General features: G+C 42.3%; 4 protein-coding genes across 12 annotated transcripts; 2 read left to right on the top strand and 2 right to left on the bottom strand.

Moving 5' to 3' along the window:
• Positions 1 to 43624: 43624 nt before the first annotated feature.
• On the bottom strand, positions 43625 to 178923 carry SOBP (sine oculis binding protein homolog). 2 transcript variants are annotated; one of them, XM_054022534.1, is made up of 7 exons: positions 178420 to 178922; positions 168601 to 168739; positions 166450 to 166635; positions 153142 to 153293; positions 108058 to 108153; positions 60413 to 62367; positions 43625 to 43713 (listed from the first exon to the last, which is right to left on the bottom strand). In XM_054022534.1, the coding sequence occupies exons 1-6, from the start codon at positions 178513 to 178515 to the stop codon at positions 60415 to 60417; spliced, it is 2622 nt and encodes an 873-aa protein (XP_053878509.1). In that variant the 5' UTR covers positions 178516 to 178922; the 3' UTR covers positions 43625 to 43713; positions 60413 to 60414. The 2 variants fall into 2 exon arrangements, with proteins under 2 accessions (XP_053878509.1, XP_053878510.1); XM_054022535.1 differs by lacking the exon at positions 108058 to 108153 and having other exon boundaries at positions 178420 to 178923.
• Positions 178924 to 201980: 23057 nt separating this feature from the next.
• On the top strand, positions 201981 to 366767 carry PDSS2 (decaprenyl diphosphate synthase subunit 2). 2 transcript variants are annotated; one of them, XM_054023858.1, is made up of 8 exons: positions 201981 to 202687; positions 277708 to 277842; positions 300446 to 300644; positions 329829 to 329903; positions 340126 to 340299; positions 341224 to 341355; positions 350183 to 350218; positions 365601 to 366767. In XM_054023858.1, exons 1-8 carry the CDS (start codon positions 202386 to 202388, stop codon positions 365757 to 365759), a joined length of 1212 nt encoding a protein of 403 aa, XP_053879833.1. In that variant the 5' UTR covers positions 201981 to 202385; the 3' UTR covers positions 365760 to 366767. The 2 variants fall into 2 exon arrangements, with proteins under 2 accessions (XP_053879833.1, XP_053879834.1); XM_054023859.1 differs by lacking the exon at positions 329829 to 329903.
• A 14983-nt stretch (positions 366768 to 381750) lies between these two features.
• On the top strand, positions 381751 to 404660 carry BEND3 (BEN domain containing 3). Of its 6 annotated transcripts, none has more exons than XM_054023939.1 (5): positions 381751 to 382062; positions 393488 to 393547; positions 394232 to 394530; positions 395004 to 395227; positions 399668 to 404660. In XM_054023939.1, exons 3-5 carry the CDS (start codon positions 394497 to 394499, stop codon positions 401918 to 401920), a joined length of 2511 nt encoding a protein of 836 aa, XP_053879914.1. In that variant the 5' UTR covers positions 381751 to 382062; positions 393488 to 393547; positions 394232 to 394496; the 3' UTR covers positions 401921 to 404660. The 6 variants fall into 6 exon arrangements, with proteins under 6 accessions (XP_053879914.1, XP_053879913.1, XP_053879911.1 ...); XM_054023940.1 differs by lacking the exon at positions 381751 to 382062 and having other exon boundaries at positions 392973 to 393547; positions 394232 to 394314; positions 394486 to 394530; XM_054023938.1 differs by lacking the exon at positions 393488 to 393547.
• Positions 404661 to 415531: 10871 nt separating this feature from the next.
• Positions 415532 to 425208, bottom strand: MTRES1 (mitochondrial transcription rescue factor 1). Of its 2 annotated transcripts, none has more exons than XM_054023153.1 (4): positions 425038 to 425208; positions 422049 to 422496; positions 421098 to 421170; positions 415532 to 417032 (listed from the first exon to the last, which is right to left on the bottom strand). In XM_054023153.1, exons 2-4 carry the CDS (start codon positions 422486 to 422488, stop codon positions 416856 to 416858), a joined length of 690 nt encoding a protein of 229 aa, XP_053879128.1. In that variant the 5' UTR covers positions 422489 to 422496; positions 425038 to 425208; the 3' UTR covers positions 415532 to 416855. The 2 variants fall into 2 exon arrangements, with proteins under 2 accessions (XP_053879128.1, XP_053879127.1); XM_054023152.1 differs by lacking the exon at positions 425038 to 425208 and adding an exon at positions 424703 to 424925.
• Positions 425209 to 542808: the final 117600 nt, after the last annotated feature.

Genomic DNA, 542808 nt, shown 5'->3' on the forward strand with positions numbered 1-542808 from the left:
AAAATGAGATTTATCAAAAGGATACCTCCACCAGTTCAGCTTAAACAGCATTCCCTTTAAATGAGTATCCAGATTTTTTAGCAACTCTTTGAGATAGGGCTGTGTGATAGCCAGGCTCAACCTGTCTCAGAGAATGGATTCCTGAACCTCTACATGGCAGTGATAAGACGGTACCATCCAATTCTGTTCATGTAGAATAAAATGTTACCAAAAATGTCTTGCAGAATAAAACTCATTTTTATGTGCAACATTAGAATAAACCTGCTACAAAAAGGTACAAATTCAGGGCCTGTTCCTGAAAACACATATGAATGTGAATAACTTTAATCCCCTGAGTAGTTTAATAGAACTCACTGGGGTTATTCACATGAGTCAAGTTACTTAGGTGCTTATATGTTTGCAGCATCAGATCCGCAAATGACTGACCAGTTTTCAACAAGTCCTGTATGCACACTGGAATGCCTTTGAAATGAACACCTGAATAAATGTGTTGAATGAAATTCCTATAATACTAAGTATAAAATATACTAATATCTAAACATACTGACTATTAGAACTTTAAACTGAGCTACTTTGCTTTATGTCCAGGTTGCACAGAATGAAAATCTGCTCAGCCAGATGTGTGCTAGGGACATAAATGTGTTATACAGTTCATTGTTCACCGTTGCATTTTTGAAAGTTGAGTCTTTTACTTACAATAATGCTACTTATTTGACCCGCTTTTAAAGTCAGCTCAAAAGAGTGTAAAGACCTTGATATATCTGTAATGTCATGCTCAGCAAATCCTAGGACAATCTAGTTTTCTTACATGTTCTTCAGTGTAGCCCATCTTTCTTATTTAAAAAAAAAAAACAACTCTCAGATTTTAGTTCCTTCCATCCAAAAACTCACTTCACTGTAATATAGCTAACTCCAAACGAGAGCAGGTGAAAAATTTTCCAGTGGAATGTTTTTTTCCCATTGCAAAATGCCGTTTCCTCAAAATCTAAACTTTCCATGGGAACCTGCTGATTTTGAGAAAATTTTGTTTTGGAAACCTCCCTGAAACAAACATTTCACCATTATTGAAACACTTCACTTTTGACATTCTTGGGAGGGAACATTTTTGGGTTTTTGTTCTCAAAACAACTTTGTCATTTGAAAATGTATTTAATTGTATATTATATAGAAAGTCAAATTTGAATGAAATGTTTCGATTGACCCAAACAATTTTTTTTTAATTTCATTTTGCATAAAATCTCTAAATTTCAAATACTGGAGTTTCCCACAGAACAGAAGTTCTGGTTCCTCACAGCTCTACTCCTAACATACTTTCTTTCCTCTCCCTTTCCCTCTTTTAGCCATTAAAATTGAATAGCAATCAGAAGCCTGAGACAATACTAACAACATATATAAATTAGTTAGCAACAATGATATTTTTACATCCAATGTGCTGGAAGAATTTTCATACACCGTTGTATGAATCTTGTATATACAGTCAGTGGTGCTATTTCTTTTATATTAAACTTTTAAATATGACAGACTGTTGAAGTCAGGATGTTTAATGTTTTGTCCTTGGTGTTTTGTTTTCATTGATTGTATTGCATAGAAGTACAACATATAGCAAAAAAACCCTCCTTTTTGTGTGTTTTGAAATTAAAGGCAATTAGGGGGAAAGCATTATTGTAGCAATATTGCAATTATAACTAATTTTTCCCCTCACAAGTCTTGTAAAAGATGGTAGTTAAATAGCTCTGCTATGTAAAACCGGTCAGGCCACTTCCTCTGAACAAGCACTAAAGAGTCAGAATATACATGCAATTCATTTCCAAATTAGATGCCTTTTTAGATATTGTTGGTACAAATTACTTTGCTTCTTGTTCCGTTCATGGCTTTCACTTCAGACTGTAGCCAATCCCGTTCTATTTTTGAACCATTCTGAGAGGTGTAGGCATGTATGTATCCTCAAAAGCAATTATGTGGGTCTGTTTTCTACTTTTAAAGAATCATAGCTGGATCAAATGACATTTGCTACAAGAAATTTCAACATGTTATGAGTATTCCCTTTTGTAAACAAATGTAGGCATAGTCTAAGAATTTTGGGGAAAGCTGCGAGTGAGTTTTTTAGCTGTAATTAAAACAGCCTATCCCCCAAATGTACCTACTACTGACCTTTTTTAAAATGTCTGACCAATTCGACCTATTCTGTTGACACAGCTCATTCATTTTTCCTTCTCACTGACCACTGCTGCTGTCATGGCATCTTCTCCCTCACTGACAAATGCCTCTCTCCAGAGCAAGGGTTAGGTTAGCTCCATAAATTGCCCCATGGCAATCCAGTGCTGTCAGCCTCCACTTGAGCTGAGCCTGCTTTTGAACCTGGGACCCTCTTATGTGGCAGCAAGGGGAGCTGCTACCTCTGCAGAACTACCAGTCTCACTCAGCATGATCAATGCATAAAGATACTCTTGAAACAGGCTATGGCAAAAGCATTGCTGAGAGCCATATACTGCCCACAAACCATACACTGAATTCCCATGGGAGTGAGCTGTCTTAAAAAGACGCTGTCGTATGTTTTTTAAAAAGGGGGAACGACATGGGGGGAAAAAAACAAATAGACCATTAGTAGTAGTAAAAGATCGGGAAAATACTGACTGGACTTTTGACTTAGAAAGACTGTTTGCAGTAACAAGCGCAATAGTCCAGCTCAGTTAGCACCACTAACAAATGGGAGGTTGAAAATAGCTTGAGAAAAGAGATTATGGGCTTTAAATTGAAAGATTTGAGTGGCAGGGCCTGATTCTCATTTGTAAAGTACTCTCGGGCATAACCTGCTATAAACCCCCTTTGTGCAGCTAGAACAATGTAAATTGGTTGTAAATGAGAATTGTTTCCCCCACCCTCGCCCCATAACCATGCTTGTATCTTTAGTTGTTCTGATCGGAAAGACAGAGATGTACCTGCCAGTGGTCGAGCAGCAATATTTGCATTGAAGTAGAAGGGGGGATGTCATTTCCCTCTCTAGACTGGGATACACAATCTCTGTCGGGGGGAAGGTTGATCCTTAGTTCACAAAGATATGTCTGGAGAGGAATTTGATTTGGCCTTTGGAATGCTCCTGCTCAGATGCAAAGGGGGGGAGCAGTGAGTGGAGAGGCAGTGAGATTAACTGCAGAGCAAGTGCCCTAGCAACCCCCAGTAGGTGGTGGAGCTACGGCAGGTCATCCCTGCAGCCCAGCTGGATGTGTGAGGATTCAGACGGGCTGCCAAATGGGTGAGAGGGATATCAGAGGTGTGGGTGCAAGCCAAATGGGTGACACCCGGCAGCCCTGTTCTCTGCTCACACTACTTCTGATCACAAGCCCACTCATGTCATTAGAAAAGAATCCCAATGGGCTTTACTCTGGCCCTAAATCAGGTGGGAGTCTATTCAAGTCCATAGTTATACTGGTGTGAAACTAGTGGAACAGAGACGAGACTCATGCCTCTAGTGTTCCAGTCCAGAGGATCACTGTGTATTGTTTGTAAGCCACAGTGAAGTGTTCAGTTCTGTACACTGAGTCTGTTTCTAGACATGGGGTTTTCTCTGTTTTCTCCAATCTCCCCTTTGGAGTTAAGGTTATGAGAACGCTCTGTTGGCACATGCTTCTTCTGTATCAAAGGACTTGGGACTATTAGGAAAATAACTCACAATAAACCTTTTGAGGGAAAAGTGGAGGAGAATTGTGTCCTTTTCCAAAAGCAAACCTTAGTGCAAGAGTTCCAGAATGCAGCACACGAACACAAAACGTGTCACACTTTTTATAATATTGCAGTAGGTCACACAGGGTTGCAGAAATGGGAAAATCCATACCCACAAAATACGGTTCTAAATCTGTACAGCTTTGCCAGAAAATGCTAGCAAATCACAGCGGACACTTCCTTTGAGTGCATGCAATAGTTACATGCTGCTTCCTAATCCACACTCCCTTCATGGACAATTGGAAATGGTTTCTCTTGGAAATCTAAAATTGTACTTGAAAAAGAATCACTTTTATTCATTGCCATGAGTTCAATATTATGGAAACATGTCTGCTAACCATTTGCTTTGTGTAATTTGTACTAATGCTAATAAGAAACAGCTGTGATGCTTCCTGTTGTAAATTCTTTTGTGGTTGCAGTGGTATTATCACATATATTTCCCCAACGTGATAGACTCTAGTAAGATAGAGCTCTTATTGTGACACTACGCAGCTTGAGCAAATTCCATCCACTCAAAATTAGAACTATGAAAAACTTAATTTAGAGGATGTGTCTCTTTGTTCCCAGTCTCTGAACTACCAGGTGCTTGGCTCTGAACGGCTGGGTGAGTTCACATGATGCATTGGAGATAAGTCACTGCGTGTGTAGTGTTTTCAACAGGACTGGATTCAGCATAAGTGTAAGTGGCGGGTTAGGTTACTTGCAGTTTAAGCAATGGGCTTTCAGTCTGAGGTTAAGCAGTAGAGGAAGACAGTTTATTTTAAAAAGAAATGTTCTAGTAAAATATGTTGGCACTTTAAGACTCAGACTGAAACACAGACGACTTTTCTCAGCGGCAGTCCCAAGTAAAATGTTTCCCTTATCCATGACTAAATAAAGAATCTTGATCCTACTGAGGCCAGTGTAAGTTTCACTATTGACTTCAGTGAGACCAGAGCTTGGCCCAGAAACAGGGCTAGCTTCAGCCAAGTTCTAAAGTAAGCAGAACCTAACAAGGCCTATTTCATCCTCCCTTGATCTACTAAGAAATAACAAAAACCCACCAGCCTATTCCAGCCCCTCTCCCATACAACTCCTTTCCTGCTGGTTTATATACTCTGCTGCCCAGGGAATCATTTCCAGTTGCTAAGGAAGCCTATTAGTATATTCCAATAGAGAGCTTTGCTAATCCACCCATTTTTGTCAGCAAAGTGCAGGTTGGGTGGCAATGTGAGAGGGGGAGGTATTAACCCCTTGCCTACCAGAATCTGTGTAGGAGCCTTTCAGCCCCGTGCCGGAAGGAAACGTTCCATAAGGCTGTTACGTGCACATGGATGTTTGATGAGTTCTCAGTTTTGAAAGGCAAATTAAATTCTACATACAGAGCTTTTAAATATGGAACCAAGCAAAATCTCCCATTGATTTATACATAACTCCACTGGGAGTTTTCCCAGCATAAGCACTCTGGGATCAGATCCTTAGTGGAATTTAAAAACAAAACTGTTTAAAACCAATCTAAGTGGCCCATTACATTCAGCCACTTTAATAGTAATGGCACTCGATAGTGCTTCAAATGCATCAGTCTCTTGGATGGTGTCATACTAAAATAATAAAGCCAGATGGGACAATAGGAAAGAGTCCACCTGCTATTGAAGAGTCTTTCTCTTCTTGGCTTCTGGAGAGCTGCCAAGAACAGTGCTTGAGACTGGTCAGGAGAAAGATGACGGGCATGTGTGTGGCTTAGCTAGGCTGGCCTGGTTATGTAGGCAGGCGGTGAAGTGAGTAAAATAAAAGCAGGGCTCAGAAGCTGAGAAGAGCAGGTTTCAAAGAGGAGGAAGTTCTGAGTTTTCCTGCGGCCCCCTTTTCGTCTGTGGCCTACTTCCAGGCGTGTATAGAATCTTTCCTGAATGTATCAGAGTTTCTTTATAACTCAGAGTTTTCATTGTTATTGTTAAGGGCAGAGATCTTTTAAGGTGCCCTTCTCTTTTAAAGATAAAAATACAGGCCGCAAGTTCCTCATTATAAGTACTTTATAAAAGAACAGGAATCCGTAAAGGGCTGCAGACAAAGGGAAATAATAGTAAGGACATTTTAGAATGTAATTGCTATGCAACTGTCACCGTCTTTGCACTCAGAAGTAAGGCAGGGTGAGAGAGAGAACTTCTGAACTTTGGTGAATCTAAATCAGCAAAAGACTGATGTTTAATTGTATTCCTTACTTTGATGGTTGCCTGATGCGTAATGTGTTTTCTGACCCTGCGTATTTGCTGTAATGGCAGTGTTGAGAATTGATCAGCACACCTGAGTTTCAGTGGAACAAAATGATTGTGGCCTGGTCTACACTGGGGGGGAGTGTCGATGTAAGATATTCAACTTCAGCTACAGGAATACAGGAATACCGTAGCTGAAGTCGACATATCTTATTCCAACTTACCTCCCGTCCTCACGGCGCGGGATCGACGGCCACGGCTCCCCCGTCGACTCTGCTACCACCGCTCGCTCTGGTGGAGTTCTGGAGTCGACGGGGAGCACGTTCGGGGATCGACATATCGCGTGTTAATGGGACGCGATATATCCATTCCCGATAAATCGATCGCTACGTGCCGATAAGGAGGGTAGTCTGGACGTACCCTATCTGTCAAATCTAATCTCTCTTCTCCATGGCATTTCTAATGTGCTGTAGTACCTCGGAGTGTCCTTACAAACTTGATCCCAGTTTGTGTTGTACTTAAGGAAGAAGCACTCTTCTTTTCTTATGGTACAGTAATTCAAAGAGTTCAAAGAGCAGATGCTACTGGATGCTGTACGCCAGATTCTCAGCTGGTATATATTGGCATCACTCCATTGACTTCGTTGGAATTACACTGATTTACACCAGCTGAGGTTCTGGCTCTGTACATTACCTGTACAGTAGAACCTCAGAGTTATGAACACCTCGGGAATAGAGGCTGTTCATCTGAAATGTCCGTAACTCTGAACAAAACATTATGGTTGTTCTTTCAAAAGTTACAACTGAACACTGACTTCATACAGCTTTACTGTGCAGAAGGAAAATGCTGCTTTTAACCATCTTAATTTAAACGAAACAAGCACAGAAACAGTTTCCTTATCTTGTCAAATCTTTTTTTTTTTAAGTATCAGGGGGTAGCCGTGTTAGTCTGTATCTACAAAAACAACGAGGAGTCTGGTGGCACCTTAAAGACTAACAGATTTATTTGGGCATAAGCTTTCGTGGGTAAAAACCTCACTTCTGCATCTGAAGAAGTGAGGTTTTTACCCACGAAAGCTTAGGCCCAAATAAATTTGTTAGTCTTTAAGGTGCCACAAGACTCCTTGTTGTCTTTTTTTTTAACTTTCCCTTTATTTTTTTTAGTAGTTTACATTTAACACAGTGCTGTGCTGTATCTGCCTCTCTTTTTTTGTTTTGTTTTGTTTTTTAGTCTCTGCTGTTGCCTGATTGCATACTTCTGGTTCCAAATGAGGTGTGTGGCTGACTGGTCAATTCGTAACTCTGGTGGTCGTAACTCTGTGGTTCTACTGTAAAATGTGACTGGCAGAAGTTAGGAATCTAGAGTCTGTGACGGGGAGCCTGTGTGCATTTTTTACACCACAGAGCAGAAAATCAAGATCCAAACCATTAGTGCACTATTCCTCTATCACACAAAACCCACTGCCTATGATTCATCTATGCACTTTGCAATCCTAGAAGTGAAGGGCAGAAAAGAGCTATTGGCTCATCCAGTCCATGTCCCTGTAAGAAGCCAGACCGGATTCCAATCTCTCAGTTCCACTGCTGTAAATTCAGTGGAGTTACTCCACATTTACACCAGTGTAACTGAGAGCAGAACCTGACCCTCCACCCCTTGGTGCTAATGAGGTTCAAACCCAGGATCTCTTGTTTACTAGAGAGGTGTGTTAGCCAGCTATTATTATTAACAACAGTAATAATTTCTATTACAGTAGCATTTAGAGATTTGAGAGTCCATTATGTTAGGCCCTGTCCATAAACATACTAAGAGACTGTCCCTGCTCTGAAGTGTTTACAACCTAATTAGACCAGATAGGCAAAGGTCAGGAGAAAGGCAAGTGTGCTTATTCTTCCTCCCTTGTTGCACATGGGGAATGGAAGCACAGAAAGAAAGTGACCTGTCTAAGGTCACACAGGAAGCCTGTGGCTGAAGCTGGCTGAAAAACATGGAAAAACTTTCATGAAAAGTTTTTGAAAATATTTTTGTGACATTTTTTTAAATCAAAAATTTGAATCTTTGAAAAGCATTCGCCATTCTGTGAGCTGGCCAAAACGGTATCACCATTTTCAATTAGAATTTCATGAAGCTTGAACTTTGGCAGAGCCAGGAATTTGTAGGTCTCCCGAAGCCTAGGCTAGACCACAAAACAATCCTCCATCTCATTAGTCTGCCCTTTCTCCTTATGTTGTCCACATCTAACCTGCTCCTCACACAAGCATCTCTTGCATCTTCCTTAGTCCTTCTCTTATTCTTCCTCTGCCCCCTCCTTCCCTACCATCCTATCTCTTTCTTTACTCATTCCTTTCAGCATCTCCCTTCTCTTTTCCCTTCCTCAGCATCTCTCGCTTGACCTCTCTTCCTCTTTCCCTCCAGTTCTAGCTCACTACAATCCCCCTTCCTCTGCTTTCCCCTTCCCATCCTTCTTCCCGCAGCAACCTCTCTTTCTTCCTTACCCACCCCTACCATCTTCCTGCCTCTCCGTACTATCTCTCCTGACTGCTTTTTGTCTATCCCGCCCCTTCCCTTTTCTCTGCTTTTCTCTTCTCCTTTTTCAGACACTTTTCTCCTTCCACTCCTTTCAGGAAAGAGAACACAAAGTGGACTCATTTGTTCACAGAAGATTCTAGTACAAGTTTTCTTCTGACTAAGGTTACCACCTGCTGATATTTTTGGATTGGAATCTCTTTTTTCCCCCTAACCTCCTCATTATCTTGTCTGCAAAATGTTCCTCTGCTTTAATGTGCCAGCATCAAAGGGACTTTCTGAGGGAGCTTTTCAGGTGTCTAGTTAATTATTATTTGCAATCTATACCTCATTAAAAGTCTCAGCAAATTTACACATGGTGAACACAAGTTTTTTCTCCAACTTCGGTCTGTCTCTGCTGCCTGCTAACATTCTCTTTTGCCTGGACTTTTAAGTTAAAGTTGTTTAAATGCTTATTAATTTCTAGGCTACCATTACAAAATATAGAAAAATAGATCACATCATACATTGTTCTTTGGAAATCATAGGGATGAATCAGGTATGGATCGAGATCTGTTCTCATGACTACACTGGGTCCCACAGTGTTTATTGTTTCCTTTATAGTATGTGAGGGCCAGCACATAGGCGTCCACTACTAAGCAAGATCAGCCCCCTGACTGATGTAGCATTAGGCAGGCGCAGACATCCTCACACACAAAGCCAACCAGTTTGCCCCCACAAAATCTAAAGAGATTCCAACTTCCCTCCGGTTTGGGTCTGACAGTTGGCAGCTCCCAATGCCAGCAGTGGGGGATAAGGAGACAGGCAGGCAAGACATAGCCATTGGACAGGAGAAAGGGGAGAACTAGCCCCAGCAATCAGGCCAGTGGTATGCCGTGACATCTTTAGTAAGACATGTAATTCTACACTTGCATGCAAGGCGTGACCATGCACTTACAGTGCGGCCCGCCTCCCACTGCTTGGAGGACGTCATTTTGTTCACAAAATGGCATCCTCCGTGCACATTTGGGGGCTGGACAGAATTGTCCCAGGGGTATAGCTGGTCAGGAAGTCATAGTCATGGTTTTCATAGCATACAATGCATGTGTTGCCAACATGGACGGCACACCACTGATTCAGGGTGCTAGTGGTGTGAAAGGGAGAGCGAGAAGTCAAGAGTAGAGACTGTGTTCAATAGCACTTAAAGTATCCTGTAAATATCAATCTTGTTACTTTCATTACAATATTTGCACGGTCCTCATGTCATCCTGAAACGTGCAGACAGATTTGAACTCAGTTACACCAGTGTGAATTCAGAGTGACTCCTTGGCACGTCCCCAGCTTTATCCTGGTGTTACTGAAATCAGAATTTGGCTCTGTATCTCTTGTTTCAAGCAGTGGGAGGGACATGTGCAGGAGAGTTTTTATCCAGTTGTGGAAGGTGGCAGTCCTACACCACACCTCAAAATAGCACAAATCCTGCTTACACTTTTTAATATTGCACTTAGTTAGGGTTACCAGATAACAACTGTGAAAAATCGGGACCGGGGTGGGGTGGGGAAATAATAGGCGCCTACATAAGAAAAAGTCCCCAAAACCGGGACTGTCCCTTTAAAAATGAGACATCTGGTCATCCTACACTTAGTTCCCTTCCAAATCCCCAGCATTAGATCCCACAGCCTATGAAGTGTGGATTATTTTATGTATGAGGGGAGGGGTTTAGTTACTAATTGGGCTCAAAGTGCGTTAGCTTTGATTTTTAATGTGCTGTAATTTGATAACTAAGCCTCAGATACTGCAATGACTGGATAAGAAGGGTTGCTTTCATCACATTTTGCAGATATTTTACAATCTCAGACTGTTTTAAAAATATAGTATATATTAACCTTGACCTCATCAAACCGTGAATTGCATCTTCCCCTTCTCCTTACTCTAGATCCCTAGAAATAGCTATTTTGCAAGGGACTTTACATATCAAGTGAGTTTGTGGATACTTTTCTTATATTTTTCATGTTTGTACAGTATCCAGTGGAAAACTGAATCGAAGACAGTGAAATCCTATTCAAATTCTCAGACTCAGGCTGTCTTCAATTCAGTTTCCCCCAATTTGTTATCATCTAAACAATTTACTACCGATAAATAAAAAACCACTGCATCACAGATTATTAAGAGCAAATACTTGAGTTACTGGTCTGGGTCAAAACCCATCAAAATCAATGGAGCCTTTCCATTGACTTCCAGGGGCTTTCATTCAGGCCCCATGTATCTGGTCTCTAAATGGATAAATTAGCTCAGATAAATTAACTTACCAGGACTCTTCAATAGCAATTTGTATATTGCAAAATAGCTTGTAAATAAATGAGATTTCCTTTTTATTAGAAATGTGTTATTATGGTGCAATTATGGGATTGAATGATGGTGACCGAAATATTAGGTCTTGTGACTAAATGTAAGGTGTGTACATAAGCCTCTTTCATTTTGAAACTCTTTGACTCAAGAGCCCTGATTACTTTCATGTTTCTGCTTCATTATTCCACCCTCATACTGCCATATTGGGCTGACCAGGCTTGCTAGCAGCCTACCTGTGAAAAGTGGCTTGGTGCATTTCCCCAGCAGGATTGTTTCAATATAAAACTATTATCACAGCATACAGTGCAGCCCGATGGCAATGGCTTGATTCAAACCTTTCCTCATCTTGCTAAGAAAGCCCCAGGATCAACCTCTTTCCCAGTGCATCATCCACCAGTAGCTGTAGATTCTATTCCCTTTCGTGCTCTTATTGGCTTTTTTGCATCACGGGCCAGTTTACCAGGATGTCTGATTCACGCATTGGCTTTTAAAACTTTCAAAACTTGATTCTTCTCTCACATTGGTATAAATTGGGAGCAACTCCATTGACTGGAGAGGGGAATCGGACTCACATTTTTCTTGTTTGGCCTTGGCACCGGGTTTTTTCCTTCAATGAGAAAAAAATCATCATGGTCTGGGAGTTCGTTAAGGCCCTGATTCAGCAAAATACTTAAGCACAGGCTTAAGATCCATTGACTTTAATGGGACTAAGGCATGTGCTGAGAATTCAATCCCTGTTTAAAGTGCTTTGCTGAATCTGGGCCGAAGCTATGCAGTTTCTGACTCTGTGAAGCCTGATCATATGGAATAGGTAAACCTTTCATGTACGTGGGGTTTATTCTGCAGCTCTTTTTGTTCAGTCAGTGCAATATTTTAGCATTACTTTATTTTTGAAATATTTTCTGGGGATTCCCAATAAATTTGTGGGTTACAAAGACAGTTTAGAGGCCTGTGATTTTTAAAAAAGTTTATTTTACTATGATTATTATTATTAATAATAATAATTAATCATGCAAGTGCTCTCCTATTTCAGACCAGTCATACTTATTAAAGATGACTCATAGGGTATATTGTTAATTATGCCAGTGTTATAGTATGGTACTAACATCAGGGAAAAGACATCTTTTTCACATTTCTGCTTCTTGGAAATGCGATGCCGCCCCTTTAACACTTTAATGTTTTCTCAGATGGCAAAATCTCCCAAACATTCATGTTGAACAATAATCATTTCATACAAGTGACCACTGTATTATATGAAATAGTTTTGTATTCATTTAGCGAATATGCATACAACAGAGACCTAGCGGTAAAGACAAATGTAGAACTTATACAATGGGTGAGAATAATTAAGAGATAAGAAGCCGGGAGTTCTAGGAATGGCATGAGTATGACAAAAAACATATTAGTATTATTGGCCTCAGAATTAAAGAGATTTGGCTTCAGCTTATATGCTGTGTGCGCACATATATGTATAATAGATGCAAACCCACGCCCCTGGATATGTATACATACACACATCAAACAAAACAAAGACTTTCAATTTAGTATGTTCTGTATGGGTGGGTCTAATGTATTCATTCTTACTATGTACAGTGTTTTCATACATTTATTATCATGTAACAAACATTGTGTCAAACTGTGCTGTTTTATTTCTTCATATCAATTTTTTAAATTATTTGTAACTTATTCCTTCAAGTGGATTCTCTTTAGTCACTATTAGAGGCATGTTTTAATGTATAGTTGTATACTGACTATTCTGTGTGCTGTATTCTGCTGTTTGCATCTTAATTAAGCTGGTTATTACTGGCCTTAATGTTTTACAGTTGTATAAAAACTAAATTTGTCTGGGTTTCACTATTTGATGCAGTATGTTTAAGATGCAGTATATTGGAGGACCCGCTGTGATTAAACAGACAGGTCCCAAACTTTCAAATTTATGTTTCATGAGAAATGCCAGGACTTTCTTTTACTATTGCAAAATTATTTCTGTATTTTTAATAAAGAATTGCATTTACTTGGTTCTATGTATGTTTTATCTAATAAACTGTATTTTTTAAGTAACTGCCTGATCTCAATAATATATCTTTATGCCTGCATGTATACACACTCACACAGCATTTTTACTAGCACAACGCAGCTGGCTTGAAAAAGTCCTTGTGGTATTACACACTCCATGAGCCTGCAGCGCTGTTAATGGTAGAATTACCACCTAGCCTGTCCTGTGCAGAGCTAGTCTCATATTTTTAGTCTCACTCCTTTGGTACACAAGCAAGGGATGGATACTGTGGTGTCAGCCTATTGATAAATCTCCACTGCAGCACATTAGCATCAATGATTAGTTGCAGGAAAGGCAGTTTCTCCAGGTTCTGCACTGAATCAGGGGTGTTGAAGCCACTACACACATTGTCAGATTCCTAACGCGCTAGGCTGTAGTTATAGGGCTAAATTGTGGTGTCAATTAAGCCAGGGTAAATCTGGAATAACACCACTGAAGACATAACTCCAGTGAAGGTAGACGTGCCAGTCTCAAGGCAGACATGCCATTCAGCCCCTGCCCACCTAACTGACTAAGGACTAGAGTAATCTAGCAATGCATTAATAAAGGGCCTGATGAAGCTCCAAAAACCTAGTCAATTGCCTTAAGAAATGCTGTCCCTAGAAAATTAGCAATGGTTACACTGTTGCATATTATGGCACCTGGCTGCCTCCACTATATCCATGCATTAAATAAACCATCGCCTCTTCTTTCTCCCTCGTATTTCCACCTCTATAATGCTACCAACCCATAGGCATGTTGTTACTTCCATGGCAGTCAATTTGCCATTGACTTCAATGGAAGCAGGCACAGGCCCCCCCATGAATAATTCTCAGAACGGCTTCTATTTCACTATGTAATATGATGGGAATCATCAAAAAGTGTTACAACAACACAGATTCATGTTTATCAAAATACCTTGAATTCATATTTCTTCTGGCCTCTTTCTGGGGATCCTGAATTTAAAGTTGATTTTTTTTAAAACATATTTTTTTATTTTTCTGCTATTCTTTGCCATGGCCAGGCCAAGAGTAAAGCCCTATAAGATCCAGTCATCCTAGTTGCAGCTGCTTCGATGCTCTTCTTGTCCCAGCTGCCACTGATCAGCTGGCTGGGATGTGAATGGTTGCAGGGTGGTGAGTCGCTGCAGTGTGCAGAACACTACCCATATCTCAGTCAGGATGGCTGAGCAGGGCGTGTGGAGGTTATAGAAATGCTGAGCAGATAAGCTCCCTAGTCAAGGTCAGCACAAAAGGCCTCCTCCAAAGCCCACTGATGACAAGAGGAGTCTTTCCATCGACTCTGATGGAAGTTGGATTGGAGCCCAAATTCCCTGCCACTGCCAACCCTGGGCGGTAGCTCTGGGTCTGTGAATAAAGGCCTCCTGTCCCAGGGTTGTAGATCTGGCAACTTTCACACATACTAAGTTCACAGGCACTAAATGTTTTAGCGGAAGAAGAAAAGCTGCCTGGGATGCTAGTTGCGCCACATCAGAGATGGACCCACACTCAGCTACTATGGTGGAAAATGGAGTTCTGCCGTGTCTGAATAATGCCTGACACTACATGGGGTTCCTCCCCTGCCCTATTTCACTACAGCTAACCCAGCCCTACTCCTGCCCTGACACTGTAAAAACACTCTTAACATCCCGTGTGGTGGCTGCTCTGCTAGAAGTTTCTAACCCCATTTGGACCTAGTCAAATATCCGTTCTGGCTAAGTCTTGTACTTTCTGGGTGACCCTAGCCCACAGTGTGCAGCATTTTTCCTGCGCCAGCTGTGGGGAACCTGCCCCTCTCCCGAGACAGTGCTTTCACCATCGGTCGTTAAAGCTGATGGGCAGGGACACCACTAACAGTATATATGCAGTTGCAATCTGAAGTCATTGAGGGGCCGGATTTCTCAGAGGGAGGTGTGCAGCTTCTTACAGTGTCTGGTCTGTGTATCTATAAAATGCCCAGTCACTGTGAGCTGAGGGGGCTCAGGATAACACCTTGGCTGTACAAACACAGGACGCCATCTTCTTCAGAGTACTCGAAGTCTAGCTGCTAGAGCACAGGGTTGAGCCGCGAGATTGGAACAGTGCTTGGGGAAAAGGCTATGTCTTCTTATGAATTGCTATTTCTTCTGCAGTAGAGTCTAAGGACCCCAGTCAGGGATCAGGGCCACATTCTACTAGCCTTTCTACAGGCATATAACACAAAGACAATCCCTGCCTCAGAAAGATCACACTGTGGGATTTAGCCACCATGCAGCAGCTGAAAAAACAGTCAGGGCCTGGGTAACAGTAGAGGCATCTGCATTTCGATGTGCAATTCTATCTACTAGTTGCTATAATTATTGGGGGTGATTTTTTTTCCCTGTACAAGTTACTGGGAGTGAGAGTTTTATTGTAGGCAAAGCTGGTACACCACCTGTAGTTTTAGTTGCCTGACACTTCCCAGTATAAGGCTATGTCTACATTAGCACTTTTGTTGGTAATACTTATGTCGCGTAGGGGTGTGAAAAGCACACCCTGACCAACATAAGTTACACCTACAGAAGTGCCAGTGTGCACAGCAAGATGTTGGCAGGAGATGCTCTCCCACTGCCATAGCTACTGCTGCTTGTTGGGGGTGGTTTAATTATGCCAGCGGAAGCGCTCTCTCCCATCAGCATAGAGCGGCTACACGGGGGATCTTACAGTGGTGCAGTTGCATCGGTACAGCTGTGCCGCCGTAAGCTCTCTGGTGTAGACATAGCCTCAGATTCTATTTTCAGTTGCTTAACAGTTTGCAAAATTCCAGCTATTTAGGCTGAAATTTTCCATGTAAGAACATAGGATAAAAACAGCTATACAGTAACTCCTCACTTAAAGTCGTCCCGGTTAACGTTGTTTCGTTGTTACGTTGCTGATCAATTAGGGAAAATGCTCATTTAAAGTTGTGTAATGCTCCCTTCTAACATCGTTTGGCAGCCGCCTGCTTTGTCTACTTCTTGCAGGAAGAGCAGCCCGTTGCAGCTAGCTGGCAGGGGCTTGGAACCAGGGTGGACCGGCAGCCCCCATATCAGCTCCCCGCTCCCCTAAGTTCCCTGTGCAGCAGCCGCCCAGCAGGCTATCAATTGCAGCTGTCCCTTCCCCCACTGCCATGTGCTGCTCCTGCCCTCTGCCTTGGAGCTGCTCCCCGAGACTCCTGCTTTCTGTGCGGGGGGGGAGGGAAGGAAGAGGGGGGCTAATGTCAGGGTGTCCCCCTCTCCCCCTGCTACTGCACCCCGCTTACCCCATCTTCCATAGAGCAGGGGGAACACACTAGGGCTCAGGACGGAGGGAGCTTGCAGGAGCTGTGGTATCAGCAAGCCGATCTAATTAACAAGGCAGTGTACTTAAGGGAAATGTGCATATCTCCCTCCATTCCTGCTGCCTTGCACAGTGAGAGAGTTAACCCTTGAGGGCTCAGCCAATTGTTAGTTCATCATTTAGCAGTAAGGGAAATATCCCACCCTCTGACTCCTCCACCTCAACCAAGCTTCACAATCATTATCACTGTGTACCAGTATCAAATTGTTTGTTTAAAACTTATACTCTGTGTGTGTGTGTGTATATATATAGTCTTTTGTCTGGTGAAAAAAATTTCCCTGGAACCTAACCCCTTCATTGACATTAATTGGATTGGCTTAACATCATTTCGCTTAAAGTCGCATTTTTCAGAAACATGACTACACCGTTGAGTGAGGAGTTACTGTACTGAGTCAGACCAATGGGCCAGCTAGCCCAGGAGCCTATCTTCTGACAGTGACCAATGCCAGGGGCTTCTGAGGAAATGAACAGAACAGGTCATCATCGAATGAGCCATCCTCTGTTGTCAGGAGCGGCGCCAGGGTTTTTGCCGCCCTAGGCAGCAGCGCTCCTCCTCTGAGCATTCGGCGGCGGGGGTCCTTCCGCTCCGCATCTTTGGGGCACTTCGGTGGCGGGTCCCGGAGCGAGTGAAGGATCCGCAGCCAAATTTCCACCAAAGACCCAGAGCGGAAGGCCCTCCCACCGCCGAATGCTCAGAGGAGGAGCGCTGCTAGCAGTTGAGGTGTGAACACCAAGGGAGGAGAAACTGCTTTTGTAGTTGGCTAGCCAGTCACAGTCTTTGTTTAATCCTGATCTGATGGTGTCAAATTTGCAAATGAACTGGAGCTCAGCAGTTTCTCTTTGGAGTCTGGTCCTGAAGTTTTTTTGCTGTAAGATGGCTACCTATATCAGATATCAGGAATGGCAATATACAAAAACCTGTAGCAGAACACTTCAACCTCCCTGGCCACACACTAGTAGATGTAAAGGTAGCTGTAGTAGGTCCTAGCCGGGGCTCGACCCTTCCGGGCAGGGCGGGAGCCACACCGACTCACTACTGTGGGAACAAGCAGTCAGTTAGTCCCGAAACTCCGGCTCTTTGGTGCAGGGTTGGAGCAACCACAGTTAAAGCTCAGGCCCTTGACTGCAGGGGGCTGAGCGAGCAAGCAGTTCAGGAGCCCAGGCCCTGGATCAGGGTGGGGCAAACACAGTTAGCTCAGGCCCTTGTTTGCAGGGGCTGAGCGAGCAGACAGTTCAGAACCCAGGCCCTGGATCAGGGCAGGGCAAACACAGTTTAGCTCAGGCCCTTGTTTGCAGGGCTGCGAGCAAATAGTTCAGAAGCACAGGGTATGCCTAGGCTGCTGTAGCCGAGCGTTGGGTGAGGGGGAAGCCTGCCACCCGTGAGCGGAGGGTGGCAGGGGGGAACGCAGGCCCACCCACTCCACTGCGTTCCAGCCCGGGGCCCTAGCAGCGGTTGCTGCCACTGTTGGTCAGTGGGGTATCCAGACCGCAGCACACTGACATTGGCTCACACTCAGTTGCAGCCGGACCGGGGTCGGCTACCCCCGGGCTACTTCCGTGATCCCCCTCAGAGCCTACCTCGTTCGTCGCGCTGGGCTCGGGCCAGTCCATCTGCATGGGCTCCTCTCGGCCAGGGCTTGGTGGCAGGTCCGGTAGCTCTGCCGGGAAGTCAGGCCAACGGTCCTCGGGCGGCTCCTCTGGGTAACAGCAGGGGCGGAGGGGTTCGGGTGCAGTCTCGCCCTCCGGGTTGGTGGGATGGGGTTCCCAGGGGTTCTCCCAGTGGCAGGCGTGAACGGGCTCCGGCGGCTCCTCCTCGTAGCGGGCCCGGGGTAGCTCAGGCCAGCTAGGGTCCAGGCCTCGGTCTTCGACGGTCTCCTGGCCGGGAGCTCCCGGCCGCACGTCTGCTCCCTGTGGTGGCTGGCCGCCGACTGAGCTCTGGCGGCCGGCCTTTATACTTCCTGTCCCGCCCCTTGACTTCCGGGGGGCGGGGACAGGCGGTGGTGGTCCCACCCACTCTGGGGTCTGCACGTGGGCTCCCTCTTCTGGGCAGGAGGGGAGCCACACCGACTCACTACAGTAGCCATCTTACAGCAAAAAAAACTTCAGGACCAGACTCCAAAGAGAAACTGTTGAGCTCCAGTTCATTTGCAAATTTGACACCATCAGATCAGGATTAAACAAAGACTGTGAATGGCTTTCCAACTACAGAAGCTGTTTCTCCTCCCTTGGTGTTCACACCTCAACTGCTAGCAAAGCACCTCACCCTCCCTGATTGAACTAACCTCGTTATCTCCATGCTGATTTATATCTGCCTCTGGAGATTTCCATTACTTGCATCTGAAGAAGTGAGGTTCTTACCCATGAAAGCTTATGCTCCCAATACTTCTGTTAGTCTTAAAGGTGCCACAGGACCCTCTGTTGCTTTTTACAGATACAGACTAACACGGCTACCCCTCTGATTATTAAAGTTTGGCAGATAAATTTGCTGAACATTTCCTCTGTACCAAGCATGCTGCAGCCCAGGACTGAGCCGGACCCTCCCTCCTGGTGGCCTGGGACTGCTGTGGCAACAGGCACTTGAATTGAGTGAGACTGGCACACTCCTGTGCTCTCAGTGATCCCTTTGCCAGTACGCAGGCAGCATGGAGGATGAGAACAAGCAGCCTGGCTGAAATGCAAAGGGGTGATGAGCCAGGCTGGGCGTGGGTAGCAGGAAGAGATTGTAACAAGGAGCCTGGGGGAGGGGGTTAATAAAACTGGCACTGGCTGGATGGACAAGGAGACCAGAAGTTGAGAACTGGGAGAGGAAACTGGGACAGCTGGGGAGGGACTAGGATTGGAATCCAGAGTGTATTAAAAAAAAAAAAATAGGACCTGCAACCAGGCTTGAGAAGATTGTGCCAGGCTGGGAAGGGAACAGAGAGCCCAGGAGGGCAGGGAGTGTGTGAAGAGACTGGGTCTGGCTGGGCCAGGAAACTGGGAATTTGGTTAGAGAGAAGACTTGGACTCAGACAAGGAACCAAGAGGGGGAGATTGGGCCTAGCAGGGCAAGAAGACGGAAACTGGCATGAGGAGTCCAAGTGTGGAGAGTGGGGCAGGGACAAGGAGCTAGGGGTGGGACGACTGAGATGAGGAACTGCAGGGAGACAAGTCTGGCACAGAGACAGGCTGGACGGAAGGGAAAAAAGAAGTCAGGCTTGGGAGGGACACTGGTAGAAGGGTGTGTGACCCTTAGACCACCTTCCCATCCTGAACCTGGGCTGGAATGCCAAGATCTCTGAGTCTCATCGTTCCTCTGCTGTGAGCAAATGCTGTGAAACCTAATGGGAAAGGGTGAGGGTCTCATCCCTCTTTGGTACCTGGTCTCCACAGAGGATGAGAATTTACCACTGCTACCAGTTACTCCTTTAGCTGAAGTGGCGGAGGCCTGGGCTGTGGCTCTAATGGTAGGGTTACCATATCTCATAAATAAAAAAAGAGGACCCTCCATGGGCCCTGGCCCCGCCCATTTCCCCACCCCTAGCCCCGCCCCAACTCCACCCCTTCCCCCACCCTAACTCCGCCCCCTCCTCCCTTCCACTCCCAGGCAGGGGGAAAGGGCTGCCCCAGTGCTACCGGCTTCAGGGTTTGCCGGGCAGCCCCCAGATCCTGCGCCCCCAGCCGGCGCTTCCCCAGCGCAGCTGGAGCCCGGGAGGGGAAGCGCCCAGCCAGGGGCGCAGGGTCTGGAGGCTGCCCAGCAAACCGTGAAGCCAGTAGCGCTCGGGCTTTGGGCAGCCCCTATGCCTCCGGACCCTGCGCCCCCAGCCGGGCACATCCCCTCCTGGCCTCCGGCGGCGCAGGGTCCAGAGGCACAGGGGCTGCCCGAAGCTGGTAGCGCTCGGGCAGCCCGGCTCTTAAACAGAGCCGAAAAGGAGCAGAGTCTCCAGCCGCGGCGGCTCCGCTCCTCCCCGACTCTTCGGCTCTGTTAAGAGCCGGGCTGCCCGAGCGCTACCGGCTTCAGGCAGCCCCCATGCCTCCAGACCCTGCGCCCCCAGCCAGGCACTTCCCCTCCCGGGCTCCAGCGGCGCAGGGTCTGGAGGCACGGGGCTGCCCGAAGCCGGTAGCGCTGGGGCAGCCCGGCTCTTAAACAGAGCCGAAGAGTCGGGGAGGAGCAGAGCCGCCATTTTCCCGGACATGTTCGGCTTTTTGGCAATTCCCCCCGGACGGGGGTTTGACTGCCGAAAAGCCGGACATGTCCGGGAAAAAGAGGACGTATGGTAACCCTATCTAATGGTTCCAACCCATAGGGAACAGAATGCTGCTGTCACATGGCAGAATTTGGGGCAGGGGGTCAGTTTGCCTTTTTCAAACCATTGGAAATCACACACACACACCCATGTTTAAAAACACTCTTCAGGTTGCCAAGTCAAACACTCAGAAGTTAGGCAATGCCAGCATTATGGCTGCCTGTGCAGGAACAGAGGGGAGGGGCAAAAGTGACTTCAAGCCTTTTGTACTTACCTAATTCTCAGACCCGCCTGGCCAGCAAGGTAAATTAGAGCAACTTCAGAGCTACTCTAACACAAGCGCAGCTACAACAGCCCCCAAAGAGCTGCTCATGCAGCAAAGGACAGCTAGAACACAGCAGAGTGCCAGCGATATCCCCACCCCTCCGTCTGACATGCTCCCTTCTACCTGAGGCTGAAAGGGTGGCTGGTATAGATTCATTCCACCAGCTGCCCATTGTCCAGAGAGCCCCCTTACAAGGAGGGTATACCCTGATGTTGGCTCTGCTCCTTTCACAGACCTGCCTGAATCAGACCACAGGAGTTTGTTTCTGTTGGTCCTAACAATGCCCAGTAGCAGGCCTTTCCTTCTGATCACTGACTTCTATTTTGCATTCCTTTTTTTCTCAGTGACTTTTAAAACTAATATGCGCATTTTGCTCAAAAACAAATAAAACATCTTTATAAATACTATTACTGCTCTCCTTGAACATTTCCCCATGAAAGACTTGATGTCAGTCTGGTAGTTGCTCTTAACTAATTGTTAACCTATTAGTTGAGGCCATAAAAATTATTGAAAGGCCAAAGCTAAAGCTGTTTGAATGAGAAATATTTCTATACAATTCCCCCGAGATGAAATAAAAAAACTCCTGCCGGCAGAGTGGCTGCCAGTTTCAGACTAACAGGTTTGAAGATGATGTTTTGCTAACAGCAGTTAATCAGTAAATTCCCATTACTAATAAGGCCATCACTCTTGGCTGAAGCTACAAATTACATGTTATGTTTCTCAGTGCTGAAGAGAAAATGTTCTTTAAATGTTGCATCTGCATCTATAACATTTAGTACAAAACACTATCAGGAAAAACAAGAGGAAAATTGAAAGAGTATCATAGACATTCAGCATCAATTTGCTTTTCTGTCACTGAAATTACATGTCTTTTTGTTCAAGTATTTATTATTGGCTTAAAATGTGTATTTATGAAGGGAGAAAGCAAACACAGGGGGGTGGATTCTGATTTCACTAATGGTTTATATCCAGAGCAACTCCATTGAAGTCAGATTTAATCAGCTGTAATTGAAATCAGAATCTGGTCCAGTCACTAGCACAATATTTTTAAAAAGCTTACTGTACTTACTTAATATGATATGCTGGTTATGGGACAGCTTCTTCTCTCGGTTAAAGTAGTGTAAATCTGGAGTAATTATACTGAAATTACACAGTAATTCCAAATTTCCACTGGTCAGTACAGTCTTAGGCCTCAAATGTCCAAAAAGGAAGGGGGCAAGATTGACCCTTTAAAGAATTTTTAAAATTAATTGGTTAATTTCTGCTCTGTTGCATGGGAGTAAATCTGGAGTAACTTCCATTTACAATGGTTTAACTGAGATCAGAATCAGGGGCAATTACCGGGGTACGGAAGAAGGTGAGAACCAATAATTATAGGGTAGGAAGGAGTTGTCCAATGTGGAATGTTCTTGAACTATATTTCCGGCTTTAGCTGTTCAAATTCAGCTGCTACAATCAAAGCTCATCTTGTTTGGTTCTGAATGATTATTAGTGAGAGTCATCAGCCTTTTGTGTCTCATTTCTGCCAACCTCCGGGGGTTTAACTCTGCTCTCCTCTACACTCATTAGCACTGGTGTGAGTGAGAGCAGAGTTTTGTCCTCTGAAATATAAATTCCATATAGATAGTCACAAAACAAACAAAAACCTGTGGGCCTGCCTCAGAACTCGGTGAGGCTGGTTTAAATCTGGAGTAAATCATTTGGCATCACTGGAGTCCTGCAAGTGACCTGAGAATCAGGCCCCTATATGATTACATGCCTGTTTTTCCAGCCTGCATTCAGAGCACCCGAGCTTTTCTGCCTTAGACAGAGAAAGTGCTTTCCTATATCCATCAACTCCAGCCCCATTCTGGAATATATACAGAATGACTGACCCTTGTGGAAGGAAAGATGGTGTAATGGTGTACAGGCAGCAGACAGGAAATACTGTGCTTGGCTCCAAGGGAGGCTTACTCACCCAATGGGATAAAGCTGCAAGACAATAGTTGTTTGAAGGCGAAACATATATGACCCAGGAGAATACACAATATGGTCTATACGTTAAAGCCCCTCTGCTAGTGTCTCTAACTGGCTGAGAGAGAGCACAGAACAGGGTCACAATGAAGCTGCCCTTGTCAGTGATGCCGGAGCATCTTTAGAATTCCTGGCGCTGCGTTTTCTTGGCACTGACTAACCAACCAGAGACATTTTCAGTTAAGATTTTGACCTCATCGCCAGCTGATGATGTCTTGTGTTTTCTTCTTCCCCTTCTTTTCTGTTAACACCCTGGTATTTCTTAGTTTCCTGCTGGGTGGGACCTTGTATTTTTTGGCTGTGTTTTTCTTTATATGTTTTATGCAGAATTTTCCCCATTTTGGTTGCACCACTGTATGTTTCCTTCAGCCCAGTGAGCTTTTTTTAATTATTATTTTTCCTCCCATCCCCCTTAGAACAGCCATGTTCTTCTCTTACATCTTAACATTTTCCACCAGCAAATTTACATCCAAGGAAGATTTGTGAAAAACTCTGTCTGCATCGGTCTCCTGGAAACTGAGTATCAGCTGAAAGGTTTCTGTGTCAAACTGGGAAATTGTAAGAGACACAAAATCCGTGTTCCAGAGAGCAGATCTGAAAAGCTACAAATTCTTCTTCAGCTGTAGCTATGCCAAACGAAGGGAAGGAAAGGGAGCAGGTGAGCTGGAGTCAATGTTCTTCGGTCCTTTCCCCAGTGCTGCCAATCACTTACTCTATATCTCAGTTTACCCAGCTATAAAAGGGAGTTAATACTAGTTCTTGTCTACACTAGGGATTTTAGCCAGTGGGGCCCAGACACTGGTCTAGTTGCACCAGTCCTAACTCTAGCAGCTATAGACTTGAGATCAGGATAAGCTGAACTAGTGCAAACTTAAGTTTACAGTGACTTTGCCTATCTACACCAGGGCTTTGCACTAATGGCTGTAATTAGGGTAAATGCAGTGGGGGAGAAGGCCATAGTTTTGTCTTTCACGGGTGGGGTTGTGGAAATCAATTACTGTACGAGCTAGAGATGGGCCTGAACAAAACTCCTGAATCTGAACACTCCCAGTTCAGATTTGAACTCCGTAGCCAGGCGCTTGCTCTAAAAAGCCCACAACAGAATCCAGAAGCCAAGCACTCTCTCAGTTGAGATCTGGATCTAATTTCTCAGCTCGCTTGTCTCTTGCTTATATGGAGCATTGAGATCCACCAATTAAAGGTGCTTTACAAGTGTAAAATAGTATTAGATATTTTTAGTCGCATTCAGCCCCACGTCCAAGAAGAAATTTTGAACTGGATTCTAATTTATACCAGTAATGATGTATCTACATTGCTTGTGACCGTGGTATCTCATTGCTAAGGCCATTCACAATGCCATGTATATAGGGCCTTTCATCCACACATCCTCAAGTGTTACAAACTAAGGGCCAAATTCTGGTCCATTTCAGAATGCTCCTCAAAACACATGCACATTAAGGACCAGATCCTGTGAGTTTCACAGTGCGCTCAAGGCCCCTCTCTTCCCAGTGGATTTACACCTGTAATCCACATGGAGTTTGCCATTTGTTTGTGTCCCAGGGAGCCCTGTTAATACAGTTTCATTTGCAACAGTGACCAGGAAGAAAAAAAGAGTCCAAGAGCTTCTGATTGGAGCTCCGGTTTTGGCTCAAACTGCCAGACCAATGGGAGTCCTGCCTCTTCAGAAAGAAGCCAGTGGTGGCTGAGAAAAGTCACCAGAGACCTTCTGAAGAAATCAAAAGGGTCCGTTTCCCAGGAGAAAGATGAAATGGAATTTGGACCAGAGGTGTCAGATCATTGCCTGTAAATGCCAGTCACTGCTACTCACCCAGGGAACCCACAACCCCATATACTACTGGTGAGCCTGCAAAAAAGATGCCAGTTTAGCAACTAGAGCCTGAAGCCAGAGGTGAATGAGTTCCCTTATCAGGGCAGAGGGACTGCCTGATCCTGCCTGCCTCAGCACCCGAGGCTTTCTGGTAATATCCAATAACAATTTAATTAGATTAGTCTCCATAGCCTCATCTGTACCTAGAGACATTGTGGTTCCCAAGGGATCTCCAGCCTATGCTGTTTCGTGCTTCCTCTCTTTAATCCATCTATTTTTCATGCCCCGTCTCTGCAGCAACAGTTCACATTATCTACAAGCCAACTGTCACATGTGCCCTTCCAACCGAGTTCCTGTTTGCCACGGAGTAAGTAGTATAGTTAGCTAATGCCTGTGGGCGTGTTGGGAGTTAGCCCTTGTGCAAGAGGGATCCATTCATTGAGGTGTTGGTAGGATTGGAAATCCATTTGTTTCTCCAACCTTTTTCTACAATTATGCCAATCCTTTTCTCTTCTTGATTTTCAGTTTCCTGAGGGTGGCCTGTCCATCTCTGGTGTTTTCAGGGCCGGCGCAACCCATTAGGCGACCTAGGCAGTTGCCTAGGGCACTACAATTTGGGGGGCGGTGACTGCGGCGGTATTTTGGCGGCGGGACCTTCCGCTGCCTCTGTGGGGGGCAGCATTTCGGGGCGGGACCTTCCGTCACCTAGGGCAGCAGAAAAGCTGGCGGCGTGCCTGGGTGTTTTCACTAACTAAATTTGGGTGTTCATTGGTTCCTTGCGTTTGTGTAATGACCCCCACCATGGCTTATCAGCTGTGATTAAAGAAGAACCTACACAACCAAAAGGACATGGCCACTATCACTCTAGCTAAAGGAGCAACTACTACCTGTTAGCAATAGTAGACTCTTATCTTCCTTGAGGACCAACCACAAGATGGAAACATAAGACATCTAACCATTGTGTTACATAAGCAATGCCTCCATTACAGTAAATGGATTACTCTGAGTTTCCTTTAATATCTGCTGGACCTGTTAGTGAGGTCACTGGTTGTTCCTCTTGCACAGACTTCTGAAATACAGGTTTTAAAGGTGAACTGATTCACTGAAGAACCAACAGTAGATTCCAGATCACTGTATAGATACCCAGAACTGCCGCACAAATTTAGCACGGAACATTTTCAAATTAATGTCTGGGGCAATAGATTCTCCAGTTCAAGAAATAAACTAAATTAAACAGAAATAGAGTGATTTATTGCTGCGGCTTACTTAGCCACTGAATTCTCTGCTTGCATACTTATCAGGGCAATGAAGGCACCACACATTTGGCACTAATAAAAGCTCTATTAATGCTAATTAATTTTACATTGTAGATTTATTACAAAGAATTTAATGGTCTGCAGATATATTATGTAACCCTTCTGCCAGTCAGAGTTGGCAGCAACAAGGGCCGGGTTCAATATCTAGGGATTCCTTTTCAACAATACAGCACAAAACCGGCTCGAGCCCCCACCCAGTGACCTGGGACAATTACACACCACCCCTTGGGTGCCTCTAAGAGGCAATACTTCCCTTCCTGCAAGCATAGAGTCTGAGTGTAGCACAAACTTTTAGTAAAAGGAGGGGAGTAACTCAGCATTAATTTGGGAAAACACCGCAACTAGGTTCATAAACATAAACGCTGAGCAAAAGACCCACCCCCAAGTAAGTTGGGCAGTGTCCTTTTCCCCTCAGCTTCTTAGTCCAGCAACCCAAAAGTCCATTTAACGTGCCCATCCCCTCTCTGCACCCCTCTCACAGTTGCTGTCCTTGGTCAGTGCAGCCCCAGAGTCCAGAGGTTAATCTGCAGAGTTCACCTCCCACCCTGGGTCGAAGAGGGGGTAAGGAGGCACCTTACACACTCCGCTGCTTGGGCACTTGCTTGCCACCCCACCAACTGCTTGCTGCGCCCTTCTGCAGGGCTCTGCTTTGGCCCTCTCCACCAGCTACCCATTCACCATGATGTTTTCAGGGCCTACCACTTATCACAGCTCTCAGCAATTAGTGGGTGGGCGGGGAGGGGGGTCATCTTATCACTCATGCACACTGGACAGTCTCTTGCAACAGAGACATTGTCCCAAAGTAGGTCTAATACTTAGACCTATGTATCAGTGATTTCAGCTCTGCCTCAAGTAACAAGACTCTCAATTGAATCTAAATCAGCCCTTTTATTATACCACAGGGGGGGGGTCAAATGTGTTTAGGACCCTTAAACAGGACCCACAGCATCAGATCAATCAATCTACCCCCTCTCTTTTCACCCATTAAGCTTTGGAACCCATGTCCCCTGCCTAGCGAGTGCCATTTAGTTGAGGGTGAGTCCCTCCATTGGGATATGCCAGATACAGTTCTGCTGCCCTCAATTCACACAACAAGGATAACAATGCTTTATTACTCCTGCCCCAATAATAAGGAGACTGGGGATCCAGCACCAGCCACAAGTGATAATTTGGGCAAGTAATCCCATCTTGCTGAGTACCTCAGCAGGGTGGGTGTGCCCATGCAAATGAGATCAACTCCTGAAGTCCTTTTCCACAGCTCACCATTGGATATCAGGGGAGAGCTCATTCACACTCTACTTACAAATGCATTCTCATATTGTGAAAACAGTAAATAGAGAATCAGCAAGAGGGGTCCATGCCAAGCAGAGGGGCCCAGGCTGAGCAGAGGCAAAGGGAGTTGACGCAGGGTAGCAGGTTGAATGAAGGAGGTGGCGGAGTCAGTAAAGGCCCCCAGGCACAGTGGAGAAGGGGCAGGGAAGTGGTGAGGAGGCCCAGGCCCAGACCCAGTGGAGGAGTCAGTGAGAGGACTCCAGGCCATGCAAAGGAGGCAGAAAGAGCTGGCAAGAGTGGAGGAAGTGGAGGGAGCTGGCAAAGGGGGGACTGGTCCAGGCAAAGGGAGTTGGCTGATGGGAAGGAGTTGGCGGGGGAGCTGGGCTAAGCTGGGTTTAGGGAGTCAGCCAAGAGGGGTAGGCCAAGCAGAGGATGGGGAGAGCCCAAGGGAGGATTTGCTGAACCTCTTGAAATAATAACTAGCGAAAATGTTTGTGAGACACCAACAGACCCCGGCTATCGGTGGGTGAGGTCAAACCTGTGGCCTCTGGAACTTAATGCATGAGCCTCTACTGCATGAGCTAAAAGCCATCTGGCCCTTAGCTAAGGCTGTAGAGCAAACTCATTAATCTCTTAGTGGTCTTGGTGCCACTAGATGGGACAGAACACCACACCCAGGAGGTGTGTGGGTTACATTTGTCCAAAATACAAAATGTCAGGCTTTTTTTGAAGTTGTAAAAGCTCAGTTTACTTTTATTAAATTTTGTTTTCTTAAATTATCACCTTTCCTGGGGCTATGTGGTCTTACAAACAGCTGAACCTTTTTTTTCCCTCAAACTTTCCAAATAACCTTCATCATTAGGTAACGAGCAGGCCTGGAAAATTTCAGTCCTTTAGGTGAGACTTTTGAATAGTTATAAGCAACTGAAAACAGAGAGATATAATCTAAATAGAAACACTTTGGCAGCCTTTTTGATAGCCGTCAGTAACACTCCAGCTCTAACGAAAACTTTCCTGAAGTGACGCAGGGTTGGGCTCTTTAACCCAAGGAGGGTCTTCCATCTCTAATCTCAAGATAACAGCCAGCAATTCAGAAGGCCCTTTGGGGCTGCTCATTTCCAGTGTTTGGGGCATCTTGAACAGTCTCATGTTCCTGCTTCAGGCTCTTGTTCCGCAGCATTTTGACTGCACTCTGAAGCACTCTCATATCCTCCTTGGGTACTGTGATAGGTGCTTCATGTGCACAAGATATTTTCACTGTAGTTGTTGTTTTATTATGGTAGAAGCCCCAGCTGAGTTTGGGGACCCCTTGTATTGTTCTCTGTACAAACACAGAGTCAGAGTTAGTTTCTGCTGCATGGACTTCACAGGCTAAATAGACAAGAGGTGGGAGGGGAAATAGAAGCATGGAGAGCAGAAGTGATTTGCCCAAGGCCACAGCAGAGGCACATGAGAGGTTATTGTGCTCGTGTTCCACAAGAAACATGAGCTGGTCTTCCCTAATTCCCACCCAAAAAAACAGTTCTGGACGTATTCCCTGTTCTCTTATTCCACTCCCCCATCATGTCACTCTGGAACTTGACCCGCACCATAGCTAGCAAGGGGAGAATGCTGCACGCTGGACCTCAGGGCTTTCCGCTAGGGCCTTCCTGATCAAATACTTTTGACAAGGGGCTTTGGATTTGCTTTTTGATAGAGGCTCACAGTACATTAGGCAAGGTATGTGGTGCGTTTGTACATGTCTAGAGCCAAATTTTGCTCTCCGTTGCATTGCTAGAAATCCATCATAACTCCAGTGACTTGAAACTCAAAGAAGTTACTCTAGATTTCTATGGGCGCAACTGAGAACAGAATTTGGCCGAGATACGATTTATATTAGACATATTTCTAATAAAAATCTAGCTGTTGGATTACTATTAAATACTGAAAAATTAATAATTTTTGATATTTAAAAGTATCAAAGCAGTGCTCCATTGAGTATGGCAAGGCCAAACTGAATTTAGCCTCATTTTCAAAAGTGATAAAGGGCCAGATTTTGAAAGGTATTTAGGTGTCTAAAGCTGCAGCTAGGCAGCTAGTGGGATTTTCAAACTGCACCTAGGTGCCCAATTCCCAGTGATTTCAATCGCAGTTAGACACTGAGGTACATTTGAAAACCCCACTGAGCATCTAGCTGCATCTATAGGCACCTAAATACCCTTGTATAAAACTGGGCCTCAGTCATTAAAAATCACTGTCTGTCCAGACCATCAGGAATCCTTTCTATTTGGTTGTGCGTGTGTATTTTTTATGGCCTGAGTGTACACACCCCCACACACACCACACCACACACATGAACAGTGAATTCAGGACTGTGGAGTCTTGCACTAAAAGAGTACTGCAGTAGGTCTGGCCCAAGAAAGCAAGCCTTGCCTCACTTTAGGAGGCCTGATCATCATAACTAGTTCCACTGACGTCAATGAAACTACTTAACAAAGCGAGGGCCATTGTCAGGGTTTCAGGGCAACTGCACCTGTATTCCCCCTCCATGGTCCACTGCAGGAATGCCCAGTCAGGTCTCCAGCTGTCACCTGTCTATGGACATGGACCTTTGTCCCACTCCCTTTTCAGACTGCACACACCCCGTCCCACACTCCAATATCCCCAGCAAGCCAGTCTGCTTGAAGGCCCGCACCTATGCCTTGCTTTCTCTTCAAGGGCTATGAACAGAGTATTGATAGCAGTTACGAGTTACCACACAGCTCTTTCTAAGCAAGTGCCTCTATTCTAGTCTAGTCTAGTCTAGTCTAGTCTATTCTTTCTAAGCAAGTGCCTCTATTCTATTCTATTCTATTCTATTCTATTCTAAAGGAAAAAGCATTACAGAGAAGACATACAAAAAAACATCAACAAAACATATGCTAAACGCTTACAAGAGGCCACTCATCAGTCTTCTTTGGCCTGCTAGGTCCCCATTCTTTCCAACCCTTCCACAAGGATAGGGGCCCTTGGACAGAAGGGCCTGTTTGTTTGCTGGATCAGAAAGAAGGCCCCGAGTCAGTTTAAACCCAGACTTTTTAGCCCAAAAGCCCATTCTTTGTCTGTTGCCCTCTGAAAAACTGACTGAACCAAGCAAGCATCCCCCCAGGGTGGTGCCTCTCTGGAGGTGTTTACAACTGAAGAGATTCAGTTAATCACTCCCCACTACTTTTGTGTCCCGGTGGAGCTGCAATAACCCTCCCCCTGGAATTGCATACTATCCCTGATCCACAGTGATACATAAACTTAAACAGTATGGTCCCCAAAGATATTGCATGGGATTGTCCCAACTATGATTAAGGGTCTGTAGGAAGAAGGCTGTATTTGGGGCACATTTTTGACAGTAGATTTCATGTGCTGTCTACCATAAAGGTTATTAACTTTTCCAAGCTCAGGGGCCAAATTTGTTTCCTTTTTATTATTAAACCAGTGAGCTATATCAGGCATCATTTTTCTACAGTGTTCTCTGATACATTTACTGCCAACAGGTGAGTTATGATGGTTTTACTATCACACAAGGGAATAATTGTACCGCTACCATTCACTGTCATGTGCTGCCTATACTTCACTGATGAGTTACAAATATAAATGCATGGGACAGCAGAACGTCGACAGAATGCCAACAGTGACATAAAGGTCTATTACAGTATATTGTAAAGACTAAATCAAACTGGCCTTACTCACACAAGTAGTCCCATTGACTTCAATGGGGTTACTTTGGGACATAGGTATTGTTGCACCCGATGGGTCTATCTAGTCCTGTATTCTGTCTCTGCCAGTGCCAGTGGCAATTAGCAGATGCAAAGAATCCCCCTAATAGACAATTAAAGAATAACTCTTCTTAACCCCTGTCAGTTAGTGGGTGGCTTGTGCCTTAGAGCGTGAGGGGTTATATACTTATAACATAACTGTAAATCTTCTCATTAGCCATATAAAAGCCTAAATCTTTTTAAAATCCCACTGAGCTCTTGGCCCCAATATCTTCTGGCAATGAGTTCCACAGGTTAACTGTATAGTATGTTTAAAAACAAACTTTCATTAGGGTTTAATTTGTTGTCTCTCCGTTTCACAGTGCCCTCCTGTTGTGTTATGAGGGTGTAAATAGGAGTGTCCGATCTACCTTCTCTATACCATTCTACTTGAGACTTCTATTAAGTCCCTCTTCTTCATCTCCTCTGTAAACCCAACAGTCCCATTCTTCTCTGTCTGTCTTCAGATGGCAGTCTCTTCATGCCTCTAATCATTCTTGTTACCCATTTCTGTCTGCTACACTTGTGAGAGGAAGGCAAGGTTGTTTTGATGCCTAAATCACTTATGGCCAAACCCTACGAACACTTACTCACCTGGCAGTTCCTGCCTACAAATTAATATTGACGTATTGCTTCCTTGACTTAGACACATACCTGAGGAACCAGTGAGTCACTCAGTCATTTCCTGACTCCTACAAATAAAAAGAAATGTATTTAAAATGTGATATATTTTAGTCTAAATCTTCATCTGGTGTGTATCCTTGTAGCACCATCCAAATCTATGAAATGGTACTGATTTATGCCCGCTGAGAATCTGGGCCTATAGGGTGTGGTTTTCAAAAGTAATTTAATTACTTAGGAACACAAGCACCATCAATTTTTTTTCAATAGGACTTGTCCTCCTAAATCACTTGTGCACTTTGAAAAAACACCACACTTCATGTACAACACATGATAAGAAGCAGTTGTTACTGTTTTTAACTCCTACATTTCATTCATGTCCAGGATTTAAGAAGGGTTTATAAAAAGAAAACTACAATGATACAGTGTAAAAATAACCAGTGAAAAAAGTAGATGAGAAATAGAGTGAATACAACAGTATACAGATGATGTGGGGATAATGGGCATAAACAGTATGGAACATGGGTTTTTTATTAGGGTTTATTGAGGATGTTAGCCTTTCTGTTTGTCTGATTAGCTGCCTTTCCCCTGGGAAGGATACGTGTTATGCACCCCAGTTCAGATGGCCATTCAGCTATACCTATAAGGAAACAAAATCGTTGTAGAATGACCATCCACGTTTCTCTAGTGTTAATTCTTTAATCAGAATTGAGGTGAATGTGAGTAGGATAAATCATTCTTTTTACAAAATACGCAACGGTCCCTTTTTAACTTTTAACCTCCACAAGGCAGAACCACCAGTCCTGCAAATATACACAATACTCTTAGATCCAAATATTCCCCCGTGTGGATACTAAGCAAGGTATCCGCGAGGAGGAGTGGGCTCCAGGGGCTAACCCTTGCAGTGCAGCACCCGTTGCTGAAGGCAATGCAGTCCTTTCCCGGAGCTGGAGCCTTGCAAGCCCACTGCTGACACCGTGTGGCTAAGAGGCAACATTTCTGCCCTTTTCCTACCTAATTAGAACAGGCAATGAGACGCATCAGACGCTTTCAGGTTTATAAAGACAAAAGCCAGAACGCATTTAATTCAGAGCTAACTGCGGAAAGCTGGTTGATTCCTCGTGCATTCAATTTGTCTTCATGGACGGAGCCTTCACCACCAGATGAAAGATTCACGAAAGCTTATGCTCTAATAAATTTGTTAGTCTCTAAGGTGCCACAAGTACTCCTGTTCTTCTTTCAGCTGCCAAAGGCAGATTCACCGCAGCCCCGGAAGCGCGCTCAAGGAGCACCGCTTGGTGGCGCCCCAGTGCCAAAGGCTTTCTGCAGCTGCAGTCACAGTGGGGCACTTCACCAGGAATAATAACTGAACAAAATAAAGGCGTTTGCTTTATTTTTAAAAAGAAACCAGCAGTTAAACTCAAGCTGTGGTTCAGTTGTTTTCCAGTTGAAAGACAGAATTTGTTTTTTTAGACCAAGGTTTTTAAAGAGAAGGAAATCCATGTATGGGCACTGTAGCCCTGGCTAGTTATCCCAGCAATGGCCAGCATTTGTTCCTGGTGTTATACAGAGCGGGGTGGGAGAGATGAGGCTTTTCCTGGCTGTGATTTCAAGTGACATGCAAATACAAGGAGCTCTGTGAGAAATGAGGCGCTTGCGCTCAAGTGCAACGGAGAAGATCATTCACTGGTGAGCTGAGCGTATTTGTGTAGGGAGCTAGTCATTGATAAATCCCCCTTTGCTACTGTGTACTGTCCCTAGCTAGATTTTTTGTGCTTAAAAGGCCCCTTTATAAATACATTGCTCTGGGGGTTGTCAGGTCATGTAACAGTACAGTTGTGTTTAGACTGTGTTTTTTATCAAAGCTGCAAGTGTGGTCTTTACTAATGCCATTCTTTGTTTCTAAAGGCATCATGGGGTGCAGAACTGCCCTAAGGGAGCCACAAATAAGCCCAGTAAGCCCAGACGCAGTGAAACGAAAAGTCTCCATTTCCACATCTTAAATTATTTTAATTCATAAATGATATAAAGAAAAATCCATTCTGAAAACGAATGTTATCAGCTGTGACACTGATGGCCTATTTGGGGCCATACCGTGCACTTTAGTGTACACTGACCACTAATGTCTCCTCAGATCTTCTTTGAAAGAGATTTTCATGATACTTTAGGCCTATTACCAGAGGAATGACTGGGAATTGTGGAGATTGAAGAGATTTAAAGGTGTGTTAATCTTAACCCTGAAGAATCTCTGTCAGAGAAGATAACACAACACTGTTCTGCTTGTCAAGTGGAAACATAATATGTGCCATGAACAAGAAAGCTGCATTCTGTACTGGTCCCACCATCTTCAATTTCTCTGACTTTCCACAGCAGGCTGTAAATTGTTTACTAGAAATATGTCATAAATAAATAGAAGTATCTTCTCAGGGTTATAGGTGTCAGGGTTATAGGATCATTCTTTCTTCCCAGCCATTTAAATTGCAGGCACTCTTCCGGTTGTAGTAATGTTAGCAACCTTTCAGTCCCGCTGATCCAGCCGGCAATCAGTGGCAGAACATCCACATGGCATGCTGGCACATTTAGGGAACATAATGAACTCCGGTGACTGCCAGATTCAAAGGTGAACTTAGAAAGGGGCCTCATCTGATTGCACTCATGCAGTGTTTCATTAAAGGACTTTGCACACACCAGAATGATGGCGCATGGGCCCGCATGTTGGCTCTGCAGGCTAATTAGTCTCTCAGACCTTCTGCTCCTCTGGAAGCCCCAACACTGCTGGACAGGACAGTGCTTTGTGTTCCTTGTGTCAGGTGGCCAGGTTCCACATCTGTGGTGCTGGTATTTGGTTGGTCTGTAAGGCTCTCACTTGGCCTGTAAAACGCAAACATCTGCTGGGGTTATGGTCGGCTTGTTGGCTGATTTCAGCAGGGGTAGTGACCTGCTGTACTAGTCGATTAGTTCTGGAGGAGCAAATTGGATGCAGTGTGGAGGAGTTTGAGAGAGCAGGAAAATCATACAGCCAGTGAAAAACAAAACAAAACGAAATATATAAATAGGAAAATGCTGCACTGCGATACTGCAGTATGATCTGCTAGGTGAGACTAAATCCTGCTATGTCCATGCCATTGCACCTACTGTGTGGCATTCCCCAAACATTTCATTTCCTCGCTGGCTGGATATTATTTTCTAATATATGTTGATAATTGAGCAGGTTATTGTATCAATCAAATAAGAGAAACAAACACCCAAAATCACTTAAGAGGAAGTAAATTACTCAAGAGGAAAACATTTCTTACGCCTACGCCAATAATACTCTTAATGATTTAGTCAGGGAATAGTTTGTTTTAAGTGATATAAAATTAATTAATTCACTGTAATAGCGCTGATCACAATGAAGTGTTTTGCTATTAATGTGGATGTCATGTGTCTCTCCAGAGAGCTGTCACTGTAATTCAGCAGAGTGAAAAAGGAAATGTATACAATAAATTCTGCTCCCTGCTACCCCAGTGCGAAGCCAGAACAATTCCACTGACATCACTGTAGTTACTCTGGATTGACATTGATGTAAGTGAAAGCAGAATTTTACCCCAACACCCGACATTTTCATGTTCCTGCCACCTTTTAAAAATTCACTAACACTGACCCTGGTTTTCCTCTCTCTTACACCAATGTGAATCTGTTGAAGTCAATGGATTTACATCAAGACAGAGCAGAGTCTAGCCATTCATAAGCAAAATGTATATAGTTCTTCCCATGTCAGTTCTGTTTCAGTCCAATATTTTGGGTAAGCATTTGTAGATGAGAACTACCCCTTCCAGGATTCTGTATACACAATTAACATTTATATCCAGGACTACCAAGCAGTAGGTATACAGATATAAGTGACTCAGCATGACCCAGGAAAAGTAGTGTATTTTAGGCCCAATCGGGCTATCCCTTACAGGCAAAACTCTTATTTAAGTTAATGTAAATATTGCCTGAGTAAAAGCTGCCTGGTCTGTTAAATGTTTTTCTCAGCTGCTCAGTTCAATTAAATTAGTTCAAGAAATCAAAATGTGTTATAGGGAAATCCTGTATTTTACACAGTGATTTAAATATATATATATATATACACAAAAAGCCACTGCTGTTGTTCCTCACTCTCCTATAATTTCCCATGAGTGTAGACTGGAGGAGAACCAGCTGTCTTATCTTGATCATATTCCCAACCTTTTCAACAATAGCATTTTTGGATGTCACTCAATGGATTAAATTATAGAAAACATTTCATGAAATCGTCCACAAGATTTGCCTTTCTGAAAAATGTTGTGTCAAACTGGATTATGGTGCCAATCCACCCAGGTTCTCAGTGATCGCTTCTCCCACTAATACTGCCCAGGTCTCATGAAACTGAATGGCATTTGAGCGCCAACTCCCTTAGGCTCCTATGAAGATCCCAGCCTGAGCATCTGTTAATCAGCACCGCTTGTGGAAAAATTCTATGGAGTTTAATAAGGATAAAACCCAGGGAAGTTCTACAAAAATTACTCTGAAAGCTATAGAATTTAATGGAGAATGAAATCCTGTCTGTTGTTTCTTAGCCATCCTATAGAATTTGACAGCAGGGAGACAATTTTCTATTAAGTTCTATATGATGGCAAGGTTATCACCTTCTACTCAATTCTGTAGGACTTTGCTGTAAGGGATGACAAGTCTGAATGATAATATATGGCATCAGACATAAGGACAATTAGCTAATTTATAGTCAGTACTGCAAAAGCCACCAGCAGTAGGATAAAATAGTTCTCCATATGGTACTCTGAAGCTTCCAAAATTTACAGTTAAAAAAAAACAACAACTCTTGTAACAGAAATCTTTCTATTGTATAAAAAATAGGGGATGATAGCAATGAGGTTCGTAAGAACTTATTGGAGGGAACGACCCCTTTGATTGCTCTGTATAAATATATAGCATCGGTATACAGGATTACAAATATTAGATGCATCTTTATGCTAACAGAGCTCATGTTTTCAAGTACAAGAAAACTCTACAGTTACATTCTGTGGAGGCTTCAGGATAGAGTTTGCCAAATGGAAAAACATTTGGAGGTTTGGAAAAATCTTGCACATAAATTACCAAAGGCACGAAGCGCCTGAAAGATGGATGAAATCAGAAGCCAAGGAAAAGCAGTGTGCATGCCAAAGGGGAAAAAAAAGATGCAATGATTTCTTTTAATGACTCTCCTGCAAAATGGAGAGCAAGCTTCCAGGGCATGTCATATTCTCATAAAAGCAGCTTGCTTGGTGATGAGAAATACCTTGTCAGTGGTGAGACCAAGCCCCCATTTTTCATCCTTTCTGCACGTAGCTCTGCATTGATTATGTTAAGTGCTACCTACTGGTTAAAAACACAGAAACCTCATTGTCTCTGACTGTGGCAAAGGCCAGCTACACACTTGTTAATTTCCTGATTTATGACACCATATAGAAGGAATTGAAAGTGGGCATTTTTTTAAACTATTAAAACAGAGGCAGATCAGGAAGTTTGTGATAAAGAAAAGCCAGGTTCTTGTCTGACATGTAATCTCTCTTTTGGCTTTAAGTAAACCTGCTCTTTCAAGGCTGTGCCATCAACAGGGTCTGGCTCAAGTTTCACTACTAAATCTTAGTCAACAATCTCTAATCTGGACACTGGGCTCGGGATCCAGGCTCAGGTTGCAGTTGGAAGCAGACAACAGTGACAAGGGGGTGGAGGGGCCAGGGGAGGAAAAAGGCAACCTTTGTTTCACATCTGATTGTCCACGCAGGGCTGAACTGAGGTCCTGTGTCATTTTTTTGTCATCAACAAGATAAAAGTTTGCACCACTCTGGCCTTGAAATTGCCTCCTTGACACTTATATTAAGTACAGAAAATATATATGTCCAAGAATCAGGGACACAAGTTTGTGGTGCAGCTCAGATTTGGAGTTCTTTTCATCTTTCTGACATGCGATACCCTGCCATAAGCTGCCTGCAGTGAGGTTGCTATGCAGATATACAATTTCTGAAAAGTTACACCAGGAAAACTAAAACCTACTGCTGGATTAGCTTTTCACAAAGAAGCAGGATAAAATGTGTAGCCGATAAACTAAAAAGGTGAATTAAACTTTCATGAAAACAATCTCCCTAAAAAAGGATCAATAAGTATAAAAGTATCTTGTTGCATTCCTGGCCTTTGGTCTGATGGCTTAACCCAGCTACTGTATATAATAAAGGAGATACTTTGTGTTTCATGGCAGAAAGTGGGGGGATAGAGGGAAAAGAAAAGCCAACCAAATTTCAACTCTCTTTTTCGTCATTGTTGCTGCCTCATGATCATTTTATTTTGAAATATAAAGACTGGGATTAAAAAAAAATATTGTCCAGGGCATAGAGCCAAAAATATGCCAGCACTTTCCCTCCTCACCCCACCCCCAGCCTCCTTAGGCCAAAAGTCTTAACAAAAGCTGTTTTCTGTGTGGAAGATCTCTGGGTCCTCCTCTCTCTTTCCTAACCCCTAACACAGGAAATGATTTTATAATTCTCATTGTTAAGAAATTCAACTCCCCACCCCCGTTCTCTGGATGTCAACCTACAATCAGCCTGTGGCCCGTCTCCTTTCCTCTCTGACCCTTTTGTGTCAAGCTCCTCTACCTGACCCTGCTTGTAAATCTCTCTTTGGACCTCTCCACCAGCAAGTCAACTGGCAGGATTTCCCTAGGGCTGTGAGGCACTTCTGTTTTGCTCCTGGTGACTGCTCCAGCCACTCCCCAAATGCTCCGGCATCCTGAATGACCACTGAGTGGGTTCGTTTTTTCTCCTGGTGGAACATTCCATTATAGCGGAGACAGTTGTTCATTCCTTAAAAAGTACCTGTACACTAAAAAGAGCACTGTAGAGGGGGAGGAGAGGAGCACGAAATGATTTATAATCCATTAATACATACCACTGAGGTGTTTTTTCAAAGGCCCAGACTAATAATAACAATTAGTAGCTAATAATTCTTCACATTTTGCACTTACGGAGTACTATTAATTCTCAAAGGTGGGTGACATGTATAAGTCATTTATGCTACCTGAGCCTCACTTGCCGTCTTTAAGCAGTTAAAATCTTGCAGTGTCTTGGATGATTATTGCACTTAATTTGTATAAGGTCACACTCCTGATTGCGAAGTCATTTTTCATTCAGTGCTCAGACTGAAGACAATGAAGTTCTGTCGGCGGAGGCCAGGAAATTACAGATTGGGAAATTGAGGAACAAGGAAGTGATGTGACCTGACCAAGGTCACACAGCAAGTCAGTGACTGACCTGGTAATAAGCCCCAATTTTCCTGACTCCCGGTCCAGTGTTCTATCCAGTGGGCTGTACTGCCAAACTTTCAGGCCTGGCTACCACAGAGGGCATGATACCCCACTGCATTACTTCACTGACTTACTCCCATGTAAAACTGGAGTAAACACAGTGATGAATCAAGCCCAGAGACTGTCTATTGACTTTATTATCCATGCCAGATGCAAAATGCCTTCAGGCTCAGGAGTATGTCCTTATAACAAAGACTACAGCGATCACTCAAAGTTCTGCAGTATTTTGCTACTACAGTATCCTACAGCTCTTATGAATGGCAATATTTTAGACTATGCCTAGAGAATAATGGATATTATTATTTATTATTATTTAAATTTGATTTTAGTGTGTCCTCTTCTTCCAAGTCAAAGTTTCAGAAGTGCTCAGACTAACTTTGCATTTCTCTCACCCATGCCATGCACAAGCAGACACTGTTCTATCAATGAGGCACCAATGGCATGTCATATGTGTGTACTTGTTCTACCACACTTCAAAATACTCTACCAAGGGGCATCTTCCTTCTGCACAGATAAGACAGACTTGCAAGGCTAGAATCTCTTCTGGCTTACATCAGTATAACTCAAATCTATTGACTTTGAGGGAGTTGCTCCTGCCTTGCACCCAGTGCAATTAAGATCAGACTCAAGCCCTCAATAGATAGGGCTGTATGCTCGGTGCAGTGTCCGTGGACACACAGAATCCAAGTGTACAGTCGGGTTTGATCAGGATGCGATGGGGCCTAAAATAAAGTAATCTTCGGAGCAAATGCCACTGTCAGTTACACCTCTGTAAATCCAGAATCATTCCACTGAAACCAACATTTATCAGAGTAAATTAAAGCAGAATTTGGCCCTTCATTTGAACACAAATAAGAGTGTCATAACTGTTATTAAACGAAGCCTTGTGATTGTCTCAGTACATATTCTGAGCCCATTTTTAAAAGCAAGGCATCAAAGTTTGGGCCACCACTTCCATAGATGGGCACTCCAAATGGGCGAGTGTATTTGGGCGAGTGTTAATTTGGATGTCCAAGTAAGGCCTTGGGAATGAGATATCCTATTTAGATAATTATGTTGGTAAATTTGGCCCACAGTGACTATTTGAACAAAGCAAATTCATTTCAAACATTTAGCAAGGGAAAAACTACTGAAATACTTTCATGTGATAGGACATTTTACTTCACAAAAGTGGAGTAAATATTTTTAAAATTTTTATTTCATTCTGAATCTCCCCACAGTCAGTACAGGAGGTAATTAATTCAGGATGTTTACAGGGCTCTGTCCTGCCTTCTATGAGAGCAGGAACAGGCCTTTATTCAATGAGAGCCCATGAGAGCTGCTGTCTCACAAAAAACCTCTCGTTAACTTCAATGGCAGCATGAAGAAACGCAGGCCTGAGATACAGTTTGTTAGAGACCTATCTAAAGCTTCTTCTTTGAAGAGATTCTATGTATCTCAGAATTGGAAGAACTGGAATGACTTCTGTTATGGGTAGGAACCTACCTGTGCATCTCTTAGAGCATCTTGCCTTTCTTTGTTTGCCTTCTAGGTAATAAACTCAGAAAAAAACTGGCTTGGTCATTGTGGCTATATTGTGTGTAATAAATAATAATAATAGTGAGCGATCAAAATGGTGTGCTATTTTGCTGAGATCCCATTAATCACAAAGAAACAAATTTATCCCTTGGTAATTTCACTCATTTTGTTGGGTTCGTACCAGGAATGAATTTGGGCTAGAAAAAAAAAAAAAAAAAGTTTTCCTTTGCATGATGTATCATACCATTTGGTCTACAGTTAGTTGAAATTTCATGTGTATTCAGACACTTCTTCACTGGAGTACAGCTGTAGATGGCAAACAGTGAACCAACCAGACTACCTAAACTCTGGTTTAGAAATTGGGATGGTTTGATAAATATTATCTAGGCAAATTTTCACAAATCCAAAGTTTTTGTGTAGCCCACCTTCAAATTGTATTGCTTTCTGAACCTCTTGCTTACCTTATTTTTTTTTTTTTTTACTTATTTTATTTCTGGAAAAAATAATTACAGAGAAAAAGAGAGAGATTGTAATCTTGAAAACAAAAGGGTTTGCAGAAGGGTCAAAATGTGTGCTAACAATCCTGGACAACTAACAAAAGCAAAATCAATATACACAGCCATCCTGTCATCGCCAAGTTCAGATGATTAAATAATTAAAGATACATGAAGTTGCTTACTAGGGAGGCAAGCTTTGGAGTATAGTTCCTTCAGAGCTGGCATGCGCAGACTGCAGTACCTTGCTTTTTGTGCTTACCATGAAGCATAAATGAAATCATGCCTTCAAAAGCAACAGAGCTCGCCAGACATTTCAAAGTCCTCTAACAGTGAGGAACCGACATTCGTGAATCCAAAGGATAACACTTGAAAGGTGAACACCACTGTATGATATTATTCAGAGCCTAATACGTGGGAATGTGTGTAGATATTACAAGTCTTAGGTGAGAGTTCAGTGTGTGAAGATACTTCGAATTATGTCCTTACAGAAGATGGAAGAAATGAGTTGAAGCCTCAATCCTGCAGTGAAGGGCAATCAGGCTTCAACACTTGCACGGAGCTCCATTTAAGTCAATGAGGCTCTGCCCAGCATAATGGTCCAACCATATGGAGCTCTTTGCAAGATCAGGGCCTAACTCAACACTTTGAAGTGCTTTTCCCTTCCATGATCACTATGGAAACTGAGAAATCATGAGAGGAAATAGAGTGAACATAGATTCAGCTTCTGAGAACCATCTGTCTGTTGTCTCCAATGGTTGTTTCTTGGTTTATACCTAAATTGTAAGCTTTGGGGTCAGGGACTGACTTTTTGGTTTGTATTTGTACAGTGCCTAGCACAGTGAGTTACTGGCTCATGACTAGGGCTCCTCGGCTTGTACCACAATACAAGTAATAATAAAAATAACACTTGTCAGGGTGTTTTTGTTTTTTAGATTTCAGCTTGAATTTTTGCTTGATCTGTGATCAGTCAGGGAGAGAAAAGAACAACTTTATGTGCACAGAAAAAAATAATAATAAAACAACAGCACATTTAAGTGCATTTTTTTTCTTGGAGATTTATTTTCTTTTAATAAATCTGACACCAGTCAGGGAGAGAGAGAAGTGTTGTGAGCCCAGAAAGAAAGTGAGCACATTGAAAGTGCTTCGTGTTCTTGTTTTCTTGGAGATGTTTCTCTGGTAGCTCTTAGTAACTTCCGCTAGGCTCAGGAGCTCTTTTTTTTTTTTTTTTTTTAATATTTTTTAAAAAGCGAGCTCGCTCGCCCGGTGTGTTTTCCAAGCGTTCACAGCTCTAATAAATAAGGAGCACCTGTAAAACAGTAGCTTGACTTGTTAAGTGACTTTGTACAAAGGAAAATATAGAAATACAGTATATACATAGTGCTCATAGTGCACCATCGCTACAAGGCTCTGGTGTGATTGGCTTTGATACCCTGCTCCCAACTTCACTGAGACTAATAGGGACACTTCTTTTGCAAACTGCTTCTTGGTTCCTAACAGCAGCCTTATAGAAGAGGTGTACTCTGAACACTTGAGAGTGAACAATTGCTTTATTCAAGTTAGTAAACAGTTACACTGAATCACAAGGTGATTTGAATTTTTTTTTCTTTTTTGTATTTGTCAGAATGGGATACTCCACAACTGTCTTACCAATTCAGTGCCAGTATACATGCTCTAGTGTACTTTTGGACTCTTGGCTACAACTGTACAAGTGCACACAAGTAAATTCTACCCTGTTATCCTCCACCCACTGATTGAGGATCGAATTGCACATTTCTCTTAACCATGACAGGAGAAAGCAAACAGTGAAACAGAATCATGGGGGATCTTTCTCACTTTACCCCTTGTTTTCATTGGTTTGTCCATACAATTCTAATTATCATGAAAGGGCTATGCATATGGAGAGATTGTCTCACTGGCTTCCTGGATCACTGAAAACCATCAGGGTTGAAATTTCATCCAAGTCTTTCGTGACGCCCAGCAAATATTCCCCTCAGATTATTTTACACCTTGAGGGAATTTTGGTCTTTAGTTCAACACTCTTGCTCTGTTCCCAAATGGGGCGCTATTTAGGGGAATTTAAAGAGAAAGCTGAGAAGAATAAACATTTACTGAGTTCTCTTGGCATTCAGGCTCTGAAAAACCACAGTATAAACTATTCATGCTGCTTCTTACATCTGTCAAATCAAAAATTAAAAGCCATAAAAGTGTAACACTGAAAATATGGCATTAAAAAGGATAAAGGTGGCCTTTGTAAAAATAACAAGGAAAGTATATTAGCCAATAAAATATTCTAACTCTTCCTTTAAAAGTGCATCATGGGTAGGACAGAGATGACTCTGAAGTGTTGCTACTCCAGTAAAACCCCTTTACCCCATCAAAACGTGACTAGGTCCAAAACCATACAATGCAAATCACGATTCTTAGTGTAGCAGCAAAACCACAGCAGTTTTTGAAAAAAAAAAATCCATATCATTGTCCAGTCTCAAATATCTGAACCTTGAAGTCAGAGAAGGAAACCTACATTGGTCCAGGTGGTTTTTGAAACCAGAGGGAAAAATTCCCCAGCAAGAAACCAAGAGGAAAACATGTTCCTCCAAGGAGAAGAGGAGGTGGTAGTGGGAATGCGGAGCACATTGCGCAGGTCCATGATAGGCTGTCTTCTGGGCCAAAGGCACCTGTGGGACTGAGGCTTCCTCTGAGAGACTTAATGACAGGAAGCTGCTTTATTTGTTTGACTTTTAGCCAGACGGGGTGGTGAGCAGCCCAGCTGGCATCATTCGGTGAAGTGACATGGTTTGCTCTGCTCCCTTTCTCCATGCAAGGTACCCTGTCAGTGAGCATTCCTGTAAAACAGACAAGAGGAGCTGGTCAGAAAGAGTTGGGGATGATTCACTGCAGGGAATGTATGCACAAGCATGAGCTTGGGAACGCAGCTTAAAGCTGTGAGGGCAGCTTATGTAAGGACACCGGTTTCACTGCTTCATCCTCAGGTATGTCTGCCTGATACTACCAGGGCTGTGAGTATATGGTGAAGTCAGCAAAGCCTCCTTTGCAGCAAGATTGGTGGAAGCATATTAGAATATGGAGGAATTCTCCTTAAAATAAGCTAGGGAGAGATACAATCATAATTAATACTTTTTGCCTCCCTCCTTTTAGTCTAGCAGATCAAAAGTGAGTAATAATCTCTTGCCGTTATCCAGTGCTCTTCACCTATGGAGCTCAAAGTACTTTACAAAAGTATATGTATCATTATCTCCATTAAACAGATAGAAGGACTGAGCCACGGAGGATATTTGATTTGCCCAGGATCCCACAGTGCCAGGAATAGTGGTAGCATTGGGAAGACAGCACATATCTACTAACTCTCACTTGCTTGTTTTAACTGTCAGTAGAACCTCAGGGTTACAAACACTAGAGTTACGAACTGACCAGTCAACCACACACTTCATTTGGAACCAGAAGTACACAATTAGGCAGTAGCAGAAAAAAAAAGCAAATACAGCCCAGCACTGTGTTAAATGAAAACTAAAAAAAATAAAGGGAAATTTTAAAAAAAGATAAGGAAACTGTTTCTGTGCTTGTTTCATTTAAATTAAGATGATGAAAAGCAGCATTTTTCTTCTGCATAGTAAAGTTTCAAAGCTGTATTAAGTTAATGTTCAGCTATAAACTTTTGAAAGAACAACCATAATGTTTTGTTCAGAGTTATGAACAACCTCCATTCCTGTAACTATGAGGTTATACTGTATTACTGGTTGTCTCCCAGTAACTATCCCTCCTCCCCTTTTTTAAGCTATCACAATTTTAAAAAATTGGAGAACTGGACCCAGCAGTGATAGGTGAACAACTCACCCTGGACACCAGTGTTAGAGTTTGGTTGTTTATTCATGTAATTAGACTTACTGTGCACTTGTACTCTAAGCACATTAGAGGTTTTTAAAACACACACCTTAATAAAGAATATTAGAGCAAGTTTAACAAATTTGCACCATGCCCAGAAAACCTTCTCATCACAGCCCTGCCTCCATCATACCCTGCATGACAGACTTCTCGATGACCCCCCTCTCCCTCCTCACTCAGTCAGTCTTCCCAGAGGAGTGTCTGGCCATGTGTCGTAAAGATCAGCAACTCCAGGCTCTGGTGAACAGGCAGAAGAGAGGGCCAGAGCCCAGGCTCCTCACCTAGAATGCCCTTCTGCCAACCTCTTCAGTTATACTGTTATATAAACAGGGCTGACTCAAGCAAATGCATGGCCCCTTGCAAAGCCATGTGATTGCTCCCAGCTGAAAGCCCCAAGATGCAGTGTGACACTTTCTCTCCCCCACCTAACCCCACTCCATGCAAATGCCATGCCAGCTGAGGATGAAGTGGGTTCATTTCCATGAGAGTAGTGTGGAGACATGGAATGGGGAGCAGGCATTATATGCCGAAGTGCAGAACTAGTGTTTATGGAGGGAATTAGGGGAACAGTGGGTCAAGATTACATATCAAATGGAAGGGCAGGGAGCAGTTATGTATCCCAGCATTGCACAGGGAGACCTCCCGTTTCCCAAGGGGCTTCAGTTATCATCCAGAAATCTCTAGCTGCTGCTTATTCTCCCAACCATGTGGCATTTAAATGTGCATATTAAACCTCATCCTCGCTGCAGTGCCCCCATGACCTGGGCAGCTCTGCTGGCACCATTCTCTGTGCCAGCCCTGAATATACTTTATGGTTCTTCCACGCTTTGCCATGAGGACAACAGAAGTTCTGCATGGGACATGAGTACAGAGACATAGGGTATCAGACAAATTCACACTGCAGGTAAGGGAACAACAATGCAGACTGAGGAGGAAAATGTTGCCCAGTGCACAAACGTAGACTGATAATATGCTTCAGGATTTCCCTCTAAGGTTTTAGAGAATAATGGAGTCCAGGCCATAAGATGGTCTCTGTGTGCACCCAAAGCACAGGGACTGTTTTACAGAATTAAGAAAATACACATTAGCTTATTTACTTGTATAGTCTTTGAGATGAAGTTACAGGTAGGGAATAGGCATGCAGGAGAGGTAGAAGATAAAACTCCTTGCATAATACTGTAACCCACACTAGCAGAGTGAGGAGTTTGTTCCTTCTAGGGGCCAGTCCACATAAGAGGTTTATGGATCAACTTCTGCCTCTAATTAATGAAGCTACAGCCCTTTACCTCAAGCAGTAGAGGCTCATGCTTTGAGCACTGAAGGTCCTCCTGGGTTCATACCCTGCTGTCAGCCTAAGCAGAGTCAGTTACAATAGTGTTTGTGATCATCTTAGACACTTGAGCTGCGAGCTCTGTGATATAAAACGCTACACACCTATATATATAGCGAGAGGGTATAAAACACTAAAGGAAAACCATTTTTGCCATTCTTACTTTTTTCAGTCTTCAACTCCAACCGCAGCATCAAATTGTTCAGAAACAATATGGCGACTGAGAATTAAGCTTAGTCCCGGGTGATCATTGATGTGGGCTGGCGGAGCTTTCCATCTTTTAACACAGTACTTAATTCAACCAGGCAATGAACATGAAAGCTGTTGATGCGCCAGAAGACGCCTGGTTCATAAATGGCCCCAGAGCGAAGGCAAGCCCATAATTTTCTCAAGGAGGCTCTGCTGAGGTCATAAACCACAAGAGTGCAGCTGAAGCAGGCATGGGAGCATGTTCAGCCCTGTAAACACGCTGGGGTCATCTGTTATTTGTAATAGCTCGGTGCTTTTTAGCAACTCTTCAAGTAGTTCAAGCTTTACCATTAAAACCTTCCCCTTTGAACAGTGAGTGATTTATCTTCCCTCTCCATGAAATTACAGAAAAGGCACCACATCACTGCAGCCGGGGGAAGCATTTCTGCACACAGAGCTCTGACATTTTATTTCAGAGGGGACCCAAATTCAGGGAGAAAGTCAGCTGGGCTCAAATACAGAGTTCCTTACACAGTTCTTACCACGACAAACTCCCATTAACTTCAAAGGGATTTTTTTTTCATTCATGTCCTGCAAGCTCTGGGTCTTTTGTTAACATTGGGTCAGATATGCAGCCCCTGGCCTCCCACTCTCAGCAGTTGGAGCTGTAACCCGTACAGACCTTAAAAATCCAAACAGGCATGCCTGGGACTTACTCTGTGTGGCCGAGCAAGGGCTAGAGACAGTATTCTCGTAAGGGAACTGTGTTACTGAATTGTCATAAAGATACAATGGAGTTTGCCTGTAGATAATGCAATGGTCTCTGTCAACTAGGGTGACCAGATGTCCCGATTTTATAGGGACAGTCCCGATTTTGGGGGCTTTTTGTTATATAGGCACCTATTACCCCCACCCCCATCCCAATTTTTCACACTTGCTATCTGGTCACCCTACTGTCAACTTTATATTTAGGGAAGAACTTTCTGGGAGAAACTGGGAAAGAATAGGAGAAAGGATGCCAACTGCTAGCTATTGCTTCTCTGTGTAAGAACTGCACCTATTCTTAGAAAAGCCTTCAGTGAAATTGCACCAGGTTAAACTAGGTCTAACTCTGGATCCTCTTCTCTAACCTAATTTAGTTTATCCATTTAGTCTAGGGTATACTATTAAATTAGCCACTGGAGTTGGTAAATCCTGACTTCTGCCATCTGACAAGGCTATTAGCCTGATCCTTGTCAGGTGATTAGAGCCAGCAAATACAGCCGAGGCTTTTACTAGTACTCCTGTATGTCACAAGTCAACTAAATCATTGGCAAAAATGGAGCAAATGAAACCCACAGAGTCCCTCAGTCTGACTGGAACTTGGGAGTTAACAGGAGGCGAGGGTTGCAGTGCTTCCAAATTTACCAGAGAGCAAGTCCTATGGCAGAGCAATCGGAGAGAAATCCCACCCACAGGTGCCACAGGTAGCGGCCGAGCTAGCAGGTGAGACCATTGGCCACTCTTAACAGCACTCCTGGGCTTTACACCTTTCATACAGGAACGACAATCCAAGTATAAGGAGGAGAAATTCCTACCACACAAAAGAGGGAAAGGAAGAGCAGATAAAACCAGGAACACAACAGGTAAAGGAGAGGGAAGAAAAAAATAGAATCTTTTGCCAAAAAGTCACACATGTTGCTCTGTGAAAAGAAAAGAGGCTGGGGGCAGGTGCAGGATGATCAATAGCATCTTGCTCTGAGCCCCTCACCCCACCCAAAGAAAGGAGAGTGGGGATGGAGGCTCCTCTCTTTTCTACACTGAGTCAGGTCATGTGCTGAATAGCACCTCAAAGCTGAACAAGAATATGCTGCCATGGGAATTTTGTGGGCCTTTGGCATCTCTGAAAAGCAAGCTGAACATCCAAAAATGGAGGTACTCAAAATCTGGAGCAACTTTTGAAAATTTGTCTACCTAGCAATAGCACTTGTTACCCTTTTTTATTGCTTTGGTTTTTGCTCTGATCTGGTTCTAAGGAGCAGCTGTGACTACTGCAGCACAAAGACAGATAGGACCACACTGTATGGATGTTATAGACATGGCTCCCAGCTCCAGGTGAGGTAAGGGAACATAAGGAGAGAATAAATGGAATCTCTTCTCCCCCTTATATCCTACACACACGCAGCCCCAAGCACAATGGGACCTTCATAAATATTGAGCCCTGAATGCATATGTAGCTCTCCTTTAAAGCCAATGAGAACAGATTCACGTGTGTGCATTAGTGAGCAGAAATTGGCCCTGTGTTTGGTTCCATGGAGTGGGGGTTGGGTATGGTGTGACTGTCACCCCATAAAGTAAAGGGTCAGCTTTAGGTTATTATTTTTTAATTTGTTCCACATCCATGGGGCAGGGCATTTCTGCTCCCTATTTAGGACTGTGATTGAGTCCATTGGGCAGTCTGTGCCCTGGCAGGGAGCAATTATTTTTTAAACGTTAAACATTTTTAACATCAGCGATCAGCTTCTTGCCTGATCTTGCTGAAGTGCATTTCTTTTCACTTCTGCGCTCCCTCATGGTTTTGTGTTATTAAGATCAGGAGGGCAGACACACAGATTACAGCCAAGATTCATAGATTGCAAGGGCATATGCAATTATTGTGATCATCTAGACTGAACTCCTGTATAACACAGGCCTTCAAACTTCCCCAAAATAACTCCTAAAGCAGATCTTTTAGAAAAACACCCAATCCTGATTTTAAAATCATCAGTGATGGAGAATCCACCATGATACTTGATAAATTGTTCCAATGGTTAATTACTCTGAACGTTAAAGAATTACGGTCTTACTTCCTGTCTGAATTTGTCTAGTTCCAACTTCCAGACTGTAATCAAGTTACCTCTTAGCCCTCTCTTCGTTAAGCTAACTAGATGGAGCTCTTTGAGTCTATCGCCATAAGGCAGCTTTTTTAATCCTTTAATCACTCTTGTGGCTCTTCTCTGAACCCTCTCCAATTTACCAACATTCTTCTTGAATTCTGGTCACCAGAACTGAACACAGTATTCCAGCAGCAGCTGCACCAGTGCCAAATACAGAAGTAGAATGACTTCTCTACCCTACTCAAGATTCCCCTGTTTATGCATTCAAGGACCACATTTGCCCTGTTGACCACAGTGTCACATTGGGAGCTCATTTTCAGCTGAGTATCCACCAAGACCCCCAGATCTTTTTCACAGTCACTGTTTCCCAGGATGGAGTCCCCCACTGCGTAAGTATGGCCTACATTCTTTGTTGCTTGATTTATACATTTACATTTAGCCATATTAAAATGCATATTGCTTGCTTGCTCCCAACTTACCAAACGATCCAGATCGCTCTTTATCAGTGACCTGTTCTCTAAATTATTTACCATTCCTCCAATTTTTGTGTCATTTGCAAACTTTATTAGTGATGATTTTATTTTTTCTTCGAGGTCATAAATAAAAATGTTAAATGTCATAGGGCCAAGAACTGATCCCCACGGGACCTCACTGGAAACATACCTGTTCAGTGATGATTCCCAGTTTACAATTATATGTTGAGACCTATCATTTAGCCAGTTTTCAAACCAGTTACTGTGTGCCATGTTTGTTTATATCTTTCTAGTTTTTTAAAACAAAATGGCATGCAGTACCAAGTTAAATGCCCTACAGACGTCTATTATACATCTCTATCAACCAAACTTGTAATCTCATCAAACAAAGATAGCAAGTTAGTTTGACAGGATCTATTTTCCATAAACCCACGTTGACTGGCATTCATTATATTACCCTCCTTTAATTCTTTATTAATCGAGTCCCATATCAGCTGCTCCGTTACATTTCCTGGGATCAATGTCAGCCTCACAGGCCTGTAATTATCTAGGTCATTGTGTTTACCCTTTTTAAATATTGGCACAACATTAACTTCCAGTCTTCTGGAACTTCCCCAGAGTTCCAAGACTTACTGAAAATTAACATTAACGGTCCAGTGAACTCATCAGCCAGCTTTTTTTTACATTCTGGATGCAAGTTATCTAGACCTCCTGATTCAAAAATGTCTAATTTTAGTAGCTTCTGTTTAACATCCTTCTGAGATACTAGCAGAATGGAAAGTGTTATCATATGATATGAGTACATCATCTACTTTTCCCCAAATACAGAACAGAAATATTTATTGAACACTTCTGCCTTTTCTGCATTATTGATAATTCTATCATTTTCCCATGGACCAATATTATTGTTAGGATTCTTTTTTTCCCTAATATACTTAAAAAACTCCTTAATGTCCTTAACTCTGCTGGCGTTAGATTTCTTCTTGTGTCCCTTTGCTTCCCTTATTCAATTTTCTACGATTCCTAACTTCTGATTTATATTTACATTCATTACTACCTACTTCTATCAATGCCGATGAACTATGGCTAGTTCAAAAATGATTGTTGCTTATGTCTGATGTCCCTTCCTGTCCCCCGCCCCCTCCCCCGCCCTTACAGTTGTTGTTCATTCCTTGGTGCACTACTAGGGTAAAATTCATCCCATTCCCATGTCTCACTTAAATCCTTAAAACAGAGTTTCACAGTGTGTAGGGCCTTGAATAAGTTTTTTGTGCTGAGGCAAATCCACTCCACATAACAATTTGTGTTCCTACCCTCTCACATTAATAACCCTGTCTCCTACAAACAAGCAAAATCTTTTCCTCTTAGCCAGTTCTCATTTAATACATTTTTTGTGTAATTTCACACACATTTTAAAGTCTTTCAGATTTTAACACTCTGCAGATCATGATCAAAAGATTAATGAAGCTCCACAACATTTTCAGTTTTACTTTAAAAAAATCAGCATTTGTGGCCTCCCCACTCCCCATGGCACCATCTTCCACTGATATCACTGAAAAGGGGGCCCTCTGGTTTATACTCTGGTGACATTGAGGAACACATAAGCCAGTATGCATAAAAGCTAGGCCAGGGTATGAGCAGAGGAACTCTGCACTTCTAATCTCCGCTCTAAGACTGACTCATTCTGGGACTTACAGCAAATCACTTAACCTGTCTGGGCCAGGCTCTGTTCTTGTTTACACTGAGGTTGCTTGATGTCACAGCACTAAAGCAAGGCTGCCAAGAGTCACACTTCTATCGCAACCCTGCCACATTTGGCAGCAATGTGGAGCATTCCCCCAGCTCTGCTGAAACCTGATGGGTTGAGCAGGACTGGCCTGCTATTGCCGGTTTTGGCCTCCAGGAGCTGCTGTGGTGCCAGGGCTGAGCACGCTGACTCTCTGTCTCCCCTCAGGCTGTTTTCTCTGCTGGAGCCAAATGGAAAAGGAGCAATGAGGAGCAGCTGGCAGCAGCAGTGGGAAGAGGCAGCAGCAGGCAGAAGGTGAGGAGAAGGGGCTAGGGAGTGCCCCCAGCTGCCCCCCAGACATCCCCACTAAGCTCCCTCCCCAGGCACCCGCTAGCACACACCCATACACCCACGCTAGCTACATCTGCAAGTTTTGTGCACATAGCGCCCTGCCCCGTGCTCCGGGATGGGTGTGTTGACCGTAAACTGAAGTTTAGGGTCATATGTAAATTATTTGCAAATATGTTAGCTGCCTCTAGCTCATTTGCATAAAATATTATACATGGAGTGGCACAGAAGCTGGTAGCTGGGTGTGAAGTCAGTCAAGTCACAACAATGTAAATGAGATCAGAATCTGCCCCTCTGCTTCAGATTCCCTGTCTGTAAAATGGGGGCAATAATCCTGAGTTATGTGGCTGGGCTGTTGTGAGGGTTCCTTAGTTAATGCTTGACAAGTCCTGCGGAAGTGTTCCGGGTTTGTTGACTTGTTTACTGCTTCTGTACAAATGTTACCATTTCTGACTCCATTTACACAAATTATATGATCTTGGGTTATATTAAAAAATACATTTTAAAAAACGAATGTTTTGGATTTCTTAATATTAAAAACACAAATCAAAATGCAGCAGCCACAACAAAGACTTTTAGGTCCTGATCCTGCAAACTCTTGCCACCCTGAAGCCAATGTAAGGCCTACTTCCACAGGCATGTGTTTGAGGAATCAGCCCCATTGTAGTCAAGACCCTGAGGCTGCAACCAGGGGGCCCGATTCTGATCGCTCTCTGGTTTTATACTGACTTTAGTGGAGTTTTTCCTGATTTATACCAATGTAAGGGCCTGGTCCGTCTCCCACTAGTGTCGGTAAAGCTCTGATTCATTTCAGTCATGCAGGATCAAATCCTGAGAACAGAATTAGACATATTGAGTTTAATGGGTACAGGATAGAGTCTCAAAAAGTGGCCAAAAAGTCTTGCAGATTATGTTAGAGGAGGGGATAACAATCAAGAATGTATGGAGCAAATAACTTATAGCTGGAACATTTCACAGGTGCAGTGCCAGCGGCTTTAGAGTGCCCCTTGTGATTATTGGTAACAGTTTAAACTAGCAGTAATTGTTGCAGTTTGCCATTGTTTAAACTTTTCTACAAATATAGAGACAATATTTTTATTGCTGGTTCAGCAGTAATTGGTAAACTACTGCCGTATCATGCAAAATTTGCATCTTAATTGAACTCAGAAAGTTGGGGACAGCATTCAAGTCTGTAGTGATCTCATCATGTATCTCTTCTTCTATATCAGTATTCGGACATCGCTAGATTACAGAATTCCTGTGGGAAAGGGGGTTTTGGATAAAATACTTAAAAAGGGCAGCTCAAGTGGATCATAAAAGAGTATAAATATTTGAAGCATGAGCATGCAACAAATCATAATAATATAAAGATTTACAGTTAGCCACAAGGGCTCCAAATAAATAGCTGAAAATTGCTTTAAACATAGGTTTAAAATATCAATACGTTGTTGATGGGCTGCAGAACTTTGCAAAGAAATCTGAACCAGATAGTTGTTTCCTTCTACACCACCCAATTTCCACAACTTTAAAAAAAATGTGCTTCCATAGAGGATGATTATATTACACAGTTTGACTGTCCAAAACAAGGACTGGAAGATGAAATGCAGCGGGGGTGGGGGTGTTCTTCCAACAAATGCAGTTCAGCCACTTTGCGTCTAGATAATTTGTTGTTGTAGGTTGGCTCAAATTTAAGACAGTAACATTTTAGAAACACTTGGAAAACTAAGCCAGCTGCAGGAAGGATATTATTACAAATTGAGACACATGTTGTACAGGAATACCATTCTTTTCAAATACCAAAAGTATGTCTGGGGAAGCAAATCCATGCAAATGAGACCGAGATGGGGCCTACTCTTGTAAACTGCTGAGACCCTCAACTCTCACAGGAGGCAGTGGGAGCTGAGGGTGCTCAGCCTCTCGCAGGATGGGGTCCATAGATTTAATACGCTTTTTTTTTGGAAGCAAATGTTTTATATTTGCTGGCTCTGTACCGATTCCATGTTCACTTGATTTGTTCCTTTCATGGGATCAGCAAATACACTCCCAACCCCAAGCTCTTTTCACATGGGTATAACATAGTTCACTATCAAAAGAACACAAATGACCTGATGTACAATGAGGAGCACAACTGAGTAGCAAGGCTTGGATCCAGTAAAGCAGTTAAGAATGCGTTTAACTTTAATGCTTTGCTGGATGGGGCCTAACAATAGACAAGGAGAGTCACCTGGCAGTTTAGCTGTCAATGGGACTCTGTCACAATGAGTTCAACACCTTCCAGGTCAGGAATCTGGGAAGACATTATTGCTACTTCACATGAATCTTCTATCTGCTTTTTATGTGCATTTGCATTTTAAAATAGATTTTCCTAAATCCTAGTGCTCCTTGTTTAATTATGTTCATCTCTTGCCCAACTATTTCTTCTGGTTTTCAACCCAAGTTCAGGATTTTTGGGAGGCACTCCTAACAATAATGTGAGCTCTTAGGGCCAGCTCTCCCCATAGGTCAGGACTTTTGCATGGACATTTTCAATAGTTGTTTTAGTCTCTCCCCCTGCATATGAAGGCAATAATAACTTCGTAATTTCTGATGATGTTTCTGCAAGAGCCTTCAGTTGTTGTGGTAAAGATCCATAAATGTATTGCAGAACAGCTGCCTGTTCTGATTTCTGCATTTGAGCATGAGCTGTGATTTTTTCCAGACTTTCCCTGTGATACAGAAACCTTATATCCAAATAGTACAGGAGTAAATGACAAAATGAGGAGTTTGAGTCTCCTTTCATAACCATTTTACACTAGCTCCACGGAATGGAATTGATATAATTGATGTAAATGGGAGGATAATCAGGTCCTAAATGTCTCAAAATGTTTATTTCTTTGGGGCCTGATATCAGAATCATTTACGTGAGTAACCCCATTGCTTACAATCCATCTGGATAAGGCCTACTCACATGAGCAAGGGTTTGCAGGATCAAGTCATTGGTTTTCTCTTTCCTAAAAAGAGTATGGATTTTATTCTCTTTCCATGGGATGCTCACATTTCACATGTGGTGCATAGGGGTCATATCGGCTTAGTGCATGCTTTGGATGTGGTGTTTGTTTTGTTTTTTTAAAATAAGCTCCTTCTCACAAAAGTCACAGAGGACAATTACATCTGTAGCGGCCAAAGTAGTCTTTGGGGAAACCCCATTGAAGTCAGTGGTCCCAGTCATGAAATATTTGAAGATCACAAGTAGCCTTAAATCTCCATGGCCCAGAACCTCTGCCTGCATTAATTGTTCTAGCTCAGTGGTAGCAATGACAGTTTACACCAGCTGAGGAGCTGTAATTTGTATGAAAGGAGGTGCAGGTGCTTGGCACCTTTGGAAATCAGGTCATTTTTACATAGGTGGCTAGAGCATGGTTTTATGTTTGAAAATTGTGGTCTATGGCAGTAGATTCTGTGGAAGAGTAAAAGGACCAGATCCTCAGCTGGTATAAATCAGCACAAGTCCTTTGACTTCAATAGATCTATGCTGATCTACAACAACTGAGGGTCTGGACCGTGGTCTGCTACTTTACTCCCATGCAGGCTGAATTTAGTGCACTCAAAGTCTGACAATCTAAGGTCTGGTCTACCCTGGTGGGGGATTGACCTAAGATACGCTGCCCCATCGACTCCGCTTCTGCCTCTCGCTGCGGTGGAGTACAGGAGTCGACAGCGGAGCGATCGGGGATCGATTTATGGTGTCTACACTAGATGCAATAAATCGATCCCCGATAGATGTGGGATTGTACCCTAAGATGTGGGAACTGAAATCTAATACCAAGTACGTCACCACTTAGAGAATCATTTCTTTGGGAAACTCTCCTTTAATTTAATATATCTGAGTGCTATCTGCCATGGTGATTCACAAATGTAAGATCGCTGTAAGTATCAGGCATTTCTTGAGGGCTGAACTTCAATTCCAGGCAAACATGTACGTGTTTGTAATGTGAACAGTCTCCCCCAGAACGACTGGCAAAAGTCAGGTTCATAAGATGTCAGATATAGGAGTTATTTTTGGAACAGCTTTCGCCTGTGTTAAAAATATGGAGCCAGTTTCTAAACCGATGTAAATCACCATAGCTCCATTGAAACCAGTAGAGATACATCAGTTTACCCCAGCTGTGAATCTGGCCTATAGTGCTGTGTCAACAAAGATAACTAGCAGGAACCATGTAAATATATAAAATATGTTTTTGTTTAGACATGTAGGGCCCAATCCTATCATGGTCAGTGCATTGAGGGGAGAACAGGATGCTGGTAGCTACACAGAGATGCTACAGTGAGGGCGTCATAGAAAACTGTCAGACAGAAGAAAGGTTAATGATATGTTCTCTGCTTCAAGAATCCCAACTCCCACAGCAGGATTTCTTGTGCTGGGCCAGTGGGAGAGGAGGGGATTTCACAGTGGGATACATATGATTTCGGCCCTGAAAAGAAGCATTCTGCATCATGTGTGTCTTTATGACCACAGCATATGCACTAGCCAGCTGCAGGACTAAGCATATGTCCTACTCAGCAGACTGTGAGCCCATGGGGACATGGTGCATGGGCTAGTAGGCCTGCTCTTTGCCCTTCCTGTAGAGCTACAAAGCTAGTCTGCTTGCAGGGAGTAAGAAGCCCCCACCTCAGCTTCCTGCACCTATGCGCGCAAATGGTCTGTAGCATTTTAACTTGTTCACCTTAAAAACTACTTACACTGAAACTGTAGGGTTAAAATGATCCTGCCTGGATGTCCTATGTGCATGCGGCCAACACTAACACTGCTAATTTTAGAAAGCTCACGCCATTCAAACTGAAACAATTACACCCAGGAAGATATTCCTCTCACGAGCTGCATGCCTTTCTCGCACTGTGGAGCTGGCACTGAGGCTTTTTAGGTGGTTGCTTGAATTGCATCAAGCTAGACCAGCTTGACAGTCTACATCCTGATGGAGAGGCTAAACTTTAACATGGAGGATTATGTTGCTGATTAGCATTTCCAATAATCAAGTCATTGGTACATGATATAATCTAGAGTCTGGCTCCTTGCCCCAAAAGGTCGCACTTGCACTGGTTCCTTTTTACAGCCATCTATGTTGCTATTCCTTAGATTCCATCTGCCTGCCCAGAACTCCAGCATGGATGGATCTGGATCATTTCCCTCAATTCATACAATTTGATAGGAAACTAAATTCAGGAAAAGTTACATATTATGTCACATATGTTCAGATTTCCCAATTAGGGGAGCCAGAGGGAGAGAGAACTTTCAGGACTGTTTCTTCTAACAAGTTAATGAGATTCTGGGACCAGCATAATAATTAAACTGCCAGGGCCCAGGTCATCAAAAATGAGGGACCAAATCCTCCCCCGTGTAGCTTATTCCTGCACGGGGACCGGGAAGCTGAGTGTGTTGGTCTGTACGTGTGGAGTTTCCTCATCCCATTGCCAAGGGAGGGGGGTTTTATCTCTACCCTCACCATGGAACAGGTAGGGGGGTTGGGCAAAAGAGCTTGTGGCTAGGGTCATTAGCACAGAGACCATATGCCTCAGAATTGCCTTCTGTTCACACCCACAGACACCTATCAGAACAAAGCTCAAGAAGTTGGTTGCAAATATTTTCGGGGCCTATCCTCCTTTTAAATCCAACAGTGCTATTCAAGTTAAACATAGCCATGGAAGCAGCATCCGCCAGTCCTTTGGTAGCATGCCTTCTGGAGGAGCTGAATTGCCATGGCCACCCCCAGTCCCACTGTCATCTGTTGCTGAGGAGTCAGGATTCATAGTGAGGAGGAAGAATTAAGCTAAAGGTGATGGTATCAACAGTAACATATTCAGTGATTGCCCATGGGGCAAGGGGTTGGAGGCTGGGCAGCAATGTTTTGTATCTCCATGCTCAACCACTCTGTACCCACAGAACATCATCCCTGTGGAATGTTCACAGAGGGGCTTCTTGATGCTGGAGGCGGGGGTGGGAGGAATGAGACTGGGGATCTGCCATAGACCTGACATCACCCCACCTGGGATTGCTGTCTTTTTATTTGCAGTGGCAAAGGAGAGTTAGCCCCATTATTGGGTTCTATGTGAAGCAAAGTAATCAAATCATTTCAAGGGTTCATCTCAAACCAGTATCAGGTTTGTGTGGGTTACCACCCACTGGCATTTCACAGAGACCATGGCGTCATTTGGAGGGAGATGACTATTCACATCATTTTCTTCTATAGGGTATTTTCGGGCTATGCTCTTTCCTTGGAAATACATAAAGATTCTGCCTTTGCATTTCTTTTGTGCAACTTTTTTCTTTTAAGTCACAGGAGACCATTAACCATTTTCTGTGCTATTACACACAACTCTTAGAGGCACTGTAGACACCTGGGAACTGAAAACCTACCAGTAAAATATGTGACAAAAACAATCCATACCCTGAGACAAAGAAATACCAAACTATATCTACACATCTTTGTGAACAGAAAAATGATTACTCATTCTGTAATTGAATTGATAGTTTTCAATGCTAAACATGCTGATGTTTGATGAATTTAAGAAGTGGGGGAAACAACAACTGACTCATAAATCATCCTTTTTTTGTCTTTTGGGTGCTGTCTGTCTGAGCTCAGGTTGTCCAGTTTCTGTGTGTAATATTATATGCAAAGTTATGTCACATACAATAGTGTCAGCACCACAAACAAACATCTGAATGAAGCCAGAGCTTTCTGAGCTTAGAGTGTCTATTGTGGAAGGTGCAGTAGTCTGACTGATGTTAAACTAAAGTGAATTGAGCTCAGGTATAAACATGGCATAGACACTGTGGATTGGGGTAAATGGGATTAATGTAACAGGCATGGGTTAGTCTGATAATAATTAATAGGGAGATAGTCAAACAGCAGTGTTCCCTATAGATCAAAGCACTGTTCTGATATAAAGCATAGTTGTGTGTATGATTATAGTTTGGCTTGAACATTATTTACTATGATATGAGCTCTGAGCATAGCACAGCAGTGTTTGCAGCAAAGATCTTGATGCTTTAATAGCAAGGTAATATAATAGGCATACTGCAAGGTCCATTTGTTTTCCCTAGCTGTGAGGGACTGGAAGATCTTAAATATGTTTTCAGCTTCTGGGTTATTATATATGTTAATTATTGGTCTAAGAAACTTACAGGTGTAGTCTATTTAATAAGTGTATTTTTAAATGTCACTGTGTGCCTGGAGCATAGGATAGGGGTTCAATTTCACTGAACGAGTGTGGACATTAAAATAAGTAAATAAGTACTCTGTATGAGCAAAGAGAGAGCTCATTCTGTATTCAAGGGTGTAAGAGCAAGAACAGTAAATACAGTGGTCCCCATATAAAAAGTTAGCATTTATCACATCACAATGTCTGTGATTAAGCACTTATTCTCTATTATTAGCATAGAGGAATATTGCAGTATCCCAGATACCACAACATGTTAATTGTTAATGGATACTGAGCTGTTAATGGCAACTTCTGTGAGTCACTATTGCACTACAATGGACAGCACAAAATATGATTTACTGGAGGTTATGGAATACTCTACAGATTGTAATAAAATTTGGCATGTCACCAAGCCATATCCGGCAAATCATCAGTATTTGATTTCTGAATGGGTTCTTGTAACACCCACCACTCCTTTTTTTCTTAAAGAACCTCTCCAATCTCATGTATCTAAGGACATGCAATTACATTTGTGCACACACGGTTGAAGCAAGAATAGACATATATTAAAGTATTAATTTTATAAAGGTACTGTTTTGTCACCAAAACTCAGTGAATTGGGGGGTTGAAGGGAATGGGTTGCAGAACTTTTTTGCCTCTGGATTGCTGTTTCACCCCAGGGGGATGAAATTATTATTTATTATTTATATTGCAGTAAAGCCCTCTGGCCTCAGTCAGGGACCATAATAAAAAATATAAATTTGAAAAAAAAGTGCTAAAATGCTTTTAAAAGTGAGAGAGATGGACTGAGACAGGTGTCTGGGCTGTAAGGGAGCAGAGTTCCACATCCTAGAGCCCACCAGGACATAAACATCACTGCCTGTTAACCTGAGACAAGATGGCAAGATCCCTAACAGGAGATGGTGTCTAAGCACAGATACCCACTGGAGCAAATCTCAAGAAAGAACTCTTGACCATAGCCAGGGCCTACACTGCTTTTAACTCCAACAGTGCCAGCTTGAAGTCAGTGTGTTACTCTGAATGCAGGTTGGAGTAATATGATTGTGGTTAACCAAAACAATGAGTAATCATGCGCTGAACTAGCAGCAAGCAGTGGAGTTGGTCTGCTCTGCTGAGGGGAAATGACAATAATTAAACACTGTGGTCATGAGGACATGGCTTGCTGGTACCCAGTTGGGTTAAATATTTAAAACCAGATTGACTGCTCAGACCTAGAAGTTGTGATAGGCAGAGATCCACTAGTTCAGACATACACAACACAAGAACTTCACAGCCAGCACCACAACGGAATGTTCTGTGAGCACAAAGCTGAAGACACTGCCGATGGGTGGAGGATTGACAGATACAAAGATGATACAAGACAAAGACAATATTAAAAACATAAATAATATTTTCTCTTTTTTTGTTAATAAATTGGAATCTCTATCTTTGTTTACAAAAGCCATATCCATATGAGTTTGACTGATACCTGAAAACACTGATATTCATTCTATTCACACAGAAGGCAGTAGTGGTTACACAAACCTTTACTTATTCTGATTTCGAATTCGGAGACACCTCCTTTTCAATGGTGGCTCCAGATCCTCTGGCCCTGTGCTGAGTATTGGCGTTGAGATTATACACGGTGCTATAGCAGTCTTTTCTGCTGGTTTTGGCACAGGCTGGATCACACAACCTGTCTTGGGCAGCATCCGCAAAGCATATGCATGGTCCTCATCTGCAGGGTTGTTAAGGTTGGGGTCTTGCTTGTCTCCCCCAGTGAGGGGCTCTTCCCCAATCTTCTTGCCAACCTCTCCTTCTAGGTGGCAGTTTGATGCACAGTTGTTTTCCTTAACAGATTCCAACTCACTCACTGCTGGCTCTTCTTGCGGTTGAGGCTTTTTCTGCTCTGGGGATTGTTCTGAGTTCTTAGAACCCTCTGTGCTCTTTGTGCCATTCACAATGACATTACAAACTGCTGCACTAGTTTCTAGTCCTGAAGTGCCAGAGGCCAGTGAGACAGGACCGCAGTGAGCTGGGTCGCTGCAAGGTAACATTTTTGTTTCAATTGGGCTGCAATTGTCCCTGCAGTTGCTGCAGTTCCTTTTATCTGAGCTACTAAAAGCCAAATTTACAACACTGTTAGGTTCACGTTCAACTTTAACTTGAGCATGTAAAGCCCTGTGGATAACATTGTGTAGCCTAGACCTGTGCCCTACAGTTAGGTCTATCACACCATCCTGTGGACCCTGTAGTACACTGGAAAAACTAAATTTACTGTTCATTGGACTACTAGGTCTGACAGTCAAATCAACAACTTCATTTCTACTATGCTCCTGAACCACTTGAGCTTGATTTAAGGACTGGCCCGAACAGCTAGGTGACGAGTCGGAGGATTTAGAAGGCCCTTGCTTTGAATCTCTAGGGGATGTAGAATTATTTGTTGGCTTTGCCCCGGCTGCATCACTGGAGGTACTTGGAATGAAGTTTTCACCATTGCTGGAGAAGCCATTGGGGGGCTTGGAATCATTGATGTGAGGGATGGGAATGGGAATAGGGATAGGTACAGGCAAAGGAACAATGACAGGATATGGCACTAAGAGGGTTGGGGGTGGCACCAGTGGGGCAAGAGATGGCAATCCAAAGTTCATCATCTGTGGCATAGGCATAGGACCATTTGGCATCATGCTGACAGGGGGAAAGGGAAGGCTAGGTAAAGGAGCTCCTGGAGGGGGAGGCGGTAGTAACCCTGGGGGATTGCCAGGCATGGTAGGTGTTGTTGGGGGATGAATATGAGGTGATAACATTGGCCTGTGCATGGGGCTGGAGGTGGGACCCATATTTCTGGGACCACCTGGTGGCGGACCAATTCCAGGAATCATTGGATTGGACAAAGGGCTGTTAGGATTCGAGGCATGATGAGGCGGCCCTCGAATAAATGGTGGACGGATCTGCTGCATAATTTGCTGTTCCATGAATATGGGCAGAGGAACTGGCCCCCGGTTTGTCATCACCATGGGAGGACTTCGAGGTGGGACACCAATTGGAGGCACAATGCTAGCAGGTGGCTGAACAGAAACTGGTGGAATATTTGGATTCTCATTGATGGGAATAGGTTTGGGAACTGGCGTGGGGATTTTAGTGACAGAGCAGTTGGCAGTGTCAGATGGAGAGGCAGTGGTAGACGCTGATGGTCCAGGGCCTTGAATTTGGCCAGCTGCAGACACTGGGGATGGGGCCTTTCTCCGAGCATCTGCTAGCGGTATATTCCAAGAATCTGGAGTCAGCAGCTGTACCCCAGTGCCTTCTGCTTTATTTTCGATTGGAGGATGTAATGTGCTGCACAGTCCAGCTGGAAGATTGGCCTGTGTCTCTTTGTAGAAAATGTCCATTTTGTACTGATTGAGACATTTTGCACTGCAGAACTGAAGCCTTCGTTCCCCGTCCCCAAAATCCAGATACTCTTTTGTGTGTCTTATGTGCTTACACCAGTCACATACCTACAACACAGTAACAAAATCAAAACAGGTAAGAAAAGTGATCTTCTCTTTTTGATGTAATTTTAATAGTCATTTTTCAGTGCTTTCTAAATATCTGATTTATTTCTCTAACTGGGACAAATTAGAAACATTGTGTGAAAATTACATTTTTTTTTTAAATCAGAATATAACTGAACTAAATGTCCCAAACTTTTATGGCCCTCCTATTCTTAAATCTGTCTTATACAGTACATTAAATATTATATATACATACTGTGGAGGAGATCCTCAGCTGCTGTAAACTGGCATAGCTTCACTGACTTCTTAGACATAGCTTCTATGACAACTTAAACCAGCTGAAGATCTGCCTGTGTGTGTGTGTGTGTGCGCGCACGCATGCACGCGTATGTGGCTATGTACCTACATGGTACATAACCTACGTGTTCTTTGACATGTTGAGTTGCTACACAGTAAATAGAATCAAGAAACAATTTGAAAAGGATCCCAGAAAGTTCCACAAAAATGACTGCAAACAACGTCTGCTAAGCTACAGCACCTTGTAACATTTTACATTATTAACTGTGTTAGATAATAAGTTGGAAAGGGAGACGTATTTTAAATGGTATCAAAAAGCAAAAGCACCATACATCATTTGCTATGCATTCCAAATAGAAACTTGGAAATAGTCATGAAATCTGTATAAGGTTCAGATATTCCCAACTTGTGATGTTTCGACAAGCTGGAATTATTTTCTGAGCTGTTTGCCCACTCTTGTTCACTAGTCACTCTGTGTAAAACTTCTTGGCAGACGAAGTCTTATTTAGCAACTTTTCAAATACTATAGCAAAAAGTTAGTATTACGGGCTTTTTTTTTTCTTTTTTCCATTTTGTTCTTTTCTGCGCTATGACTGGTGTGGTGAAGGCATCGACAATTTTTTTTTTAAGTAAGGCTGTAGAACTAATTAAGCTGTGAAAGGCTTTCCCAATTGTAAACCACTAGACAATAAAGTTCAAAAAATAGTCACTCTAGGCTTCAGAATCCATTACTTCAGAGAAATTATTGTGATTTCATTAACACATTAATTTTGCAACACCAACAGCTCTCACAGATGGTGAAGACATGATCTACAATTCAAATATGACTCTTGTTTGCACAAATGCTTTTCCTTCATATGGCATTTTAAACAAGAATTAATATGAGTAATCTTGCCATAGCTATAAACAGATAAACAGATGTCAGATTTTTCAGTGCCTTACTTTTTGACAGAATTTTACATACACAAGCCCTCCCACCACTTTTTGTCATTTACTTGAGTTCTCAAAATATTCCATACACAGATATTTTAGCGCTCTCTATAATCAGTATGTTGAGCCTCTGACCATGTCAGAATACAGTACCATATTGGGTGTATTCTTACTTTTCCAAACAGCTTTTTTAAGATGACTGTCTTTACATATACAGTATATACATATAAAAGAAAAGAATATCACTGTGAAATGGCAGCTTTAAAAAGATAATTAATTTTAATAACTATTGGCCATATAAACAATTCAAAACAACATATGTCGGGCATTTGATTACTCATCTCATTTAACTCTCAGCTTTCTTTCAATATAAACAGTGGTGATATTTTAGAGTATTCATATATATATATATATATACACACATACACACACACATATATATATATACACTGTTTTACTATTTTTTAACTATGCAGCTATTTGGTTATCTCTTTTTGGTCACCATTTTTCTCTCTCTCTTTTTCTCCTGCACTCTCTCTCTCTCTCTCTCTCTCTCTCTTTTTATTCACTCATTAGGTTTTTATCCTGACTCAAAGATGTTAAAAGTATTAAACTAAATGATCCTTTGACTACTAAAACACCTCTGAAATCTGGAAATCAATAGGCCAGATTGTCAGCCGGTATAAACCAGTGTAGCTCTATAGAAGTCAAAAGTGTTACACTGATTTACACCACCTGAGAATCTGGCTGTATTTTGCCCTATTCACATTCCCACAGTGGATACCTGCAAAATGAGGTAAGTTTCTGAAGCGGGAAGAAAGTTGGGCACAAACCACAATTTCCCCCTAGCTCCAGAAATCCCTTGTACTGAATGGGGAGCTGTGGTTCCTGGGAAGGGGGTAGATAGCTGCTAAGAGAGAGCTGAGGGATGGACTCAACATAGGTCATTATCCCCATTTCCTCAGAGCAGCTGGGATTCCTAAAGTGTACTGATTCCTTCGCTGGGATGGGCATTCCTCACCCCCGAACAGGTGTAGCTGCCATGGAAAAGAATATAAAAGCTAAGGGAACCATAGTGTCAAATGGGCAAATGGGGACTGGGAAGTAGTGCCGAGCATTGGGGCCAAACCCTGTCCCTCAACAGGATGATCCGGTGAAACCCCACACGCTGAACCTGCGGCTTCTCTGGCCCTTTCACAGTTTTTCAGGAAGGAGAGAGGATTTGGCTCTGAGTCTGCACTTCAAGCTTTTCCTCAGTAACGCCTGCAGGATTTGGCCCAAGGTAATTTTTGATGTAGAGTTAGCCAAAATGGTATTCACATTCCATGTATAGAATTAGGTGTAAGGGAGTAAGGTGCCTCCTTAATCTCCTGGGCAGGCTACACTCCCCATGGGCTACAGCACGGGGAGGCACTACTCCCTCTCCTGCAGAGATAGGTGAGGAGAACATTGATTCTGTCTCTCCTTCCAGCACACTTCTCAGCAGAGTTGAGCTAATGCTAGGGTTACCATATTTAAAAAATAAAAAAAGAGGACACTCCATGGGGCCCTGGCCCCGCCCCTTTCCCACCCCGGCCCCTCCCCAACTCCGCCCCTTCCCCAAAGTCCCCGCTCTAACCCCCCCTCCTCCCTCCCAGCCACGCGAAAAGAGCTGCCCAAGCGCTACCGGCTTCGGGCAGCCCCCATGCCTCCAGACCCTGCACACCCGGCCGGGCACTTCCCCTCCCGGGCTCCGGCGGCTGCTGTGCTCCCTGAACTCCTGGTCTCTGTAAGTGCCGAGCTGCCCGAGCGCTACCAGCTTCGGGCAGCCCCCATGCCTCCGGACCCTGCGCCCCCGGAGCCCGGGAGGGGAAGTGCCCGGCTGACAGCTCAGGGTCCGGAGGCATGGGGGCTGCCCGAAGCCGGTAGCGCTCGGGCAGCTCGGCTCTTAAACAGAGCCAAAGAGTCAGGGGAGGAGCACAGCAGCCATGGGAGGGGAAGTGCCCGGCCGGCGGTATTTTTCCCGGATATGTTCGGCTTTTTGGCAATTCCTCCCGGACGGGGGTTTGATTACCAAAAAACCGGACATGTCCGGGAAAAACCGGACGTATGGTAACCCTACTAATGCAGAGGGGTTGTAATCTGCTACTGATCTAGATCAGCAATAGAATACTTCCTCCTCCACCCAATGGAGCAAAGGAGAAAACAGGACTCCATGTCACAACTCCCTCACTGGTCTGCTCCTAGGATGGTGTAGCTATGTGCTGTCCCTTATTCAGGGTACATTGTAAAGCAACAATCTACTCCTAAAGACTTCAAGACTGTAGGCAAAGAAATAATTGAGAAAAATAGGAAGGGGTAAAAAAAAGCTTTTTTATCTTTCTACTGAAGAGCTCAGTGACTTTAGCTAAACAGATTAAAAGAAAAAAAACAGCAGAAAACTCCTGGCATCTTTCTAATCATTTAATTTTATTGGTTATCAGTTGAAGAGTTCACTGAAATATGTCAGTGTTTTATTGCTGTATTGATTTGTTTGTCTCCAAAGGGTTCCTATGGCACCTGCAGCTAAACAAATATTTTCTTTTCTCTGCTAAAATATTTAAAAATCCTGCTTAGAAATTCTCTACTGATTTCTCCTGTTTTCAATCATTCACTGAGGTACAAGAAATGCTCAAACCAGTCTGCCTCACTCACACATTGATCACAGCCCGTTCAGTATATTTTATCATCAGATAAAAAATTAAAGGCACAAAAGTTAGATGCAATATTTCTGTTCCTGTGAACGTTCTAGATGGACCAATGTCTCATAATTATCTAACTGATTTTATGCAACATCCCAAAGTGTTTAGGTTAAGGTAACTGATACCTGCCTATCTGAAATACTTTGTGGGGGGGGGAGGAGTGTGTGTGACCTCTTGGTAAAATTACATCCTAGAATATCATGCTAAAAATGGAGAAAAACAATCCTTCAAAGGGGGGGAAATTACTGGAGGAGAAAAATGTCAATTAAGAATTAATGTATCAAGTCTGTTTTACAGGACTGATCATTTAAGATGAGGTCAATGAATTTATGATACCAATGGCTATATCACAGGGTAATAAAACAAAGCAATATCATTCATTTTACATCTAACTAATGACATGCTCAAAGTAATTACAGATTTCTTCTAAGAGCCAATGCTGATTACTTAAGATGTGATAGCTAGGTGAAACATATATATCTTTCAGTTCAATAAAATAACATTTTCCTATCTGTGAAATATACAGCAAGTGTCATTTTAACAAAAAGGAACTTGCATTATGGATTGATCCTCTATGATAATTTTTACAAGCTGCTTGAAATCTGTGTGCCCTCTTTTCATTTTCTTTTTTTATTGCATTATATTTTCCCTTTATTGTACAGTCAAGTGAGGAGTTAAACTGCTACAGAATGTTTTTTAACAGCTGTGTGTAAAATGCTGTAATCCTTATGCAGGCGAGTAGTCCCACAGTCCTCTGTGGGATTGCTCATGTGATTTAATGCTGCAGGATCAAGTTCTTATGGCCTGATTCAATGCCCAGGGAAGACAATGCAGACTCCCATTTACTTCAATGGGCTTTAGGTCAGTGCTAGCCTCTGCTTGCGATGAAATCAGTGGGAGTTTTGCCATTGATTTCAGTAGGGTCAGAAGCAGGGCCAGAATATTTTCTAAGTAGCTGCACAGTGTTCTACAGATATAAAATTCAGTTCATCATGCTAACATAAGGGAATGCAAAGCAAAATGCTAAAATGATTATATATGTAACCTTTCCCAACAAACCTCTACAAACAACCATTTCCAGGTGCATTTTCTATTTGCAAATTTCTAATAAAAAGGGATGTGGGGCCATCAAATTAGTGCCTAATGAATAATGTGTGATAATGAAAATTTTGGTGATGAACAGTCTGATCTTACAAGGTGCTCACTGCCTCTTGAGTGCCTTCATCTCCCTTTGAATATCCTTCCAGCATCAATCCCTAGATCCAACTAGAACATTTCATATCTCAAATGCCATAATATAAGACCTGAATGACAGAAAGATCAGAAACGAGATAAATGCATATCCCATTCGACTGTAACACAGCAACCCTCAGGAAGATTAAATTTACCTTACTGGGGCATGTCCAATTCTAAACAACAGACTGAACATTTCCTTTAGTACATTTAATGTATTTATATTTTAGTGGCAGGATGCCAATGTACTACTTATCAGCTCCAATGGCTTGATATCATTCACCCTTTTCCTGTGAAATGTGTGGCATTCTACACCACTAGACCACTCGGAAGACACTGCATCAGCAGAAATATTACTCTCTCTTGGTATGGGAACACCAAAAAAAAACAAAACAAAAAAAAAAAACCAAAAAAAAACCAGAGCTGTGGGATCCTATAACTCTTTCCATCTTGTATTTCTTCAGAACAGAAAGAAAGCTATTCATGTTGGCAGTCAAGCCTTTATTTTGATAGAAACATCCAAAGTGGAGTCCAAAATTTGCCATGAGGTTACCCACACAAGCACAATGTACACATTCTGCTGCTCTTAAACGGATATGCTTATAGCCCTGGGCCCAGAATAATTAATACTTTTTAATCATCTGTCAAATGCAGGAGTGAAGTTCATCCATTAGTGCAGCCCACCACTAACCTCTGGGCAATAACCTAGTATCAGACACTATTACATTAAGAAACACATTTGCTAAAACCTCTCTGTCTGTGGAGATATTTGCATCAGCCTAAGAGAAATCACACATTAGTAACACTCAAACAACACAGCCACAATTAAAAAGAGTATCCAGGCGTTATCCCATGCTTCCACAGTATTTTGCATCAATGGCAGCTCCATTGTAGAGCTTAGACAGACAGAAGACAGGGACCATAAGGGCAAAGATGATCTGCTTTTCTGCTTCTCCAAAACCAGACAATGAGGAACAAAACTTCCTTCCTTGGCCAGGGAAACACATATACTGATTTCAGTGTGTGATTGTCTAAGTAAGGCCCTCAGGATTGGGTCCTTATCAAACATTGCAATAGCAAAAGGCTGTAGCCTGTCAAAGTATTTTGGAATAAAATTACACATTTAACTACATTTACAGGTTACCTTGTGCTCCCCCTGTATCTATGTTGTATGCAGCTAGGATGAAATCCTGGCTCCACTGATGTCAACAGCAAAACTCCTGTTGATTTCAGTGAAGCCAGGATTTCACTCAGATTGTAAGCCTTTGGGGCACTGTATTTATGTTATATGTGTATAGTGCCTAGCACAAAATTAAATTAATGGAGATATCCTAGCTCCTAGAACTGGAAGGGACCTTGAGTCCAACCCCCTGCCTTCACTAGCAGGACCAAGTACTGATTTTACCCCAGATCTCTAAGTGGCCCCCTCAAGGATTGAACTCACAACCCTGGGTTTAGCAGGCCAATGCTCTAGCCACTGAGCTATCCCTCCCCCCAATCCATGACCATGGCTTCTAGGGAACTATTGCACTACAAATAATAAATAACAATAGTAACATTTAGAGCCCACTGCAGCAGGCTCTGTTGATCTCTATGATTCTGAAGCCACAGAATTGGCTACAGACTAGGCCAGCTGGGTAAGGTGCCTCTAGCACAGGGGCAGGCAAACTTTTTGGCCTGAGGGACACATCAGGTTTCCAAAATTGTATGGAGGGTTGGTTAGGGGAGGCTGTGCCTCCCCAAACAGCCAGGCGTGGCCCGGCCCCTGCCCCCTATCTGACCCCTCCTGCTTCTCACCCCCTGACGCCCCCCCCCCCCCCCCCGGGACTCCTGCCCCATCCACCCCCCTGCCATCCATCTAACCCCTCCTCTCATTCCTGACTGCACCCCCTCCGGGACCCTTGCCCCATCCAACTACCCCTGCTCCCTGTCCCCTGACTGCCCCCAGAACTCCCGCCCCTGACTGCCCCCCGCTGCCCCATCCAACCCCCCTCTCCTTCCTGACTACCCCCTGGGACCCCTGCCCCCATTCAACCCCCCTGTTCCCCGCCCTCTGACCGCCCGACCCTCTAGCCACACCCCCGCCCCCTGACCACCACCCCAAACTCCCCTGCCGTCTATACAACCCCCCCTGCTCCCTACCCCCTTACTGCACTGCCTGGTGCACCGGCGGCCAACGGCACTACAGCCCAGAGCACCAGGACAGGCAGCCGTGCCGCCCGGCTGGAGCCAGCCATGCCACGGTGCAGCACAGAGCACTGGGCCAGGCCCGGGCTGTGCAGCTGAGCTGTCGCCCAGAGCATTGCGCCGGTGGCGCAGTGAGCTGAGGCTGCGGGGGAACAGCAGGGGAGGGCCTGGGGGCTAGCCTCCCAGGCCAGGAGCTCAGGGGCCGGGCAGGAGGGTCCCATGGGCCAGATGTGGCCCACGGACAGTAGTTTGCCCACCTCTGCTCTAGCATCTCCACCCGGCCACACAAATCCTGTGTTGGTGCCTGATAATTTCATTCTGGTCAGGCACCATGTTATGCCCCTTGTCTGCCTTTTCCTTCCACTCACAGGAAGATTCTAGCTGTTTCCTTTGAACATGCCCCACTCTGCATAAGATTGTTTGAACTACGAGAAGTAACTACCCAAGCAGCTGGGCTTCTGACAGGAAGAACAAATCCTGAATTTTACAGGCCAGTTTTCCCCCTCTCATTAAGTTATTAAATAATCATCCTGGAAGCCTAACTTGCCAACACTGCTCCAGTTATATGTACCCTACAGATTTATTAAACCCCACTTGGCCCAATACCTCGCCCTCCCATTCCCACACATAGTTGCCTTTCCTTTAACCCAAATCAGGGCCCCAGCTCCTTCCCTCTACCTCCCCACACAAAGCTACCCTCAACTTTCCCAGAACATACAGAGAGAGGAAGCAGAGGCCTCCCTCACCCTTTCACATAGCCAGAAAGGCTACCACCCTCTCACGCACACCTTCCCAGCAACCAAAAGGGAGTCTGGGTGTACGTTTTTCAACCAGACCCCCAATTTTTGCATTCTGCCAATACTGGATCCTGCAGCAAACTAGAAAGTAGTAGGTGGCTTGAAATGCACAGAGAACTGTTCACATATAGAAGTGTCTAGTAAATATTCAAATGAGTCACAATCAGGACTGTTGCATATAATTCAATACACCTCCTTGTTTTTCAAATATTTTCCTATGCACAGAATAGCAAGTATACTGCAGAACCAACTGTGCTGAGAAATTGGGGAATCTTGCCACAGAAGTTAGGTACAGCATGCCAGAAAGTACAGAAGGCCAGTGGCCCTCTGGGCTCTGTATGGTGCCTTCACAGCAGGCTCTTGAGGAGACAAATTAGCCTCTCTGATGGACAACAAGCAGCCCTACTTGCTCAGGAGTTACGGAGCAATTGCAAAGAAAGTGCCATGCACAGCTCAAAAGGAGAAGCATGTGGGCCTGTGGGGTGTCTGTGTCTGTGCGTGCGCAGAATTCATGACCCCTGCAGATTTCTTTGCTTCCCCACAGAAAAATGACTTTCTGATAGGGAAGCAAAGGGAAGCTGCAAGAGCAGTCACAAACTGCAAGAGCACCCCTCCCTAGCTGTGCAGGTACATCTTTCAGGCACCCAAAGCAGCCGGCGGAGAGATAAATTACCAAAGGGCAGGGGACACTCCAGGCAGTGGCTCCTACCATGAGCTGGGATCAGCTGCTAGTCCTGTCTGGACTGGAGGCAGGAGAGCATGGGACTTCCTCTTCCCCTGCAAGGAGTGGCTGGGGCTGTGCCAGACCCACCCCCAGAAACCTCCCCCAGCTACAGGAAGCTCAGCATCCTCCCCTCCTTCCTGCCTCCATCACTCCTCAGCTGTGGGGGGAGGGGTCACTGAAAGGAGAGCTGCTCACCCATCCACCCAACCCCTGAGCTTCTGGACCTCCAATACCCATACACCCCTGCCAAGCCTCACCCCATACACCCAGAACCCCCCTAGTCCTCCATACCTGAACCCCACCCCACTGAACCTCAACCCCTGCATCTGGAGACCCCATGCACTCAGACCCCCTGCTTCCGGACCCCCACCCCTGCACCCAGACCACCCCCCACTGAGCTCCCTGCACTCAAACCCCCACCCTGATGTCCCACCCCCTGCACCACCGTGAGCCCCTACATCCAGACCCCCCCACCGCTGACCCGCAATTAGCTGCACCCAGACCGCCACCCCACCAAGCCCCACTTCCCCAGCACTCAGACCCCCCTGCTGAGACCCCCACACTCAGACCCCTCCACTGAGCCCCAACCACTTTTACCTGGAAGCCCCATCAGAGTCCAATTGCCCCTGCTGTGCATCCAGATCCCCCCACACTTAGACACCCACTGCACTCAGACTGTCCCACATAGAATCCTCTCACCCTACACCTGGATCCCCCCACACTTAGCCCCTCCACACCTGAGCCTGCCTGCCCCATACCTGGTGCGCCTGGTGCAGAGGAGCAGGACCCCACGGTGTTTTGGGGGCAGGCCCTAGTCTTGTGCTGTGTTAGGATCGGGTGCAGCCTCACCACTGAGTCTGTGTCCCCGAGGTGCGAGGTAGGGAGGCTGCAGGGTGAGCTCCCACCTTCATGCAGCCAGTGGCCTGTGCTCCCCACTGTCATGCTGACAAATAAAACTTGCAGAATTTTAAAATACAGTGCGCAGAATGTTTAATTTTTTGGTGCAGAATTTTTATTTTTTTGGCACAGAATGTCCTCAGGAGTAAGAATCTCTTCATTATGTGTGTGTGTGTACACACATAAGCAGCTAGCACAACAGGAGCCCAATGCCCTGATCACGCTCTATCAGACAGTATCACAATGCAAATAATAATAACTCTGAATTTTGTGCTGGCACTTCATCCGTGACCCTAGGCACCTCACTAGAGGATTCCAGTTTAAAGTTGCATTTGTGGAAGGAAAGCCTCGAGTCAAACTGGAAAGATGCCATTGAACTGTTCGTAAACAAACATGCAGCAGTTTGACTGACAGAAAGATCACTCCAGCACACTAGAATTTCCTTTCAGTGTTTTCTGAATCCGATGAAAAATGAATATTGAGCAGTACAAATTAGGGCACTGAAATATTTGTCAGTTGCTGTTTGTATAGTTTGCCCCGTATTGCTGAGGGACTGGAGCTTGTGAAGGTGTCTGAACAGGTGAGCTGGGTTGGAGTGATGCAGAGGAGCGGAAGAGGGGGTGAACATACTCAGCCCAGAGACAACGGCAAATAAAATGGAGGGAATAATAAAAAAAATCAGGATTTTTCCATACAGCTGACCTGTAATTCATAGATTTCTGTTTATTTTATGATGTTTTATTCTTTCTCAGTGAATTTAGTTATTATGAAAGGTGCTAGACTGACAACCCTGGACATTTAGGTCTCCTAGTCATTGATAGGATAGGTACAGTCTAGCCAGTGGCAGCTCAAGGCTTCCTTTCCATACCCTGCTGATATGTCTCAAACCTCAGCTAAAGGGAGCAACTCTAGGGGAGAGAGGGCCGTTCAGACTCTGTACCCCGCCAGCTTTTGGCTTCTCGGCTGAGGCTAACAAAGAAAGGTGGCAATTATGGTAGGGTGTGTGTGTGTCTGTATGCCTTCACTAGGAACCACACCGAGGCCACTAAGCTGGTGTGAACCGGCATAGCTTCAGTGGAGCTACGCTGATTTATGCCCACTGACAATCTAATCCATAATGTCTCTTTAATATAATGAAGTGGTTACATGTATTTGTGCACAGGTATATAACTAATGTTTTTAAAAGTATTTGCCTGCTGTAATGTTATTTCAGCTATTTTCCTACTGCTGTCTATTCAGTGACATGAATTACTTTTATTATAAGAATCTGAATGTGTGGCATATCTTCTCAATGTTGGTATGTAACCCAAGAACTCCCATTGTGTAACTAAGGCCCCGTGTACATTACAATTACTATCAATTCACAGAACCTGGTTTCAACTTGAGTGTAACCAAGCCCTCTGACTCAGCTGTAATTAAAGTGAGATATGGCCTGAAGTCCTGTCAATACTATGAGTTGAACAATTCTGGCAACAGGCATATTCTAAAGCAGTGCTTCAGCACAGTTCTCCATACTTGATCACCATTTTCCAACATGGTGATTGCAAGGGAGATTGTAACAGGGTTTCCCTATCCAATGTGGCTAGGGATATTTTTTAAATAACCATTTCAGCTGCAATACTGCTATAAAAGAATTCTAAAGCAGGTTCTAGCACACTTTAGGAATGTGGTTATAATACAGTTTGAAATCACATTAGGTGTGAATGTAAACATGTTATTACATTATTTATAACTTTGCATGAAACAGTTTACAAGATAGAGCATTGCAGTGGCCTGTATTTTAAAACTGTCCCGTGACAATTTTACAGTCTAGATACTACATTCTATACTACAAAGACATACATTTTAAAGAGGAAAAATATGAGGATTGATTTTTTTTCTTTTTCTTCATTTTATACGACTCCCATGTCCTGTTGGTGATGTGACTCTCGTCACTCTCTTCTCTTCAAATCTTTACCACAGTTTTCTGAGAGGGAAATACTGGGTCATTTAAATGTGAGACCCACTCTGTCTCCATTTTTCATTCTAATTGGGCAAAAGTCTATGCTACATGAAGCATAAGGAGAGAATAGAGCAATTTGGTAATTAATGGCTAATGATAAATTGATTTCATTTTTGAATGACTGCACTTGTCATTTGTGGTATTTAAAACATACTCTATTCAAAGCCCTTGTGTTTCTTTATTTGGGGGGGGAGGGCTCTTTTAATGTTTTCAGTCAAAAGCAATGAATGTAAGCTATGTGAATACCCAGTGGAAATCTAGATTGGTTCTTATTTCATCACAATGGCTGCATATCTGATTTTGTATATAAACAGCTGAGCTCTGTTTTTTTCCAACTCCAGTCTGAGGCTTTGAAACTGAAGTAAGAACTTTGGATCTGAAACCGCCGGTGAAGTTTACAGTATTTAAAAAGCAAGATTTCAGGGAAAATGAATGTAGTGTGTAGTGGCATTCACCAAGAAGAAAGCACCAGAAATCTTCCTATCTAAAATATTATAGAAAGCAATTAGTAATGTCATTTAAACCTTACTCTTTCATGTGAGGCTGATATACTTCTAGAAGAGAAAATATCCTAAAAAGAATAAAATAATAACTTGCTGAAGATGGAAAGGTAGCTCGGGGGAGGCTGGGGGAAGAAGGGGGCGGTTAAATACTGTCAACAGGACAACTTGGCAGGCAGAGTGATCAAGTGCTGGAATGATTTTGAACGTCTGTCTCCTGGACTGGAAGAGTTTAAGACAGTTGTACAAGTGCTGCTCTCAGGCTAGCTTGGCAGAGTGCATGCAGTTTACATCACTCTTCTTTGCCCCTTAGATGCTAATCCTTGAAACTGCACTGTGGACCAAAATGCACATCACAGGATTCAGCCCAAGTAACTGGTCTCCATGCTGGTTGGTTCGCCAGGATTTGAGGGGAAGGAATCCTCCCTCTGGGCTGTGGATGAACAGAGGAGCAACTCCGTAGCTTCTCCTGTAGTAGCCCCTATGTCTGTTGTACTTTTTTCCCCAAGGAGACTTGGCCAATGGGACTTATTTCTTACTTGTGAATCCATGGCCCTTCCCTATCCCCTGAGGGGCAGGCTATAGGCAAATCATGCAGAGCGCAGTTCTACAGCACAGAGGAGTTCAGAGCTCCTGTACTGGCATCCTTGCAGGGACTGGGTAGAATTTCCCCCTCTGAGAAACAGAACCTCCAGCCTATCCATCCAGCCACTTACACGCTCACTTTAAAACTTATTTTGGAAACACCCTAAAGAAATGATCATTCCATTGTCGGATCTGATGTGTTTGTAAGATGAGAGGCTAGAAAGACATATGGCATAAAGAGACTAGAGGGTGAGGGAGAGTCAGAGCTGCTAAAAAGGGGGTTCACTCTGATTAGCAGTTTTTGTGATTCAGACACTAGCCCACAAGGAACTAGATCAAGGGTAGATTTTTCAAAAGCACCTAAATGACTTAGGAGCCTAAATCCCACTGAAAGTTAATGAGACTGAGGCTCCTCCATCATTCAGGCACTTCTGAAAATCTTACCCTCCAGCCTTCAACTTAATTCATGTGGGTCAACTACAGTTTTGCCATTGACTTCAACGAAACCAGGGTCAAGACCTTTCATTCTGTGTGTTATTAAAGTTTCCTTTATCAAAACATTCATACTCACCATCATGAAATTTAGCAGGGAAAAACTAAGGGACTAGAAACAACAGTTAAATTACATAGGTGTAGTTCTCTGTGTTTCTGAACTACTGTAACAGCTTCCTAAAACTGGTGATTTTCCTTTCTGATCTGTAAGCCATTCGCACCACAAGGAGACCATTGTTTCCTCATGAAAACAGCATGAACTTTTGCCTCAAACTGCTGCTACTGCAGCCTTTCAAAATATCAAAAGTGAAGAACATTTTAAGCACCTTGAGAACATGACAAAAATTGTCGACTTTGAATACTCATGAAATAAAATGAAAGAAGGTCACAAAGTAACAGCTGGAAAAACATTTCTGGAGTCTATAAAGCACTCCTCCACCATGTGCAATGCCTTCAACTGCTCTGGTGCAGGCGTGGAAAGGCACGCTAAGAAAAATCCCCAGAAGGAGTGGAAACTCATTTCTTTATACAGGATGAAGTTCACAGAGATGTCCAGGCAAGGCTCTCTAACCACATATGTCTCTGCTGCTCTTCTGTAGGAGTCAGCATGGGTGGATGGCTGTGCAAGGGTACTTCTTCATTCCCTGGGCACTGAAAACATGGAGCTCCATATAAGCCCTGGTTTGGAGCAGCTGTTGGGGCCATCCACGGGGGAGGCAATTGATCTGAACTTATATGGCTCCAGCAGCCCCAAACTCCTCTAGAAAAGGCATGACAACTTAGCAGCTGCTATTCCAGATAATAGGATTGAATATCAGCTGCAGAAGGTCTGTATTGCAGCCCCAGAGTTGACCACCGGGTTGAGGGAATGGATTCTATATTTGCTATTCCTTGCAGAATTCTCTGCACCAAGACCCAGTAATCACGAAGGGGAAGTGAATTTCACCCTAAGATTAATTAGTGTTGAAAATGTATTAGATCATTTTGAGAACTGGGAACATTGCTAAAAATGGGGAAATTGAAAGGTAAAAGGGGAAGCAGCCAACTTACTAACTCCAAATTGTTTAATGAATGGCTGAGATCTCACCACAGGACAAACACTAAAACCTAACAGTTTTGTACTGTCAAATTTTTAGATAATATTAGAAAGCTGATAAAAGATTTTTATTCTGTAATTAATTTACTCCTTTAGTCAGCACCTGAATAAACATGTTCTCCCTCCTTTCAGTATAAAACTTTACTCTAGTCCTACAGCAGTATAACATTTTGAGATGGAAAAAACCCCATGTGGCTCATCTGTCTAGAATTTATATCTTGTAATATCTTTTTCTTCTATGTATTTTTCTCTAATATTTTCTTTTTTATTTCCAAGTGAATATAAAAATAACAATCCCTTCTCCAGTATGTTTCCAATATCCCATGAGATGGTTGACAGGAATATAAATGTAATAATGAGGTGGTTTGAGGGGCAGGTTAATGTTTTTTGCTCTCACATGATGCTTTTAGCCTTAGGCTTTGCTTCAGGCTAATACCACTTTGTCTGAGCCAAAATCACCAATGAACACCCATTAAATCAGTCAAACTTAAATGTACTATTTACTGAGTGTGGTGAATAACACTGTAATCTAAGTTTGAAATATTGTAGGTCCATAGAATAGTAAATGGAAATGTAAGTCGAGACCTTGATATATCTTTGTGATTTATCAGTAATGAAGAATTCTGGGCCTAATTCTCCCATCACTTGCACCAGGTTTATATTGGTGTAATTCTCATTGACTTCAGAGTAATTACTTCTGATTTATCCCAGTGCAAGTGAGAGGCTTGTGGACAGCAGACTCTGGGTGCTGTTAATTGTAATTCCACCTACACCTCTACCCCGATATAGCGCTGTCCTCTGGAGCCAAAAAATCTTACCGCGTTACAGGTGAAACCGCATTATATTGAACTTGCTTTGATCGGCCGGAGCACACAGCCCCGCCCCCCAGGAGCACTGCTTTACCACGTTATATCCGAATTCGTGTTATATCGGGTCGTGTTATATCGGGGTAGAGATGTATCTATTTAAGTCAGGGATCTTCAAACCTTATTAGTATTACTTAATATTTGTACTGCAGTAGTGCCTGGAGGCCAGGGCTAGGCATGGTACAAACAGACAACATTTTTATAGTGTGGACCACAACTCAAGAGAGTCTCGTAGTCTACCTCACCTTCACACCAGCACAGACCATGTCCCCTCCCATTCCAAGCATATAACAACTCTGGGGGGAATATATAATATATATGCATTTGTGGAAGATAAATACTGGGAAGTTATTTAATGTATTTTTAGTAAAGCTGGTTGAAAGTTGTTGACATTTTTCATGACCAAGCTTTGCTATTTTTCAACCTGCTAATAGAGTAATTCAGCTCTTTCCAAAATTAGACCATCAGGAGTATATACATTTTGAGAACTATTGAACTAGGTTCTTACAATGGTGCCCATCTCCATGTTGCCTTAGCACCAGCTACAAAGCATAAATAGAAAGCCTGCGCTCCAAGGCCCTCTTTAATTTTGAACAACAGGGACCTAATCCAAAGCCCATTCAAATCAATGGAAAGGCTTCCATTGGTTTGAACGGGTTTTGGATCAGGCCTCAGAATTGCCACAGTGCCTTGCATGATGGGGTGAAAAGTGGGAAATAATACACTTGTGTCCAATATTTTGAGGCTGCATATGTGTATGAAAGGATGTAAAGCAGAAAAATGGCTTTGACCAGCCCAGAGGAAGCATTCTGGATCTCTCCAGTTTCTCTTGCCTCTAAGCCCCAATCCAGACTGACTACCATCACAACCAGAGCTGTATGTATAGACTCATAGACTTTAAGAACCTCACCCACCCATCCCTGTAATAGATCCATAACCTCTGGCTGAGTTACTGAAGTCCTCAAATCATGGTTTAAAGATGTCAAGTTACAGAGAATTCACCATTTACACTAATTTAAACCTGCAAGTGACCCATGCTCCATGCTGCAGAGGAAGGTGAAAAAACCCAGGGTCTCTACCAATCTGACCCAGTAGAAAATTACTTCCCGACCCCAAATATGGCAATCGTATAGAGTCCCTCTAGCCCCTTCCCAGTCTCTTAGCATAAAATCAGCATTTGAGACAGACCTAGTCTATAAATGGACTATCCTCATGTTTGGACTCTTTTCCAAGTGAACAATTCATAATTAAGGCTAAAATTTAATCATGATTATTTTTAGTAAAATTCCTGGACAAGTCACAGGAAGAAAAAAAAAAAAATCACAGGCCCCGTGACCTGTCCATGACATATACCATAAATACTTGATTGAATCTTAGGGAGGACTGATAGGGGGGAAACCCCGGGGCCCGCTGAGAGAGAAGAGCCTTGGGGGCCTGCAAAACCTACTGCAGGGAGGGGGAACGCCCCAGGGGCCCATCGCACCCGTTGCCACCGGGAAGACCCGGGGGGCCCGCCGGCAGGGGTGGGAGAGCCCCAGGGGGGCCAGCGGCTGCTCTGGCCATAGATATGGGGAGGGGAAAGAAGGTAAATTCCAGGGCAGAGTATACATCTTCTCCCAACCTGCATACTCTCAAATTAGAAAGGGAAGTAGAAGAAAATAAGGAAAAAAGAAAAAGAAACCAAACCTCCGTGAAGTTCTCTGCGGTAGGGAGGATTTCCGACGTTTCCTAGCATGACTGGTATGGTTCCTAACTAAACCGATCACTAAAAAAATTCCCCTTTTCAATAAATGTACTGAATGTATGAAATAAGAAATTATGAAGGTGAAGGACTAAGAGTACAGTAGAGCCAACCATATTGTAGGTAAGTGTTTGTGCTTCCTTACAAACCTTTGCTAATGAACCTCTACTCTTTTTGGCAATACCCCTCTTAGTAGTCTGGGCTTCCTCTGAGCAGAATAAACATTGTGCCATGTATTGTGTGTCATGGTGACAAATGTCAACAGGGACTAGATTTATTTGTGACCTAACTGGCAGGTTGCACAGTGGACAGATTAGTCTATTAATGCCCTGCCCCACCCCGTGCCAATAGAAAACCTTCCTCTGAGCTCAAACATTTGCTGTCTTTGTAATTAAGTCCTCAGTTCTCAATTAATTTCAGGTAATGGAGAAATATGTATTTCTCTTTGGTAATTTACCCACCCATTTCCCATGCAGGTGTGGACAGGGAACTTATGATTCAAAATCTCTCTAGGCCTTTCAATTCAGACTAAAATACAGAGAAGTATTTCTTTTTCAGAAACTTGTTATTTATTTATCCCACTGTTTTAAGAAAGTTATAATCACTGGGTTGTATTAGACATACTGCTGTTTACATAATATCACATAAAGGGCCAAGATCTACTCTGGTTTATACCAGGGTAAATCAGGAATGACTACTGAGGTCAACGGAGTTACTCCAGATTTACACTAATGTAACTAAGAGCAGAATTTGGCTGAAAGCAGGGCATATTACACTACAAGGCAGTCAGACATGCAGTTTGGCAAAGAACACAGCCACAAAAAAACCCTTGGCTGTGCATTATGTTACCATACATGGCACACATTTCTTGTCGGTATGGATTACCTGCACGATAACACCATAGATTTCACCATGTCAATACATCATGGCAAAACACTGTTGTCTTTACAAGTTCACGTTGATAACTTCCTCTTAAAACTTAAGCACTGAAGTAGTTACTGTGGAAGCTTCACTTCAGTAAGGAACAAAATAACACATTTAAGCCCTGATCCTGCAACTGGATCTACTCAGGCTGACCCTTGTGAAGTTCCCTTGAAGTCAATAAAGCTCCACAGAGATGCAACGGTCTGCCTGCAAAGTTCTGACTGCAAGTCTGATGTTTTATTTTGTAACTGTGTTTTCCACAGGGTAGAACTTTAATGGAGCTATGCTGATTTAAACTAGTGGAGTATCTGGTCAGTGAGTCAAAGACCAATAGTTATTATATACAAAGACTTCTAATCAGATATTTGTCCCATACAACTAAAGAGCGACAAAATATTTTACTGACTGAAGAAGTCAAATCAGGGTCAAGTGATCATTCAGTAATTCACAGAAAGACAAGAAAGGATGATTCTGTAGTGAAACCATGGATGTGGGATTCAGTAGATCTAGGTTAAATTCCCCACTCTACAACAGAATTCTTGTGTGACTTTGGGCAAATTACTCAATCTCACTCTCTGCCTCAGTTTCCCATCTGTAAAATGTGAATAATAATTCCTTTGTCTTTTCTCAACTATTTAGGTTGCAAGCTCGTTGAAGCAGGGACTGGCTTTTACTATGTGTATGTACAAGGCCAGCACAGTCAGGCCTCAAGTTCAGTTGCTGCCTCAAACCACTATATAAATATTACAAAATATTATTATTGTCCCTCATTCCGTCTGTGTGACTGAACAGTCAGTGGGAGTTTCACCTGAGTATAGACTGCAGGATTTGGACCGCAATGCGTGTGTACACACAGAGACACATACAGACGCCTTGTTACATAACATATAACTCATGAAATCAGTAATTAGAGGATGCAATATAATAACTAATGTGGAAAAGGAAAAGTCATTTAAGGAAAGCATGTTTACCAGGGAACATGATTGAGGGTATTGACTGTACTTCACATCTAGATGGGAGATGGTTGGGGGGGGAGTGTGGAGGGCATGCTAGTTAACCTCAGGCATTTGTCCAAGCACCACGAGAGATCTGAGGGATGAGTTAGGGTTGAAATTCCATTATAGGTTTTAAATAATTAAATGCTACATGTTTGGAAGCTCATTTCTTCCTATTACTTTTTAAATAATTAATCTGTATTTACATCTATTGAACTTCATGGAGCTATACACATAACAAACTCGAATCAAGTTGAGAGAGGGAGCTTTTCCTGTCTGATGGCAGTTAGAATTTTTTTGTCATATACACTAACAGAAGCTTGACTATATTGAATCATTCAAATTATAGTTCAGGTAGATGCTGTAGATCACAGACACATGTGTAAGTAGTTTTCTATCATATTAATCAAGAGTCATTAAGCAAAACAATAAAATAAGCTGTAAATCCCAAAAGAAAAATTGTGCTTTTAAAATCTTAGAACTGCGAATAATGATAAAAATTAAAGTAAATGAAAAACCGCAGGGACAGATCTTGTTCTTCGCATTATTTTCAGTCTAATGTTACTACTTCCACTCAGCTTGTTGTTTCCTGATTCAGTTCATTACATTTTGAAAGTGAGCCAGCCAATCTGAATGGCACAGAAATACAGTAGAACCTCACAGTTATAAACACCTCGGGAATGGAGGTTGTTCGTAACTCTGAAATGTTGGTAACTCAGAACAAAACATTATGGCTGTTCTTTCAAAAGTTTACAACTGAACACTGACTTAATACAGCTTTAAACCTTTACGATGCAGAAGAAAAATGCTGCTTTCCCTTTTTTTTTTAGTACTTTACATTTAACACAGTACTGGACTGTGTTGGGGTTTTTTTTTTTCATAACTCTGGTGTTCATACCTCTGAGGTTCTACAGTATTTCCATTTAGAGTAGTTCTTCTGCTATGGGTACATTATTTATTTACCTGTACTTCCAGTTTCATCTGGAACTGAGTTTCAACTAAACTCCTGTTGAATTCCACATGTTTAAAAGCAAAACATGCAACTGCAATTTTTTATTCATAAAACTTCCTAAACTATAAAATGCTAAAACAGTCCCCTTAAAGTGCTATTGTGCTTTGAAAAGTGATTCTATGAGAATGGCATTAAGGTTACATATTTATTGTACATGTGATTTCCAGCTCAAATTAGCTCTATTTACCATATAAAAAGATACACGTACACATACAGGCACACTCTTTTGGCTGGCAGCCCCGTCAATTCAGTATGAAAGTCAACCTGAGTTCTTTCCTTCTCAAATCCCATTACTACTTCTAGAAATTCTGCTGGCCGAACTGTAGTCTCAGTTACACCCATACAGCACCATTGTTTTCAAATCAAGCTCTCAGTTACATCTATGCAGGTATATTGAAGTCTAATGGGTTGCATAGGTATAACTGAGGACTTAATTTGGCCTGTGGAAGCCTTAGTCCTGGTGATGACATATTAGGGGAGGGTGGGATAGAAACCAGCTTGACTTTCAGATCACTGGTTGACTTTGCAGTTAGCGGAAGAAAAACATCTTTGATCTGAGATGAAGTAAGTTTGTGTTGGAAACCACGGAAAAATGGTCAATAAGGAATCATGATGTCAATTTAGAGTCACATTTCAGGATAGAGCAGCACTTAAAATGTCTTATAATTTTCCTATTATTATTACTAAAAGAAACAACACACAAATCAGAGGATAAACTTCAGCTCTAACAATGACAACTTTCCCATTTGCTCCATTGAGCCGTACAGCTCTAATTCAGAGTCCTGAAGATAGAAACTAAACATCTCCAAACACTAGAAGGCAAACATTGCTGCACAAGGAGAGAGCATGAGGTCAGATTTCAGTGGAATACGGAATTCTATGTCAGGCATAGAGATCAAGGACTGACTAAATCAAAGCACAGGAAGAACTAACACTTTAGATGTCAGCTGTTTCAAGGATTATAGGCCCTACTGTTTCTGGAGTCAAGGTAATAATCAGAATGGTGTATATATTAGGCTCCTTGCAGAGATAGCCAAAAGTACATCCTTCTACTCAGATTCAGTTTTAGGATTTTATTTCCTTTTTGGACAAAGCTAACAGTGCAAAGTATTCACATTTTAAGGCTGTTTTAAGGATGAAAACCCATCTTAATAAAAAGAGTTGTATGATTCAAAGTGGTAAATTATATAGGAGCTATATACACAGTAGAAAGAGAGACAGGATTCTGTGATTTTCTATCAGGATATCTTTATGGCGGCTACATCCACTGACAGCTTCCTAAGTATGTCCCCCCCCCCCCACCTCCACCCCCACCCCTTCACGTTTTCACATAAATCCAGATTTGGGCATATTGCTTTATTGTGGAGACATCTTCTGTGTGCTGGATGGCTTATGCAAATTAAGCAAATGTCCTAGAAATTAATCTTGAAATACCTTGGGATAAAGAGCTTATTTCATGGTGCTAAAATAGTGTACGGCATTCTGTGATGGACTGTTTACAGTTTGGGAAAGCAGAAGAACATTCTAGATGTTCTCAAGCTGCATGATCCAATAGGATATTCCCCTGATACTGTATTTCTCAGACTTGAATGCAGAACTGACTGACTAGAATTTGGAAAAAAAACTAGGGGATTCCTACCTAAAACCTAAGCAAAACAACAATTCTGTGATAGGAAGAGAGGTGTGCCCTTTAGCTACTGTTACCCAAACATTCAGACCTCCATAGTTCATAGACTCATAGACTCATAGACTTTAAGGTCAGAAGGGACCATTATGATCATCTGGTCTGACCCCCTGCATGCTGCAGGCCATAAAACCGTCCCTACCCCTTCCCTGGACTCTGCTGTTGAAGTCCCCAATCCTGTTTTTAGTGACTTCAATCGGCAGAGACCCTCCTGCTAGAGATCCCTGCCCCATGCTGCGGAGGAAGGCGAAAAACCTCCAGAGGCTCAGCCAATCTGCCCTGGAGGAAAATTCCTTCCCGACCCCAAATGTGGCGATCAGTAAGACCCCGAGCATATAGGCAAGAGTCTCCAGCCCGACCCCGTTAGCCATTATACTATTTACCCACCATTGCTTGGCTTTCCTTGACTACTATGTTTTACCATTAAACCATTCCCTCCATAAACTTATCTAACTTTATCTTAAAACCAGACAGGTCCGTCGCCCCCACCGTTTCCCTCGGTAGGCCGTTCCAATATTTCACCCCTCTGACGGTCAGAAACCTTCGTCTAATTTCAAGTCTGAACTTCCCCACGGCCAGTTTGTATCCATTCGTTCTGGTATCCACGTTAGTACTAAGCTGGAATAATTCTTCTCCCTCCCTTGTATTAATCCCTCTAATATATTTAAAGATAGCAATCATATCCCCTCTCAGCCTTCGCTTTGTCAGACTAAACAACCCAAGCTCCTCTAGTCTCCTTTCGTACGACAGCTTTTCCATTCCTCTGATCATCCTAGTGGCCCTTCTCTGCACCCGTTCCAGTTTGAGTTCATTTTTTTTAAACATGGGAGACCAGAACTGCACACAGTACTCCAAATGAGGTCTCACCAGCGCCTTGTACAACGGAAGCAGGACCTCCTTATCCCTACTAGATATACCTCGCCTAATGCATCCCAAGACAGCATTGGCTTTTTTCACCGCCACGTCACAGTTTCAGTTTGCCAGCACATTTAACCACACTGAAATTTTCTTGACATAGTTTTTATTTTCATTTGTAGGTTTCCCCCACTTACAAAGAGATATTTATTGTATACATTATACATTTGCAGATATATACATGTATAATGTATACAAATATAGAAATAGGGCAGTCAAAGACTTACTGGCAATTAAGGTTAGAAGAGTGTTGTCTATTTGAATGCCTACGTTGGGCATTAGAAAACCAGTTTAAGAAAACTTGATAGTTTTGTGCAATACTGTACAGTTTAGTTGATTCCCCATCACAACTGATATTTTCCTTGTATTTCTAACCAAAATTCCCAAATGTATTTTGAAAATAAATGTCATGTCAATTGCTGTTTGCTAGTGATGTTCTAGATTTCTGAAGCATTTATTTATGAAGGACTGATCTGCACTCCTGACTCAGGGAATGCTCCATTGGAAGTACACTAGGTAAAACTCAGTAAATAGGATGGTAAACCTTGGTAAATATGTTTTTGTACTTAACTGACATTTAGAATATAATAATTAAATCTAAATTAAATTTGTGTGTGGGCACCTTCATTTGAAGCATTACAATAATTAAATGACATTAGCACTCTGAAGTATGTATCTCAGAACAGCAAAGAACTATTAGCATTACTTAGCAACAGTAAGGGCCTTAAAGGTCAATTTTACCTCTTTCTTTTATTTCTTTGTTACTGTTCCAAAAGGGGGAGGGGGAAGGAGAGAAAAATAGAGATAAATTACTAACTGGAGTAATTGGACTGCCTCATTACCTATTTAAGTACTTCCAAGGCACCATCACCATTGTCTGTTAAGGGCTGCATGTAATGAGCAGCTAGAAGAAGCCATTTGCAGTGCACAAGTTTTACTGATCCTATAAAACTCGGGAACTATGCTATATATTCTTGAGTGCCATCTACTGGCACCTTATCTCATAACTATTTATGTAGACCACTCCTGTAACAGTATAAGAGCACCACACACACTTTAATAAATCTGATTCTCTGCTGCACTGCATCTTGTACAACCATCTTAATGTTATACAGCAAAGTGGAGACAAGAAGAGTTAGCACCATGTGCTCAGCCAATTGGTGCAAAAGCCCTGTGCCAAGAGACTGCCACTCTGGTTTGGTATCATTTGATATACATACTTGCAACTATGTAAATCACTACAAAAGGGGCAAGGTCAGAGAAAATCAAGGTATGAGGAATTTATGATCACAATACTCATTTGAGGTAGAGATGGTACTGTTATCTCCATTTTACAGATGGGGAACTGAGACACAGGAAGATTAAGTGACTTGCTGGGGTCACACAGGATGTCTGCAGTAGGACTTGGACTTGAACTCAGACTCATTAATCCCAATCCAGTGACTCAACCACAAGCCCATCCTTCCTCTTCATTAGAAAGTTGGGTTATAGGTTCAGAGTCCCAGGCCACACAAGGCCTATCATTTTGGCTACATGCGTGGAATGACCTGTACATGGAGGCAGGGAAGCCTGCTTCGTAAGATGGATCAAGACCATCTTCAGCAGGAGTTATACATTTTACCCAGAGTTTTTGTAACACCTACCTAGAGCAATATAGTTAATAATAATAAATAATAATAATTAATAAATAGCTAACAAGTGAAGGAGCAAAAGAGTCAAGGAAACTTAAAAACAAAGAGAGAAAGGGCTGGAAGGCTCAGAGCATATGTAATGGCATCTACACATGGACCTGGGAGAGAGGAGGAGTTAAACTGAAAGAAAGGAGGGGAGATAATCGGGGGTGTGGGAGGGCTGGGGGAAGACAAATACAGAACCAGAGGAGAGATGTAGGGAGTAAAGTAGTGGGGAGGAAAAGAACCCAAAATGACAAAGAACAAAAATAATGAAAAATGGAATATCAAACTCACAAAACTATAAATGCTGATTGATTGAGATGTCACAGGGAACATCCTCACCACCTATGGATCACTGGTATTTCAGATCAATAAATTTCAGTTTCTATGTGAATTTTGGATTCAGGAGACTGTTTGTCTTATGTACAGCCAAGAAAATAAAAAGAGAACAAAGAGAAAAAAATAGGCAAAGGACAGGAAATGAACCAAATCCAGGTGATACGCAGCAATCATGTCCCTCAGGGTTGTCTCCCATCTTTATTCAGACCCGTTCATCACTTGTGGTAGAATAACTTTAGTAGCAGCTATTTCAGTAATGTCTAAAACTTTCCTGCCCTCTTTTTCAGAGCCCTAGCATTCAGATTCAACCCTCTAGACATTCACAAGCAATTATTTTCTAATGATGCTAGAAGCAGAGCTTCCAGTCTACAGCTTTAAAAGACCCTGTGTGCCAGTGCACTGCTGCTGACCTTTTCAAGACATATATATGAGAGACACGTAGATACAATAATTGGCCAAATTCATCCTTGGTGTATCTCCAATGAAGTCTGTGGAGTTACACCAGGGATGATTTTGATTTGTAATCAGCAGCCCAAATTGCAGGAATTTCATCTTTTTACATGTACTGGTTCACACTAAATTCAGTAGCTTGCTTGATACTCTCTTTACTTTGCCATTTAATATATTTTTATTTATGAGTATTTGAGTGTTATATTTCAGTGTGTATGCATTTAGCTGTGCCACTTGTTTCCTACTGGAGAAGTAATGTTGCGTACTAGCTGTTATTTTTACCTGGGCAGAATACCTCTCACATTTCCGTTGTGCAGTAACAGCCTACCACATAGAATAAGATTAAAACATTTGTGGCATTATAGGTAAACTAAATAGAAGGGAAATCCATCATCCTGCTTCAGTGTCACCGACAATCTGAAGGGATGAGGAATGAAGCTGATAGCTTCCACACTGCAAATAACCAAACAAACAGAAAGAGTTTGTTCGTTTCAATTTGAAAAGCTGATGTGTTTAAATATGAATATGTTGCTTATAGCCAAATTTTAGTGACAGCAGCCCCATGGCATCTATCACTGTTTGCACTTTTACTCTTGCTAAAAATAGACACATTGTCTCTGGATTCTTTCAGATTCCACATCTACAGGAAGTTTTTTCCCCCCATTCCTCTATACAGCCTTTGCAGTTCCCTCCCCTCCCCCCCCGGTGAATCACATTCAGGAAGATGCTAAACACCCAAGGCTTATACAATAACACAAAAACCTGAAATTACTTCGCTGTCTGTATCAGAGGTCTATGTGTGTCTCTCTCTCCTTTGTGATTACAATCGAGGTGGGACTGGGCACAGCTACAAAATGCTTCCCTATTTTCATTAAAGAACGAAGTGGGCTATAAGGTAGCAGGCAGAAGCAAGACTGTGGAGCAGTTTCCCCCAGACTAGGTCAAACAACTTGCTGCTACTCTTCATGTGGAGAAAATAAGCAATGTTTCACAATGTATTGCTGGCATGCTTTAGAACTCAGGTTTTGGCAGGGAGGTGCGGGAGGAGCTCCTGGGTCTTTTCCATTTTTTGCTTCTATTATATATAGAAGTACAGCCATACACAGATTTGATTGTTCTTAGAAAAAACATGTCTACCTCAAGCTCTAGTTGACCTGCCAGCAAAAATTGTGTCTAACCATAACAAGCAGCAAATCCCATTCAGCAAACAGCAGCCAGTCAGGGCACACATACTGCCAGTCCCAAACTCCTAACCCCTCAGGTCCCCAAGGGAAGGCTCTCCCCAAATGCCTTTTCATAAGTCTGAGCTGTGCAGCACTACCCGAACATCAGCAAGTTCAGACTGTTTTGGATCTGCCCTCTTACATCCCATCCTACCCTGAGAACTCCACTGACTTCTGCATAAGCACAGGTTTCCCCAAGTGGATCTCAGTGCAGGGATGGGGCCCTGTATACCAAGCGAGCTCCATCTCAAGTGCATCCACCGGTCCCAACTGTGGCAGCATGACATGGAGTGAGCAGTAGTCTGTCCAGCAAGTTCCAAAACCATTAAGGTTTTGTAGGTCACAATCATCAGCTTAACTCCATCCAGAAGCCATTAAGTAGCCAATGCAGATCCTAGATTATTAGCCAATCAAGCTACACTGGGGAAACTTAATAAAAACATTCCCACCAGTGCTAGCATTGTACCTGCACCAGTGGGAGCCCTAGTACAGACAAAGCTTTCACCGCCAGATCCATATTTTCCATTATGTTGATTAGATTTGCTTTCAGCAGGTTTAACTAAAACGGGAGTGGGGGTGGGAAGGGAATGCGTTTGGCCTTGTCTACACTTCAGCTCCCACCGGGGCTACCAATGATGGGTGAAAAGCAACAGTGGGAATATTTTTGTAAATTTCTTCAGTGTAGATCCAGCCTTGTGTCCATGTGCTCACAGTGAGACATTGCACTTCAGGTAAGCAAGCTGCTGCCGTCTTCACTAGCTTCAGCCTCAGAATGGATTGAAGTGCATTGCATTAGCCCAGGTGAGAGATGACAAAGGCTGTGCAAATCACAGTACCTGAGAGGAAAGGTCTCAGCCCAGCAGCGTATTATCGCCTAGGCCGAGAAGGCCTAGGCCTAGGGCGGCAAATTTGCAGGGGTGGCAAATTTGAGCACCCACGGAGAAGCTTCCCTCCCCTCCCCTCCCCGCCCCCTCTACTCCAGCTCACCTCCGCAAGTGCACCGCCGCGTCCTGTTTCTCTCCCCTCCCTCCCAGCGCTTGCACCGCGAAACAGCTGTTTCACAGGCAGGGCCGGCTCTGGCTTTTTGGCCGCTCCAAGCAAAAAAAAAAAACGGGGCGGCCAGAATGGCAAAGCAAAAAAACCCAAAACATGCGCGGGTGCAGGAGGACCGGCTCGGGGGGGGAGGGATGGAGGGAGCGGGAGGGAGAGAGAGAAGGGGGCGGTCAGGGCTACAGCAGGGGCGCTGCCACGTGGCCCCTCCCGCTGCGCCGTCTCCTGCCGCCTGCCGCGAGGGCTCCGCTCCAGTCGGCAGGGAGGGGAGGAAGAGGACTGCCCTGCAGGGCGCTCTGGTTCTCCGCGCCGCCACCCCTACAGGACGGCCGGAACGGAACAAAAAAAAAAAAAGTGGCCGTGCCGCCCTAGGATTGGGCAGAATGCCGCCTCGAACAATCTGCCGCCCCAAGCACCAGCTTGCTCAGCTGGTGCCTGGAGCCAGCCCTGTTTGCAGGGCAGGGAGGGAGTGGGGAGGAGGGGAAACACAGTGCGCTGGGGGAAGAGGCGGGGCTGGGGGAAGGATTTGGGGAAGGGATCCAATAGGACAGGGAGAGGGTGGGGACTTTGGGGAAGGGGTTGGAATGGGGGACAAAGACTATTTTTATAACAGACTTCAGAAAATATTAGAGATTTTCCCAGACAAAGACATCACCATCCTTATGGGATACTTTAATGCCAAAATTGGACCTGACAACACAGGATATGAACAAGTCATGGGGACCCACACTCTGGGAGAGATGAGTGAGAATGGAGAGAGATTTGTGGATCTGTGTGCACTTAACAACTTGGTCATAGGAGGTAGCATCTTTCCTCACAAGCGGATCCACAAGAGTACCTGGGTATCACCAGCAGGCACGATAGAAAACCAGATCGATCATGTCTGTATTAGCAAGAAGTTCAGAAGATCTTTGCGGGACGTTAGAGTTAGAAGAGGAGCAGACGTAGCATCCGACCATCACTTAGTGGTGGCCAGATTGAAGCTGAAGCTGAAGAAGAACTGGATAGACGCGTCAGATAGAAGAGTGAAGTACAACGTCAGCCTTTTGAAGGATTATAAGATCAAGGAAGATTTTGGACTGACGCTGAAGAATAAGTTTTCAGTACTACAGGATCAGTCTGAGGAAGAGGAAGACAGTGTATCCACCAGATGGCAGAAAGTGAGAGAGACACTTAGGTCAGCATGCCAGGAAGTGCTTGGAATTAAGAAATACCAGCAGAAAGAGTGGATCACAGCAGAGACCTTGACTAAGATAGAAGATAGAAAGAAGAAGAAGGCAGTAGTTAATAACAGCAGGACTAGAGCAGCAAAGGCTAAAGCGCAAAAAGAGTATGCTGAAGCCCATAGAGTAGTGAAGAGGAATATTAGGAAGGATAAGAGAGATTATGTGGATGGACTGGCAGCAGAAGCAGAGCAGGCAGCATACAATGGTAATATGAAACAGCTGTATGACATTACCAAGTGACTGTCTGGAAAGTTCAGCAAACCAGAGCGTCCCGTCAAAGACAAGCAGGGAAAGTCTATAACAGAAATAGAACAACGGATGAATAGATGGGCGGAGCACTTTGAGGATCTCCTGAATAGACCAGCACCACTAAATCCACCAGACATTGACCCAGCCAACGAAGACCTTCCAATCAATTGTGACAGACCAACCAGAGTTAAGATCAGAAAAGCCATCACTATGATGAAGAACAGGAAGGCGGCTGGACCTGACGATATTCCAGCAGAGGCCCTGAAAGTAGATCTGGATGCTTCAGTGGAAATGCTGTACCCCCTCTTTGAGAAGATATGGGAAGAAGAAGTGATTCCGGCAAACTGGAAAGAGGGATATCTTATTAAAATCCCCAAGAAAGGAGACCTCAGCAATTGTGCCAACTACAGAGGAATCACACTTCTGTCGGTGCCAGGGAAGGTCTTCAACCGAGTCCTCTTAGAGAGAATGAAGGATGCCGTCAATCCACAGCTACGAGATGAGCAGGCAGGTTTCCGGCAAAATAGATCATGCACAGACCAGATAGCAACGCTCCGCATCATAGTCGAGCAGTCTATGGAGTGGAACTCCTCATCGTACATCAACTTTGTTGACTACGAGAAAGCATTCGATAGCGTGGATCGAGAAACTCTTTGGAAGCTCCTTCGGCACTATGGCATCCCAGTAAAGGTGATCAACCTGATTAAGAACTTATATGATGGCATACACTGTAGAGTGATCCATGGAGGGCAGCTTACAAACAGCTTCCAGATGCGAACCAGAGTCAGACAAGGATGCTTGTTGTCACCATTTCTTTTTCTCCTTGTCATTGATTGGATTATGAAGACATCCACTTATGAGCGTAGGAACGGAATCCAGTGGACGTTGTGGACCCAGCTTGATGACCTGGACTTTGCCAACGACCTTGCACTCCTTTCGCATAGCAAACAGCAGATGCAAGAGAAGACCAATGTAGTGGCAGCCACGTCATCACAGGTTGGCCTCAACATCCACAAGGACAAGACCAAGATCCTCAAGATTAACTCCATCAGTAATGACCCAGTCACACTGAATGGAAGCCCTCTGGAAGAAGTGCAGTCCTTCACCTACCTGGGCAGCATCATCGACCAACAGGGTGGCACGGACGCAGACATCAAAGCAAGGATCAGTAAGGCAAGATCAGCTTTCTTATAGCTCAAGAACATCTGGAGCAACAGAGAGCTATCTTTGGTAACAAAGATTAGACTGTTCAACTCCAACATGAAATCAGTCTTATTGTACGGAGCTGAAACCTGGAGGACAACTAAAACAACCATCAGGAAGATCCAGACATTTATAAATAGTTGCCTTAGAAGGATTCTCCAGATCCGCTGGCCAGACACCATCAGCAACATCTGCCTCTTGGAGAGGACCCGTCAACTTCCAGCAGAGGAAGAAATTAGAAGAAGGTGGGGCTGAATAGGACACACACTACACAAGCAGCCAACTAACATCACTAGACAGGCTTTGCGGTGGAACCCCCAAGGCAAGCGGAAAAGAGGCTGTCCAAGAAACACCTGGCGACGTGACCTTCAGGCTGATAGCATAAAAATGAGCTATACCTGGAACCAGCTAGAGCAAATGGCCCAGGATAAAGGACTCTGGAGATCAGTGGTTGGCGGCCCATACCCTGATTGGGGTGACAGGCATGAGTGAGTGAGTATGGAATGGGGGCGGGGAAAGAGTGGAGTTGGGGTGCGGCCAGGGGCGGGCGGGGTGGCAATTATTTCAGGGCCTAGGGGCGGCAAAATCATTAATCTGCCACTGTCTCAGCCTCCTGGTCAGGTGCAGACCAAAAGATGCTAATTTGGTCACTGCCGGTATTAGATAGTTTAAAAGCAGTTCGGAATCAAAATAATAACTCCTCCCTCCCTCCCCCAGATGAGACCTCTGGTCACAAATGATGGCTCAACATCCTCAGACAAGTAGGAGAATTCAACATTAGCCAGATCCTCCGGTTGCTTCTCTTAACCCACCACAGTCATTTCAGTCTAATCCAGATTGTCTCAAACAGCTTGATCTCTTCCATACCCCAGCCTTGCAGTGAGACACTCAGCCCTACCTTGTGAGCAAGCGGAGATGGAAATATAAAAGATGGGCTTTCAGGACTGTCAAAACTGCATAAGAACTCACATGCATAAGGACTCACATGCATGTTGAACAAAAGAGGTGACAGCATACAACCCGATAGCACCAGATATGAGAGAACCCTTGTGAGAGGAAAGCATTTGCCCAACACAGCTTCTGGAATCTCTGAGAGAGGAAGAAATAAGATATGAGCACTATCAAACTGGCCACAGTTTCAAATCCCTTTAAAAAAAGTGTTCTTCCAGAAATGTGCATGCACCTGTCATGCACCGAGGACCTCATGATGGCACTCACACAAATCAGAAAACTGCATGTGCAAGTCACCTGTTTGCATATGCAACTCTGAGCAATTCCATCTACAAGTAAATATGGATTTTTCCACATGCACTTGGTGCATTGAAATTAGAAAATAAATATGGCCCCTGAAATATCTGGTATAACATGATTTATATAAAATATATTTCCATAGATTTATTGGCACATAATGAAACAACCAATGTAGGAAAAATTTAATGTTTCTCTGTATCTATTCTGTTTGTTAGTTTATGAATTTAGTTTGTAGCATCTCTCACTCCATATATCTTAGTGCTGGACCAGCTGTAATCAGATACATCAGTGCAGTGTTCTAACTATAAATTGCTGTGTTACATAGAAAACTATTAGGGGCACATTCTCGTTAACATTAAGTCCCTTTATACCATTTTGGTACACTGCATTAAGGCCTCTTTACACCACCGAAAGGCCCTTTTTTTGATGTCTTTAACAAATTAGAAAACTGTTATTTCAATCCAAAAGATCAAGCAAGGGTCAGTAATTGAGCAAGCACCAAATGCTTGTTTACTTAGCAGTCCTGGACCCAGATCGTTAGAAAAATGAAAATGTATCAGGTGTGTTAACCTCATGGTGAAACAAAAGTCTCTTAGAAAATGAAGATTATTTTTTCCCCTTGACTAAAGAAACATTAATTTCAGTGGCATGTACAGTGAGGTTATATAGGTACTGGGCACAAGTGGTCAGTTATTTTCCTGGCTGTCTAGAAAAAGTATGTTTATTCCTCATAATAAAAAGTAATAGTACAATAAAGTGTTTATTGATCAATTAGGAATCTGGCATGCAAAAGACTTATAGCCTCTTGCAGAGAGTACAGTTAGAAATTATTTTTTTCAGCAGCATCAAATGCCTCCCAATCCCACTCCCCATCATATACTCAAAAACAATACAATTTAAAAGCCCACTGACAGGTTGCTAAGGACCCATATTTAACTTGTTTTTCAAGTTATATATTATAGTAGGGAATGCAACATTTTTTCCACTTTAATTGATCTGTCAGGCAGAGATTTAAAAAACAAGCACAGAATTTAATTTAGGTCCTAAACATAAACAAAGCTGTGCATTGAGCAGGATTTGAGATTATAGCACGCATGCACAGCTTGGTCTATGTGTGGGATTTACATTAACTGCTTTGCTTGTTTTTGTTACTAGGCATTGCTTGGACAGTCACATTATTTTTAAATTCATGAAAGTGGAACAAGGAATATGTTTTCTACTGAAATGCATCACAATAATTCATAATACATGTACCTCTCCCCAAACACTTAGGCTGCAGTATAGCCTCAGACCAACAATTTAGAATACAAGAAAAATTAAATGAGTCATCCTTAGTGCTTACTGTATCTCAAGGATCTCAAAGCACTTTACAAAAGGGATCAGATATTATCCCTATTTTAAAGATGGGGAAATTGAAGAACAGAGCTTTAAAACCCAAGTCTGCAGGGTACTTACGCATATGCATAACTGTAAGCAGGGCCGGCTCCAGCGTTTTTGCTGCCCTAAGCGGCAAAAAAAAGCTGCGACCGCCGACACTTCATTCTGTTATGCTACCACCACCGCTTCTTTCTTCGGCGGCAATTTGGCGGCAGGTCCTTCACTCCGAGAGGGACTGAAGGACCCGCTGCCGAATTGCCGCTGAAGAGCCGGATGTGCCGCCCCTTTCCATAGGCCGCCCGAGGCACCTGCTTGCTGCGCTGGTGCCTGGAGCCGGCCCTGACTGTAAGCATCTGAATAGTCTCATTGTCTTCAGTGGGTTTACATTGCATGGTTAAAGTTAGGAACATGCCGAAATATGTTGCATAATCAGGACTTAAATGACTTGCTTGAGGTCATACAGTGATTGAGTGGCTGAGCTGGGAATAAAACCACAGGTGAAATCTGACCCTACTGAAGTCAATGGCAAAACTCCCACTGACTTCAATGGGGCCAGGATTTCATCCCAGGACTCAATTCCCAGTATCATTCTCTATCCACTGGACAATACTGCTCCCTTCAGTAAAGCTTTACCAAGTAAAACATGTCAAAGGAGTTGCCAGTGAAGAACAAGTTAATTTTTGGAATAAAAAGGTTTCAAGCTGTTTTATAAATGGGAGGGAGGCAGGTACTAGGAATTGCTGGTATCTGTTTTATTCATTTGCTTATTTATATCTTAGGATTAAACAACAAACTTTAAATGACTCAGAACCATCAAGGTGTGTATGATGTAACCACATGTTCCCATCATGATTACACCAGTGTGAATGAAAAAAATGTAAACATGGCCCATTCCCATTTTTAAACCACTTGGGCCAAATTCTGCTCTCATTTACTCATGTGCATCCTTGCTGAAGTCCACTGGAATGGATGGTGTAACTGAGGGCAGCATTTGACTCTTTGAGTCCCATAGGAATGTCACCATTATGGTACAGCTAACAGAGTGACAATTATGTGGTCCAAAGGACCCAGAAAACTGTGGTAATGGCCAGTATGTTGAAGACTTCGCTCAAGAGTGTGTGTGTGTGCGCTAGGTTGGCTCAAAGGGGTGTAGAGAATTCAGCATGGAAAGGACTCAGATTACTACTATGAATGAAAGAGACTCCATTTCCCAAGAAAGACTGCCTTGTTTATGCTGCATCATATATGCTGTTCCACGTTAATGTGCATGTACATCCATTTATGATCTAGCTATACTTTTCAGGATAGTTGTAGAATTGATCATTTATATATGGGAAAAGAGGGATTCTTTTTCCTTAAAAGAGATACACTCAAAGTCAGACAGTGTAAGACAACATTTATAAAAATGTTGACAGATATCTTACTGTGTTTGACTCATGTAGCCATCAAAAACTCACTTTCACAGAGCATTTTTGGACATCTTAGTTGGCTGAATCACCAATTTAGAATCTGTCAGACCTCATTATGTGGCTTAAGAGCCTCTTCTTGGTGCCATTTGTTATGCATTAATAAGAAATCATTAGTGAATGTGTCCTCTGGTACAACCAAAACCATTGTGCCATTACATAGTAAATTTTGTTCTTTCTAGCATTTAAAAAAAACCTCACAACAGCGACACAGCTTAGTTGCTATGCAAAGACTTAGAGCCACTGCATAAGGATCAGTTCCAGAGTTTGGTTTGATTTGAACCAAGCCAAGCAAATTATGCCTGGATGTGATTTGACAAGGTTTTCCTGCTTGCCTGTTTCTCTCATCTGGAAAAAGAGAGAGAGAGAGAGAGAGAGGCAAAGCAGAGTGTGTGCTCAATTTAGACTGGCCTGATTCCCCCAGCATTTTGTGTGATTCAGATCTATATTTACTGCCTTTCAGTATCATAAATAGAGCAGTTTGAGACACAGTGCTGTTACAAGGCTCTGTATCAAAAGGTGGATTTATTATGAATGCTGGTAGGGACCTTTTTTCCTCTCATTGACTAGATGTGACTCAAAAAGTTAATGGTAATTGCTCTCATCTTCATTTAGCAAAGAGAGAGTGGGGGAGAGGGAGAGAAATGGGAGCAATTTGCAGAGCTGAGAACAGGTCATTACAGGTGTGTTATATTAGTATATTCATGAGCCCCCAGGGACAGGCATGCTGAGATATCCAATAACTTTCTTAATGTGTAATTACACGTCATTGAGCTATAATTGATTAATTGAAAAGAGAATGTAGGCAGATGCTAGGCCAAGGCTTCTGCTGATCATTAAATGAATATGTCCTTGCTTCTTTTTAATAAGTTAAGTGAACTACTCAAAAGCAATTAAGTCAGAACTGAAATTCATTAAATTTTAAGTAATTATTGGTATTAACTTGTATAATAAAATGAAGGTCTTATGGAGTTTTTTTTTTCTTTCTAATGGAAATAAAAGAGTTCAGTATATCACAATTTGAAAAGAAAAAAGAAAGAAATTCCTGTATGGAAAGGGATCAACAGTGAAAAATACACTCCCTGCAGGTACTTTTTGGTACGCCTTAAAATATACAGGTATTTATTAGTACAACTAATCTACTAAACTGGGATCTCATTCCTGGAAATTCAGTCTACCATTGAGAGAGTACCAACAGTGCCTGGGTTGCAGGTTAGCTGTTCTTTCTGAAGGCTTCCAAAGATCCCTCTGGTTGTGTTTAAAAATACCCGTATTTTTCTGCTTTCTCTTAATTACTACCTAGTCCAACAACAAAAAGTGTAGAAATCCATGGGTCAACCTCATAATCGTTATGGGCCATATCCTAACTCCATTTTTACAAAAACGCGTACAGGATTCAATAGGACTTCCGTATACTGGGTGTTATCTCAAACCTATCTTTACAGGGCTTTCTGACTGGTATATATCCTTTACATGAGAGAGCCAGGGTAAAATTTTCAAAAGTGTCTAAGTGACTTGGGAGCTTAATTCCTGTTTTTAGAAGTGCTTAGGAGTCTAAATCCAAATGACTTTCAATGCATTTAGATTCCTAAGGGCTTAAACTCCCATGGGTATTTCAATACCTTTGAAGGCATGGGCCTTAAGTGCCTAGGTCTCTCTTGAAAATGGAATTAGGATACTAAATCATCTAGGGCCTGATTCTGCAAGACCTTATATACCTGCTTAATGTAACTACTAAAGTAATCCAGGCCTTAAGACAACATGAAAATATTATTGAAAATATTACCCACAATCTGGTCATAATGGAAATATTGATGGATATTATCTCACCATTTTATTGTACATACAGTAAAGCATATAATCATTTTTAACATGTTGTAGTTACCATTGAAAACAGGCTGAATTTCACTAACCTTGGTTATGACTAGGGCTGGTTTAAAAATGAAACATTAGCTTAATGAAACAATGTCCAATTTCAAAACTGAAGGGTTCAAAACACTCATTTTTTCATATGAATGTATTTGCCTGTTTTATTTTTATCAAAATATTATTGAAACGCTGGTCAGAATTTTTGCTTACCAAGAAAAGGATTTTCAATAAACACAAGATTTTGATAACTACTTTACTAACATTTCTGATAACTTTTCAATAAACTAATTTTAAAAAATAAAAAAGCCATCCTTTTGTTGAAATTTTACATTTTTAAAAAGCCATTTTTCAATTATAATGCTTTTTTTTTTTTTAAATTTCAACCAACTTTGGTTATAACTCTAGTAAAAAGATCCAAAAGGTAAAGAGAAAAGATAGGACTAGACAAACACAATGAAGCATATGGGTGAGGACTTGATGTATGTATCTTGAAGTTAGTTGAGTATTTTAGAAGTTACTCAGAAACAGATGGTTGATTCTCATTTATAATAAGAATTTTTACTGCTTCTGCTGGGGAGATAGGTGACAGAATTAGGGCTTGTAATAGATTTTGAATTTTTTCCAATTTTTTTAAATAAACTTTGCTCTTGATTTTTAAAAACGTAGTGATGATCAGTGGTAAAAACTTGGTAATATTCCTTCTATCCACAAATCAGCTTATGCTCAGAAAGTATCATCTCCCAAACAAAAGCAAGAGAGCATGCACCTCCTAAAATAGCATCCATGTCTACACCAAGTGCTAATCTGGAAGAATTCTGGGGTGATCTGGGAGCTACTTATAATATTTACTGGGAAGGATGTTGCAAAAGAGGGGAGGTATATTGCCCAGAGCTGAGTGGGTTTTATGTGTCCTAGACCTACACTGGCAGTTGTCATCCTCTCAAGTTTACCACAGTCACCTCTTTCCATCTTATCATACTTCTAGTCCCTCCTGTTCTGATTTTTTACAACCTTTCTCCTTTTTCCTTTCGCTGCTGACTTTGTGTTCCTTAACTTGGCTCACCATTCACTGGGCTAAATGTATAGCTTATGTCAGACTGCTAAGAGTACCAGCCTGCTTCTTGCTGGAATGTCTATCGCTAACTGTGGCATCTCTTTATTTCTTACTTGTTTGGGTCTGTTTTGTATTATATGTTACCAGAAACTCACAAAACAATATTACCCTCCAAAAGGGAAGAGCTGGAAAAACCCTCCAACCCTATCCCCTCTGCTATCGTTGTTCACCGACAGATGGCCAAGTTCCTCAAAAAGCAAAAATGGGGCATGGGGAGAATACTCTTGTTCTGAAAAGCTCTACAGAGGCTGAAATCTCTTCTAAAGCAATGTCAAATCGCTAATCAGCAGCAGCCCTATCAACAGCTACAGGAAAAAGTTCTCGGCAAAGACACTTATCCTCATTATTGTTCTCACATAGATAATCACATTCTGAGCACTTACATCAGAATAGAGAGGGAAAATCACTCACTCTTTTAATGCTGCAAATCAGAGCTATTCTCTAACCCACAGCATAAAAAGACATAGGCTTTTGGATCTCATTTCCACTAAAGTTACTATATTTGACTCTCTAAATAAATTTGCTATCCCTTCAGAATAGATTGTATTTTCTATAACTTTCACTGCTGGTCTCTAAGTATTACAGTGTCCTACAAATTAAACAGTGTTCTAAAACCCATTTTTTGGTTTTGCTACAGTGTTTAAATTATTTGTAAGCTCACGTATAGCAGGTTTTTGGTCACAAAAAGCAAAGCAAAGATATATATATCAGTCTTTCTCTACTCCTTATGGTACAGTTCCTCTCCTCCTGTCACACCCCACAGCCCAGTCCAAAGCCCATTTAAAGTTAATGGAAAGGCTCTCATTGATTTCATTAGAATCAGAAGCTTAGAGTTCTAAACTTGGTGTGGATGAGGCAAAAAACAAAGCAAATTTTAATAGCTACCAGACATAAGGAGGGTAAATATTATTATTGCCATTTTACAGATTGGGAAACTGAGGCATTGAGTACTAGTGCTACAACAAAAGGACCATTTTTCCACTTCACTATATAGTAGAAAATAATATAATAATAATAATAAAGGGCAGTGCCACATGTGTCAGTGGACATTTTTGTTCTAAAATTATCGGCTGTTCTAGTTGAGAGAGGTGTGAAGACAAACATATAGTATATCATTTCCTGGTGACAGCAGATCTAATGGTGATTGGCAGGTTGGGGTTCTTGATGTTGCTGTCCTTGTTCTTTATTTGACCATACTATTAACATTGTTAGCTTTCTGTTGTACTGTATCTGCTGAGTTAATGATCATATTTTGTGTCTACCTACATGTCTATCTAGGAAGTATACGGTTCGTCAGGGGGCCAGCAGATTGGCCACTCAGTGTTTCTACCTCTACCCATTTAATATGGTTATGGCTGTCAGCATTACAATTTCACTCTGTGTTGGAACTTTACCTAGAAAGAGTGTGTAGTCCCTTCTTCTAAATGTTTGCGCTTAACTCTGGTAGACTTGAAGGGTCATTAAGTGTGTGCAATGAGAACAGAATATATCCCACAAATTCAGCCTGGCAGCAATACCTTTTTTAAAAAAATGATTTAAAATTATTTTGCCTATTTTTTCAGACTTGAAAAGAAACAGAATGCAAGTTTTTGTGGGTTTTGCGGTGTTTTTTTAAAACATGCTCCTATGACTCAAGAACAATTTAGCGTTTGAAAATGAAATGTTGCAGGCTGTTAGACCTAAGCCCTTTTGTTATTTTAATCATAAAAAGGGTTAAAATTCACATGGCCAAGATTACTGAGGTTTTAAGAACAGCAACATCACATCTCTGTGGTAATTACTTTTCCTTGAGATTTTTGTTACAGAGCCATAACATGCAATGCTGACCACTCTGCATAGCCTGATCCAAAGCCTACTACAGTCAATGGGACATGCTTTCCATTGACTTCAGTGGGTTTTGGGTTTGGGTCTCTTTGCCCTAGCTAATCACAGCATATACTATGCTATTTTGCAGCTACTGAAAGATATGAATTGAATCAGTAGTTCTCACGAAAAGGGTGTTAACCCATTAGTGGACAGCAGGGGACTTGAAGAAATCTACTGATATCTGTGGGAAAACAACTGGAAGTTGGAGAGTTAGAAAAGCACTGCACTCTGGCAATTATAAAAGCTTTGGGCAAGATTGTGCCTGATCCCTGCACAGATGTACCACCCCACACCCGTGCACCTGAGAAGAAGCCTGGAACAATAAGACTCTGTGCTCTGTCAGCAAACGGTCTTGCTGCTCTTGGCTAGAATAGTACTTCCCCAATTCCCCAGGGGACAGGAAGACAGTGGGACTAGGGAACGGTGCAGAGAGAGCGGGGGAAGCCTTTGCAGTCTTTTCAAGGATGGTGCATCAACCCAGCTTCTTCTCACTCCCAGGAGCTCTGGGAGGCATTGTGTCTGCCTGAGGCACAGAGACTCCTGTGGCTTCCACTGAGACAGTGGAAATCTGTGCAGACCCCAACGTGAGGCTGTGCTTTAGTGGCATGATAGAACACTTCAACCACAAAAGCTGCTAGAAGTATAGTTAACTAAGATCACACAATCCTATTCAAGTTCCCTGGTAGCAGGCACTGTGTATAACTATTCCTTCCTGGGCAGGAATTGGAAGCTACTCTACCTCTCCCTCTGCTGGCTTGAACGTAAAAGTGAGAAGGAAAACCAAAGTGTTGGAAAAAGAAGTGGGAAAAGAAGGAAAAAGAGAACAAAATAGACGAAGAAAGAAAAAGAGATGGGCACAAACTAAGAAAAGAAAGAGAAGCAGGAGACAAAAATATCTCTTCTCCAAGCTAAATATCCCCCCATAATTGTTGCACTGAATATAATGTAGAATACAAGATATGTAAGTGCACTAACAAAATTTGCCTTTTGTTTATGCTGAAGTGACTATTGGGGCAGATTGGGTTTTTTGTTTGTTTGGTTGTTTTTTTGTTTTGTTTTTTGTGTGTTTTTGTTTTCAGGTTTTGTTTGTTTGTTTGTTTGTTTGCTTGCACGGGAATTTGTTCTGATAAACTTAAAAAAGCAAAGCAAAACAAAAAGCCACCAAGAACATCTCTTATAAGATAGACACTGAGTCAAATACCTGTAATTGTCAATCAGGTTAAACATAAGCGTGAATGTCAATAATTTTCATACTAATGAGGCCTCAAGAGATTTTTAGAAAACATGTTGTTGTTTTTTGTTTTGGTCAAAAACTCTGATACATAAAAAATGTTTTAAGAGTGTAATATTAAGGGTGCGATATTAACTAGCTATGGAAGGACATCCAAAGTTAAATTTGATTTCATCTTTAACTACTGCTGAATGCCACATTTTCTGATCTTGTATAAAATCAGTGCTGCAATATCAATGCCACAAATTAAGGCAGAGCATCAGCCATAGCTTTGGCTTTTGTTAGTGTTTGTCATAACCCTAACTATCTTTCATTCTAGGGTGAAATTTTTCATGTCTGATACTTAAATCTATTTTTATGTGTGTGGGTTTTTTTTTATAGTTTCCCTTTCCCCTTTTGCTAAAGATTAATGATATATGTGTGATCACTGATTTGCATGTGCAGAGTTTTGTGTAACAACTGATGGCAGGGTATGGTTTATTTTGTATTTAAATAAGGACTTTTGCCCAGCAAGCCTATCTTTTAACTAATTGTGCAGTAAAGTCATGAGGCAGAATTTATCATACCACAGCAATATAGTGCTATTCTAGTTACAATCCTTGGCGATGTATTTTTTATATAATTCTGTAGGTGCACATGGTTCTTACTTTGTCTCCCTAAAAAGTGATCTGGGAAAGCAGTCCAGCAATTCATTTCCTTAGCCCACCAAAATTATCACTTGCTCAGAAAGCAACATACTTTACTGACTAATCCTAAAACTGCACTGAATATTGTGGGTAGCAAGAGAGAACAAGAACAAACTGTTGTTTTTTATTTTCTATTTTTGTGGGAGGGGCATCCTGGTAGGGGCTCTCCTTTGCTCTGACTAACCTGGATATAAGCCTAGGACAGGGATGGGCAAACTTTTTGGCCCAAGGGCCACATCTGGGTATGGAAATTGTATGGCGGGCCATGCGTGCTCATGAAATTGGGGGTTGGATTGCGGGAGGGCTCCGGCTGGGGATGCAGGCTCTGGCGTGGGGCTGGGGATGAGGGTTTGGGGATGCAGGAGGGTCTCCAGGCTGGGACCGAGGGGTTCAGAGGATGGGCGGGGGATCAGGGCTGGAGCAGGGGCGCCAGAGGGGACCTGGGGGCCAGGCTCTGGCCAGCGCTTACCTCAAGCGGCTCCCAGAAACCGCAGCTGTCCCTCCTCTGGCTCCTATGCGGAGGTGCAGTCAGGCGGCTCTGCACGTTGCCCTGTCTGCAGGCGCCACCCCTGCAGCTCCCATTGGTTGCGGTTCCCGGCCAATGGGAGTTGCGGGGGGTGGCGCTTGGGGATGGGGCAGCATGCAGAGCCCCTTGGCTGCCCCTGCACATAGGAGCCGGAGTGGGGACATGCCGCTGCTTCTGGGAGCCATGCAGAGTGGGGCAAGACCCTGACCCAGCTCCATGGCTGGAGCGCCAGAGCGGGGAAAGCCTCCAACACTGCTTCTCGGTGAGAGCTCGAGGGCCTGATTAAAATGTCTGGAGTGCCGTATGTGGTCCCTGGGCTGTAGTTTGCCCACCCATTGCCTAGGAGGACTTGTACTTTCTCTAGGCAATGACTCAGGAATTTGGGCTGCTTAGAGGAGAAATTGTAGGCTTTTCACCAGTCCTTTCATTCTAGCACATCATTTTTCACTCTTTAATCCCATCTCTTTCCCAACATCCAGCACTAGCTGAATTGCATTGCTACTTGACAATCAGCGTCCAGGGGACTATACTCTGCCCTTTTCTCCTGGAAACAAAGAGATGTGCCTATATAAAAGCTCCCAGCTGCTGAGAAATTTAAGTCCTGATGCAGGGAACCCTGGCAGTGGATTGCGCTGCCAGCCAAGCCACCATGCTGGCCTTATTCTTTTAAAAAATATTTGCATTATGTAGTTCCCAAGATTTTATCAGGTATTGCTAACCTGGGGAAAACTTAATTTTCAAAATGACTAAAAGTTCACAAGGAAAATTCTATATCCTCATTGAGTTTAATATCTGTTTTTTGTGTGTGTGTTCTGCATTAACTGTGATGGCACATAGCATATTTTGGATTTAAAGTGGGAAATCAATACCATAAAGTAATCCCATAACTGCACGATGGGTTTTTATGCCAACCAAATATTTAATTGTCACGGTTTTCTTAATACACAGAGCTGCCATATGCACTCAGAGCTTTAATTTTTGTTAAATGATAATGTATTCTTCCTTCTACTTCCTATCTAGCTGTTTTGGTTTTTTTTTTTTAAATCGTTGAGTTATACCTAGCTAGCCCAAATATTTCTCTCTTAAGTAATGAAGAAATAAGCAAAGATGAAACCATGCAGTTTGCAATAACATAGGTTATTATTATACTCAGAAATCTATCCAGGTATTTAGGGGTTAAGTCTTTCAATGAGTGTCTGTGACCCAGGATATTAACATTCTAAGCATGTACTCTTGTTCTTGTGGGAGCGCACTAGCATACAGAACCCATCAGTGCTTGATCCCCTAGATCTATCCTGGCAGCACCCTTGGAGCAGAAGCATTTCCCAAACAGTAGGGACTGTACGTGCTGCAACAAACCATATTGGAAAATGGCAGATGAACCCTAAAGCTAAGAAAGCACTTTTGAGCCTGAGCTTCCAATTCCATCTGACAGGCTATTATAAAACTTACTCTAAACTGCACTAAGAAAACTCCAAGGATTTCTGGATTCTCAAAAGAATAAACAAGTTTCAATTTCTCTTTCATTTAAAGTCTTAACTCTTCATTGTTTTACAAAAAGCAAGAAACCAACATCTGCCTCTCACTGTTAATGACTGGTTATGCTTTTTCCATTGGGAAACAATGTTCCTGTCATTTTGTTTTTGTTTTTTTCCTTCTACTTTCTTTCTATTTTTTTGCTCTAGTCCAGCAGAAAATTGCCCACAATTATATAGAAATATTGACAAGCACTTCAGACAGAGACACTACCCTCCCTTAACTTTCAATATATTTGTTTTCAACTGCATTTTAACACAACATAGACTCAATGGAAATATATAAAAAAAATGACTGCCTGACTATAAAGCATTTAGCATCCTATCCGAGTCATAGTATCCACCATCTCCAAAGGCTAGTACCAACGTATTTTCAAAGAGAGGTACTATCCAAGTATATCTTTAATGATAGCAGAAGTGCATATTCATAATTTTTGTCCTCTTTCTTTCAATGCAGATTGACTCCAGGCAGCATCTCTGCCAATTCTTTTTTTCCAATAGCATCGGAAAAGTAAAACTATGACAAATTACTTTTATTACTTCCTTAAAAAAGAACTGAAACCTGTCCAAAAAACACACAGAGGACAAAATACTAGGTTGGATGACTCAGAGCTTTTGCTGAGTAGAACAAGAGTTATGTAATAGTACAATATTTTAAACATAGATCGATAGGGGGAAATGTAACTGTACATTAAAACAATGCTTGGAGTGGGCATTAGTTGCTCCATTCATCTATTTTAAAAGAAAAGCAAAGTTACATTTGGATTAATAACTGAATTATTTCATGGATCAGACTGTGTTAGTGTATTGTGTCAGACTCTATCCAGCATTCCTGGTACACTCAGAACTTCTGATGACTTCAGTAGGAGTTTTGCACATGCTGGGAATGCATGTGCAAAAGCATTAGTCTCCTCAGGCCTGAGGAGACTAATGCTCTTGTAATTGGCTGTGGTCATTAAGGAATGAAACTCTTTTTATTTAGTAAATATATAGTATTAGGGGAATAATTATAAATTGGCTCAATTTTCCTACTCTTTGGCCACTTAGGTCTTAACCTTGCTCCAGTCAATCAATAGGAACTTTGCAATTGATTTCAGTGGTAGCAAGATCAGTTCTTGAGGCCCAGATTCATGCCTGGTGTAACACCTTTTGTTCAAGTGGCATTCCATTATGGATGAATCTTGCCCTTTTGGGTAACACAAGTGGAACAAAGCAGCTGGAAAACATCTTAACCAGCTAGTGGAGATTTCCTTAGTAAAGGGTATCCTTGGGTGACACGTTGCTACCACTATGGCTCTAAACCAGTCCCTGTCCTGTCCCTGTTGTAGGGGGCATTCCCAGGGAATAGGGGCATGGCCAGTGTGTCTCTGTGTTTTGGCTATTCACAGTTATTGGAATGACCCTTTGGGGGGCTTTCACTGCTTTAGTTTATGCCGGATACTGGATGGATCCCAGGCTGATCCTAAGATTGGGGCAAAAACAAAGGTGATAGAAAGCCACCTTTATTGCCCATTTCCCCAGTCCTGTGCCAAGCACAGCTCAGCTGGACTGCAGAACCCAGCCTTTTGTTTTTAAACCACTGATATGAGAGTGAGATCCTGAGGACCAATTTCTGCACTTAGTTACATGAGTGTAACTGACTAACGTACTTGGGGGTTGCACATCTGGAACTGAGAGCATTCTCCAGCCCTATATCTTCTGTAGAGGGGATTTGCTGAGGCAGAGGAGTTGCAGCCAGTGTTCCCCCTCCCCTCTCTTTTATATACTTATAATTAGAAAAAAGTCTGTAAGTGCTTCAAAATAGAACTGAGTGTTCTCATTTTCCCCAACTATTTCCACTTAGCCAAATGAGGTATTTACTTACTGGGAAGAAAAGGAAATGTAGGGAAAAGTTCTATAAACTCATCAAAAGCTCCATTTTCAATGGCAATGTGTGAATCTCTTTTTAAATAAATGACAATTCATTCTCTGTTTACTTTAGGTAAAGAGAAAAATTCATTGTGGAGCACTCATTTTCGCAAGCTAATCGAGAATATTAGGTCCCAACAGATTCATTTAATAGAAATATTATAGGCATTCCTGCTTGTTTTTAACCTAGCCTAGTTGCAAATGCTAAAATGAACAGCAAATTAACCCTGCCTTGGAACAGAGATCCTTTCACAGCTGATATCATCTCTCTTACGCCTTGTAAACATTCCAGGCTCCTTGTCAGTACTTCGCTGGCTTTCACTCCTTCCCCACAAAAAAGAAGAGGGGGAAAGCGCCTGACTACATTTCACTAAAAAATAGAGGAATAGTTGAATTCTAAAGGGAGTACTGCGTGTCAGCTCTGCTGTGTTTCCTAGCAGAACAAAATATTACAATAGTGTCTGAGAACAATGTAGAGCTAAGATTGGGGCAGGAGGGCGGGGAGATGACTTTTACAGCTTGTGAGGCCGGTGGGGTTTTTTTTGTTTTGTTTTGTTTTGTTTTTTTCCTTGTGCTTTACTAGCCATTCCCTTCATGGCTCCTTATGAACTACCGTACAAGACAAGATAGTAAGACAAGGCCATTCAAGTTCTATAATCAGATATAAAAGATTTGCAAACAATTTGAGATGATAAAATTGTTCATTGATATCAGAACTAGCATTAGAACTCTAAACAGGAAAAAAAGCTGTAATATTTCATAACGTATGTAATCATGAACAAAAGCCTTTCAAAAAATTATTTTCACTGTGCTAAAGTAACAATCTAGACTTGTTGTAAGTATGTTATTCTTACAAGTAGTTCGCAGTTATTCTTGAAGGCAAGCCTTGGAGTTTCCTTAGCATAGTGCTGCTGGGGAAAATTTTCAGCATGTCCATCTTCATCTCTAGCCTGAAGGGAAATATAATGGCCTATTTAGGGACTTACAAATAATGGAAGAAAAAAATAGCTAAAAGCATAACAGCTCAGATCATTAAAACAAACGGGAATCCCAAAATACAACATTATTAAGAAATTTGTTTAAATACGCAGTACACCTTTTAGATATGAGAACTTGGGATGCTGATTGTTACATAGTTTAGGCTGAACATGCAAATTCACTGTGGTGTAATAATTAAAACAACAAGAGACAAACCCAAAATGAAATATTTGAGCTGGAAATTGTGAGCACTTAAGGGTTTCAATTTACTTCATTGCATTTTTCAGGATTACATTACATACGTACTTGTTTAAACTTTTTTTTTTTTTTTACATGCTTAAGCAATTCCTAGATAACGTACCTCTATTTTCATTTTAACAGCAAGGCCATTACAAATAGCTTTTCATACTCATAATTTACATGTAATGCTATTAGAGATAAGTGGATTCTCCCTTCATTTTTAAGTAAAGCTCCGAAAAGAGCAATCATCTAACAAGAACAATGATTCTTCAATCAAATGTGGTAAAATATTTAATTAAGAAGATGCATTAAAAGTTACTGGTTATTTTGATCTACACTGTCAATTAAGAAAGCTGAAGTTTAAATGGAGACATTAACAGAGCCCATTAGCAATATTGCTTGCATATAGTATTTTCCTTCTAATCTACAACATTTTCTGGTTTAGAGTTAAAGCAAAAGGGAGTAGTAGGTGAAAGGAGGAGTGTCAGCAACACACTCATTACACCATTCATTTGGGTGACACTTGCACTCTGTTCTGCTTTCATCTCATCTAATCCCTGACTGTTCACTCTTTCTCAGCCTCCTAAAATTCACAGCTGAGCTGTCTCCTTCACATATGGCTTGCATATAATTATGCATATTCCATTTTACACTGCATTAAAATGATGAGCTTCTGGCTCCATGCCAGCTTATTTAAATAGGCCCCCAGTGAACTAGGAAAAAAAAAAAAAGAGGAACACAGGAAAGCCATACAGTAAGCAGCAGGTAGCTCGGTCTACTGTCTCTTTAGATAAAACGTATGTCTGCTGCAAAAGGAACAGCTGAGAACTACCTGTTGTGATGTATGGATTGGGGAAGGGAGGAGGAGAGAGAAAAACAATGAACACACATCTGTGAAGCTATGACAGCACTTACATATTGTTCTTCCTTAATGTAGTGTGAGCTGTCCATTTTACTGTGTCATATTCAGAGCTCTGATAAATTTTTCTTTTTAGTGTTGGCATTTATGAAAGATATTTGCACCTTGTACAGACGCTCCCCAGGTTATGCAAGACCCGAGTTACGCAAAGCCACACTTACGGAAAAAGCTCCATAAGTTCCATAAGCTCTTTTTTTTTTTTTTTCCTGGCGTAATTGTTGGGTATGCGTTCCCAACGCAAAATTCGACTTACGCAAGGCATTCCGAAACAGAACGCCTTGCGTAAGTCGGGGAGAGTCTGTAAATTCTATAACTTGTTGCTTGTCTTCAAATAAGCTTCTGTCCCTCTTTGTGGAGGTGGAAGGTGTTTGGGGTGTGAAAGGGGAATGATAGGGTTAACAATATTGAAGTTTTTAAAAAGTATCTATATGTATCTATAGCTGATCCAAAGCCCACTGACTCCAATGGTTTCTGAATCAGGCCCCTAACTGTAACTGTGGTGTGGACACTAGCAGACTTCACTTCCCAGGGATGTTATCAATTTAAAATTCAGTCATCTGTCTGAAAATGTTTTACAAATAATATCTAAGATAACTATGGCATAACTATCATTTATATTACAAAATGAAGGGTAAAATAACTAGGTTTGTTTACTTTGTATATTTCACAGCACTTTTGTCTAATCTATTGATCAGTTTCCCCTTTTGTCTGTGAAGATCTCTCACACACCAGCTAAGGAGAAAGATTTTTTTTTTTTTTTTTAAGGAAAATATGATTGTAAAAGCACAAAAAACTGACAGGGGATTCAAGCAGGTGAAGTACCTGAAATTACTTTCAACTCATTTTTTTTAACTGACTAGATTTCTGTTCACTATGTCTCTTTTATCCCTGCACTTTAAGAATGAACTCTCCCACACACACCAAAAATTTATCCATCCTGCCATGTGAAACACTAAACATGTCCAGATTAGACTGTGTTGTGTACCCTGCCTTTTCACTTTTTGAACGCATGTGTTGTCCTTCCCTCTCCTTCTCCCTCCCCAGAGGAAGTAGGATTTAATTAAGGGCCTCTAGCAGGCCTTATGCTCAGACCATTCTTCCAAATAACCTCAAGTGCAGCTGGGAGACAAATATCTACACAAATGCCCCTCTCAGAGTGGAATTTGAGCTTGTCAGCTTTGTGTCCCAAAGCAGCAGTATAGGGCTACTGACTAAGTCACTAGCTTTCCACCCACTCTGTCAAAAAAGAAACCTTATGATACTCAAATGAGAGAGAGAGCGAGAGAGCGAGAGAGAGAGATCTGTCCGTACAAAGCAGGTATCATGTAAGGCTCTGAAGTGCTATCTGGCTTCCACTAAATACAAGTTACACTGTATCTAAAGATATTGCTTTGTAACAGCCTGTACATGACAGCGTACACATTCTAGCTTGTCAGTGACCGTCTGTAGACATGTACTGCTGCAATCTGTAAGTACAAACACCTTATAAAACTAAATAGAAATTTGTTTTTATAGTGTGTGTGTGTGTGTGTGTGTGTGTGTGAGAGAGAGAGAGAGAGAGAGAGAGAGAGAGAGAGAGAATATACAGTCAAATCCTATTTCACCCTGCCCACCTAACCAAAATTGCCACACAAGCTGATGGTAATGCACTGCCTCCCCTACTTATCCAAACTTTGTTTTATCCAATTTTGAATGTCTCTGACAACTTATTGGGCAAAATCTACATGTACTTATACTCACAACAGTTTAGCTACATGGTGATATAATTTATGATTGTAGTAACGGCCTTCTCTAAAGTAGGATAAAGCTTATAAGAAAAATGTACAAAAATCGCACAAGCTAACCCATAAAAGTCCAGTGCTATTTAGCTAAATATGCTTCAAATACCTGGTTGTTAAGGACAATAACAGCAAATATCTCAGTAACCCAGACTCATAGAATATTTGACTACTTGCATAGTCAAAACTTGCAGTCCAATTCCTGTTGTTTCAGTCAGTGTGGCTACAGATGCAAAAGACAACAGAGCTGCCATTTTCATTGTGAAGATTATCATTTCTACCAGAAGGACATGGAGCTCCCTCTTTTCTGCCCACAAAGTGTATCTTATGAAGAATACAGCAAAATTTGCAGGAAATCCACAGTTAGATGCTAATCCTTGAAATGTTATGATCCTCTGGATTTCTATTGTCCCAGCTAATCGGTTATTATTATGGTTCCTCTACTCACTTCAACCAGTAATGGTAAAAATAGTTCTCCACGTCCATTTATAGATATTCACTTCATAAATATATCAGTACACTAACTAACTAAATTGGGGCCTCGCCACAAGTCCTGAGTGAGGCACAGCCCCAGAAGCAGACCAGGGACCACAGTGGGGACTACAATCTGTAGAACATATTCCGTTATTTCTGCAATCATGGAATAAATGGACAAATACTGCAATCCCTATTTAGGGAAAACTCCCACCAATGCTTATGGGAGTTTTGCCTCAATAAGGCTGCCGGATTTTGCCCAAACCACAGAATGAGGCAATAAACCACATTTAATTTTTTTTTAACCTTTTGGCCTTCTCACCTGCACTCTGCCCATAAATCCATCTCAGCTGGTACTATTCCTAGTATTCCAAACCTCTCAGCACCTTTCAGACAGCCACTGTATATTTTTAAAAAGGCCACAAAATTGTTTAATAAATTCCCCTAAAAGTCAGATTAATGAAAAACAAAGGTTGCAAATCACACTTTCAATAGTCAGTCCTGGACTAGTTCACAGGTTTGTTTTCTTATGACTGCCCTAGGCTAGAAATAAAGGCCCTATTAAATAGTTCCCAAACTGCGGTCTGTGTGCCACCAGTGGTCCTCTTAGCAATTGCTGGTGGGCTGTGGAGAGCTCACTGGTCACATGATGCTAACTCCCCTTTTTTTCCAGCTGCTGAAATGAATTAAAAGACAGCTAAAAATACATTACTTTCCTAATGTTATTTTTCCATGTAAGCAACTGCTGCAGTTGCCACAGGAATGTTATTTGGTCGCCAAGGGGAGGAGAAGTAGTCCAGGAGACAATCCCTCTACTAGAGGTGACCGGCAAAGGAAAATAGAAATTGGGTCTGTGCCCCTTTTTAACTTCTTTATGATGCATTAGGAGGGGGGAGGTCAGAAAGGGTGCTGCTGATTTTCCACACATACCCTCTTTCTGCTTATTTTTTATATTAGAAACTCAGATGATGACATCAAGGGAATAGTAAACTCTTGGGAGACATGTCCACACCCGCCCCGCTCCCGTGATTGTGCCTGTGCAGCTGGAGAGAACCTACACACAATAGTTTGCTGTCCATTTGGCACAGCCTACTTTGATTTCACTGGCATGCATGGTAGCCAGGGGCAGCGCCAGGGACTCCACAGCTGGGGAGGGCTTTCTGATCATGTAGGAGCTCATGCAGAGGTGCCTTCAAGATTCAGTTCAGCTTTGCAGCTTGAGAGTCCAAGCAGATGGTACAGTTCAACACCTTGAAGTCCCCTATGGCACAACTTCAGTCTATCTCTTGGTAAAATTTGTTTAGTGTTTTGGGATCATTTGATAAATAGTGGTTTATAAACATCACTTCTTAGCAGAGATGGATCCAAATAAAAACCATGGGTGTAGTTTTTGGGGGGGAAGGCACTGTCTCCCCAAACTGCAAGTTTTGGGCAGGTGCAGAATTTCCGCCCCCCCGCCTCCCCCAGGCCCCCATGTGCAACCCCATTGGCCTGACTGGAGCTGCTCCCGCAAATACAGAACTCAAATGACGCCATCCTGTTTCTATAATAGCCAAAAGCAAATACCAAATCTGACCTCCCCAACACTTAGAAGAATCTGGGTTCAGAAATGGATTAAAAACCCCTAAGTTGGGGAGGTCTGGCGCATAATAGTTTTGGTGAGGATACAGGTTAAGGAGCCAGAGGTTTGGCGTGAGGTTATTATTAGTAAGAACCTGGAGAAGCACATCATTAAGAACTTTCCTTTCCATTATGTCAACATACAAAATACTGTCTGATTTTGAAAAATAAATAAAGGCCCTGTGTGTTAAACAGGCAGTTCTGCTGAGAAAAAAATGCTCCAGGAAAATATAATATTGTGTGACAAAGGAGACAGGGCTGTCCTGTGAAATAACAAGATAATAACTGTTTCTGAAGTAATCTCCTTCAGAGTGATCTCAGCTAGTAAGGAGCATAATGTTCACTTTCTGACACAGCTTGAGCACATTTGTTTTCTCTGTGCTTGAAAATCTAATAAACAGTTAATTTATTTTGTATGATCAATAAATACAGATGCCCCTGCAAGGGTTGTGGCTCATAATGGTATCATATTGTGTGTTGGATTTTTTTGAGTCACATTTTTCTGGTGTGACTATACCATCAGCCTATATTTAAAATGCAAGCTCTAAGCCCCATTGTAATGCAAGCAACATTATAACTGAATCAGGTAAGAAGTAGTAATAACAAATCACTCTAGTGTGCAATGAAATCATACCTTTCATCCCACTACACTTTAAAGAGCCAGTCAAGACCTTGACAATGAATGAAGGACTCAACCCTCTGGATTCATTACCTTTTTTTTTTTTAATGTCTGTTTCATATATGGTGTACATAAGCAATTAGACTCCACAGGTTTTTGACTCAGGATTTTCTTTTATAAATTATTTATAATACTGTACTCTAACAGAACCTTCCATCTGATGATCTAGAAGCACTTTATGAACATTAATGAACATCTTTAGTCTCACAACATGTCTGTAAAGCATGAAGTACTATTCAGCCAAGTCCTGAAAGGCATTGAGAACCTACTGCTCTGATGCTTAACCTGTCTTGAGTTTTGTCCCCTTCATCTCATTTTTATAGATGGGAAAACTGAAGCACTGAGAGGTTAAATAACTTGTGTTCACAAGCAAATCAAGGCAGAGCCAGGACTAGAACCCATACCTATATCCTACCAGTCCTCTGCTTAATCATGAAACTACCTTTGCGTTTTCAAATGAAAATCCTCTGTTAACAAAGTAAACCTAGAGAAACTTATTTTCCCTTTAAAATCCAGGCACATCCCATCTTTTTCCTTTCTCTACGGGATATTAAATAGGCAGTTTCTGTTGTTACTGACTTCTCTAGGGCTGTGCTAATCCTGTCCTGACAGTTCACGGTATACTGATATATGAGAAGTGTTCAGGTGTCTGACACAAAAGCTAATTTTTTCAAACCACACAAACCTTGACACATATCATAATTTTTTCATATCCAATGCAGAATCTTCAAAGAATAAATATTATGACAAATACATAACATCGGGAAAATTTGAAATAAACTTTGCTTATTACCCCTGTAACCATTTCTTGGTCAAGTCACAGCTGCATGAGACTTTAATAAACGAGAGGCTATTCTGCTGATCTGATCTCTGATTAACGATAGGCCCCATTGAGAGACGGTAATGGACTGTGCCTGACAGTTATTGCAGCATATTCACTGTCGGCCTAAAATACAGCTAGAACACAAATGATAATATACTACATACTTCGTAACAGATTCCATCTTTGTAATGACTAGCTAACTCCAATGTAGCCAAATGTTCCTAACAATCTCTCTCTCTCTCTCTCTCTCTCTCTTTGTGTTTCTTATTTATTTTAATTTATGAGATAAAAGCTTTCTTGAATTTATTTTGTGTGGTTCATTGTCAGGGAACTTGAGTATTCCTTTCAATTGATCCCATTAGTACAAGGATTCCAGAATACAGATAAGATGCTCATGTACAGAGAAAGCAAACATTTCCAATTAGCCTCCCAGAGAAAAGGGGGCGCGGGGACATAAAAACAACAATAAGGAAAAAAAATCCCTCAGATGTTGGTTATGGTTAGCTGAGGCCCATGAACGAAACAAATCACTGTCTCTAATAAATTTGTTTCAATATAACAGCTTCTCACAGGACTGTAAATATTGAACTAGCAACAAACAGTTTCTCTGATCGTGATGTCACATACAAGATTAATCAACTTGACTTGGAGCATATTTTTTATTTATTTTTTAGCAATCCTTAACTGGTTTAATGAACTCTTCTCCCCACTGGCTTTTATAGACTAGCCGTGATCAAGGTACCATTACTATAAACCCTCACCTCCTCCCTCACTGACAGCTCATCTTATTAGCCTCACAACAGTCAATATCAAATTAAGGGATGCCAAATTTGATCAATGGAGAAGATAACAATGAGCCTTAAAGACTCAGTGGCCTTTTTTAATTCCCGTTTTTTGTATTGTACAAACATTTACATGCTCTAAATAGGTCTGGAGAGGAAAAGAAAAGGCCAAATCTGGGTGGTAAAGCCCTTCCCTAAATCTGTTGTTCCTGCAGGCTACTACTTAATAAATGTTAAGCTCTGATTAATGCTATGTGTTTGTGTGTGAGGGAGATAGACAGGGAGAAGCATTTATTCTCTTCCGTATCTTCCATAGTCTTTCTTTCAAAGTATAACAATGTGAAGCTCTGTTTAAATAAGAATTAAACTTGTGACACAACTTTTGGGTGACATGCTACTTGGTCCATTAATACATTCAAATCTAGGGTCTATAACATTTAATAATAATTATAATGTTAAGATCTCCATGAAGGGATGAACATTCTGTGGGGGGGGAGGAACCTAACAGGCAGGGAGCTTAGTTGAAGGGATAGAGGGGGAAAGCTTCAGGACAATCTAAATTTCATCTCCCAGTCTTTCTGAAGATGATGAATAGCTGTAATAAAAGATGGGACAGTGGCAGTTATAAGCTGCAGAAAAGTAAAATCTGATTGGAGGTGAAGGACATTAATTACAATACCAGACAGCTGAACTGGAGGTGAAGGACACAGGTCATCATTATCAACACTTCCTTTGATTATGTACCTTTAGATCACAATTAGTTTTTGATCCCTTCACTCTGAGTTATATCTTTAAAGGCAATGAAGGTTGGTATAGCACAGGGGTGGGCAAATACAGCCTGGGGGGGCACATCTGGCCCTCCAGACGTTTTAATCCGGCCCTCGAGCTCCTGCTGGCGAGCGGGATCCAGGGCTTGCTCCGCTCCAGCACTCCAGCCAGGGAATGGGGTCAGGGGCTTGTCCAACTCCGCGTGGCTCCTGGAAGCAGCAGCATGTCCCCCCGCCAGCTCCTAAGTATAGGGGCAGCCAGGGGGCTTTGCACACTGCCCCCGCCCCAAGCGCCTGCAGAGCCGTCTGGCTGCCCCTCCACGTAGGAGCCAGAGGGGGGAGCTTCTGGGAGCTGCTTGAGGTAAGCACTGCCCAGAGCCTGCACCCCCACCCCCTCCCGTGTCCCAATCCCCTGCCCCAGCCATGATCTGCCTCCCACCCTCCGAGCCCCTTGGTCTCAGCCCAGAGCACCCTCCTACACGTCAAACCCCTCATCTCCAGCCCCACCACATAGCCTGCACCCCCAGCTGGAGCCCTCACCGCCCCCGCACCCCAACCCTCTGCCCCAGCCTGGAGCCTCCTCCCGCACCCTGAACTCCTCATTTCTGGCCCCACCCCAGAGCCCGCACCCCCAGCCGGAGCCCTCACCCCCTCCCGCACCCTAACCCCCAATTTTGCGAGCATTCATGGCCCATCATACAATTTCCATACCCAGAAGTGGCCCTCGGGCCAAAAAGTTTGCCCATCCCTGGTATAGTAGATATAAGGCAGCTTGTCTTTCCAACTTTCCCTATCTTCCTTAAAGTACTAGTTATTACCATGTGCTGCGTTCATGCTGACAAATAGGATGTAACTTAACATGTCCAGTGTCTTCCTAGAACTACAACAGCATTTAAAAGAGAACAGGATAAATTCATGGTGGTTAAGTCCATTAATGGCTATTAGCCAAGATGGATAAGGAATGGTGTCCCTAGCCTCTGTTTGTCAGAGGATGGAGATGGATGGCAGGAGAGAGATCACTTGATCATTGCCTGTTGGTCCACTCCCTCTGGGGCACCTGGCATTGGCCACTGTCGGTAGACAGGATACTGGGCTGGATGGACCTTTGGTCTGACCCGGTACAGCTGTTCTTACGTTCTTAACTATGCAGAAATTCAATTCTGAATCAACAAATGCTTTCTACTATCCTCTGCCACCACGTGCAATGCTGCAACACAATATTACCTGGAGGGGAAGAAAATATCGGGACACATGGGGGGCAGAGCTGGCAGAGCAAAAAAAAAAAAAAAGCCGAGTCCTGCCCCGGCTGAGCAAAAAAGTGCTGCCAGCGGATATCAGGACAAATGCATCCCAACCAAAGATCGGTCAGGACGCGGGACAGACAATGAAATATCGGGACATCTGGTCACCCTAGGTGCCAGCAACGTATACAAGGCCTAAAAAACCAAGGAGAGTGGCTATCCAGACTCATGAGAATGTGGATAGCAAACTGATCTTCTTAGACAGTGAGAGGTGACTGTGAACTTTATCCTTTGACTGTGTCATGGGATTTTCTTTTTATTGCACGTGAATTAACTTTGCCTGCCTGACTTTGAGTACTGAAATATATTGGGCAAGAGCTAATGTTTTCAATGCTGTGCGCTGGTATCACAGCAAAAGAAACCAACCAACCTTTACCACTTTAATTTCTCAAAGACATGCTTACAGATGGAAATGCTTTTACTGGACGAAAGGCACAACCTCAAACATATCTACTATCTCCTCTGTCTCCCTCCTTGACTTTTACTTGCCACCAATATCTGTTCCTTGAACTTTCCTCCTCCTCCATGTCCCCTACCTGCCTGACTAATGCACATTCCTTATCTGTGGCTGCACCAGACTCTAACATGTTCACAACTCTGCTGCCTGTCTCCACCTGTGTACAAATAAATGTGTCCACATCACTCCTGCCTCAGCCAGCACCTCAGTTCCTCATCCATCTCAAGGTCCATTTTGAAATGGCGCTCTCTGTTTTTAAAAGCCTCCAGGGGTTTGTTCCAGCCTATCACTCATCTGTATTTAGTGCCCGCCCAACCCCCTCTAGTTGTCTAACATCAGCTACCTTTCAGTCCTACACACTATTACCAGTGATGTAATAGCTTTGTCCTCTGCCGCTTCTGCTCTCTCCAGCTTCTCCCTCTTCAAATTTAATCTTACAACATACTTTCTTTCTCCTTAGCCTACACTTGTCATTGCCTCTCTCCCCTCCTCTCCTAATGCTTTAATTTATTCATTGAGTGGGGCAGGGCAGGTCTGGGACATCTGGAGCAATGGAAGACAGTTTTATGGTGCAAGGGTCTCTATAGGCCCATGGAAAGGAATCAACCTTGTCTTCTTCACCACAGGCCACGCAGCAGCAGAGAACTGTTTGGTGGCCACTAGTGAAGCCCTCACGCACCTCCAACTCCTGCTGTGCAGGGGAGAATGGCTGTGGGATCCAGGTAGCAGCTGGTCCACTGACCTCAATCCTATTCCCCAACTGAACCCTGCCTCACCGTCTAAAAACCTGTTATGTAGGATGTTGGGCTTCCCAATGTGCTGGAGTGCAAAGTCCTTTCATAGGTTCCTGAATCCTAATCCGGCCGTATTGCGCTATAGCTTTAAAGCCTGCGGTTCCTGTAGTTAGTGCAGAAAATACAGGAACTTTGTGTCTTACTTTAGGGTAGATGTGAAATGACATCTCTGTCTAAGGAGACTCCATAGAGACCTGTACAGAAATGTAGCCTTTCATCCTCTGTGCTCGGTACAACCTGTTTCCCATTATTTAGCTGACAAAGCATGTGACCATTATCTTTGGTTATGTTATGTATAAAAGTAGCAGGTTGCAAGGCTAATGGGAATTGAGTTCCTGTTGCTGTCACTGTACAAAAACAGAACAGCATCAAGCAAAGAATCAATTCTAAGTAAATCCTTTAAGCAAAATGCTACCCTTGAATGTTGTCTCTAGCTGATGTAACCAGCAGTATTTTCTATTCCACAGCTGACTCTACCAAAAGCTAGAGGCCTGTTCTCATTACTGGCTCCCATTCTGCATACCAGAGATACAGAACTGGAATGGGCCTCCTGGGTCACTGAGCCCCAGTCCCTTATCATATAACTCCGTCCATGGACTTATCAACCTCCATCTTACAGCTGGTTACATTGTTTCCCCCCACAACTCCTATTGGAAGGCTTCTCTGATAGTCAGAAATCTTCTTCTAATATTGTGGGTACAGGCTTTTTCAGAGAGGGGAATGGGTGTTGCTTCTTGTTGCTTTGGAGTACTTCTTAAAGACTGTGGCTAAAACTGCTGTAAAGTGAATAAAGCCTCTCTTTTCCCTCAGGGTAGCCATCAGTAATTCTATGGTTAGACAAAGATTGATCTAGCAAGATAATCACTGGGCTAGAGATAGATGTGCCGCCTGGACATCTGAAGGTTCCAGCTGACACTGAAATTGGCCCACATGTCCCTGTGCTAGCACTCACAGGACTGCTGGAGTGATATTAATATGGGCTGGTGGGAAAGGAGGGGTGTTATGGAATTTGTCTTCTTTTCCTCCTCAGAATGGGAGCTCTGGCAATAGAATTATAATCTAAATTAATTCCATCAAACCATGCAATTGACATTGTTAGTTTACTACTGACATCCTAGTGATCTTGTCTGTGCAAGGCAACTTTACTTTTTTTTTTTTTTTTTTTTTTTTCTGTCGGGAGGGAGAAGGAACAATTATTTGTCTCCCTTGCATTATTTCACATATTAATTGTTAGGAATATTATTCCCATTATCCTAATTATGACTATTTTCATCACTACACTCTGCCTAGAATTAAACCATTATTACACAGATCTCCATTGTTCCTCCTGGTTTAAAATGCTGATACTGAATCACTGGCTTTGGAGATGGTGGAAGTGGATTACATGTGAGGGAGAAGGTGAAAGACCTGATGGGACCACTGGCTGTGAAAAGGGGAATACAGGTGCCTCTCCAACTGAGATACCTCACAATCTGCAATGGCAAGAAATCTTATGCAGTGAATGCAAGACTTTAAAAATCTCAGACTCTGTAATCCTTTGAAAGCAGCAAGGGTTTCTTTTGAAGGTCTAGGTCACATGCCTGGCAATACCTCATATGGTGTGTCTCTTTTGCCATTTGTTTATTTGCTCCTGGCAGTTTTGGCAGTGAAGTATCAGAGTGAAATGCACACCACGCTATACATATGGTGGGAAGAATCTAGTGCATCAGTTGAATGCATACTGTACTGTATACACATTCTGTTTTATCTCTGAGCACAGCTGTGCTGTAAAGGCTTACAAAATGTGAAGCCTTCTGTGCAGCAAAAACATCGACTAGAGAAGCTGGCCTATAACTTATTAGGCTGCAACACAATCCAAAAAAAGCCAGAGTTAAAGCTGACAACTCTTGGCACTGTGATTAAAAAGTACAATGGCTTGAGCTAAAGAGCGGGTGTCAGCCTTAACTTTGTGTTTTGGGCTTTTGGTGGTTTGGGTCACAAATGTTAGATTATTTTGTGCCAAGAAAACAATCCACAGGCCCTGCACTTAGCTTCCAGTTAGAGATGTGCAAACAAATATGCAAATTATTTCCCAAGTGTCCAGCCTGAGTTGCCAGGCTGTGTGCACTGAGAGGGGTTTCAAGGAGCAAGTGGGGGATGGAATCTTCCCCACGAAGCCAAAAAGCAGCAATGGATCTATTCCATTCCTGTTACTGTAGCTCTGAAGCTCCCATGGCGCCTGCTACCCCGGCTCTGTAGGCTGAAATCAGTGGGAGCATTTAGTGGGAAACAATCCTGCACTGGCTGGACTGAGTAGATTTTTTCCATCTGTTATTTCTGTGAACTTCCAGCAAGAGCAATTTATTTTAGTTTGTTTAGCACATTATATTGATATTTAACAAATCTATTAACTTTTGTAAAATAGTCCTGGTTTCACAGCGTGGGAGTGATCTTAAAATACACGGCTCACTCATTGCTTCATATGTTCTAGGAAGGCTCGGTTGTTAAAGGGTTTTTGGAGGAGATGTGGGCTCTTACCCTCCAGGTGTCAATTCACAACACAGCTGTTTCTATTGTGAGAAAGCTCACTTAAACTTAGGGCTTGTCTACTCTACCATTTTTGTCAGTATAACTTCTCCAAACCTCCTTAGATGGCAGAAATTTTTTTGCATCAGCTAACTGGCTATCCTCACAAAGTCTCTTAGATACCATGGTGACCAGTGTGGTACAGATATACTCCATTCTATACGCTCTCCTTCTCTGCTCCCTCAGTTTTCTTCCCTCTGTTTTTAATTCCTTTTAGAGGGAGCTGTCCCTTCTCTAATTCTGATTCCAATTAAAACTAATTTCATTAGCTACAGTACCCGTCTTTTTTAATCACCTTAGTTCACTCCTAACTCTATCTTGTTGGCTTCTATGAAAGCATGAAGTCCATAATTGCAAACCTCTATCAGTCACAAGTTGTGACAAGTGGAATGAGTAAAATGTATACAATACTAGATCTAAAGAAAGGGGAATATGATAATGGAAGCAAATAAAAATTTACAGACTTCATGAAGATATATAATTTCTCTCTTTAACTGGCACACAGAAGAAGATGTAGAAGTAGGGGGTGGAGTTTTTGTTCCATTCTTACAGAGAATTGTTTGGGAAATGATTCAACTCTTAACAGTTTAAAACTGGTGTAGAGTTTCTTCAAGAGAGGGTGAAGCGTCCTAATTTAGATGGGGTTGATCAAATGCTCTAACAGTTCATGAAAGCCTAGATATTTTGAATTCTCTTTTTGAAAGCTCTGTTAAAGCCCAAAATGGATGAAAAATGTTTTAAGTGCTGCCTGCTGTAGCAGAATCCCTGTGGCAAGTATAAGAATGCCTAAGAACAAAGCTAAAAAGAGACTCTTTAAACCACACTTCTTGGATCTGCCTTGATCAGACCAGATGCCATCTTTTTCACTTCCTTGCTCATCTTCACACCCACCAGCTACCCAGCACAGATCTATTCTATTCATATTCCCACTACAAAGAAGGAGGCCTGAGATCTAGTCCTCTGCAGAAGTCAGAATTAAAATACTCACTGATACAACTGACAGGCTTGATGGATGAACAGAGAAAGATGAGCAACAGCTGGACTCTGCTGAGTCTAAAGTCACTTCCTGTGAGAAAGCCCATCAGGAGGATAAATCTTACATGCAATCCATGAAATTAAGAGTTTTTGCAAGACTGAGAGAAGGCTTGGAAACCAAGTAAAGCACATGTTCAAAATAATCAGGTTCCAGGTTTCCCCTCTAGAGCAGAAGGCACGGATCCTAGGGAGTTTGTCAGCAACACCATGTAGCAACTTTTGGTTACTAATGTGGAAAAACAACCAATATTTCTGGGTGGAGGCAACACCTTTAGAATTCCTATGAGGAGATCCATTAGAGATGATAAAAGGGTTGCTGCCTTTATAGTGGCTCTGACTGACAGGGAGAAGAGGGGCAGATATTTATAAGCTGTTACACAAAAATAAAGGAACAGAATGGTTTGTTAGCTATGCAAACAAAGCAGTGAGCAAAAGAGCCTCCAATCCAAAGAAACCAATACACAGAGGCAGTGGTTCTTTTTTAAAAAACAACCCAGCTTTCATATTTTAGAATGAAGTCTGCGCAGTGAAACTTCATGAGATGGCAAGGACAAAGGGGCGTGTCCTGCCCTCCAAAAGCAAAGCAGCAGACAACTGATTGGAACCATCAAAAGTCTCTCAGGAAGAAATTTTAAATGTTGACAAATGTTATAATGTCAGTATCTGAGATGAATCAGTTACAATAGCTAAGATTCTAAGTATATAATGTTTGAAAAATAGTCCTACATATACTGGCATAGGGCTACTCATATATACCTTCAGGCTCACCACTGACTGCCTATAAAGTGAAAGAACTTACTCTTACTCTACCTGTTGATTTTTTTAAAACCCTGAATGGAAAAGGACATGACTACATAAAGGTAGGTCAGACTAGATCAGTGGTTCCCAAACTTGTTCCGCTGCTTGTGCAGGGAAAGCCCCTGCCGGGCCGGGCCGGTTTGTTTATCTGCCGCATCCGCGGTTCGCTGCTCCAGGCCAATGGGAGCTGCTGGAAGCGGTGCGGGCCGAGGGACGTACTGGCCGCCACTTCCAGCAGGGGCTTTCCCTGCACAAGCGGTGGAACAAGTTTGGGAACCACTAGTCTAGATATTCATAATGGCTCAGTCTGGCCTTGAAAATCAATGAATAAGAGGTCTTTAATTAATCCCTGTACTGCTAGGTATTGTATGCTCTACTACTATCCATTTCATATGGGGTTCCATGATCACATCGTAGCCTGGTCAGTGGTGACCAAGGTTTAGCTGTGACTGCACTTAAGGTGTGGAACTCAGTCTCAATGGGCATTTGCCCCAGGCCATCACTCCCTCCTTTATTTTTTTCAAAGTGTATACAGTCTTCAGAGCTGTTTGATTTGTTGATCTGGTTCATCTATTACTGCAGCTGTATCCTAATAACATCTAGGATATTTCACAAGCTTTTAACTGAAGAGGATCACACAGGGTGTAAGTTAGCATAGAATATGAACTTATTTGTTTAAATGAATTTGATTATTGTCTTTCTAGTATTTATCTGATTTTGAGGGCCTAACTGCACTACTCAGCTAACTGGGTAAACAGTAAAAGATGAATGGAAAACTGGAATTCCCATCCTGTAGAAAATTCTGATGTTCTGACTTTTTTTTCATCCAGAATAGAGCTGAAAAGTTTGAAATACTGATTTCCCCGCCACCTCCCCTCCGAATGAAATTTCTGAAAAATTTCAATTTGGAAATGTCACATGATTCCCATGATGCTTCATGTGCCTCAGTCAAGAGGGGAGACTGTAGTGTATCATGGTATATGTAATCTGGCCAAGGAGCCCAGCCTATAGGGGAGGATGAGGGCATGAAACACCCAAACTACAACTCCTATGAGGTAATACAGCCTCACTGAAAAATGCAGGCTAGATTGAATTTACTTGAAATAAAACATTTCAGTTCAACAAACCAAAAATATTTTGATTTTTGGGTCAAAGCAACTTGAAACAGAATATTCTTTCAGGAAAATAAAAACATTTTGGCCATTTTCCTGCAAAAAACTACAATTTTACAGAAGCTTCAGGATCATGCCATTAGTGTCCTGCCAAACCAGAGCTTCTCAAAGTTTTTCACAGTGTGGATCGCATCTTTGAGAGTGTGTCTGTGGACTCCTTCTCCTCTCAATGGTGATCAATCATTCCTCTGGCAATGACAGCCACTGGTTACATGAAAGAAAAACAATTAGGAAAGTCCTTTAATGTATTTTTAGCCTCATTTAGTGCAATTTAACAGCTGGAAAGCAGAAGAAAGATTGTTTCACCTGAAATGCCTGCTCTGCAAACTACCAGCAAGTACACCCTGTACCATCAGTCATCTACAGGCAGGTCAAGAATCACTGCCTTAAATCACTTGATCAGTGCAGCGTCCCTGGTATCTGTCAACCTGTGGCTGTAGTCTGAAAAAAGATTCCGTAAAACTGACACTGTGGGTCTTGAATTCTCTTTTGATGGTTGCGGTATCAAACTTAATCTGTTTATAATTTTGGGGGGGGGTTGTTTGTTTGTTTTAATTCTTGTGCCAGCCCTGCAAACTCAGTCTGGGCTCTAAAACTCAAGCTGTGTACTTGCTGATTTTCATTGTTGCCAGACCAATAATAACTTTTCTGTAGTTTAAATTTTCTAACAATTCTGTTGATGATGCCTAAGGCAGGAAACAATCTAGCTCATTCTTCCATAGCTATGATGACTCTGCAGTAGTCACAGTAATAAAATGTGCTTTGGTCAGTAAAGTAAGTAAATATGACACACAGAAAGAAGATACCTTAAATAAGAAAATAAAGGTGGGTGAGGTAATATCTTTTATTGGATCAACTTCAGTTGGTGAAAGACATAAGCTTTCTCTAATATCTTGGGACCAAGACAGCTACAACAACACTGCAAGTAAGAAAGTGCCATTGTTACAGTCACTTCTCTGGATACAAATTCATTTTTAACAGAAGTAACTTGTCTCTTTTCTCCGTGGAGGAAAAGTACTGTGCTAAGATCAGCATCAGGAAGGGTACAGGATTAAAACTAGGGATAAGGGAGGGAGTATTTAGGAAGTTCAAAGGTACGTTAACTCTCAGAATATACTCGCTCTCCCAAAACAAAAACCTGCCATTCAGATCTTGAAATCTGAAACTCCTGGTATGAATTTGAGCTCTGTCAAACCAATCTGGTCTGCCATAACTCTAAAATGGAATTCTGTACAACTGCCGATGAAAACAGGTGGTGAGTGTCCAGTTCAAATTTGTAAGCAGTGGACCATTTTAAAATTCTCATCTTCCCACCCCCACATTTAAGAATTTCACTGTCAAAAGAAAATGGGAACCTAAGAAAAAATTAACACCTCCATTTTAATTAACATAGCTGAGGCGTACACAACATCTATAAATGTTTGTAAGAATATAATATAGTAAAGAAATATAAAAGTATTGTTTTAAACATGTAGTATTTGCTATTCTGCTACAAAAACATCAGAGCTGTAGCTTATAGAAATAACCTGCAAAATTGCAAAATATGACATCTGCGTCTTCTCTCACTTAGTTCACTTTTACAACAGTATAACTCTGACTTCATTGCAGTTACTCCCGATTTATACTAGTGTAGAAGTGAAGGATCAGGCACTCTCTCTTTTGAAGAACTGATTTATTTTACTAAACTCTATTTTTCTGAAATATCTAATTTATCTTGAAATCGCTGGTATAGTGTACTTAGGTGAAATCATTAAGAAACAAGCCAGTGAGACTAGCTAATGATTTATATTTGAAAGAGAGATGCTTTTTGCAGGTATTTCTTAAGCCCATGGTATACTAGCAGAAGCACTAGGAAATTATGCTGCACCACTCAAAGCATTCATTTCTATTCACAGAGTATTGGTGTTCTTATTTAAAGAAATAATCCTCACAAAACTGTAATAATTATTCAGTCCAAACAGCCCAAAGCAAATGACACAATCTTTAGACAGCTGTCAGGGCTCAATCTTCCAAAAGCTTTGATCTTAATGAAACTCATTAAGGAAAGAAATTAACAGAAAATATCATTATTTGTCTTGTTTCAGAAAGCTAAACAGAAACAAAGGGCTTTTTAACCTGACAAGTAATTTATCCAATCAAAACTCCCTTGTTTCAGGTTTCAGAGTGGTAGCCGTGTTAGTCTGTATCAGCAAAAAGAACAAGGAGTACTTGTGGCACCTTAGAGACTAGCACATTTATTTGGGCATAAGCTTTCATGGGCTAAAACCCACTTCATTGGATGCAACCAATAAAGTGGGTTTTAACCCACGAAAGCTTATGCCCAAATAAATGTGTTAGTCTCTAAAGTGCCACAAGTACTCCTCGTTCTTTTCCTTTGTTGCACTTAGTCTTGCCCACTGAGTAAATATGTCTAAGTTGTTGATGTTGCAGCTACACACAGTTTGGTGTATTGACATGGAAATATTAAGAGACTAATAAGGGGACTATCCTGTGTTAGAACAGCAGCACTGAGCAGCCTGTCTCCTAGCATCTGCACGCTGTGTGCTTCTACAAGCATGTGTAAGTGTTCAAGGTAATCAATATGCAACCTGTAAATATTCCAGGCTAATGAAAGATGAAGGGTAATAAACTCTCTAGAGAAGGGATCTTACAGATAGATCATGACAATTGTTGTTGTTTGTTTGTTTGTTCTGACACAGTCTCTAACAGAATAAAAAATACCCACACGTATCTTTTCAGATACATGCTAGGCATCTATGTTATCTCTGATTACCTGTCCAGAAACACACCAAGAAACATTTTACTGTGGTTATGAATCTGCGTGGAATTGACAGGAGCATGCTGTGATGTAAACTACTCAGAAAATGCAGAGATAAAACTGACATATCTCACTATACTATCTTCACTATGTTCCTTGCACTAAATAGATTGCTGCTTCTGACTGTTTGGTACATTTCAGATGGGCTGGTGCAGCTTTACTGCACCAAAACCCAGTTTGTCTACATGGGTGCTGGAATGACTGCAAAAGTGGGGGTGCAGGGAGAGGGAAGCAATAAGACATGATTAATATCTGCAGAATGAGGAAAATCAATCAATAATTAAAGCAACCAAAAGGGGCAAATGTGAGTGACATTGTGACCCATGCACCAGGTTGTAATCCCATTCCCCCATGACGGAGGGTCAGTCAGGCCAAATTTAATTGAGGGTCATTGCAACCTAGTTCATGCAGTCACAATGGCACTCAGATTTGGCCCAGCTGTCCCTCCGTCATGTCAGCAGGGAATGGGATCTGCTGTTAGGCTACCCAGCTCCAGTCAAGGGCCCAGGAGGACAGGCCTGGGCTCCCTGGGTCTCCTCCTGGTACCCCTGCCAAGTTTGTGTTCTCAAAGGGGGAGGCACAGTCTTGCCCCACCCCATCCTCCATCTCCAGCACCTATGTCTGTCTGTCTTGTCCTGTATTTGTTCAAGGTGGACACCGGGGGTGAAATCCTGGTCCTTTGAAGCCAGCAGCAAAACTCCTATTAACTTCAGCAGGGCCAGGATTTCAGCCCAGATGTTCCTTGGAAGGAGTGGCTAGGGAGGAGAGGAAGCAGCTAAAGGGAACAGAAGGTATGTTTAAGAGCCTCTGAGGGAATATACAGAAGGACCAGGAAAGGCATAGAAAAAGTTACAGATGGAGGAAGAAGGGTACTGGGATCCATTGACAGAATTTGCAGGCTGAAATTTCCACAGAAATCATTCTGTAATCCCCATATTTAGTTCTAAAACCAAGCAGACATGATTCATAGTTACATGAAAATGCTCGGTTCCGTTTATTCAAGAATTTGTTTTTATGCTAACGTTGATTTTAAGTGGTAGCTTGTAAATATGGCAAATAATTAAGTTAAAACAAAAAATTAAGGGTGATTAAATAATGAACATAAACTGCATTTGTGATTTCAAGTAGATTGTAATTTAAGTACCACTAACAATCTGTAAATGCAGAAGTTAGACCTATACCTATTATTAATAGTATTAAGCCCCTTGCCCTCCCAAATATAGAAATCAAACTATATCTATGCTAAAAACGTAACATTGTTTCCCGTTTGCATTTTAGTCATGCAGAATATGTAGAAAGCATTTTCACTTGTTTGTTTTGACCGTGGCCATTGGGGTCAGTAAAAGGAGCAACAGGAAAGGTGTCAGGATCTGGTAGGGAAGGTACAGAGGGAGGGAGGGAAGGTATGTGAGAAGGAGCAGTGTGAATATGCAGAATGTTGAGAGCTGTAGGTGCAGAGTGAGGAGCAAGGGAGATGGAAGTGAAGTGTAGGTGTAGGTGTAGAGTGAGGAGCAAGGCCTAATGGAAAACTGTTGAAAAAGTAAGAAGGGAATGTGGAGAGTGCAAGAGCCTTCATGCAAAGGAATTAAGCAGAATCAAGCCTAAAAAAAATCCATCCAAGTCAATAGGGTATATATGGCTTGTATCTAGAACAGTGGTTCTCAAAGTCGGTCTGCCGCTTGTTCAGGGCCCCTGGTGGGCTGGGCCAGTTTGTTTACCTGCCGCATCCGCAGGTTCGGCTGATCGCAGCTCCCACTGGCCGCGGTTCGCCGCTCCAGGCCAATGGGGGCTGCGGGCACATCCCTCAGCCCACGCCGCTTCCCGTAGCCCCTATTGGCCAGCAGCGGCGAACCGCGGCCAGTGGGAGCCACAATCGGCCGAACCTGCAGATGCGGCAGATAAACAAACTGGCCCGGCCCACCAGGGGCTTTCCTTGAACAAGCGGTGGACCGGCTTTGAGAACCACTGATCTAGAATATGGTTTTGGGAAATGGATTTTATCAAAGCTGTCTCAAGGTCAGAAAAAGCCATGTCTGTCTTAATTGGAATCAACCGTATCTTCTTTTTCCACCATCACAGCTCACTGGAAAATGCCCTCTACCTCTGAGTTGGACTGATCCCTCCTGACATTTATCACATACCGTATAGAGTTTCCAATCCAGAGTACAAACAGCACAGTCCTTGAAAACAACAAATACTCCAGACTCATGCCCAAAGCAGCAGGCCTGATTGTGATCTCAGCTGCGCCAACATAAATCAGAAGTAAGTCCATTAAAGTCATTGTAGAAAACTCAGTGAGAGTGAGCAGAATCAAGTCCCTATATACTAATGCTGCATGTGGGACAAACTAAGAAAGTCGGCTTTGCCTGTGCCACAGAAGCCTTTTGCTAACACTCCTATCGTATGTTAGTGGCTAGCTGAATTTCAATGAATTGGGGAAAGCTTTTGGTTTATGCTGTACCCAACTGTCTCTTGTACTCACATTTTCAGACTATATATTATGTCCTTTTGTCTAGAAAAGCCAGTGAGCAGCTAGATTAGAAATAAATAACATGAATCCTGTTGCTGTGTAGGGAAATGGATCAGATAACCCACGAGAGGCTCTTTCTACCCCAAATAATTGTATGAGAGCCACCAGATGAGATGCTTAGGAGTAGATGGAGACTCAATACGTATCTACTATAGGTCCATTGAGCAGTGACTTATTTGTAAGGAGGAAGCCAGGAAAATATCTCGCCTCTTTCATATACACGACCAGATCCCTGATTCTAAGCAACCGGTAACTTCTCTGTGGTTGGCACTATCACTCGATGAACACATTACATCATGCTATTTACTTCAGCTTGTAGACTGTTCGTGGCTCTCCTGCCTCACAAGAATTTCACAAGTAAATCAATAGTAAGCACCCTATTTTTTTTTATCCACTTCTACTTTTTTTGCAACCTTTGGCCCAATACTAATGTCTTTACTTTGGTTTCACTCAAACTTTAATCAGACAAACCTTGTATTAACTTCAGAGTCTGCCTGTTCAAGGTATGAATAAAATCTAAAGGCCCGTGTTTTAATGGTGTTGAATAAATATAACTCCCCTTAGTGTCAATGGAAGCTGTGGGTGCTCAGCAGCTCCATAAATCAGATCAGGAGTTAAGACTTCAGGATTTGGCCCCATGTTAGCTACTTCCAATGCTGCATTTGGCAAAAAATATTTCACCTAAATTCCTTTACTATCTGGCCTTGCTTACACTTATTCTCCTTTATTCTAATGTGTGACACCAACTCACATAATGTTGTAATATTTATTATCTATACTCTAAGAACGGCATGTACATCAAGTTCCCCTTCTCATCTTTTTTTCTTCTTTTAAGCAATACAAACTTAATTTAGCCACCTTTGCATGAATAGGTGTGGAATTCAATGGGCGTGAGGACTTCACCCAAGATCTTCAAATTCCAGCATCATTCTTATTACTCTGCTATTATTCCTGTATGCATTTCTAAAGTGTCCATCACAGTCGCATTTAGGTGCTCTTGCATAAATTTATTCCATTACAAAGAATGCCACTATGGGTAGGTCTGCACTGCACTAAACCCAGGTCTGTGATATGCAGGCTTGTGGACTCAGTGGGTATGCTACACTGCAATGTTTGAGACCAGCCTCAAGGCTAACTTCCCTTGCATCTACACTGCAATTGCACTGAGCCAGGGTCCCAGAACCTTGCAGGGTTGGAGGGTCCAAGCTTGAGTTAAGCCAGCACCCAGGGTCCGAGCCCTATTGCTTTGCAGTGTAGATGCAGCCTCGCTTGACTAGGGTCCTGGGAGTCAGCTGGAAGTATCCTGCAATTCCATGGGACAACTTCCTTAGCCCTCTCTATCCCAATAATCTGCAATTCACTCTACTGGAAATGGAAGCCACCTCCCCCTTTGCAAACAGCAGCAGCTCAGGTCAGTGTTAACCCATTTACTTCTGATCACTGATCTGCAAGCACACTGTGGGAGAGCCTCCTGGGTTTGCAATGGAGAGCAAACCGATCAAGCCTTTTGCAAACTGAACTGCTTCCTGGTAACGTGCTGGGTGGGCGATAAGGTTTTCCCACAGTGCACCATGGTCCTAGGGCTAGAGCAACCACATTGTGGGTGGGGCACTAGGGACTTATGATAATCTTGACTCGGGTCTGTGCATTGCAGTGTGGACGACGGAGCCCTAGGTTTAAGCACAGGTTAGAAAAGCCTTAACGTAGGGTTTAAATACAATGTAGACACTCAAGCCCAGCGTTCCCTAATTTGGGTCATCTGACTTGAATCCCACTAAACCTGGGTTTACATTGCAGTGTAGATATACCCAGTGTTTTCAAGCCCGTACTTGAGCATCTACATTGCACTGTAAACCTGCAAAATGACAGGGCTTGGATCCAAGTCACAGCAGAACTCGGGCTCTGACCAACCCCCTTAGCAGGGTCCTAGGCCCTCGGTCCTGAGTGCTTGCTTACCCAAGTCAGACTGATTGGTGTGTGGACTGAAGAGGGGATTGGTCTCAAACCAGAGTCACAGCCCAGACTTAGTGTGCAGTGTAGACAGACCCTATAAAACTCCATAGCTCTGCTACCTTTTCACCTTATAGCATATCAGGGTCAGACTCAAAGCGGAATTGGGGACCCCAGCGGTTCTTCAGGAAAAAGACAGAAAACTGTGCCAAGAGATACAACAAGAGGCTTTATGTACAGCTGAAATCATTCCCTCCCCTTTTATACTGGATATCGCAGGTCATCTCAGAATTCTGCATCACTTTGGCAGTGCTCAACTGCTGGCAATTACTATAGTTTCCAAACTTTGTTTTCAGCTGAGTTAGTTTTTTATGAGAAAGGTAGCATGGCATGAGCAAGTGGTCAGAACTTTAGATTTCTCTAATCTGAAACCATTGCTACTTTTAGTCATAACTGATGGGGCATCTTTGAGAATGTAGTATGCTAGTCAATTCTTTTAAGTTTAGGCACTTTAAATAAATAAGAAATGAGAGTAATCTTTCCCATCATCATTTGTATGACTAAACTTACTAGCCACTTTTTACTTTAACTTTTTTTTTTTTTTAATGTGCTATTGCATTTAAATTATTTGGGCCAGATTCTCCTAAAGGTTACTCTAGTTTTATGCTGATGTAACTCCATTGATTTTCTGTGGGATTACTTCCATTTTACATGGGTGTAATCTGGTGGAAACTCAGGTCCTTCAACCTTTCTATTTCTGCTAAGAAAAATAACTGGATCAAATATTATATGAGAGGGTGTCTATTGTACACTGTAATAGGTGCAGTACTTGAAAAATACAGGTGAAATCAAAACACACAACATATGGCCTCCTTTATGTCAATGTTAGCACATATGCTTGGTAATTCTAATGTGTCCCACTACTATAAAAGCAGGTGATGTTGGCCAGGAGGGAACAATTTCTGTAAAATCTCATAGCTACAGTATGTCTGCCAGAGCTTTGCTTCAATTCAAGGCAGGTTTGAGGATCTAGTGGAGGCTCACTTTGTCACAGCCTTTAGTGTGGTGGGCTGGGACTCCGTTACATGACTAGATTCTGTCTCATATTGGTGCATCAGCATTGCCAGATATGTGCATCCTTTCTGATGGCTAGCCAATCAGTTAAGCCTAAAGATGGTTGTGCATAGTGTTTTAGCAGTGTGGGGAACACTAATCCTGCTAGCTGTATTCCAAAATATTTCCAAATTCTGTAACAGTTGATTATTTATACATTAACCCTCAGTTTACATTTCTTCCAACTCATAACCATCCATTGTAGATATAATGTTGCTGCTACTTGCTCTATTAAGCACGAATTAATGTACTAGAGCCATGTAATTTATACATGCTATTTTGTTGAATCTATCTGAATAGAAATTGTATTGGAAAGGCACACCACTCTTTTACTCCATAGACAGAAACAGGTGTGTGTGTGTGTGTGTGTGTGTGTGTGTGTGTGTGTGTGTGTGTGTGTGTGTGTGTGTGTGTGTGTGTGTGTGTGTAATATAAAATATGTGACTCTGGTGCATTAATTTGTATTTAACAGAACAAGTGGCAACAACATTATATGCATGCCTTTGGTGCCATGGATCAAGGTAACTAGAGCAGTCACCAGCAAATCTTTGATGTGATTGAAATAGCACTGTTCTGTGTTTTATGAGATTGCAGGTAAAGCTGATTTGTGTGCATAGAGGAGAAGTATGACATTGGGTGTAATAGAAAAACCTTTGACTACATGGATATTTTGCGAATACCATTAAAAGGACATCCAAGAATCAAGGATAAAGAACTGATTTACGAAGTTAGGATCAGCTTGTGCATTTCTACCTTTTTAAAAATGACTGAGACGACTGAACTGCCACTCTTTACTGAGAGACAGTATTACACTGCAGGCAGCTTGTACCACTTAAACATGCCCAATTGCAATAACTATTATTTGGGAAATAAAGACACAACATATAGCCTTTTCACAGAATTTCAGAATTCTCAGGTCAAGTGCTAATACATACTACAGAGCTCTCTCTGGCAAGTATTATTAAAGCTGTCATTAAAGACCTCCAAAAGTCTTAACTATGCAACTGAAAATGTTTTCAAATCCTCTTATCCCAAACATAACAAATCCCACTGTTGTTAAATCTGATGTTTTGTGAATTTGATACTACATGGCTTACTAGCGGGGTGGGGGGGGGAGTGGAGAGTTTTGTGAAATAACACAGATCTACAGAAAGGGAAAATCAAGAGCACCTCTTGTCTTCATACTGTACAATTCCAGGATTAGAAGGCACAACAATAATGCTAACCAATTACAGCTCTGTCTAGGTCATGCGCTATCTGTAGCAGAAAGAAACAAGATGGCAGATACCCTGGGTTATTTTAATTAATTTAATCATGTGACTAATTGGTCTCTGCTGGGTTTCTGTGGTAACTGCTTCCTAAGTGCTGATGGGCAATTGTGTTAAATGTAGCTTGGAAACTGCACGTAGGGTGCAGTGCCGTCTAGAGAGCAAAGGGAATTGCACAGCTGTGCTTGGAAGGTGCTCCTGCTGAGGCCCTGATTATCTAAAAGCAGAATGTTTACAGCTGTACTGTCCTCTTTACTTCTTTGTAAATAAGTTTTTATATCAGCTTTTTAAAATAATATGCTTATAATGCAGAATATCTGGGGTCTTTCTTTCTCTTCTGTGTGTAAGCAGACTATATAAACATAGATAATATGCAAATACATATGCGCAGAGAGAATATATCACTAAAAACAGAGGTATAGCTGTATATAGCACTGTGTATTTAAAATGGAGAGTACTTTTATGTGCACAATATGAGACCCCAGAAACTAGAATGTCTTATTATTGGTGTCTATATTCTCAGGTAAACCCATGTGTGAACCCTGATGGAGAAAGCATCTTCACATCTATTTTTAACTGCTCCTATGTCTGTTGTAATATTGTCATGAATAATACTTCATCCACACAGATCACACTAGTTCTGCAGAATGATACAGAACATCGTATAAAGCTGGCAAACATGAAAATAACTTGTACAAGTCATTCCTTGCTTCTTGTGTTGAATTTTGTATCACCATGAATAAGATGTTGTCAGCCTACTGAGTCCAAACTTAAACTCACATCTACTCCTATGATTAATGTAACAATAAGAATGGAAAGATGATTCATAATAGCAACCTAAATTTGCATAATCTCAATTGCACATAAGAAATGACTGTTTAATGGGGCGGTGAGTTAAGCCATGTTAAGGACATAGACAGGAATCTGCTGAAAACCTTCATGGTATCTTGCAAGAAAATCTAGGCAAATGTACATAAGGTAAAATAATTACTTACTACAAACACAGAATTTTACAAAATTAATATTTGTCATACTGCACCCTAACTTTGGCATTGCAAATAATCAATTAGAGACTGTAATAAAGCATGGCATACAAGAGGTGGAAGTTTGGTAGCTACTTTGTGAAAGATGAAAGTGTTGCATTAAGTAAAACAGAAGAGAGATGCTGGAATGGTAGAGGAGGAAAGATGTGTCACATGGCTCCCCTTTGTGACTTATTTATTTAGGTCCTGGGGCAACTTGCAAGTAAGAGGCTACTCGATGTTGGTAAAAGTAGCAGAATCTGGCTTTTTTTTTTAAACTTAAATGAAGTTTAAATAAAATGTCTTATTTTCCTTTTGCTGTTGAAGCTGTGTTAGATGTAGATCACACAGTACACAAAAAATACCCTACCTCCTCCCCTTACCTATTAGACTTCACTGATGACATGAGTCTTTTGGTGAAATCCTGGTCCCATTGAAGCCAATGTGAGTTTTGCCATGGAATTCAGCAGGACCGGGATATCACCCTTTGATTTTACACTATAGCTAGTTATTGATACGCGAGTGTATATTTTGATCTGCAATTTAAATTTAGTTCCGTAAAATTAACTGTAAATGTTTCAAAGAAATATACCTAAAGCAAATACAATCAGAATTAGTTGATTTAGAAACCATATTATGCACAGTCTAAAAACACTGGTGCAATAACATTTTGTGAAGTTTATTTATGTGCACTGAATATTTTAATATTAAACAAATAGCTGAAATTCCTGATGCTATAACTTATAAACTGCACCATATTCTTTATTATAAAATGTTCGGCATAATGGAAGTGCCTGCACATTCCAGGGGCCTTAGACGTTACGTTTATGCTGAAATATCTAGGCACAATAAGATAAAGTGAGTTGAAGATGGTGCCTCCTCTTATAACAACATTTACTCAACTCAGTGCACCGAGTTCTTGTGAGCCATTTATCTATGATTAGAAGTTATATGAAATAGTGTCATTTAAGCAACAAAAATAAAATAAAAACAAACTTTCCACTGATGTTGTATCAGGTCTACTGGTCCTCCAGATCCAATGTAAAGTAAATGGAGCAATTACAATTCATATACTGGGCCAAAATCACAGGTGGCATAGGCAGGCACAACTCCATTGACTTGAAGAGTTATGTCTGCTTACGCCAGCTGTGATTTTGACCCACTGAATAGGACACTTCTGTTGACATTTGGATTATGTGCACAAAGTCCTTCATGCTTGCTATGCCATCAGTACAACCGTTCTGATTAGGAACGTAGGATTCACCATACTGATCAGACCATTTGTCCATCTTATCTGGCAAATTGCCTCTGACAGTGGCCAATAACTGATGTTTCAGAGGAAGGTGGAAAAATACCCCATAATCTATTCAATTGTAAAATGCATCTGGGGATGATCCTGGCAGGCAATAGCTCTGATGTACGGGATTTGGTTCCTGTTATTGTCTTAGCTAGCCTAGCTATAAATTACGTTAATGGTCATCAATATAGTCCACTTCTTTTAAAATCAACCTGACTACCTAATTTAGTGCCTAATCCAACTCTCATTCAAGTCAATGCAAATACTCCCATTTAATTCAGTGTCTTGTGGATCAGGCCTTTCACGACGACGTGTGGCCGTGAATTCCACAGGTTTACCTTACAGTCTGGTGAAGTACTATTTCCTTTTTGTTTGCCATATACTACCCCTTTAATTTTCACAGCAGCATTGAAGTCTGAGATAGAAAAGACCATATAGCCAATTTCCCTGCCAATGCAGATTTGTTCCCTAATCTACATTTTACTCATGTTTTGTCCATTCCAGTTTTAAACATTCCAAGTGCTGGGGCTTCCCTCATGACACTATATCACGTGCTAATAGATCTAATCCCAATAGCTCAAAATGGCAAAAGACGAGCTTCTCATCTTTTCTCTTAAACCCTCTCCTCCTCCTCCACTGATGCGGCCACCACCATCTTTGTCATTAACCAGCCTACCAACCCTGAGATCGTTTTTGACTCCTCCCTGTCTTTCACTTTGCAGATTCAGGCTGCCACCAAGTCTTGCTATTTCTTTCTCTACAATACCTATTAAAATAACCACCATCCCTTCCTCACGTTCCTATAGTTTAATGCTTCACCACACCCTAGTTATCTCCCGTTTAATTACAGCCACTTCCTCTCTGGCTGCCTCAATGTCTACTTTATTAGCTACTATCATCCCCAAGTTCAGCATCACTGTCCAGTTTTCTCCCTTTCACTGAATATCAGTTTCACTGTAGCTTTCCCTACATAGTATTAGCTTGCACTTTTCCAAGCTGAAGTTAATTTAGTTGCTTTCTGCCAACATTTATACTTTCTTGAGGGAATAATTCTGTATCCTCATTTGTGTTTGCAGCTCCTCCCAGTTTAGTATCATCTGCACATTTTATGAACATGCTGTCTTCTCCCTCTTGGAGACCATTAATGAAATATTAAATAAAACCAGACTTAACAGGTCTAAGGGCACATCCCTATCCATAACATGATGTGATGCTGTTCATCCTTACCCTTTGCTTACAGTCCGTGAGCCTGTTTTCAGTCTGCTTGACAGCGTTCATATCCAACCTGATTTGAATTAATCTCGGGGCCAGGTTTCATGGGATGCCATATTAAACGCTTTACTAAATTCCCAATATATTACACATCCTAATTTCCCTTAATCAGCTAACTTCATAATTCTATATATAAACAGAAATCATCGTAAAAAGAACAGGAGTACTTGTGGCACCTTAAGAAATCATCGTAGTCCAGCAAAACCTATGTGCTGCTTTGCTCGTGGAGCTGTTATCCCCTTTATGTGTGGTTTAACCTTCTTCCCCCCGCTTAACACTTGTCCATTATTTTATATGGGATGCAGGCGGGATTTATAATGGGCCCAGATCCAAGGTGCAGTGCAGCTGTTTTATGCTGATCCAATATAGGATACTGGCCCTGAAGCTGGTGCAACTGGCTACAGGAGGCTCACCATAGTCCATGGGACGCTCTAATGGTGTAAATCTAGAATAGTGTTCCTGGGCCATTCTGCTCCCTCAACTACAGTTGGCATGGGAGATGTGGGGGAGAGGTATTGCTAGGGTATTGGTTCACTGATTATCAATTAGCTGGTCACTTCCTACACCAAATTATTAATAAATATATTCAATAACATTGATTAGAATAGGTTCAGTACTCCCTGGGGTACCCCATTATGATCTTCTCTCTTCTTTGAGAAGCAGCATTGACTACAACTCTTTGTTTCCTGTTGCTTTTACTAATTTTGAAAATATGGCAAGACTTTGCTCTCACTTCATGGTTATTTTCCTTAATTGTCACGATGATGGTGATGATAACCTCTCTCATTTACATGTTACTGTTCATTCCCAAAAATATCAAAATACTTTACAGAGTAGATCTAGAAGTCTCACATGAGGGTCCCTAAATTAGAGATCTAAGTTTACATGTATGCAGATTGAGCACTGGCCTGGGACTCAGGAGACCTGGATTCTATTCCTGGTTCTGTCACTGGGCTGCTGTGTAACCTTAGGCAAGTCACATTAGCTTCTCTGTGCCTCAGTTTCCCCATATATAAAACAGAGGTAATGATACTGATCTCCTTTGTAAAGTGCTGTGAGCTCCACTGATGAAAAATGCTATAGAAGAGCTAGCTGATATTTTATTACACGCGTCAGTGGAGTTGTAAAGACAGCTTGGGCTGATCACATTTTTTGTCAAAACTGTTTTACAATAGAAAAACTGAGGGGTTTTTTATTAAAAGAATTTTTGCAAAAAGTGTCTGCTGTCTATGGAAATTTTCAATTTTTGGTCAAAATACCAAAGACTAAAAAACTGAAATATTTCAACCAAAAATCAAAATATTTTGGTTTTTTGATTGATTTTTATTTTTGGCATTTGAATTTTTACCAAAAAAACCTAAATTTTCTATGGAAAATTAGACAAACAAATTATTTCCCCCCCCCCCCCCCCCCCCATTTTCATCAAAATTTTCTGTGTAGAAAGGGGTAAACTATTTTTCAAACAGCTCTAGACTCAGGACCTCTGGAAATCAAGCAACTTTTATTTAAATGTCTGAATCTGTATTTAGATACCTAACTTTAGTCACCCTAGTGTGAAATTTTTGTCTGCATACACACAGTAGTGCAGAAATGCAGCCACCTCTTGTGTGGAGGACATCAATCAACTGGTATACAGCATGCTGTTTATCAGTATGCTCAACTTTATGAAGGACTTCAACAAATGCTAAAATCCAAATAAGCTATGTCCTCTGATTCACCCTTGTCTACTATGTTATTACATTTTAAAGAACTCTAACTAGTTAAAGCCCATATTTCTCCTTACAGAAGCAATCCTGGTTAGAGCCTATCTGGTTATAACTAGCCAAAAGCTATACTATTCTGTTATTATATAAAATAAAAATTAATTAGACTCTCAACTGGATTTCCTACAACCAAGATGAAGCTCACCAATCTATAATTCCTTTCTCTTCTTTTTTTAGAGATAGGCACCACACAAACAACTTTCACATTTTCAGAAACAGTTGCCTGTTTTAATAATATATTGCATATCCTTGTCAATTTCTCTGGTATTTCACACTTTTATTTCCTTAGGAACACTTGGATGAATACCATCTGGTCCTGGTGATTTACTGCACTTGAGTTTCTGAAGTTGCTCCATAACTTCCTCCTTAGAGACTTCAATTTCTGTTAAGGCCACATTCTGATTTCCTGTGAAAAGTGCCCTTGGAATAGGAATTTTCTCATAATCTTTTACAGTAAAGGGTGATGCAGAAAATTAATTTGATTTTTCTGCTCCTTCACAATTTCTGACTGCCTTACTCACCACTTGGTGGTTGAGAGGAGCTAGTCACACACACACACACCTTTCTTGCTTCTAATGTGATTAGATATGTCCTTAATTTTCTAGATAACCTTGTACATTTGTCCTTTAGATCATTTCTTTGTCCTCTTTATTTCTAATGTATACTTTATCTGGTATATTTGTGTTTTAATCTACTTATGTTGCTTATGTAGAATTTCCACTTTTTTGAAGGATGTCTGTTTTGCCTTAAATGTGCAAAAATGTGGTATTTCCAGTACAAATGCCCCAGGGCCCTCTTAAGTCACTTTTCCCTATTTAAAAAAGCAAATGTTTCTCTTCCCTCTTGCTATGTGAAAGACCCACAGGAACAACAAGTAAACTGACTGACTTCAGGCAAAACAAGGAAACTATACACAAAGTGCTCTCAAACATACAAAGGACCTGATCCGAAGCTCATTAAACTCAGTGGAAAGTCTTCCATTGACTCCAGTGGGTTTTTCATGAGGCCCAAATAAGCAAACTGAAAAGCAGAGAACAATTTTTTTCTCTAATCTCTTGTTACACTAATCATAGGTGTTATTTGTGACAGTCGTAGGTAACAAATTTTCTGAAAGGTGTGATTTTTAAGTTGACGGTGTGCCTTTAAGCTTATGTACTTCTCCGCTTAACCATGCCAGATTTACTCTTTCCTTTTTACTTTTTCTTTACTCAGAGGTATATGTACCATCTGTGCCTCTAATATGGTGTTCTTAAATAGCCTCCAGAGTGATTCGGTGGTTTTTTTTTTTTGTTTTTTTGTTTTTTACTTTCTTACTGTTAACCCTTTTCTTCATCTCTGTGGTTGAAAAGCAGACTATTATTGTATTGATCATTTGCTCCTCCAAACCACAATGTGCCACCCAACCATTTAACATTGAGTAGTTAAAATCAACAATTATTATTGCATTGTAAGATTTCACTATTATTTATTTAATCTCTTTCAATACTGACTTTCTTCTTGTGTTTTTCCTAACCTGGGAATGTAGCACACTCCAACTGTAAGGGTTACGATTCTATCACCTGAGATTTGTAGCTAATGAGATTTCACCCCATGGTCATCTCTACTTTGCAGTGATCTTTCAATAATATCTAAATGGTGGCCTCCTTTTTTTTAATCTAAATTAATTAAAATCCTTCTAGCCTAAATTTAGTTTTCATGACCTCTCTTCCATGTCATTAGTATAGATGTACACCGGAGATATGAAGTCCTGGAAGCTAAGTTAATACTGAAAGGGCTCATCTAGACCAGGAGTTCTCAAACTGGGGGTCGGGACCCCTCAGGGGGTCACGAGGTTATTACATGGACAGTCGCGAGCTGTCAACCTCCACCCCAAAACCAGCTTTGCCTCCAGCATTTATAATGGTGTTAAATATATAAAAAAGTGTTTTTAATTTATAAGGGAGGGGGTCGCACTCAGAGACTTGCCATGTGAAAGGGGTCACCAGTAAAAATTTTGAGAACCACTGATCTAGACTGTCTCCACTACCTACACTCAAGATCCTATCTCAGGATCAATATCCGAATTAGTTGTTACATAGGTTCCTCCTGCATTGCTCATGCAAGGGCCCGACAGAATTCTAGTCCCTGTCCAGACTAATCCCTGCTCTAACTCCTAAAATACATGGAGGAGAAGCTATAGTGTCACTCTCTCAAGCCGCATATACCAGCCAACAGAGCTGGCCTTCACCTGAGTAACTTCATCTATTTAAATTGAATTGCATGGATGTATATGGGGGGAGAATTTGCCCTGACATTTTCTAGTTAAGGAGTAAAATAAATCGAAAACATCTGAAACCACACAAAAAACACAGATTTTTTATGACTGTGTCTAAAAATCATTAAAAAGATGAGTGCCTTTACTTTAGATACAAAATTGCATCCAGGCTGACGACTTAAAGAATATGTTTACGTTCAGTCCAATTTAAATTCAAATGGATGAGTTATAAATGCTTGAGTTTGTAATAGAGAACATCCTGTAGCTGAACTTAGCTGACCAGCAAACACTCTTCTACTACTAACAGACTGACGTTCCAGAGCTAAAATAGTTGCCATTTTTGAAGCTTTTACCATATAAAACTTTCCTTGTTTCTCCATCAGGTTTGACACTTACAGATCAAGTACTGATTGATCTTATAGTGTACGGGGAGATTTTGGCAAACCAGTAAAGTGCCTGAACCCACTATTGCTTATTGCTAAAAGCAGCCAAGTCAGCAGGATTAGTTTATCCAAGGAAGAAGGGAAGGGGGTTTTGGGTGCCACAGAAAGAGCAGCTTGACCCCACGTCCTTCCTGATAAGAACTTTGTTGAAGTTGCTGATACATGCATTTTAGAAGAGCAGGATGTGCCCTCAGGAATGTGTCTAACCGGGTCTCAAGGTTGCAAACTCTGGGAAAAACCCACACCTGATTAATCAATAATCAGAACAAAACCTCTTGCTGGACCATTGAAACTGCTTGCTTAACAAGTCTTGTTTAAGGGACATGTCATTGTGTTACTAATATATAAAATAAGGGGGGAAAGTTTGAGGTACTGGGACTCTTCAGGACTGGACTCTCCCTCTGGATACATCTTGTGTTCCCCACCGGCAGCCACTGTGCCACTCGAGAGCCACATTCAGCTTCAGTAATTATCGAGGGTTGGGGGTGTTTTACTAATCTGTTGCAGACATGTGTAAGTGCTGGAGACTAAGTAAAGTTTAGCTTTAAGTGAAAGCACTCCTGTGTTGTCCTGTTTGTGCCAGCCATCTATCGGTTGGATGGCCCTGTCTCTCCTGATTTATTTCCTGACACCACCTCGCACAGAGTAAAAGTTACCAAGAGCTTCAGGTTGAAAGAACCCCAGGTAACAATAGGGGTTGGCCTACTTTGACTTACACCTTTCTGTTACTTGGTTTTCCTGTTATACCCCTCAGCATAAGGGGCCAGAAGGTGTAAGCTACGTCACTTGTTCCTTTAAATCCACTTAGATTCCCATCTTAATATGACCCCAGTATCTCTAGGAAAAAATATTTCTCCATTTCAGAAGAAACCTTACATTTTAGTTTCTAGGTTAAAAAAGGTTTCAAAAACTTTTAAAATTAAGGGCCAGATCCTCAGCTCCATTGACTTCTATCTCTCCAGTAGAAATTGCTACTAGAAATTGCTAAGGTTTTAACTAATGAGGATAGTATTGAGGTATTGACATGTGCTGTTGGAAAACTTTAAAACTGGAAATTACTTCCACCTTCATCTGAGTTCAAGGGTTTTACACCACTTTTCTTTTTAGGGTTTTATGCTGATGTCCACCACAGCACTATCAGAGCAGGAGGCTACAAGAGTTTCACTTAACTCGTGTGCTCAGTAAATTGCAGTATCTCAAACATTTTCCAGAATTCATAGTGGGTGGGTCCCGTACACAGCATTATGGCTAGTCCAATAACCGTTTTCAAAAAATAAGTTTGTTGAAATTTTTTTCAATAAATATAATTAAACTACTTTGTTTCAATATTTGTCCAACTTAATGAACTGAGTGACAAGTAAACTCATAAATTAATCCAATAATTTATTCAAATGGCATGATATTTTTAAAATAGAATATCTGATTTAATATTTTCTGCTTTATTTGCCCAGCTCTTCTCAGCACTAATGATAAATGTGTACATTGAGAATAGAGAAAAATGCATCAAATATACTTTGTGCACATTAGATTTAAATGTCTTTATATCCATCCTAAGTTTTCATCATAGTAAACAATATTTTCTGTATTGAGCCTGAACTGACAGAGTGGAAACAGAGCTGAAGACCGGTTATATTATTTCATATGATGCTACGGTAACCCGAACTAATCTGAACTGATGTGAGCTGAGATACTGGAACAGGGGACGAAAGCAACGTGTTATTGAACAACTGTCTCTGTCTAGCTGAAACATAACTGAGCCAAAGAAGTTCAGAGATAAAGTAAGGCTTTTTGAGTCATCTGGATTTGAAATAAAAAAATCCCATGAGGTGATACAATAAATGTTCTTGGCAGAGACAGTGAAGCCTATCTTGCCAAACTTCTTAATGCAGCAAAACATACATCCGTCACCTCCACAAATTCCTACTCCATACACATTCTTCTTGAGAGGTTTAAAATACTTCAAGTAAGCATCTTAGTAAAATTAAAATAACAGGAATGAGAAGCAGGGTTTCTTTCACTGTGAAAATGTAGCCAATAAACAATGGCTTCTTCCATGTCTTAAACTTCATTATTAAAATGTCATAGCACCCTCATATTTAAATCTGTCCCAGTTGCTAAAATCACATAGACCCAGTGTATGACAATGATAAAAGCTTATCCAGACATGTCATAATGAAATTAGTTTGTTGTTACATGTGTACATAAACAAAATCTATTACTGGCAATACAAGTACTTTAGCTGTTCGGAAGAGATGTGAGGACACCTCAGATAAACGAGTCAACTCATTTGAATGAAATGCCCATTGTCCAAGAGACAGTATATCCTGAACTCATAATTAACACATTAATCTCTCTATAACCAAAGTAGCCAGAATGCAATATGACCTGAGATAATGTGATTTGGTGGTTAAAATTAAAAGCAAACACAGCTTTTAATTGGATTGCATACCTGCTAGTAACTCAGACAATGGGAACTTGATTCAGATTTATGGTATTAAATGGCAGCAGATGGACAGTAAAATGTCCACTGTTTGCAAACTGCTGTGCACAGCCTGGTTGGCCAACTACCTCCAATAAGCCATTGGTGGCCTCAGTCAGGTGCTGGTGCATTTCTTCATTAGAGATGCTAACACATTATACTTTCATGTTGATGAGCATGGGGAGATAGTGACTGATGGTACCAAAGGGTTAATTTGGGATTTCACTCCTCTCTTCTAATCACAAGTAGAATCTTAGCCCCTTGGAAAGGGTTTTATCGGACTTCTGATTATGTTAATTTAATAAATAAAAAAGCCTGCAGATGAGATCTAGAGGGAAATAATCTCCATCCATCTTGATGACCCCATGCATCTCTTGGTGGGACAGGGATTGCCTCATACCTCAGTAATCTGCTCTATTTTGGGATGCACTGCTCCAGACCTTTGGTCCCTATCCTGTAGAGCCTTCTACACTCCCACAGGCTCTTAATCTATTCTGCTCATGACAATTTTCTTCTCCCCTCTCTCCAGAGATTTCATCGAAAAGCTTGCAGGCATGCCCCACACTTTAAAATATTTCCTCTCCAAACCCAGTTTCCTATCTGCATTTGTTCATCAGTATTATATTATATCCCAACATAGCAATGGAGAGTAGTTTGATTCCCCAGAGCTTTAGGAAGAATCCTTTGTTTCCTATAATGAACTGGAAACCCTGCTCTCTCTCTCGCTCTCTCTGTAAAGCAGCATCCCCAGTAGAAGCAGGCCTGTGAACTGCTTCTTAAATTACACTTCTCTACAAAATCTGTAAAGCCAAGCAACGGCAATTCCATGCTAACTGGGCAGACCACCTGCACTACTGTGACCTTTCTCAATACCTAATTAAAACAAGGTGAATCAGCAGGAAAAATATTGATTTGCTGTTCATATTCCCATGTGTTTCAAAGCTTATGTTAGAAAAGGAACCTTAAAATGTAAAACCTGAGCTTTTTAATGTCAGGGGACATTAACTGCCTTATATCTATTGAAACAATTTCCAAAATTTTCATGAATGATAGTCACTTCGCAAATTAAATTGTGCAGATGTCTGGGGAAAAAAGGGAGCAGACAATTTTGTCATTATTCTTTGACTTAATAGCAAGATAGTTAAATATTTCTTATGCACTGTTAGGCTGCATAATTAAGCCTGAAATCAAGAGAACTTTCTCTGACGATTTTCAGTATTAATTTGGGGGCAAACAATAATCTATGTTTACTCAGAGTTCTGTGTGTGTATTTTAATCATATAGTGGTGTACATTAATTAGCCAATACAATCTGAAAGTGAAAAGAATTATCTAACGTAATATTACTCAGCACTAGATAAATGTGTATTACTTTTGAGGGCCCCAATTGTTTTGCTGACACTAATTCTCACTACACAACTAAGACAAAAATTCCCATAGTACAAAATGCATCATTTTCAGCATTTCATTCCAATGCCACAATGGAAATACCACTTGCCAGTCCTTCCACCTTGAAGTGGCGGGAGGAGTAAAGCTGGATTCTCTCTGTCTCCTGAATGTATTACAGCCCTCTGGACTGGAAAAGGGAGACATGTTTTTAATGCCATATGAGCCTCACTAGACAAGTTACCTGGCTACCTGTGCTACTGGTTCATTTCAAGTATTGTAGATCAGTATTCCACACAAGGAGAGAAAATTATAATTATTTACATTTCCTTGTGTGACAAACTTTTAGTTTTTGATTTATGTTTGTTTGTTTGTAGAAGTGAGATTTGATTACGCTGTAAACAAAAACATTTATTGTCTTTTTTTTCCCTGATCGTAAGGCAGTGCAAAGCAGCAACAAGATCAAGTGTAATAAACTGCCTGACAATTTTGCACTCACTCTCTCCCCAATACCCTAGTCAAATCAAGAAAATCAGTCTCTAACATATCTATGTATGGAGCTCATAACCTGTATGAATTCAGTCTTCATTCTAGGTAGAGCCGTTGGGTCAAAATACATTTGTTTTCTGACCCATTGATTCAATAAACTAATTTTAAAAAATAATCTTCTCAGGCTTCAGACTCAGTGGTCCAATCATGAATCCAATATTTTCTTTAAATGTAATATCCTGAAACTTGTGGACCAGTGCGTTTGCTATAGAATAATAGAATATCAGGGTTGGAAGGGACCTCAAGAGGTCATCTAGTCCAACCCCCTGCTCAAAGCAGGACCTATTCCCAACTAAATCATCGCAGCCAGGGCTTTGTCAAGCCTGACCTTAAAAACCTCTAAGATTCCACCACCTCCCTAGGTAACCCATTCCAGTCCTTCACCACCTTCCTAGTGAAAAAGTTTTTCCTAATATCCAAACTAAACCTCCCCCACTGCAACTTGAGACCATTACTCCTTGTTCTGTCATCTGGTACCACTGAGAACAGTCTAGATCCATCTCTTTGGAACCCCCTTTCAGGTAGTTGAAAGCAGCTATCAAATCCCACCTCATTCTTCTCTTCTGCAGACTAAACAATCCCAGTTCCCTCAGCCTCTCCTCATAAATCATGTGTTCCAGCCCCCTAATCATTTTTGTTGCCCTACGCTGGACTCTTCCCAATTTTTCCACATCCTTCTTGTAGTGTGGGGCCCAAAACTGGACACAGTACTCCAGATGAGGCCTCACCAATGTTGAATCGATCTGCTGGCAATACCCCTACTTATACAGCCCAAAATGCCATTAGCCTTCTCGGCAACAAGGGCACACTGTTGACTCATATCCAGCTTCTCATCCACGGTAACCCCTAGGTCCTTTTCTGCAGAACTGCTGCCTAGCCATTTGGTCCCTAGTCTGTAGCAGTGCATGGGATTCTTCCATCCTAAGTGCAGGACTCTGCACTTGTCCTTGTTGAATCTCATCAGGTTTCTTTTGGCCAAATCCTCTAATTTGTCTAGGTCCCTCTGTATCCTATCCCTACCCTCCAGCGTATCTACCACTCCTCCCAGTTTAGTGTCATCTGCAAACTTGCTGAGGGTGCAGTCCACGCCATCCTCCAGATCATTAATGAAGATATTGAACAAAACAGGCCCCAGGACCGACCGTTGGGGCACTCTGCTTGAAACCGGCTGCCAACTAGACATGGAGCCATTGATCACTACCCGTTGAGCCCAACAATCTGGCCAGCTTTCTATCCAACTTATAGTTCATTCATCCAGCCCATACTTCTTTAACTTGCCGGCAAGTGTGCTGCTATGTGCTGCTGTGATTCTTGGACTTATATTGGCTGGTCTATAGAATGAAATCTATAAGGAAGGGGGCACTGGAACAGGTTTAAATCTAAATCTGTTCTTTTAGAAACATTAGTATAAAAAACTTTCTTTCTTGCAACATTGCTTTTAATTGGTATTATTATGCACAACAGGTTATCATTATGCACTAGTTCATTATTTACATTTGACTCTGTATAGCAGACAAAACAGGAACAAGAGTTCAGATGCAGAAACAATCTAAACATTTAATCTCTCTGCCTAAAGAGGTAGAAAAAATACTGAATTTGCTTTTATTCATTTATTATTAGTAATTTAGACAAGAGTCATATTGTGGTTGGGTCTCACTATATTTATCTGTTATATATACCTGCACTGCTGCTGGAGCACAAGGTTGAGGATGGCTACCCAGGTGCTGCTGTTCTACAAGCCCTCTGTGACAAAATTCATGGAGAATCAATACATACCTATGATTAAGGCATTAGGGTCCATACAGCAATGTAAGTGCATTCCATAGTCTAGCAATGATTCCTGTTATCCAGACTATTGTAACTCTTGGCAGGAATAGTACATGTGAGGGTGGAGGTGGTGTTGTAGTGTGCATGCAACTATGCACCTCCAACATACAGCTGCACATTAATGGTGCTTTTGTAGAGTTTGTGTGCCTTCCTTATAGATTTCATTCGATAGGGTGATTTCAGCTGGTTTCCTCCCAGAATTTAACCCAATTGGGAATTTGTAAAGAGAGCAGCACATCAGAGCCTACATTTTCCAAATGTATTGGAGAGGATTTTTGTTTTATTTAAATGTTGAGATAATCTTAATTCTATATGCAGCAATTGGTATTAAAATGTGTATAATTTGCATCATTATTTTATAATGTTTTGAGACATGAATGATGATTTATTCTTTACTGTTTGAACAGTCCTACAGTTTTAAGCAAGTGCTTATTACAGCAGTTCTTAGCCAGGGTGGGAGCGGGGAAGACTGCTTATACAATCCATTAGGAAATTCAAGCCTTAAATGAAATGACCACAAAGTCCTATCAGCTCACTGAAATACGGCAGCTGTACATATTTATTGTAATACAACACTATATTGTTGCAAAGATATGCTGTTTAAAACATGCATAAGGCAGGTGAAATGTGACCATTTTACTCCTGTTTGAAAAATGAGAAGCTGTAGAGTGGTGTAACTTTTCAAATACATAAATAAACATTAGACTCGTGGAGAAGACAGGTACATGGCCAGACTAGTAATAAGAGTTTAAAGGTTACTGGGTATACCTGAAACTTTTGCAACCTTGTTACTTGTAAATTCTGGGGAAGGTGAAGAGCTGTTTAAACTAAAGGACAATGTTGACACTAGAGCAAATGGATATAAACAGACCATGAACAAATTCAGGCCGGAAATTAGATGAAGGTTTCTAGCCATCAGAGGAGTGAAGTTCTGGAACTGCCTCCCAATAAGAATTCTGGGGGCAAACTATGTAATGAGTTTAAAGGGAGGGCTGACAAATTTATGAGTGGGATTGCATGATGGGGTTGCTTGTGATGTGAGGGTGGGGGCAGAACTTGAGAGCCTGGGGGTCCCTTCCAGTTTATGTTTTTAATGGCAGGGTTCAGCCAGTCACCTGCAAGGGTCAGGAAGGGATGTTTTTCCCTGCAAAGTATTCTGGGCTTTTTTGGTCTCCTTCTTCTGAAGCATCAGGGACGACCATCACAGCAGACAGGACACTGGACAGGGTGAGACAGTGCTCTCAGTAAGCATTCTCTCTCAGGTGCTTGGCTGGCTGGCTCTTGCTCACATGCTCAGCATCTAACTGGTCACCATCAGAGGGGTCAGGAAGGAATTTTCACCCAGGCTAGATTGGCAGTGACCTTGGGGTTTTTCACCTTCCTCTGCAGCACATAGAGTCAGTCTCTTACTGGGATTAAATGGGGCTATCTCATTTCAGGGAGAGGGATAGCTCAGTGGTTTGAGCATTGGCCTGTTAAACCCAGGGTTGTGAGTTCAATCCTTGAGGAGGCCATTTAGGGTTCTGGGGCAAAAATCTGCCTGGGGATTAGTCCTGCTTTAAGCAGGGGGTTGGACTAGATGACTTCCTGAGGTCCCTTCCAACCCTGATATTCTATGATTTAATCAATTCCCTGCCATTGCAGGGGCCTAGGGCATCAGTCCACCTCAGTCACTCCTGTTCTCTGCCTGTGGCACATAACAATGTTTAGTCTTTTGCAGGCTGTGATCCTTTGGTCTAATTTTGGTCAATAGGTTTACTGCACAGGTGCTAAGTGATAGTGTGGGCTCATGGGAGTGCTTAATTTGTAATGAAAGAGATGCTGGGACTCAAACTATTAGCTGCCAGGGCTCAAGCAATTTTTTTTTTTTTTTTTTACTTTCATAACTGACATGGCAAGCCCAGAGGTGCCAGAGCTATGAACTGCCAAGCCTAGAGGTGCCAAGGCTCAAGCCTCGACACAAATTAAGCACTGGCTCGTGGTATGCACAGGGTCACACTAGATGATCTGGTGGGCCCTTCTGGCCTTAAACTCTATGACTTCGATCTTGTGCCGTGTTTCTCAAAATCCTGTTCTATTAGCTAGAGTGAAGTGCAAAATAATAAGAGCCTGTTGAACTCTCCTGAACCTGCCTAACTTCAATAGCAGCATTAACATTCCCTGAGTATTGCATCCTGTGATTGTTCATATTGAACACTATGAATATAGAGGTGATAGAATGTTCTAGATTGAAAATAATGTGTGGACCAGGTTCAGGTCTCAGTTTCACTCATGCAGCCACAGGCTCTCACAGGTGTAACCGAGGGTGGAATTTGGTCCTTTAACTTAAAGAAGGCTTTTAGGCAATGATCCAAATGCTGTCAATTGTGTTGCCTTGCCATATCTTAATTCCTCAAGGCACATGGAAAAGTAGGACACATGTTGATCCTTAATATTTACAGAAGAAAACCCAGTTACTGTTGTGACTTGTTTGAGAAAAATGTAGAGCAACTTATTGTTGTGAAATGTGCATTTAAAAGAATAAGAACTTCTTTTGTTCTTGAGATCTACAGAAAAGAGTTAGACTGTATGCAGAGGTTTCTGTCTGAGGAGAGATTCAAAATATTTGGGACTGTTTAGTTTAGAGAGGAGACAAACAGATGTGATATGATAAGATGCCTAATACAAAGAATGAATGGTACAAAGAAGGTAAATTGGGCACTTCACTTTACCCTTTCCTATAATACATGAACAAGGGGACATCCAACAAAACTGACAGGAAACAAATTTAAAACTGGTAAAGGGAATATTTATTTACACAATACATGATTAATCTGTCTCTCTTATGGCCACAAAATATAATTGGATCCTATTCTCTTAGTCATAACAGGATGACACATTGATATGGATAATGACAACATCCACAATTACATTAAGTAGAATCTTTTTAAAAGGTTTTTTAGATGGGATATAAGCCCCCTGCTTCATGGCATAAGCCAAAGACTAACACATGGGTTGTAGGCCCCACTGTGGATTAGTAATTCCATAATTGTCCTCTATAGGATTTATTGCTGCTTCCTCTAATACATCTGGTACTGGCCACTGTCAGACATACAATACTGCACTAGATGGACAACTGGCAATTCCTATGTTCCTGTGTGCTGCTTTACTCAAGTAAATCCTGCCATTGGAAGCCAGAGGAGTTGCAGCTCAATAAGAAGTGCAGGACTGGATCCTTCGTTACACCAGGGAGCTTACAGCATGCACACTTGTGCATATGCGCGCACACACACACACACACACACACAGGGGTACTTCACTGTCCATGATCTGAACATCCAATTCTATAAACCATCTTACATGAAAGAAATTTACTATGTTCATGTCAAAATGTGGAGTATCTTAGATGCATTTCTCCCTACCCACCCCACGTCCTCCAAATAAAGAGAGATAAACACTACACTTCACAGAAGCTTCCACTTGATTGTTTAACTTGCCTATCTGCTCCAGTAAACATTATGAGCTTGATTCTCAAAGACTGCCACTAAAATTCCACTCTGCTGATTTTTGCAACCTAATTCTTTAGGCTTTTCTGGGGGCGGAGTGGGGGGGACAGAATGATGTGACCCAAATTTATAAAGGAGAGTAATTTGCAGCTACAATGTTTCTTGCATCTAAAATCCTTTTTTTTTTTTTTTTTTTTACCATAGATTGCAAGTATCAGATGGGGGGGAATTATTTTTAAGATGACAAACTTCAAATGTTCTGCAGCATGAGGGAAAAATATGCAGGTTTAATAAACAAAAATGTGAAGAATTTTATGAATAAATAAAGCTTTCTAGATCAATGAGTCTCAACCAAGGACTCCTCTATTACACTAATAAGTATCAAACTGCCATAGCTATTTTTTTGTAACAATTAGAAGTTGGTGTGTTTTGCAGGGATGGGGAGGTTTGTTGTTTGTTTTTTATAACAGAAACACCCTATATTCTGCTGCACAAACCAGCTCTAAAATAAAGTACAGGGCACTTTCAGTCACTGCACTTTACAGATTAGAATAATTTTTGTGGTCATTTCACTTTGGGAAATCAAGCCAATATTAGAATTCCATTTTAACTTGAGATAAAATGATCTTTCAGATTACTGGAAACAGCCTCGTGCTATGATAGATGGTTTTGTCACTGCTTACCCCACACAAAACACCAAAATGTCTGAGCTTTTTTAAAGCAGTAGGTCCATAATTGTTTACATTTGAAGATAAACTTTAAAAGCATGAAACTAAGGTCCTGATCCAAAGCTCACTGAAGTCATTGGAAGTCATTGCCTTCACTGCACTTTGGATCAGGGCCTAACTGCATATGCCATCGCCAATGATCCTGCTGCCACTGAAATCAATGACAAAACTTCTCTTGACTTCAGCTGTGCAAGATATAGCCACCTACCAAAAATAAGACTTGTATGTCTACCTCCCTATGCACAGCTATGAAGATCCCTCCCCTAGTCTTACACATAGAGCAAATATAATAAGATTCCGAAGCAAAACCATCATTCTTATTTTATAGTGCATTATTAGTATCGTCTAATTAAATTCATCCACCCTCACAGAACTAAGGCATTAAGCTGAGGGAAACTGAGAAAACAGGTTACACATTAGTAAGGGGTGATAGTCCAACAAACAATACATATGGAAAGGTAAAGGGAACCGACAAAACAGAAAGAACCAAAAAAAAAAATTTTTTTTTGCTAGCTACGAAATGAGACCCGAGCTAGGCCTGTGTAGGGTTACATCTTTCTTTGGCTCTCTTACCTTGTTTCTCTTGAAGTATGCTCTTCGGCAAGCTGCAAAGCACTTCTCACTGCAGAAGCATTTCACTTCACTTCCCATACTCAGGGAATAGCGCTTGATTCCCACTTTCTGGCACCAGGCACACATTATTTGTACATTTGACACATCATCTTCTACAACAAAAATATAAAAATAATGTTTATATCAGATGCAAACACCCAATCAGACATCTACGCACTCAACCTCAGAACTCTATTGCAGTAACTTTGTCTTCCTCACTCTTTGTGAGCAGAACGAGGCAGGCTTGTGATTAACTACTTGTTCCCTAGGCAGCTGGTATCCTGTGCCAACCAGGCCAGGAGGCTGACAGAACTTCTGAAATGGATGGAAAAGATTATAATAAAAAATGGTGCATCACTGAAAAGCTCTGGAGGTCCTTGGGGCTTTTTAGCGTGTTTAAGAAAGTGCCTAACTGTATTTATTAAACCAGTAACCAACACTAAAGACCAATGTGACTAATGCTGTTACATTCCCATTACTTAAAATCCATTATCAAGAGCCTCGGAGGAATTCTGCTCAGCAGCTAGTTGATAAAATACACATGGAAGCTACCGTACCAGAGTAATGTAATGAGGGCCCTTACAAACAGGATTCTAAATGGGATGTGAGGAAGGAAAAGGAAATGCCCCATTTGGGTGTTGATTCCAAATAATGACTAGAAGAGAATGGGAGGAGGTTTACTCCAAGTAAGATTGACACAAAAATACATATTTGAGTGAGAGGGGAGATGCCTAATTGTGTTATTAAAATCTGCAAAGTGATTTTTATCATGGTTGAGTACATTTTAACTCACCAAGAGTTCTCTAAGATGTGCTATTTGACCCTGTTTTGAGTTCTTCTGACATGTATGTGGAGATTTAACTTTTTAATGTTTACATTAATTTTGGTGTTATTTCCCCAAATTTTAGGGAGATCATTTCAATCATTCATAAGAAAGTGAGTGCAGCTTTGTACTCGATGCCATTTTCCTCACCTCATAGTCCTCATTCTCTTTCCAGTATTTCTCATGTCTCTATTCTAATTTGATAAATATTTTCTAGCAACCATCTTATACTGATTTAATCATTTCTGTTCTCTAGAGCCTCCAACTTCTTTCCCCAATTACATTCTTTCCCCAATTACATTCTTCTTTCCCCAATTACATTCTTAGCTCTTTGTGCTGTTATCTACAGTTGTTCCTGTCTATCTAGAGTATGGAAGTACCTAGACTGTTGCTTTAAATTGGATTCATATAGTCAAGTGCAAGAAAATTCCCCATAATAATAAGACTTACATAGCACTTTTCATCTTCAAATCCTGGCAACGCTACTGTGAGGTCTGTATTCTTATCCCCATTTTATGGAAGGGGAAACTGAACAGTTAAGTTACTTGCACAAAGCAATACAATAAATCAATGGCAAACCCATGATTTAGGACTAAGGATTCTATTCCTATATCCAGTCCATTAGACAACATGACCTTTCAGTCACTGATATTAACTATTGTCTGATTTCTGGGGGGTGGGAGGGGAAATCCCCAAAAGACTAATTGTTAAAGCAATTTACTGTCCAGGAGTGATGGAAAGTTCATGATTCAGAGAGCCTGCCATACAGTCATCCCATTTCCCTGTAAAGGATTGGTTTTGAAGCAACGCTGTCATCATTCTGCAAAATTATTGGCAAACTAATTTTTAGTAGAATGATTTGGCTCCTTCCCCCAGCTATCGTAACACAGAACTGCGTGCTGCATTTTATTCACCTTAACAGAATAAATATTGCCAGTTTAATAATGTTTTTCCTTCCACAAATTGTGTTGTGATTTATAGTTACAAATAAAAGTGTACAATGTAAAAAACTTGACCTTTTAATTTGAATCAGACTGTACACCTTTAAAACTATATTTAAGGCCAAGCCATAATTTAGATTTGTGTTTAATGTGCTATAATTATGACATTTTAGCACTTACTCTTTAGAGTGGGATTTGCCAAAATCTCATAAATGTTCTAACATATTTGACATCAATGGAAATCAAAATACTTTGGGCCAAATTATAGCCAGCCATGCATGGGTTCAAGAAGCTCACACTGGGGGCAGTTATAATTTTGGCTGCAGGATGCTTTGGAGTACAGACTGGCAATAGGAGCTGCCTAGTGTTGTCATGGCCTTGGGCCTGCCCTGAGAACCAGCAGGGCTGTATTGGCAGCAGTACAAAGTACACCTATTCAAATGTGAGTCAAGAAGTGCTTTCCATCATGCTCCCCCAGAGCCACTGAAGGCAGTATGCCTTCACAAGGGCATTGTTTCTGAGAAAGTACAACTCCTTTCCCACTTTGGTGAACCTGCTCCTTTTAGAAGGCATCATTTTGCCCCGTTGAATTTACCTGGCAAGAGAAGAGCCGGGGAAGCAATAAAAACAAAGAAAAACCGCTTGCACCTGAAAACAGCAATGTGCAGCATTAAAATCACTGAATGTACTTGATATTTTCCCCTACCAATTTAAGAGTGTTAATTCTTAGAATGTTCTACAAAGCCCGAAAATGGAAGAGGTGCAGATGCTCCCTTTTGCAACAACCTTCATTAATGCTGAGAAGAGCTGAAAGGGGGAAACTCACCAGCTGAAAGCAGAGCTTAGCCTCTTTGAAAGTAATTGCTGGGAGCACTCACTTCCAAAGTACATAGGTTCTATAACAATGTGGTCTTGAAGAATGAGCACAAAATTCCAAAACAGGGGTTCTGAAACTATTCCATAGTGCGGGCCATATCTTAATAGAGAGAACCACTCACCCACCACCAGGAAGATCACCTATCCACGCATTTACAATCACCTAACATCCTTGTGGCAAAACAGCAACTGCTTCCACGAGAAAAGTAATCCTGGGGGGCTCAGTTGTACTCCGTTTTTTTGCAGCCATGCAGGTGGAGTAAGGCTCTCCCATACCTCCTTGTGGGGCCATGTAAGGCCTTGCATTCAGCTCCTGGCATAGAGGGAAGAATAGGAGCTGCCCACTCCATATATATACTGTCCTCCTCTGTCTTAAATAAATCCCACTACAAGCTGGCCATCAAAACTAGCTGAGAGTGTATGCTTCATTCATAAAGGACAGTAGTAAAAGACCCCCACGCCCCAAACAGCAGTGGTGGAACTGTGGCTCAGGGATCTCTGAGGCACATGTTTCCTGGGACAAGGCAGCTAAGTCATCACCCTTTGCTCAGTGCTGTACCTTAAGGCACAATCTTACCCTAAGAAAGTATATAATGTATTTTTAACTTCTCTTAATTCAATTTACCAGGTGGAAATAAGTAAGTAAAGGAGCCAGTGCTATGTGATCAATCAGCTCTCCATGGACCACCAACAGGTAGGCCACAGACCACAGTCTGAGAACCTTTGTTCTAAAACAATGTATTTCTTTAGCTTTGAGTGAGTAGGGCAGAAAGATAAAGGTACACTGGATAAAATCAGGACAAGCGTAAAGCCAAGTGCTATGGTTTATGTGGCAGGATATGTGGATGAAAGCTGGGGGCCAGATTAAAGTTCCTGATTTGTGCACATATTTTCCTCTTCTTCATCAGTTACAAGACTGTATTGAGCTTGTGCAAATATTTAATAGGAACCTTACATGACAGGGTATTAACCTTAGTGGTTGAACAAGCAGAGTACAACTTTTAAAACAGCTAATAGTCCAGCCACTTCTGTAATTACAAAACAATGGCACTGGGAAATAAAACAAAAAATATCAATTAAGATTTTGTATAGTAAGAAACAGATCTTATTCTAAAAAGAAACTGGAATGCTCCAAAAACTGTAGTTTAAGTCTTCCATAGAAGTCAGGATTCCCATAACTTTTTCACACACCTTGGTTTCATACTAAGACTAAATCCTTCAGAATTATCTTTACCAGATACTTGCCTTTCTGTTAGGAAAATGTATCAATAAATAGTATCTAGCGCACTCAGTGACAAGAGTTTACAGCAAGAACGCAGAAAAGAAGGGACTCTCAAACTGAACATGTTCAATTGGCTTGTCTATCCTCAATCTTTTCCAAAACTCTTATGTGATTACATTAGGCCAGGTCTACAATGAGTGTTTTTCCAGTATAACTATACCAGTATATTCTACTGACAAAGTGCTCCTAGTATGGACACAATGTATGCTGCCAAAACTGCATTTTGTATCAGTCTCGCTTATTTCAGACCACTTGTGCAAAATATGCTATCCTGGCAAAACCACAATTTTGCCAGTATGACTGCGTCTACACTTGTGGCTTTTGTTAGTACAGCTCTGTTGGTCAGGAATCACACTTCATAGCACCCCTGACTGACACAGGTATGATGGTAATGTCTGTAGTGCAGATCTGGCCTCCATATCATATTTTACAGTTGGTAAGACAAAGATAAAGTTAATTTTGGAAACTCTTTAATTGTTTTGCCAATTCTGTATTATTCCCTTGGGGTCCATTCCTGCAAGGTGTTTATCACCTCCTTAGAGGTGCTGAGCTATCCCAATATACTTTACACTCAACATTTATGAAAGGTAATGACAGTACTCTCAGGCATCAGACAAGCAAGATTTAGCACAGAGAAAGTAAGTAGTAACAAGTGAGTTTTCAGCAGAACATCCACACTGATGTTTTCTATAAACACACCAGGTATTAAAACCACACATTTCTTTCATTTACTGCTCAAGATCTGAATTTCCAGCCTCTATTTTAGTGAGATCTCAGCTCTTTGGAAGAGTTATTCTGGGAGTTCCAATCTTGTGTTTTTCTGCCCCTGGGTTATGTCATTACATGTTGAAAGAGTGCTCCCTGCAACTGCTGCACAGATAGTACTTATATACATCTCTTTATGGTTCTTAGCCTGTGTATTTTTCATAATGAACAATGCAATAAGCGCAGTATGTTTGCAGAGTTAAATCATGTTCCCAAAGGGACCAGTTTGTATAACAAGATAAAATTATCATATTATAATAACTAAATATGCATCAGGCTACAGCATGCTTCAATTAATCATCAAAAGTTTGCACTGTTTCTTTAGGTCTTAATTAAGCAGAATGGTGTTGGGGATTTTGTATGGTTGGTTTTGTTTTTCCCTTCAAACCAATGTGAAGGAGCTATCAAAAATTGTCCTTCTTAAAGCTACTAAGTAGCAGTTTTGGTGAATCCCTCTTATACGTAGTCAGAATATTGGGGTGGGGGAGGAAGGAACAGAAAGTAACCAAGAACAATAAGAGTAAATCCTTTCCTTATAGCTCTAACCCATAATCCAGGTAAACAAGCAGGGCCTATTGTATTAGCAGGATGAATTCCCTAAAATTATGATGCTAAATCCTGCTTGTTTTACCCACTGTGTATGACTACAACATTCTAATAATGTTATTTTAAGTTATCTGATCTGCACTTACAACACTAACTCTAATTTCAAGAGTTTGAGGAAACTAAATGCAGTTAATGGCCCTGATCCTGCAATGAGCTCTGTGCAGGTGGTCCAAACAGTGGCGCTGGAACACTTTTAATAGTGGGGGTGCTGAAAGCCAGACCCCTTGCACCGTCCGCCCTCCCACCCAGAGCTGGGGCCAGGAGCAGGGCCGTGTCTCTGGGAGGGAGGGACCTGGCCAGGAGTAAGGGGGTTGAGGCTGGAGCCACAGCTGGGGGTGGGGATAGGGCCAGGAGTGGAGCCCCAGGAGTGGAGCCAGCAGCCGGGACCCTGCATAAAACCGGGGGGTGCTCCAGCACCCCACCCCACCCCGCACACCTAGCTCCCGTGCCTATGGGTCCAAAGGTTTTCATTTCATAAACTCCTTGAACCCCATTCAGCCTGGGGAATTTACAGCCTTCTAAGATTGTAAATTCTTTTAACCTTAACTGTTTTGCAAGAAGAGTTTCTAAACTGGCTAGGACTATGCTGTTCAGGCACTGAAAGGGTTATGTCTGGAGAAGTAATGTATGGGACCTGGAACTTAAAAGGTTACAGCTGCAGGGACTGAGTAAGCTATAGAAGTGGTGCCTGTGCTCCAGCACTGAAAGAGTTACACCTGGATGAAATGGTTAGGGGAAGCTGTACCTGTGATCTGGCACAGAAAGAGCTACACCTTCAGATAAACCAATGGGAAGAATAGGAGAGGAGCCATGAACTTCGGCATTCCCTGTCCTTCCTGAGATCCTCTCTTCAGGCCTGTTTCCTAGCCTTCCAGGCTCTATCCCACTCAAGCCTTTCAGTAGCAGTGCCTACCTTCCTTTTCTCTGTTTTCCTATTCTTTCTCTCCTCGATGCTCCACCTACAAGCCAGAGACTTGCCCTTTAAAGGAATTTGGAGCCTACCTACCTTTAATGAGCACAAGTAATCTCCTGCTGCATCCTATTAGCCCCTAGCTGGGAGAGAACCATGAATTTTATTTAATTCACTGGGGCACACAGTCAACCTTTTTACCCTTTTTCAAGACTATTTTTTGCAATGAAAGGGACAAAATCTTATTTTTTTAAAGAATGAAATCTTAGATTCTCTAGCATCTGAAGTGTTAAAATCAAACTTTATTAGCTGTACTGGGACCTGCCAGAATATGCATAATGGTTCATTCTGGAGTTCTCCAATCCTAAACCTCTAGCTTTCCATTGCAGACAATCAAATAAAACCAATTTGGATTTTCCAAACCAAGCAGCTTTTGAGATAAAATACTCCCTAGTCAGACTCCTCCAAAATAATTTTTCACACTCATATGTTTAAAATGTCTTGTCTGACTAACCTCAATTTAAAAAAAAAAAAAAAAAAAATCTGGAGGTTTTTCTAGGACATCCATCACCAAGCACTGATCTTGTGACTAGATGACATGCTTGACAAATTTCAGGTGTTGAAAGCAGCATTATAAAACAGTTATGAGAAGGCAATCAGAAAAATGGCTTGTAATGGAAAGCTTGTTAAAACTGTAGCTGTGGAATCACTACAGTGACTCTATAATGTTTCCTTTTGAAAGTCAATCTCTTGAAGTAGGCAAAATGGTAAAAAGATTGGTAAAATGGAGTATCCCAGTTCTTTTAAAAGTTGTTTTGGGAAACCACTGCTTCCCTCTATTTTCTATGCCTGAGTTACGAGGCATATTCTCATATATAGCTCAATCAGAGCTAAATGTATAACACAAATGTATACTGGCTTGTGGGCAGGATTTAAGCATGCAAGCACATAGGCACAGATTACAAGAGGAGTGTGGGAACTTCCTTCTTATTCATCACATGCTATTACAGTGCACGTGTGGACTTCACGATTTTCTTTCTGGCACAAAGAAAAAACACTCTGCTGACCAAAGAGAGCAAAAAGCATTGACAAGGTGCTGGAAGTCGAGAAGACTGGCAACTAGTGGCATCTTAAAACAACATAAAAACAACCTATTATCACTGTAAGCTAGATAATTGTATCTGAAAAAATGAATGTGGATAAATAACAAATAGACACATATAAAAGCTACATTAACGCTACTCATATCAGAGGGGTAGCCGTGTTAGTCTGAATCTGTAAAAAGCAACAGAGGGTCCTGTGGCACCTTTAAGACTAACAGAAGTATTGGGAGCATAAGCTTTCGTGGGTAAGAACCTCACTTCTTCAGATGCACCTGAAGAAGTGAGGTTCTTACCCACAAAAGCTTATGCTCCCAATACTTCTGTTAGTCTTAAAGGTGCCTGAAGAAGTGAGGTTCTTATCCACGAAAGCTTATGCTCCCAATACTTCTGTTAGTCTTAAAGGTGCCACAGGACCCTCTGTTGCTATTAACGCTACTGGACAGTACACATGTACCACATGGAAATGGTGAAAAAATTCAAGTGCGAACAGGATGCCTGTTCACCCTAAAGGAATATTAGTTCTGAAATACAAAGGAGGTGAAAACCAGCAATGGTAGCAGACAGGTACAACTGTCCAGTGTTGGCCCATGGACAAAATAGCCTAACAAACTCCATCAACACAGTCCTTCCAAATACACACACACAATTTTCAGAGACACTGAGTCATTTTGTAACCTTTTTCTATCAGCCTCAGGAGCCCAGAGAAGCCTTTGGTTAATTCCTTTCATTCATACAGAAAAGAAAACAGATTAATGGACTACAATAATTTCAAACAAAGAAAACAAGAGGAGATGACGTCAAGTAGTAAGCACAAGAAGAATCATGGTTGTGGAATTGTTAGAAAGTTAAACCTGCAATAGGAAAAATAGTAAAACATTGCTCAGATCAGTGTCAAATGAAATCAGAAGAGGGAATAAGAGTTGGAAAATAATGACCTGGGAGCCAGAGTATACTAACATTGAAACCACCTCAGTATATAAAATTAGGGCTAGTCCTGCAGCCGTTATTTAAGCAAAACTGCCATTGAGCTGTGCCTGAGTAAGGACGGAAGGATTGGGAATACAGTTATGGGACCATGGGGAATTTAAATAGGTAATCTTGAAGTTAATTTTTACAACCAAGTTTATAAACCCTGGATAGAAAGCATTTTAAAATTCATCCCATACTTCTAAATTCTTCCTATAGCATTTGAATCTTGATAATTTTTACAGCACACATTTCTAGAGAGTCCTTAGGGCTAGAACTAATGTCTACTTTTATGCATTGCAGGTACTCTGTTATAATAATAATGAGTCTGAGTTACCTAAGTGCACTTGTAACAAAATTGTAAACTTCCATTCAAATATCCAGCTCTGATTAAGGATATAGCTCATTTATTTCTATAAAATACCTATCTTAGTTATTCATCTTAGCATTCAAACATAACATTTCCTTCTTCCAAGTTTTCATGATTTTTTTTCAAATATACAGTTTTATAATCCGATTTAATGTCACTTCCAAAATCTAAACATGCTTACTTTACAGGACCCAGATATTAGAAATGCTTTTGTTTGGCCTCAGGAGACCTTATCTCCTTCACTCTGGTATTCTTTGGGCCACAATAATAGTAATAACAGTTTTGTAGGGTCAGACATTATACATCACACTTTTTTTTAAATGCCTTGATGGTTGCAAACCTTTCAGTGCAACAGCAGTCCTTATCATTTTGAAATTACCAAGTGAAGAAATGTGGTGCAGAGGAACAGAGCTGGCACTGTTCAAGGGCTTGGAGGATTTAAGATCCCTCCCAAAAAAATATAAACTATCGTGGGGGGTGGTGAATAGGAGATCATTTTATCCCTGTATTTTTGCCCTTTGGATGCTAGGTCAGCTCAGAAGCAGTCCTCCTTCCCTTTCATCGCTCCCCTTGACAACTGCTTCCCCACTCAGTGCAGCATAGCAGGGAGCCAGCTGTTGTTTGAGCAGAGTCAAAGCTACTTAAAATAACTGATTTATTCTGTAAAACAGAGGCATAGAGAAGAGGGTGGGGGAAGGAACGTTATTCCCTGCACCCCTGTGCATGCCCCAGGTACAATGGCAGTCCTTCTGCTCCCCTGCTGTTGCACCCCTTCCCGAAAGGGCCAAGCCTCTGCCCCCCTCCCTCATATAGCCAGCCCCACATGGACTGGTTGGCAGCACATACTGCACCCAATACAAGGGGTGGCACAGTGGCAACGTTCCCCTTTTCTTGTGGAGCAATTGTGCTTCCAAAAGCTCCCTTTGGGGTAGGGCATCTCCGCACCTCCATTTGGGCTATGATGCCAGGCAATAAGGATCCAATCCAACATCCACTGAAATCAATGGAAAGGTTCCTACAGAATTCAATGGGTTTGGGATTGAATCCAAACTGAGCACGTAATCTAACAGGAAATGTTGATGTTGCCAACATATACACACAACTAAAGTGATGGTTCTTTACTTGGCCAGAATTCCATATCTGAGAGCATGAGGAGCTGCAGTTGGAGAACTGTTGAAGGGCCCTACCCTTTAGATTGAGAGTCAAAGGAAGTTTTAGATGTACAAGGAATGCTGTAAATGACCATAAAAGTGACAGCAAAAAACACTTGAGGATGCAACTCTGGCACCTATAAGCTAAATTCTAGACTAAAGCAATGTCATAGTAATAGGACTTGGTTGTGTTTGCCTGTAGTGGAACAATTCAGGGTGAGACACAATTGGGATCTTCAAGCTGTTCAGAGTGGCCCACAGAAGAAGCATTGGGGGTTTAGTATTCCATCAGTCCTACAGAGGCACAGAGAGTTAATGCTCCCCACTGTGAGGACCTTGAGAGGGAGAGAGCCAAAGAGAACATCTGGTATGACTAGAGTACCTGAAACAGTGAAATCTCTACAAGTGAAGAGCTAGCGGGAAGGAAATGTGTTCTCTCCTGCATTTTGGGGCCAGACTCTGCAACCCCTACTCATGTGAATAATCCTATTAGCTGAAGGTGAGAAAATACTATTCAGTGTGTGACTAAAGACTGCAGAATACAGGTTAGTATGTTAGTACATTAAATACTAGCATCATGGTTCCAGTACAAATATTATTCTTTTTCTGTAATGTTGCTGGCTGCTATACCTTGTTCCTTGTTATTTTGACATCATTTGTTATGGTGTAGAAATAAATTCTCTTTTCCTTTTACATTGGTCTGTGGAACACAAGATTTTTCTAAGGCTAGGTAGAAGTAATTTTATTATTGGTATCATATTGTTTCAATATGCTGTACTTGGGACTAACTTGAAACATCATTCAGAAGCTGCAGCTGGCACAAAATGCAGCTACCCACCTGTTTGGGGACATTAGCCACAAGAAGCATATTGCACCACTTCTCTCAAAACTGCACTCACTTACTGTTTGCTTCCAGGTGCAATTTAAGTTCTTGATGTTGATCTACAAAGCCTGTATGATTTGGGTGCTGGCTGAGTCTGTTTCTTTTCTAACATGCTTCCCCAGCAGATCAGGTCAGTTGAGGTATTCTTGATAATAGTGTCTAGAATTAAATGTCTCGGGGAAGAGTATTCTCAGGGAAGGGCCATCAACTTGGGAATTTTCAGTGTTGTACATTCACACTTGTATCTGGGGTAAAATTTTAAAAGCATCTAGTATTTTATTAAGTTCATATTAAAAGTTGAACAGTTGAGAGGTGAGGTGAGTTTGGGCAGACTATTTAAAACTCTTTAGGTTTTCATTTGGTTTTCAAAAAAAAAAAATCATATTTATTGCACAGTGAACACTTGGGAGAAAGATAACTTTGTTACATATTCAATACTCCAGCCCCTTCAGATAGTGAAAGAGCTCATGATACACTTCTCCAAGACACCCAAAAGTTCTCAAACAGGAACATGACAGATCAGACTTGGCATCATAATATTTGTAAGGCAAAAAAGGTTTAAAAAAATTGAGAAAATACCTTAAAAAAACCCCTACCTTCAGATCTTATTTATACATCATAAAGTACCAAAAGCATGGTGGGAGGAACAATTTTAAAAAATACTTTGAAGGTCAGTTTTATTGGTGGACTCTGGAACACACTTGGTAAGTGGATGGGGGAAGAGCAGAAATAAATCTGCTTGGCCAGTATTTTCCTGTGTCCCCATTGCTATGGTTGAGGTTATTTGTTTTTCGACGGCATAGTCTATCTTTTCCTGCTTGATTGCTGTTATTTAAATTAATCAATTATGACAGCATGCACAATTCATGTCATAGCCCTGTGTTATAACAACATAATAGTGTTGCCACAAAATTCAGCATTATGACTTCAGTCTTGAATCAAATTGAAAGAGAAGATAGCCTGGGAAATACAAGCCCTTGATTAAATGTTCAGGGGCAGATTAACCCCATTTTAAGATTCAGCCCATATGGCTGAGATCTTTTGCTGTGCAAAGGCTGAAGGAGCGGGCCCAAATAGCTCTGGTAATTAGCAATAATTGTACAAAATATATGGAAAATTTTCGGCAAGAATAGAATTAATAATATGTTTGAAATTTTTTCAAAATATTAAAATACCCTCTAATACTAAAAATGAAATGGCAATAAAATAATTCAGGAGACCAACTGTCAGCTTCCTGTCAAATAAAATATTAACACAAAAATAGATATGTATTTTAAATTCAACTTTTGTAAATGTGTTGAAGTGTAGAGAAGGCCATTCCACACTTGGCCCCTGATCCTGCAAGCTGCTCTGCCCAGTGTCAGAGGGGCTCTGTATGGGTGCAGGAATCCATTGCATGACTGGGACCTTAATAATTAAATACATCACCATGTTCCTGAATTCTCTAATAAAGAAACAGTGATGTTCTTTGATACATATTTAGTACATTCTAGGTCCAGTTCTACCCCCAGTGACGTTAACCCAGTTCAACAACACTCCCAGTAACTTCAATGGAAGCAGGATTGAGCCTGCTGCTATATAAATTCATCAATTATTGCAGTGTGTTCAACAGTAAATAATAACAGCAATTATATACACTAGTGTAGCCATAACAGTTACTTTAGCAGATAATAGTAAACAGCATGCAGTATGGAATAAATAATTTCTCAAACTAACTCTGAGAAAATTCATGTTGGAAAAATTGCTCCAGATAAGAATTTCATGGAATTTTTAAAATATTTCAGTACAATCTCTAGGAATAGCATTTGCATCATATAAAATCCCCAAAGGACAATGGTCCAGAATTTCAATGAGAACTGAGACAGTCTTCTGGGATGAGCTTGTTAGTCTGATACAAGGACATGTGATATTAATTTGACTACTTGTTTGTTTAGTTGTATGCTTTGTGGACCTTATTTATAATCTAATCATCTTCCATCAATTTATGTAAAGACTTTTTTCACAGAAGAAAATCATTTGTTTAAAACAGATATTGTTGAATATCTAAGGATAGAACAAGAAGCAATGGGCTTAAACTGCAGCAAGGGAGGTTTAGATTGGATATTAGGAAAAAGTTCCTAACTGACAGGGTGCTTAAACACTGGAATAAATTGCCTAGGGAGGTTGTGGAATCTCCATCTCTGGAGATATTTAAGAGTAGGTTAGATAAATGTCTGTCAGGGATGGTCTAGACGGTATTTGGTCCTGCCATGAGGGCTGGGGACTGGACTCGATGATCTCTCGAGGTCCTTTCCAGTCCTAGAATCTATGAATCTATGAATTGCTGAGACAGTATAATTCAACTTCCAGAGTTTCACAAGCAATATAAATAGGTACAGAATTTTGCCTGCCATGATACTGACAAGAATTTTACAATAATACTAGCAAATAAAGTCACTCTGCTGCTTCCTACCTAAGGATCCTTATAAGTCTACTGTGACAGCCTTTCAAAAAAATTAAATTAAACCTTTTACAAATGAGCCGCAATCTAACAAGGTCAGAATAGCTATCTACGATAGTTATAATTCTTTAAAATGTTTGTTATGTGATTTACCTGCTGGTGGCTTTATGAAAGGTGGTGGAATTAATGGTACAATAATGGGTACATTCCCATGATCCTTTGACCCTGCTGGTGAGTCTGAAAGTCCATTTCCTGTGGCAAGCCCTGGATAGCTTGTGTTTATATTGTATGGTGAAATAACACTGTCCTCAAGTAATTTTGGTTTTGGCAAAGAATTTTCTGTAAAAGAAAAAGAACAAATCATACAGTATGGCAGAAGTGTGGCTTAGGTGCCCCTACATATTTTCACTAATCTGATGTAATATTTTTCTAAAACAAAAAGAGCAAACAATAAAAATGAAAATATTTTCTCCTTCAAAAGCCTCTACCACGTTCCAGCAAAATTTTAAAAACTGCATTAAACTTTGCTGTACTGTTTTAAAAAATCAGGCTCTCTTTCTTTTACATGGCCTGAGTATGCCCAATTTATTCAGTGACATCACACTCCACTGTCTTTGAAATCAATTATTTTCATGGCAGTGAATTGTGATGTCACACACTGGATTGTGGTGTCATCGGATGAATTATGCAAAAGGAGTAGACTGATTAAATAAGAGAACCTTTTATTCCACTCCAATAACTAGTAATAATGGAAAAGAAGATAAAGAAAATAACAAAAAAATTGAAATTTTAGAAAAATATTTGCTAAATTTTGTTATAATTGTAATTCTTTAATACAAAACCACATTTGAACTCTTATTTACAGGCATTTCTCTACTGTACTTTAACTCACTAAGGAACAGGATTTAATAAGATCCTAGAATAGCTCTTCCTCTTTTCACAACAAAAACAAAGTACTTTTCCCCTAAAGACTCTGTAAGCCAAAGATTTCTACCTGGCACAGGTATTCAGCATCTTTGTTTGTACTATAAAACATATGACTTGTATCATGTGTTTAAAATTATACATATGATCCTATCTATTTTACATGGTGAGCAAAATACTATAAAGACTTATTCTTAAACTGTGCCACAAATTTGATTCCTCATAGATTGTGGCTGTAGAGAATCCCATGTAAGGTTTGTTTATTAAAATGTAAGAAGAAAATAAAATACATTGGACATAGGAACAAGTTATTTTAAAGATGGCTTACACATATTATATTTTAAATGGAATACTACTGTATCAATAACATATACAACAAATGGCTGCAAACATTTAATGTCTGTACAATTAAATTCTTTTATCTTACCTCTACTTTTTCCACTTTTTATCTAGCACCCTCTCCTCCAGTATTGGGCTCTTTGTTGCCAGTATTCATATCAAGCCCCACTGAATACAATGCTGCTGCATGCCACCATAAAGAAACCCCAGAGACTGGTGGCCATATATGCAGCGGAATGTTGCAGTTCAACAGTGCAAAGCCTCTGTAATTTCCTCTCTTTTACCTCAGCTTTGAGAAATTCTTGTTGGATAAGTCAAGATCCAGCAATTTTCTACTTTTTTACTCTGAAGAAATGCTCTTCTTTTCACTGTGATTGCAATTCCCTATCCATCTGGTGTGGCTGAAGAGTCAAAAGGTAGCAACTGAACTGCTGAACAAAAAAACTGAATCCCATTGTTTAGATTTTGAACAAATTTATATACAGTACATGAAGGACCAGATATGCTGAACCCAAACAAGCTCCGCCCCTTAAGCCTTTCGAATGCACTTTCAGGAAATAATATATTAAAATAAAAAACATTATTAAGTTAACCTTTATAAATACTACTCATGGCTCTTCCATACATTCTGCACATTCTAGTTCAACATCTGACCTTATCAAAAGCCTCAGCCCAACAATTTTGTCAGAAGGAAGGTTCATTAGACCCAGACTGCTAAGAAAACATTTCCACATTTCCTTTAAAAAAAAAAAAAAAAACTTGTTGGCAGCTCCTTGGAATCTTGGGTGCATGAGTTTCAATTGGCTCAAAAAATGTTACTGTTGGAGATACATTAGTAAGGGCATATTAGCTGCTATGTTGTTAAATGTTGTACACTTGTATTCTATTGCTTTCTGCTTACTGGAAGGCACTGTCAGAGATGTATATTTAAATCAGCCACAGAATAAGCAACAAAACATGAATCCCAGTGCAAGCCATTTCTGGCAGGTTGCGATAGTTAATCCTTCTTTGCATGAACAAAGGAACATTAAATGTCATTACCTTTGAGAACAGAAATGTGCTGCCGGCTCTCCCCATCTGCAGAGTAGTTCCTGAATTCAATATCTTCTCCATCTTTCAATTCAACCTTATCATAACCATACCAGCCAAGGAGCTCATTCATAGTGTTTTCTGCAAAGTTCTGAAAGAGAAGAATTGCCTACTTATTTATGTAATCAATAATCATTTGGAACGAAGAGATGAATGCATAAATTGAATTCTATTTGCAGTGTACCATGAACTGCCAAGTTTGTTCCACCTCCTCCAGACTAATGTTCATTTTTCAAATCTAGTATATAATATGTAATGCATTTAAATCTCAGTGATACACATAATTATGACAGACCTTTATTTTATTGTAATTTAAAGAAAATAAGGAGAAAAGAGGATTGTTTATGATTTTTGCTCAGGAACTGGAAGTCACTTATGTTTTTAGAATATATTATTCACAAAAGTTTGTCTCATGCTATCATAAAATATTTAACATTTCAGCAGAAAAAACAAAGATTTTTTTCAGCAATCAATCTCACTATGCTACAGCCATTTCAACTGAAATAAATTACTGACCCTGGTACAATGCCTGAAGGTGGGTAAGCAGCAGATTGAATAAAATCACAATAAACATTTTTTTAAATTAAACTTCCCCTGAAATGTTGAAATCCCCAAAACAGCAGTATTATGCTAAGGCATCAGAACCAGAAAATGAAACTGACTAGAAACTGAAAGTGAAACTAAATAAACCAAGTTTGCTCAAAATGTAGCCTCTGAACTGATTGGGTCCATGGATCCTGCCCAGAAGTACAGCCTTGCAAATGCAGCCTTCCATTGGTTTCCTACACTGCAACTATGGAAACACAGCCCTGAAAGACCAACCTAACAGGATAGAATCCAGATGCCAGACTCGATCCTAACTTAAACCTCAATTAACTTCAGTAGCTCCAACCGTTGAGTATTGTAATTTCTAATCACTTGTCAGGGAATATGTAAATAAAGGCTGTAGGCATTTATTCTTTACTTTTAAAATGAAAATAAATCTATATACAAATTAGTTGCAGCCTTTAGGATCCAGCCAAGATGATAGTAATGGCCCACATTGTCACAAAGGTTAAGTAACTCTAGACAAATTGAACCAGCCTAGTTTCACTATCCAAGCTGAGTGAAGTGCAAAAAGTAAACAGTGACATGGTGAAAAGTAAATGTGATTTTAAAATTCTATTAATTTTAATAAAGCCAAAGACCTGATCCTATTTCTAGTGAAGTCAACTGTTCTTTTGCTATTAATTTCAATGGAAGTAGGATTTGGTCCTATGTTATTGGCAACATGAGTGAAAAATCTTTTTAAAATATTATTTTTTAAAGTCCCTTTGATTAAAAACAACTCAAAATTAATTCATCGTATTTATTTTGATTATATTTTAATATTAGTATTGTTGTAGCACCTAAAGACCAGGGCTCCATTGCGCTATGCGGTCCCTGCCTCAAAGAGCTTACAGTCAAAGTCTGGAAGCACCTGCTTGCTTTTTTCCATGCTGCCTCTCTTGGAAGGGGATCCCCGTAATTAGTCACAAAGCATCTCATTATCCTCCTTCAAATCTTTTCTTAAGATTCTATTTTTCCATGATGGCTGCAAAAAAAATTGACAATGACTAGACTGCAGGTGTGCTGATACTACTGTCTATCATGCTGACCAATATTGTCTCATTGTTTCCTTGTACTCCCTTGTCTGCTTGTATCCATCTGTTGTTTCTTAGACTCCCCAAAGAGCTTACAAACTATGTCTTTGTGTTCTGTTTGTAGAGCACTTACCACAATGGGGTCCTGGTCCGTGGTTCTAAGGGCTACAGTAATACAGATAAGTAATAACCATAATAATAAAGTTTAAGATGGTGCGAATGTGACAAACAAAGCACGAGGAAACAAAAAGAGAGTTATGAATAATCAGCAGTCACAGCACAGCAATTGCCTAATCATTATCAAGTGTTCTCTAGGCATTATGATATGGGTGGGTATTAAGGAGAAATGTAAAGGAGGATAATGTAGTGACCTTGTGGATTTTACAGGGCTTAGCATGCGGGACAGCCTGATGGTACTCTTCTGAAAATCTGACAAATGGACAATCAATGGTGAAGCAAATGTGGGGGTCTTATGTCTCTATAGCATAAAAGAAATGATAGTTAAGGTGAGAATAGACCATAATGGGCCTTAAAAATAAAGACAGGTAGTTTGTGCTTGATGCAATAGAGAAGGGGAAGTCAGTGGAGGGATGCAATGAGGTGGATAACATGGTCAAAGTGATGAGCCACAAAGATTATTTTTCCTGCAGCAGCAAGACGTAGGCACAGTTGGATGTGTGGGTCTAGAAAGAGGGCTGAGTCAAAGATGACACCTTGTTTATAGGCCTGAGTGATAGGGAGGAGGAAGCGGTGGTGTCTGAGTGACAGTGACTAAGAAAGGAGTAAGAGGGAAGGTTTTGGGGAAGAATTAAGAGCTCAGTTTTGTCCACATTAAGCCTGAGTTGTGTCCTCAGAGATACCTGCCCAACAGAAGACTGAAAAGTCAATATAGTAAAATCTGGGTTATGGTGAGTGCCAAACCTTTGAATACTTCTGGATGACTGGGCAACAAAATGGCAGATGAAATTCAATGTTGATCAATGCAATGTAATGCACTTTAGAAAACATAATCCCAAGTACACATACAAAATGCTGGGGTCTAAATTAGTTGTTACCACTCAAGAAAAAGATCTTGGAGTCATTGTGAATACTTCTCTGAAAACATCCATTTAATCATGTGTAGTGTTAGTGCAGTTCTGATCACCCCATCTCATGAAAGATATGTTAGAATTGAAAAAGGTTCAGGGAAGGTCGACAAAAATGATTAAGGGGAGACATTAATAAGGAGAGATTTAAAAGACTGGGACTTTTCAGCTTGGAAAAGAGATGACTAAGAGGAGATATGGTAGAAGTGTATAAAATTGTGACTAGTGTAGAGAAAGTGAATAAGGACGTGTTATTTACTTCTTCACACAACACAAGTACCAGGGATCACCCAATGAAACTATTAAGCTGCAGGTTTAAAACAAACAAAAGGAAGTATTCAAACAAAGCACAGACAACCTGTGGAATTCGTTGCCAGGAGATGTTAGGAAGGCCAAAACTATAACAGGGTTCAAAAAAGAACTAGATAAGTTCATGGAGGATAGATCCATCAATGGCTATTAGCCAAAATAGTTAGGGATGCAACCCCATGCTCTGGGTGTCCCTAGCCTTTGATTGCCAGAAGCTGATAGTGGATGACAGGGGATGGATCGCTCAAAGATTGCCTGTTCTGTTAATTCTCTCTAAAGCACCTGGCATTGGCTACTGTCAGAAGACAGGACACTGGGCTACATGGACCATTGGTCTGACCCAGTATGGCTGTTCTTATAAATTAAACTTAAATTAATGGAGATATCCTATCTCCTGGAACTGGAAGGGACCTTGAAAGGTCATCGAGTCCAGCCCCCTGCCTTCACTAGCAGGACCAAGTACCAATTTTGCCCCAGATCCCTAGGTGGCCCCCTCAAGGATTGAACTCACAACCCTGGGTTTAGCAGGCCAATGCTCAAACCACTGAGCACTGGAAAATCACAAAAATATGGGCCGGAGTACATAATGCATAGCTGTATCTTGTGGTGGTTTTCTGTGACCTGTAATGTTTAAATTATAATGCTTTGCACTCCTTTTTGTAGCACATTCATCTGAGGTTCTCAAAGAGATATTCTAAATATTATGGTGCCAGAATAAAGGCTGTGTAATCAGACTTTATCCCGATGCAGTATGGTGGGTAAGAGGGAGTGGAGATAAAATCCATCCTCCACTCAGGATGAGTCTCTGGCGATGCACCAATGGTTTCTACTTCAGTCTATGGGCCAAACAGTGGAAACAGAGCTTCTATCCCATTTGTGCAGGGTGATACGGCCACTGGATCCATATATAATAGATACAGGGGCCACGCTCCTAACCCATTCAATTGATAATCTCCACAGTGATCTATGTCAAAGCAGGACAGAGACCTACCTTCTGGTGTAGGGGGATGGGGAGCAGAGGCCCTTTGCTTGGCTGCTCTGCCAGCATGCCCAACTGTCTGGCCCCACTGGGAGGCTGGAGTGGTCTAGAGGACCTCATGCAGGTCCTCCACACCAGGATGTCATTCATTAATCAATTGGGTCCCTATTATGCAATATTAGCATGGACCCCAAAGACTATGTGGAGACCTATTGAACCCCACTGGAGTTCTGCACTGGTGCAGATCACTGTGCTAGCAGATTTGATTGCAAGACTGGGGCCTTACACTTCACAAAACCCCGCTGAGATAGGGAATCGTGATAATATTCATTTCACATATGGGTAAATTGAGGTACAAAGTGGCTGATTAATACCCGTGGTAATGCAATAAATCAGTGACAGAGCTGAGAGTAAGAACTCAGAACTCCTGACTCTATGTCCCTCCATACTCGGACCACTAGACAATGCTCATTTTTTTGTCATGGCCTAACCATATATCTATTATCCCAAGTAGTTGATAATCTCTTGAGCTGTATTTCCTAGTGCACTGAAAGAATCAATTAAATCCCACAGAATGGCTAAAGTGAAATCTCCTGGATTATGTTAGCTGACAATGTAGGTGTGCAGCTGTGTGCTATCACATCTGCTTAACTGCCATGGAATTTACTAAGATTTGCAACAGACTCATCTTTGCCAAAGAAATTGGCCTTAAAATGCTGTAGTATTCCAGAAGCCCTTGGTTATGTAATAACAATACCCTAAAGTCTTCAACTCCTAATATATATATCTTCTTTTTGCCCCCTGTGAGTCCAAAGCCACAAATTGCAATTCTGCAGTGATTTGACTGCATGTTCTAACGGGATCATTTCTTTATTCTTGTACCACACAGAAATACCCTCCTATCTTCCTCTTCGAAAAACTGTATCATTATGTTAGATTGTAATTTGAAGTGAATTTACTTCTCATTCATAGGAAGTGGGAAGAAGATTTTATGGATCTGAATGTCTGTGATTTCTTTTACGAGACTAACAATATGAGGCAACAGAAATCTTATCTCCATTAACATTGATTCCCTTTACAGGATTCATTTCATTGTAATCACATACCTAAGGTTTGACCTTACTTCACAGAGTACAGTTTTCCCAAATTTTTACTAATGGCTATATTTTAAAACGAAATGGTGTTTTTCCTTCAATTTTATCTCTATTTTCTCTCCTTCTCTATGAACCTTATTCACAGTGACTGTCCTGGCTTCATAGAGTGAGGCCTGGCAAAGACAGAGGCAGGAAACACAAAAGAGAATGAGTCTGTCAGACTAATTTTCTTCTAGGTTTTACTGTTGAATGTTTATTTCAGATTTTGGAGGAAGCAGAGTGGCTCCATTCCATTTCCTTGCATGAATGACCCACCAGATATACAGCACTGAGGATTCACCTCAAGTATATAAAGGAAATTAAAATGTGTGTATATTCACCACATGAACTTGATCACTTTTCTTCCAGTCCACATTTTCTCTGCTCATTTGCATTGCCACCATTTTGAATATTATGCTGTCAATAAGTAAATTTTCCTGACCTTTCTTTAATTTCCTTTTTTCTCACTCAGCCACCCCTTTATTAGTGTTGTAAGGTGGAATTTATCAACCTCATTTGTATAAACAGTTAATACACAGACCTGTTACTCCATTAAAGAGGATAGGTGCAGGTCTCTCATGCAGGTAATACAATTCACTCTGTAGATATCTCATAAATCTATTTCCATAAAAAACGGTATAGTAACAGTGCCCTGGAATAGTACAATTGATAAAGGCTATCTGATTTACTTTTACAAACACATTTTTTGCTTTTCAGGAGAGAAGGGAGGAGTTTCCCCTAGAACCTTTTCAAATGCAGTCAGCGCTGCAGTGTCTGTTACATTTTGATAGTGGTCCTTTTAAATACGGGGAATATTAGAACACTAAATTGAAGAATCTTTTGATGAGTTTACTGTTAAACTATAACAGATGTCTTAAGCTCTAGGCATCAGGAAGGAAGCCCAGTTTTAGGTACAAATTACTTATTGAGAATATTTATAGATGGTAAACCCCTAGGGCACATGGAGGCAGCTCTCTGAAATTATAACACAAATTAATCGCTAACTTTGCAATTGACAAAAAAATCTAAACATGTAGATAAATTGTCTTGTTTGTTTACCAGAGCTTCCAGCACAATCTGCTTGATGCAATCACATTAATTTATTCTTGCAAATTTAATAAAATATATTTCAAATCACCTTTTTCACATTCTTAAGTTTTCCTGCTACCCCCAGTAGTATAGCACATGAAAGTAAGTCTGGGTAGAGGGAATATATGGGGAGGGGAGGAAAGAATGAGGTATAGAGCTGTACCAAGGCTTTAGAGACTAATGTATTGATTAGGCTGTAACAATTAAACTAGTTTTTTAAAGTGTCAGATTGCCTTGATTACATTATATTCCTGAATAGAATACATGTTGTATTATTCATAATAATCACTGAAAAGTACCAAAGTGATAAATGACACTGACTTAGTTTCAGAATAACAATTTGTTGGCATATGAACACCCATCTCTGAAGATAAGTAGAAAGTATAATCTGGGGGGGGGGGGGGGGAAGAGAATATAAGAAAGAAGGACAGAAAAATAAATCAGGGAAAAGAGAGAAACTGTGAAGGTCACAGGGAAACAAAACACTTCTATCTGAATATTTTTTAATTGAAACGTAATATAGGGAAACTATGCAGAGTCATGTATTTTTTGCACACAATGTTGTATCAAATTTAAATTTGTTACAACCGTCATGTACATTGGGCTAGGGATAACAAAAATGTAACTTAGTAACTGGCATAATGAAACAGCAAGCAACACGAGTTTCCAATCAAATTAAAACTGAGCTGGAAGTAACATTACTGATGCAACCTATGAAAACGGAGCAGTTTGGGTTTAGTGATCACTCTTGAGTAAATATGTGACTATATCAAACAGCAAATCATGAAGGAAGTCTTTGTGATGAGGTAATTTTATTGCTCATTCATAGTGCCTTGCATTTGGTGAACTTAAAATAGACACTTGTACCAATGGCCTTTTTATTACCCGAAGAAAAAAATCACATATACACCAGTCCTTTTTCTTTCTGCTAGCAAAGGGAAGCAATTTGATCCAACGTGGGCTGAAACCTGAGTAGGTCACTGTACACCATGATAAAATTCCCTAATCCCTGAGCCAAATTTCCCTGAGGGGGCCCTCCTACTACTCCTTCACTTTCCAAGCTGACTTTTCCATTCCCTCTCTCGTCTTTTCCTCCCCTTCATCTCTTTCATTTCCCCTACCTTGAAGCCTTGATATCTGATCTGCTGCTGGTACTCAGGTTACAGTTTTTACAGCTTAGGCTGTCTATTGCTGTATACATTCCTTTCTTTCTGCTCTGCCGTGATTACTTACCAGAGCTTATTTTACACTGGTCCAGATGAAAGCAGTTCAGATGAAGGGAAACAGTCAGGCTGTTTGAACATTATAGATATGAACCTACAAAAGGGCACATTGTGCTCTCTATGACATTTTGTTGCACACATTTTATACCGTGTAACCAATATATGTTACTGTACTCTTCAGGTTTATGAAAAAAGAACCTAGAACAGATTTTTATTAAATGCAAAAATATATCAGGAAAGACAATGAACTCTCCCACAGTTCTTAACATTCTAAACAGCACAAATATGCAAACTTCTTAAGTTTTTTCTTTGATTATAGTTAGACGATTATAAGAACCAACTGCTCTTACTAAAAATGTGGTCTCCTAGCTCAATAGCATAATTTGCACTAGTAGGTGATCTGTGCTTTGTGAAAGCTACTGCCAACATTTACCTTACCCCAGCTCAGAAAAAAAAAAGAATCTGTTCTAAATTCCAATCATATCAACATATAACTTGTGATTTAATTATTAATACAGTTAAAATCCTGAGGTTTGTAACGTTAAACAGAAAACAATGATTACAAAAGCGAAACTCTACATCAAAGTTAATTCCAATCCTTAATACCAAAGCAATAGTTTAAAATTGTGTAATTTTTCTCCTTCACACAATGTTGTTTTTGTTTCTTCCTCACCATTTCAGACAAACATCTGTTATACTGTAGAAGAACAACTATCTCCCAAACCACTGAGTGTGCCTGCAGCCAAAATAAACAAAACAAACCCAGAGGATCCAGCACAGTCAGCCTTTATATCCAGCCAGGATAACATTTCACATGTTGTGATTAAAATTAACTAATTTGTAATTCTAGAACCTATGAAACTTAAAAACGGCACTCCATATATATCGCATTAAGTGGTGTTTTAAAATGTGATAGATTTGTGCAGCTCCCAAAACTATGTGATTATGAGGAGCAATTACTGTTACTATCCACAGTCTTTAGAAAGTCCCATCTGAAAATAGGAAGTGTCACAAATCTCTCAAAGAAACAATAACGCTCTCTGGGGGTGGAATCTAGAGTGGTTTGCCCTGGATATCAGTGGCAACTCTTTATTATCAGTTAGCCCTTATTTTGTTCATACCACTAATACTACCTTAGTCCACATTTCCAGGACACAGACAATATGGAAAAGAGAATGCCTACCTTAACCGGTAAAGAATATCTAGTCAAATTAGTAATGCAGTTTGAAGGGGGTGGGGGAGGAATTGTATCCAGCATTCCCCTTTAATACTGGGTGAAAATCAATGCTATATTATAAAAGGTCTTGTTAATAGGTATGTTTCTATATATATAGAATGACATCTATAATGACATTTTCACAGCAATATTCCAGTGACATTCTATTTTAGTATAAATTACCCATTTAAATTAAATAATGGTAGTTTTATCATTATATAACAATGAAAACAATTGTTTTAATTTATACTTGCATTTTAAAAAAGTAAGTTCAGCTGAAGTCCTGCAATACGTGCTAGTTGTGTATGACTCATGGGGAAAATACATCAGAGGTATAAAATAAATACAGGTCAGGGAATAGACATGGAAAATAAAGGCACAAAATAGGACAAGTCCAACCTAGAACTGCGACTTAATGCTAAAAGAAATCCTGAAATGTGTTTTTGTGCAATCGCTCCTATTCTAACAGCTGGAGGGACAGCCTCCAGCGCTACCTCTGGAAAACAGCTGGATTGGCACAGTTTCCTATCAGATAGGAATAGACTCCAAACAATAAATAGACTCCTATCAACAACAGCCCCTCGGACAGCTCTCTTTCAACAGCACCTATGCTGCTTTGATTAACTGTGAAGTGAGGCATGTAGAACATAGGAGGAGCAAGGAAGAAGGGGGGGGGGGGAGAGTCCCTGTCTCTAAGTCCAAAAATGATGTGCAGCTCAGACCATAACATTTCACTTTGACATTTTAATTACACGGTTGCAGCTGGCTACTGAAAAAGGAGAGAAAGCCAGTGTTGGAAAAGCCCTCCCTCCTCCCCTAACTTCACAGCTTTCCGGCTAACCTGCGAGGATTGTAATAGAAAATGCACCCAAGGAGCCTAAAATCCCAAGGAGGGAGAGTTTAAAAAAAAAAAAATCAAGCAATCAAAGGCGGTCAATGAGCTGGCTTTGCAGCCTGTGAATCCGGCTCTGTTTTCAGCCCAGGAGGCGGAGTTGAGACACATTCAGTGCATCCTACCAAAAAAATGACAAGAGATCCTTTCTTATTTCACTGCCCTGCCCGGTGGAGGAGGGGGGGCAGAGGCGGCGCCCCCCTTCCCCCTCACAGGCACATACCTTCATCTCCTCGTTGATTTCCCTTTTCACCGGGTGAGCCGGCTTCCTGCTTCTTTTATTTTCGGGAGGTCTCCCTTCTTTCTCCATTTCTGCCATTTTTTGTGTCTGGCTGGTGGAGATGAAATGGCTGCTGGTGTCGTGGGGGGGCTGGGAAGCAGAAGTGGGGAGGGCGGCGGGGCTGGGCGGGGGTCGCTGGCTCAGCGGTGGAAGCTGGCGTGAGGGAGTGTCGGAGGCGAGAGCGGCGCGGGGAGGGTCGGGGATGCAGGCGGGCTGGAGGGTGGGTGATGCCCTGTGGAGTCAGCCATCTTCCGCCGCTCCGGCTGCTGTCTGCATGGGCGAGCGAGGGAGAGCCTGGTGCGTGTGTTTGGGAGAGAGAGAGAGGGAGAGGGAGCGAGCGAGCGCGCCAGCCAGCCCCGCTCCTTCTGCGGAGCGGCTGGAGCCGAGGGGGTGGAAGGCGAGGGGGGTAGGACGGCCCCCGGCTCCGGGAGCGGGCGGGGCTTCCACGGCCACCGAATCCGCCGCGGCTCCGACTCAGGCGCTGGGGGCTTCTCTCGCGTCCCTGCTCATCAGCATCCCCCCGCCCCACGCGGACCCCCGCCCGCCCTGCGCTCGCACGCACACAGCCCGCCAGGGGAGGGGCAGGGGGCGCGCTCTGTCCCAGCCCATCCTCCCCCGCCGGGGGCCGGCGCGCTGGGGCTGCTGCGAGGGCTCCTCCGAGACCCCAGCTCGCCAGCCCGAGCCGTGCCTCCGCCGCCGGGTGAGAGAGGCGCAGCAGTGGGGTCAGGCTGGACATGGCCTGGGAGCGGTCGGGCTGGCTAGGCAGGCAGATGCTGTGTGTCCCCCCTCCCGGCTCCTGCCTGGGCCCCGGCTGGGCGATCGCAATCCGTGGGCAGAACAGCGCGGGAGGCCAGGCCGTGCAGCACACGCGAGCACACACGCTTCTCAGCCCCAGCATCTTCCCGGCCGGAGAAACGCCTCCTCGCTGCTGGGCTGCCTGTTACCCGACCCCTGTAGGAAGTGTCTCTCGCAAATCATCGTGTTCCTAAACCAGGCTCCACGATCCTGCCCTGCCTAGCACTGCCCCGCTGCAGAACAGTCGTCCGCCCCCCAGCCCTTTTAGGTGAACGTATGGCACTGGTCTGGTTTGAAAGCGGCTACAAGATTTCATTGAACGAGCTGCCATTCACTTTAATCTGATTCCCCCCCTTTCCTTCTTCCTCCTCCTCAACTTCCAAACCTGGGTATGTGCTCTGAGAAGCTGTCTCTGTCATGAAAAGGTTTGATTAACTCGGTTGGGGTTTTTTTTACTTTTTTATCTGTGCCTAGGAAATGAGAATGAATGGTTTGATAGGAGGTACTTGAGAAATGAGGTACTGAATTGCGGTACACACTGTGGGGGTTAAATTGATTCTTCTCGGGTTGTGCTTTCTTACTCCTTGGCAGTTCGTAATTACCTGATACAATATGATATGGGGGTGTCCATTGTTCCATAAGTCAAAATTGTAATTGTAAAGAATTTTTCATTATGACTGCGGTACAGCTTCAAATTACACATTTTTTTAAATATATTTGAAAGCTAAAATGTGTTCTGTATGTGTATGACTAGGCTCTCCATAAAAATCTCTGCTTAGCCTGTCAAAGCTAAGTTCGTTTTGTATGTTACAATGTCTAATTTACATTTTTTGTTTCTTAAGCTTAAATCACTGACATTTATGAATATAAAAAGTTGAGCAGAACTCTTTCTCCTTTGGTGACTAGAATAAGCCATGCTTACTCTGTTCAGATGGTGGAGTGGTTAGAGACATAGAGCCACTGTTGTTTATTTGTTTGCTCTGCAGTATTGAAAATATGAAGAATTTGAGATTTAAATACGTTTGGCTTGTTAGTTGAGGAGTAATCATCAAAAGGTGTCAACACAAAACATATGTCAGGCTGGAAAGTTGTAGAGTACATCTATGTAGTTGTACAGTCACCAGAACTGTTCAACAAAAAGATAACTTTAATTACAGCCTAAATGAATAATGAGTAAGCAGGGAAACAGATTTGATCATACAGTTTAGCAAAGTAGTAGAAACCTGCAAAGGCTCTTGTATAGACTTTCTTTGCATCAGTGTAGATGCAACAGTACATACAGTGCTGCACAAAAGCAAAGTATATACAGAATGGGCTCTATCCTGCATTTCAGTGGGAGTTTTAAATGCATAAGGAATGCAGGTTCTGGCCTTATGTGCACAAGTGCTAAAAAGTATTCAGATTTGTTTGTAATATTTGTAAATTTAATGAGTTTTTGCAAAATAATTTGTGTGAATTTGCAGAGATGTTCAGTACTTGGTATGTAACCTCAAATTCATTGTGATTTTGTTATAAAGGTGCTTTTTTACTCTAGTGGAAAAATATTAATGCCCTTCATTTTCTCCTTGTTCAAAACTCACTACAACTGAATCACTGTTGTTGAGCTCCTATCAAAAAGAAAAATCTTGAAGTATTGTTTCATGGGTTACAAATGAAATATAATGATGAAAATTTGCTCAAACATAATTTCATGTACAGCACCTGAACTTTTTGAAGCCTTTAGCTTTAATACATTGTCTCCCTCAGAAAACAATTGTGATTTGAATTGCCACCCGTTCAGTTATATGGACATACCCTGATGAAAAAGGTAAAGTGAATTCATGTATTAGAGAAAAGTACCAGTTTCTACTATGAGCTGACAAGGCAGTTTTAATGAAAAATATGTGGAAATGTTGGTTTAAAGAAGTTAAAAGAAACTTCTAAAAAAAACATGTACCAAAAGCGCTAGTTTTAGAGTGTTACATGAAATACACTATGACATATGCTTAAGTATTATTATATCTTTTAATATGTGTTTCTAGCTTAATAATAATATTTTCTTCTGAACATTTTCTATAATTATGGCAACAAGGTATTGTTTTTCTAATAATCAAAGCAGATAAATAATCTGACAATCCTGCACTCCTAACACAGGCAAAACTTCCATTCAAAGCAACAGGAATTTTGCAGAGTGCAACAACAGGCCAAAACAATGCAAATGGCCTCAAGCCATTAAATCAGGTAAGTGGACAGATATGACTAATTGCCTTTTAGGACCAAGCCAGTTAAATTTGTGAGTGGACAAATATGATTGATCGTCTCTCAGGGCCAAATTTGGCATTCCTTGCATATTCCTTCAGTGGGAATTTTGACTATGTCAGTTTTCCTTTCTAAGGACTGCAGGATTTGGCTATAAATCAGGCATCATTTTGAATCTAGTGCTGCTGAGTCTGAGTTCTGATCCTCAGAAGTCCTGCTTTTCAACAGTTGCCAATAAATCTATAACATCCTGATCATCCCAGAATATGTACTGTTTGTCTGTATATCTACTATTGACTTTAGATAGATACAGAAGTGCTGCCTCTATTTCTCTTTTGCAGTGACCATGGTTCGCCTCTTGGCATCTGTGAGAAGTCATACCTCATTGAAAACTGGTGTTTTCATTCCAGTGTTTATTATTGGAATATTATATTTCCTGTGATGACATAGGGCATGATGTCAATTCTTGCTTGCCTAGGAAAAGTTCAGGTTCAAATATTCCTGTATTTAAAATGTTCAAATTACACGTATGATTTATCATAAATTTTCAACTACTGAAGTAAGTTTTGGAACTAAGCTGAGTATGAATTGTTCTTCTTGTCATTTGAGAGACAGAAGCCAAGAAAAAGAGATAATTTCATGTTTTAATGGTGGCTCATCCACTTACTATGAAGAGTTAGAACATCAGAAATTGTGAAAGTGGCTCCTCTTTTGTTAATCTTACAATGGAATAGGACTGAACATCTCCAAAAAGTATATGAAAATAAATCTGCTGTTTGCCTTAGAGAGGCCATAACTAATTACATATATTTACTGAACGGTGACAGCACATATCTCTAGTGTGAAAATAACTCCATGATTTGAAAGGAATCCTCATCATTCTAATGGCTAAGCAGTGTTTGTTTGATACTCTGCATTTTAACACCCTATAAATGATGGCACGCTTTAGTTAACTTTAGTTGCTTGAGTTCAGTGGGACTGCTCATGCATGTAAAGTTATGCACATGTGTAAGTGTTTGCCTGATTAGTTCCTATAATTTTAAAAAGTACTTACGGACTAAGGGTGAAATCCTGACCCTACTGAAATCAATGGCAGTTTTGCCGTTGACTTATGTGGGGCTAGGGGCTTCGCCCAGAATTTCAGAGGGGCATTAATCAGCCTGTTAAGGCTCAGTCCTGCACCTACTGAGGTCACTAGTAAAACTTTTATTGACTTCAGTGGGAAGAGGATCTGGCCTTAAATTTTTCCTCAGTTTTACAGGCACAATCATTTGCACTTGCAAAAGACAAAATTTGTCTATACAAAGGGAACGTGCAAATGGGTTGTTTAAAAAAATTCCCCCCAAGTGTTTAATTTACATTTTTTCTGTTTGTATTTATTGAGAGTCACATATTTTTAAAGGGCATGTATCCATGCACTCTAGGTGCCCCTACATAATTTTAAAATACCTACATTAAAAGCCACACTTCAACGTAACTAAATATGTTATCCTACTTCAATTTAGAGGCAATTTAAGAGACATTTTCCTATCAGTGTAACTTAGGTAATTTCTCTTTGAAGGAAATAAATGGAAAAGCAGATTCTCCTGTTTAAACGTGGAAAAACAACATATTGTTTTTTTTTAAAAGAATGCATGAAAGGGCAGCTGTATCAGGTAAGTCATCAGTGACAGAGTGTATGGGGATGCTAGCAAATTATGTGGGATTTTGTTTGGGCATTACTATAAGATTGGGAAACTCATGATAATTACCATAGCAACTTCATTATCACTTGACATAGAAAACCCAGTATAAAATCAGGGGTTAAAGGAAGGAAGGCAGGGGGCGGGAGGTAAAGGGAGAGAGTTGCTCCCCCTTCTCTTCCTAGCTTGGGTAAGTAGAACTCCCCACCAGGTCCCTCACTTATTTGGCTGGTGTGATGAGAGCTCCCCCTCCTGTTTCCATCTACTTTAAACATTGTACAAAATGCATCATGGAACCTCCCAAATCATGTATTCAGATTTTCACCTACACTGGAAAGAAGGTAAAAGAAAGAACTATCCGATGGAGCAATAGTACATGTCAGAGTTTGTGAAACTCATCAGAAGAAATATTTTCCTGTTGTCTTTCCTATTGTCTAGAGGTCATATTATCTCTTAAGATCCATCTTAATTATATTCACAATCACAGAGTATATTCATTAATAACATAGATATTTATTGATATGTTGTTCATTTTATTATGCTCTCTAAAGAGGCAGTCTCTGCTTTTCTCTGTTTTGTATAGCTGTTCTCTTAACACTAACTCTTTGTAATAATTTGCAGTGTCCATAGATTACATTATGACAGCAATAGTAAACAAAATAAATTAATTAAAATATCTGCTGCCAACCTGTTTTCCTTCAACCATTTCCACCCACATGGAAACATACACATGAACTACTCCCTCACTTCAGTTATACCAAATCCACACGTACCTTCAATATTATTTCACATTCATACCTTTTCAGACCAACACATTCCATTTATTGCTGTACATGGATGAATGCCCACAGCGTTATTCACACACAATATGTCTGTAGTTACTTTTCTGCTATGAGTCCTAATCTCCATCCGTAGTTTTCATAGCCAATTGGAGGCTGCTGTGCACAGTGTCAAAAGGTAGCCCCAAAAAAGCAGACCCCTGATGGCAGTTGATGTGAAAGCAGTGGAGACTTTCAAAAATACGAAGTTCTGGAACTGTTTAAATGTTGATATACACCAAAGATAATTCTCAAGTTGTATAATGATGTCAGTGGGAGCTCTTGTGCAGATTGATGGCAAGATATGGCCCCAAAGTTGTTAGTTTTGTTAATTTTTTGTTTAATTAAATACTCTGGCAGACACAAAGTAACTTTCTTTTACTTATTTCTATTTATTGTTGCTTTACTTGTCTTGAAATAAGAACTACACGTGATCTGATAAATGGATAGAAGTGTTGGCTAGTTTCAGTGTAGCTTCTCTGAGTAGTTCTGAAACTTTTACTGAAATGTTAAAAAAAACAACCTTCTAATGTTGGTCCTGCTAGTGAAGGCAGGGGGCTGGACTCAATGACCTTTCAAGGTCCCTTCCAGTTCTAGGAGATGGGATATCTCCATTATTATTATTATTATATTATTATGTCTTCTACAGCAAAATGACACAAGGGCAATTATTTTTCTTCTTCAGCATCAGAGCACACCAGTGTCATTAAAGGCTATCTAGCATCAACCCTTTAAACTGATACCAAGAGGTACTGCATATGAAACCAAATTAGCACAACCCACACCAATCACCAATATTGAAGTTCTGTAGTAAAATCTTGTGAGACATCCTAAGGCGGCTCTCTAATGACAGCCTCTGATACTTTCATACTGGATGCAGTGCCAATGGTTAGGCATGGAGCTATGGCTGGACAGGGGACTGAGACACATCATACAGATTTGGACTTGGCCTTGGTGATCCACACATTTGCAATCTCTAGGCTTCACTATTGTGAAGGATTCTGCCTCGGAATTAAACTGTGAAACTTAAAACAGATCCAGGTGGTTCATTCCAGCAGTCTGCTTGCTCAGCAACACTGCCAGCCAGTCATGCTCTCTTCATTGAGTCCCCTGATTCAAATTTAAGGTCGACCTTATTTTAAAAGTCCTCCCTGTGATTAGCCCAAGGTACCTGAGGGACTGCCTCACTCTGTGAGTTCTGATCTCCTGTGACTGCTGCATTCCACTGAAACAAAAGAACTGTCAAACTCAAAAGTGAAACTATGTTTGCTAAAGCCAAAGTTTTCTCAGTGACTGCACACAGACAGCTCAGAAACTCACTCCCTGAAAATCTTTAAATGACTGTAAATTTCAGAATATTCAGAGCTAAATGTAAAAATTCAGTTCTTCAATCTAGTTTTCTCTCAATAACACCAAAAGCACATATTTAAAATATATCAACAACCCTACAGAATGAGGGAAGAACAGAGAGCGAGATCACATTGTTTTCCTTTTATTAAATGTTAGCACACAGACATCACAGTACAAGAACCTAACCAGACTGAGGTATTAGATGACAGGAGAGTTTGGCCTGGGAATGGGGCAGAAAGCTCTCTAATTTTTTTACCTCAATTCTCTTTTTAAAAATAGATCAGTTACACTGATAAACTCCTCAGAACACTGTAACAGGAAACCTTATTGGATTCCACCCGTAAGGTCTTCCTCCTCCTCCCTTTGGATTTATGGACCCATTTTCCCTTTTTTGTCCCCTTGTCAATCTATGAAAAGAAAATCAACAATCTGAATGTAAAGATACCTATTTATACATTAATCTAATAATCCTATATCTTCCTAGTGATCTTTGTTGAATGATACAATATGTCAATGTAAGTAGATTAGATTATAGGACTGGAAGGGACCTCGAGAGGTCATCGAGTCCAGTCCCCTGCCCGCATGGCAGGACCAAATACTGTCTAGACCATCCCTGATAGACATTTATCTACAGATCTAAGTAACATCTGTCATGGAAGGGAAAACAACTATAGGTTCTTTTCATTCATGAATCATTGTGGAATTGCTGTTTACTTAATTTACCTGTCATGTTTTCAACCAAATTACATCATTTTGTCCAAACTACCCCAGACATTGTACATATAAGAGCCCTTATACAGTAAGTAGGTTATTTCATGGACCAGAAGAAATAAGGCCAAAATATTTAAAGTGCTGCATACAAAACGATTTACCAAGAGAAAAGTTAAGAATCAGGCTCTGACGCCATTATTTGACAATGACTTCTACTGTAATGCTTTCTCTCCTGTTAGCTCCTCAACAGAATCCTAAATGACATGTAATCCAATTTCTTGATCTTCTCAGATATATGTACATGAATTTCACATATCCTAATGTATTATGGCATTGTGGTTAAGGGTCTCCCAGAAAAATCCTCTTTTTCAGGAATTTATAACTAGACATATATTCAGGACTATCATGTATCGTATATTTCAGCCCAAGAAAATGTTCTTTGTAAATAAAAATCTTTTGAATAAGATATCATCATCATGATTTATTTATAAACTATTGTTATAGCTGTTTTTGTTTGAAAAAATAAATGTTTTCTGATTTGTATTGCTCTTTCTAAGAAAAAACATATACAGTATAAGACATTATTGTTAATAAGTATATATCACCTTGCTTCTGAGGAACTCAAAGTCCTGAGGAAGGAAGTTGGGACTGGGTAAGAAGACCCAGGTAAAAGTCTTGATTTTCCTTTAGGAGAAGGCTGAGAAGGCCAAGAAGGCAGGCCAGGCCTTGCATCTTCTCTAGTTGCTCAGAGAGCACGAACAGACAGTACCTCAGGGGAGAAGGGTGGTGGAAGACTCTTATTTGTTTTTTGGAATTTGCTTAATTTAATTAAAAAAACAGATCTCAAGAAGAGCTGTGATTGAATGAGAGAGACTGGAGTTTAAAGAGCCCTGAAGAAGGGGAACCCCTGGTTAAGAGCAGGTGGTCAGGAGGCAACCAACCTTGTTACCGGGTGCCTCAACTGCTACAGCTTCAAGCATCTGGTGTGTCCAACATAGCACCCTGCCAGCTGCCTGCAACCATCACTCACCTCTTATGGTAATCAGACACCCTGCCCTGCCTCCAAATTTCCCCCGATGGCAACCTATACCCCCCCTGAACAGGAGCAGTGGCAGATTCATCACACCACTCTCCACTGGCTTATTACTGTTCAGTGGATTCATCACACCCTTGCTCTGTTCCCTGTTTCAGGCAATCTGGAATTCATCCAGGGGTTGGAAAGCCTTAGCTGATGTGTGTAGGGATCCATCCTAGCATCCCAGGAGGTTCTGTGCAGGGAAGGGCACTCAGAGCCCTCTACTGGGTGGGTGAGTGTTGGGGGAGGTGGGTCTTTCCTGGAAGTGTCCCTTTACACGAAATTCAGAGGTTAGGGGTGTCAGGGACAGCAGTAGCTGTGAGAGGAAAGGGTGGTTCCCCTGGGCTGCCTGAGGAAGAGGAGGGGCAGCAGACTCAGGGACCCCATCCTCACTTGAGCTGTGTTTGGGGAACAGACTGCCTCGTGCTCCACAAAAGTCTCCTTCAGCTGCATCTGATGACATGTCCTCATATGGCCCCTGTGCTGGACACTCTTGAGACAGGTTTACTGTGCCTCGTGGTTAATCTGGCCCTACCTTGTCTGGTCAGGATGGTAATTATTCTTATAGCCATCTTACAGAGAGGAAATGAAGGCACAGAGGGACAAAGAGTTAACAACTCTCATGCTGAATCTGTATTAGATCCTGAATTAGAGAACCCAGTTTCCTGACTCCCAGAACTGTGTGGTAACCACTAGAACATGCAGCCTCTCCTGCAGTCAAAAACTGAAACTTGGTCAACACTTTGAACCAACTTCTGCCCTCAGGTTCATCCATGAAACACCATTGAACTTAAGAGGGATTGCATGGGTGTAACTGTGGACAGAATTTGCCTCAGCTGGTCTGCAAGTAAGATTTGAAATCATTAAAAGAATTGTAATATAGCAGGCTTTCTCACTGAATTCCAAGGGGCAAGGAAATTCAGAGTTAAGAAAGGCCTTCTACAGAATGTAGGTGAAAAGCGTTGGTGCATGGGTTGGGGAAAAGTTAAATGAAGGAAGAGAGGAGAGGGAAATTACACATTTTCCTACAGTTGTTGCTGTCACAGAAAGTGAGCACCTGCACTTTAGAAGTGTGTGGAAAGAAGGTGTTTGGTGAAAGAGAGCATGCGGGAGAGTTGGCTAGCATCTGTCTTCTGTGCTTACTGCTGTGTGAAACTGACTCCAAGTCAAAATTTTCAAATGTGGGTACCTAAAGTTAGGTACACCTCTACCCCAATATAACGCTGTCCTTGGGAGCCAAAAAATCTTACCGTGTTATAGGTGAAACTGTGTTATATTGAACCTGCTTTGATCCACTGGAGTGTGCAGTCCACCCCGCCCCCGAGCGCTGCTTTACCACGGTGTATCCAAATTTGTGTCATATCGGGTCGCGTTATATTGGGGTAGAGGTGTACTTCAATCCCTATTTATACTTCTGCATGAAATGTTCTTATTTTCAGAGGTACTGAGCACCCGTGACTCCCATTGGAAGTTGTGGGTGCTCAGCACCTCTGAAAATCAGGACACTTTTATTTAAGAGCTTAAACTGAGATTTATTTGCTTAGCTTTAGGTTTGAAAATTTTAGCCACATTCACTAACCTGGTCAAATTCATAGTGGTGTAGTGCTGAAAGTGAGCTACTCTGCCTGACTGCAACAGGTTTGGTCATTAGATCTTATAACCATTGCTATCTTCTATAGATAATGTAACAAGGAGAGAGAGAGAGAGAGACTGAGGAAGATGATGAGAAGAACTAACAGAGGTTAATAAAAAAAAGTGTGTGTGTGTGTGTGTGCATGGGCGCGCAGGGGACAGAGGTAGTGACAGAGGATGGATTCAGGCATGTAGACCAGTCCTCATTTTGGACGAACTTTGACATCCCACATGATCTTTGAACTCAAGCCATTAAAGGCAGTCAGTGGTGAACTAGCATATAGTAATCTTTTTGGTAGCTGACTGAACTAACATACTCTAGATCAGTTGTTCTTTAGTTTATACAATAGCAGTAGCAATAACTGCTATACTATTATTATTTTAATAATTTTAGAGCTTTTATTGTCAGGGCTGCTAGGCACTTTAAATACAGTGGTTAAAACAAGAACAAAAGCAGTGAGTCAAATGCTAAGCGACATAAATGTGTCTAACATTGTGACCTGAAGGTCATTAAATTCTGGCTCTGATGGACTGACAAATGAAGCAAATTTCAAAGGCAGGTGAAATCCAACTGACAAACCCCTGTTGCTGGACACAGAAGGTTTACCTAGATTAGGAAAAAAAAGTTGAAGTTAGGATGCACTACCAGACCTACCTTCAACCTCTCCCCTATAAGAGATGAATGATACTACCCTAGTATAAATGAATGGTATCTTGATTTAGCAGGTTTTGATATAGCATTGTCTACCCTAGGCTTCCCCCCAGTTTACGATATGACCAGCTAACAGTCTGTTAAAAGTGTTCTACTGTTTACACAGAGTATTAGGGATTGTTTCAAATCATGTTATTTAACTCAAGTTAACTAACTCAGTTTTAAAAAGCACCTTTTTTCATTGTCTAGACAGACCTGGATATTTAAACTTGGTTTCCTACAACAAGTATTTCCCAGCTGACTATATCTCAGATGACTATGTCCCTGATCATTCAGGGCTTGAAAGAGCCTGAGTAAACAGAAAACCAGTGCAGAGTCTCTGGTCTTAGTTCAGAACATCATGAACACTTAACAGGAGCTTTCAGATTGACTTCAAGGGGTAGTCCAAAGTGGAGTGTGCTACGGAAACCAAGAATGAAGGTAACAAAGACATGGATAACTTTTGCAAAGTCTTTATTTGAGAATAATGGTCCACAGTATCCTAGCCAGCTTCAAGGAATAACACACAGGCTATCTCAGATGTAAGAAAATAAAAGAGAGCAAAGGAAAAAATTATACAGAACCTTTTTTTCCCAAAGTGATCATTGCAAAGTAAAAAGCATGGTAACCTAAACATTTACCATTTTTAACACCAAAATATAAATAAAGCTTCATAAATGATAATACACATATTTAAACATTGAGGAAAATAACTATAACAAAGATTTTTTCACAATGACTTACATTTATTTATTTAACTCCTTAAATGCCTACCATGCTGTAGCCTGATTCACTTGGTTATGTCACAATCTAATTTTCATGGGAAGTTTTAGGGAGTGATTTTCACTTTTTTCACTCAGGATTCATGGTTTGTTACTGGACCTTCCTAAATCCCACAGTTGTTTGCAACTATAAAGGATGGTGGGATTGAGTCACTGTAAAAAAATCTATATGTATATTTTGGGTAGTGGGTGCTGCTGGGGATCAGTCATAAAGGGAGTGAGAACATGTCAGAGGTCCCTCACTCCATTGGTCTGTTTTATTTCCTGTTGCATCCTGCTCCCACCTACACTGTAAGCTCCCTGGGGAAGGAACTAGTATCAGGGGGTAGCCATGTTAGTCTTCGGATGCATCCGAAGAAGTGAGGTTTTTACTCACGAAAGCTTATGCCCAAATAAATCTTAGTCTTTAAGGTCCCACCAGACTCCTTGTTGTTTTTGGGGAAGGGACTGTCTTTTTTGTTACACCTGTCAGTAGTGTGCCTACCACAATGGGTACCTGACTGGGGTTTCTAGGTACTGCTATATTACAAATAAATAACAATGACAATAATAATAAATATCAATAAGTAATAGGCTATGGTGCTAGTGAGGGACAAGGCTGAGATGGCTGATTCTGTGTGGGGAGGCTGATGCTGGGTTGGGCATATAGGATTTGGGTACATGGGGAAGTGGCAGTGCATGAGAGAATGGAGTGGTGTTACTAGGGTGTTTTTCCCTTCTCCCTCCTTCACCAGCACAACGCTCATATTCTTCCTCTTAGGCCTGGTCTACACTAGGAGGTTATGTCGAATTTAGCAGCGTTAAATCAAATTAACCCTGCACCCGTCCACACAACGAAGCTATTTAGTTCGACATAGAGGTCTCTTAAATTCAATTTCTGTACTCCTCCCCAACAAGGGGAGTAGCGCTAAATTCGACATGGCCATGTCGAATGAGGGTAGGTGTGGATGGAAATCGACGCTAATAGCTCCGGGAGCTACCCCACACTGCACCACTGTGTTGATGCTCTGGACAGCAGTCCGAGCTCAGATGCTCTGACCAGCCACACAGGAAAAGCCCCGGGAAAATTTGAATTCCTTTTCCTTTCTGGGCAGTTTGAATCTCATTTCCTGTTTGGACATCGTGGTGAGCTCAGCAGCACTGGCAACGATGCTGAGTTCTCCAGCAGAGGTGACCATGCAATCTCAGAATAGAAAGAAGGCCCCAGCATGGACTGATTGGGAAGTCTTGGATCTGATCGCTGTGTGGGGCGATGAGTCCGTGCTTTCGGAGCTGCGATCGAAAAGACGGAATTCAAAGATCTACGAGAAGATCTCAAAACCCATGACAGAGAGAGGATACTGCCGGGATGCAATGCAGTGCCGCGTGAAAATCAAGGAGCTGAGACAAGCGTACCAGAAGACCACAGAGTCAAACGGATGCTCCGCATCCCAGCCCCAGACATGCCGTTTCTATGAGGCACTGCATTCCATTTTAGGTGCGGCTGCCACCACTACCCCACCACTGACCGTGGACTCTGAGGATGGGATATTGTCGACGGCCGCTTCCTCAGAGATGTTAGCGGACAGGGAAGATGAGGAAGGTGATGAGGAGGATGAGGCAGTCAACAGCGCTTACAACGCTGATTTCCCCGACAGCCAGGATCTCTTCATCACCCTCACAGAGATCCCCTACCAACCGTCCCCAGGCGTTAACCCGGACCCTGAATCGGGGAAGTATCAGTCGGTAAGTGTTTTAAACATGTAAACATTTATTTTGAACAGAGCAGGAATATTAACAATGGGTTTTTCATGATTTGTTTGCCCTAGGCACTCTACTTTTTAGTCCTTGCCAGTGCAGCTACTGGAAAAGAAGGTCTATATGTCCGGGGATAGAGCTGAAATCCTCATGGGACATCTCCACGAAGCTCTCCTGGAGGTAATTGGAAAGCCTTTGCATGAGGTTCCTGGGGAGAGCGGCCTTATTCTATCCTCCGTGGTAGGAAACTTTTCCGCGCCAGGCTATCATCAAGTACTCTGGGATCATTGCCTTGCAGAGCATGGCGGCATACAGCCCTGGTTTTTGCTGGCTTTCACGCAGCATGCGTTCTTTCTCGGTCTCAGAAATCCTCAGCAGAGTGATGTCGCTCATTGTGACCTGCTTAGAATTAAGGGAATGTTACTATTGGGACTGCTTGCCTGTTCCTTTACAGAACTGTCACCGGCAGTTTACAGGCACGCGGTGGAGGCGGGAGAGGGGCAGCATACAGGGATCTTTCCCGGGGACAGCTGCAAGGGGGTGGGACAGGGGCAGAGTTCATGCTTGCCGGATTGCCGGCAGCAGGAACTGGCCAACGCTAGGAGCATTGCTTTGAACGTGAAAGGAGGGCACTGCTATAATTTAAGTTTTAAGCAGCCAAAAGTCTACGGCTTACCATGTCAGCCTGCTACCTGAATTCCGCTGTCCTGCCCCGCTTGTCTGATCTCCACTGAAAGACACCAGGCACTGAATGCGAAGGCCAAAAATTCGACCTTGTCCTGAGTGGCCATGTGATAGGTGCTGTGCATGGTCTTGTTCACAGAGAAAGACTATGTTCATTGTTCACAAAAAATTATCTTTGTGAGGAATTCACTCCCTTTTTCCCATCCCACAGCTGCGACTATCTCCTGACCTACCCTGGCATCCCCAGAGGCTGGCGCAGATTAGGCAGAGAAAGAAAAGGACATGGGACGACATGTTCTCAGAACTTATGGGCTGCTCCCGAGCCGAGGCGGCCCAGCAGACCCAGTGGAGGGAGAACATGTCGCAATACCAACGAGCACACAGCGAACGGGAGGAGAGGTGGTGGCAGGAAGACCAGCAGGCGACTCAAACGCTGTTTGGACTAATGAGGGAGCAAACGGACACGCTCTGGAACCTTGTGGATGTTCTGCAGGACTGGAGGCAGGAGGACAGAGCCCTGCTGCAGTCTCTCTCTAACTGCCCTCCCCCGCCACAAAGTCCCATACCCCCGTCACCCAAAGTCCCAAGAAGGAGGGGCGGCAGGGGCCGTGAAAACTGTCACTCCACCCCTGCAGACTGCTCAAGTACCAGAAGGCTCTCATTCCCAAAAATTTGATAAGTCCTTTCCTTCCTGCCTCACCCAAGCCCCCGTCCCAGTTTCATCCCCTAACTGTGTAGTTGCTAATAAAAAATATGTTTCTGTTAATTACTGTTCCCATCATGTTCTTTTAGGGGAGAGTGTGTTTGAAGGGGGGAAAGGGGGTTGGTAATTGGAGAGGACAGTCACCTTTACCAGGATACAGATACGGGGGCAGGTTCAGCAGAAGGTCACATACACATTGCAGTCAGTAGGCACCCTGGTCAGTCTGGGAGGTGGTTTTCATGTTCTGTGTGTGGGGGCTATGTGACTTTGTGGCGGGGGAGGGCGTTTAGAGATCTTATGCAGCGGTCCTTATCCTGGATCACAGAGCCATGCAGCAGGGGATCTGTAACCATCCCCCGCCACAAAGTCACATAGCCCCCTGTCAAGGCTGTATCCCCACTTTGAACTTTAGGGTACAAATGTAGGGGCCTGCATGAAAACTTCTAAGCTTAACTACCAGCTTAGCTCTGGTCCGCTGCCACCATCTCCAATGGATTCCCTCCCAGGGAAGCCTTGAGAAACCTTTCACCAAATCCCTGGTGAATACAGATCCAAACCCCTTGGATCTAAAACAAGGAGAAATTAACCATTCCCCTCCTTCCTCCCACCAACTCCTGGTGAATCCAGATCCAAACCCCTTGGATCTAAAAACAAGGAAAAATCAATCAGGTTCTTAAAAAGAAGGCTTTTAATTAAAGAAAAAGATAAAAATCATCTCTGTAAAATCAGTATGGAAAATAACTTTACAGGGTAATCAAACTTAAAGAGCTCAGAGGACTCCCCTCTAGTCTTAGGTTCAAAGTACAGCAAACAAAGATAAACACTCTAGTAAAAGGTACATTTACAAGTTGAGAAAACAAAGGAAAACTAACATGCCTTGCCTGGCTATTTACTTACAAGTTTGAAATAGGAGAGACTTGTTTAGAAAGATGTGGAGAACCTGGATTGATGTCTGGTCCCTCTCAGTCCCGAGAGCGAACACAAAACCCAAAACAAAGAGCACAAACAAAATCCTTCCCCCTCCCCCCCCCCCGCAAGATTTGAAAGTATCTTGTCCCCTTATTGGTCCTTTAGGTCAGATGCCAGCCAGGTTATCTGAGCTTCTTAACCCTTTACAGGGAAAAGGATTTTGGAGTCTCTGGCCAGGAGGGATTTTATAGTACTGTACACAGGACAGCTGTTACCCTTCCCTTTATAGTTATGACACCCCCACACACAGAGTCCCGAAAAGGAGGGGTGGCAGGCTTCGTTGAAACAACCAGTCCACCACTGCAGACCGCTCTAGGAGCAGGAGCCCGTCATTCCTCGAGTTTAGAAGCGTTCTTTCCATCACTACTCCCGCTCACCACCACAGTCTATGTCCCAGTTTCAACACTTTACCGCGAAATCCGTAATAAAGAAAACGGTGTTCATTAACAAAGTTCCATTTACTTTATTTTTAAACCTCTGTTGGAAGGGGGGGATGGGGTGAACGGGGTATGTAGCTGGAGAGGATAGTCAACATTAACTGGGTAAAGAAACGGGGGCAGGTTCAGCTTCTCTTTAAACAAACTTAATAGTCACAGGTTACCCTGCTCACTGAGGAACCTAGTTTTCAAAGCCTCCCGCTGGGCTCTTCTAATTGCACGGCTGTCTGGCTGGGCGTAATCAGCAGCCAGGCTATTCGCCTCAACCTCCCACCCCACCATAAAGGTCTCCCCCTTGCTCTCACAGAGACTGTGGAGCACACAGCAAGCTTCAATAACAATGGGGATATTGGTTTTGCTGAGATCAGAGTGAGTCAGTAAGCTTCTCCATCTCCCTTTGAGACGTCCAAAAGCACACTCCACCACCATTCTGCACTTGCTCAGACGGTAGTTGAAGAGTTCTTTTTCAGTGTCCAGGGCGCCTGTATAGGGCTTCATGAGCCAGGGCATTAGCGGGTATGCTGGGTCCCCGAGGATCACTATAGGCATCTCCACATCCCCAACAGTTATTTTCTGGTCCGGGAAGTAAATACCTTCCTGCAGCCATCTAAACAGACCAGAGTTCCTGAAAACACGAGCGTCATGAACCTTGCCCGGCCATCCGACGCTGATGTTTGTAAAACGTCCCCTATGGTCCACCAGTGCTTGCAGCACCATTGAAAAGTAGCCCTTTCAGTTAATGTACTGGCTGGCCTGGTGGTCCGGTCCCAGGATAGGGATGTGAGTTCTATCTATAGCCCCACCGCAGTTTGGGAATCCCATTGCGGCGAAGCCATCTATGATGACCTGCACGTTTCCAAGGGTCACTACCTTTGACAGCAGTAGCTCAATGATTGCGTTGGCTACTTGCATCACAGCAACCCCCATGGTAGATTTGCTGACGCCAAAGTGGTTCACGACTGACCGGTAGCTGTCTGGCATTGCAAGCTTCCAGAGGGCTATGGTCACTCGCTTCTGGACAGTCAGGGCTGCTCGCATCCAGGTGTCTTTGTGCTTCAGGGCAAGGGACAGCAACTCACAAAGTTCCAGGAAAGTTCCCTTCCGCATCTGAAAGTTTCGCAGCCACTGTGATTCATCCCAGACCTGCAGCACTATGCGGTCCCACCAGTCCGTGCTTGTTTCCCGGGCCCAGAATCGCCATTCCACAGCATCAAAATGACCCATTGCCACCACGATGTTCATGGCACGGGGTCCCGTGCTTTGTGAGAGGTCTGTGCCACTCTCAGACTTCATGTCCTCACCATGCTGCCGTAGCCTCCTCGCCCGATTTCTCAGCATCTGCCTCTGGAAAAGGTGGATGATAAGGTGCGAGGTGTTGACAACGGCCATAACTGCAGCGATGGTCGCAGCGGGCTCCATGCTCGCAGTGCTGTGGCTGTCCGCGCTGTCACTCACCAGAAAAGTGCATGAACTGATTGCCCGCTGGCGCTTTCAGGGAGGGAGGGCGGAAGTGATGGTTGGATGATGACAGTTACCCAAAACCACCCTTGACACATTTTTTTCCCCAGTAGGCATTGGGGGCTCGACCCAGAATTCCAATGGGCAGCGGGGACTACAGGAACTGTGGGATAGCTGCCCACAGTGCACCGCTTCCAATGTCGACGCTTGCCCCGTTAGTGTGGACTCACAAAGTCGAATTACTGTCCTTAGTGTGGATACACACGTTCGACTTTGTAATATCGATTCCACATATTCGATTTAAGTAAAATCGAACTACTCTCGTAGTGTAGACATACCCTTAGTCCTTCAGTTGTACATTATTCAGCTCCAAGGGAATTCTGCTTCAAGAAATTGTGAGTAAGGTGGGGTAGGCTAAATAGTTGTACTGGGATTGAGATAGAGTTGGGGGGGTTAAAAACATAGCAGCTGCAGAAGGGAAGGAGAACTACTCTTTACTCACTTGCCTGCTTCTACTTTGTGTGAGCAACTATAGGATTTTGATTGAGTTAGTTTTCTTTGCATTTTCAGTTGGTCGGGGTACAAAACAGCAGGTTCTCTTTAGCTACCTACCTGGGAGCCATATTGGCCCACTAGCTGAGACATTCTGATCTAACAGTTTGAGCTGCAGGTGACCTAGGTTCTAATTTACACTGTATATTGACTTACTGTAGGATCATTCTGTCTCTCATTTACCCCATCAGTAAAGTGGGGAAGATAATTCTGACTTATCTTTGCATCTTTAATAAAAAAGTGTTCTATAAATGTAAAGTGTTAATATTATTATCCAGCAGTGAAGCATATTACAACACTGGCATTTCAGTAGCTATAATTAAGTGTGAATGTTAATACTCTTCAAGGACCAGTTTCTGCCCAGGTATGTATGACTTTCATTAAAGTCAACTGGAGTCTCACATGTGCAATTTTAACAGAATTTGATTCAAAGTTAATAATATTAGAGCTCCACCACTGTCTTGGTGCTACTGTTTAAATGTCTGACTGCAGAGTCAATAAGGCAACTGTCCCACTTTATATTTTGAAAGCTAATGGGAAAGCAGGATGGCCATGAAGTTAAAGCACAGGACTGGAAGTAAGTTTGCCTTAGAGTTCTGGTGTGACCTTGAGCAAATCACTTAACTCCTGCTTACTACAATTTCCTCAGTTGTAAATTGGATATAATAATAGCTAGGATGCCCTGAAACTAAATTTATTAGTGTGTGTGTGTGTAAGATACTTTGAGATCTTCCAATGGAAAGCTTTGTAGAAGTGCTAAGTATTATTATTGATTTTCATGTTTTAATAGATTGAATCTTAGATTATAAAGAACAGAGCAAAATCTGCAACAGGAAGTTTTAGTCACACATATTAGTTAGTATATAGTGAGTATACTCTACTCATACATAGTACACGTATTTGCAGATTCTGATTATTTTAGGTAAGATTGTGGTAAATATGAAAAGAGTGCAAGGCCAGGCATTCCTCAGGCATATAGGTATGTCCTTGCAGAGGTGGAGGTATGGAAAATGTTCCCACATTTCACTTGTGCTTTGGAAAAGAAGATTGATAGAACTGGCAGTGGTGGTAGGCGTTGATGGGCCCTGATGTGTCCTGATTTGCATTAGATCAGAACACACTACTGCAAGCAGATGAGTTTCTCTTCACTTTAGATCTTTGTTCCCCAAACTGTGATGCGGGAGTTTCTTTTCCTGGGAAGGCTTCTCAAAATCAACTCAAAATGAAGAAGAGGCTTTATTTTTCCTATCGTAATTGATTCTGTACACTTAAGACTCAGCAGAAGCAGAAGGAATATATTGTACACTGGGATTCTCTAAGTGGCTATTGTGGAATCCTGAGGAGAAATGAACTAGCAAGAGACAAATTAGCAGGTAAATTAGCTGTCCACAATAACTTAAAATACCGTAAAGAAATCATACCTTTTGTTTCTGATGGTTTCTGGAGAGAGAGACTGCACAATTCTAAATCATAGGTTGGTGCAGGTCAAGATACCTCTAGGTAAGGTTGCCCATCCTTTTCCATTATAAGACTATGTTTTTAGTTACTTATAACTTTGTCAAACTTTAGCCATTTGGGTTGAAATTTTCCATGACAGGTGTCTGCCTCACTCTGATTGATTGATTTTTTTAATTTAAGCAATAGTGATTCAGCTGTAGTAAGTGAAGGCCCTAATGAAGGCCCAGTATGAGGCCTGAGGCCTGAACCAAACTAAAGTAATGGTCAAGACTTTGCTAACATAAAGCAAAGTTAAGCTGTGAGCAAGAGGCAGGCCCTGCTCACAGAAGCTGGCAAGAAAAGGGCTGATGTTGCATAAATATATATTCACCTCGCATAGTTAAAGTATAAACATGGTACCAAGATACACTATATCGGAACATTCCACAGATAACATGAAACAGGCCGACCCATCCCAATGACAGGGGCAAAAGGGTAAAATGATGGATAGAGTTGTTTTGATCGAACCAACATGTACAAGGTACGAGGCGGCACCTTACCAGGTAAAGGGGTTGCACCTTAATACGTCCGGAGTGATGTGTAACTTGTTTGTACCCATGTATAAAAATGTATCCCTGGGGTGGTGTCTTTGTCCGGCCACGGGGGCAGTGGAAAGTCCTGCCACTGAGCCGGGTCCTTGCCAAGAGGCACTTTCTCGTAGTATGCCCTGAATTAGGCTCAGAAACCTACAGGGAACTGCAATTGTGTCCGAGATCGCAATAAATCTACTCGACGTGATTTTGCATCTTACTAGACTCTGGTTATTGGGGGTTCTCGTCGGGTCTGCTGTGTCAGCTATCTGCGCAGAGCTGCGGCAGCACACAGAGGGAACACACGCACGCAACCGAATGATATCAACAAGAGAAAGCAGAAGCACCACACTGGTAGCATCTCACAACATCAGCTATTTCTCAGAATGAAGTTAGGGGAAAATACACCTCTACCCCGATATAACGCGACCAAATATAACACGAATTTGGATATAATGTGGTAAAGCAGTGCTCCGGGGGGGCAGGGCTGCGCACTCCGGCAGATCAAAGCAAGTTTGATATAACGTGGTTTCACCTATAATGCGGTAAGATTTTTTGGCTCCCGAGGACAGCGTTATATCGGGGTAGAGGTGTATGTTGTTTTGCCCATGTTAAAAACATTTTACAACTATTTTATTGATAAGCTCTCATGTCAGTTCAGGGCAACAACACCTCTATTCCCCCTCTGTGGTCTAGCAAAGGCACCCACCCTAAGCTCCCAGCTACTCAGCCATCAACTCTCTTGGGCAGAGATTGCAAGTCTCTCCCTCCTGACCAGGGTTTTTCCAGGCTGAACAGTTCCCTGCCTACACCGTGAACTCCCAAGCAAGTTAGACTGCCTAAGCAGGACGGATTTGCCTTCTTCTCAAGGGCTATAAACAGCATAATTGCTCCTAGTTTATAAGGTGCCACACAGCTTTTTCTAAGCAAGCACATTTATTCTTAAGGTAACAGCATTACAGAGAAAACATATTAAAACAGACAGACAAACAAAAAAAGAACATACCCATATACTAATAAGCTTACCAGAGATCTCCCCAAGTCCAACAAGGGGTCTGATAGGAGTCAGTCCTTCAAGTCCCGCTAAGGGGGTTTTCTGTGGTTACAAGTTCATAACTGCCATGGCTCAGAGCAAGCACACCCATGAATCTGTCAGTCACTCCTTTACACAGTTTGGGCCTCTGATCTTGTCCTTGTGTAAGAGATGATCAGCAGACAAATGTCCTCTCCTTCAGTGAAGCTTCAGAAGGCTGAGTTCTTGCATAATTGGAGGGGGTATATTTGCATACACTCCCTCCAGAGATTTCCTGGGAAACCCATTTAACTTTAAAAGTCCATTCTTCTCCAGCCCATTCTTTCAAATAGTCCTTTGAGGCTCATAACACTTCCCAGAGTTTATGTCAGGCATATCACCTCCTAGAGATGGTACATACAATCCCACAATAATACATAAACATTTGCATTTTAAATACAATTAACTCCTAAGATACTTAAACTCAATAAGGTTTGTCCAGGATATTGCAGGAATTTCCAATATCTGTCACATTTAGCACCTCCATACATGATATTTGGCACATGGATTACCTTGGTGTCTGGGAGTGCCTTTTACAGTGCGCATAATAAAACACCCAGATATGGCTGACTTAGGTTGTCAGCTGGGGATGACTGTGAAGGCTCATGGGTCGGGGGCCAATGATGAGGTCCAAGGATGAGCAGTGGGTGAGGAGGCCCCACCCATAGGACCCACTCGAGGAAAGTGAGAGAAACAGGAGGCACATGACAGGGGATGCCTGGGGTGGACAAACCTATTTGCTGGCCAAGTGCCACAGGCTCCACCCAGATCCTCCAGTCATAATCCAGGAGGTCTCTGATTCTGGTGGCTCCAACCAGGAACAACCTCTGACATACAACAGGGGGCTCTGCCACCTGCACATTAAGGTGTGGATTGTGTAGCCGGGGTTCTGCAAGAAGGTCCTCCTCCTGGAGGGGGTGTCACTGGGGGGGGGGTAACAGGCTCTCTGGGAAGGTACTGGAGGGGCTGTCACTGTGGATGTGACAGGCTCTCTACGGAGGGACTGGAGGAGGTATCACTGTGAGACAGGCTCTCTGGAGAGGGACTGGTGGGGTGTCACTGTGGGTGTGATGTGCTCTCTGGGAAGGGACTGGAGGGGGTGTGTGATGGGCTCTCTGGGAAAGTACTGGCAGGGGTGTCACTGTGGGTGTGGTGGGCTCTCTGGGGACGTGCTGGAGGGGGTGTCACTGGGTGTGTCACGGGCTCTCTGGGCAGGGATTGTATGGGGTATCACTATGGGTGTAACAGGCTCTCTGGTAAAGTACTGGAGGTATCACTGTGGATGTGATGGACTCTCTGAGGAGGGACTCGAGGGGTATCCCTGTGGGTGTGACGAGCTCTCTGGGGAGTGACTGGAGGGGGTGACATTAGAGGTGACGGGCTCTTTGGGAAAGGACTAGTGGGGGTGTCACTGTGGGCTTGACAGGCTCTTTGGGAAAGGACTGTTGGGGGTGTCACTGTAGGTGTGATGGGCTCTTTGGGAAAGGGCTGGTGGGGCTGTCACTTTGGGTGCGATGGGCTCTTTGGGAAAGGACTGGCGGGGGTGTCACTGTGGGTGCGATGGGCTCTTTGGGAAAGGGCTGGTGGGGCTGTCACTTTGGGTGCGATGGGCTCTTTGGGAAAGGACTGGCGGGGGTGTCACTGTGGGTGCGATGGGCTCTTTGGGAAAGGACTGGCGGGGGTGTCACTGTGGGTGCGATGGGCTCTTTGGGAAAGGACTGGCGGGGGTGTCACTGTGGGTGCGATGGGCTCTTTGGGAAAGGACTGGCGGGGGTGTCACTGTGGGTGCGATGGGCTCTTTGGGAAAGGGCTGGTGGGGGTGTCACTATGGGTGTGATGGGGTCTCTGGGGAGGGACTGGTGTTGGTGTCACTGGGGGTCTGACAGGCTTCTTTGGGATGCGGGGGCTGCCTTGGGTGTTTCATCCTGCAGCCTCCCCCATACAGGAAGCAGCGGAGACAGGACGGGTGGATTGGAAGCAAATCCCTCCCTCGCCCCCCGCCCCTCCTCCCAGCTGAAGCCGGAAAGTGAGGAAGCGGGAAGGGTTCTAATTCCATGATTGTCGTTGCTTTACGTCTTGTGTTTTGCGACAGCTAAGATGGCTGCCCCCATGGCACAAGCAGCCCGGGCTGCCGGCTGTGGAGGCAGAGCGAACATGCCCCGTGGGGAGCGGCGATAGCAGTAGCATAGCCCCTGCTGGGGAGTGGGGCCGGGCAGCCCCGCGTCCCAGGCAGGGAGAAGGGGACCCGGGTCGCAGGGGTTGAGGGCCCGGGGGCCAGGCGCTGCGCGGGGAGAAGGGCTGGACACAGGGGGTGGCTTCGTATCCGGCCGCCCCTGGAGAGGAGCCTGTTGGCGGCGGTGACAGTAGTTGGGGTACAGTCGGGCACGGGGGCACTGGGGGGCTGGGCAGCATTAGCGCAGCTAGGCTGGGCGCGGTGCGCGAAAGCTATTGGGGGGCGAAGCGCAGGGGTGGGGAGTCTATTAAGGGGCTGGGATAATGTGTCCCCTGGTGTTGTTGCGTTGGGGGGGCAGCTGCTCCCGGCTGCTGCTGCCGCCGCCCCCTGGACTGTGGTCTGCGCGGGGAGGAGGCGGCGGAGTGCGGTGGCGGAGGGGCCTGTTCTCGGGTTCCCCGTCTGCTGCGTCTCACTGGAGTAAAGTGGTGTCCGAGGCTGAGAAGATCGTGGGGTATCCGACCTCGTTTATGAGCCTCCGCTGTCTGCTGAGCGACGAGCTGAGCAACATCGCCATGCAGGTCCGCAAGTTGGTTGGGACTAAGCACCCGCTGCTGAACACCGCCAGGTAAACACCGGGGCCCACGCCCCTTCTGCCATGGGTCCCCTTATTCATATTTTGTGATTGTAATACATAAGATGGAGGTAACCTGTCTTCCTCCACTGAGACTCCTGTTATCCCTTCCACGAAGGGAAACCTGCCTTTGATAATGTCTGGACTGTGAATAGTTGCTCTTTAATCAGGGCTCTTGATCTGGTACAAAGTGAGATTTTTTAAGTCCTTAGGGAAATTGTAGATGTCACATTACAACATACTCCTTTTCTCAAAGTCATCCACTTTCAAAGGAGGGAGACTAACCTACACATTCCCAGCAAAGTCTTCTATCTAATAATGGATGATCTCTTATTTGATGTTTGCATAGAGCTTACCTCAGTGGGGACCTGACCTTAGTTGCGTCACTAGGTGCTACTGTAATAGAAATAATAAGACTTATTGAGCTTGGTTTATTTGTCAGGAGTTCAGGATTATGAAGCTCCCTAAGAGGGAGGTTGGCTTTATACATAAGGCTATGTTGTTGATTATGTTAACTGAAGCACTTTCCATTTTAAAGGGTTTTAAAACAACTGACACATCCTCTTGGAAATCCTATCTTAAACTGTGCTACACTTTTTTTGTTTAGGCATACAATCCACAGAAATGGAATTTGAATTTCCTTGCATCCATTTTTATTCAAAAATTTGTCCGCTTCCAGTACATCAGTTGGAGAGTGAGTGATTTATCACATTTAGAGTATGCCAAGAACTGTCTCACTGTACAAAGCTAACCTTTCTTCATTAACCATTGTACTTTCCAAATGTTGAGAACCACATTTGGAAGAAACCACCCAAATGAAGGAAAACAGGAAAAACTAGTCAAGTAAAGATCTCAGAATTATGCATACGTTAAACATATATTTTGTTAACAAGACTTTTTCAGACCATTTCTAGTGTTAGAAAATTAAGATGGTTACTGGCAAGTTTGTCCAGGGTGGTGGGACATTTGAACTCAAGGGATAGGATTATCTCACTCAGTTTTTGTGAAGGCAAAATGCTGATGAAGATGTATATGCTCACAAATAATCAAAAGCAAGGTTTGTTCTGGACAGTATTTCTTTTTCAATTTTAAGACACAAGAATCTGTGTCCAGATTACAGAACTTTTAAAGTATATTGTGTTGGTATGTTCTTGTGACTTTAAAAAAAAAATTGTCTCCTTTAAAAGATGGTATTTTACATACTCCTATCACTAGAGTGGAAGAGATGTTATTGGTGAAAGTATATTGAAGATTAACAGGACTCAGATTTTGTATGCATGGGCTTTTGTGAACAGGTTTAAAATGAAAAGTAACTTTTGTTCAAAACAAATGCTTAATTTCTCTTTTTAAAAGAAAATCCCAGTTGCCTAGTTTTCATGAGCAACTTTATAACACTTGTGTTTCAAACTCTGAATTAGTTACTATAAAAATATAAGATATGGAATGCTTGGATTGACTTTTCTCCAGATGTTAGATTAAGTATGCCAGGATAGTGTAATATATGCACAATTCTGATTGCATTGATCAAATTGTTAAAATAGAGATAATAAAAGATAGAGATAAAAATATAGTTTTAATAAAAACTATTAAAAAGAAATATCATTTACTTTTTGTGGACTTTTGGCGTATTTGATGCCAGTAGGTTTTCAGTAAAAGGCATATCTATTGAAGATTGGTGCAAAAATACACTTTTCTAAAAAACAAAGACAATCAAGAATACTGTATTTTATTCACACTTTTTTTTGTCTTAACATCCCCTGAGAAGGATATCACTTCTTTCAGATAAATGTTATGGCCAGTGTATCATTTATACTGCCACTAAAGGAAATAGAACTGTTCATGTGCATAAATTATGGGACACAGTTTACTTTGTAGCCATTTTATCCTAGGGTGGGTAGTGGGGAAATAGCTGCGTTTTAGTTCCATATAGAATTGCTTGTCATGATAGACATAAGTAGGCCTAGATACAGTGTTCATGGATTACTACAGAAAGAAAAGGCTTGGATTATCAGGGTTCTTTCAAGTGGAGTTTTTGCTCCTTGCAGGTTTTGGACTATATCTTAATTTTCATTTGTATCCAAACACTTAAACTGAGAGGTACAGTAGCTTTAAGATGGCACAGTTTCTGGTAAATTTTAAAAATGATTTAAAAATCAACAAGTACTCAATCACCTCAAAATTTGCATTCTAATTTAAATGAATTTGTCATCCCAATACTTGCTTATCAGTTAAAAACAGCTGTTTCCAAATATTGCTTCATAGTGTGGGAACTGTTTCCAGTTCCTCTGTCTGTAACTTCTTGTAACGGGCTCTCACTCACCTCTCATGAGCATCCCCTGTCTCAGTGTGTGCCTGCACTCACACGCACTCTCTCTCTCTCTCTTTGTGATGAGTCTTCGGTGACTCTGAGCCGAGTCCCACAGAGTCTGTATATGAAATACAAATCAAACCCCTTCTGTGATATAAGTACAACAGGGGGCCTATCTCAATGCTCTCTAAATCTCTATCTGCAGCCATGTTCCTGGGCTCGATCCTCAATCAGTCCAACAGGGCATATTACAGTATCCTGGTTCAAACGGTCTCTCAGACCCTTTGGGCACTCTCAAATTGTCCCTGTTCTTTAAGCAGTCCCAGCCATCACATCCACCAGGGTTCTCTCCCTAGAGACTCTTTGCCTCTCTGGGCTTTTCTAGCCCCAACTCTTCTGCTGGGCCACTAAATGAGTTCAGTTCCTCTTCTGGGGTGCATCAAAGTCCAGGTCACTTTCCTAGTGGCTGCAGGGGGAGGGGGAAAGAGACTCAGGCCCACCCTCTATTCCAGGGACCATCCAGATAGCAGCCATCCACTGCATGCCTTTAGTTAAGCTGCATTACTGCTACAGTTGTCTGGGCCACATCCCCATGGACACAGCTAATTCTTCACCCTCATCTCTGGGCCTTGTCCTTGTTGAGTCCCAGCAGCCAGTCCGGAGCTCCTTTGCGTTCCCCTGGGTCTCTGCCAGAACTTCTCTGTCCAAGGTCCCATAGCTCCCTCAGCCAGCCAGGCACACTATCCATGCTCTGTCATCAAGGAACTGATCTCTGCTCTGCAACTCCTTTTATATGGGCCTGCTGGGCCTGGATTGGCTGCTTCCGGCAGCTCCTCTCTGGCTCTGTCCCATGCCACTGCTCTAGGCTGCTTGGAGGACTCTCTTCACTTCCCTTTTCTGGGGCGGGGTCTGGCAGGGCCACAAGGCTCCAGAAGGTGGTCTCAGGGCCTAGTCCACTTTATCACATTTGTGTAAATATAAGCACACTCATATAATATCAGGGTTGGAAAGGACCTCAGGAGGTCATCTAGTCCAATCCCCTGTTCAAAGCAGGCTCAATCCCCAAATTTTTATCCTTGTTCCCTAAACGGCCCCCTCAAGGATTGAACTCACAACCCTGGGTTTAGCAGGCCAATGCTCAAGCTATCCCTCTGATTTAGGTGTAAATTACCCATAAAACATTGTAATCTGTTACTTATTAAAAATAGTGAGGTAAAAAGAGTTACTTTAATATCTTGGAGTTTTCGCATTTGTGCTTTTTACCAAAGATGCCTGTGTAAACTGAGTTACAAATACTCACTGCACTAATTCAGAAGGCATGAAATTATGTAATCTCACTGTAACAGTGTTGCACAGTTGGAGGACACTAGAGTTGTATTGTTATATTTAGGAGAGTATTTAGCTTGAAGACTCTTGATTAGTGGTGAGGATGCATGAGCAGGTAAGAACCTGGTTTGCTGTAGGATCCCAGGCCAAGTTTGCAGAGGTGGCAATTACGAAAAACATTTCTGTATTTATAAACTAAACCATTACTACAACACACACGGAAACCCTGACGAAGCATCTGACGAAGTGGGAATTCACCCACGAAAGCTTATGTTCCAATACATCTGTTAGTCTTAAAGGTGCCACATGACTCTGCTTTTCATGGAAACCCTAGTAATTGTTTACCAAGTCATTTTTCAGAGTAGAACTGTTTCTGAATGTAAATTTCCTTAACTCTGTTACCACCTCATTAAAACGGAAAGTGTGTTAAACATTTAATTTCACAATTAATTAGGATGACTATGAATCCCTGAAAACCGTATAGCTGTGTTTTCATTGCCTTTATCTGGTGTCCCTATTTTTTGCAAAGCTGACAGTATTGTACTGGTTAAGGAGGAGGGGACAGGGACAGGGGTTTGTGTGAACCCTGGGAGCCTGGCCAACAAGCTGAGCTGTTGAAATTGACATCAGGCTGCCAGAACCTGCATGTGCTGCCTCTTGTGGTGTTGCTCTGCACTCCATCACCCATAAGCCCTCTCGGTGAGATACATTCCACCCAACAGATGAGACCACTGCTACAAGGTCAGATTAACATGGAGTTGCTTGCTCTGACTCTGGGCAGTGGTTCAATTGGTGTACAGGCTTCTAGTGACCCAGCCTGTGCAGACATCTCTTTTCCTACTCCTCCTCATCCATACCCCAGGGGCAAGCAGGACACTGCAGAACAAAGATAGTAATGTCATCTCTTGTGATACTTAAACCCCCAGCTCCAAGAGTCATGAGAATCTCAGCTTTCATTTAAAAATAAAGTTTTTAGCCCTCATGTCTGACAGAGAAAAGCTTGGAAATGTGAACCCTAAAGACTCTCAACCTAAAGGTAAATACAATCCCTCCTCCTCTGATATTTATTTAAAAATACAAACTAGATATTTGGGGGCCTGACTCATGATTTTTGAATGCTTCAGGTTGGCAGTACTGAGAGTCTATTTCTAGGGGAAGGGACAAGTGATTGTGTTAGACATGTATACCAGGTGTTCCATTTTTTCATTTCGAAGACTGACAATCCATTAATGCTTTTTATTTATTTTTTGCACTACAGTCTCTTTCAGGGGTCTCAAACTCAAATGATCACGAGGGCCACATGAGGACTAGTGCATTGGCCCGAGGGCCTCATCACTGACACCTCCCTCTCGGTGCCCCCGGCCCTGCCCTCACTCCACCCCTTCCATGAGGCCCTGCCCCTGCCCTGTCTCTTCTCCACCTCCTCCCCTGAGCGCGCGGCTCCCTGCTCCTCCCCCCTCTCTCCTGGAAAGTGCTAAGCGCCACCAACAGTAATGCACCTCACTCAAAGGACAAAACACGCACTTAGTTAGATTTACTTCTGTTAAAGCCCCCGCACTGCACTGGGCTGCACCACCACTCCACCCCTGCTCTGCCTCTTCCAGGGGTGGCAGGTTTGTATAAATTTTGGTGGTGCCCAGAACCTGCTTCCCCCCCCCCCCCGAAACTCCACCCCCACCTGCCTAAGGCTCTGGGAGGGAGTTTGGGTGGGGGAGGAGGTCTGGGGTGCAGGCTCTGGTATGGAGTTTGGGTGCTGGGTGCAGGCTCCAGGCAGGGGGTGGGGGGTGCAGGCTCTGGGATGGAGTTTGGGGATAGGAGGGGGTGCAGGGATGAGGACTGTGGGGTTGGGGATGAGGGGTTTGGGGCATTGGAGAGGCTCAGAACTAGGGCAGAAGGGAAGGGGAAGGGCAGCCTGCCCTGGCCAGAGTGGAGGGGGGCACTAGGACCCTGAGGCAGCAGGTGATGGCGGAAGCCGGCAGAGCGGAGTGGAGTCAGCATGAGCTGCAGGCTCCGGGGCAGTAAGTGAGCCCAGGGGACACTCGGGGGAGATGCGTGGGGGTGGCAGGCGGGGCCGGGGGAGAGACCTGGCCCCAAACGTTGGGGAGCAGGGAGCTTAGCTGCCACATAAAATAACTTGGGGCGCAGGGAGCTTGGCGGGCTGCAGGGAAGAGCTCCGCGGGCTGAGTGTGTTTGAGACCCCTGGTCTATTTGGACTGGAGAAATAGACTGGTTAGTTTCACTTTTGTTTTTTGTCAGGTCCACTTTGTGATTCATGCACTGTCAGGAGGAGGGTTTACAAATTAACACTTATTTCTTGAATCCTACCCCAGGACAACATATATGGAAGATGTGTGAAGGAAAATGGTGAATTAGGGGAATAAAGTCCTGGTGGCGTGGTGGTAACTTCCTGCGAAGAGCAGGAGCTAAGACTAGTTGCACCAGACACTTTCATTTGTTAAACTTATAAATATTTATAAGTTTATAAAAGAATGAACTGTGATTCGGAGGTGGATTAGAGCTGATAGATTTTACAAAAGCAGTGAGTTTTAAGGAGAGAATTGAACAAGGAGAAGGTGATTGTTAATGTTTGAGGCATAATGGTAGCATGGAAGAAGGTGGCAAGCCATGAATCAGGTGGACCATATTCCTTTAATCTATCTAGTTGCTGAACTAGAAACACAGAACAAATTATTCAAGAATAATAGTGTTTACTAGTTAGGATATAACATTTTCATGTGTGGTAAACTTTAGTAGTTGGTCATCTTTTCCCTTAATCTTACCAATTTTCAATATTGGGAAACATCAGAAATAATCCCATGTCTTCTTAATGGCATCTTAAGAAAATACTTCAGGTAGCAGAATGACCTACTGAAAATGGTTTAGTCTGGATGATTGGTATCTGTAGACGGAGGGAGTGCATGTGTTTTCTTATTTGGATGTCTGGCTGATCTGCCTTGAATAGATGTGGAGATTTGTTCTATCGCTGGGATGCTGGAGTCATGAGGGCCAGTTTCTGTTTTGTCTGCACAGGTTCATTGGGGTAAAACTTTTTCTCCCTCTGCCAATTAAAACTGTTTTGACTGAGCATTAGTAGCTTTCTTCTATGTTACATTTAAAATGTACCATTTTCAAGGCTTGAAAAACACAGATGCCCACTTACTTGCCAGTGGCTAATGAAACTTTCTCTGAAAGCAGCCAGCAACAGGATAGTGAAATTGACAAGTAATGTATCTGGTCACTTTATAGCTTCTGCCTGTAGACAGCTTCAAAAACTGATGATGATGATTTAAGTTTCACTGAGTTGCTGAGGATGTAAGGGACCTCAGAGGCATAGACGCAATCTTCTGCTGCTGGGTGGGAGGTTAAAACAAGTTCTTTTTTTTTTAAATTTTGCAACATGTTATAATGAAAGTTTTATAAAATATGTGTCTGCATCATGGAGGTGATTTGAACATCCATGATGTTAACTATAAGGGCATCAATCCTGTAATGACATTCTTACAAATGGATCCCTGTGCTTACATGGAACCCTATTGAAGTAGTTGAAAGCACTAACAACCACCACCACCACTAAAGCAGACTATTCTGGTATAGTAATCGCTGGCAGTACTATCAGAAATGTGACGAGATTTCTCATATTTGGTATATCTGCCACTAATTGCATAACTATTGATATATTTGTCTTTAGATAGTGTAGAGTAGTAAAACACATGAAGGCTTTACATGTTAGGAGTGTTGGATAAACTGAAACTGCTAATCAAGTATTAGGCATGGGTTTCTGCCACCATATTCATAGCCAAAAGAGTGATTCTAAGAATCTGGAGATTTGGTTTCTTCGTATGTATTTTGGCAGAATGAACTGTTAAGGAGAGCTCTTATGAGGGGAAAAAATAAGTTTTTGTTAGGTAGAAAGAACTGGACATAGCTTCTGCATATGTGTGTAAGGCGCTCCAGTCCATATTAATCTGATTACCTTTGTATTTTTCCTCTAATCTCTTGCTTTAACTTTAATTTACAGTTCAACCTTGAATATTGTCTTGTGGAGATTTGGGCAAGGATGTTTGGGTGTCTGTTATGCTACATCACCCTCAGCACCTGGCTGCAGCAAGGAGGAATATGAGAAACAAATATGTGCTACTATTCTCTCCTTCCCAGATAGTTTTTTTTGGTTCACTTTCCACATGAATAGTCCCATGTCCTGTCACTGCTGCTTCACGCTTTGGCCAGTAGCAGTGTGAAATTGACATCATTCTTATCAATTTTACTTGTTACCAGAGAGTTTTGAGCAACTCTATAGGAAAGCTGTCTGTCAGCAGACTCGAGAAGACAGAAATGCATCAGTTATCATTCAGTTCACATCTGGAAGGTTAACTACACAACAATAAAGGTTATAAAGTTTTTTTGTTTTTGCTTTTGTTTTTTTAATAAAATGAATGATTCAATTCTGTTGAAATTTGTGATGTAGAGCTCCTCAGTTGCAAGGGCATCCTTCACTCTAATTGGATCATTCAAGTCCTTATTAAAAAGTGTGGGATTTGTTTTAAACAAAATTCAATTCAAAATTGATTTCTAGAGCAACTTTCATATGGTCCTTTTGGTGGTGGTGACCTATTTCAGAATCAATGTGTATGGTATTTTTAATTCTGTAATACATTCAGTGTGATTGAGTTAAATTGATAGCATGCTTGCAATGCACTGACATCTCTTGGTTGACAGTGTTACCTCTTGAGATTTTTGTGTGTGTGTACACTTGCTGTACTGTCCTGCCACTGTGAGGTTGTGATAGGTAATGGTCCCAAACAAGCAATCCTAAAGAATTAAAATGTAAAAATATTGACTTTGCATATAATCTTATCTTTTCATTTTCTAAGATTCACTTTTTATTTGTACAGTATTCATAATTTAGTGCTCATGAAAGGAATGGGAACTCATGGTATAAAAACCATGCTATAGATAGTACTAGCTTTTAGCTATAGTGAATAGTGTATTAGTAGTTTTGTCATTCATTGTATAAGCTCCTCCACACAAATATTACCAATGCACATCTAGTCATAAGGTACAACAATCTTTCTAGCTGAATCCTTTGCCTCTCCTAAGCAAAGTACAATTGGGTATCAGTTTTGTGATGTGGACTTACAATAACTAGGGATTTGGCTGAGATAATTAAATCCATTTTCACATTTGACAACTTCACATTTATTATTATTGCTAGAATTTTCATTTAAGCATCTGCAGTGAACCCAGGTTTTCAATACTTATACGCATAGTGCCTTAGCCTGCCATGCAAAACAGTCTTGGTAAATGAAATGTGCTCAGTAGGAGAAGAGGCTGGCTAGTATATCCTGATGTAAATAATTCCAACAGAAAATGTGGTGGTCTTGACATCAATCATTTCTAATATTTTCATATGGAATCTAGATTTCCATGGGAGCACTTGCGTTATGCTGATTTGTTGCAGAGAGTACATTTCTTGCAAGTCTTAACATTTCAGCAGAATTTCACATACAACTCATTTTGGCAAAATGGAAAGCTTTGGGATTTCTTAACTTTGATTCAGCGCATATGAAGAAGAAATTGAATGTATAATGAACCGAATATGAATGCCAGTCAGCCCTGACAAGAGATGGCACAAATGACAGCTAGTTACTGTTACAAAAATGAGATGAGCTTAAACTAAGAGAACAAATGGGAATACCCGACAAAGGATCAGTCTGGACTGACTTGTGATGCCATTAACCTGCTGCACACTCATTGTACTTGACACACATAGTATCATCAGCTCTTTTAAAAAACGGCAACTATTTAGGTTCACATATACTCTTCTTCACTGTATAGCACAACTGAACTGTAATTTGTATATACAAGTATTAGAAATTGAATGTACTACGGGGCTAGTGACATGTCAGCGTGTTTGTTTCTGGCAGCAAAAGACAACTGATGAATAAGTTCAAAAAACAATACCACATTTCTGAATAAAGAAGAAAATTGCGGCTATTTATATAATAAAGTGAAGTAGTTTAAAAGCAATTTTCTTTCTAAACCAGGAAGGGAATTACTCACTAAATATGCCTTACACAAACTACAAATAATAATAAGTTTCAGAGTAACAGCCGTGTTAGTCTGTATCCGCAAAAAGAAGAACAGGAGTACTTGTGGCACCTTAGAGACTCTCTAAGGTGCCACAAGTACTCCTGTTCTTCTTTTTACAAATAATAATAAATGTCACAGCACAAAGTTTAGATACTTGATAGGATATGTCTACACCACTTCTAGACACCAACGGCTGGCTTGTGCTGACTTGGGCTTGTGGGGCTTGGGCTGTGGGGCTGTCTCATTGCTGTGTAGAGTTCCAGCTTGGGATGGAGCCCAAGTCTGGAAGTCTACACAGCAGTAAGACAGCCCTGCAGCCCGAGCCTCGCGAGCCCGAGCCGTAGACATACCCTTAGAGTCAGAATTGTACTTACAGCCCAGGGCTCTATTTTGTTACTTGTGATATTTTTCTCCTCTCTTTTGCTTCTGCATTTAAAAAGGCTAAAATTCAGTTTCCAAGCTTGTTTTTTTTCTTATTAAGGCTTTTTTAATTGAATCAGTTACTTCAGTAACTTTTAGAATCCATTTGTGACAACTCTTGTTTATTAGATATTCTCTTTCCTTCTGTCCACCTTTTCTTTCACAACAGTTGCCTTCTACTGTCTCCCCCTGGTATTCTAGAACAACATTAGGGCCCAGTTTATTATTATTTGAGGTCATCCTTCTCAAAATTCCACTGGCATGATAATGCAGATTCCTTTACAGTTATATTGTACTTTTATATTACATGAATAAATTTCTAGACTTTCACAAAGAGGACAAACATAAAAAGCTAGGAAAGCTGGAAGGAGGTTTCATTAGAGGATGGGGAACCCAATATCATAAATTAATATTTATTTTCTCTATCCCACTTCTGAGTGGTTTAGTTTGCTTCAGGGGAAGCAGACTGTCTACCCTGCTTGCCCTAGAGGAACTGCTTCTGGAGACAAACCTGACAGACTTTAAAGGAATACCATGAATTTGAAATCTAGTCTATTTCATAAATTGAGTTAAAAGCAGTTTCATAAACTACTTGTCATTGAATTTGCCATTGTTGATTCTTGTTTTTTAACAATTACTTTTCCTGTTTTGAAAATAGTTTTCTTCTCATTTACAAATTGAGAGGGAATTTTTCAAGCTGTGCCATTTTTTATATCTTAAATTAATTGTTCTGCTGCTGTATATGTGCACTGGCAGCTTTTTCAAGACCTGTTATGTAGTAGAGGTTAGGATTGAGCTCTGTGTCTTTTGTATAGAAATTGTGTTTTTTGCTTAATGAAATTTCATTTATTTTTCTGTTTCACTATGAGTACCATATCTGTATCATGCTTTCAATATTATGCTTTTGAGAGTCCATAGTATCTTGTAAAGTGTCTGAATAATTATAAAAAAAAGTTAACTATAAAAACAAATCCTTCCCCAAGCCAATGCAATGGTACAGAGGCAATGCATCTGTCTACAGGAGATCAATTTATCATCTGTCCCTGTTCCCTTGTGCCCTGGCAGACAGAAGCTAGAAATACTGTGGAATCTGTACATTATACTTTTGAGGCTCTAAAGCAGGGGTCGGCAACCTTTCAGAAGTGGTGTGTCAAGTCTTCATTTAGTCACTCTAATTTAAGGTTTCGCTTGCCAGTAATACATTTTAACGTTTTTGGAAGGTCTCTTTCTATAAGTCTTTAATATATAACTAAACTATTGTTGTATGCAAAGTAAATAAGGTTTTTAAAATGTTTAAGAGGCTTTATTTAAAATTAAATTAAAACGCAGAGCCCCCAGACCAGTGTCCAGGACCCAGGCAGTGTGAGTGCCACTGAAAATCAGCTCACATGCCTACCCCTGCTCTAAAGAGAGACACCGACACTCTGAGTCTCCCTATATAGTGTGAGTCATTATTGACAGGATCCAGAGGAAATAGTATTTAGCCCTCATTTGCCAGAAGGAGGGGTGCTGTGATGCGAGTCCCTTTTGATGTTCAGAGTGCACAAGACCCAAGGGAGTGGGAAGAACAGGGACTTGAAAGAGGGTGGGACGACATCCCTCCTTGCTTCACCACACATTGACGCAGAGAATAGAGCTCATTAAAGGTGTTTCTGTTGTTGGATTTTATAGTACGTAATAAGATACATCTTTCATTTTGTTCATCATATTAGCTTTATAAAACTGATACAAATAGTCTTGTTAATAGGAAAGTAGGCAATCAATCCATTTAACAACTGTACCGTGTCATAGCAACCAACTTTTAAAATAACAAATTCCAAAATGATGTGATCAAAAATGACATCAGAGAACAAATGTTTTATGTTGTTGTTATAGCAACAGGAATATAGAGATTTTTTTTGTTTGTGAATCATTGGGATCATATTTCTGTCATGTGACTTTTGGACTTGCAGAATTTTTTTAAATTGACCGTACTGACTTGATCTAATAGGTGTTTTCTATTTCAATTTTTCACCCTCTGAAAATGGGGCTGGCTTAACACACAACAGATATTATAAATGCTACATTTAATCTCAATTATTCCTTTTCTTTCTGAGACTTTGAAAGTGTGTTTGGGATGTTTTGTGCTCCTCAATCTGTTTCCTTCAACACTCAACTTTACCCTTTCAGTTGCCTCTCTAAATTACAGACTGCTGGAACTCATATGGATATTTATTGAGCTAGTGTGGGTGATGTAACTGTGAAGTTTTATTTCCTGTTGACTTTCCTCTTCTTAGATTTTTTTTTAAGCAATATGTTTATTTTATATTTTTTTCCCTAAGTGAATATAGCATTAGTGAAGGATGCCAGACTGATAGTCCTGAAGTTTGGCATGTTGTATCTACAAAACAATTGTATGGTGTACAGTGGAAATGCTGTCAAATCAATGTGCCCCAACCTGGACTTTGAAGGACCACCTCTAGGGGTGAAATGGCAATTCACTCTTTATGTCCTTTTAATCCATGTTCTGCTGAGGCCACCAAAGGAGGCTATTGCGATAAAATTGAGACCATTAACATGTTTAAAATAGTCTACCACATAGCCCATCAGATGGGAATTGTTGGTGGTATCAATCTAAGGTTACATCTACACTAGCACTTTTGTCGATATAATTTATGTCGCTCAGGGTGTGAAACCCCACTCCCTGCCTCGAGCGATATAAGTTACACTGACAGAAGCGCTGGTGTGGACAGCAGTAACGTAGCTACTGCTGCTCATTGGGGTGGTTTAATTATGTCGATGGGGGAGTTCTCTCCCGTCGGCACAGAGCAGCTACACGTGGGATCTTACAATGGCACAGTTGCATTGGTACAACTATGCCTCTGTAAGGTCTCTAGTGTAGACATAGCCGTAGCTCATGTCTACACTACAGAGTTAAGTCGACTTAAGTTACATTGACGATCATAAACTGCTATAATTACATTGCTTGTGCATGTTCACACAAAGATAATTGTGTCAGCGGAGTGTGTCCACAGTTGGTGCTGTTGCACCGACAGCGAGAGCAGTGCACCATGGGTAGCTATCCCACTGTGCAAATCTCTATCTTCTGCTGCTCGGAGTTCTGGGAATGGATCGCAGTGCATCGTGAGGGCAGGCTCACCGTCCCATGATGCAGTTTTCTCAGTCCCATCGTTCCATGGGCTTCTGAATACATTTCATGCTGTTTTTCATCTGCCCATGTAAATTGTGCTCCTGCCATCTCTGCCTGAAAACATGGATCCTGCACTGCTGCCAGTCTTGTGATGAGCATAATGAACACAACACATTTGATCCTGCAGTATTTCATGAGCTGCGAATCTGAAAATGAATCTGTGGTGACTGCCTTTCTGTGTGCCGTGGAAAGAAACTATTCAAAATTAATGTCGGCATTCACGGAGAAGCTGCACCCAGTGACACAAGTTCAGTATTGAACTTGGGAAACAAGCATTGAGTGGTGGGATCGGACTGTGATGCAGGTATGAGATGCTGACCAGTGGCTGCAGAACTTTTGGATATGCAAAGCCAACTGCTTAGAACTATGTGTGGCGCTTGCCCCTGCACTGCAGCGCAAGAGCTGCCATCACGGTGGAAAAGCAGGTGGTGATTGCTGTGTGGAAACTGGCAACTCCAGACCACTATTGGTCAGTTGCAAATCATTTGGAATTGGGAAGTCAACCATGACGGTTCTGGTGATGCAAGTGTGCAAGGCCATTAATCGCCTCCTGCTCTGAAGGACTGCGACTCTGGGCAACGTGCAGGACTGCGATTCCCTAACTGCGGTAGGACTATTGATGGCATGTATATCCCAATTTTGGCCCCAGACCATCTTGTGACAGAGTATGTCAACAGAAAGGGCTACTTCTTTACGGTATTGTAGGTTCTGGTGGATCACCGGGGCCATTTCATGACATCAATGCAGGGTGGTCTGGGTAGGTGCATGACACACACATCTTCAGGAATACTGATTTGTATAGAAAGCTGCATTCAGGGGCTTTCTTTCCAGACCAGAAGATTCCAACAGGGGATGTGGAAATGCCCACAGTGATCCTGGGAGACCCAGCCTACCTCTTACTCCTGTAGTTCATGAAGCCTTACACTGGAAACCTTGACAGCAGCAGGGAGTGCTTCAAGAACAGGCTCAGCAGGTGCAGAATGACTACTGAATGTACGTTTTGCAGTTTAGACCTCAATGAGGAAAATATTCCCATGGTCATAGCAGCCTGCTGTGCTCTGCGTAACATTTGTGAATCTAAGGGGGAAATAGTTTCCCCAGGAGTGGAGTGTTAATGTGGATCGTCAGGCAGTTGATTTGGAGCAGTCAGGTACCAGGGATATTAGAGGGGCTCAATGTGGGGCTATTTGAATCAAGAAACATTTTGACAATGAGCCGCTGTAATGCGTCTTTCTGTAATGCATTAAGCCAGGCATTGTTTCCTTGCCACCTTGAATGACCCTTGTAATGATTCCTGCCTGAGCATTAATTGGAGTTTGCAAATGTGCTATTGCCACTATGTATGAATTTCTGCAGCAACCCTCTGTGTGTAGGACTCAAATAAAGAATCATTGTATTACTAAGACTAAATTTTTATTAAACAGCAATACACAGATTTCCATTTCTTATAAGGGACGTGATACAGAGGAGCATTCTCTCAAATGAGCACTCTCTCACAGCTGTGTGTAAGTCCAGTTGTCATTGTGAAAGATGTCCCTAAGGGTGGAGTATAAGGGGTACTGTGATGGGTTGGGAATATGTGAGGGATGTGTGGGGGAGGGAGTTTGGGAAGGGCATGGAACGCAGTTCTGTATGGGCTGCAGGGGGAGTTGAACAGGGATGTGTTCCAACTGCAGCTCCATCAGGGACCTCAGCATCTCTGTTTGTTTGGTCCTCCGTAACCTTTATCATTCACTCCTGCCCCTCTCTCCTCTCCTGGCTACCCATTCTGAGTTTTTCATTTGTCTCTTTCCACACTCTGTGCTCGTTAGCTGTAGGATCAGATGATTGAGGCACTTCTCTAAACATGTCATCCTTATTATTCCTTGTTCGCCTCCTTATCAGACTGAGGCGCTCTGCTGGTGTGTAGGAGGTGGTTTAGGAAGGGGATCAGTACCAGCGCCTTGGGACACTATTCTGAACACTGGCACCATTTTCCACAGGTGGGGGTGACTCAAAGCTGATATCTCACTACTGAGACTACCAGAGGATGCAAGGATGCATCTCCTGCATTGTGGCTTCAGACCAGATCCTTATGTTGTTCACCTTGGTTCCTTTAGAAGTAATTGTCAATTGGCATGGCAAGTGGAGGAAGAAACAAGCTGCTCTGACAAGGAACCATCGGCAGAGGATTGCAGAGTACCTCCAGGAAATTTTTCTAGAGATCTGTATGGAGGATTCCCAGGAGATCTCGGTATGCATTAATAAACTTTTCCGCAGGGCCCACATTGCGTAGCTGTAAAGGGGAACAAGAAACAGATGCAAACAGACCTGTTGTTAATTTCTATCCCTTCTCCCACTGGTATCATGTAACAAAATTAAGGATACCTCTACCTCATGTCACCATGCAGTATCAAAGTAAAATGAGTACTTACCGGAGCTCCCCTTTCCTGCTTCAGGCGTGCCAAAGCCAGAGTACTGGGACTGGCAAGACTCCTCCAGCGTCAAAAAGAGGTCCTGGCTCACTACACCACCTGATGACCGTGTCATCTGTCCCACATCCTCCTCAAACTCCACTTCCTCATCCATCACTTCGTCCTTGGGGTTGTCTGCATTGGCCACTGCTTCAGTCCTCTCAAAGTATCAATGAGGCTCTTGGCAGTGGAGGTGGAGTCGCCGCTGAGGATGACATGCAGCTCCTTGTAGAAGCAGCATGTCTTCGGCGCCACACCAGAGCAACAGGTGGCCTGCCTTGCCTTCTGGTACATCTGCCTCAGCTCCTTGATCTTAGCATGACACTGCTGCGTGTCTCTTTCATGTGCCTTCTCCACTATGCTGTGAGCAAAGTTCATACGGCTGGAGCGGAGCTGTGACTGCACAGCCTCCCCTCCCCACAGACCCAACAATTCCGGTGTACTCCAGGTGGGAGTGCATTTGCTGCGGAAAGCTGGCATGGTCAGCTGGGAAGATGCTATGTGAACTCTCCACGCCAAGCTAACAGGAAGTGGAATTTGAAAAATTCCTAAGGCTTTAAAGACGGAGGGGCACATGCCTGTGTACCGGGCTGCAGGCAGTGGAGTTGAAACTGCTGACCAGAGCAGTCATGATGGGCATTGTGAGACCAGTTAGGGCGACATAAGCTAGTGCAGTGTTTACATTGACAGTGTCGCTCTAACTTTATCGTAAAAAGCTCTATGCCTCTTGTTGAAGTGGTTTTATTATGTCGACGTAGCAGGAGAGTTAAATTGGTGAGAGGAGTATTGCAGTGTGCACATTTCCACTGTTTTGTTAATGAAAGCTGACTTTTGTTGACAAAACTGTGTAGGGTAAATGAAGGCCTAAGTCAGTCTGCCTCAAGGCAGACGGTCAAGAAACAGGGCATGGACCCCAAACTGGTTGTATGTTCTATAATTAGATTTCACCAACCAAATAACAAGTGTGAACTCCACAAGCACAATAACAGCCTTAACATGGAGTCACAGACAGTCCCGTTGGGCACTCTGGCCTATCTTGCCACCCAGGCAAGCCTGCTTTTGTGATAGATGGTCCCTTACACCAAAAATCACAATAATAGTGAGATTACTCCCAGTCCCAAAGGACCAATCACTGTTCCTGAGATCTCAAACCAAAGACAACACTTGTAGTCAATCCTATAATACTAAAGAAAGATTTATTAAGTAAGAAAAAGAAATGAGCTGTTTACAAGGGGAAAGAGGTAAACATACACATACAAATGAGATGCAGTCTTAGGTTCCAAAAGGTAATAGAGCTACTATAATGTACAAACTCATTATGTCCTTTAGGGCTAACCAGTGCCAAGCAGCTTGGGGATTTCTTGCTTATGCTTAAAATTTTGCCCTATCCAAATTCCAGGCAGTGTTAACTCCTCCTCCTTAGCAGAGATTTTTATGCCCTTCCCCCAGTGTGATGGGACGAGGGCTTGTGCGTGTCTCCTTCATGGGTGTGGGGGAGGCAATCAACAAAGTCTTTTGTCCAATGATGTTCCACAATGGTTTGGTATATATGGGCCCTCTTTGTTGGGGAGAAGATGACACCTCTTGTTGTAAACTAGCATTTCACACTTGGTAATGCTTCTCTCCAGTTTTAGCAAACACTTTTATAGTTATAGAGAAAACACATAAATATTACCTTATAACATCTATACCCTATGTTATAAGGAGATTACTGCATGCAGCATCCTACAAGCATTTCATAAAGTCTAAACACGTTCTTATAACTCTATTTTAATAATACTAATACACAGGCTAGTCAGACTGGTTTCGAGCTATGCATTTGTCAGTGTTCAGTGAGGGCAAGGGCCTTGGCATGATCTGGCACCAGGTATGCCAGCATCACAAGTTCAGTCTCTCAAAATGTCAAATTTATATTTAATATGTTGTCCGTAGCTAGTACTGGTGCCTTTAACTTTGTGCGTATTTGGGAATTAGTTATTAAATGCTACTTTCATGTTCTTATAGAGCTTTGCAGTGGTCTAAACACCTCTTTGCTGGTTTCTGAATACTTTAGGAGGCACGCATACAATGGCATGCTTTAGGAAGTCTTCCATTAAAGCCTTCTTAAAGTCTGCATCATCCCAGTGCACAGGGCCATGATGAGTGGAGCTGCAGACAGGAACCACGTTGTGGTGTTCCGGAAGCTGGTGCAAAGGGAACAGGAAAAGGTTTAGGGAGGAACAGATTCCATCCCTGAACTGTTTTTAAATTCTACGGGTCCATATGCATCTTAACTCTTTCCAGTGAGAGCTCTGAAACACGTGTGTGTGTGTGTGTGTGTGTGTGAGATGGATAGATGGACTGAGGAAATTCCAAAGTAACAAGCTTAATCTAGAGTTAAGTGAAATAATATATCGTTATAGGAAAACACTTAGAAAGCATTGTAATGCCTCAAACACTCACAAATGTTAAGCCTGTAAAGTCAAATATTGTTTCTATTATGAGAAAAAACAATTAAGTTTTCATGAAAAACCTTTTCTGTCCTGAGATCAATAACAAATGAAGACAACCTTATAATTAAAGAACACAGGTTTGTCATCGGTGACTCCAAGAATTCAGGACACTTCTTAGTATCTTTATTCTTGAGATTGAATACTGCCATATTACATAAAGCAAGCTACACATGTTTGTATTATAGAGCCTACAGTCAGGAGGGTCTGTAAGTTTGTAACCCTCAACTTGACTATTAAGAGCAAAATTAAGACATCGGTCATAATTTTCATGAATGAGTTTACAAAGCTCTGAAACTTTTCATAAAAGTAATTTAAAAATCCTTTTTACAGACTTGGTATAAAGGGTTCACTAGGTACAATTTTGTAGGCTATAGTTGGCACAGAAGCAAAGTTAAGGTTTTTCAGATGACCTTATGGACTGATAGACTTTAAAGCCAGAAGGGACCACCATGATCATCTAGTGTGACCTCCTTCACATCGCAGACCACAGAACCTCACCCACCCACTCCTGTAGTAGCCCATAACCTCTGGCTGAGTTACTGAAATCCTCAAATCTTGATTTTAAAAATTTAAAGTTACAGAGAATCCACTGTTAACTCTAGTTTAAACCAGCAAGTGACCCATCCCCCATGCTGCAAAAAAAGGCAAAAATCCCCCAGGGTCTCTGCCAATCTGAACTGGGGGAAGAGCAGGGGGAAGCGGGGATTCCTTCCTGCCCTCCCCCCCCCCCCAATGGCAATCATTTAGACTCTGAGCATGTGGGTGAGATGCACCCGCTAGACACCCAGGAAAGAATTCTCTATAGTAACTCAGAGCTCTCCCCATATAGTGTCCCATCTCCAGCCATTGGAGATATTTGGTAATTGTGACATTCCCCTCTGGTGTTATCTGGACCGGTGATCTGCTAGGTCACTCCAATCCTCGACTCTGGGAGCCAGCCTTACCCTGCTCTGCTGTGAGAACCCCCACTCCTGGGCTGTTCACGCACAGCCTCTAGCATGTAAGCTGCTCCTTGATTGTGCAACCAAATAACACTAGCCAATATCTCCGGTCCCAGACACAACCCTAGGAACCTCTGTCTTGCCGTGTCCAGTTATGCCTGCTGAATACTGCAAGCTTATATCAGTTCATCAATTTAACAAAGAAATTGATATGCACCATGCTTGTTATCCCAAGGGGAGTCTCTGACACGCTTCAAACCAAATGCACTGCTTCAGGTAGAATAAACAAACAGATTTATTAACTACAAAGATAGATTTTAAGTGATAAGTCAAAGCATAACAAGTTGGATTTGTTCAAATGAAATAAAAACAAAATGCATTCTAAGCTGATCTTAACACTTTTAATGGTCTTACAAACTTAGATGCTTCTCACCGCTGGCTGGCTGGTTGCTCTTCAGCCAGGCTCTCCCCTTTGATCAGCACTTCAGTTGCTTCGTGGTGATGTCTGTAGATGGAGATGGAAGAGAAAGGAAGAGCATAGCAAATGTCTCTCCCTTTTATCATGTCCTTTTCTTCTCTCTTGGCTTTGTCCCCCCACTTCAGGGTCAGGTGAGCATTACCTCATCACAGTCCCAAACTGACCAAGGGAAGGGGGGGGGGGTCACTCACTTGAGAGTCCAACAGATCCTTTGTTGTTGCCTAAGCCAGTGTGCTTTTTTTTCCTGTGAGACTGGGCTGGGTTTGTCCCATACATGCCCTGATGAGGTGTGAACTGCCTCTTTGCTCTTGGAGAATTTTTGCCTGGGTTTACTTTAAGCCATGAGGACACACTCTCAGCCTCATAACTATATACATGAAATTACAACCTATAACATTACTATAACAACAATGCTCAATGCATCATGAGCCTTCCAAAGACACCTGACATGACAAACTTTGCATTAAATACCACACAATCATATTATAAGGATGACCATGGGGGTGCTGGGTGTTCCCCCAAGGTACAGAACGTCACAGTGATAACAGTAGGGGATGGGCTATATGCCATTGTAGACAACTCCTCGTACCGTCCTCTCTATAAACTTATTAATATCGGTCTTGAAACAAGTTAGGTTTTTTTGTCTTTGTTACTACCAGTGGGAGGCAGTTGCAAAACTTCACTCTGATGTTTAGACATCTTCGTCTAATTTCAAGCCTAAATTTGTTGATGGCCAGTTTTCATCCATTTGTTCTTGTGCCAAATTGGCTCATAACTTAAATAACTCCTCGGCTTCCTTGGTATTTATCCCTCTGATGTATTTATAGAGAGCAATCATAGCTCCCCTCAGCCGTCTTTTGGTTAGGTTAAACAAGCCAAGCTCTTCTGAGGGTATGTCTACACAGTAGAGAAAAACCCACAGCTGGCCCATGCCAGTGATCTCGGGCTCACGGGGCTCAGGCTGCAGGGCTGTTTCATTGCTGTGTAGACTTCTGGGCTTGGTCTGACCCTGGGCTCTAGGACCCTCCCACCCCACAGAGTCCATCTTTGAGTTCAGTTACATATTAGAGATGTGACAATTTTAGGTCATATTTGGCACACATTTATACCAAGACTGGAATTGATTTATGAAACAAGGGAATAAAAAATATCAATTGTGAATTTTTTTCCCTTATGGGCATATTGCAGCCAAATAGTAATTTACTTTGTAATGGGGTAAGTTATGATGAAAGAGACACTCATAAAACAGAGTAAAAATTCTAGTCTTTTTATATTTTTTTGTTTTAATAAGAGTCAGCTTTGATCATTTTATATCTAATTGTATTAACTATGACAAAAAAATTACAGTTCTTGTGGATCAAGTTAGTTTAGCTTTTCCTTTTTGCCCTCTCCTGTTACAGTATAATAAATACTACTTCTAAAGATGAATTGCAAAATCAAACATAAATAAAAAGTAAATTGGATCAAACAAAGACTTCTTTGTGGAGCCCCCATACCCTAGCCAGACAGTGGGAGAGACTTAACACCAAAATAAATGTAATCTTGTAAAATAATTTCTTCCTTTCTTAGAAACACTTTCTTGGTACTTTCTGGTTTACTAACGATATTCCAGAGTGTCATATTGCAAGTCCTTGGGATCTGATTGCAAACCTTGCTTTTCCTGGTGGAGAGGAAGGATAGCTCAGTTAGGGTGCATGCCCGTGACACACGGACACCCGCATTCAGTTCCCTGCTCTGCCGCAGACATCTGTGTGACTTTGGGCAAGTCACTTAGTCTCTCGGCCTCAGTTCTCAATCTCTAAAAAAGAGGCTAATAGTACTTCCCTACCCCACATGCTTGTTGTGATTATAAATACATTAAAGAGAGTGAGGTGCTAAATTAATGGAGACCATATGCTTAGATTGTATTGTCCATGTTATGGAATAATACATTTGAGATACTTCCTAATTTGCTGAAGGTTACCAAAAGGAATTTAGTGGGAAGAAAAACAACTTTAAAAAAGTTGGGTTTTTTTCCCTTTTGCTTTGCATTGCATCTTTTAATACATATTCCAAAGAAGGAGCCATCATTTAATACATTTGCTTCAAGGAAGTATTCATAAACAAATCTGTCTGTGATGAGATATACAAACCCCACTCTGGGCCGGAAGGGGTTAAAGGCCAGTACTGGGCCTAGGTAGTCCCACCCCTCCAATGCTGCAGAGCATGCTCCAGCTGGAGGAGTTGGAAAGGGAGCAACCCAGCTCAGAAGGGGGAAGTCTGGGGTGGAGGACAGACCTACCCTGAAGGCTCCTGACAAGGGCTCTGGGGAAGCCTCCCTGAGGGAAATGAGATTGTATGCTGAGCCCAGTTGGGGATGACAGTTTCGTTAACTTTTCTTTTCACCTTATCTGGGACTGAAAATGGGGACAGAAAAGCCACGGTACTAAATAACCTGGAGAGGGTTATTCAGAGGGGTTTGAGGGCCCTGGGTCAGAGCCCGGTGGAGTGGGCAGGCCTGGGCTCCCTTACCACTGCCCCCACTGCAGGGGGGGACTTGAACCACCTGTACTCCTCACCGCATCTATGAGTAAAGGAGGGCCAGGATTGAAAGACTGACCCACTGGGGGGGTGGGGATGGGGTTGGGGGAATTAGGAGCACTAACCACAAAGCAACTTAATCCACCAAGGACTCTATCACACTGTCCTGACCCCAAATGAAATAAATGTGCGACTAAGTTGGAGTATTAATCCAAGTATCCTTGACAAATTCCAGCTGAGGTAATTTATTCTGTATACCTACATCTTTCCCTGTAACTATTTCTATGCAGAAAGTGAAGTTGTGATTGCAGCATGGTCAGGCATACCTGTGCTAGCTTTAACCTAGCTAGCACAGGTAACATCAGCACTGAAGATATGGTGGCATGGGGTTCAGCACAGGCTAGCAATCCATGTATGTTCTGAGGCTCTCCAGCAGGCTGGTACTTGGGTTGCTAACCTGCACTGAAGTGCATACCACCATATCTTCACTACTGTTGTTACCTAGGCTAGCTAGATTGATAAAGATCCAGGCTTTAGTGCAGGCTAGCAACCCAAGTGCTAGCTTGCTGGAGAGCCTCAGTACGTACGTGGATTGCTAGCCTGTGCTGAAGCCCGTGCCACCGTATCTTCACTGCTGATGTTATCTGTACTAGCTAGGTTAAAGCTAGCACAGGTATACCTGACTATGCTGAAATCACAAACCCTAAAGTTTGTTACCTTAAGTACTTGGTATTATCTATGACACGTAATAGTGTATTTGTGATTGCTGGGATAGATGGTATACTTTTTTCACTTACTGTCTTTCACTCTAGAAGTGGTTGCATTTCAGTGATGGATGAAGCGATGTCTGGGTATAGTTTGAAAAATTATCTAGGATCATTTTGGTTGTTATAGACTGTGTAAATGTAAATATTAATAAAATATAGCAGTTTGAGATCTCAAAACAGTAAAAATATTTAAAAGTAATATTTAGGAATTCATAACTTGGTATAAAATAAACCATAAGGTTTCTTATATTTTCTTAATAGCACAAAATACATATAACATCTTGCAATCAGTTACTTCATGTGTACGTAAGGTTATTGGTACTGCCATCCCAATTTATTCTTTTTTTTGGTCTATGCGTAAGTAGTTCTAGCACACTTTTAGACTAAGGCGGGAAGTAATTTCCAGGTAATAATAATAATTATTGTTTTAGGTATATATGCCTTAGTGATGATGATTTCTAAAGTACAAAATAATGATGACATACCATGCAAAGCTCTCACATGCCTGAGGCTAATGGTCTGAGTACTCCAGATCCAGATTTCTCCTAGCTGATTAAAGTGTTGAAAAGGGGTTGATTTCATTAAATTTTTTTAAAAAACCTTGATACGTATATCTTTCATGTTAGAGTTTACATATCACTTTTTTTAGTTTGTCATGTTGATTTACAGTTGAAGTAATGCAGTATTTGTAAAAAGCTACCCATCAGAGAGAGAACAAATTTTCCCTTTCAAAACTTTTCTTTCCGCAAACTCCAGATGGCTCTATAATGTAGCATTTGTAAGTGGTATCCCCAAAAATGATGTATTCAGCATGAGAACATTACTTCAGCAATTTGTTATACACTTTTTCCCCCCTTAGAAACTGAGGTGCTTGCAAGCTCATCCCATTAAGGTCCGAGCTGAGGAGCTTGTATTAGTTAAGGTTTTGAGATGATCAGGATTTGGATGAGATTTCATCAGCGTGGGTATGGAGGAAGGGTCAGATCTTGAATTTGTTATTCAGGGCAAAGAGTCAAGACTTAGGCCATGTCTATACTACAGACCTTACAGCAGCACATCTGTACCACTGCAGCTGCGCCGCTTCAAGGAATTCTGTGTAGCCACTCTATGCCAACAGGAGAGAGCTCTCCTGCTGGCATAATTAAACCATCCCTAATAAGCAGTGGTGGCTATGTCAGTGGGAGAGTGTCTCCTAACAATATAGTGCTGTCCATACCGGCGCTTTTGTTGGTGACACTTACGTCGGTCAGTTGTGTGTTCTTCCACATCCGTGACCAACTAAAGTTTTACCCGCAAAAGTGCTAGTGTAGATGTAGCCTTAGATGTGACCTGGATGTCTGTCTGGGTCAAAAGAAATGTTCTTGTGTGTTTTTTTTTTTTTTTTTTTTTTTTTTTTTAAATTTAGTCTGAGTAATTTTAAGGTACCTTGTGATTCTGCAATCTTTCATTTGGGGATTTTGTTTAAGTAATGCTATATGAATGTTTCCTCTTAAGTCCAAGTAAGACCAAAAGTCTTAAAAAAAGATTTACAAACAGTTGCTTTTGGTGCTTTACTAGTCCCTTTCAAGCCAAATACTAGAAATAGCAGGGACCATATTCATAAGAATGCCTTAAAGCAAAGTACAACCTTATTTGTTGGAGAGCTATTTGAAGTGTGATATCTGTATTAGAAATACTGAGGAAATCAGTAATTGATAAGTCAATTTAATGAAAAATTATGTTTTTATTGTCTTGCGGTATAACTGTTTGTCTCCAGTTCTCACCCAGGTCAGTTGCTTGCAAAATTGTATGTTAGGTTCATTACATGCCTAGAACTTCTGGTATTAAAACTTAATCTGTATACTTTGTTTAAACTGCTGAATAGATGTCTGTCATTCTTGATGAATTAATAAAGCGTGTTGATTCGTTAAGAATAATTAAGTGGTCTGGTTTGAGAAATGCTGACCTGAGTGTAAAAGTTGACCTGAGAATAACTTAGTAAAATTAGTAAGTTTATACTCCCTGAACTCAAATAAAAGAGTGGTTATCCTTATTTAAATTCCATACAACAATGAGCTATCATATTGGCAAATCTAGTTTTAGATTTCAGCTTTAAAATCTAATTGGTACCCATGCAAATTCATAAATTTGTTCCTAATATATTTTAAAAATTCCTTTTGGCCTTAACTCCGCTGGCCAAAGATTTCTCCTTGTGTTCCTCTGCCATTCTTAGTTTTCTTCAATTCCTAACTTCTGATTTATATTCATTACTATCAACCAGCTTCTCCTTTCTTTCAGTTGTTTCTTTTGTTATTTTATTTTATAAAAATTATTCATAAAAATGTGAATGATATAATGTGAATCATATATTCTACACCTTCCTTCACTTCCCTTCTAAAGCAGGTCCTGTTTTTAACCAGTACAGCCTGCTTCTTTGATTGTAGCTTTTTGGGTACTTAATAAGGTATTCTTAAAAGATTACCAATTATCATTCACATTTTTCTTAACAAATTCTTCCTCACAGCTGATTTGGCTCATAATTTTCACCTTTGTGAAATCGGCCCTAGTAAGTAACACCAAGTAGGAACAAAAATAATTCTGACAATGGTATTGGTCCATGGCTAGATGGAAATGATAGAATTATCAAAATTAATGCAGAAAAGGCAGAAGTGTTCAATAAATAATTATGTTCTGTATTTGGGGAAAAGACAGATGATATAGTCTCGTCATATGATGATAACACTTTCCTTTCCACTAGTACCTCTGGGAATTTTAAACAGAAACTACTAAACTTAGACATTTTTAAATCAGCAGGTCCGGATAACTTGCATCCAAGAGTTTTAAAAGAGCTGACTAAGGAGCTTGCTGGGCCATTAATGTTGATTTTCAATAAATCTTGGAACGCTGGGGAAGTTATGGAAGAAAGTTAATGTTGTGCCAGTGTTTCAAAAATGTAAGCGGGGTGACTTGTGTAATTATAAGCCTGTCTGCCTGACATTGATCCCTAGCAAGGTAATGGAGTGGCTGATATGGGACTTGATTAATAAAAAATGAGAGGGTAGTGTAACTCAGTGGCTCTCAACCTTTCTAAAGTACTGTACCCTTTTCAGGAGTCTGATATGTCTTGCGTACCCCAAGTTTCACCTCACTTAAAAACTACTAACTTACAAAATCAGACATAAAAATACAAAAGTGGCACAGCACACCGTTACTGAAAAATTACTTACTTTCTCATTTTTACTATATAATTATAAAATGAATTGATTGGAATATAAATATTGTACTTACACTTTCAGTGTATAGTATATAGAGCAATATAAACAGGTCATTGTATGAAATTTTAGTTTGTTAGTGCCTGTTGTAAAACTAGGCAACTATATAGATGAGTTGATGTACCCTCTGGAAGACCTCTGTGTAACCCCAGGGGTACATGTACACCTGGTTGAGAACCACTGGTGTAACTAATGCAAATCAACATGGGTTTATGGAAAATGGATCCTGTGAAACTAACTTGATATTTGTTTTCATGAGATTACAAGTTTGGTTGATTAAAAGTAATAGTGTTATTTAATATACTTAGTCTTCTGTAAGGCATTTGATTTGGTACCGCATGATATTTTGATTAAAAACCTAGACCAATATAAAATTAACATGGCACATATTAAATGGATTAAAAACTGGCTAACTGATAGGTCTCAAAATGTAATTGTAAATGGGGAATCATCATCAAACAGATGTGTTTTGAGTTCTTGGCCAATTAGGATGGGGGATTCTATCCTGGGAAACAGTGACTCTGAAAAAGATTTGGGGGTCATTGTGGATAATCAGCTGAACACGTTCTCCCTGTGTGACGCTGTGGCCAAAAGAGCTAATTCAATTCTGAGATGCATAAACGAGAATCTTGAGGAGTAGAGAAGTTATTTTACCTCTGTTTGGCACTGGTGTGATTGCTGCTGGAATACTATGTCCAGTTCTGGTGCCTACAATTTAAGAAGGTTGTAAATAAATTGGAGAAGGTTAAAAGAAGATTAGAAATCCCCTTTATAGTGATAGACTCGAAGAGCTCAATCTGTTAAGCTAAACAAAGAGAAGGTTAAGGAGTGACTTGATTACAGTGTATAAGTACAGTAACTCCTCACTTAATGTTGTAATTATGTTCCTGAAAAATGCAACTTTAACTGAAACGTTGTTAAACAAATCCAATTTTCCCATAAGATTTAATGTAAATGCCGGGGGTTCGGTTCCAAGAAAAATTTTTTGGGCAGACAAAAGGCATTATATACTGTACGGTACTGTACTGTAGTTGGGAAGTGCCCCTGGCTTACCCCACATAGGCACAGCCCGCTGCAGGCAAGGACACTAGGAAGCACCTTCGCAGCAGCAGCGGCAGCTTCCCGGGAGAAGAACAGGCACTGACATTGCCGGGGGATGCCCCAGGCCCACCTCTTCCCGTCCTCACTCCACTCCAGGCCCACCTCTTCCCGTCCTCACTCCACTCCAGGCCCATCTCTTCCCGTCCTTACGCCACCTCCTCTTCGGAGCACGCCATGTCCCCACTCCTCCCTCTCCCTCCCAGAAAGTCCTAAACGCTTGGGGGAAGTTCTGGGATGGAGGGGGAGGAAGCAGAGAAGAGGAACTTGTGCAGTGCTCCCTTGTAAAGTCACTGCTCTTCCACAGAATCTTACAAGCAGTGGATAGAGCAGCGGGGAGGGATAGCTCCGTGGTTTGAGCATTGGCCTGCTAAACCCAGGGTTGTGAGTTCAATCCTTGAGGGGGCCACTTAGAGATCTGGGGCAAAATCAAAAATTGGTCCTGCTAGTGAAGGCAGGGGGCTGGACTCGATGACCTTTCAAGGTCCCTTCCAGTTCTAGGAGATGGGATATCTCCATTCATTTAGAATTTTAGCCAAACGATGTTACAAGGAAGCATTGCACAACTTTAAACGAGCATGCTCCCTAATTGAGCAGCAACATAACTTTGAAACAATGTTAAGCGAGGAGTTACTGTACCTACAGAGGGAACAAATACTTAATAATTGGCTCGTCAATCTATCAGAGAAAGGTATAAAACGATCCAATGGCTGCAAGTTGAAGCTAGCCAAAATCAGACTAGAAGTAAGGTGTAATTTTTTTAAATGGTGAGATTAATTAACCACTGGAACAGTTTATGATGGGTTAGTTTACCAAGGGTCAATTGGCCAATTGGCTGTTTTTCTAAAAGATATATTTTATGAATTATTTTGGGGGAACGTCTATGGCCTGTGTTATAAAGGAAGTCAGACTAGTTGATCACAGTGGTCCCTTCTGGCCTTGAAATCAACAAATCTGTGAGTCATGAAAAGTGTTAATCTGCTCTGCCTCATCCTCTTAACTACCTACCCAGTCCCTAGACTAGTGGACTTCCTCAGTATGAGATACAGGGAAGGAGGAGATGCATAGCTATTTTCTACAGCTTCCTCTGGCTCTTTTTTCCCCCCTTCTCCCAGTACCCTCACAAGAGGAACTCTGCAGATCAGGCCCGTGAGTAGATTAATTCTTTATGTTCAAGGTAGTGCTGCTGACATTGACTCCAGATTCAAACATCTGTACAGTCAGGACCTAAATTGTTCCTAGTTCTCTTTATTCTTTTAACTTACAAACAACAATAAGTCCTCAGCCAATGATCTGGTTGCTTTTTTGCAATGATGAAAATGCACACATCTCAGATGATGGAGTTTTCTCCCCACTCCTTTGACTCTCCTACCAGCCATGCTGAGTCAGAGGAATCTACAAGGAAATTTTAAGCTGCATGAAAGTAGATTTCTCCGTAGTCTTTGATTTATACGTGGCCAGTATTTCTCAAAACCACACCTCCGTAGGCCTTTTCTTACTAGACAGAATGGTTCTGCTTTGTGTGGTTTAAAAAAAAAAAATGTTCCTTTCAGTTGTTTGTTCTTGGATTCTCTTTGTGCAGTTTATACTTCTAGTGGAATGGATGTTGAATGCTCAAGACAATGTGGGTATATCTACACTGCAAGTGAAAGTGCAGGTAGTCATATCTGTGCTAGCTTTAATCTAGCTAGGATGGGCAACAGAATTGTAGACATAGTGGCATGTGCTTCAGGTCAGCCTAGCAACCAGAATACAAACCAACCAGGGACCCTGGATATATAATCTGGTTGCAAGCCTATGCTGAAACCCGTGCTGCTATGCTACTATTGTTACCCATGCAAAGTAGATTAAAGTTAGCACAGGTGTGTCTACCCATGCTACAGTCATGCTTTCATTTGCCGTGTAGATGTTCCTTCAATCTCGGAGACTGTGGGTTTAGATTAGAATACCTTTTAATCAGTATGTGATGTTGACTTTATGAACTTTTTCAGTTATTTTTTCTCAAGGAATTGAAAAGCTTGTGTTAAGTGTTCAAAGCACATCATTATAGTTTCTTTCATTGCCCATGTTCCGCTTTTAAAGAAGGTAAAATAAATCTGTGGTATAGGCATTGGTTTGTCTTCGGTTGTTTTACTTAAAAACACGGTCTATTTGAAAGGAAAAGCCTAGTTTGAGAAATTGAGTTTGATGTTCCTTTGTGGGGAAGAATATTCTAATTTGTCCATTTCTTTGTGAAAGCAGTGGTGGTATGAGATGACTTGTAGACACACTGATTTTTTCAAAAAAAGAACAGGAGTACTTGTGGCACCTTAGAGACTAACAAATTTATTAGAGCATAAGCTTTCGTGGACTACAGCCCACTTCTTCGGATGCATACAGACATCCACTTCTTCGGATGCATATAGAAGAAGTGGGCTGTAGTCCACGAAAGCTTATGCTCTAATAAATTTGTTAGTCTCTAAGGTGCCACAAATACTCCTGTTCTTTTTGCGGATACAGACTAACATGGCTGCTACTCTGAAACCTGATTTTTTTCACTGTCAGCTATGTCATTGTATGCAGTTTCTGTGGCCTTTAAATAGTATTGGGTTAAAATTATGTTTAAGTACAAAGAAACTCTCAAACAAAGGATAGCTGTAGTACAGTGTCTTTTTTTTTTATAATGCATAACAATGTTACTTTATCACTTTTTAAAATGCCTTGCTGCTTCAGGCCTTTTATGCTGTTTTATTTTTGAGGGACTAAGTAGGAATTGGGAGGCAGTAGAAGTGTTTCAATTTTGTATCCTGCAGCTTCATTACCTAAATGAAGGTGCTAAAATACATGTATTTGTCATGTACTGTGTATAACTAAAATGTATACACATAAAGAAACTCCATGTAACTGATTTGTGAGGGTTCTGTGCACCAGACAATTCCATTAGACAAGTATTTTCAAAAAAATACTTTGAGCCCCAAATCTCTGCTTATTTGGGAGTTTAATGTTTTTTTCCCCCAAAACTTATTTGCCTATGAATCATACAAAAAGGAGGGTAGCATTAACATGAAATAATAGAAGCAAATTGGAGTTTACCCTTTGATAAGAAGAGATTTCCTCTTGGTTTAAAAGTGACACGATTAGCTGTTCACAATGATACGGGGGGACTCTTTCAGTACAGTCTGCAGGAATTTAACAGTGCAGCTCCTATTAACAATGTGAATTGCATAGTTAAATATTCAGCATGACATATGGGGATTTATCACATTGTGTCAGTTATTAATATGTGAACCTACACTCTATTGGACAAACCTAGGAGCAAAACCTTAAATGCAATGTGGTGTGTTCTTCTAATCTTGCCAGGCTTTTTAATGCAGAAGCACCCTTTCATTTCTTTCCCTACCTGCCCCCTGCTTCCCACCCAAAAAAATCTTCAGGTCAGAGTTGATGATGTCCCTGTATGGACTTAGGCTTTTGAAGGGAACAGCCAGGAAGCTGAGTATTAAAGACACATTATTTCCCTAAGGTCAAACAGACAGTCTGGCAAGCTAGGACAGAGGAAATCAGGACATTGGCTTCTAGAGGTATCAAATCCTGGATTGTGTCCTTTAGGCTGTTGACTGCCAGGAGACAATAGAGGATGAACTCTGTTTTGCTGGCACACTGCAAAAGACACTTGTGCTTCAGCTCAGATGTGCTTGTATTGAGTAATTCTCCTCTGCTTGCAGAAGGCAAATGGCATGGTAATGCAACATGGGAAGAGGAACAAAAAATGTTACCAGAGACTCATAGATTCCAAAGCTAGAAGGGACCATTAAGATCCTCTTTATGACCTCCTGTATAATACAGGCCAAAGAATTTCCCAAAAATAACCCCTAGAGCATATCATTTAGAAAAACATCCAATTTTGATTTTAAAATAGTTTCAGTGGTTAATTACTCTCGCCATTTAAAAATTTGCACCTTTTTTCCAGTCTGAATGTGACTAGTTTCAGCTTCCATCCATTGGATCATGCTATTCCTTTTTCTACTAGATTGAAGAGCCCATTATCAAATATTTGTTCCCCCAGTAGGTGCTTACAAACTGTAATCAAATCACCCCTTAACCTTTTTTCTTTAAGCTAAATAGACTGTGCTCCATGAGTGTCACTAAAAGGCATGTTTTTTAATCCTTTAATCGTTCTTGTGGCTCTTCTCTGAACCCTCTCCAGTCTATCAATATCATTCCTGAATTGTGCACAACAGAACTGGACACAGTATTCCAGCAACAGTTGCACCAGTGCCAAACCCAGAGGTAACATAACCTTTTTACTCATATTCAAGGTTCCCCGGTTAATGCATCCAAAGATTGCATTAGCTCTTTCGGTTAGTTGCCCTGGGAGCTCATGTTCAGCTCATCCACCACAACCCCCAAATCTTTTTCAGACTCACTGTTTCTCAGGATAGTGTAGCCTATTGTGTTTAGCAGTATTGAAACGCATATTGTTTGTTTGCTCCCAGCTTACCAGCTGATCCAGATTGCTCTGTTTTAGTGACCTGTCCTCTTCATTATTACCACTCCCCCAATTTTTGTGACATCTGCAAACTTTCAGTGATGATTTTCTGCTTTCTTCCATGTCATTAAAAAAAAATGTTAATAGCATAGGGCCAAGAATGGATCCCTGAGGAACCCAACTCAAAACACACCCGTTCTATAATGATTCCCCATTTACAGTTGTGTTGACCTATCAATTAGCTAGCTTTTAATCCATTTAATGTGCGCCATATTAATTTTAGATATTTTATTAATCTTTCTAGCTTTTTAATCCAAATGCCACTCGATAGTAAGTCAAAGTTTACCCTTTTTAAATATTAGCACAATATTGGCGAAAAACATCGGCTTTTTCCACTCTTCTAGAACTTCCCTGGTGTTCCAAGGAAGCTCCCCAGCTAGCAATTTTAAAACTCTTGGATGCAAAATATCTGGACCTGCTGATTTAAAAATATGTCTCTGCTCAAGGCAGTTGAGACATTAAGAATGCCAGACACTAACCACCATTGCCATGTTGCAAGAGGGGCAATGTTTTAAATCTTGGTGACATGGCGTTTGCAGATCATTGTCGGAGGTAAAGCCGTTCGACGTGGAGAAGTGGGAAGAAGACCTATCAACTACCTACCAAAAGTTTTGGGGTTTTTGTTTTGTTTAAATAGCCAGTGGTCAAAGGAAACCTAATTAGAACAATAACTACTGTATGCTTACTATAAATAACACTACTACTAAGTTACACAGTCATAAAGACACAGACTCTGGAGGGGTTCTGTCTTGCAACTGTGGGTGGTAAGAAGGAATTGAGTGGTGGTTGAGGCAACTCTACACTTTATGCCATCAGCTACACGGGGCAAGCAGTCACCTAATTCACAGGTCCAATCACAAAGGAGACTGCTATTAAGAATCTGTGTGGATAATCACCAAAAGAAGAACAATTAAGAAAAAGGTAACTAAGTCCATTTGAGGCATCTCAATTTTTGGGTACCCAACTAGACACACCTTCAGAGTCTGATTTCTAAAGGGTAGATGCTCAGTGTTGTCTGAAAAATCAAGCTCCCTAAGGTGTCTTAAGTTGTATGCCTAAAAATTGAGGTAACCAAATCACTAGGGCTAGATTTTTAGAGATTAAAGAGTTCCATGAGATTTTAAGATTAGCTCTTGAAATAGTTTAATTTTTTCGTGGATAATTACTAAATGAATGGATGAAAAGTAAGTACACCTCTACCCCGATATACTGTGACCCGATATAACACGAATTTGGATATAACGCGGTAAAGCAGTGCTCGAGGTGGGGCAGCTGCGCACTCCGGCGGATCAAAGCAAGTTCGATATAACGCGGTTTCACCTATAACATGGTAAGATTTTTTTGGCTCCCGAGGACAGCTTTATATCGGGGGAGAGGTGTAGTAGTTGCTATATTTGAATTTTAGTAAGGTATTTAATGTTATATTTTGAAAGACATTGCTCTTAAAATTGATTTGTATTGACTTGGATAGAACAGTGTTGGCTGATTGGCTAACAAAAGCATTGAAAAATAGTGAAATATAGAGTGGAGCAAGGCTGTATCGAACACCAAATTATCTTTTGAGATAGTTTAGAAGTGAAAGTCAACAGCATAGTATTTAAATTCACAGCTGATGTGATTTTGGGAGTAGATGCAAAAACCAATGAGGACAGAAAAATAATGCAGAGCTCTAAAGGGGTTTGAAATATGGGCAGAAAATTTAAAAAATTCCACTTGGAAAACTACAGTTAAATATATGTAGGGAAAAACTTATCTGAAACACACACATGCTAGAGAAATAGTAAATTTTGAAGGACACCTGGGGCTGATATCAGATAGCATATTAAATGTATTTGCAATAGTATGTGGTAGCAAAAAGCAAAATATATGCTGTACACACAAACACATAAGATAGGGAGCTAATTCTCCCTCTGTGTACAGCTCTGGCATGACAGCCTCAAATGTTGCACTCAATTCAGGACACCATTTTACCAAAAAGATATTGACAAATTGGAGGGAGTTGAGAGAAGAGCAACAAAAATTATCAGGGGACTTGAAGGAGAGACTAGCGACAAATAATTCAAATAGTTAAAAATGTAAGGTTTGGCTAATTGATGATTTAAGGTAAGGCGGGGGCAGGGAACATAAGAGTCTACAAAATTAGAAGAATGTAAACAGCAACAAGGGAGAGAAATTATTGTGGAAATACAAGGAGGTATAACTAGCAATTACAGGCATTAGTTTAAGTTTCTACAGACTTAATTTAAATGTCAAAAAACCTTTAGATTTAGTGAGATTGGTTAGGTTGTGGAATAGTTTCAAGGAAAGCACTTGAGACATTTAAAACAAGACAGGGAGCAAATGTACAATACTGAACAGTTCTACAGTAGCAGAGAGCAGGGGGAAAACACCTACTAGGTCTTTTCAGTTTCTCACTAAGGGTATGTCTACACTACGAAATTAGGTCGAATTTATAGAAGCCGATTTTATAGAAATCAGTTGTATACAGCCGATTGTGTGTCCCCCCACATAAAATGCTCTAAGTGCATGAAGTTGGCGGACTGCGTCCACAGTAGTGAGGCTAGCGTCGACTTCCGGAGTGTTGCACTGTGGGTAGCTATCCCACAGTTCCCGCAGTCTCCGCCGCCCATTGGAATTCTGGGTTGAGATCCCAATGCCTGAATGATGCAAAACAGTGTCGCGGGGGGTTCTGGGTACATGTCGTCAGGCACCTCCCCCTCCGTCAGAGCAACGGCAGACAATCGATTCGTGCTTTTTTACCTGGGTTACCTGTGCAGACCACACCAAGCATGGAGCCCGCTTAGCTCAGCTCACCGTCACCATATGCCCTCTGGGTGCTGGCAGACGTGGTACTGCATTGCTACACAGCAGCAGCAAATCGCCTTTTGGCGGTAGATGGTGCAGTATGATTGGTAGCCTTCATCGGCGATCTGGGTGCTGGCAGACGTGGGGCTGCATTGCACACAGCATTGCACACAGCAGCAGCCTCTTGCCTTTTGGTAGAAGATGGTATATTACGACTGATATCCGTTGTCGTCATACTGCAGTGGCTGTCAATCATGAGCACCTGGGCAGTCTCGATGATGATGGCTATAAGTCGTAGTATGCTATTTTCTGCAAAGCACCCAGTATTTTCTGCCAAGCACCCAGAAGATGCCGAGGGCTATCAGTCATGCTGCACCGTCGTCTGCCAGCTTAAGATGTAAAAAATAGATTTGTTCTGTATTCATTTGCTTCCCCCTCCCTCCGTGAAGTCAACGGCCTGCTAAACCCAGGATTTTGAATTCAATCTTTGTGGGGGGCCATTCTGTGTGACAGTTGTTTGTGTTTCTCCCTGATGTACAGCCACCTTTGTTGATTTTAATTCCCTGTACCTGTACGCCATGTCGCCACTCGCCCCTTCCTCCCTCCCTCCGTCCGTCAGATACTAGTTTCGCGCCTTTTTTCAGACCAGACGCCATAGCACTGGGATCATGGAGCCCGCTCAGATCACCGCGGCAATTATGAGCACTATGAACACCACGCGCATTGTCCTGGAGTATATGCAGAGCCAGGACATGCCAAAGCAAAACCAGGACCAGCCGAGGAGGCGATTGCAGCGCGGCGACGAGACTGATGAGGAAATTGATATGGACATAGACCTCTCACAAGGCACAGGTCCCAGCAATGTGCAAATCATGGTGTTACTGGGGCAGGGTCATGCCGTGGAACGCCGATTCTGGGCCCGGGAAACAAGCACAGACTGGTGGGACCGCATCATGCTGCAGGTGTGGGACGATTCCCAGTGGCTGCGAAACTTTTGCATGCATAAGGGCACTTTCATGGAACTTTGACTTGCTTTCCCCTGCCCTGAAGCACCAGAATAAGCACCTGAGAGCAGCCCTCACAGTTGAGAAGCGAGTGGTGATAGCCCTGTGGAAGCTTGCAACGCCAGACAGCTACCGGTCAGTCGGGAATCAATTTGGAGTGGGCAAATCTACTGTGGGGGCTGCTGTGATCCAAGTTGCCAGGGCAATGAAAGACCTGGTGATATCAAGGGTAGTGACTCTGGGAAACGTGCAGGCCATGGTGGATGGCTTTGCTGCAATGGGATTCCCAAACTGTGGTGAGGCGATAGACGGAACCCATATCCCTATCTTGGCACCGGAGCACCAAGCCACCGAGTACATAAACCGCAAGGGGTACTTTTCAATGCTGCTGCAAGCCCTGGTGGATCACAAGGGATGTTTCACCAATATCAGTGTGGGATGGCCGGGAAAGGTACATGATGCTCGCGTCTTCAGGCACTCTGGTCTGTTTCGAAAGCTGGAGGAAGGGACTTTCTTCCCGGACCAGAAAATAACCGTTGGGGATGTTGAAATGCCTATAGTTATCCTTGGGGACCCAGCCCTACCCGTTAATGCCATGGCTCTTGAAGCCGTACACAAGCAGCCTGGACAGTAGTCAGGACCTGTTCAACTACAGGCTGAGCAAGTGCCAAATGGTAGTGGAATGTGCATTTGGACGTTTAAAAGCGCGCTGGCGCAGCTTACTGACTCGCTCAGACCTCAGCGAAGAGAATATCCCCATTGTTATTGCTGCTTGCGGTGCGCTCCACAATATCTGTGAGAGTAAGGGGGAGACATTTATGGCGGGGTGGGAGGTAGAGGCACATCGCCTGGCTGCTGATTACGCGCAGCCAGACACCAGGGCGGTTAGAAGAGCACAGCAGGGCGCGGTGCGCATCAGAGAACCTTTGAAAACGAGTTTTGTGACTGGCCAGGCTACGGTGTGAAACTTCTGTTTGTTTCTCCTTGATGAACCCTCCGCCCCATCCCCCCATCTGGTTCACTCTACTTCCCTGTAAACCAACCACCCCACCCTCTCCTCCCCCTTCGAGCACTGCTTGCAGAGTCAATAAAGTCATTGTTACTTCACATTCATGCATTCTTTATTAATTCATCACACAACTAGGGGGATAATTGCCAAGGTAGCCCGGGATGGGTGGGGGCGGAGGGAAGGAAAAGGACACACTGCAGTTTAAAACTTTAACTCTTATTGAAGGCCAGCCTTCTGATGCTCGGGCAATCATCTGGGATGGAGTGACTGGGTGGCCAGAGGCTATGGAACTTGGGGAGAAGGGCTGTTGGTTATACAGGGGCTGTAGTGGTGGTCTCTGCTCCTGCTGCCTTTCCTGCAGCTCAACCATACGCTGGAGCATATCAGTTTGATGCTCCAGCAGCCGGAGCATCAACTCTGGCCTTCTGTCTGCAAGCTGACGCCACCTATCATCTTCAGCCCGTCACTTGCTCTGTTCATCCCGCGATTCAGCTCGCCACCTCTCCTCTCGTTCATACTTTGCTTTTCTGTAGTCTGACATTGACTGCCTCCACGCATTCTGCTGTGCTCTTTCAGCGTGGGAGGGCATCTGGAGCTCCGTGAACATGTCATCCCAAGTCTGCCGTTTTCTCCTTCTAATCTTCAGTAGCCTCTGTGAAGGAGAAACATTTGCAGCTGGTGGAGGAGAAGGGAGAGGTGGTTAAAAAAGACACATTTTAGAGAACAATGGGTACACTCTTTCACGTTAAATTTTGCTGTTCACATTACACAGCACATGTGCTTTCATTACAAGCTCGCATTTTTCCTCTTATATTGAGGGCCTGCCGGTTTGGTGTGAGAGATCACTCACGCAGGGCCAGGCAACAGATTTCGGCTTGCAGGCAGCCATGGTAAGCCACAGTCTTTTGGCTTTTTTAACCTTCTTAACATGTGGGAATGGTTTCAAACAGTAGCACCCTCATTTCCCATACCAAGCACCCGTTGGGTTGGCCATTTAAAATGGGTTTGCAATGTAAAAGGAGGGGCTGCAGTTCCCGGGTTAACATGCAGCACAAACCCAACTAACCCCCCACACCCAATTCTCTGGGATGATCACTTCACCCCTCCCCCCCCACCACGTGGCTAACAGCGGGGAACAGTTCTGTTCAGCAGAGCAGGAAGGGGCACCTCTGTATGTCCCCTTAATAAAATCGCCCCATTTCAACCAGGTGACCGTGAATGATATCACTCTCCTGTGGATAACAGAGTGATAAGGAATGGATGTTGTCTGCATGCCAGCAAACACTGGGACCATACTCTGCCATGCTTTGTTATGCAATGATACCAGACTACGTGCTACTGGCCTGGCGTGGTAAAGTGTCCTACCATGGCGGACGGGATAAGGCAGCCCTCCCCAGAAACCTTTTGCAAAGGCTTTAGGAGTACATGAAGGAGAGCTTTCTGGAGATGTCCCTGGAGGATTTCTGCTCCATCCCCATACACGTGAATAGACTTCTCCAGTAGCTGTACTGGCCGCGATTGCCAGGGCAAATTAATCAATAAATACGCTTGCTTTTAAACCATGTGTAATATTTAGAAAGGTACACTCACCAGAGGTCCCCTGTGTGCCCTCAGGGTCTGGGAGCACGCCTTGGGTGAGTTCGGGGGTTACTGGCTCCAGGTCCAGGGTGATAAACATATCCTGGCTGTTGGGGAAACCGGTTTCTCCGCTTCCTTGCTGCTGTGAGCTATCTACATTATCTTCATCCTCATCTTCCTCATACCCCGAACCCGCTTCCCTGTGTGTTTCCCCAGTGACTGAGTCATAGCACACGGTTGGGGTAGTGGTGGCTGCACCCCCTAGCATGGCATGCAGCTCCGCGTAGAAGCGGCATGTTTGCGGCTCTGTCACGGACCTTCCGTTTGCCTCTCTGGCTTTGTGGTAGGCTTGCCTTAGCTCCTTAATTTTCATGCGGCACTGCTGTGCGTCCCTGTTATGGCCTCTGTCCTTCATGGCCTTGGAGACCTTTTCTCATATTTTGCCATTTCGTTTACTGCTACGGAGTTCAGCTAGCACTGATTCATCTCCCCACATGGCGAGCAGATCCCGTACCTCCTGTTCGGTTCATGCTGGAGCTCTTTTGCGATCCTGGGACTCCATCACCGTTACCTGTGCTGATGAGCTCTGTGAGGTCACCTGTGCTCTCCATGCTAGGCAAACAGGAAATGAAATTCAAACATTCTTAGGGCTTTTCCTGTCTACCTGGTCAGTGCATCTGAGTTGAGAGCACTGTCCAGAGCGGTCACAATGAAGCACTGTGGGATAGCTCCTGGAGGCCAATAACTTCGAATTCCGTCCACACTATCCCAATTCCGACCCGCTAAGGCCGATTTTATCGCTAATCCCCTTGTCGGAGGTGGAGTAAAGAAACCGGTTTAAAGGGCCCTTTAAGTCGAAAGAAAGGGCTTCGTCGTGTGAACTTGTCCAGGCTTAATTTGATTTAACGCTGCTAAAGTCGACCTAAACTTGTAGTGTAGACCAGGCCTGAGTGATTTTGTTCTGGAATAATTATTTCACTCACAAAATAGAGTAATTCTGGAATAAAGTTACTTCATTAAGTGATTGTTACTCAGGGAGTCAATCTGGAATAGCTATAGCAAAATAGTTTATTCCGTTCTTGCTAGGCTGCTCCATTTCCACATGTAGACAAATCCCTAAGACTTATTTTCCCTCGTAAGGAAAAAAGGGGAGAGTGCAATCGTCATCATTTCAAACATTTAGGGTGGAGGCTCAGACACAACTAGAACATGGTGGTGTACAGACATCCAGATGGAAACCCAGTTATCTTCCTGGAGGAATTCATGGAGAGGCTGCCCAGTGTGGCACTGCAAAGGAGACAGTAGTACTTTATTACATGGCCTACATGGAAACCATGGGATTCTCCATGTCTCTTGACCCCTAAGTGCAGCCAAACAGATGCTGGATCCTATCTTCAGGCTAGGAATGGATATTGGAAACATCACCAACATATCACTCCCTGCAGTTGGCCACTGCTTCATCCAGACAGAGATCAGGGCCTTCCTTCTTTCGTGCCAGGGTAGGAAACAACGAAAGCTGGTCTTTCCCTACAAAACATCCTGGACCCTTTAGGTTTTCATGTCACAGTAGGAGAACAAGCTGCCAAAATACAAAGCCAAGGGGCTGATGAGTTAGTACATCAGTAGCATTACCTTTTGTATATTATTATTGAGGCCTTGGCCCTAAGCCATCCACTTCCTGCATACTGAAAAGTTCACCATGGTTTGTGGGTGAACCATACAGGCAGAAAATTTGAATGTTAACACAAAAATTGCGAGTCCAACAGCACAAACGATACTTATAGGACTATGCCATTGCAGTAAATGAGGCATGATGAGTCTTCTACTCCTCTGCATCAGTAATCAGAATCATGATAAACAGTTATCTCATATAATGACGTGGATAATCAACCCAGACTGCGTAGCCCTGGTGTCAGACCCAAGCATCGACTACTTTCAAGAGATGTCAGGATACTTCACCGATAGCATTAGCCAAGTATGTATGGAACTAGCTGGAAAGGAAAATTCCATCCTGGTCTGATTGTATTATACATCCCTCACCTCTGGCTGAATTTGTCCCTATCATGTGCCAAAGCTGAAGAAGGCTTCACAAATATCAGAGCCACAATCTGTTAAATGGGTCCATGCTCCTCCTGGTTGGTGAAAGCCAGTGAAGAACAACTATGCCCACTACTAATGGAAGCCTCCTTCAAAGAATTACAACCTTGAAAAGATTCCTTGAAAAAGGCAATACTTTGCCCAATCCTCAAGAAGCCACCATTGAATCCGGAAGACCTCTCAGTCTCTGTCCCCTCTCCAACTACCCATTCCTGGGCAAAATAATTATGAATCTAGTAACCACCAAGCTTCAGCAATATGTCACATCACCCAACATTGTTGATGCCCCTTAATCAGGGTTCAGACAAGGGCATAGCATAGAGATAGCTCTAGTGACACTAAAAGACAATAGTATGGCCATGGACCTAGGAAAGATCTCCATGCTCATACTGCTGTGCCTCTCTGGAGCTTTTGAAACAATGGTCCACAAAGTACCGTTAAGTATCAGGGGGTAGCCGCGTTAGTCTGTATCTACAAAAACAACAAGGAGTCTGGTGGCACCTTAAAGACTAACCGATTTATTTGGGCATAAGCTTTCTTGGGTAAAAACCTCACTTCTACCCATGAAAGCTTATGCCCAAATAAATCTGTTAGTCTTTAAGGTGCCACCAAACTCCTTGTTGTTAAAGTACCATTAACACATCTGCATGACATAGCAAGAGTGGGTGGCTCAGCACTACAGTGGCTCCAGTCGTTCCGCTTCAGCAGAAATCAGAGCGTATCGAAAGGTAACTGCTCCTTCTCACCTTTGGGGTCCTTCAGGAATCCATACTATCCCCCTCTTCTCTTCGATATCTGCATGAGACCAGTGAGAGAATGGTGAGTTGCTATGGGTTAGCTGTTGACACTCTCAACTGTATATCTCATTCTCGACTGATGCCACTACTAAGATGTCAGGATGCTTACAAGGAATCAGCTTGTGGATGATCAGATTGGAAAGGGCAAACACTTTGAAGAATTAAATTAATGTCGTTTCCACCTTCCATTGAAGTATACCGTTCCAATTTGTCAGTTGTGTAAAGCCTCCGGGTCCTGTTAGACTCCTCACTAAGTTTGGATGACTACTTTTGAACATACTTTTTTCCATCTATCACACACTAGGGAACTTTATTCCTTCTTCCCGGATGAGGATCAGGACACAGTTCCATATGCCTTTGGGCACCTCCAGGCTCAATTACTGTAATTCACTGTATCTGAAGCTCAATGTGTGAAGATGATGCATAGGTTCCAGCTGGTAGAGAATGTGGCTGCCTGCCTTCTCTGTGGTTTAGGCTACTGCAAGCACATGCTCAAGTCCTGCCACTGGTTCCCAGACTGCTTCTGATGCCAGTTTAAGGCTTTGGTCCTAACCTTTAAAGCACTTAATGTAATTGAGATGCAATTCATAAAGACAAAATTTTGATCTATGAGCCAGCAAGGCTACTAAGCTCTTCTGGGATAATGCAGATCACAAAGCCCATGAAGAAGCATCTGAGAACTGGGAACAAAACTTTCTCAGTCAAGGGGATCTGGCTGTGGAACAGAATTCCAGAGGAGATTAGATGAATTCAGTGTCTGACTCTTTAGGAAATATTGCAAAACCTTCCTCTTTGAAAAGGCTTTTCCGCTATAAGAATGGCACTCTCAGCATTGACATCCTTGTCTACCCAGATATTCACAACCAACAAAAAATGGAATCAAATCAATCTAAAAACAAACACCCGCTCCAGCAGAAAAAGTGTGTACACAAAGTAAATGTAAAAAAAAAAAGAGTCCTAAGCAGAGTTTTGCCTGGAAAAAAGAGAAGTGTCAAACTCCATGAAGTTCACTAGGGACTTTGCTTTTGCTCTCAGTGTCATGTGATAGGCACTCAAGATAATGCACTAATGGGTGGCAATATAAAATCTTAAGGTAGATAGCACATCCTCAGAGTTGGTACTTTGTAGATCATAAGACCTATAAACATTTCCCCTTTGAACTTTTTTCAGATGTCCAATATTTGTGCCCCAATTCCTGCCCAATGGAATCACTTTAAACTACAATTTTAATCAGTTGCATTTTGACATTGGGCCACATTTGACATTGGCCCTTCAGTCAGGAATAGAAAAGTGTTTAAGAAATTATCATTGTTGGAAACTAGGTGGTATTCTTGCTCAATGAAGCTGATACGGAAGAGGGGAAATAGTGATGGAAAATAGTTTTGTCCTCTGAAATGGTCAAGCTACATTTCAAAAGTTGTGTGGAAAATTATATTCTGGTGATGTCTAGCTAGATAGTTGCAAAAGATCATCCCAAGAAAATTCTATACAAAAAGCTATGTTAAGTGAGCACTCAGGCTGCGCAGTTAGGAATTAAAATTTTGGGAAATGCTCAAGTTAGGGTTGCACTGACAACCTTGTGTATATGCTTATAGTAGTCATGATATGATGACAAACTCAGAATAATGTATGCTTTTTATCCCCTACAATCTTAGAAGGTAAACTTGTAAGGGTACACCAGAGGTAATCAGCAGAGAGAGATCCTGGGATCTGCACCAAAAGCATTAGCCACTACCACTTGAGATAAAGGAGATACCTGTGAATAAATAACAGGTGTCTATTCTCTGTTTAGTATAGCTACTATAAAGACGCAGATCACATGAACTTAACCACTGTGTGACAGTAGTAGAGTGCAGCTAATGTGGCTGCATACTAAAAATAGGAAGAAAATACTCATGGGCTCCAGGGAGATCCTTGTCTCAGTCCTTGCTCATCTTGTATGCTGCATAATAGAAGAGCTTTTTTTTTTTTAATCTATCTGTAAATTCTGCAAGAGGGATAGAAAAAAGCCTTAGGAAGATCCTAGGAGGTTGGTAGAAGAGCTTTGTTAACTGTACAACCCTTCTAAGGTTGAAAAAAATTGATATTGATATAAACGTACATCATCTGCTTCATGTGAAAACATGGGAGACATTCCCACCAAAAGACAAAAAAGTGGAATTAAAGCCCTTGTAGTAAATATGCAATAAATTAATACAGGAAGGTCTTTCTTGGCTCATAAGAAACTACATAATGTAAGGATAAAACTCCATTGTGAGTGTTCCTTAGTACTATTATATGTGATTATAATAAGAATAATCTACATGTACATGAGATTACTGCATAAATCATAGGTGGTGAAAATGTGAAATTATTTTGCCAAACAGGCCTTCTACCTTTTTATAAATCTTGGCTCAAAGTAATTTGTCATCAGCATCTGACATTTCAAGAACTCTGAACGTTCCTGGAATTATACAGTATGTATGTGTTACCTGTCATTTATAGTTATGACAGCCAACCTGGAATTCCCTGCCTGATGCAATAAAGACCTTACCAGCTTTTGAGACAATTAAAGCTAAATTAAAATGGTTATTAATTCCTACTTTTTTTTTTTTTTTTAACTAGGTCCCAGGTTTGTTGTTTTAGCAAAGATGTGTTCTGGTAAATTGATGTAACCATTGTAGAATGTAATATACAAGAAGTTAATGAGATGTCGCACCTTGTAGACTTTTATCTTGTATAAATAATGCAATGCAGCTTTCACATTACATTCTTTAAATAAAGTAACTCAGTGGTTTGGAGTGGTAGAGTAGAGAGAATGCTTTAGAGTTGCATATCATACTTCTTCTATAGGCATAATGTGAAACTGAGGTATGACAATAGGAGTAGAATAAAATGTCTGAAATTAGTTTTACACATGCAAGTAAAAACTTTTTCGATTACTTATAGAGGAGGAATATAAGATTCATTTTTAAATGTTAAATTTAGATTTTAAATCTTTGGGACAGGGATTGTCGTCTCATGTGTTTGTGTAGTGGCTCGCACAGTGGAACCCTGACCGGGGACTAATCTTGACTTCTAATATCTTGTAGAAAGATTAGTTACCCAAAACCCAGCATGTCTTTTCTCCCTCACTTGTTTAGAGGGATCATTCAAGTTACAGCAAGGTGTGGCGTTGTCTCAGTTTTCTAAAGGTATTGCCAAGGTCCTCTGGCAAAGAAGGAATCCCTGAATTTCTCTTTAATAGTGTTGAGTTGAATACATCTTTTATCAAGATTTCCTTGGAATAATTTCCAAATGGACCTATAGTAAAGGCTGAGGAAACCTATTGTTTGTTGAGAATTTGCACCAGGACTGACATTTTTCTTCAACAATGGAACCCTACAGACAACTATATGCAAGAAACTACAGATCACCCCACCTATTTTCAGAAATCCAGTAACCATCTGAAACATACCAAGAAATCTGTTCTGTACAGACAGGCACTCATACCACAGAACTTTTTCCAAGGAGAAAGTCCAGGATATACACCTTAACACAGTTAAATATAATTTTTACCAAACAAGGACACTCCACTAGAGAAATCGATTGTCATGGAATGGGCCACCCAAATATCCCAAGAGAATATGCTTCAATATGGAAATAAACCCCCATACTTGTCCCCTCCCACCGCATACTGGAACCTATATGGGGTATCATTAAACAGTTACATCCCATACTCAAGGGGGACCACATCCTGAAAGAAATCTTTCCCAAGCTCCCACTTTTGGCCCAACTTCTCCAAGCTCATCGTCAGAAATAAGCTCCTCACAGACCAGGACACGCCAACTCAAAGCAGCACCAGACCCCACTGCCAGAAGAACAGATGCAAAACCTGCAGATATATCTCCACTGCTACAGTTATCAACACCGCCGCCACAACACACCTTTCCAAATCCATGGATCATACACATGCCTATCATAAGATGTGTACCTCATCCAGTGCATTAAATTCCCCAATAACAACTATGTGGGTGAAACCAGACCATCACTACACTCTTGAATGAACTCACATAGAAAAATGATGAGACAAAAACACCATATCATCTGTGGGTGAACACTTTTCATGAAACAATTGCTCTATATCTGACCTCTCAGTCCTCTTTCTCAAAGGAAACCTGCACAACACCTTCAAAAGACGAGAGCTTACATTCATAACTATGCTAGACACTAAAAATTGTGGACTGACTAGAGACACTGGCATTATGGCTTACTACAACAATCTATAACCCACTAACAACCTCCCCTTTTGAGCTGCCCCCCCCACCCTTTACCCTAACATCCTTCCAGTCATATGGGGGAAACAAGCCACTTCACCTTGAATGGTCCCTTGAAATGTGTGTTAACTACTTATGCTAAACAATCTGTTCCACCTTATATTTAGCTGTCACACTCATGTCCCCGCCCTGAAGACGGACTCTGTGTAGCTCAAAAGCTTCTGTTTCACCAACAGCAGGTGGTCCAATAAAAATATTACCTCACCCACCTTGTCTCTCTCTTTTTCTTAATACCCTTTATTGGCACTTAGAAGTTCTTATTTTCTTAAGTTTTTGATAGTGCCTTATAAGTGTATTAGATACACCTCTGTAACCCTTTGCAGTCACTAAGCCTTGAGAGGAAGTCTGAGTCTAGGATCTGACCTTGATGGAGGAGGTCTGGAATTTTGGAGGTGGTCTATTAAAATCTCCCCTGTGAATCTAGCTAGTTCAGGCAACCAAGCCTATCCATTCTTTCTTTTGAGTTTTCATATAGTACATCATATTGTTAAGAAATTAGCAGAATGCAGAATTCTAGAACATGCCATATGGGAAGAGCAAAAGTGTCCACAAAAGCTGTCACTGTTTAGTAGCATTTGCTTCAAAAGAGGAGGAGAAATGCCTTTCTTGAGGCACAGAAAGGGGTATATAGGTGTATCTTCATTTGATTAGCATGTGAAATGTCTCTCTGTGTAGAGATCTTGCTCTGTCTTCTTAGTTCTTGTGCTGCAGGATTGTTTTCTGGGTAACATGCTTTTAGGTATTTGAAGATTGTTTATAGATTCATAGATTATATTACTGAAATCACGGAGCCTTTAGAAAGTCTAGATATCTGACTTGAATGCCAGTGAACTGTTGCCAACTCTCATGCTTTTGTCATGCGTCTCATGATGATTATTGTTTTTCCTTAAAGCCCCAGCTCCTGGAGTCAAATGGATATGTGATGATTTCAGCCTTCATTCTTAAAGAAAAAATAAGTTTCTAGTCCTCATAGCTGTGGAGAAAGCTTCACAATGGGACCCCAATGCCTCCTAAAGGTTCAAAAGGCAGAAGGCAAATAAACACCAAGTCTATTATTTTAAAGCCAATCTCATTATTTTTGGTGAGCCTGACTCATGATTTTTGAACATTTGGGGTTGGCAATACTGTCAATATGACTGAGGTTCGTATTTGCAGGATTTCTTTAAAGTGCCATCAGCTTCTTTTTATCAATAGGGTTTAGTAATATTTCTTTCCTTCAGAAAGGAAACATAAATTGACCTTTGAGGCTAAATCCATTTTGTGAGAATTTCTATAGCGAATCTGTTTTGGTTTTGTATGCTTAGAGTTTGGAAATGTTAGGAAGGATGGTTAATATGAAGTCTTAATTTCCAGGAGGGAAATGACTGCTCATTCCACAGGCTTATGAAAACCTAACAATCCTCCTCATGAGTTTGCTTCCAAAATGAAAGTAGTACTTTCTAAAACCTTTATCTTGTCAGAGTTAAGCTAGAGAATTTTGGCTAGTAGCTTGAACAGAAGAGCCTTCACTATTCTAGTGTGACAAAGTTCCTCCTCTATCTTGGTGGGTTCTGAGCTTATTGGTGGATTTTCTTGCCTCAGAGATTCACCATGTGGGTTGGGGAACAGCCCAGAGACCTTCCCCTCTGGGAGAACCCACAGTCCAGGGCAATTGGGATGTTTGGGGGGAAACCGGGTCCGCCCTCTACTCCGGGTTCCAGCCCAGGGCCCTGTGGACTGCAGCTGTCTATAGTACCTCCTGTAACAGCTGCATGACAGCTACAACTCCCTGGGCTACTTCCCCATGACCTCCTCCAAACACCTTCCTTATTCTCACCACAGGACCTTCCTCCTGGTGTCTGATAACGCTTGTGCTCCTCCAGCAGCACACCCTCTCCCTCTCAGCTCCTTGCGCCTCTTGCTCCCAGCTCCTCACACTCGCTCCACAAACTGAAGTGAGCTTCTTTTTAAAACCCAGGTGCCCTGATTAGCCTGCCTTAATTGATTCTAGAAGCTTCTTCTTAATTGGCTCCAGGTGTCCTAATTAGCCTGCCTGCCTTAACTGGTTCTAGCAGGTTCCTGATTACTCTAGTGCAGCCCCTTCTCTGGTCACTCAGGGAACAGAAAACTACTTATCCAGTGACCAGTATATTTGCCCTCTACCAGACTCCTGTACCCCACTGGTCTGAGTCTGTCACACTAGTTATAAAATACACTGTTCTCCTTTCCTGAGAGGCATTTCACAAGGGTCTTAAGAAGAAAAGCTGGACTTTTGGCTCATCATGCAGCAAAACTTTAAGATAGGTGGGCTGTAGCTGCTAAGTATAAATGGGGGAGACAAAGTGGGTGAGGTAATAAATTCTATTAGACCAACTTCTGTTGGTGAGAAAGACAAGCTTTTGAGGTACACAGAGCCCAGACCTGAAGTAGCTGGAAAGCTTGTCTCTCTCTCCAACAGAAGTTGGTCCAATAGAAGATGTTACCTCCATCTTCTTTGTCTTTCTAATATCCTGGGACCAACACAGCTAAACAACACTGCAAACATGGTATATATGGGACAGGAGTATATATGCTGCAGATGGTTCCTCTGCTTCATGTTTTATCTCTGGGTCTGTGCTCAATGTGTCTGGAGCTCTTTCATAAAGTTTCCACTTCAGCTTTTCTACCAGAACATCTATTTTCAGTTCCTTGGAGTAGGGTTGTATGCCTCTCAGGAGTCCATGTGAGGGGAGGGAAGACCTTTTTGGTGATCTCTTTTTCGGGGTGAATAGCCATAATAGTATAAAAACAGGGAAATAGACTTTGCTAAAATGGATTTTAGAGGAGAATCCAAGTACTTCATTTTCTGCCTTTGCTTTGTTTCCTAATCAGTGACACTTCACCACAAAGCACTAATCGAATTTCAGTTTAAAAACCTCAGGATCCGCTGTGGCTGACCTCATAGGCAGAAAAGAGACATCTGAGCACAAATACACAGAGACACCAAAAATGTTTAACACAGTGACTGTACAGCCTGTTAGAGATTTTCTTCTTCTTCTCAGAGATTCTGAACAACTTTTGAAGGAACAGAAATGGCAAACGTCAAAATTGATGGGTAAAGAAAATTGTCAAGCACTCTGTTGTACATTGTAATTGTAGAGGTACAAATAGAGCTCTAATATGTTATTCCATATATACATATATACACACATTTTTCACTTGCATTTTGACATTCAAACTTGTCATTTTATCATACTGTAATTTTACAGCTTATCTTACATACACTTTTTTTCAGGGCTAATTGAAGTCGCAGATGAAGAGAACTTGACTTGAATAGAAAATGCTTTGTGGAGGAACAGCTTCACAGTATGAAAACTGCACTGCTTGTCTGCAGTCTTCTGTGTGCAAATTAGGATTGCTCATGAAAGCAACGGGGTGGGTTTTTTTTCCATGCTAAAAAAAGTTTTAAGGAAAGTGCAGATGATTCCACAGAGTAGTAAAATGTATCCTTTTGTAGCTATAGTGGAGAACACACTTTGTAATGCTCAAGAACTTGTCAGCGCATTGCGGTAAAAATAACTGGACTATAAGATTTTTGTGTGTGTGTAAAATTTAGCAGGCATGCCAAAAGTATCTTGGCTGTGATCCAGAGGTAAACTATATCCTTGGGCTGTAAGATAATGTACAAAAAGTAGTCCTTCTTTCCTCTCTAGACTGCTTATCTTCTAGTGGTGCTGTCTCTCTAAAGTTTTAATGCATTGGTTTATTTTTCAGAAGTTGGAGTCATGTATCTCCTTGTCAGAGCCATTTTCCGCTAAACTATTTGCCCTAATATTTCTCTCTCGAAAGTAACTTAATAGTAGCACAGCTCTGCCTTACAGATAACAAATGGCACACATTACATGCACTGTAGTATGGGAGAATTTCTCTTCAAGTTGTACGTTTTCTAACTAGTGGTTGCTATATATAAGGGATTAGAAGTAATTTCATTAAAAGTTAAATCTTGAACACACAATTCTAATCAACTAATTTTCTGCATTCAAAATGGGCAAGAGGACAAGCTTCTTGTTTGCTCTCAAGCTCAAGACTCCTAAAATGAATGAATGATTTATGGAGCAGTAATAAAGGTTCACACATATTTTTATTCTGGTAGCGCCTCCAAGAGTTTGCAATCTAAATAGATAGGGCAGATGAAGTGTTGGGGAGAGGCATACAACATATGAACAAGTGGTCTTCAGGCTGGAGGGCAGGGGAAGAGGTTTTTCTTTTCTTTGGGAGAAGGGGAAGGTAGGGTGTGTGGAGAGGATGTAAATAGAAAAGGAATTTGGACTGAGGGCAGTAAACGAGTAGATTGCAGGGGAGAGAGTTGGACATTTGATGGAAGCAGAGTTCAGAGTCCAAAGAAGTCCTGGATTAGTTGACAATTGTGACGGACATGTGGCTGAAAGTTCGAAGAATGGCTGCTGCTTTTGGGGGCAATGGGCAGGTGCCTTTTGTAGAATACTCTGGAAACTTCCCCCACCATCCTCCCAGTCCTGGTCAGGTGGGTTGCCGGGGAGGGGAGACCACTGGTCCCAGTGAGCCAATGAGGCTCTGGTCAGGTGCGAAGAGTGAGATGGGGTTCTGAGCTAAACTGGTGATCATGTGCCATGTCAAAATATAATACAATCTCTATTCACCTTGCAAATCTGCATATCTTTATAATTCACACAAAAATGGCAGCCCTCTCACAGAGTTTTAATATAAGTGGTGTAGTTTTCTATCAGAGCCAGACTTGCCATTCCAATACCAAGTTTCCCTCTGCTCCGTAGCTCCAGGAAACAGGACTGGATCTGTTAGTTATAGGAAGGAGGTTTGGCTCTCACTTCTGGAGATATTCCCTAGTTTATTCTGCCTTTATTCTGGCAGCTTCAGCATGAGCTCTCCAGATCTATTTTCCTGAGCTACAGAGCATAGGAAAACCTTTATTTTCGGCTTGAGCCAAAATTTCTATATGTATTAGCCTTCTCCCCATAAGGTGTTTTTTTTTTTTTTTTTTTTTTGGTTGTTGGGGGCAGGGAGGGTGGGTTGATTTTTGGTCATTCAGGATTGCCTAGTTCTAAAGCATACAGTGCCTCCTCTTGCACCCTAGTCACCAAAATGGCAGCAATGCTTCTGCAAAATGAAGGGGGTAAAGCCAGACGTGGTTGTCCAACTCATTTCCCCCTCCCCTTACTAAGAGGAGAAATGTTGTGTTTTCTGCTCCAAAGATGATCTCTCTCCAGTGAGATCCCTCTCTTTCAGGAAGTACCTGGTAGTGGCTCCTTCACCGATTCCTGCTGCAAAGGTGGTGAGTGCAGCAGCCTCCGTGACTCTTTTCAGATTAGCAGCTGTTTCAGATGTGTCTGCTGTGCAGCAGAAGGTACAGCAACTGCAGTGGGGAGCAGGGAAACTGCAGTTCCCATGAGAGGTTCCAGCTGCCCATTTCAGCCTTGCCTTCTCCAGCCAGATTTTATTATGGACTCTAGCAATCCCTCAGCCCTACATGCTGTGGTCCCAGCACTGCTGCTCAGCCAACACCAGGAAATAGTCAGTGGTCAGTACCATCAGCACCATTGCTGAGTAACCACATAACTTTACTACAGAAGCCCCATCTCTACTTCTCTATTGCCATTCTGTGTTGTTTTGAAATTGTTGTCTACCTCTGTTTTCTCATGTCTGAAATAAGTAAAGCCTTTCATGCAGGGGCCATGTCTTCCCATTCACGCTGTATAGCACGTAGCACACGTTTTTGTACTGTAAAATAAGAAGAAACATAAGGACCCACACTAAAAATCCCCTAGTGTTCTAGCCCCTCTCCAACCTGCAGAACATTCCTCAAAATCTTTTCACAAGTAATCTGAATCCAGTTGCTGAACTATGTATTCTGTTACACTCGGCTAAAGGGGACTTTGTGAACTTGAAATCTAGTCACTTTACAAATGAGTTAAAGTTTCAGATTCTACTCCTGCCTCTGCATTCCTCTGACAGTGTTTGTAGATTTAGTCACATTTTCCTGTTGGTTTTTTTTAAATGTTCTTTCTGCATTTGACATTTTGTATCTTCAACTCAAAGTAGTATTTTCTTTTATTCTCTTTAAGCTATAGGAACTCTAGACCTTACAAAAACAAGTTTTATAATATTCAGGCAGAAATATGGCACTCAGTTGAATGGGTTTCCTTTAACTTCTTCTAAGGACAAACAATAGAAACATAGAGGATGAAGAAATACACTTATAATTGAATAGAAGGGCTATAAAGTTCCAAGTCTGTTTTCTAGTTAATACTGAAATATGTTTGCATGCAGCTTAATGTAAATAAGGGTATGTCTACAAAACGAAATTAGGTCGAATTTACAGAAGCCGGTTTTATAGAAATCGGTTGTATACAGCCGATTGTGTGTGTCCCCACATAAAATGCTCTAAGTGCATGAAGTCGGTGGACCGCGTCCACAGTAGCGAGGCTAGCGTCGACTTCCGGAGTGTTGCACTGTGGGTAGCTATCCCACAGTTCCCGCAGTCTCCGCCACCCATTGGAATTCTGGGTTGAGATCCCAATGCCTGAATGATGCAAAACAGTGTCGCGGGGGGTTCTGGGTACATGTCATCAGGCACCTCCCCCTCCGTCAGAGAAACGGCAGACAATCGATTCGCGCCTTTTTACCTGGGTTAACTGTGCAGACAACATACCACGCCAAGCATGGAGCCCGCTCAGCTCAGCTCACCGTCACCATATGTCCTCTGGGTGCCGGCAGACGTGGTACTGCATTGCTACACGCAGCAGCTAATTGCCTTTTGGCAGTAGATGGTGCAGTATGACTGGTAGCCTTCATTGGCGATTTGGGTGCTGGCAGACGTAGGGCTGGCAGACATGGGGCTGCATTGCACATAGCAGCAGCCCCTTGCCTTTTGGTAGAAGATGGTATATTACGACTGGTATCCGTCATCGTACTGCAGTGGCTGTCAATCATGGGCACCTGGGCAGTCTCGATGATGATGGCTATCAGTCGTAGTATGCTATTTTCTGCCAAGCACCCAGAAGATGCCGAGGGCTATCAGTCATGCTGCACCGTCGTCTGCCAGCTTAAGATGTAAAAAAAACAGATTTGTTCTGTATTCATTTGCTCCCCCCTCCCTCCGTGAAATCAACGGCCTGCTAAACCCAGGGTTTTGAGTTCAATCTTTGTGGGGGGCCATTCTGTGTGACAGTTGTTTTGTTTCTCCCTGATGCACAGCCACCTTTGTTGATTTTAATTCCCTGTACCTGTACGCCATGTCGTCACTCGCCCCTTCCTCCCTCCCTCCGTCCGTCAGATACTAGTTTCGTGCCTTTTTTCAGACCAGACGCCATAGCACTGGGATCATGGAGCCCGCTCAGATCACCGCGGCAGTTATGAGCACTATGAACACCACGCGCACTGTCCTGGAGTATATGCAGAGCCAGGACATGCCAAAGCAAAACCAGGACCAGCCGAGGAGGCGATTGCAGCGCGGCGACGAGACTGATGAGGAAATTGATATGGACATAGACCTATCACAAAGTACAGGCCCCAGCAATGTGCAAATCATGGTGTTACTGGGGCAGGTTCATGCCGTGGAACGCCGATTCTGGGCCCAGGAAACAAGCACAGACTGGTGGGACTGCATCGTGCTGCAGGTGTGGGACGATTCCCAGTGGCTGCGAAACTTTCGCATGCGTAAGGGCACTTTCATGGAACTTTGTGACTTGCTTTCCCCTGCCCTGAAACACCAGAATACCAGGATGAGAGCAGCCCTCACAGTTGAGAAGCGAGTGGCGATAGCCCTGTGGAAGCTTGCAACGCCAGACAGCTACCGGTCAGTCGGGAATCAATTTGGAGTGGGCAAATCTACTGTGGGGGCTGCTGTGATCCAAGTTGCCAGGGCAATGAAAGACCTGGTGATATCAAGGGTAGTGACTCTGGGAAACGTGCAGGCCATTGTGGATGGCTTTGCTGCAATGGGATTCCCAAATTGTGGTGGGGCGATAGACGGAACCCATATCCCTATCTTGGCACCGGAGCACCAAGCCACCGAGTACATAAACCGCAAGGGGTACTTTTCAATGCTGCTGCAAGCCCTGGTGGATCACAAGGGACGTTTCACCAATATCAGTGTGGGATGGCCGGGAAAGGTACATGATGCTCGCGTCTTCAGGCACTCTGGTCTGTTTCGAAAGCTGGAGGAAGGGACTTTCTTCCCGGACCAGAAAATAACCGTTGGGGATGTTGAAATGCCTATAGTTATCCTTGGGGACCCAGCCCTACCCGTTAATGCCATGGTTCTTGAAGCCGTACACAAGCAGCCTGGACAGTAGTCAGGACCTGTTCAACTACAGGCTGAGCAAGTGCCAAATGGTAGTGGAATGTGCATTTGGACGTTTAAAAGCGCGCTGGCGTAGCTTACTGACTCGCTCAGACCTCAGCGAAGAGAATATCCCCATTGTTATTGCTGCTTGCGGTGCGCTCCACAATATCTGAGAGAGTAAGGGGGAGACATTTATGGCGGGGTGGGAGGTTGAGGCACATCACCTGGCCGCTGATCACGCGCAGCCAAACACCAGAGCGGTTAGAAGAGCACAGCAGGGCGTGGTGCACATCAGAGAACCTTTGAAAACGAGTTTTGTGACTGGCCAGGCTACGGTGTGAAACTTCTGTTTGTTTCTCCTTGATGAACCCTCCCCTCACCCGGTTCACTCTACTTCCCTGTAAACCAACCACCCCACCCTCCCCTCCCCCTTTGAGCACTGCTTGCAGAGGCAATAAAGTCATTGTTACTTCACATTCATGCATTCTTTATTAATTCATCACACAACTAGGGGGATAATTGCCAAGGTAACCCGGGATGGGTGGGGGAGGAGGGAAGGAAAAGGACACACTGCAGTTTAAAACTTTAACTCTTATTGAAGGCCAGCCTTCTGATGCTCGGGCAATCATCTGGGATGGAGTGACTGAGTGGCCAGAGGCTATGGAACTTGGGGAGGAGGGCTGTTGGTTACACAGGGGCTGTAGCGGCGGTCTCTGCTCCTGCTGCCTTTCCTGCAGCTCAACCATACGCTGGAGCATATCAGTTTGATGCTCCAGCATCCAGAGCATCGACTCTTGCCTTCTGTCTGCAAGCTGACGCCACCTATCATCTTCAGCCCGTCACTTGCTCTGTTCATCCCGCGATTCAGCCCACCACCTCTCCTCTCGTTCATATTGTGCTTTTCTGTAGTCTGACGTTGACTGCCTCCACGCATTCTGCTGTGCTCTTTCAGCGTGGGAGGACATCTGGAGCTCTGTGAACATGTCATCCCAAGTCCGCCGTTTTCTCCTTCTAATCTTCACTAGCCTCTGTGAAGGAGAAACATTTGCAGCTGGTGGAGGAGAAGGGAGAGGTGGTTAAAAAAGACACATTTTAGAGAACAATGGGTACACTCTTTCACGTTAAATTTTGCTGTTCACATTACACAGCACATGTGCTTTCATTACAAGCTCGCATTTTTCCTCTTATATTGAGGGCCTGCCGGTTTGGTGTGAGAGATCACTCACGCAGGGCCAGGCAACAGATTTCGGCTTGCAGGCAGCCATGGTGAGCCACAGTCTTTTGGCTTTTTTAACCTTCTTAACATGTGGGAATGGTTTCAAACAGTAGCGCCCTCATTTCTCATACCAAGCACCCGTTGGGTTGGCCATTTAAAATGGGTTTGCAATGTAAAAGGAGGGGCTGCGGTTCCCGGGTTAACATACAGCACAAACCCAACTAACCCCTCCCCCCCCCACACACACACACACAATTCTCTGGGATGATCACTTCACCCCTCCCCCACACCGCGTGGCTAACAGCAGGGAACATTTCTGTTCAGCCGAGCAGGAACAGGCACTTCTGTATGTCCCTTTAATAAAATCACCCCATTTCAACCAGGTGACCGTGAATGATATCACTCTCCTGAGGATAACAAAGAGTGATAAGGAATGGATGTTGTCTGCATGCCAGCAAACACTGGGACCATACGCTGCCATGCTTTGTTATGCAATGATTCCAGACTACGTGCTACTGGCCTGGCGTGGTAAAGTGTCCTACCATGGCGGACGGGATAAGGCAGCCCTCCCCAGAAATCTTTTGCAAAGGCTTTGGGAGTACATGAAGGAGAGCTTTCTGGAGATGTCCCTGGAGGATTTCCGCTCCATCCCCATACACGTGAACAGACTTTTCCAGTAGCTGTACTGGCCACGATTGCCAGGGCAAATTAATCATTAAACACACTTGTTTTTAAACCATGTGTAATATTTACAAAGGTACACTCACCAGAGGTCCCGTGTGCCCTCAGGGTCTGGGAGCACGCCTTGGGTGAGTTCGGGGGTTACTGGCTCCAGGTCCAGGGTGATAAACATATCCTGGCTGTTGGGGAAACCGGTTTCTCCGCTTCCTTGCTGCTGTGAGCTATCTACATTATCTTCATCCTCATCTTCCTCGTACCCCGAACCCTCTTCCCTGTGTGTTTCTCCAGTGACGGAGTTATAGCACATGGTTGGGGTAGTGGTGGCTGCACCCCCTAGCATAGCATGCAGCTCCGCGTAGAAGCGGCATGTTTGCAGCTCTGCCCCGGACCTTCTGTCTGCCTCTCTGGCTTTGTGGTAGGCTTGCCTTAGCTCCTTAATTTTCACGCGGCACTTCTGTGCGTCCCTGTTATGGCCTCTGTCCTTCATGGCCTTGGAGACCTTTTCTAATATTTTGCCATTTCGTTTACTGCTACAGAGTTCAGCTAGCACTGATTCATCTCCCCACATGGCGAGCAGATCCCGTACCTCCTGTTCGGTCCATGCTGGAGCTCTTTTGCGATCCTGGGACTCCATCACCGTTACCTGTGCTGATGAGCTCTGTGTGGTCACCTGTGCTCTCCACGCTGGGCAAACAGGAAATTAAATTCAAACATTCGCAGGGCTTTTCCTGTCTACCTGGTCAGTGCATCTGAGTTGAGAGTGCTGTCCAGAGCGGTCACAATGAAGCACTGTGGGATAGCTCCCGGAGGCCAATAACGTCGAATTCCGTCCACACTACCCCAATTCCAACCCGCTAAGGCCGATTTTATCGCTAATCCCCTTGTCGGAGGTGGAGTAAAGAAACCGGTTTAAAGGGCCCCCCTTAAGTCGAAAGAAAGGGCTTCGTCGTGTGAACTTGTCCAGGCTTAATTCGATTTAATGCTGCTATAGTTGACCTAAACTCGTAATGTAGACCAGGCCTAAGTATACTGTGTACCACTTCAGTAAAAATGAGATGAAGTCTTTTCCTACATTTTAGCTGTTTTTCTCCATATACAAAGCTCCCATTAACTTTTGTAAGTTATTTTAGTGTGTACAGTAGATAGCCCCATTTTTTTCACGATAGTTTCCATGTTTTTTTCTACACTGTCTCCAGCGCTGGTCTGAAAGGCCACTACCCTCTGGTCATTCAAATTCTTATTTAATGCTTACAAGAAATGAGCCAACTATTACATATTTTTATTTATTTATATAAACAATTCTTTACTGTGCACTGTTGTTTTTGTGTAACTGTGTATGTAAGTTACTGTTGTCGCCACCCATGTCCTTTCTTCTGCCCGCCAAATCCCTGACTACAGTTTTGTTGGCCTCTTTCTCACATCTTGGCTAGTAAGCTCTTTGGGGCAGGGACCATGTTCCTCTCTCTGTTTGTAAAAGCTAGCACAGTTTTGGTTGCTGTAAAATAATAAACTATACTCTAGATTGGGGTGGCCAAACTTACTGACTCTCTGAGCCACATATGACAATCTTCAGAAGTTCCGGAGCCTAGGTGTCCCTGAGGCACCTGCCAGGGCTTAGGGCTTCAGCCCCACTCCTGCTGAAGCCCTGAGCCAAGGCAGATGCATCCTGAAGCCCCGAGACCCTTCTCCCTGTTGGGCAGAAGCCCCTATCCCACCACCCTGCTGCGAGGCAGAGGTCTCGAGCCCTTCCCCCCAAGTCTGATAGGTGGAGAATGGGAGGGTTGTGGAGGGGGGCTCCACAAGCCGCACTTTAACTGTGAAAGCCGCATGTGGCTTGTGAGCCACCGTTTGGCCACCTTTGTCTAGATTCTCTCAGTGCTTAGACTTTTGTACTTTAAATTCATAAAATCACCAGAAACAGCATGTGATGGGTAGTGTAAAGATGTTTACTCTTTAATATGGTAACACCCTGTTAAATAGAGAGATTTGATGACAAAATTACAGGATTACTGTGTGTTTTTTTTTTTTTTTTTTTTCTAAACAAAGCTTACTGGTGTAACGATAATTGGTTTTGTCACTGACATTTACAGGGAGAGGATTTGTAAATTTGTTGAAACTTCCTAAATAAAAAATATTTTAATATCACTTTTTGCTCAAGGATATATTTAAAAATATCTCTTGGATTCATCTGGAGAATGGAAACCCAAACATCACTTTCATCTGCCATTAGTAAAAATTTTAAAATGTATTTATTTTTAATCTGTTGCCTGATACACAATTGGTAAATTTACATACCACCAGCTTATAGTTAACCTATATAAATGGGTCCCAAAACACCTGTTTTATTGTTTAATGAAGCACCATTTGATGTGCAGAAAGGCAAGGGTTCCTGTTGATTCTCCATCCTACCACATCTCTGGCTATTTTGTGCATATCCGAATGACTTTGAGATGTTTTTCGTTTTGCTTTCTATCCTTTTGAAGTCTGCCAGACTCATTTATGTCTGCAATAGACTGAGTCTCCCAAAGTGCATTAGGTGGTGTTCCTGTGGCATTGGAGGGATTGGGGGGTTTATGGGTTATTTTGATATTGAACCTCAAGCTTGCTATTTAGTTCCTGCTATTGAATTAGTTAAGATTTAATAGCATCTGTGACATGAGCAAACAAGAAATTTTACTTTGTGGTTGAGAGGAAACAAATGGTTTGCAAGTATTTTATCTTTCTCTGAGACATTGCTGCCCAGCAAAAATGACATCAGATACTAGGTATCTGCCTCTCATTGTTATCAACAAACTTGCATGCACAGTGCAAATTTTTGGCCTTTCTTTTTTATTATATTCAACTGCAAACATTGGCTTACATTGAAAATACCAAAAATCCTATTGATTTCAGTGGGAGTAGGATCAGACTCGTTGATAGTATTTTTATTAGAGTTACAATGAAGTTAAATAAAGTAATGCCTTCATATACAATTGGTGTCAGATTTCTATAATATACTCAATATGCCTCATAAAATTCTGTTTAGTTTTTCTAAATTTTGTTTTCTGCTTATAACACCATAAATGCCTCCATAGTATTAGATATATTAGATATCCTCAGCTCGATGTCATAGCAGTGGCAACAACATACGTTGGTTGAGCAACTAAATATTTTGTACCAAGCTTATCAAGATGGCAAACAGAACACATTCTAAACCATGGTAAATGCCAACTCTTATTACTTCTTGGCTAATTCCAAACCTTACCTCTGAACCCAGATCACCTATCTGTCTCAGATCACAGCTATCTCTGAAATGAAAGATTAAGATTGAAAAAGTGTTTTTGCATTTTGCAGTTCACTTGCAAGAATAGCCCCTGCTTTACCAATACAAACGAAAATAAACTGAATTACATTTCACTACACTGCACTACATCTTCTCTGAATCATTCCAGATGTAATTTAACAAAAAAATAATAATTCTAAAGGACATTTTAATACCAGAAGGTGTAAATAAAGTCACACTCTTATTTCCTATTAAAATTCATTATTTTACTCCCGTTCAGATTCATATTTGTGGTTATGTGCCCTGCATGGCAAGTGCTGAGAAAACATTTATAGAAAGCCTTGCCAAAAATGACTGTTGACTACATAGACTACAGTGACTGTACTGTTCAGAATCCTCATGTTTATGAAAAAACAGATAGTGATTAATCGTATTTGTCTGTCTGAATTAGTAGATTCTGTTGCTAGAATACCCCCAATTATTTAGTAATGCAAATGCACTAGATATAGTAATACAACAGTTTTATTGATATGCTGGCAAAGAAACAAACATGACCACTCTTTACCATCTGTTTATAATGCTATATAAAGAAGACCATGCAGGTTGCCATGGAAATGAACATTTCTAAAACCCCAATGTATGCTTACATTCTCCAACCTTTTAAAGTCTTGATATTTTTCTGAGAAAAGAATAAAAAATACAACTGAAATTTTCCAGTGATTTTTTTTTCGAAGTCCCTTCTCTGTAAAATACTTTCAGCATTTCTGTGATATATTTTTGTTTCAAGGTTTCATAAAATTTAAACTGTCATTGATACATTGATAAGCTTATTTTGGCATTTAGAAATAATTCAGGAAAAGGTTGTTAATGTTGCCTTATTGTATATTTATTTTTATAAATAAAAGCTTCCCCCTTTAAACAAATTATTTTGATTGTGAATTTGACAATAAAGGGAAAACATTATGGAATCTAAGTAGGGTTCAGAAACTGAAAAATGTAGTTATCTGATTAAAGAGCATATCCATCTTAATTATTATGGATGGCTAATCTTTGGAAAAATGTAGAGCCAAGATAACAGTAATAAGTGTGATGGTTTGGATTTGTCTCTGTGTGCGTGGGGGGTGGTTGGTTTAAAAAGTCTCTGATCCTTTAAGGTCCATTTTAAGTAAAAGCTTATGGGCACTAAGGTGTGAACTTAGTATGTTGCAATAGGAAGTAACATATAACTACTATTATGGTTACTTTACATAGTTATGCTTCTGCCTTCTTGGGACTAGTGTGGCGCAAACACCCTTACTGTTTTGTACTATCTGTTCTCAGTCTATTGTGTTCTAAGAGGTAGACTTTTTTTTTCCTGGTACACTGAGGGATATCTTTTGAATATAACCAGTCAACTTAATTAAGCAGTTTTAAAGCCAGAATCTTTAGAAGGGGTGGTCCAGCATAATTAAAAGGCACAAAGTAAATAAACTGTGTTGCCAATCGCTGCTGTTCAAGAAAAGAAGCATTTTTATTTACAGGCCCCATAGTATATTTGGACTCTGTCACTGATGCTAAATAAAAACAGTTAATCAACTGAGGACTAAGCTTGAAGCCACTACATTTTTCACTATTTGAGTACAGAGCCATATTTTTTTTTCAGGGAATAAATATTTATTATAAATTGTTCCCCATAATGCTGTGAAATTGGGAGGTTGCCGTACAAAGATATACTGTAGTATAGGGGAGGTCAAGACCTTTTTAGATCATTCTATAATGGCATTACCTACCTTAACATTTTTGCCTTTTAAGTTGCATCCAATTGTATAGCATGCTGCAAGCATTTTTGTCATGAGATAATGACCAAGAATTGACCTGACTCGTTGCATTTCAATAGTAGGGTTTATTTAATGCAAAATGCTTTTCTTTGTGACAGGTTTTACCATTACAGTATTGCTCAAGTGACACCGGACCTCTAGAGGTCTCTGAATTCATTAGCCTTGTGAAGCTAATCATATTTCTGTCATTCATGAAGCTCTTTTGAAATACTTGTATTCCATTCTCTTACAGAATATCCTGGGATCCCTGAAAGCCTGTTTTCAAAAGGATAGTATTAATACCTATTGATACTAGTTGACAGAGGGATGCTAGACCTCCCACTAGGTTTAAATGAAGTAAACATTGGTCGAGAAATCAGACGTACAGAAACTAGGCTTCTGTCTAAGTATATGTGGTTACAAAAATAAGGGTGCCAGACCTGCAAGTTACTGCTGCTCAGAGTAATTGCAGTCAAACACTAACTACATTTTTTGACAGAGGCAACTGCTTGCAAGCTATCCACATCACATTCCAAGATCAAATCAAACACTGAGCAGGAAAAACAGAAGAGACTGACAGTTGGTAAAAATTTCATGAAGTACCTTTGGTGTCCTTGCAGGCAACTGAACACCCCCCTCTTCCTCCTCCCAGCTCCCCTTGTCAAATCTTAGCTGGAGGTGAAATGGATACAGTCAAGAGCAAACTATATTTGCTAACTGTGTCCTAAAATGTGTGTTTAGTTCGTGTTTAAAAAATATGTTGTATTACTGAAAACTATAGTTTGTAATTTATTGGCCTAAATACTGTTCTGTCCAACCAGCATTAGGATAGGAGGAATTACAGTACTTAAATACATCTGAAATTCTAAGTTTTCTGAATAACTAACATCTTTGAAAAAAGCAACAGAGGGTCCTGTGGCACCTTTAAGACTAACAGAAGTATTGGGAGCATAAGCTTTCGTGGGTAAGAACCTCACTTCACTTGCATCTGAAGAAGTGAGGTTCTTACCCACGAAAGCTTATGCTCCCAATACTTCTGTTAGTCTTAAAGGTGCCACAGGACCCTCTGTTGCTTTTTACAGATTCAGACTAACACGGCTACCCCTCTGATTCTTAACATCTTTGAGACTGTCGCTTACTGTGACTGCCCTTGTTTTTATAGCTGTCTTTCTGTATCTCTAATAGTTCTTCTCCAGGCCCCAAATGGGCCACACAGCCTAAAGTCAGCTTGGTGCTGAAACTTCAGGCAATTCATTAAACAGCCTCTTTCATTCAGATGGAAAACTGATTGCTTTCTTATTCCTGGGAAGCAAAACCCTCCTTAGCAGTTCTAGGCATGCATTGTCTCTCTTTAGCTGACTCCTTACAAAGTCAAGTTGTTCAGGCAACACCTGGTTATGTATTTTACAAAAGTTCTCATAGACTCATAGACTTTAAGGTCAGAAGGGACCATTATGATCATCTGGTCTGACCTCCCGCATGATGCAGGCCACAAAGCCGTCCCTACCCTTTCCCTTGACTCTGCTGTTGAAGTCCCCAAATCCTGTGGCATAGAGACTTCAATTAGCAGAGAATCCTCCTGCCATCGATCCCTGCCCCATGCTGCGGAGGAAGGCGAAAAACCTCCAGGGCTTCTGCCAATCTACCCTGGAGGAAAATTCCTTCCCGACCCCAAATATGGCGATCAGTAAAACCCCGAGCATGTAGGCAAGATTCTCCAGCCTCACCCTCATTTGCCATTGTACTAATTACCTGCCATGGCACGCTGTTCCTTTGACTAAAATCACGTTATCCCCTTAAACCATTCCTTCCATAAACTTATCTAACTTAATCTTAAAACCAGACAGGTCCTTTGCCCCCACCGTTTCCCTCGGAAGGCTGTTCCAATATTTCACCCCTCTGACGGTCAGAAACCTTCGTCTAATTTCAAGCCTAAACTTCCCCATGGCCAGTTTATACCCATTCGTTCTCGTGTCCACATTAGTACTGAGCTGGAATAATTCCTCTCCCTCCCTGGTATTTATCCCTCTGATATATTTAAAGAAAGCAATCATATCCCCCCTCAGCCTTTGTTTGGTCAGGCTAAACAACCTGAGCTCCTCTAGTCTTTCATACGACAGGTTGTCCATTCCTCTGATCATCCTAGTGGCCCTTCTCTGTACCCGTTCCAGTTTAAGTTCATCTTTTTTAAACATGGGAGACCAGAACTGCACACAGTACTCCAAATGAGGTCTCACCAGCGCCTTGTACAACGGAAGCAGCACCTCCTTATCCCTACTAGATATACCTCACCTAATGCATCCCAAGACCGCATTGGCTTTTTTCACCGCCACGTCACATTGTCGACTCATAGTCATCCTGCGGTCTACAAGGACCCCGAGGTCTTTCTCCTCATCCGTTACTTCTAACTGATGCGTCCCCAGCTTGTAACTAAAATTGTTGTTAGTCATCCCTAAATGCATCACCTTACACTTTTCACTATTAAATTTCATCATATTTCTGATACTCCAATTCACAAGCTCATTCAAGTCTCCCTGCAGAATATCCCTGCCCTCCTCTGAATTGGCAATACCTCCCAGCTTTGTGTCATCCGCAAACTTTATCAGCCCACTCCTACAATCGGTTCCGAGGTCAGTAATAAATAGATTAAATAAAATGGGTCCCAAAACTGAACCTTGAGGAACTCCACTGGTGACCTCCCTCCAACCTGACAGTTCACCCTTCAATATGACCTTCTGCAGTCTCCCCATTAACCAGTTCCTTATCCACCTCTGGATTTTATATCTATCCCCATCTTTTCCAGTTTAACCAATAATTCCTCGTGTGGTACAGTATCAAACGCTTTACTGAAATCAAGGTATATTAGGTCCACCGCATTTCCCTTATCTAATAAGTCCGTTACTTTCTCGAAGAAGGAGATCAGATTGGTTTGGCACGATCTGCCTTTGGTAAAACCATGTTGTAATTTGTCGCAATTGCCATTGACCTCAAGGCCCTCAACTACTTCTTTTGGATATAATCCACCCCACCTTCCACCACCGTGCCCTAAAAATAAGTGCAAGTCAGCCTCATTCTCTCATGACATATCCAGGTGACGCATTTGTTCTCTCAAAATCTTCACCTAAGGAGAGTGAAATTTTCCATTCCCTCAATTCATTCTGAATCGGATGATTCTGGTCACTTCGACCTCAATAAGGATGTTCGTTACTTAGTAGATCTTATCCAGCGTACGTTGACACAGGATGCCATCATGATGTAGGAAGGACAAAACATGTTCCTTTTCCAGAATCTTCGGGGAAAACAGTGGACTTAGAATGATTGAACATCACCAGCAGAGCCTCCTTAGAACTTTATCAGTACAAGATAAGGTCATCCAGGATTTACTCTCCCATTTTGTATCTCTGCCAAAACTGCTCTTATCATAGGAAAATCCTGATTCAAGTGGATGGACTAGGAGATCTTAATTACTTCATGGACTGTAAATTCAAGAACTCTCTAAATTGGCCTTCAGATATTCAGTTGTCACCTGGGGAGCAACCAGAGGTGCTGTCACTCTCTTGCACTGACAGCAGAAAAGTTTCTACAAGGGACTGGAGAGAGATTACTGGAAAATACCTTGTTTACTTTACATATACCATGGTCTGTGATAATACAAGGTTCTCTGCCAAAGCTTTTCCCTGAAATATTGTAGTAAAGTGAAGTGCATGGCTTAGGACTCTTTATATGAGTATAGTCTCCAGTTGGCCACCCTTATCCAGCCCCTTTTTTGATGGGTGAAACTTTTCAGAGACTTCTGGAAAAGTCCTGAAGCATTTGTCATATTTCAGCAAGACTGCCTAAACAACCCACTTTGAGGGAAACACAAAGGAGAGTTGCAGTTATGGCCAAAAGACTGAAATTTCACCTGAACTGCCAGTCCTTTCAACCCACGGGGCCAGAAAAGACTTCCCAAATGACAGCAAGAGGGAACATGTCCTAGAGATAGTTTTCATATATAGCAGTGAAGTCTTGGAAGTCCAGGAGCCTTTTTATCTAAGAGGAAGATTGAAGAATTTTTTCTTCCCCATAACCAATACCACATCAGACAAATGGGCTCTCAAAATTATCAGTGTGTGCTTTGTAATAGCCTTCCAGGAATCCTCCCCTGCAATATTTCGTCTCTTCTTCCCCAATATCCAAGTAATAGTGGACATTTGGAAATCTCTCTCACATTTGGAGAGATTATCCCAGTACCAACAGAATACTGTAAACTGCTCAAGAGTATTTGTGGTAGACAGAAGAAAGTGGAGGCTTTGATCCGGAACTGGACCTGTCAGCATTCAATCTTGCAGTTCACAAAGCTCATTTCAAGAATGAGATCCCAGTCTCCTACTATAAGAGATGGCTCCAAAATATGTAGGCTTCTTTGAAGTGTATACAGCGCAATCTTCATATCCCAGTGCATCAGTTCAGCTAGTGTGTCCTGTGCTTCACTGGGGTTGAACACTATGAATTCCAAGCAGTGCTCTTCGTACACTCACCTGCCTCTTAAGTGTTCATGGAATTCATGGTTATCCTATTAACCTGGGACAAGAAGGGATTCTAGATCAGTGATTCTTGACCTTGGATTCACAACCCCAAAAAAATCACACACAACTCATAATTCCTCACTGTCCTTTGCAGTCACAAAGGAGTTTTTGATCCTTGGATCACAGGAAAAAACAATGAGGAGGGCTTTGGTATCTTTAATTGCTTATTTTGGGGTTGGTGGAGACTGTTGTTGGGTGGGGGTTTGGTGCTACTCTGTCCCCTTCGTACTTTCTCACATGGCATTCCTTCAAGAGGCCGTGAAGAAATTGGCAAGTATTGGCTCATTGATATCTCCATCTGGTTGGTATGATAGTAGCAGATGTAGAAACTTCCACTGGGCAGAATTGCCTAATCAATCATTTGAAATAAAAAGTGTAAGAGAGTGGACCATTTACTGATCAACCCTACTCTGGTGAAAATCTTCATAGTACTTATTCAAATATGCTTATAGTGAATGCCTGGATAACAACCAATGTCAGAATGTTGGCATGAAGGCCCAGATGAGGTCCATATGTTCCAGAGAAAATGGATTCCAGGAATCCCAACACTGCATCAGTTTCCTGGAGTTGTGAGCACTAAAAAAACACTAAATTGCCAAAGTATTCAGAATACCATCCAGGACCAAGCATCAGTGAAGCTTTTCACTGTGTATGGCCCAGACACATGTGGTTTCTGAAATTGATGGAGATATCAGTGTAATGGCTGTGGATTCAGTCAGTCTTCTGGGATCTTGTTCATTTGGACCGCCGCCATCTGTTACCTGAAAGGTCACATGTGTTGAATCAGTGTTACTCTCAAAAGCTTGTGGGACGTCCTTTTCAAATCTAGGAAGCCATCTATTAACTAGATATATAAAGGGATCTGGAGAATTTGTGTCCATGGTGTGTCCAAAGAGAAATCTATCCCTTGTTCCTAGCCATGAAGGATACTCTGGAATTCCTTAGGTAGGGTTTTCACAAAGGTGTGAGCCTTAATCTCTTGAGAATCCAATTCTCCGCTTCGGGGGTGATGCAATTTATTCCTTCCAATTTTGGCCTGTTGCTGAAACCCAACATTTCATCTCTTCTAAAATCAGCATTCCTATGAAGACCACATATTCCATGACCCGTGGAGCACTGAACATTGCAAAGACTGACTCAAGCGCTTTCTGAACCATTGTGAGGAAATTTTCATTGTATTTCTTGACTCTGAAAGTGCCTTTTCTCTTAGCATCATTTTAGCAAGTAGAGTTGTTGAGCTCTGAGGCTTCTCTCCGTCAAATATTCCTACCTACATTTTTTTCTTCACAAAGTAGTGCTCAGATCAGCTTTAAACTTAGTCCCAAACAAAAATGCAACCTTTCATTTAAATCTGTTTGCTTTCCCTCATCTGTTCTAAGTCCTCTCAATCTCTAGAAAAACAATTGCATACATTAGATGTGTTTCTGGGCTGTTCAGTTCTACTTAAGTGGAACAAAACCTTGGAGGAAGTAAAATGCTTTGGCTCTATCTGGGAGATAGAAAAAGGCTGTCAAGCTTCTCAATCCACTTCTCAAAATTTATTTCCAGGTGAATAAAATATACTACATTCCAGTGTATAATTTATTTCAGTAAGCAATCTCTTTTAAAGTGGCAGTAGCCCACTTGACCAGCCGGACTTGAACAGCAGAACAACCTGAGATGAGATCTCCCAAGTGAACACTTGGTCATCGGTGCATTCTTTCACTACCCACTGCAAAATATGAGTTGGCCTTGGCTGATGTAATGTTTGGATGAAGAATTGTTCAGTCTTTCCTTGGCCTTCCCCAGCAAAACCTGTTTTGTTAACAAAGGATGCCTGTATCCAATTTAGTCAACAGTCCTGAGGTGCCTATTTTCAGTCACTGCTTAAGAGTCTCACCCTAGCAATGTCTAGACTGCTGGAACAGCAAGTATCTATCCTCCCCCACCTTCCTTCCCTCCAATAAAATTTTTTCTTATCTCGTCTCTAAGTGAGTTTCTGCTTTTCCATCAGTAACAGGCCTGGACCGTAACTTGTTATATTCCTTTTTTCCCCATGTCAACATAATCTGAATTTTCTATTCAGCATAAGTTTGTTTGTTTGTTTGTTTTTGTTTTTCAGTTGATATCTTTTTCTTGTAAGAGAACTGAACAAGAGACAGACTAAGGTGAAGAGGTCCATTTAAATATTTTGTTAGGCAGATAGACTAGCATAAAATAGATTTACTTCTTCATCAAATTAATCTTGATTTACAAAAATTCTTGTTTGGATTGCTTATTTTATGTGTCCATAGCTGTGGCAGTATGCCCAGAAGTTCAGTTACACTGCAGTGTTCTGAGCTTGCCAACAGGGGGAACTGGTAAGCTGCCAAAACAAACAAACAAAACAATCCCCCACCCCACCCCCAAGAATCATCTAGATTGGAATAGTGGGTACAGACTTAAGGAAAATTTAGAACTATTGTGAAGACTAATTTTATGTATTCCTTTCATGTACTGAAACTAGTTTGCTGAACTAGAAAAAACAGAGAAAGGAATGGGTAAGGCTCTCTCATGATGATTGACAAGCTATATACTACTGTCCAATAGATTTTTGTTGTAAAGTTTGCTCTAGCTTTGTTGAGCCACTGTGTAGGGAGCAGAGCTTCCTTTTTCTTCCAGAATGAAGCAGATGAGATTCAGGTGGCCAAGTATCTAGTCAATCTTTGAAATCCAAATGTAATAAGCTTTTTTTTTTTTTATTTTAGTCTTTAACATAGACAAGGTCTTTTGGGGTGTATGAAGAACTTAAGTTAATAGATAATAAAGTTCTAAGTATTTGTTAAATATGTAGTAGGCAGGTGAAAATAAGTGACTTTACATTACATTACATTTTTAGCATACTGTGCTTTATTTAAATGTGATCACTTGAGCAAATTCATATAAATATTTTGTGTTACATATTGGTTTGTTATTTCTAGCAAGTCGTCATTGAAGCAGATTGGAAACTAGCCATGAGGATAGCAGAACTCTCACATTTGTAGCATTGACAGATAACCATGCTGTGCAGATAATGGCTACCTCTAGGTTTAGAAATGGCAATTGTAATTAATGTTAAAAAATACTTTTTGAAATATAATTACGGTTACAAGTATATTGTATACCCTGTTAACCTCTGTGACTTGGGTTGAGCAAAATGGGTGGAGTCTTTCCCTGTATGTCAAATTTAACAGCATTTGCTCTTTGGGGCAAGGACTTTTTGTTCTGTATTTCTGCAGTGCCTTGCCCAGTGGGGTCCTGGTCCATAACTAGGGCTCCTAGGTGCTATGGCATTACAAATAATAAACAGTAATTTGCAGTATCACACAATATGTATGTACAGTGTGGGCCAGCTGTATTTTTATGGGAACCACATCTATGTGGCTTTCTTAATATTATTCCTAAATTTACTTACCATCTTTGTTGATTTTCTTGATTTTGCTTATATAACACTTTTCCAGATACTTCTTAAATCTTCCTTATTCACACTTCTGCTGTTCCCCTGATTTGTTAATTTCCCAGTTGCTTACACACTTTCTTTAGGCTTCCCATTATCCAGTCAGCATCATGATATCTCATCCTTGTCCACTCATCTGCTTGTTGAACCAGCTTATTACATTTCCCATTATTTCTTCTATTCTCCATTTTAATTCTTGTTATGATATACTGTAGAACGCAAAAGACTGGTAATAAAATTACTTTTTTGTCATCTCACAATCAACTCCATTGCAGATATTCCAAATTTTGTTCTGTTGCGCAACTTTGATTAACTAATAGGACTAATGCTAAAAATATTAAATATTCATTGCTTGCAACTAGGCAGTGGGTTGTTTTTTGTTTTTTTTTTTTTGGACAAAACATGTCAATTATGAGTGGAGTTAAACCGTTGAAAATTATAGGAGATATATTTCCAAACTCCATTTTTAAAGCAAAGTCTGTTGAAATGGGCACTACAAGTTGAGAAATGCACAAAACATTAAGTGAAATGCTCATGTTTGCTTGATTTATTCTGTGTAACAGACGGAGTGTGGTAGTAGGAGGTGTAATTTGCAGCACATTAGCTATTAGCCAGTGTCACTGCTTGAGTGGGTGGTGTGAGTCTCTTGTGTCTGTGTAGCGTAATATGCATGTTTCAGAGCTAGACTCTTCTCCCCTGTGCATCAACATTGTTCACTCAAAAAAAGAGAGTTCTGTGTTTAAACCTGTGAATCTGACAGTTTTCAAATGGCTTATTTTGTCATATGCATAAAATCTAGCGTAGATGCTTTTCTTCCAACCTTTTTAATGTTTTGTAAAAGCTGGATTGTTGTAGATTTAGTCAGATACTCATCTATCTTTTTTATTTTCCCCTGAGGGTGTAGTGTATAATTCCAATCTGCCTAGTCTATAATTTACAGCAAGCAAAATTTACTAATGTCTTTTCTTGGCTACTCTATGCTCACACTTGTGATGTTATTCTGCAGAGGTTTTCCAAAAGATTCCAAGCTTGACACTACTTGCATATGTGCCCAATTTCACTTGGGTTGCTTTCAGTTCACTTTTTCCCCCTAGAGGAACCTGTCTTCTGCCACATACCCATCAAAACTAATTGCACCATCTGGAAGACTTCTGTGTAGCTGTTACTTGGGCAGAATATCTCTTGGGAATTTAAATCAGGTAGAGTGTGAATGTGACCCCTGAAGCCATGTTAAATAGATGCTGTAGTTTCTAGTTTCTAAAGAATGGTCACCTTAGGCTTTTTTTTATTTGTCTAATGCAATTTGCTTTAGTATGGATATGATACATGTCAGCAACATAATTTGTCATTTCTGTAAATGGAATTGGACTTTGAATAGTAATTTGCTCATAAATCTATATGTATGTGTAAGGTGTCCTGTCTAAAATTGTATTTTACTTATATAATTATGTGATAGCCATACCACATATTTAGTCATTATACCTGTACAGTTCTTCCTCTTCTACACCTTTGAGCGCCTTGCCCTGCACTTTGTGAACAATTTGTTTTTACTAGTAACATTCTAAACCTCTGAACTTTCAAACAGTTGGATTTTTTTTATTAATAGTAATAATAGGCTATTTTTCATTCCCTTCCCCCCCCTAGTATGGATCTGGTAAAAGCAGAAATTTTAAACTTCACTTGTTCTCTACTTGCCATATCCGTTCCTAAACCAGCAACTGATTTAAGTGCCTATACCTTGTGGCTCAGCAGGTATGTGTCCCATGGGAAAGCTGGGTGCCTTGCTTTTTAATGGTATGATATAATACAATTTGTTTCTAGCCCGGCCAAATCATGAGATACTGGGCTTCCAAATATCTAAAAATAATCTGAAGAAACATTTTTTATATGTTTAAAATTATTAGTACTAATTTTTCTGTACATGAGAACTAAGGCAACTTGGTTTTATGGACAAAGGAATAGGAAGAAATAGTACCAGTAACTCTTTTTGAGCTACTTTTCTGTAACATGCATCATAAACAAAATGCATGAATGGTGTGAGGAAGTATGAAGATTTTATTTGCACATAGTTGGATGACCTGCATCTCTCTTGTGCTTAACCACGCATGAGTAATGTGGTGAATTTAAACTGAAGCCAGAAAACTGTTTATACCACCACACACCATCATGTATTCTGTACACAGGGTGTATATGCTGTATATAGTCAGAATATATGTATTTTTCTAACTTTTGCTGGACTATTATAGGATTTACATGTGGCTCAAACTTTGGAAATCTACACAATGTTAATTGTTTATCATCAGTACTTTCTTGGCATGAGGAAAACTGTGTGGTTTTCCATCTAAATTTTTGGAATATTGTAAGCAGATTTTTACTTATTCATTTGAGTAGTGAGAATAAAGGTACAAAAACTGTAAATTCACTGAGTGCTGAAAACAATGTTTTTCCTTTAAAATCCTTCATTAGGTATATATTTTCAGTAAAAGGAAACCTTTGATACAGTGAACAGTTTTGTTAAATTGTGTTAACCTTCCATCCTTTGTGCATGATTCCTAAAATAATCCATATGCTGTCTTTCATGCAAACTTGCTTCTAAGCACTTAGTATCCACATGGCAAAAAACTATAAAGTTAAGTAACCTGCAGTGTATATGTTCTAAATGCCTTTCCTTGTTGGATGTTGAAATGTATGAAGACTATGTCCCTCTTCCTACCACAGTCTTCATTTGTATAGAGGGAGGGACTTGTCTGTATTTCAGCACCACTTATATTCAGACCCAGAGGGTGCTCAACACTACCAACAGCTTACCTAGTGTCTTGATTTCTAGCCATAAATAAGGTAGTATAAGAAGGAACGTGTGAAGGAACATCAGAAAATATGTGGATTACTTTCCCAAGAAAGCTTATCTTGGATATAGCATCTGGTTTTCATTGATGTCTTACTAGTTTTTACCCACTTTTAAAATTGGATTATCCAAGGCTGATGAGTGAGAGCTAGTAGCTTGCTCAATGTACCATGGTAAGTAAGTATTCACATTAGGACTCAGAACTCTCCCTACTTCCAGTTTTTTTTCTTTAAGCACTGGATCACAAAGCTCCCTAGTTAAGAGCATATGAAATTATTCAATAAGTGTACTCTTATTTTTGCAATGGTGAAGTAGTTCATGATCTGACCTTGTGCATTATTCTGTGCTTGAATACTAAATCCCAGGCTGAAATTTTTTTTTTTTTTTTTTTTGCTAGAATCCTAATGTTACTCCATGCTCTCATAGTTATCAAGCAACACTCAAATCTGTTGATTAAAAGTTTGCTAGCTAGGTACTTAGGCACTGCCACAGCATTAATTGCTATTTACATTTTAACACCCAATTTAAGAAGTACAAGTGGTTTTTAACTGCATGGCACCAAATTGGCTTTTAGGAGTGGCAGCCAGTGGCACTGCTATAGGCTAAATTTTTAGCATCAGCTGTAAATATTTGTTGTATATTTTCAGGAGCCACCTGAGGTAAGCGACGCCCCCTCACACAGCACAACCACCTGCCCCAGCCCAGAGCCCGACCCAGACCCCTCACTCCCTCCTGCACCCAGAGACCACACCCCCTGCTGCACCCCAGGCTCAGCCCAGAGCCCCCTCTCACACTCCGAACCCCTCAGCCCCATCCCACAGCCTGCACCCCCTCCTGCACCCCAACTGCCTGCCCCAGCCCAGAGCCCGCTCCACGCACCCAAACTCCCTCCCAGAGCCCGACCGCTCTCCCCCTCCCACACTCAAACCCCCTCCCAGAGCCTGCACCCCTTCCCGCCCCCCAACGCCTTGCCCCAGGCCGGTGAATGTGAGTGATGGAGGGAGGGAAGGGGGCTGGAGTGAGCGGGGGTGGGGCCTCAGAGAAGGGGCATGGAAGGGGCGTGGACATGGGGTAAGGTTGGGGTGGGGCAATGGTGTTTGGGTTTGTGTGATTAGACAGTTGGCAACCCTATTTGCTACCCATGACCTCAGAATATATTTTGGGCACCAGCTGCTCTTCCCTCAATGATGACTGTAAAGTGAATCCACCTGTCTAGTGGAAAAAGGCTGGCAAATGAGATGTTAGCTAGGTTGTCAGAACATCAATTCTTAGCTCTCTCTACCAAACTAAGATGACATCAGTGTTTCCATTGAAGAAATCTGCAGGAGTACAACTTGGAATTCTGTACACACATTTTCAGAATATTGTTTTCTTAACAGGCTCATCTGATGCTTATTTTGCGAGGGCGGATCTGCAATTCTTGTTTTAGAATGCTTCTGCTCACCTTCCTGGGGGCTTTTGGTATTTGCTAGACTCACAAAAATGTGAGTTTGCTTGAAAAAGAAATGGTTACTTGCCAAAAGAACAGACGTTCTTTGTGGACATTGCCACTGTATATTTGTACTTCATGCCCACCTTTCCTCAGAGGTTTTTGGAACTCCAACCATTCAGTGCTGTGAGAGGGTGCTCAGACTGCTCCAACAGGCACCACTTTCTCTAAGTCAGTGGCATGCAGGGGGAGGCACATGCCACAAGTGTGAATATAGAGGCAACTCTTGAAGAGCCAAACTTGATCTCCTTCACCTCTTTATTCAGCTGACTCTCATTCCCCGGACTCTTCCTTCCTGCTTTATTCCTACCCTATATACAAGTAGCATGTTGACTGGCTCTTCTTGACTTTCCAAATTATAATTTGTTCTGTTTTTCTCTTCTCCTTCCCCTCCAACAGACTAATTTTTATTTTATTTTTTTTTACTATAAGATGGTTATAACATGTCTGAAAAGCTGCTGAATGAGTTCCATCACTCTGCTATCCTGTTTTAACTCATCCTATTATGGCAAGGTTTTTCACGTGTCAGAACAATCGATATTTGTGGATTGCATGTACTGCAACATTAGTTAATGTTTGTAAAGCACTTTGTAAATGTAAACCACTATAGAAGCAGTAAGTATTATCGAGACATAATGGAATGAGTCAAGGATGCAGTTGCAGCCTTCAGTGTGAACATCATTGTCTGTCACTGAGTCTAACATGTAAATGGTGAATTTTTGTATTTATAGAACTGTCAATTTCAAATACTGTCCTAAAGATACTCTAGTTTGTCTTGGATTGTAAAATGGTGGAAATGTTTTGTAATATTCAACTATGAAGTATTCTGAGATTAAGTAATATATGTTAGATTTTCTTACACCTAAATACCACCTAGCTAAAAGATACCATAGATTTTCCTGGAGCACTGTTATAAAGACAGATATGATCTAATTTCTTCCAGAGATCAAGCCAGAGAATTATAGCCAGGAATAATATGGGATACAACCTGTCTAGTAACCTACCATATTGTAAAATGAGCCATATAAAAACTAAGGTTATGATAGTATCAAAGAGCATGTAATCAAGTTCGCTGGAAGTTGGATTACTGCATAACACTTTTGTGGTATATAAAATCCTTTTACCCTAAAATTTTAGCCTCTGGAGAGTAGGACTAGGAGGCAGAGATTCCAGAAATTTTGGGTCCAGAAGGAGAGCAAAGCTTGTTTTTAAGCAAACTCATTTTTGAGCTACCACCTTCTACGCGGTAATTAAGAATTGTTTATGGCAGAAACAGTTGTTTATGGCAGAAACAGTGAGAGAGAACTGAATTTAAAGATAAAGCATTTGGAGCTGTTCTTCTGTTTGTTCAAACTGTTAATCTTTCTCCAGTGAATTTAACTTTCTCACTTTTATGGAAATTTTCATGTCTGCTGTTGTCTATGGTTTTACTAAGTTTGTTCCTAAAATGCAGTTAATCTTGTATGTTCTGATCTGGTCTGCTGTAAAAAAAAAAAAAAAAAAAAAAATTTCAGTAGATTATAGATTTGGGTTGTACCCATCTTACATCTTTGTGGCTGCTTTTGTTTGTTTATACTTGATAAAAAATATTTCGTACTATTACTGTTGTACTGTATAACCATCAAATTATCTAAAAATATTCCTGGTGACAACTTTACAGAAGTGCTGGGCATACACTTCTCCTAGGAAATAGAAATGGGAATTCCAGATTGAAGTATTGTGTTTATTTGTAGTAGTAACATTTCACCATAAATTATGGAGTAAAGATGACAAAAGATCTTGATTGAGAACTGCAGTTTCCTTCACTCACTGATATGAATAGTAGAGACTTTAGATGAAATGATGATGTCACTCTGGAGGCTGAGTCTTTCTAGTTGGATTTTGTGTGAACAGGTAAAATGATTTTATGAAAAATCCTGATTATTTTTTTCCAACCCTCCCCTCCTTCTTTTGGCAGAGGGCTTGTGTATGATAGCCGGAATAACCTACAGATGCGAGGTTTGGTCGTATTGCTTATTTCCAAAGCAGCTGGTCCCAGCAACACAGCAGAGCTTCCTTTCCAGCATGACATGGTCAGCGGGATTTATTCCAGGTATGGTGCAACCTCTTACAGCAAAAACCACTGACATATGTTTATTGGACAGGTGACTTCCATTACATCTTAATGGCTAGTCTGAAGGCCACTTGGGGAAAGTCAACATTGATTTATGTAATTATAAAACTTAAAAATCCCCTCTTAAAATACCAAATGTGTGTGTGGTTTTTATATATAAAGTGATGGCCTCCCTTTCCCCAACCCTTTGTATGTTGCTTTTCATCTTCATTGTAAGTTGTCCAGGGTGGGGACTGTCTACCTACCTCTGTTTGTACAGCTCCTAGCATAACAGGGCCCTCATCCTGATAGGGGTTTCTGGGACCTTCCATGATGATAGGATTTTTATGAGAACAGTGTCCTATGCTCTGTCCTGGCTGTTTTGCAGTTAGCTATCTCTGGATCTGTGCTGAAATCATAAGTGATGTTAGAACTGGTAGAAAAAATTTGAAATTTTGACAAATTTTTATTGAAATTTTATTTGAACTTTGTTGGAATCTCCCCCTCCCCCCAAATGTTTTCTTCACTATCTTTGAAATTTAATTTAATTTGTGACCAGCTCTGATACTGATAGACCAAAAACATGCAAATGCACAGAGGCATGTTTATGACTGGATCTACTTAGAAATAGTGATTAAAGTTCCCTCGTATACTTTGATCTGCTCCACTTTGGAACAGGAGTACATTAGTGTGCACTAGGGAAAATTGAGTGAGTGGAAACAGAGTCCGTATGGACAGCTAGTGCACAGTACATTTATACCCCAGCTTGTTGCACACTGTTAGTCTAGATCAGTGTTTGTCAACTGGGGGGAGTCACGGGAGAGGTTTGGGGAGGTTGCAAGCAGGGCTGGCCTTAAGGGGTATGAAGCAGGACAATGCCTGGGGCCCACGCCATAGGGGGCCCAGTGAAGCTAATTTACATGTTTCAGCCCCAAATTTAAGGTAGGGGTGCAATTTTTTCTGGGGGGGGGGTCCAGGTTTTTTTTTTATAAATTCAAAGGGAGTTGCCAGCAGAAAAAGGTTGAGAAACACAGGTCTAGACAAGCCCTAAGAAACATCCAAAAATAGATATTGTTACAGAAAGGCTGTGTTGTCACCTTAGCTGGTTAGTCCCATTCTTGTTTGTTTTTGCACATAATGTCCACTTAAGCTGTGCACCTCTTTTCTATACATATACAAATGATGCAGTATGATACCATAATTCTAATTAATTATAGTATAGGACAGGGATCGGCAACCTTTGGCACAAGGCTCGCCAGGGTAAGCACCCTGGCGGGCCAGGCCGGTTTGTTTACCTGCCGTGTCCGCAGGTTTGGCTGATTGCGGCTCCTACTGGCCAAAGGGGGCTGCAGGAAGCGGCACGGGCTGCGTGCCAAAGGTTACCAATCCCTGGTATAGAAGGTATTGTCGTTTGGTTTGTAAATGATTACAGAAAAGCTTATCTTAAAAATGCTTAAGACAGGGGAGAGGAAAACAGTGTATATAGTCTTGAATGTGGTCATTTTGGGAATGGAGATACATTTTAAGTATTTAAAGCTGTAATTAGACAAGTGACTAGTAGAAGCATTTAAAACACTGAATTAATAATGGGCCAACTGGTGCAGCTCCGTGGACATCAGTGAAGCTATGAGAATTTAAGATAGTTGAAGATCTAGTCCAATAATCTAAGTGTAAAAGGAAGATACAACCATAATATCTGGAATAAGTCAGACACTCAGAAGATGAAAGACCTTTAAATGCTCCTACACAGAACATTAGGGTTCATTACTGGCTGCAAAAGTGATAACAATGGAAATGTGTTAAATTTAAATCTTCTATGATGCTTCAGATCTATAGCAAGGTGAAATATGGGAGCAATAATGCATTCTAGTAATAATGCTGAGGCGCTGTATATTTTGTACTATATATGGGCCAGATATTGCTCCCATTGAAGTCAATGTGGGTTTTGCCATTGGTTTTAAATGGAAGTAGGTTTGGGTCCTCTGTAGTTTTTGTGAGCTTGTGTAACCCTTTGTGGCTCTCCAAGGACACATTGTATATGGAACTCGTGCCCAATCTCAATTTTTCTCAGTTAAACAGATAAAATAAAAAGGACAAAATGCTTATAAAATCAAGGTCTAAAAGCCATTTGCAATTCCTTTATGTATTACAAATGATATTTTACAAAGACTAGTTTCCTGAATAGGAACCAAGGGACATCATTTTCCAGCCGTGTAGTTTTCTCTCAGATCTTGGTAAGGACACAGTCACTATTCTGTCATGATGCTGGTATGTGTGTGGAAGTTAGAGGTGCATATTGAAGGCAGAATACACCCCTTGATGCTATGAAACAAAGAAACTTTATTTTACTTATTCCTTTTTATTTTATATATTTTTAATACTTTTCAGGCTATGGAGAATACTTGTTGGAAATATATTCTTTCAGGTTATTTTCAACTGTCCTGTAAATTATACAGTTTTTTTTGTTGCCGTACTATGTAATTACTTCATCTATGTACATATGAAAAATGCTGGAAATATTATTTCTGGCACTGTAAAGAGCATCTTCATTGCCTGATACTTGAATGCTGTGGATGGACATTATGTTGTGGGCTTTTAGCTACTGGATATGGCTCACTTGATCTTCAAGCAGTTGGTAGTGATTAATTAATTGCTTTCCTGAAGTCCTACCATAAACTAAATTGTTCCAGTACTAGTCAGAGAGTATACCAGCCCAATGTTTCTTTCTCGTGTTTGTTTTGGAATCCATGTCTGTGTTCTCTTTAAATCTCTGTCCCTACAGTGGTAGCCCTTAACTATCAGCCTGACATATTTGGTAGCCAGTATGTTGAAAATATAATTTGGGAAGAGAAGAAGAAAGGGGATATATAGTAGAATATGCTTTACCCATTTAATTCAGAAAAGGATAAGTCAATTGCACTTTATATTTTGGAATGAGGTTTAATTATCATGAATTTTTCATCCTCCATGTTCTTGAGTAAAATAAAGTGCAAATAAGCAGTATGTATAATCTTAAATAAAATAGAATGTCACTGAGTAGTAGAATTAGATTAGGCCACTACTTATTTGTCTTCCTCTTCCTATCTCCAAATTAGTCAGTGTGTGGGACAAACGATGTAAATATAAATATGGGGCATCTATTTATTTTTGGTGCATTTTTATTTTCTTTGTGTGTAAGCAAAGCTTTAGTTGGGGTTATGTAATTGTAAAAAAACATCAAACTTGATTTTAGTTGCAGCAAAGAGTCTCCTTCCCCTCCAGTTCCCATATATAGCACATGTATATTACTACCCCATACATAAAAAATGTAAATAAAGTGTATTAGCACATGGCTTTTCTTTTTGTTGCATTTTGCCTCCTGTTATCCTTGCTGTTCCTGCCATTTTTTCTTTTTCTCTTATTAGCTTTTCCCTCCTTCCACATAATATGAGTAATTCTGCTTATGGAGAGCCCACACTACTTGTTATATTGTATAAAATCCAGAGAGGTGAGAGGCATAGTTCTGTAGTTCGAAATAAGGAAGTGGTGGATGCCCAAACTTTATGATAGACTGCTGCTGCTAATGTACACATAAAATTACCTACGCGTTTTTTATCAAAAACAAGTGTAGAATCCTTATACTTGCAAGAAGCAAATTCATTTCTTCTTGTCCGAATTCACCAGGGATGGAAATCTATAGTTGATTAGATTCAGACTGACCTGCAGTTACAGAGAGGAAATGGCCAAGGGCTGCAATCTAGGAGTCTGAAGCTGCATTTGTTCCCTCCTCGCTTCCTAGCCCAATGAAATAAAGCACAGTAGAAATAAACAGAACATGTTGGGTGGAAGTGAAGAGAAATAAAAATACTGGAAACAAGAAATAAGGGTGTGTGTGTGTAGAAGTTCAGCGTGAACTCTAAAAGGCAGTGTGTTATCAGCAAATGAATAAGCTTGTTACCACAGCATAAGGACAAGACTGGGTCTCAGCTGCAGACATTGCAGAGATTTATCTTATTAATGGGACTGCTAATTGGTGTTTGACTTCTAATTATAGTAACAATAGACCTTAACAATCAATCCTCACCTCTACTGGTGCACATTAAGTCTCTTCATCATAAAAGTGATTTTCGTGGGGACTTATTGTTGTTATCCATATCATCAGCATAGGTACAGTATCCTAAGTAGTGTGTGCTTTGAGGATCAACTAATTAAGAAGTGCAGAAAATGTGTAATTCTAAAATATTCAGCACCTAAGAACGTATTAAGTAGGACGGTATTCTTGACAAGATTGTTTGGTTGAAACATAAAGGAAAACATGATGAGCATGAAATCTGTCCTAATTCTTTAAGGAATTTACAGTTTTGTTTTCCATACCTTAATAAAAATTGAGGAAAATCTACTAAGAGGTGGTTTAAGTGAGTATTTAAAATTATTTTATTTAGCTTTTGATCTCCAGGATTAATCCTTTGAGATGCTTCATGTAATTTACAAGAGGAGTCTCAGGAGATGAAAAGCACATCCAACTTGATTACATATTCCTACTGATCATCTTCCACCCGCAACAATAAAAATCAACTCTAAATACAAATCTAACAACATTACTAATTCATTACAACCATTTCTTCATTAGCTTTTGATTGTTTTCAACATGTGCAGTATTCACAAATACAGCAATTATATGTTGAATAAGTGAAAGGAATACAATGCAGAGTACATCAGAAATCATTGCAGTAAAGATTACGAAGGACTATTGTAAGAACATAAAATAAAATCACTTCTACAACACAGGAGTGTTTAGCGCTAGAAAACTGGATATGCAAAGAGCTGCCAGCCTATCTAGAACAGAGTTAAGTTTGTTAAATATCATAACAGTTTAACGCTCTTAGGGCTTTTCTGTGACTCCTTAATGGTGGAGTTTGCCATAGAATCCACCCCTTTCTGCAGCATTCTGATCCAGAATCTAAGTTTTACGGTTGTGAAGAAAACCTTCCACGTACAAACCAACACAGTGGTGTAAATACCAGAAACAATAACTTTGGAAGGTAAGACCTGTTTGTCCCTGGGATCAGTGGGGTGCTCACTCTGAAAACTTGTCAACGTTGTTAACTATTTCACTGCTGATGATTTAAGCAGAAACATGCAGATAGTGTGCATGTTCTGCAGTCCCAGAATCTCTCCTGTTCTTTCCCATAAGCTAAAAATACCAGCTGTCCTCAGCAGCTAAAACCCCCAATTTCTCCCTGACAAATTCTACAGGTGATGCATTTTCAGTACAGATTTCTGAAGTACATTGAAAATTACAGGAATAAAAATGATAGAAAATTAAATATTACAATAGTACTGTTTGTATTTTCTTATTTGATTTCAGTCAAAAACTTTGATTTAATTTAAATTATGTTATCCTAGAATTTCCAGTCTGTCGCTCTGCAGTGAGGCAGAAAGCTTGTGGAGTATACTGGTCCCTCCCCATAATTTGGATAGAGATGGAATATATTTATATTTAATTTTTAACAGTTTATTTCTGGGCTGTGTACTAGTTGTTTAATGCCACGGATGGGGCTAGCTACTAATGCGGGATGTCTTCATAGTTCACATTAAGCTTTGCTCATTATAGTTCTATGCCAAATCTATTTATTTAGGAGTGCTGTGATTTTGTAGGGTCTGTTATGGGGCAGCTGCCTCCCAAGCACCCCTGCATGGCTTGGGCTGGCTCTGCAGTGGTCCTGCCTCAGTTACTCCTCACAGATTCTAAAAAAACAAAAAAACCTACAGCCAAGTTTGGGTGTTCCACTGATTTGGCCCTTTGGCTAAGTAATTTAAGAAAAGTCCAACTTTTCTTGTGTGTCCAAAGAGACAAATGCAAAAACAGAGTGGTGGCTCACCAAAACGGAGCCATAAACTCCCACAGCTGCCTTCCTGGAGTCCTAGAAAGGACGTTCTCTCTGAGGGAAGGGGAGAAAGAGAGACGCCATCTCTGCCTGTGACGAGGCCCTTTTATGGGGGGGAAAAAGAGGCCTAATTAAGCCACATGATCTGCAAATCATGTGACTTTACAGCGTCTCATCACCTGGTGGTGATCTAAGTTTATCCCAGGTGTGGCTGGGCCCATCTCACGTTTAAAGGGGCCAGCCACCTTGTGACGGGGCCTGGTTGAATTCCTAATGAAATTAATTCACTTCAAAGGTGTAGGGTAATAAGGTATCAAAATAATTTTGAATTTTTAAAATCCAGTTGTGGGCAATGATAGCCATGTCATAAATAGTAGAGCGATGAATATTTTTATCATGGAACTTCAACCACCTACTTGCTCTCCGCTTACTAATCAGTTTCTCCTGGGAGTTATTCTAACATTCTAAGCAGCTGGGTTTTTTGCATCTGCTCCCCAAAACAATTACACCCGAACAACGCTCAGAACAAGCAAGAGTCAATCCTGCAGCAGTAACAACTTTCCATGCATAAAATGTTACAGGTTTAAAGTCTATTCTCTTTTGCTGCTGAAATAAGTTCACGCCATTGGGAAGGGTAGATCTCAGGCTTCTAAGAGGAACCTGGCACTTGCTTCTAGCCCTGGAACATCACCAGTAAAGGGACTTAAAGTTGTGGCATTTTTATGTACAAACATGACTTTGGATCACTCTTGCAGGTTATTGTGGCTCCCTCTGAAGCTTGTGCTTGGACTTGTGGTAACTAAAACACCTGGCTCTACAGGTGAAGGGATAAAAAACACAACAAACCATTTTTTTAAGAAACTACAATATTTCGGAAATAGTTTTTCTGTAACGCATGTATATGACAGAATACATGCTGGGGGGTGATCTGAAGGTTTTATTGACACTTGTTTGTGAGGACCTGTGTAACTTGGTTGTGACTTCTCCCCTTAAAAGTAGTGTACCCTTTCCAAATTCCATGATAAAAAAAGTTTGACATCCCACTGCTATAGGTTCTTATATATGTATGTGTGACTCAATTCCTTTCACTCACTAATGGCAGCAGTATAATAATTCCATTGGATGCAATTGAGTGCGTTTGGTTCTAAAAAATCGTTGTTAAATATTCTGCCATTTGATCAATGAGATTTGGTTGGTTCTCAAACTAGGGTCACCGCTTGTTCAGGGAAAGCCCCTGGTGGGCTGCAGGAATGGGGGCAAGTAGCAGCAAGTAAACAAACCGCCCTAGTTTGAGAACCACTGCTTTAGAATATAAATTATATTTTGATTTGGACACAGCAAATTTTATAATTCCTTCAAGTAATTTTCCGGTTGTACTTTCTTCTTTTGATACACTCAGTTCTGTTCACACATTTAATTTTATCTGTATGTCTTGCTCCTTTCAGTTTGGTAAATAAAATATTTATTCTCTTAACAGGTCTACTCATTTGGGAGGTGTCCTTTCTTAATAGGCTTCAGTTGTATAAAATAGTTCAGTGTATTTAACGTGTCATTAATACTGAATCCGTTAACATTAAGGTTACTGCACCTTAACTTCCAGCTACATTGAATACAATTATATACCAACTCCTTAGAGACAATGTTTCAGGGAAACACTTGCCTGCTAAGCAGTCACTGAGAGGTTTGCTGGTGTCTGTACATAATTGACACTACACAGTAATTGGAATCTGTATTACCCCAGTGCGATTTCTCTCACACAATCATTGCAAATAATATTTGAACTGCATTTCAAAGGCTTGAGGCCTGAGAATCAACCAATACAGAGAGAAGAAATATAGCCATAAAATTACTTGATCTTATCTTATTAGTAGTCTCCGTCTTCTTTCAATAAGTTATAAGTGAGATCTTGTACAGTTCTGAGGCATTATATCTTAATTTAGGGATTTAAAATATTTTCAATAGTAAACATACATTTGAGATTCAGAATGTTTGGTAGCCATTGTGGTACATTTATCATGAGAGAGATGTTAAATAAGATTTCATGATTGGGTTGTTCATTGGGGACTTAAAGGTTCTGAACTTAAGAAGGGAGCAAATTTAGATTAATTCTGGTTGGACAGAAGCCTTAATTGGTAAATAGTCATCCAGTAAGTAGTCTATGGCTGGCATCCACTGTAGTTCTGAGGGAGGAGTCTTAGGGCTTGTCTATACTTACCGCGCTGGTTCGGCGGCAGGCAATCGAACTTCTGGGTTCGATTTATCGCGTCTTGTCTGGACGTGATAAATCGAACTCAGAAGTGCTCCCCGTCGACTCCGGTAATCCTGCTCGCCGCGAGGAGTACGCGGAGTCGACGGGGGAGCCTGCCTGCTGGGTCTGGACGGCGGTAAGTTCGAACTAAGGTACGTCGACTTCAGCTACGTTATTCACGTAGCTGAAGTTGCGTACCTTAGTTCAATTTGGGGGTTTAGTGTAGACCAAGCCTTAGTAATTGCCAAAACTGAACTCCTGATTCTTTTCTCCCAAAGCCCACCCTCCTGCCTATCACCTAATCCTTTAATCTTTGCTTCGTGTTTGCCTTTCCTTTTGACCCACACATTTAGGTCATGTCTGAATTGTATTGCTTTTTCCTGCATAATATCTCCAACATCTGACCTTTCTCTGCCCACACTGCCAAAACTCTTTTCCAGCCTTGTTCCTCTCTGCAAATACCACCCTCCCTTCTCTTTCTCTTGGTTTTACAAAGTATCAATTAACTGTCACTCAAATCAGATAGGGAGGTATGTCTGTCAGGTTGAGGAGGTTGTTGCGATTGCAGCTGTGGGAGGGCACAGGTGTATTTGGATGTTGAAGTAATTATGTCAGTTTGCATGGCATAGGTAAATCTGGACTTATGAGTAAGTGAACACTGAGCAGGTTTCCTATGATTAGCAAATAAGATTTTTCATGGTGCATTTAAACTGCTCATTTCACAGGATGACAACTTCAGGTGATTTGGAGGAAGGATTAGATTCCCCACAGCGGGGATATAATAAATGGGGGTGAGGTTAGTTAACTCCCCTGACTCCACAGAGATTGGGAGTTGGAATAATAAATTGAGCATCAGCCCCCTCCCCTGCTTCAGTGCAGAAAGTGGTTGGATTTTCAGAGAATCTCAAGCTCTCATGTGAGGGCTCAGTGGTTGCTCTGTGCAGTTGTCTGCATAGAACAGTAGCCTTGTTTAGGCATTGGAATGAGAAAATGCTTGACATTGGAATATCAAAAGGGAGAAGGCTGGTAACAGCTTGGGATGGGTGCTAATTTATATTATCCCTTTTACTGCTCCTAGGTCACGTGTCCTTAGGAAAGATCTTGCTTGAAATTAAAGATTTCATAAGTATATGGCCACTGGGCCAAATATTTCTTCTTGTTGGCTTCCTGCCACTACCAATAAGGAATTAAACTCCACTCACTGTCTGAATTGTTTAGAAAGCTGTTTTAAAACAAAACAGTTATCACAGTTCCCTATAATGTGGGTTTTGCTCTCTGCCTTCACCTTTAACTTAGTCCAATCTCCTGTGTACATTATAACAGAGTCAGGAGAGTTGGTTTTGTTTAATACTGGATGTACCTGTTTGCACAAATGTCAATTTGGCAGATGGGGAAGGAGCGGAGGACACAGTTGTGCCAATGACAAAAAATAAATTGATGACCTGCATTAGACTGAACCTGATAATGCAGTTGGTATAAAGCAGGTTACAACTTCCAGGCAGTGGAAACACTGTTCTTGTTGTCATGCTGGCACAAGCAATGGGCAAAACCCCTGTCCCTGTCCTAAAGGGTTTTAAAATCTACAATTTCTTAGTGGTATGATTTGTATTTTGTAGACTCATTAAAAGACTTCAATATATGAGTTATCAACACTGCCTGCCACTCTGAATTTGGGGGTTTGGCTTCACGTTTTTAACCAGTATGAAGTGCATTGTCATTTGTCTTGACACAACATTGAGATGTTTGCCACTGAGAAATATATAACTATCTTCACACCCCCGCAGCTCTTAAACAAATGTAAAATCAAGAGAACAAATGTCCCCAAGTATTGTTTTCCAGTTGGACATGCATATATATAACTGGGTAAATAGTGTTTTAAATGCCTTAATATGGGCGTACCTAAGAGATGCCATTCCAGTCTTTTCAGTAAATGTGTTTTTAACCTTCCATGAAATATTTAGTTGTCTTTTGTAAAATTTTAAACACCGTTTAAAGCAATAAATTGTGTACAAATGAGGAAATTAAAGCCAAGTCTGACAGTTCATCTTCATCTTTTAATGTTGTGACTTTTATCTTTGTGTCATAACCTTACTGTTTTTCATGTAGTTTTTCTTTAATTAAATAATATAGTGTTTGCTCATTTAAAATGGTCTAGCTTTGTTCATGTCAAAGCTATACTGGCAGTAAATACCTTTTTTCTTTTTAGTGTCCTGTTAGATAATAGTTGAGAAAATAATAGATTCCAGGGACCTTTGATCCACCATTACTATAAAATAAAATGCAACTTAATTTTTTCCCCTGGCCATAATGGTTTTAACCTTGTGTACTAATTTGAATGTGCTTATGGGGACATAGTCTTAAATGAGACACAAATGAAGGAAAAATTGCTAATGCTGCCACTGTATATCTAATGAGCACTGTGTAATAAACCATAACCTTTTCAACATTTCTGTGGAAAATGGTGTGATTATTTTGGATGGCTGGCCCTTTGTGTATGGCTCATTACCATCTGGCATAATGTGTATTGATAGAGCCTGTAATTGTCAACTCCTATTTGACATGCTGCCTTTAATAAATGTGACTTGCATGGCTGGAACCCACTAATGGTTATATGGTAAACTGTAATTAAAGAAAATATATAGAGTTAGGTAAAAAGTGTGTGTGTGTGTGTGTGTGTATATATGTATGTATGTATATATAATATATATATATATATATATATATATATATATATATATATATATATATATATATATATATACACACAATATTTTTGTAGATGGTCTCTCTTTTTCTCTATTTTCTAGTCTTTCTTTGTGTATTTCCCACTTCAGCATGATTGTGTAGCACCAAGTACATTGCTTTGCCAACAGAGGCCTAAGTATCAGAAGACAGACATGAGTCTTGAACAGTTTGTTTCCTCTTGCAGAACCTGCTTATAGTGAAATATTCTGAGATGATGATTCTCTATATATAGCAAAGTAGAATAAAAGTTGATCTACTTGTTCCAGGATAATGGGACACCAATCCTGATTAGGGCTTTTGGGTGCTACCATCACGTAAATGACAGATGATAATTGTAATGTGAAAAATGCAGTTCTGGTTTTGATGATTCTTAACTTAGAATTCATTCTTCTCTGGAAGAAATGGATTCACCAATAACAAGAACAACAAGGAGTCTGGTGGCACCTTAAAGACTAACAGATTTATTTTGGCATAAGCTTTCGTGAGTAAAAACCTCACTTCTTTATGCCCAAATAAATCTGTTAGTCTTTAAGGTGCCACCAGACTCCTTGTTGTTTTTGTAGATACAGACTAACACGGCTATCCCCTGATACTTGACACTAATAACAAGGTTGTCTGTGGCAAATAGTAAGCTTTATTCTTGCAAGTATGGACATCAACGTTAATGGCTGTAGTATCTGAGGCCTGGTCCCCACTAAGTCCCCACTTCGGACTAAGGTACGCAAATTCAGCTACGTTAATAACATAGCTGAATTCGAAGTACCTTAGTCCGAACTTACCGCGGTCCAGACGCGGCAGGAAGGCTCCCCCGTCAATGCCGCATACTCCTCTCGGCGAGCTGGAGTACCGGCGCCGACTGCGAGCACTTCCGGGATCGATTTATCGCGTCTTAACCAGACGTGATAAATCGATCCCAGAACATCGATTGCCTGCCGCCGGACCCTCCGGTAAGTGAAGACAAGGCCTAAGTCAGGGGTCTCAAACTCAAATGACCATGAGGGCCACATGAGGACTAGTACGTTGGCCCGAGGGCCCCATTACTGATACCTCTCCCCCACCCCTGCCGCCCTCGGCCCCGCCCCACTCCACCCCTTCCATGAGCCCCCGCCTCTTCCCACCCCTTCCCTATCCCCATTCCAACGCCTTCCCCGAAATCCCCACCCCAACTCTGCCCCCTCCCTGCCCCCAGGGGGTACAGGAGGGGTGTGGGGTGTGGTGGGGGCTCAGGGCAGGGGGTTGGGGTGCAGGGTACAGCAGGGGGTCGGGGTACAGGAGGGGTGCGGCATGGGGCTCATGGCAGTGTGTTGGGATGCAGGAAGGGTGAGGGGTGAGGCAGGGGGGAGGGGTGCAGGGCGCGGCGGGGGCTCAGGGCAGGGGGGAGGGGTGCAGGAGGGGTGTGGCATGGGGCTCAGGGCAGGGGGTTCGGCTGCAGGAGAGGTTCGGGGGGGCAGGATCTGGCCCGGCGCATACCGGGGGCAGGGAGGCTTCTTGCCTGTCTGCCCTGCCCTGCCCTGCCCTGCCCTGCCCTGCAAGAGGCTGGAACGTGGGGAAGGGGGGGCGGAGGGGCTGTATGTTTCTGTTGCTTGAGCCCCTGCCTCCAGCAGCTCCCATTGGCCGCGGATACCCGTTCCCGGCCAATGGGAGCTGCTGGGGGCGCTGCCTAAAGCAACAGCCACACACAGCCCCTCCGTCCCCCCTTCCCCACGTTCCAGCCTCTTCCCGGAGCTGTGCAGGGCAGGCAGGCAGGGAGCCTGCCCTGCTCCCGGTGCACGTCCGGTCACCGCTCTGGTAAACACTAGGGAGGGCGAGGGGGCTGCGAGGGGCTCGCGGGCCGTGTGTTTGAGACCCCTGACCTAAGTTTTCATTTAAAAAAAAATTCTTATCCTTATGGCTATGATGATAACCTTGCAAATGTGATCAGACTGTAAATTGATGTAAACAGCTCCCGGGGGCTGCTGTTGCTGCCCACAGTTTCCCAAGACATTGCAGAGGGAAATTAGCAAGAGTCAGGCCAGTATTATTCAGAACACTATGGGCAGCAGTGAAACTGACCAGTCGGTTTCATGCTCCTGTTGGGCAAAACTGAGAGGAACTGCAGAGGCAGACACTAGAGCTGTTCACTTGGTAGAACCAAATAAAGAGACGTATACTCTTTAAATACTGAAGGAGACCCCTCCCTCTCCCCCCTCCCCATCCCAATAGCAACCAAGAGGTTTTAGAGTAGGGGAGGAAGCAGAGAGAGGGATGTACCTTTTCCCTTCCATCAACCAGAAGTGGTAGAGGAACACTCAAATTTATCAGATTCTGACCTGTTGGAGACTACAAAAGATAAAGCCACAGAACGAAGCCCAAGCACTGAACCCTGGAAGGAATCCCTTGAGCATTGTCCTTGGACAATAGGTATCAGTCACTTAAATTAATCTTTGGTTAGTAGGCTTAATCCTAAATTAAAATGCAGAGCCCCCCAGACTGGTGGCCAGGACCTGGGCAATGTGAGTGCCACTGAAAATCAGCTCGTATGCTGCCTTCGGCACCCGTGCCATAGGTTGCCTACCCCTGATTTAGGCAGTAAACAGAGTCATCAAGCAGAAAGCATAGACAAGGAACCTCAAACAGGTGAGGGAAAGCAGCAGGGAACATCCTTCCCTATAGACTCTTTGGCTATGTCTACACTATGCACCTTTTAGCGACACAGCTGTGCTGCTACAGCCGTGCCACTAAAAGGTGCGCATTGTTGCTGCTATTTGTTGGCAGGAGAGAGCTCTCCCACTGACCAAAAAAAAAAAAACTTCCACCCCCAAAGAGTGGCGGTAGCCTCTCCTGCCAACAAAGTGCTGTTCACACTGGTGCTTTTCATCGGCAAAACGTTTGTTGTGTGGGGAGGGCGGTTTCACGCTCCTGAATGACACAAGTTTTGCTGACGAAAGTCCAGTATAGACAAAGCATTTGTCTTCTGAATTTCATCTGGAAATCTTTTCCAAGAGGGGGACTAATACTATAAAAAGGAGGGACAAACACCTCAGGGCACCTCTCAACTGTCCATCGATTCTGTGCACCAAAAGGGACAAAGAAAGCAGCCGTTGAACTGGAGAAGGGTTCTGACCTAAGAAGTTTGCTCAGTAAGTGCTGGTTATCTTGTAACCATGTCTGACCTCTGTTTCATTACTTGTACCAATTTAAAATCTATCTCTTTGCACTTAATAAACTTGTTTTATCTAATCCAGTTTGTTGAAGTGTTTGTGAAACTCCATTTGGGATAACAAGATGATGTATATTATTTCTGTTGATGAAATGATGGACTTATATATAATTTATATTGTCCAGGAGATGGCTGGGCAGTATAGCACATAGATTTCTGGGGGAAAATCTAAGACTGGGAATGAGTTGGGGTCACCCTGCAGTATAACCAAGGCTGGTAAGAGCTGCGCTGTGGCTGGAAGGCTGCAGCACACACACACATAGCTGAAAGTGACTTGCATACTGGAGGCTGTTTGTGAACTGTCCAGACTGAAGTCAACAGCAGCAAAGCATTGTGAAGGGCACCCCAAGTTAGAGGGCAGGGGCGACACAGCCACTTGTCAGGGGATTGCACCTTGTGTATGTCACAGAAAGGAAAAAGGAGACAGAATAAAATGTAAGTAGAGAGAAAGTAAGAAATATAAGAGGAGGGAGAGAATAAAGAGAAAACACCCCGAAGATTATGCAGAAGACACTGATAAATTCTAGGGGGAGGTGGGGGTGAAGAAATAGTGGAGTGAAGGTAGGAAGGGAAAGAGATATTAGAAAGGCAAGATACATAGTATATTTTTTAATTGTGTGAAATAAAAAATCAGTTGACAGAGTTGCAATTAGAGTACACAATAAACTACAATGAGCTGATTTATTCCTTTAAACTTCATGCATTTTGAGGTGGAGGATGACAGTCACAGGTATTTTTCACCCTGGCTGAGCAGCTTAGTCCTCAGTGTAGTAGGCATCAGATAACCTTTAGATGTTGCAACTTTAGACATTGTCTTGCATAATAGATACTAAAGCCGTGATCATGTGATAGAAAGTTAGAGTGGTGTGTCTCAGGACTACTGTTTTTTCTTCAGGTTTTTCCTATCAGCAGTGGAAAGTGCAACCTCTAATAACAACAACAACAACAACAAAATGTTTTGTAAAGTAAACACAAAACTTTCACTTCCCATTCTCCTCCTGCTAAAGGGGTGTAAGTAAGTGGAGAACCAGATTTTCTACCTCTATGGTTCTATTTACTGCTTGGTATATACTGACCCTTGGGTCACATTTCCATTAACTATGAAATTGACTTTGATGGACGAGTGGCAAAGAAAATTGTAAAAGTCTCACCTTTTCAGGCGTGTAAATAAATGTTATCATCTCAGTTTGGCACATTATGGCTCCAGTATACAGGATCAATTTGAATTTATTATTTGCACTTACATTTACAGAAGCTTTTCTATAAATCTTGTTGATATGTCACAAAAAGACATTACAACTAGATACCAGGTTAGCTCCAATATATTATCAGCACTTAAGAAATCATCATCATAATAATAAATAATAAGAAATTAGAAGAAATAACCCTAACTCAGAGTCACATTAGTGACTGCAATAATATTTTCTTCCTTGTACCTATTTTTCAAGTAAAGAATTATTGGTTATTTTGAATTTACAGATAGAACACACCGTAAGTGTCACTAAGTTGAGGAAATGTATTGGAAATTTTTGAAAGAGAGAGAGAGATTGAACATAACCTCCATAAAAATGCAAGGGATAATCTATCAGGTTAAAAAATCATAAACAACATTTTCAAGTTTGGGTGTCCAGTGTTAGTCACATCTATTAAGAGGGGCTGATTGTCAGAGAAGCTGCGCACCTATGGCTCCTATTGACTTCACTAGGAACTGTGGGTGCTCACTGCTGAAAATCAAACTATTTAATTAGGTGTCTAAATATACATGTTGGTGACTATTTTAAGGTGCTCATTTAAAAATGTTGCTCCATGTTCCTGCTGTTAATAGTATTTCAGATTATTAAAATTTTAAAAATATGTATTTATCACCATTTATATTGACCTGTTTACTTTTACACTTCATTCAGTTTTGACAGTGAAAATGAACCAGTCAAGTTCACTTATTCTGATAACATACGGTTTCAGAGTTTGAGTTGCAGACATTGCAGGTGAAATGTTTGAACTAAGCTGTTTTCATTGTCTTTTTTTTAAAGCCATGAAAACACTTTTACATTTCTAGCTATATTAGGTTTTGGAAAACCATTTTATAACAAAACCTAAATTTTGAGCGTAAACTCCCTGATAATGTCTCTTAATATCATGTTGACTTACGTATCATAACAGTAAATTGTTGCAGAAGGCCATTTAACTGTTTGCACTCAAGATGAATGGCTAGAATTTAATATGAAAAAATGTGCCTGATAAAATAAGCAAAAAGGACAATCAGGATGACATGAAAGCACATTGTTAAATATATAATTAAAAAATTCACAGAACAGATTCACTATTCAAACCTATTCCGTCTTTACAGATTCTTATTTATTTTGCCTCAGTCTGTCAATCTTTTTGCCATTTGTCATAAATTGTCATGTGGGCTTCAAAACTTGCATTAATATCGGCATGACATGATCATCTTTGTCATAGATGTACATTGATTTCAGAGTAATATGATACTGAGAGTCAGTCTCATTCAGATGATGGGAAGAGTTAATATAAAAAAAAGTCTGAAATATAAATCAGCAAATGTTCAAAGTTTTCTATTTCTGCTGTTTATCTATTTGTGTATATATAGCAATAGGACTGATGCCTGCACATGTGTGTTGGCATTTCTGTGAGAACTGTACATTTTCCCTGCTTGGAATGACGGATACAGCCTACTGCTCTCAGGGTGCTATTAGGGCAGTTTATCTGAGGACATTTGTAACTGATTCAATGAAATACATATGGCAAGGGTCCTCCAAAATGCACAGATGTAGGGCTGTGATTTTTAGAGGCTGAGGTTCAGCAGTTTTGCTGCAGTCTTCAATAGTCCACAAAACTGAAACTTGTATAAACTTAAACATTCCTAGCTTCCTATTGCAAACCAGTCTTCTGTGGCCCTCTGTTAACCTGGCCTTGCAGAAAAGTCTTATGATTGCTATTGTTATTACTTAAGAAGGATCGCTGCTCTGAGGAGCTCACAGCTAAGGGCTGGTCTACTCGCAGCTTTTGCACTGATGTAGTTAAATCAATGCAAAAGCTGTGTGCAGACAGGCCTAAGGACAAACAAGTAGATGATGGTCAGCGGAAGGGGAATAGCATAGACAATTTATATACTACTCAACTTGATTTACTATAGGCAACACAGAAGTGAGTGGTGGCTTTTGCAAAAGGACTTCAGTGTCGACAGGGTGGGGTGTTGTAAGTGAATTGAGGGAGTTCTGTCCCTTGTGCACAGTACTCCTGGAAGAAGGTGTGACAGGTTGGATCACAGAAACCCCCTTGGGAGCTGCGACCTAATGTACCAAGACTACCCCTGTTCCTGTTTTCCCTGCCAGCTCAGGACTCCAGCACCCTGTCTTGCTAAGCCAGACACTCCCGTCTGCTCCAACACAGACCCAGGGTCTGAATCACTTGCCCCAAAGCCACAAGTTTACCTGAAAACAGCTCACAGAAGTGTGCTTGTCTTTAGCACTCAGATGCCCAATTCCCAATGGGGTCTAAACCCAAATAAATCCGTTTTGCCCTGCATAAAGCTTATGCAGGGCAAACTCATAAATTATTCGCTCTCTATAACACTGATAGCGAGAGATACACAGTTGTTTGCTCCCCCAGGTATTAATACATACTGAGTAAATTACTAAATAAAAAGTGATATTATTAAATACAGAAAATAGGATTCAAGTGGTTCCAAGTAGTAACAGATAGAATAAAGTGAGTCACCAAGCAAAATAAAATTAAATGCGCAAATCTGTCTAATCAAGCTAAATACAGATAATCTCACCCTCAGAGATGCTAAAGTAAGTTTTTTTTTTTTGTTTTTTTTTTTCTCTCTCTCTCTCTCTCTCTCTCTCAGACTGGACACCTTCCAGGCCTGGGCACAATTCTTTCCCCTGATACAGCTCTTGTTCCAACTCAGGTGATAGCTAGGGGATTCTTCATGATGGCTCCTCTCTCCCTTTGTTCTCTTCCCCCCCTTTATATATCTTTTGCATAAGGCGGGAACCCTTTGTCCCTCTGGGTCCGTCCGTCCGTCCCCGTCCCCCCCCCCCAGCACACACACACTGGAAAAGCACCAGGTTAAAGATGGATTCCAGTTCAGGTGACATGATCACATGTCACTGCAAGACTTCATTGCCCACTTGCCAGCACACACACATACAGGAAGACCAGCAGGTGTACACAGCCATCTGCAGACAATGGCCCTGGTTAATGGGAGTCATCAAGATTCCAAACCATCATTAATGGCCCACACTTTACATAATTACAATAGGCCCTCAGAGTTATGTTTTATATTTCTAGTTTTAGATACAAGAGTGGTACATTTCTACAAATAGGATGATCACATTCAGTAGATTATGAGCTTTGGAATGATACCTTACAAGAGACCTTTTGCATGAAGCATATCCCAGTTGCATTATATTCACTTATGTTTTTATAAAACCATATAGACTGCACAACGTCACAGAAGGCATGGGGGTTATTTGAGAATGTGATAAACAGGCAGGTGATGTTGGGGATGTTAGCTGAGCAGAGGGAATGGGCAGCAGTGCAAAGTTTGACAAAGGAAGGAGAAGTATACAGGGGGTATATTTATGTACAGCTTTGAAGGTGGTGACAAAGTTTACATTTGTTATATCTCATGGGAAGCCAAAGGAAGCATTCATAGAGGGGATATGTATGATCAGACTGACAGGCAAGGAAATTGACAGCAGCATTTTATATGGACTGAAGGGGCACAGTGTGTATTTGGGAGGCCATAGAGGAGGTTGTGGTATAATGAGGGCCTGAACCAGTGATTTGTCTGTGGGGATGAAAAGAAAGGGCTGATCTTGGCGATACTAAGGAGGAAGCAGGATTTGAAAATGGCCTAGATATGTGGGGCAAAGGAGAGGGAGGAGTCAAAAATGTCACTCAGGTTACAGAGCCTGGATGTCGGAGAAGATGCTGGTGGTGGTTTCAAGAATGATAAAGTAGGAAAGTGGAGAAGGTCTGGGAAGGGAGATAAAGGAGCTTGGTTTTGATCACATTCAGTGTAAAGTGACAAGACATCCAAGAAATGCCAGAGAAACAAACTGAGATTTGGGATTGGGTGGAAGGAGACAGTTTAGTGGTGGAGAGAGAGATTTGTAAATCATCAACATGCAGATAATAGCTGAAGCTGTGTGAGCTGAAGAGATCGCCCAAGCACATGGTATAAAGAGAGATTAGCAGAGTGTCAAGGTCAGAGCCTTGGGGAACCTCAATAGAGAGTGGGAGAGGAAAGGAAGAGGGCCCACTGAAAGAGATGCTGAAAGTGCAGTTGGAGAGGACTGCACATTCATAAATAGGAGGGGAAAGCAGTCAGTGTAATCATGAATGGGAGTAGCAGTGATTCCTGAGCAATCATTTTATTAAGATGTGGTCCATGTAATAGTGCAAATATGAGAATCTCTACCATAAACCTAAGTTTCCATAAGATCACACCTAAATATATTTATTTTTATTTGGATTAACTGGAGAACGAATCAGTCATCTAAACTTAGTTCAGTTCACTGATCAAGGTGGAATATTGTACAGTTTATATATATATATATATATATATATATATATATATATATATATATATATATATATATATATATATATATATATATATATATATATTTGGTACTGCCTTAATATGTATTGTTATGGATGAGACTTAAATGATTGTTCTTCACTAAGTAATGCTGTAGGATGGGTATTGTTGTAAATGTAATTGTCGGGGCTCTCAGCATTTTGTTAAGGGCCCTTTCAAAAAGGGTAAATCTAAATATATAAATAATTAAACTCTTTGGGGGTGGGAACCATCTTTTTGTTGTGTTTGTACTGTGCCTATTGCAATGGGCTTCTGGGTACTACCACAATAAAAATAATAAAATATAATAAATGTACTTTATTTTAAAAAAATCTCCTAGGTTGATGGCTTCTGCAACAAGTTTGAGAGCAGAGAATTTTTAGAGCCAAGTTGTAACTCCCCAAAGAGAAAGATAAATTGGTGGAAAAGAGTACATTGATTAGAAGATAAGTCATAGACTTTCTGTACAAGAGGACATCTGATAATTTCCCCAAATTATGTGTATAACATGGTACTCATGAGAGCATGAATACTGTTTGGAGAGCAAACTGAATACAGAAAATAAAATGGAAAAAAAAAATCCAGATACCAAGCATTTGGAAAGTATGACACTGATGTATTTATGCAACCTTTTCATGGAGAGCTGTGCTGAAGTCAAAGAGGAGATTTTGGTTTCCTTCATTAAAAGCTTATTAAATGAAGAAATAGGACAGTCGTTGTTTTGCTTCAATAGTTGGGGGTCAGAGAGGTGGGTCTGATCTCCTCAGAATATTAATGTCTGCCTTCAGCTGAGGGAAATGAGCCGTCACTTGAGTTAGCTGCAGCTTCATGTGCTCGTCACTAGGGATCCCCATATGTCCTGGGATCTTCAGCAGTCAGAAATGGCAGAACTCTGTTGTAGAGAGCAGAGGGCTCTCATTAGTATTCCTAACAGGTAGCTCAGCTCAATCTGCCCAGAGCAAGACTCTTTAATGTTGATCAGCTGTCCATCTGATGAATTGAATTGATATGGACATTTCCTCCAAGGGCTGCCCTGACAATGACAGCAGGAGCATCGGGATGTCTTGTTAGTCTTTTTTTTATCAGTGCTTGAAATATTGTTAACCCTTTGGTATACCCAAGACTAGAATATGTACAGTACCTTGTCGTTCGTGTGGCTGTGTATACCGAAGGATTTTCTCCCCTGCCTCTTTGAGACACGTCAGGCTTGAAGTTTGTTGCCTAAATGGTGAATGCTTTGCCCCCTGCTGTGTCACTCAAGAGTAACACTTCCCTGCATGAGGCAAAATAATAAATAATGTCATCTTTTAAAACTATTTAATTGAATAATTTTTGTTCTATGGTAATAAATATCATGGAAGCCTCAATTCACCTCCCCCAAGCCGCTCTACTTTCTTGCCTGCTGTTATGATGCAGCAGAAATCTAACCTAAACATGGATCACTATGGGTAGGTGGGGGTAATTTATTTACAGAATAAATCTGTGCTGAACCCTTTTCCTTGGGAATAAGTATGGAGGACCTAAAAGGGCTCTGTGCAGGGTTACAGTTTAATTTTATGTTTGGTATCTAAAGCCTTGATCCTGCAAACACTTGAGTACATACATAACTTTACTCATGTGAGTCATTTTCATTGACATCAGTGGAACAACTTAAGAAAGTAAAGTTTGTGATTGTGCTTCCTAAATTGCAAGATTAGGGTCTAAATGTACCGATTTAATGAATTGCAAACTGTGAAATTAACAAACCGGTTTACTGCTTTGCTACTTGATTGGTATTGTTCTTCTTTCTCTCTCACTTGCATTCAGTTGTTGTGCCTGCTTCACATGTTGTGATTCTAGCATAGGCTCAGGTGTCTGGTCTCCTTGAAATCAGATTAATTGCCAAACATCACCACTTGAGGGGGAAAAAAATCCTTTTATCCTCTTCTTTTTCTTTCATACTTCAAAGTAGAAGGTCAGGTAAGCACTCTCTGAAAGAGAGGCAAGTGCCACTGCTGTTTATAGATCGCTTACTGGCTAAGGGTTGGCAAAGTGTAATTTTCTCTTTGTGTGGGTTGACTTGGATATGTGATCAGCTTCCCCTGAACATTCCTTACACTCTGATATTGGTCCACCAAATTTAACATTATTTTGTTCTTACAGCTGTTACATCATTTCTTCTTCTCCAAAACTGAAAACTGTCATAGAAAGGGGAGCCATGTAGAAAGAGAAAATTTTTTCCGTGCAGAGATTGGGGCCTCCTATATTGAGCCCATTAGAATACATCAGAATGAGAAATTGACTTGTAAAATTGTCCAAGTAAAATTTAATTTACCATTGTGCTGCACAGAGGAATTTAGATAATCTCCACAGTTTCTGCTAAACAGATCAACTTAGTTTCATCATCAAATGTCATTAGCCAACTGCTTGTCCATTAGAAAATCTGGCCCCATTATTGAAATGTGAGAAAGTATCCTACTATTAATCCCCCTCCCCCAGTCAAGGGAGCAGTCATTTATTGCAGCACTCTTCTAATACTCAGCTAGTTTTTAATCCAATCCTGATCTCTCGTTCCCTCATCACTATGAGCACCCAGTGGTTAGTTTCCTAATAGTTTATTTTAAGGGACATTGTCAAAATCTTTAAAAATATTTTAAAAATGTTGACTAGTTATCTGTTTGAATTCTTTGAGAAAGTTAATAAAATAAAACTGAGAGGAAGATTTCTTCCCTTCAGAAGCTGTGAGGATTTGACCCTATCATGCTATACATGCCCAGGTGATGTGATATACTCTCTAATTACCACTCGTGAACTGCGATTTCTAAAGATTTATGGGGAAGCAACAATTATAAAACATTCTTGTGTAGATGAGGAACTGTAGAATGGTTTGTTGTCAAAAATCTGCATTGTGTTTGTGGCTTCAAAAATAAATCTCTTATCTTTGCTTTAAGTCAAAGAAGTCTGGCAGAGATTACAGAGTTGATCCACACTGCCTTCCTGGTGCATCGTGGGATAGTAAACATTGGTGAGCTGAAGTCCTGTGATGGCCTACTGAAGGACATGCAGTTTGGAAATAAAATAGCTGTCCTGAGTGGAGACTTTCTTCTAGCAAATGCTTGCACAAGCCTAGCTCAGTTACAGAATACTAAGGTAAAAAATGTTTCTATTACTCTAACAAGTAACAGCTCTGGTTGTTAACCACTGAACAGATAAGTCTGAATTGGGACATCCTTTCACTGTAAAAATTGGCACAATTCTATTGTATGTGCAGATGGATTGACAGCTGGATGTTGCTCCAGGTACATCTACCACAATATTACAGAAATGTTACACTGCTAATGCTTTAGTATCTGTTCTGAAGCAGTGATGCCATAGATGATAGTGGATTAAAAGACAGGCTGGTGAATTAACATACATATGCTGCTGTGTCTTCAAGACATGGAGTACAGTACATCTCTGGCAACCTGCCAGGTGAAGTTCAAAACATATTTAGTTGATTATTTAGTTTTATATTGTGCCTTTTTGGAGGGAAGAATGGATTCTGTTTGTTTTACATTTAGGGGATTCTTTGGGATCTTTCCATTTTGGTCTGCACAGGTGTGATTTGCCTTTTTGCTATTAGTAAAATTTTGTTAGACATCCAAACAGCTTTGGGCATTGAATGCCCGATGAACAAAAATACGTTATCATTTTAAAAGACAACTGCAGTCATTTTGCTCAGCCCAGCTGTCTGAAAGTTTACAAGATAGGAGGTGTTTGTCATTATGAATAAACTGGAAAGTGTGTGTATATGTATGTATATATGTATGTGTGTGTGTGTGTGAAAAGGATACATTTATGCACTAGGTAAAAACCAGTACTGTCACATGGGTGTAATTCGTAAAGTGGGGGAAAAGCCCCAAATGGCTGAGAACTTAAAAATTGTATAGAATAGACTGTGAATCCCAGTGATGATTGAACCTGGTAATATTCTAAACAAAAAGAATTCTCAACCATGCTATCAGGCTGTCTGGATTGGCTGAAGTTGAGTGCCAACTTCAGGGCAGGCTGTTACAAACCAGGGCACAAACCCCAAACTGGTTGTGAGTTCTATACTTAGATTTCTCTAACCAAGTATCAAATGTGAACCCCCTAACAGTCTTAACATGGATTCACAGACAATTCCCTTGGGCACTCCTGTTTATCTTGCCATCCAAGCAAAACTGTCCTTGTGATAGATGGTCCCTTACATCAAAAATCACAATAATATTCAGGTTACTCCCAGTCCAAAGGACCAGTCACTTACCCAGTCAGTCAGTTGTACCTCAGATTGCACACCAAAGACAATGCTTGCAGCCAATCCTATAATAAATTAACTAAAAATTTATTAACTGAAAAAAGAAATGACAGTTATTTACAATGTTAAAACAGGTAAACATGCACACACAAATGAGTCAGTGTCTTAAGTTTCAAAGATGATAGAAGCTGCTTTTATATGCAAGCTCTATATGTCCTCTAAGGCTCACCCAAGATGAACAGCTAGGGATCCCTTGCTTATGCCTAGAAGTCACAACATTGTTTAGACACAACAAATCCCACATCTTGGCTGGGGGGTTAGACTAAATGACCCTTGCTGTCCCTTATAAATCTATGATTCTATGATTCTAAGTCTAGCCCTCTCCCTGAAGTCCAAGCAGCAGAGGGATCCCAATTTCTTCTTGTCAGGGATTTTTATTTCATTCCTCCAGATCTCAAACTGGTGGGATGAGTCCACCTTCACATCTCATCTTCATGGATGTGGGAGGAGCAATCTACAAAGTCTTTTGTCCGCTGATGTTGTATAATGACTTGTCTGGTGTCTATGGGCCTTCTTTCGTTGGAGAGAAGATAACACCTCTTGTGGTAAACTAGCATTTCACTCTTGGGAATGCTTCTTTCCTGACTGGGGGAGCACCCAAGTTTTAGTTAGGGGTATATAGTACAAGTCATGGACAGGTCACAGTCTGTGAATTTTTGTTTTCGGCCCGTGACCTGTCTATGACTTTTACTAAATATACCCGTGACTAAAACATAGCCTTAGTTATAAGTAAGATTAATAGATGCAACAACTCTTAAGTGTTTCATAAAGTCTAAACACTAAACACATTTTTGTAAATCTAATACCTGTTTTAACAATACTGTTCCATAGGTGAGCCAGACTGGTTTGCAGCTATGCATTTGTCAGTGTTCAGTGAGGCGTAGGGGCCTTGGCATAAGCTGGCAACTGGTCCGTCAGTATCACGTCCTTCTAGTTGTTTATCACTGACTCAGACATTCTAGGCTTCAGAGTGACAATCCTGGAATCTTATTATATAGGTACACAAGAAAGTATAATTATCTAGGTATCCACTATTGTGTATAATAAAATGTATCTTATCATAGTTTAATATTTCCACAATGTTAAGTTATAATAACATTTGCTATTTCTGAGCCTAATGATTTTGTTCGGTTTAGCGTCTTATTCTGCACCTCTACATACCCATGGTATCTGAATGTGTATGGCACTTGACTGATGTCATTTATAACACTAGACTAGTTCAATATAAGAGAAGGTAAATCAACTTCCAACCTGCTTGACTAATGGTTTAAATTATCTGAGAGAAAAATGTAATATTAAATATTCAAAAAATATTTTTTTTAACTTTTACAATGCTTTTTATGATTAAACTATTGTATAAATCAGTTTGGAAACTGATTTAACATGAACATGATTATACTTGTTTTGTATCTACTAAGGACTAATTCTTCAGCATTTCAGGAGATCCTGGATGAGGTCCTCACTGCAAATCAAAGGAGAATTTAACCCTAAATAAACCTAGGTTTTAACTCAAACTGAGGGAAAACTTTGAGAAAATAATAAATTACCAAGCATTCCAGCAATAAAGTATAGTCCCTTAAGATTTGACAGGAATCGAACCTACTGTAAGTTGAAGCACAAATACCAAAGAGATGCTTTATTTTTCAAGCAATCATTGTACTGCGTGTCTGAAAATTCTGCCAAAACATTTTAACACTTTTTTCATTTTTCTGACATCTAAATAGTGTCATAGCTTCCACATGCTATAAGTAGGATACCACCATGGAAACTGATTGATTTACTAAATTATTCTCTCATTCTTCCAACCCTACTGGGAAAGTTAGAAAATTTTAAGACAAGCTATAGAAATACCTTGACATGTGCCATGATTTAAACAAACCGCATTTATTCTTTAGAAAGTGGTTAATTTTCAGTTCTGTGCATCTATTTTTTTAGGAGTGTGAAATAGCCAGGACTACTTTCTTCATAATGTTTTGTGTTCTTTGCAGGGCTGTTGATTAATCGCAGTTAACTCATGTGATTAACTCAAAAAATTAATTGTGATTTAAAAAAAATTAATTGCGATTAATTGCACTTTTAATCACACTCTTAAACAATAGAATACCAATTTTTAAAATATTTTTGGATGTTTTTCTACATTTTCAAATATTTCAATTACAACAAAGAATACAAAGTGTACAATGCTGACTTAATATTATTATTTTTGATTACAAATGTTTGCACTGTAAAAATAATAAAAGAAATAGTATTTTTCAATTCCCCTCATACAAGTACTGTAGTGCAATCTCTTTATCATGAATGTGCAGCTTACAAATGTAAATTTTTTGTTACATAACTGCACTCAAAAACAAAACAATGTAAAACTTCAGAGCTTACAAGTCTACTCAGTCCTACTTCTTGTTCAGCCAATCGCTCAGAAAAACAAGTTTATTTATATTTATGGGAAATTATTTACAATGTCCCCTGAAAGTGAGAACAGGCGTTCACATGGGACTTTTGTAGCCAGCATTGCAAGGTATTTACATGCCAGATATGCTAAACATTTGTATGCCCCTTCGTGCTTCGGCCACTATTCCAGAGGACTTGCTTCCATGCTGATGATGCTTGTTTAAAAAAAAAAGTGTTAATTAGATTTGTTACTGAACTCCTTGGGGGAGAATTTTGCATGTCTCCTGCTTTGTTTTACCTGCATTCTGCCATGTATTTCATGTTATAGCAGTCTCGGATGATGACTTAGAACATGTAGTTCATTTTAAGAACACTTTCACTGCAGATTTGACAAAACACAAAGAAGAGACCAATGTGAGATTTCTAAAGATGGCTACAGCACTTAACCCAAGGTTTAAGAATCTGAAGTGCCTTCCAAAATCTGAGAGGGACTAGGTGTGGTGCACGCTTTTAGAAGTCTTAAAAGAGCAACACTTCGATGTGGAAACTACAGAACCTGAAAAAAGAACAGGAGTACTTGTGGCACCTTAGAGACTAACAAATTTATTAGAGCATAAGCTTTCGTGGGCTACTGCCCACTTCTTCGGATGCACCAAAAAAGAAAATCAACCTTCTGTTGGTGGCATCTGACTCAGATAATGAAAATGAACGTGCGTCAGTCCTCACTGCTTTGGATCGTTATCGAGCAGAACCCGTCATTGGCGTGGATGCATATCCTCTGGAATGGTGGTTGAAGCATGAAGAGACATATGAATCTTTAGCGCATCTGGCGCGTAAATATCTTGTGATGCCAGCAACAACAGTGCCATGTGAATGCCTGTTCTTACTTTCAGGTGACATTGCAAACAAGACGCAGGCAGCTTTATCTCCGGCAAATGTAAACCAACTTGTTTGAGTGATTGGCTGAAGAAGAAGTAGGACTGAGAGGACTTGTAGGCTCTAAAGTTTTACATTGTTTTATTTTTGAGTGAAGTTGGGTATTTTTGTACATAATTCTATGTTTGTAAGTTCAACTTTCATGATAAAGATATTGCACTACAGTACTTGTATTAGGTGAATAGAAAAATACTATTTCTTCTGTTTTATACAGTGCAAATATTTGTAATAAAAAATAATATAAAGTGAGCGCTGTACACTTTGTATTCTGTGTTGTAATTGAAATCAATATATTTGAAAATGTAGAAAATATCCAAAAATATTTAAATAAATGGCATTCTATTATTGTTTAACAGTGTGATTAATCGTGCAATTAATCACGATTAATTTTTTAAATTGCTTGAAAGTCCTTGTTCTTTGCAAGAAAAAGTAAAAGTGATGGTATTGTTCTTTGTGGCAGTTAGTAGTGAAGTAAATTGGCTTATAGAAAAAGAAACATGGAATATATTGTAAACAATACTGACCGTGATAAGACTACAACCTCTATCTAGGCATGTATATCTGTTTCAGTAATTAAAACTGTTGTATGCATTGTAATTTAAACTTAAGCATGTTAGTTTAATTTAAACCATTACTACTGAACTAATTTTATTGTGCTGTTAGATTCTTGTCTGAGCTTCTGTATGATGCGTTTATCTCTGTACTTCTCTCGGGGCTTACAATTAGATGTAAATTTCTGCAGTCATAATGAAATGCAGAGCTATTTTATAATTGCCAAGGGTAAAATTAGCAAAGTCAATTATTTTCCCTTAGGCTTTTCCCTGTAGATATTAAAAGGCTGCAAGGTAATTGCCTTAGGTAACACTTTGATTTTTAAATAACATTAGGTATAGGAATTGTTAATCCTGTAGTAATTTTCCCCCTCTTGCTACTGTTGTAGCATATCACTGTAGTGATGTTAACAAGATTCAGGACTAAAGGAGGGAAGTCCTTGAAATGTTATTTTTAACTAATGCTCATGCTTCTCATTCACACGTTTTCAAGTGTTGTGATGCAGAAGAGTCATTTAAATCTTTTTTTACCACTTCAGGGTACAAGAACCTTGAACTAAAGATATCTTGAAATGCCAGCTGTGAAGCCATAAATTGCATGACCTCCTCCAAGATAGATTGCACTGTGCTGCGTTAATGTAAAACATCATTGTCCATCACAATGATGGGGCCAAGCCAGGGTCATCTAAATTCTTGTTGTTTGAGCATGCAAACATACAGAATAACTTGAAAAGTATTAGGAAATGGAAGGAAGCATTATTATCAGGCCATATTTAGGTTTTTTTAGACTTTTTCATAATTGACATAGACTGTAACGATTTAAAATAAAATGCTACAGGACGGTCATAACTTCATTATTTTTGTCATTAAAGCATAATTCTCTGTTGGTTCATCTAATAAAAATGATTAACACATTAAATATTTAATTACATCTTTGCCATTGTATAGAACTGCGTGTGCATCTGATCAGACCATGGCATATTTACAGTTCTTGAATGCAGACATTGTTGGGTCTGTGGCAAGGCACCTTCTCCGTCTCTCCAGCCTCCACTGCTTTTAGCCTTGGTGAGACAGGCTTGGGTAAAACAGTCCCTCTTGGTTGCACAGGTGAAGTCTGTTCCTTCTCTCCACCAGTCTTTGGGGCTTGTTTTTCTCCCTTTATGGGAGGGAATGCACCCTCCCCGCCTGGTGAGGCTCGCTGTTCCTAACCTACTGGCAGCATGACTTCTTCTCTCTCTCCCCCTCTTCTCCCAACAGGGGAGGGTTTGAAAAGGTCTCAAGCAGCCCTTAGTTGGAATCAGCTGATCCTAATTGACCTCAGGTAACTCCCTCTCAGATGATCCTAATTGATTCTCTGGTAACCCCTTCTCAGCTGGTAGGGAGGAGGACCTTTTAACCTTCTGGGACTGTTTTCTACCCTCCCCCCCCCCCCCCCCCGCCCACCTTTGCAGCCGTCTGTCCTGAGTTTATCACAAGTATCATTATTTAACTCGTATCACTTTCTGGGATTTAAAAATATATGTACTCCACGTAAGGAGTGGTTTCTCTTGGCCTTTAACATCAGATATGCTTTTTGTCATAGGAGTATATCCTGCAACTGTAGGGAGATGGACTCTGATCTCTCAGTTGTCCTATTATGTTTAATGTCAGCATGTGGTACCTCTTATGTTTAAAAAACAAAAAACTGATTAACTGTGAATGGTACTTTATGGATTGTTAGATGGGCTATGGATTAGTACATTAATAGAAACTCTCTACATGAATTTTGGTAATATATGCATGTTGATTTCACAAAAGTTTCAAAGTTTTCAGAGAATGCATTAGAATTGCTCATTCAAGAACATTTTAAAATGTTAACTCTCTTGTGTACCAAAGATGAAATGCCCACAATTTCACTTATGACAAAATACATTTTTCACATCATAATAATAAAGCCTAGCTCTTAGGTTGCATTTTTCATCAGCAGATCTCAAAGTGCTCTACAAAAGAGGTCAGTATCTTGGTACCAGACCTGTGTAATTCTGCAATCATTTAAACTGCATGAAAATCTGAAATACATGTGACATTTCTATGATAGATGAGCAGGAATAGATGTAGAGATACTCATGCTGTAAGGGAGTATCATAGAGAAGTCAATGGAAACCTGTTTCAGTATTAGGGCTGCAGCCCCTAGAGCTCGGATTCCACCGTGATGATTGTCATATAAATGCCTATGTAGATATAAGGTGCAATGAAGATATACACATTGCAGTCATCTGAGGGTACCGATACCCAAGTCTGTGAGAGGACAGATTGATGCATATAAATGTAACATAAACTGCTCAGATGTAGGATTATATTGTACATATTATGAGGCACAAATAATATGCTAAAATAATCTGTAAACATCAGTCATATGTCAGTAGTTGGTTTTAGTCAAAGGGCCACTTCAACTACATGTTATATCATTGTTCTCCAGGGTCCTGTTGACTGAGGACTTAAGGATGATCCCCCGCAATTTTTCTCCACTTTAATTTCATGACCCCTTGTATGGATGACTGGACTGTACTTTGAAGCACTTCCCACAACCCGCTATGTGAAATGCTAGGAATTTGAACTGAGGACTCTTGCCTGTCAGTGCAGAGCTCTACCACAAGACCACATTATAGATCATTGTTATATTAAGCATTAGTTGTTTATAAATAAACAGTGGCACAGATGTACTACTTATATAGTCGTTGCATTTCCTTATGTTAACTTTATGTATTCCTGAAAGCATAAATATGTTGTTTACAAAATAGTTCTTGTGTTTGCATAAATGTTACCAGTTTATTCATGTAAATCTTTCCTTTGCACAGAAACTAATGCATATTGTGATTCATTAAAGAAACTGCTTATCTATGTTTTAGTATTGTGTAAACATCAGTCATGGGTCTATAGTCAAGGTTGTGTTGAGTTTTATACTTAACGAGGGAATTCAAGTACTTTGTTACATATGAATAATAGAGTGCTTTCTTCCCAAAATTGAGTACAGAATTACTTTGAGAATTTACAAGTAAATAAGTTAATTAGTTTTGAGTTGAAAATAATATTAAAATAGATGCTATAGGAACTTTAGTACCCTTGGTCAGACCATCTTTTCCTGAATGATCTTCATAAACCCCTCCCCCACAAAACCCTTAAACCTCCCATATAGATAAAACTCACTGACTGTTGGCTGCATTTGAAGAAAAAAAAAATTAGGATCAGTGTTCATTTTTTCCTTTACTATTCATAGCTGAACATTTCTTCAGGAGAGGTTGAAAAATTTCTGTAGAGAATTCCATGAAGTATTTCCCCCTTTCAAATGGCTGCCTTCTACTGCCATCTCAGTGTGAGTGAGGCTACAGGACTGCCATAGGCAGACACCCCCGCCGGGGCCAGGGAGGTGCAGAGAATTGTGACAGTCAGAAGCTGAGTTAAAGGAGCTTGTTACTGGTGATTCTCAACATAAAAGGTAAAATAATTAAAAAAAATATGTAGAGTGATACTACGGATCTTCAAATTATTAGAAATATCATATGTTAACATTCTCTTGGGATTTCTTGTTTGTGTGTAAAATTTTAAATTAAAAAAAAAAACAAGGAAATTCTCAGATAAAAACTACATTAAACTTGGCTTAAGATTGAATATATTCTAAATTAACAGTATCAGTTCAAGAAAGGGATTTGGGCATCATTGTACATAGCTCAGCAAAGACCTCTACTGAATGTGCAGCTGCAGTCCAAAATCAAACAGGATGTTAGGATGCATAAGGAATGGCACGGAAAATATAAAATAATATGTAAAATATTATAGAGCCTTTATATGCACCAGTGGTTCAGTTTCATCTCTAATACTGTGTGCCGTAATAGTCATCTTATCTTGCAGAAGTAGAGGGGGTGCAGGGAAAGGCAATGAAAAGAATTAGAAGCATGAAAAAATTCATACAAAGAGAGATGGAAAAGATTGAAATTACTTATAAAAAGAGGCAAATAAGAGAGGACAAGTATATAAAATAATGAATGTTATAGAGAAGGTAGATCACCTCACAACACACGAACCAAGGGACAAACTGAAAGGTAGAAAATTCTAAACTGATAAAAGGAAATACTTTTCACTTAATACACAAATAGACTGTGGAGCTCCCTGCTACAGGATGTTATTGAGGCCAATTGCTTATAAGAATCAGAGAGAGATTGGATGTTAATGTGGGTAACAAGAATATCCAGAGTGATAAAGTTATAACAGTTAATGCAAACAAAGGTTTGGAAGGGATAAAAACCTCATGCTTGCAGGCTTGAACCAATCACTATTAGGGAGTTGATTAAGACCTTTGTTGGGACAAATTATACTACATCTGTCTTCTGTAGGATTATTGCACCTTGCTTCAGAGGTGCTGATACCATTGGAGGCAAAATAGTGGACAATGGGTTTGATACTGTATAGAAATTCCTATATTTATACATGTCAGTAATTTAAGAGTAAAATTATCCTAATTATCTCAAAACCAAGCACTACAAATGCAGGAAATCCAGAGTTAGGTTAAACTTAAAAGGCATGCAAAAATGTTAAGGTATGGAAAAGTACAGTTACAGAATACAAACAATGTTGCCTGTGCTCTGTAATGACACCACAAAGAAAGGAAAACCCCCCGAATGTCTTTAAACATCAGTTTAATCAAATCTGGGACTGCAAATCTTATTATGCCATAATAATAGTTGTCATAGTTGTGTGGTGTTACTATGGAATAGAGTTAAGGCTATTTGGGTTACCCTGTGTATTTCCATACCTTGACATTTTCTTATTTATTTAAAAATTTAACTTCCTTAACTCTGAATTTGATGGGTTTGTAATTCTTGTTTTTGGGGTAACTACAGTATCCCAGGATACACAAATGATTTTTTGTGTCAGATTGATTTGACATAAGAATTTTTTCCTGCCCGGTCTGATCAAAGTTTGAGTTTAATAATAATAATATATTTCTCTCCAATGAGAGAAGAAACTCTGTTAAAATGGTGAGGTGAAACAGATACTTTATATCCTTTTGTAAAAGCATTTAAGTATTTCACACAAGATTTTTTTTTTAAATATGTGTAGGGGGAGAAGAGTTTTTATCTGCTGTAAGTCAGTATTTTTTAATCTGTCCTATTTTTAAAGCATCCTTGTTTAGCCTTTCTGATATCACCAGAAGTGACTATTCTCATGAAAAGTGGATAAGATTGTAATATTATAGTGGTGAATCTCTAATTAGTACAGTATAGTGGCACCCCCCAGTGTCAATATAGCTGAGTTCATCAGCAGTTTCATCATTTGCCTCTATTTTCAGGTTATTCAGCCCTAAATAATCATTGTTGACAAAAGCTTGCCAGATAACGTTTTAGCATGAGATATTTTTTATGTATACATTTTACATTTTTTCCATTTTAATTTAATTATTTATAACTGACAGTAGTATTAAAAATAAGTACAAGTAAAATCCAATTACTTGAATGGCTCAGGATATGTACCTGAAATTTGGAAAATTAGAATTTTTGAAAAACAGAATTGTAAATTTAAAGGACACTTCTGATTTTCTGGCAATAAGAGTTCAGATCATCACATTTACGTCTAGTTGTGTTCATGTGGTTTGGGTTTGAGTAATTTTTTTGTCTGTATGTGTATAGTTCGTGCATAAGATACTGTAGACAAACCACTGCTATAGGAATGGTATTCATTTGGGAATTTTCAGTGTATTAGTCTCCTAAAGTTGCTTAAAATATTTTGAGATTAGTGATACTTTGCTTAGTGAAGATTACTTTCTAAAATAAGACTCTCCCCCTTATTTAGGTCTGGATCATGCAATTTGGGAATAGCTGCATATTAGGAGCAATGCAGAAATATGCTTGAACTAAAGGCATTGGAGAATCCAGAATGCCTTCTGGAGCTACCTTGTGCACTGGGTGAGCATGCTCAAGAGATGCAGTATCCTCCTTAAAAAGAACAGGAGTACTAGTGGCACCTTAGAGACTAACAAATTTATTTGAGCATAAGCTTTCGTGGGCTACCTACAGCCCACTTCATCGGATGCATAGAATGGAACATATAGTAAGGAGATATATATACACATACAGAGAACATGAAAAGGTGGGAGTTGTCCTACTACTACTAAGAGGCTATTTAAGAGAAAAAATGTTTGTAGTGATAATCAAGTATCCTTGTCACCCCTGCATCAGTGTTCCAGTTTGCTGGCTGTCACATACGTGAGAACCATAGCTGTGCTTACTCTCCACACTTTCTTGTCCCTGGGTGAGTATCTAGGAAGCAGTCCCTAGTTTCCCATGAGTAGAGGGACTGAAATTCTGACCTGCCCTTTACATGAAAGGAGCAAGGAAGAGGCAACTGCTTATTTCTATTCATCCTCCCACCCCACCCCATACAATATGTAAGGGCTAGGCAGAATCGAGCCCTAAACATTTGCTGTATGAAGAAAGCTCCTTTTATATAGAAAGTTTCTTATGTGCACTCACTGCCCTAAGAAGAATTTTGGAGGAAATCCCAAGGTTAAGTAGACAATGCATTTTTCTTTGGAAAAACAGATGATGATTAACCAGTATTTTCTACTATTTTTGTACACTTGTAACACATCCTCAATGAGAACTAGCCTCTAGGACTGTTATCAAGTTGAAGTGCAAAAGCTGAATTATTAGAGGTGGTCTCCTTTCTGACTGGTCAGTGAAAGCTCCTTTGGGTTGCCATGAAGAACAGCCCAGCTGTGTAACTACTTGGCTCTCCCTTGGAGCCTCATCAGCTCGGTCTACATGTAAATCTGCTCTTTAACCCTCAGAGTATCCTGTTGTGCCTCTGCTGTTTTGAATTCCTGTATTTCATGTTAAAATGTAAGAAATTTTGTAGTAGTCTCAGTCAGAAGTTTGTTGTGATAGTGTAGCTCCCACTGCATTGGAAGACGTCAGTTTTCCTTGGTTCTTGTCCATGAAACCGGTGAAAATTGAGTTTAGATTTTGGTCTCTTTTTCTCTCCTCATGCTTTTCTATGAAAAATTAGCCAGTGGATTCAAATACAGCTCTACCTCGATATAACACTGTCCTCGGGAGCCAAAAAATCTTACCGTGTTATAGGTGAACCCGCGTTATATCGAACTTGCTTTGATCCACCAGAGTGCGCAGTGTGTCGTCCCCCCCCCCCGAGCACTGCTTTACCGCGTTCTATCCGAATTCGTCTTATATTGGGTCACGTTATATCGGGGTAGAGATGTAATTAATAATTTATAATAATTTAATGGAGATATTCCATCTCCTAGAACTGGAAGGGACCTTGAAAGGTCATTGAGTCCAGCCCCCTGCCTTCACTAGCAGGACCAAGTACTGATTTTGCCCCAGATCCCCAAGTGGCCCCCTCAAGGATTGAACTCACAACCCTGGGTTTAGCAGGCCAATGCTCAAACCACTAAGCTATCCCTCCGTCCCCCCCTCCCCCTGATGTAATACAAAAGCTGTTGTATCGTGTCCTTTATGGACAAGTGTGGCTGCTGTATCTGGTGCCTTGAAGCAGAATACTCTGCTGTGGAATGTGGAAAGATCACGAGTGAGACCACTATGAAAGCTGTCATAGATGTCACTCTGAATTCTTGGGTTCAAGATGGAAGCACTCCTTTCCACAATTACCCTGCAAAATCATCCTGAAGGCTTCTAATGCTTTGGTTGAAAGCCAGCAAGTATAAAGTCCTGGGCACTGAGACTATATCAGTGGTGTCTGATCATCTAGCAAATTAGTCTCTTGACATCCTTGCAGGAGATATCCTGCAAGATTTCATGCATTGTTACTAGAATACAAGTATCTTTTCACTATTCTAGTGGTCTGTAATAAGTCTAATAGTTGAATAGCTGCTCTGAATTTTCTCATTGAAAGGCCTGCTTGTTCCCTTAACTTGCATCTGAATCTGCCCTCTACCCTGAAGCACACAGTTGAGACCTTGTGCGTGGACATAGACCAGATCTTCAATATTTCTTGCTGTCCTCATGAACTGAGCAGCCATCTTTCAACCAAATCTTAGTCATATCAAAGGCACAACAGAGCCAGGTCCTGGTGGCAGCAGTCCTTGGAGCCCTCGGAGAAACGGAAGTGCCTACTCAAGACACACGTTGTGTACTTTAATTCCTCACTGCTGGTCTCTGCTGCTGCCGCCATCAACATAACCCACGCTTGTGGCCTTGATGTATCTAGTACCAATGCATAGTCAGGCCACTGTGATCCTTCTATCCTTGGTACTAATACAGCAACCTGCCATCTTTAACTTGAATGAAAGGGATGGTCTGCAAGATGATATTTAAGAGTGATATCTGTACATACAAGAGAAAGGAGGGCTCTTCAGAGGTCACCTATATCAGCATCAGTGAAGAGGAACCAACTTTCATCACACTTTGGGAGTATAGTTAAAAATCATCCAGGACCTGAAGACAGACACATTACCTGGTGAACGGTTGCCTCTGAAGCTGAGATAGCAGTGCCCAACCACCCTACTCTGGACCAGCTGAAGGTGTGGCAGAATTCATGTCGTTTGGTGGTAATGATGTAGTTCTTACTACCCTTTCCACAACATTTCAGTGGCTGAAACAAGAGCAGCTGGACTAATGGTGAAGAGCTACATGCCTCTGAGACAAAGATGTCTCTGGAAGTAGGTTTTACCAGGTGGTAATGCTTGCAGCCTTCTCTGGTAGCCACGCAGCCTTCATTGTCAAATATAAATTCAGGTTGTGGAAGAAAGGCCCATATGTTGGGGGTATTTTTTCTCTCCAGAGAGAGAAAAGACTAGTTCAGAAATTTACTTCTGAAGGTCGGAGACATATAAAAGATAGGTGCCCTTGAGATTGATAATACTCTAACAAGAACAGTTTCCTGGGGTGTTGGTCCTTGCCAGAGTATGGATGCTTTCATTAGGCCTTCAAATGGATGTTCAAAAGAAGCTTAAGGATTTGCTTCATGACAAAAGTAACCTCTTTGTAGAAAACATGAGTTTTTTATAAGAGGAAAGACATTAGAAGAAAACATTTCCTTAGTGTGGAACTGAAATAGTTTATCTGACATGAGATGAGTATTCAGTGAGACAGGGTTTGATCTCAGCACCTTACTGAAATGTGGCATGGAATCCTGTGCAGCCCTGCCTCATTCGATACCTACATAAAGCAGGTATTGCCACATTGTCTAGCACAGGGGTCGGCAACCTTTCAGAAGTGGTGTGCCGAGTCTTCATTCATTTATTCACTCTAATTTAAGGTTTTGTGTGCCAGTAATACATTTTAACATTTTTAGAAGGTCTCTTTCTATAAGTCTATAATATAACACTCAACTATAGTTGTATGTAAAGTAAATAAGGTTTTTAAAATGTTTTAAGAAGCTTTTTTTAAAATTAAATTAAAATGCAGACTCCCCCGGACTGGTAGCCAGGACCCGAGCAGTGTGAGTGCCACTGAAAATCAGCTTGCGTGCCGCCTTCGGCACACGTGCCGTAGGTTGCCTACCCCGGTCTAGCACACACCAAAATTTCACAATCTGCATGTTCAATACATCCCTTTCTCTTTATAATCATGAGGAATCATTATCAGAACAGTCTTGGAACTACATAACAGCTGCACATGCATGAATTACAATTTTTAAAACATAACCATAGAATCAAAATGTAACTTCACCAAGATAGAATAAATTCTGGGCTGGAAGGGACCTTTAGAGGGTAACCCAGTCCCCATGGTGAAGCAGAACCAAGTACACCCAGACCATTCCTGACAGTTTTTTTTATCTAACATGTTCTTCAAAACCTCCAGTGATGGGGATTCCACAACCTCTCTTACAAGCCTATTCCAGTGCTTAATTATTCATATAATTAGAAAGAGTTTCCTAATATCCAACCTAAATCTCTCTTTTTGCAGATTAAGCCAATTACTACTTGTCCTCTTTATAAGTACCCTTTAACATATTTGAGACTGTTATTGGGTCACCCCTCAGTCTTCTTTTTCTCAAGACTAAACGGGCCCAGTTTTTTAACCTTTCCTCATAGGTCAGGTTTTCTAAACGGTTTGTAAGTTTTGTTGCTCTCCTCTGCACATTCTACAATTTATCTACATCTTTCCTAAAGTATGTTGCCCAGAATTGGATCCAGTGCTCCAGCTGAGGCCTCACCAGGGCTGAGTAGAGCAGAACAATTACCCCCCATCTTACATATGACACTCCTGTTACTACATCCCAGAATGATAGATGCCAAAAGGCGATTTGCCTCACTGAGGAATATGTGCATGCCAAATTTCCTCTTTCTATCTTGAACCTCTGAGGAGCTAGACTTGTTTCAAAAAGTCTAGATTTTTTAAAATATAATGGAAAAAATATGTAGGCGGGGGTTGAATAAGGGTAGGACTTTTTTTTTTTTTTTTTTTGCTTGAAGGACAATTTTCCCAAAACAATTTCACTGTCCAAAGTAGTGGAACACCTGGAAAGTTCATCCAGAAAGGTGAAAATTTTAAAAATTTGAGCAACTTTGAAAAAGAATTCTTTAAAAAGGAAAGTCCTTAAGCAACCATAGCTATAGAGGGCACAGTGAACCTGCTTTCAGTAGTAGAGAGAACCTGTTCTGTTTTTATTTAAACATTACAGTACAATATTATAATCTCAAACAATATAGCATTGTGCACGAGAACTAGAATTAGAATTGATCATAAACAACTTAGATCCAAGTTTTTATGAATGAAATGTAAAAAGTAAACAGCATAAATGGTGAAAAGTCAAATTATATTTTTGTAATTTAAAATGAATTACAGCACAAATTAATCCCCCCCCCCTTTTTTTTAAGAGAGATTTCTGTCTGGATGGCTTAGCTCCCCGCTTCTCCCCCCGCAAGGACCTGGCTATTCTTTTAAGGGAGCAGATTTCCTCCACCCAGTATGTACACGGAAACTAACTTGTCCCTAGAGAGTATTTTACCTTTGCCTACTGCATTGTAGCCCTGCTTTTTTGTATTGCGGAAAAAGACTAATAAATCTGTGTGTGATTAATGCTGTCAGTACTGCAGATCTATGTATGCACAGTCAGCTGTGGTCCTTCTCAAACAGCTGCTAATACTACTAGGAAAGTTTAAAATGTGTGTGCCCCCAAATAGAGTGATAGATTGCATATCCTGTCTTCCTGCGTTGTAGTAAAACTAGTCTTAAAAATAACCTTTGCTGGGTTCAAATTTTTAGGGAAGGGAACTATAAATTGGGAATGGCTTCAGATGTAATTATATACTGTGGTGTAGAGAGAAAAAATTACAGTAAATGTTTAGAACAACATAAATGTTTAGTTTTTTTTAATAAATAAGATTTGACACATTTGGCATCCACCTGATTTACAAGGAGGCTGGGGCGTTAATGGATTGACTTCAGCTGATACTTAATTATTTGTGTTTTGTGATTTATCAGCATTTCATTTTTAGTCAGGGATCTGATCACTGCTACTCGTGGTACATTAGAGTGGGCTGCTGATTTTCTAGTTTAACAAACATCTGCAAGTCTGTTTAGTCGATTCCATCTGTCAGATGCTAAATGACAGTACTCCTGAATCACATTTATTGATACAGGCACAGTCTACACAGAAAAGTTAACACCACTTAGAGATATCATCTGTGTCAACTCAGGGCTGACCAGCTTTGACTGATTTAATCCACAAATCAATTTGTGGACATCCTAGCCTAGTTTCATGTCTGCCTGAATGTAAACAGCGGGGTGGTTGGGGGGTATTTTTGTGAGTGTTTCCTCTTCCTTCTCTTGCACTGTTTGAATTTCCTGCAGCTGTGTAGCTTGGGGCCCTGTAATCGTGGAACCTTTTCTATCACCACTTTGTATCTCAGTAAGATGAGCACTGAAATATAGTTATCCCTTCCAAAAGGATCAGGCTGAAGGGAGTCATGCACTACTTCATGATTGCTAACCGTAGTCTCATTCATCATTAGCTGGTTGAGTGGCCCATTGCAAGGGTCTGCTATATGAGATCTGCAGATATGTTAGTACATTAGTTTCCACTGCTTAGGGAGCCCTATGGGGTGTGGGTTGGGGGAGTCTGTAGTCCTGCAGTAAAACAACTAAGGCCTGGCCTACACTACAGTTAGGTTGATGTAAGTTGTGCATGTGTCTACCCTCAAAGTTGTCTCCCGCCAACATAAGTGCCCCGTTATGGAGACTCAGTAACACCGCTTCCCCAAATGATATTGAGCTACACTTGACCTGCCGTGGTCAACGCAGTGCGAAGATAGACACTACATGATCTATGTCAACCCTAATAGTCCTCCAAGAGCTGTTCCCCACAGTGCCTGACACTGATCACTGCATTGACAATTGTGAAAGCCACTACCCGGGGACCAAAGAAACTAGAAGCCACTTATTTTTGAAATCCCTTTTCCTGATTGTCCAGCTTGGGGAGCACACCTATCAACTTTCCCTTGTTGTGTGCATCTGCCCACCTGACCTTGCCTGCTATGTGCTCCAGATGTGCTCCAGCCTGGAGGTACTGGATCTCTTGGACCTGTGGGGAAAAGAGACTGTGCAGGCACAGCTACAAAGTAGTCATAGAAATGTGGATATGTACAAAGATTGCAATGGGGATGCAGGCAAAGGGATATGATAGGGATCAGCAGCAGTGCTGCAGGGAAGTAGAGCAGGCATACCAGAAGGCCAGGGAGGCCAACAGTTGATCTGGTGCCAAGCTGCAGACCTGCTTTTACAACAACAAGCTGCATGCCATGCTTGTCAGAGATCTCACCAACCCCACAGAGCACCATGGATACCTCCCAGAGCCTGAAACACAGACATCTGCCATGAACAGCGGGGAGGAGGGAAGACACATAACTGGGAGGGTCCAGCTATGCTGTGAGTCAGGATCTGTTTGAGACTCCACCACAGTCTGGTCAGTCCTGGCAGCCAAGCAAGGGCAAGCCCAATGCAGGGAAAGGAATCTCAGGTAAGAGTGTGAATGGATTTCCCAATGCAATGTTTAAATGTACAGCTGGCACCCAACCCCAATGTAACAGGACCCAGATATCGACTTTTCATTAATTCCCTTGTACTAATAGAAGTAGTGGTCCAACAAACAGAGGTAGAGTTGTCATCTGCTTTTCATTCACTTGTAGAGTTAGCCAGGGTGGCCATCCAGAGCAGTGTATGTACATAGGGATGTCCCCTGAATCTTCCTGAGAGATCTTGATGAAATTTTCATGGAGGTGCTCTGCAATACCTTACTGAATGGGGGAAGCAACCTAGTGACAAATGATGTGGAAAAAGTCGAAGTACTCAGTGGTTTGTTTGTTTTTTTGCCTCGGTCTTCACAGACGAGGTCAGCTTCCAGACTGCTGCACTAGGCAGCAGAGTATGGGGAGGAGGTGAGCAGCCCTCTGTGGTTAAAGAACAGGTTAAGGACTATTTAGAAAAGCTGGACATGTACAAGTCATAGAATCATAGAATATCAGGGTTGGAAGGGACCTCAGGAGGTCATCTAGTCCAACCCTCTGGTCAAAGCAGGACCAATCCCCAACTGTGAGTCCATGCAGCCGGATCTAATGCATCCAAGGGTTCTGAGAGAGTTGGCTGATGTGATTGCAGAGCCATTGGCCATTATCTTTGAAAACTCGTGGCAATCGGGGGAGGTCCTGGATGATTGGAGAAAGGCAAATATAGTGCCCATCTTTTAAAAAGTGAAGGAGGAGAATCTGAGGAACTACAGACTGGTCAGCCTCACCTCAATCCCTGGAAAAATCATGGAGCAGGTCCTCAAGGAATCCATTTTGAAGCACTTGGAGGAGAGAAAGGTGATCAGGAACGTCAACATGGATTCGCCAAAGGCAAGTCATGCCTGACCAACCTGATTGCCTTCTATGATGAGATAACTGGCTCTGTGGATATGGGTAAAGTGGTGGACTTGATATACCTTGACTTTAGCAAAGCTTTTGATACAGTCTTCCATAGTATTCTTGCCAGCAAGTTAAAAAAGTATGGATTGGATGAATGGACTACAAGGTGGATAGAAAGCTGGCTAGATCGTTGAGCTCAACGGGTAGTGATCAACGGCTTGGTGTCTAGCTGGCAGCCGGTATCAAGCGGAGTGCCCCTGGGGCCAGTTTTGTTCAACGTCTTCATTAATGATTTGGATGATGGGATGGATTGCACCCTCAGCAAGTTCGCGAATGATACTAAGCTGGGGGGAGAGGTACATACACTGTAGGGTAGGGATAGGGTCCAGAATAACCTAGACAAATTGGAGGACTGGGCCAAAAGAAATCTGGTGAGGTTCAACAAGGACAAGTGCAAAGTCCTGCACTTAGGATGGAAGAGTCCCATGCACTGCTACAGGTTGGGAACCCACTGGCTAAGCGGCAGTTCTGCAGAAAAGGATCTGGGATTACAGTGGATGAGAAGCTGGATATGAGTCAACAGTGCGCCCTTGTTGCCAAGAAGGCTAAAGGCATATTGGGCTGCATTAGTAGGAGCATTGCCAGCAGATCAAGGGAAGTGATTATTCCCCTCTATTCGGCACAGAAGCTGGTCCAATAAAAGGTATTACTTCACACAACTTGTGTCTCTAATATCCTGGGACTAACACAGCTACAACACCATTGCATATAATATGGAACACAGATATTACAAGATTAATGCATGCAGCAACTCACAAGCATTCAATATGGTCTAAATGCTTTCTTATAATTCTAATATTTATTTTTATCAATCTTAACTCTCAAATGAGCCAGACAGATTTGAGCTAGCATCTGTCAGTGTTCAATTGAGACATGGGGACCTTGGCAGGAGCTGACACCTGGTCTGCCAGCATCACAGCGGTCTTGAGAGCTCCCCCCTCAACACCAATGGAATGCCAGACCATGATAAGGAGCAGAAAGAAGAGGACACAGCTGGATATGTTCAGAGAGATCCTGCAAGCCAGTGCTGCATTGGACCGTGAACAGAGGACCCGGAGGGTGAATATTGCAGACATTATGGATAGGAAAAGAGCAGACAGGAGACAGGCCCAGGAGTCAGAGAGGAAGATGCGTCAGGACATAATAGGGCATCTCTAGCAGCAAATACAAATGCTACGGACTCTTGTTGACCTACAGGTCCAATAATCATGGGCTTGGCATTCTTTGCAGTCAATGAAGAACTCCATTTTAGTACCTCCTTACACCCTTCAACATTCCACATGGCATCATGGCCGTATTTCTCGCCCTACCATTCCACGCTGGGAGACAATAAAGAGAACCAGTTTTGCATACACTGACCTGTGAGAGCCACAGATGCTGTATGTTTAGCCAAAATGAACTGAAATGGACATGAAATTGGAGGACTGGGCCAAAAGAAATATGATTATGTTCTTTCCCCTTGTTCAATTCTGTTCTGTTAATTTATTTCAGAAGTTTTTGTTGTATGTAATTGCACATTTTTGCACTGGTTTTGGAAGGCAATAAAAATCTATTTTTGGTAAATAATTCATCTTTATTATTACAACATATGCAGCAGAATGTGTAGCACTCCTGAAGCACCCACTACTTGTTTTACAGGTCAGCAGAACTCAGGATTAGTGACAAACACATGTAATAATTATAAGTATACAGCAAGCACCACACAGTTCCTAACAGCCCCAAAATTTAGGACCAAATAGAGCACAGTCCACCCTCCACATTACTGTACCTAACTGTTCTAAGTGCTCTTTCAAGGCCTCCCCCAGTTGCATAGCTCCATGTTGAGCTCTTCTAATAGCCTTTGTGTCTGGCTGTTTGAACTCAGCAGACAGACACTCCATCTCTGCCCTCCACCGTGGTGGCAGCTTTTCCTCCTTTGCCTCACAGATATTATGCAGGACACAATCGGAAGCTATAGCCATTTGGGATATTTTTCTCACTGAGATCCACTGAGATCTGGTCTTGTGATTAAACAACACCAAGGTCTCTTCACTCTACCAAAAGCACATTCAACTGTCATTCTTCACCCGCTGAGCTGGTAGTTGAATCTTTCCTTGGTGCTGTCAAGGTGGCTGGTATACAGCTTCATTAGCCAGGGGAGTAAGGGGTAGGTCGGGTCCCCCAGAATCACTACTGGCATTTCAACATCACCAGTAGTAATCTAGGGTTACCATACGTCCGGGTTTCCCTGGACATGTCTGGCTTTTGGGTCTTTAAAAGGGACAGAGCAGGGGGGTTGGATGGGGCAGGGGTTCTGGAGGGGCCTGTCAGGGGGCAGGGGTGTGGAGAGGGGTTGGAGCAGTCAAGGAACAGGGAGCAGGGGGAGGGTTGGATGGGTTGGGGGTTCTGGGAGGGGGGCCTGTCAGGGGGTGGGGGTATGGAGAGGGATCGGGGCAGTCAGGGGACAGGGAAGGTTAGATGGGTGGGAGTTCGGGGGGGCAGTCAGGGAACAGGCAGCGGTTGGATAGGCGTGGGAGTCCCGGGGATCTGGCAGGTGTGGATAAGAGTCAGAACAGTCAGGGGACAGGTAGGGAGTGGGGTCCTAGGGGGGCAGTTAGGGTGGGGGGGTCTCAGGAGGGGGCAGTCAGGGGACAAGGATAAGGGAGGCTTAGATAGGGGGTGGGGTCCCGGGGGGTGGTTAGGGGCAGGGGTCCTGGGAGGGGGCGATCAGGGGACAAGGAGCAGGATGGTGGATGGGTTGGGGGTTCTGTGGGGGGCAGTCAGGGGGCGGGAAGTGGGAGGGAGTGGCTAGGGGGCGGGGCTACCCCCCCTGGAGTGTCCTCTTTTTTGAAAGTTCAAATATGGTAACCCTAAGTAATCCAGCAGTTGGGAAAGAATGGCCTGCTTGCAGCTTTCTGAACAGTTCCATGTTCTTAAAGATGCGAGTGTCATGTACCTTCCCGGACCAGCCAACATTGATGTCGGTGAAACGTCTCTGGTGATCCACTAGTTCTTGTGTAGTCATAGAAAAGTAGCTCTTTCTTTTGATGTACTATGTGGCCAGGTGGGCTAGTGCCAAAATAGGGATGTGCATGCCATCTATTGCCCCACTGCAGTTTGGAACCCATTGCTGCAAATCCATCCACTATGTCCTGCACATTGCCGAGACCCTCAGTCCTGCTTAACAGGAGACGATTAATGGTCCTGCACACTTGCATGACAGCAGCCCCCGCCATGGATTTTCCTACTCCAAAATGATTTCCCACTGACTGGTAGCAATCCGGCACTGCAAGTTTTCACAGTGCTATTGCCACTTGCTTCTCCACTGTCAGTGCAACTCTCATTCTGGTGTCCCTGTGCTGGAGGGCTGGAGCAGGCTTGGCACAGAGATCCAGGAAAGTGACCTTTTGCATCAAAAAGTTCTGCAGCCATTGCTTATTGTTCCCGATCTGCATCACGATGTCATCCCACCAGTCCGTGCTCATTTCTTGGGCACAGAAGAGGCACTCCACTGTGTGCAGCTGCTCCAGGAACACCAACAACAACCTTGAATTGGTTTTTGCTGTGTCCCACAGCAATTTCTCCTCCACGAAATTGTCCTGTCCCCCATTGCTGCTGTTTTTTCCTGTTATTCTGCAAATACTGGAGGATTGTTTGTCCTGCCTTTGCAGTGTTCATGACAGAAGTGCATAGCTGTGTGGTATCCATGCTTCTGTCTGAGATAGCGGACAGCAAGAAGTGCTTGTGGTTTTGTGGGATTTGATGAGAACTTGAACCCTTGCTCCCAGTGACTCCTTCATGATTTGTTTCTCCCCCATAATGCATTGCCAAAATTTCCCAAAAGACAGTGTGCCGGACTATGATGAGTTCCATACTGGCAAACCTACCCATTATGTATTGCACTGTGCATTGACGCAAGCATTCCTGGTGACCATTCACATTGCCGATGCAAGGAGTCACGTATACACATGCATGAGCAATATACCAATTGCAGCAGTTTTATGGGGGGCGTAACTTGTGTGGACCAAAGTTTCTAATGTAGGTGTGGCCTAAGAACCTGTCTACATTAGGGATTTTTGCACCAGTGTAGCTATGCTGGTACAAACCCTTAGCATAGGTGCACTGTAGCAGTGTAAAGTGGGGCTTTCACAGGTGCGACTTATCCCGTGTTGCAAAAATCCCTAATATAGGTAGGCCCTAAAATATTTGAAAATAATAAAGAAACATGATAGAATTAAATGCTGTAGCTTATTTTTGTATATTTAAGTAGCTAAATAGAGCTTCTCTTGCAACCCAGAGGAATATCTATCAGTGACATGTTTACATTGCACCTTGTACATTACTGCAGTAAGTTCCATTATTAATATTCTGAGGATACATGTCAAGCTGTTGATATCCAAGAAGGATTAATTACTATTGCCAGAAAGATGATCACTGTGAGGAGCATGCTTTTTTTCATAGTGTAGTTGGACCGAAAGTGAGGGACAGCTTTTAAAAAGGGCATTGGGGGAGTAAGTAAAATGATGAATCTGGGAAGCAGTTAACTTCAAAACAGTGTGTTATAGCCAAACACATTTCTTTTCCTGTGTGACTAACCACACTTCAGATAATTAAAAGGGAAAGGATTTTAAAATCCAGCTACTTAGCACGTGAGGCTATTCGTTTATTTTTTGCATTTGTTTTTGAACTGTTGTCAAAATCAGTTAATCCAATTTCACTTCCAGTTTTTTAATGTTGCAGTGTTCATGTTTCAAACACTGCAGAGGAATATTTGTTTAAAAGTTGTTTTCATTGGCATTTTAAGTGTGAAAATATTTCTAAATATAAAAGTGTTCTCAAAAGTTTAACTTTTGAGTCAAATGTTAGTTGAAGTCTCTCTCTAATTTTGGCCATTTAAAGGTTCCTAACGATCTTAAGTGATAGTGTAGACATAGCCTATGTCAGTATAACTTATGTCACTTAGGGATGTGAATAAGCCACCCCCGAGCGACATAAATTACACCAGCCTAAGCGACAGTGTCAGTGTGGACAGCGCTATGTCAGTGGGAAGCTCTCCCGCTGACATAGCTACTACTGCTGCTCGCTGGCGGTGGATTAATTAAGCCAATAGAAGAGCGCTCTCCCATCCACTTAGAGTGGCTACACTATAGAGCAGGGGTAGGCAACCCATGGCACGTGAGCTGATTTTCAGTGGCACTCACACTGCCTGGGTCCTGGACACTGGTCCTGCGGGCTCTGCATTTTAATTTAATTTTAAATAAAGCCTCTTAAACATTTTAAAAACCTTATTTACTTTACATACAACAATAGTTTAGATATATATTAAAGACTTATAGAAAGAAGCCTTCCAAAAACGTTAAAATGTATTACTGGCACATGAAACCTTAAATCAGAGTGAATAAATGAAGACTCGGCACACCACTTCTGAAAGGTTGCCAACCCCTGCTATAGAAACAGACACCACAGTACAAATAAGCGATGGCCATGTTAACACCACCCTATACCGAAACCCCACCGACCGCTATGCCTACCTTCATGCCTCCAGCTTCCACCCCGAACACACCACACGATCCATCGTCTACAGCCAAGCGCTGAGGTACAACTGCATCTGCTCCAATCCCTCAGACAGAGACCAACACCTACAAGATCTTCACCAAGCATTCTCAAAACTACGATACCCACACAAGGAAATAAAGATACAAATCAACAGAGCCAGACGTGTACCCAGAAGCCTCCTGCTACAAGACAGGCCCAAAAAAGAAACCAACAGAACTCCACTGGTCATCACCTACAGTCCTCAGCTTAAACCTCTCCAACGCATCATCAGTGATCTACAACGCATCCTGGACAATGATCCCTCACTTTCACAGACCTTGGGAGGCAGGCCAGTCCTCGCCCACAGACAACCCACCAACCTTAAGCATATTCTCACCAGCAACCACGCACCGCACCATAACAACTCTAATTCAGGAACCAACTCATGCAACAAACTTCGATGCCAACTCTGCCCACATATCTACACCAGCAACACTATGACAGGACCTAACCAGATCAGCTACAACATCACCGACTCATTCACCTGCACATCCACCAATGTTATATATGCCATCATGTGCCAGCAATGCCCCTCTGCTATGTACATTGGCCAAACTGGACAGTCACTACGCAAGAGGATAAATGGACACAAGTCAGATATCAGGAATGGCAATATACAAAAACCTGTAGGAGAACACTTCAACCTCCCTGGCCACACACTAGCAGATGTAAAGGTAGCCATCTTACAGCAAAAAAAACTTCAGGACCAGACTCCAAAGAGAAACTGCTGAGCTCCAGTTCATTTGCAAATTTGACACCATCAGATCAGGATTAAACAAAGACTGTGAATGGCTATCCAACTACAAAAGCAGTTTCTCCTCCCTTGGTGTTCACACCTCAACTGCTAGCAGAGCACCTCACCCTCCCTGATTGAACTAACCTCGTTATCTCCATACTGATTTATACCTGCCTCTGGAAATTTCCATTACTTGCGTCTGATGAAGTGGGCATTCACCCACGAAAGCTTATGCTCCAATACTTCTGTTAGTCTTAAAAGTGCCACAGGACCCTCTGTTGCTTTTTACTTAATTCTAAAACACACAGTTCTAAAACATCTAAAGCTGGGTGAGGGAGGGGCACTAGAAGAAGCTGGCAACACTGTAGGAAGAAGTTGGGAAAACACCCTTCAGTAAAAAGATGGCACAGATATCTGGAAATAGGGAGGAGAAGGGTGTGGGGGAGCTTAACAAGCTAGTTATAATGAAATGGGCACTGAGTACTAAGCTCCCTGTTCCTGCTGTTGCCCGACTGGCCCATTGTTCTCCCTCCTAGCAGCCCTTTGATCTTGCAGGGATGAGAGAGGAGATGAGGACTCACGCTTTCACCCACCAGGGCATTTGCAGAGAAAAGGCTTGGTGAACACACAAGCACGTTCTTGTTTCCCTCTATTTTCTGGAGGCAGATCACAGGGCTGCTAGGAGAGTTCACATAGCTTGGTGGGGCTCTCAGGAAAGAATTCAGGACCAATTTAATTATGAACAGATTACAAATCTTCCTGGTCAGTGATTCCCACCCTGCAGATGTCACTGCCATATTTGGGATAGGAGTTTTTCATCATCATCTTAAGCTGCTACTCTAGGTTTCTGGAGTGGGGGATTCACACATGCTTCTTTTCTTCCTCCCTCTCCCCAGCTATGACTGTTAGAACTGGGGAGAATTTTCCTCAACCTCCATCAGATTTATTAGGTTAAGGGAGGGGTTAAAGGGGCTGTTTCCCCATCCCACCACATTGCCAGTTGAAGTGGAAGGGAGAGCTTTCCATAGCCCCTGTGCTCCTCAAGCTTCTCAGATTAATTGAGGGGCACAAGCACGAACAGCTGCTTCTCCTTTCCATTCTGCCTTTGGTCTCTGTGGGCTGCTGCTCTTTGAAGCAGGAGCAACCTATTCAGATAGCTAGTACAGCTGGCCCCATGCCCTGCTCATGGTGGAACCTGCCTAAGAGGGAGCTAAAACATATCAAAGTGAAGACAAATGAGAGGGTCAGGTGTGGACCCCTAAATAGTCAAAGTTAACATACAACTTTCTTCTATCAAAAAAGATGTCAGTGTATGGAACTAGGCAGTGTGGGCTAGTGGATAGATCACTGGACTGGGACTCAGGAGACCTGTCTTCTAGTCCTGGCTCTGCCAATGGCCTGCTGAGTGACATTGGGCAAGTCACTTCACCTCTTTGTGCCTCAATTTCCCCATCATTAAAATAGGAATACTGTTACTTGCCTCCTTTGTAAAACATTATATAAGAGCTTGATATTGTTATTTATTTGACTGTTTAAATGCTGTTGACCCTAACTTTTGTGTTTTCTTTAAAACCATTTGGGACACACTTAGAAGCATAACTGGTCTTGTTTTCCATGGCTTTCCCTGCAGCCCAAAGCTCCAGCCCACTAATGTTGCACAGCAGATACTTTTTCAGAGCGCAGATTAAGATCTGATGAAGTGACAGTCTTTTAAAGACAAGTGTCCCATCCTGGTCTTGAAAATAAGTTGTCATCCCTACCAAGGGTCTGTGTGATCTTGCAGGGTTTTTTTTTTTTAAATGTATGGAAACTGAGTGCTTTCAGGGTGGGGATGAAAGGAGGCAGCATTTGCGATATTACTAGCATTTAATATCTTTCACCTAATATATAGTAGTGGTTTAAACTGTATTTTATGTATATAGTCACCTAGAATTCTATCAATAAAAAAAAACATAATATAAATTGCAAGAAAATTAGGCACGAGTTTTGATAAACATTTTCATGGAGATCATTTTAGTCACTTAAGTCAGCAAAATTGTCATTTGCTAATGGAATTGTTTTTTGGGGGCGGGTGGAGAGAGAAACCCCAAAACAGAATGTTTCATTTGGTCCTGCTCAGTTTAAAGTTTCAGAGGAGCGAGGAAAAGGTCTGGTTATCCACAGCCAGATGCATTGTTAAAAGTTCATACTATCACTTTGACATTTAGAGTAGGACTCAATGTCTTTGTAAATTCCTCTTCGTATTACCAGTATAGGTCTATGAGCTCAGACTGTTTCACAAACCATAACATTTTTTAGTGAGTGATTGATCTGTATTATGTGTCTCAGCCATCAGAAGAATCTTGGGATGTTGCTTGTATAAACTGTAATACAATCTGATGCTGGGCATTTGGTTACAGACTTTCATAGACCTATTGGCGATACTCAATCCTTCTGGATTTGGGAATAGGGCTTATCTGATACCTTCAAAAAAAGCCCCTCATTTTCTCTGTTCCCCACTTAAATAACTCAACACATCTGGTAACACTGTAGGATCATTGTCCTTTCAGTTCCTCTGCAGCTCATATTGCTACAATATTTCTTAAGTATCTGGTTACCTAAATGGCAACATGATTTTTTTTTTTTTAAGAGACTGTTTTTATAGGTCTTACAAATTAACCCATATGCATCACACGGAGAGAAAAAAGAGACGCTAATGAGCACCATTTCTAAAGTTCGTTCTCTCTCTCTCTCTCTCTCTCTCTCTGTGTAGGCATATATATCAGAATTACTGTTTAAAAAAGCTTTGTTGCAAATACTTAAAGCTAGCATCAGAATGTGTTTTTATTAGCAAATAAAGCAAGCCTCAACATTGAAATTTCTGTTTGGGGCTTTATCATTTAGCTTAATGTCTTCAATTACAAGAATGATACAAGCTGAAACAAAATCCTTTAATTCAATAAGAACTAGACTGAATTTTAGGAAGCAAAGAGGGGAATCAGATATAGAATCATACACATAGGAAATTAAACATTCAAGAAATTAAAACTTTGTGAGCACAACTAAAGGGATAGCCTTAAGGTGTGCTCATTTGAAATGGCTGCATTTAATTTTACAGTAAATCCCAGTATTTTGTTCCAATTAAGACCGTTCATGCACACAGTTCTAAATTGTACAGTAGTTCCAGTGAGACTATGGACTGCTTGTTTTACATTCTGGATCAAGTTCAGATTTTTAGGCTTCGCTTGAATGAAATAAAAAGTCTGAAGCCTGAAGATAATACAGATTGATAAATCTGATTTAAACATTCCTGTGTTGCAGACTGTTTCACTCTGAGTACAGCTGACCCTTAGGCCATGCACTAAATACATCCACAGAGCATTCCCAGTACACTCAAATACCAAATGACCATATTTGAAAGGTTAGCTTTTGATGGATTCTGACTTCTTCTGTATTATCAGTGAAGATTAGAATTTTAGCAGCTCCCAGTGAGGTATATAGTGAAATATCTACTTGGCAGCAAAAAAGCCCAACAAACCCAGATGGGATTATTGTCTCATATTCATGAACTGGGATTTAGGAGTACTGTGTATATCCTTGTGAGGATATACTTTATAGTTCACACTCTTAGGAAAATAAATATTACTTGGTTCTCATTTGTATTAACTTAAAGCTTTGATGTAAAGAGAAAGGACTTTGCTCAAGGTTCCAGTATGGAGATTTGGATCTGGTTTCTTCCTTATTAGGTGGCAAAAAATAATCTTGCCAGAATCTCTTCTGGTAGCCTATGCAGTCTTTCGAAGCCATGATCCTGCAAGGAATGTTAGTGAGGCTTCTAGGCACTCTGTTGACAATCAGGTAATTGATCATATTTAAAAAATAATGTTGGGGTATTTTTTGTTTTGTTTTCCAGGTTGTGGAGCTCATATCAAGTGCAATTGGTGACTTAGTGCAAGGAATATACTATGACAATTCTAACTTATCAGCGGTAAGACTTTTAAGTCCTTGCACTTTACTCAAGTGGTTGGTTTTAAATAAATGTGTGACAGTAGGAAATAGCATGATGACTTTTTTGTTTGTTTTAAGGGAATGGGGGAAAGGACTAATTACAGTCCCAACAAGCTTCAGAAATACTTTTAGTATAGCACCTCAATTCTCCCATAATGGGTGATGGGCACCACTAGAAATGCTTAGAGAGATTCTGTAATTTTTAATTAGTAAACAAAGAAAATTGCAGTTACCATGGACGCTAAACATACCTCAGTCAGTAATGCCGCTAGTAAGGGTTCTGTTAAAACAATCACATAGGAATACCTGAAAATAGTGGACTGGAAACATATATTCATTAATATTAAAAGGTTTAAAAAATGGGGACCAACGTGTCTGTGAACTGGTGGACAAATACATTGTATATGTAGATTTTGCTAGGTCACGTAATTTTTCATATCCTGGCTGCTTCGGTGTATGCAATTCGCAGCCACTGAAGCCAAAATTTAAACCAGGACTTTTCTACTCCTAAATATAGCAGCTTTATTAGGTGAGCTAAATGGAAGTCTCATGCTGAGGCACAAGGAGCTGTGCTATGCTCCTCTTTAAAAAAGTCATTCTTGCATGTATCACAGACAGTAATTGACCTGGTCAAAGAAAATGGTTCAAACATTTACATGACTCTGAAGTGCAAAGTTCATTTCAAAGACAAATACAAATATGCCACACTACTGTTGTTACTTTGCTGCATGGCAGGAACTCTGATGAACTGCTTTGATTCTTGTGATGAAACTGGAATTAAGATTTTTGATTCATTTAACAGAACTTTCAAAGAAGTGTTTGGCTATACTTATTAAAACAATTTCATTTTGGCAGAATGGTAAATTAAGAAATCTTGTTTCATTTACCATGATTATCTCTTAACATTGTGTGTATTGGGAAGTTCATATTTTAGATTCCTCATTATTATTACCTCTTCATTTCACCTAATAGCATGTTTTTACTCTATCAAAGCGCATGGATTTACACTATTGAGATGATCACAAGTGTGTGTATATGCACATTGTAAGCTATGATATTTTTAAGTGGAGCATATTAATAGAAACAAACCAATCTCAGATGAGCAAACCATTTCAGAAATATTAATCTTAAAGGAATAACATTGGGAGGCAAGATGGCTTGGGGGGTAAGTCATGGCATATGGAGCCTCTCACTTGTAAGTCTTCAGTTTAAAATAGAGCTCAGGTTAATCACTGCTGTTTTGTTGTTCAGAGCAAGTGAAATGAGTTATCTCAGTTTAGTTCCAAGTGGATATAAGTCTAGATCATATAAATTACCATCACACTTGACATCCACGTTAATGGTAGTCCTACATCAGCCAAAGGTTAAAAGGGCATGGAGGATGTCTTATTCTCTCACTCCTAGAAGTTATCCCTCTAGGTTAGGGTTGAGGCACATGAACAAAACTATGTGGGAAGTTTGAACTACTTCTGCATCTGCTATACCTAAATCCAGGGGTGGCCAACCTGTTGCTCCGGACCCACATGCAACTCTTCAGAAGTTAATATGCGGCTCTTTGTATAGGCACCGACGCTGGGGCTGGAGCTACAAGTGCCAACTTTCCAATGTGCCGGGGGTGCTCACTGCTCAACCCCTGGCTCTGCCACAGGCCCTGTCCCCACTCCACCCCTTCCCGCCCCCTCCCCTAAGCCTGTCATGCCCTCATCTCTCCCTCCCCCCCGCCCCCCCCCCGAGCTTCCTGCATGCCACGGAACAGCTGATTGAGAAGTGTAGGGAGGGAGATGGAGGCGCTCATCATCGGGGCTGCTGGTGGGCAGGAGGCACTGGGAGAGGGGGCAGGGGAGCTGATGGGGGGCTGCTGACATATTACTGTGGCTCTTTGGCAATGTACATTGATAAATTCTGGCTCCTTCTCAGGCTCAGGTTTGCCACCCCTGACCTAATCTGTAGACAAACAGATGACTTCAGTTTTCCAGTTTGCCAATTAAGCTACCTCTCTCAAGCTCTATATGCAAGGTTATATTTTAAAAGGAAAATCATATTTTTATTAATACAAATATGTTAAAAGAACTTTTAAAATTGTATTTTATATAAGCCAGGCAGGTTTTTCTAAATACAACCAAACCTCAGCTATGTTTTACTTAAAATAGCTTTTTTAAGGGTAAAGTTCCCATAGTTAACTTTAGCAATGGGGCTGCTTCACTGTGATTTCATTTGCACCTTTTAGATTAACCACATCCTCTGTATTACTAGAAATGTTCTCAACTTTTTTGGGTGTCTGCCATTGCAGCAGGTCTTAGTCCTATTTCTCTTTACTTGGAAGCATGTTGGTCTGAGGGCTGTGTCAGGAGACAATCATACTACCTCAGAAGAGCATGAAAAATGGAATGTTCTACCATACTTATAAAGCACTCAACAAGCATAGGTTATGGGGAAAGTGTAAGATGCACTGAGCCCAGCTGCACAATGTCAAGTTAAACATACCAAAATAATGGGTTTTTTTATAGTAAGCAATGAACTATTCTGTCTGGCAAGAGTTGGGAGTACTAAAAGAAACCAGATTAATTTAAACGTAATTAGTACATTGTAATATATAAATTAACACATAGTATAGTATCTAAAGATTAGACTTTTAGTTGGTCAGATATGGCCACCAGTCAAGCCCATATCAAACACAAGTGTGATATCTACCTGTACTTTACTTCCTTTATGGTCTATTCAACCAATTGGAGAACACTGAGGCTTGTTTCATAATTACACATATTATCTTTGCTAGCTTCCCCACATTACTCTGCCAGTACAGCACCCCTTTCTGCCTGCATCCATGTCCTGGACATGTCTTGAGCAAACATTGCCACATGTGCTACGTTATTTGATGGTCCCATCTTAGTTGCAACAAAAAATCACAATATGTGACCAAATCTACAATCTGAACTGAAGTTACCAGATGTAAAAGAGTAATGTAATAATTTACCATGTCACTGTAATCTCCAGTGCCAGATAACTTCTGTTTCTCTTATAGAGATGTTAGTAGATAACATTCTTCATAATAGAGTCTCTTCTGTTATGAATTTGGAAAAACAGAATATTTTTAAAGTCTGAGGCAGAAAAATTGAGTTTCAAGTGAGAAGTATGACCATAAAATGGTGCTTACAACCATCATGTGCTATACAACATTTTGTTCAACACCTTTTGTTCAAAAGTCTGTGAGCTGCACTAGATGTCCACTTTAATTGTTAGATTTAAGCTATCTTTTACAGTCAACTACATAATTTGCCATAATTCACTCTTCTCTGATACATTAGGCCTATGGTCCCTTGGAATGTTTTTGTTATACCATCTTTGGATGACCCTTTATAAAGATTAAATGTATTTTTGCCCTAAGCAGATTGGCCTTTATAGACTCCTTGAAGACATTTATTGGATGCAATTATATGACAGCTCTGACTATCATTTTTCCTTTGCAAAGCCATACATAATCCTGTGACCAGCCCATTTTACCACTTTTTAGTTGACCATTCTTCATCATCATCTTATTTGTATAGTGAGTTAAAACCATTATGTAACTGAAATGGGCAAATAAAAATAGTTTCCTCCCTTTCTCTGTTATTTTGAGCGATACTTTAAACCAAAAGCTATAGGCTTTAGTTGCAAAGGCAGCCTAAAGTTTAGTTTTATGAGTGTGAGTGGAAGAGATTCTCCCAATTGTCTTCCATTTTCTCAAACCTACATCTAGTTGAAATTAAAAGTTCAAACCAACCAAGGTGCCTCTTACACACTGTGGACTGCAATGAATAGCAGTGTCAAAATGGTCTTTTTCTTGAAGGTTCAGTTGTGGGCGTGGTTGCCCTGTTTCATCACCCTGTTTATATGTTTTATATAAAGAAAAATACCACTGATGGTGATCCGAGCCTCCATGCTCAGCTCTTTAGGAGTGAGTAGGCCTTCTAAAACATGCAAATATTTTAGAAGAGGTTTGTAATATACTCTTGCACTTCTAGAGTGCCTCCATCTGAGGCTCTCAAAGCACTTCACACTTGTTAACAAAGGAAGCCTCAAAACTCCTGTGAGTAGGGAAAGTATTGCTGCCCCCATTTTACAGATGGGGAAGCTGAGATACAGAAAACTAAAGTTACTTTTTCAAAGTAATGCAGCAAGCTGTAGCAGAGCCAAGAACTTAGATGCACTGGTTCTTAGTCTTGCACTTTACCTACCAGATCATTCTTACTCACTTAAATGAAAAATCAGGAGCTTTTTGAAAAGGAAAACTGCACTACTTTTCCTTAGCTCCTGAATATGAATATTCACAAGGTCTCGTGCTAGAGACACCCAGCTTGAGTGTGTTGTTTTTTTAACAGTGGAATGGGAATGCTGTGTAAGGCTGCATATTAATTTCTAATGCACTTTATTAGTGGTCAGTCAGCAGAAAAGCCATTTTAATATTTTAAAATTAAACATTATTTAAATATTAGCGCTACACAATTGTTAAGCCATCATTTTAAAAACAGCCACAGTTTATTAATGCAAGTACTTCTTTCCCTCATGAACTTTTAGCCTATTGTACTCATCAAAATGGATGCACTTTTCCTTTAAATGCTCCCAATATAGCTTTTGAATTGAAAATAATTCGTCAGTGAGGCTCATCCACCTGCGAAGCACAGAGGGTTGGTGGAGCTGGGATGCCGCACTTTTCTTTGATGCTTGGTCACCAGCCCTTCTCAGATGAGTAAATTTTAAAGGGAAAGTTGCATTTCATTTCCCACTCAGCTGCCATGCTTTGTACACTGTAGGCAACTGGCTTGCTTTCAACTTTTACTTAAGGAGGTAAATCAAACAACTTCTTAGTACAAACCAAAAAGTAGCCTCCTTCTAACAGCACAACAGTCAGGCTCATGCTCCAGCAAGAAATCTAGCCATTTTTTAAAAAGTGCTTCTGTTGTGGGGCAAAAATGGGCTGAAGAGAAATTTGAATTAGAGAGTCGCCGCAAAATGAAAGTGAAAATTAAAGAGGAAAAAACCCCACATAAATGAAAGGCTAGCACAGATCTGTTTTTTTCTTTCTCTAATTTTACTCTTTTCTAGGAAGTCTGAAGCAGTACTCCATGATGAACTACTTTTTGTAGTAAAAGGTTATGTTTAAAATTTAACTTTTCCCAACCATCTTTTTAAAAAAATTCTATTGTTTTAGAGAGTCATGATGAAAGTATTGGAGCATTCCAGCATGTGTTTTATTGGCCCATTTGCGCTTACCCTTGTTCCTCACAAAGCACTGAAGGCATGTATTAATAGACCAATAAAACATGCCCTGTCATGTCCAACAAGCAGGAAGACATCTGTTAAAGCTTCCATCAGTCAAATGAAAACGTTTTGTAGGATAAATGTGTTGCTCCCATTAGAGATCCATAATTTTATTGACTTATTTTTATCCTTCTGTGTAGAATAGAAGTTGTTGAACCATCCAATTTAAAACTCAAATGCTGAGATTGAATCAAAATTAAAATCTGCTTGATTTATCTATGCATTTTTATTCTAATGAGGATTAGACCAAAGTTTTGAGTTGTAAATGGATTAGACGGTCTCACATTGTGCAAGATTAGGTGACAAAGCAAGTGCTGCTGTGTATCAAAATAAAAAACATTAGTTATAAAATGTATTCTGAATTTTTCATCCAGAAGGTGTGACTTTGAGTCCTGCCAGTTCTTGCTATGCATTTTGGAGCACTCCAATAAGGTATGTGTTTTGTAACATTTGTATGCAGTGCTGAAAATGCTTACAAATGAATCATGACACGTATTTATATAAATACCATCTAGTTCTTCTCTGGGAGACACAGAAATCAGTTTGAGCTACTTTAAGGTGATTTGGTGAGAGGGGGAAAAAATTTAAGTGCTACTTTGTATTAAGTACATACAATTAATTTAATATTTGCTACCATAAATATGATAGGTATAAGTGGTAAAAATCTTGGTGTAAAACGTGACGATTCTCTAGAAGCTCTTTCTATTTTCCATTGCCTAGAAAGAGTATTTTTACAGTGGAAGCACTGTCTGAGAATTGAATGGATTTACCTCCCAGCAAGCCAATTTCTTTCTAAAATCAAAACAATAAATATTTGTATAAAATGAAAATATCTTTACTGATCTTGAGGTTGGTGAAATGGGAGCATCAGTTGAAATATTGAATCAATATTTCAAAATAAACCTTTAAAGCATCAGTTGTTAGGTTGCATAGTGTGAGAAGTGGCAATGTTGTTTCTTTGTACTTTAAACTGTCAAGTCATTAAGGCACAAAGAGAATATGAATATTGTACACAAGATAGATCTAATAATAAAAATAAACCAATTGCTAGACTTTCAGGTGTATGGTTTCAATTGAATTTAATGCTTAGAAAAGTGCTGGATTGACAGGCCTGGAGACCAGTCTTCCAGTACTGGCTTTCCCAGTGTGCCTTAACTATATCCTGGAGGGTCTGCCTCCATGGATGAGAGGTTAATTCAGTCGCTGTTCATTCCGTTTTTGGCTCCTCCGACACAGCCAGCAGTGGTGCCAGTTGTGATGGTTTCTTTTGTGATTTTGACGCATCATGTCTCCTATGAATGAGTACAACTAAAACCACCTCCTTATTTCATATACGCCACTAACCAGTCATCAGATACTAAATGTCTGGTCATGAACTAAAGCGATGTAAAGGTGGAAGGTTCCAAATTCTGTTATCAGTCCTTTGAGCCATCCAGTGACCCCTTCATCTTACTGATATGGAAGCTTCAAAACATAAAGGGAGAAAGCCCACCCATTTCACCTGCACAGATGTAACTTCAGTTTTCATGTAGTTTGCAGTCTGTAGCTAATTAAAGTTTTTCTCCTTGATGTGTTCAAATGATTTAGAGATGCGCTCCCACCAGCATAGCTACTGCCGCTCATTTAGGTGGTTTTATTATATCGACAGGAGAGCATAGCGCGGCTACATGAGCTATCTTACAGCGGCGCAGTAAGCTTGCTAGTATAAACGTGGCCAAATTGACACATGACAAGCTTTATCAGGAGATAATGTTGTTGAACTGAACCACAGCTGTAGGTGTTTTGTTTGGGAAACAATGTTTTTTTCCTAATCCAGTTGTTGCAATGCAATTTACAAAAATTTCACTGAGAGGAGATGACTGCCTTCATGGTATTTGGTTTAAGTATTTTTACCATAGAGTGCTACTGGAAGAAGGGTGTCAAGACTTTCTCTGACTGGACTGTATTATAGATTGGCTCCCAAATTTTTATACTGATATTTTTTCAGACAACTCCTATTAGACTGAACATGCTTTTTTATGTATGCAGGGGATTCTCAATATCCATGTTAAGAGAGTGCAATACGTTACCTTTGAGCATATTTTTTCAGCATAGAAAATTATAATCTGTATTTTGGATGTTTGAAGATTTTAAATATACACAAAAGCTGTGTCGTATTTTGTTGTTTTAAAAAATATTAAGTAAACAGCAAAGTAGTGAACATTTTTTCAAAGTACCTGTAGTAGAAGCAATGTAATATTTGTAAGCTTTTAAATGTTAACATTTTGCCCGGATCTTTCTAACAACTTTTTCACGATTCCACATTTAAGGACAAAAAGTGAAAATTTGTACATTTAAAAAAAAATCAGCATCTTTAAAATATCAGTATCCAAAATCACTTTTTATTAGGGACAGATTTGGTGTTGTCATTGTAAATGTATAAATAAATCCACTGGTTTCATTGGAGTTGCACTGGATTTACAGAAAGAGCGGAAATTAGCTCATCTGGTGAAATCTTGCCCACATTAATAGCCCAAATAAAGTATTTTTTAGATAAAATTGTAGAAATTCAGAATAAGTTTCCACTTTTCTCAAATATTTTCAAGACTTTAAATGAAGGTCACACAAATACTTAGTATTTCTACATTTTTGTCTAAAAGATGGCACTTTTGGAAAATGTTGTAGAATTACTTGCAATGAGTAAGGTTAGCAGGGTCTCTTCAGTAGCTGCAGTTCATAGTGATGTCACAATCTCTATTTGGTGTGTGAATGTTTCAGAGGCTTGGTACAGCTAGCATTTTAAGGACTTTATAACTTCATAAATGATTGTTTTTGTTAAACTTCCTAGTTTACTTCTCTTTTCATGCTGCTTAAAATAAATAATTGCAAAATCACTGCTAGTTGGTTGTCCTAATCTTCATCCAATAAGCTTTAATAAGCACACATTTTTATCTTAGCTGGTTGGTCCTGAGTAAAAAAAAAATTGAGTCACTTCCCACAATACCAGCATTGGAAGGGACCTCAGGAGGTCATCTAATCCAAACCCCTGCTCAAACCAGGACCAATCCCCAGACAGATTTTTACCCCAGTTCCCTAAATGGCCCCCTCAAGGATTGAACTCATAACCCTGGTTTAGCAGGCCAATGCTCAAACCACTGAGCTATCCCTCCCCTGTCGTCAGATTTTTTTAAATTAACCTATGTCTGAGAGAGAAAATGATCAAACATTTATTTCTGGTACCAGTTCTTATTTATCATTTTTGTCATTCTACCAATCATGGAAACTTGCATATGTTCTGGGCTGAACTAAGATGTTACAAAGCAAATATCATAGTAAAATGGGACCTACCTAAAGATTAATCTTGACTTTGTAAATTATCACATACATAGTAGCAAACGTGTCATTTTCTATTCTTTCCCCTCCCTATAAGAGGGCAGGGGTGTGTCTGAAGGCAATGGAATTTTGATACAATATTTGGTTATTTGGCAAAACAGAATTCTGCTAATTTTCCCATCAGTCTCGTATTATTTTCTATCCAGTAATGCAGCACTCCTTGGCAGTATTCATAAGGGAGGAAGATTGGAGCTGAATAGAGGGATTTTATTTCATTTGTTACAAAATTCATGACAGATAATACCCAGTAGAAAATTATGAGGTCACACAGATTTAGTTCTTATTCATTTCTAAGCAATTTAATTGAAGTAACTATAGGGGAGGGGGTCTTGTTAGATGTTTCTTTTCTCACTTTGTAAAATTTTACCTTTTGGCTCAGTCAGTGCTGTAAATTTCAGTGTATTGAGAAATTAAATATGATGCTTAATATTTAAATTTTGAAACCATTTTTCTACATATGTACATTTATAACCTATGTTTCCTTTGCCTTTTTAAAGGGGACCTGCAAAAGGGTCACAAAAACTGGACTTTGAGATCTTTTTTACTTCTTTATAATTAATAAAGAAGGCTTGACATTTATATATGTATATATAAAAATTAGAATGTCAGGTTCCATCTAGCTTTGAAGACACTGATTAGTGAAAGGATGACATCACAAGAGCCAAGGGAGTTGAACAATTGGGGAAAAGTGTTTTAGTCAAATTGTTAAAACTGATTGTATTTTCTTTTGTTTTTGTTAAAATATAAATTCAATTAACGTTTTGGATAAAAAGAGACTGTTAAGGGTTTAGCATCCTTGATCCTACAGTGTAGGCATTGTAGCTCACAATGAACATCTGTGAGAGCTACCAGAGTCCTCCAGAGAAATTGAAACTTGACATTCCTGATATTTCTAATGTAAAAAAAAAAAAATCAAGACTTGCTTATTTTAGAATAGAAAAGCAAAAAAGACACATCTCCAAAACATTCTTTACAGGGCTTTGGTCTCTTTTTTTTCTTCATTAAAATCCTATATATATTAGCATTTATAGGAAGAGGCTGTAGTGTAGCATTTAATATAATCATATAATATCTTGACATGTTGCTTAGAAATGCCACTCAATATTTAAATGGTCAGTTCTTGTTGCTGGTGAGAGGTACCAGTGAGTGGTCTGTTGCAAAGGACACTTTTTAACCAGCAAGTCAGTAAGAATGTAATTGGCTGCCAATGTTCATATTGTAGTGACATGAAATTCTGAGGCAAACCGATTATAAAGATCATTGAAAGCTCTACCCACTTTATTTTTTGGGGGGGAGCAGCAGCTCTACAACTCAGCAATTAAAACACACTGTAATGTTTTCACTTTTCCCATCACCTCGTGCAGGAATACTCTTTGGGTAAGTGGCTGTTTTGCATGACGCATTAAAGTCCACAGCCTTGGAATTTACAGTAGGTGGTAGTTTCCTAGGTGGTATAGCTGTGTTTTTAATTTCCTATGTCTGATATTGTCATAGTTTCAGCTTTTTCATTTTAGCCTTCATTTCATTTTCAGGAAAACTGTCTTACACATGATATTGGAATATCAACTTGGAAAGAACAGATTTTCCTATCCCATAGTGCCTTGTTGGCAAAGAGCTGCCAGGCTGCAATGGAATTAGCAAAGCATGATGCTGAGATCCAGGATATGGCATTTCAGTATGGAAAGAACATGTCTCTGAGTCATAAGGTATGCCTTTCCTCTCTGTTCAGTCTTCTACTGAAAGGGTAGATGAGAACCTCTCTAATCTTCTTCTTTTGAGCCTCTTTTGGGTCTGAGTTTAGTGGCTACTCTAAATGAATTCACTTGTAATTATTCAATTTGGCAATATGTATAAAGAGCCATATGCTTGTCACAGAAAACTACTGTTTATAAAATATTCAGTGCATCAGAAATGTATTCATATTGCATCAAGTAACTCCCACAGGTCCTGGTAAATGGAAAATATTCTTATACCACTCACAATTGTAAAGAACAGAGTCCTTCCCATCAATGACTGGGTCACTCTCACCACCACATACTAGCAACTCTCTTTCTCCCACTCCCTCACCTTACTACCCACCTGCCGACTTCATACCCCTTCCCAGCTGTTCTCGCTTTTTTGAAGCCTCTGGTAAACAACCTCCATCACTCCCCCAATATGGAGCTAGGAGGGTGGAGCCAAAGTACAGCTATCAAAGCAGAGGAGGACAGTTTAGGAATAGAGCAAGGGACATGGAATTGGAGATGGGTCTCTGACTGATGGTTGAATGTGTATATGTAGGGTTGGGCTCCTCCTGAAGGAGCAGGATCACAAGTGGCTGCATAGATATCACAAGTGGCTGCATAGATATTAAAAGTCTAAGGCCACAATTGTCTGACATATGGTAAAAGTATAGTAATTTAAATATTAAGAGTTTTTTGATATATGAAGTTTTTGGTTTGTTAATCTGGCAGTGCTACTTTCCTGAAGTCATGTGAATTTAGTCTGCACTGGAGTTATTCACACCATTCTGGGTTTTCTACTCTTTAAATTAGTTTTTATTTACCTAGAGCTAATCATTTCAGTCCCTAAAAACTAAGTTGTACCAATCTTTTTTTATTTAACAAAAATGTTTTCATCCTCTCTTGCAGCTACACTCGGACCTCCAGCCATTCATTAAAGGAAAATCTAGTGACTCTGTGGCTTTTAGTTTAAATTCTGCTCCTGTAGTCCTGCATCAGGAGTTCCTTGGAAGGGAGGCCTGGATTAAGCAGATTAGAGAGGTAAATTATAAATTCAGTTTAAAGTGAATTTGTAGTGTTACAATAATTTTTAGATTGGTCATTCACCTCTCTCTTCTCCCAGTTTCTGGAAAACTCTAGGCTCAGTGTTATAGGGCCATCTATGAAGAAACACAGAAGCAGAGTACTCAAAGACAGAGGACATAGAGGTTAACCCCATTCCCAGATATCGAGTGTTTCTTTGACTGCTGTCCTGGAAACATGGAGATTAGCTTTCAGCTACAAATTCCTCTTTCCCTCTAGTAATTCCCTAATAAGATTAATAGATAAGAACAGGATGATTGTGTAATGCAAACTTGTGTGTTTGTCCAGTGTCTAGCACTGTAGGGTTCTGGTCCATAACTGGGGCTCCTAGGCTAAATAAATAAATAATGACACAAGAAGGAGGACAAGAACAGGTAGGACCCACCCAAAAAAAGGCAAGACTTAGCACCACCTAGTGAGCCTACATCAATTTCATGGGTTCCCCATGTCTAAACAGTCTTGGAAAGCACCCTCCCAGGGTTCCTACCCTAGTTGTGCAAGCCACCCCCCCTTGTCAGAAAGATTTTTGGTGGTAAGGTGGAGCAAAGATTTATTAGTATTAGTTTTGGATGCCCTGCTGGTGAATTTCAGCATGTGGGTTCTGGTGGTACAGATATCCCCTTCCCCATAACATTGTAGCTGTACCTGACAAGAAGAGCACTACCTCTGTATTTTATCCTTCTTAGACATGTTGGCCATTTTGGTGCCTGTAGATGGAGTGATGACCAGAATCAAATTAAAATGGCTAAGCTAATTAGCCTTCAAAGGTCATTTAGAAAATGAAAGAGAGATAATGCTGTAAACTAAAGGGACAGAAATTCACATTTGAGGTGGGAGCTCTTCTGTTGCCTTTTCTGCTGTTCAACTTCAAGGTAAAACGTGGGGGTAGAGGCCAGGAGGGGGGCTTATGAGTACTTCTTCATTTATGACTGACAGTTCTGAGACTATCGTCATGTGCTGTGGGCAAAGAGACGGAGTCCCAGTAGGGAGCCTTGTTAGACACATTCTCATAGGTGAATATAACCTTAGGCCTGGTCTACATTGGGGGGGGGATTGATCTAAGTTACACAACTTCAGCTACGTGAATAACGTAGCTGAAGTCGAGGTACTTAGATCTACTTACTGTTGTGTCTTCACTGCGGTAAGTTGACGGCAGACGCTCTCTCGTCGACTCTGCCTGCGCCTCTCGCCCTGTTGGAGTACTGGAGTCAACGGGAGAGTGCTCGGCGATCGATTTATCACATCTAGACTAGATGCAATAAATCGACCCCCACTGGATTGATCGCTGCCTGTCGATCCGGTGGGTAATGTAGACAAGCCCTTACTCTCATACAGGAAAAGACATTCTTTCTAACCAAACTGAGGCCTTGTCATTTTAAAGTTAGAGAATGGTAATTCAGCATATGACTAAGAGTCTTGGAATTCTGCAGCCTTGACACAAGACTCCTGTATGTATTGAATGAAAATAGATTTGGATGGATATGTTTCAAAAGCTTTCATAAACTGTGCTGTGATAATACCATTACCCTCTCACTGCAATTTTCCATCTGCAGAATCCAGAATAGGTTGCAGAATTCCAGTTCTATCTGTCCACTAATTAATTCTTTTTAAACTAAAAAAGGACATTATGCAAGCACTGAAGCAATTCTAACTGAAGGAAAATAGGGTGGTAAAAGGTTTGTTTGTTTGTTTGTTTTTGTTTTTCTGGCAAGCGAATAGTGTTTCAATTAGCTACCATTACACCAAAATATAAAATGGGAAATTTACCATGCATCCTCTTAGGTAATGTGTTAGAATGTATTTGCTCATCAATGCAACTTAAGTTGATGATAGTTTTGCAGCTTCCACAAAAAACATCTCATTATGAGTAAAGGTTATCAGTGCAAATCCAAATACATGTTCAATTAATAGAATCATAGAAACGTAGGGCTTGAAAGTTCGTCAAGCCAGCTCCCACCAAGTAAACCTAGACCATCTCTGAAAGGTCAATCCTGGTCTTAAAAACCTCCAGTGATGGGAATTCCACAACCTCTCTTGGAAGCGTGTTCCAGAGCTTAACTACCCTCCTAGTTTGAAAGTTTTTCCTAATATCTAATCTAAATCTCCCTTGCTACAGATTAAGTCCATTACTACTTGTCCTCTTTCAGTGGACATGGAGAACAATTGACCACCATCCCTCTTTATAAAAACCCTTAACGTATTTGAAGACTATCAGGTCCCCCTCAGTCTTCTTTTCTCAAGACTAAACCTGCACTGGTTTTTTTTAACCTTTCCTCATAGTTCAGGTTTTCTAAACCTTTTATCTGGACTGTCTCCAATTTATCCAAATCTTTCGTAACGTGTGGCACCCAGAATTGAACACAGTAGTCCATCAGGGTGGGGGTGAGAGAGAGAGTGAGCCTTACAGAACTGTCAAGTAAATTTACTAGCCCAGACAATTTTTGTTGCGCAGTGCACAGTTGTCAGAGATATTTTCCTTAGCAGTATCCATTGGGGCAACTCAAGCATCCTCTGCTGCCTCACACTACTGTGTGCAGGTATTAATGGCAGAACTACCCCTGAATCCCCTCAGTTGCCCCCCATGATGGTTGCTGGAGCGGCTGTTCTTGTTTTTGCAAGTCCTTCATTTCTTCTTGTACATAGTACCTATTGGTTACTTTTGAGAGTCTTAGCATAGTTTAGAATTAGATTAATAGTTGATAATTGTGCTGGTGCCAGTACCGGAGTCATACTTCGGACTCTGGGCTACAAGTCCTATTGCTCTTGCAGCAAATCAATGCCTGCCAACAACCCGCACTCCATCTGTCTTAAGTGCTTGGGGGAAGCTTGGGTCAGTGACAAATGTCACATTTGTAAGAGGTTTAAGCCCTGCTCTAAGAAGGACAGGGCAGCCAGAATTAAGGATTTACTCTTGGAATCAGTGCGCCATCCACCATTAGAGCCTTCAGAACGGGTTAGCAGTGCTTCTCCTGGTTTGGCTGTACTGAGGGAAGAGATTGTTATTGCCAGTATCAAAGAAAAGGCACCATAAATCTTTAAGGACTCAGCACAAGATACTTAAAAATCTTTGGAGCAGAAGTCTAGCTCATGTAAGGACATGTACGTGTGCTCAAATAAGAGGCACTTGCCAGTGCAGGCCTCAAGTCATGGAAGATCATTGTCTCTCTATAGCTCAAGTCAGGCCTATCAAGACTGACTCCTGCAGTTTCTGCCTCAGTGTTTGCTCAGATATCCGTACTGCAGGATCAGGAGTCTTTCCCAGTGCTGTCCACATCCAAAGCTTATGCAGCCGCTAGAGAGTTGTTGAACCTGTCAGTACCCATTTCCCTGGCCATTCAGGACTTTCACCCAGCACCCATGCCAAAGATATCGATGTCTATTTTTCCTGCTCCAGCTCTGACACATTGTACAGTACTCAGACCCGATAGTTAACGTACCTCTTAGATCAGTACTGATGGGGGGAACCACCCATGATCTTGTCAGTGCCTCCATCCTCGGGCTCTGAACCTATCTTCCCAATACCGATGGGGTCAGGTCCCCACAGTCAGAACAAGCGAACTCCTTATTGGACTCAGAGGTCGATTCTTACGTGTCACAACCTGGGAACATTCAGCAGCTCCCATGGAGTGCCTACTCACCATGATACCAGCCTCAGTTGCAGCAAGGCCCATATCACAAGGACCCATGGCCCTGACATAGTTGGAGTCCAGTGCCCTATCAGTGGCCTTTCTGGAACCCTTGGGGTTTCCCTCCTCAATCAAGGGCATCCCAACACCCTTCACATCCTGCTTTTTCAGCTGTGCATTGTGAGCACCTACACCAGAGTCAACCCACCGTTGGTACTGGACCTGGTACCATGCATATGGATGTTTATTCTCAGGAGCTGCCGCTGGAGGAATTGGAGGAGGCTCAGTCTTACCAGTCCTTGGCCTCCTCATCTTCATTCCCTGATGAGTCAATGGTAGCAGAATCGATTCTCCACCTCCTTATGATTACCAGGACCATCAGGAGTTGTTGAAGAGGATATTTGTGGTTCTGGATATCCAACCAGAAAAGGTCCAGGAAAAGTCGTGCAGGCTTATAGATAGTTTAGCCTCAGTAGAACCTTCAAGGGTAATGCTCCCGATTAATGAGGAGCCTGTCAGGGTGCCATTGCAGACCCCATCTTCCCTTCCTCCTACCGCTAAAAGAACAGAAAGGAAATCCTATGTCCCCCTGCAGGGCTTTGAACATTTCTATAGTCATCCCCCTCTGGGCTCCTTGGTAGTCTCTGAAGTTAATGAAAGAGAGGAGAAACAGGATCACCAGGCTTCCACACCAAAAAGCAAGGAAGCAAAGAAACTTAACATTTGGAAGGAAGCTTTATTCAACAGGAGGGTTACAGCTTTGAATTGCAAACCAGCAGCCTCTGCTGGGTTGTTACAATTTTTCCCTGTGGTATAACATTTCAAAATTTAAGGACAGGTTTCCAAATGAGCTGAAACAGGAATTTTCAGTGATGGTTAATGAGGGCAAATTAGTTATCATAATTGCTTTGCAGGCTGACTCTGCCGCTTGAGGCGTGGCCTCTGCCATCAATATGTTACGGTGTTCATGGCTGAAGTCATCTGGTCTCCACCCAGAGACTGAACACACCATCCAACACCTCCCTTTTGAGAGTCCTTTGCTCTTTTCCAGAAAGACTGAGGAGAGACTGGATAGTCTCAAAGATTCAAGAGTATCCCTTAAGTCTCCGGGAATATATACACTGGTAACAAAAAGAAAGCCCTTTTGCCCACAGCACTTCCAACAGTATTGAAGTTTCATGACTAATATCCAGGACCTGTCCAGGAAGAAGGGCAGAGGTTACAGAAGACATCTGCTACCTTCCTCTTCCTTCACAGCTGCCAGTTCATCTAAGCAAGCTGAATCCTTCAAATAAATAGTTTGATATATTGGTCAAGGACAGAATACTAGTGCCATCTTTTTTTGTCCCTCTAATTGCCAATTACCGATTCCACTTCCTAAGTGCTTGGTCCTACATCACCAAGGATCACTGGGTCTTAAGCATGGTAGAATTAGGATACACCCTTCAGTTTATGTCTATCACCCCACCCCCTTTCCCTGTCCCTCTTCAGAGACCTCTAGCATGAGGTCATTCTACTACAGGAGGTCCAGTTTCTCCTCCTCTTGGGCGCCCTAGAGAAAGTCCCTCTGTTACTCAGGGGAAAAGAGTTTTGTTCTTTCTACATCCTAACCCCAAAAGCAAAAGGGGTCTTAGGCCTATTTTAGATCTAAGAGAGCTCAGCAAGGTCCTAAAGAAAATAAAATTTCGGATGGTCACTCTAGTTTCCATTATTTGTTCCCTGGATCCAGGCCAACAGATCCTATGCTCCCCTTTGGCCTGTCTGCTGCCCTTTGTGTGTTTACAAAGTGCATGGTGGTGGTGGCAGTGTTCCTGTGGAGGTTGGGAGACCACGTGTTCCCTTACCTAGATGACTGGCTGATGAGAGGCCGGTCCAGGTTTCAGGTGCTGTCCAGTGTGGTCATCGTCCAGTCCACTTTCAATGCATGTGCTGTGAAGTTTGTGTTTGGAACAAAGGAAGTACCAGACACATGGCAAAAGGACTAGAATGAGCAGCTGCATCATCTCCATTTTGTCTTCAATCCTGCTTCTGAAGCTCTGAACAAAGGACTGAATGACCCATCCAAGCTGTGGATGTGTTCCAGAGGGACTTCAAGCCAGCAAACTTACCAATACTGCTAAAAACCTGATACATGGACTTTGAAGTTTTTGTATGTATGTGACTGCCTTACCCATTTAAGAACTCTCTTCTTGTTCTTTCTTTTTTCCTTATAATAAACCTTTAGGTTTAGACACTAAAGGATTGTCTGGCAGCATGGTATTTTGGGTAAGAATCATAGAATATCAGGATTGGAAGGGACCTCAGGAGATCATCTAGTCCAACCTCCTGCTCAAAGCAGGACCAATCCCCAGATAGATTTTTGCCCCCAATCCCTAAATGGCCCCCTCAAGGATTGAACTCACAACCCTGGGTTTATTAGGCCAATGCTCAAACCACTGAGCTATCCCTCCCCCCGAGATCCAACTTAATATTGACCTGGTAATGTAGCTGGCCCTTTGGAGTTCAGAAGAACATTTTGTATAGTGAGCAGAGTTTTAAAATAACTTACTGTACTGGACCTAGGTGCTGATTGGGAGCCAGAGAACTGGGGGGGGCTATGTGATTTCCCCCCCCCCTTTTTTTTTTCTTCTTGATGACCAGTGTGGGGGATCAGAAGCACAGTTTGTGACTGGTTGGAGAGTTTAACTTCAGTGTTATCCACCAGTCTTGGGAGTGTATGTTCTCCTTTTTTGCAGCCTGCCCTGATCTTGGCATTTCCAGTGAGAGCTACCCCAGGTACCCCGGGTCACAATGACCCTTCCAGGTAGAGTGTTGGGCCATGCAACTGTGTCTCAGGCAGCTTCTGCGGCCTTTCTGGCTCACATCCCCATATTGGACCCTTGTAAGGCGGCAACGTGGTCACCATGCCATAAGTTTGCCTCTCATTACACCATCTCTCAACGATCCAGAGATGATGCTAGATTTGGACAAGTAGTCCTCCATTCCCTATTTAAGTAGACTCCAGTTCGAACTGCTTGAGAGTCTGGACATGTGCAAACACTCAAAGAAAAAATGGTTACTAACCTTTTTTTCCATAACTATTGTTCTTCTAAATGTGTTGTATGTGTCCATTCCACGACCCGCCCTTCTTTCCCCTCTCTGTTGGAGTCTATCCAGCATGAAGGAATTGAGGGAGTCAGGGGTGACTCCATCCTTTATACATGTGTACAGTAGTGCGAGGTAACAGACAGTGCTTGGGTTGCCCCAATGGGTACCGCCGAGGGAAAAATCTCTGACAACAGGGTACGTACACACCTACAGTGGAATGTGCATGTGCAACGCATTGCGAGAAACCACAGTTATAGAAAAAGGGTTAGTAACCATTTCATCCTTTGCCCCAGCTGCACAAGCACAATCTGACACTCATCATGACACTGATACTCCCCGCTCACTCTCATGGACTCGCTTGCTTGTGCGCTCCTTGATCTCCACATGGGCACACTTCACCCCAACCTCTCTCACACATACTTTTTTTTTTTTTCACAAACACCAGGCAGTTCCACCTTAGTTACTCCTCACTTTCCAACTCAGTTTTCTTGCATTTAATCAACATTCACCTATTCATTGATCAATTCTCTCTCCCTGCCAAATTCCTCAATTATTTTTTCTTCCCCTACAATCAGATTGATCAATTATCTTCTCTTCCCTTTCCATTTCCGATTCATCGGTCATTTCAATCTCCCCTCAATTCATCGGTTGGTTATTTTTTCCAACTTCTTCCCCCGACCTCCCAAAATTCTTCCCTTCACTTTTCTCTCTCCTCCCTTCTCTCCTGTCCCTACAAAATTAATCAATTCTCTTACAAATCTGTTATCAGTACCTTTTTCAAAACTGCAATCCCCACCTAAGTGCTCTTCTCCCAGTCCAGTCCCTGAGTCTTCTCCTTACAGCTGTTGCCTGACCTCCCCTTTTTGGTTCTCTGTTTGTGTCAGCGTTTCTCAAATAGATTTCCAGAAGATTGTGAGGGAGTGGTTCCATTCTGCATCCTCCCTTTTTTGGGAAGGGGCCTTCCCTAATAACTGGAGTTTGCAGCCTTTGTTGGTGGGTGGGTGGGTGGGGTGGTGGTAAGGGGCCAGGAATCTTCTGTTTCTTCCATAGGCCTCGGGAGGGGAACTACTGGAGTTGGTCAGGGCAACGATGATAAAACTGGGTTTGGCCACAGGAAAAGGCTTTGGGGTGACTGCCCAGGAATGCTCTGGGTCTAGCATTAGCAGCCATTGAGTGAGAAACAAACAGGTGTGTCCCAGGTAAGGAGAACTTTTTATACAGAAAATGTGTACGTTATGCAAAATATGGGTCTCTGCATGACCCAGTGACAAAATACACTGGAGCCCAACACTCCAGAGCAATTGACTCTTGCATCTGCTTAGGTTTTTATGAACTGGAACAATTTAAAAATATACAAGAGTGACCCTCTCTGGAACATATTAGAAAACATTCTTGTATATTTTGATACCTGATTACTTATAAGTACAGCACAGAGAAGGAGCAAAGGGATGACACTGTGTATATGCGTGATTCCAAACCAAAACACAGCTGTGAGCTCTAATGTTAGGTCTACCAGTTTTGACATAGTCTTTGACATTATCTCTTTAAAGTGATAGAGTCTAGACTTTTCCCCCCTGTGTACATGCAAGCTGTTCCTGGATGGGGTTAGTTTTTGTTTTTGTTTTAAAACTGTTATTGATTTTGTTTATTGTTAACTCTGATCCCTTTATTGTTGGGCAGAAGTACACTGTATATTCAGGATCTCGGGTTTTCTCAGTCCATACGAGCAGCAAGCTTTTGAAGGAAGTTGTTACTTGTGTCTAAAATGTTTTTAATTGAAGAATCAACTGTATTCTAATCTAGGTAGCACTTCTGAACGTTGTAGGTATCCAAAGATGTGCCTGTGTCCATTGAAATCTCTTTCCATTTTGTAATGAGGCATTCAGCTAGTAAATATTCATTTTGTTGTTTTAAATTCAGAATCTTATGGAAGTTAGTTAATTTTAAAATATTAATTATGATGTATAGCTCGCTACATATTTCATTCTTCTTACAGAGAAGCAGAAGGTCTAGAAAAATAACAATCTGTAACAGATGACATTTTATGTTTAATCTTTCTTTTTATGTTTAAGGCACAAAGTAAAGGGAATTTAATGGACTTTACTAAGGTGAGTAAATTACATGAAGGCTACATCTTATTTTAAATGTAATGCTTTCATTTTTAGGTTTCATATTTCAGAGAAGCTTTTTTCATTATAGTCAAAGATTTATCTGAGACATTTTAACTTTCTATAACAAAGAGTAGGCGATTAGGATGGTCCAATCACATAGGAACTGTCATACCAGGTTAGATCATTGATCAGTCTAGTCCTGTGTCCTGACAATGATAGTGCCAGATGGTTATGCCTAAGGTGTTTCAGATGGACTACTTGATATAGGGAACCAATTGTATTAAACTAAACACGAAGTATCAAAATTAGCCATTTTACTACTATTGTTACTTTCATTATCCCTCTTGCCTCCTCAGACTTTAAACATTTTAAATATTTTCTCTAAGGAGTTTGTTGCTTTTGTGATCTCTGTATTTCATTAAACTAATGATTCTCAGGCAGCCTCCTAATCTTCAGGCCCAGATTAACCAATGTGCACTCAATGCACCTGCATAGGGTCCCATCTCAGGGGTGGACCCAACCACTGGATTTGGGTGGGTCATCATGAGACCCAATATGCCAGGTTTTCATGACTGAGAGGTGGAGTGACCAAATTTGAGTAAGTGGCATTGCAACCTGGAGGGCGGGGTCACAGCACCATTCAGGTTTGGCTGGGCTGTCCCTCTTTCATGATATGGGGGCAGATGGGCCAAAAATCAGTGAGTGGTGTTGTGACCTGGCAATGCCACTTACTCAAATTTGACCCACCAATGAGAGTACAGGGTGGGCTATGGGAGCAAGTGGAGCTAGGAATGGGAGGAGCCACCTGGAATGGGAGCAGAGTACTAAGAGGCGGTGGGGAGGGGGGTGTCAATGAGTTGTCAGGATGGTCGTGGAGGTGGTGGGTGAGGGGCTGGTGGCAAGTTGTTGGTGGTGGGCTGTGTGGGTAGTGTTGGGGGACTGCAGAGGGAGGTGTTCAGAGTGGTGGAGGTGAACAGGTTGTGTGTCAGGGCTACTGGGATGTGTGTGGGACTGTCAGGGTAAATGGGGGCTGGTGGAGGGTTGTTGCATAAGCACTGACTCTGTGGGTGCTGAAAAAAAATGATGGGTGCTTATCACCACCAGCAGCCTGCCAGCAGCACCTCCCCCTTCCCCAAGCGTCTCCCTCTCTTCCCCCCTCCCCCAGCATCTCCCACCTGTCGCAGTCAGCTGTTCCACGGTGTGCAGGAGGCGTTGGAGCGGAGAGGGGAGGCGCAAGGGCCGGGTGTGCTCAGGGGAGGGGGCAGAATGGGGCGGGAAGAGGCAGAGGCGGGGTGGGGTCTTGGACGAAGGGGTGGAGTGGGGGCAGGACCTGGGGTGGAGCCCGGGGGAGCAGCCCCCGGCACATTAGAAACTCGGCGCCTAGGGTTGTTGGGGTATATGTGGAATGGTAGGGACATTCAGGTGTCTGGGTGTGAGGTGGGATATATTTGAGGCAGGAGCACTTTGCTGAGCAGCCCCTGTTCATGCCATGCAAGGCTGGCAGCAGCTGGAGCAGAGCTAGAGCACCACTTAATTTTGGCCTGGCTGCCCCTCTGTCATGACGGTGGGGCAGCCACACCAAATTTGAGTGAATTTGGGGGAGGAGCAATTTCTATAGTGCACAGGGTCCAAAATTCTTTAATCCAGCACTGCTGATCATGACGTCTTTACAGTGATGTTATGCACTCTTACCTTTCTGCCTCCCACCTCATCCCCATGACGTAGGTAAAAGGGAGTCTTCCCCCTGGTGGCTGCTCCCTACACTCCTCCCCATTACAGCCTTTTTGTGAACTGAACACGGAAACCTTCCCTTTCATTGCACGAGCTAAAATTGAGGCCCATAAGGTATCTCTAGCAGTAGGGGAATCTTCACACTAATATGCATGCTGGCAGTCTTTCACTCAAATATATAGTTGTAAATAAAAGCAGTCCACCCCTAGGAACTGGATAGAGCCCTTTCAGACTCTTTCATAATAGAGTTGAAATATCATGATACAGGTACCTTGTACTTCACTTGAAGTGCCAAGTTTTTGATTTAGAGGTCATCCAGACTGAATGACAGTGAGAGGAGTAAGCAGGGCTCCAGGTTAAGACAACAGGAGTCACCAGTATGAATATATATTTTCCCTATTTGTGGTCTTTGTTTAGAACTTCTGAAACCTGTTTTCATGGATTTAATTTTTTGTTTTCTTCTGTTGTATTTCATCTCTGTGTACTGGAGGCACCACATATAGGAACATAAGGATAGTTGAATTTCCATCACTATTCAGTCTTTGACTACTCTGTGGACACTCCAATATAGTTGTTAGCTGCAACATGGAAACCATCAGCTAGGAAGTGGACTGATACCACTTTCACATCTATCACTGAAGAGACCTCAGATAATAACTTCTGGTTACGGTGACCTAGAGGTGAAAGGCTCCATATCGCATCCTGTCAGTCTTAAAGTAGGAAAGAAGCTGATTGTTCAGGTTGAATCTTAGCAAGATCATGAGATTTCAGCTAATTATCCTCAGATATATCTGAATCACTTATGTGGGTTTAACAAATTATATTATTTTTAATTTCCCATTGATATTGAATAGAGGCTGAATAGCTTTATGGTTATGATTGATTGGTTAGTTTTGAGTGATATCTCCTAGGACTGATGGAAAACTAGCAAGGAGATACAATTCATACTTCGATTTGTTGTTACAACTATAGTATGTATCTAAAGGAAAATTAATGTGTAGGCAAGTGTGCCATGCGAAAAACTCTATAAATGTGTGTCTATTCTAACCAGTTATAGATTATTTCTGTAGCTGAGTTTACTGTTACTTAAAATAATCATCCTTTTTATAGGACTACAGTAGATATTTTTACCACAGCAGACAAAACCTGGTTCATGTGGTGTGACTTTCTCAATTGCTATTAATTTTCTAAAAGAACCAAAATGAATTTTTCTTCAACTATCCACCTCTGAGAAATTTCTGTGGTGACTACTTAGTCTTATAAAAACTCTATGGCTGTTTCCTTTGAATTGTTGCACTTCTATTCTATTGTCACAACCGTATTTCTGTAGCTGTAAAATAAGAGGATTAACATAAAATTTGCTGTGCTGGATCATATGACTTTGTCTATGTATTCCCACATTGTTCTCAGCAGTTCCAAATATCTGTTCCTTCAGAGGATGGTGAAAAATCCATAATACACCTAGCCAACTTGTAATGTTCATTTGAGTGGGAAAGGGAATTCCTTTACTCTTCACATGCTTGGGTTTAACCTGGTGGCATGAGATTTGATTAGCCTTGTGTTAATGTGGCTTGCTTAGCTGCAGATGTCATAAATTTGATTGTGATAATAAAATTATCCTATAATTTTGGTAAATCTAGCTGTAGTATTTGACTTAATAGGTACATCTACACTGCAATAAAAAACCCACAGCACCAAGTCTCAGAGCCCAGATCAATTGACTCGGGCTCACAGGGCTCAGGCTGCAGGGCTAAAAATTGTAGTGAGACATTTGGGCTCGGGTAGAAGACCAGGTTCTGAGACACTCCACACTTGCAGGGTTTCAGAACCCAGGCTCTAGCCCAAACCCGAATGTCTACACTGCACCTTTTATCCCTGCAAGCCTGAACGCCGTGAGCCTGAGTCAATTGACCCAGGCCAGGTATAGCCATGTCACAGGATCTTTTATTGCTGTGTAGATGTACCCAATTACTCTAATTTTACCTGAATGAGAGTGAATTTCAAAGTTCACTATTTACAGTACCAAGAAGTATTTCCTTATTGCCCTTCAGTTCAATAACCTGTCGTTTGTTTTCATACTATTGGAGATGTTAAAAACAAGGACTAGGCAGTTTTTGCTGCATCATTCAAGCTTCTTCTACCTCAGTCAAGATCCCTCTCATCTTTTTCCTTTCAAAGTTCAGATAATCCAACTTCTGAAATCTCATCATACTGGAAGTTCTGCCATACCTTTAATTATGTTTGTTGCTCTTCTCCATACTACTACTATTAAGGTTAGGATCACCAACCCTGGCCACAGTACATCAAAAAAGTATACCATTTTAATTTCTATACTAATTATTTTCCGTTTTAGTACATTGAAGTAGGCTATTTGTTTTTTAACTAAATTAATAAACTCCTTTCTGCTATAATTTATACACACCTATTATGGATATATGTAATTCTGTTTGCTTAGTTGATCTTCTCAAGCATATTTTACATATTCATACAATTTTCAATTAAAAATCATGAATAAAGGTAAGAATGAGATCCACCCACTCCCCATGCCTGCTTTTAGGCATAGAGTTTATTTCTGCATGGCATAAAACAGCCTCCTATACCTTTTTATTCTTGTGTCTCTGTCTGCATTTTGATTTGAACATTTGATACATCACATGGACATTCTTCTTTGGTCAGTGTAGACATAGGGCTACAACTTTAAAACACTGTGCATCACAGACACTAGTAAATGTAGTTGGGGCTCTGACAGGAAGAAGAAATACTTTTCATTAATGTAACTGGGTCTTAGTTTTCCATGCCAATGTCTTCATTTCATTCTACAGGACTTTGTCTGTTTTTCCCATATAGCAATCTTACTATCACAAGAACTTTGATATTGCAAAAAGCATTTTCTCACTAAGCTGTTAATCAGTCTCTGCCCTGTGTTGTTGTTTTTTTTACTACACCATCACTGCCACATCCAGACAAATTATTGATCCACCATCATATTGTATGAAAGTCTCTTCCTGAGATGAAAAAGTAGTTCTACCTCTGTTTTAGTATTAAGTGCCTCGGGTAGCACAAAAGAGAGTAGTAATAGAGTAGAGTAACTGAGGCAGGTGCCACTTGTGTCACTGCTGGAGACAGCAGATCAGTGAATCTGGGGAAAATCCTTTTGTCACACCCTCATTTCTCTCTCTTATTATGACAAAACATCTCAGTCGTTTATCAGAATCACTTTTTCTGCTTTACCTTTTTCTTACCATGCACAGTAAGTAATACAGTTCTACCAAAACAAAGCTGCCCTGTTGAATTATTTATTATTTGTATTACAGTATCTCCTAGAGGCAATGTACAAATACCTTTTAAGAGAGTTCCTGCCCCGAAAAATTTAGTCTTACTAGACCAGACAGACACACAGTTGTAGGGGCAACCAAAGCACAGACAGTGGAAGTTACTTGTCTGATGTCGCACAACAGTTCAGTGGCCAAGCAAGGAGTAGAACTCTACACCCCTACCTCAGAGTTCTTGGGCCTATGAATTACATTATTAATTTTTCCACCAATCATTATGATATTATAGAAAGGAATGGGCATTTTCCTTGATGCCATTTCTTGAAGGGATGGAATTAAGCAGAGTAGGGCTTTTTTAAATCTCGACATATGATCTTATTCATTTGCTCTGCTGCAGATTGCTTTCTTTCAAACTGGCATGGGAAATATGGCATGTCACACAGTGTTGATATACTTTGTGAGTTTATTGGTTTGTGTATGAAGCAATGTACTTATAGGATGTTAACATGGGAAACAGATTTTGTACCTGTACTGGAAATAGGTCACCTGAGAAATGATGTACCCAGCAGCTCTTGCACTGCATGAGACTAATATACTGGCTTAAGCTGTGAGGTGGAAAGAGCCAAAGAAAAGGTGGAGAAAGGTGACATTTAAAGAAATAAGGGTTCTTAAAGATACCCTACTGTCATGCAAATAATAACAATAATATAATGAACTTAGTCTTGTCAGAAGCAACCACCCTCCCCAAAATTCAGAACTGATTACCATAGTCAGTGCTTTAATGTACCACAGCACTGTCACAGAACAGTTTTGCAGTCTCATGCAGCACATAACAATAGTCCTACAGTGTTCCACTTTAAGTACCAAAGAATCATCGGTGTTCAGTCCATGAGACTACAGTGCATCCTATTTTCTGATTTGCTCGCAAAAAAGCAGTGAAGTGGAAAGGATGGAGGATTCTAATTCTTACCAGGAGCTTAGGACCTACAATATTTTTTCATTAAACTTTGTCTCAGCAGGATCGGTGTAGCCACTGCTACTAATTCCTTTGGTGAATCTGTAATCAAAGAATGTATAAATCTAAAAAAGAACTCCTTTTGAATGCAGATATTTTAAATATCTAATATTTAAATACTAGACATTTTAAATCAGCAGGTCCAGTTAACTTGTATCCAAGAGTTTTAAAAGAGCTGGCTGAGGAACTCACTGGACCATTAATGTTGATTTTAATAAGTCTTGGAACACTGAAGAAGATCTAGAAGACTGGAAGAAAGCTAATGTGCCAATATTTAAAAAAAAAAAATCAATGAGATGACCCAAGCAATTATAGGCCTGTCAGTCTGATATTGATCCCAGGCAAGATAATGAAGTGGCTGATATGGGACTCAATAAATAATCAAAAGGAGGATGATATAATTAATGCAAGCAACATGGGTTTATTGAAAGTATATCCTGTCAAACTAACTTGCTATCTGTTTTTGGTGAGATTACAGGTTTGGTCAGTAAAGGTAATAGTGTTATGTGATATAATTAGACTTCTGTAAGGCATTTGACTTTGCACTGTATGACATTTTAATTTAAAAACTAGAATGATATAAAATTATCACAGTCACACTGAGAGCTCATGTTCAGTTGATTATTCATCACAACCCCCAAATCTTTTTCAGAGTCACTGATACTCAGGCTTATAATTCCCAGGATAGAATCCCTCATTGTGTAGGTATGGCACATATTCTTTGTTCCTAGATGTATACATTCACATTTAGCCGTATTAAAATGCATATTGTTAGCGTGCACCCAGTCTACCAAGTCATCCATAATCACTCCTGTCCTCTTCATTATTTACCACTCTACTAATTTTCGCGTCATCTGTAATGATGATTTTATATTTTCTTCCAGGTCATTAATAAACAGGTTAAATGGCATAGGGCCAATAACTTATCCCCGCAGGACCAAAGTGGAAACTCAATGATGATTTCCCATTTACAATTATATTTTGAGATCTAACAGGTAGCCAATTTTTAATCAATTTAATGTGTGCCATGTTAATTTTATATCATTCTAGTTGTTAATCAAACTATGGTATGGTATCAAGTCAAAAGCCTCACAAGATTTTAAGTGTATTCTGTTAACACTATTATCTCTATCTACCAAACTTGTAATCTCATCAAAAAACAGTATCAAGTTGGTTTGACAGGATCTATTTTTCATAAACATATGTTGATTTGCATTAATCACATTGCCCTCCTTTAATTCTTTATTGAGTCCTGTATCAGCCATTCCATTATCTTGCCCAGTATCGATGTCAGACTGACATGCCTATAATTACTTGGGTCATCCCATTTACCCTTCTGAAAAATTGGCATATTAGTTGTCATCCACTGTTCTGGAAGCTCCCCAGCGCTCTCAGACTTTTATTGAAAATCATCATTAATGGTTCAGTGAGCTCTTCAGCCAGCTCTTCTAAAACTCTTGAATGTAAGTTATCTGGACCTGCAGCTATAAAAATGGCTAATTCTAGTGGTGTCTGTTTAACATTCTCCTGAGATACTAGAGAAATGAAAAGAGTGTTGACATTGTATGATGAGACTATATCATCTGTGTTTTCCTTAAATATTGGACAGAAATATTTACTGAAAACATCTGTGTTTTCTTCATTAGTATTGATAATTCTACCATTTCTACATAGTAAGGGACCAATAGCATTGTTAGGATTCTTTTTGCTCCTAATATATTTTAAAGACTCCTCCTTATTATCATTAGCCCTGCTGGCCATAGATTTCTCCTTGCACCCCTGTGCTTCTCTTAGCAATATTCTATAATTCCTAACTTCTGAATATATATTCAGTACTATCAGCTTCCCCTTTCTTCCATTTGTTGTGTGTATGTATGTCTATATATTTATTTTATTTTTTATAGCTGCCTTCACTTCCCCTCTGAACCAGTTCTGCTTTCGAACCAGTAAGGCATTCTTTCTTGTTTGTGGCTTTTTGTGCCTCTAGTAAGGTGTTCTTAAAAGATTTCCAATTATCATTCTCATTTTTCTGATTAAATTCTTCCACCCGGCTGATTTGATGCATAATTGTTTTTTTTAAATTGGCCCTAGTGAAGCACCAAGTATACATATTACTGGTCTGAACTTTATTCTGTTTGCACATTATAAATGCAATAAAGTCATGATCACTTGTACCCAAAATACCATTCATTTTTAGTTCTGTGACCAGTTCCTCTTAATCTGTTAGGACAAGGTCTAATAATGAATTCCCCGTGTTGGCTGCAATGCTTCTTGAGTTAGGAAAGTGTCATGTATAATGTTTAGAAATTCCAAGGATGTTTTAGTACTGACAGCATGAGACCTCCGGCATATGTCATTCAAATTGAAGTCCCTCATGATCTCACAGCTTTTTTCCCCTACTCATTATAGATTGGTGCTTCAGGAGGTGGTCATCCTGTTCCCTAATGTGATTTGGTGGTCTGCAGACACCAACTAAAACCCCATCTTCTGTTTTATCTGTTAGGACATTGATCCATAAGCATTCAAGATCATTGGATGCTTAAACAGGGGAATATAGAGTAGGAGTGGAGAGAGATAAGAAGGATGAGGTAATATATTTTTATTGAACTAACTTCTGTTAGTGAGAGAGACAAGATTTGAGCCACACAGAGCACTGTCTTCGGGTCTGGGTACTCCAGAGAGTCACAGCGAAATGCAAGGTGGAACAAATTGTTTAGAATGAGTAGCACATAGTCTAAGGGATCATTCAAGGTAGAGTGGCTTGTTAACACTTCCGCAGTCGGTCTTAGGCTATGTCTACACTACTCACCGTTTAGTGACACAGCTGTGCCGCTAAAAGGCGCGCAGTGTAGCCGCTCTTTGTTGGCAGGAGAGAGCTCTCCTGACGACAAAAAACTTCCACCGATCGGCATTAGCTTTGTTGGCAGGAGAGCTCTCCCACTGACAAAGCGCTTTTTCACACTGGCGCTTTTCGTCATAAAATGTTTGTCGCCCGGTGGTGTGTGGGTTTTTCCACACCCCTGAATGACAAATGTTTTACCAACAAAAGTCCAGTACAGACAAAGCCTAAGTCTTACTCCCCCTCCCCCCCCTTTTGTTCTCTGACTATGTGCCTTACTGTGATAGTGATAGACTTCCTAGTGTCTGATTTAAAATCACTCCAGTGTTAAAACTATTGTACAAAGCCTATCAGGCTAGCCTATCAGAGAGAGGGCATAAAGAAGAGTTGTTGGTGTGTTGTTTTCTGAAACCTCTAAAGAACATACACACTTTGTCAATGCAGATGGATAAATGATTTCCTGTACATGTTAATAAAATACGCTGTTAAAACACTGTTATAGCTAGAGTGACTGCTAAAGCAAGATTTCATAACGAATTTCATTTGAACTTTTTTTTTTTTTCAGGTGCTAAAACTTTTTTTAAACTTTCTTCTTTGAGGCTGAAATTTTCCAGACTTCCAGTCTCTGCCCATATGTTACTTTTTTCTTAAGTTTCAGAAAAAATAACTCATTTATTTCAGTATGAGATGAATGGAAAAGAAATACCACCCTACTGTTCAAACTTAACCTTATATTAATGTACTTTTGTACAGGGAATTATATCACTCAGCTACAGAAATCACTTTATATCACTTTAGATAAAGATTCAGTTATCTTTATTTTTACTGTTATTTTACAATACAAGATGAATTTTAGCAAATATTGGGCAAACTACACTTATCCCTCCAATTCAAGTGACATCCTATTCTGTATACTACCAGGAAAGGCAAAGGAAAGTTTTGGATTATACAGTTTATACATTATGAAGTGAGGCACTTAAAATAAATAAATGATTGTCCAGCTCCCATTTGGGGAGGAAAGAAGAGGAAGAGCTTAACCGTGTGTCCAGCCACAAAAACAGATCGAATATGTAACAGTTAATCCTGAAACATTCCAAGATGCTTGAAAAGCAAAAGGAGGACAGGGTAGAAAATTAATCTATTAGCTATGACATGTATAGGTGCCGTTTCAAGGTAACATTTTAGCAATCTAAATATCAATGTTTATTGAGGCAGAATGTTCCCACAAGAGAGAGAACAAATTTAGAAAAGCTAGCAAAGAACACTGGAAACACTTAATGCATTAGTTAGTCACTTGACCACTGATCAATTTAGGTTTGTTTTATTTCCGCAAGTACCGTACATCTCAGAAGCAAACAGAATGTATTGGCTTAGTTCAGGATTAGAGGAAACTCATGATCTTTGAGGATCTCAGACCTGAACAGGAAATCTAATTACAGGATCATTCTCCTTAGATATTGTTCACAGAATTTTTTTCGAACTTGTTTTCTGACATCTTGTCCCAGAAAATACATGAGATCATAACTAACTGAGTTTGACAAGAAAACAAATATTAGGACCTTAATGTTTTCTTTTCATAAAGCTATTTAGTTTCATTCAACAGTTCTTTCTTGAACTTTAGACTTTACTCAGAATAAAAGAACAAATTATTTACATCTCCATACAGTCTCTCTCCCAAAGCTGGGAGAAGTCTGTTCCTCCACGAGTCTGGTTGGGTCAGAATATTTACCAGCAGTTTTCTCTCCTAGAAGTCCTGTCCCTTTACTTAAACTGGACCTTTCTAAACATTACAAAAGAAATAATTAAGGGGAAAATCTTTCAATAAACTTGATAGGCTCTGGATCATCCCCACCTGCTGGAATACCTATGATCCTTTCTCCTGCAAATGATTTTCTGGTTCTCCAGTGTCAGCAAATTTTTTTAATAAAAAAATTATTATTATTGTAGACTTCCTTCCAAGAGGAATCCAACATCATTGCTCTGGGTGACCCACCACTTCCCCTACATTTTTTTGCTGTGGCTGACAGCTTTCCTAATCTCTTTTTTTAAAAATTCACTTTACATATGCCAGTTTTATCTTGAATAGACATTTTTACAGGGAGGACTGGGTGGCTTGAGTGAATGGAATGCGGAATATTGATTTTTTTCACCACTAGATCACTGGTTCAAATCCAGCTGAATCTGATAATATCCAAAAGTTGTTGCCACCTGCTAGCTGGCCAGTGCCCTATGTGAAATGAACTGCCAGTTTCAAAGTCTATTTCTCACTATGTGAGACCACTATCATCACAACTGGCAAACTTATGACAAGTCAGCAAAGAGGTGGGCATTGTTAAAATTGTTAGTCCCAATGTTGAATAGCCCTTAAATTTTTAAATATACCCTAATGTTGAAAAAACTAATGCTACAAAGTGAAAGTAACAATGAGTAGCATTCCATCTTCTGTGAATAATGACCTACTGATAACAATGTTTGCTTGGTATCCTGGATTTCACATGTATTCCAATCAAGTACAGAATTCTTGTCGTTTTAAAATCTTGCTAGCTCATAAGAATACAGTTGGCAGGCACTGTAAGGTGAAGCCCATGGTTAATCAAAACATACTTGTTTCGGTCCATACAGATGTCTTTGTGACACCTGGCTATCCTGACATCATGACTCTGGATGGAGCAAGTCTCAAATCTACCCTGCCTGACAACTGTCAGAAATCCAACCGGATCCATTTAACCTGCATTCCAAATTATCTCCTTTTCCTTCTGGTTTCGTAACCAGGGGCTGAAATGGGGATAGGATATGAATTGCACTGACACTGGAGACTGGGGGTAAAGGATGAACCAGCATGGAGTCCAGTTGTGGAGATCAGCTGGAAGGTAGTGCTTGTGGCACTGTGAGTTGAACAGGAAGTGGAAGGCAGGTGGTCTGCCAGGAAAAAGGGGATTATGGGCTATTACTCTGTTCAGAAGATAAGAGGTAAACGAATGGGGTTCTTTTGTAAGGAAAGTAGCAAGGAAGGTTATTTATTCTCAGTGCCTTGTTGTACATTGAGGATAAGTTAACTTGGGCAGGTTTTTTTTAAATTATTTTTTTTAATGAACACACGCCACCTACAGAAATAACACCTTGGGCTTTTTGAGCTCATTAGATCGCAAATGAAGCAGTCAAGCTTGGTCAATATGTGGGTACCTCTAAGGAAAACCCAAGGTGCTGAGAAAGTAATTCTGGCAATTCAGTGGGTGGCACTCTTTCCTTCAAATCTGTTTTAAACCAGTATCCTAACATGGTGTTCTGGAGCACTGAGCTGTCTTTTGGATGAGATTTAAAGGTGGGATCCCTTCTGTTTGTGATCTTAAAGCTCTTGTGACACCTCTTGGAAGAGTGGAGTAGGGGCATTAGCCCCAATGCCTGGGCAATATCCAGTTTGGGTAATTGCATTTTGTATATCTAAAGTTTCCCGAGTAGTTTTAATGCAGTGGATACAATATTCACTTCCAGTCCTATTCTGTAGTTCAATGTTTGGTTGTGCCGTGTGCTCTTACAGTGTTGAGTATCACTGCAAAGATTCCTGTTTTTCAGTGGTGAGTGAAGTGATCCTATGAATAGAGATGAAAAATATTCCATCTAAAGAAAGATGACAAAGATTTGTATTTTTAATTTGGAGAGGAAGTTAATGAGAGGGAACATGATAGAAGCATACAAAATAATGCATACAAAAGCATACAAAATAATACAAAAGTCATGTGTCTGACGAAGTGGGTATTCACCCACGAAAGCTTATGCTCCAATACATCTGTTAGTCTATAAGGTGACACAGGACTCTTTGTTGCTTTTTACAAAATAATGAATAGCATACAGAAGGAAAATTGGCCACTTCTATTTATCCTGTCTCATAATATCGGAAACTCCTATTTTCTCATAATACACAATTGAAGACATTACATTTAAAACTGATAAAGGGAAGTTGGAATTCCTTGCCGCAAGACACTGTTGAGGCCAGAGATTAGCATTTATATGGATAACAAATATCACTAAGAATTTTTAAAAGTTCTTAAGGACTATAAGCCTTCATCTTTCAGGGCATGAGTCAAATAACTGATGGGGTTAAGAAGAAACTTCCCCAATGAGCTGGTTATGCTGTTATTACCCTATTTGGGGTTTCTTTCACCTTCTGAAGCATCTCGTAGTGGATGGGTCTGACCTGGTATGGTAATTCTTATGTGAGTAGTTTGTAATAAGCTTGGGATGCTTTTGGTTGCAAGGTACCGTACAGATTTAAGTAGTTATACATGGCATGCCTTTGAATGGGTTGAATTCTCACTCTGCCTTTAATAACGTGCAGACCCTATGTTAGTTTCCAAACTCTCTCTCTTTCTGGGGTTTGGCTTTATTAGTATCTGAAAACCAATAATAGAATGTAAACCTCAAACTAAGCTTCCTCTCTGAGCTTGACTGTCCCTAAAGTTTCCCTCCAGGATTTCTTCTTTCTGGTCCACTGTTGCCAGCAATCTCCTTCTGCATCCCTAATACCTAATAGTGTTGATGAGCTTCTAACACCTACTGATAGGCTGGGTCAACCAAAGAACCCTTCTATCCAGTTAAAATTACTCTTTCTCACTAGAGACTCCATCCATCCTTCATGACCGTGGATATGTGGATGATTTACACATATTGGAAAAGGTGTTGAATAAACTGTACAGTGCACTTCTGCTTCAGGAGAAGTACTCCTTCAAAGCACAGTACATGAAAACTCTAACTTAAGTGGGGAATACATTTTTTATGAATTGGGATTTGAACACTAAAGTACTGTAATATGCTTTCAACTGATTTCATCTCAAATACATACAATGAATCCAATTTAGTATGTATTTAGATAAGAAAAGTCAATCATTATATATAAATACAACTACCTATATAAAATGGATGACTTACAGTTCTGGTCTTCAAATATTTCCATATCATTTAAACTAGATATGTTAATGTTATATTGGTATAAGTAATATTGAATAGAAGTGATTTGTGAAGATGTGTACTGTAATATATTGCAGTAAAAATTCCTTTAAAAGATTTATTTTCCATAATAATTTTAGATACAATATTGATATATATTTAATAAAAGCTCTGTATTTGATAGGTTGATTCAATGACAATGAGACACTACCATTAAACCGTGTAGAATACATTAAAGATTGTGAAGCGCTCAGATACTGCAGGGATGGGGGCCATATAAATACCTAAGGGTACGTCTACTGCAATTAGACACGCAGCTGACTCGGGCGAAGGGGCTGTTTAATTGCTGTAAAGACCTTCAGGGTTGGGCTGGAGCCCAGGCTGGAGGACCCTGCAAGGTGGGAGGGTCCCAGAGCTTGGTCTGCAGCCCGAGCCTGAATGTCTACACCACAGTTAAATAGCCCATCAGCCTGAGTCAGCTGGCACGGGCCAGCTGCAGGTGACTAATTGCAGTGTAGACATACCCTAAGACAAATAGATAAGACACCTGGGTTTGATTCCTGTCCTTTCACTCATCTAGCGGATTGGGATTGCTGTGAAGGCTACATATTAAAGGCAATCAAACAATAAAAATTTGTATAAATATAGTTTCACCTCTTTCTGGTGATGCTCTCAGGATGCTCTTCATCGTAAAAACAGTTTTAAATACATGTTAACATAAGACCACTTTAAAGAACTTCAGCAAAATTTAAAGTCTCATAAAAAGCATACAGATGTTGCCTGACATTCTACTCAAGTTTTGCACTTCTCTCCAGCAGTTTGCCAGAAAATGTCTATTATCCCATGGAAACATTTTCCTATTTAATATGATGCAAATTGGAGCCGTATTTCATCCTCAAAGTTACCATCCCTACTGAGTGCATTGAGTTTGCATGTCAGATTTGGGTTTAAGTTGTATTTTACTGAGGTAATTTGCTGTTGTCCACTATAACAAATGTAAACATATAATGAGCAAACAGAGCAATATTAATAAATGATATAAAAGATGGAGACATGAGTGTGCATGTCCTCCTTAGTCTGCTTACAAGAAATCTGGAATTATATATTTATGAACTATGAAAGTATGTATTTATAATATAATATATATGAAATATGAAAATGTGTATTTATAAATCCATTTGGACCCGTGATACCCACATATGGAGTACAAGAAAATAAGTGCTTGGTTGACATGTTGGCTTAGTATACTATACAAAAATTATCTGGTTAGGGAAAGGTCCAGATATGTAAAATCCTCCCATCTTTGTTGCATGCATGCTTGTAAGGCTTGGCATTTTGAATTATCAAGAAGTAGTGGTGTAGTTTAAATTGATTGGGGTTTTATTGTAGTTAGGAGCTGAAGTAGAGCAGCTTAATATTTGCAAATAAAATGAGAGCTTTCTGAGTGATTTGATTTTAGCTGCCCTGTTTACCTCAAGAAAAGGTAATGGAAATACTGAATTCTTACTGTTATCTTAGAAATAATTGTATACCGAGTATAGTCAAAACTGATTTTATTATGCATGTGTTTTCTAACAGTTGCAAGAAGCAATCAAGGCTGGCAAAGGTGTGACTTCAGCTATTGACCTATGTCATTACCATGGAAACAGAGCACTGGAGGCCCTGGAGTGCTTCCCTCCCTCTGAGGCCAGATCTGCTTTAGAAAACATGGTTTATGCTGTGACCAGATTTTCATGAGATACAATTCAAAAAATAAACTGTTGTTCATTTGCAGAAAACTAGATGGATAGTGGCTGGGACAAGGGGAAAAAATATCCTGTATTTTTAAAAGAACTAAATTTGTTAGTTGCCTGTTTGGTTTTTTTTGTTTTTTTTTTTGTTTTTTTTGGTCGTTTACCGCATTGCTGAATGAACATGCATTCTTTGGAACTGCTATAAACAAAATTAGGGGAAAAAGGTCAAACAGTTTTCACTTGTCATGCCAGAAGCATACTTGAGGCTGCACCAGTAGAAATAATTAATGAGACTCACTTCTGTGACCTCAGCAAATGGACAGGAAATAAGTCCTTATTGATTGGACATAGCCAGGGATGGCGCCAATGTGGTGGCCTGTGGTTTTCCTGCACTAGAGAGGACAGAGGGGGGCCTGAAGCTGCAGGTGTCAGGAGAAACACTTTCTAAAATTGCCAGAGAGAGGGCTGTTTAAGTCAAAAATTAATGTGCCAATTTATCAACGTGAAGGGCAGTTCAGTGAATTAATGAGGAAAAATCCTTTATCTGTCTACATGCAGTTATGTCTCCTCACACTGTTTTTATGTATTCAAATGTAAAATTACTCTGTGCCTAATGATTTCAGTATTTGAGAAACTTGCTGAGAATATGTGTCAAGCGTGGTAAGTAGGAGCTTTAAAATACTTAATCAAATATTAATTTGGCTCTGTTAAGAGAATTGATTGCCTGTGTTTTTATACTGTCTGTATAAAATACTTTGCTCTAGCTCAAAGATGAGGTTTTCAACGCTTTCAGGGAAAAAAATCTTTCCCCCAGATCAAGCAATTTGTTTCAATGCAATCTTACCCTAAATAATTTCCCAGATTTATGTGACACTTGTTTTCACTTAAGTCAAATAAATGTGAATTTGTAATGTTCAGCATCAATCTTTTGGCAGAAAGGAGTGTGGAATAGTCTTCTGTTAGCACAGATTTTTTACTCTTCTGAATAAATATATAGTACATGAGAAGTTTTTTTTAACCTTAGTGTGTCGGATTTTAAATCCAGTTACAGAAAGAATATAAGGTATATCAGAAGTCTGCAATTTGACACTGTCTCTAGTTTGTTCATAGGAGATGATTTTTGTGGTTTGCATGCATGCAATCTGAGAACTTCGTTGACAAGAAGGCTGAGTTTACATAAATGATCTAGATTGAGACTCAGCTACCTTTCTTCCTTCTGTGGTGTAATTACAGCCCAATCTGGAGACAGCTAGCACAGCAAACAGATTTCATTACATCGCTCACTCAAACATTAAGTGGAGTTATTTCTGTTAAATTTTACTCCTCCTCCTCCTCCTACCAAAAAAAAAAAAGTAAGGTGTCACAGCTTTTTTTTTAATCATGGACCAGCATGTTGCATTCAGCTGAAAGAAAATATAAAGCTACATCTGTTAAAGCATTGTCTATATATATATGCACCCAGTGTACTTGCGACATCGATGTACTTCCTCAGATATATACAAGTGCAGTTTCAATGCCTTTGACGGTAAACTGAATTCTTAGAGCATTTTATTTTTATGCTTAAAAGCTTTTAGTACCTTACTAAAGTTCAGTTAATTTAGTAATTCTATTCAACTGTGTATAAATCAGACTTAGTCCTAAAACATTACATTTTGTAAGAGCCATCTGTTGCTTTCTCCTTACCATGAACCTACTTTTTTTTTTTATTCAAACACTTCATGGTAATTCAGGGTCTGATCCTGCAGGAAGCTGAGGGACTCCAGAGACATCCTGAGTCCTTTCAACACCCTTTGATTTCCACTGACGACCCTCAGTAGCATGGAAGAAACAGGCAGCATATTACAGGATGGGGCATATGTTTCTTTTCCTCAAAGTACAACTTTTATCAACATCTCTTATGGAAAACAAATAAGCAAAACCAAATAGTAGTGATATTGTAGACAGGTAATTTCATTGGTTGAATTGGTGGAAATGAACAATCTCATACTAATGCCTTCATAATATAGATCTATGATATTTTCCAGTAACTAAGTGAAAGCATGATTTTGTTGTTGTTTTGGATCCTTCCGGGATACCCTACACTGAACCCTACAGGCAAAACATATGAACTATAGGACTGGAAGTGATAACCTCTTGGTCATCGAGTCAAGATCCCTATCACAGGCAATCCAGTCATATAATCCTTTTCATAAATTTTTCAAGCTCCATTTTAAAGCTAATTAGGTTGTTTGCCTTCACTACTCCTATTTAAAGTCTATTCCAGAACATCGTTCCTTTGATAATTAGAAACTTTCTTCTAATCTCCAGTCTAAATTTTATTCATGGCCAGTTTATATCCACTTGTTCTTGTGCCAACATCGTCGTTTAGCTAACAGTCACGGTTGAGAATTATCATTCTTTCTGCACAATTAGAAATACATATTTCTGTTTCTGATATCTTCTTCCCCACATTTTGTGGGCCATGAAGGCTCATCAGTTTTTTCCCTTCAACACCCTTCCCCTGTTCTGCCCAACAGCATCCTGAAGGCCATGTGTTATAAGCATCATCCTTTGGCTGAGGAGGGTTGGAGAAGTGTAGCTTCCTCCACAGTTCTAGTCAGCATCACTCCTGAACCAGATAGTGATCAGTGCAGAGCAACGTGAAACTCTAGTATATTTTGGGTGCTGTATAAGAAATAAAAACAATTAAGCATTCCTTATGCTATGCTCCCAGACAAAGAAGAGAGACAGAACTAATGTCAGAGAACAGTTTAGAATGACCATTTGTTATGAAACCAAAAATAAAGGGTAAAGCTAGAGACATAAGCCCTTTATACATTGTCTTCTTTCCCCATTCTCATATTCTGCCTCTGTTTTTGTCTTCTTTTCCTAGTCTTCAGCAAGTGACAGCATCAGCACCTCATGACAGAAGTACTTCACTTTAGTTGATACCTCTGTCACCCTTCCTGAGTTATACCCTAACTACTATATTGCAGGTGCCACCTTACAGTTAGGCTCAAAACCATAGCTAAGCCACATTGTGTCTCAACAAACTACACTCTTTACACTAACTTGTGCCCCTGCAAGAAGCATGGTCTCAGTGGTTAAGCTGGCTGTGCCACAGATTTGCTGTGCAACCTAGTGCAAGCCAGTTAACTTCTAGGTCTGTTTCTCCACCTGTAAAATGGGGACAGCTACCTATTGCACGGCTGTGAAAATCAGTTCTTTAATGTTTGTGATCATTGGATGGAAATTGCTATACAATTGGCAAGTTGTTATTCTAATGGAACCATAAAATGGCACTTCTTTGGGGAGGCTGGGAGACCATCCTCCTCCCCCACTGCTCCCATCCTGGCGGCTGAGGGAGGGCGAGCAGTGAACTCTTTCTCTTCCCCAGCCTTATAAGAAGGATGTTGGAGTGGGGAATCTCCCTCTAGCTGTTGTTGGGGAGAGGGTCGTCTTCTCCTAATTATTTTCCCTTCCACTTCACATGAAGGATTTCCAGTGGTTCTGAGCTGATTGGGCCTGTTTGCACTGAACACACCTTTGATCAACCAGTGCCTAAAGTTAGGCGGAATGAGTGGAGCACATGGTACTCCAGTTTTTGGGTTTTTTTTTTTTTTTTTTAATAAATAAAATAAAAGGTCATCTTCCCCCTTTTAAACTTAGACCAAATGTTAGACAGGGCAGGACTTGCTCTGTGATAGTCCCTCCATTTTTTCTTTCTGTGAGCAGATTGTGTTTCCTTTTCACAGATGCAAAAGAGCTGTGGCCTGTAATTGTGCTGTCAACAGATTTGCCAATAAGGACACTACTGGGTCAGATCACTGGTTGCTATTGCTGCTCATCAACTAGTAGAACTTCAGACAGACCTATTGAGTGAAACTTGGGGGTACATCATGTTCATTGGGGGCCCCAATCCCTCCCATTTCACTTTATTTGCACAGATGTTACATTTGTTTTGGGGACCCCACTGAGCTCAGGGCCCCTTCAGTTGTCCCTCCTTCCCCTCCTTTCATCAGCCCTGACCTCAGAGAAAAGTGAGGTTTTGAGCCCATTGTACTCTTCAGAAGCTTCCAGATACTTCATCTTTACAGTGTGTAATGAAATACACAGCCAAGACCTGCGCAGTCTCTGTCAACGAGCAGTTCAAAGGAAGAAGTATTTCAAGAAGTAGTTAGCTCTGACAGTCTTTTCACCAAACTCTCACAATATCCTTTCCTAACCCATTCCATAAATTGTATTAGCTATTTAAGGGTGCCAGGGGTCATGGATTTCTCCTTCAGAATAAACTTGGTACTGTAACATCCTTGTTTTCTGAATAACCTTTTCCTCTAGAATGTTGATCCCACTTTGGTAACTCCCTTAGAAATAACCTATGATAGATGAACTAGATAAAACCTAATTAGACCATAGACTTTAAATTATAAAAAAAAAAGTTTGTGACACAATTAAGAAATTGAGGCTTCATACCATCCCTGTCTTGTCTCTTCAAGCATTTGTGGTTTTGCCTGACTCTGCCCAGAGCTCCCTTAAACTTGCTTCAGAAATCAATGACATCTTCTGTATTAGCCAGAGGAATGCTTTGGGTCCCTCAAGTGTAGGAGATTCCTTCTCTCCTCTACCTGTTTTAAATGGAGATTTGTATTCCTTCATTTCCTGTGTAACCATCTTCAGAACGTTCTTTATTAGAGTTTAACTATGGAGATAAAAAGAGAAACAGACTTACCTTTTCTCTCTCCTTCTTCAAAACAGAACCAGAGGCAGCATGCCACCTTAGTATTTACCTAATTCTGGGAAAATAGAACAATCAGAAGGAGAAATGTGTGGACCATTATTTTAAAGTACAACTCTATTTGCATGATGAAATTGCTGCAGTTACCATACAGTGAACGAACTATTTTTCAATATATTTTAGGGGATTGTGGCCCTTAGTTAATAAATAGAGTGATGGGGGAAGTGCCCCAGTAATAATTTTAATAAACTTAATTTCTCAATTAAATATAGCCCTTTTTTTAAACAAAAATGTAGTTTGGTTTCCAGTACAAAAGTTTAGGACAAGCTTTCATGCTTCACGGAGCTCCTTGACTTCAGGTCAGAAGAAGAGCTCTGTGAAATTCAAAAACTTCTCTTCCACTAACAGAAGTTGATCCAATAAAAGGTATTACCTCACCTACCTTGTGTGTCTCATTCCTTTTCATATCCTGAATACAATATTTTATAACTAGATGGTTGTTTCTTTTGGCATCTTGTGGCAAAATACTCCAGATGAGATATTCAGATTTAATTAAAAGCATGTACTGGATGCTGTCATATACATAGGACTAATTAGCAAAAAAATCTGAAACAATTAGGGATAGCAAGGAGGGTGAGCCGTACCCACATGGTGGCATGAATATCTGTGTTTTAGAGAGCTTTACTTATGAGATTTTCTGTAGACTGGCTTCTGCAAAGCAAGGGCATGATTAGGAAATGAACCATTTCCAATCTTGGCTCGTTTTGATGAAAGCTCTCCAACTTTCACATTGTGTCTGAGCATTTCTTCATTCATAGCATGTGCCCAACATAAACTGTTTTCTGTTTGCAGCATTTCAGCTGTACTATTTATAATCTAGTTAAACAATGCCAACTAGAGGCAGTAAAAGGTGTGTATTTCATATGCAAATCACTAGCAATAATTTTGTACAATTACACTTAGTTGCTTGCATCATTATGTTCAGCACCAGCATAAAAAAAATGGGTGTAGTGGGAGAACATAAAAAAAAAAGTGTTTTTTGTCTGCATTAATCTGACTTTTCTCCAGCTTATCAAACAATTTTTTGTTTTGTCGGTAAGTAAACTTGTTACATTTTTTAAAGTACATGGATGCACAGAACTTATGAATGTATCTTCCCCAACCCCAACACACACACTATAGCCATACTTAGTAGAATTTTTTTTATATCCATACACACTGAGATGAAGTATATGAAGTTTCAGCAAAATACACTTTTTCAGGATGGTCTGAGCTATTTAAAAGTGAGGAATGGATAAGAATAGGTGCATTCTCAACAGTAGTGTCAGTACTAATACTGCTATAAGTTAGAGATGGTTAGAAATATTTTTGACAAATTTTCATGGAAAAATAGTTCAATTTTCTAACCAGCTGTATTAAATATAATTTGCTTAATAGCACTAGTTACAGTTCTGTCTAGTCTTCTATTATAAACCCATGTTTTCACTGCTCATAACTTTTTTGGAATTATTTTTTGGCTGAAATTCTCATTGGCTTTGCTCCAAAAGTGATTTTTTGTTTTTGAAGTTGGGTAAAATCTGTTCACTTTTTTTAGACATGAGGTTGAGAAAATCATACTTTTTTACTGCCATAATTTTTTTTTTTTTAATTTGTAAAAAAATTGCAAGTCAACACTCTGGGTTCTCACTAAAAATTTACCAAAATTAACTTATTTTAACAAATGAAGTGTTTAAACTTAGAACTTTTTGTTAAATTAGTATGAAACTATACTGTAAGACTAAGAGGAGTTATTAATTACTTAGGGAATTTCCTAAAAGAGAAAAATATTTTCTCCCTCCTCCTACTGTTGATCTTTTTCCTATTTGTGTCTGGTTTCATTGTTTCCATATTTACAGAGCTCTGTACAGCCTGGTAATCAGATAACAGAGTACAGAATGTCTATTTTATATTACAACCATTCGATACATCCAGTGAATGGTTTTCATTTGAATACTCTACCCTGAAACTTCTTGTGAACATTGTTTCTGCCATAACTGGGTAAAAAATAAAATGCTACTTTCATATATCTATTTTCCCTCCTGTGCATGTACTATTGCCCTCTCCTGGAAGGAATAGTAGACCTGTTCAAGTGGTTGCAGCCTAGAGATATCAGCCTTCCCACTAGTGTGAATGTTTTATTGCTCACCACTAGAATTGAAGTACTTCTATAAAATTATTTTAAACTGGCCAGGTGCTTTTTAGCAATGTAGTTCACTACCACATGGAAGAAATGTTTTGAGAGCAATCCAAGGACACTTGGTCCTTTAGGCTAGAATCTTAGTTATAAGAATGTCTTTGGACACTGTGGGATTAGAATATGGATTTAAATGTTAGAAAGAAGAGAATGATATTTACACTTCCTGGGAGATCTGGACAAGTTGGAGACAAAGGGCTTAACAAGGTACAGTTATCAACTTTATATTGCTTACATGGTTTTAAACAGAAGATCTTTATGGAGGGAGCAAACGTTCTGGTCAGTGTCGGCTCCAGGGTTTTGGCCACCCCAAGCATCCAAACAAACAAACAAAAAAAAGCCGCGATCTGCGGCAGCAATTCGGCAGGAGGTCCTTCACTCTGAGCAGGAGTGAGGGACCGTCTGCCGAATTGCCGCCGAACACCTGGACATGCCGCCCCTCTTGGAAGTGGCCGCCCCAAGCACCTGCTTGGTAAGCTGGTGCCTGGAGCCGGCCCTGGTTCTGGTCATTCATAAAGCTGATTATGCATAGCTAGCATGCTGACTCTGAATTCAAGTGAGCATTATTGCTTTTTACAGCAAAGCTATGGGATAGCATCAATTACGATCTCTACAATAGGACAGTTGTTGGCTGAACTAAAACATGGTACAGAGGATTCTCCAAATTTCATTGCCAAGAGATTAAAGGAAGCTTGTGTTTTCCAAGTTTAAAACTGCTTAGCTTTATCAGTTTTTTAACAGTTATGGGTGCAACTGACACACAAGTTACTGCTGAGGTAATGTGAGAAATAGACATTGGTCCTTAAACCTTTCACTGGTTACTCCATTATAAAGCAGTTCTTTTCATTTATATTCAGTTCCTTCTTTATTGAAGTTTTGACTAGTGACTCTGATTTTCCTAGCTTTAAATCAAATCCAGCTTCAGCTAGTACCCATCTCTTATAAATCCAAGTTCAAGCCATTAATGTCCAGTGCTGTTTCAGGGTAGAAACACTCCCATCCCCAATAATTATTCATAAGAACAGCCATATTGGGTCAGACCAATGGTCTGTCTAGCACAGTATCCTGTCTCTGAAAGTGGCCAGAACCAGATCCGTCTGAGGGAATGAACAACAGGATAATTTCAAGTGATCCATCCCCTGCCATCCAGTCCCAGCTTCTGGCAGTTGGAGGTTTAGGGGCACCCAGAACATGGGGTGGTGTCCCTGACTGTCTTAGTTAATAGCCATTGATGGACCTATCCTCTGTGAATTTATCTAATTCTTTTATACTTCAGAACATTCCCCGGCAACAAGTTCCACAGGTTGACTGTGTGTTGTACATCTCTACCTTGATATAACGCTGTCCTCGGGAGCCAAAAAATCTTACCGTGTTATAGGTGAAACCGTGTTATATCGAACTTGCTTTGATCCGCCGGAGTGTGCAGCCCCGCTCCTCCTCTCTTCCCCCCCCCCCTCCCCCGGAACACTGCTTTACCGCGTTATACCAAAATTCATGTTATATCGGGTTGCGTTATATCGGGGTAGAGGTGTATGAAGAAGTACTTCCTTTTGTTTGTTTGTTTTAAACCTGCTGTCAATTTCATTGAATGACCCCTAATTTCTGTGTTATGTTATAGTCCTCTATCATATCCCCCTTAGTCACCTCTTTTCTAAGATGAGCAGTCCCAGTCTTTTTAATTTCTCTTTGTATGGAAGCTGTTCCCTCTCCCTAATCATTTTCATTGCCCTTCTTTGCACCTTTTCTAATTCTAACAGAGAATATGGTGGAGAACCCCACACCCAAGCAATTATTTTTAGGTGACAAATCTGAGGAATTGTCCCAGATTGAGGTGTAATTAGAGGAGGTTGTGGAACAAATTGATAAATTAAACTGTAATAAGTCACCAGGACCAGATGGTATTCACCCAAGGTTCTGAAGAAACTCGAATGTGAAATTGTAGAACTACCAACTGTGGTATGTAACCTATCACTTAAATCAAACTCTTTATCAGATGACTGGAGGGTAGCTAATGTAACACGTATTTTTAAAAAAGATTCCAGAGATGATCCTGGCAATTACAGGCTGGTAAATCAAACTTCAGTACCAGGCAAATTGGTTGAAACTATAATAAACAACAAAATTATCAAACACATTGATTCTTCACCAACATATTGTGTTTATCTATGTGGCCTTTTAAAAAGGGAAATCATGCCTCACTAATCCATTAGAGTCCTTTGAGGGTATCAGCATGCATATGGACAAGGGTGATCCAGTCGATATAGTGTTCTTGGACTGTCGGACAATGTCCCTCAGCAAAGGCTCTTACGCAAAGTAAGCAGTCATTAGATAAGAGGGAAGATCCTCTCAAGGATCAATAAATGGTTAAAAGATAGGACACAAAGGGTTGGAATAAATGGTCAGTTTTCAGTATGGAAAGGTAAATAGTGGTGGTTGTACTGGGACCAGTACTGTTCAACATATTCATAAATGATCTGGAAAAAGGAGCAAATAGTGAAGTGGCACAATTTGCAGCTTATACAAAACTACTCAAGATAGTTAAGTCCAAAGCAGACTGCAAAGAGTTACAAAGGGGACTCACAAAACTGAGTGACTGGGCAACAAAATAGGAGCTGAAATTCAATGTTGATAAATGCAAAGTAATGCACATTAGAAAACATAATCCCACTATACATATAAAATGATGGGGTCTAATTTAGCTGTTACCACTCAAGAAAGAGATCCCTGAAAACATCCACTCAATGTCCAGCAGCAGTCAAAAAAGCAAACAGAATGTTGAGAATCATTAGGAAAGGGATAGATAATAAGACAGAAAATATCGTATTGCTTCTATATAAATCCATTGTATACCCACATCTTGAATACTGCGTGCAGATCTGGTCACCTCATCTCAAAAAAGATCATTTGGAATTGGAAAAGGTACAGAAAAAGGCAACAAAAATTACTAGGGGTGTGACGGGTTGGATCACAGAAACCCCCTTGGGAGCTGCCTCCCGATGTGCAAAGACTACCCCTGCTTCTGTTTTCTCTGCCAGCTCAGGACTCCAGCACCCTGTCTTGCTGAGCCAGACATTCCTGTCTGCTCCAACACAGACCTAGGGTCTGAATCACTTGCCCCAAAGCTGCAAGTTTACCTGAAAACAGCTCACAGAAGTGTGCTTGTCTTTAGCATTCAGATGCCCAACTCCCAATGGGGTCTAAACCCAGATAAATCTGTTTTACCCTGTATAAAGCTTATGTAGAGTAAACTCATAAATTGTTGGCCCTCTATAACACTGATAGAGAGATATGCACAGCTGTTTGCTTCCCCAGGTATTAATACATATTCTGAGTAAATTACTAAATGAAAAGTGATTTTATTAAATACAGAAAATAGGATTTAAGTGGTTCCAAGTAGTAACAGACAGAACAAAGTCAGTCACCAAGTAAAATAAAATAAAATGCACAAATCTATGTCTAATCAAACTAAATACAGATAATCTCACCCTCAGAGATGCTTCAGTAAGTTTTTCTCAGACTCACACCTTCCAGGCCTGGGCACAATTCTTTCCCCTGGTACAGCTCTTGTTCCAGCTCAGGTGATAGCTAGGGGATTCTTCATGATGGCTCCTCTCCCCCTCTGTTCTCTTCCACCCCTTTATATATTTTTGCATAAGGTGGGAACCCTTTGTCCCTCTGGGTTTCCACCTCCGCCCCCCCCACTGGAAAAGCACCAGGTTAAAGATGGATTGCAGTTCAGGTGACATGATCACATGTCACTGCAAGACTTCATTGCCCACTTGCCAGCACACACATATACAGGAAGACTAACAGGTAAACACAGTCATCTGCAGACAATGGTCCTTGTTAATGGGCGTCATCAAGATTCCAAACCATCATTAACGGCCCACACTTTACATAATTACAATAGGCCCTCAGAGTTATATTTCATATTTCTAGTTTTAGATACAAGAGTGGTACATTTATACAAATGGGATGATCACACTCAGTAGATTATAAGCTTTGTAATGATACCTTACAAGAGACCTTTTGCATGAAGCATATTCCAGTTACATTATACTCACTTCTTATTATGTTTTTATAAATCCATATAGACTGCACAACATCACAAGGGGTATGGAGCAGATTCCATATTAGGAGAGATTTGCAAGACTGGAACTTTTCAGTTTGGAAAAGAGACAACTAAGGGTCGGGTATGATAGAGGTCTATAAAATCATGACTGGTGTGCAGAAAGTAAACAAGGAAGTGGTTTTTACTCATACCACAAGAACTAGGGGTCAGCAAATGAAATTGAGAGTCAATAGGTTTAAAACAAAAGGAAGTATTTCTTCACAATGCATAGTCAGCCTATGGAATTCTTTGACAGAGGATGTGAAGGTCAACACTATAACAGGATTAAAAAAAGAACTAGATAAGTTCATGGAGGATAGGTCCATCAATGGCTATTAGCCAAGACAGGCAGGGATGCAAAACCATGCTCTGAAGTGTCCCTAGTCTCTGTTTGCCCAAAGGTAGGAATGGGTGACCCAGGATGGATCACGTGATGATTACCTGTTCTATTCATTCCCTCTGAAGCACTTGGCATTGGCATTAGAAAGACAGGATACTGTGATAGATAGACCATTGGTCTGACCCAGTATGTCAGACCCAGTTCTTACGTTGCTTGTGTCAGTTATAGTTATTGGTTATGTAACCAATTGAGTGTGTGTACATATCACCCTCTTTACCTAATCCACAGAGGATGTGAATCTGTTACAGCTCTTAGCTAGGTGACCTTTTATTTCTGGAGGTCCCCTTTTTAATCTCTGGTGTTCTATAGGTTTTCTTAACCTTCCTATAGGATTTGATAAAGAGTTACATCCCTGTTATGGAGTTCTATAGGACAGCTCAAAAACCTATAGGTAAAAATCTATATTAAACTCTTTGGATAGAGTCTCACCTCTGCCAAATATGTGTGAGGCACAGCTGAGTGAAAAGGCCGCAAAAGAACCATTTTTGACTCCCCATTTTTGCACCAGCCCAGCCCCTAGTATGGTTAAAGCAGCCTCATGGCTGCTCTAAACTGTTACCTTGCTATGGCTTCAAAAGCCTGGTATAGTACTGCAATGCTCCAATCATGCCACCTACCGTGTAAAAGCCAGCTACACTGGTTCTATACCCATGTGGGAGGACTGCCCACAGAAAAATTCCTACCTGGACACATTTATTGACTTATGGATCCTTCCTGCCAGTGGACTGGCATAAAGGGGCCATGGCTTAGGGTAGAATCTGGCTCCTATAGTTTGTTAGAGTAAATTTGTATAGAACCTTATTAGTTTCATTCTTATTAAATTCTATAGGACTTTTGGATAGGGATGCTTTCTACCTTCAGGTTTCTACCTTCAAGCCACTTTGAGCAAATATTAAACTAGGAATTAGATTCCAACAGTTTTTGTTCACCTCTTTACAGCTGTAACCTAGTTTCAGTTGGGTCAAGTGACAAGTGCTGCATTGTTTACACTTAACCTTGATAACGAGTTTTCCTGTAAAGTTCACTTGTATGAAATAGCAGAATGGATTTTTTCCCCCCATGCTGAATTGGAATTTCCCAGTGTGCCATAGTGTCACAGAGTGGCTTTTGAGCCAAAGGCATGAAACAAAAAAGTGCACATCTGAATAAGTAACTTGTGTAGCACATGTTCAGCTGGTGGAAAAAAAACAGGACTTGACTGTCTGGGAAGTCAATCTAAACTTGCTATCTGCACTGCCTGGAGACAGCGTGCTTAGTGTTGTTTCTGCAACAACATGATCATGCTCCTGAATATCTAGCTGAGGCCTTCAGGTCTCCTCCTGGGTGTGGGTCCCCCAGTAGCTGCAGTGCCTCTGGCCAGCACCATAGAGTAGAAATGAGATGGAATTCAAATTGGCAAGCATTTTCTCAAGGGCTTTGAAATTGAATTTGGGATTGCACTAGTTAGCTTTTTCCCTTCTCTTTCCCTTTACTAAATCCCACCATGCAAAGCATTCAAGTAAAATCAGACTGAGGCTACAACACTGCTTAACAGCTGTGGCAGGTGTTAAAACATTTAACCCTTTAATAGCATGTTCATTTAGCTGTACAATACTGAAAGAAGATAAATCACACAGAATTTGGCCTAGTTTTATGGTGATAACACAGTACAGTAAATATAAGACCCTGAATAAAGTTATCTGGAACAGCTCTTTATCTTGAACCACTGTTTAGAACTGGGTCCACTGTAGGGAATTTGTCTTGTTGATAATGTATCCTACATTCTAGTGATTTATCAGAGGAGCTCACAGTAATCTGTGCTTTAGGGGCTCCTATAAACAGTAGCCTGTAAATAGTTAATTTGAAGGATTTTATTGCTTCCCCCCCCCTCAGTATTATCTGTTGTGATTATTCATAGAATCTGTCACTGTAAATCTGCCAGCAGCTTGAGCTTCAAGAGATTTTGGCAGAGTTCTGCAATTGCAGGAAAGAAATCTCAAAGAAATACTTTACAAGCATACCCCAAAATCTGTTACTTTGTTTTAAGACTTCAAAAATCTAAATATGTCATTAAGAGGGGCAATATATTTAGTAACTATTTTACTCTTTAGATCCACCGCTTAGCATGTGACTAATGAACACTACAGCCTTAATTCTAAAGGACAGTATTAATTTTAGTGATTCTTATGTGAATTCTCAGTAGTTTGACTTACAGAGGATTTTGTTTTTTGTGAAAATAAAACTAGATGTATTATGTTGAAATTTCTTTTCACTAGGTTACAAACAAACTAATTTTGGGTTTAACTCCTAAATCTGGGCGTTGATGAGCTCAAGCTATTTTACCTGCGATTTTATTAATCAATGAAGCAGTCCTTGTACTTCGTCACTTTCTGTTTTGCAGCCTTTAATTTTGTTTGCCCTGTATCTTATCACAAAAATGATTGCCTATTGCTATGGTTTTATGTGTATTTTTATTATAAAGTAACAACCGTGACATCATTGATCGTGCTCTCTGGAAAAAAGACAAATCATATGAATGATGACTTCATAAAATGAAACACACTCTTCTAAGTAAAAGGAAAATCCTATTAACAAGCATCGTAGGACATCTTCCACTCCTATCAACAGGGCCAAAGACCCTATCCTATCTAAAGAAAACACATATAAAAGGTGTCAGGCTTGATATCGTACTAATTTCAAAGGGTCACTAAATAGTGGGAGACATTTCACGAAGACCGCTCTTTCGATCTACTTCAAATAGCCCACAGTTCTGCAGGGCTGGAAATTTATATTTTACACACATTAAATGAGACTAACTTATGCAAATTTTGGACAGTGGGAAAGTATTTGCTCTCCGTTCCCTCCTCCCCCTTTTAATAGCAAAGAAACGTAAGAATTGCTGGAGTAATATCGGACATGTTCTAAGATACTGCAAATGTCTCTCTTGTCAATACTTTTTTTTTTAAGTTAGGATTCCTGGCAATGTGTAGTTAAGTTCGGGAAAAAGTATAATATACACAGGTACTTAACATAGAAACGATGCGATTTCCATTAACTGTAAGTCATTGCAGCCCCCTTCCGACCAAAGCTGAAGCAACTGAAAAGATCCTAGTTTAAACGACGAATGCTTCAAGGTGTTAAGTGATTAAACTGCTAAACACTTCAGCTTGAAAGTGAACCAAACAGCATTTAACATGTGAATAAATGTAAATGTTTTTAAATAATCAAGTGTTTTTAAATGAAATTGCACACTCGAAACTAAACTGCATAATAGCCTTTCTAAATTGGCAGTAGGAAATTCAGAAAATACCTGTTCTCGGAGGTTATTCATAGAAGTGAGACATACTAAGTGTAGCTTTTATATAATTTCAAGGCATCATTAAAAGTGGTTTCTTTAACTAGGTGATTTCCTTTTATGACAACTTGTCCGAAATGCGATTTTTGTGGGCTTTGGCTGTGTCTATAATGTATTATGTACCAGTGTCATCATTAAGTTCAGAGCCGATGCAGCCCTGTATGAATCTCTTCATATTTTTCTTATGGATTGTTCAAACAATCATAATTGGATCTGGATGTTAGTCACAGTTACTATGATTTTGGCAGGGGAGCTTATTTAAATATTTTAAAGGCATATTCTGTGCCAAACTAAGTATATCCATTCTTAATTCTTAAAATAGGAAGCATGAAGGTGACCATGATCTTTGAGTACCGTAAATGAACTAAGTACATATAAATTTTCATTTCCTCGGAGCAGGTTTCAGAAGATGTATTTTTATGTATAGAGGGAAACCCGGTTTCGATGTTTAAACTGAGTCAATCCAATTCTGATTTTCACGGATTACCCCAGAAAAGTGCCACTTCCTTAAAGTGTAGAGCCCCCACCATGTCAAAATGCTTGTTAGTGTTTTATTGGACTGTAGATTAGGGTAGGGACTGCGGCCAGCCATGGCTTTGTGCTGTACCTAACAAAGGAGGCTTCTAGTTGCTACCGTAACACGATGATGATGATGAGTATGTTTAGAGAACAGCCAGCAGAACCGGATTCACGAGTCAGGTGTGAAAGGGGGGCGGGGGGAGCCTCCGCCGACCCACCAAGATTGAGCATGTGGGGAAAGTTGTTACAAATGACCGTTCAGGGAGGCAGGGAAGGAGAGGTGCGGTTTGGCCTCGGAGGCTCGGGCTGGTTTTCATGCCACACGCCAAGTGGCGTGGAGCGGTGCGCGAGCAGTCAGGCACCAACCCCGCCGTTTGTGGCCAAAGCTGCTCCCTAGCCCACTAGTGCCCCGCTAACTTCATGTGCATCGCGCTGGGGCCGGCCGGCTGGGCTCCCACCCACGGTAGTCGGGGCTCGGTCCCGCCGACTGGCTCGTTTCAGACCAGGGCCGGGTTTTGTCGCTGGGGCTGGCCCGGGCTGAGGCCGGCAGGGGCAGGCTGCCAGCCCCGCTCCGGGGTGGTGGATCCCCACCCGCCGCGAGAGGTGTCGCTGCTCTTTGCTCCTGACGGGGGGAAGCGGCTTGGCTCTGCCCTGAGCCCGCCCGGCCTCTCCGCCGCACGCGTTTGCACAGGGGCCGGAGGGATCGGCGGCTCCCCCGGCCTACAGGCAGCGGGGACAAGGCGGCCGTCGCGCGAGGGCGGGTATTTCCACGGGCGGTGCCCCCCCGGGGGCAGGAGCCCGTGCGGGCGGGGCGCGGGGTCCCCAGTGGGCGCGGGTGGCGCTGGCCGCGGCTCGGGGCGCTGTGTCCTTGTGCGGAAATGACACACGGTCCCGTCACGTCACGCGAGAGCGCAGCGCGCGGACCCTCGCACACAAAGAGCGGGGGGAACCCGGGCACCAGCGCCGCCGCCGCTCCGGGCCCCGCCGCGACCCCAGGTGAGTGTGCCCGGGCCCGGCCCGCTCCCTGCTGCCCCCGCAGAGCACCGCGGGCGGCCCGGAGTGGGGGCAGCAGGCCCCAGCCCCGCTCGGGTCCCGGCCGCTTCTCCCCGCCCCCCGGGGCCCTTTGTTGGCTGCGCTCGGGACATGGTTATAGCGCGATGGCTCGTGGCAACGCTCAGGGCGCGCGCGCGGCGGCGGCCTGGCCGACTCCATCTCCGGAGCGCGCGGGGGGGGGGGGGGGGGAGAGAGTGGAACGGTCACGCCGTCACCCGACCTTCCCCGGACATATAGATCCGCCTGGGCAGCGGTCGCACCGGAAGCCGCCGCTGCCGCGCGCGCTGGACTGGTCGTGGGTTTTCACCGCCGCGTGCGCAGGGGGAACGAACAGGGCTGCTGCTGCCTCCGCCCCGGGGCGGGGTTTCCTTACAGCCCGCCCCGCGGGGCGGCACGCACGTGGCGGGAGGTGAAGCTCCGAGGAACCGGAGTCCCCGCGCGGGCAGCTGCCCCCACCCAACCCTCCACCCATGGGCGCGTGCAGGGACCCGGTTCTCCAGGCTGGAGACCCGGCTGCCCCTGCAGGTACCGCTCCGCCCTCCTGCCTGCGCCCCGCCCTCCCCTGCTTCCCCCGCTCCCCGCAGCTGGGCCTGGCTCGCCGTCTCCCCCGCGGCCACAGGCTGTCCCCGCCCTCCGGGGTGCCCGGCCCCGTCACTGCCACTAGCCGCGCCGGCGTCTCCCGCTGCCACTGAGCCAAATCGCTCCAGCCTTGCGGCCCCGGCAGTCCGGCTCTGGCTCGAGCTCTGTGCTTTGTCCTGCGCCTTCCCTAGTCCGCGGGGAGGTTTGGCCCCGATTCCCGCTTCCTGCCCAGCTTCAAGGCAGCATGAGCCCCCCCGCTGCCCACGGATCTGGGGGGTGCCCCAGTGCGGCTCCCGGAGCGGGACCAACAGATGGAATTAAGGCTAATCCCCATTGTAGAGGAGGCCCTGCCCCCTGTACACACTGCGGAGGATGTGCTGGCATAACCCCCTAGTGTAGACGCAGGCTACAGCGATGGAAGGGTTTACCTGCGGTTGTAGGAGCTCCCATCCCAGAGCGGTGGTAGCTGGGGCCACAGAACAATTCTTCCATTGATCTTGCTGTCTCTGCACTTGGGTTAGGGTGCTGTAGGTACACTCTGGGGTGTGGATTTTAGATATTAAGTGTAGACCAGGTCCCCTAATTTATCTACCCTCTCCTTCAAATTTGTTCTCAGGACCCATTTTTATGGTAGTGCCTGCAGTAAGTTAACCAGCTACATTTAATGGGATAAAGAAGTAGTTGGGGATTGCTGATAATTATTTTAAAAGGTCAAACTCAGTAAAACACTTAAAATATTTTATTTAATCCCTCTCCATCATCCTCTTTATGTTTACTGTTTTAAATAGTAAATTGTTCATGTCAAGGTCTGTGTCTTCTCTGTGTGGATAGGACCTACCACATTATTACCAGAATGATGATGATAAATGTAAAATCCATAACAATAATATTTTGTTTCTTTGAACTGTTTTGCACCGACTAAATTAGGTGCTAACATGCTGACAATCATGAATGCTACTAGGTTTTAATGACTCCAGTTGTATATTGATTTATTCTGGTTCTGTATCATTGCTGATAAATATTATGAATGCATTTTCATAATTAGACCCCCTACAAATCCGTGGATATCCGCTTTATATCTGCAGATCATTTTTGAGGATTGGGGATCAGATGCAAATACAAATTTTGTATTTGTGCAGGGCTCTATTCATAATTGTGCTCTGAGGGCAAATCTAGTCATCTTCTCAATGACCACTTAGAACTCTTCAGCAATAGAATGGAAACCTCATCCCCTGGAAGAAGCAGAGATCATGGGGCAGTCCCTGAGCTGGTGTAAATTGGTGTAGCTCCATTGAAGCCAACAGTGCTATGTTGACTTATATCAGCTGAGGATCTTGCTCCAGGTCTGTAATATGGTGGAAATGTGGCTAGAGGATCTGCTACTACATGGATCACCCTCTTCTCTCCTTCCCCCCCCCTCCCCCTCGGGGTGAAGAAATAAGGACCGGGGCAGATGATCTATCTTTTTCCCACTCCTCCACACACATCTACCTAGTACCTGGCCCAGCTGTTCAGGCTGGACAGTTGACTCTGAATTTGTCTGAGTGAATATGTGCCAACATATACCTGTTTTGCAATGTGCAATTATATTTTTTAATGTATTGTATGTATTACACAAATGTCTTGGTTTTATATTTTTAAAACCAAGATTTTTTGTAAAGTAGAATAAACTGTCCAATACAGTGCTAGAAACTTTCTGATTCAACTGGTGCCAAAAGTGATGGTTAACACCTTTGTAACTGCTGTTCCTGCAGTGGTGCTGAACATCATTTGTTCTTGTCTAATTAAACTATGTTGAGCACTGGCCCAGCTGTTTACCTCATGTCATTAACAGGTCATTTTGGCAAGTCCAGTGGGTAAAAACCAGAGGACAATTAAATATAGTTTGAAGAAGACACCACAGCTCCTTTTTTCAGGGAAGCAGGAAAACAGAGGTTCAAGACAGAGACTAAAATAAAATTGGAGACACCTTGTCTAAAAGAATCTTGCTGCTTTTCTCAGAAAAAAGACGGCCTACATGAAAAGCCAAATTGTGGTTGGCATGTTGGTGGAAATAAATATGTCTAGCGCATTGAGCGCTTGAAGATGAAGTTGTCATTTGACAACATTTTAGGAAGAGGCAATGGCAATGCAACTTGTGGGGAAATTTTCACTGATTGAGAGGACAGATTTTTTTTTTTTTTTAACTGCATCTGTAGATGTAACTAAAAATAAAAACAAATTGAGAGCATGCCGTATAAGTACTATTGGCAAGATGCCACTATTAGAAACCAGCTTCTGTGGAGCCTTGAGGCTGCCAGTATTCCACAGGACAGCAGACGAGGTTTTTAATCTGCATAAAGTATTGGTACACTTTTTGTCCATGAGGGTAACACTTTGATTTTGTCTCCCAGTGTTTTAAAAACAAAAGAGGTTGTGAGTTAAAAGCTTTTATCGTACTTATGTTGTAGCATTGGAATAGGTTTGCAATATGTTGTCCAAGACATTTAATTCTGAGTAGCACTTTTAGATATTCAAAATAATAAAAAAATCCAACATTAGATTATTAATAACATCTTGGATTATTAAAAGTGATAGAACTGTAAACATCTGTTTTAGTGTACTTTTATGCTGTCGGCTTACATGCAGTTTGGTCAGCTTTGGCAGTAAAGCTGTACTGGTTTGTTTCACATGTGTTTCAACTTAAAATCTTTTAATTAATTTTTAATAACTTACTAGTAGTTTCAGGTACCAGATCTGCCCTTGAAATCCCTTGCCTTTTAAAGTAATTTCACAGTCATATTTCCCTACATAGGTGGGGATGTTTTTTTTCCCCCTCCAGTAAGACCAACACAAACTTCAGGGGAAACTGACTATATACAAAGTGCTGTCAAATGTACAAAGCAAACAGAATTGATATTTTTTTTGTTTCCTTCTAGTATAATCATTTTAAGTGTTACTTGTAACACTAGCAGATGAAGACATTTCAGCCAGAAGTGTAATATGCTGACAATAACCCTTTGTAGTCAATTTCTCATGCTGGATGTCATGCAGACAGTTGCAGTGCTGCTTTGTGTTGAGTTTCCAACGGTAGAGGAATGTTTAAATTAAAATATATATAGTAATTAAAATTCCAAAAATCAGAAGAAATCTGTTCATAGTAGGTTTTTATTTAAGGAAATATTTAAATATGAAAATGCGTATGGCCAAATTAAGGTTCCATTGAAATCAACAGCATAAGCTCTGACTGTTTTCAATGGAACAAGGACTTAATATTTATGAGAACCAACTCTTCTGCTAGTGTAAAATTTCATAACTCTATTGACTTCCAGTGAGCCACAACTATTTACAGAAGCTGAGGAACTTGGACTTTAATGAATAACCCATATGTGAAATTTATCTGCAGGTTAGTCATAACAGTAACTTTACTTCCTATGTATACCTGGAAAAAGATAGGAGTAAACTAGCAACCTCTTTAAACAGAAGGTAAGATAAAGTATCTTAAGGGAATTACTAATCTTCCAATAAAGAGAAGTTTTGCATATTAAAGGCATGTTCTGATTCATACAATCTTGGCAGAAAAGCAACAGATTTAGACTAAATATACAGGGTTCTTGTGAATACACAAAAGTTTTCATACAGCTGCAATATAAACATTAACCCTCACTGAACATTAATATTTACACAAGAATTTTGGTTTGCTGGTGTTCCAGGTGTCAGTTCTCTAAAATAAATATCTAGTACAGGACTCTTCTTGTGGTGTTTTGATAAAACTGCTACAGGGATAGTGGGGGTAAAGGAGGGAAACAAAAATTCTTTAGTATATCAGATCTATGGAATTTAAGCAGTGGCATCTCCTTAGGCCATCAGGTACTCCAACCACTAATTAAGCCCCAGTACATTATCTGATCCTTTGAAAAGAGAATATTTTCTCCGCTCTGCTTAAAACAAGTAAGGTGGATAATTTTTTTAAATAATTTTCAAGAATCCTTATTATCACTGAAATATACTGGTACATCCCATCCTTTGATTGAAAAAAATAAAGATTCAACCTCTTCAGACACAAGTAAATCTAAAATCAGAGGCATAATACTTATGGCGGCCTTCACTGAAAGGCATAAAGCAGTGTACCACCATGAGCCCACCAGAGGCACAAATCATTCATACAAGAAAGTACACCTCTACCCCAATATAACACGAATTTGGATATAACGCGGTAATACAGGGCTCCGGGGAGGGGAGGGGCTGTGCACTCTGGCAGATCAAAGCAAGTTCGATATAACGCAGTAAGATTTTTTTGGCTCCTGAGGACAGCATTATATTGGGGTAGAGGTGTAATATATGAAAGCAGGGGTTTTATATCATGTTTTTACAGTTAATATGGAATTAGGGAAATATGAACTGCTGCAGATATTAGTCAAATGTTTGAGGTATGATCTGCACTGAAGAAAAAATAAGTATGCACTTAACATGCATTTGTGAGCTAAACAATACAGTCAGATGCAAGGATTTTAATTGTCAGTATCAAACCTTTTCTAGAAAACTAGAAACATGAAGTCTTGTATATATTAGTATAGATACCGATAATGTTTTTAATAGGCAGAATAAATGGTTGTTATATTTTTAATATAATACAAAATTACACCCTGCATGTGCCTGGCACACACCTTTTAAACTACGGAACTCTTAAAGAATGAATTTTGGGACAGAGAACAGTCTTTATCTTGTATTGGCTGGAAGATGTTCTATGTGACTTTACAGATGGTTGTTGTTACTAGTTTTACAACACTCTCTCTGGATGCATCCGAAGAAGTGGGCTGTAGCCCACCAAAGCTTATGCTCTAATAAATCTGTTGGTCTCTAAGGTGCCACAAGTACTCCTGTTCTTTTTTTTGCGGATACAGACTAACACGGCTGCTACTCTGAAACCTGTCAAATATGTCAGGCACTTTACAGTACAGATAGGCCTGGTCACTGCTCTGAAGTGCTTACACATGGGGATAGCAAACAATGGATAAGGGCTGGAGTGACAGGCACCATGATTATTCAGGTTAGAGTTGTATATCCTGGTGGATAAACTGAATATATACATCTGTAAATAGTTACTGATTTACATATTAAAGGTGTCATGATGAAGTGAGAAGGAAGTGTTTGAGGTAGTGATGTAGCATACCTATAGAAAAAGCCATCAAGGCTAGGTCTATAACACCTGTAAGTTCCATGATTCTAAGAACGCATGTAAGCACTTTCTGTCCAGAGGATTATTTTTTCATAAAATTGAAGGTACCTGACTACAGTGAATATGTCTCCTTGGTTGTAATGCAGTTGATGCTATGGGGCTAAAATACATTCAAAACTTGCTTTGCTGTTCCTCCCCTGTAATGTTTTATGAAAACATCATGCCAAACTGTTGAGTGTTTGAGATTTATGTTTATTTCTGACATTTTTCATAGAATGGGCATCTTAATAGCTTGTCTCGTGAACCACTTCTATTCTTGATTGCATAGTTTCTCTTTTAACATTACAGGCGAGCAAATAGCAACGCAAATTCTGAATGTATTTTAGCCCCATAGCATCAACTGCATTACACCAAGGAGACATGTTTTCACACGGGAAAGTAACATTAGGAAGGTACTTAGTGCATATTTAACGTATTTAAATGCAGTTTAGCAGCTGGAAGCAAGGAGACCCAGTGCCATATGACCAAACCATTTTCTGTGGACGAGTGCTTCACAGATCAGTTTGAAAAGTACTGACTCATTTCATATCCGTGTGTAAGATGCAAGAGATTTTTTCCCCGAGACAAATGGATGAAACTATCTAGACAACTATAGACTATCTCAATCAGAAGAATGGAAACTTTTTTTTAACTAGCATGGCTAAGTCTTTTCAGAAATCTGAAAATTTTGAAGTATGTCTTAGTCTTGAAGACTGAAATAGCAAGCTTAGTAAACAGGAACGTTTGTCTCTTCGTATCTGAACTCCAACACAAACAGTGGCATGTCACAGGAACAGTGCAAAGCAGTATACATACTTTATCTGATGCCACCTTCACCAACACATAGTGCCAAGAGAGGCATTATGTTAGTCGTAAAAGTGTGGGCACGTGCTATGTTTAGTTGTTTATGAGTTAAACATTAGTTACATTAATGTAAATGTTGCATACTGTTTTCAAACAGTACAAGGCATTAGGAAATCTTTTTCAATGACTTATTGCTTACATCCTGGGGATGGCATCCACTGTCAAATGGTGAGACTGCTCTGCCTCTTCTTCCTTGAATATTGAATCTATCTGAATATTGCACCTCTTTGAGTTTCTCTTTGGATGGATAACTTGAGCTAGGGACTCCAATAGAAACAAAATTGCAGATGCCTTTAATAAGGGGCACTTCTGGGTGCAAATTTGAGGAAAGATCAAGAGGAAGTATACTTGCTTCATTTTCAGCATGCAAACCTATGATCACAGTTGTAAGAACTGATTGTCTTTCTGAAAAAAAATTCTATATGTTAATAGTGGATTCTTCGGGTAACACTGTTAGTATTTCTATTATAGGCCTTTTTTTAGACATTTATAAATAAAAATTCTCTAGAATGAAACTTTGCACGCAACATGAGCCCAGGAATAAATGTGTTTTAACCAAGAGCAAACACTTAAAATGCCTGAACCAAGTTATTGTTCTAAATGTGTTCAAACAAGCAACAACCCTAAAAATAGAAGTTTACCAGTTTAAGATGCTTTTTTGTTTGTTTTGTTTAACTCAAAATGGCTAGGTAACTACAAATTAAATTTAACAAGCCATTTCAGCTAAATCCTGATACCACTGAAGTCTATTGCAAAACTCCTGTTGATCTCAGTAGGAGCAGGATTTGGCCTGTAGGATTAGTGTAGAGTATGGTTTTCTTGTTGTGGGTATTTGGTATGCAAAATGGCTATGGTCTATCAGGCTCCTAAACCCAGTTTCCTGGGAAACGAGACACAAGCTGCAGCTCTGATCCTTTTCCCAGCAAGATACTGTAGCTAAGGGTGGATGTCCCTGAGTTCCCATCTCTGGTAGTCATGACTACAAACCCAAATTCCCAGGCCACATTACATAAGTACTTCAGTACTAGTGTTTTCTGCCCTGCATCTGTTTATTCTTCTCTAGAACTAGTGACTGTTTTAGAGACAAAAGGGTAAGGGAGAGAGATTTAATTTTATATTGAAATAAGACAGATCAGGCAACATTTCAACCCCTTCATACACTCAGTGCAATGAGAATCAACAACCAGGAGCTCACTTACCTTCTCAGATGGATTTCTCAATTTGATTATTTGTTGCACCATTTTTTCCTTGATTCTGTTGTTTTCTGTCTTTTTCCCTAGCCCATTTCCCTCTGGCTAGCTCTGGTCCAGGATTCTTCTCAAAAAGAGGCTCTGCAACTACATACCCTCTCTTCATATTCCTAACTCCCAACTGTGATTCTCAAACCCTCACATACCTCTTGCTTCCAACCCACTTGTCTTCTGTCGGAGAGACCTCTCCCAAAGTGTTCTACCTGTTGTTTGAACAGCAGTGACAGAAGAAAAATATCATTCCATGTGTATCACCCTACAGAAGGAGGCTGTACACTGGTTTTGTTATCTTTCTCTTTTTTCTTTATATATATATTTATATTTGTCTATTCTTTTCGGTCTCTGGCTCTATGTTTGCCACCTCTCTCAGTCAGCATGATCCCTGACAGTGATGCCCCAAAGAGTTGCCTGAAAAACCTAGAAAAATCTGACTTCCTATATAGTATATGATTGTTATAAGGATGTCTGCTTGGTTGCCTACTTGGGCCTTCCAAAAAATATAAAATTTTCAGCAACTACATTCAGCTGTCATCTTCTTCCTTGTCACTCCCACATTTTTGGCACTGTGCCATGTCTTCACAAAGCTGTGCCTTCTACAATAAAATGAAATGAAATGTAATAGTCACTGGCCTGGAAGTTTAATGTCGTATATGGGATATCAAGGCAAGTTCAATTCAATTTAACTTTCTCCTAGAGCACAGGCCACAGTGCTGTCCTTTCAGGATTTTTCAGAAAGGATTGTACAGCCCTTGCCTAAACTCATAAATTGCACTGGTTGAATGAAAATCAATTTTAAAATAGATTTAGTTAAATCAGCACAAACCCCTGGGATGGCACACTTTTAAATTGTTTTAATAATTGGCTTAAGTCATTTATAAATCAATTTAAGTGTCTCCTCACAGATGTTTACAACAGTTTAACTAAAGTGATGTAAAAAAACCCCTAATTTTAGTTAAACTGGCATAACTTTTATGTAGGCAAGTTAAGAGTCAAAACCAGGGGGGGGAGAATTATGCTGAGTAAAAGGGCCAAAGCAGAGTACTGTCCTCCAAGGACCCCCTCCCAAACCCTTATATAGGGAGTGTCCTGAGGACAGGAGGGGTCCTGGAATAGTCCAGAATAAGGAGAGCGCAAAGGTGACTTAAAGGCACTTTACCCCACCCTCCCTCCCCATGGGCCCTGAGTTCTGTGTTGTGACTGTTAGTCACATGTACAAAATCTCACACTGAATGTATTAATTATATTTACTATTAATAGCTACCAGCCACTAACAAAGAGAAAGCGTGCACAGTATTCAAATGTTTGTATTTAACATAAAGCATTTTAACAGTACTTGAGATTCTTTTAAAATCATTTTGAACACAGCTATTAAATAATAAGACTACAATTGCAATTCTTTGTTTATAGTCTTTCAAAATTTCTTTTGTTTTATAAGGCATATTCATGGGACATAAATATGTGTGTGTGTGCTTGCGTGGGGGGGGGTGTTTAACCAGAAAATCTCTGGTTATGGGTGACTGTGAGGGGTTGGATCACAGAAACCCCCTTGGGAGCTGCCACCCGATGTGCAAAGACTACCCCTGCTTCTGTTTTCCCTGCCAGCTCAGGACTCCAGCACCCTGTCTTGCTGAGCCAGACACTCCCGTCCGGCTCCAGACACAGACCCAGGGTCTGAATCACTTGCCCCAAAGCTGCAAGTTTACCTGAAAACAGTTCACAGAAGTGTGCTTGTCTTTAGCACTCAGATGCCCAACTCCCAATGGGGTCTAAACCCAGATAAATTCGTTTTACCCTGCATAAAGCTTATAAACTCATAAATTGTTGGCCCTCTATAACACTGATAGAGAGATATGCACAGCTGTTTGCTTCCCCAGGTATTAATACATACTCTGAGTAAGCTCAGTGGTTTGAGCATTGGCCTGCTAAACCCAGGGTTGTGAGTTCAATCCTTGAGGGGGCCACTTAGGGATCTGGGGTAAAAATCTGGGGATTGGTCCTGCTTTGAGCAGGGGGTTGGACTAGATGACCTCCTGAGGTCCCTTCCAACCCTAATCTTCTATGATTCTATCCCTGAGCTGTGGGGAAGTTCAGCCCTGGATTCAGATCTAAATAAAAAGTGATTTTATTAAATACAGACAGTAGGATTTAAGTGGTTCCAAGTAGTAAAGACAGAACAAAGTAAGTCACCAAGGAAAATAAAATAAAATGCGCAAATCTATGTCTAATCAAACTAAATACAGATAATCTCACCCTCAGAGATGCTTCAGTAAGTTTTTCTCAGACTGGACACCTTCCAGGCCTGGGCACAATTCTTTCCCCTGGTACAGCTCTTGTTGCAGCTCAGGTGATAGATAGCTAGGGGCTTCTTCATGATGGCTCCTCTCCCCCCTTGTTCTCTTCCACCCCTTTATATATCTTTTGCATAAGGTGGGAACCCTTTGTCCCTCTGGGTTTCCACCCCCCCTCACTGGAAAAGCACCAGGTTAAAGATGGATTCCAGTTCAGGTGACATGATCACATGTCACTGCAAGACTTAATTACTCACTTGCCAGCACACACATATACCGGAAGACTCACAGGTAAATACAGCCATCTGCAGACAATGGGAGTCATCAAGTACAGTTACCATATTTTGAGTGTCCAAAAAGAGGACACTCCACGGGGCCCCGGCCCCGCACCCAGCCCCACCCATGTCCCCGCCCCAACTCCGCCCCCTCCCCTGCTTCCCGCGAACATTTGATTCGTGGGAAGCCTGAAGCAGGCAGCAGGTAAGCGGGGGTGGGGGGAGGAGGCGCAGCCCAGTCTGGCCCCCCCAGCGTCTCCAGCCTGGCTCGGCTCGGGCCCTGGGGTCCGAGCACCCCCGGCCTGGGCCCAGCACCCCGGCCCAGCACCGTCGGGCCGGCCCCGGCCCCCGGCCCAGCACCGCCGGCCCCAGCCCCCGGCCCAGCACCCCCGGCCCCGCATGTCCCGATTTTCCCGGACTTGTTCGGCTTTTTGGGATTTCCCCCCGGACGGGGATTTGAGGCCCAAAAAGCTGGACATGTCCGGGAAAATCCGGACGTATGGTAACCCTACATCAAGATTCCAAACCATCCTTAATGGCCCACACTTTACATAATTACAATAGGCCCTCAGAGTTATGTTTTATATTTCTAGTTTTAGATACAAGAGTGGTACATTTCTACAAACAGGATGATCACACTCAGTAGATTATGAGCTTTGTAATGATACCTTACAAGAGACCTTTTGCATGAAGCATATCCCAGTTACATTATATTCACTTATATTTTTATAAAACCATATAGACTGCACAACGTCACAGTGACTTGGGCAGTATTGACCCATTCAGAGCTTGACTAGAGAAAAGGTATGATTTGGTGAAAGAAGTCTATTTTGAAAAGCCATGTAGTTATGGAAGTTTTTGTGTATTTCAAATAATTTTATTTTTATTTTATTTTATTTTTTTTTTTTTGGCCAGGCGAGCCTATGAGCTAGACATGTATCTGGATAATCTGAACTATGTATGGCTGATTTAAAGGTATCCAATTTTGGTTGCCACTGTTGGTGGATGTGTACTTCTAAATGGCTAGTGAGAGCTGGGTGAGGATGCTTGCTCTGTCTGTCCTCATTGGAGTTTGAAGCCTTCTTTTTTGAGACATGCCCAGAATTTGGAGTTTATAACAAATGACGTGATCTTAGGTTTAGGGAAATGTAGAAAATGTTTTGTTTTTCCTTTAAAAAAGCATTCTGATGTTCTTTGGAGGCCACCAGTTAATAATTATAAAAACATTTGTTACTGTAAATCTATAGGTTGCTGGTTTTTCAATATCACAATCCACATCAAAATAGCTGTTTTTTTTAATGGAAATTTATTCAGACAGCCTAGGCATATTATAGAATCATAGGGAAGGGACGGCAAGGGTCATCTAGTTTAACCCTTAATTATAAAATAGTTTGTGTTGCATTTTTCAGCTGTGGTGAACACTGGAAATTGACCTACAGTGAAACTTGTTGGACACCCTTGGGCCTCCAAAGTTTTTTGGCTCTTATAACAGGTGGCCACTTAATACAATGTGGCCAAAAAAAACCATTCAGAGAACTTTTATTTACGCACTGCCAAGACACTTCTACTTATATAGAAAGTTAAAACAACTGAACTAATGTTCTTCACAGTAGAAAAAATCTTCAGTGTTAAATCATCTTACTTTTCTGTCCGTCTCAGGTTGTTTTCTGTTCAATTTACACTGCTGGGCAGATCTGCAGCTGTCCAGGAAACACATAAGAAAAGTGGCTGCCTGTTATAATGTGAGTAAAAATGGAGCAGATAGGAAATTGCCCAAGAACTGTTAATATTGTCCAGGGATAGCAAATAGTTGTAGATAGCAGGTTTCTGACCTCTTTTAACAAAAGGCTGAAAATACAACCCATGCCCTGTTTCTAGAAAACTACTGATGTCTTTTTTTTTTTTTTTTTTAGTGGGCTAGAAGATGAACTCAGCTGAATTCAATGATGATGATGAAGGTAAAATGCTATATCTTGTTTATTTTCTAGTCCGATAAAAAATACTAGTTGTATGAAGACTTTGTAGATTTAGATGAAGAATGCATTGAGATAAAGCAATGATTATGACAATGACTGAAAAGTTAGCTGCTAAAACATCCTATTATTATTTTTGTTACCCATCATCGTTCTCCCTCCCCCAAACTTGTGCCTACTGTACTACCTGCCTACTCACCTGCTATGTACTGTTTTTTAGGCTGTAAGCTCTTTGGGGCAGGAACTGTCATTTATTATATGCTTGTACAGTTCCTACCACAATGGTGCCCCAACTTGGGGACTTGAGGCTTCAAGGTGTTGCCATTATATAATGATAAATAATAATGACACTATTCAAAAGGTAGTTTCAGAAAAACAAACAGAAAGCACATTGTTGTAAGGGTATCATGAATTTCTGAAGGAAGTGCTTGATTGTTCTACACCTTCTCTTTTTCTAGTTAAAATTATAAAAAATAATCTTGTGAAAGTAGAAACCGAAAATGAAGATGAAGCACTAGACTGCTCCGTGACATCCAGATCTCCTGAGAAACACTCACTGGATGGCTCAGTTACTTGCCTACAGGATTCTAACAAACGGAAACAGACCTCACTTGGTTGTGATGGTTCAGGGAGCCAGCAAGAGGTTTTACCCAGTGTGAAGAAAAGACGCTTTACTCAAGAGGTGATTTCTCTACATGTGGCTATGCATGATGTACTGTTCAGATTTTATGGGCCAAATTTACTGCTGGTGTAAGCAGAGCACAACTCTTTTAAATCAGTACACACCAGCAATTAATTTGTTTATAGTCAGACATGACTATAATCTTTGCCTAGTTTACCCATACTACTTATCTGGATATTTTTTAATGATGTGAGCAGTATCCCATTTTACAGCATAAATGTTACCATTAATTGTTTTTATCTGAAGCAATTATTTGTTTCTAATAATGCTTATAAGCATGGAATTCTCATACTGGTTTGGATTAACTGGGTCTGACTGATCATAGACCCCCCTCTCATGTCCCTACAGTAAAGATTTTGTTAGTATTTTCATTAGAAATTTAGGCCTCAGTCCTGCAATCAGATCCCCATGGGTTAACCCAATTGCCAGACAAGGGTTGTAATTTTTCCAGATTATGTACAGTGGGACAGATTCTGATCTCAGTGAAACCACTCTAAATTAGAAGTTATTTGAAGTTGATACAGTAACTCCTCACTTAAAGTCGTCCCGCTTAACGTTGTTTCGTTGTTACGTTGCTGATCAATTAGGGAACATACTCATTTAAAGTTATGCAATGCTCCACTCTTACGTTGTTTGGCTGCCTGCTTTCTCCACAGCTGGCAGCCTTCGTATGTCCCGCCCGCCGGCAGATCTTGCAGCTCAGTGCCTTCCCCCGCCTCCTGCCCATGGCAATCAGCTGGCTTGCAGTGTTTTGGAGGGAGGGGGGAGGACCGAGGACTTGGCGCGCTGGCTCCCCCTGCCTCCCGAACGCCGCAAGTCAACTGATTGCCCCGGGCAGAGGGAGTGGGGAGGAGCGACGACTCGGTGCGTCTCTCCCCTCCCTCCCCTGCCTCCTGCTGGTGGCGATCAGCTGGCTTGCAGCGTTTTGGAGGCAGGAGGGAGGGGGAGGAGCAAGGACTCAGCACGCCTCTCCCCTCCCTCCCCTGCCTCTGGAACCCAGCAATCAGCTAGCTTGTGGTATTTAGAAGTGGGGGCGCAGGACGCAATGCGAAGTAAAGGAGGAGGACATGGGTGGGGGCTTGGGGCAAGGGGTGGAGTGGGCGGGCTGAGGGTTGAGCCCTCCGCCCCTGGTGCTTGCAGAGTAGGGAAGCTGCCCTGGAACCTAACCACCCCTATTTACATTAATTCTTATGGGGAAATTGGATTCGCTTAACATCATTTCACTTAAAGTTGCATTTTTCAGGAACATGACTACAACATTAAGTGAGGAGTTACTGTAGTTGCCTTAGATTTACAATGGGGCCAGAACCTAACCCAATAACTATAGTGAAAATTTATTCTTGACTGACTCTAGGGATGAATCAGCATGTTTAGAATAAATAACCAACCACAATCTTAGTCTGAAGTTCCAGCAGAACCTTTGAGAGGCTAACTTTTTTTAATACTAATGCTTTTATTTGTGCGTTTCTCTCTACTTTCCAGTTCTGGTGGTGACCAAAAGTCAAGTTGTTAAATATTTTGAGTAAGTCAGTGGGACTTGGGCTCATAAGTGCCTGAGCCACTTTTGAAAATGAACCTTAAGACTTGCAATGCTGAATGGAACAAAGCCTAAATACTTCTTAAAATCTGGGCCTGTGGTCCTAAAATATAATATGAAAGATTATTCCACAATAGCAAATTACTTACATTTCATAAAAGCTCAGCAACAATATGTAATATGACTAACGCAGCAACAATATGTAATACAGTAGCTTCCTATGACAGTGTAGGTAGCGTGGTATTATGTGCCTGTAGCTCATATGGAACAATCTGCCTTGTAATTTTTTTGGTAGTACAGTAAACTGATAATCTTTTTAACTGTGTATAGCATTATCTGAAATACATACACACATCTGTGCTTAAAGTCCAGGGTCCTTATGGATAATACAAAAGAATGTTCCACAATAGATTATTTTGAACTTTCACCAAAAATACTCTGTGTGCTTCAGATAATGTTATACCCAGCTGGCAATAAAATCTGTATAGTGTCAAGATTATTACTGGTGGCAAGGAGAATGTTCTGAAGGCAGAACAAGGTATCCCAGATTAACAGAAAATGCTTAAATCTAGTCCCAGATGTGGCACTAGCTGTTAGCTGAACATTGACCGTGTGTTTCTGAAATGCAGATCTACAAATTCCTCCCACAACCAGATCCAAACATCGTGAGCTGCATTAGTGAAAGGGCAGAAGTTCTGCTGCCCTTACCGCATACAGAGATCTGCCATAATTCTCAGCGTAAGCACTTCTTTTCTTCCAAAGGGCCCCATCCAACCCCAAGAATGTTAACTTTTATGTATTCATTTTAGAAGGGAAATAAGGCACTTTAGATGATGACTCCATGCTGATTAATACACTTCCTAGGTACTGCCTTGTTCCTGCCTCTTCACTTGAGCTGAGCATTAGTCAGGACTACCCTCAGATTGTCATGTTTTATTGCTTCATTGGTCACAAAAAAAACCTATGGTGAAAAGGACTAACAAATGATTTGCTTATCATAACAAGCCTTCTAACAAAGATGGAGCCAAATTGTGCTCTTTGTATATGAGGATAATTTGGGGCAGTCTCTGAAGACATGAGGTTACCAGATAAGAGCAAGTTTCACCATATGTTCATATCTCTTTATAATGTTAATTTTTTTTTAATCTGAAAAGCCAGAGATCCCTGTTCTTAATTCTGTCTGTTGAGCCTTGGTATTACTGAATCTTATAACAGGTGCTTTAGTTAGGCCACATCTTCCCACTTAACAAGGGCACTTCTCTGAAAAGTGATGTTTTGGTGTTGCTCCATGTTTATCATGTCTCATTTAGTCCATCTCAAATGTGCTTCGTTTACAAGTAAAACTGGAGAGGGAAGTTTCTAATAGCTATCCCTGCAGAATCAACTTGGATCTGAAAATCAAGCTTCTGACCCTTATCATTGCTGATAGGATTCTGCACTCTAAATTGAACCCATTAACACCCTCACTTATCACCTATGCAACCTCATGGTCTTCAGTGGTGTTACACTTGTGTAAATGGGCAAGATATGGCACTGCAATTGGAATTTATCTTATTCTGGTGATGATGCATGAGGTAGAATAGAACCCAGCTTGATCTACCCTATGTGTTTGGGCTCTGCATTGCTTATAGGACTAAAAAGTAGTGTAAACTTATTTTTGTCACTAGGGTAAGCAGATATGAGTGTGAATACACCTAGGAAGCAGATTAGCTGAGTAAGAAGGTGCTGCCATTTTTTTTTACACTGTTGTTGTTCAGAGAAGATCCACAGTATAAGGGCCCGATCCTAGGACAGGACTTACAGTTGCTCATCACCTCTTAACCTCAGGCCCATAGTCTGTATTTCATTGCTTTTTAATATTTGAACGCAAGTTCTTTATTTTTTCTCTAATTAATATTCTGTCTAGCAAGCTGGGGAAAAATTCAATATGGTCAGATTCAAAATGTGTGTGTGTTCTCACATGTTTTTGAGTTCTGTGTATTGTAATTCTTTGTTGTTGTTCACCTACTTAATTTTCTAGGAGTTATTCACAATATCCATGTGCTTGCAAAAATAAATAAATGATGAGCTAAATATTTACAGTGAATTAATGAAAACATTTGCTTCAGAACTCAAACAATGAGGAACGGTTAGGAAATGCAGTGCTTAAAAATAATTTATAGCATGAATTCTTAAAGACTTCTCTACTAACTGGTTTAGAACCATGAGGAATTCAATGAATATAAATGTCTCTGCCTTTCAGAAACAGATCATTCTACTTTCATTTTTTAAAGGCCTTTTCACTAATTATATTGGGTTTTTTTAAGTTGGGTTGGTATCATAGAGTTGTCCCTGAATTGGACCGCTGGGGGTAAATACTTGCATACATTTTTCAGAGCAAAAGGAGAAAAAATGAACACACCTGTCAAGGCTGTTGGACCACAGTGTCCTCCTGGGGTGGTAATAGGGAGACTAATGAAACATTAAAATACAGTTGGGGGAGCAGTGAGGTTGTGGCTAGGTCACAGGATTCGGAATCAGAAAACATCAATTCTGTTCTTGGCTCTGTCACTGACTTACTTTCACTCAACCTCTCTGCCACCCAGGTTCCTCAGACACAAAGTGGGAGGTAATGATAGCATTTAAAGCTCTCTCGGTAAAAATGCTAAGTATTATAATTGTATAGTTATTGCATAACAGAGGTCATGAACAAAGAAGTAAAATAATACTTTCCCTGTAAAGCATGTTTGGTGATTGTTTTCCTTCAATACATTTATGAACTTGATTTATATAGCACAGTTGGGTTCATTGATGAAAATTAGGCAGTGCATATTTATTTAATGACACCTACCTGTGGAACACAAATTTGTAGCTATTATTTTAAAGCAAACTGTCTTACTAATACAACGTTTGTTGATTTATAGGGCCTCGTTTCAAACATGAAGAACCGAGATATTGGGTCACCCACTCAGGTAAACGTAGAGCAGCCTAACAAGAACAAGAATCCCAATATAACATGGCTGTGTGAAGAAGAACCCTTCAATGACGTGACCACTCCATCCTATAAGAAACCTCTGTATGGCATCTCACACAAAATTACAGAGAAGAAGAGCACACCAGGGGCAGAGCAGTTTTCTTCTTATGAGCTGTTTGAAAAGGTCAATCCAAGCAGCCCCTCCCATCTGCGGAATTTGAGTGATCAACGCAAAAGGGATTCTGCTGCTACCATCGCTGTTACAGCTTCCACCGCAGATTCCGATCCAAACATATATTCTTTGATACAGAAAATGTTTTACACCCTCAACACCCTGAATTCCAATATGTCTCAGCTTCACAGCAAGGTTGACCTGTTGTCTCTTGAGGTCAGCAGAATTAAAAAGCATGTCAGCCCAACAGAGTCTGTAGCAGAGTTCAGGCCTCCCCCCGAGTACCAGCTAACCGCTGCAGAACTCAAACAGATCATGGATCAGAGCACATCAGGTGGAGATTTGGCTTGCCGGTTACTAGTTCAGCTTTTCCCAGAGCTCTTCAGCGATGATGAGTTCAACAGGAGCTGCAGCACATGTGGCTTCCTTAACAAAAAGAAGCTTGAATCGCTTCATCTGCAGCTTATCCGAAACTATGTGGAAGTTTGTTATCCTTCTGTGAAGAATAATGCTGTGTGGCAGGTGGAGTGTTTGCCCCAAGTTAATGACTTTTTCAGTAGATTTTGGGCACAAAGGGAAATGGAAAATAGTCAGCAAAGTGTGCAGTCATCCAGTTTTTATGAGTCTGAACAGGTAGAGTCCTCTCATTTCATTGAGGATAAAGAGCAGGAGGAAGCTTTGTCCCTGGACAGGGATAATGCCACCACCTCAGATTATGTTCTAGATGCTCAGGATCTCAATGAATTTTTAGATGAAGCTTCATCCCCTGGGGAATTTTCTGTGTTTTTGTTACACAGATTATTTCCTGAGCTCTTCGACCACAGGAACCTGGCTGAAAGCTATAACTGCTATGGAGATTCTGGGAAGCAAGAGCTGGATCCTCATCGACTTCAGATAATTCGAAGATACACAGAAATTTACTTTCCTGATGTGCAGGAAGAGGAGGCGTGGTTGCAGCAGTGTGCACAGCGAATAAATGATGAACTTGAAAGTATGTATATGGATGGGAGTGAGTGTGAACAGATGAGAGATGACTGCTATGATTCTTCTAGTTTGCCTGATGATGTATCTATCATAAAAGTGGAAGACAGCTTTGAATATGAAAGGCCAGGAAGAAGGTCAAAAAAGATTTGGCTTGTGCCCATAGACTTTGATAAACTTGACATCCCCCCTCCCGATTTTGATGTTTCTATCCCGGATTACCTGTTGAACAAGGAACAAATTAAAAATATATATGAAAGCAGTCTGTCCATAGGAAACTTTGCATCTCGATTGCTTGTTCACTTATTCCCTGAACTGTTTACTCATGAAAATCTAAGGAAGCAATACAACTGTAGCGGATCACTAGGCAAGAAACAACTTGATCCAACCAGGATTAAATTAATTCGACACTATGTGCAAATATTGTACCCAAGAGCAAAGAACGATAGGGTATGGACATTGGAATTTGTTGGGAAGCTTGATGAGAGATGTCGACGCAGGGATACCGAACAGAGGCGCACATACCAACAGCAGCGGAAAGTTCATGTTCCAGGGCCTGAGAGGAGAGAATTTCTTACCTATGCAATAAACCCAGAAAGATTCAGAGAAGAGTTTGAAGGGCCACCACTGCCGCCAGAAAGAAGCAGCAAAGATTTTTGCAAGATACCACTCGACGAACTTGTCGTTCCTTCTCCAGACTTCCCTGTGCCTTCTCTGTACATGCTATCTGATAAAGAGGTAAGAGAGATAGTACAGCAGAGCCTTTCTGTGGGAAACTTTGCTGCCAGGCTTCTAGTAAGACTCTTTCCAGAGCTCTTTACTCCAGAGAATCTCAGACTGCAATATAACCATTCAGGTGCTTGTAACAAGAAGCAACTTGATCCCACCAGACTCAGATTGATCCGTCATTATGTTGAAGCAGTTTACCCCGTGGAGAAAATGGAAGAAGTGTGGCATTATGAATGTATACCGAGCATTGATGAAAGATGCCGGCGTCCCAACAGGAAAAAGTGTGATATACTGAAAAAAGCCAAGAAAGCAAAAAAGTGACAGGCTCTCTAAATTCTTCAGACTTTGACCACTAAATTATTTGGGAAGAGCATATTTTGTTCTAGTCTGGGAGCCTGATCTTACTATGGAATCTAAGGGAGATCAGCCCCTAGGAATATTGGGCGCTAAGATTGTTACTTTTTAATATGTGTGTTGCACATATAAGGGCACTGCAACAGTGGGAAGTGGTTTACTGCATTTATACATGATAAAGACCATAAGTGATCAGTGATGAAGTCACTAATGACTCATTAAGAGTATGACTTTCGCTGGTGCAAATACATGTATTAAGTGTATTCGTCCTCTCCCCACTTTTGCATCTTCCATTTTTATCACTTTTTTAATAATAAAAAAAACCTTTTTAAAAATCATTGTGCTCTTCGGGGCAGTTTTGCATTAAACCCTTTTAAACATCAAGGTTAAATAATTTGGAATCTGAATTATTTTTTAACTTGCAAATTTTGTTTTTGAAAGTGCCATGTTCATTGAGAATGATTGGAACATCAGACTTGCTTACTACAGTAATTACAGTTATCCCTTTGTTTTGTTCTTAATGATAATGAAAATAACACGAGGTCAATACTGGGTCAAATGTAATTTCCTTTTTGACTGTTACCAATGTATTATTTCCATTGCTATAAGAACTAAGACTAGATTAGACACAATGTGTTTTTACGTTGAGACCGTAGACCTGATCCTTCACTCTTACTCATGTAAGTTATTTCATTGTCTTCAATATGACTACTGGGAACTGTTTCAGTGAATAGGGTTACAAAACAGAATCGAGCCCTTTACCAGCAGAATGTGTTGATATTGCCTGTTAGTCTCTCTCTTTTTAGAAAAAGTACTTGAAACAAGGAATGTAGAAAAACATTTAAGTCCTTATTCTTCATCAGAATTATGATTCCAAAGTTTCCAGTATTAAATCAAATATTTAATAAGCAAAAGGTAAATACCAAGATTTGATTCTGTGGTAGAATTGAATCCCCCTATGAGCTGTGGTGATATGGTGTGTTTGTGTGAATACAGCACAACCTGGAGTCTCCGAATGTCATAGGGATATTGAAAATTCCTTTGATTATCCAAATTGATTTAGTGTAATTAATAGCTATCTGGAAATGTAATCTTGTATGATTAACTTAGGTTCAGATGATCAAGATTGCATTGTTAATATGATCAGTTATAATGAAGAACATCCTAACTCCATTCTGACTTCACAGTTTCTGATCTGTCCTTGGAGAGTGCTGCATTAAAATCAGAACCTGATTTTCCTCTCAATTACATTGTTCTAAAGCAGGATGTCCGTTGATGTCAACGGTATGAGAGAATCGAGCCTTCCGTTAGATGTTAGTCATGGCAGTGATCATTTAACACTGACCATCCCTTGAACATCTTGAGATTTGTTGAGGTTCTCTGTGGTCCTCTTTTGTTATTTATTTAGATGGGTCATAGTATTTCATTAACATTTCAGTTAAGCCCCAGTGTAAATTTCTATTTTAGCAATTGTATTCAACTACAAAATACTTGATATTTTTACTTCATTTTTTTAGAATTTACTGTTCTCAGAATCATGTTGACCCCTTCCTTTAAAAAAAAAAAAAATATTTTTTCTAATGGCAAGAATTAGCAGTTATTTTACAGTGTTAAAGCAGTAGTAAGTCACAGTAGATAGTAGAACTCACACATTTTCCCCTATGTGCTAGCAACATCCTAAAAGAATGTATGATGAGAGTCATGATTGTACTGAATAATCTAATACTGTTTAAATTCACTTACATGTTTCCTGTTGGCATAAGTAATAGCAGACCATGCGCAAAATGGATATCAGCGCAAATATGGTTATAAATAAAGTGAGAACATTTTACCAAAGATAATGAACTTATACCACAATGTCTGCATCCTACCTTTAATTTTAGTACATATTTTTAGCAAACTGAATATATCAGAAATGCAAGGTTTTTTATAATTATATGCTACCTAGCACCTCTTTGTGAACTATTATACATGCGCTTTTATGGGCTATATAAAATGTCATGAAAATGGTAAAAGTCTTTTAATTTAGAGTTGAAAATGGCTAACATGTATTCTGCAGCCCAAAAGGTAAGGAATGTTATATGCAGATTTTCCTTATGGTTTATTTATCTTAATGTCACATTTGTTTCAACAATAAAGTATGTCAGATCCTGTTGAGGACTTCAACATATCTTAAACTTGTACCTGGTTGGTAAAGAGATTATATGAATGTATGGAATTTTCTACCACAACATACAATTTTAAGATATATTGACATTTTCAATGAGTTTTGATATTCATTTGGTACATTTGGCTTCATAAGGCAACCAAATGAATCTTTATATGACACAATGATCAATATATGAGGGGTTTTATTTAAAAAAAAATACATTATCAAAAATGGACATGTAATAGCTCAACAGAAATGGTCTTTTTTCTCAACTTCTGGTCAAATTATTGTAGTCTGCTTATATATTATATATTCTTCTGATTTGATTGTCTTGTTGGATTGCCTACAATCCTTTTATGACCTAGCATTCTTTTGAAAGGCAGTTTGATATAAAGGCAATATACACATGAAAAGTGACAGCTTGCAAAGGAAACTTGTTGAGGTGTATTTGGAAGTGAATTCATCCAATTGGTCAAGTAATGAAATGTATATGTTGTTACAAGAGATGCTGGCTCGTGATTGGCTATGAACAGACTCATAAACTGTAAGTTTCTATTATTGAACTTTTCTAAGGTCTGTTACTAAGATCTGGAGTAACATTAACCAGTCAGACTGAATACACAAGTGAGGGCATCTTGATTAGCTGCAACTGCTCTAATGTCATCTCCCTTTTAGAATGTTATTTTAAAAGGACAAACAGTTACTGATTTCAAACTTAGGCTATCTGGAGAGATTCCCAGATATTAAATGAAAACATTCAGAACATATGTAATCATACACACACTGATTTCATATTAACTATACATGGTTTTACTTCAGTCAATCCTGTTGAGATGAATGTCAAAAGTCTAACTTTAATATAACACCTTTGGTAAGTATTGAACAACTCTCTCCTACAGTGATTCTAAAGGAAACAGCATAGTATTCAATGACTCTATATTTTCTAGTGTGACTGTCAGAATTTTCCCAACAAAAAAAAAGAACTGCAAGCCTGCTACAAAATTAATGTAGAACCTTTTTTTTTTTTTTTTGGTGTCTCACCAATTTCACACAAAAGAAACACTTAACTAAGGAACTGTGCAAGGGTTTAAAATATATATATTCTTTTCTGAAATTTGAAGGGGAAAATGAAACTACTGCTTAGAAGTTCTTGCAGTTATCCAGGGAATCTGGCAACTGTATTAACAGGGAAATGCAAATAGCATATTTTCATGAGAGAAAAATACTTCCTATTTGAAAGGATTACATTTGATTACTATTAAGAGTAAGATGTAGCCCTGAGCATTTTGTCATAATTTTGTGTTATTATGAATAAAAAAGTACTTGATCATCTTAGGAAAAATGTTCAGAAGCAGTTCTATTTTTCTATCTTCAAGTTAAGATAGTTTGTATATCAATTTTATTTCTGAGTGCATTTCTTTTAAATTCAGCCAAGTCTTGTTTTACTGTTGTGTAATACTTTTGTAACAGTGGTGCCCAGAGGTCCCAGTCAGGATCAGGGCACTCTAGTGCTCAGTACTATACAAACACATGAAGACAGCACTGCACTGAAGATCTTGAAATCTAAGAAAAAAATTGAGGATAGTTCAAACCTCTGACTTTAGGAGTAAGTCACTGAAATTTTGGGATTGCCATTGACACAACTTATGTATTGTTTGGATGCTATAACTTTCTTTCTCCAAGTCAGTTGTTTTCATTGTTACCACTATTCAGTTGGCTGCTAATGCAAGTATAAACTTTTTCCATCAGTATTCCAAAGATACTTTTTTTTTAAGCATGTTTTGGGTGCTTTTACTGCAAATCTGAACCCTGTTTTTGCTCCCTTCCCTAACTCCATGCTCCCACATGATTATCATCCATTCCTGGGAATCTCTTCTTCATGTTGGGCACTACTGCCTGTCCATGGACACTGGTCCTACAGACATATTTCAGTTATGGATCAGCTGTCTACCATCTCTCCACCTTGGCACATAAGGTGTACCGTGTGCTTTCATTACCTAGCCACAGCAAATCTGAGGAGAAAACTTCAAGATCTGCCCTACAGTGCTTTCATAAACTTCATTTTGTTTCTCTCGCCCCACAAGACCCATTCAAATAAACCTATCATTAGCAGTGAGATTCTTCTTAATTTCTTATTAAAATAAATTATTCTAATAGTAAAATGTTAGTAATTATGTGTTTAGGATAGGATTATACAACTCCTATTCTGAGTAGCTGTCAGTAAGCATATAATTAGTTCCCTCTCCCTACAGAGAGCTGTCCCTGGATTACCATGTCTAGATCAGCAACCCAAATACAAATAATCTGTAACTACTAAAGATAAACCAAGTTCCATCATACTCCAAGGACTTGCTTTTTCTAGCTTTACCTCACCTGGTTGCTAGGATCTAGACTCCCACCTCACACATCTTTTCATACATCTTCCTTATTCAGATCTATATGCTCTCTTCTGAAGGTGACTTCCTGGTCCTTTGAGACTTGACCTGCTGCTGCATGGACAGAACTTCTACTTGTCCCAGTTCCTACCCTATCGCACAATGTGACCATGGTTCATGTAGCAATTTTTCTCCTTTAGTAACCATTCTGAAAGGGAAACCTTGATTGTCATTAGAGAAGCAGAGCTTATAAAAGGGATCCCCAAGAAGTAGAATGGCTGGGGGACTGATTTTTTTTCCTGTGAAAATTTTTGATAAAACTTACATTTGTTTTAGTCAAACTTTTTCTGTGGAAATTTTCAAATTTTTATCTAAAAACCTTTTCAATTTTCAGCAACCAAAACTGAAAAAAATGCAATTGGTCAGGTGAAATGTTTTGGTAGAAATAAAGAAAAAGAAAACCTTCAAGACATCTCAAAATTTTGTTCTTCGGTTGCTGAAAACCACCACCAAAAAAAAAAAAAAAAAAAAAAAAAAAAAAAATCCAAACATGTTGACTGCCAAAATCTAAAAATAGCCATTTTCTGTTAAACTTGAATGGAAAAATTTCTACGCACAGGTGTTTTATATTGGTCTGGTACAGTGCTTTGGTGATTCTGCTGAGCTTCCTTCTCTTTAAGGTGATCAGAGACAACTCTTCAAAAATCCCTTTTGTCCTTGCACTTCCAAAGGACAGTATCAGTTCATTAACTGAGACTTAATTGGCACAAAAGTGAGAGAGAGAAAAACCCTTCAGGTATCTGTCAGAGGTGGATATGTGCCGGCCAGAACAGGATTATGCCGGGTGTTTAGTTTTGATTCCCTAAGTGGGATCCAGGGGCAGATTGCTATGTAACATGAAGCCATCCCTGCTCTCTCTCTTCTAATGCTCAGATGGAGGAGAACAGCTGGACAAGTATATCCTTAAGGTGAAACCCTATTGCCATCTGAGCAAACAATACCTGTTGTGCACTATCTATGCAGAGAATTTCTTCCTCCTGTTCCCAGAAGCTCTCTTCACACAGTTTCAATATCTTTAAAGGTTTTCCTTTCCTATCCCTTCAGGGAAGTCTTTTTACTATATCACTGTTCCAAATCATCCATTTTAGTTCTAAATTATGCGTTGTGACAGACCCAGACCAGTGGGGTACAAGAGTCTGGTAGAGGGCAAATATACTGGTCACTGGATGAGTAGTTTTCTGTTCCCTGAGTGACCAGAGCAGGCTGCACTAGAGTAATCAGGAACCTGCTAGAACCAGTTAAGGCAGGCAGGCTAATTAGGACACCTGGAGCCAATTAAGAAGAAGCTGCTAGAATCAATTAAGGCAGGCTAATCAGGGCACCTGGGTTTTAAAAGGAGCTCACTTCAGTTTGTGGTGTGAGTGTGAGGAGTTGGGAGCAAGATGTGCAAGGAGCTGAGAGGGTGAGGGTGTGGATGTGGGTGTGGGTGTGCTGCTGCTGGAGGACTGAGGAGCACAAGCGTTATCAGACACCAGGAGGAAGGTCCTGTGGTGAGAATAAGGAAGGTATTTGGAGGAGGCCATAGGGAAGTAGCCCAGGGAGTTGTAGCTGTCATGCAGCTGTTACAGGAGGCACTATGGACAGTGCAGTCCACAGGGCCCTGGGCTGGAACCCGGAGTACAGGGTGGGCCTGGGTTCCCCCCAAACCTCCCAATTGACCTGGACTGTGGGTTCTTCCAGAGGGGAAGGTCTCTGGGCTGTTCTCCAACCCACATGGTGAATCTCTGAGGCAAGAAAATCCACCAATAAGTGCAAGACCCACCAAGATAGAGGAGGAACTTTGTCACACTGGTGTCAGGAGTGGGATCTTGGGGTGCACAGCGTGGCGGAAGAAGGAGGGTGATTTTAAAAAAAAAAGTGTTTATTTTTTTTCACCACAATGGATGACTTAGTGCGGGCACTGATACAAGCTACGGCGGCCCAGCAGGAGGCAGTGCGGCTGCAGCAAGAGACTAATCGCCTGCTGATGGACCAGGCTGCTCAAGACCGAGCTATGCTGCGGGAACTGGTAAACCAGGTAAAGTCCCTTACAGAGCTGAATCGCGGCCATAATGGGACGCGGCTCATACGGGCCAGCCATTGGCTGCACAAAATGACACGGGAGGATGATATACAGGCATACCTTCTGGCCTTTGAGAGGAGAGCCCTACGGGAGGCCTGGCCTTGAGATCAGTGGTCTGGCATCTTTGCCCCATTCCTGTGTGGGGAGGCCCAGCAGGCCTACCATGATCTGCCTGAAGAGGCTGCGGCAGACTCCCCCAGCTGAAAGCAGAGATCCTGGCCAGATCTGGGGTAACGACAGCAGTGCGGGCCCAGCAGTATCACGGTTGGAGGTACCAAGAAGACAAAACCCCGCGGTCCCAATTGTATGACCTCATCCGTCTTGCACGAAAGTGGTTGCAAACAGAGTCCCGGAATCCGGAAGAGATACTAGCGGTTCTGGTCATCGACCGATACATGAGGGGACTACCACCAGACCTTCGTGCCTGGGTAAGCCAGAACGAACCCTCCTCCTATGACGAGGTTGTCGCCTTGGTAGAGAGGCGAAGGACAGTGAGGGAGCTGACCCGACCAGTTAAGGAAGAGGCACCCCGGGTTAAACTAGCAGCATCAAGCCCTAAAGTTCGGGTGACTGGGCCACCAGGAGGGCCCAGGTGGAAAAAGAGAGAGGCTGAAGGCCATCAGAGGCCACAAAGGGTTGGAGCACTGAGAGAGAAGAGGATCGTGATGTTAGACTGCCCAAACCAAGAGACCGGGGAATGCCTAGGGCTCCATACAGATGTTATGCCTGCGGGGAGTGGGAACACATAGCTTCACAGTGTCCCAATGCTGAGGAGCCTATGCAGTGTAACCTGGGGAACTGGGCAGATCCATGCTCCCTAATCCACCTTGGGGTTCTCACTAACCCCACATATGTATACCAGACCAGTGAAACTAAATGGGGTAGAGACCACGGCACTGGTTGATTCAGGGAGTGCGATCACGCTTATCTCAGGGAAGCTCGTGAAGCGTAGTCAGCTGCTGCAGGATAAACATACGGGGATAACATGTGTCCATGGGACAGTTAGTTACTACCCCACCGTCCCAGTAAAAATCGAGATCCAAGGGAACAATTCTGAGGTAGCAGCAGGTGTAGTCCCTAAACTCCCATACCTGGTGCTCATAGGGAGGGACTTCCCAGGGTTTGGAAACTTACTCCTAGTAGGGGGATTGGAGAAAGATGGGGACCCTAAAATTGGTGAGGCATCCACAGCAGACTGTCAACCCCCAATCTTCTCTGAAATATCCCCAGATTCGTTCTCCACTCCCAGACAGGGTAGAAAGACAAAAAGGGAAAGAAGGGCAGCTAAGGCCTTGGGAACCCAAATACTGACCCAAAGCCAGAGGGTTGCTCTTGTAGGTAGGCGGACTCGCGAAGCTGGAAAGGAGGCCACGCAGGAGGAAGAAGCACCTGAGTCTAACCCCCACCCTAATGCTCTGAACCAGTAGAGGCAACAGAGCCTGGGCCCCTAGATCTTGGGCAGATTAGCCCCGGGAGAGGAAATTTTGGACGGGACCAGGCAGAAGACCCAAGGTATGACAACATTAGGAAGGAGGTGACTGAAATAGATGGGGTCCCCGTGGAAGGGAAAACCCAGGGGCCAGGACCCTACTTCATAATGAAGAAGGATCTCTTATACCGGGTTGCACCAGTACAGGGGCAGAAGATCCTAGTACCTCAAAAACACCAGAACGCTGTATTAAGTCTTGCTCATAGTCATCTTTTTGGGGGGCATTTGGGGGTAGAGAAGACCCTGGCACGAGTCCTACGATGGTTCTTCTGGCCTGGAATACATGAAGAAGTGCGGAGGTACTGTGCCTCCTGCCCGGAGTGTCAGCTGCACAGTCCCCATCCCCACTTGAGGGCACCTTTAGTACCTCTTCCCATCATAGAGGTCCCCTTCAAGCCAATAGCCATGGACCTAGTGGGACCCCTGGAGAAGACGGCTCGGGGTCACCAATGTATACTTGTTGTTTTGGACTATGCTACTCGCTACCCAGAAGCCGTCCCCCTGCGGAACACGGCCTCTAAAACTATAGCTAAAGATCTGGTGGGGATCTTTGCCCGAATGGGGCTACCGAAGGAGATATTAACCGACCAAGGAACCGCATTTATGTCGAAGCTAATGAAGGACCTCTGTACGCTGCTCCATATACATACCCTGAGAACTTCAGTCTACCATCCGCAGACTGATGGGTTGGTAGAAAGGTTTAACCGAACCCTCAAGGCTATGATAAGGAAGGTGGTAAGTCGGGACGGGAAGGATTGCGACACCCTACTACCCTACCTTATGTTCACTGTCCGGGAGGTACCTCAGGCCTCAACTGGGTTTTCCCCCTTCGAGTTATTATACGGGTGTCACCCCCGTGGCATACTAGATATCGCCAAAGAGATCTGGGAAGAGGAACCCAATGAGGGGAGAAATATAATAGAGCATGTAATGCAGATGCGAGACTGGATAGTCCGGGTTACCCTTATTGTACGGGAACACTTGGAGAAGGCACAGGAGGCCCAGCGAACCCATTACAATCACCAGGCAAAAGTGCGACAGTTCCAACCAGGGGATCGGGTTATGGTGCGGCAGCCAGAACGCAGAAAACAAGAACAGATTTATCACGTTGACCTTCTGAAACCTTGGCATGCACAAGAGGCATGCACAACGGTCCAAAAAGACCTAACCCAGGAAAACAAGCCTTCCAAACAGGTGAGAGTGTCTCCCAATTTAACACCAGACCAGAAGAATGAGGTGTCTGAGATGATCTTCCGGAACCAAGATGTGTTCTTAACAAAACCGGGTCGAACAAGCGAGACATATCATCACGAACCCTTGGGCCAGAGTAACAATGAGGCCCTATCGGGTGCCAGTGGCAAAAAGGGAGGAAATAAAAGCAGAAGTAAAAAAAATGCTGGAGTTGGGGATCATCGAAGAATCCCACAGTCAGTGGTCCAGCCCAATCGTGCTGGTGCCCAAACCTGATGGCACCACAAGATTTTGCAACGACTATCGGCGACTAAATGAAATATCCCAGTTCGACGCGTACCCCATACCTCGCATAGATGAGCTAGTGGACTGTCTGGGTAATGCCCGGTACTTGACTACCCTAGACTTGACAAAGGGGTACTGGCAGATTCCCCTTGCAGAAGACTCAAAGGAAAAGACTGCGTTCTCTACACCAGAGGGTCTTTTTCAATATACTGTCCTCTCTTTTGGACTACATGGGGCTCCAGCTACCTTCCAGCGCCTCACGGACAAGCTATTACACCCGCATAACAGTTATGCTGCTGCCTACTTGGATGATGTGGTCATTCATACCCCAGACTGGGAAACCCACCTGGAGAAGGTGGAGGCAGTCCTCGATACCTTCAGGCAAGTTGGCCTTACAGCAAACACTGCCAAGTGTGCTGTAGGGTTTACAGAGGCCAAATATCTTGGCTACATTGTGGGAAAAGGTTTGGTAAAACCCCAAGTGAACAAGTTAGAGGCCATCCAAAATTGGCCCCGAGCAAGTCACAAGAAACAAGTCCGGGCGTTCCTAGGTGCGGTGGGGTATTACCAACGATTTATCCTCCACTTTGCCACAAGGGCAAGCCCCCTGACAGACCTATGCCACAAGGGCAAGCCCCCTGACAGACCTAAAGCCCGTGGACCTGATCTGGTGAGATGGTCTGACGCAGCAGAGGAAGCATTCACAGACTGCCCTCTGCAGTAACCCCGTACTGCTAGCCCCTGATTTCACCAAGGAGTTTATCCTGCAGATGGATGCATCGGAAGTAGGGTTGGGGGCCGTTCTATCACAGATGGTTGGGAAGGAGGAACACCCAATTCTATACCTCAGTCGGAAACTCCTTCCAAGGGAACAAAAATATGCAATGGTGGAGAGAGAATGCCTTGCTGTAAAATGGGCCATGGAAACATTGCGCTACTACCTGCTCGGGCACAGATTTGTCCTCGTGACCGACCATGCCCCTCTTCAATGGATGCAGCGGAACAAGGAGAAGAACACAAGGATGACCAGATGGTTCTTATCCCTCCAACCTTTCCAGTTCCATGTGCAACACAGAGCAGGGAGCCGTCACGGCAACGCCGATGGCTTGTCACATGTGCACTGTCTGGCGTCCCAAGCTGCCCAACCCCTTGGCGTTGAGGAGGGGGGAGGGATATATGACAGACCCAGACCAGTGGGGTACAGGAGTCTGGTAGAGGGCAAATATACTGGTCACTGGATGAGTAGTTTTCTGGTCCCTGAGTGACCAGGGCAGGGGCTGCACTAGAGAAATCAGGAACCTGCTAGAACCAGTTAAGGCAGGCAGGCTAAATTAGGACACCTGGAGCCAATTAAGAAGAAGCTGCTAGAATCAATTAAGGCAGACTAATCAGGGCACCTGGGTTTTAAAAGGAGCTCACTTCAGTTTGTGGTGCAAGTGTGAGGAGCTGGGAGCAAGAGGTGCAAGGAGCTGAGGGTGTGCTGCTGGAGGACGGAGGAGCACAAGCGTTATCAGACAACAGGAGGAAGGTCCTGAGAATAAGGAAGGTGTTTGGAGGAGGCCATGGGGAACTAGCCCAGGGAGTTGTAGCTGTCATGCGGCTGTTACAGGAGGCACTATAGACAGCTGCAGTCCACAGGGCCCTGGGCTGGAACCCGGAGTAGAGGGTGGGCCCGGGTTCCCCCCAAACCTCCCAATTGACCTGGACTGTGGGTTCTTCCAGAGGGGAAGGTCTCTGGGCTGTTCCCCAACCCCCATGGTGAATATCTGAGGCAAGAAAACCTGCCAATAAGCACAGGACCCACCAAGATAGAGGAGGAACTTTGTCACAGCGTTAACAGCTTTTAAGCCAAGATTTTCAAAATTATTGATTCTAACTACTACACAATTTGACACCTTAATAGAGGCCTGATTTCCAAAGGGTGGGTGCTCTGCACTTTCTGAAAAATCAGCCCCCCCCCCCCATATTACTGGGGGGATACATTATTGGCCTGTCTCTTATCTGTCAGTCAGTCAGTCATACTCAATGCTCATTGGTTATGTGAAGTAGTTTTGACAGCAAATTCTTCCATGTCACAAGTTCTTTGAAAGATCCAGGCATCTCATTTGTTGTTTTTTATCTTGGATATTTAATTAATTATTGTTTGTGTATCAGGCACACATCTGCCTTCCATGTTTGGTTGCTTGTGAGTGGAGTTTGCACACTTAGGCCTTGTCTACACTACAGAGTTTGTTGATGCAAGTTATGCTGACATACAGCCACCACTGTAATTACTCCGCTGTTGCGTGTCCCCATTATTCTCCTTGTGTCAGTGGAGCACATCCACAATAGCAGCTCTTGCATCGACAGAGAGCAGTGCACAGTGGGTAGCTATCCTACTGTGCAACTGGCTGTAGGGTGCTTTGAGATGGGTTTGCAATGCCTCATGAGGGCAGGTACAGCATCACATGATGGTTTCTCAATTCCATTCCATGTGCATCCTACTAGATTTCAACTGCCATGCTAACCTGCAATCCAGCCATCTGTCAGAAAGCTTGGATCCTGCACTGCTCTTCAGTATTGTGCTGTGCGTTATGAACACAAGACTATAAGAGGAGCCCAAGGGGAGGGGGGCTACGTGGCTGGGTGATGCCTTGAAGGAGCATAGGAACACTGCACCACAGTAATGTGTATTGCTGTAGTGTGCTGAGCCTGGCATTGTATGTGCCATGCTATGAACCTTGCAATGATTGCTGTGTGTGCCAGAAAAGTGAAGTGCTTTACAGTGTGTTAAAAGTGTCACTCGCGATAACATGATCAGACTTTGCTGAACACTAACAAGAAGTCCACACAAGTATGTGTGTGTGAGAGAGAGAGAGAGCGCGCAAGCGCCAGCTTGTGTTTTGGGAGAGTATGTGAGAGGGACTGTGTGCGCGTTGGGAGAGAGAGTGCATCAGCATGCTGTCTCTAAGTTCAGACAGCAGCCAGAAACAACCAATCCTGAGGCAGAAGCTGTTGTACAAACAGCTGGTGTCCACCCCTGTTCCCCAGCTCAGCAGAGACTAGTACATGGGCAGGGAAAATCCTGGATGACATCAGCTCCTGGCTCAGCATGAGTCTCCCCTTTCTCCCTAGTAGCAGCCCGCACTGCCTGCCACTGCAGACCTAGTGCTGGGGAGAGCAAGATTCCATGATTCCCTCCCAAGTTCTCCCACAGCCTTCTCTCCCCACAGACCCAGGAGATCCACCCCCGCCCTTGTAGTCTAAGCAGGAGTGCGTTTGCTGCCAGGAACTGGCTTGCTCAGGGGAGGGGCGCATGCTTCTGTGGCTGGATGCAGGGCAGCAGAGTTCAAAACAGCGAGCAGAGCAGTCATGGTGGGCAACATGAGAGACCTCCTCAAGGCCAGTTACAGCGATGTAACAAACACAGCATCTACACTGACACTTTTGTCGATCTAACTTTGCCACAAGCAGCTCTACGCCTCTCGTCAAGGTGGTTTTCTTTTGTCTGCCAAGCAGGCGAGTTGTCAGTGGGAGGAGCATTGTAGTGTGTACACCTTCACTGCTTTGCCCACAAAAGCTGCCTTTTGCCAACAAAACTGTAGTGTAGACAAGGCCTTAGAGCAGGTCCCTCCAACTGCTTTTAATACAGACATCAAGTGCTTCCTTATATTTCTGCAGCTTGGAGTCTTTAGAATCTGGTGGGAGAAGTTTCTGGGCCTCTCAGTCATTTAAGAGCAAATTCTCAAAGTTGTTCAGGCACCTCAAAATGCAGGGAGGCCCCTGGTGGGATTTAAAAAAAATTGTTCAATTGGATTAGGCACCCTGGCTTCTAGTGGGATTTTCAGACGCACCTGTGTGCATCTTTAAGCACCACAATACCTTTAAATATCTGGCTCCTATTCACTTCTAAACAGTGCTGCATTATCTCATTTATCCTACCTCCTTTCCCATTTCTACTAAGTAACACCAAACTCAGAGAAACTGCTGAAAATACTATGCCAGTGTGGCTCTACAGTTTATTGAAAGAAAAGGGGGGAAAATAACAAGGTTATTGTGTAATTATATATTACGTCAGATTACTTCCTTTTAGAAAAAGATATGATAAATTACTCTAGTTCGTACACTATGTTTTTTCAGCGATGCTACTGCCATCCAGTGCACTCTCACTCTTGTGTTAACGAAGAATTTGAATCTGGAGGGCCAGATCCTGCAGTCTTTACACCATTGACAAAGGAATGAGATTTGCCCCAACCTTTAAGATAAGAAAACTTCCTTTTTAATTGTTTTTTTCACTTAAGATACGAAATACAAGACTATTCTCAGAATAGCGACAGTGTGCCTGTGATTATGTACAACTGTCATTAAATGAAGCATTTCTCACTAAGTGTTTGTGCTAAGAAAGAAAGATGGACATGAGATTTTCAGCAAATTTTTTTCCTTTTTATTATCATCCTTGTACAGGTCTTGGAAGAACGCTGTACAACTAACTCCCAGTTTAAGCATTAAGTACTCTTTAGTTAATATTCAATTAATTGAGGGCATGAGGCTGAAATCTTCCACTCCTGTTTTGCACAGTTACTATACAATATAAAGTGATAATAGTGTAAGCTCCCTCTTTCTGATCTTCCAATGTGCCTCAGTCGTGACGTGAGTGTCTCCTCAGACATTCCCCAGTTAATTCCTGGTCACTCTAAAATAGCCAAACTGGCCAGTAGTAATATGGACATGACCGCTACCACATTTCACAGAGGCAACTGACAAGAATCAGATGGTAGTAACTCTGTCACTATCAATTGAATCAGATTAAAATCAGTGACCATAGGAAGGAAAAAGCTATTAAGTCATCCTGTCTCCCTCCTTTGGGTTTTTAGATTTGAGAGAGGTTCATTGTCCTAGAGTGACACCGCTGAGGTACAAGGTTAGAAAATTAAAGTCCCACAGCCAGAAACATTCTTCCACTTGTTATGAGACCAGCCTTAGTTTCAACAGAGTCATTTTGATTAACAAAATCAGAGACAACTGTCAAGTAATTGAGATCTATCTAGCCTTTACCCAACCATTATATATCTTCTTTAGGAAAATTGTCTGGAAATAAAGCTTTTTCCAATTTACCATGAAACAAAAATGAATAGAACAGAGTAAACTGACAGACTATCACAAGATATGAATGGTGCATATGGCAAGGAGATAACATTCTATCACAAGCCCTTAAAAAGGGTGCAAGAATTTTATTTCCTCAAAATTCATATTTAGCAACAAATGAAATGGTTTTCCACAAGAAGTCTCATGCTGCCATATGCAAATCCTTGTCACTTAAATACATCCTGCTTGGGCACTTTTAAACTTTTCCAGCGCCGCAAAACCACTTTGTATTTTTCACTTTCAGTCTTTTCTGATGCTTTTTTTAAGACAACTCGCATAACTACAGCAGTTTCTGTTTCTTTATCCTCCCCTACTATGAGATCCAGTGTGTCACCAACTTTCACCTGAAAATAGAGGCAGAGAGAGATAATTAACATTCTTTTGAGGAAAATAACCCTTAATTTGTGTGTAATTTAATTGTCCTCCTCTTTCCACACTGAGTATTCTTATCTTCTAGGGAAGTTGTTAGAATGGCTGTATAAGCCGTATAGTACCCATGTTCCTCTAATGCAGGCCTGCAAGTGAGTGATGAGGAGTGAATCCCTGTGAACCTCTCCACCACGGCTCCACCCTGGCAGTGTTATTTCCATCTAATTGTTTTTGTTTTTTAATTTTTATGTATTGTAAATGCAACTGAAGGCTAGTCCAACTTCTTATTACCACCTTCAAAATTCAGCCCCTAATTCCATCTCTTCTCCCACGTAGGCCTTTGTAGTCCCCAATTCTGTAAGCCTCCTTGCTCTCTTTATGTCCTCATTCCACTCTTACCCTATACTTGGATCAACCCTCAAGCTTCTATTTAAATGCAACTTCTCTCTCTGCCGACTCTCCCTCCTTCAAAATCCACTACTTTCAGTTAGCCTTCCAAAGCTACACCCAGCCTCCAATCTTCTGTGCCTACTCCCACACCCCCAAAAATATACAGCAGCTAGTGTGAATGTTGCATAACATAATCTCATGACTTCAAACAACGTAACCATAATCTTTCCTTATACCAGCCCATGACTGCTGTTGCTTCTCCACTTCTCTGTCATGTCTAACCAACACGATAGGCTTCTAGGAGCAAAGACTTGTCTTATTTGAGTAAAGCACTATAGGTATGCTTACGGTTCAGTAAATAACCAAGAAGCAGTACCATTGCCATATTAAAGAGAAACAGAGCCCCAACAGTTTTTTGCATTTTTTTATATGCCAGCCTCTAGTAGGCTACCACTACGGGACAACTCCCATCATGCAAATGAAAGCCTAGATTTTGTTTTTAATGTAGTGAATTTGGGGAGGATTACACATGTATGAGAAAATGATAATGTGAAATTAAGTGAAGCCTAAGAATACCACTGTTAGGGGTACATTGTTTCTCCATTTTACAGATGGCGAAAAATGAGCCAGAGAGGTAAGCAGAATCATAAAGAACTATCTTAACTTCAACCAGTGATCTTATGGGTCTGATAATAAGCCCCCCCAGAATCAATGTTAGCAGACATGGTCTTATATTCTAGGTAACTTAATAATGAAGTATTAATCCAAATTCCTATTTGACTTCAAGCAGAAGAACCAGTAAACCTTAACAAAGACAAGTGTTACTGGAAGATGACTTCTTCACATTACACTTGGTGGTTCCAGCATTTTTTACATCCAACACTTTTTACAGTGTATGATAACTACCTTGACTTGTTGGGAAGTACATTAACTAAACGTAGTACATTTTGTGTTGGAACCATAGATCTTTATTTTTCAACTCTTATATTACTGGAAATGGAATGGTTACCAGGTTGTTCAGCTGCAGTCAGACATCCCCTTCCAACTAAAAGCAAGTCTAAATTTTGCAGAGACCTAAAACTTGTGAGAACCAGAGGGGAGAAAGTTTACAGTTTTAGAAGCCCCTACCTGCTTATAGGCTGCTAAGCATGCAAGGACAAATTTGGAACTCTTCACTCAGGCAAGCTTCCCATTGACTTCTATAGAGAGCTTGCCTAAGGAAGGGACCGTAAGGTTTGGTCCTTGGTATGTGGTTTCTAATCTGATATTAAAGGTTAGATAGTTTATTATTCTAATGTCACTTGAATAACCAAATATAAAAACTTAATTAGAGGAAAACTACAAAATGACTGATTAAGTATTAATTTATTAAAAGTGTAAGAACTGAATGTTAATAGAAAAAACCCTAGCAGTCCAACAGACAGCAGGCACTTCAGAAAGGTAATTTTGTCTAATGTAACTAAAGTATATATGCGAAGCACCATAGGCTTGCATTGAAGTACATGAATATTATACCTGCTTCATTCTTAGTTACACGTCTGTTCTATAGACAATTTTTAAAAAAATATTTTTGCATGCAAAAATCTCTGCAGAAGGATTCTGATACGAATTGCATATTAGCATTTTTGCTTTGCAAGATGACTGATTTCAAGCAGAGTCTGTGTACTCAGATTAGAACACCAAACTCTTGATAATAGTCACAAACAAAAAATGTAGTTTAATATTAAAGTTGCTCTCATCAGTAAAATTAAACCATGAAAAAAGGAAATAAAAAGTTAGGGATTAAAAGGTTGCAAAGTCAAGCACTCTCGAGTCAGGAAATGCCAGAATGAACGTGTATGATAATATAGGATTTAATTACATGCAGAAGTGACTACCTGTGAAAACTTTGATGTAAACGTTTTGCCCAGTGTCACATAAGAACTTGGTCACAGAGGCAGGGACTAAGGCCAGTCTACACCTAAAACTTAAGTCAACCTAACTACATCACTCAAGTCTGTGAAAAATGTTACATCTGCATGGCAGGTAGGTTGAACTAACCACCACTATAGAATCAGCTAAATTCATGAAAGAATTCTTCCATTGACCTAGCTACTGCTTCTCAGAGAAGTGGATTACCTACATCAACAGAAGGAAAACCTCCTTCCTCAATACAGGAAGTATACGCTACAGCTGCATCACTATAGCTATGCTATTGTAGCCACTATAGTGTGGACATACCCTGAGCCTCAAGGGTGGTAGTCAACTACCCTAACCACAAGATCATGCTTTCTCTTCCTGCAGTCCCCTGCCTTATTCACTACAACCTCCCAACTTCTGCAACAAATGAGACAGAGCTCCTACAGTCAGAAGACTCCTTCACTGCACAAACCCAATTCATCCCCAGAGCAAACCAGGCATGCTTATAAAAAACAGTGAGACACTGAAGTACAGACCCTGTACAACAGAAAACTCTGACGCAACCTTAACTATAGTCTTTGTACTGCAAGATCATAATATCAAGTCCGCAGAAACTACAAATGAAGTGTTGCAAGCGAGAAAAAAGTTGTGATGTTTCTGTTGATGACTTATACAGACAAAAAGTATCAAAAAAGCAAGACACAGGCTATAGGAGATATGAGGGTTTGCCATAAAGATGCCATCTTTATAACGCTACCATTATGTGATGGATACTTTCCAGGTATTCAAAATGCATTAGTCTCTGCACCAAATAGTTCATACTGTAAGGACAGAAAGACAACTAGACAAAGGTTAAGGAAAGGAAAGGGAGCAACCAAAAAAGAAAGATTCACTACAGGTAGTGAGGCAGAAGTGGATTTTTAAGGACTTCAAAACAGAGAGGGCACAGTTGCCACAAATAAGAACATTCAGAGATTGGAGCGTATAAAGAATGATATCCTGAAAGAGAATTTGAACAGGAACAATTTCTTTAACTGATGACTGGTGCTTCCTGATAAGAAAGCAGATAGGAGTTATTTAATACTGGGGGAAAGCGTCAGTGAACCTCTTAAGAAGGGATGTAGTATGAGTAGGAAGTAATGATAAATATATGGATTTCTCCTACTTACTTTCCTGTAACAATATTTTTTTAAATAATCTTTTTCTATAAGTAGCTACACTAACCCATGCAACCTTAATAGTGGATAGGCTGCAGGGATTAAAAAACAAAACAAAGTAAAAATTTGTGGGGGTTAATTAAGAATCAATAAGCCTAGTAAATGCAGCTACAAGTGCCCTCCTCCCCCATATCTCTGGCAAAGTCTTCTGGGGGTACAATTCTTCTAAAGGCAGAAAATTCCTTTCAGGAAGGGGAAAAGAATCAACTGTACTCCTCAGCTTATAGAACTACTTCTATCAAGATGGAGTAGACATACAGTAACTTGTTTTGATTCATCCATCCCCCAGTTAAACTAGATATACTTAGAAACTTCATGAAACCTGGATATTTTGTCTCCTTTCATAAATCCCCATTTTTTACATAATGTTATCTTTTAACCACAGGTATAGCAGCTCACATGTTACATGCAGGATAACTCATTGTTTTATAGCCTCTTACAATGCCTGCATGAGTGCTATCAGAATAGGAGGGAAGAGAAAATGTCAGTCTTAGTTATGATCTTGTATTATATTAATTTTTTTTAAAGCCTTACAGTTCTGCTTTTCTTCCACAATTTTTCTCCATTCAGCCTGAGTTCACCATTATAGAATGCATCTTCCACTTTGCTAAAATAAAAAAAATAAAAAGTTTGCTTTATAGGTCTGCATTTACAGTGCACAGTAAACAAGTGCAATTGTTTCCTAACAGGCAAAAACGCAGTTCACCTGCAAAGTGTAGTTCAGAAAGAGAATTTGTGCATAAAAGCATACATATATTTCTGTGAGGGTTATTTAAAGATTGACTTAGGCTGGAAATGAAGTATATATTTCATAAATGCTGAATAAAAAAATAATTTATAACTGTTCTGTACCACAGGTAGAAGGGTAGTTTAAGAGTGTTTAAACAGATGATACCCCTTTTTGTATGCCACCAATCCTTTTAAACTTAAGAATGCTGTCTTTGGATATCAGCTTCAAGTCATACTAATGTATTGTAACTAATAGGCTTCTTAAATACTCTGTAGGTTGCATAGGTTATACATTGTGATGGACTTGTTAATAAGGTTTATGTATATCTGATGGAGGTAGGTGTGGCAGGTTTATATTTACTGTAGAACTGGGTTAGACTCTTCCTTCTAGTCAATCTAGGGTATTTTTTTAAATCCTTACACCGACTAGCAGAAGCTTTTCTATTCTTAAGCGCTTTCTTTTGAAGTCAACAATTAAAAGCATAAATGCTAGAGATTGATTAAAATTATCACTGTCTCTTTAAGTAGTCTTAGTATTGAAGATAGTGATAAGTAGCAGAATTCTGGAAAAGAACAGATTCCAAGAGATAAAGTAACAATATACCTCCAAAGACAAATATGGACTTCTGATTAAGTTAAAAAAAATTCTTCTTCACTAAGTTACTGCAGCAAGAAAAAGGACATCAAAAGAACATTTAACTATTTACTATATGACAATTTCTTTATCAGTAAGCTATATACATCTTTGATACTTACTTTCTTGCAATATCTAGACCACATTTTATTATTATATCATAACGAAAAGACTGGACTACTTTGGCAAGATCCTTGTAACCTTTCACTATATTGGGGTCATTTTCAAATTCATCTTCTGAATCACTTCTCTCTTCTTCATCCTCCTCCTCCTCATCTTCCTCCTCCTCTTGCAGGGTTTGTTTTTTCTTTCTAGAACTTTTGTCACTTTTAAGTCGTACACAAGGTACTGAAATACATTGTGAAGGCAGTCTTAAAAATACATCATGTTTCACAGGAGAAATGCTGAAGTGTTTTCTGTAGTTTATTATACTGGATTGGTGGCTAGAGTATATACATCTCCTCCAGGACATGCAGAGTTTATTAGAGGGGAATTTCTCCCAGACTCCAAGCCAGACATTTAGTTTTCTAAAGGCGGTGACGGGCAGACTGAAACCAGTCATAGCATACCCTGAAATAAAGAGACAGATTCAATTTTATTTGGTACTCTTTGCATTTTTTTTCAGCATTGAAGAAATTGGTCAGCAAACAGCATATTTATAGTAGTGACTACTAAAATCAGCACCTTTTTTCCTTTCTGTAATAATGATATAGTTCCTTTTGAAACCATAAGGATTTTTGTATCTTTCTGTGAAATGTTCTGTCTTCTCATATAGCAGGGTAGGTAAATTGCCTATTCATAATCTGCATTTTTCATATATGTAACTCTTTTTTTACAATTTGTTAAACTACTAACTTTCTTATGGTTTCTTCCTTCCATTACTCAAATACAATATTTTTAAGGTCATAGTTAACTTCCAGCCCACGCTATTTACCAAGAGCAGAGAGATGTCAGTGGCTATGTTTATTAGGGATAGTTCTTGACAGAAGTGACTTGCCCAATACCAGAGATAGAAGTAAAACCAGGAATAAAAGTCAGGAGTTCCTGAATTCACCTTGTACTCAGACTGCAGAGCCAGGGATGAGAAAATGCTGCTTCTCCTAACCAGACCTTAACAACAAGGAGTCTGGTGGCACCTTAAAGACTAACAGATTTATTTGGACATAAGCTTTCGTGGGTAAAAACCTCACTTCTTCAGCATCTGAAGAAGTGAGTTTTTTACCCACGAAAGCTTATGCCAAATAAATCTGTTAGTCTTTAAGGTGCCATCAGACTCCTTGTTGTTTTTGTAGATACAGACTAACACGGCTACCCCCTGATACTTGTAACCAGACCTTAATGTCACTGAAGCATTTTCAAGAGAAATGCTCTTTCCTGCTGCAAGACATCTATCCATCCTTCACTAGAAGAGTAGTCACTAGCAAGAACAATCCCTTTTGTAGAAGATTCCCTGAAAATCATTCCAAGAATATAGTTTCCAAACAGGAGAAAAAATAGTAGTTACCTTTTGATAGTCTTAGGGAAAAATGGATTTATGATCTTAAGTAAGGATGAAAAACAGTGTTATAACTCTACATCTCCACATGTTTGCATTAATCTTTTAGACTGAAATTTCCATGTTTTGTTTTCTATCCCAAAATGAATTTTTGGAAAGTTTGAACAAAATTATTTTACCTGTTTCAGGGTTGTCAGTGAGTGAAGGGGAAAAAACCCACTTTCAATGTCTTTGTAAATTTGTTTTTGTAAATGCAGACACAGAATACAACAACAGCTGAAGTGTGAAATTTGGCATAGCCATAGTCCTTGTTAGGACTAATAATTTAGGGCATAGTGTAAGCTGAGGGATGAAAACATTATTTACTATAGCACCTGAGGGCCCTAATTCATGAACCCAGACCCCATTCTATGAGGTGCCACAAGCCTTTGCTTGCCTTGGGAACAACTTTCTACAATGTTTATGAAGTCCTGAAAAAAATCCCTAACATGTTTAACAGCCTCTGATATTTTAATAGAACCTAATGAAGCCCTGCCCACTCTGTCACAGGACCACTGCTAGGGCCATTTATATGAAAGAGTCTCAACCCTCACATTTATGAGACTGACCCTCTTTCACATACATGGCCCTAGCAGTGGTCCTGTGACAGAGTGGGCAGGGCTTCATTAGGTTCTATTAAAATATCAGAGGCTGTTAAACATGTTAGGGATTTTTTTCAGGACTTCATAAACATTGTAGAAAGTTGTTCCCAAGGCAAGCAAAGGCTCCCTCACATTTTTGTAAGTGTGAGTTTCTTAAACATCGGGGTTATCACACCATGTACTTGCCATATGTTCTTCCACATTAGTGGGGGAGAGGGGGGAGCCCCCAAATGTATGCAACTTGTACCAAGAGAAGTGTTGTGAGAGCATTCCAAAATCCCAGTCAGGATCAAGGCCACACTGTGCTAAATGCAGTGTGTGTGTGTGTTTATTTATTTATTTGATTCTGATCCTGGACTGCAACTGCTAAGGGGCCATGGCTGGAGATGGGGAAGAGATTCCTTTCTTGTCTTGAAGCAGACAGACTCGCTCTCCCTATCATGCTCCAGGGTCTGATTTCAATCCCCACCAACAACTGGTCAGGACTAACCTTCTGGAACACACTTACCCGCTGCAACGCCCCCCCCCCCCGGCTGCAGTTTGGTTCCCACTGAGCTTTTTCTTCTAACCATCCCGCCCATGCACCCGGTCCCCTGCCAGGAAAGCGAGGTGCCCAAACCAGACTGTCACCCACCCGCACCTCTTCCCGCGTTTAGCTCCGTGCCCGCAGCGGGACCAGGCCGCGGGGGCCGGGCCTTGCTCGGTCCCAGCAGCAGCGCCGCTTCGGAGCTAGGGAAACGCCCGTGTCTGCCTGGGCTGGGCAGGGCCCAGCGCCCCGGCCCCACCGACTGTGACCGCGGGGCCACGGGCTCGCTCTGCCGCCGGCCTGAGGGAGCCCAGCCGGGCCGGCCCCGCGGCAGCCGGAGAGCCAAGCTCCGCTCGGGCCGCGCTCCCTGCAGGCCCCGGCAGCTGCGCCGCAGGGCACGTCCCCGGGGAGCCGGGCCCCAGCCGGAGCCCGGGAGGGGCCGCTGTTACCTGTGTCCGCCGGACGCTGCGGCCCGGCCCCTTCCCAATCCCGCCGCCGAGGCGCTGCGCGGAGAGCGGGGCGGAGTCGCCGGCCGGGGCCCGCTGCTGGGGGCTGGCGCCGGGGAACTCGCTGCTCCCTCCAGGCCCAACCTCCTTCGGCGTGTGCGGGGCCGGGCCGCGTCCGCCGGGCTCAGCTCCCAGCAGGCAGTGGGGGAGGGCCCTGCTTCGCTATAGGGCCCCCGGGGAGCAGAGACCTGCTGGCTGGCAAGCGGGCATCTGCAAACGATGGGTTTCTAGGGGCCTCCCCGCTCACTAGGGCAACCAGACAGCAAGTGTGAAAAATCGGGGGGGGGGGGGGTAATAGGAGCCTATATAAGAAAAAGCCCCAAATATCAGGATATCTGGTCACCCTACCACCCAACTGGAAGCACCTTAAAGGGGCCGGGCTTTCCGTGGGGGAGTGTCACTCAGGTCCCTTTCCCGTGTCTCAGGCTGGGCACCCACAAGTTGAGGCAGCCTGTGGGGAGGGAGGGGACAGGTATTCCCGCCAGCTGCTGGGGCTGCTATTATTCCTAGATGCCCTTTGGCTCCTTTTTCTCCCGTGTGTAAAGACAGAGCTGACTAGGCTCAGGGGAGAGGCCTTGTCTCTTTTCAGGGTTCGCTAGAGCGGAAATCACAAACTAGTCTAAGGGCTGAGCCTTGGATGTGGTGTGAAAGCCAACACAGAAAAGGCAACGGTCGTGAACCTGCCCTTGACCCAGCAAAATCACTAGAACTGTAATCACTAAGCGCTGGTCTGTGCTGCAACTTTGTCAGTATAACTATGTCACTCAGGGATGGGGAAAATCCACATCCCTGAGCAATATAGTTATATTGACCTAACCTCTGGTGTAGACAGCGCTATGTGATGGGAGGGCCTCTCCCGTCAACATAGCTGTCACCTCAGGGCTGGTCTACACTACTGCTTACGTCAATGTAACTTACATCTCTTAGGGGTGTGAAAGAGACACCCCCCCCCCCAAGTGATGCAAGTTACAGTGACCTAAGTGCTGTTTACACCAGCACTATCAGACACTCTCCCACTGACAAAGCTTCCATCTCTTGCAGAGGCGGAGTAATTATGCCAACTGGAGAGCGCATCTTCACCAGATGCACTACAGTGGCGCAGCTGCACCAATGTAGCGCCATGGTGTAGACTTGGCCTTAGGGACGAGGTGCACCCATACTGATGGGAGAAGCTCTCCTGTCAGCGTAGGTGGCATCTTCACTAAACACTACAACTGTGCAGCTGCTCTGGTGCAGCACTGTCGGTGAAGACAAGCCCTAAGACGGGCAGTGGAACCTCAGAACACGGCATTGCAGCTAAAGGCAGCACAGTGGGTGAAGCATATGCATGGAAAAGTTAGATTTTTATTGGTAAACATCATTTTCACACACACCCTCACAAACTGATGGAAAATATTTTTATTGATAATCAAAAATGTACAGATGGGCAAAGAGGACCCTATTAGAGTTTGATTTAAGGATATTTATGTCATAGTTTGCCATGATGATGTCACTCTGCGTTAACAGTTATAAAGCTTTACCTTTTGAATCTCATCATCTACTGTTATTATATAATTATTGTCTGACTCACCATTGTCTAAGCCTCCCATAATTTCCTGCAACTGTGAAAAACTATAAACATAAAAATAATATAATATTTAAAATCACAATTTTGCATAGCTGGGGACATTTAAATTGATAGTATTTCAAAAAATTCAGTAGAGTGGGCAGCAGAAGCAGTAACAGCGGTCTCACTCACCCACCCTCACACACCCAAGTGTACTCTTTGGATTCTGGGACTTCACTGATCTCAGACAACATACCATGAGTGGGATGCAGCAGAGGAAAAAGGAGAGTGGCATGTTAAAGGGAAGTAATTAGACTTTAAAATATCAGGGTTGGAAGGGGCCTCAGAAGATCATCCAACCCCCTGCTCAAAGCAGGACCAATCCCCAGACAGATTTTTGCCCCAGATTCTTAAGTGGCCCCCTCAAGGATTGAACTCACATCCCTGGGTTTAGCAGGTCAATGCTCAAACCACTGAGCTGTCCCTCCTCCCCTTCATACTGCAAGGTGGGAAACTGAGGCAAATGACTACTGTTCAAGATATTGTGGGACAGGTGTTTTACCTGTGGTTTGAATACTTTTCAATCATTGTTGCTGTATTCCCTTTCCCCTTAATGGAAACTTTGTTGTTGTTGTTATATACAGGCTCTATGCTTGCAGGTGGAGAAATATTGCCTAGAGGTACACTGGGGAGGTATTTAGTTTTTCCAGATTTCTCCTTGGGGGCTCAAGCCAATTTTGTTTTGTAATTTTAACAGGAGCCCTTAGATACGAGCCTGACCTTTGTACTGCTGACACCACCTGTCAGAAGGGTTACACAAAGAAACAGTGGCATATCAGACCATTCAGTGCCAATATTGTGAAATCTGAAGTTACAAATCATTATGGTTATTTAAATTGGGCAGCAGGGGTAAAGGACTTGTATGGACAATAAGAGTTTTACGAGGCAGTTAACCAGGTGAAGGAGCAACTCTGGGACCCTTGAGTTTAATTCCTTCTGATGGACATCTACAATACCTGTCCTGAAGATGGAGTCTCCTGCTTCCATTTTTGAAAAAATTGATGCTGCCTTGAAGATATACTCCACTGCTGCTACTTGGAAAGAAAATTCTCTCTCTGCTTTTGAGATACCTTCAGCTGCACTCTCGTCACCTGCTGCTGCTCCTGCATCCTCTACTTCTCAGAAAACTCAGAGGAAGCTTATCCCGAATACCACTCTTGGTGCCTCACGGAAGACCCGGACCACCAGCAAAGATGAAAAAATCAGCACCTGGTTGAAGAAAGCCCCTGTGGATGCCTCTGCAGGGAGACCTAGCACCAGAAGGACAGTTCTTCGGGACCTCACATCCAGGAGCAATAATATCTCACCAGCTCTTCAGGAGGACCACCCCGGAGAACCCCTCCCACTTCCCAGGACCAGGATGCTGATCGCTGCCCTGCTGGGAAGGTTGCTACCAGGGGAGCCCCCCCCCCCCCCCCCCCATGACACAGGACCAGGATACAGATCGCTGCCCCGCTGCTCCAGAGAGGGATGCTCCCGAAGGAACCACCTCCTCAACCCGGGACCCTGAAGCTACTTACCATCCTGCTGCCCGGAGGAAGGCCGCTCCAAGAGAAACGCACTCCACAGCCCAGGATCTCGATGCCATACGGTGTCCTACCAGGCAAAGAGATATTGTGGCCAGTGAGTCCAGCTCCCGCCCAGGAGCGACTCCACCTCCTCAAGCTTCCCTGCCAGACCGAGAGGAACCACCTGGCGAGTCTGCAAGCACAACAGAGGTCTGCCCCACAGAGAGTGAGGCAGGGGAAGATGAGTGCATCTACCTCCAGTACCCGATCCCTACAGGCCTCCTCCTCTGCCCCTTCTGCTTCCCCTTCTGTGGAGTCCAGACCCTCGGGGCCCTCAGCAAACATGTTCGGAAGGCCCACAACAAACGGATTGCCGTCCGATGTAGCCGCTGCGACTTACCCTTTGAGACTCAAAAGAAATGTAAGTATCACCAAACCATATGCAAGGGATCCCTCACAACAGCAACCTTCAATCCCACTGACACCCTGCGGGTTCCAACCCTGACCCCCACCGACGTTCCAGCTTCAGTACCTCAGCCAGCGTCCCCAGAGCCACATCACGTAAGGGGGGACCAACCGAGGGAAGTGCGATCCCCGCCTCGAGGAGTGACTGACAAGATGATGCCACCAAAAGAACCAGCTCCATCTCCAGAATCCCCACTCTGGACCCTGCCATGAGGGGGATCACTGCCATCTCACAAGTCAGCAACCTCACCAGACACCTCAGTGACCTCATACAAACCATCCGGCAAAACATGGATATGAGACGGGGCAGTGCTCCCCCACAGGTAACCTCATGCTGCCCTGACATAGGAGCAACTAGCGCTACCCCCCAGGCAGCTCGCTGAGATTCAGCCAATGGAGGAGCCTCCTGCAGCCCCCAGATCCCACAACTGGACCCTGCCCCTGGGAGACCCAACACCTCCTCCGGGGTTGCCCAGCGAGACCCCAACCGCCAAAAATCCCATGCCTCACCAAGGACCCCCCAACCGGATACCACCCACAGGAGAACCAGAACCATCCCCAGCACTTCCAGACATGACCGCGTCTCCCCAAGGTCCAACACCCGTGCTTCCAGAACCCCACTCCCTCTCGGAACATCCAGCACTGCCCCAGAGATACCGAGAGCTGCCCCCCCCCCACCGCCCCAGCATTCCCACCTCAAGATCCACCTGAACACCGCTCCCCAGGCCGAGAGACAACAAGGCCACAGACTGTCCCCACAGCACCTGCACCTGTGGAGACAACGCAGCAGGAAGAGCATCGTCCGCAAGTGAGGGTCGCCACGCCATGGCAATCCGCCTGGATGGAGGAGCTGGCAAAGGCTGACAACTTCGAGAACTTCGACACCCTGATGGACAGACTGACCGCATCCAGAAACTATACAGGACAAACCGCCCGAAAGCCATGAGGGAGATCCTCGACAGGATCTCCTACTGTGCCATCCAGCCCAAGAGGCTCTACTCCTACTTCAAGGACGTGTTCGATCGCAAGGCCCAGACCGACATACAACGCTCAGAGGGCCTTGCCCCGCTACCCCAGATCAACCTTGCAGAGGACCTGGAGCGAGATTTCTCCCTGCAGAAGGTGCTGGTGAGGCTAATGAAGACCAAAAACATTGCCCCTGGAAAAAATGGCATCTGCCACTACCTGCTGAAGAAGCGAGACCCCGGCTGCTTGGTGCTTGCTGCCATCTTCAACAAATGCAAGCAGTTCCGCCGCGCCCCCCGCTCCTGGAAAACATCAGTGACGGTGCTCATCCACAAAAAAGGCGAATGAGACGACCCCAGCAACTGGAGGCCCATCTCTCTCTGCTCCACCATCTACAAGCTGTATGCCAGCTGCCTCACGGCAAGGATCATGGACTGGTCAGTGTGCGGGGGTGCCGGCAGCTCAGCACAGAAGGGCTTTATGTCCTGCAAGGGATGCTACAAGCACAACTTCCTTCTTCAGACGGCCATCCAGAAGGTCCAGGAGGCAGTGCGCCGTAGCATGGCTCGACCTGACCAACGCCTTCGGGTCCATACCCCACCATCACATTTTCACCACCCTGGGAGAATTCGGGATGCCAGAGACCTTCATTCAGATCCTCCGGGACCTCTACAAGGACTGCACCACCACCATCCACGCCACGGACGGAGAGACAGATGCCATCCCCATCCGCTGCGGTGTGAAACAAGGATGCCCCCTCAGCCCCATCATCTTCAACCTGGCCATGGAACCACTCATCCGAGCATCTCCAGCGGTCTGACTGGCTTCGGCCTGAACAGCAAGAGAATCAGCATCCTGGCCTATGCGGATGATCTGGCCCTGGTTGCCGACAGCTCGGAAAGCCTCCAGCAAATGCTCGACATCGCCAGCAGAGCGGCCGAGTGGATGGGCCTTCGCTTCAACCCCAAAAAGTGTCCCTCCCTCCATGTCAAAGGTGGCACCAGGGCTCTGGTCCGGGCGACATGGTTCCTGATCCAGGGCGAGCCCATGACCTCCCTCGAGGATGGAGAGGTATACCAATACCTGGGCACACCCACAGGAGTCCGCATCAGACAGACCCCCAGAGACACCATTGCAGAAATCCTGCGGGACGCGGGCTAAATTGACTCCTCCCTGCTCGCCCCCGGCAAAAGATCAACGCCCTCAATACCTTCCTGATCCCCTGCATCTCCTTTGTCCTCGGGATTGGCCGTAGCCAAGGTCCCCTGAGCAACGCCGATAGCACCATCAGACAACTAGTGAAGAAATGGCTCTACCTTCCCCAATGGGCCAGCACCGACATCATCTACATCTCCCACAGGCAGGGCGGCGCCAATGTACCTCGGATGGGTGACCTGTGCTACATGGCGGTGATGACCCACGCCTTCCGCCTCCTGATGTGCCCAGACCCGATGGTGTGGAGCATCACGGAGGAAGCCGTACGGGACACGGTCAGAAAACGCATCGCCAGGACCCTCTCTGAGCAGGACATTGCCATTTACCTCAGTGGCTCCCTGGAGGCTGAGTTCAGGAGAGATGGGGGAGACCTGTCCTCTCTCTGGTCCCGCGCCCGCAACGCCTCGAGACGCCTAGGAAAGAGGATCGGCTGCTGCTGGAAGTGGTGCAAGGAGCACCGGGAGCTGGGAATACTGGTGCAACACATAAAGACCTCGGACCACACCATTGTCACCCCGACTGCCAGAACGATGCTGGAAAGGACCCTGAAAGACGCCATCCACTGCCACTACGCCGGACCAGGGCAAGGTGTTCGAGGTGTCCAGCAAGTGGGACGCCAGCAACCACTTCCTCCCCGGGGGCAGCTTCACCAGGTTCACCGACTGGCGGTTCGTCCACTGGGCTCGACTCAACTGTGTTCCCCTCAACGGAGCAGTCCGCCACGGCAACCGGGACAAGCACTGCAGGAAGTGTGGCTACGCCAACGAGAGCCTGCCCCACGTCCTGTGTGGATGCAAACAGCACTCTGGAGCCTGGCAGTTCCGCCACAATGCCATCCAGAACTGACTGGTGAAAGCCATCCCACCATCCCTGGGGAAGATCGCTGTCGACTCCACCATCCCCGGGACAGACAGCCGAGTGCAACCCGACATCGTCGTGACCGACGCGGAAAAGAAGAAGTTCCTCATGGTAGATGTCACAGTGCCATATGAAAACAGGTCACCGGCCTTCCACGAGGCCCGAGCACAGAAGGTGCTGAAGTACACCCCACTGGCCGATACCTGAGAGCCAGGGCTATGAGGTCCAGATACATGCCCTAGTTGTGGGAGCCCTTGGCGCATGGGACCCCCACAACGAGCTGGTACTGAGAGCGTGGCGGAGTCGGTCGATGCTACGCCCGGCTCATGAGACAGCTCATGGTGTCTGACACCATCAGGTGGTCCAGAGACATCTACACAGAACACATCACGGGACATCGCCAGTACCAGGTCGAGTAACCGAGAACACCGACCAGGGAAATAACCCACTTCCTTCGCTGACGAACCGAGGGACACACCCCACCCATGTACTTATTCTCTATGCCAATATCGACTTGGACTCTAAATACATTCCATGGGTGGCGTACCTGAGCCCACCTATCCACTGATGCTTTAAAAACTCCCACTCCCCAATCTGGATCTATGCTGGTTATGTGATATGTATGTACCTCGTGAACCTTGTAACCAATACTTGCAATCCCCCATAACCCAAGCCCGACCCCAGATGTACAGTACCTTCCCTCTTAACTTGTGTAAATTTGATTTTAAACATTAACTTCAATAAAAATTTTATATCATGGTGCTAAGAACACCTTCCTCTGTAGCTAAGGGTTGCCCTCTTATGGGAGTTGTTTTCCAGCTATCTTTTTGGGGCTGACCCTTTAAAATTGGCAGAGCCAATGGCCTTAAATTGGCCATTTTGTTGCTGACCATAGCTTTCCCTTTCCCAGCTGGTAGGTATCTATCTGCTGTGGTTTCCATTCCTTATTCTTGAGGAACTGGTGCAGTTTCACATGAATGTAATCACCAGGGCGGCTAGGTGCCAAATTTCTGTTGTACTAATTATATAGTTTTAATTTATGAATGCAAGAGTAATGCTATTTAAAACTTTTTTTATTTGACTGGTTTATGAATACTCTTACTTAATAATATCTAAAATCTGGTGGGTTCCCAGCACAGAAAAATGCTTTGGCGGGCCCTGTGGATCAGCGCCTCTCCCTCCTTCCATGAGCCTCCTGCATGCTGCAGAACCGCTGGTGGGGAGGGGAGGAGCAAGGATGTGGTCTGCTCGGGGGAGGGGGTGAAGCAGGGTGGGAAGAGGCGGGGCAGGTGTGGGAGGAGGGGAGGTGGGAAGAGGCAGGGCAGGGTGGTGCCTTGGGGGAGGGGTGGACTGGGGGCAGGGCCTGAGGCAGAGCTGGGGGCGAGCATCCACTGGCACATTATAAAGTCGGTGCCTGGCTGACATCTCTCAATAAGTTTCTTCTTCGTTTTCGTTATCTAGTTTGTCCTTCAAATAACCTTTTTTTACTTCTTGTTGGTATTAATTTTGTGTATGCAGATTTTCACTTGATTAATAGATAAAATATTTGTATAGAAGTAACCCTGATCATCACTGATAAAGTTTCAAATGACACAAAAATTGAGGGCGTGGTAAACAATGACGAGGACAGGTTGCTGATTCAATGTGAGCTCGGCTGCTTGTCAAACTGGGCACAAGCAAACAATATGAGTTTTAATATTGATAAATGTAAATGTGTACATCTAGGAACAAAAAAGGAGGACTCTCTCCTGGGAAGCAGTTACTCTGAAAAAGATTTGGGGGTCATGGTGGATAATCAGGTAACATGAGCTCCGGCTGTGATAGTGTGGCCTAAAGAGCTAATGCAGTCCTGAGATTCATAAACCGGAGAATCACAAGTAGGAGTTGAAAGATTATTTTACCTCTGTATTTGGCACCTGTGTATCTACTATTGGAATACTGTGCTCTGTTCTGGTGTCCTTAATTCAAGGAGGTTGTTGATAAATGGAAGAGGGTTTAGAGAAAAGCTATAAGTATGATTAAAAGATTTGAAAACCTGCCTTATAAGTAATTGAACTCTTTGAGTCTATCTGCATGGGGAACAAATATTCTACAATGGTCTCTTCAGGGTAACAGAGAAAAAGGTATAAGATGATCCAATGGCTGCCAGTTGAAACTAGACAAACTCAGACTGGAAAAAAGGTGTAAATTAACAGTGAGAGTAATTAACCAGTGGTAGACTCTTCATCACTGACAATTTTAAAATCAAGAGATAAGATGCTTTTCTTAAAGGATGTGCTCTAGAAATTATTTTGGAGAAGTTCTACGACCTGTGTTTTACAGGAAGTCAGACTAGATGATCACAATGATCCCTTCTGGCCGTAGAATTTGTGAATCAAGTTTGTAGCCTGGGGCCGTCTATTTTCCTTGCCCCATGCATCTGGTCTGTGTCTAAATCCTGACACTTCTTCCTCAAGATCTCTGAGATCTACAAGATTTGTTTACACAGTCACTTTCATGCACAAAAGTAGTTGTGCATGCATTTTATATCTGGACTTTAGGTCTTCATATTTGAAATTTTAGCCAAAAGTGTTAAATTTTCAAAGTAGTGCAGTGAGGATTTAGCTGTGCAACTTTTATTCTCACTGGAAGTTGCATGATTAGACCATGGCAGCTCTTTGAAAATATATCCTTTAAAGAGTTTAATCCTGCATTATGTTATGCAGATAGAAATAGTTTGTAATGGAAATGGGCTACTGTACTTACACAGCCACAGATATAACTGCAGACTGTGAGTCAGAAGAGGGGATCAAACCTTACATGTGGAGAAAGGGGTACATCCCGTGTACCAATATGTATAGAATATCATCTTAACTGAATATTATCTTTAAGATCTGACCTTTTCTCTCAGTTACTGGAGCTGAAGCTCTCATTCAGGCCTTCCTCTTCAGCCTTTTGCACATTGCTCTCTTTCAATCTGTACAAAATGCGGCTGCCAAATTCACCTTCCTTTCAGATCTCTCTGACCATATCAATTACCGCCCTCCCACACTCTTAAATTCTTCTGTCTCCTCTACCACTTCAGTTTAAGCTTGGTTCCACCCCTCCCTACCTATCCATCCTTTCTCTTCTTGTGTTGACCCCCAACTCCCTGGGTCCAAAAATTATACCTCTACACAGGGAATGTCCTTCCTGAACTGATTCACAAGGTCACTATCTCCATTTCCCCCAAATTCTTCTGAAAGCCCTACTTCTACCATGACACCTACAAAAAATTCAGACTAATAGTGGCGAAGTGGAGAGGCCATTGGGGATAGTTTTTTATTTCTTTTTAAAATTATATCAAGCAGCCTCAAGATATGGTCAATAACCACCTTGATATCTACTTGTTTGTTATATCCCTTTCCTCTACCCTTTGTGTGTCTGCCTGTCTTTGGGAACATGCCAGCCTGCCGTTGTTCATACATTGTAGGTCCAGAAACAAACTAATAATAATGGCTCTTTGTTGGCAAGGAAGCTATGTAATTTTTGCTTTTCAGCCTATCGTAGCAAATCAGTTGCTAATCACTCTTTGTCAAGCTGAGCCATATTCATCCCTAGCTGCTCATAGATAGGGTGACCAGACGTTCCGATTCTATTGGGACTGTCCCGATATTTGCTTGTTTGTCCCGCGTCCCGACCGATGTTCGTACGGGACACTGGACAAACAAGCAGTTTTGCCCTCTGCTCTGGCGCACAGGCAGAGCCTGGGGGGGCTCATGCCCCACCCGCCCCGACTCTGCCCCCTCCCATTGGATCCCTCCCCAAATCCCCGCCCTGGCCTCGCCTCTTCCCCAAGCACGCCATATTCCTCCTCCCTCCCAGGCTTGGGCTGATCAGCTGTATGGTGGCGCAAGCACTGGAGGGAGGGGGTGGCTCCCAGCACTCACCCTGCAAACTGCTCCAGCTTCTCCAGGAAGGTGAGCATGGCCTGGCAGAGATCCCGCAGCGGCTTCCTCCGCCCGAGCCCCCAGGTAGAAGGCGAGACATGCCTGGGCCTCCTGCGCTGAGACCATGGCTCACAGAGTGGCCCGGCCCGGCCTGGCCCTGGCGGCGAGGGTGGCTGAGAAGTGAGCCAGGCTGCCCCGGGGATCTAGCGCAGCACGTAGGCTTGGCAGTTCCAGGCAAGGGCATGCTCAGCTGTTGCAGCCACCATAGAGTCGGGTGGAGACGGGGCTGTGCTGCCTGGTGGCAGCTGTCACAAAAAGACTGTGCCCTGCAGGCATGCCAGCCCCCCCATCTAGTGCTGCAGGGGGTCTAGCCAGGCTGCAGGGAGCTGCCGCTGCTCCTCCGGCTCGGCCTGGCCCAGCTCGGCTCAGCTCCCCCCGGCCCGTCTCCCACCCACTGCAGCCACCGCTGGAGAATTCTGTGGGCACAGCTCTGTGGCTGGGACCCCGTTTCTGCTCCTCTTTGCACTGCTCGGCTGTGGTCCCCGTCATGCCTGTCCCTTGCTGGGCTCCCCTGACACCTGCAGTGCGGTTGGAGGGGCTGGCTGAACTTGGCAGTGGTTTTCAACCTGGGGTCCCCGGAGGCCCACAGACTATTCCTCAGGTTTCCAAGGGGTCCCAAGGTGAGCTGGTGCAGGGGGGGCCCTCGCCAGCAGCTTTTTTTTTTCTCCGCTCCCCCCCATCCCTTCCCCCGCGTCCCAATATTTCACCCTTGTCATCTGGTCACCCTACTCATAGATGAAAAGTTCCACATATCCCAATGCTAATCCCTGAGCTGTCCAGTCTTCTTGCAGTGAGTTTTGTTCATCCTTGATTTTATCTTGCTCATTTACTTGACATTACTGTATCTAAATTGTAAAGACTGTTTCTTAAAATCACCCATTTCTTTTAAAAAAAATAGGCTAAACCATTCATAAATTCTGCAGAAAACCTGCCCAATCCTTCTGACTTTGGCTGTTTCCCTCAGGATTTATCTAGCTAAAGTTAACAGCGGGTGATTGATGCAATGGAAGGGGGAAAGCAATCAAATTAAGCATTAGGTTATTTTGAATTTCCTTATTAGCCATGACAGCTACACATTCCATGAGCAAATGTTAATTAGTTTGAATTATTTGTTTACTTTTGTGTTCTGTGTTGATTGCAGATGAATTGCTTTACTACTTAGAATATGTTCTTTTCACTAATTAATGGTAACTAATTTAAAGTATATGCTAAACCAGGGGTAGGCAACCTATGACACGCGTGCCAAAGGCGACACATGAGCTGATTTTCAGTGGCACTCACACTGCCCATGTCCTGGCCACCGGTCCGGGGGGCTCTGCATTTGAATTTAATTTTAAATGAAGCTTCTTAAACATTTAAAAACCTTATTTACTTTACATACAACAATAGTTTAGTTATATATTATAAACTTATAGAAAGAGACCTTCTAAAAATGTTAACATTTATTACTGGCACGCAAAACCTTAAATTAGAGTGAATAAATGAAGATTCGGCACACCACTTCTGAAAGGTTGCTGACCCCTGTGCTAGATTAACACAATTAGGGAATGAGGGAAATTGTTCCCCCATCTGTGTGCAATGAAAAAATTCACTTTTCCTGTTTTAATTTTTGTAGGGAGGGTTTAAAAATTACTTGGAGTACTTCAGTGTCTCTAACGACTGAATGGCAAAGTTCTCTTTATTTAGGACTGAGGAGGAAATGCCTATCTTTGAAATTTGGGTTGTAGGGTTGTACTTTTGACATAACTAATGGTACAACAGGGGTGTTGGAACAAGAGAACAGCCATACTGGATCAGACCCAGAGTCCATCTAGTCCACTATTCTGTCTATGACAGTGGCCAATCCCAGATGCTTCATAGAATCATAGAATATCAGGGGTGGAAGGGACCTCAGGATGTCATCTAGTCCAACCCCCTGCTCAAAGCAGGACTAATCCCCAGACAGATTTTTACCCCAGTTCCCTAAATAGCCTCCTTAAGGATTGAACTTACAACCCTGGGTTTAGGAGGCCAATGCGCAAACCATTGAGCTATCCCTCCCACCACAGAGTGTCCAATCCCTCTTTGAATGTTGCTAAGATCTTTGCCTTGAAATCTAGTGGCAATGAGTTCCATAGTAAATTATGTGTTGTGTAGGAAAGTATTTCCTCTTATAAGTTCACCTTTCCATTTAATTGACTGTCTTTTTTTTTTTTTTTTATGAGATAGGAAGAGCAGATGTTCCCAATATACTTACTTTTTTTATTCATTATTTTATCATGTCCTCTCTTATTTGTCTCCTCTCTAAGGTAAACAATGCCAATATTTTCAATCTCTACATGCCCTTAATCATTCTTGTCACCCACAGCTTCCCACACCCCAAAACCAGAAAATAACCAACCAGAGATTAATTCAAACCCAAATAGTACCTGTAAGACCTAGTGGGTCTCGAAACCAGGCTTGCCGAGCTACCAGGCAGCAAATACCTTCATGCTACAACCCAGTAACAGTTGCAACCAGCTTGTACTCCTCTATCCACAGCCCATTGCGGACATAGGCCACAGAAAGTCCCACATCAAAGGCTCTTGACAGGAAGCAGCCTCATGGCCCTTGATTGGCTCCCTACCCAATATAAACCCAAGGGACGTTCCAGGAAGTGTCCAGGCAACAGTGGATCTCCTGCAGCTACCATGGTCATTCCTGCTCTTTAATCCCTTTGACTTTAGCTTTATTTGGACCTCATCTCCTGACCCGGACGGAAACCTGACTCAGACTCTGATCCTTGATATCAACCCCATCCTGTAGTTTGACTATGAACTCCTCCGCCACTCTCTGCCTCAGGTTTGACCCTTCTGTGACCCTTGGTCCTGATTGCCATTGTCAGGATTTTGACAATACCCAAAAAAACTAGCCCTTATCATGTCACTTCCCAAAAGTCTTGCTGAAGAGCGAGGCCTTGCAGGGTGAATTCAGGCTATTTCAACCCAAGGATGGGAATGAAATCCAAAATTGAGGGCCTCTCACAAAGAGTTTCTCCCTCTTATACACAGGTTGCTTGAGCATCTTTCCTGTTAACTCTGGTTACAAGCCCATCCTGGTTCAGTGATGAAGTAAAGGCAGCAATTAGAAATAATATATAACAAATGGGAAAATGAGAAATGGATAGCAAAAAATATAATTTAGAAGTTCTGAAGTGTAGAAAACTGATTAGGGAAGCTAAAGATGTAAGGAGAAAAATCAATGGTTGGCAGGGGTTAAGGACAATAAGAACATCAGTAAGTATAGCAGGAATAAAAGAAATCCTAACAATGCTATAGGCTCAGTAGTAAATGGAGATGGTAAAATTGTTAACGATGCAGAAAAGGCAGAAGTGTTCAATAGTTATTTATGTTCTATAATTGGAAAGAATGATAATTATGTACATGTGTAATATGAAGATGATGAAGTACTTTCCAGTCCATTAGCATCTGAGGATGATGATAGAATGCATTTGCTGCTAGGGATAAACATTTTTAAATTGTTAGGCCTACGTAATTGACACCCAAGATTACTAAAAGGAGTTGACTGAGGAGATCTCTGGCCTGCTGGTGTTTAATTTTTAATCTTGGAATAGCAGGGAAATTCCAGAAGACTGGGAGTGTGTTAATGTTGTGCAAATATTCAAAGCAGAATGACCCAGGTAACTATGGACCGGTTAGCCTGATGTCAGTCCAAGCAAAATAATGGAACATCTGGTACAGGATTCCATCAATAAAGAATTAAATGATGGGAATATAATTAATGCCATTCAACATGGATTTATGTAAAATAGGCCTTGTCAAACATACCTCATTTTTAATTACATTTAATTTGGTTGCTAAAAGTAACTGGATACATGTAATATATTTAGATTTTTGTAAAGCACTTGACTTGGTACATGCAACATTCCGATTTAAAAAATTAGCACTATACTATCTCATAGAGCACACATTAAATGGGTTAAGAACTGGCAGATCTCAAAAAGTAGTTGTCAATGGGGAATCAGCTTTGAATGGGGTTTTTCTAGAGGGGTTCTGTAGGGATCAGTACTAGGCCCAATGTTCAACATTTTCATTGGTGATCTGGAAGTACATATAAAATCACAGTTGATAAAATTTGTGGATAATATAAAGATGGATAAATAATGATGAAGATAAGACCATCATACAGATTGATCTGGATCACTTGGTAAGATGGGCCCATTCAAATTTAATGTGTTTTTAATACAATGTGACAAAGTCAGGCTGGATATTTGTAAGAGAGTGGTGGAAGGCAGGTATAGTAGTGTAAGCGGGAGATGGTACGGCTACTGTGGGGAACTTTCCAGGCTTATAACTACCCTGGTGAAATGGGGTAGTTCCCCACTTCCCAGAGGCCTTCCTGACCACAAGGACTCCTCTTCCACTCTCCTGGGTGGCAGAGAATTTGTAATCCTGACAAGGCTGGACCCAGGATTCCTGGCGGGCTTGACCACAATCTTGTCATTGTCACTTAGGACAGAGGCTATGGTGTCCCCACTCTGGGGTACTCTCTCCCCACTGGACACTTCCCTGACCCACTGATCATTGCATACAATTCAAAATAAATAAAATTTATTAAACAGCAACTAATTTTTATAGAAAAGGTTAAAGGAAAACACTTAACCCCACTCTGTGGCACAGGGAAACCAGAAACAGTCATCTGTGGAATGTAAGAACAGTTCAGTCTGTTCCTCACATGTGCCAGGCCTCCTGCCCAGGCCCTGGCTTTGCTGCAGGAATGCTGCAGGTCAGATATTTGCGCTGGCGGTTGCCACACATCCTGAGGCTCTAGGTGGCAGGACCCTTCTTCCCAGCCCCCCCGTCGGGGTCATGATTCTCCCACCAAGTTTGGCAGGCAAAGCCTCTTGGCTGGGGGCATCTCCCTGCGGTGGGCCCTCTGCCCAGGGTCCCCCTTGCTCTCCCCAGCTGCTCACCGCACCCAGCTCCCGACTGCTTCAGCCCCAGCAGTGCTGCTGTTGTTCTGCCTCCAGCTCCCTGGGCTGCTTCTTTGGCTCTCGTTGCTGCTCTCCTCCCAGCACATGTCTGCTCTCGGAGCTGCTTCTCTGGCTCTTGCTGCTGCTGCTCTGCTCCCAGCACTGACCTGCTCCCTGGGCTCTTCTCCAGTTCGCTCTGGCTGGCGCAGCTCCGCTCCCCAGCTCAGCTCAGACTCCTGCTCTCTCCTTAACTCGGTCCCACTGTGGCCCAGGCAACTCACAGGGAGGATGGGATCCCCCTGGCCTCCTGACTCCCTCATTAGCCTGCCTGCCCTGTCAATCAGGCTGACCTGGAGCATTGGCCTCTCGCCATTCCTCTGGGGACAGTACCGGATTTACCATGGTGCTGGACCCACACTCCAAAGGGGCCCCGTCCTGGCCCGCTCTTCTCCGCCCACCGCTCTCTCCTGCCATGGCAGTAGGCAGAAGCTTGGTTCTGCTGGCTCCTGCTGCAGCAGGGCAGGCTCTGCCGGCAGCCAAGCTCCCCCTCCGCCCCCTCTTCCCCTGAGCGTGCCGCATTCCTGCCCCTCCCCCTTCCAGCGCTTCCCCCGCTGCCGAATAGTTGTTCACCCGCGCAAGGGAGGGGGAAGAGGAGGAGGAGGAGCAGCAGAGCTGCAGCACGCTTGCCACTTGGGAGAGGAGGCGGAGAAGAGGCAGGGGTGGGGCCTTGGGGAAGGGTGTGGAATCAGGGCATACCCCATGACCCCAGCCCACATCCCCAACCCCCTGCCCTGACTCCTGCACCCCCCACACATAACCAGGCCTCCTGCACCCCATGCCCTGACTCCTGCACCCCCCCCTATCCCTGAGCACCAAGGGAGCTGCCCCAGGTAAGCGCTCCACACCCCAACCTCCTGCCCCAACCCTGAGCCCCCTCCTTCACCCTAGCACCTGGCCAGACCCTGCACCCCAAACCCCAGCCTGCTCCTGCACCCTAACTCCCTCCCAGACCCTGCACCCCCAGCCCTGTACTCAGTGCACCCCCACCGTCAGCTCAGTGCAGAGAGAGACAAAGAGAATGGGCTAGAACCAGGGAGAAGGTAGGTACTCGCTCTATGTGGGCCGGGGGGGTGATCCTGTTTACCCTCTCCCCAGCCCTGCTGTGTTTTCAGTTTACCCCCGGCCCCTCTCTTGCTCCAGGGACCAAACCTAGCTCCCGCCCCACTGTACTTTTGCCCCCAGTCCCTGCCTTGCTCCAGTCAGCAGGGACTAATCCTCCATGCCCCACTGTGCTCATCTTGCCCCTGACCCCTGCCTCGCTCCAACTGAGGACCAATTTTTCCCTCCCCGCCCCATGCCCCGCTGTCAGAGTGGATAAAAATCAATTACTTTTTTAAAAAAATTAAAAATAGGTTTTTTCCTCAAAAAATCCAATTTAAATAAAAAAAATCCTATCTAAAGATAGATACATTATATCTCATCATGGAATAGGGATTATAAATTCTATTTCTATAGTATGAGACAATATATTAATGTAATGGTTAAGAAAAGTTTTGTAAATGAGTTCCAATAGTTCATGGATTAGGGACCCAATCTTATGGGCTTCCACAGGCTTCTGTATAGATTTAGATTAATCTTTCTATCTACTTAATGGGACTCAGTGCTCAGTCTAGAAGAAACCATCAGAGATGCTTAATTTTGCAGTTCTCAAACTGTGAATGTGTGTCTCCAGAGGTAACATGCTTGTTAACAGCAAAAATGTTTTTAAATAAAATAAATAAATAATATATAAAGGTGAGAAATAACAGACCTCAACCCTGTTGTCCCTCTGCAACTTTGTGTATACAGAGTCAAACCCTTACCTCTCTCTAAAAGTGAAAAATTTCAAAAAGTTCATAAATATCTGCTTCAATTATCTTTGGTAAATTAAATAACCAGTCATTCATTTTCTGATATAGCTGTAAAACTCATCTGAAAAGTTTTCAAAATAAATCACTGTTTAAAAATGTATAGTGTGTACCTTCTAAAAATGAAACCTACATCTATCTCTGAGTTGTGAAGAATATGTATTAAGGTTATAACAACCAACAAGAATGTACTTTTTTGTAGAAAACCATGATTAAATTGAGTCTTCCTGACTAGTGATTTAAATCATGATTAAAATCAAATCCACCCTGCCCACTGTGCTCTTGCCCCTGGCCCCTTCATTCTCTAGGGGGGCCACAAATATGTTTGGCGCTGAGCCCACAAAAAATTAATCTGGTCCTACCTCATGGTCCTGATTTCCCATCAGTCCTTCCCCTTCCTTTTGGTACTGGGAACTAGCTAATCAAAGAACCCCACTAAGTTTTAGTAAGGGGCCAACAGTCCCCTTAAATTAGCCCTGGAGTGATAAAGGCCCTTTTCCCTATAAACTGAAAAGAGGTTACCTCGGGTCAACTAGGGACACCTGGGTCCAATTAAGTGCTGCCTGGGACCTTTAAAATCTTATCTCCTGGGGGAGTGAAAGAGGAGAAACAATCTGCTGCAGGGCTAGTAAGAGCAGGGAAAAAGGCTTCTCCAGAACAGGGCTGGCCTTACCATGAGGCAAACTGAGGCGGTCGCCTCAGGTGCCAGACTGTGGGGGGGCGCCACTAGGACCCAGAGTGTAGAAAATTGTGTCTGCTGCTGGTGCATGTGTATTCTCTCTGCTCTAGATGCACAGAGATGGTGGAGTGCTGTGCTGGAAGAAGGAGGGCACAAGAGACAACAGGCAGGCAGGAGAAAAGGTGAGCGGGAATAACAGAAAGTGGCAGGAGCTGCAGGGAGAGAGGAGGAGGAGGAGCCTCATATGTACCTCTCTAGCACCCCCAGGAGCCTGGATTGATTAACACCAGTTTCTCAGAGAGCTTCCTGTTTTCTGCTACTTCCCTGAACCCACTTGAGGAGAACAGGCAGTCAACTGAAGTAGTAGGAGCCAGTTAGGCCCTGAAGACGCTATCTTCCCTCACTCAGGCTCTGCTACCAGCCTGCTTATTTGTCCCCTTCAATTGAGCGTTGAGAGCCACTATAGCTGGCATAGAACAGCAGTCATGAGTGAAAGAAGAAAATGCCCCTCTGGGGCAGCATTCAGAAAAAGAAAGAAAGCAAAGGAAGCTTTTTATCTAAGAAGGAAGGCGCTCTCCTGAGATACATAGACACAAATGTTCACAGTGAGCCTTCCGGCCCCAGTGAGGATGTGAGTGGTGAGGAGATGCCTGATCTTCCAGTTAGTCAGAGTGCAGGTGACCTGGCAGCAGGGCCGGCTCCAGGCACCAGACGAGAAAGCACGTGGCTGGGGCGGCACATTGTAAGGGGCGGCATTCCGTCCAATCTTGGGGCGGCACATTCCGTCCGTCCGCCCTGCCGTGGTTTTTTTTTTTTTTTTTTGCTTTTTTTTTCACCAGACAAAAGACTATATCTATATAGCTATATATGTATATACACACACACACACACACACACACACAGTATAAGTTTTAAACAAACAATTTGATACTGGTACACAGCGATGATGATTATGAAGCTTGGTTGAGGTGGTGGAGTCAGAGGGTGGGATATTTCCCAGGGAATGCCTTACTGCTAAATGATGAACTAGCAATTGACTGAGCCCTCAAGGGTTAACTCTCACACTCTACAAGAAAGCAGGAATGCAGGGAGGGGAGACAGCATTGCAGACAGAGACAGAGACACACACCCGTGTGTGTGTGTGAGAGAGATGCGCATTTCCCCTTTAAGGATGCTGACCCTATTCTTAAGTACACTGCCTTGTTAATTAGATCAGCTTGCTGAGACCACAGCTGCTGCCAGCAAGCTCCCTGCGTACTGAATCCTGTTGTGTGTCCACTCCCCTTACCCCCCGCTCTATGAAAGATGGGGTAAGCAGGGTGCAGGAGCAGGGGGGAGGGGGGAAATCCTGACATTAGCCCCCCTCTTCCTCCCCTCCCCCCGCACAGCAAGCAGGAGTCTCTGGGAGCAGCTCCAAGGCAAAGGGCAGGAGCAGCACATAGCAGTGGGGGGAGGAACAGCTGAACTGTCCAGCAATTGCTAGCCTGCTGGGCTGCTGCAGCACAGGGAACTTAGGGGATCAGGGAGCTGATAGGGGGGTGCCGGTCCACCCTGGTTCCAAGCCCACCACCAGCTAGCTGCAATGGGCTGCTGCTCCTGCAAGCAGTGAACAAAGCAGGCGGCTGCCAAACGACATTAGAAGGGAGCATTGCACAGCTTTAAACGATCATGTTCCCTAATTGATCAGCAACGTAACAACAAAACAAAGTTAATTGGGATGACTTTAAGTGAGGAGTTACTGTATAAACAGGAGAGTTGTGAGTCTAGAGAGGGTTTTTGCCTCTATATATAACATTGGGGAGACAGCTATACTTCATATAGTTTAAAAAGAATGTTGGAAATATTGGAAAGGATGCAGAAAACAAATACAAAAATGTTTCAACAGCTGGAAAAAATGTCTTGCAGTGAGAGACTTAAACTAAACAGATTAAGCCGGGATGGCCAACCTGTGGCTCTGGAGCTGCATGCGGCTCTTCAGAAGTCAACATGTGGCTCATAGACTCATAGACTTTAAGGTCAGAAGGGACCATTATGATCATCTGGTCTGACCCCCTGCATGCTGCAGGCCACAAAACCGTCCCTACCCTTCCCTTGACTCTGCTGATGAAGTCCCCAAATCCTGTGTTTTAGTGACTTCAATTGGCAGAGAACCCTCCTGCTAGCGATCCCTGCCCCATGCTGCGGAGGAAGGCGAAAAACCTCCAGGGCCTCAGCCAATCTACCCTGGAGGAAAATTCCTTCCCGACCCCAAATATGGTGATCAGTAAGACCCTGAGCATGTAGGCAAGAGTCTCCAGCCTAACCCTTGTTAGCCATTATACTATTTACTTACCATTGCTTGGTATTCCTCAGCTAATATGGCTCTTTGCATGGGCACTGACTCCAGGGCTGGACCTACAGGTGCTGACTTTCCAGTGCTCACTGTTCAACCCCTGCTTCTGCCACAGGCCCTGCCCCCCACTTCATCCCTTCCCCCTAGGCCCTCTCTCTTCCAGCCCCCTTCCCTGAGCCTGCTGCAACCTCGCTCTTCACCTTGCCCCCCAGAGCCTCCTGCATGTTGCGTGAGGCACAGGGATGGAGGGGAGGCGCTGATCAGCAGGGCGGCTGGCAGGCGGGATGGGGGAGCTGATGGGGGGGCTGCTGACATAATACTGTGGCTCTTTGGCAATGTACATTGGCAAATTCTGGCTCCTTCTCAGGCGCAGGTTGGCCTCCCCTGATTAAGCTCTTTATCAAAACAAATATTGAGAGGTGACTTGATTACAGTGTATGAGTACCTTTATGGAGAGAAAATACCAGGTGCTAATGGGCTCTTTAACCTAGCAGAGAAAGGTTAAAGAGTGGAACCAAAGAACCAAAGGGTGGAAATTAAAGCAAGACAAATTCAAACTAGAAATAAGGCACTTCACACTTGTACCAGTGAGGCTGATTAACCGTTAGAACAAACTACCAAGGGAAGTGGTGAGTCTCTGTCTCTTGAAGTCTTCAAATCAAAACTAGGATGCCCTTCTGGAAGATATGCTTTAGCCAAACAAGTTACTGGGCTCAGTACCGGAGTAAATCAATGAACTTACATGGCCTGTGATATACAGGAGGTCAGAATAATTGATCAAATGGTCCCCTCTGTCTCTACATCAATGACTCTCAACCTTTCCAGACTACCGTGCCCCTTTCAGGAGTCTGATTTGTCTTGTGTACCTCCAAGTTTCACCTCACTCAAAAACTACTTGATTACAAAATCAGACATAAAAACACAAAAGTGTCCCAGCACCCTAGGACTGAATAACTGCTCATTTTCACCATATAAATAAATCAATTGGAATATAAATATTTACTTACATTTTAGTGTATAGTATATAGAGCAGTCGTATGAAATTTTAGTTTGTACTGACTTTGTTAGGTAGTTTTTTGTGTAACCTATTGTAAAACTAGGCAAATATGTAGATGAGTTGATATAACCTCTGGAAGACCTCTGCGTATCCCCAAGGGTATGCATAGCCCTGGTTGAGAACCACTGCTCTATATGACCGAGAGAGAGCCACTTTATTTATCAAAGGCTAGTTTTCTACTAGATGTTCTACTTAATCCTCTTTGTGACTGCATTGTAAAGACAGTCTAAATTTTGCTTCAGCTCTCAAGAATCGGGGTTATGTCTGCAATGTTGTCTCTATTTAAAAGAGGGAAACAAAGCATACAATTAAATATATTTAAAAGCCTTTGAAATGTTTTTAGTTCCCCTCCTTTTTAATTTACTATCTTTAACAGGGGGAAATATTCTGGCACAAAAATGAAAAGGCTAAGGGAACTGCAGCTCTGTTTCACTCGCCATACCGATCTATGTTGTGAATACACGTCATTTCTCCTGTAAAAACAAAGAATGTTTGCTTCTTTCGAAGGAGTGTGTTGCACTTTTGACGGAGAAAACAGGAACACATTATGACCACCTGATGGCAGCACCTCACCATGCGTGGTCCAGTCTCAATTATACTGCTTTTGAAAGATCTGTCTGTGTACTAAATCCACATATACTCGATGAGTAACAGAACAGTGAAGATTAGATCTGTAACTCCTATTGACTTCAGCGTAAGTCTTACCTCAATAGGGGCTAAGTGAAGACATTAGAATCAGGTGCATAGTTGATTGTTTTCTTCTTCAGGATCAGTCAAGAACAGGGATAGGCAACCTTTGGCCCGCGGCCCACCAGGTCAGCACTTTGGTGGGTTGGGCTGGTTTGTTTATCTACCGCGACCGCAGGTTCGGCCGATCGTGGCTCCCACTGGCCGTGGTTCGCTGCTCCAGGCCAATGGGGGTGGCGGGAAGCGGCGGTCAGCACATTCCTCGACCCGCGCCACTTCCCGCCGCCCCCATTGGCCTGGAGTGGCGAACCGCTGCCAGTGGGAGCCGCGATCGGCCAAACCTGTGGACGCGGTAGGTAAACAAACCAGCCCGACCCGCCAGAGTGCTTACCCTGGTGGGCCACGTGCCAAAGGTTGCCAATCCCTGGTCCAGAACATTGCAATTCTCCTGAACTGGGAGATTTGATCATAGAAATAGATAAGAGAAATTAGGCACTAGACCAGACGTTTCAAGGGAAAACTTGATCTGAATCTTTCTGGTATGCTATCTGTAGCACTCTTACCTGCTGCCAACAGATTCCTGTATTAACATTTATTATTATTCCCTCTTGCCCACAAAATATAACACTAACTAACTTTCAATCACTTGTTCTTCCATAAAGTATTTCAGAACTATTGCATGTTGTTGTTGTGTTGTTAAAACTGTATATAAATCGATCACAGTTATGAGTGGAATGATAATACCTAGTTCTTAGATAGCACTTTTCATCAGTAGATCGCAAAGCACTTCACAATGTTTAATATATCACAACATCCCAGTGAGATAGGGAAGTGCTGTCATCCTCATTTTATACATGAGAAATTGAAGCACAGAGGGGCTAAGTGATTTGCCCAATGTATAACTTTCTCCTGTTCTTTTAACTGTAGCCAGCTAAAATAAATACTGTAGCACATTATGAAAATATAATAATGCTTAGCTCTTGTCCCTTTGTGACCAAATGCACCCCTGTATTCACACCCTACACACTATTGTAATAATCTTTGTACAAAATATGCCTTGTGAGGTATAATTTGAAAACCAACAACTCACTGGTCAGTAACAACATGGTGAAATATGTGTAGCAACATTATATGTAAAGTTATGAACATAAGCTGAAATTATGACTATACTGTGTTTACCGGACAAGTTTACCAGACAACCTGTTTCTCAAAGACAAAGGACAAACTGATGCCTCTAGCCAGATGTCCTCAAAGTTGATGGGCCACAACCAGTCAAGTGGCCATTCTTTGGCAATAAAGGGAGCAGGGCCGGCTCCAGGCACCAGCCCAGCAGCAGGTGCTTCGGGTGGCCAATGGAGAGGGGCGGCACGTCCGGCTCTTCAGTGGCAATTCGGCCGTGGGTCCCTCGCTCCCTCTGGGAGTGAAGGACCTGCCGCCGAATTGCTGCCGAAGACTGAAGCGGTGGCGGTAGAGCAGATCGCGATAGCGGCTTTTTTTTTCTTTTTTCCTTTTTGCTGCTTGGGGCGGCAAAAACCCTGGAGCCGGCCCTGAAAGGTAGGCAGGAACAAATCAATCTGCATTTTAGCAAACAACAACACGGAACCTCTTTCACCATGGGGCTCCATGCCTCCTTCCTCACAGTGGGAAGGAACTTTATCTAGAGGTAGGAAAATGTATTGCAAAGAGTGACTGGGCTATAAAAATGAGGTACAAGTACACCTCAGAGTGTCTCTCTTTCTTTCTTTCACCTAAGAAAATAAAGGAACCAGAATGTGGGAGGGTTTTGACCTGAGAATTTGGTCAGTCCTGTTGCTGGGATCATGCAGTAAGGATTTTACTATAAGCCAAGTCTAGCTTGTTAAATTAAGCTACTAGGAAGTGTTTTATTGTCATTTCTCATGTAACCATTTCTGACTTTAATGTCTTAGATTTTAAGTGAATACAAGTATATCTCTTTGTAGTTAAATAAACTTGCCTTATTTTTAATCAAAGCTAATCCAGTGCTCTGTGTAAACTGAACTGTTTAGTAACTCTGATTAAAGTAGTAGACTGTTGAATACTGACCCCCTTACAATGGCAACAGACCTATAATAGCTGAACTGTCCTGGAGAGTGCAGAACACACATTTTGGGGAAAATCCAAGACTAGGAGTGTGTTGGGATCACCCGGCAGATAGTAACCAAGGCTGCAGGAAGCCAGGGTGTGGCTGGTGTTTTGCTGACAGGTTGCTGGGACAGAGTTGCTGGACCACATCTATAACTGTACACAGACACTCGGGGTTTGACTTGCATGCAGGTAGGCTGTTTGTGAGTGGTCCAGTTTGGAAGCTACCATGCAAAGCACTGTGAGGCACCCAAGGTTGCAGAGCAGGTGGTAACAAAACCCCTCATTGGTCTCGATTGCATCTGGGAATGTGACAACCATAACTCTCAACGTTTTCAGCACTTCATGATACCCCAGTGAACACATCTGTATCATCCCCATTTTTCATGGCTGTGGTACCAGATTCTCTCCTGTAGCAAGATACTTTTGGCACAGGGAGAGGGGGCCATCTGGCAGCTGATTAGACTCTTGGATTCTCAAGTTGCTTCAACTCTGACATAAATAAATAACTTAGGACACTTGTCTATGATTCCTATGGAAGCATGTGACAGCTAAGAGTTGTCATAGAACTCTGCTCCACCCCCTCCTTCCCTGTCATGCTTCCTCTACCCCCTACACTCTGTGTTCCCATGTACAGGAGGTGGCAGGTTGGCATACAGGCCAGCTCTGCTGGCTTTCCACCCAGTTTACACAGAGGCAGCTGGCCAGCTGCAGCCGGATTGCATCCCCTTTAAATTGTTTGACTAACTCAAAAGGGTCAGAACTGGTGTTGAGAATGCCTTTGCAACCTATGACAGAGAGCTGATGTAACTTGCTAAAGATCAAACAGCAAATCAGTAGTGGAGCTGGAATCAGATCTCAGAAGTTTAATACTCTCAACCCTAACTTAACTCCTGTAAAGTATTCTGCTTCGCTAAACATAGACCTAGAGATCAAGGGTTCTCAAATCTTTACCTAGTGTGAGTCACATCTTAAAAGTATTTTCTCTCTCTTTTGTGATTGCATAATGTCCCAGTGGTAACTAAAGCAAACCTTTATTTATGACCTTCGTTTATGTGTGGAAAATAACATTAGAGATAGTACTTACATATTTTAGCTGCAGTAAGTGTGTTGTTCCTTTTAAAGTTGATCATACTGTCCCCTTGGTCTCTGGAAACAAAAAGAGCCAGCAACATGTGACCAGACAGCTCTTCAGAGACTGCTAGCAACTGTTCTGTGGACCACAGGTTGGGAACCAGTATTATAGATACTCTATGTAAATGTTATACAGCTAATAGCTGAAGCTGGATTTTGAGTGAGAAGCAACTGAACAGAGGGTGAAAAACAGGAAATAAATGATATTTAGGGACAGAGGCGGATTAGGGGTTTGTGGGGCCCTGGGCCAAAGCAAGTGGGGGCCCTTCCCCACCACTTCCACCTGCAATAGCCCCGCTCTGCCCTCCCTGGCAGGAACACCCAGCAGATGGAGTGGGGCAAGCCCCCATACCCCAACCCCGCTCTCTGGCAGGAGCACCGAGTGGAGCAGATTGGAGCATAAGGGTGCCCCAATTGGCCAGGGCCCTGTTGGCCCAGTGGCTAATCCACCACTGTTTAGGGATTTTGAGTTAACCTAATCTTCATGCTTGATGTGGCTCACAGAAGAGTTCTCTTTTTCATTCTGGTATGGGGACAGGGATGAAATCTGACTAGGTGCAGCTCCAAAAAGACAGTCTTAACTCTTTCTCCAGAGGTTAAAGTTGTCTGTGCTGGCATATTGAACCATGCTAGATGTGACTGGGTTAAAACAACATGATTTTACCTAACACACTGTGTCTACAGAATTCTATTCTAACTGCATCCACACCTGCTGTGGTTCAGAGCTCTGTTTGTAGCAATGCATTCCAAATCTTCTGAGGGGCTGTCCTATAGTAGCACAGGTGTGGATGGCAAATGCTGTTTACAGTGCCTAGCACCAAACGTGAACTCCTCCATGTTGCAGTGCATTCTGGGAGAAATATTAATAAATCCAGTGTTATAGCCATGGGCGCCGGGTATAATAGGCAAGGGAAGACATTGCACCCCTTAGCACAGCCGTCCCTGCCATCTGACACCTGGGCCATGGTGCCCTCCTGCCTCTTCCCCTCCCTGCTCTGACCCTTCCCCGAGGCTCCCATGGCTTGCTGCTGCTGCCTGGAGTCTTCCTCCACCCCACGCCCTTCCCCCCTTGGAGGTCGCCGCAGCTGCGGCCGCGTCTCTCCTCACCCCCCCACCCCCGGCATGGTGTGTGTGTGAGAGAGCGAGCGAGAGGATGTGAGCGGCAGATGCGGGCGGGGGGAGTGAGGAGACGAGTGGAGGGGATCTCTAGGTAACTTTACACATTGAAAAACCCTTCCAGAGACCTAGTACTAGAGATCACTGAAACTGTTAAAGAGCCATTAAGTGGTAATGAAGCCATTTAACGGGCATTTGCCAATGCCCAGGAAGCCTTTGGCCACATTCAGGTGGCTTTTATATTGTAGGAAAATGTGTTATTGGGGTTAAAAACAATTTCCAAATGACAATCCTTCAGTTATTCCTTGTACTCAGAAGAAGAACTGCTAACCTGGCTCAGGGAGGCCCTGACGTAGCCAGTGAGTTTATTTCTTGATCTAGTCATTTTATTCAAACCCAGTTTAAGTAAACGAGTCTGGCAGGGAATTCTGTGTAAGAAAGGTGATTAAAGTACTGCCTTAATGCAGGCTGTCAATGACAAGCACTTTTTCAAAAGGAGAGATTAGGCTTCAGGTTGGCCAGGTAGCCTGGCTTTTCGTCTCTCTCTATACAGCATACACTGAATCCCTGCCACGCAGAAGAGAATCTATCTATCTGGCAATTGAGCTATACCTGTTGCTTGTTCAATTCCCTTGGGGAATGTTATTAGTGCTTTAAGGTGAAAAGGGGAGAGGGTGGGTGCGGGGCAGCAGCAGGGTGAGGAGGCAAGTGGTGAGCCAGCTGCACAGGGAAAGGGTCTGGCGGGGGAGGGGGGTGAGGAGAAGAGCAGCAGGTGGGCAAGCGGCAGGCAGGTGGGAGAGGAGGTGAGTGGAGGGGGAACTCAGGGCAGGGAAGATGTGAGTAGTGAGTCAGTGGGCGGGGGTGGGGGCGGGGTCTGGGGCAGAGCAGGGGTGGAGTGTGGGTGGGGCTGTAGGCGGAAGAAGCAGGACAAGGAGCTCGCCTCCCCCAGGGGAAGTTTCACCCACCGTCCATGGTTATAGCAGATATTTGGTCTTGAACACATTGATCTGCATTTATTGTTGTTCAAGAGCTGTTAAATACAGAACGTCAGGTTCTGTCTCTTTTTAAATGAAAGTGTCCGGTCAGTTTGTCATAAAATAATCATTTAGTACATCATTCTGTACTTGCGTATTATTGTAAACAAACTTAGTAAACTATCCCTGCAAGGCATTCAAGATTTTCCAGGAAGACTCTCTACAGAGTCTACAATATATATTGTATAGTACAATGTAACTTCAATCTTACATTTAGATAATATATATCAGTGCAGTCGCTCCCTTATGGACTTGTTGGCCACATTTTATTCCTTTATAAGCACACATCAAAGAACCTGGAAAGACATCTTATATACTTGAGGGTATTGTGAGGCATTAGGCCAAGAGCTGCCTTCATTCACCTAAGAAGTGAAGGTATTCGCTATACCCAGACTGTCTGCAGTGCTTTAAATTAGTGTTTAGTGTATTTATAAACATACTGTATATGTCTTAAGTTCTAGTGTAAGAACACTTAGTAGAAAAAAATTAAGCATGTGTAATTATTTGATACAAAATTATTTTAAGTTAAAATACTCTGGTTACAGTATAGTTATTCAGAGTTCCAAAAGTATGGAGTCTGAAGACTAGGTGAAAGCCAGCACCTACACCTCTCAGCAGCAGCCACACATGAAATTGACAAAAGGAGAATATGGGGGTCTAACAACCCAGGTTTCTGCTGCTGCTGTTCTCATCAAAATGGACAATGCTTTGAAATATTAACCGCTTTTCTTGCTCTTCCTCCCCCGCTCCCTAAAATTGGAGGCAGTCATTATTTTAAAGCACTTTACCAAACTTTGCCTGATTGGATATCTTGTCTACATTGAAACAACAGCCAGGAGCTGTAGAGATTCTTGCAGAGGACTCTGGAAGACTTGTCTAGATTTCATCTGCAAGAAGCTGGGCGTGGATGACCGGGGATGAATCACTGGACAAATTGCCCTGTTCTGTTCATTCTCTCTGAAGCACCTGACATCAACCACTGCCAGAAGACAGGATACTGGGTGAGATGGATCATTGGTCTCACCCAATAGGCCCTTCTTGTGGTTGTTGGCTTAGTATTCCCAGAACCAGGACTGGAACCCAGGAGACCTGGCTCCCTGCCCCCCACCCCCTTCACATCGCAGCTGCCTCAAAAAAATGGTTTTTGAGACATTCACTCATCCTGGCAGCCACATCTGGGGCCCTGCGTCACCAGCTTCCTTCGGCCCCTGGGTCACCTGGTACCCTGCTGCCCTTAGCCCCCCGCCGGGGGGCAGCACCAATAATGCTGCACATGCCGGGCCCACCAGTAGTACTGCAAGTGCCAGTCTTCAAACAGTACCTATTGCCTGTCCAGAAATGCCTTCCTTAAAGAGCCGGCCCCAAGTAATATAAGCCCAGATTTAGGTTTTAACAAAATAATGGGGAAGGAGATAGGAAATCTTGTTCACAAGATGTAATATTAATAGAAATATTTTCATTTAAAACCCTGTTTTTATAGACTTAAACATTGCTCTACAGTGTTTGTAACCCATCCTTTATAGCATTGTGTAGTCTATTAGAACCAGTGAAATTGACAACAGACAAAAAGTAAAATGTATTAGCTTGATTTCATTTTCTTCCTGAGAGTTAAACAGCATAAAAGGTGAAAATTAAATCAAGTTCTCGAAAGTAATTCAGTCAAAAACAAGGAATCTAAGGTGGTTTAAATAACACGGCCAAGGGCCTTTGTTTTAAAACACAAATATCAACATGCTGGTGTCTCTTTAACTCTACATAAACAGTTACCTAAGAGAAAATGGCATTCCTGCCCTACCATCGCTTTTCTGTTTTGCAAGGCATAATGATTGGACTCCTCCGAGAGAATGCAAATTAACTAACACACCCCAGTACCTCTGGCTAGAGCAGAACACTGCAGTATCAGAAGGTTTCCTAGTCCCCCCAGCTGCACACTCTGCAGCCCCCGCTCCAGACACACTCAGCTTGTTCCTCTTTGTGCCTCCAGTAGCATCTGCCCTTGCTTTAGCAGTGTAAATCCACATGCCAGCTGAAGGTCCAGGGAGAGACCGCAGATAGAAGGGGACAGCCAAAGGCAGAAGGGGGAGGGAGGGAGGGAAGAGAGAAATGTACAGTAGTGAAGCTCTAGCCCAGTGATACTTCAGGGTCCGACGCTACACGGGGCTCTTTAATGTGTTTCCTGTGGCTCTTTGCAGCACATGATATTAAAACATTTTTGTGTGATTTAATTATTAATCAATCGGGATGTTTTTACTGTGTTATTAACTAGAATAATATTTGGTCAGTCATTTTGCTGTGTGTGTGTATATATATTCCCGTCATACAATTTAAAGATGATTATATAGTGCTAGAGTAAATGACACAATTAATTCTTACTACTGTGGCTCATTTGGGTGATCACTAATTTGGCTCCTGAACAACTGAGCTCTGAGTATCTCCGACCTAGGGCAAGCCAGAGACTTGAAGCCAGAGAACTGGGAGGCAGGGCCAGTGCGGAAGGCAGGAATGGGGGCCAGAGACAGGGCGGAGGGAGGTGACAGGGGACACAGGAGGGGGAATGGAAGGGGAGGAGGGGGAGGCCTAGGGAAAGGAGGCGGGGTCTGGCCTCGCAGGGAGGAGGGCGGAGGCTGAGGCGCGTCGCGGTGGCTGCAGCTCCCCTATAAAGCCCGGAGCCCGGTCTCTCCTCAAGCCCGGCGACAGCAGCAGCGGGACCAGCAGCGGACTGGACATGGGGACGGGGCTGGCGGCGCGGTTCGGGCTGGGGCTCCTGCTCCTGGCGCTTCTCTTTCCCCCCCAGGTGAGCCGGGGTGACCCCAGCTTCCTCCAGGACCCCGCCAGGGGATCAGGACCCCACTCCTCGAGCCCCTGATGCCCCTAGAAGGGGGAATCCCCGGAGCCCCCATCCCGCACCCCCAAATCTTGTCCCGGGGAAGGGACCCCCGGCCGCCCCCACAGGAAGCCCAGTCTCTGTGCCTCCCACACTGGGGGCTTCAGGTTTAATGCCCCACACACGCTGCAGGGTGTGATCGCTGCTGAGGTGCAGGGGGGAGGATGCCCTGAGTTGGGGGGCTGGGGGTATCCGGAGCCACGGCTGGTGCGAGCGCCTCCGTCTCCAGCAGCGCCCTGGGGGCTGCATCCTGCAAGCGCTGGGCACCGCCGGGAGCCGCTGGGCCCCTGCAGGGGCGCGCTCTCCATGTGCAATTCGGAGACACTTGATCGGGTGCAATTCTGCTCCGTAATTTTTCCAGCCCTCACCCCCCTTCCCCCATGTCGGGCAAGCGACAGGATCTAGCCCCGGGAGGGGAGGGTTTGGGTAGGGTGTGTTTCATGCTCTGGTTTGATCAGCCTTCCCAAGGCAGGGTTAGCTTTGTGTGTTGTTTGGCGGGAGGGTGGCTCAGCCCAGCATCCCCCTGGCTGACTGCTATCCAGCAAAGCGTTCGTTCTTTCTTTCTTTCTTTCTTTCTTTCTTCAAGTTGGGAGTTTGACTTTCTTTATGTGGGATCCTGGAAAGGAAAACGCCAGTGCGAGTCTAGCAATCCCCAGGGCAGACAAAGGGGCCACGGTTCCTACACTGAAATCGACACAACTAAACTCCCATTGCCAGATGATCGGGGCGATCCTGATCCAAAGCCCCTGGAAATCAATGGGAGACACGCTTCTGATTTCGGTCAGATCCGGGGATGACTGAAAGGGCGGGCTTTCCGATGTCCCTGAAAGCACGTTATTTAAAGCCCACTAGCCAGATGGTTACTCGCAGAACGGTGATCACGCCCGTAGAGTTTTACCTGGCAATAGCCTTGAAAGGACGTGTTGTCAAGCATTCACCTAGCCCTGCATTCCCCGAGTCCTCATCCAGATCGTGCAATAAGGTCTCCGGCTGGGCAGTGCCATCTCTCGATGAGAGACCATTGAGTTATGAAGCCAGTAAAATAAAAGCTCGTTTGAACATGTTTCTGCTATAAATAAAGAAGGTTCTTATCCTACTCCCTCTGAATTGAGTAGGAGTCTTGTCCTTGATTTCAAAGGGAGCAGGATCAAACCCCAGGTGCGTGTATAGTATTTTAACATATTGCAGACTTGCCTTCTTGTACTCTGTGAAGTTGTAGAATTGGCCGCAGAATTGAGCTTGAGCTCCGGAATCTGAGCTTTCACGGTGGGGAGGGGAAAATCTATCCATTACTGTGGGGAAGAAAAGTTTCCAAATGTGAACTGACAGCAAACCGATGTAGTGATGTCTGGCCGCGTCTAAAGATAGGCTCGCTTGTCTCAGTGGGGGAGGGGGCGTTATCGCTGCAATCCAAGGTTGACAATTATAAATGTCAATTATTTTCACTGGTGATTGTGTCAGAAACGTCCAACGAATGGGCTTATTTAATAGATCTAAATTGCCTTCCCTGGCAACCTTCCCAAACTGCCCAAAACTTCAGCTTCTCTCCTGGCAACTTTTCCAGTGCAATGACTTGTTTTCAGTACAAAATTCTGCTGCACACTGAAAAGGTAGGTGCAGCATAAAAGTAAAATTAACATCAAATTTCTGGCTCCTGAGGACAGGGATGGTGCCCTCTTTTCTGCTTGAAAGATGTAGCTCATTCATGAAAGAATAAACACAAGGACTGTTTTATTGATAGTATTATTCCTTGTTCTAGTCATGTCTCTAAAAAACTACTCTTTATTTACCTGAATCTGCCCCAGCATTTCTCATCTCCCGGAGTTTACAGAAACACAAGCCTCTTGTCCCAGATATTAGCTTAAGATTTCTGGGGTCAGTAACTAATCACTGCTGTATTTTAATGGTGTGGAGGGTGTGTGTCTGTGTGTCTCTTCCTCCCTCCTTCTCCTCTTTTTGTTTAATGAATTAATTTAATTTTGAAAAGTTTCTAGTGTGCATAACAAGTAAGGTCCTTCTAGGGTGAAATAGTGTTCAAAATGGGTCCTAGCCCCATAATCAGAAGCTATATCAGCATAGATGACTTTGATGCCCCATATTATAGATTTTTGTTACCTGCCCAAACTGTACTGGACTTTCAATTATGTTTTCTTTAGCTATGTGCTTCATTATGCCAGCAATAACAGGTATGCTCTCATCAGTACAGTTCCACTGTTGTCTTAACTCATTACAAACAAGCTGAACTGATATGAGACCAGGGAGTCTGAAGATATTTAATACACTTGCATTGACCTTAACACCTGCTTCAAAGTAATCACAAAGTCAATGCAAGAGCTAGTACTTCAAAAGACTTTTCACTGTTAAGTGTTTAGATTTTTGTGTAGGAGTTAACTGTCTGAATTATATATATATTTTTTAATATAAAATTTGTCCACTTAAAGAGGATGAAGCAGGACTCAAGGTGAGCTGGAGCTGTTGCAAGTGTATTTTGCCTATGTTAAATTATGGTATTTTAATAAAAACTAAGTTAAATAAACGTAGACAAAAAGATTGAATGCCTCCCACTTGCGCCATTGGCACACTTAGATGAACAAACAGGTCCCTATAATAAATCATTTGGATCCTTTGGGGTACATATTTTGTAGGGAACCAAGAATAAAATGGAGCCATCTGCACATTTCTACATGAGGCATTATTTTGGTTTGTTTCCTTTTAATTTTTGCTTGGATTTTTGGGGTGAATTTTTCAAACAGAGAAACTATTTCTCTGTGGTATTTGATTTTGTTCTCAGTGCACATAGTATTGATACCGAGCGTATGACAGGGAAGCTACTGTCAGAAAGCGTCAGTCACTGAAACTTGTCTGCCCACTCCATGAAATTCAAGTTGTCTTTGCCCTTAACAATTGAATGATGGGGGACATGTATAATTGTTAGTGTGCATTACGTCTGAGTGGCGCTGACATGAATACTCCTTTGTACCCCATAAATATTAACATCAGATGATGGCTTTTAATGAAAAATATAACATTTTCCCCCTTAACTTTTTTATACATTAGACTTACTGTGACCTAAATGGAACCAACCCAACACCCTCCAGCAATAATTCTACAGCAAGTTCCACTTCTATGCCAGCTGTCACAAATTCACTGAACAATACCACCATGAGGGGACATGGAAATTCCCTGCATTCAACCACAACTCTCCTCTTCCTTCTCTCAATTTCTCTTCTACATTTTTGCTGTTAAGAGACTTGCTGGGAAACAGCTGCCACTCCCCATCCAGATCCCTGAATCATTTGAGCTGGCTACATTTGCAAACCCAGCATGAAAATGAACCAGACAAAACTTCTGCATCAAATCAACTTGATTCCATTCCATAATTTAATTGGTACCAGTCTGATCTAGAGAATCTCGCAGTCTCTGATGTTCCAAAGCTGAGTGACGTGAAAAGGATTTGACCAAATGCAACCAGAAAGTGAATGAAGGGGCTCCAGCCCAAAGCCAGCAGGAATTTGAAAAACAAAATGGAAGCATAAAGAAATGATGTTCAGAATATCTGATTTCAAGATGAGAACGTATAAAATGCAACAGTAAACACAGATGGTAAAGACTCTACCAAGGGGGGTAAGAAAAGAGAGTTGATGGTTATCTAACTGTGCAAAATAAGGACTTGAAGAGATTTATTTTTCACTTAAATTCATTAATGTCAACAAGCTCATAACCCCCCCAGAAAATACAAAAAGCTTTTGAGTCTCTTTATATCTACAGTAATTGGAATGAATCCAACAGAAACAAAAAAGTAATAACATGAAAATGGGTTCCTTCTAGTTTCCTCTTTGCATGGGATTGCCCTGAGGCTAAAACAGGATAAAACTTTTATATATGAAATCCTCTCTGTGAATTTTCAACCATGCTTAATTGAATGACTATATAGTCAGGGGCAGTTAAAAATGTTTAGGAATCATTGTTTTTTCAGAAGAGCTGAGTTGTTTACTGTGGGGCTTTGGATTTGACACTTTATTTAAATGCTTGTATATTAAATCATATGTGCCAGAGGATGGAGGTATTGGAAATTCAGAAAAGGCCTTGGAGCGTTTTGTAAATGTGGTTTATACAAAATAAAGTAAGTCAAGGGAGAAACATCTCTCTCCCCTACCCCCAAGTTCAATATAGTTTTTAAGTCTGTTTGGCTCCTGAATCCCTCCTTAATTATGAAGTGTTTGTGGCATCTCTTGAATAATTTTCAAATGCTGTTATTTTATTTTGGCACAAATTTGAAAAACTTTTACTGTTTGAAGATTTTCAATTGTGATGTTTTACTTTAAAGACTAGCTAATAATTTGGGTTTGGGGGAAAGCACTGAAAGCCAAAAATCAGAAATAAAATGATTGGGTGTTTGGAATGTGAAGACTCAAGTCTTAATTGAATCAAGTATAAAAAAATAATCTTTTGTATTACCTCTGTAAATACTTTTTTAAATTCTGAATCAACAGCGTTACACTTTCACAGATTGTTTCTCTAGCATCAAACGTTTTAGTACACAGTACTCAATCTAAAGTGGGCTCTATGGCAAGTTAAACTACCTTGATGCTAAAATCTTTTCTGGATTTAAACAAGTAATGACCAGTGTTGTTGATATGCTCAGATATGAATATTTAGATTACCCAATACAAAATCCTGTCAAGTCACTAAAATGTTCATTACTTTAAAAAAATCCACTATCTGATTTGTCAATGATCTTATTACCAATGAAGACTGTAAAATATTAAGGGTGAAATATAATAAATTATTGCCATTGGGTATGTATGGACACTTCCTTAGTTTTTGTAAGCTGTTAATGTTTGTGTAATTATGCTTTGATTCATTAGCTATTGATTTTCATTGGACATAAACTGTAAATAAAATGATGAGAGGGCAGTGCATGCTAACTGCCCTCCTATGTCATCCTTCTCAAGAATCTTGTAACTCACCTGCACAGTATAAATAAATTGTCCAAGTATGACAGTATATGTGATTAAAACCTGCAAAGTCTAGAAATGCTGAAGTGTAATTCGTTTTTATTTCTCCTTTTCTCTTAGGGTTTAGTTTCACTGTAAATCTGGATCCTGCTTTGACAGTGGTAATTTGCGACTAGATTAATCTCTCTCCATATATAACACTAATATGGATAGTAACTATTTTATATAGTGACTTGAACTCTTCCTTTTTAGAGTATTGTTCCTTTTTACTACTGATTTCAGACAAACACTAGCTAAGCAGAGCTTTTCCTTATTGTGAGGATGTGATTATGTCACCACCTGCAGCTAAATTTGTTCTTTGAAATGGAGAGTTTCTAGGTGCTAAGTTTATACAGTAGATGCCCACATTTTCTATATGTAGGCAGGGTTCCTATACATTGCACAGATTAATGTTACAGGGATACCATGATAACACACGAGTTTATTATGGTTTGGATGAAGGACACAGTCTTGACAGGAACAGCTGCTTGTGAAATACTTTCCTAAAAGTTAAAGTTCACTGAATCAAAATCCAGAAGACTATTTTACAGCTCAAGCGGTTCATTCATTGTCCTTAAGGCATACTCCTCTTCAACACTCTTAAGTTCAATGCCATTCCAGGAGTTTGTGATATTTTTATTCATTATATGCTTTTTCAGAAGGGCTAGCATCTGAGACATAATAGTCCACAGCCCACAGTTTTCAACTGGAATGAGACCCCTTGGATGGCCTCTCCATGCTGGGAAGGGAATGATGAGAGGCAGGCCTTTGATTACTTTCTTTTACTTTTCCAGTAGACTGAACAAATCCAGAAGCAGAATAAATACATCAAAGTGCACAGTCTGAATCTATCATGGGATTTGTTGGGAGTTTAAGAGTGAAACTCTTCTCTAACTACTGATTCTCTCTGAGTGCTCTAGAGGAAAACATAAAGATCAAATACTGCATCGACCTCTAAATGGCTGTAGCTGTTTTAGAAGTGTCTAATAAACGTTGCATGAAAGTAATAGCAGAAAAGCCACAACCATCTGCCCCAATTCAGCAAAGCATAATTCAAGCAAATGGCACTTAAGCATGAGCTTAAAGTTAAGCACTTAGGGATGCTTTGCTGAGTTGATGGCTTTGGGGGAGGGGAGGAAGGGGAAGGGTTAAAATTAAATGGCTGTGTTGCTTTTTTTAATACTGTCCAAGCATTTTAAAGTTGTCTGAGTTTGTCAAACCAGACTGATGAGTTAGAAAAAATGATCTGGTAATTTATCCTCTTCCTGTAATTTAATCACGGAACAAAGAAATCACTGATGAAGAAATCTACACAGAGAAGAGAACAAGATGTCTTTATTTAACAAGAAGGGGATGTAACGGGGACCTACACATTTAATACCCTCTTCAGTTTTTATAAAAGGGCTATAATAAGCATTATTGCTACTCTCTATGGCTCTTGTTTTCACAGAACTACCCAACTGGAGTGGGTCTGGATAGTGTAGCTTGAAAGGGCTCTTTGCAACAGTTGTGCTTCTGTTTGAAGCATGGCGCAACATTCATAGTAAACAGATGCTAGTTGTGTGGGGCCAGCATAAAGTCTAAAGTAATCATTAAAATGAAATGGTATAAAATGAGCACTTCAGTTTGTGTGCAGCCTACTGCTCCTTCCTCTGCCAACATTAGATCCTGAATAGCTTTTTGTTTTTTAAATACAGTTTGTAACTGTATTTTAGAATCTGAGGGGCCTCTGACTGGACAAGTTCCCATTTAACATAAAACTATCAAGTAAATCACTCTGGGCCAGCACTTGCCCCATTGACATCAACGATGTGTTTGCTATCGCTCTCTGTGAGGGCAGGATTGGGCCCCCCCGCCCTCAACAAGGTACAAATAAAGTAGTACTGGCTTGACTCCCTTTCAGTGAGCTTTCTTAGAGTAAGGGCAGGTGCTTTGCATGGCACAGCCGTAGCAGCTAGGCCGAGCCCCTCAATGACTGAATGGAGATACTGATGTCTCGGCATCAAAACAAAGACCTGCTTTCAAATTAGCTTGGTAGTACTTTGAACAGACTGTCTCAGTTTTGGGCCCGATCCCTCAAATACTTGCTCATGCAAGCAGAACTTACTCGCACATGTAGGCCTGATGACTTCAGTGGGCCTGCTTGTGTGCATGAGGATCAGGCACTTTATTCGCCATGTGTTTACCCAAATCAGTTTTTTTCCTTGGCTCAGGTTCCATAGCAAAGCTCACAATGCACGTTTGTGCCTGAGAGCTCCCAACATGCGCACATCATAGTCATTCTCATGTGCTTTGCTTTTCATTTACAGTCAGTCTGCTAGAGGCTTTGATTTCCATATGAGACTGAAATGATTTAGGTAGCAGACAGTCATTCAGCAGCTTGATTGTCATGCGAACAATTGCAAACGTTTCTTCTTTTTGGATTAAAGAGACCTTTGAAAGAGGATCTGTGTCTGCTCTGCTTGTTAGCCGCACAGGGCGCTCGGTTACACTAGTCGACACTGCATTTGTTACAGGGTTTAGGTCTACTATTACTGAGCAGAATGAAGAGAACAGTTATTTTAAGCCCATCACTTTGTCTACAGTAGTTTAAAGAGCAATTCTAGTCTTTCTGTGTATGTGTTTTAAGCACTATTGTTTTCACTATTATGCTGTAGACTTGGGAAAGGAAGTCGATGCTCCCCCTTCGGTTATCAGACTTTGGTTAGCCAAGTGAACCTCTCAGCTTCCTGCTCAGGACTGCATAATTGGTTTTAGTCTACATCAAACGGTTCCTAATGAATGACCCAGAGCTGCAGATGAAACATGACTGGTTTTGTACAATTCAACCAAAATTCTAAATTAACAAAATCACCCCATTTAGAAGTGATCAGTCAGTTACTTCGGAATCTAGCTACAAGCGCTACAATATTTATGCTGTAAATAAATGAATAAATTATCTTCTGCTTTTTTCAAATGTCATCTGCACCCTTGTCCCCCTATGCTTCCTGCTTAGCAAGCCCTGAACTTTAACGACCGCACTATAAAAAAAATTAACAAGTCAGCAGGAGTAAATCATGAAAGCTTTGTTGTGCTGGGTAACCTGAATGTTCAAATTCTACCGAAGTCACTCTTGAATGATGTAGTGTGAAAGTGATTCCTTGTGTGAGACAAATTATTACAGGGAACGATGATTTTGTAAAGCAATCACTTTTTTTTTTTTTTTTTTTTACTTTTTGGAAACTCTGAAAAGAGTTGCTAGGGTTGAGCTCTTTTGCCAAACTTGCTTACTGAGTATAATCGAGACTGCAGGTTTCTACTGAGATCATCACAACATGTATGCTTTACATGATGTTATTCATATAGTTCTATTTCAATTGGGTACATGAAATGCCAGGTGTTTTGCTTTTTTGAGGTTGAGATTAAGTACAAAGTAAGGAAAAATATTCTGATTTAAGAAGGTTCTAATGTAGTTGTTTGAATGTTTTCAAGAGGAGCTCTGTTGGTATTTTTAAAAACAAATTTTTGGGGGATGGGTGGGGAATAATTACACTTATAGTCATTGCTTTTTCTATACATAGTAATATTATAACAAGCATTGATTAGATGAGCAGGAGTCAAAAAGGGATTGGACATCTGTACAGCTAACAATAACTTTCAGAGTTATTGGAAAAAGGTTTTGGAAGGGTTACAACCTTCATGCTTCAGGGCATAATCCAATATTTAAATAACGGGGGCCAGGAAGAATTTTTTCCTGTGAGTAGATTATCCCATAAATGCCTACTGCAGCATTTCCTACACCTTTCTCTGAAGCATCCGATGCTGGCCACTGTTGGAGGCAAGATACTGGATTAGAGGGACCCACTTGTTTGTTCTAACATGGCAATTCCTTTGTACAAAATCAACATGTTTTCAAAATAATCCCTGAGGAAGGGATGCTTATAACAAAAGAGGGCTGTCTCTTAGTGTTTGAGAGATCTGACCATGCCTCATCCACAGAAACCTGATGCATCTGCCTGTAACTCATTTTGTGCTACATATCTACACCAATAAGGAAGTTCCTGATGCATCTCTTAGCATTTATTTTATTTTTGTTTGTTGCACTTTTGTAGGTTTACTGCAGTATCACCGAATGACTCTTAATCCTATTTCTACTGCTTTGATTTTATAATCTTTCGTGTCATGGAAAAATACTAGGAGACCAAACAAGTGCAGATTTTTACATCTCATGATTGGTCATTGTCAGCCACCTCAAAGTGTTTAGATTTTCACAAGTCTCATAGTACCACATACCAATAATAATAATAATACAAGCTGTTATTGGGATGACAGAATTTTCTGCCAGGCTATTATTTTACCCAAATAGAAAGTTTGACCCTCCTAAAAACACACTGCAAGTTCCATCTCTTTGCAATAGCCTTCCTGACATAACAAAAGACAAAGAGATGCTAATGTGGTGGCAGGGCCAAAAAAGGAGTACAACAACTGGAATTGCTCCTGAAACCTATAGAGGGAAATCCATTGGAAGTTCAGTATGGACAAGGCTTTGTATATAGGTCTTCATCCAGGATGAAGAGGTGAAGTTTCCCAGCGAACTGGAGGTGGAAGAAGGCATTTTTAGACACTGACATCCCATTCATAAATAATATTAATAAGATCACTTGCAAATCCCACTTCATCAAACAGAGGTGGTGCATGGGGGGAGCATGCGGGGGTCACGTGCCACCCCATTTGCTGCTTGGCTTGCACTGAGCATGCTCAAATGGATTGAGCATGCTCAGTAACACTGTTGGAGCTGACTGCTTTCACGCTGTCCTCCTACTATCGGCAGGCATGTGTTGTCTCTGCCACCAAGGCATTAGGGGCTGGTTGGCGCCAGTGGCGGATTACTGTATGGGCCAACGGAGCCCGGGCCCAGGGGCTCCAGCCAATTTGGGGGTCCCACAGGAGTGCCAGCACTCTGGTCCCAACCCCTGCTGCTCCTTCCCCCACATCCTGCTCCTCTCTTCCCCCGAGGCCCCACCCCAGCCAGGCCGGAAGACGGACGGAGTAGAGTGTGGGTGAGTAAATGCCCCCTTCCTCCCCTGTGCAGAGCTGGCCCAAGCCCCCTCTCCCCTCCCCCCTCAAACCCACCACCTGGAGCCTGGGTGAGCCCTCTCTCCCTTTCCCCAACACCGACGCAGAGCGTGGGCAAGCCGCCTTTCCCTTCCCCCCAGCCCAGACTGCCACGCAGAGCCGTCCCGAGCCCTCTCTCCCTTCCCCCTTCCCTCCCACAAGGAGGCAGCCCAAACCACTTGCCCAAGCCCCTTCCTCCCTCGTGGAGGGCTGGCCCAAGCCCCACTGCTCACTCCCTTCAGCCCCTTTTTGGCAAAACTGAGTATTTGTGCTGTTTGCTCTTGACAACTGGTGATCAGTTGACAAGAGCAAATGGGACAAATGCCCAGTTTTGACAAAAAAGTGTCCACATCCAAGGCCAAAATGGAACGTATGGTTACCATAGGCCAGGGGTCCCCAAACTTTTTCAGCTGTCCCCCCCAACCTGGTCTGTGGAAACCAGGGCCAGAGCTGGGAGTGGGAGCCAGGGGTCACGGTGAGGCTGGGGGCTGTGGTTAGGAGCTGGGAGTGGGAGCAGGGCCAGAGGTGTGGCTGGGGTGTGGCCTGGACCAGAGCCATGACTGGGGCAGGGCTTGGGTGGGGCCAGAGCAGAGCTGGGGGCAGAGCAGGGCTGGGTGGCACTCCCTCCCCCCCACCCATGGGAGCTGACTCAGGCCCCACCACACACCCCTGAATGTTCCTCCATGCTCTCCTAGGGGGGCACTCCCCACAGTTTGGGGCTACTGTCCTAGGCTGTGGCAAAAGCCACCCAGGGAGCCCAGGCAGCTGTGGGGAGGAGCCCATGGCCCTCCACCTGGCCTGGGCAGGGGACCAGGGTGCTCAAGAACAGCTCCTGTCCCATGTCCCTCAGGGTGTACCACCCAGGGCAGATGGAGGGTCCAAGGCTCCCCACAGTGGTCTGGCTCCCTGGGTACCTCTCACTACGGCCCCCGGCATCCAGCCAGGCCAGGGGTTGGGGCCTTGAAGGAAGGGGAGGAACAGGGGGCAGGGCTATGGTGGAGGGGATGTGCCTAGGGCCCCCTTAAATCTTAATCTGCCTCTGGTTGGCACAACCCCAAAATAAGGCTGGGCTAAATGATGAGGGGCAGCTGGAGTGGCATAGGAGCCACTCCTGCAACTCTAGGACATTCAAAGATTCTTCTGGATTGGGTTTAGGGCAGCATGTAGCTGTCCTAATGCAAGGAACAATCTTGACCTTAGTATCCTCATTTTAGGATCCTAGAAGTCTGGGGCACAATAGCACTGAATATAACTTTTTCATGTCTTTTGGGCTTCCCTCAACCTATTTTATTAGCTGCATAATAAATAAATAATCTTGGATTTATTATTCTGAAGTGAGATAGAAACAGGACTTTGTATATTTTTCTGTGACTACAATAATTACACCAAGAATAAACCTGACTCATTTCACTGCTCTTCCAAATGGGAACAACACCATGTAAGCGGAGTCTGAATGAGCCCTCCCCTGACATCTAGTGTTGAGCTGTGAAAAGGACTTCAGGAGCTGATCTCGTTTGCATGGACACACCCACCCTGCCTATGTGCTCTGCAGGATGGGATTGCTTGCCCAAATGATCAATTTTGGCTGGTGTGGGATCCTCAGTTTCCTTGTTATTGGGGAAGGGTTGTTATCCTTGTTGTGTGAACCGGGGCAGCAGAACTGTACTTGGCATTTCCTGATTGAGGGACTCACCCACAACTAAATGGCACTTGCCAGGCAGGGGACATGGGTTCCAAAGCCCAGTGAGTTGAGGGAGGTTGGTGTAGGGGGATATGCAGAAGGATCTTGGACACCATTTGAGCTGTCCTTGTTCCACTGTGTAACAGAGCTAATTTAGACTCAACTGAGAGTCTTGTTACATGATTGTAGAGCTGAAATTACTGATGCTTAGGTTTAAGTATTAGATCTATTTTGGGATAGTGTCTCTGATGTAGGAGAGTGCACAATATGCACCAGCAATTTGGCTTGCCCACTAACAGCTGAAATCACTAAGTGCTATGTTAAGTGGTGGGCCCTGAAGCCATCTTGGTGAGTGGCTGGTGGAGAGGTGTGGTGAGTGCTCAGCAGGGTGGCTGGCTGAGGTGTGTGGCAAGTGGGTGGCTGGTAGAAAGGTACAACCAGCAAGGCAGCTGGTGGAGAGGCACGGCCTTATTGGAAATCCTAGGAGGCAGTTGGCGGAGAGGTGCAACAAACGGCCAGCAGGGCCCTGCAAAGAGTGGAGGTGAATGAGTGCCCAAGCAGCGGCGTGAGTAAGGTGCTTTGTTATTCCCCCCTCCACCCAGGGTGGGAGGTGGACTCTGCAGATGCACCTCTGAACTCTGGGTCTGCACTGTCCAAGGACAGCAATTGTGAGTGGGGTGCAGAGAGGGGATGGGCACGTTAAAGGGACTTTTAGGTTGCTGGATTTAAGACCCTGAGGGGAAAAGGACACTTCCCAACTTACTTGGTGGTGGGTCTTTTGCTCATAGTTTATGTTTATAAACCCTGTTTGCGGTGTTCCCCCAAATTAATGCTGCATTATTTCCAAATCCTCCATTACAGCTAGTACAGATACTGTGTCTAAATCTAGCATTGGTCTCTGAAGCTGTAATCGAGGATTTGGAAAGGATAGTCTTCCCAAAATTATTATTATTATATTTATAAGATAACCTTTATGAAAGTCTCAGTGCCATATACAAGCAAAACTAGGATGAGAGATCTTTGACCCAACACACCCAGATAAATCCTTCCTTCTGAGATGACGGTGTTACCTAATGAACAGAGCGTGTCTTTCAGATTGCCAGATGGCAATCAGAGATTAGTAGGAATTAGAACTGGGAAAAGCTCATTATTAGGCAATACTGCCCATCTCCAATGTTGCTTTGTTATGCTCTCCGGTGCCTTGTTTGGTTTCACTCACTCATTCATGCCTGTCACCCCAATCGGGGTATGGGCTGCCAACCACAGATCTCCAGAGTCCTCTATCCTGGGCCATTTGCTCTAGCTGGTTCCAGGTATAGCCCATTTTTATGCTATCAGCCTGAAGGTCGTGTCGCCAGGTGTTTCTTGGATGGCCTCTTTTCCGCTTGCCTTGGGGGTTCCACTGCAATGCCTGTCTAGTGATGTTGGTTGGCTGCTTGCGTAGTGTGTGTCCTATCCAGCCCCACCTTCTCCTTCTAATTTCTTCCTCTGCTGGAAGTTGACGAGTCCTCTCCAAGTGGTAGATGTTGCTGATGGTGTCTGACCAGCGGATCTGGTGATGGGGTTTTGCTGTATTGTTTAGAATACACACCTTGCTATCAGGAAAAGTTTTTTGGCTCCAGCTACAGCATGTGTGTGTCTCCCCCGTGTGCCTGACTATGCGTGGCAGCATGCTGAGCATGTGTGCATCCCCTGCCCCTGAATGTCCCTTGCCTAGGGGCCAAAGGGGCATGCCAGCGAACTGACACTTGCAGTTCCAGCCCCATGGGATGGGGGAGCCAAGGCTTGGGGACTGGTGACTGGCCTGCAGCGCTGAGACTTGCCACAGGCTGGATGAAAAGAAGCAGCGGGCCCCATCCAGCCTGCAGGGCCCCCCTTAGCCTTAGGTCCTGGACTGCAGGCCCCAAAGCCCCTGCATTAATCTGGCCATGTTTCCAGGTGACACTGGGAAGGGGGAAATGCAGTGGTCCTCCAACAGGACCAGGTGTGGTATGAGGCTTAAGTCTTGAGAGAATATTTTAAGTTGTATCTTGTGGTGTCTTCCATAAGATTATGGTTTGGATTGGGACTGGGACACTGTAAACCGATAAAGGAGCCCACCAAGCGGGTTTTCCCTTAGAAAGAATGGTTTTCTGTAGTGATTTGAGAGCTGCAGAGGGCATCAGGAGGCCTCAGCTCTTGCATGGTCTCTCACCAAGCACCAACTTGAGTGGGTGGAGTCACTTGATTGATGGGGAGAGCAACCAGGGATCTGGATGTGAACAGTCATCAGTGACTTACTTGTGGCGGGAGTATCAGAAGTCTGATGCTAACTGGGACTGGCATAAAGACTAGGGGAAAGGCAGTGTGGGTTAGGATGGGCACTTTGCATGAGTAATAAAGGAGGCTACTTCAAAGTGGTGGGGCTGCATTTTGTGCTGTGGGACATAGGTTTTCTGATTATTAAACCCAAGTCTGTATTTGCTGCTTTTAATGGTGGAGGCAGTAGGTGTTTGGTGTAGACAGCTTCAAGGGTAGCAGTGTAAGAAGCATGATTTGCTGTTTCCCTCTGTGTGATGTCCATAAGGTATGGAGCAGTGCCTCCGTATCATGGTGATGGGGATTTACAAGTGTCTTAGATTCATTATAGATGAAGCTGAAAGAGGGGTTATTGAAGTTTCACTAAACTCAGAAGGGGATTGAAGCTTTGCTTTGCATTCCTATACTGCAATGGCTTTTATGTCTAGGTTTCAAAATGAAAGTTACTCATTTCTTATGTAGAAAGTTATAGTATGCGATACATCTTGTACAGCAGCAAAATTCTAAAGGTTACTACTCTCTAGCCAACCAGAATACTCAGGATGCAACTTAGCCCTGCTCCAGAGAGTGTGTTATGTGATTCTCAGGGAATTGTATCATTCAAGCTACAAAGCACTTTAAAAATTCTCAGTGCATACGGAAAGGTTGATAAAAGTTTGAATAGATTAAAAACAAAGGCTCCCAACACCATTTGGAAAAAGTGGCCTAGAATTCTCCATTCCCAGGTGTCTGGGGATCTCTTGGGAGCACTGAATTAAGGAATATCTGTTCTATAGAACAATCAGTTTTAAATCCTTTTGACAGGCAGAGCAGACTCCTGGCCAAACCACTCCTTTGCCCTCCTTTCCTCCTCCTGACAAATGAGAGCATGGTTAAACCAGGTTAATAATAATAATATTGAGTGCTTTTCATTTTCAAAACACTCTATGAACTTCGTCTATATGCGCCGACTTGTGTTTCTCTAGTGAACACTAGCATACCTTAATACAAGTAACAGATCAGTTCTTTCTGCAAAATCCAGTGGGGCTTGTTATCAAAAGGGTATTAAAGACCCTCAAAATATAAAGTAGGCCAAGATTAGACTTTTCTACAAAAAACAGTTCTAGTTTGTCAATTTTAAAACCAGGTCTTTTCAACCCCGTTTCTAAGACAATCCCCTGTAATAGCGCTGGCAATGGAAACGGAGCCATATTACAGCATTGCACTGGGAACTTGTGTTAAGATTATCAGTCATCATTCATTATGTTTCACAATGTCCCTGAAAGACAAGTAAGTTATAATTTTCCAGAGATGGGGAAGGGAAACTAAGGCACAGATTGCTTAAACAACTTCAATGTGACAGTCAACGGCAGAGGTGAGAATGGAGCACAGGAGTTGACTGCAACTCTCCTGTTTCAACTATCTGACTTCAGTGTGTAGTTTTGCAATTGTAGACCTGCCCTGGAGGAGCCATTATAAATGCTTCATACAGGGCAGTTAACTTAGTACGTGGCTCATTTGGGTAACTTTGGGAAGATTTGAGGACATTGACATACTGCTTTTTCTTGGAGAAGGATGTGGAGGAAGGAAAAATAATTAAACTGTAGCAGAAAGCATATTTGCTGTGGTTTTATGCCTCATGAAATTCATAGCTGTTAATCTAATAGATTAGAGTGAAATACAATTCACCATGTAACAAAACATTATGTGAAACAAAGATGGAGGACCTCCTAGAAGAGGTGCTTGGAGCTAAACTGGTTTCTGTTCCTCAACTAGTTTCTTTTTCCTTCTATTATGAGCCTAACTTCATGGATTGATTTGATCATTGGTGCCTATTCTGGGAGGAGAGGAGGCTTGCCAAAAAAGGTTATGGATAAGGGGCAATGCCATTTTAATTACAGCTAAAGAGGAAGGTAGCATTTAGAATTGAATCTCAAGGGACACCCAAAACATCCCTAATGTGTTCAGGGTTTGTTCTTGATTATGTGAATTAGAGAGTAGGACCACAGTTCTCCTCCTCCTGTGACTGCTAAAGCCCAGTACCCTTATTAAATCACTGTTTTATATACCAGGTGACCAAACTATCTGTCTCTCTTTAGAACTAAAACTGCTTTTTCCACTCCATTTCCCACACACCCTGAAAAGCCATTCAGGTGTGTCCCCTCACAGCAAGGTTTGATGGTCAGTCTATGACCTCTTCCTCATTCACCTGAGCTAAGCTGTTCTGCCCCACCAGCTAGTGATATTCAGTCCCATAGGAGAGGTGTGCATGAAGAGAGAACGGGGATGTCAAAGAAGGGACTGAGGGAACAGCAGATGGGAGAATCCTGATGTGCATTCTAGACAGGGTCATGATAATAGCATATTCATTGTGGCTTCCCAGGGCACACTAACTCAGTTTTCAGTTGGCATGAGACTGCTCACATGTCATGCAGCACCCTAATATTTCAACCAGCTGCTGGTGGGCTTGGCTTCTGGAACTAAAGTGATCCCTAGACCTGCACACTTGGCAGAATGATTTCAGTTAGCCTTGAGCTTCCTGCTGATACAAAGCTCATTTTCTAACTCTCCTATGGAGATGTTCTCCAACTTTCACATAGTCTGTAAGAACTTGCTTTGCCTACTCAATGTTATAATTAAGTGGGGAAATGTACTTTGTAGCATCTAATATCAATACTACACCTTATGATGCATTTGTTCAAGATGTTTGCTTTGGTCAATCAGCCATTTTGTGACTAGACCCACAACTTTTCAACTTAAAGAGCAAGAGAGTCACAAAGGTAACCTATCAGAGGGGTAGCCATGTTAGTCTGAATCTGTAAAAAGCAACAGAGGGTCCTGTGGCACCTTTGAGACTAACAAATACTTCTGTTAGTCTCAAAGGTGCCACAGGACCCTCTGTTGCTTTTTAAAGGTAACCTAATGACAGGTTTCAGAGTAGCAGCCGTGTTAGTCTGTATCCGTGAAAAGAACAGGAGTACTTGTGGCACCGTAGAGACTAACAAGGTAACCTAGTATATCTTGCTGCCTGGCTGGCATTGGAAACTTGATTCTCTTCCAGTTAATTGCTAATCTGCAGAAGTTACAAGTTGAAGTTGGTATCCACCATTCTGGGGAGGGAAGATGCCTGAACTGTCTGGGGCTAATTGTTCCTGCAAGTGGCAGGGTCCCGTCCCCCCCCCCCCGCCCACGCCGCTGAAGACCCGGTAGGGAACTGCGCGGTGAGTACAAGCCCCACGTGCCTGTCTCCCCACCCCCACCCCATCTGACCCCAACCCACTTCCTGCCCCTGACTGCCCCACTCAGAACCCACAACCCATCAACCCCCCCGCTCCTTGTCCCCTGACCACCACCTACCCAATTCGCCCCACTCCCTGTCCCCTGACTGCCCTGACCCCATCCACCACCACCCCGACGGACTCCTGGAACTCCCATGCCTACCCATCCCCTGACCGCCCCCCCATAACCTCCGCCCCCTCCAACCGCTCCCAGCCCCTTATCCAACCCCTCCTCCCAGCCCCGGCCCAGCCCCCTTACTATGCTGCTCAAAGTGGCAGGAGTTGCAGAGCTGCCCAGAGTGCTGGCACCAGTGGCGCGGTGCGCTGGGGCTCTGCGAGGAGGGAGGGGGAGAAGCGGAGGAGGGGCTGGGGGAGCCTCCCCAGCTGGGAGCTCAGGCAGGCTGGACAGGATGGTCCCGCGGGCTGGATGTGGCCCGCGGACCAGAGTTTGCCCACCCACCGGCCCCTTTAACAACCAGTTCTACACCGGCTTTTAAATTTAACAACTGGTTCTTGCGAACTGGTGCGAACCGGCTCCAGCTCACCACTGGTCCCATCTTGTATCAGGTACATCACTGACCGGTGGTATGTTTGTAAGAGGTGGCAATATAAAATGATGCTCCTTTAACAGGATACTTGTATTTAGCTAGCGAAATAATTATTGGTTTCTGGGTGGTTTCTTTTAATACCACATGTGAGAGATTAACACAGAGTACAATCTTATAAGAAGTGGAAGTCAAATGGAGTTCTGTATTGGAACATTTTCATGAGCAGTGCTATATAAAGCAAGTCAGAGAAAGAGCTGACATTTGAATCTGCAAATTCCTGTTCTCCTAATCCCAAGCACAGTATCAATAGGTGATACAACCTCTCTGCATGCGCTGCCTCTATGCATTGCTAACATGAAAACAGAGTGTAGAAATAACTTCACTTAAAGTGAAATTACATGTTCATAAGTGTGTGTGTGTACATGCTGTATGCTCTTCTGTGCTAACACAATAGTGGAGAAGCTCTGACAATGTCCCAAACAGTTGTAAAAGTGCCTAATTTTTTAAAAAATCATTGAAAGTGCCCATGGAACTTTCTCCTCTGAGTGAATCGAAGATGGAGATGGAAATAGGGTTCTTGGTGAACGATACAAAATCCTGTTCTTTTGTCCTGGATCTTGAGTTGGATCTTTATTTGGAACAATGGCCTTGTGGACTGAGGCCTTGGGAGACCTCCATTCTCTATGACCTAGGGTAAGTTATTTACTCTCTGTGCCTCAATTTCCCATATGTAAAATGGGACTATTTCTTCTCCCAGCCTTTGTATTGGCTATTTAGAATGTAAGCTCTCTAGCTCAGGGACTGTCGAGCATTCACATGCAACGTGTATCCTAACGAATCCCCAAGCTTGATTGGTGCCTCTAAACTTCTGTAATGATCAGTTTCAACTTATGCAAAGCCTAGTGCAGGGGTTCTCAAACTGGGGGTTGGGAGGCCTCAGGGGGTCATGAGGTTATTACATGGGGGGTCATGAGCTGTTAGCCTCCACCCCAAACCCTGCTTTGCCTCCAGCAGTTATAATGGTGTTAAATAAATTAAAAACACTTTTTTTTATATATATAAGGGGGTAACTCTCTCGGAGACTTGCTATGTGAAAGAGGTCACCAGTAAAAAAAAAAAGTTTGAGAGCCACTGGTCTAGTGGTGTCTGGATCCGGTGTGGTTTTCTCCCCCCCCCCCCCCTCCCCACCCCTTAATGTTCAGATGAGAATGGGCCCAATCTTTTTAGTTGTCAGTGAGCTGGCTATAATGCACCCTGATCTCAAAAAGAAGAGTGAATAATATGCTGTATGAAGTGTTTCCCCAGTGCACTAGGTACCCTATTTTAATGGGGGAAAGAGCTGTTGGTGGACTGTGTTGCTGCCATGTTTCCTCTTTGGTGAGGGCAGGAGGCCAAAACTGTGTGGATGACCTATTAGATTACTGCAGGTAAAAACTAAAATCTGATTGAGACTCATTTGTAAAAGGAAACTGCTCCCAAGTGTAACTAAATCAAGATGCTACCATCTGGATTTTTGTCTAGTAGTAAAGATGAGGGCAGTGTGACCCACCAGCTCTACTCTTTCTCCTAGTATTGGGCTTGAGTCTCTGTAGCAGTTTGCCATAGAAACATGATGGGAACATAGAAACAAATCCTGCATCTTGCAATCCCTTCCAACCCTATGGTTCTATGATGCTTGGACACACAAGACCGTTAATACATTTTTAAGAAGTGTATTTTTAGGCATGCAGTAAGGTCCTGTAGATCTTAGTGTGACACACTGTGGTAGATTTTTTTTTTTTTTTTTAAAGAAAAAAGTCCAATATTTACTAGCCGCTACTGGATGGTGAGATTTCTCCCTTTTCTATAGAATAGGAGAGAACTGCAGTCTGTCAGATGCCGCAGCGTGAGTAACTGATTCCTTGATGGTGACCATGGTTGAAAGTAACTGGAGTGTGAGAAGTACTTCTCAATGGCATGGACCACTACTGCTTATTCTTGGAAAAGCTCACTTGTTGGAGCATGTAGGAACTCAAGTGATGGGCAGTACTTAATCCTATGGTGCTCCTTACCGGTACTGAAGTTGAAACACTGCTTTTTTTCATAGTCCCCCGTTTCTCCCCTCTTCTTCTCTCTTCTCCCCCACCCACCCCACAAAAGCAATAAGAATAAAATTTGTCAGGAAGAAGCTGCAAGGGAAGGAATCTGCTCCTGTTGAAATCAATGGAAAAACTTCTATTGACCTCAATAGGAGCAGTAGCAAGTTGTGGGATTCCTTCAAACTGTAGACTGGAAGTGAGACTAGGTTATTGAAAGAGTAAAACTTTCATAAGATGGATTTATTTAGGTCAGTGAAATTGTGAACTTCAGAGGTATAGCTATTGAGAAATACTCTTTATTAAAGGCAAATTACTTTTATTTTATTATGTTGCTGTAGGAATATAAAGAACTTTCTAACTTGGCAGCTCAAAGTTTAACCAGCTGGAATATTAACTGGGAAAACATGGAAACTTAATCTTTGTCTCAATTATTCATGTGAAATGGGTTTAGGCACATTAGAAAAGTAGATACCAATCTTTACATTGAGCATATAAGAAATAGCTTGTCCATACCTCATTATGGGATAGCTCAGGAAGTGTATTAATTGTAGGACATAACTCTGAAAATTGTCACTCACTGATATACGGTAGCTGTCCACAAATTGTAAAATACAATCTCAAAACAGAGGAAAGTGTGAAGATGAGAAATCCAGATGGACTATATGGGGGGAGGGATTTAAAAAGCACTTGACATTAGCTGAACTGTGCTCCCACTGACCTCCATAGGAGCAGCACAGTTAGGCCAGTGCTCAGTACTCTTGAAAATCATACCCTAGATGCAGGATAGAACTATTGATTGTATTTAAAAAAACAGCCAAACAAAATCATCATTTAGGTTGCAACACCAAGTGCTTGAAAGTTAAACACCAGAATGTAGGTTGTCCGTTCATTGATCATGGCTCTTATGATGACCCTGTCAATGGTCAGTACTTACTACTGATGCAAAGGAGTTTTTCCTAAATAAAAACTGCAGACCAAATCAGAGGTGTTTGTAAGGTTAGTCCCTTAGACCCACTGACAGAGTTGGTTCATCTTACGCTCCAGATTCTGATCTTTGCACTAAAGTAAATCCAGAATATATCAAGTGAGATCAGTGGTGTTAAGAGGGGTGGGGCTGGAAAAGCAACTAATAGAGGAGTATTTGAAGGAGAAGGTGGGTGGGGAAGCTGGGCAAAAAATTATGAAATATTGTTTCAATCTATTGTGGAAACTTTCTGGTCAACTCTGAAGACTAGTCATGTGAGCAAGGGATCTGGAATTTGGATCCCCATAGCACTTTTGATTTAAGAAGATGGCTATAGATTAATGTTCTTTTGAATTGCTTTGTTTCTTGCAAACATCTAGATGAAGACATTGAGCTGCCTGTCCCTTAATATTTTGAGGGGTGCATTGTACTAATTCTTCAGTAAATGCTAGTTTATTTTGCTAGTTACAATATTGCACAGTTTCTGATGGTGAGGTCGGGGCATTTAAACAGCTCTCCTGTGTGGGTGGTTGGTTGGTTTTGGGAGGGGACGGGGGAGAATGAGAACAGGTGGATGAAAGTATTTCAAGCCGGAGTGTGTCTGCAAGTGTTTCACTGTGCTCCATTGTGTGAGCATGCTGATAGAATCAGAGAAAGGAGCTTCCGGTAGGCTGATTGCTCTCCTCTTGCCTGAAAGTTCATGGTCTGCCCTAGGCACTAGGTTAACCATTTAAAATAACAAGACATTATTTTGCCTGTTTCCAAGCACTGTGGGTACAGAAACTTGACTCAAAGTTGTCAGTTTACATTCCAGTTACAGGGATAAGAGCCAAGACAATAACCAACTCTCAGAAAATGATATGAACTAGCGAGGGAGTAGAGGGAGCAAATAAAACCGTGTATGTATCAGACAGGTCTGCCAGCAGGTAATGCATAGCACAGGCTTCTCTCTGTAAAGGAAAAACATGTGAGATGCTCTTGTGAATTGCCCTCTGAAGCGCCTACACTGTGGTGCTACAGAAAACAATATGGGGGAATGAGGCTTGAGCCCAAACTCCCTCATCCCCCACCTTTTGTTTCAGTACCTCAAACTCATCTGGGTTTGCCCAGCACTGACTTTAGTATAGTTTATCTAATTTCTGATTTATTATCAAAGCATGTTAATTCTAAAGAGCAAACAGCACACCGTGCTTTGCATGTACTTACACTAATTCAGAAGGTTATTGCTACTGCTTTGGGAAAGCTTTATTAGTGATGGAGAACCAGTTCAGCTAAAACAGGAGCTGACTAAAATGGTCACTTTACTCTTTCCTTGAACAGGACAAAAAGCTCTTCAAAGGCACGGAAAGTTTGGCTAGGAGCAATGCTCTTAACTCCTTCCCTGCTGCTTACTGTACACTTCCAGGACCTCTGAGGGGCAGCCCCTTCTGGCAGCGGGTTTCCTCTTCAAGGGAGAACAGCACTTCAAATGCAAGGCTCTGTTTTTATATGCACCAAGACATGCATGCGTCTCCAGGCTTGTGGAGAGACTTATTCAGGTGTGTAGGGAGAGCAGAGTTGTTGAGGCTGGGAGCTTTCAAAAGACATGGATAGTTCAAATAGTCAGGCTTCTTGATAAAATCACTCTAAACCCCATAGCAGGCCTCAATATGGATTTGTTGCCTGTGGTGGCCTGGCACAATGCTGTGCTTGGCCATTTGTGTTATATAACTCAGTTCCATGTATCTGTGGCTTAAATGTAGAGAGCCGTAGTCCTTGCCAAGTGCTAGTAGCAGATGTCCTCACAATCTTGTTCTTGGCAACTGAACTGATCATGGTGTGCAGCTGCCCTCATTTTCAGGATACTTGGAGTGTATAACTGGGGGATCTATGGCCAGTACAAGTGAGGAGCTATAAGATGAACTGTCTGAACTTGTTGAGGCTCATTTCTCATGGTTTATATGCACTTGCTAAAGGGAAGCATGTGGACCAGATGTCTATTCGGGGATTCCCTCTCTTTCAATACTCCTGCTCTCTTCCAAAGAGCTCCCCCTGCTGGTATGAAGAGGCAACATATAGGCAATACCTCACTGGTACCACGCCCCAAACTGAGCCACTCAGCCTTATAAGAAGGCCAGGGTAGCCAGAGCATAGGAGTCTCCCTCTGACAGGAGAGGGAGACAGGCCTGGCTGCAGGGAGCTCACCCGGGGACCTAAAGTAAGGCAGGGCTGGGGAAAGGCCTTGGGGACTGGGAAGCCCTAGGCCAGCAACTCCCCAGGCTGCAGGGCCTGGTCCTAGGCCCACATAGGTATTGGGGTTGCAGAGGGGCAACCTGAAGGTGGGTAAAGGCAGCCAGTCCAAACCCCTTGTTGCCAGTGATGATTGGCTGATAGACTGCAGTCTGCCCCAGGGTGCGGGGGCTAGATGGTGACTGGCAGTAGCCATAACTGAGGCGACATTGGGATAGGAGGTGGGGGTTCCCCTGGGTGGGGAGACCCAGAGAGAGAGTGGGGTACTGCCAGGGGGGCAGCACCTAAGCTAAGGGCACCGGGGTCCGGGAGCGACCTGGGGGCCAAAGACAGGCGGGACAGCTGGCCTGCAGGGGGCGCTCCGGAGGCTGGTGAGCTAATTCCCAAGACGACCAGCAGGAGGCGCCGCAGGGGTGAGTCCACACCTGATTACAAACATCTACTGGAGTAATAAATCTCACCAACAAAATAATTAAAATATTATTGCTGCTTCTCTCAGGAGCTTAGTTAACAGCTTGCTGCAAAATGAAAATCAATTGACAATCACAATGCTATGATACAGAACCTATTATGTACCTACATTAATCAGGATATCTGGAGTGTCCAGACTGAATATAGTTCCAGACAATACAAAGGACAAAATTCCTTTTGCCATTGTGCAATTGACTTTTGCTGGTATCTCCTTTTAGTACCATTGCAAGAGATCATCTATTCAACTCACTACAGCAATCCAGATGATGGGACTTCATTTCCACAACTGATCTAATTAGGGATTATAAATGCAATTTGAAAAGAAGTGGTGCTGTCTATTTTCATATGAAAGTCAGTGTTTTTGCATATCTGGATTGTCTCCTAGAGGCTAATAGCTGTACCTGATAACATTCACGGAGGTGCCTAGTCTCTTACATTCCCAGCCCCTGCACTGATGAAGAAACACTTGGAATGCATGGGGCTGTAGCAATGCAAAGGAATTAAAAACTGTGGTACCCAAAATGAAAAGGCGGCAACCGCAATACTTTGCCTAGATAGGCCTCCATGAGGGGAAGGCACAGTGCAGAAAACTCAATGCAGAGAGATCTGAAGAGATGATAAAAGAACAAGGGAAGGGAATACTACTTGGATCTTGCAGCAGAACTGTAGTCTACAATAACCACAGACACAATTAACTCTTTTCTCAGGTCAGAAAAGGAAAAATAGATGGCCAGGATTATTGTACCTCCCTGATAGAATATATTGGAGGGGAGGGGGGAATCAAATGGTCAGATTGGATCTGTTGAGGGTAACTAATAGTGAAGGTGATCTCCATTAAAAGACTGCCAAGGGACGTGAGTGTGTGGGAGGAGGGGGGATTCTCCATATCCTGATACCTTCCAGAAAGGCAGGCAGTCTTGATGTGAAGACATGCTTTAGCCAAACACCAGTTGTAGGGCTCAGTACAGGGGTAACTGGGTGAAATGTAATGGCCTTTGATATAACGAGGAGGTCAGACTAGATCTAATTGTCCCTTCTGGTGTCTAACAGATTTTTATCTGACAGATGGGTTCTTGTTGTAGTGTTAGGTAAAAAGCAAGTCCTCACTCACCTCTCCAGCACCCGAGTTCGTGCGGAGTTGGTATGGGGCTCACAATCTGTCAGAGACCAGACACCAATTCGTTGATCAACGCGCTCACACTATCCTTAGCTTGAAAGGCTTCAGAGTAAGTGTGGCAAGTTTATTAGGGGTGAGCATCAATATTTATACACAGAAGTAAACAAAGTGATTAACAGATCATAATGGTCATGTATAATCAATCAAGATTCTACAGGATAAAACAGGTTAAAATGTAAATTCAGAAAGAGAAAAGGGGAGATGGCTACTTAAGGGGAGGGGGGTGTCATGAGTAGTTCGCAGGTCAGAGCTTTGATTAAAAGTTCAGACAGAGACATCAAGTCTGGGTTAAGTTTAAGCTCATCAAAAGTTCAGACTCAACATTCCTCCATTTGTAGCTTTGGGATAACTATTTACCAAAAGCTACACCCCATTTTAAGGAGCCAAGGGCCGCTTGGCAATTTCAGCCTGGGCCAACTCGAAGAGAGTAAGGCCCTTGGCTGAAGTAGGAAAAGAATAAACTGACCCACATGAGTCTATGAGGGAGGGGACACACTGAATACAGCAACACAGTATTATAAGGATTACTATGGCCCCAACAATACCCACCAAGAGTTTTTTAACCCACCCAAATCCAGGCAGCCAATTCCATAAGGCTCCCCACCAATCATAAGGTGGCTGGCCAGAGGAGTAGTTCTTAGCCATTTCCCTTAGATGTTTGGTACGTTGAAAAGTGTCAGAGTAGGTGTCATTTACAAAAACACAGCATTCTTCATTTATGAGGGCGCAAGTTCCTCCCTGGGCTGCTAACATTATGTCTAAAGCCATTCGGTTTTGCAAAGCTAACTGGCGCAGCTGGGACATTTCCCCGGCCTGATTCTCAAATAGGGTCGCAGTTTCATTGGTTAAAGATTCTAGTAGTTCCTGTAGACGGATGACACCACCCCTCAAGCTAATGAGACCAGCCCACCGCTGCCAGGACAAACCATCACGGATATTAATATCTCTGAAGGTTTCACGGATGTTACGAACATGGGGAAAATGAGGGGGAGTGAGGGAGATGCGAGAAGGCGGTGTTAGCCACGCTAAATAACATGACCCTGCCCAATCAGGGGAGAGAAAGTAATAAGCTTTGGGCCCGCACACCCAGTATGTTCCATACAATGCGTTTCGGGTATCCCATTTCTCAAAGTAGGAGGTAACCCACCACCCGTTGGACCACTGTTCCCCTGGTAACGCAGAGGGGTCGTTGTGCGAACTGCAGAGGCACAATTTGGTAGTGGTGTTTTCAAAGGGCAGTGTAGTACTGCTTGAGCAGTTGTAGAAGGCAATCGTATGTCCTTTAGCAATTAGTTGGACACCCTCATGATCTGAGCGGGGCTTCTTAAAAGCTGACTCTGAAGGCTTGCCCACCCATGAAAAAGTTGGATTGGGGTGAGGGATCCACATATGGGATAAGTGGGATGCGCAAGGCTTGAAGCCAAGATTTTTACTAAAGGCGGTGCCATTAAAATACATGTTGCATTTACTTGTTCCCACAAAAGTTGATCCCTTTTCTTTAACAAAACACAGTGATCCTGTCTGATTGGTTACCCTGAGATATCTGTTAATTGGCACTCCTATTTTGTTCCATGTAAGATTGTGTTGGACTGAATCTTTTACTCTAGCCGGTGGCATCCAAGTCATATTAGCAGTGGTCAGGGGAATGGGTGTGAAGGGGAGTCCCTGTTCTGCATTTACTGGAAATTGAGTACATACCCAGCAATTACTTCTATTTCCTAAAATACGAGTTTTAACCTCGAGGGAATATCTAATAAAAGCATTATCTTCATAAGCAGAAAATAAACTAAAAAGGCATAATAAAAAACATACAGTTGTCAGAATAAAAGGTCCTCTCATTTTTGCCGAGTCAATTTAAGTCTGATGTCTGAAAGAGGTAAGCTGGTCCACTGGTCGGAGGCAGTGTCCTCAGTGGTGGCAAGAGCTGCTGGTCCGTCACTGTGGTCCACTACGGCTGGCTTGACGTGGGAGTGGTGGATCCAGGATTTGCGTCCTTCCAGGAACACTGCAGTCTGGGTTGTTAAAAGAACCTGGTGGGGTCCAGTAAACCTCAGCTGGAGGGTGTCGCCACGAACGAACTTTTTGGCCCAGACGAAGTCCCCTGGTTGGAACGGGTGGATCTGTTCTTCCAGCGGCACGGTCTGGGAAAACTGCGAGGCTTTCCAAAGGGTACGGAGGCGAGCCTGTAGGGAGAGAAACTGGCACGCGGTCATATGATCCCCTCCCAATAGTGAAACATCAGCACGTGGTAGCGCCCCACCTTTGAAAGGGGGGTGTCCATAGAGCAGTTCAAAGGGGGATAATCCCAATACACGGGTTGGGCGAGTACGAAGGTGAAACAGGACCAAGAGAAGTACCTGAGGCCACTTTAACCCTGTTTCCTGACAGTATTTAGCCAATGTAAACTTAAGCTCCCTATTCATACGCTCAACTTTCCCGCTAGACTGGGGGTGGTAGGGTGTATGAAAGGAGTGTGAAATGCCCAGTCCTTGTTCTAAACGGCCAAGGACATGACCAGTAAAGTGAGGTCCGTGATCTGAGTCAAGCACGAGAGGGATGCCAAAACGGGGTACAATGTCTCTAAGGAGAATCTTTGCCACTGTGGCAGCAGTACAATTAGCAGTAGGAAAAGCTTCGACCCAGGAAGTCAGGGGGCAAACCAAAACAAGGAGGTGCTTTTTCCCAAAAGCCTTTGGCATATCTGCAAAGTCAATTTGAAGATGTTGAAATGGAGCAGCAGGCGGAAGTCTTCCACCCTTAATTTTGTTAAGAGGCAGAGCAGGTCCATTACACTGACATGTGCTGCATGCTTTCACTATTGACAGGCAGTAGGGTTGAATGCCTGGAGCATACCAAAAGCGAGCGATGGTGTCCACAAGGGCGTGCGTGCCGTAGTGACCCCCCTTATCATGGTGCCAGCGAGCTGCCACTGGGTATGTGGAGCGAGGGAGGCAGGCTCAGCCATCCGGCATAAGCCAGGTCCCTTTGACCAGAGTGGCTCCGAGGCTCTCCCACGACTGTAGTTCAGCAGCGGGTACTGGTACGGGGTGCGGTGGAGTAAAGGAGGAGGCTGCAATAGCCAACGTGGGCATGGCTAAGGGTAAGACGGCAGCCGTCTTGGCGGAGGCGTCAGCCAGGGCATTCCCATGGGTGACGGGGCTATCATCTTTAGTATGGGCCCGGCAGTGAACTACAGCCAGGACCAAGGGTTCTTGGAGGGCGTCCAAAAGCTTGTGGATGAGGGGGAGGTGCTGAATGGGTTTACCGGCAGCTGTCTGGAAACCTCGAAACTTCCAGAGGTGGATGTGACAATGCACAACTCCAAAAGCATACTTGCTATCAGTAAAAATGGTAACGGTCTTACCAGCGGCCAACTGGCAAGCTCGGGCCAGGGCATAGAGTTCGGCGGCTTGGGCTCCCCAGTTGCCTGGCAGTGAGGCGGCCTGGAATGTCCCATTCAGAGGTGACTGCATAACCGGTGAAACGCTTGCCATCAACATAGAAGGAGCTTCCGTCCGAGAAGAGGATGCAATCAGGGTTGTCCAGTGGCACGTCAAACAGATTGTCCCTTATCTGTAAGATGCTATAAACTACTTCCACACAGTTGTGCTGATCCTGGAGGACTGGCAGGTCAGGAAGCAAGGTAGCTGGATTAAGGGGCCCACACCTTTCAAAAATTAGGTTAGTGTCTTCTAAGAGTTCGGCCTCTAGCTGTTGCTGACGATAGGCCGAAAAGACTTGGGTTGTGCCCCTACGCAGAAGGGCTGACAAGGCATGAGAGGTCCAAACCGTGGTAAAATGACCCAGGGTCAGGCTCTTTGCCTTTGTGATCAGCAGGGCAGCTGCTGCCAGAGTCCGGGTGCAGGATGGGGTTCCCTGAGCGACAGGGTCGATCTGCTGAGAGTAAAAAGCAAGCGGGAAATGGTAGGGCCCGCTCAGTTGGGTAAGGACGCCACTAGCAATTCCGCCCCTCTCGTGGACAAAAAGGTGAAAGGGTTTGCTGTAATTGGGGGGGCGGAGAGACATGGAGGAGGCCACACTGTCCTTGAGTAACTGAAAGGCTTGGATTGTGTCCGGGGACCACTGCAAAGGGTCAGGAGCAAGGTTAGCAGTGAGTCGGTGGAGCGGTTTGCTTAACTCCCCGCAGGACGGCAACCAGGGGCGACAGAAGCCAATTAATCCTAAGAAACCTCGAAGTTGTTTCTTGGTGTTTGGCAGAGGGCAGTTTTGGATAGTCTTTATGCGGACTGGGTCCATTTGTCTCCCCTCTGGGGTTAACAGGAAGCCTAGATATCGGACCTTCTGTGAGACCCACTGAATCTTGTTAGGGTCTACCTTGTGGCCTCTGGTGTGTAGGTATAATAAAAGTGCCTTACCATAGATGTGGAGGGCAGCTTCTTCGCGATTACCTAATAGGATGTCATCTACGTATAGGACTAACGTGGATCCCTGCGGACTGGTGAAGCCTTCCAAGTCGTAGCGGAGGCATTGGCTGAAAATCGTGGGGCTGTCTCTGTAGCCTTGAGGAAGTCGTTGCCAGACATAACTTTGTCCCTCCCAGGTGAAACCAAAGAGATACTGAGAGTCTGGGTGCACAGGAATGCTGAAAAAGGCTGATTTTAAGTCAATAACAGTGAACTACTCAGCATCCCAGGGGATTTGGCTGATGATAGTAGCTGGATCAGGAACTACTGCATGAAGAGGGACCACATACTGATTAACAACCCGTAGATCCTGTACAAAGCGCCAACGAATAGGGTCTCCGTCCTTTTTAGGAGGCTTTTTGACAGGCAGTATAGGGGTGTTACAGGGAGTGCGCTGAGGGCGGACTAGCTTTTGTGCAATGAATCCCTCGATAATGGGGCGGATGCCCTCCCAGGCTTCCAGCAACAAGGGGATATTGAGGGACTGACGGGGAGGTTAAGGAGGGCTTCACTTGAATCCTTACTGGCTCTGCCGAAAGGAGCAGGCCAACATCAGTGTCAGAAATTCTCCAGAGGGTTAAAGGCAAGTCAGTGAGGTCAGGGGAGAGGGGGGGGGGGTTCCCAATTACCCTGAGTTGGGTCCGAATCTCCTAACACTGTCATCAATAATCCTACCCCTTCAGGAGTGCAGGTTAAAGTAGCCTCAAGCTTACAGAGTAAATCCCGGCCCATCAAAGGGATCGGACAAGCTGGGGAAAAAAGAAAACGGTGAGAAAAACATTTATCAGCATAAATAACATCTAGAGGCAAAGTGAGTCCAAGAGACTGTGGGTTGCCCTCCACCCCAGTTGCAGTTTTAACCTCAGAGGATAGCCAGGGAGAGGGGGCATGATTTAAAAGAGAGAAAGTAGCTCCAGTATCAATGAGGAAGGAGACAGGCAGTCCCTGGACTGAAAGGGTTAGACGAGGCTCTTTGCTGGGAGGGGAGAAAGTGAGGAAGGAGCCGGCTAAAGACATTAAGGAAATAAGACCATCACATTGTTTGCCTTCGCCCCCGGGGTACCGTCATTGAGGAGGCTGAGTTTGCTGCAGCTGCTGCTGTTGCCCGTAGTTGATCCAGGCCTGGGGAACAGGCTGAGCTGGTGGTGCAGGGGTATATTCGTCCCTGGTGTAAGTATCTGCGGATGCGACCGGACCCTCTGGGCGTTCCCAGGGGAGGGGTATGCAACCTGCTGCATCTGCTTGATCTTTTGCCTAGTAATTACTCCTCCCGAGGTGTGCCCTTCCATTTCCCCCTTATCCCTCTGCAGAGATTCCGATCTGGAGTCCTGCAGATTCCCTTCTGCGCCCTGGAGAGAGTCCCCCTGCGGAGGAATAGGGGCAGGTGCAGTGGGGACCAACTGACGAGTCAAAACACGCCGTGGTTTACACCCTTCATCGAAATAACATGGAGGGGGTTCACTCTCGGGAGAATACCTGACTGCCATAATTTTTAAAGATTTCCACAGCTCTGCTGCTGTGTCCCAACAAAACCAGTAATATAACTGTCCCGGATGGTCTTTTTCGATCTGGCTCCTTACTCCTCTTAAGGCAGCCTGTTCGAAAGAGCCATACGAAGGCCACCTCATCTCCGGGTCGGCCAATACCGCGGTATACCCAGTCTAATTCCTTACACACACTGTGTACAACTTCCTCCTAGACATTCCTGTCTGTACTGGGAGTTTCCCTTCGTTCCATAACTTATTTATAATCCCCAACGGACTCTCAAGAGGCACGCTAGTCCCTTGACCCATGGTGTCTGACAGGAGCCCTCCAACTGGCGTTTACCCTGCTGTCCAGTACACGACCCCTCAATATTGAATTGGCTGGGAGAAATCTCCCATGGCGCCTGTCAATTCGTATATGAGTGGTCTGACCACTGGACAGAGGCACCGCACCAGAAGGAAATCCCGGACGAACCCCCAAATTGTTAGGTAAAAAGCAAGTCCTCACTCACCTCTCCAGCACCCGAGTTCGTGCGGAGTTGGTATGGGGCTCACAATCTGTCAGAGACCAGACACCAATTCGTTGATCAACGGGCTCACACTATCCTTAGCTTGAAAGGCTTCAGAGTAAGTGTGGCAAGTTTATTAGGGGTGAGCATCAATATTTATACACAGAAGTAAACAAAGTGATTAACAGATCATAATGGTCATGTATAATCAATCAAGATTCTACAGGATAAAACAGGTTAAAATGTAAATTCAGAAAGAGAAAAGGGGAGATGGCTACTTAAGGGGAGGGGGGTGTCATGAGTAGTTCGCAGGTCAGAGCTTTGATTAAAAGTTCAGACAGAGACATCAAGTCTGGGTTAAGTTTAAGCTCATCAAAAGTTGAGACTCAACAGTAGCAAAGGACAAAAAAGCTAGTTCACCATTAAAGTAATGAGAATGAAAATAAGGCTATGTCTACACTACACAGCTTTTAGCGACATGGCTGTGTTGCAACAGTTGTGCTGCTAAAAGTCAGGCAGTTAGCTGCTATTCGTTAGCTCTTGTGCCGAAAACTTCCACCCCCAACGAGTGGCATTTGCATTGTCGGCAGGAGAGCGCTCCGGCCTACAAGGCGCAGTTCACATTGGCACTTGTCTCGGCAAAACTTTTGTTTTTCAGGGGGCAGATGGGGTTTAACACTTCTGAAAGACAAAAAAATTGTTGTTAAATTGCCAGTGTAGACATAGCCTGCTCTTAACCACCTCTCGGGGCAGGGGGAAAAGAAGGTATTCAGACACTTGTAAATGAGTCACTTGGGAGGAATAAGCGCCATGATAGTGTAACTGGTCTACTGTAGCCATTTGACAGTGCTCTGTGTGGATCCTAAATCCACCTAGTTGCTAGAAGCATGGAAAAAGGAACATGGCACTCTAAACTACAAAGATATGTGCCCTTGGCTGCATGGATCATGCCCTGGTGCTATAACCATATGGAGAGGTGACTCTCAATGGTATCTGCTTTTTTTTTTTTTTTTTTTTTTTTAAGTATAGCCAGGAGGGGGAGCATTTTCAAGTCCTAGTTGCTCCGGGCCAAGTGCCTGGATGCACCACTCCTGCCTTCTGGATGCTAGTGTCTGGTCCAGCCTGGAGGCTATACAGGGCCAGCTATGCTGGTTTTAGAGGCACTGCAGTTGAGGATCAGGGCTTCTGAACTCAGAACCCATGAATATTTTATTTTCATTTTAAAATAAATGAAGCTTCCGACCTGTGCCAATGGCTGCACTGCCCCTACTGAGAAGCAAGAGACACTTACTGTTTTTTTTTTTTGCTGGCATTTCAGTAAATCCACAGAGACTCTGACAAGGAAGCAACTGACAAAGCTTTCACAAACTCATTGTCCTTTAAAAAAAAAAAAAAGTGGGGGCAACCTCTGGCGTTGATAGCCTAATTCCACGTCTCCCTCTCCCCCCCTCCAGTGCCAGTCAGCATGAGTTAACAAAAGTTGGCTATGACAGTGACACTGAAAGCAGCTGTAAACATGAGTCAGGGCAAGAGAACAAAAGTATCACAACACTTCTGTGGCTAGCTCACATGTCTGTAACTGGGCAAGCTGGGGGATACTGTTTCCCATCAGACTCTGCTTAAGCACCTGTGCATCACATGGCAAAACTGCCAGTGCTGTAACTAGGCATTTTAGCGACCAGGGTGAGGAAGCATATTTGCAACCTCCTACCAGTGGTTTTTTTGCCATTGTTTCCATAGGGTGACCATAGTTCCCTAAATTGAAAACATGATTGCAAGTAAGCAGTGATGCCAGGCAGCTTGGGCTAGTGCTGCACGGGGGCCCCTCATCTGAACTCCACTGACTATTTTTGGCAAAACTATTTGTTCTTGCCCAGGAGGCTGGGGGAGGGGCATGGAGGAACATTTGGGCAATAACAAACCAGACAAATGCCCAGTCTTGCCAAAAACCATCATGGTCAGAGCTTAAAAAGGGGACTATCCTGGCCAAAACAGGACCTAAGGTCACCCTATTTTTTTCACTTCATTATTCTGCCCTTGTGGCTTTGCGCCCTGGGTGGTTGCCCTGCTCACCCCACCATGGTAAAGAAGCAATTTGCAGGGTCATGTTTGTTCATGACTGATCATGTTCTGAAAAAATCTTCACTTGTCAGGAGTGGGAGGGAGGCACAACACAGGTCTCGAAGCTTCAGATCCAGCACATCACAAAACTATTCAGGAAACGAAGCTGCAGATCGTTAGAGATACAACTGACCTGTTGTGACAGGTTGGATCACAGAAACCCCCTTGGGGCTGTCAACCGATGTGCCAAGACCACTTCTGCCCCTGCTTTCCTGCCCTGGCAACTTAGGACTTCAGTGCCCTGCCAGGTTTGAGCCAGACCCGCTAGCCTGCTGCAAACCCAGACCCAGGGTCTGAACCACGTCCCCTAACAGCTGTAGGCTTACCTGAAAGCAACTTACAGAAGTGTTCCCGTCTTTAACACTCAGATGTCCAACTCCCAATGGGGTCCAAACCCCAAATACACCTGTTTTACCCTGTATAAGCTTTATACAGGGTAAACTCAAATTGTTCGCCCTCTATAACACTGATAGAGAGCTATGCACAGCTGTCTGTCCCTCCGTCCCCCCCAGGTATTGCTTATTATTTCAGAGTATGTATTAAAAAGTGATTTTATTAAATACAGAAAGTAGGATTTAAGTGGTGCCAAGTAGTGACAGACAGAGCAAAGTGAATTACCGAGTAAAATAAAATAGAACACACAAGTCTGTCTAAGAAACTGAATACAAATAAAACCTCACCAGTTCCAGTAAGCTTCCTTTTACAGACTAGTCTCCTGCCAGTCTGGGTCCAGCAATCACTCACACCCCCTGTAGTTACTGTCCTTTGTTCCAGTTTCTTTCAGGTATCCATGGCTGGCTCCAGGCACCAGCATTCCAAGCAGGGGCTTGGGGCGGCAATCTGCAAGGGGTGGCAGTCCATGTGTTTTTGCCGCCCCAAGCAGCGTGCCGAATTGCCGCCGTGGACGGCGGGGGCAGTCCGTGTGCCGTTAGGCCGGCACGCGCATTTCCGCGGCAGCGGCAATTTGGCGGCAGCTTCTATGTTCAGCTGCCCATGGCGGCAATTCGGCGGCTTCTGTCTTCTGGCTGAAGACAGCAGCTGCTGCCGAATTGCTGCCACCGCGGAAACGCGCGTGCCGCCCTAACAGCACACACAGACTGCCCCTGCCATCCGCGGCGGCAATTCTGTGTGCTGCCTGGGGTGGCAAAAACAGTAGAGCCGGCCGTGCAGGTATCCTTGGGGGTAGAGAGGCTATCTCTTTAGTCAGCTGAAGACAAAATGGGCTTAAATAGACTTTCTCTTGAGGGTAGAGACCCCCTCCTCTCTCTTATGCAAAGTCCAGCTTCAAGATGGAGTTTTGGAGTCACATGGGCAAGCCACATGTCCATGCATGACTCAGTTTTTACCAGCCAAGCCACATACCTGGGAAGGCTCAGATGTGGATTGGCATCTTTAAGTTCATTGTTGGCTTAAGTGGTTTTTGATTGGGCACTTAATTTGCATTTTTCTCAAGAAGCTGACCAAATGCTCTACTAGGCTAGTTAAAATCAAGCCAGTACACAGCCAATATTCATAACTTCAAATACAAAAATGATACATGCATACAAATAGGATGAATACATAACCTTTACCTCGATATGTTACATGGCATATGTAGTACAAAACCTATTCCAGTACAAAATTATACAATCATAAGCATATTCCATAAAGACTTATGGGAGGCACTGTCACACCTGTAAAGGCCAGATCTGGATCTGACCTTTCCCAAAGCTCAAGCTGTTCCGATCTAGGGTTTGGACTCTGCCCCAGATCTAAACATCAAAGGAAAAACACATTCCACGGCTGGGAAGTGATTAAAGATTTGGAGTTTGGAAACAGAACTGGTGGGGTTATGGATTTCCTCCCCTCCCCATCCCTACTCTCAATGAATAAATTGCTGCAGGTGGAAAGGTCTCCTGTATTGCCAGGCTATGCACTAAACAATGTTTCATTGTCTTAAGGTCCTAGACAACTATCAATGTCACTTTTGAAAAAGCCTCCCCTTTAAGACAGAAGATAAACTGATGGGAGAATTGGGCAAATATTGCCAAATGGTGTTCGCAAGCGGTTCCTTGAACAGCTGATAGATTGACCATGTTTACTTGTTAATATTCATGTAAGCCAACTCTCAATCACGTGAATCTCTGGGAAAAGCTGCTCTTTACACAAGTACCAATATTCATATGCAAGCATAATTCACTACTTATTCTCCTGTCTAAAGAATGTCATCCAATCAGTAAGAAGAAACATTACCATGTAGGGCTGTCAATTAATAATGGTTAACTCTCACGATTAACTCAAAAATTAATTGCACTGTTAAACAATAGAATACCAATTGAAATTTATTAAATATTTTCAAATGTTTTTCTACATTTTCAAATATATTGACTTCTATTACAACACAAAACAGTGTACAGTGCTAACTATATTTTTATTATAAATATTTGCACTGTAAAAATGATAGTATTTTTCAATTCACCTGATACAAGTACTGTAGTGCAATCTCTTCATCATGAAAGTGACACTTACAAATGTAGATTTTTTTTTGGTTACTTTTTTTGTTTTTGAGTGCAGTTGTGTAACACTTTAGCGCCTACAAGTCCACTCAGTCCTACTTCAGCCAATCGCTCAGATAAACAAACTTGGTTACAAAATGCAGGACATAATGCTACTCGCATCTTGTTTACAATGTCACCTGAAAGTGAGACCAGACATTCACGTGGCACTGTTCTAGCCGATGTCACAAGATATTTACGTGCCAGATGCACTAACGATTCATATGTCCATTCGTCTTCAACCACCATTCCAAAGAAATGTGTCCATGCAGATAGATTTTGCTCGATAACAATCCAAAGCAGAGCGGACCGAAGCATGTTCATTTTCATCATCTGAGTCAGATGCCACCAGCAGAAGGTTGATATTTTTTTTTGGTGGTTCGGATTCTGTAGTTTCCGCACCTGAGTGTTGCTCTTTTAAGACTTCTGAAAGCATGCTCCACATCTCATCCCTCAGATTTTGGAAGGCAATTCTGATTCTTAAACATTGAAGTGCTGTAGCTATTTTTTAGAAATCTCACATTGGTACCTTCTTTGCGTTTTATCAAATTTGCTGTGAAAGCGTTCTTAAAACAAACGTGCTGGGTCATTATCTGAGACTGCTATAACATGAAATATATGGCAGAATGCGGGTAAAACAGACCTGAAGAAATACAGTTCTCCCCCAAGGAGTTTGGTCACAAATTTAATTAATGCATTATTTTTTAACAAGCATCATCAGCATGGAAGCATATCCTCTGAAATGGTGGCAGAAGCATGAATGGGCATACAAATGTTTAGCATATCTGGCATGAAAACACCTTGCGACACCAGCTACAAGAGTGCCACGTGAATGTCTGTTCTCACTTTCAGGTGACATTGTAAACAAGATGCGAGTAGCATTATGTCCTGCATTTTGTAACCAAGTTTGTTTGTCTGAGCGATTGGCAGAAGTAGGACTGAGTGGACCTGTAGGCTCCAAAGTTTTACATTTTTATTTTTCAATGCAGTTATTTTTTGTACATGAACTTACAAATGTAGAATTAACTTTCATGATAGAGATTTCACTACAGTAATTGTATGAGGTGAATTGAAAAATACCATTTCTTTTTTTCAGTGCAAATATTTGTAATCAAAAATAAAGTGAGCACTGTACACTTTGTATTCTTTGTAACTGAAATCTCTCATATTTATATATATATTAAAATATAAATATAAATATCTGTGGATGTTTTCAACATTTTATATAAATAGTATTCCATTATTGTTTAACAACACGCTTAATTGTGCACTTAACTTTTTAAATTACTTGACAGCCTATTAGCATGTGGATTTTTTTTTTTTAGGTGACCAATTGCATACCATGAATAACAGGATGATTGAAATGAGCTGTTTATCCAAACCCTTATGAATAGTTGCCCATAATCTTGTGCCTCTTCAACAGAGATGTCTAGTAAAAGTTTGGGGCCCTGGAATATTCCTGTTATGGGTAGAAACATCACACTCATCAATCTTGTTTATTTACAAGTAACTTATAAAGTTCTGCATCTCCAAACACAGGCGGAACCAAAAACCAGGGGATAGCTTCTCTGCTTATAGCCCGAACTTCTCAAGCAGCATCAGACCCCAAAACCCTCTCTTGCTTTTTCTAAGGTCATACTGCAGGCCCACTGGTTTCTCCTTGACTGCAGTGTCTGTTCTGTTTTGTCTGCATACTACCTTGTCTTACACACCCATCCACCCGCACCTGGTCAGGACAATATCAGTGGAAACCCACACTCACTTGGTGCTAGTTTCTGGCCAGACTCTATTATGCCTTGTATTAAGTGGGGCCCTTTAACTGCTTATAGCAATCTTGTGTAAATGTTCCCTTATCAGTTTCAACAAGGTTTTAACTTGACCCATAACAAGGCTTAACCCAGCTCATAATAGACTAGCACAGGGGTAGGCAACCTTTCAGAAGTGGTGTGCTGAGTCTTCATTTATTCACTTTAAGGTTTCGCGTGCCGGTAATACATGTTAACGTTTTTTAGAAGGTCTCTCTCTGTAAGTCTGGGGTGTGTGTGGAGGTGCAGGGCAGAAGGCTGGGTGTTGGGGGGACTCGAGGTCAGGGCAGAGGGCTGGGGGTGTGTGGAGGTGCAGGGCAGAAGCCTGGGTGTGTGTGTGTGGGGTTTCAGGGCAGATGGCTGGGGGTGTGTGGAGGTGCAGGGCAGAGGGCTGGGTGTTGGAGGGAGGTCAGGGCAGAGGGCTGGGGGTGTGTGGAGGTGCAGGGCAGAGGGCTGGGGGTGTGTGGAGGTGCAGGGCAGAAGGCTGGGTGTGTGTGGGGGGTTCAGGGCAGAGGGCTGGTGTGTGTGTGGAGGTGCAGGGCAGAAGGCTGGGTGTTGGGGGGGTTCAGGGCAGAGGGCTGGGGGAGGTGTGGGGGTGCACAGCAGAAGGGTGGGTGTTGGGGGGAGGTCAGGGCAGAGGGCTGGGTGTTGGGGGCAACTCGAGGTCAGGGAGAGGGCTGGGGTGTGTGTGGAGGTGCAGGGCAGAGGGCTGGGGTGCTCGGCTTGTGGGGGTGCTCCCAGCCTCCTGCCCTGAGCGGCTCATGGCAGGGGGCTGGGAGGGATATGCCCTGTTCCACCCCCTTCCCCCAGGCTCCGTCCCTACCTCTCTCTGCCTCCTCTACGGAGCAGGGAGCACGCTTGGCTCTGCTCCACTCCCCCTCCCCCTCGCAAGGACCATCTCCGGCAGGGAGGAGGAGGGTCCAGAATGCACCACGCTGTGGGAAGAAACGGGGAAGGGGGGAAGCTTGGCTGCCGCAGGACCAAGCTTCTGCCTCCTGCCCCCACAGGGGAGAGCGGTGGGTGGGGGGGCTGAGTGGGGCGGGGGGCCAGGACCCCCCCACACTCTCCCCTGCGGGGGCAGGAGACAGAAGCTTGGTTCTGCGGCAGCCAAGCTTTCCTCCCTCCCCCGCTTCTTCCCCCAGCTTGGCGCTTTCCGGCCCCTCCACCCCTCCTCCTCCTCCTCTCACTGGGCAGGCAGCGTGCCACTCAAAATCGGCTCGCGGGCCATGTTTGGCACGCATACCATAGGTTGCCGACCCCTGGACTAGCACTACAGAACTTCAGTGCACAATAGCAAGGGGCCCATAGGTGAACTTTAGGGTTAAGCCTTGTTATGCTACTTCCATCTTTTGAGGCCCCTAGTCATAATAAAAATAAAAAATAACACATGAAAACAAAATAAGGCACCAAAAAAAGTTGTTAATTTTATTTATTTAACAAATGCTTTTCTAGCCTTTTTCTGTGCAAATGCACTAATTATTGAGGGAAAATCTAGCTTTTGTGCAGTGTCACAGTTGATATTAAGCATGGCAAGCCCATTCAAATGCTCTTGTCCCATGGTTGAATGGTGATAGTTCTTTACCTGCTTCAACACATTGAAGGTGCGTTCACCTGAAGCCACTGATGCAGGCAAACTGACAAAAATATGCAATGCAATTGTGATATTAGAAAACACTCCACAGAATCCAAGTTTGAGTATTTCTTGAAGCAATTCCTTTGGCGTGCAATCCAATTTAAAGTTTGTGGAATATATTCGTTTGAGGAAGATGACCTTGTCACTGAGATCTTTTGAGTTTTTGTTGTGCTATTGCTGAAATTGTTCAGCTGCAGACAGTGGATCTTCATTACTCAGTCTGAACTGCCAAAGAAACCCCAAAAGGATACAAATTAGTCGCAGTGACTCAAATTGAAGTGTAAGACCTGATTGAATAGAGTCAATGATGACAAGGAAGACATTGACCCTATAATGCTGCTCGGCATTGGATTCAGTAGGTAAGTTGCGATTGGTGGAGAACTCAGATGAAATGCCATTAGTCTGTGCTGCTAATTTGGACTCAGTCAGGATCCCATCCCATCCCATCCCATTGTTCATGAATCTGTTGAATGTCATTGATAAGACTTTCAATGTTATCCCTCTCAACATCAACTGTAGCATTGCGTGCTTCAATTACCAGATTAGTTTGGTGGATCATTGTAAGTAGTTTCATCCACAAAGATGACATCAGAATGCATTCAAATTTGGACATGTGCTTCTGAATAGATTGAAGTTCAGTTTGAGCCTGTGCAGTGAGATTGAGAGATTCAAGCTCATTTAAAGCCTGTTTCACTGAATTCAAATGCTGCGCAACTGGTTGAACACCATCAATCCGTGCAGGCCATCTAGTTCTGGACATCCCATGCAGTGAAACAGGAACTATTGCTTCAGAATTTCCCACCTTTTTGGACTGCTACTGAAGAGATTGTACATTTGCTGAACAGTTCCAAAGTAAGTAATTGCCTCCTTGCATGATTCAGCACAGTTAACACCTACAAGGTTTAGTGTGTGGTTTCCACAATTGGAGAAAATTCCAGTTTGAATTATGCTCAAGCAGAACTGCTTGTACACCTTTGTACTTCCCAGCCATATTAGATCCATTGTCATAGGATTGACCAATGCAGACTTGAAAATCTAACTTAAAACCTTCTAGAATTGCTAGTACTCAAGCAACAATTTCTTTTCCAGATTTTCTCCTGAAATTATCAAACAAATCTACAATCTTAACATATCAAATAACCATAGTAGTCTCTTCCTTGTGAGAACAATCTGGAGTGGCATCAACAATGATTGAAAAATACTTGGCATTTCAAATCTCATCAAGAATTGTTGTTTGTACGAATGATCCACATAGTTCAAACTTGTTCTGTATGTGTGTGGAGAGATAATGGATTTTCTTGTAATTGTCGAACATGTTTAACATGCTCTGATAAAAGTGGGTCATATTTGCCGAGGAGCTCAACTATGCCTAGAATGGTTCCAGTCAACGTATTGGTGATCTTGCAAATGGCAACTAAGAAAGCCAGTCCCAGCACAGAAAGAAAAAGGATGACATTCAGGATGCACTCAAGCAGCTTTTTCCAGTTTAGTTTCTATAGAGTTCAGTCAAGAGTAAATTCTCAACTGAAGTTTCAGCTGATGCTGCCCTACTGGCTGACTTCCATGGAACATAATTTTCTTTGTGTGACATTGAACTCTCATGTGATGGTATTCAGTCTTTCAACTTCCTCCAACCTCTGTTGATGCTCCATCCTGATTGATCAGAGAACTGATTCATTTGCAGCACTTTTGCTTCAAAATGAAGCAGGGTGCACAGTACAGAGATTGTTTCCCATACTCGAGTATAACCAGTCTCTTGTGCAGTTCTCAGCAGAGTTGTGTGTGTTAGCAGACGAGTAGGGAAAGCATGACTATTGTTGGAATGTTACTTGGAATTTCAAAACAACTAATTTTGAAGTAAAGATTGCATTTGAGCAGCATTGCTCTTGTCTATAATTCCAGTGTCAGTCACAGTCAAACCTGTAGTACTCATAAATTGCTCTTGCTACATAATCTCTACATCTTCCTGTTGCTGTTGAGTTTCTTGATCATACACAGGATCTTCTGCTGCATCTGTTACTGTTGGCACATCTCCTTCTTGACTACTGTCCTCATGTTCAGGTATTGGAATTTGAAATATCTATCACCTGTTGCAGTTGCGGTATTTTCATTATTTGTAGCATTGTTTATTGGGTAAGGTGTGTTTTCCAGTGGCTTGAGAAATGAAGTTATTGGCTTTGAGCTCTTGGCGAAAACTACTGAATGAAGCAGCAGCTGTCTCTTGCTTGCACCACTTTCAAATCTCCTCTTCATAGTGATCTATCTGGTCAATATGTAGCTTATCCACACTTGAAATATTCTGCTGTAAACATGTACACAAATGCTGAAAAGACTTAAAATGAAGAAATACTAATAAACACTCAGACAGGTTATCCTTATCACTGAATCAAAACTCAAGTACGCAAGGTATAATATAACAGGCTGAGCTGAAGACCAAGGGATGACATGTATAGTAAACACTGATACAGACAGAGGGACAGTGTCCAAAAATTTCAAACGCTTGTCCTCTCAAAACTCGCTGTACGAGATTGTACTAATAAATTTTCACCTTGAATCTGGGCCTATAGACTACAAAAGCCTATGATGATGGCCAAGCTGGGCTCAAGCAACCAACCAGTCACCTCTTTTAGCTACCATATGAAGATAATGAGGAATTCTCAAATAAATAATTCCTTGGTCAACTAGACGTAAAACTATAAAGACACTAAAATGTAACAATTCTCTACCTTTCAACAGGCACTTGATCCAGCCACTAGTAGTGGTTAGTTTATATAATCAGCTGATCTGAGAGGACACATTCATCATGGTCTAATCTTGTGCCATCAGAACTGATATTTTTTTTATTAATATTTATCAACATTTTTAACTCTTTAATATGACAATCTGTATCAGTTAACAAAAAAATTCTCTTTTACCAAATCACATCTCTTATTTGCTTAAATTTGCAGTTCTAAGCTGAGTGTATGTCACATTTTGGTCCAATAGGGATGCACATAAAAACAAGTTGCGAAACTTATCAAATGCCAAAAAATTAACAAGTGTCTAAAATTGAAGCCCCCTTTGCGCTTGAGGCCCAGGCCAAATGGCCCTCCTGGTCCCCCCTCTGATTAGCTCTATTTACTAAGCAAGCACAAAACTGCTTCTAAGTATTGGAATATTCACCAGCTTTGAGGATTGTCTGCCCCATCCTTTGCAGTTCACCCTAATTGAGTGACCTTAATTGGCTCCCCTGGGACCTCAGTCACAGCTCCTGTGAGATATTTCTAAGTTCTTACCTAAGTAACCGCGATTCTAGGGGCTAAAGCTGCCTACATGCCCCCTCCCATTTGAAATGGCATCCCTGCAAAGGCATTGAATGTGGTTTTCCCCCCTCCCCCTGCAACCACCACCACATGGAGTGCTGGCCTGACAGGAAAATGCGTCCTCCCCCAATCTAGAAGTCCAACCATGCCTACAAGGGGGACATGTGGTGACTTAACATGTCGCAGGCTACAGCACTGTAGATTTACACCCTGGCTTGCCATGCATGAAAGCCTGATATACTCTTAAAAATTAGATGAATCTAGTTACATCACTTGAGGCTGTGGAAAAATGTCATGCCCTGAGCACCACAGTTAGATTGGTCTGAGCATAACTGTAGAGGCAGCTAGGTCAACAGAAGTTTTCTGATCTAGCTGCCATCTGAGGCAAATTACCTACATCAACAGAAAAATGCTTTCCATCAGTGTGGGAAGCATGTACACTAAAGAGGTGTATCTACAGCTATCCTTCTGCAGCGCTTGGAGACTCAGGCTGTGTATACACTACATGTGGACAAGCCCTAAATTTATCAGATAAATTACTCACAATGAAGAATTCAAGCAGCAATGATCATTACCTTTTTGTTTATGGCTATTCAGCCAATTCACGCTGTCGCACTGAGCATATTCAAGCCAATCTGAATTAATGTTGAATAAGATGTAATGCTTAAGTATTGTGAGAGAACTCATGTTTGTGAGCCACCTTTCCTAGGATGTTCAGTTGAACAAGGCATGAACACAAGACCAAATTGCAGCAATTTTTTAAAATATACTTGCTGTTGCCATGGAGAAGATATGTTCATCTTGGCTTTTTCCTGGCTTGCATGTCACATTTGGATAGATTTTTCTAAAGCAAAGCACCCCTCTCTATTAGTATTACCATAGCACTTCAAAGGCCTCCTCATGGACAAGGACCTCCTGGTGCTAGGCGCTGTACAAACACAGAATAAAAAGACAGTCCCTACCCCAAAGAGCTTACAATCTACATAAGATTGAGACAACAGATGGGGGTGGTGGGGAAGAGTACAAGGAAACAATGAGACAGTACTGGTCAGCCTGATAGGCCACTCGTGAATGTTCTGCAGGCATCAGAGAAAATTGGGATTTTTGAAGGAGGATATTATTTTTGCAGCCGTTTCTCTTTTTTAAAAATGATACTGCTGTCCTCTTTATTCTCCTCTTTATTCTTCCTTCTTTTGTCAGGATCTGATTGGGAACACATTAGGTGTTAGGCAGAGTGCTCACACTAATTAAAAATAAGCAGACAAACTGCAGGACCCACTCACTGTGTCAATACCATGAACGTTTTTGCTGTTAGCATAATGTCCATCTTTCCATCCTCCATTAGCAATGTGGATCTGAATTCTTCACTGCATCCATAATGACAGCAGCACACAATTGCAAAGAGGGAACTTTTGACAATGGATGCTTGGCTCAACCCATTTGCACCTCCTATTAGCTTCTACTGGCTGTATTCCAACTTCCCCAGTTGTATTCTGTCTACTGAATTCCCTTTATAATTTCATTTAATAAGGTAACCATTTCATCTCCAGCTTGAGCATGGCTCTGTCATTTATTACAGATTTGTGCAGCACCTGGCCCAGTGCAGCCCTAATCTGGCTGAAACTTTTAGTAATACTAATACTGTAATATAAATGATTAAACTATTTTATGTTTCCACCCTTGTGGTGGATGCTGTTTTGGTGGTAAGTCAAGTGATTTCTGTAAAGTGCTTTGTGTTCCTCCTGTATGAATGTAAAATCATTTTTAACCCCCCCCCCCCCCAAATAAACTGCATCATGCAAATCTGGTATGGAGAAAGCATCCAATTTTCAAACTGCCTAGACATACCACATGCCTCTTGGCCATTATTTTGTTCTGCTGGGGGTCCAATAATGATGCATCTCTTGCTGAACCATAGTTAAGGTTGAGCCAAACTCCCACAGAAGTGGAAGGCTGGGGAGTTTTGTTTTGTCTGCTCTTAGCAAATTCTACTCAAGATATACAAATTAAGTGTTGGTGAGTGGGAAGCTTAGAGTATTTCAGTTACTGTACTCTATCAGCCCATCCCATATTTCATGAATTAATAGGTCCGATTATGCTCTGAATAACAAAGCAGAGCAAGTATACTGAATAGGCCACCCTTTATGTGGCAAATCCAAGGTATTTATTAAAATTGAACCTGAATTACAATACATCCAAACCCCCTTGAAGTTTCTCTGTAGTTCAGATTTGGATTTGTAATCTAAATCTGTAATTTCTCGGACATAATTTGGCTCTCTGTCCCTCAACGTTATATTACAGCACAGTGATTTTGGAGATATGCAGATCTGACACAAGAAAAAAAGCAAAAACCATTGAGGAAACCCTTCCAGCATACCATCCAGTGCCATATAATCACAAGATACTTAAAAGTTCCTGGCGGGGAGGGAGAAGCTCACTGAAAGGCCGGTTTTTTATCTGCGTTTCAAGGTATGTCGATGCTGCAAAGTTGTCGACAAAACTTTTGTCTTTCATGGATACTTAAAGCCTCCCCGCGAAAGACAAAAGTTTTGCCGATGCAAGTGACAGTATGAATGTGGCTTTGTCGGCAGAAGCGCTCTCCTGGCAACAAAGCTAACACTGCTCACGGGGCTGGAAGTATTTTGTCTGCAAAAGTGCCGACAAAGTACCAAAAAAGAGCATTTACATACTCACTTTTAGCCTTGTCACTAAAAGCTGTGTGGTGTAGACAAGCTGAACACCAACAAAAGACTGTATAAACTTAAGCTTTCTTCTATTGTGTGATAATCTGCAGGCACAAGTTAAGCAGGAACTTAACTTATGCTATGATCTTTGTTTGCTTAAAACCTTGTATTTGTGAAGATCAGCTGAACAAGTAGCTGAAATGTCTCTTGGGCCTGGTCTACACTATGACTTTAATTTGGATTTAGCAGCGTTAAATCGAATTAACCCTGCACCCATCCACACAACAAAGCCATTTATTTCGAAATAAAGGGCTCTTTAAATCGATTTCTGTTCTCCACCCCGACAAGCGGAGTAGAGCCAAAATCGATATTGTCATTTCGAATTAGGGATAGTGTGGCCGCAATTCTATGGTATTGGCCTCCGGGAGCTGTCCCACAGTGCACCATTGCGACTGCTCTGGACAGCAATCTGAACTCGGATGCACTGGCCAGGTAGACAGGAAAAGCCCCGCGAACATTTGAATTTAATTTCCTGTTTGCCCAGCGTGGAGAGCACAGGTGACCACAGATAGTTCAGCTCATCAGCACAGCACAGGTAACCATGCAGGCCGATAATCAAAAAAGAGCACCAGCATGGACCGTACGGGAGGTACTGGATCTGATCACTATATGGGGAGAGGATTCAGTGCTAGCAGAACTTCGTTCGAAAAGATGAAATGCCAAAACTTTTGAAAAAATCTCCAAGGGCATGATGGAGAGAGGCCACAATAGGGACTCAGATCAGTGCCACGTGAAAGTCAAGGAGCTCAGACAAGCCTATCAAAAAACCAAGGAGGCAAACGGTTGCTCTGCGGACATGCCGCTTCTACGCCGAGCTGCATGCAGTTCTAGGGAGGGCCACCACCACTACCCCACCTCTGACCGTGGATTCCGAGGCGGGGATAATCTCATCAGCTACACCTGAGGATTCTGCGGACAGGGAAGAGGAGGAGGAGGACGAGCTTGCGGAGAGCACCCAGCACTCCGTTCTCCCCAACAGCCAGGATCTTTTTCTCAGCCTGACTGAAGTACCCTCCCAACCCTCCCAAGCCAATATCCAAGACCATGACCCCATGGAAGGGACCTCAGGTGAGTTTACCTTTTAAAATATAAAACTTGTTTTAAAAGCAAGCGTTTTTTAATGATTACTTTGCCCTGAGGACTTGGGATGCATTCGCGGCCAGTACAGCTACTGGAAAAGTCTGTTAACGTGTCTGGGGATGGAGTGGAAATCCTCCAGGGACATCTCCGTGAAGCTCTCCTGGAGGTACTCCAAAAGCCTTGCCACAAGGTTTCTGGGCAGTGCAGCCTTATTCCGTCCTCCATGGTAGGACACTTGACCACGCCATGCTTGCAGCAAGTAATCTGGTATCATTGCATTACAAAGCCTGGCAGCGTATGGTCCCGGTGTTTGCTGGCATTCAAGCAACATCCGTTCTTTATCTCACTGTGTAATCCTCAGGAGAGTGATATCGCTCATGGTAACCTGGTTGAAATACGGGAATTTAATTAAGGGGACAGAGGTGTCCGTTCCTACTGGGCTGTTTGCCTGTGGCTGAAAAGAAATCCTTCCCTGCAGTTAGTCAAGCGCAGGGGGAGGGGGGGAATTGGCCCTGAGCTTTTTGCATTTGGCTAGCAGGGATCTTCCCTGTTACCAGCCACGCGGTGGGGGGAGGGGTACAGCGATCATCCCAGATAATTCATGGCGGGAGGGGGGAAGCGGGGGGGTTAGTTTGGTTTCTGCAGGGATCTTCCCTGATACCAGCCACGCGGTGGGGGGAGGGATAAAGCGATCATCCCAGAGAATTGGATAGTTTGTTTTCTGCTGCTGAAGGTTACAGGAAAACCACAGCAGTCAACGGACTTTGCTTGGTATGTGGGAAAGGAGGGCGCAGAAGCTGAAAGACAATGGCTTACCATGGCCGCATGCAAGCCGAATTTTGTTGCCCGGACCTGCGTCTGTGATCTCTAACACCAAAGCCACAGGCACTCAATATTAAGATGGAAAATGCGACCTTGTACTGAAATCACATGTGCTATGTAATGTGAATAGTGTTGTTCACCATGAAAAAGTATAAGCATTGTTCTGTAAAATGTATTATTTTAAAAACTTCTCTCCTTTTTTTCAACCCTCCCTCCAGCAGCTGCAAATTTTTCAAGCCTCCCTCCTCCGTCCCAAAGGCTATCTCAGATAAGGCGTCGGAGAAAGAGGATGCGAGACGAGATGTTCACGGAAATAATGGAATGCACCCGCAATGAAAGAGCTCATTTGAATGAGTGGAAGGACACAGTATCTAAATTTAGGAAAGATGCCAGTGAACGTGAGGTCATGAGGGATGCTTGAGATGAGAGGTGGCAGGCTGCAACACTGGGGCTGCTGCGTGATCAAACGGACATGCTCCGGTGTCCGGTGGAGCTTCAGGAACGGCAGCAGGATAACAGACTGCCGCTGCAGCTGCTGTATAACCTCTGTCCCCGCTCACCATGTTCCATATCCTCCTCACCCAGACGTGTAAGAACACGGGGGAGGGGGAGAGGCTCCGTGCACCCTCCCACTCCACCCCAGTGGACAGCCCAACCAAAAGGCTGTCATTATATTGAATTTTTTCAGTGGCCTTTTACTTCCCTCCTATCCTCCTCCCAAACCTCACCCAGTTCTCTCCCTATGTTTATAATAAATTAATAAAGAATACATGATTTTTAAATGATAGTGACTTTATTTCCTTTGAAAGCAAGCTGGGGGAAGGGGGAGGGTGGGTTCCTTACAGAGAATGAGTCAATAAAGGGGGCGGGTTTTCATGAAGGAGAAACAAACAGAAATTTCACACTGTAGCCTGGCCAGTCATGAAACTGGTTTTCAACGCTTCTCTGATGCACAGCGCTTCCTGGTGTGCTCTTCTAATCGCCCTGGTGTCTGGCTGCGCGTAATCAGCAGCCAGGCGATTTGCCTCAGCCTCCCACCCCGCCATAAAGGTCTCCCCCTTACTTTCACAGAGATTGTGGAGCACGCAGCAAGCAGAAATAACAATGGGGAGATTTCTTTGGCTGAGGTCAGAGCGAGTCAATAATGAACGCCAGCGACCTTTTAAACGGCCAAATGCACATTCTACCACCATTCTGCACTTGCTCAGCCTGTAGTTGAACAGCTCCTGACTCCTGTCCAGGCTGCCTGTGTATGGCTTCATGAGCCATGGCATTAAGGGGTAGCCTGGATCCCCAAGAATAACTATTCGCATTTCAACATCCCCAATGGTTATTTTCTGGTCCGGGAAGTAAGTCCCTTGCTGCAGCCATTGAAACAGATCAGTGTTCCTGAAGATGCGAGCGCCCTATTCACCCAGGAAAAAGTCACAAAACGGTTGTCTGCCGTTGCTTCCCTGGAGTGGGGGAGGATATACCCAGAACCACCCGCGACAATGTTTTTGGCCCCATCAAGCATTGGGATCTCAACCCAGAATTCCAATGGGTGGAGGAGACTGCGGGAACTATGGGATAGCTATGGGATAGCTACCCACAGTGCAGTGCTCCATAAATCGACGCTAGCCCCGGTACATGGACGCACACCACCGAATTAATGTGCTTAGTGTGGCTGCATACATTTGACTTTATACAATCTGTTTCCAAAATTAGAATTAGATAAATTCGGATTAATCCCGTAGTGTAGACATACCCTTGGACAGCTAGCTCAGATAATCAGGCACATATGCAAATATTACCAAGCATCTGTATACAGCAGATACAAACAGCCACTAATTGACTACTGTGACTTCTGGAACAATATAACCACTCCGTATAATAAAGAAGCAAATTCAATTTGCTGCCCAGTGAACAGTTTTTTGTTAAAATAATGATCCATCAAAATTATGGATGCAGACACAAGATGCATTCATAAATGCACAGGCATTTGTGGCTTTTCAGTTTATAAAGCAATGTTTATCCTTTGACATAAACTATTAAAGCTGTTTATAAAAGTATAGCTGTATTCAAATGAATTACATTTAAAATCAGAAATTTAGAGCCAAACTCAGAGGTGATGAAGTCTTTGTGTAAACTACCTCTTCTCACGCAACTGGTATTTATATGCTGAGAGGGCAAAAGGATGGCTTTATAGCAGGAAAAGTAACCAAAAGGAGGGTATAAAAATTGCCAGCTTTCCTGTTGGTTGCCTTTCTTGCTAAAACCCGTATCCCACTCTCTTTTTACCTACTTTACTTTGAGTTACCACTGTGTAACTTAAGCCATCATTTATGTTGCCTCTGAATTTGAGCTGGCTAATCAAAAATTATTCTAGAGTGACAACACCCCTTATTTTGAGGAGAGTACCTACAGACTTCAAAAGCTGGTATTCCCACACTCATTTCTATGCTGCAAAACTTCTTTTTAATGACGTGGAGTCCCTGTAAAGACAACTTCAGGGATATTATCAGGATGTATTATGGAGTAGCAGTAGCTAGTCCACAGTTAAGGTTGAAGACTCTTTTTCTTTTTTGGGAGGTGGGGCTAAGGGCTTCAGGTTAGGGATCATCTATACTAAGGTAGACGAGGAGTTAACTAGGGATTCATTAGCTTAAAGATATAGAGTTCAGTGGCTGGCTGGGGGAGGAACCTTGACAGGAACAGGAAGCACACTGCTTGCATGACCAGGGACAAAAGGGGTCAGGAAACATCTAGGCCTGTAACCGATCACTTTCCTTATGTGGAAGGGCTAGACCATTTAATTTCCCCAACCATGCACTGGGATATAGAGAGGTCTCTTAAACAACATCATGATCTATTGTCTGGCTAGGGCTGGAAGGCTTATAAAAGAAAACAAAAAACAGATACAATGCAACTTAGTATTTTCATACTAATTATCTTTAAAGATGCTTTGGACACAAGAAATGAATCATTGGTCCAAAGGTGATATACATCTGCTGGGGTGTTGGTAGCAGATAAGATCTGATCTTACCATGTTACAGGATGGAAGACTGTCTCAACAAAGATGAGGGAGAGATACTTGCATGTTCTCCCCTCCTCCACCAAAGAAAAAAGAATCCCTCATTGCTTCTGTTGATAGCTGTGAAACGAGGAGGCTCTAGAGATAAGGTGAGCCCAGTGCAAATACAACAAACCTTGTATGTTCTGACTTGTGTGGTGGGTTTTTTTTTGTTTAACTGTAAACTCTAATCAACACATCTTTTTATGGACCAGATCCTCAGCTAGGGGGGCATTATTCCATTTGTAAAGTTATGGAGCTAAGGTGACTTACACCAATGGAACACCTGCCTGTGTATACTTGCACAAGTTGGATTCTGCTCTCAGTTACACTAGTTCAATTACATTGTCATCATTAGGTGTAAATGAGGGCAGAATCTGATCCCCAGTCCACATTGAGTATTTAAGCAGTAATGCTGAATAATGTAATGGACCAAACATTGAGCAAAAGATTACTGCACAGACTCAGATGCGTTGAGGAAGGAGGAGAATTGGGGACGGGGGGGGGGGGGGGGAGAAAGAGGGGTCTACAAAAGGTGCTTTTGAAAATGTAGAGATCAAGAGCTGAATAGCTTGTAAAATAAATTAGTGGAGGTTTGAACACAGTTGCTTTCTGAAGTAGTGCAAGTCACCTTTGCTGCTGCTCTTGCAGTCTAATTCTGTTTCATGTTCAAATAATTCCTATGTGCACACTACAAGTAAAAATAGACGAAGCAAGAACTTCATGAGTCTCCATCTACTCATTTCCCGCCCAACAAAGAAATAACCTAAGCCCAATAGTCAGTTCTTTCCTGTTTGTTTAAAAGCCAGAATAGTGTATGCTACAGGATACAAGATCGTTGATAACAGTATAGCATTTATTGGACTAAGCTGGAGACATGCATAGTTCAGTTTTTGTCAGAAAAGAGAACACTTCTGAGCTCGGACTCATTTTAATATGTGAAGAATCTAAAATGTATAGTGTAATGATCCTGCAATACAGAATCTGTTATACACTTGCTGCTCACATTTGAAAGAGCCACTAATTATTTTTGCAAAAGATTTACAGCCAAAGTAACTTGCACCAGGACTTCTGATGACCATAAGTGAACCAAGGGGAACTGTTTTCCATCATTAATTTTAACCTGTAATATTTTGCCAAGATGGCCTCTCTGCTTTGCTCTTCATCTCTGCAGTTTCAATTTGTTCTGCTGATTTGAGCATAAATTCTTACGTGGTCTTAACTTAAAATATATCATCACACTTTTTAAAACTTCATTAGAAACAGCATCCCAAGTGTTCTCAGACTTTAAATTGGTTCTGTCATTCTCCCTCATAACTTTAGGAATCCAAATTAAACAAATAGGGAAAATATTAGAGGGGTCATCGCCTTATAGGAGCTGTGTTCCATTCCACTCCACTCCAAATAGGTCAGTATCTTAACTGGTTAAACTAATGAACTGATGAAGGAATGCATTTGGAAGTCCATCCTGAACTCTCTTAATGATGCTCTATGCTTGTATGAAGCCTAATATTTACCATATTTCTCTAAGGTCAAATAGTCAAATATTTTTGATGTACATTAAATCATTTTACAGTCAACTTTTCCAGTATTTTTCTTATCACAGCATGCGTTCTGCACTATACTTCTAATTTTTCTACCAGCTTTCTTCACAGCACTCAGTCTTCTAGCCAACTCAGAAATAGAATCTATGGGATCCTTTGTAATAAGAATTATGGACATGACACACCATCTCAAAGGCAGGGGTGTGAAGTATGGAAGGAGAGGGGAATGGGAGGAAATCTTCAGGACTCTTACAGGGAGATACTGGAACCACAGGGCCCTCAGTCTTAGGGCATGGCTATGCTTGCAAGTTAGAGCGCATTAAAGCAGCCCCAGGCACCATAACTCATGACGCAGCCACACTGGCAAGCCAAAGAGAGCGCCCAGATGCCGCAGCTGGAGCGCTCCTGGTAATCTACCTTGACAAGAAGCATAACGCTTGATGCGTCCTGGCTGGAGTGCCGCGGTGCCAGTGTGGACACCCTGGTCTATTAATGCCTCCAGAAGTGTTCCACAATGCCTGTTCTAGCCACTTTGAACTCTACTGCCTTGCCCTCAGGTGACCAACCATCAGACCCACCCTTTAAATTCTCTGGGAATTTTGAAAATCCCCTTCCTGTTTGCTCAGCCAGGCGTGGAGTGCTCTCAGTGAATATTTCCAGGTGACCATGCCTCCACGCGCCAGGTGATCCCCAATATGGAGCAATGGTGAGGTGCTGGACCTCATCAGTGTTTGTGGGGAGGAAGCTGTCCAGTCCCAGCTGCGCTCCAGCCATAGGAATTACGATACCTTTGGGCAGATATCAACGGACATGATGGAAAGGGGCCATGACCAGGACGCACTGCAGTGTAGGGTTAAAGTGAAGGAGCTGCGGAATGCCTACCACAAAGCCCACGAGGCAAACCGCTGCTCCGGTGCTGCCCCCGCGACCTGCCATTTCTACAAAGAGCTGGGTGCAATACTTGGGGCGACCCCACCTCCACTCCAAAGACTACCATGGAAACTTCAGAGTCCAGTTCAACAAGGCAGCAGGAGGAAGAGGAGAAAAGCAGGAGTGAGGGTGCTGAGGAGGAGAGGGACACCCTGGCATCCCTAGATGCACGCAGCCAGGTGCTGTTCTCAAGCCAGGAGGAAGGTAGCCAGTCACAGCGGCCGGTGCTTGGCGGAAGAACAAACACCAGAGGAGGTGCCCAGTAAGTGGCTTTTATTTTGGGAAGGAAGTTGTTCGGTGCGGGCTCTTGGGGTGAGGAGGGTTAGGGCTGCATGCATGCCTAGATGCAGAATAGGGCATTGATGTGTTCTCACATCGCAGTAATCGGCCTCAGGGATCTCTTCAAAGGCTGCATGCAGAAGCTGTGCAATCCACTTGCACAGGTTCCTTGGCAGAGCTACTGTGCTCCTTGTCCCAGTAAGGCTAACATGTCCGCGCCACTGTGCCGTGAGGGGCGGGGGGACCACTGCTGCATGCAGGCAAGCTGAATAAGGGCCAGGGAGGAAGGAGAAGACCCTCCCTTGCTTCCCTGGTCACCCTCAGCAGTGAGATATCTTCTAGGACCAACTCCTGTGGAAAATGTGGGGACAGTGTTCAGTATAGGGGCCCCCTGCAGCTGTTGGCTCTCCCCAAGGCACAGAAACCCAGAGGACAGTATGGCCGTGAAACAATCAGTCCCCCTTGCCCCTGTGCTTACTCAACATTTTGGGGCTCCTGTGGGTTGTGTGTGCTCGCTTTGGGATGGATAATTTCTGCTATTGTGCAGACTGTGCTTGTCTACTTTAAGTACAGCCAAATCATTGCTCTCTCTGGTGTGAACAATGCTACCTCTGTTAAGTGTTGCATTTTGTCTTTACAGATGCAACCTTGAGATCTCAGCCGTCCTTGTTGTCAATGGACGAAAGACTCCAAAGAATTAGGAAACGGCCACATAGAAGCAAAGAGGACATGCTGCATGAAGTAATGCAGCAGTCCCTTAATGAAAATCAAAAAGAGCAGGAGTGGCAGGAGGGTGAAAGGAGGATCCGCCAGCAGAATGCAGATCGGCGGCACCAAAGCACAGAATGGCTGCTAAGCATTATGGAGCGCCAAGCAGACTCGATACAGGCAGCCCTTGTCCCAAAATTTTTGTGCCCTCATGTCACCTCCAACCCACTTTCCCCAAGATCTGGGTTCTTATCACCACCAGCTGCACTCAACCCCCATCACCACGCATTTTAGCCAGCCAGAAATGCAGTACTTATTGCAAAGCACTCCAGACAGAAAGGCTGAGTATGATAACAGAACATACACAGAACATGTGACTGTACCGATCCTCACCCCACCCCCTTGCCCTTTCTGTTTCCCAAGCAGTTGTGTTTCTTTTCAATACATGGATTTTTTGGCTTTGAAAACATTCTTTATTATTGCATTAAGTAAAAGATACCTTAGCCCAGGAAAGCAACAGGCACTGCAAGTCAGTGTAGCACAAACAGATTCCTACTAACATTGGAACCACTGCTCTTCACTCCCGTGCAGGGCACTGAACATTACTGGTGGCTTTCAGCCTCAAATTGCTCCCTCAAGGCCAGGGCCAGCTCCAGGCACCAGCTTGTCAAGCAGGTGCTTGGGGTGGCCACTCCGGAGAGGGGCGGCATGTCCAGCTATTTGGCGGTAATTCGGCGGACGGTCCCTCACTCTGGCTCGGAGCGAAGGACCTCCCGCCGAATTGCTGCCGCAGATCGCGGCTTTTTTTTTTTTTTTTGGCTGCTTGGCCAAAACCCTGGAGCCGGCCCTGCTCAAGGCATCCCTAATCCTTGCAGCCCCGTGCTGGGCTCCTCTAAGAGCCCTGCTCTCTGGCTGTTCAAATTCAGCCTCCAGGTGTTGAACCTCCGAGGTCCATGCCTGAGTGAACCTTTCACCCTTCCCTTCACAAATGTTATGGAGGGTACAGCACGCTGCTATAACCATGGGGATGTTGTCATTGGCCAGGTTCAGCTTCCCATACAGAGAGTGCTAGCAGCCCTTTAAATGACCAAAAGGACGCTCCACAGTCATTCTGCACCAGCTCAGCCTGTTGTTGAACCGCTCCTTGCTGCTGTCAAGGCTCCCTGTGTAGGGTTTCATGAGCCACGGCATTAAAAAGTAAGTGGGGTCTCCAAGGATCACAATGGGTATTTCAACTTCCCCTACAGTGATCTTCTGGTCTAGGAAGAAAGTCCTGGCTTGCAGCTTCCTGAACAGGCCTGTGTTCTGAAAGATGCGTGCGTCATGCACCTTTCCGGACCAGCCTGCATTAATGTCAGTGAAACACCCACAGGGATCCACAAGTGCCTGGAGAACCATAGAGAAATACCCCTTCCAATTAACATACTTGGAGGCTAGGTGGGCTGGTGCCAGAATTGGAATATGCGTCCCATCTATCGCCCCTCCGCAGTTAGGGAAACCCATTTGTGCAAAGCCAGCCACAATGTCATGCACGTTACCCAGAGTCACAGTTCTTCTGACCAGGATGCGATTAATAGCCCTGCAAACTTGCATCAACACGATTCCAACGATCAACTTGCCCACTCCAAACTGGTTAGCAACCGATTGGTAGCTCTCTGGAGTTGCCAGCTTCCAGATTGCAATAGCCATCCGCTTCTCCATCGTCAGGGCAACTCTCAATCTTGTGTCCTTGCGCATAGGGTGGGGGGCGAGCTCATCACACAATCCCATGAATGTGGCTTTTCTCATCCAAAAGTTCTGCAGCCATTGCTCGTCATCCCAGACTTGCATGACGATGTGATTGCACTACTCAGTGCTTGTTTCCCGAGCCCAAAAGCGGTGTTCTAGTCAGGGCCGGCTCTAGGATTTTTGCCGCCCCAAGCAAAAACAATTTTGGCCGCCCTCCCCCCCCATTTTTTTTCTTACCCTGGCCCCGCCTCAACTCCGCCCCTTCCCCAAATCCCCAGCCCTGCCTCCTCCCCCCAGGCTCTGAAGCCTAGGAGGGAGGGAGGGAGGGAGGGGAAGATCCCGAGCAGCCGCGGCGCACAAAACAGCTGATTCGCGCCCCGCTGCTCCCCCTCCCTCCCAGGCTCTCAAACCCGGGAGGGAGGGGGAGATCCCAAGCGGCCGCGGTGCGCGAATCAGCTGTTTCGTGCGCCGCGGCCATTCGGGATCTCCCCCTCCCTCCCGGGTTTGAGAGCCTGGGAGGGAGGGGGAGCAGTGTCGCGCGAGCGGCAGCAGCGGAGGTGAGTTAGGGCGGCCGGGGCACATTTTTAGGGGCGGCATGGCCGGCGCCAGAATGCCGTCCCTAAAAATGTGCCGCCCCAAGCACCAGCTTGTTTTGCTGGTGCCTAGAGCCGGCCCTGGTTCCAGTGCAGTGAGCATGTCCGTGAATGCCACAAGCAATCTCGTGTCATATGTGTTATGCAAATAGACATCATTGTCGGACTCCTCACTGTCAGTTTGTAGCTTAAGGAGTAACTCGACTGCCATTTGTGACGTGCTGGTGAGACCCATCAGCATATTCCTCAGCACTTCGGGATCTGAAAGAGAAGACAGCGCACACAGTACAAAAATGTTGAAAAATGGCGCCAAATGTGGATAGAAGCACAGGGATTGCTGGGATGCAAAGCAATGCATCACGGGGCGTTGGGACAAGACGCAGAATGCCCCGCACCCCCCACCCTCTTCCCACAAGCCACAGCGCCAAAATGGGAAGAGGTGCTTTGTGGTATAGCTGTCCATAATGCACCTCTGCAAGTGCCGCAGATGTGGCCACACCAGTGCGTTTGCAGCTGACAGTGTGGACACACTGCAGCACTTTCCCTACTGCGCTCTCCGAGGGCTGGTTTAACTCACAGCACTCTACATCTGCAAGTGTAGCCATGCCCTTAAAAACTAGATCTACCACTTGGATATATAAAGAGAACCTTCATTAGTTTTCTGTATTAATCTTATCTGAGATGTAAACCTTTGTGTAACATTAATGCCTAACTTAATTGTAAAGGGAGGAAGAAAAAGGAATAGAGAACTAGACTGAGTCCTGAACAGAAGCCTGACTGACCAGTAAAATAAACAAAGGTGATCAGATCAGGAGATTCAATGTAAGACCAGCCATGTAATGTCACTTAGGAATAATCCAGCCATAAAAGCTCTATAATACCAGAAGTCATTTGTGTGGAAATGTAGCCAAATATTTAGTGAAGTTCTCAAAACTTCATAACTCTAGGCCTCATAGCTCCAATCTCCTCATTGGCTTCCACTTCTTGGATTTATGAAATGGGCAGCTTGCTTCGTGCCAGAAGAAACTTGATGTGATAGATTTGAAACTGTTTGCATTGGAGCCACTGAATTGGCAGCCAGAAAAAGGTTGGATGGAGGATGTGCGGCCAGGAATGAAGGACCTGAAAAGGGATAGCTGTTGAGGTATACTGCCTAAAAGGGGTGTGCGTATGTGGCATAGATGCCTACCTGCCATAGGATAAACTGGCAGCAGTAGAGTATTGGAAGTGCTCTTTTACTCACCTGTCCTCACAACCCCGCAGAGGAGTCACTGACAAATTCCTAGGAGGTCTAGAAAAAGTGTGGCTTATAGGCTCTCAAGGATGCTTCCTATCACCATTAGGTGGTAGGACATCTAATATTTTATCAGAAGAATAGCATCTCCAACTGTGTAGTGGCTCCCTAGTGTTGAAGTGTTAATATTTCACAAGAGGCCATATCTTAAGATTGGACTTTAACCCATGGCATTATGGACTAGCCCCGTGAGAGCTACTGATATAACCACAATAATCCCTGCAGTAACAAAAAATCTAGAGGAGCAGCTTCTCATATAGGGAAATTGACCAGCATAGATACTTTTATAGCGGAATTATTATTCTATTGTGACTTTATTCAGCAATAGTTGCGTTTTCTACATTGACATAAAGCGGAATATCATTCTGAAATAATTACCACCTTTCTCCCAGTAGTGGCACTTTTCCTCTATTGTGAACAAAATAGCTGTATTGATACTAAAGTACATGAAATGGCTGGTGAAAAGGCTGCAAATGTTACAGCTGTGTTTACTGTACCTAGGTTTCACATTAGCAAAGAGCCCAACTCTAACAAGCCAGCCCAAATGGGACAATGAGCATTTGGGCTGACTTATTCCCCTCCTGTGTGGAAATCACACACAGAGGAGGGTGCAGACAGTAAACAAATAAATTCTAATGCCCACAGCTGTGTAAGGACAGCAGTCGTGTGGAGGCAGTGGGTTCAGAATATTTGAATCCTACAAATGTCCAGCCTGTTGCGGGGAGGCACTTTCCATCCACAAGTCCCACAGCAGCCCAGGCAGCGTGCTAGACTACAGCAGTGTGATCATTCTGAAGTGGTGTGTCAGGGTAGGACACACTGGGAAGCTCCTGCCCTTTTACGTGGGGGTGGGGTGGGGGAATGTATCACATAGTGCATCTCCTCACCAAGCCCTCCAATTTACCCTTTTTCACATGGCCGGTGGGTCACATCATATATTTTTAGAGGGGACAGAGAGATGGCACATCCTATGTAGCTGCCTTTCCTCTCCATCTGGTCTCACTGTAGCTTCCCCAGTTCTTCACTCCCTATTGGGGGAGATGATAAAAGGCATTGTTTTCCATAGCTCTATTGCATGTGAAAAATTTTGTTTTTTTTTTTAAATCTGGTAACTATACAGTAATTAAATAAAACGTTCCACTACATGAGGTAAGTGTCTTCTGTCTTCCCACAACACTTGACCCTTAATCAAAAGCATATGTAGCTTTCTTGTGCTTGCTAACTCTTATTCTTCAGTATGTTACAGTTGAGTGTTGGGGTGTGTGTGTTGGATTGTTTGGGGCAAATCTTGATTACATGGAAGTAAAGGGCAAAACTCTTTCTCTCCAGTGGGACCAGGATCTGTCCCTTAGTTTGGCTTCTGGTCAGTTGAGATTGGATTTTTATTTTTTTTTGAAGATGCAAGAAGAAATATTCTGGCAGCCCATGCGGACTGAGCTGTGGTATCTCATATCTATTTTATTGAGATCAGGACATGTGGAGTAATTCTATAGGCCACTCTCTGATATACACAGTAGAAGTATGGACTAAAAACTCAACATATTCAGGTAGAAATGTTATATTTGCAAACAAAGGGTGGGCAGATCAGCTGTAATCCAGTTCTCACCTTCCACATTGAGACATGCTGACCCAGATTTTTCCAACCTGAAGGGAAGAACTGGTTCTGTGTACAACTTGGTTTGCCACCTATTAATTTTTTTAAAATAGTTTTGTTACTAACCTGTACAACATCATAATGGTTGCAAAAGTAGCATGAGCCAACACAAATCATCCTTTGTAGTTTGACAAGTTTGCTGTCTAGGGACATTGTTAAAAATTGGTATCACTGAATCTCTCAAGTATGTGTACACCCCTTTAAAGTAGCATTGCTGTAAATTTTAAGTACTGCTTTACAGCCTTATATTTCAAGGTGCTTAGTTCAGTGGGATTTGGGGTGGGGGAGGAGGAGGGTCTCTGGAGCAATCTATCCCTTTCAGGATTGAGCAACTAACTTTTATGCAAGGTAACATTGTTTACATAGCAAGAGTATAATAGGATCAGTCACAGTGCTGGATTTATTCAAAACTAAACTGAAACGAACAGGAACATGAATGTGCTGACATGCACCATTAAAATGATTCCTGTACTTTGTCACTGATTTAAATTAAGCTGGGTTTTTTTTATTATTATTTTGATTGTAGCAGATTGACTTAACCTGGAGGTACAATGCTGCCAGTTTACTAATCTCTGCTTATTCATAATGTATTTCACTGATAACTTAATTGAAGTGTAGAAGCCCGTTTAATTACCCTCAATACATTAAACTCCTGCATTTCAATTGTCCTGTTTTAGGTTTTCTTAAGCATGTAATTGTGCCAGCACCAACAAGGCATCCTAAAGAACAAAGGCAGCCATTTTATAACATAGACATTCTAGGACACTTTAATTATTGACCGAATGTGTAAATAATTGATGGCTCACAAAGGCATCAGTGTAAGAGCACTGGAAAGTGTTACACTAGTTGGCTTGGAAGGTGGTGGGGTCAGGGCTCTGTAAAGAATAATGCTTCATTCTTTCCTTCCTGATTTGAATGTTGCAATGTTTTTTGAACTGCAAGAACAATACACTAAAAACAAACAGTAGAATAAATCCTTGCCGCCCCTCACAAATACCAAACGAAGCATGAGCATCATTAGATAAAGGTGCTTTTGTGTGTGTGTGTGTGTGTGTGTGTGTGTGTGTGTGTGTGATAACAAATGTGAATTCCGTTTTGTCTACATGTGCAACAACTGAGAAATAAGGACAATCTACTTGTGTTTTGGGCTGCAGGTTTGGAGATGCCACCACTCATACTAACTCCTCAAGTGAGAAGAGGAAATGTGCTAGCTCTCACACTGCAAAGCCAAGTTTAACATCAACGGAAACCCTGACTTGAGCCTAACAGTACTGTTTGAGTAATGAAGACAAATAGTGTGAATTTCACTCCATTCATTCCAAGTAACTTTGGAAAATACACTGCAGTTAAAGGTCTGTATTTATGTAGCTCTGATTCTGCTTTCCATGTATTTACTTACTTCATGGAGCATTCCCATATTACTGAAGACCTGGCAATGCAGCAATGGGTGGTACTGAACTTCTGATTGAGAAAGAGAGTCTGTGGCATCCAGGGCAGACCACAAGATGTAGGGAGAGAAATGGAAAAACTGGATTAACTGGTAAGAGATTGAGTAGTAAGGGACAGGTAAGCTTAAATGGTATGATGGGGGCATTCCTCTGTCTAGGACAGGAAAGGGGAACTACTCCTAGAATACATATTGTGGGTTTTAGTCCATAAATTTATGGTCTGACCCATACTATAGTGCTAAACTGCATTGGGAATTTTTGGAAGTAATGTATAGAACACTTCTTAACAAACAGAGGATTAAAGCAGTGGGAATGGTATCTACAATTTCCCTGTCACCACAGCATGGAAGAAAAATTATTTTGTATCAGAACTTTGCCAAGCTGTCTTGGGCTCGGGCACTGATCTCAAGGTCTTGGGGTTAGTACCAACATTTTTGGATTGTTAGTCAGAGGTTTTCACTTTGTATTTTGTGACACTGAATCTTTTTCCCAGATCTGAAGAGTGCTGTGTGGCTCGAAAGCTTACCTCTCACACCAACGGAAGTTGATCCAATAAAAGATATTACCTCATCCACCTTGTCTCTCTAATATCTTGGGACCAACAAAGCTAACACTGCAAACAAAGATTTTTTTTTCCAGGCCTATTGGGCTGGGAAGAATGTAGCATGGTTCCCCTCCTCCCCGCCACACCTATCAATAAAAAATGAGCAGTAGGGGGTTTAGTAAGTTAAACAAAAAATCATTAACCAAATCATGTTGGTGGGTGTCACAATTCACTAAAGTTAATAGAAAAACATCGTTCTCACAGCTTAGAACAAAGACTTGATTCTAGTATGTCACAGAGTGGCTGGTGTCCCCTTCAAGGGAAGTGGGGTCCAGTTCCCAAAGGGTTGCTAGGCGATGGAAGGGGAATTGTGATATAGTCCAACATATTTTAAGTTAAATATTCATTTATGCTAGCCAGTAGACTGTTATGTAGTATCTCTTTAAATAGTCTGGGAGACTTTTAATCCATTTGGTTTCTCCACATTTTTTTAATCTTGTGTAGAGAATGGACACAATGTTTTTTTTACACCTCTGCTGCTTTGCATTTAGCATCTTGCCTTTGTGTAATATTGATCAACAAGGTGGACTGAGTTCTCTCTCTTTTCTTTTTTTAATTGGAAAGGAAATTACCTGGAATGTGAAAACTGATCTGCAATTTATGTGAACTATTACAACGCTGGAAAGTGGTGACACAGGCACTGGCTTTCTCCTTGCTTCGGGGGTGCTCAACCTTCACTCTGGTCCAGGCCCTGCCCCCACCCTGCCTCTTTCCGCCCAGTTCTGCCTCCTCCCCACAGCACCTCCTGCACCCAGCAGAACAGCTGAGCCTGGTGGGCGGGAGGCACTGGGAGGGATTAATCAGCAGGGGAGGGGGAGTAGCTGGCTGCCAGTGGGTGCTAAGCATCCACTAATTTTTTTCCTTGGAGCCTGCCCTGGAGCACCCGTGGAGTCAGTGCCTATGGGTAGGGTTACCATACGTCCGGATTTTCCTGGACATGTCTGGCTTTTTGGTTCTCAAAACGCCGTCCAGGGGGAATTGCCAAAAAGCCGAACATGTCCAGGAAAATACTCCCAGCTTTGTTTTGCCGGCATCCCTGCCCCAGTCCCCTGCTTACCTTAGATTGGCTCCGGCAGGCTGCGAGCTGCAGGTGGATTCCCCCGTGGCGGCGGCTGCTGCTGCTCCCCCCAGACACCTCAGCTCTGTGTAGTTGAAGAACCGAGCTGCCCGAGCGCTACCGGCATCACGGTTTGCCGGGCAGCCCCCAGACCTCCAGACCGTGCGCCCCAGGTCAGGCACTTCCCCTCCCAGGCTCCGGCTGCACTGAGGAAGTGCCCGGCTGGGGGTGCAGGGTCTGGAGGTCTGGGGGCTGCCCAGCAAACCGTGAAGCCGGTAGTGCTCGGGCAGCTGTTTCGCGTGACTGGGAGGGAGGAGGGGGAATGCGGGGTGCTCAGGGGAAGGGGCGGAGTTGGGGCGGGGAAGGGGCGGGGCCAGGGCCCATGGAGTGTCCTCTTTTTTTAATGTTTAAATATGGTAACCCTACCTATGGGTGGTGCGTGATCTTGTAGGGAGCTGATAGAGATGTAGGTATCACAGAAGCATTGCATTTGCCATTCAGGATCAGGCCAGTGGTTATCTAGTCTAGCATTCAGTCTTTGATAATAGCCAGTAACAGATGTTTCAAGCAACCTCATAAATGACTTTCAGAACAAGCAAGCCGAAGGGGAAGCTTCTTTCTAACCTCTGTCAATTACAAGTTGGCTTATGCCATGGAGCTTGAAGAGTTAGCTCCCATATTATTTTTTAAAATCCTTTCTAAAATAACAGGAGATGTTCTTGTCTGTGTACAGAGCTAATCCTTTTATTAACCTTGTTAAGATCTTGGCCTTAATGATAGTTGGTGCAAATAAATTCAATGGGTTAATTATGCAGTTAAAAAAAAACTGATAAGAGGAAGTACTTTACTAAATAGTCTGTCTTTCAGTATCATTAAATGTCCCCTTGCTTTTGTACTATGATAGAAAGTAAATAGGAGATCTAACTTAATTTCCCTCCTCTATATCATTTTGGTTATTTTACATGCAACTGTCAGGTCTCTTACTTGTCATCTCCTCCTCTCTAATCTCAAGTGGCTGAGAACTTTTGTAAACAAACATTCTTGTCTTTTTCAATGTCATTAAAAAACACTCACTCTCTTTTCAAATGGAAAAACTTTCATAATGTTTTCAATTTTCTTAAACCATGAAAATTTTCAAAAGGGTGAAACATTTCAAGTCCCTTACAACCATTAGAAAATAGAAACAACTTGAATTTCAGTTTCTCAATTTCTTATTTTTCAACCAGCTCAGCTGTAAACTAAACAGATTAGGATCATTTAGTTTCTTTTCATATGAAACTCATGGAAAGTCTTTCATAACTTCCATCATTCATCTTTGGATCTCTTCCATTTTTGCTGTCTCTTTTGAGAAAGGGTACCCTGAACCAAAACACGATATGCCAGGTTAAGGTATACCACTGATTTCCCCATAATGGCATTATATTTTCAGTAGTAATTTTGTATCCTATTCTCTGTACAGCTTAGCATGTTAATTTGTTTGACCACAGAGTACTGAACAGATATTTTCATTGAGCCGTCTACAATATTGCCCGTTCTCCCCCCACTCCCTCCCCAAGTTAGTTAACTCAGAGTTCAGCAATATGTGTTCATATTATTCCTTCCAATGTCCTTGCACTTGTCAACATTATATTTTTGTCATTCAGTGTGATGCTTAATTACTCTGTTGGGGACTTCTGGCGTTAATCAGTTGCCTAGTTTAGCCTAGCCTAACCTGAATAACTTTGTCCTCTGCAGCTCTTGCTACCTCACTGTTGGCTCCCTCATCCAGCTGATGAATACATTAAAGAACACAGTTCCTAGTCTTGAACCATGGGACACCCCACAGGTTACACTTTCCTATGTTAACATGCTCCTCTTCTTTTTTGTCTTAGCCAGAGTCCAGTCTGTCAGAGCTCTCCTGCCCACCCACACCTATGTATCTTCTTTAACTACTACTTCTGAAAGATTTGTCAGCAGCTTTAACAATTCATGAGGTTTTTGGAGGCCTACTGTTCTGAGGGAGCAGTACCCCTGATGCTTTGGTGCAGGCATATTTGGATCCCCTAGCACTACTGGTTCCTGGTGCAACAGAGTTAGGGATGCTACTGCCATCTCCACCTTATCAGCCAGAAGAGCTACTTGGCCGCCTCCCCTACTCCGCAGCCGTCCTGCTCAACTAGGGCCAGATTTAGGGGCAGGCAACCCAGGCAACCATCTCGGGTGCCAGGCTTCGGAGATGCCGGGCTCAGGGTGGTGTTTTTGTTGTCACCAAAAGGAAACATTTTACTTTGTTCTATTTTCCAGGTATTTCACTAACCTCCTAGAATGTTCTGAACCTTTGTAGAATCTCATGGAACCTTCCAGATTTTGAGAACTACATTTTCCTTGAGCCTACTAGAATGTTGTCAGCCACATAGGGGCCAACTTCCCCTGGTGTCGGTGGTTGCTCACATGCCCCTGGCCCTGCCAGACTCCATCCTTTCCCCACCCCTGCCCCGTACCCATTCCAACCCCTTCCCCAAAATTCCTGCCCCAACTCTGCCCTCTCCCTGCCCCTATTGGACCCCTTCCCCAAATCCCCACCCCAGCCCTGCCTCTTCCCCCGAATGTGCTGGGTCCCCCCCCCCGGCCCCCTCCCTCCCAGCCACGCAAAACAGCTGTTTTGCGGTGCAAGCGCTGGGAGCTAGGGGGAAAAAGCGGGCTTCCCCCACTCAGGAAAACACACAACTGCAAACTGTTTCAGCCCACATGCCTCCTAGAAAGCAAGCTACTCGAGGTCTTACATCTAGACAAACACCTAGTCCCTCAAGGTAGGAGCTCAGATTGCCTATTTCCTGGTGAGCGTGACGGAGTTTGTCGGTATTTAGTGTATTTGAAATGAATGCGAAGAGATGATGGCAGCGTGGGGATTTCCTACACTTCTAATGCTGGTGGCTGACAGTGGAAGGAACAATGGTTGCACACTATGGCTGATATGGGATTTACAATATTGGTTTGAAATGATAAAGAAAAGATCAGAGGGCAGGTCATGGCTTCAATAAAGATCAACAGGCAAGGGTCAAAAAAATCTATTTTTTCCCATTCATATACCTGTTTGGCTTCTGTTTGGAGTGTAAGCACCTTGATGGAGGGCCTGGTCTCACTTTGTCTCTTGTCCCAGGGTGACCTGAATCTTTAAGGGGGTTGAGGAGCATCCTCATCTATGTGAGGTTTAGCCCAGCTCCCCAGATGGAGGGAATGAGTACAAGAATCATGTGATGGGGAGCATGTGCCTAAGAACCAGGCCTGCTAAGGGAGACATAGGGGCAGCCTGTGGTCAGGGAGGAGTGAGCTTTCTGTTAGAGTGGGAGACAGCCAGGGAAGGGCCACTGGGGAGGTCTAGTCTAGTGGCATAAGAGAAGACAGGGCAGATTGGGTATGGGGACCTGAAGCAGAAGGTGGATGTGGGTTTCCCCTATGCTGCAACCTTGGGAGCAACTACCCCTGTCACCGTGGGGAAGAAGGGACTGATTGGAGCCTAGGACAAGGGCTAAAGACCCTCATGGAAGAGGATAGATGCCTGAGAGGAAGATTTGGACCTGGCAAGAGTCTGGGATGAAAGAGAAGTTTTGTGGTTCTCTTTGGATTTTGATTAACTCCAAAAGGAGTTTTCTGACTGAGCTGGAGGACTAGGTCATCTTAGTGGCCCAATAATTCTGAGAGCTGGGGGGAAGACAGCAAGTTGTCCAGAGTGGGGAAATTGAGGCACCAGACTGAAGGAAACTGAGGTAGAGGACAGGTCTGAAACAACACTGCTTCAGGCCCTACTACAATCTCTGAAGCACCTAACACACTGAGGAGCTATATTAAAAACTATAGTTCCATTTTACCAGCCCCATTAGATAGAAAATGTTAATACATCCACAGACATCAATAGAAGAATCTTAAAACCACATTAATGTGCCCTAGCCAGAAGTTGCTAACCCCAGGAGGATTCAGGAATACTCCGATGTCTTTCTTCTGAAAGACAAACTAATTACCTTTGTCAATTTTAATGCTGCAAGGCATCAAGACAACGCAAAAGCATTCAAAGCTCATCCATTTGTGCTTTGCAGTCAGTACAGAAGTAGTTGAGCATTTATTTTCCTGCTCTTTTATGCCTACTTTATTGTGTGACATTCAGGAAATAACACACTATTTTGATCAACAGATCAGAACAACATTAAAACTTGATGGCCTATTGCTTAATGGCAAAAATAAGTAATTAGAGCTGCAGCGTAAGCAGCAATCAGAAGCAAACTCTTGTGGGATCGCTTCGGTAAACATAGGAACTGCCAATGCTTGTCCGCATGACTGTTGTGCCACGAAGGAGGAGGAACTGGCTAAACTACTTTGACTTGATCTGTGCAGTAGACCCACCAGTAACTGGACCTCCATACACTCATGAATAATGTAGCAGGGTTTGCTTTCATAACTATAGCTCACTGTGAATGCAGAGAGGCTGCTACGTAGCAAACATTAGACAGCACCTGCCTGGTAGTATTACCGATATAACAAACAAAGCTGAAAATGAGGTCACTGCCAGGCATCTTTAGTTTGTTCAGCTGAACGAGGAGGAGGAGGTGGTGGGGAAAACCTTAGACTGAACATTTCTGCTACAGATTGCTAGGTATTGTGTCTCAGATTAGCTGATGAGAAGAGCAGATTTTTAGAGATTGCATCTTGGAAGAAAATTCTTATTGAAATGGCCTAGAATTAACTGAGTAACTTAAAGAAGAGCGAGGAAGAACGTTTTAGGAAACAATAGATAACGTAACCCAGCAGGGATAAATGATTCCATAATCTTTAGCTTCCTTCCACTGTCCTACATGAAGCACACCTTAGTGTTTACAGTACCTTTTTTTTAGATATTCTTTATTACTGCAAGCATTAGGAATGAGGTGAAAACAATTCTGGTACCTCTAAGAGGCATATTTGCCCATAGAAAGGGCTGTAATTTGCATCCCATTTCTACTGTAACTCCCACATGGCCCGGTTCTTTGGGGTTTGAGTGTAGATATGCAGTGCTTGGAAAAGAGATCATGTCACTGGCCACATCTCTCCCAGCCTCTCTTCTGCTTCTCATTTCCATCTCTGGGAGCAGCAACAGGAAGTGCTGAAAGACAAGTGGGAAAGTCTTCTGAGGAAATGGAGCCTGGATCTGAGATGGCAGCGGGTGCTCTGACCCCAGTGTGATAAAGCCCTGAGATTTGGCAAGAACTCTGAAACAGGGAGGAGGAGAATGTAGAGGAGGAAGGTTGTTAGGTTAGATCATTAATGTGATAGTATTTCTCAGCAGGGTGTCTGAAGCCTGGGTTAACATTCTGCCACCAAATTGAAAAGAAGGCTAAAAAGAGCTACTTACTTCATGGAGCATTCCCATATTACTTAATAGAAAAGCTTTCTCTGTGATATTTAACACTTCCATAGACTTGAATATAAAATTATATCCTTACTGTAGGATGGTTTAAAGCTATAATGGATAATGTTAAAGTCTATAGCTTTTTTTGCATAAAAGCTATCCAATTCTAATGGTTTCATCCCATAAGACACTTCCATAAGGGCTGCCTCTGGAGATTACTGCAAAAGCAGAGGCTGCTAGAGGATTACTATCCTAAGGACAATCAATATTTCTAAAGAGCAATGTTTTTGACAATGGAATGGACCAAATCGTCACAAACAGGCCGGCTCCAGGCACCAGCTTCTCAAACAGGTGCTTGGGGCGGCCACTCTGGAGAGGGGCGGCACGTCCAGGTATTCGGCGGCAATTCGGCGGATGGTCCCTCACTCCGCCTGGGAGCGAAGGACCTCCCGCCGAATTGCCGCCGCAGATCGCGATCACGGCTTTTTTTTTTGTTTTTCTCTTTTTGTTTTGGCTGCTTGGGGCGGCCAAAACCCTGGAGCCGGCCCTGGTCACAAAATTCAAGTTCCTGAACAAGACACCCCTCAGATTACTTTACAAAGTACTCATCCCTACATACTCCTCTTTGAATAATACGTACTGAACACTGCTGTTGGTAACTTCAGTACAGCTTCATGGAATAAAATGTTCCTACTTCGGTAGAGAGAGCCTAAAAAGAAAACCTGAAATCCATGGCTGATTGATTTATTTCAGAGGGTAGGGTGATGAGTACTACTTGTAGGACACAGAGTTTTAGAGCAATTCCCTAGATTTTCAGCTCAGCCACTTTGTAGCAGCACAGAATTGGAGATGAGCGAATGCCGCAGCAACACTTTCACTGATGTTTGCTTAAATAAAACATCGGCTTGGCTTCACTTGTGTTTGCACTCCATTTTGTATTTTTTTAATAGAAAGCTAACCCAGGAAAGGAATGATACCCCCGATCAAAAGACAAAAATGAGTATATTTACATAAAGTCTGAGTGGTAATGTTCCAGAGTTCTCTGAACCCAGGCTGAGTAACTCTTGTTAATTATAGCGGAATCTGACTTAAAAAAGTCCTCTACTGCAGATACATCTATGAAACTGAACCAATGGCCCATGTGACTCATTCTTGAAAGCCTTTTTGCTTTGTGATTAAAAGAAAATTTGGTGCCCTATATTCTTTTCCTCTCCCCTGAATATGCTGAAGTAACTGTAAGCCTGATATTTCTCAGCTCCAATCATTTAGGTGCTTCTCATCTGTGGTTGGCAGAACCCCCAGAGCTGAAATAAATTGTTTACCTGTGTGTGCAGGATGTCTACCAAGCAAGATTCCATCAAATCACTCTGCGAGTTATGATTTAAGATAAGGTCTGTATAGTCTAGTTTTAAGTTAATCAGTAAACTGGGTTTTACGGGGTTGACTTTTATCTCGTACAATATTTTAGAATAAATTGAAGCAAAATAGAAAACATTTTAGTAATCTGGGACTGAATGTTATAATTTGAATGGCAAATGATGAGATCCTTGTGCTTATGATGACTGGACTGATATCAGCAGGCTATGGGTAGTGGTCTGATAGCATCAATTTTTCTTTTGAAACCATGTAGAGACCCAAAGATAAGTTGATTCCAGTAAAAGTAATAAAATAAAACTAAAATAGTTTAAGAGTTAGCCAGCAATAAATGGGAAAAAACACAGTGTTGCTGGGAAAGTATTGAATGAGCTAATCTAGAAAGATGAGGGGTAAAGGTGATGTAATAAAAATGACAGGAATCGATATGGCTGGATATACCTGGATTTATGATGTTCCCACATGAGTGTTTTTTTGTTTTGTTTTTACTCTACAGTGTCATGTTCAAAACAGTCTGGTGGGCTTATTTTTTAAAAGAAGCTAGCTTCAAATTATGAAACAGTCCATTAAGTGTTGCCTTAATAGCCTCTTACTGTGAGTGCAAAACAACTCTTATAATTGTGTAGAGAGTGTGGGGGCGAGAGAGAGAGAGACCTCAACTATTTGTATTTCAATAATTGGTGGATAACTTTGTAATTTTTTTTTAAATTTTCCAGGGAGAAGTGAAAGGTCTCTAGTTCTTGCTGTTGTCAAGTTTTTTTTCCAGTGGGACTGGCAGAATCCAGCCCCATGGATCATGAGTATTGTTCATCGGGTGCAGAAGTACTTGACCAGTCTGAACGCTGCAGGAGGCAGTCCATGGAAATGCTTGAGGTGGGAAGAACGCAGCTAACTTGTGTGAATGTGCTCCCTACCCCCTTGTGCTGCTCTCTCCCAGTCCCACTTCTTTTGCTAGGGCAGCATGACCTACGGCACCCCTGAGGTTGCAGTAACCCAGATGCTACACCAGCTTTTATGCCGGGGAAGGAAGGGGATGAAAAATAAGACAAGGACAGGGCCCGTATATTTTGCTCATTAGAGTTCATCGAAATAGGTGAAAAGGGGAGCTCTCTAGAAGAAAAGAATAATATACTATAGGCATTTCTATTCAGGGACAGAGTTCTGTTGGCATTGGTGATTGCTGAAAGCCTCCACCATCAAACCCGAATGAGGGCTCCATGTGGGGGCTGCCGAGGGCCCTGAATTGCCTTAATCTGACAATTCCGAAAGGAAATGAGGGATTCCCATTGAATGTACAATTAATCATTTATGTGCTTAGCATTGTAGTTCAGCTAGTGTGTGACTAAGTCTTTTCTGAGGGGTAATTTAGTATTCTCCTTGTATTTTGTTTCAACTGTGTTCCTATTGGCTGAGTGTGACTTGGGGCAGGTTGTGTTCTTTTCTCACTAGCCCTAGACCCTGAACGCATACAGTAACTATGCACTGCACGTGTGACTAGGCAGTCAAGTGCTAGTTTGAGCTGGACTTTTTTATACTTCAGTCTTCATGAACTTTTTTCTTTTTTAATAGACATTGAGCACTGAAATTCAGAAGATGGCTTAGATGCCACACACTTCAAAAGCTTATAATATTCATGACTAGATAGAGCATGAACTCCATTTTCAGATGGCCTATTTACATACATTTTTAACTTTCCACACTGCAAACTGATCATTGGCATCAGAAGAACCAACTGTTCTGAAGACTGCTTATTTGAATTTCCAAATGGTGGCTGTGCTGATGACAGTTTACTGTAGCAGTGCTACTGTAAAATTCCAAGTACCTAATCCCAAGGATGGGGACTCAGCAGGGGAGCCAGGTGGCTGGAGGAATGTGTTGAAAGTTTGAGACTCTAATGGGAAGACAAAGATTAGGCAGCCCTGGCTGGTGGTTGGCTAGTGGCTTATGTAAATATATTATCCATTTAGCTTCTAATGGAAAGGTTTCTGTGTCATAAAAATCATCATACCTATTGGCAATGAGTGCACAAGTCAAGGACTGAATGGAGTGGTGCCGGAATTTACTGAGGAAATTATCTGGCCTCTATTATGCAGGAAGTCTAACTAGATAATCATAATGGTCCCTGTTGGCCTTAAAATCTATTCATGAACTTCTCTCTGCATGCAGGTCCCTTCAGGCCAAGGTTGAGACATGTTCCACTGCTGGGTCCATGTTCTGCTTTGTTTGTGGATAAATATTGTGAGTGTTCTTAATCTGGCAGCTTTAGCCAGTACTAAATGTACTTAATGTTCTTTTAATTGGCTTTGTCAAGAAATTACAAAAGCAGAAAAGCTATAAACGTAAGACAGAAGTAAGTAGCAATGCCCAAGCCACTCAAAGAGGATGGAAGTTTCAGACACTACTCTGTTACAACAGGAGATTACAATAATAATTTAAAATAACTTCACCCTTGGCACTCAATATGAAAGTAGCAAAGGCGGAGAGCTCCCTAATGAAATGTCTCTTAACTGATGGAAACTCAATTAGATAAAATTGACTCTTCTTTATAAGAGGTGTAGAGAAATCACTTCAAATTCCTCTGAAACTTATAATCACCAGAATGGCATCAGGGATTTGGTGGCTCTACAGAGGGCACCTTGTAGGACTCTTGAATATTTCATTGGGTTTCTTTGAGAGGGTGGAGGGAGTTATCTCAGACTCGGTTGAGAGAAGGGAAGGGTCCCTATATTGCTTGGATAAATCAACCTCAGTCACAAATTGATGACCCTCAGGGTAGAATCTTATAATTCATAGATTCATAGACTCTAGGACTGGAAGGGACCTCAAGAGGTCATTGAGTCCAGTCCCCTGCCCTCATGGCAGGACCAAATACTGTCTAGACCATCCCTGATAGACATTTATCTAACCTACTCTTAAATATCTCCAGAGATGGAGATTCCACAACCTCCCTAGGCAATTTATTCCAGTGTTTAACCACCCTGACAGGAACTTTTTCCTAATGTCCAACCTAAACCTCCCTTGCTGCAGTTTAAGCCCATTACTTCTTGTTCTATCCTTAGAGGCTAAGATGAACAAGTTTTCTCCCACCTCCTTATGACACCCTTTTAGATACCTGAAGACTGCTATCATGTCCCCTATCAGTCTTCTCTTTTCCAAACTAAACAAACCCAATTCTTTCAGCCTTCCTTCATAATGTTAATGTTGAGAATTGTTACAGTCCACTGTGGATTTCTCCTTGATTAACTGACTTTTAGGTTGCATCATTGAAAAGGAAATGTAGAAAATGAGTCTCAGTTAATCTCTTATTTGACCTATAGCAACAAATGATGTACAGAATGTTGTTGTATTGGGTAAAATCTGTTTCTGACCTGTTTTATGTAATGTCCATCTTGGATTTGTAAAATCTGAGGAGCTGGGAGTTGGCTTAACTGTAGCCTTCTTATACAGGGGCTGGTCAGAGAGCCTGAATGTAACTGCAGCTGGGTATGGTCCTACCTTTATGAAGGCTGGTGAAAGTGCAGGCTGGAGGGCTTTCCAGCTTTTCACAGCAATACAGTGTGAGAGGGAGCCCAGGATGGTGGGTCAGGGAGCTCAATGGTAGCCCAGTTCCTAGTGGCACCCCACGGGGATCACGTCACTCTCATCTAAAATTAAAGAACATGGATTTTTAGTCCTTAAGCAGAGCTGTCAACTAGAGCCAATAGTTATAAATACCAGGAACAGCAGGTCACATCACCTATAACATTTTGTGATACATAACAGACTTTTCTGCACTTCTCCAGTTTTGCATGCAAGAACAATGCCTGAAGTCACACAGCTTTCTCCTGAGAAGCCTGATAATAGCCCTCTTCATTCACAGATCTATCACTTTGCAAAGGAGAGTAAGCATTTATTTTTCCCATTTTACAGATGGAAAAACTGAGGCAAAGAGACTGAGTGACTTGCCCACAGGGAGAACTGGGAATAGAACCCAGGTCTTCTGATTCTTAGTCTCATGCCCTATCCACTGAATCTTACTGCCACCCATATTAATACACCACTGCTAATGCCCGAATTAGCACTCTTTGTAGATATGCCAAGTATTTTACAAGTCCATGACAAAGTGCTATATATGTAAAGTACTCTTTTTGTTTCAGCTAATCAGCTCAATGTGACCTTTCTTATCAAGCTGTGACTTGTCTCAGCCAATTAGACTCTGAGTGGTAGGCTTATGAATAAGAATTTTCTGATGTCTTTTTTTCTGCGCTAGCAATCAATAAGAGTCACAGATTGGGCAAAGTAACACCAACTTATTATTCAGCCCTTCCCTGTTCATTAAAAATGCTATTATACATATCTCAATCCAGACTCTCCCATGATAATAGAAGGCATTGCTCTGTAAAATATAAGCAATAAACAAACCCCAAACCCTTTAAAAATCAGTATATTCACACTAACCATTTGTACATCACAGGACCTAAAACAGAGGTTCCCAAACTTATTTGGCCTACCGCCCCCTTTTCAGAAAAAAAATTACTCAGCGCCCCCCTGGAAATCTACCTTCTTTAAGCGAACAAACAGAAAGATGTAGTGACAAATTTGCGTTCTTTTATGTATCTATATTTCTACCAACGTCCTACAATATAGTAAAGAAAGATGCGTTATTAAAATATCGCCCACGACATCAGGTATACGGTGGTTTTTGCATAAGACGACAAAAGACAACCAAACTAAAATACTAATGAAACTAATAAACTGGGTTTTGTTCTTTGCTCAGCATTAGATATATGTATTTGATATTGAATTGTCAAATATCAAACTAAATTTATCAAGAAATAATTAATTTAAAAAATAATCAATATGCAATTAAAAAATCAGTTAATAGTTTTAACTTAGTTTGCCCTTATTTAAATAATTGTTCCTTATTAACACACGCCTTATTTACCACTTAACACAGATGATTCGATAGATATAAATAAATGTTAATAGTTAACAGTTTTTTTACAATTTCATTCCCCAGTTTTTGTTAATATTGTAATAAAATATGACAAATATATTGACTGTACACTTCAAATAGTACTGTACCGACACAAGCCTGCTACGATTTTATTAGTAAGCACTAGAGACACAGAAATGTACGGTAGATATGTAAGAAAATGTATAAAAATACTCACGTGTAAATTGCTGTTTTATTGAAACAACAATAATACAATTTGCTTTGTATGTGATCTGTAATCCGTAAAGATCAAAGGTATCAAATATGAATAAAAAATTTTAAATACTTATTGCACTATTATTAACTGCTTTTTACGCAAGTCAGAAACAATCTAAATTAGATTTCATACATGTCGCCTATTTATAGTATTGTATTGTAAACAAGTCATTACATGCACATATTCCTGCCGATGCATGCTGGACTTCCCGACAATGCGCGACATGCTCGCCTGCCAACACTTGCTTGTTAAGAACTGTTGGCGGACTTGACACCTGATCGGTTATAATTTGTGAATTTATTTGGAAAATAAAGTAATCACTATAACTTTAACTCTATGTTACACAACAGATGAAACATGTACGAACGTTTTTTTTTAAATTTTCTTATATTCTCTTTATGCTTCCACCGCCCCCTTATTTTTATTCAACGCCCCCCAATTGCACCCAAGGCGACTACTGCCCCCCTGGATCGTTCCAGCGCCCCCCAGGGGGCGGTATTGCCCACTTTGGGAACCTCTGACCTAAAAGATCTTCGGCAGCAGCATCTCAACTTGCCTTCCATCCCTTTCTGTATTCTAAGTGGAATCTTGGAAATATGCCATGAGTGGCACTGTGGGTCCATCCAGTGCAGACAGAGCGCACTGGAAAAATTAGTAACAAAGAATTGCAGGTCTGTTATCGTAATCTTTCTTCTTATAGCACCCGAGTAAAGAAATGTGGCTTTTTTGCCATGCTCTGAGTGTTGAATGGCACTGATATACTTGGTACAACCTGGCTACTTCACATGCTAAACATAGGCCTAATACTGTCTTTCAGTACCTGGAGGGTCAGTTTCCTCTTTCAATACCCTTCAATTCTGGTCTGCTGTGTGGATTTCAAGGGTGGGTAACTATAGATATTTTGTATCAGAGGGGTAGCCCTGTTAGTCTGGATCTGTAAAAAGCAACAGAGAATCCTGTGGCACCTTTAAGACTAACAGATGCATATTTATACCTGCCTCTGGAAATTTCCATTACATGCATCTGATAAAGTGGGCATTCACCCACGAAAGCTTATGCTCCAGTACAACCGTTAGTCTTAAAGGTGCCACAAGACTCTCTGTTGCTTTTTATGGATATTTTATTTCCAGTGTTTTTCACTTGCATGTAAAAACAATAGTGCATGCAGAAGTATAAGGAAACTTATTTCCTCGATGGTGTCAAAATTTCCTCCATAAAGTTGGGTGACTTCACATTGTTCTTATACAGCTCAAGCAAAATGCTATAGTACGGAACTAATTAAAACAGATAGGTCTGCATCAGAATGAATTTCATTTATTAAATGATGGCAAAGTGGAATCTAAAGTTTTAAAATGTCAAGCTTCTTTTGAAAGTGAACATGTCTTCTGGCTTTTAGTGGCATTTTGCCATTTCTCCTTTGAGTAAAACAATTAGTCTACCAACACTTTGAAAATCTTTTATGAGAACAGAGCAAAGGAGCAAAATGCTTCTGCAACCAGATCTCTGCTTTCTAATTGTAAATTGCTCTTGGCTCCATGCACTGAGTTCACAAAGTTGATAACACTTTTTTTTTTAATTGGTGCTATTTGGAAAATGACTCCTCTTTATAACAATATTTTAGCAAATAGAGACTGGTAAGAGAGCCCTGACTGCAATACAATAAGAGTGTAAGAAAATTGGAGAAACTGGAAAAGGAAGTTTGCTATAACCTGGTCATCTATACTACAGCAAAGTATAACTTGGAGCCTGAGCCTGCCAATGTATACTACACAGTGTTGTGCTCAGTAATGCGTAGTCTGACAGTGTTCTCATCCAAACTTCGATGAATAGACACGTTTATTGTATGCTCGGCTATAAAGCTTGTTCATGGTGGATAGGGGCCTAGTTCTGCACTGATTACCAGATAAAAATGCTCTCCACAGGCTGGAAGAACAATAGTATGATTATTATGCAATGATATGCCCCAGCTAGAGTAGGACAGAGGAGAAAGTAGTTGCCCATGACTGATGGAATAAGTGTTTCACTTGTATGCCTTTGCTTAAGCCCAAGCACCACTGCCCAGGGCTGACACATGTAACTTAACTTAGCTTTGCAGGGCCTCTTGTGCTGTGGGGCCACGGGCAGGTGCCCTGTTTCCCACCTCCTAACTCTGGCCCTGCACTTGCAACCCCCCTAAAACCATTCTGCGATCCCCATGGGAGTTGCAACCACCAGGTTGAGAAATGATCTAGGTGAGTTGAGTACTCCCCTGAAGACCTCTGTGTACCTCAGGGATACTTGTACCCCTGGTTGAGAAACACTGGGTTAGAGTAAAAGTCATAAGCAGTACGTGAAGGCAGTTAAGTTATTAGTAACTTCAAGCATTTGGGAGTTTGGCTTCTACTAGTATAAAAATCTGATTTTACAAAGTGAAAACACTTTCAATTACAATTTGTCAGTTTCTGAGGGCAACAATACTCTTGCCTTCCCATGTGGGTTCCCTACTGTCATCCAAAGAAGATCCACATATAGAAGCGACAAGGAAGATTGGCAAGGAAAGTTTAGTCAATTATTCTAATCATTTGGTTGTACAAAATAGAGAATCAGACTCACACTTTGGCTACAGCTGTTTGTGATCCAGAGATAGAAGCTTGCTGTCTTTAGGAAGAGGTTTGCTCTTTGGAAGCAATGCTTTCAGGAAAGAGCTGCTTCTTTCCTTTGTCTTATCTGTGGATTATAGAACTCAGACAAACATCAATGTGTAAAGCAGTTTCCCCCCCAAAGAAGCTATCCTTTGTTGGTTGTGGCAAGGACTTAAAATCTCTCTGTAGAAGAAAGTAGCTTTGGCTAGCTTGTTGTTCCCAAGTAATATGTTGTGTATGTTCAGTATTTTATGGGCATTTTTTCCAGTTAGTTGCATTGGAGGGTCCAAACTATCCCAAAATGGTAGTCCTAAAGCTTTTGTCATCTCTTGATCTGGTTTGACACTATTTTTGGTATTAGTCATCCACTGGTTGCATTTGTAAACCAGCTGGTGAAATGAAATGCTGCACTTTCCTGAACTCTGTAGGTGGCATCTAAATCTGACAGATGCTTAGTCTTTAGGATCTCTCTTCCAATCCTGTCCTGGAGGTGTAATTATTCCAGATTTATTTGGCATAGTAGTGGAACGTATGCTCACTTAATGATGGAAATAGCTTATTTCAGTGCAGGGGGGAGGTAGTATTGCCTAGTGTAAATTTTGCTCTTTGTACCTACTGAAGATAAAATTGCAGGGAAACATGCTGTGACGTGGCAGCTCCCAGGGGGGTTTCTGTGATCCAACCCGTCACACATACACAGTGTGCAGGATTCTCAGCAGGTGTAAATAAATCTAACTCCACTGATGTTTAGAGCCGATGGGCCAGACCTTCGGCTAGTGCAGAGCAGTGGCGCTACACAGATTTATACTAGCTGAAGATCCGTCCCATTGAGTCTAAAAACTTGCTTTAGAGCAAGTTTGGAAATAGTTTTAAATATACTACTAGACTCTCTAGAAGATCAGCACATAAATCCTGCTTGTCAGAGCTAAAAAAGTTAGTTGATATTTCACAAGGGGATGGGTGTCTTTATGCAATGGAAATTCTGAAACATTTTCACCACTTTTGTTAAACCAGCTAAGACCCTTAAGATGGCTTATCCAAGACAGCCCATCACCTCATTAGGGTAGTGGTCAGAGACCTTCAATCACCAAAGCCACAAGACCGACCAGTGATTCTGATTCAACCACAAAGACTCATGGACTCTACAAATTCCAAAGCCTTCTAATGGACAAGAGCACCCCGAGCTCAAGACAAGGAGTCAAAGATTTGGTGAATCATTACCATTCTACCCTGACTTCTTCCACTGAGATGCTGGCCCCCAAATGGTCCCTTCTTCCTCATTGCCCACATACATCTCCTTGGTTTTCTGACACCCTGCGATGGATGAAGAGAGAGACAGAAACTTGAGTGGCATTGGCGGAAAACAAAGGCTGATTCAGAGAGGATAAAACATAATGAGTTCCTCAAAGCCTATGCTGAGGTTGTAATACAGCCTCCGAGAATCTTCCTATCAGTTTCCACTGAGCCTGCACAATCCCGCCCCAAGGAGTTATCCAGAGTGGCGAGATGCTTCACTAATCCTGAATGCCTGCAACTTGCATCAAAACTGAGCACCAAGCATTGCAAGAGCTATCATCCTACTTCACTGAAGAGATCACACACGTTTGGGAAGGCTTCTCAAACAGCATGGATCTGCTCCACCTAAACCCACCAACCAACAGCCCACCTGCATTCCCAGAATTCAGTACATTCACTCATCAAATTCAGGACCTCCTAAAGGAGTCCCGCCCCAAAACCCATGAGTCTGGCCCAGGGTCAGCTCTAGGCACCAGCGTTCCAAGCATGTGCTTGGGGTGGCAGCATTCCGGTCCTTTGGGGTGGCACTTCGACAGTGGCACTCCATTTTTTATTTTGCTTCGGTGGTGGCACTCGGCACTCCGGCTTTTTTTTTTTTTCTTGGGGCGGCAAAAAACCTGGAGCCGGCGCTGGTCTGGCCCATGCCCTTCCTTCCTTGTGACAGAGTCATGAACTGGGGACATTCCTGAGCAAAACAGCCAACTCCTCATTTGGAGAAGGAATCTTACCTTCCTCTGTCAATCACACATTAGTCTGGTCAACACTGCAGAAACCCATCCTGGATACTTCAGTCCTCGCCAACTATCACCCAGTATCAAACCTCCCATTCCTGAGTAAAGCTCATAGAGAAACTGGTATAAAAGGCCAACTCAAGCTTATCTAATTGAAGCCAATATCCTAGACCCAGCACAATCTTGATTCAGACCAGGACATGGAACTGGAATCAGAACTGCCTTAGTGGCACTGATGGTTGATCTCCTGCTGTCAATGGATAGAGGATAGACATCTATCCTCATATTCCTGGATCTTTGTGCACCATTTGACACTGATCACAAGATTCTGCTGTCTCACCTGAGAGGTGGTCAAGGTAGGGTTGCCAACCCTCAAAGATTGTTCTGGAATCCCCAGGAATTAAAGATTAATTTTGAATTAAAGATTGTCATGTGATAAAACCTCCAGGAATATGTCCAACCAAAATTGGCAACCCTAGGTCAGGGTAATATGTTAAAATGGTTTGAGCCCTTCCTAGAGGGATGTACCTAATGAGTAGTGATGGGAAACTGCACCTCCCCCTCTAAATCCCTTACTTATAGAGTTCCCCAAGTTTCCCTCTGGTCCTTTTCAACATCTACGTTCAACCACTAGGTGAACTGGTCAGACAAGGACGCAAGTGCCAGCTGTCAAAGTTAGAATCAGGACTCACAATTTTGTCAAGACCACTCTGTTTATTAGCACAGTGCTCTGCTAATACAATCAGATAATGTGAGCCTCCATGCAAGATTCAAACAGTCTTATTTATACAGATAAAAGGGTGCAAACTAAACAAAAGGACAGAGAGAGCAAAATTGTAAAATATGCATGGAGCACAATATGCATAACCTGCTTCCTTGTTAACTCTTATCAATCTAAGACTAATGCTTCACCAATTGCCCTTAAGTGGCAAGTTAAGCAGTTAATGTCTGCTTTCCTGCCCACCTGGCTTGCAGCATTTCTCATTTCTACTTACAGGTACATACAGCATTCTTTAATTCATTCTATTTCTTTAGTATAATTCATTTCACTTTCACACAGCAATATGCAGACAACAGTTCTATGTATCCTATTGTCATGGGCTAGGATGTGGGCAGTCATGCCTACTGGTTGGTTGGAGCAGTGACTGTCAGGCCTAGTGGTTGGAAGCAGGAGTCAGAGCTGGAGTCAGGAACCAAGCAGGGTGGGACAAAACCTGGTAACAAGGCAAGCACAGGAGTGATCGCAGCTGCAGGTGTACGTGTTGAGCTGCTAGTGACCTGCTGCTGCTGGGCTTAAGAGCATGCCTGCTGGTTCCCCTTGGCTAATCAGGTGGTTCTGCTGTAGCTCACCCATGTTCATTAGTTTGCTTGGCCTAGCTAGTCCTGGGCTCAGCTGCAGGCCTTCACTCCTGACACTTTCACCACATATGACCACACCACTACCTCCAAGGTGGCCCAGGGGTTGGATGAGATCAGCTTTTGGATAAAGAACAGCTGGCTGAAGCTGAACCCAAGCAAGACAGAGGTGATGCTGGTGGCCAAAGGGAAGCATTTGGAAGAGCTTGCAACCACAGTGCAGTGTCTGTTTGATTCAGTCCATAGCCTAGAAGTACTCTCGGATTGCTTGTTGACGCTGAGCTCTCACATAACATCCATGAATAATGGTTTCTACCATCTCCACTTGGCTAGGAAACTCTGTTCTGTACTGGTAGACGAAGAGCTGGCCTCAGAGGTGACGAAAGCACGAACAACTCAGTTGGATTACAGCAATGTAATATATCTGGGCATGAAGCCTTCGCTACTTAAGAAACTCCCACCGATTCAGAACTCTGCAGCATGTCTTCAGCAACACAGGCTACTGTAAACCTTTCCTCTATGCGCTGCACTGGCTTCCCATACATTTGTGAATTGAGTTCAAGGTCTCAGTCCTTCTCTTCCAAGTGCTCCTTGGCCTGGGCCCAGGCCATCTACAAAGACCATCTAAAGCTCTGAGATGAAGATGGTGGTCAACAGCTACGCTCCTCTGGCACAATGGGACTCATCAATAAAAGTAAAGCTCATCTATGTGGGAGAGAAAACCTTTTCTGGGAGTGTGCCGAGATACTGGAATTAACTCTCCCAGGAGCTAAGGGCCATCACAAACCTCACCACTTTTCACTCCACATGCAAGACAGTTTTTAGAGGTTTTTGTTTTTTGATGATAGTGGGGGTAAGCTAAACCTGAAAAGGGTGTACTGGGGGTGGGGTGGGCAGTGGAAGGTAATTAACATATAAGGAAGAAACTAGTTCTTTGCCTTTTTAAGTTTAGCCTAAGGTCACTTTTTTCTTCCCAGAGAAACCAAATTTTTTGAATGCTATATCTCATTAAGTCAGCAATTAATGGTAAAAATCACAGGGCACCTACTGTACACCATTATATCGACACTAAAGATTGCCTAGCTTATATCTAGAAAGCATTCTTTTTAACATAATGGCATAGTCTTTAATCAGACTTTTGGCCTTTTCCCTCACAGTACCCTGAAGAATGTAACTATTCAAGCCTGGGAAAAGATGAGCCCTCATTTTAGAATCTTTCTTTTTAAGCAGCTGAAGAGGAGACCAAACCACAAGATTTTAGACATCTAACTGAAATGTTCGACATGAGTTTCATTTTAAAGTGTGCCTGACTTACAGCAGCTGATATGCCCTATTAGTGAGCTCTTGAGGAGGAATTTTTCATACTTCCAAAAAGCCTGACTGTCTATTCTGTAAAACCTCAGAAAAGTGATTTATGAAGTGCAGTTGTCCTGGTAGTATGTGTAGCTCGAGTCTTTGTGAACTCAGGTTGAAGTTAAACTGATGGTCTAAAATTGAAATCCTCATATATCCCATGAGTACAGTTTTGATTTTGACTTATGCTGAGATAGTATTTAAAAGCAACTTCTACTTGACACTTTACAGAGGAATGTAAAACAATGTTTGTTGGGTGATGAAGGGCAGAAGGGTAAAGCTGTGCTTTGGGAGTAGATGTACAAAGAACCGAATATTGCAAACAGACTGTTATTCACATGAGTAGTACCTCTATGGGTACGGCCCACTTGTGTGGATAACTATTTGGAGGACTGAGTTCTCTAACTTCAGCCCATAACAAATGTTTTCTAGCTGTTTATATAAAAACACCTGAAAATCAGGCCTTAATTGAATTCTCCAGCAGATCAGCCACTGTGGTGTGAAATTTGACATTGCTAATACAGCAGCCTGTGATGAAAGATGAAAATGACTAGCTGATTAAGAACCTGATACAGTTCCCATTAAAGTCGATGGGAGTTTTGCTACTGATTGCAGTGGGAGCAGGAGCAGATCATAAATATTGAGAAGTCTGAGATCTAGAGCTGTAAATAGAAGATATGTTCTATCCTTAAAGGCATACTGAAGCTGGCCTTCTAGTCTGTTTTATGCCAAGAGAGGGGAAGACTAGTTAATAAGGTTGCCTGTTAATAATGTGAATCATTCCTCCAGTGCCCGAAAAGAAGTACTTAATTTATTTGCCAAGAATAAACTAATGCTGCTGTGGCCGCTTTGCTAGTCTAATTACGGCTCATGCTGAAAGGAAAACAAAGCTGATGGTTTCCCTATACCTCATTCCTTGTATCAGAACCACTTCAACTGTTTGAATTCAAACAAGGTAGAGGAGGTAATATCTTTTATTGGACCAACTTCTGTTGGTGAAAGAGACAAGCTTTTGTGCTTAAAGAAATTGGTCCAATAAAATACATTACCTCCCCTACCTTGTCTCTCTAGTATCCCCTGGGATCAACATGGCTACAACACTGCAAATAAAAATAATAGACAGATGTGGAGAAACTAGATCCATGTTTTACTGTAAACAGAGGTTTAATAATAATTATGAAAACTGGTAAAAGAAAAATGGAGAGAAGACAGCTTTGTTTAAAACAAGTTAAGCAGACCCAAAGGAGCCATCAGATGTCTGTGATAGAGACCATCTTTCTCAGCTAAGATATTGAAAGTACAGAGTTTTTTCCTTTCTCTGTTATAAAGGCTACCCAATTCTATACAGGGCAGATAACTACTAATGTGAACATATTTTAAATTAATATGAAATATTCATCATCCATGCCCAGGGATGCACCTTCTTCACCATGTCAATATGCTTTCTTTTCTTTTCTTTTCTTTTCTTTTCTTTTCTTTTCTTTGTACAAGATGCAAATAAACAACTGTTTGGTTCAAGGTAATCATTTGGACTCATGCTGAAAAATGGCATTAACTTTTTTTTTGTCATTTAAACAATTGCACAATCCTTTGTTGGGAGAGAGATAAGAGAGAGCATGAATTTTTAGTATCGATTGCCCTGGATTTCCTATTCCATATGCTCCCTTTCTCAATGGAGGAAACAATTCAGAAGATGATGGGAGAGTGGTAGTGGTCACTGGCAGTGGGATATGTTACTTGGTTTGAAGTGGGATGAATAGTAATTGAATGCAAGGTGATAATTAGCTAGCAGAGACCTGTGTGAACAGAGTCAAACTCTAGTACAATTATCAGAGGCTCATATGCAAACACTGCAGGCAGATTCTGAGTTTTTGCATAATTCATTTAGAAAACAAATGTGCTATCCAGTATTAAACCACGTGAAACTCCACATAAAGGTAAGATTGGCTTATTTAGAACAGAGAAGTGGAAAGAAATGAACAGAGGCTACCACAGCTGGAGCATTTATACCTGCAAATGTCAGTTCAACCTATGAATTGCTGTGACTAGGCTTGCAGACATCTGCTGTGCCACTTAGATTGTTGTTCATTTCTTAGTCACTCCAGTGTCTACCAGTGAATCAGTTTCTTGGCAACTGTCACAATTAACATTTATGATTTTAAATTAACTTGATGAAAACAGGGAGTTCAGAAATATTAGAGAAGAGGTGGCATATTAAAAATGCAACTGTAATAGCTGACTTAGGGCTCTATGACAGGGGTGGCCAACCTGTGGCTCCGGACCACATGTGGCTCTTCAGAAGTTAATACGCAGCTCCTTGTATAGGCACCGACCCCAGAGCTATAGGAGCTATAGGGACCAACTTTCCAATGTGCCAGGGGGTGCTCACTGCTCAACCCCTGGCTCTGCCACAGGTCCTGCCCCCAATCCACCCCTTCCCACCAGGGCTGGCTCCAGGCAGGTGCTTGGGGCGGCCAAGGGGAAGGGGCGGCATGTCGGGCTGTTCAGCGGCAATTCGGTGGCGGGTCCCTCAGTCCCTCTCCGAGGGAAGGACCTGCCGCCGAATTGCCGCCGAAGAAGAAAGCGGCACGGTGGAGCTGCCAATTGTGATCGCAACATTTTTTTTTCCCGCCGCTTGGGGCGGCAAAAACCCTGGAGCTGGCCCTGCTTCCCACCCCCTCCCCTGAGCCTGCCATGCCCTCGCTCCTCCCCTTTCCCCCCAGAGCCTCTTGCATGCCACAAAACAGCTCATCGGGAGGGAGGGGGAGGCGGGGCTGCCAGTGGGTGGAAGGCACTGAGAGCTGATGGGGGGCTGCTGGCATATTACTGTGACTCTTTGGCAATGTACATTGGTAAATTCTGGCTCCTTCTCAGGCTCAGGTTGGCCACCCCTGCTCAATGGATATGAAATGTTCAATTAGTCATTGGATAGTGATAGATCTAGATGGATAGAGACAAATCTGGGAAATCTGTCCTGTGAAAAATAATTTTAGTAGGCTTTTCAAAGTCCGTTCAACGTTTTTAACGTGGCATCTGTCACGTCTTTCCTTTTTTCCCTTGTTATGTCTCCCAAGCAGAGGCAACAGGGTAAGGAGACAAGCTCAATATGTCACAGCTTGCATGGAACGTGGAGGGAGGAACAGTGATTGCAGGAGGGAAACATTTGGAGGGGACAGAGAAGTCTGTCTGTCCGGCACAAATACCAGTTGCAGAATCTCTGTAAATAGTTCTCTTTAATAAAGAGCCAATTTAGTTTTAGAAGCATGGAGTCCTCTCATGTTGTGACACAGCATGCAGTCCAAGCAACACAGTAGAAAAGTTTCCGTAGAAAGGTGGTGAGAACTCTCAGGGTATCTCTATGCTGCAATTAAACACCTGTGACTGTCTTGGGTCAGCTGATTTGGGCTCCAGCTGTAGGGCTGTAAAATTGTGGTGTAGACATTTGGGCTCTGGCAGGAGCTTGAGCTCTGGGACCCTGTTGGAGGGAGGGTCTCTCCTCACAGCCCTGGTTGTATACATCTTTACCTATTGTTAGCAGAAAGGGAGTTTTGTTTCAAAATCCTTTACTGATCACCTAGCTTCAAAGGATTCCTGAGAGAATAGTCAGCCTTTCTAACCAGATGGTGCTGATTAGCTACTAAGCTATACTCACGCTCAATATCACCCTGGTGGGTGCATGCATAACCAATTAGGCTGGAATGAGTTGAATCTCTTAAATGTTCAGAATGATTGTAATGAGATATTGAATCACAAGCACAGGTTGAAAGTATAAAATCTTTAATAAAACAAATCACATTAAATCCTAATGTCTTGGGGAAAATATTGCAAAGTCAAGTAATATTTGTCTGCATATTGTTTTGATAAAATTAATGGAGCTTATTGAATAAGCTTTAATTTTAATTGAATTCTCTTGTCAATTCTTGATTTGTTCTGTTTCTATTAAATATTCAAAGTGTTGTTTTTTTATGGTTCTATGCTCTTACTTTGGGATTAACTACTGACCATGACAGAGTAATGAACCAAGTAGGGAAATCCAAGAGATGAGTAGCCATTACAGACTGCAGTCTGCCTCAGAGAATGGGGGCTAGATGATGACTGGCAGTAGCCACTGAGGCAAGGTGGGTATAGAATATTGGGGGTTCCCCTGGGAGGGGAGACCCAGAGTGTGGGGACTGCTGTTGGCAGAACCCCAAGGTAAGGGGCACTGGGGTCTGGGAAGGACATGCGGGGGAGGCTGAGAAATATCAGCCAGCAGGGGGTGTGCTATGTTGGAATGTAGCTAATTCCCAGATGACCAGCAGGAGGCACTGGATGCTACAGTATGCCAAATGTCAGGATGATGATTTTCTGGTAGTTATCAACTTCATTGTAAGCCTGCAGAAAGATAGATTTGGTATTATTCATCTACCCTTTAGTAACTTGTGAGTCCTGTATTCAATATTTTTTTTTGTTTTCCTATTGTGTGAATACAGGTGGGGAGAAAATAATAAAGGGTGGTAATACAAGCTTTGCTTGATATTATGGCTACAGAACACAGCTGCTTGTCACACAAATCCATACACAGCATTATTGACATAATGCAGCCCCTTCATTAGAAGTGTTATGTTTTCCAAGGAAACCAAAACACTGAGCTCATTGCTATTAGAGATGACCTCAATTGCTCTTTTCTTTGCTAGTTTTTCTTAAATTCTTGTTCTCATTTACTATTAACTTCTAGCAGTGCCTAGCGGCCCCAGCCCCATTGTGATAGGCACTATATAAACACAGCAAAAATGGTCCCTACTGTGTTGCTTAGATACCCTCTTAAAATAAAATTATAGATCTTACCGGCTTGTTTGTTATCTAACAATCATTTGAAGATTCAATTTTAGCTGATTCCGTATGGATCACAAGCCAGACAGGTTTTTGCTTGGTTTACACTGATCCAACTTCTTAGCGAATGTTGGAACACTATATAAACCTACTTAAGTTCAACTCCTCATTCTGGTAGGTGTGGCTTGATAACATCATCCTGGTTCTGAAGAATGTGGGAGTAGTTCTCTAGGGAAAAGAAACTAGGAAGCTAACACTGGTGTTCCTGGAGGGAAGCTCGGGGCTGCCAACTTCAGGGACAAAGCTTAGGCTGAAGCTGGTGATAGTGGTTTTGATATCAATAATGACAGCTAAGGAAGTAGATCAATGTGGATACTCCTTGGTATCTCAAGTCTCTGTATTCTGTTGAGGATGAAATAGGGACTCAGTTTGTTTAAAGACCATATTTTGGCTTTGGGTACATGTGCATCATCCTTAATTGCTTTCAATGGAAGTTGAATGCATAGTTCTGAAGTCAGAATAGGGCCCTGAATTAGTCAGTACCCAATTGAGTGTGGTCCTGAACTATGTATCAAATCTGTCAACCCTGGAAGTATAGTCTAATGTACTTGCCTGGTCTCTGGTCACTTTCTATAGCTACAGTAGCTGATCAGAAATATTATAGAATTGTAAGCTTATTATAAATATAAATATTTAAATCAGCTTCTATACCACATGACTAGAAGATAGCTAAAGTGATGCCAACTTTTAAAAGGGCTCCAGAGGTGATCCTGGCAATTACAGGCCTATTCAGCATATTCATAAATGATCTGGAAAAAGGGGTAAACAGTGAGGTGGCAAAATTTGCAGCTGGATACAAAACTACTCAAGATAGTTAAGTCCTAGGCAGACTGCAAAGAACTAGAAAAGGATCTCTCAAAACTGTGTGACCGGGCAACAAAATGGCAGTTGAAATTCAGTGTTGATAAATGCAAAGTAACACACATTGCAAAACAAAATCCCAACTA

The sequence above is a fragment of the Malaclemys terrapin genome, chromosome 3 (assembly GCF_027887155.1).
Source record: "Malaclemys terrapin pileata isolate rMalTer1 chromosome 3, rMalTer1.hap1, whole genome shotgun sequence".
Lineage (NCBI taxonomy): Eukaryota > Metazoa > Chordata > Testudines > Emydidae > Malaclemys > Malaclemys terrapin.

What these genes read in the sequence shown, in the direction of transcription:
- SOBP (XM_054022534.1), bottom strand. Translation starts at nt 178,515, where the DNA reads ATGGCAGAAATGGAGAAAGAAGGGAGACCTCCCGAAAATAAAAGAAGC. An exon ending in GCACATTTCTGTTCTCAAAG is followed by an intron (nt 166,636 to 168,600) that starts GTAATGACATTT and finishes TTTCTTTTACAG; the next exon opens with AAAATTCTTTGCCAAAACCA. An exon ending in AGAATAACTGCGAACTACTT is followed by an intron (nt 62,368 to 108,057) that starts GTAAGAATAACA and finishes ACTGTGTTGTAG; the next exon opens with GTATGTGACTGGTGTAAGCA.
- PDSS2 (XM_054023858.1), top strand. Translation starts at nt 202,386, where the DNA reads ATGTGTCCCCTGGTGTTGTTGCGTTGGGGGGGCAGCTGCTCCCGGCTG. An exon ending in CCGCTGCTGAACACCGCCAG is followed by an intron (nt 202,688 to 277,707) that starts GTAAACACCGGG and finishes TTCTTTTGGCAG; the next exon opens with AGGGCTTGTGTATGATAGCC. An exon ending in CTCAGTTACAGAATACTAAG is followed by an intron (nt 300,645 to 329,828) that starts GTAAAAAATGTT and finishes TTTGTTTTCCAG; the next exon opens with GTTGTGGAGCTCATATCAAG.
- BEND3 (XM_054023939.1), top strand. Translation starts at nt 394,497, where the DNA reads ATGAACTCAGCTGAATTCAATGATGATGATGAAG. An exon ending in ATTCAATGATGATGATGAAG is followed by an intron (nt 394,531 to 395,003) that starts GTAAAATGCTAT and finishes CTCTTTTTCTAG; the next exon opens with TTAAAATTATAAAAAATAAT. An exon ending in AAAGACGCTTTACTCAAGAG is followed by an intron (nt 395,228 to 399,667) that starts GTGATTTCTCTA and finishes GTTGATTTATAG; the next exon opens with GGCCTCGTTTCAAACATGAA.
- MTRES1 (XM_054023153.1), bottom strand. Translation starts at nt 422,488, where the DNA reads ATGACTGGTTTCAGTCTGCCCGTCACCGCCTTTAGAAAACTAAATGTC. An exon ending in GGTCTAGATATTGCAAGAAA is followed by an intron (nt 421,171 to 422,048) that starts GTAAGTATCAAA and finishes TTTTTATTTTAG; the next exon opens with CAAAGTGGAAGATGCATTCT. An exon ending in TGTGGAAGAAAAGCAGAACT is followed by an intron (nt 417,033 to 421,097) that starts GTAAGGCTTTAA and finishes CTCTATTTTCAG; the next exon opens with GTGAAAGTTGGTGACACACT.